General features: G+C 42.3%; 4 protein-coding genes and 2 non-coding genes across 10 annotated transcripts; all 6 read right to left on the reverse strand.

Moving 5' to 3' along the window:
- Window positions 1-53,672: 53,672 nt before the first annotated feature.
- On the reverse strand, window positions 53,673-368,897 carry ST6GALNAC3 (ST6 N-acetylgalactosaminide alpha-2,6-sialyltransferase 3). 2 transcript variants are annotated; one of them, XM_073357306.1, is made up of 5 exons: window positions 368,711-368,897; window positions 219,107-219,301; window positions 163,696-164,105; window positions 59,368-59,475; window positions 53,673-54,236 (listed from the first exon to the last, which is right to left on the reverse strand). In XM_073357306.1, the coding sequence occupies exons 1-5, from the start codon at window positions 368,726-368,728 to the stop codon at window positions 54,050-54,052; spliced, it is 918 nt and encodes a 305-aa protein (XP_073213407.1). In that variant the 5' UTR covers window positions 368,729-368,897; the 3' UTR covers window positions 53,673-54,049. The 2 variants fall into 2 exon arrangements, with proteins under 2 accessions (XP_073213407.1, XP_073213409.1); XM_073357308.1 differs by lacking the exons at window positions 53,673-54,236; window positions 59,368-59,475 and adding an exon at window positions 116,817-117,607.
- On the reverse strand, window positions 357,454-359,086 carry LOC140916149 (uncharacterized). Its single transcript, XM_073357305.2, has 2 exons — window positions 358,654-359,086; window positions 357,454-358,066 (listed from the first exon to the last, which is right to left on the reverse strand). The coding sequence occupies exons 1-2, from the start codon at window positions 359,060-359,062 to the stop codon at window positions 357,546-357,548; spliced, it is 930 nt and encodes a 309-aa protein (XP_073213406.2). The 5' UTR covers window positions 359,063-359,086; the 3' UTR covers window positions 357,454-357,545.
- A 79,530-nt stretch (window positions 368,898-448,427) lies between the features above and the next one.
- MSH4 (mutS homolog 4) lies at window positions 448,428-502,809 on the reverse strand. The gene is made up of 20 exons (XM_073357309.2): window positions 502,149-502,809; window positions 495,421-495,585; window positions 480,567-480,730; window positions 477,207-477,317; window positions 475,862-475,977; window positions 474,590-474,763; window positions 473,454-473,626; window positions 469,104-469,171; window positions 466,031-466,105; window positions 465,549-465,613; window positions 464,751-464,920; window positions 462,470-462,606; window positions 462,025-462,128; window positions 460,832-460,956; window positions 459,321-459,521; window positions 458,998-459,116; window positions 453,961-454,089; window positions 453,070-453,244; window positions 449,337-449,425; window positions 448,428-448,677 (listed from the first exon to the last, which is right to left on the reverse strand). The coding sequence occupies exons 1-20, from the start codon at window positions 502,414-502,416 to the stop codon at window positions 448,486-448,488; spliced, it is 2,820 nt and encodes a 939-aa protein (XP_073213410.2). The 5' UTR covers window positions 502,417-502,809; the 3' UTR covers window positions 448,428-448,485.
- A 10,377-nt stretch (window positions 502,810-513,186) lies between these two features.
- On the reverse strand, window positions 513,187-531,809 carry RABGGTB (Rab geranylgeranyltransferase subunit beta). 4 transcript variants are annotated; one of them, XM_073357310.2, is made up of 9 exons: window positions 531,655-531,805; window positions 530,320-530,427; window positions 525,239-525,436; window positions 523,342-523,447; window positions 520,739-520,791; window positions 520,488-520,598; window positions 518,999-519,124; window positions 518,082-518,231; window positions 513,187-515,103 (listed from the first exon to the last, which is right to left on the reverse strand). In XM_073357310.2, exons 1-9 carry the CDS (start codon window positions 531,655-531,657, stop codon window positions 514,963-514,965), a joined length of 996 nt encoding a protein of 331 aa, XP_073213411.1. In that variant the 5' UTR covers window positions 531,658-531,805; the 3' UTR covers window positions 513,187-514,962. The 4 variants fall into 4 exon arrangements, with proteins under 4 accessions (XP_073213411.1, XP_073213413.1, XP_073213414.1 ...); XM_073357312.2 differs by lacking the exon at window positions 531,655-531,805 and adding an exon at window positions 531,340-531,504; XM_073357311.2 differs by lacking the exon at window positions 513,187-515,103 and adding an exon at window positions 515,110-517,672 and having other exon boundaries at window positions 531,655-531,808.
- Window positions 524,828-524,912, reverse strand: LOC140916690 (small nucleolar RNA SNORD45). The gene has a single exon (XR_012160604.1). It is a non-coding gene; the product is annotated as a small nucleolar RNA SNORD45 (small nucleolar RNA).
- On the reverse strand, window positions 530,045-530,127 carry LOC140916691 (small nucleolar RNA SNORD45). The gene has a single exon (XR_012160605.1). It is a non-coding gene; the product is annotated as a small nucleolar RNA SNORD45 (small nucleolar RNA).
- Window positions 531,810-537,576: the final 5,767 nt, after the last annotated feature.

Below are 537,576 nucleotides of genomic sequence, written 5' to 3' on the forward strand. Positions count from 1 at the left end.
AACCAGAGAAAGCTGATGGAAGATGAAAAGGCTTGCAAGTGGGTTAGACCTTCCTCTTTCTTTACAATCCAGATATAACCACCAAAAGTTAAACCATGAGTTTAATCTATAGGGTCAAAGTGAAATGTCTCTATCATGGGGAGAGAGGGGGGAGAAGCAATAAAGCACATTGTGATTCTGTGTGATTTGAATGTCTTCAGAGCAGTTACAAGATAGGTTTGACCTCCTAGAAACACTTCTTTCTTGGCTTTCAGCTGAGACAGTATGTTAACACCTGGATCTCCTTTCTTTTCTCCCCACTCAGCAGAGTCCTCCTTATATAAAGTTCTAAGATTTTCTTAATGTCTAAGCTCTTCTATATTTTATAGCACTTAGCAGTCCTGCGATTAGAGTCTAATAAAAATATTGCAGTAAGGAAGTAGGGGGAAGCTTTAAGTAACACACCCTTTACTAAAAAGAAAAGGAGTACTTGTGGCACCTTAGAGACTAACCAATTTATTTGAGCATGAGCTTTCGTGAGCTACAGCTCACTTCATCGGATGCATACCGTGGAAACTGCAGCAGACTTTATATACACACAGAGAATATGAAACAATACCTCCTCCCACCCCACTGTCCTGCTGGTAATAGCTTATCTAAAGTGATCATCAGGTTGGGCCATTTCCAGCACAAATCCAGGTTTTCTCACCCTCCACCCCCGCACACCCAAATTCACTCTCCTGCTGGTGATAGCCCATCCAAAGTGACAACTCTTTACACAATGTGCATGATAATCAAGTTGGGCCATTTCCTGCACAAATCCAGGTTCTCTCACCCCCTCACCCCCCTCCCAAAAACCACACACACAAACTCACTATCCTGCTGGTAATAGCTCATCCAAAGTGACCATTCTCCCTACAATGTGCATGATAATCAAGGTGGGCCATTTCCAGCACAAATCCAGGTTTTCTCACATCTCCCCCACCCCCATACACACACAAACTCACTCTCCTGCTGGTAATAGCTCATCCAAACTGACCACTCTCCAAGTTTAAATCCAAGTTAAACCAGAACATCTGGGGGGGGGGGGGTAGGAAAAAACAAGAGGAAATAGGCTACCTTGCATAATGACTTAGCCACTCCCAGTCTCTATTTAAGCCTAAATTAATAGTATCCAATTTGCAAATGAATTCCAATTCAGCAGATTCTCGCTGGAGTCTGGATTTGAAGTTTTTTTGTTTTAAGATAGCGACCTTCATGTCTGTGATTGCGTGACCAGAGAGATTGAAGTGTTCTCCGACTGGTTTATGAATGTTATAATTCTTGACATCTGATTTGTGTCCATTTATTCTTTTACGTAGAGACTGTCCAGTTTGACCAATGTACATGGCAGAAGGGCATTGCTGGCACATGATGGCATATATCACATTGGTGGATGTGCAGGTGAACGAGCCTCTGATAGTGTGGCTGATGTTATTAGGCCCTGTGATGGTGTCCCCTGAATAGATATGTGGGCACAATTGGCAACGGGCTTTGTTGCAAGGATAAGTTCCTGGGTTAGTGGTTCTGTTGTGCTCTGCGATACAACCGCATTTGCTCCAACCCCTCAGACAGAGACAAACACCTACAAGATCTCTGTCAAGCTTTCTTACAACTACAATACCCACCTGCAGAAGTAAAGAAACAGATTGATAGAGCCAGAAGAGTTCCCAGAAGTTACCTACTACAGGACAGGCCTAACAAAGAAAATAACAGAACGCCACTAGCCGTCACCTTCAGCCCCCAACTAAAACCCCTCCAACGCATTATTAAGGATCTACAACCTATCCTAAAGGATGACCCAACACTCTCACAAATCTTGGGAGACAGGCCAGTCCTTGCCTACAGACAGCCCCGCAACCTGAAGCAAATACTCACCAACAACCACATACCACACAAAAGAACCACTAACATGAAGGTCGCTATCTTAAAACAAAAAAACTTCCAATCCAGACTCCAGCGAGAAACTGCTGAATTGGAATTCATTTGCAAATTGGATACTATTAATTTAGGCTTAAATAGAGACTGGGAGTGGCTAAGTCATTATGCAAGGTAGCCTATTTCCTCTTGTTTTTTCCTACCCCCCCCCCCCAGATGTTCTGGTTTAACTTGGATTTAAACTTGGAGAGTGGTCAGTTTGGATGAGCTATTACCAGCAGGAGAGTGAGTTTGTGTGTGTATGGGGGTGGGGGAGATGTGAGAAAACCTGGATTTGTGCTGGAAATGGCCCACCTTGATTATCATGCACATTGTAGGGAGAATGGTCACTTTGGATGAGCTATTACCAGCAGGATAGTGAGTTTGTGTGTGTGGTTTTTGGGAGGGGGGTGAGGGGGTGAGAGAACCTGGATTTGTGCAGGAAATGGCCCAACTTGATTATCATGCACATTGTGTAAAGAGTTGTCACTTTGGATGGGCTATCACCAGCAGGAGAGTGAATTTGGGTGTGGGGGGGTGGAGGGTGAGAAAACCTGGATTTGTGCTGGAAATGGCCCAACCTGATGATCACTTTAGATAAGCTATTACCAGCAGGACAGTGGGGTGGGAGGAGGTATTGTTTCATATTCTCTGTGTGTATATAAAGTCTGCTGCAGTTTCCACGGTATGCATCCGATGAAGTGAGCTGTAGCTCACGAAAGCTCATGCTCAAATAAATTGGTTAGTCTCTAAGGTGCCACAAGTACTCCTTTTCTTTTTGCGAATACAGACTAACACGGCTGTTACTCTGACACCCTTTACTGAGGAGCAAAGGAAGGACATGCTCTGTTCTCTAGGAAATCTTTCAGTAAGTAATGACATTCAAGAAGCTTGGTTTAAACAGCTTCCCAGAATGCTTGTTACTGTAGCCAAAAATCAGGGATTTGACAAGGGCTTGCTGTCTTTTGTACGTAATAAATACATTATGGTGATGAATCTTGGACTATATATTTTTTATGTGGGCATGCCCTCACTTTCCTTCTCATTGGAACAGGAGCTGATTAGAAATGGAACTGCAAATGTATTGTTTCCATTAACTCATTCATTAAACTCTATCTCGAAGGCATACAACAGTGTTAGGCTCATGTTTATCATTCTTTCACTAAGTCCAAATAATAATAATCAGGGCTGAGTGAATGGGGAGGATGGGTAAGGAGAAATCATAGAATATTAGGGTTGGAAGGGACCTCAGGAGGTCATCTAGTCCAACCCCCTGCTCAAAGCAGGACCAACCCCAACTAAACCATCCCAGCTAGGGCTTTGTCAAGCTGGGCCTTAAAAACCTCTAAGGATGGAGATTCCACCACCTCCCTAGGTAACCGATTCCAGTGCTTCACCACCCTCCTAGTGAAAAAGTTTTTCCTAACAACCAACCTAAACCTCCCCCAGTTCCATAAAAACTTGTTCCATATATACTTACATAAATAAAACTTAAATACATAAATAAATGTTCCATATATACTTGCTTGAATGGGGAAACAAATATTTTCTTTTAAAAAACACGTTTTCCTTATTTTAAATTACTTATTAACAGTAATTCCCCCATTCCCCTTTACATATAACTCTATGTTAATATTATATAGGCAATGGTATTAATCAGGTAAGCAAAATACAATATGGTTCTGTTGAGGAATGCACAGCACAACTCAGGAGTGGGTTAGGTACAAAAGTGGCTTTAAACCAGCTTTGTACTCCCCCAATCCTGAGCTGGCTTTGTGCCAGGCCAGTACCCTAGCATAAGTTAAAGCAGCTTTATGACTGCTCTAAATAACACTTTTCAGTAATAGCCCCAAGGTAGGAGGAACTGACCTGACTTAATGCCACCAGAATATTCCCCCCAAACTAGGTTTACTATACTTGTTCAGGACTACTATAAAGCAGCAGGGTAGTGCAAAGCAGCTGGAATGCAGCCAAGGGTTGGGGCCACTATCTCTGAAGCATGTTGCATAAAGTCTTTGAATCTTAATATATGGGGCCTGGTAGGAATTTTATCATTGATTTCACTGAACTTTGAATCAAGCATGTAACCACCTTCTCTCTTTTTTCTATACCGCTACATGAAACACATTTTCAGTCTTGTTCATCTAGCGCTGCAGGTGTCATCATTGTAATTAACTATATCCAAATATTATTTACACATTTAAATAATTTTAAAAAATTGTGCAAGTGCTTTGGTTTTGATTCAGCAAAGTGTTTTCTCTATTATATACCCAAATTGAAACTACATCTAATATTGGTTTATCTTCTGTTGTCCTAGTCCCTTTATTTGGAAAGTCTTTTTTCCCATGACTGCATTCTCCCAGGTCTTCTTGTACCAAGTTGTTTTCCTATGAAGAGAAGTTTTTTTTAGTTTAGCTTTGATTTTTAATGCCAATAGCAGACTAACAAAATTTTGGACACCACAAGAAAGAAATTAATTACTGATGGTGAATTTTGATTCAGTCATGCTTGCCACAGAGCTGTGCAAATAACTGATTTTTTGTTTCACTGATAAGTTTTCAGTTGATCCAAAAATGAATTTTTTTTTTAATTTTCTGTGAATCAAAAATTATTTTGGGTCAAATGAAACAGTTAGTTGAACCCACAACTAAATTTTTGTTTCCTTTTAGAGCACTTTAATGTTTTTAATTTTTTTATAATAAATTTAAAGGATCTTTCAAAACAAAGTAATTTTGAATTAAAACTCAGAATGTTTCATTTGGAAAATGTCAAAACAAAAAGTTCCAATTTTTTCAGAGTATTTGGGTTTTGCTTTGTTTGTTTGGGTTTTTTTAAACAAAAATTTGGCAAAACCCACATGAATTCACAAAATATTTCACCGAATCTGCATTTTTTGATTTAAATAGTTTCAGCAGAAACATTTTGCTCAGTTCTAGTGTGCAAACATTTCCTGCTCACTTTCTGCAAATGTTCAGGTGCTCAATTTTTACTGGTGCAAATACTCCCCAAAATGAGATTTTTAGCTAAAACTAACAAATACTTGCTAAGGGTTTGATCCAAAGCCCAGTAGATGGGAAGACTTCCATTGACTGCAGTAAATTTAGACTGAAATCCTAAAGCATCTTTTGTTTTTTAAAAATTGTAAAATTAACCACTCTCCGTTAATGCTATATTGATTAATCACATAACTAGACTGGATGTTTTCTGTAACCCATGCACTATGAAGTCCAAATGGCAGATATTACTATTGAGCTTCAAATCTGAGCTCTGTTTGTAGCTAAGTTAATTATTTGACTAATAGAATGACTCATGCATTGTATGCGAATAGTATATTTTATTGTGATATTTGCAATGCACAACTGGATTGATCTGCAGACTGACAATTATTTAGTGAAAAAATTTGGGACAGTTTTTGAATAAAGAATAATTCTGAGCATTTTGCAGTCTGTTCATGGCAAAACTTAAAAGGTGAAATTCACTGTATGCGTTATTGCTAATTATTTTCTTGATACTAATAATAATCACTTTGTAAATGGGCAAGTCCTCTTCCAACTATATATTTACTATGGGTTTTTTTCCCCCTCTGCATTTGTGTGTGTATGAATTTAGTAAATATGAAAGGTGCTGGATTAACAGAACTGCAAAATGTAAACCAGGCACTGGAAGTCTGCCCACACCATCCTATTTACATGTCTCTATCTTGAACTGAAGGGACCACCTCTAGCAGGCAGTGGAACATGTAGTCCTTGAAATTATTCCTGAAACTACCATCAGGACACCAATTGAAGCCAAATGTTGCAGTCATTTCTGAGAGATAGACACCTGGGCTCTGGAAATGGGACTGAGACCAGCAAATTCAGTTTATACAGTTAACCAAAGGAAAAACGTAATAACCATCTGCTCTCTACTGACCAGTAATTGAACTTGTGACCTAGTGATGAAAAGCTACCTTGACTCCTCTTGTCTTCTATAGAAAGACAATCAGCACAGCTAGACAACTAGGAAACCAGTTTTTCTATACCTGAGCCTTCCTCTTTCCAGTTCTGTATTTTCTTTGTGTTTTATATGTGAAGCAACTTGGACCTCAGAAAATAAATTCATTATAATTTCTTTAAAATATATTTTAACAAAAAAAGATTTATTTTCTGCAAATCAAATTGCGTCCATACCACTAGATCATATACATTGTTGTCCCATTTTATTGTCTTTGTCATTATGCATGATGTAGAAAATATTAAATGCTGATTCATTATTTTTAAAGTGTGATCTACAAGGCTAGTTTAACTACTCAAATATTTATAGCATAATGAGGACATGAATTTAACTGTTGCATATAAAATCTTAAGTGATATACATTTCAAATGTAATTTTAATCTAACATTTATAGTAAATTGGGGAACCTAAGTAATAGGAATTAAATCCTGTAAATCAGCATTTTAAAATGACAAGAAGCTACATCCAAACTTATAAAAAGGTTAGATGACCTCCCAAGGAATGTTATTGAGCCTGAGTTTCCATCTACATTAGCAAAGAGCTCTGTGTTGACAATGCTTGATAGCAATGATTCTCCAGCGCTTTACCACAATCTCTTATCTGGTGCTGAAACTGGTTTTAAGTGCTAGTGTAGATAGGCCAAACCCATTTTTAGTGTCATTACAGCAAAAATAATTGAGACCAGGTAGTACAAGCAAACTGTAGATCTGGAGTCTCTTATGAAACAAGAAGATATGCTGACTATAAACAGAGTGATAATCTTAAGGGCCTCTATATATTTTAATAAAAATATTTACATTATATTTATGTTCAAATATACCATTTTAAAATCTACAATCTTCAGTAGCACCAGAAGAGGTAAATCCTGGCATAGTTATTTAACTTTTCTAGAAATGTCAAATAGCAAGGTTAAGGGCATTAAATGGACAATTTTATTACCATCACTGTAACTAACACCTAGGGTAGGCTTCTTTTACAACAAGGAAAAAGCCCAACAAATTTAACACAACAAAAGATAAATCACAGTCCTCGAAAAGCCATTAAGCCATAAGTGTTAATTTCTGTAGTTAAATCTTTGCTCTATCACCTTGTTATTTATGAATCATTACATAAAAGTGAGAAAGTGGTGCTCTAGAAATATTAAAGTTATAGCTTTATGTCTTCCTGAATAAGTCAGGTTCTTAAACTTTCAGCAAAAGCTACCTAAATGCAGCAGCTATCTTTGGAGGGCTAAAAAAAGGAGACACATGCAGGGGGCTGGAGAGATTTTGTGGAAATCAAAAATACAGACATATTTCGAATGAATCTCATTGACGTTTAGAAATGCTTTGAACAACAGCCATGGCCACTGGGGTGCCGTAATGATCTACCCCATTATATAGTGTAACACAAAGTAAATGTAGGAGTGGAAATATCACAATTGGACGTTTAATGGCTGCAATTATGGCAAAAGAATAATGAACCTATTAGACAGGAGAACTAGCAATTACTCTAAGGCTTATTGCAATACAGCTGTGAGAAAGTAATACAGAAGCATACTTAAAAATGGTTATTAAAGGGGGATAATGCATTCTGTTTACCCTGACAGAAGCAATTTTTCTTCTGAAATGAAATGGGGCTTTCTGGTTATCAGACATGGGAGCTCAGATGTGATGGATCCTACTATTTAAAGGTAATGTATTTTCAGATATGCCTTTCTAAGTATAAATGATGCCTACACTAAGACTATAAGAACTAGATTTACAAGCATACACTCAGACAGCCAAAGGATAATGTCTAAGCAGAGACATAAATGCAAAACAAATAGCATGAAGAAATTTAAGGTAACCTCCAAATGGTCCAAGTGGCTGCTCGTTGCAAATGGAAATAAGTGTTAGTTGTCTCAGATCAGGAAAGATTAGCTTCCATAACCATTACACAGCCTACAAAATCTCCTCAGTAGGAATCCAGATATGATTTATTTGGCCTACTAAATTTTTAAGATGTACAAATCCAAATGACATTTTAAGAGACTGGATGAAATGAAACACAAGACATCTACAGCAAGGACAGCTAGAAAAGAAAGCCACAGTGTACTCTAAAGAAAGCATCATACATGGCTACACTATTTCCCATGGATAAACAGTCAGTCCACCAGGGTGCAAAGTCTAGGAAGAAGTTAGTACATGATGAACAATGTGTCCATTGTCCACAGGGATGTACAGAATACAATTAGCAAATAAAGAGAATATGAAGAAAATCCATAGGTTTCAACCATGCTCAGCTCTAGGACCTGAATCTTTGCCTAGGTTAAACACCATGCCACAATATAATTGCAGTGTTTCTAAAACGTATTTCATTAGCCTTGCCATGCTGTCTGGAGTGGCTCACGATCTTAGGGCAGACTGTCAAAAACAGGGGGGACACCCCAAACTGGTGGTAGGCTCTATAATTAGATTTCACCAACCCAGTCACAAATGTGAACTCCTGGATCACTGTAACAGTCTTACCATGGACAGTTCCCATAGGCTCTCCAGTCTATATTGCCACCTAGGCAAGCTGGACATAGTGATAATTGGTCACCTATATCAAAGATCACAAAATACTCAGGATACTTCCAGTCCCAAGGGACCAGTCACCTACCTCAGATCAATTTATATCTCAGCTCTCACACCAAAGACAACATTTGTAGCCAATCCTGTAATAAACTACATAAAGGTTTATTAACTAGAAAAAAGAAACAAGAGAGAGTTATTTACAGGTTAAAGCAAGCAAGCATATACACAAAAATAAGTTACCATCTCTTGTTCTTAAAGATGTTAGAGATGTAGTGTCAATTCAAAATGTCTTTCAGGATGGACCCAGGGACAACCCCTGGGGATCTCTGCCTTAGGTTGGAGTGTCTGCCCTGTGAGAGTTCAAACAGAAAAAGAGATGAAAAAGCTTTCTTGTGACCCCGTTTTATCTTTTACATTTAGCCTTCCAGTCCATGAGATGAGCTCCCTTGCACACAGCATTTCCAAGGTGTGATAGGGCCATCCACCAACCCTTGGTATCGTGATGTTCCTTAGTGGCCCTGAGTGGGTCAGGGGTGGGGGGGCAATGAATCCCATGCCTGGGTTCACAAGTCCAGAGCAAAAATTTTCAAAGTTATGAAGCAAAACTTACATATTTCCTTACAGCATGGAATACAGACAGTACAAGTGAAATTAATGCATGTAGCAACTTATGGGCATTTCAAGAAGTCTAAACACTAAATACATTCTTATAAGACTAATGCCTATTTTGAAAAAAACAACATGCACGTGAGCTGGTTTGGTTTCCAGCTATGAAGCTTGTCAGTCTTAGCTAATGCCTACGGCCTTGGCCAGTGCTGGCACTTGGTTTACCAGCATCACAAGGCTCACTAATAATCAACTTGCCTAGGCCTTACAGCTCATTTACTGTTTCATAAGGGACATATTAAACATGTTGCAACTCATTTGTGCAAGAAAAAGAGGATTCAACCATTAACCCTGATCTCAATGTGGATGGCAGAGCAGCCACTGGACAGGGCCCTCAGACTGCATATCTCACCGATGCAACTCATCCTGGGGCAGATTCCCAGAAGGAACTGGATCCTTCCCCTAAAAAGAGAAAATCTCAGGGGTCACGGGAGATACCAAACAGAGCCAAGATTTACAGAGGCTAGGAACCAGAGTAATCAAGGGGTTGTTATGCAGCAGCAAACTCCTTAACCATCAAGGCCTGACTCTGATCTTACCTACACAGTAAAACCAATATGTCCTTCAATGGAGACACTCCTGATTTACTTTGGCCTAAATAAGAGCAATATCGGGTGTATTAGGATCAGTCCTTGGCCTCAGTTCCAACTTTAGCTTCACAAAGCAGTCGGAAAACTGCAGTCAATGATTCCCCCTAACAGAGGAGACAGGTTGTAGGTTGCTCTAAGTTACCCTATTGGCCAATTTGGCACTTGGCCCAGGAACAGGGGTGCAGAAAGGCTTATGGCTGCATTCTGCTCTCCTTAGCTGTGCTGAGTACACATTTTCTCCTGCTGAGGATTTGGCTCACTAACTTAGTTATTCCTGTTTCACACCAACATTAGATAAGAATCAGGCCCTCCATAATATTTAACAGAGGGCCACTACACTTAAGTGTTTATTGCCACATATCTACTTTGTTTGTGCTGTGTAAATACAATTGTAATAATTATTCCACAGAAAATGATAGACTTTTTTTTCCCACTCACTACTTAATTTGGACACTGAGGTTATACCACCATTGCTTGAGTGTGACTGCCAGAAGGGGTGGACACAATACTTACTACAAAAGCTGCCTCTTTCTCTGACTGTACTCCACTCCTCTGCCCTGACTACAGGGATCAGCTGTGGGGATTTAGACTATAGTTACACGAAGGAAAAATTACACCAGCATGCAAATTGCACTTACAACTCACTTGCACTATTTTGCCTGCACCTAGATCATTATACCATTCTTTTCGTTGCCAATGAATCAAGCTCCTTTGGTTTTTCTGGCTGGATACAGGACCTTTTTATACATTCAGCCCAGAGAGGACTGTTTAAAAATGTAGCCCTACGTGTTCTTTAGGGACATAACCTGTTTGATTAGTAATGATGTGTGCAATAGAAACTAGTAACAAACAGAAAATCCAAGAAGGTGAATAATAAGGCAATTTGAAAAGAAACTATGCCATGAAAAATTGCAGTTAAGGCAAGATGTTATCCTCAGTTGTCATCATCTGGGAATATATTTGTTCTCAAAGCAGTAAATAAACATACCCTCAGGTTCTCTACTTTGAAATGATATCTACGAAAAAGTGCATCACTACTATAATCAGATTTAGGCTATCTTCTGGTTTATGGCTAATAGAAGGTATTAGTTAAATATCACTTGAAGGAAGGATTCATAGCATTAGGGAGAAAGACACTATTTTGAAGACTTCCCTTCAAGCTCCCCGGCTTCTCTGAGTTGAAGCACATTACGTGAGACTGGAAAAGAATAGGCTGCATCTTTGAAGCAGAATTAGCATGCAGCACAATCTTTGAAATGTTTTAATTGCTGGGATTCAGCTTTTGTATGAGTAAGACACTCTGTTTATATCTAAATCTCCCTTCCTTGTTAACTTCCTTGTTCTTTAGCACTCTCTGAGGGGTCTGTAACTTTATTTCTATAAACTGTGCAATATCATCAGGGTCTCTATGTTCTGGCTCTTTCAAATACACTGACAGAAATCACTTATGCTCTCCCTATGCTGGTAGAACATGTGTGCTTTGTACAGTTTTGGCATCTTTCATTCTTTGCTGAAAACTAATTTATAAGTACTTGTGTGGAATTAGTTACGGGGATGAGTGAAGCTGTCTTGTGTAATTCTGAACCTCCTTGATCACTATGATGTAATGGTAGATTTCCTGAACCCAAGAATTTCCCAGTCAGGCAGAAAGTAGCTTAGTGTCACACTCCCAATTCAACTATCATCCAGTAAGAAAGGTTCCTTCTTTTGTTCAAGATTTTGTTTCAGGCCTATTTTTCATCAAACCTTTTCCAATGACCTCTAGGTTGTCATTTAACTGCATTTGCCTGCTTCAAATAAGGTTTTATGGCTTGTTAGGTTGCTTACAAAGTGTCTTCCCTCTACAGTAACCTGTTAAACTAAATATTTTAGCAGCACTTGAGTGTTTGCTAAGCAAGGATTTACTCTGGTTTCCTTTACAGTTTCCATTCAGGAGGAAAATATTCTCTTTCCCTTGACAAAAAAGTTCTGCTTTCCTTCTTTATAAATCTCCTGGGGGTGAAATCTAGGCCCCAATTAAGTCAATAGCAAAATTCCTATTAACTTCAATGAGGCCAGGATTGCTCCCTTAGCCAAGAACATATGAACCTACATCCAAAATATAGTTTTTCCCTCTATGACAGCAAAGAAACTATCTGCTTTCCAAAGCTCGCTGTGAATATGCTTCTTCAACTAAAGTCCCTTCAGAATTTGCACTCAGGTCCTCACTCTTCCTCAGCCAATAACCAATAAGGGTACAGCTTATTATTAAGTTAATCAGTCAAATGATGATACCCTTGTGACATGACTTTTCTGAGAGGACATAAACTGAGTCTGGAAAACCAGGGTACTCAATGCTTCCCCCTACTTAAATCCTAAACCCAAATGTAAATCATTATGGAAATTAACTTTGATCTCTAGTACATTCAAAAGTTTGGCATATGTTCCACTTAGGAAAGACTGAAATAAGGCACATATAGGAGGATATAAGAAAAAATACCATAACAAAATTAAATGGAAAATGGAGGAGAGGGAAATAAAAAATCATAATAAAATACAAATATATATACCAGCCTTGTTCAAAGCTGCTTGCCCAGTGTGAGTCTCTTGTTTTACATGCTGGATGGGTGAGAAAAATATAATTTGTTTACTGCAAATGGCCAGTGGGTAGACTGTGTCTGGGCTGGAAGATTTTCATGACAATGCTACAGGCTGCTATATATTGCTATGTAACATCCACCTGTGCGAGCCTAGCTTTTGAGGAATGTTTTTCTATCCCCAGTAGCCAGCACGGGCTTTCCTTGAGCTAGAAAAATCACGTTTTTAACAACCCCTCCCAAATAATTATTGGGTGAAACTAATCCCCCAAAGATTAATGAACTTGAACTAAATTTGCAAATTTGCATAGAAAGAGTTCAAGTTTGTATAAGATCAAATGTCATGAGATCTCTATTAGAAGGCATGAGTCACTCAATTGCTACTGAATGGTGAAAAATGGAGGCAGGTGTTGCAGTCTTCATGTTCAGTTAAGAGTGGAGGGTCCGTCCCTGTTACAGGGTGTGACCGAGAATTGTTTTAGTGTAACAAGCTTGGAGAATACACTATGCTGATAGGTATAGTATGTATCTTCCCTTCCTTTACCTCAGCTTATTTCTCTGCTGTGGTGCAGACCAGTCTGTTCAAGATGTTGTGTACACACACACACACTTTATATTATATATACATATATATTACAGTTAAATCTCTGATAGGAGAAAGAAAAGGAGTACTTGTGGCACCTTAGAGACTAACCAATTTATTTGAGCATAAGCTTTCGTGAGCTACAGCTCACTTCACGAAAGCTTATGCTCAAATAAATTGGTTAGTCTCTAAGGTGCCACAAGTACTCCTTTTCTTTTTGCGAATACAGACTAACACGGCTGTTACTCTGAAATCTGATAGGAGAGTAATACAAAATCTCTAAAGGAAAAACATTTACTCAATATCTGTGTATATATGAATATATTAGAGAGACAATGTGGGTGAGGTAATATCTTTTATTGGAGCAACTTCTGTTGGTGAGAGAGACAAGCTTTTGAGCCACACAGAAGAAGTTGGTCCAGTAAAAGATATCACCTCATCCATCTTCTCTCTCTCTAGTATCCGGGGACTGACATATCTACATCTCTACTGTATATGCATATAGTTTGCTTATAAACTTCTGAAACAATTGTGAATATTGTCAACAACTCTTATTTAAAGATGATACTTGTTACGGTTATAAATCCAGATACATACATTCCCCTCCGGCTCTGCTCTGGGAAGAGTGACACTTCTCAGCCTCTGTGAAATGGCATCCAAACGCTCTATAGGGCACGTCAGATCCTTAAAGTGTGGGAAACAAGTGATAGTCCCACAATCTCAGACTCCCCTGAGGTCTTTGCAAAGACAGTCTGCAATGTGCATAGCCTGCAACAATTTCAGTCCTCTTCTTCTTCTACAGTGCCTTCTAATCCAACAAAACTGGCAAAGTCCCTGGAACACAATCCTTATAGCAGACCTTTCTGGTCCTTGCACTGCTGCTCTGCAGCTGAATTCTCCCCTGTCTGCCTCCCACTCCTATTTATAAACTCCTCCCCCTCCCCTGGAGTTTCCATTGGTTCCAATCTCAGAGAGTGACTTGGGGTGAGTACTGCCAAGCTGCTTGCCTACAGTTGAAATCACCCAAGGAGCTTCAAATAGCTAATAAGCCTGGCTAGTGCCACCGCACCTAGTTTCTGGATGATTCTGGCCCATCCAACAGAGTCACCTCTTCAGGCTATGGCAAATATGCAGGTACACAGAGTCTCCCAAAACAAACACAAAAACTATATATCCTTCCACTGTTTCTTCCCTTATTTAGAAGACAAAATAGGGGGTCATGGATCAGCATTCACCTTACACTCCCTGTCAGTACTTGGCCCAGGCCGGGGAAGCTACATGATCCCACCAGTTGACCACATTCAGTGATGAATCCTGGTCGTGTGTCACCTGAGGCACGTTGCGCATACGCTAAGATCACCACAAAATAGTACACTGCAAGCATGTGGGTTGCATTAGCTTCTCCTGTCTGGGCAAGTGTGGATCTGAAACTGGAGTCTCTAGTGGTCAGGAGGGGAAATGCGTTAGCTGTGTTAGGCAGTACATTATGAGAGGAGAAGAAAGATGGTTTCTGGGATATAAAAAGTGAGTGCAAATAGCTGCTGCAAGGAGGAAGAATATGGGAAGATCAGAGAGAAAGTTTGCAGTGAGGAAAAAAAAATCTTATTTTTTTTCATGCTGCCTGATGTCCTCATTTTAAGGATTCAACATGATCCTTGAAGTGATCTCCACTATCATTATGTTCTTCCATCCTAGTGCAGGCTGTCATAATGCCTGACAGTTGCATATTTCTATCTAGTTTATACAGCTTGCAAATACCCTTTTAAGCACCGCTATGTTATAAAAAATTAATGCACTAAGTATCCAGCATTGCACCATCCCCTGAGTTAAAAGTAGAATTTTTAAAAATTTCTGTCTCCTTTAAATGGTCATTCTAGGAGGACTTTTTTTATTGTATATCTTCAAGGTAATTAATGAATGTAATTAGAAATATAACTGGATATATTACTTCTTAACCATCATTTCCTATATGGTACACTTGCCATTGCTAAAAGAGAGGATTGAAAAATCCACATCAGCCAACATATTTCCCAAACCCAGATAAGAATTCAGCTCCATGCTTCTCTATCTCAATTCACTCAAGGACAACTAAGAAATAAATAGCATGACGGTAGGCAGAGGTTTATACACACAATGTAGTTACAAGACATGTACTAAAAGTGTACTATATTTATTGTGTGTGGTTCTCCATCTATCACCATATAAATGACCTGGTACCAATGGCCTTGCTGGCAGCTAGGCCAGGTTTTCACATTACAGCTTTCTGATAATGTGGCATCACTAATGAGAAAGTAATGTGGGAGAAGAGCTGTGAATTATAGAAAACAACATGACAATGCCTTGTACATTTGGAAGTGGCATGATATTAAGATACCTGTCTAGCTCAGACATTTCTGATGTACCCATTATGACAGATCGGCGGATATGTCTGTATTGGATGGTAAATTCCACTTTGTTTTGTCATGTTGTACATGTTTTGGGATTAGAACACCCCTTTTGTGCTGGGAGTGGACAACTACGTAAATGACTGTAAATGAGAGAGCCATCAAGGCACTCAACTCTGAATGGCTCTTCCCTACTGGAACAATGGGTTTGCTGCCCGTAGAGGCCATTGACTTTGAATGAACTCTCTATACAAAAACCCGTCTGGGAGGAGAGGACTGGAACCCTGCAGCCTACACACACGGTTGGGAGAGTGGCAGTTTCTCCAACTGACCACCTGACTAAAGAGGAGAGACTTTATTTAAGGCGCTGACTGTCTGTGAGGGAGGGGCCATTCGTTGTGACTGGCAAGCAGAACTTGTTGGAGAAAGTGATGGTAGCAGAGCCTCTACATCACAAGGATGCTGACCAGAGCCAGGACTCACAGGTGGGGTGAGATCTGGCAGATTCATTCAGGAGTTTGTTGTTTTCCTAAGTAATGCAACTCTCTAGTTCTTTCAAGAATAAAAGTATCTGTAGTTAAGAAATTCATTTACTAAGCCTGTGTTTCTGGCTTTACTGACACATTGCCTCGGAAGGATTTAACTAGACCAGAGCTCCCACAGCCAAGTGGTTTATGGGGGTACATATCTAAGCAACTGAGGCTCGGGGGGACTAAGGCTCTGGTTCTGAATCTAGGTGGCTGGACCGTGAGATCAAGAAGGGGGTCTATACTTGGGAATGTGTCCGAGAGACCCAGAGCAAGGAGCAGTGACTGGTCACTGAGAAGCATGGAGGATTCAGCAGTTGGATCCACTCATAACAGACTGGAGTCTGTCCACAGAGCAGGACCAGGCCTGGTTGTAACACCCATCACCATAGTATCTCAATGTATTGTCTGTTCCCCATGTGGCTTCCATACCCTTCTGCACTTGGGGAATGTAATCATACTAATACTTATTGCAATCTGCTACATATTAAAACACAATCCACTGGATTATAATCATACTAAGATTTATTATATTTGTTACCAATCCTTAATAATTCGTGCTGTGTTCAAAAACACAAGCAGTACCTCACAACAACCTGTTTTACAGATGGGGAAACGGAGGCAGATAGCCCAATTCTCTTCTCCCTTACACCATAGTTACACTGATGTAACTTCATTGACATAGATGGATTTGCTCCTTACATCAGTGGGAGACAAGAACTGCCCTTAAATGATGGTGGCCAAAACTGCAGATGGGGTTGCTGTCTGTACTATTTTTATGACTCAGAAGTCTGTGGCCCCCAGTCCTGGGCTCAGATCACTAAACAATGGACCAGATTCTCAGCTGTGCTGAAGGAATGTTGCATGTAGCTGAGAAGAGGGGTGCAAAAGAACCCATTGTGACCCACTGATCCTGGAGCCATTTGTGTTGTGAAATAGTCTCTGGTGTAGTATAGACTCACTTCAGGGCTGCTCTAAGCTACACCAGCTGCCTATGGTTTCAAGAGTCATTTTATGCAGCTGGGGATTACCTTGATGTCATGCATCATAGATGTCATACATTACCTGGATTTTGTACATCTTAGGTGTGATGTGTCATTCCAAATAATCTTTATGAAAATATGCTTATGATATGAATATGACATAACTGAGATATACTTTAAACAAGATGGCTCATGTGAGATATCATTGGAAAGGTTATGATTTACTGAATGTGATTATCCAATTTGTATGCCTGTATCTGGAGTTAGAAATATTGACTATGTATCTGTATTTCAACTGTGCTACTTTGGGTGATGCCCACTGCGAACATTTCAGGTACAACAATGGAAAAGCCAGACAGGGCAGATGGCCCATCAGCAAGGACAATAGACTGTGAAAAGCTTGGCCTTCCTGTGGATACTCCATACTGCCACTGACTCATGGACGCTTTGATACTACAGGGTCAGGTGGTCTTGTCACCTGATACTAAAACATTACCTGGGACTTCTTATAATTTTCCACTGTAAGGGAAGGAGGGTCAAGTTTGGGAAACAAAGGATCCTGCCTTATGTAAATCCTATTTAAGGGTGGGGAGGAAGGCAAACAGGACTCCTCCTCTCCAGGCCTGTCTGCCCAAGGAGAAAGACTGCAAAAGGGAAGGCAAGGGGGCAGTCCAGACTGAGAGAGGGGTCCAGTCTGAAAAGGAATATAACTGAAATTCTGAACCACAGAAACTTTGCAAACTACCTGCAACAAAATCTAGGGTGAGAAATACTATTTGTAACCAATTTGTTTAGTGAAACTAGTATAGTTTGCATATTTGATTTCATTTGCTTAGTAATCTGATTTGTTCTGTTTGTTACCCCTTTTACCACTTAAAATCTGCCTTTTATAGTTAATAAAATTTGTTTTGTTTATTATTAAACCTAGTTTCTGTCATTTGTAACTGTGTGTAAGAAGTGTGCACACATCTCTCCACATTGAGGGAGGGGGCGGATTTCATAATATATCTTTGGATCTGCACTCCAAGGGAGGTGGACATCTGAGTGCTGGAGCAATCCCTTAAACTGAGTCTTCCCAGAGCTGAGCTGCAGCTGGGTGTGGCCCTGCCTATGTGTGTGTTAAAGGAGGTTTTAAGACCCTGGCTCAGCAAGACAGGTTAAAGGGGGCCCATGATGGGAGAACAGGTAGACTCAGTGGTATTTCAGCACATCAGGTGGCTTCCCAAAGGGTCCAACCCATCACATCCAACCTCCTCCCTCTTTTATATATGCTTTCACCTCCTTTTTCAGCAGCAAACTGGAAAAAGGACAAAAGGGAGGGGAAGAAAACTGAACCCCCTGCCCCAACTAAGAAAACCAAACATTTGAAAACAAATGAAAAAAAAAACACATTCCTTTTCAAAACCCACAGAAGGAAAATTACTTGAACATTTTCCATTTTTTCCCATCTAGCTCTGTACTGTAGGATTCTCCTACTCAGGGGGATCTACCACCAGCTGGATCTGCCAGGTTTAAATCTGCTTTCCACTGGGAGACTAGCACAAAATAGACTTAACAGGCCCATATGCCTCCTTGTACAGGCTCTTCTTGCTTCTCACAGTTTTCCAGTTAACATGCTAACAAAAGAAATTCAGCACCATTTAAGAGTAGCCTAGCAAATTACAGGAGACTACATGTAAAATAGCAGATAAGCTGTTGTGGTCATGAAATCCAGAGCACGTGTCTAGACCCTGTGATGTTTTCCCAGCCCTGGAATGTGTTAAGTGGTATTGAAGCAGTTTCTCTGACCCATGCCAGTCTTTGAGACAAACATGTGAGTGGCACTCCCCAAAGTTCACCAGTGGCACATTTGCCAAAGTAAATGACAGCTGCTGCAGTAGCAGCAGCATTGTTTGCAAAACAAACATCACCGCAAATTAAGATCAGTCTACAAAATAATATGGATGGAATGAGAATTCATATGAGACAACAAAGTCCTATCCATCAGCATTCAGCTTGTCTGCTCCTTTTCTTTATTTTGAATTTTAATAATGGTCTCACCATGGCAAACACAGATAAGTGGAAGTTATTACACCCATCTCTAGAGGATCAGTGGCACTTAAGAAATAAACCACATAAGGAGACTTGACCTCAGGTCTCCAGTTGTGTGCTGTGCCACCTATCTGCTGTACAGGAAAAGTTACTCCAGCCACAGTTGAACAGATTAATTCCACAACAAGAATCAATCCTGACACTTGTTGCTGGCTGATATAATATTTTGAAGGTTTCTAGTTTCGTGCTACTGAGATGCAGACTTCTTTACCTTGAATACGTTAAGCTAATGCACTACTACATGAATGTAATCGACTGGTTATAGCACTTCCCACTGTCTGTAATTTGCTTTAACAATAATCATTGCAGAGACCATTGTTTTCCAGTTATGTTGTCCAGCATAATCACAAGCTTCTTGCCATGTAACTTCACATGCATTCACTATTGCATTGCAATCACACCTTCCACAGCAAAAGACAGTGGCTCTGAGAAAATTCTAACCTGCTGAGCCCAAAATAAATGTCAGTTTTGACAGAAAACGTTGTAAATGCCTCACATTTGTGAAGCACTTTACACCCCAAAAGATCCTATAGTGATTTAACCCTTTATGTACAGGGGTTGTTTCACTCACCATTGAACCTTAATGTATTCTAGGGTGGAAACGTGGATGTTTTCAATGCCAGACCCACTACACCAATGTTTGTATAAGGGGAAGTGAAGAATAATTTAAATTGTTAAAACTAGAGGAGGAGATTTAGGTTACTTACCCAGATCAGAATTTGACCAGGATATTAGGGTTAACATCCCTATACGTATTCTTCCAAAACTAGCCAAGGGATCACTTATGAACTTGGAGGTCAAGACCCCCATTTTGATATCTCACCTGGAAGACAGAATAACTACAACCGAGCTATTATCATGGGTCATTGGTTCAATACTGCCACATGGGCAAGAGTGCCACCAGCAGTATTTGGCCACCATCAACACTTCTTCAAGCATTTGGACTTTGTTGGGACATCGCCTGTCCAGTAGATGCTACTGCAATACAAATGGTAAATAAATAAATAGTCTGCTTAAATTCTGAAATCTGATGATCTTACTTTACAAGATGGTACTCTTGAGATCCCTCCCAGTCTTATGATTCTATGATACCTTGGTATTTAAAAATATGTATAAACTCATATATCAGCCTCTTCCTGTATTTTGTGAAATTATACTATAGGGAAGGGAGAAGCTAATGAAACATTTCAATAGCTGATTTGCGTAGCCGAGAAACAACTACAAAGCCCTGGTGAATAATTAATATCATGGAAGAAAGGCACCTCCCAGCACTGAGGATACCACAGAACAAACTACTGCCTCCATCATCAATGGTTTTTTTCTTAAATAAAATAGTGTGACTGAAAAAGCTATTTGCAAATATCATGCTGTAAACAAATTTGAATATAAAAGCTACATAGAGTTTGTTATTCTTCAAATTTGTATAAAGAATTTGTCATTGTCTGAAATGACAATCCATTCAAAGTACAAAGGAAAATGTGCTGAACACACCAGTGCAATGTAGCTAATACTGGGAAATGGGGCCATACAGCTGAGTTTCATTTTTAAAGACTCTTTCATACTCAAGGTATCCCAAAGTGCTTTATCACTAAGGAGTAAAATGGCAGTGCTACCATGGCATAGACATATGGAACAACCATTGTGCCCTCATTAGTAGACAAAACACAGCACTGGACAGCAGACTTTTTTATGGAGAGAGGATTATTACCTCTCTTTTATATAAAAAGTGCAACTAGATATCTAACTTCTACTTGAATAGGCAGAGTCAGGAAGAAGGAATCTGAATTTATCATCTCCTGTACCTCTAACAATGCAGCACTAACAGGGAACATGAGCTTAACTTCAGGTCACGGTCTTGAATCCAGGCTCTGGTGTCTATTGGTTATAACACCATACCTGTATATACATAGTGCTTTTCAGTACATAAATGCCAAACAAAATATACCATCTTTGTCTTAAAGAATTTAGGCTCCACAGTATAACCATAAAAGGGAACCAGCTACAACTTGGTAAAAAGCAGACAAGACTTATACCTGTCCTAGGGTCTGGCCTAACGCCTTGGACAATCCAGAATCAAGCCCACTTACAGGACTAAATCTCATTTACACGATAACTTTTAACTGAGTTGTAACTTAGTCTTTTGTCTCAGTTATAGTGTGGACTGCTCCAAAGGCACACCAATGGATCCAGGGAATTACAATGGCATATACAACAGATACAACACAAACACAGAGTGGCATGTAGTCCTAATAACAAGAAGTCTTCATGGAACAGGTAGGCTGACTTGAGCTTATGAGAACAGGAGAGTGAGGGAACTGGGTGTATGTTCATCTGGAGGCTGTTCCAGGCATAAGAAATGGGAGTGAGCAAAGGGGACAATGGGAGAAATCAATAGAGAGGTTCAAAGTAGCTGGAGGATGAGTAGGACGCAGAGTGCTACTAAGTGAACTATACTGACACTAATTTGAATGTAGAAATGCTGCCTACATTTCTAAGAGGAGTACAAAATGTTTTAAGAGAGCTCAGGATTAATCAGAGGCATATTTATGCAATGCAGTGTTGTACATAGGATCTGGTATTTGTATTTGTGTGTCGTGTGTCTGTTTTTCACTGGCTTTTTTAATGCCTCAGAAAACCAATTAAAGAGCCAAAATAATAAGCAATCTGGACATGACCACCAGACTGTATGATTTTGGCCCACAGGTGGCTCCCGGAGACATTCAAAAAGCTAGTGAAAACAAAAACACCAACTCCGAGAGCTTCAGTTTTATTTGAAATTACCTAAAGAAGAAAAGGATGGTTTAGTGATAATGAAACCTTCTCCTGTTAGGAGGTCGGGGAGGGAGTAGAAATCCTTGAAGGATTATTTTTAACTAGATGTAGTGAACAGTGGAAACATTTTTTCTGAGCCTGCCATTGAATTGGGTTCAGCTGTGTTCCCGCATGACTATTAGTTTTCTGCAAGCATGTACAAGTGAGGTTTCATTCACACACATGTTCAGGGAGGGAGCACTCCTGTTGGTAAGGATACGTGTAAGTGCATCCATGCACTTGTGTCAGAAGGGCTCTCATATTTATCTGAGCTACTCTCTGTGGGTTTGGGAGTGAGGGAGTAGGAGGCCGTGCGAGGCTGAGGAGAGAAAGTGAGTGGTTATCTAAAAATTATTAAATACAATGGTGCGATGCCATGCAGCAATGAGGGAGAGAGGATCTAGACCGGGTGCTCCAAATATTTTTATTTTATTTATTTTTATTTTATTTTCTAACATCTACGCATGCATGGGCAGAATATAATGATCTTGTGGGAGCAAGGAAAGAAAGAGGTTTTACATTTCCTAACGTTTTTTAGGCCTGCACATCTCTTGCTACCACTCCCATAAGATGCCCTCACTCTCTCCTTAAGACAATCAAAGCCTTAGCAACTCAGTCAGGCACTTCTCCTGTTTATAAATATTATGGACATCCAGTCTATTAACAGAACAATACCATGAGCCCTAGGCACCCACCCACTCACACAGCTGAAGTATGAAAGAGTCACAGCAACCAGTTCATGAGCAAACCACAGTCAAATTTGTTACATTAGTGATGTATTTGTAGCTGATGTGTGAACCACCACCACCACCACCACCAAAAGGGTTAAATTCAACAAATCATTGTTCCCTATAAAGTATTTTCCCAGTTTCATGTCCCACCCAAATGACTTGATAAAATGATCAGTTCAAAACCCCGGCCCAGCAGAAGGTCAGCACAGACTTTGATGTGAACTATTAGCCGCTCAAAGCTGAGTTTACTGAAATCAAGAGAGAAAAACACACTGCCTGAAAATCCTGCCACTAACAGAGTCTCACAAATTAAAGCCCACAAGAAAACTATCAAACATAATAATCATAATGAAAGAATTCTAATCTTTTGTTCTTTCTCCCTCAGTTGCCGCCTAGCCTCCAGGCAGCTAAATGGAGCCAATTGACAGAGACATATTACTCATATACCACTCTTCTCCTGAAGTCCCCATCACCATACATGAACAAAAACGCTCCCCTTCCTTTAGCAGTTTAATGATTTATGAAGGTGCCTTTTAAAATGGTTTGGAGTTTTCTGTCTAATATCATAGAGGCAGTGTCTATAGCCTCATAGACCCTTAGTCAAAGACAAAAGTTACAGAATGCTGGGAGTTCATGGAGAGCATAAGTAGCAGCTTCTATAATGAGATAACTTATTAAAGGTTCAATCCTGTTCCTACTGAAGGCGATGGTCAGTAAGCATAGAAGGAGCTGATTCTGATTTAAACTAAAGTCACATTTGAACCACTTTGTGTAAAAGGGCCTTAGTTAAATGAGACTCAGGTCCTAGTGCCTACTAGGGTGACCAGATAGCAAGTATGAATAATTGGGACACTTTTTTTCCAGCAGTGGTGGGGGAGTGGGAGAGGGGCATATAGTTGCATATATAAGACAAAGTCCCTAATATTGGGACAGTCTTGATAACATCAGGACATCTGGTCACCCTAGTGCCTAAGGTGAAAGATCTCCTTATGACAAATCCACACCAAGCACTTTTGAAGCAGTTGGCCTCCCTAAAATATACACTGGGATTCCCACTTCAGTTGGGAACATTTTAAAAATGTTTCTGGGGAGGGTTAAATAAGCCGAGAGTCTAGTAGGGCACTGCTGTTGGAGAGTAAATATAAGACTGACTCCTAGTACTAATGTCAATGACCAGAGCCTCATAAATGTTCATTTTAACCTAAGAAGGTGCCATGTCACAAGGCTCCATGATGCTCTGTCTCTAAACAACCCTTCTTCCTTGATAGGCTCCCTAGACCTGCAATTGTCTTGAAGATAGTCCCAGTGCCCACTGACCCTCTCCAGTAACTTCAGGAGAAGATGGCAGGTCTGTTTTGCCTTCCAGTGTCTTCAGGGAGATCAGGGGTAGGTGAAGTGGAGATCAGGGGTAGGGGAAGTGGGGCTGCTTCTCTTTGTAACAGTGAGGTCTCGGAGCTTCTCCTATGGGCTTGTTCTGCAAGAAGAGATACCATAGTTCTAACTATAATCTTTTTGTTTCTCTCTCTCCACTACCGCCACCCAAAAAAACCCTCTCATTCTGCAGTCCCTTCCAAAAAATACCTTTGTCTATCTAAGTCATGAAGCAAAATAGCATGGGATGCTCTTTCCCTGGGTATTTTCGGTATATTCATAACTATATGGGCTCATACTGTAGGTCTGTTGAATCCTATCTAGATATTACTTGTATTCAGACCCCAACATGACAATAGCCTATAATTATTTTCCATGAATATTTGTTGAAAAAAGGAGCCAGATTTGAGGTGATAATATTTAGACTCTAATGAGGGACAGAGGCCTAATAAGCAACCAACCAGCCTGTAGGCAGCTAGAAGGTTTAAGTCTGGGTAAGAAATTAGCCTGCCTCCCTGCAGGACTTTGAACATTTTTGGCTAGATCCTCAGCTTCTACTTGACTGCAATGGAGCAATGGTGATTTACACCCACACAGCATCTGTCCTTCTGCTGTGCTGTGGAGCTACACCCAAATCTTTCTTTAATAGGTCTGTCTCCTCTCTAATTTAAAGCTCCTTTATATTTAAGCAAATCTTTTCACTTGACAAATGTGTGTTTAAAAGCCATATAATTCAACACAATGGGCTCTGCCTCAGCCTCCAGGCTTAAGAGTTTTTGTTTTAGTCTCCACAGACCATTGGAGTGTTCAAATTTGAGAACCTTCCCTACCCACTGCTTTTCCAGTATGTCTCCCACACACAAATATTCCCTGCGTTCCCCTGTAGAGATGAAGATGCTGAAATTTCACAGGGTAAGGGAGCAATATCATACTCTATATTACTGAGTTTCAGTTTCATTGCAGAGCTTTTCCCCTAGAGATATAACTAGCACCCAAAAAATGTAATTTCCTAACTTTTTTCTTCAAGTGTCAAGTATTTAACTGCTAGATAAATGCTCTGTCATTTGGATCTCTGTGGAGCACTGGTGATATTTTGTAGATGATTAGACAAATCGCAGAACTATAGCCCTCTTGGATTTTCCTTGGGCATTATCCCAAGCTAGCCCTCTCCTCCCTAATGGCAGTAGTTCAAAATAAGAACTACTTTCTCTTTTCACAACATCGCCATGTTCCCTCTGGTTTATTGTCTGATGTGTTGAAGTCATAGATACGAGTGGCAATAGAAAAATAGAAAAAATAGAATTCAGTACTGTATTTTAGTGTGTGTCTATAGAGAGCCTTCATTTACTTTAAAGATGAATCTCTATAGGGACTTCTAGACGTGTTATGGCACTCCTTCTACCCCATTACTTATGGTATTTTATTAGCATCTACACTGAGCTGTTACATACATAATGCATAATAAGATTTTGACAGCAAAAGTATGTGTGAGAGGATTGCCTTTCATGAGAATCCACTTTCAGATCATATATTCTTCATTAACTTTTAAACATTTTAGTAATTACATTTAACTTTGTAAAATGAACACTAACTAGAATGACTTTTATCCTGGCTCCAACTCAAAAACAAATTATTGGATTGTGGGGCAGCAAATTTTAATTGAATATTCTGCAGCAGCAGAATCCTGGTGGTCCCTTTTCTTCTGTAGCCTTTTCCAAGAGCAGGGAATACCATTATTGCCTCACTCCTCATGCCTACTGCCAGCAGGATGGGCAGCAAGGGAAGATTAGGCCACAGTCTTCTCACCTTCTCCAGGCCTTTGGCCTGTGTTATGCAGGAGGTCAGACAAGCTGATCACAATGTTCCCTTTGGCCTTAGAATCTATGATGGTCCAGCCTTGGCAGTCCAGTTCCAGCCCCTCCAATTTTCTCTGGTTGGCGTTTGTAACCGGGGTTCACTCACCACTCTGGTGCCTCCTGCTGGCTGTCTTGGGAATTAGCTCTGTGTACTAGTGCGCCCTCTTTGGGTGGTACCTTGCTGCCATCACTCCTGCTCTAGGACCCACATTTCTCCAATGACCGCGGCATCCTCTTCAGTGACACAGCCCTCCGGCCATACCACACACTGTGCCTGCCCCAACATTCCAGGCAACCTGCCGTCTGCTGTTCAGCCACTTCCCTTAATGGCTACTGCAGCAAATTGTCTGGCCACTTCCTCCTGGCACCTGCATCCTCTTTGTCCTTGCCTCAGGGCCTCAGCCTGCAAAACCCAGCAGCCAGCCAGGAGCTCTCTCTCACTCCCCTGGTCCCTGCTAGCAGCAGTACTCTGTCAAGAGTGCTGGCAGTTCTCTCAGCTCTCCAGAAACACAGTCCTTCCTCCCTGGGCTTCTAGCAGAGAACTACCTTCCTCTGCCTTGCAGCTCCATTTTTATATGGGCCTGCTTGGCCTTGATTGGCTGCTCCCTTCAGCCCTTCTCTGATTGGCTGCCTCCTGTGCAGCCTCCCTAGGGCTCTATTAACCCTTTAGAGCCCACTATGGGGCATATGCCCCATCCCAGCGTTCCATCATTGATCTTCTCTTTGCTCCCATTCACACCTATTATTTATTTATGTTTCTGCTACTCTGCAGTAAAAGAGCTCCAGCCCAGACTGTGGGCACCCTAGTTAATCTGTTAAAGAAGACACTATTAAAATAAGATGACTCTGCCTGCTACTCCCAGATCAGATACCAAGACACCAACACCACAGAACAAAATTTAATGTAAGCCCCCAACAGACTCTCCCACAACTCTCCCTCACACTGCTTTCTAGCCCTTTCCCTCACACTGCTTTCTCTTACGGGCTCTGGAAAAAGAAAAGGTTAACAAACATGCGGTATTATGGAATGAGGGTAAGGTTGACAACATTCTATTTCAAAAATAAAGGAACTATTTTCTTAGAACCCCCAACCCACTTCCCCTCCCAATACTATTATCATTATCATTAATAATAAAAGAATAAAAATAAAATAATAACACTAAGCAGCACTCACCTACATTCGCCAGGGGTATTTCTTGCTCCTTTTTGCAACACTCCCAATCTTATTATACAGAGATGAAAAAATAAGAGCGTTCCTTGTAATAAGGGACTGTTGGTAACCTTAGCTCAGGGGGAAGTGAATTCCAAAGGCACTGGGCCTAATGGTGAACACTCTGATAACAACCTTGCCCTTCCCACCATTTTTTCTTCAATACCAATGGAGGTCTAGCTCAGTTGCCTTCACAGCACAAGCCTGTGGCAGACTTATAGGGGGAAAAGAGAAAAGGGCTCTCTTAGGTAGGTAGGTCCCTGTGAGGCTTTGGGGTTCAACCCAGACCATTAGGGGGTAGTGTCATCATCTGACCTGCAACTCTGGATACCTTAAATGCTATGTTGCTGTGGCTCATAGACTTGACACCATCAGCCATCAGACAATCATGCAGGTCACACCCTGGCTTCCACCACACAGTTACTTTTTGCAGAGTGACTGCAACACCTCCCAGTGCCAATGTTTCCCCAAACTGTCTGCCTCTGCAGGGTTCAGCCCTCTCCTGGAACACTCACAGAAGTTATTAAGTTCATTGCTTCTTTAAAGAGTCAATACACTTCAGCTCATTTGTTTAACCGGTGTTTAGCAACCACCCATTTCAATCACAGCACTGTACTGGTTTATAGTGAAAGCAAACCAAGTTTATTAAACAAAAACTCATACATTTAAGTGACAACACTTAAATTATTTTATTCTATATAAAACACCACTTCATCCTAGGGTTCAGATGTGAACAGATCCATCTGTAACATAAGCTATAATGGTGTGGGTGCATTGCCATTATGTAATTTACTGTATGTATGCCAGGGCTTTGGGAAAACAAACTAAATGTCAAACTTATTCCGTGCTTGTTTGAATGAGATTTGTGCACTTCAATTTCATGGAGACAGGAAGGAGTGTGATAAATGCAGGGAAAGATTTGGGATGCTCACATTTCAATCTACCTGTTGGAATGCATCTTTCTCCACATTTTCAAAGAACAAGGATCAAAGGTGTGCAGGTACACTTTGGAGCATCAAAGTGACTAATCAGTAAGACAAGCTTAATCTTTCTTGAAACTTCCCTTTGTGTTCCTACAAGATTAAGCCTTTAATGTCTTAAAAGAATGTATATTCAGCAAAATGCACAAGGGGGCTGCATGCCGTGTATTCAGTTGTCTTCTGAGCCTGTGCTGGTAATACTTTTATAAAACATGACTCTAGCCGGACATAGAGGTGTAGCACTGGATGGATTAAATGGTTTCTTTCATGTCTTCATAGCTTTAGATAAAAGATATTAGCTATGGTACCCAGAATGAGAAAGTTTTATTATTGGGTGAGTCGTCACTCTGGAGCCTTCAACTGTTTGGAATAGGAATAGGCTATTTTTAGAGAGTTGCTGCTGTTTAATTATGGATTTTTGTTTTGTGATGCATATAATCAGTCACCATATTCACAAATTCAAGATTTCCCCATGGCAAAAGTCTTAAGGTTGGACTTTTATTGCTTTCATCCCTTATCAAAATGGAAGCAAGCAGCACATGGAGTCAGCAACAAATATCCTGGGAAACATACTTAGGGCCTGATCCTACTGGTTTCTTAAATCTTAGGATTTACTGTTGCATGTAGGAAATATTTCAAGCACTCTGTTTAGCCCAAGACTATTGTGCATCTTAGACAGGATGGAGGAGAGCTGTGGGGCTGCTCTAAATGTGCAGTCCTCCCAGGGGTGAAAGTAAGGTAAAATACTTATCAGTACAGGGTCCTGGCTCCGGGTCCCTGGAAGGGGTGAGGCCTCAGGCAGAAGGGGCGGGACTAGGGGTCAGCCTTCCCCAGCCAGCCTTTCCATGCTGCCTGACCTGTGCCACCCAGGGCTCCGGTGGCGATTTAAAGGGCCTGGAGCTCCGGCCCCTGCTGCAGTAGCAGCAGCTGGGAGCTCCAGACTCTTTTAAATTGACGGCCCCCAGGGAAGCTGCCCCTTCCCCACTCCATGTAGGTGGCCCTGGGGTGGGGGCAAAAGGAGCAGCGATGTTAAATGCTTTAACGTGGGCTGTGTACGGGCCGGTACCACCAGCCACTTCTTATAGGTACACACTGGCCTACTTTCACCTCTGAGTCCTACATATGGGATACTACAATCCAAAGGCTGAGCTAGTACCAAGGGTGTAGCACACGTGCAAAAGGTTTTACCCCAAAATGTGAGAGTTTTAGTTTATTTGGTTTAACTGATATAGTCAGGACATTTTCCTTAATATTTGATAAATAATTTTTACCAAGTGCAGGAAAAGTGATCAGTAACCAGTGTGACAAAATCAGACCTCACAGCTATAAGAGAATAGTGGAACACAGGTATATCAGCCCTGGAATTGTGAAGGCCCTTTTCCCTCTAAACTGAAAAGAGGTTACCTCAACTTAATTAGAGACACCTGAGCCCAATTAAGAACTGCTGATGACCTTTAAAAGCCCCCTTTGCCGGTGAGAGTGAGTGACGCGGGATGAGAAACAAGTTGCAGCAGGGTTAGGGACAATAGGGAGAAAAGACTTCTCCTATATGGAAGGTTGCTCTCCTTGCTATAGGGGAAACATTCGAGTTCACTTCTGTTTGGGGAAGGGCTGGCAACCATATGCCAACATAAGTCAATGGCCCAGTGAGGGGGCACTAAAATTTATTTCCTTTGTGTTGTGAGTTTGTTTTTGCTTAAGAGAACCACCAGGCCTACCTTATAAATATTGAAAAAAATAAACCAAATCAAAGAATTAAAAACCTCTGGAGTGGGACTGATTTTCTCCAGGCCTCCCACTGTCAGAGGGAGAAAGGCTGAGGCTGCCGTGGAGAAGGAGGTACCTTGCCACACCACTAGAACCAAAGAAAACTTTTTTCCAGTTGGGAGGTGACTTCAGTTTTGCAGCTTGGCTTGTATCTGCATATACAAGTACATTGCACCTCCCATCAGAACTAAATGCAGGCATACAACATGACTGCATGTTTAACATGAGAGCCAACTGACTGGGGAGTTATCACACCTCTGTCTCCACAATACCTTTTCTGTTCTGCAGGAAATAGCAAATAGATGGTGTGCATCCCAGTGCCACATGCAGCCACTGCTATAACAGGTGGCCTGCTTTCTCACCACAAATGGTGCAAGAGTAGGCTGCTACAGGAGATGAATTTGGAGTCCTTCTGTGGAGCCCATTCTGGATTCAGCCTTCTGATTTATTACAGACAAATGCATGACATTCAGAAATAGGCTGTCCATGGGGAATAGGGAGCAACCCACTGTTGGGGCACCCCGTAGTATTCAGGTATGCCTAAACCCAGTTTCTGCCACTCAAGCTTGCCTGCTGTCATTTGATCTATTAGCCCTCTGGCCAGGCCACATACTGTCATTCCCTTTTCGGGATATCAGAGTCCCACATCCAAAATAGATAAATCAACATCTGCAGTCACACTATCTTGGGATCTCCTTCCTAGGCTCCTTGGAGCTTCTCCTGGGTCCCCACACCATAAGCTACCCAATCAAAACTAACTCATATTTCCCTCCCTAGCTAACTCTCCACCAAAATCCTGTTCTAGTCTCTTTATCCCTTAAGGCAGTGGTTCCCAAACTTGTTCCATCGCTTGTGCAGGGAAAGCCCCTGGTGGGCCGGGACAGTTTGTTTACCTGCCGCGTCCACAGGTTCGGCCGATTGCAGCTCCCAGTAGCCGCCGTTCGTTGCTCCAGACGAATGGGAGCTGCTGGAAGCAGCGACCAGTACATCCCTTCGGCCCACGCTGCTTCCACAATGTCTGTGTGTTTGTATTTGAAATCTGGATCCAAATCCTGTCTGGCCCCTGTGTAACAACGGCCAAAACCAAACCTGAAATCCTTAAACTCACAAATTTGAGGGTGTATAGTTTCAAAATACAGATCCAAATTTGCAGCTTGTGTACATCTCCAATTAAAAATATATGAGGCATACAAGATAAATCAGTTTTGTTTACGCACCAAATCGAAACTTAGGGTGTGGGTATGTGTGTGAAGTGACCATGTTAGATTTTGTTTAGTATTGACATTGTTATTTACCTGTATTCTAGTACTTCCCAGTCAAGATTAAACCTCATCATTCCAGGTGCTGAATGAACCCATAGCGAGGCCTGCTCCTGGCCTGAGGATTTGACAATGCTATCCAAGTTTGACAGAACTAACTTAGATTTCATGCAATTCTTTTGAATCAGAACTGTATTCAGAAACCAGTCTATTAAAACTGAATGAAAGGTCAAGTCTCCATTTCGGCATTATGTTGTTTTCAATCATGACCAGAGTAGCACTATGGTAACAGCTATTGTGGATTTCTATCTGCCACCATATGGTACTTCATATTAACAAATAGAAATTATATGTTAAAGAACCAATTTGTAGATAAGCAATTCTAAAGACTCTTTTATGAGAAATGTTTTCCTCAGTAGTTAGCATGGGAATCCTATGAGATGTTTTTATTTGCCTGCTACATCTTTAAAATTGATATTTGTGAATGTAAAGAGTGCAAGGTCACCAGCTCCTGGAGACTGAACTCTTCCTTTTGCCTCTTTTTATTGAAGCTCTTTATATCCATATTTATCTGCAAAGTGCCTAGTACATTGTTGGCACTAAGGCCAAAATTGTCAAAATTGAATTGGCATAATTTAGACTTCCAAACCTATATTTATGCACTAAATATAAGGGGTGAAATCCTGGCCTCATTGAAATCAAAAGCTAAACTCTCATTGACTTCAATCAGGATTTCACACTGGCCGTATTATCTCCCCTAAACATCTGGAAGTGATGAGTCAGGCTCCAAAAATCCATGAGATTGTCTTAAAAACATTTTGGAGCCTTTTTTTCTTTGCCTTCTGGCTTTTGAGTCTCTAGAGTACACTGAGATTACTTTATATAGTTTTTCTCTATAACCATAAGAGCTAGAAATGAATTTTTTTTAAAAAATGCAAGTTGTGATTGGCATATAATAATAGGAATCTAGGAACTGGGGCTTTGAGAAGGACACCAAGTATTACAAGACTTGCACTGATATAATGAGAATTGGGAATGCTGCACAAGTAGCCTGTTTTCAAAGGTGCTGAGCACCCACAAGACCCATTGAAGCTTTGGAGATGTCATTCTTCAGCACCTTTGAAAATATGGATTTAAAACTTAATTTAGGCCAGGGGTGGCCAATCTGAGCCTGTGAAGGAGCCAGAATTTACCAATGTACATTGCCAAAGAGCCATAGTAATACGTCAGCAGTCCCCCATCAGATCCCACACTACCAGCGCCTCCCACCCACCGGCCGCCCTGCTGCCTCCTTCCCTCTCCGCACCTCCTGATCAGCTGTTTCGTGGCATGCAGGAGGCTCAGGGGGAGGGAGGAGGAGGAGTGAGGATACTGCGGGCTCAGGGGAGGGGATGGGAAGGGGTGGAGTGGGGGCAGCGTCTGTGGCAGAGCCAAGGGTTGATTAGTGAGCACCCCTGGCCCATTGGAAAGTTGGCGCCTGTGGCTCCAGCCCCGGAGTCGGTGCCTATCCAAGGAGCCGCATATTAATGTCTGAAGAGCTGCATGTGGCTCCGGAGCCACAGGTTGGCCACCTCTGATTTAGGCACTCAGGTTTGAAAATTGTGGCCTACAAACAGCAACATTTACAGAAGAGGTGCAGTGCCGGCTTCCCCACACAGTTCTTTTCAGGTCTGCCCAAAACTCTAATATGAAGAAAAACTGTCTCCAAGAGTAAAAATATTTTTTTGTTATGCCTGTTCAGACCGTGGCACGTCTCTTGAAATAGTCAACTAAGATGCCAGTTAGTGGCAATTGTGAGCGGGCATTCTCTTTGTTGTTGTTCAGAGGGGAACTCGGTGTCCTAAAACATAACACTTGATTCTTTAAATTGCATTAGATATTCTTGCCTCTGAGATACTTGTTTTAAAATAAGAACCAAGGTGAAACGGTTGAGAGAGACGGAAACGTCATAAAAATAAAACAAATACAGATGTTTAAAAGACAAAACTCTAAGAATAATTACAGTAAATAATGCTATATCTATCTCACCTTATCATTCCAATTACATTCTACTGAGCTACAAAATTGAAAGGTAATGAGCAGTATTTCCTTAAAACATATTAAACTGTCAAAATGCAAATGTATTCATTAAGTATAAATGAATATGTTAAATATTCATGAATTGTTGCTCACATGTATAATTAATCCCATGGTCTGTGTGTCCAAAAGCATTTAGAAAATAAAGAGTAGAGAAAATGCTGCTGTAGAGTGATAACATTCTAAACCATGTTTTTAAAAGCAAAGGTCTTGAGCCCGTTGGATCCTAAACTATTACAAATGTTTATAATTTCATTATAACACTTCTTCGGTATAGAGACACATTTTCAAGATCCAAGGTTGGTATCCTCAGTCCTTGCTGTCTAATAATCTGTTCAGGGAAAGAAACACTTCAGAGTGGAAAGAGCTATTAAAGCATCATATTTGCTAGCTATAGACTCAAATTAAAGCTTTAGTATCCACATTTTTAAACTCCCAAGGATGTCTCTGATGCAGTTTGACATTCTTGCCCTCCTTCTTTTCTTAGAAGTGAAGTCTTACACTCACGTGGCCTGCTGGTGGGATAGTTTACCATTTCAAGCACCCTGAGAGGTAAAAAAAAATTCCCCTACATAGTCAATTGGGGGTCAGCACCATCGACAGTGGTTCGATTTTGTTTCTTGCTTCTTTTTGTGCTCCACTGCCATTAGCTCATATGAAGTTGCAAAACCCCATGTTCCCTATTAAGCCACAAGTAGACACCCCCACTGATTTCAGTGAGAAGTTCAACTTATACTAGATGGCATGATATGGCCCAAAGTCCTTAACTTAAATATTTACTCTCTTTGCATTTCTCCAATTCCCATATCTCCCTCAGAATAATTCAGACTTTGCTTTCAATATTTCTTATCTCAGTAGTGCTCACTGGTTTATGGTTGTTGGAATTAATCTTTGGGACAATTTATTCCTAGTAGTGAAAAAATACTGATTAAGATAAAAATAGGAATTACACATTAACCCCAAAAAAACTCCCTGTAGTGCTCACTGTAATTCCCTCCAATGTATTTTGATTGTCTAGTTTACTTACTGTATCTATATCAACCTGTCATTAACTATGCACGTGTTAACTATACAATCTTATCCTCACCTCATAGTCCTCTATCAGAACGAAATAACAGCCAAGTGCTCTGATTATGGGACACACACTCACTAACAGAGAGTGGAATGTAGGGTTTGCCATATGGCCCTCGTGAGTGTGCTGGTTTTGTGTGTATATTAATCTTCCAGGCAACAGAACACATAAAATCATGATTCGCAATCCCAGATTTCTCCAGACCTATTGTCCTCAGTAGCTGCAGACCCTTAGAAATTATAAACTTAAAAGATCTATCAATACTATATCATCTATTCTCTCCACCTGCCATTAAAGGGCTGTTCCATACCAATTATTTTCTAGAGTTTTGTCTAGTTTCAGTTTGAATACCACCAGGGATGCACTTTCCTCTTTTCCCTTGGAGACTACTAAAAAACATTTACTTAATCACAGCCCTATTTGCATCCAAAAATGCAATGTGTGTGCACAAATCTGTTTTTTAATGCACAAAAGGGAGGCAAGCAAAATTGCATCTGCAGTTTTAGAAATGGGACTAAGCTTATTTATAACTTCTAAGATTCTCTGCTAAAGAGAAAGTGCTCAGTATCACCAGGCCTGGATAGGCAGCTGAGTGAAACTTATACGACTAGTCCATTCATTCAAGAAAACTTTTCATTGATTCATAGATTCAAAGGCCAGAAAGTATCACTGTGATCATTTAGCCTGACCTCCTGAATAGCACGGGCCCATACAACTTTCCCAAAATGATACTAACTAAAGTGTAGCTGTTAGAAAAACATCCAATCTTCATTTTAAAATGGTCATTGATAGAGACTCCACCACAACCCCAGGTAAATTGCTTCAATGGTTAATTACCCTCACTGTTAAAAAACTATACCTTATTTCCAGTCTGAATTTATCTAGTTTCAACTTTTGGCCAATCCACGGGGTTATACCTTTGTCTGCCAGATTGAAGAGCCCATCATTAAATAGTTGTTCCCCATGTAGATACTGTCAGGAGTTCAAATGCCTCTGGGCTGGGTTGCCTAGCAACTCAGTGAGCTTGTGGACCCAATAAACGCTCACTAAGTGACTGTGCTCCCTGGTCAGAAGAGCCAACAGATCACAATTTAAGCCCTGTAGCAATAGCAGCATAGTGTCTGCTCAATGTGTTCCAGGCCTGTAATTGTGTCAGACTTGCTTCCTGTCCAGTCCTTGCTTCATCCCTTGCCTGCTCTGCTCCAGCCCTAGTACCTGCCTACCTCTGAACTCCTGATTCCTAATTCTTGGCTCCAACCATTGACTTGTCTCCTGACCACGACTCTGGTTTTTCCCTCTGATTCTACTCCGACCACCAGGCCCCAGTCACCTACACCTCGGTGCATGACAGATACTTGTAGACTATAATCAAGTCCCTCCTTAACCTTTCCTTTGTTAAGCTAAATAGATTCAGCTCCTGCAGGCTACCATAAGGCATGTTTTCTAATCCTTTCATCATTCTCATGGCTCTTCTCTGAAACCTCTTCAATTTATCAACATCCTTCTTGAACTGTGGACACCTGAACTGTAGACACAGTATTTCAGCAGGGATAGCACCAGTGCCAAATATAGAGGTCAAATATCCGCTCTACTCCTATTCAAAATTCCAGTTTATGCATCCAAGGATCGCATTAGCTCTGTTGACCACAGCATCACACTGGGAGTTCATGTGCAGCTGATTATCTACCATGACCACAAATCTTTTTCAAAGTCACTGCTTCCCAGAATTGTTTGATCCTAGGTGCACACATTTACATTTTGCTCTTTTAAAATGCATATTATTTGCTTGCGCCCAACTTGCTAAGAAATTCAGATCTCTCTGTTATTAGTTACTTTGGCCTCTTCATCATTTACTACTCCCTCAATTTTTGTGTCATCTGCAAACTTTATCAGCGTTGATTTTGTGTTTTCTTCCAGGTCATTTATAAAAATGTTAAATAGTGTAAGCCCAAAAATCTGTCCCTGTGAGACCCCACTAGAAACACACCCACTCAATGCTGATTCCCTGTTTACAATTACATTCTGATATTTGTCAATTAGCCAGTTTTTAAATCTATTTAATGTTAATTTTATATTGTTCTAGTTTTTAATCAAAATATTGTCTGGTACCAAGTCAAAAGCTTTACAGCAGTCTAAATATCAGTGCTTAATTTCTGTCAGGTCTTGCCAGGCCAAAGCCTCTGCTCCGCTGGGCTTGGCAATTTATAAACCCAGCACCTCTGGTCTTGCTGCATCAGTTATGAAAGAAAAAAAATTGTCTGAGCCCAGGCACCTTTTTCATTACAAATTAAGCACTTCTAAGTATGTTACATCAACACTATTACCTTTATCAACCAAATTTGTAATCTCATTAAAAAATCAAGTTAGTTTTGCAGAATCTATTTTTCATAATTCCATGTTGATATTACCCTCCTTTAATTCCTTATTCATTTTTTTTTTACATCATAAGGTAGGGCCCTAGCTATGGCTGGACACCATCAGGGTAGAGATGCCTTTTTAAGGCCTTTGGTAGTTTTTCATGCTAGGAAAGGAAAATATATCTGTCGAGGTACTTACAAGGCTCTCATCAGCAGACAATCTGAGCACCTTACTACCATTAATGGATTTTAGCTTCAACGCCCCGTGAGGTAGGGCAGTACTATCATCCCCATTTTACAGATGGGGATATAAGGCACAGCGTAGATTTAGTGAGTTTCCGAATAACACAGTGGAAGTTTATTGCTGAGCTCAAATTTTTCAGGTCTCTAGAGTCCCAGGTAACTAGACTGCACTTTCTACACTAGGAAGAAATGGAATCAGAGATTTTTTTTTCAGTCTGGAAACCTAGGTTTTGCCATTGTTAATACCACAAATGCTACCACTGGCAAACCACCTATTTTCATTTTCTACAGGAGATGGGGATACATATTAATATAGTTCTGTTCCCAACTAAGCAGAGCTATGGTCAGGCAAGGAAACCACCAGGTTTCAGGACAGATGACACCACCATACATTACGTGCCTTTCACCAGTCAAAAATCACTGAGAAGATGGAGAAGTGCAACTTGTAGAGCATTGGAATAAGGCAGTGTCAACAATGGGCATCTGTCTCTCAGGTGTGATGATATATATAGAAAACAGTTGGGGGCCAAATGGATGCCTTAGCTGAAAGAAATAAACCTGAAGGGCCTGGGCTGATGAAATACAGACATTCAAGAGCAGACTGGCTAAATTTCAGTCACGGTCACTATGTCTACACAGCAGCTGGGAGGTGTGTTTCCCAGCTTGTGTAGACATACACATGCTATCTCTGCTCCAGGTAGCACACTAAAAGTATGAGGCTTCTGCCATATAGTGTAGTACACTACAGACCAAGCAGTAGTGATGGTGCTAATGGGTTCACAATGATGGCTTAAGACCTTTTCATTGTAACTAAAAAACTGGGGAAACCTACTATGATGTGTCATAAACAGATCCTTACTTCCTGTGCACTGAGGTGGGGACAGAACTTTCCTGGCAAGAGCCCTGTAGGTTAATAAAACTGGAGTGATTTTTTTCCAGAGTTGTGTGAGGGAGAATGTTGTTTCTCACAAGCCACATTATTAATGGGTTGGTAGGACTTTACAGCGGTCCTTTGTCTTTGACGTTCACTAGGGTTACTTTAAGGCATCCTCTTCCTCACCTTTATCCTTAGAGGTCACCGTGGCTTATGGAGGATTTGTGACAACTGATGTAGGAGATCAGTGACTAGAGCCAAAGGGGTGGAAGTCTTGTACTGAAGACGATCAATCACTTTGTAGGCATTTCAACAACAGCTTGTTGGAGGATGTGGGCTTCATGACGTCCTTCTGGGAGTTCTGGCTGGCCTGGCGAGGGCAGCGGCGTGCCGTTCCCTCGGTGCGGCGGTGGTGGGACCTGGCGAAGGTGCACGCCCGGCTCTTCTGCCGTGACTACACCCGGGGCGCCAACGGAGAGATGCGGCTATAGAGCCGTTGGAACAGAAGGTCTTAGAGCTGGAGAGGCGTCTGGCCGCCAACCCCGGGGATCCGCCCCTCTGTGGAGCGTGCCAGGAGAAGCGGGAGGAGCTCCGGGCCCTCGAGGACCATCAGGCCCGGGGTGCCTTTGTTCGATCCCGCATCCGCCTCCTTTGGGAGATGGATCGCAGCTCTCGCTTCTTCTACGCCCTGGAGAAAAGGAGGGGGGCCAAGAAACACATCACCTGCCTTCTGGCAGAAGATGGCACCCCCCTCACGGATCCGGTGGAGATGTACGGGAGGGCGAGAGCCTTCTACGCAAGCCTTTTCTCCCCGGATCCGACTGATCCTAACGCAGAGTGCTCTGGGAGGAGCTCCCTACGGTCAGCGTGGATGACCGAGACCAGCTCCTTTACAGTGCAGGTAGTCCGGTGTGGAGCATACTGGTGCATGCCTTCCTACACCACTTCCGAGGGCTCCGATACAACCAGCAGCTCCTTTATCTCCATCCGAGAGGTCTTCCGCGAGACCTCTCTGGGCTGCCGGTCTTCTACCAGGACCTCCTCCGGACCTGGAAACTGCTTTCAATGACCAGGTCCGTGGCGGCCACCGAGGGGGCAGGTCTCCTTGCAGAGCCCCTGCTACACAAGCCCCAGCTTCGCGTGCAGGTGGCGGAGTCCCCCTCGGTGCGCCAGAGGTTGGTCCTGACAGAAGTCACAAAAGTCAGAGACCTCCTGGACTACGACCGGGGAGACTGGCTGGATCCCCTGATGCTCACTCAGCACATGGGGCTCTCCAGACCTCATACTCCCTGGCGCGTACTTCAGGAGGTGAAGGCCGCTTTGCCACCCGCTGCTCGGGTTTATCTCGACCGGGTCCTGCACGAGGATGCGCCCCGCCCACCCTCTACCCCAGACCCACCGGACCTTTTAATTGGGCCTGCCCTGTGGACTTAACTGACCCCCTCACCACTTCACAGTGAGATGGCTGCACGAGATGCAGCCGGTCTGCTTCCAAATCGCGCCAAGGAAACATCTATACACGCTTGTGCTCCACACCCTTCACGCCCTCACCCTCGTGTCCCGCCCTGATACCAAATGGCGGGACCTCCTGCCACCTTTGGGGGATGAGGCACCGCGGTGGGCCAGCCTATATTCCACCTTGGTCCCGAGGCCCACTGGTGACATCAGTTGGCGGCTCCTTCATGGAGCCGTGAGCACGAGCTTGTTCTTGGCACGGTTCACCTCTATCCCAGACACCTGCCCCTTTTGCGGCGTGAGGGAAACCGTGGCACAGATATATCTGGAGTGTGCCAGGCTGCAGCCCCTATTCCGGCTCCTCACAAATATTTTATTACGTTTTTGGTTGCACTTTTCCCCTCACCTTCTTATTTATGCACTCCCTATCCATGGCCCCACAAAGTCATGGGATCTCCTGGTCATCCTCCTCCTGGTCCTAACTAAAATGGCCATCTATAAAACCAGGGTGAGGAGGTTGGCCGATGGAGTCTCCCATGACTGTGGGGCCTATTTCCGATCCTCAGTCTGTTCACGTATCTGGGCAGAGTTCCTCTGGGCGGCATCCACTGACTCCCTTGACACCTTTGAGGAGCAGTGGGCACTGTCCGGGGTTCTCTGCTCGGTGTCCCCGTCCGGCTCCTTTCATTTGACCCCTTGACCACACTCCTGTCCCTGTTATTTCATTAGTTGTCCCCCGGATTTATTTGGCGTCCAGGTCCTGTGGATCCCCCTCTTAGGCTGGGGGGGAGATCCTTTAGCAGTGGACAGGCTTTGCCCGCCCACTTCCCAGATCCCAATAGGATCACTCTCCTGTAGCCCTCTGGCCTGGAGGGAGAAGGAAGAAAGCGGGCTGCTGCTCCCGCTGCTGCTGTTAGGCCCTGGGCTCTCCCTGCTGCTACTGCAGCTCCAGCTGCTCCCCTAGCTGGGCCAGGGACCACCCACCTTCTCTGTTACCTGGTTGCTGGCTGGCTGCTGGACCCCCCACTCTTGGGTGCCGCTACTGCTCCAACTGCAGCCACTTGGGGGGGGGCCTGCTGGCCCGCTCCCCAGAAGGGGGGGGGTGAGGGACCCCAGCCCCAGCCGTTGCTACCACCACCACCACCACCATCTGAGAGGGGTCCTTTCTGCCTGCCTGAACCACCACCTGGAGTTCCTGGAGCTGCTGTTGCGGAGTTTGCTGCCTGGAGCTGCTGAAGCCCCAAGGAGGAGAAGGAGAAGGAGAGGACCATCTACCAGTGGGGGAGCACCTAGAGACTTTGCAGACCACCGGGGAGGAGTGGTCAACCTGCTTCCCTTTTCCCCTCCTCCTTCTGGTGTCTCCCCTTCCCTCCCTGCTTATGATGGTGGGAGATGAGATGGGTGGGGCTCCTCCAGAAAACCCCACTGCCCCTCCCCCACCTGCTGCCCCGTTGCCCCCTCCCCCCCGAGCCTCTACCTCCGCTGCCGCAGCTGAACCACCTGCTACTGCCCCCGCTGGGGCACTGGCAGCGGTGGACACCGGAACGACCTCTGCTGCTGCCACATCCCTCGCCCCCTCCGACCCTGGGGAAGCCCCCCAGCCAGCAGGAAGGGCCAGGGTAAAAAGAAGGGTAAGGGCCCTGCAAAAAAGACCAAGCCCTCCATGGCAGGGGCTGCCCACACTGCTGCGGCCCCACCACCGGCCACGATGTCCCTCCCTGCTGTTCCCTGCACCAGCTCCACAGGTGTCCCTCCCCCGGCCCCCAGGGTGTATACTCAGGTGGCGGCAGCCTCAGCTACATCATCTCTCCCGCCCACCGCCTCTGCTACCATATATAGTGGCCAGGGCCCCTGCCTGACCTTGACCAGGAAGCACAGCATCCTTGGAGATCTACGTGTGGGCATTGGTGAGACTGGTGGGGCCCATGGCCATTGTGGCTGCCTCCAAAATGTACGGGAAGGTTGTTATCATCTTAGCATCGGAGGCCACCGCCCAGGAGGTGGTGGAGAAGGGCCTGGTAGTGGGGGGCGTGTTCGTCCCCATGGAGCTGCTAGAAGACCTGGGCGTCCGTCTGGTCCTGATCTCTGTCCCTCACTTTCTTCCCAATGATGCCCTATTACCTGCCCTCTCTACCCTGGGGAAACCCATCTCCGCGGTCAGCCCTCTCCCACTGGGCTGCAAAGACCCCGCCCTCCGTCACGTCCTCTCGTTCCGCCGGCAGGTGCAGCTTCAACTGCCGCTGGTGGCGCGTGGTGGAGAGGCGCTTGAGGGGTCCTTCCTGGTCCCCTACCAGGGGGCCCATTACCGGGTGCACTACTCCATGGGGGAGGCCCGGTGCTACCTCTGCTGGGCGATGGGGCATGTCCGGAGGGACTGCCCCTTGGCCCGGCAAGGAGAGGCATCCGGGACCCCCGAGCCCTGGCAAGGCGCCAGCCCCGTCATCACCAGCGCCCCTAGCTGCCCAGCCCCCGAAGCCACCCCTCCTCCTTCCCAGCCCACCACAGCTCCCACTCTGGCCCAAGGGGCATTGCCCCCACTATGCCCAGACGAGCGGGAGAGCCCCGCCTCTGCTGCATGCAATCTGGCGGGACCTGTGGAGGAGGGTGTGGCAGGGACACCACCGGGCATGGGAGAGGGCCCACCTCAGGGGGAATCTTCCCTCCCTCGTGTTGCCCCACCATTACCCCCCCCAAATCCCTAAGCCATCGCCTCCGCCCCCTGACCCAACCCCTGCTAGCCAGCCTCCAGATGATGCCATGGAGGGCTGGGCCCTAGTATAGGGGAAGCGGGGCAAGCAGAAGGCTCGAGCTCCGCTCCTCCCATCTGATGTGGAGGCCCCCCGGTAAACCAGAAAGGGGGGCACCAATGCCGAGCCTTCTGCCTTGCCCATGGGTGCGTTCCATCCACCAGTGCCGGCTGGGGAAGACATGGCAGCACCGGAAGGTAGTATCTCCCCTCCACAGGAGTCCCTCCCCTCTGAGGCCCCCAAGGAAGCCCCTCCTACCCTGTTACCATCTGAAGCCCCTATGAGCCCTGAGGCGACCGTCGCTTCAGGTGCCGGCAGGGAGAACCCCGGGGTGGCGGAAAGCGATCGCCCCTCCATTTATGAGGAAATTGAGGCCCTGGGTCTGACCCCGGTCACCCAGGTGGAGGATGACCCTTTGCCAGCGGGCCTCGATCTGGGCGACTTCACTCCGTCCCCCATGTCCCCATGCTCCCTCCCCCTAACCGTTGCTTCCGCTCCCACTTCTGAGGAGCCCCTGGACTCCACAATGAACCTGGCCACAGAAGGCACCCCGCTGACGGCCGCCAAGCCTGTTGAGGCGATGGCCAGTGCCACATGGCTGGGACCCGAGTTAGGTGCACCCCTCATTGGTGTGGAGCAATCAACCTCTTTCCTGGGCGGGGGCACTACAAAGGACAGTCCACCTCCCGATGCTGTGGCTGCCAAACCCACCATAGAGCTTGTGCCCAACATCACTGAGAGCCCCCTACCCACTCTCCCAACCCTTGAGCCTGATCGGGAGGTGCCACCACCCAGCTGCTTGGCTTCTGAAGCCCAGAATCTTGCCTCTGCCCCTACTCCGTCCCTGACCCCGTCCCTACCCCTGATGCCGACCCTGTCCCTATTCCCTCCACCTCCCGCGATGTTATTGCCGCCCCTGGGTCTGTCTCCTTCCCATTTCTGGCAAATGACCCCCACAAAATGGCTTTTGTGTTTCGCTGTCCCAACCCACTAGGGGCTGCTATCTTCCTTCCGCCGCACCCTATTGCCCCAGGGTTCGAGTTGGGCCACGTGACGCCAGCCCATCAGGCACCACGTCGGAGGTCCGCACCTTGCCTGCCTGTCTTGGTGGGCCACAGGGCTGTACCAAGGGCCCCATCAGGGGATGACCAGGAGACAGTAATCCCACCCGCCACCCCATGCGCTGCGAGAGCAGCTGCGGGAGTTTTTAGAAGACGTCCGTGGCTCCCGCAACAAGGTACAGCTTGCTCTCCAGCAATGGGGGGACTTTCGTCAGATCCTCTGGGCTGCAAGGGCCCTTATGGGGGAGGGTAAAAGGACCGGGAAGCAGGCTGACCCTGTCACAGTATATAAACTGAGCTTTTCAAAGGAGCTGTAGGGAGTTGGGTGCCCAAATCTGACTGAGTGGAAATTGAGTATGTCACTTGACTCAGCTCCTCTGAAACTCTCAGAACACAGTTTGAAGTTGAGGACTTCTCTTTTTAAAATTGAAGGTTAGATTGTGGAGCACTGAGAGAAGTATAGAGTCATACTCTGGATTGGCGTTTGCAAGGTTTAGATGTTTTCAGATACCAGATACTTGTTGGTACTTCTGTAACTTAACACAAGATTAAAAAATCATACAGAAATCACAGAAATGTGGGATTGGGGGGAACCTCAAGAAGTGACCTCACTAAACTGAAGCAGGATTAAATATACCTCTGACAAGTGTTTGTCCAACCTATTCTTAAAAACCTCCAATGATGGGGATTCTACAACCAGCTGGGTAACCTGGGCTGTTTAACTATCCTTTACAGTTAGAAATATTTTCATAACATCTACCATAAATCTCCCTTGCTGCAAACTAAGCCAAAAGGACTAACTTGAACTAAATTAATCAGCATAAAAATAAAACATATAGATTTTTTTTTCATCAAAGTACCTTCAAATATTAACAAGGTGGTCTGATGAGAGATTTGATTTTTTTTAAAAAATAGACCTTATTTCAGGTAAATCAATATTTAAATCTCTTTGGCTTCAATGCTTCAAAGCTGCAGGCACACTCCTGTCCATGGGGCTGTGTCAGAGTACAAGGGTCTGCTCGCATAAAGCTGCTTGTGGGATCAGGGCCTTAGGTCATAATATGATTGTGGGCTCAGATGTGCTCAAAAATGGCCCAAAGTGTCTCTTTTAATATGTGAACCACTGTGCATGTATCAAGGCTCTTGTCTTTATCATTACATTAAAATATTTCAGTAATTAGATTTTATTACATAACCACACACGGATCCACAATGTATAATTGAATGAATTTGCATTCATACGCTATGCCACTGCAGTTGAGTGTGAACGCAGGTGAGTGTGAACGCAGATCAAAAATAATCTACAAAACTAACAGAGCTGTATGGACAAAGGGGATTAAATGAATCCATATTTCATCATGTTATTAGTATGCATGTGCATCTCACGCTCTAATGGCTCTGAAGGGAACATTAATGTGTATCCAGTAAGTATGTTTGAAAAATAACACACAAATTCTTAACAAGTCCCTTGGCAGGATACACCAGTATCCAATTTGAAAGACCCTCAGAGCTCAGCCTGGGAATGCCATTTCTTTCCTTTATTTAATAGTCATTTTACCACAGAAATCCCACTCTTCCTTTTTCTTCTTGACACCACAGTCAGCATGCCACAGCAAGGGACAGGAAGCAAGTCCTTTTATCCAGCACTCCTGTTTTCCACAGGTCAGATCAGGTACCAGAATCTGGCCCTAAATTAGCTGATACAGAGGCTGTATTATTTATCACAGCCTTGACCTACACACCTGAAATCTGGAATCTTCTCACAAGCCCAGTTGGTCTATATGTGCTTAGCTAATAGACATGTCATGTCAAGTTAAATTGTGTATCCAGAAGCATGTTGGACATCGATGACTCTACTAGGTGGGCAATAAAAGAAGCAAATACTCACCCGTTATCATAAGACATGAGCTTTCAAACAACCCTCTGTGTTTGAAGTGCGCTCTCTCTTTCTAAATGCTGAACACACTCTCTTACTTCCTTCATATCCATTCACTTCCTAAGTGACTTCACTCTCTGGGAGAGTGGATGGGAGCTATGAACTCGTTACTGGGAGGGAACTAATGCGCTTATTTAGGCCGCAATACTGCAAACACTTACACAGCTGCTTAACTTTACTCCCAAAAGTAGATCCATTGAAGTGAATAGTACTGCCCACATACTTAAAGTTAAGCTCATGTGAGTGTTTGCAGGATCAGGGCCATATTTATGTAATGTCATCAGATACCAATGTCTTCTAATATCAATAAGAGTAACAATTCAAGCACAATTCATGTATCATTTCTCCGAAGCAGGTAGTAAACTTTCCGTGGGGCAGGGACTCTGGGTTTTGTGAGCTATCATGTACATTTGAAGCTGTGTATAAATACATAATATTTGTCAGGCACAAAGATGTGCACAAATGATGTAACATAAAAATATTCTCTAACAGAGACCGGAAATGGTACACATTTATTGTTCAGACTTTAAAATAGGCCAGGCACAATTTTGCAAATACAGAGAAAGCACATAAAAATAATTCGAATGGGAGTGAAACGTAAGCAGCGCACAGTAGGAAACCTGACAAAACGCAAAATATCTCAAATACATTTTAACAGTACAAAAGACTCTTAAATCTAGCACTGAAAAAAGCAAATAAAGAAATGTAATAATATTTGAAACTTCTAATTAACTTCATTTTAGTAATATGTAATAGCAACTTCATAAAAACAGGAGGACGCTTGTATATCATGTATACACACACACACACACACACACACAGATATATATAGGAACCTACTGGTATGCAAGGAGAAGAACAAAAATTGTCCCTGTAAAAAGATGAATGGGAAGATGTGTATTATATACTATATAAAAACAATGGATGCATTAGCAGAGCAATATTAGTAACAAGTATGTACACAATAAAAATGCCTATTTTGAGTAAATGGAATGAAAATTAATCTGATCAAAACAGACACTTTCCATATTGTGCACATGTTGGATTATACTCTACTGCATCACATTTCTGACTTGTGGAGCAAATTTAGGGCACGGTCCTGTTAGGTGCTGAGACCCCCCCGTCCCCAGCCCATATGAGCTGAGATGAAAGGGTTCAGATCTGAAAAGGGCAGAGCTATGAAAGGAATGAGCTGAGGCCAAGAAGTAGGGAGGAAAGACCCAACACTGGAGTTTCTGTTTAGCCAAAAGATTGTGTTGCTAAATGGGGTGAACAGAAGTTACTCTTCCTGGTATTGTAGAACATTCTAATAGGTCACTTTGAGAATGTACCAGGACTTTAGTGAACATAAAGCAACAAATAGTTCTGCATTTACTAGTTCCCTCTATAAGAAATATTGGTTTTCCTCATTCTTATTTGGTAATATCTGGAAAAATGCTTCTTGTGCTATCAGCTGCATGTGCAAATGCTGAGGACGAGCGAGATGGGAGGCCCTGACAGCAGTCAGCATAGGACATTTTTCCCCCAGCCTCAGAAATGTTAGTGTCAGGAATTTCAACATGAACAAACTATGCAGCTACCACATTCATCCTGTCACATACAGAAATCATGCAAAAAATAAGGTACTTGCACAGGAGTCAAACATTTGTAAAATGCTGCCCTAACAACATAATGTATTTGACACCGCCTGTGTCAAGAAAGTCATTCCTGAGGTTATACCCAAATGTGGGCTTTCCTTATAGAAGGGCACAGAAATGATAGCTGAGCCCCAGGGTAGGTTCACAAAAACATGTTTATCTATGTCTGATATTCAAGTGAAAAATGTCAAGTTTAGTAAACGTTTCCTGACTGGCTTCACTAGTTTATATGCCACAGTCCGCTAATGGCACTGCTATAGATTTGAAGCAAACCACTACAACTCAACGTCATACAATATTAAAGAGAAAGAGCTACTATTGTTTACAATATGCACATAACTTCCATTATCTATTACAGTATGAGAATAAAATAATACATAACATGCTATCATGCATACTACATGGTAAGAACATGTATTAGTTCAAGTTACAATTTTTTTTAGGGCCGGTAAATCAGAACGGTACTAGATCATATTAACCTACTAACACCCTCATTTCTACAGGACTTATTATAGTAGCAGCCAGTGATACATTCAAAATCAAATGTTGGAAGGGTCCATGAACTCATTGCCCTTTGCAAGTGAGTTAAGCTTAAAACATACTGACAGTACCATAACTCAATGGCATTTCAGCTGAACTGCCCCGTCCTCTAAGACCTGGACACTCACACCAGTCATACCTGGGGCTAGATTACGACACTATATCTCCGAGTGCTAAAGGGGATGAGGATTCCTCTTCCCAAGAGTCCTCAAATGATGCTCTGTGGGAACAGGTTGTGTGGGGGAGGGAAAGGGGAGAGAATTGGGCAGGCTACAAGCAGGTCATGAACAGCCCTGTGTGGGGTGGAGGATGCATATAATCTAATGGAGCTGTGGGACTAGGGCAGGTTTGGGGGCCAAAGTTGGAAGTGAAGCACTGGGACGCCAAACATACGGCTCTGGCCTTCTGGGAATCCCTATTTTGGACAGATCTTATGGAGGAGGATTTCATTCCTCCCCCATTAGTCTCCTCTTGCAGATTTCACCAAGGGAGCACCAATCCAGTCCATGGACATGAATATTCTGTGGGTTATGTAACACGGTGTAAACAAACAACATGTTGTTTCCTGAAGCTTTGAACAGAAACACATCAGTACTCAAGAAGGTACATTTGGATTTTGGCTATTTATTCACCAAGGCATCCTTCACCTCTGCATGTTTAAGTCACATTTCTCTGTATCCTCCAAAGAATAAAGGAACAGAAAGAGACACATCTGCTGAAAATGAAACCCCTTCTGCTCAAAAGAGCTAACCATGCCAAGTCAGGAAACAACAACAACAAAAAACACAACTATTTGTTGTACTCGGTATGTACCATTGCCCAAGGACAGCTCTAAGTTGATGCTTTGGAAACTGATATGGAATTTTACTCTTGTGGTTACTCTAAGGTTCATCAAAAATAAGTACTAGACTAGTTCCAGCACCACTAGAGGCATATGCTATTTCTGAAATACAGTCAGAGATGATTTGCAACCAAACACGAGCATGAATGTGTAAAGTGCCTCTATTTTTCCATTGTCTCAGGGCAATAAACATTTATAATTCAAGGATCAATGTTCTTTGCTTTAATTGACATGTTTTCTGGGTGAGCATCTGTGCTCTGACCTCAGCTGTCCTGAGAAGGGTTCCAGCATTGTACATCTGGTGATAGAGCATTGGTTGGGACAGCCCCAACAGTGCTGAACTTGCTCTCCCTTGACATTACTATTACTATTTATACAATGCAATAGTGCACCTGGTACTTGCTACACAAGACTGCTTACCTCAGTTAATCTGACTGCCAAGATTTTATTTTTATAGTGTTGGGTGTTCTGTGCCTGATTCAAAGCCCATTGAAGTCATTGGAGATACCTCCACTGACTTCAATGGGCTTTGGATTGGGCCCTCAGTGACTACCCAGGGCCTATACCATAGCAATGAGCACTCTATGAATATTGAAGCGATAGCTAGATTGACCTCTCCTGAACACAGTCTGCTCCTGCTAAAACTCCTTCAGTCTGTTATGACCTTTCAGAGTTTCATAAGTTTCAAAGAGTTGAAGGCCAGAAGGGACTATTAGATCATCTAGTCTGACCTCCTGTATAACACAGACCATTACATTTCATGCAAATACCCTATGCTGAGCCCAATGGCTTCAGTTAAATTAAAGCATTTTAGTCCTCAGGAGAGTAAACTGTTTTGTGTCTCAGACAGAGAACATGAGAGACTGAGGTGTCACCAGTGCCCAAGGCCCCTGCAATGGCCGTGAACTCATTAGGTAAGACATGCCCAGAGAATCCTAGTAGGTGATCTACATCGCACCTTGGGAATTCCTTCCCAACCCCAAATCCTTCCCAACCCCAAATCTAGAAACCAGTTAGATCCTGAACATGTGAACAAGACACACAAGCCAGGCATCTAAGACAAAGAACCTGGACCACCCCCTTTGGATCTGTCTGCATATGGAGCCCTCTGTGTGCATATCTCCTCATCCTGCATGGGAAAGGGGCTCAGCTGCCTTTACGGAACCATCTCCTCTCTCCTCTGTACCTTGCGCACTCCTCTGCAAGCAGCAGAGTAGGAGCCTTGGCAGGTGGGAGGGGAGGAGTGGGCAGGGCAGGGCCAATTTCCAGAGGTTGACTGGAAAACATAATTCAGCTTGACATACAACTTCACATGCAATTGCAACATCATCTAAATGTATCAAAGTTACATATCTGTAGCTATGTAACATGCAAAATGGAAAACATTTTGTGAAAATTTTTGCCCCAATTCTTTCCAAGACAACATCAACATTTTTGAAAATGGTTAACCAGCTCTACAGGCCACATACAAAGTATGCAAAATAAATGTGTCCTATATTTTAACCCTTTATCTAGGTCAGGACTATACCTGGTCAGACAATGAATGGAAATTTACCTATTTGACATGAATAAAAAATATTCACAAATAATACATTTGACAAATATTTAACTATCTAAGAGCTGACTGAATTAAGATACAAATATTTGTGTTTCACTTATTTGATGACAGATGGCAAAAACATTGCCAAATTATTTGGGAATATCAGTCTACCAAATATAACGAGGAGAACTATTTGAAGTCTACAGGTCAACTGCTTGCTTTCTTTACTCACACGAGCAGTTGATTAAAATAGGGGTCCTCAAATAAAGTAAGCAAATAGCATCTAATTAAGGTCAGTTAATTTGTAGTAGCCCTTATTTAAAAGAATAAATGTTTCTGAACTGCCCTCCTAACTGCTCTCAGACGGTAACTGATCAAGGTCTCTTAACACAGTCACACAACAAAATTCTTTCTTCCATACTGCAGTGCTGATTTCTAACACAGTCATCTTTAACGCAGTGGTCACAGTTCCTTACCCATATAATAAAAATAATGGAAAACTGCATTTAGTTTATGCTAAAGACAGGCTAATTTAAATAAAGGAAGTGATGTTCATTTACTCTGGTGTGCATGAAGCTTGATGCAATGTTTCTAATGTGGTTTCAATGTGGTTTTTCTCAACCTGCAAATTCAAGGATCCTACTACAAGCAGGTAGCAACACTTCCAAGTTTGCTTTGTGACAACTGCAGTCTAATGAGGTTTGCAACTCTGCTACACATTTAGCTGCTGCTAGAGATGTATTTATCTAACTGGGCATTGCACAAGATGAAGTCTGATGAGCCATTCCATACAGCATGTAAGTATTCCATAAAGAGCTACAATAGATTGCATTAACTTTAGAATAATTTCCTATTTAGAAAAGTTTTTTTAAAAATACAGATTAAAAACATTTGTGGTGTATTTTCCAGTGATAGCAGAGAAAGTAGTAATAATTTTTAGGGAGAAACTGATTTGTAGCCTTAGGCTCTCCAAACTCCCCCATTTAGGCCCCAATTCAGCAGTTGATTCCTAATGAGCAAAGCACATGCATGACTTCAGTGGGACATAAGCCTGTTCTTAACTCCATCCCTATTCAGCAAGAACACACTGAAATGCTTTGCCTTAGTTCCCATTCGTACAGGGATAGGAGAATATCAGTGAACATTTACGTAGAAACTCTATAGTCCTTAAAGAAATAATAATACCACCTAGTTCTTACATAGCACTTGTCATCAGTAGATCTCAAAGTGCTGTATAAAGGTCAGTATCTTGATCCTTCTCTTCCAGATGGGGAAACTGAGGCATAGAGTGGTGACTAGCCTAAGGTCACACATCCAGCCAATAGCACCGCAGTGATTAGACCCTCCTCTCCTGTGTCCCAATCCAGTGCCATATCCACTAAGCCATGCTGCACTTTTCTCCCATATAATATACTTTAAATGCTGAACAGAATGCAAAGTCAGAACTGAATACATACAAAAGATTGGCCTTCTTTAGCAGAATGTGTATTAACCACTATCTGTAAACACACATTGCAAATTTTAAACCAGTTTAGGTCTCCTGTTTTTTATATTAATGTAAAACACCATTTGTGGATCTGTGAGTGGGATGTCCTGATTACTCTTGGAGGATGTTGTATAATTGTATTAAATATTTGCATTGGCTCTGTTTATTTTTCAGAATAAGGCTTCACACACTTTACATCAGATCTATGTTGATCTGAACAAGTTCCAATTATCTTGAAACTATCTTTATGCTGGAATGACATTGAAATATTGTCCTTTCAACATGTGGATAAAGGACCACCCAAGGTCTTTATTCTGTCCTTATTGTGGGAAAAAACCTGCTATTTTTGAGAGAGGGGATGGAGAGCATTTTGTTAAAGTGTATATTGTAGAATTGTAGGCTATAGATTTGAGGAATCATGCAAGATTTTCTCTCACATGAAGGCTCCTCTCACCCACATACACAATTTCTGCCCATATCTCATCACTAGTCACCCCTTCTTCCCCATTAACCCTTTTAATTCTGCCACCTTGTCTCTCCTGATGTTCACCCTTTGGGTTCCTTTCCCCACAATGACTTCATACAATTCCCCATGTTGCCCTTCACAGTATGCAGAGAACATCCCCCGTAGCGCAGTGTGCCCTACATCCTTTGTTCTTCCTTTAAATCCCTCATTGCAGCTCCTTTTATTAACTTTCTATCTATTCAATCAAATTGACAAGATATGTATGCACATAGCAAATTAGCTCATGGGCTCACAGCTGCAACCTTCATCCTTCCATTACCCTTTCCCCATCCTTGCTTTATTTCAGTCCTTGCTGATTTTAAACTCTTGGGGAAGGAGGCATTTTAAGAGTTATTTTTATTATTTGTATATTATGTAAGTGCCTACAGGCCCGAATTGAGATTGGGGCCCCATTGTGCAAGGCGCTGTACAGACACATTGTGCATGACAGTATCTGGCTTGACAAGCTTGCAGTCAAAGAAAAAGACAAAGGATGGGGTAAGGAAATGTGATAATTCTCATTCTGCAAATGGGGAACTAAGGCAGAGAGAGATCAAGTGACCTGCGACAGAACCAGGCACTGAACCTAAATCACCGAAGGCTTAGTCCAGTGCCTTAACCACAAGCCCATCAGGGTTGTGCCTACTATGAACCAGGCACATCTATGGCACACAATAGGTAATAAGAGGAGAAAGCTCATGTATTTTAAAAACCATCAGGAAGATGCTTCAATGGAAAAAGCTAGTGGCATAGTCCAAGGGAAATGGAGAAGAAACACGGACATCACTCTCAATAACAAAGGGTTGAGTGAAGAGTGGCACTTAATGATGATGAAAAAGAATATATACGCTCTGGACATATCAAATATAGATTTACATATACAAATATACATTAGGCAATTCAGTCAGTATACAAATATTTACATGTAAAAATAGAGAGACAAGAAAGGTGAGGTAATTGTCTCTCTCATATCCTGGGACCAGCACGGCTATAACAACACTGCAAACATGTAAAAATAGGTTTTTCCTTTCCCCTTTTCATGATTTACAAAAGCATACAAAGTTTCCTGTTTAATAGTGTGGTGCTCCTGTGTGCAACATTCCACACACACTTCTTTCAAGTTTCACAGTATTGGCTTTTACAGTGTTGAAGCTGACATTCCAGGTGCTAAAACGTTCTTAGGAAATGTTTTGAACTGAAAGAGACTTAAACATTAATTTAAATACAGTAAAAAAGGTCACATGTTTAGCTGAATTATTTTCAAATAAAAAATGGTTCTGCTGCAGTTGAAATAAATGATGGTTCACTTTGAACAGTGTATTTGAATTAGAGATGGGCAAGTATTAAAACTCAAGAGCTGCCCCATTGATGCGATAATCCTGTGAGGCACTGAGAACCCTCAACTCCGACTGAAAGTGGAGGGAGCTCAGCATTAGGAAGAACACACAGTATAAAAGGAGGGGCACAGCATCATGCAGGATCAGACCCTGACATGGCTGCCACTTTCCTCAAACAGCCAACATACAAGAATGTATGCCAAGTGCCATAGGTATTGCCATACTAATAAATGCTTATATACCATTTTTCACCTTCAAAACACTTGATGGACATTAATTAATCCTCACAAGACCTTTGTGAGGTAGATAAATATTATCCCCATTTTTAAAGGTGGAAAAACTGAGGCGGAAAGGTGAAACAAATTGTCCAAGGTTGCAAGGGATTCAGTGTTAAAACTCGGATCAGAACTCAGGAGTTTTGTGCTCCAAGTCCTGTCTTTGTATCCCTAAGCATCCCCCACCAACATGTTTTTACACCATTTGTAGAGCTATTATTTCAAAAAGCAGGTACAAATTAGGGTGATGTCATAAAAAAGTGAACTAATGTTGGTGGATGCTGGAATGTCATCCTCCAAAAATACTGCAATTTGAGATAGTGTCCAGATGAATTACATCATTCAAGATGATGGAGGCCAACCGATATGGAAGTAAGTAGGTAACCGGAGCTTCTGTGTTACCTATGGGCCTTTGAGCTCTGAATATCTTTGCACAGGGGAGTTACCTTCAGTTCAGGAATCATTATTTACCCCATCTCTAATTTTAGCACACCCAGTGTGGATGCATGGGAAAGTATATACATACTGCCACATTGGTGGTCCTTAACATTTATCCAGTTGTATGTAAGATAAATAGATATAGTTACCTCAGAATCTACTATCTTTGTATTTGCCTGTAGGAAGTTACCTTTAGTACAGCAAATCTTGAGGTTAAATAACTGAAAATAGAAAAGGAGTACTTGTGGGACCTTAGAGACTAACAAATTTATTTGAGCATAAGCTTTCGTTTGCTACACGGATGCACTTAGCTCACGAAAGCTTATGCTCAAATAAATTTGTTAGTCTCTAAGGTGCCACAAGTACTCCTTTTCTTTTTGCGAATACCGACTAACACGGCTGCTACTCTGAAACCTGTCATAAATGCAAATAGTCATTTTAATTACCTAAGGCAACTGGAAAGTTTCTAAGGGCCACCACTCTGTGGGCATGCTTGTATATAACATGAAATCACTACTATCTGGAAACGACTGTTGTCTTGAATTAAAATGCAGTGAAAATGTAAAGTGCATTATGTGGTATATAACCCTTAGTGATAAAATAAGCAACTCATCTGCCTTCCACAAATTGGTAAGTTTTGCTTAACAGCTGAACGATCAACTTCTCTATCATCGAGTTTTAATTTAGTTTATCTAGTGTGTGAGAACGTCCATCAGATGTAAGAAAGATCATTGTAAATTGAGGCATTTTTGTAATAGTATGCTACTAAAGAACCAACATCAAGACAGTGTCCAGTTGGGGTGTGTAAATATTATTGTGTGCTTCTTGGCCCATTTAGCAAATACTTTCTTTTCTGTGATAAATCTATGACCTCCATAGGGAGCATTTTCATGCAGAAAGTACTCATCACATTCATCTCTTCCTGGCTCATAATAATGGTAAGGGACCTTTCGAAAGGCTTCTGACCTGGGAAAGAAAACAAAACACAGATACACGTTAATACATTTTCCAGGAAATCCATTATATACACTGACAGGTTTCAGAGTAGCAGCCATGTTAGTCTGTATCCGCAAAAAGAAAAGGAGTACTTGTGGCACCTTAGAGACTAACAAATTTATTTGAGCATAAGCTTTCGTATGCATCTGATAAAGTGAGCTGTAGCTCACGAAAGCTTATGCTCAAATAAATTTGTTAGTCTCTAAGGTGCCACAAGTACTCCTTTTCTTTTTATTATATTACACTGTAATTGTATTCATTGGAATCCCATCCATGTGTCTATCGTGTAAGAAATCTTTCCATTATAGTATAGGCACAGTATGGTTTGTGTGCATTTTAATAGATCAAATAAATAAATACAGGTCCTTAAGCTTCACTGGCCTTACTAATTAGCATAGGATTATGGTCAGGGCCTAGAGGGCACTCCCCCTGGGTTGTCCTACTGCAAAAGTTAGCCAGTGTGTCAGTATCTCTAAATGGAAGGCTCTCATTGGGTAGTCCTAGTCCCCACAACAAGCCCTTGGTTGGCTGACTAGGGCACAGGGCAGTGATATTAGCAAGCAAAAGAGGAGGGGGATCTTTCTTGCTCTGTTGTTCCTAGCAAGTGATTAAGCTAAAACAAACAAAATATCTTCTAATCAGGCAATGCAGCCACAACTGCACTTATCAGGGACACGGTGAAATGTTATTGTGTTGTTTACTGATTCTATGTCAGGGCTGTGTAGCGAGGAACACTGCCTGAGCTCTATGGGGACAACTTTATTTAGACGGGAAGTGAAGGCAGCTGTAAGAAATAATAAAAACATAATATACAACAAATAGAAGAAAGGGGAAGTTGATAGTAATGAATATAAATCAGAAGTTAGGATGTCTAGAAAATTGATAAGGGAAGTAAAGGGATACAAGGAGAACTCTATGGCCAGCAGAGTTAAAGACAATAAGAAGATTTTAAAATACATTTTTACATACAATTAGGAACAAAAAGAATCCTGACAATAGTATTGGTCCATTACTAGATGGAAATGGTACAATTACCAATAATAATGTAGAAAAGGCAGATGTGTTCAGTAAATATTTCTGTTCTACATTTGGGGAAAAACAGATGATACAGTCTCACCATATGGTGATAATAACACTTTTTACATTCCACTAGTACCTTTGGAGGATATTAAACAGAAGCTACTAAAGTCAGATATTTTTAAATCAGCAGGTTCAGATAACTTGCATCCAAGAGTTTTAAAAGAGCTTGCTGAGGAGTTCACTGGACCATAAATGCTGATTTTCAATAAGTCTTGGAGCACTAGGGAAATTCCGCAAGACTGGAAGAAAACTAATGTTGGGCCAATTTTTTTAAAGGGCAAACAGGATGACCCTGGCAATTATAGGCCTGACATTTATCCAGTCACCCTGACATTGATCCCAGACAAGATAATAGAGTGGCTGATATGGGAATCAATTAATAAAGAATTAAAGGATTGTAATGTAATTAATGCCAATCAACAGGGTTAAGGAAAACGAATCCTGTCGAACTAACTTGATATCTTTCTTTAATGAGATTACAAGTTTGGTTGATAAAGAACATAAGAAGAACATAAAAACGGCCATACTGGGTTAGACCAAAGGTCCATCTAGCTCACTATCCTGTCCTCCAAGAGTGGCCAATGCCAGGTGCCTCGGAGGGAATGAACAGAACAGGCAATCATCAAGTGATCCATCCCATCGTCCATTCCGAGCTTCTGGCTAACAGAGGCTAGGGACACCATCCCTGCCCACCCTGGCTAATAGCCACTGATGGACCTATCCTCCATGGATTTATCTAGCTCTTTTTTGAACACTGTTATTGTCTTGGCCTACACAACATCCTCTGGCAAAGAGTTCCACAGGTTGACTGGCATTGTATGAAGAAGTACTTCCTTTTGTTTGTTTTAAACCTGCTGCCTATTAAAGTTAATAGTATTGATATAATATACGTCAGTATGTTGGCATTTGACATGGTACCGCACAACATTCTGATTAAAAACTAGAATGATATAAAATTAATATGGCACACATTAAATGGACTAAAAACTGGCTAACATATGAGTCTCAAAATGTAACAGTAAATGGGGAATTGTTACTGAGTGGGTCTTTGTTCAATAGGGTGCTGCAGTGATCCGTTCTTGGCCCAACGCTCAAATATTTTTATCAATGACCTAGAAGAAAACAAAATAATCACTGATAAAGTTTTCAGATGATACAAAAATTGGTGGAGTGGTAAATAATGAGGAGGGCAGGTCACAGATACAGGGCGATCTGGATCTCTTGGTAAACTGGGTGCAAACAAATAATATGCATTTTGTATGGCTAAATGTAAATGTATACAACTAGGAACAAAGAATGTAGGCCATGCTTACAGAATGGGGGACTCTATCCTAGGAATCAATACTCTGAAAAAGATTTGGGGGTCCTGGTGAATATTTAGCTGAACATGAGCTCCCAATGTGATGCTGTGGCCAAAAGACCTAATGTGATCCTCAGATGCGTAAACAGGGGAGTCTTCAATAGGAGTACAGAGGTTATTTGACCTCTGTATTTGACACAGGTGTGACCACACTGGAATACTTTGTCCAGTTCTGGTGTCCATAATTGAAGAAGGATGTTGATAAATTGAAGAGGGTTCAGAGAAGAGCCACAAGAATGATTAAAGGATTAGAAAACATGGCTTATATTGCTAGACTCAAAGAGTTCAATCTATTTAGCTTAACAAAGAGAAGGTTAATAGGGTGACTTGATTACTGTCTATAAGTATCTACATGGGGAACAAATATTTAATAATGGGCTTTCTAATCTAACAAAGAAAGGTATAACATGATCCAATGGCTGGAAGTTGAAGCTAGACAAATTCAGACTGGAACTAAGGTGGAAATGTGAGAGTAATGAACCATTGGAACAATTTACGAAGAGTTATGGTGGATTCCCCATCACTGACCATTTTAAAATCAAGACTGTAAGTTTTTCTAAACGATCTGCTCTCGGGAATTATTTTGAGGAAGTCTATGGCCTGTGCTATACAGTAAGTCCAACTAGATGATCACAATGGTGCCTTCTGGCCTTGGAATCTATGAAAAACTTGAGCTATGTCTCTCCTTTTCTCATGGCCTTTGTAATGTTTTCCAAATAACAACACATCTCCTTTCAGTCTGGACGACCCTGTGTTGGGGTGTCTACTACACAGCTGAATCAAAGGTTAACAGGAATCTGACAGCCAATTAGCCCACTTTGCTGCATCTGCATGGTGTGTCAGACTTGATTTGTTATTAGCTCCAGCTGGGAAGGAGCTGGGTCTTCTTCATAAAAGGAGGAAGTGAGGTCTTGTTGAGGGACTCAGGACAGAGAAACCCAAGAGAGAGGAGATAAGGAATTTCCTCTCTCTGGGAAGGGCCTGAGGCAGGGAGACAGAAGAAGGGCTTGGAGACAGCATCAATTGCTGTGATGAGCCCTGGAAAGGGGGAAAGGTACTGAGAGGGAGTCCTGAGGGGTCAGTGTTCCAGTAGAAGAAAAAAGAAGCTGGAAGGACTTAGGGAGAAGCCAGAGGCCTGAGAGACTGCTTTAAGCACAGGCTACATGGAAGCAGCACAAGGGGCTCAGAGGTAAGAAGTGACCCAGGAAAACGGCAGTATGTCTAAAGGAGCAGACAGTATGTCTAAAGGAGCAGACCTAGTTGCTTAATACAGGGTCCTAGGGCTAGAACCCAGAGCAGAGGGTGAGCCTGCATTCCGATGCCAGCCCTGAGTAAGGGGTGTACAAGCCCAATGTAAGGATGACTAAGTCCAAGGTTGCTCTGAGGGCAAGACAGTTTCAAGGATGGACTGAGTAATAGCCCAAGAGGGGGCAGAAGTATTTGTGTTGGGCTGTTTCTGGACTTCTAGTTGTACCTTCTGTTACTCCGGAAGGGAACAGACTTTAGAGTGATCTGGCCAGAGGGCTGAGTTGCAAGAAGCGGTGAACCACCGTAGGACCAGATCAACCTTTGGCAGGGGATGCTAGACAGGAAAGAGCTGCTATGCTATGCCCAGTCCAGAGGGGGCTTGCTGGCTAAGAGTCCAACCTTCCACAAGGTTGTTTAGGTCATTTACCAGGAGCTGAGTTCTGAAAATCATCCTCTTATGTAGGTGCCTAACTTTAAAGAGCCAAGTTTAGAGCATTAACTCCTTTCTCCATGTCCTGGTGGCAATGAGCACTGAGCTGTCCAGTATGGAGGAGAGAGAATGGCAAGGGTGTGGGCAGAGGTAGAAGTTGTACACTTTACCCTGGGAGCTGAGGCGCCCAATCAAATGGTTACAGAGGCTCCAGATTTGCTTGAACTAGCCCTGCTAACATAAAATGTGGCTTGCTTTATTATTTTACATCACTTGACTAAATTTCCTGCTTTTGTGAATAAGCAACGTGTCTAGTATATATTCCATTATCTTTATGCTATAGAGTAAAAATATCTGATTTGGATTTTTAAGATGGTGGTTGCACTTATGATAATAGGATATGATGTATGACAATGCTAGATCACCAACAGTTGTTGGTAGGAATTTATGTCACACTATGCTGATAAAGCTCCTTGTTTTGTTTTCCAATGAGAAACCCCCCAGCTACTCAAAGCCGACCAAATATATATCTAGAAATAAAGTTCAGACAGGTTGCTCATTTAGTGATGAAATATAGTTTCGGGTAACCATCCTGAGATAATCAGTTCTGCATTTCCAAGAGCATTTGGTATTCTGTGAGCTAATAGATTAATATTTCTTGTATAGACATTTTTGAGCGGTGAAAACAAGCACACTTTGTCAAAAGAGCAAAAATATTCTCCGTTTCCCAGCGAACTCCAAGACTGCTGAAAGTCTTTGATTAAAAAAGTTCCTTATAACATTTGACATTCAAGTTTTATAAATGTTTTTTATTTTATCAACAAATACCATATCAGAACTAAATACACTGACAACATAGCATCACATCAATGCAAAACACTGGGAAAAGGATTCCTCAGATTTATTATATTAAAATGAATTGTGAATTTTTGGACAAGGTATCAGAATTGTAGATGCATGAAAATAATTTCCTGTGATCTTACTTGCAGTAGGTGTCATTTATCATCCCATAGACATGAATTCCATAGCAGGCGTCCATAGCCAGAATTAAGGTAAACCACCCAGTGCTGAGATATGAACCTGACTGGACTCTGTAAAAATACAGCATCAAACACAACAAATTGCAATGAGAAATTACTAACACTTCATCAAAGAAATATCACTGTTACCTGGGCCAAAAGGCATTAAGCAACTTGACAATCTGTCAAAAATATACAATTATTTTGAATTGTTATAGGTGTTCTCTCATTCTTTCCAGGTTGGGGCCTCAGGCTACAGCCCACAGAAGAAAAACCATATGCTAAATAAATATCTGAAGTCAAATAACTCATGTCCCGTAAGGTGGGGAATCATTTATTTGTACATTTGAAAGCCAAATTAATGTAGCATAATAGATGAAAGATAACAATCACTGCCAGAAGTCAAATTAAAAGGGATGTGTGTACCCATCTATATATACACACATCTTCATGTACACAAGAATTATTACTATAATGTCATGTATGTTACATGAATATTGTAAGTTTACACACAAAATGCAACTTTTAAGGTTGTGTTGACAATCACCTGGTAGAATTGAAGGCTGCTTTGAAAAATAAAACTCTGTGTCATTCACTGAGATGACATACTTGTATCAGGGAGGGAGGTGTAAGGGAATATGGTCTGGTTTGGGAACCTTTACTCATGCAACTAGTTCCATTGAAAGCAATAGGACAACTTGCATGAATGAGAACTAATCACATAAATAAGGATCTGGCCCACAGTTTCCAAATGGCTTCTATTTGAGAAAACATATATTCTTTAATAAAGGTCAAATCCTGTTCACATTATTCACACAAGCAGCACTACTGGGAGTCAACAGAACTTCCCACGTGAATAGAGCAAGCAAGAGATGTTGCTTTAATATCTCTAATAAAAAGGAATATGCTAGGCACTAAAGGTGGGATTCACAAACATACTTAGGTGCCTAACTCCCATTTAAATACCTTTGTGAATCCTATCCTGCCTACAAACTGGTTAATGTCCAGCTTTTCTTAGAGAAAGTATGTGCCTTTCCATTCTAGTGAGATTAACTAAATATTAATAATAAAAATCCATGTGGTAAATGTTTACATCAAGTCACAAAGCTAGCTAAATGTAGCCCTAAGACTGAGCTCAGTTCAGGAAGATGTGGGGTGAGGAGAAGGAGAGGGGGCAAGATGGCTGTATGCCACCTTTGTAGCCCCCAGATTCCGGGCACAGCCAGCGACCTGTCTGTTCTCCATCACAAGCTAAAGCAGCCTAAGGATTGCTCTAAATTAAGTTTGGGTGCAAAGGCCCTCCCAAAGGAACTTGCTGTGGCAAGAGGTGCTTTGGCTACACTGCCTCTTCTCCTGGAACTCCCCAAAATATCTATATGTTGGGGGCAGTGTAGAGCCATTCAGCTTTACACCACATAGAAAATTCTCTTTTACCAGGAGAAATGCCAGATATCTGATTCAGCTGCCTTTGTGCACCAAAGAGATCACCAGGGAGAATCAGTGTCATAATATTATAAGTTAGTGCTGAAGAAAGTATCCATGTGCAAATAAGGGAGGGTGACAAGTGAAAGCTATCAATCTTTCACCAGACTGGCTCTGAATAGTGTTGTACTTTGGTAACTGATGTACTTATAGTCAGAAACTGCTTAATTTTACTTGCTCTTCTCTCAGAGGAATGGTGCTATCAGTGCTGTGACGTTAAATAGGCATACAGACATATAATTTAAAATATGACCTTTCAGCCAGTTTATTAACAATGAAATGTAAGCTATGAGCCACTTATATGCCTTTTCAAAGCATATTATTCCTTTTGGTTTTCTACACTCCTATTTCCTTTTACACTTTGAAATGCTGCTACATGCTGCAACTGCCACAGGTAAATTGCTTTTACTAGTTTGTGCATTTTCTTAGTGCTCTTTATTACCCACTTTGGATGTTGGCTCACTTTTTCCACTCTCTCTAAATCTCTTTATCTGTCTTCTCCTTCTCTCCCCTCCCACCCCCCCCCCCCCAGTTTCTCCAGTTATTCTAGGCAGAAGTTTTTCCTATTGCCTACTATAGAGAAATATGCAAGCTTTCCACAATTCCCAATCAAATCATGGGGAACTGAAGTGGGTATTCAAAAGCAGTTAATTTGGAGTACTGCACCGCTTCTAACAAGCTTCCTGCTCTAGCAGCAGAAGCACACTAACCTTGGGCTAACCATTTAAGATCATAAGAACCATTTATCAGAGCACTATGAAGATCAGGACCTTTCCGATAACAGAGGCTTATTGGACAGTCCTATATTGACACTAGCATCTGAAATCTGCTATGCTCAGGAGTAAAAAGGAATCTTAAAAAGAATTAATCAATATTTCATGTCTTGTTTTAACACCACTGGACTTTAGTCCTCTCATCAATATACTACACTGACAGGATAAATAAAAATAGCAGAGTAAGTTTCCAGATACCTTCCCTGGGAGATGGAGTACGTGACAGAATACAGAGTATGTTCTTTAAAACAAAACATTTCTTTTCTTTCTTCTTTCTGAAGATATGTGGCTAATGAAGGAAAACAATTAAAAATAAAGGGAGTTCTGGATGAAATGTAACACCTATTGATACTATAAACATATTTTTGACATATTAATAAAAGCAATACAGAAAATGTGAAAACAAGGCAATGGTCAGCAAAAGTTATTTGGTCTATTTATCTTGTAAATTAAAATCTTATTTTGCCTAATCTCCTAGGATTAGGGCTTCAGAGAAATGTTAGTTATTGGGATTTAATTCACGCTCCTAACTAAGGCCCCGATTCAGCAAGGTATTTAAGTATGTCCTTAACTTTAAGCACAAGTAGTTCAAATGGAGCCAATAGGACTAACATGCTTAAAACTGGGCACATACTTAAGTATCTTGCTGAACTGGGGCCTTAGATGTGACTGTGTCTGTGTCTGTTTAAAATATCACTCACTTCAATTTTTAAAAAAATTAATGAGTTTAAAAGTTATTTGCAAATCTCAAGTTTCAAAACACTGCAGTTTTATATTTATGGGATTTTTCTATAACTGAGCTAGAAAAGATTGATGATAGTTCCGTACAAAATGTAGAGAACTAATAATTTGTTAAGAATTTGCACATCAAATGGCAAATTAGGTATCTGGGAAAAAGCTTAGATAACATATAAACAGAAATCTGGGTTGGCATTCAAGTAACACTAGAGAAAATACACATTAACCTCTTAACCTCTGATTTCCATCTGGTTCCTTTTGCTCAAAGGGCTTTTTTCATTTATTAAAAAATACTCTTTGCCTCAAAACCTTAACAAGAAACACTAATCTGAATGTTTAGCTCAAACTGAGCACAGATTCAAGTGGTATGCAATAATGGCTCAGCTTCCATAGACATTGATAGAGCAGCATCAGGTCTAGAGAGTGCTTTTCATCTATAGATCTTAACACGTTTTTCACACAGGTGGGTAAATATTAGACGTGGTCAACACACACAAAAACAATTTTGGAAAAAAATTAAAAATGTCTAAGTTCGTGTTTCTCAGGGTTAAAAAGAGAACAATTTTTCATTTAAAAAGTTTTTGCAAATTACTTTTTTGGAAAACATCACATTTTCATTTTTCTCCCCTGGCCCTCTTTTTGCCACTGAGTCCAATAAAATGAAAAACAACCAGGGTTTCCCAAGCCCCCCTCATTCCCACTTTTTCCCTTTTCCCCAATGTATCTTCTCCTACTTTGGGAAGCTTTGAAAAGTTACAGAATCCCAAAAGAAAAACCAGAAACTCTGCCTGTATGTAACTTTTCTAAAGTGAAGAAACTTTAAAGAGTTAATGGAAAGGGAAAAGAAAAAAACCCTTTACATCATCTGTTTCATTGTATTCTGTGTCACAAAGAAAAAAGGAGATGGGGAGAACTTTAAATTTAAAATTAAATTAAAACAAAATTAAAATTTCAATTTGAAATTAAACTTTTTTTTACTTTCCCGATCAATCTTTGAAAAGTTGAAAATGATATTTCCCATGGAAAATGTCACTTTTGATGAAACTCCATTTTTCAGTGGAAAAAATGTTCTGTCAAATATTTTGACCAGTTTTTGTAAATAGCACTATATCCATTTTATGGAAAAACTGAGGCACAAAAAGATGAAATGACTTGGCCCAGGTCACACAAGTGTTAAAGGTATGAAAACAACCAGCTATCTTGCTGACCAGCCCAGTGTTCTACCCACTGGATCAGGCCAAATCCCATCTTTGCAGATTTTTTTCTTTTAACATGTTCATATTTTAGCGCGCACACAGACACAAAAACACCTTACATTGTGCATGCTATTACATACCCGTGAGCAAAATGAACCAGCACTTTAAGGCCTAATCCTGATGTGCTTAATAGTCTCCACTTCCACTGAAAATGGAATGAGTGGAAGGTGCCCAGAACCTCTCAGCATACAGACTTTAAATATTTTAGATTTGAAAATTAAAACCCTTGAAGTGATTTCATTCAGAAAACCAACTGTCTGCATGCTCAGTGTCTACTCCAAACAATACTCATATTTAGTTTGTGATCCACTATCCCAGATCCTTTTCTGCAGTTCTCCTTTCTAGTCAGTCATTTCCCATTTTGTATTTGTACAATTGATGATTCCTTCCTTTGTATTTGTTCTTATTTAATTTCATCCTTTTTAATTCAAACCATTTCTCCAGTTTGTCAAGATCATTTCGAGTTTTAATGCTGTCTGCCAAAGTTCTTGCCACCCCTCCCAGCTTTGTATTGTCTACAACCTTTATAAGTGTACTTTCATGCCATTATCTAAATCATTTATGATAATATTTAATAGAACTGGACACAGGAGAGAACCCTGAGGGACTCCACTTGATATGCCCTTCCAGCTTGATTGTGAACCATTGAGAACTGTTCTGTGAGTACGGTTTTCCAGCCAGTTGTACACCCACTTTATAGTCGGTTCATCTAGGCCAGAGGTGGGCCAACTCCGGCAAACACATCGGGACCATCCTGCCCAGTCCTTGAGCTCCCAGCCAGGGAGGCTAGCCCCTGGCCCCTCCCCCATTGTCTCCCCTCACCCGCAGCCTCAGCTCGCTGCACGGGCAACACTCCGGCGCTTCCAGTCCTGCCGCTCTGATCGGCATGGTAAGGGGGCAGGGAGCAGGGGGAGGTTGGATAAGGGGCAGGGAGTCCCGGTGGGCAGTCAGGGGACAGGGAGCGGTTGGATGGGGTGGAGGTTTTTGGGGAGGCGGTCAGGGGACTGGGAACAGTGGGGGTTGGATTGGCATGGGAGTCCCAGGGAGGCTGTCAGGGGGCGGGGGTGTGGACAGGGGTTGGAGTAGTCAGGGGACAGGGAGCAGGGGGCGTTGGATACGGGGTGGAGCCCCAGGGGAGCGGTTAGGGGTGGGGGAGTCCTGGGAGGGGGCAGTCAGGGGACAAGAAGCAGGGGGGGTTGGATGGGTCAGGAGTTCTGCGGGGGGGATGAGGGCAGGCTGTTTGGGGAGGCACAGCCTTCCCTACCCAGCCCTCTATACAGTTTGGCAACCAGATGTGGCCCTCAGGCCAAAAAGTTTGCCCACCCCTGATCTAGGCTATATTTCTCCAGTTTGATTATAAGAAGGTCACATGAGACAGTATAAAAAGCCTTAGTAAAGTTGAGATATATCATATCTACTGCTTTCCCCCTATCCATGAGGCTTGTTACCTGTGATAACATGCTACTGCAGCTTTGGGGAGGTGCTCTTTCTTTACAAAGCTGCCTTTTTAAAAAATCACTCTCCAGTTCTTAAGGGTATGAAGTCACGGACTCCACTGCTGGGGTTGCTTTGCAAGCAGTACATATCCCCCACTGAGGGGACAGTGGCTTGTTCAGGATCTGCTTAAGCCTGCGCAGACAGGGACAAGAGTTAGCCCTTAGACTTTCACTTTCCGGCAGTTTTATGAGCTGTTAAATATACCTTACCATATTTGGCTTTGTCCAATAATGGCATGTCTCTGCTGCTACTGCAATATGTGATACGTAAAACCTTATATTTGATTATCTTAAAATATAAGACAATCAGACAGATGTCTTTTCCTCGAGCTTCATAGTATGCTACAAAGCTGTTTAAAAGGTGGGAAAACTTATGAAACTTGGTAAAGAAAAGAGTAGTATGTTTCATGCTGGGCTAGAAAACAAAAAACAATCTTTGACACCTATTAATATGTTCTGGTATAGGCTAAACAAAGAAAAAATTGGATTTCTCTCTAATCAGGGGAAAACAGACGGCATCAAATCATTTTTTTAAAGATTAAGGCTGAGTGCATTCAAATTAGGTAAAAGTTCGAGCGTCATCAAAGTTCTGCTTCTAATAGAAAAATCCCAGGAAGCTCTTTTCTTTGTTCACGCACAAATTCAATTGTTTCATAATTTTACAGGCACTTTTAGCAGTTTTCATAATTTTAGAGGCACTTTCTAGAGGCACTTTCATAATTTTACAGGCACTTTCTAGCTCTTCAATTTTTAAATAAGTGGATAATCCCATGGTTGGGTGGACGATCCTTTCCAATGGGCAGTTCTGCAGTGAATATTTAACTTTTTTTTTAAACAGGCTTTGATGTGCCAGTTTCTGATTCCTGGATGAGATAATGAGCATGACAAATTAGGCTATCAATCTCAGTCAGGACAGCAATTTTTTCTCCCCTTGTTTTAATTCCTGATTTGGAGAAATCAATGGGTGGGGCATAGGTGCTGGAAGTAGGGGTGCTGCTGCACCCCCTGGCTTGAAATGGATTCCATTATATGCAGGGTTTACAGTTTCGTTCAATAGCTCTCAGCACCCCCACTATACAAATTGTTCCAGCATTTAGGCTTGCACTGCATATTAGTACAGAGAGTATTTGGCCAGTATAACTAACCAGATATCCATTTTTTGCTTCATTTAAAAATATATATTTTTAAAACAATTGAACAAACTCAACATTGACAGTTTAAAATACTAGAACTTCCTGAGCAGGAGGGGCAGATGAAAAATGTAATACACTTGTTTTTGAAGGTGCTCTCTCTCATTTCATCCTGACACTGCAGCACTGAAATCAGCAGGCATTTTCCCATTGACTCCTGCTGGATCAGGATTGATCCCTTGATAAATTAAGTAAATGTACTTAAGTCTATTGGCTTAAATGAATTCCCAGCTACGATCCATGAAGCAGGAGGTTTCATATCGTCTAGGGTCCTTCCAACATGATCAGAGTTTTCTGTGAGCTGTTCAATATCTGAGACCAAACTGTGCTTTTAAAGCTTGGGTCTGTGTTACAGCTAGCATGGAACACACACGCCCTCAGTGAGCTCTGAGAGGTATTTTGTCTTAAAGAGGCACAGTGCCCCTGGAACACCTCAGAACTCAGTGTCTGTGTCTATACTGCATCTTCTCCCAGGGAGGGTGCCGCATGTTCTCATCAGGTGTTGGGCCAACTCTCCTGGACAGTGGGGAGGCCCTGCTTCTTCTCTTCTTCTCCCTCTGTGTGGTGTCTTCTGCCCCAGCAGAAGAACTCTCGAGCTCCACTATCTTGCCCCCGAGCGGGACATGGAACCAGGGAAGAATCCTTACGTCTTCCCCAAATACGTTTGCATAAGGACCAGGAAAATTTGGCCTGTAGAGCCTTGTTGAGCCTGCTGCTCAGCCCAGGCACGGAGAAGTCTTGGCTGCTGCAAAAAGACTTTCAAAGGCCAGATTTGCCCACATATGACAAGCATATTTCATAAATTACATCCAGTTGTTCTCAGAGGGTATGTGAACGTTCCCTGGTTTGAGATAATGGATTTTTTTTTGTCCCAGACAAACCAGGCTTTGGTTTATTGTTAAATATCCATATGTTTCGTTTCTGTATCCTACCAAAAATACTTGCCACTTTCTCAAAACTCAGTTGCTCAGACAGATGTCCCAGTGGTTATTTCTGCGCTCACCAGATTGTCCAGACAACCAGAGAATTATTGCATTAAAGAGCTCTCCCTTGCTGAGGTAGCATCTTCCAGTGATAGGTACATCAACTACACATCACCTTTGTCTTCCAGAGTAAACAACAAGGTTTGCCCCCAGGCAGCTATGGGCCAAATCCTTCTCTTCTTGTGGTAGGTAGAACCCCACCCTTTTGGACAGTGGAAAAATCCACTTTGTGTGCCTGTCTCGTGGGAGGGGAGCATTTGGGTCTGAACTCAGCAAGTTGTTGGCTTGGCCGGAATTAGAGAAGGCAGTCTGGCTCAGGAGAAAGACTCCAAAGAGCTAAAGAGCATTAAGACTAGTTCAGGTTTGATTTTGTTCTCTGTAAATCAAAGGCAACTGTTGTTATTCATTATACTTCTAAGGTTTGTTGCTAATAGTTTTTATATTAATGCATGCTTTCTGCAGAGAAAGAAGTGGCATAAGAAGGGCTGTGAACAAGGCACAAACACAGAGAATTGATTTTGCTTTATAAAAAAGGTTTATATTTTTCTTTTGTACTGGGATATCTGTTAGGTAGTTGTTTACCATAATTATTCAGTCATTTGTGTGTGCATGCATGTGCAGGCCCACTGTATGCTCTGTAACAATATAGGACATCTAATAATAACCAGCCCTTGCCCCTCAAGCAGCAAGCAGACTGTTTCCCACATTCAAAACCCCACATGGTGCTGCAGGTCATTCTGTAAAGTGAAACATTTGTGTATTGATAGATGTTTTATTATCCATTGTGTATGGTTTCATGAAAAGATTAAGCAAGTGGAATGTGTTACGAGCAATGTGGACCAAATTCTGGATTCAGGCTGTGAGTATGCCTGAATAGATGTATCCAAGAGGGGAATAGTAAGGCATATTTTGTGCTCAAATGATGGATCCCCCAAAACCACTGAGTTTTCATTAAACAGATTTGCCAAACACTGAACCATAAAGCCACATTCAAAACAACAGTGACATTGCACAAATCTACACATTTTTGCATATACCACCCAGTCTACCTGCAGAGCATCTGGGCATCCATTCTTATTATGAGTCACTGTTCTGTTATAATATTTTTATTATTTACCATTTGTATGACAGTAGCACCTATAGGCCAGAATCAGGATTGGGCCTCATTTGTGTTGGGTGCTGTCCTAAAGACCATCTCATTGAAGACAAGAAGCAACAACTCTAAGGGGCTCTGAATAATGTGTGTGTGACCAGCCTAGAGGAGACAGCGAGGATGCTCCTTGGCTGACCAAAAGAAAGGAGCAAAGAATGTTGATGTTGCATTAATTTGTGACTGTCTGCAGTTTCTTTACAATAAACACAAAGACCTGACCTAATATCTGTAATTTTTGGCAACAAATTTAAAAATAAAAATTTAAAATAACTATGAGCAAGTTACTGCATTTACTGGAATCGATAGCATGTCTTTGTATATATAATTCCAGGGCTTACATTTGTACAATCTTTTCTTCATGTGCTGTTACACATGGGAACCTGGAGGAGAGCGAGTGAGGGAAAAAAGGCATCTTAAAAGAACCAACTTCTGCTATCCATGGTTTTGTGGTTTCCTCATTTCTGGTTCCTTGATCTGACTTTGATGCATTCCTGCTCAGCTGTGAACTCAAGTGACAAGAGAAAGAAGTTATTTCATCCAAGCACAGTGGGCTGCTTTGAAGACTGTGCTGCTGGGCTCAGAGGAGAAAAAGAGCAATCTTGCTTACCAAGAGTGATCATGCAGGCCTGGCTCACTGCAAAGCACAAGCAGGAGAACCAAACTAAAGGGATAATTACAATCATAAACACTGCCACAGACAATATAGTTTTAAGGTTGACTTTTGTACAGGAAAATTCATGGTACTTAATCTTTTCATGTCAGAGGGTAACCCCTATAGAGATAGGGAGTTTCCAACTTGACTTCTGTAGCTTCTTACAGCCGCACGGTCTTTGCAGTTTACACTGCCTGTTCAGATATGAACAGTATCTCAGATATGCTCAGTATGGAAGATTATATTCCAAGATACAAAAGAATATTAGATTTTGGGCAAGAAAAAGAAAAGTTCCACATGGTTTATCTTGACTCCAATCCCATTTTTCCATTATTCATTGTAATTTTACCCTCCCCAGAAATACACATGTTCTTTTGAATCCCTTGCTATCAGTTCTGTGTCCCAGGTGCAAATCCTGGTCCCAGAGGACCCTGAGAACAATGTTTACGCAGTTCATACATACAATGATATTTTTTCCAAGCTCCCATCTTGCAAATTTCACCTGGGATCTAAAAGTCATGCTGCTTATGATTACCAATAACCCTGACCCAATGGAGGTGTATTATACAGTAGATGAAATTGACATCTGCAGTTCTTTAGTGTATATACATTAGTAAAGATTTGACATTTGGAACTTGCTTAACATTTCTGTGGATGCACTAATCAATAAAAAATCTCCCACAGCTGTCTTGACTCTGCAGTGCTAAGAGCGGTAAAAAAATTGTAGATTGGGAACATTTTTTTCCTATTCTTTCTAGGTTGCTATACTACACCCGTGACAATTGCTACTGTCTCAGAACAGTTGAGGCAGAAGGGCCCCTAAATGCACACAGGGAATAGATTTGAGGGATAAGGTGGCACCATTTTTCGTGTAATTTTTTTCTGATCATAAAGCCCCTGTGTGAGAGTCACTTCACGCACATAAAGGACCCTATTTTCAGCTGGTGGAACTCTGCTGATTTACACCAGTTTAGGATCCAGCCCAAAACATGAATAATTGGGCTCTAAGTAGTTGAAGTGAACAAAAGGTGGTGTCAGGTTTCAGAGTGTTAGCCGTGTTAGCCTGTACCAGCAAAAAGAACAAGGAGTACTTGTGGCACCTTATCAGAGACGAACAAATTTATTTGGGCATACGTTTTGTGGGCTAAAACCCACTTCATCGGATGCATGCAGTGGAAAATTCAGTAGGAAGATATATATATGTATATATATATATGTACAGAGAACATGAAAAAATGGGTGTTGCAATTCCAACTCTAATGAGACTAATCAGTTAAGATGGGCTGTTATCAGCAGAAGAAAAAAAACTTTTGTAGTGATAATCAGGATGGCCCATTTCAAACAGTTGACAAGAAGGTGTGAGTAACAGTAGGGGAAAAATTAGCATGGGGAAATAGTTTTTAGTTTGTGTAATGACTCATCCACTCCCAGTCTTTATTCAAGCCTAATTTAACAGTGTCCAGTTTGCAAATTAATTCCAATTCAGCAGTTTCTCACTGGAATCTGTTTTTGAAGTTTTTTTTGTTGTAATATTGCGACTTTTAGATCTGTAATGGAGTGTCCAGGGAGGTTGTGTTCTCTGCCTGGTTTTTTAATGTTATAATTCTTGATGTCTGATTTGTGTCCATTTATTCTTTTGCGTAGAGACTGCCCGGTTTGGCCAATGAGGGGCATTGCTGGCACATGACAGCATATATCACATTGGTAGATGTACAGGTGAACGAGCCCTTGATGGTGTGGCTGATGTGATTAGGTCCTATGATGGTCTCCCTTGAATAGATAGTGGACAAAGTTGGCAACGGGCTTTGTTGCAAAGATAGGTTCCTCGGTTAGTGGTTTTGTTGTGTTGTTGCTGATGAGTATTTGCTTCAGGTTGGGGGGCTGTCTGTAAGTGAGGACTGGCCTGTTTCCCAAGATCTGTGAGAGTGAGCGATCATCCTTCAGGATAGGTTGTAGATCCTGGATGATGAGCTGGAGAGGTTTTAGTTGGGGGCTGAAAGTGACGGCTAGTGGCGTTCTGTTACTTTCTTTGTTGGGCCTGTCCTGTAGTAGGTGACTTCTGGGTACTCTTCTGGCTCTGTCAGTCTGTTTCTTCACTTCAGTAGGTGGGTACTGTAGTTTTAAGAACACTTGATAGAGATCTTATAGGTGTTTGTCTCTGTCTGAGGGATTGGAGCAATTTGGTTGTATCTTAGAGCTTGGCTGTAGACAATGAATCAGGTGATGTAGTTTGGATGAAAGCTGAAGGCATGTAGGTAAGTACAATGGTCAGTAGGTTTCCGGTATAGGGTGGTGTTTATGTGACCTTCACTTATTAGCACTGTAGTGTCCAGGAAGTGGATCTCTTCTGTGGACTGGTCCAGGCTGAGATTGATGGTGGAATAGAAATTGTTGAAATCATGGTGGAATTCCTCAAGGTCTTCTTTTCCATGGGTCTAGATGATGAAGATGTCATCAATGTAGTGCAAGTAAAGTAGGGGCATTAGGGGATGAGAACTGAGGAAGTGTTGTGAAATTTGTGAAAGGTGGTGTGAAATTTGCTCCATCTCTCCCAGGATACTGCTCAAGCCTGAGAGTTGGCTGCAGCCCCATGTGTTAGGCCCACTCTGTGTTGGCTGGGTCAATGACCCACTCCAGGAGAACAAAGGACACACAACCCTGTTTCTCTGGTAGCACCTGCAGCTGTGTAGCAAAGCCTTCCACACTAGGGGCAAATTGCACCATTTAATAGATGCCACGTATTAATGTGCTCTAAGAAAGAATATATCATGAACAAATCCTATCAGTTTACGGACACCACTAATTATAAATACTAATTTATGCTGTTGCATGTATAGCAACTTTCATTCAAGGATCTCACATCTGTCTATGTGCTTGTACCACACATTATCGTACACTCTGAGTGCAGATCACTTATAAATTCTGCATGTGAGGCTCACTCATTATTTCAAAGTGCTTCACAAAGCTTCCCCCGTTAAGTTGGTAAGTATTGTTTCCCCCATTTTACAGGGCGTAATTTGAAGCATCAGGAAGCTGTGACCCAGTTTACTCTAAAATAAGTGATTTAAATGACTCAAATATATTGCAGCTGCAAGTGGCCCCCAGGGTTGGAAGCCACCAATTTGGGGGTGTGAGGTGGTCACAAAAGGCCATGCCCTCTGTTTTGGCTATGTCCACTTTTCCCTGCTTTGCCAGCAGTGGGGAGGGAGAGTAATGTAAGAGGCTCTGCGCCAGCAAAGGATCCCCTTGCACATGGATTAACCTGGCTTTGCAGCTGCAGCACTGACTGTCTGGCTCAAAGCAGCTGCACTGAACGTGGCCTAAAGTTCACAACATAATGCTGGAGGGAATGGCATGTTCTAGGGAATCACCTTCACATCTTCTAGGATTGTTTCAAACTGAAAAGCTTCTGACCTGATGCAGGGAAAAACTAATAGAAGTTATTTCAGGAACAGATTTTGCCCTCCCTCTCATCACCTCCCCCCACGCCCAAAAAGAGAAAAAATTCTGGTAACAGCGGTAAAGAAAGGATCCTGATTTAGTGAAATTAACAAAGAACTTGTTTAGAAATCTTGTGACTGGCTAAAGTGGTGTAAAATGATTGGAAAACCCCCACGGATTAATATTGATATAATAAGAATAACCTCTATTGTCTCAACTCTGTACCATTCCCTTTTCTCGAATGTCTGACATCCCCTCCTTTTACACTGTTGTAAGAAAATTACAGTTGTTGTACCCTCAACAACTGTTGTTATCACTGAAGATTTAGTTTGAAATTCTGTGCTGCATCTCTAAGATGTGCAGCCCTCGGGGGTGGTGGTGATAAGGTGACTTTAATTCACCTTTGCACCCTCCAAATCCTGGGCTACTCAGGATGTTGAAGAGGTCCCTGGCATAACTTAGACAGTGTTTGTCATGTTCTTCTGTGCCAGATGTGGACTGGCTGCAGAGCTTGCTTATGCATACCAGATGTGTTCATCATGAGACCCTTTAATGCTCTGCCAGGTATGGCTGAGGTTTGTTTAAATATGGTGTTTTGTCCACAGTGCCAGATAGCGACTGAACAGTATAATACAATTTAGCTTTCCATTCCATCTCCCCCTTTGAGTTCTACATTCCTAACCTTTACAATACTTACACTATCATGCTGTCTTGAGGTTCAATACATATCAGTCTGTTAAGCATCTCTGAATCATACTGGTTTTCTAATTATACAACCTGAATGCATGACAACTTGGTTATCAGGCTGTCCTTTAGTTGTAACAACTGGCTATGGCCAGTTTGGAATCCTTGAGTCTTCTTCTTGTTCTGCATCTGCCGAGTTTGCTCTGTTGATTGTTCTTTCTGAGGAACAAGTTGTAGATGTCGATGGTTTCTGTTGAAATGTTTACTGTTGGTCATGATCACATTCATATTCAGATCATTCTGGTTGCTGATTTCTTTTTCTTTACCACAATTTCTTTACCTGGCAGTTCTCTGAGTGACATCTGTTCACAAGCTCTTTTAGCCCTTTTACCTGATTTGACTAATTGCTTCAAGTCCGGCCTCTTTGGAAATAGGTTATTTTCCAAAGCTGGAACAGTAGTTCTGAGTTGTCTTCCCATAAGGAGTTGTGCTGAACTATACCCAGATGCTGCTATTGGTGTTGATCTATAACTCAGAAGAGCAAGGAATGAATCTTTCTGCTGTAGGATTTTCTTGGCTATCTGAACAGCCCTCTCAGCCTCTCCATTTGCTTGTGGATAATGTGGACTGTTAGTAATATGATCAAAATCACATTTCATTCAGAATGATTTAAATTCTGCAGCAGTGTTGTTCTGGAATACTGAAGTGAGCAAAAGTACATTTCAGTTTCTGAATAACACTGCAATATGTTATGTATTTTCAAGTACAATTTCTATATACATGGAAACGGACGATCAGGTAATGATGTCCTGTGAATCTGCATAAATCTGCAGCTAGTCTCTTCCAAGGTCCCTCTGATTGGGATATTTGTACACTATATGGTTAGTGTTGTCTCTTAAGTTGATTCATATTAAATCTCCTTTATAAAGTCCAGTATCATCAAATCCTCCATTGAGTACTTCCTCCCTTCTCACTACCCCCATCATGGCTGCCAAACTGCAGCTGAGAGGGTTGTTGGTCTTTAATCCTTTGGTCACATACCTCCAGGGCTAATCAGAGATGTGGCAGGTGACTTGAGCTCTGGAAGTGGTTGAATGTGATTGTAAATTCCTTTTGAGATGACTGTGACATCAGCTTCTGAGTCAATTTTAAAGTCAATAATAGTCTTGTCATGAATATTCAGTTTCACTCTCCAGGCAGGATCTATTTCACCACAAGTGATAGATCCCAGAAACAATGGCTCTTGATTTTCTGTAATATGAGTCAACTCCTTGACTTTTTTGGTATGGCATACAGCCGCAAAATGTCCATATTCCATGCATGTATTACACTATCTGCCTCTGACTGCACATGCATCATCTCTTAGGATATGACTTTTTCCACACCTTGTGGATGATGTAGGCTGGAATTTGTCCCTCTTAGCCCCCTGGAAGTTCTCTCTCCTTGCATCAGGGGTTTTATGATAATGACTTTTAACACTCAAGTGTCTGTTCATCATTTCTCCACTTGTTTCAGGTTTTTCAAGCTTGTCAAGTTGTTATAGGTTTTGCTATCTCATCAGCTCAGATTGCTTTGCTCTCTGTGTAGCTGTGGCTAGGGTCAAATCCCTCTTCAGTTTTAGCTGCTGTGAAAGGTTTTTATCTGTTAACCCAATAACCAGCTTGTCTCTAATATTTTCATATTTTGCATTCCCCAAATCAATTTCAGCCAATGTATGCAGAGCTCTTATAAAACATTCAACATTTTCTCCTGGCTCTAGAATTCGCTGGTGAAAACATGCTTTTTAATAAATCACACTTCTCTGAGGTACAAAGTATGCAACGAGCATAACCAGAACCCTTTCATGATAATCTCTGTGATGGTCTTCAGTAAAATCAAAGGAGCTCTGCCTGCTTGCCCATAGCATAAATTAAAGAAGATACCTGTATATCAACAGTTTCCTTGTGGAGCTTGGCAACAATCTTGAAAAATACTGCTTGCAAAATATTGTTTCCCCTCTGTCCATTCCAAAGGTTTCGGCAAAGCTGAAGTTCTCTGAGGCATTGAAGAGTGGCGTGTTGAGATCCAGCAATCCTTTGTGCTTTGTTTCTTCTGTTTCTTTTTGTAGTTTACTCCTGACACCACATCATGGTCCTGTACCAGATATGGACTAGCTACAGAGGTTTATATGCATGAGATGTATTCATCATAAGATCCTTTAAAACTCTGGCAGGTATGGCTGAGGTTCGTCTCAATACCATATTTTATACATAATGTTCACCTAGTGGTTGAACAGACATTCGTGGCCTGTCTAAGGGTATGTCTACACGACAATAAGGTGTCACTGCAGCACATATAGACATACCTGACTCGCTTTGATCTAGCTAGCTAGAATAAAGATAGGTGTTCAGTTGCAGTAGCACAGACTAGCCACTTGAGTACATCCCCAGGGTCCCATGCAAGGTTGTACCACCACTGCTGTGATGGCATTCACTGCTATTATTTGAGTTAGCTAGATCTAAGCTGCCTGAATGTATAGTTGCCAGGGTGGCTCGTTTTTAGCCAGCCTGACCAGTTTTTGTACTGCCTTGCCCGTTGCTGGCAAATATGTGCTGAACGCTGTTTTTTCCCCACTGGCTAGTAAAGCGCAGTTAAGCTCCCTGCTCTGGAAGGAGTGATGGAGGCTCAGTAACCAGAAGTGGAAGAGGTAGAGGACTTGGGGAGGGGTCTTCTTGAGTTCAGGTTGGCTGACAGGCACTGGGCAACCTTGCTTGGGGAGGCACCAGTGCTTGATGCACCAGACAGGGGCACCATATTTGGAGGCACAGGATTGTCAGGAAGCAGCAGCGCAGAGAAGTCTCCTGCCTGCAAACAGTCTTCCATTGGGGTCAGCAGGTAAGAGGCAGAGGTGGCTGGCTGGTATCCTCTCCTGGTGTGCTTGGGGAAGGTGTGAGAGTTGCAGATGCCCCTGCCTCCCCACCTCCTGCAGGCACCCAACACTTATTCCCTGCATTTCCCAGACACCCAGCACCCCCTGCCTTCTGCACAATCCACCTGCGTCTCATAGGCACACGCTATCCTCAAACCCCACACACCCAGCACCCATCAGCTCTCCTCAGGCATTGATCACCTACAGCCCTTTACAGAGCTCCTGACACCGCCCCCTTAGCACCCATAATTCCCTGGCTGGGCCTCTTGCATTAGATGCCTCAGCCTTTGCATTAGATGTAACCTCAAGTACTCATTGCTGGAATTCTGTGACATCGCCACTAAAAATAAGAATTTGCTGGCACCAGCAAAATCAAATACACATTCAAAAAGACTTAAGGGGTGGTATGATGTGCAAAGTTTGCAAACATTTATCTTAGGACAAGGTAAGAAAAGTGACAAAATAATATAAAAATACACAGTTTCTTTCTTATTTTTGTGTAAAACGGATCTCTAAAACATATTAGTAATAATTAGCTATAGTCAATGCTGGGATTCTTTCAGTTGGTGGGGAGTGGTGGGAGTGGCCAGTGGCTAGTTTTTCTGACTCTTGAAGGTGGTAATCCTAAACTGCTCAGGTATGTCTATTTGTGCTGCAGACACATCTCTGATTGCAGTGTAGACATACCCTAAGTTATGGCAGCCTCCTTAGTCTGACCTATGGGCTGCAGCCCTGCCTGCAATCTCTTGCACTGCTCTGTCCTGTACCCTGTACTTACAATCACCCCCTACCATGCTTCTCTTGCCCCCAGCCCTGCCCCTGACATGCCCCCTTCACCAGGGCTTGTGCAAGCGTCCTTGGAAGGCGCCTTATGGCTGTCATTTGCAGTTTCTGCCCCAGGGGATTTGTGGGTTTCTTTACTTTGCTGGGGTCCTTTTATATGGCAGAAAGGGGCTGGAACAGGGTTGAGGCTCTCCCTTTTCATAACTAAAAAAGAACCTAAGCTCAAAAATGTGCAAAGTTGAAAAAGAATAGTGTATTGACACAAATAAAATACTTCTCTTAAAATACACTGAAACCACACACCTGACGTTTTTATGCTGCACATTCTTTCTCCAAGGAGGATGTAAAACAAACAGAGCTCCAGTTAATCCAGCATCCCCAGAGTGAATTCATTTGATAGGTTTTCCCACCCTTTTCTTTCAGTATTACAATACTTAGTACTCCTAGCTGCGTGCTTTAGAGAAATCTACTGTTGGTGAACACAAGAGAAATTCCCCGATTAGCTCTTACCTTGTCAAGACAAGATACTGAACAGCATTTATCTACCCTTGGCTGAAAGTAACGTGTATTTTTAATAAATAATTCCCCACAAACCATTTTAATTAAAAACAAAACAAAAACAGAAAAAGTGAATAGGAGACAAATTCCAAAAGGGACGCAGCATGTGTCTGCGGCTTGGCAATGGAGACTATTAAAAATGTATTTTGTAATTTTCTACATTGAATATGGGAGAAAGGCCAGAGTGAAACTGTACTCCGATCTTGGTCGATCAAGTTAGGGGAAGGGAGACTGAAGCCTTTGGGTCAGATCCTCAGCTGATGGAGCTACACTGATTTACACCAGCTGAGGTCATAGCTCTCTGTTTACTTTTTAGCTTTGTGGGTTCTGTATCAATTTAATTACTCCGCTCTGTATTGTCGGATGGGGATGGAAGGGCATTGTGTTTTTCTCTCCTTGTATAGCATTTAATTAAGCATGCTGCCTTTTCCAATGAGTGAAGTTCAGGCTCTCAAATCCAGAGCGGTGGGATGGGCTCGAAAGTCTGTCCACCTGGGTTGGGAGGCTCATTTCTAGCTGCAGCATAGATATAGCCTGAGAGGCCCCAAGTTTGGGGCCCCTTTGGACTGTGCACTGTACATTCACAAAGAGCTTACAATCTAAATCGATGAGACAGACAAAGGGTTAGGAGAAAAGAAATAATGGCAGGATATTATTTCCTATACTTAGACTAGGAAGTAATGGAGTTGTGTGAGGGGCTATACAAATCCCACACTGGCCACGAAAGGGTTAACAAGCTGCTATGGGCTCTATTACCGCCAACCCTCTACCCCTGTAGTAGGTGTCAGGCTTGGAGGAAAGGGTTAAAAGGGGGAGAGCTCAGCTCGGTTGGGGCTGACTCCAGCTCCATCCTTCACTTCGTGAGAGAAGGCTGGCTAGCTAGGCCCTGACCAGAGACTCCTGCCTGCCAGAGCCTCCCTGAGGGAAGAGAAGCTTAACCCAGGCCTGTGGTTTGACTTGCCTATTGTTGCCTATTGTTGCTTAGTCAGACTACAGCAGGTGCTGCCCTGCCTGAAGGGGGAGACAGCCAAGAAAACCCTTTTTGTCCATTTAGCACCTGACTGGGAACATAGGAGTGGGTTGTTGCGAGCCCAGGAGTGCCTGTCACATGATCTCAGATACATGGTACGGTAAGTATTAGTAAATAGGATTATTCTATACATAACATATATATATATATATATATATATATATATATATGCTCATGCAGAGATCCTATCAGAGAAGACATAATGGGGTGATATGCAGGAGTGAAAGTGGGCCTGTACCAGCTGGTATGGCGAACCAGTAAGAAGCCGGTACCAGCCCGTACATAGCTGATGTTAAAGTGCTGCCGCGGCAACGCTTTAATGTCGCTGCCCCTTTTTCCCCCCCATTGGCGGGGACCCTACCGGCAGGGCCTACCAACAGGGGGGAGCAAAAGGGGCACTTCCCCAGGGCTGGCGACTTAAAAGGGTCCAGGGCTCCTAGCCACCGGAGCCACGGGCCCTTTGAAATCGCTGCCGGAGCCTGGGTGATGCGGGCAAGGCCAAGTGCGGATGGTTTGGCTGGGGGAGGCTGACTGCCAGCCCCACCCCTTTCGCCCAAGGCCCTGTCCCTTCCAGCAAGAATTTAATATTATTTTCACCCCTGGTGATATGGTATGAAGATTTTATTAGCATGCGTTGGGATGATGACACTACTCACAAATAGCAAGGCTATGAACAATGCAGGTCAACCTAAATGCGAGCCAATAAATCCTTCATACCTCCACATACCATGATCTATTGCATCTATACTTACGTATACTCTGTAGAGAGTTAAATATACATTGTAATGTGTCTGTATTGAAAAGGAGTATGTTTATATACTGACTAATGTCTGTTGAGTGTTTTTAATTTTCTGTACAAGGTAGTGCCTGTTTCTTCTTAACACTGTAACTCCTTATCACACACCTGCAGTCGTGCCATCTTGAATTATTATCTCATCAGCTCTTGCAAGCTAAGAAGTGTCAGTTCTGGTCAATACTTGGATAAGAGACCTTTAAGGAAAATCCAGGATGCTTTAGGAAATGGTTCAGTAGGAGAATTCTCCTCTGTATTTTGGCACTGAATCAATGTCCCCAAATGATGTTGGAGGTGCTCAACTAAGTACAGTATTCTTCACTTCCCGTATGCTGCTGCACCTTGTTATTGTGCTGCCAAACAGCTTCCACATTCCACCCCTGAAGTGGCCACATCTCCATAGCATGTGAAAGGATTCATGCACCCGTGTAGTTTGTAAAGCAATTTGATAAAAAGGTGCTACATAAACCAAGACATCTGGCCATGCTGATGCTGGGATTTACTGGATCTGCAACCTGCAACTCAGTGGGGTGTGGTCAAATGTGGTCTAAATTAGTGGCTCTCAACCTTTCCAGACTACTGTGCCCCTTTCAGGAGTCTGATTGTCTTGTGTAGCCCAAGTTTCATCTCACTTAACAACTACTTGCTTACAAAATCAGACATAAAAATACAAAAGTATCACAGCACACTGAAAAATTGCTTACTTTCTCATTTTTAACATGTAATTATAAAATAAATCAATTGGAATATAAATATTGTACTTACATTTCAGTGTAAAGTATATAAAGCAGTATAAACAAGTCATTGTCTGTATGAAATTTTAGTTTGTACTGACTTCGCTAGTGTTTATGTAGCCTGTTGTAAAATTCAGCAAATATCTAGATGAACTGATGAACCCCTTGAAGACCTCTCTGTACCCCGATTGAGAAACACCGGTCTAAATCACCTTTATGCATTCCTGATCCTGGCCTTTCTCAGCACTAGGTCAGTCACCAAGCACAATTTAGGGTAGCTTTTCTGGCAGCTGGGGACAGGGAGAATCCAGTCTAGCCACACTCTCTTTTCTTTGGCTACAGCCCTTCTTCCAGGGGCAGGAGAAGGGCCATCACAGAGCCACCAGGCTTGCTGTATACCACCCAAAGATCCTCTTACTCCAGGGGAATATTGATGGGGCCAGTTAAGCCAGTCTTCCAGCTGCTGAGTGCTGTGAGAACATAGGAAAGACCATGGTCATTTTGATTTTGTCTTAGGGTCTTAGCCAATCACAGTATTGCTATGACTTTAGTGAGGCATTTTATGGCTTCAATTTATTAACTTGTCTGCTCAGAGTCAACTGGTGTAACATCTACTGTTCTGAACAAATAAGGCAAAGTGGCAAAATCCTATCACACTATGTGGACAGCTGCGTCTATTGTATTCCCTATGGCAACTGTGATACATTTCTATTGGGAAAACCAGAAACCCACCACCTATCAGGACACAACAGCATTAGATAGGAATCAAAGGAGGGGCAGCAAGCTCCCAGATAAGCATAAATGTTACCACATAACATTAGTACGAAATGAACCCAGAGGCTGTCAAACCCACAGTCAAAGAAAAATAGGAAATTCAAAAGTCAAATGAAAGAGATGCTTTATACTTGCATGAAAATAGAAGGCTCACCAAATGAATAACTTTCACTCCTGTATAATGTCTCACTGCAATGACAAAAATTGAGCTGGTCTACGAGGGAAAAATTACACTGAATAAATGAAAAAGAAGTGAAACACTTTCCCCAGCTGAATTGACAGAAATGAGTCTTAAGGCGACAGACAAAACCATATCTATTAGTGGGAACATAATATCTAATCACAATTAATTTTCCTCCCCTTGCTCAGTGAGAATCCTTTGCTATACCGAAAAGACAACCCCACAATAGCCCCACACTTTGGATCAAAACACAATGTGGGAGAATTCTAGAGTAATATATACATATACTAGAAAAGGGATTGAGCCACAAAATTTGGATGCAGATTTGAACATGCCACAAATTTGGGGTTGCTTGTATGTGGGGTTTTGGATTAGGCCCATGTCTAATACATACAAGAATGTATATATTCACCCATGTTTTGTTTTTACTTTCTGTTCAAACCAATTGCGAAGTAGGTCCATTCACTATCAGTTTTGAGATTTGCTACATATGCTATGTCAAAATATGGATGTAAGTGTTTAGAAGTACTTCACATTAATACATTTCTTTGTAGCAAACAGTAACTTTACAGTTTCAGGTATCATGTTCATTCATAAATCTTTTGTCTTTATATATAAAGCTGGGTAGGCAGTATGATTACTGATCAAACATCTATACTTCTGTAATAAGGGAATGAAATTTCCCTTTATTACTGTTTTATCTTTCTGTTTAGAAAGGAAATTGTTTTCCTAAACATTCTGAACATTTTGCAATATGCAGTATCTCACTATGCCTATATAATTCCTCACCCTGGCAATAAATGAGGATGTTCGTGCCAGAACCTCTAAAGCCTTGACAAGTTAGCAGTGTTTAATTTGTAATGAAAGAGGTGCCGGGGCTCACGCAATATTTTTACATTCATAACAGCTGTGACAAGCTCAGACATGCCCAGGCTATGAACTGCCAAGCCTGGAGTTGCCAGGGCTTAGCCTTGCAAGCCCTGGCAGAGATTAAGCACCGCAAGTTAGCCTATGACTTTAAATTCAGGTTTACGTAAGGAATTCAGAATTATACAAGCTTGGAGTGGTTTTTATTAATACTAAACATATCTGAATTTCTCTGTCTTTGCACCCGAGCAGGATTTCACTTTTTCTTATATAACATTAGTCACAGTTTTAATTTTTCCTCAAAATGGATCTCTTTAATGTCTGCTATTTACTATCCTTGTCAGAGACATTGAGCACAAGATACACCATATCTACAAGATGCAGAAACTACTTTCTTTTCAGACTCACGCAATAGGTAACCAGATGGTTTTAAGGAAGGATCTATATTCTGTGCTTTACCTATTCATGTGTAGGATTTTGATTTCATTTGAAAGGAAAGGCATAAACCCCAGGTCTGAACACTAATGGAATTTCTGCATTTACCTGCTGATCCATAGCCTTTAGGTTAGATTGTATGTCAGCCAGCAGCCAGCTTGTTGAATGAAGCAATACTTTAAAACTAAAATGAAAAGATTTCTGTTATATGTAGACCAACACTAGATATTGAGGCAGATTTCTGGTGGATTATTATTAGAAATATTTTCCACTATGTCTAATAAGTGAGACTGAAGAAGCCACAGGAAGTAGACCTAATTAGATAATGCTGACTTGCAGACCAAAAAGGAATATGGAAATGTGGTTTGCCTAAATGCTGTGCCCCCTCCTGGAAAGACTGAAGACTATTTAAAAGCCAAGTGGTTAGCATAGTGGTAAATGGTATTATATAGATACACCAACTCAGTCTCGTAGATTCAGAAAGTTTATGCTGTGTCTAAACTGGCAGCTGCCATTGTTTGTCTGCATTACACGGATTTTCAGAAGGGTTAATATTCTGCACTGATGTTATGCTCAAAGGCAGTGGAGCTCCAGAGACTGGGGATATAACAAGGCCTGAGAGGGCACCACACAGTCGCTGCACCAGATAAGCTGTTTGTGCCTAAGTACATCTAAATATTTGTTGGTGTCTTCCATGGGAACTTGAGCTGTGTAAGGACTTCAGGACTAGCCCATTTTGCTAGGAGCTTGGGACCCAATCTTGTACGGTACTGTGGGTTTCTGTAAAGTACTGAGTGCTGAATTCTGTTCCCTCAAGTTCTTAAGCCATACCCATCACTGCTGACATCTATCTGAGCACCTATGGCAGTCACAGGAGTTGAGGATGTTCAGTACCCTACAGGAGGCACTCGTCGCTGTGCACAACTGGGTGATCCTCGGGGGAGGAGGGTATAAGAGAGGTGATTAGAATTAATTCAAAAGTAGCCAAACCAGGAAGATCCCTGAGTCATTTCTATCAGAGCTTAGATAATGTTATAAAATGAATCACTGCACTGAATTGCCATGTGTGTCAAATGTTTAACTTATTGCTTTTCATTATTTCATCTCTTCAGAATGGATGTAGACTGTAGATTAGATAAAATGAGGACATGGTAAAGAGAACCTTAATACTGCAAGAAAAATAGCTATATGCAGACTTCTATTATAGTCTAGGCATATTTTATGAATTACTACTGGAAAAACCTCTTGGCTGCAAGACCTTATTGGGGAGAAGATCAGATCTTAGCTTTGGACCTCAGAAATGTCTGCTTGGGGGCAAATGAACTGAGTTGTACAAAAATATCTGTAATGGAACACACTTGCTCTGTATTTATTTTCCCAGAAAACCACTGTAATGTCCGTAGTTTAATTTGGATTTCTTGTGAATATATACACACAAATCTGGACTAAGCCTATAGTCTAGGTCTTCCACTTCTTTAGCTATGTATTAGGGGCACAAAATGAAGGATTTTTTTTAAGGGGAAATCAATAGAACATTACAGTTGTCCAATGCTTTGTATAACTCATTGTAATTCATATAATGTCTTTGTTGGCAAGTGGTTATCAGACAAATAGCATTAAGAGGCAAAGAAAAAGCTTCATAAAGGATGGTGCCGTTTTATAAAGCTAATTGTGATGCTATCTCCAATATTCCATGCAATTGAATTGTTAATTTTTAATCTGGTATCCCTTACAGCAGTGTAGCTATTCATGCTTACCTGGGGTTCTCTGCAGCAAGAGGATAAATTTTTGGCACAGTTAGCACTTTTGAATTCTACAGTTTGTCTGAAAAGATATTTAAAAGATATTTCATAGTCTTGAGTGGTCTGCCTTATAACAAAGTGCCCACAAACAATTTTTTTAAATGCCTAAGTTTGTTAATATGCATAAAGGAATTTAAAACAAATCAAATAGAAATGAGTTATTGTAACTTTGATGTCCAGAAACAGCTCTGCATCCTTTGACAAGTGTTCAATTGTGTATCAGGTATATGGGTCATGCCTTCTAAAGAGCTACTTACATAAGGACTTTCATGACAACAAATCCAAACCGTGTCTAGCTTAGTTTGAGAATTACTGAAGAGATAATGTCAGTGAAAGGAATATAACATGTAGAGGGGAAATTGGGGCATTTATTTTTGAAGTGAAAGACCATTCTCCTGTTAGAACAGAGTAATCTAATCACTTTGTTTCATTTGAAATGTCAAACCATTTAAACTAAATGAATCCATCACTATATTGGCTTACACTGACAGTGTACAGTCTAGATGATTAGACTGATAATTCTTGAATTTACTATTATCAAAAACAGGGATTCTAACTGCCTCAGAAAATGCACTGATTCTGTACTTCAATCAATGGCAGTCAAGCCATAAAAATACACTTATAGAAAACTTTACTACTGTTCTAATCAGCTGTTAAGAACTGTATCAAGATTTTCTCCAAGGTCCCAGTTGTAAGAGATTCTCCCCTGGGTTCCATACACCTCATACGAACAGGAAATAGCTCAATGTTGGCTATAATGGGAGGTATAGTTCTGTGCTCCTGTAGAGAAGCCATCAGTTCCTCCCTGGGATCACTATGTGCCTGGCTATAATGGGAGGTATAGTTCTGTGCTCCTGTAGAGAAGCCATCAGTTCCTCCCTGGGATCACTATGTGCCTCTTGGTTGTTCGCTGCAGCACACCTTCCCTCAGTGTCTGCTCAATGAATTTTTGAAAGAAAAAGCTGTTTCCTTGCCATGTCCTTCTTAGTACCTCTTTCTGTCAAATAAGCAATAGAGTAGCCACCTCCAGGATAGATGCTTGCACAAATGGCTGTAAGCACCTGGCATTCATCAGGAAACAGAAACTTAAGGCCCTGCTGTGTAACTGTGGCTGAAGATGAAAGCTAATGCCACCGGCCCCAAAACTCTGAAAGACACCACTTATTCCAGAAATCCTTTAATGCAGAGCTCTACAGCTTTCTTCCACAAAGAAAGACACCAACCAAAAGGCCAGCGTATCCCTCTAGGCCAGCTCATAACAGACAGGATTTGAGCATTCAGCTCCCTTTCCTGAAAGCAGAGGGTCCTATTTGGGAGCACTGTGCACAAACAGAAAAATCTCTGGGGCTTTAAAAGGTTACAAAGATATAGCCAGTAGTCAGCTTCTGCCCACCTTGGTTGGAGGATCTCTCTGTGGAAAGGAGACCAGCGCCCTTTTACCAGTGTTGACCCTGGTCACTTCAGAGGGTTATGGAATTCTGGTTTAGAGAAATGTCATGTTGCCCTCTTCCAGATGCTGTTGGACACTTGCACATTATTGAAGAGACACTACAGAAAATCCAATCTCTCCTGGATGCCAAAGAATACCATTGAACCTGCACTATCCGGTAAAAGGAGGAAGGATTTTTATTCTGGGTACAGCCCGAATCTCCAAAAGACAGGTGAGTTAAACTACCTTTTAAATTAATCTCCCGCATCTGTTGCTTCCTGTTGGTGAGAGTGGGCAGTCAATGAAAGGGGAGCAGGAGCTAAGTCAATGACTGGTAGGGCTATCCTCCCAAAAAGATGGAGTTGGGGGAGGCAAGGAGAAGTGGAACTAGTTCAGATGCTAAGGGTGTTTGCCTCCTATGTACAGAAAATCTGAGGGGAGCTGATTTAGGGAGTAGTGGTGGTGTGGAGCTATTTGAGTGGAATGTGTCCCACTCAGTATTGCATAAGAGACCCACTGATAGTGGCACTGAGAGCTAGCTTTGTGATCCCAGCAACGATCGTAAGTGTGGCTGGCTCATTAAAAATTATAAAGGTAGGCAGCGGAAATATTTTGTTTTTTATTTGATGGAGAAAGTTAATCTGGGGAAGCTACAATAGCAGGAAAGAAGGCGACTTCTAAGTTAATTGCATCAGATGTTCCTCCTGGAAGAGTGAATGATGGATTACTTTACAGCCCTTTGTTTTCAAATAAAAATCCAGACTCACACAAACTGTAATTTAATCTCCTTTTTCATATCAGAATACTTTGTTCTGATTTAAGACTTCACTTTCCCTAAAAATATTGATGTTCCATGTGGTGGGGCGGTGCCCCACCCACTGTTCCCTCTAAGCTGTGTGCGTGGGCGCACGCACACAGATCTTAAACCCCACGCACATGGCGAAACACTGCATGCACTCCGGCTTTGGCGGTGGCTTTTATTTATTTATTTTTTTGCTTCGGCGGCGGCACAGAAGAAATTTTTGCGCACATGGCCTGTTAAAAATTAGAGGGAACATTGGCCCCACCCCCAGGCCAGATTGGGCTACAGCAGGCCAGAGCGGCTGCGCAAACAGGCAGCCAGTCAGAGAGGGCCTGCGGGGAGCCAATCAGGGCTGAGCAAGAGGCAGCCAATCAGGGCCAGGCTAGGCTATAAAGGCTGCCCAGGCGAGAGGCAGGCAGTTGCTCCCAGACTTTCAAAGGGGAAGGTCTGTCTCCTGAGTGAGGAGACCAGCACCTCTGACAGCGCAGGGGAGAAGAAGGGAACTTCAGTCCGGTACCTGCCAGGCTGCAGGCCCTGATAGAAGGGCCCACAAGGTGCAAAGGGGCTGAAGGGGAAGCGGCCCAGGGAGGAGAGGCCGACAAGGGGAGTGAAGGAGGGTAGGGAGGCTGCCACCAGAGGGTCCCTCGGCTGGGACCCAGAGTAGAGGGCCGGCCTGAGTCTCCCCTTTCCCCCTTGTATTACACCCGGCCATTAGAAGTGGCCATAGCGGACTGCACCCGGCCCCTGACAGAAGGGGTTAGACTTTGGGGGTGTGGTTTGCCATGGTGGCTGGGGCGAAGCAGAAGGACTTCTGTTAATCCCTGCCCCCCCGCAAGGGGGTGAGCGTGGACTAGGGGGGCACTGCCGGAGGGCAGTGTCCTGAAGAGGATGCTGCGAGAAGGAAGCAACTCGGGTCCAAATGCCAACAGAGGGTGAGAGATGGATGAGACACCACCAGCGGAGGGCACTCCACATGGACTGAGCTAATTCCCGGGAGGTACCAACAGGAGGCGCTGTGGTGGTGAGTCCCAACCCTGTCACATTCCATAATACCAAATGCACTCTGCAGCTTGTGTGTATAGGCAGTGTTGGGGAGGACACTAGTCAATCTCCTTAAGCCAGTGTTCGATTTCACTGAACATGTTTAAACCTGTGGGTTTATAACACAATAGAGTAGTTAGTGTGTATGTGTGTGATGGGTGCACGTGGGCAAGGGTGGGAAAAGGTTAGGAAATAGTATTAAAAGGGTTTCATATTGCTTTTCCACTGTAAATACTGCCAATGCACTGCTTTGAAGAGCTATTAAATTAAAGCTTAAATACCAGGTTTTTAAAAAAAGGAAAAAATCTGTGCCTCAATTCCCCACCTGTTAAATGCGGCTAACAACTGATACTGTGGTGTCACTTTGGGAAATGCTGAATTTTTAAATGGCAACATTGTAGTATTGTCTTGCTTCAGTTTGGTAGCTAAACGGATTTAAGAAATTTACCAAGGAGAAGATGAGATGCAAATGGAACAATTTTAAGAGAATCATTGTTTAAAACGATAACTCAACAAATTTCAGCAATTGTTGGGAGCCTCAAAAGTAACTGATACCAGCTAAATTTAGAGGTGGCTTTTTCAATCAAGATAGTAAGACTGATGGTAAGGTTCATCGACTTTTAACGTGAACAGCCAGATAGCTGTTAACTCTAGAGGATAACTCTCCTCTAGGCCTTGCAATGAGGTTGTGAAAAAATAGCATACACAAAGGATTAATTTGAAATGTCATTTATTTTCACTCACTTGGGAATGACTTGCAGTTGTCGCAATGCACAAACTACTTATTCAAAGCCAATGGAGTTTTAAGTGGCTGCTGGAAGCTGGAGTAAAAGCATTTGGTACAGATCATTGGCTGAGACGATGCCAAAGGTCAACTCACTAGGTCCCCAACCACTGTGGAGAAGGATCAGGTAAGAGTCAGAAGATGTGTGTGAAGCTCTCCCCTTCTTCCCAGGAAACATTTTTACTTACCTTCCTAGGAAAAGAGATCATAAATACAAAATGTTTCCACTTTCCTGTTAAACAGCTTATTTCACTAGTAAAAGCATCAGTTTGTGTTTGTGAAAATTCACAAAGTTAAAATGGGATCTTGCTCAGCATTCTATGGGCCAAAGTTGGGACATCCTTTGCTGAAATACCTCCTTCTCAGCAGCTTACAAACACTAACTTGAACAACCTTCCTAAGGCCACATAAATATCTAAGGATGATTATTGCCAGTTAACATATGGGTTACTATGTTAACCTTCTCTGTCTCTGTTTTCCTAAGGCCGCACACGGAAATCAGTTGCAAAGCCGGGCTTACAGCTAATAAGCACTGGTTTCGGTTCCATTCTATCCCTGGTCAGTGGGATAGGTTAATATATTGCAGCTCAGATAGGATGCCTTAAAAGGCATCATTTCTTCAAATGGCGGAAAACTCTTTTCAAGTGGCTGCTTCCTGCAATTTTCTTTCTATGAGCGAGTCTGGGAAAGGAAAGCAGAAAGTTGGCTATTTTAATTATCCTTGGGCAAATGGTTTCAAAAACAATCTGAGCCTGTCCTAGTTGGTCCTCTCTGGTCCTTTTTGCAAGTTTGGGTTCAGCACACTTGCTACCATGGTGCAATATATCACTGTAATCCACTTTACAATACCAGCATACTAGAAGTCTATCCCAGAAGCACGAGTAGCAGGTAGGGCATGATCAGCTGCATAAGGATGTTATACCGTTCACCCATCCATAGTTTATATGTGTAACTGTATTCATCTTAAAAAGAACGGTCTCTATGATATCCCACGAGGCAAATACTGTACAACACTATGGAACACAATAGCCAACACAAGAGAGCTGCTAATAAGGAACCATTCCTCCCTAAGAAAATAATGGCGATAGCTTTTCAGTACTTTTCCTGAGACTTTTAACCTGGCTAAAAGTCAATAGTGGGATGAGGGAGGAAAGATATCCGGCACCACAGTTAATAGCTGGAGGTTAATATTACCATGGATGTCTACTCTGCTGCAAGAGGCTGATAATAGATGCACTCCTGGAGATGGTCTTTTAGAAAGTGAGCCATTGTTTTCATTAAGTTCTACTTTTTCCAAAATGCCAGACAAAATTAATGTCTGAGAAAATTTATTTTATATATCCTCCCAAGCAACCCAATTTGGGCTGGTATTAAATTAGTACCATTATATATACACAACTGTATGACCGCATGAATAGATGCCCACAGCCTCCGAAGTTTCAAGCGCTGTCTACTGTGAGTCAGGCTGAATTGTTTTAAGTTACTTTCATATTGTTTTGCAATACTCTAAAATGAATAGTAATCTTTACATTTCTGTCACACTTTCCATCCAAACTTCTCAAACTGCTTTCCGAACTCAAATGAATATACAACACAGGACTGGTGGAAGGTCCCTAAAAGTTTGTGGGAGGGGGGCCTGCTGGCACCCAAACTGTGGTCCACCCTCCGTGCCGCACTTTCCCTCAGGCCCAACCCTGCATCACCCCTTCCCCTGAGGCCCCACCCTTGTGCCGCCCCTTCTTCCCAAAGCCCTGCCCCCACACACCTCTTCCCCCCTGCCCAAGACTCCCCCCATTGCTGGCCCTTATGGCTGGTAAAAAGTGGAAGGGCATAGCCCCTTGGTCCCGCCCTGTTCCAGAGCCCCTGACACAACACATCTGTCGCTAATTAGGTATTGTTACCCAATTCACAGATGAGAAAACTGAAGCAAAGAGAAGCTTGTCCATAAATCCTGTCCTGCTGCCGTTGAAATCAACAGCAATACTCTTATTGACTTTTGTGGCATAGAATCAGACCTAAAGTGGTTGGCAAAGCAGAAGTTATACCTCCTGACTCAGGAGATCCATTGTATTAACTACAAGACAATCCATTTGCCAATGTACATCATATTAAAGTAGTTTGTCTGAAGTGTAAAATATAATATCTACAGTATGAGAGTGAAATGCAGTTTGCAAATGCACTTTATCAAGTTCCACAGTACAATAGGCAACACAGAGACCCCTGAAACATCAAAGTTCATATATGTGATGGTTCTCTAATGGGAAAAATATAGTTCATGGTTTGTCACAGATTTGCAGATTAACAGTTAAAATGGATATTAATCTTGCAAATTATTTACAGAATTTAAACAATGGTTAACACATTGTCTGAAGAGGAACAACTATGTTCAAACATATGAGATATGGATTGTTAATTCTTTGGGTGCAGTGAAAAACCTTCACCTTCTCCTGAATGTACTGTGAAGCTTTCAAAGTCAAGAATTTCAAACAAGATTAAATAAAAGTACATCCTCTTTCATTGTGCTTCACTGTGATCTATCCAGCTGGTTTCCCAAAGAGACCCAGCTCTCAGCTTCAACTGAATGAGGGTTTGAAACATGGGGGAAATGATCACTCAGAATAGTATGCTTCATTGACACAATTCTATAGAGGTCTATTTTCTCAGCCAGGCACGTGTCTAGCTCTCACTGATGTTATGTGTGTGTCTATTAAAAAAACACACTTTTCAAAAGCCAGGGTTGTCAGATATCACAGAATCCTAGAACTAAGACATGGAAAAGACCTATTAGATTTTCCACTCCCTCCTCCAAGCCAATGAAACATTTACTACAATAAATCTATAGCGCATTCCCCAGCGTGTTGTCCAGTCACAACTTCACGTCCTCTAACTTTTCTGAAATTTCACTTTCAATGAAGAATGAAATTCAGAGCTAGTCAAAGCAACTGCTGTAAGAAGGTAAAGTGATCACATTTCAAGGTCCAAAGGAAAATGAACATTTTTCATTATATGATTTATACATGGGATTATATCTATGGAATGTTAACCTTATAATTTTGGCCAACATGACTTGAATTAATGAGTCACGATTACCTCAAGCTTAGCTGTCATACATGAAGTTCCATTGAAAGAACTAGGTTCATATTCCAGCTCCACTAAAACATAAGACTGAGTGAAGAACTGGTTAATCTAACAATGCTAATATTACTTTGGCATCAAGCAGAAATTCTTTTATAGCTTTACTGTTAATACTTCTGAAAATTTTTTTTTAAACTAGAGCTATTTGTATAGGGCAGCACCACCCGGAGTGCCAGAACAGGCATGTCTGCTTCAGTTTTCCTCCTTCAGAGCCCCCAGTAACACCATATCAGGTTCTCCTGCCTTGGGGCCAGTTTATTACAAAACATAGTGCAAAGCAGTCCATAACAAAAGTCCCCAAATATAGTCCATTTATCATGTTTGGTACATGTAACCCTTTAAAACCTCACAATGTCTAGTCCCCTCAATGCCCCTGTGTTTGAATGTGGGAATACTGTTAATATTTTTAGGATTCATATGTGTGCCTCAATTTCCCTCTGGGCTTTGTGTTGCTAGGCACTGAGTGTAAAGGGAAGGGATGAAGTGTTTGACTCACGTAGCAGCCTGGGTGGAGACTGGAGTCATTAACAAACTGAATAAAGTCTACTTATGAGAATGGAGGAGCCTGAAGAGACTATGGAAATCCCAATGGCTGGGATATTCATACCTAGCTACCAACAGGAAGGAGATTTCCCCCACTGCTCTGCAGGATGCACAGCATAGGCCCCAAGCTGGAGAACCAATGGGAGAGGTGTCTGGTGGCTGTCTTTAGAACTGAGCTCTCAGAGACATAAGGCTCTGAACTGGGACTAAGATAAAGGAAGAGACAGAGAAAGAAAGCCAAGATGGAATCTACAGCAGGTTGGTTGGGTGAAGCCCTGGCATAGGCTAGTCTGAATTCTGTCTTAAGCCTTGATTTTTTCTCTGCGCTAACTTAAGGATTTTTAGATTCCGTATGCCAGGAGGCTAATAAAAGGTTACCTTGTTTTGGAAAGGCTGCTTGGTGTTGCTGCAATTACTTGGAGCACTGCACCCAGAAGGAGGAACAAGTTTCCTGAAGGAATCTGGCTTGGCTGGGCTGGCTGCAGAGAGACCTGGAGAGAGACAGGAATCTCTGGTGCGTGAAGGCCCAATTTTTGGAGTCAAGGAGGCCACAGGCCTGCCCCTGTGGAACCCTGAGAATCCTTGTGGACCGGCCTACTAATGGGGTCACTCCCAAGGGACTGGTTCCAGGCTGGGGCATAGCCCAGACCCTGTGAATCTATGACATCCCCACATACCACACTCTAGCATCTTCCATCCACCTGGGCTCTTCTTGAGTCCTCTCCTATCCTTTTACCAGGACAGCCCCAGCCATTCCAGCTGGAGTTGCAAGCTTACTCTTCCCAGCAGAAATCCCCACAGCCACTCTTCGGGGAGATTATTCTCACCAGTGGAGCATCGTTCAGTCCCCTGGCTGTCTCATTGTTTCTCTGTCTCCAGCTCTCCAGTGTGGAGATGCCCCTCTGCTATTCTCTGGCCGACAGCCCTGGCTCTCTAGCTTGGGGAAGTGACTCGGCAAACCCCTCTACTGATTTCCTGCCTTCAACCTTCCCCCAGGAACCACCCACAGCTTCTCTGTGGGACTTTCTGGTTTCTGGCAGCCACCACCTGCTGATCGCTCATTCGCAGGCAGTGCTCACCTACCCTTCCGTGACTGACTCTCCCTTTTGTTGGGATCTTCCATGTCTGTAGCTCAGATGCTGTCTCTTAAAACCCAACTGGGAAGTCAGAGTCACAGCTGCACTGGCCTCCTTATCTCTTAACAGGCCAGTGGTACCCTGTGATACCATTACCCTATAGATGGGACAGAGGCAAACTGTACTAGGGCAAGCATTAAAAAAGAAAGCTAGGAAAAGTTTTTAAACATTGATACACTACAATATTACTCAATTGTTTATTGTTTGGAATAGATTATACCAGAGTTACTGAGAGAAGAGACTGAAAAAAGGAATTAGTAGAGAAGAAGGAATGTAACAGCTAGATCTATCTCTGTGGAATTTGCTGAGTCATTTTACATCTTTTGTGACATCTGCCAAAAAAAGGTCAGTTGAACTAATCCTTGCATACACCTTGGCATCTCCCTTGTAACATATGATCTGCACACTGGAGTTATTACCAGCTGCCTATGACTAAGTCTAAGAAATCAGCTGGAGGTGGTTCTGAGTGGAGGCATGACTGATGTCTCTTTTATAAGCCAAAGAAATCTGTACATTGGGAGTCTTGGGAGACTAATATTTCAGTTTCTATTGGTGAATTCTCCATTTATGTCTGGCTCTCAGAGCCTTATGCTATCAGATACTGTAACTGCAGAAAGGAAAGTAAACCATCAATTAGAGACTTGCATAAAAAATTAACTTTGTAGCACATAATTCAAAAGAAACTTAAACTTCCCTATCTCTAGTCAGTTGCCTGAGAACACAGGGCTCATGAGATGACAGCAATGACTTTATCCCCTTCTCTATGGTGTCTCACCAGGGTTTCAGTGATTGGTATGATGGACACCTCCCACAACTAATGCCAGGCTACCACTATGTGAATTGGGGATGCTAAAGTCTTACACTGAATGTCTGAAAGCAAAACCAAACCAAACGGACGCAACAAAATAAACCAACCGGCACAGATGTTTTTTTTCCAAAGCAGATATGGAGACTGGTTGCCAAAAGCTGATAACTCCATTCTCTCTGTCCATGCTCGAAATACCTCAGAAAAGAATGTTCCATTTATCATTATTTACTGGTCCCGCTACCTCAGGTCTCCATGCTTGGCCTAACTAGCCACCCACTCCATATTTACTGAATCTATCCTTTTCTCATACCTTCTGTTCCTTGTCCCAGGCTAATGATGATGTATAGGCTGATAAGATTGTTTTGAATGCTGCTTCTAATATTTTACTCTCAATTTCATCAGAATTGAAGCTGTAAGGTTATGTATATTGCTTCTTGACAAATGCAGCAAGGAGCCAGCGGGAAGTTTTAGGCAGAAGGTCCACAGTGAAGCGGAGAGAGATAAACTTTAGGGACAATATTGCTTCCTGTTCTACTAAAATACCTTGTATAATGTTAGCAAAGAGTCACCTGACAAGCAACGCTCTTGTTGGGTGGGTGAAGTTCTGTGGCCTGCAATGTTCAAGAGGTCAGACAAGGTCACATCATGATGGTCCCTTCAGGATTTGAAGTCTGAGTCTATTTGTTGAGAGCTTTTCCTGGTATTTCAGTCAGATATTAAAGGAAAATTTTTCTTCTGTATCTCACCCTCTTTTTATATGGGGGTAGGAGTAGGCTGATAACGTATACACTACAAGCTAGGAAAGATGAAAGTGAAAACTTACTTTTAAAAAACATTTTCCTGTTTTACTTCAGCTGAAACATGCAGATAATATGTTAAAGGCTGCTAACGGGAAAGTTTAGCAATAGCATATTCTATATCATATGTAAGACGGCATCAGAAAAGAGCTGGTTACATACAGTATTAAAATCTGGGACAAACTTCAGACTTTGTAAAAAAAAAAGTTAACTATGAATCCCCCAAAAAGTGACCACAGTAGAATATCAGTTTTTCAGCAATTGATGATATACCTGAGGGAACTCTGACTTACTGTCTGCCCAGCATGTAGAAAGGTAAGTAACTTTGGCAAATTATATGTAGCAAACTACATGAGACTTTCTACTTGCAAACAAAGTTTGACAGCATTTTTGCTCTCAGGAAAAAGCTGCTTGGTTTGCATTTATATGGTAAATAAACATTTCCAGCCCTCCGCTGGTTTGGAATACAGGTTAATAGAGGTGAAGCATTCAACCCAGATGTCTAACAAAACACATTTTTGTGTCAGAGTTCTCTGGTTATTATCCTTAGTTCATGATTTTATCAGCATGGATGTAAGATCTGTACATTGCGAAAAAGAGCTGCCATATTTAAAACTGACTTTCAGAGCAAAACAAAATTGCACATTTATGATTTTGGTCAGAGAAAAAAGTGAATACAAACGTTTAATTGAATAGACAAAAGTAAGTGTCATAACCTCTCTTTATTAGGGTCAAATTAGGCTTTGTAGGCCTCATCCACTGCGAGTTGGTATTTCAGACCTATCCAGTTGGTAAGATTGAATCCAACCAATGGTAACATTTAAGTGGCTTCTATTTCTGTTCTGTTTGAATTTGTGTAAAAGACTCATGACTTATATTGTTCAAAGCTCTGAACAAATCTGTATTAACTTTGGTGGTTCATTTTTATAGAGCGGATGAAGTTTGTCTACAGTTTTTAACCAGAACGTTCAGTGATTTGAGCTGTTTTGATATGCATGGGACATTGATACTTGAAGAGAAAAGTAAGTGTTTTGAACCTGATTTCTCCAATTTTCCATACATCAAATCCAAGCATATATTCTTGTGGCTTAAAAATCGCTGATGCTAATAGTATGAGTGATAAAATGTGGGTCTAATCAAACAACTCAGTATTGAACATTAAATTCTGCAGCACTCAATTACTCAATGCTGTTTCTGGTGAGAAATGTGATATTCAAAGGTATAACCTAAACTGCAATAATTTTTATATAGTAAAAATAATAGACTGATGGCAAGGCTCCTAAATGCTGTCCTTTTATTGTGATCTCAGGTCCAGATCCATCTAAAGAGTAGTTACTCGGAAGAGTTTTATTTAAAAGTAATCAGGTCTGCAGACTCAGACAGCAGTATTCATAAAGTGGTTGTGCTTGTCAGAAGCAACGTTAACAAAACTGGATTTGGTAAAGGGAAGGCATTTTTTTTTCTTTTTTTTTTTTTTTTTTACAAAAAAAGAAAGTTAACATGTTTTTGTTCTGAACTTGTCATTTTGATTTGCCTGGGAGCCTTCTCAATTTATCTTGAATAGTTTACGAGAGACAAACAGACTTTTTGGTATGTTTTGTCACATCAGACGGTTTTATCTTACTGTCCACCCTGTTTGCTAAATAAGCAACCTGTCATACTTCTGTTAATTCACTCATACCAAGGTTGAAATTCTTTTTGAAAAGCATATTTCAGCATTTTTCTCCTTGAATTTATTGAGCTTGTTGTGTACAAACACAACACAGTCCCTCATGGAAGAGGGAAATAACTTGAAAAATAAAGAGAAGAAAAACCGTCTCACACTTTGGGTTGTCATGTGCCCCCCCTCAGTTCAAACCAGTGTCTATTTTGTGCAGCAGAGATTAGTACGGTGCCTTATCCATTTCAAAAGACAGACTGCTTTATAAACTCATGGAAAACTTATTTTATACAGCAACTTGTAGATATGATCCTCTGACAAGCAGTACTCATTAAAAGAGCATCAGTGGGCTCAAGCAGTAGTCTTGGTTGCTACTGAAGTCAGCCAGCCCCTTGGGGGGTTTTAACACCATTTGTTCTACAAACACTGTCTTGCTCTGTCCAGCTGTAAAACAAAATCCAATTTAAAAATAAATCTTTTGTAATGGGCTCAAGGAAATATTTGGTACAGGAGGATTGAGCAGTTATCTATTATACAGGCATTCTATTCACATCCAAGATGATTCTGCCTTGATAAACGAACAGTGACACAATTGGCAAACCTGGGATTTGAAGTAATGGTTCATTAATGCAACTGCACACTAAGTAATGTACTTCTGTGTCAGTGTTCTGCTGGGTTTCCTAACCTCATTGTAATGCTTTTTTCCCTCCTGTATATGTTTAAAAAATCCCAGTGCTCTTATTAATATATTACGTTGAAAAATCTCAGTGTGGGCCAGGAACAGCTGCATGCATGTGTAGCTGTGCATTGATACATGCGTAGACATGATGCACTCTGGTGACGTGAGTTCGGTCTCCTGCAGAGATTCCAAATTATGATGTGATTGCAGTGAGTTTATGGACAACTCTCATGCTGGGATGGAGATAGTCTGAGGAACTAAATACACAAAATAGAGCAACAAACTTATACTACATGGTCTGAATAACTCTTCCAACTGCACACCATGCTCATCTTACTTTTCTTTAGAGGAAGGTGGAGAATTGCTTTGGTTGGGGTGAAGGAGTGGGTTATTCAGCCATCCCTTCTCCCCTCATTCTATCACGGGTCCTTGAGCTCCCATAAAAGCTCTCACCATTTCCATCCTCCTCTTATTTTTTGGGAGGGGGAAAAAACGGATTCTGTTGTCACCATTCCAGCGCCTTAGCTGCCAAGGACAAGAGGGTGTCACAGTTAACTGTGTGGGTCATACAACCCTAGGACCAGTCTTGACTGTACATGCTTATAGGGATATGAACATATTTTAATGTCATTTAAATGGGTTTTAAAATCTTTTTTAAAAGTCCATTAAAAGAGTATACTGTAGTGGCTGTTAATCTGCGTGCACTTTACAACTTTGTCTTAAGAGGATATATATATATACTATCTAAAGAAATTGGCTCCTAAAGAGAGAGCCTCAGTAATTCCTTTCCATCCACCCGTAGCCAGCAAAAGGCACCAGGAGGACTTAATTTTGTTTGCTCAACATGGCTGATTAAGCAGTCTTTGTGGTATCAAAGGGGGGAAAATATAAATTTTATCATGTGTCAGCAAGAATTGCTGCTAGGTGGACAGATTATATAAACTTATTGTGTAAAGACCTCAAAAATGCGTGTAATTGTTCCCAATGTGTGTTGTTAGATTTTAATTTGTAGGATAATGTGGCTGGTACAGTATAAGGTGATCTCTCACTTCCCGGCTCAGGACGTCTTTGGAAGTGAGATGTTTCACCTTGCTGGGACTCACACTAAAATATTTTTATTTTCTAAGGACTGGTTCTTCCCTCTGCTTTTTTCCATCTATCTTTGACCTCTCCTTATATACATGTCAACAAACAGCACGCATGGATCCTTTATCTATGTAGTTTACTGTATCACACCTGGAAAAATCACAAAGGCAATATGTTTGGGTTAAAAGCTGTAAAGAGTTGTCAGATGCATTCTGTCTAGAGCTGCATGAAATGTTTGCAGTAGAACTTGAAGTTATGTGAAAACTCACCACATTTGGGGTTTAGCTACAAACACAAACTTCAGTCAGATTCATTTAATGCTTTGCAGAGGTTCCCACTCCTCCTCTCCCACCTATAGACATTCCCAGCATTCAGCAGAGCTACTGTGTGTGCTTCAGATTGGATTTCTCCCTGACACCTAGATAGCATGGTCAAGAAATATCTACTGCAGTCAATGGACCAACTTCTCCCCTCAGTTATACCCAGACAGCTCCAAGCAATTCCCCATGGATGTAATGATTGTAACTAAGGCCAAAATTTGGTCCCATCCCTAATCTATCTTAATTGCTTAAGTATTTATAGGGCACGAATTACCATAGCATGAAAAGGAAAAGGAATGCTTTGAACCAGTGAATGCAGCATTCATGTAGCCATGATGGTTCCTAGATATTACAGAGACAAGGGAGGTGAGGTAATATATTTAATTGGATCAACTTTTGTTGAGAGACACATTTTTCAAGTGCTTCTCTCTCACCAACAGAAGTTGGGACAATAAAACACAACACCTCACCCATCTTGTCTCTTGAACCAGTGAAGAATGGCTACTACCATAAAGCTTGTAAAAATCGTTGGGTTAAAGTCTATATTTGACAATAAGCATAGCCTTCCCAGCCTACCCTGAAGAGCCTCTGCTACAGCAGGTTGGCTTTTTGATGTGCAATACTTACAGATTCAAAGTATTTACTGATTTGCAAACATGCAAGCTTGAGAACCTCTTGTTCCAAGCCCAGAGTTCTGTTATTGAACTTGCCCGTTGGCACATTCCAAGCAAGAGCAATTTAGAAACAAAACTGAACATACTATTATTGATCTGATTTTTATCTATTGTTCAAGGTGCAGTTTGTTTCCCCCCTTATATACACAGCTCACATGCCTGGCTTTAGATTGAAGGCTGCTGAACTAGAGAACAAATTGATTGATTTCCTCTTCATAGCCAACAGCACTGTTGGTCACAGTATATTATTTAGTGGCATTTGTTAAATATTTAATGAAATTCTCAAAAAAGCCTGTCTATAATGTAAACACAGTGTGTGGTTGCATGGGAGGGTCACATCTTGATTAAGCAGAATGTCAGGAGTATTGACAGCATCTCCCCAGAATACTGAGAAGAAATTATCAATAAACCCCTAACGCACACACACACACACAGGCAACCACTCTTTTTATTAATCTTGAAAATGTATTTGTTAGAACTGATGTGCATCACACAGAAGCATCAGCCCTTTCTTCTCACATCCGAGATACAGTCTCCTTTCATTTTGTAGGATTTGAAGTCTAAAATGGCAGTCAGTTCACATGAATCTTCCTGTTCGAAACAGTTATTGCTACTAGAAATCTTCAAGGAAAATCAAAACCAAGCTCCCAGGCAAATCAAATTGACAAGTTCAAAACAAAAGCACATTAATGCTTAAGGGGGGGAGCTTTATTTCCTCTGCCAAATCCAACTTTATTAAGTTGCTTCTGACAAGCACAACCATGTTATGAATACTGCTGTCTGAATCCACATTCCTGATGGTTTTTTATTAAATTGTGCCATGTAGCTACCCATCAGATGGATCTAAATGGGAAACCTCTCCAATTTATTTCTGTTTTTAAAATCAAATGCAGAAAGGCAACACATTGGCTTATCCTCACTGAAGGCAAAATTCTCCTCTGATCTGCATTAGAGGTCATTGGTACATATTGTACTTGCAGACACTGCAGAATATGGAAGAGGGATGCTCTGTGGACAAAGTCTAGTTCTGCAGGGCAGGTCAGAGGGGGACAAGTTTTCCCCTTGCAGATCAGTATTCTGCCATGCAGGTCAGATAGGAGGGTTTTGCCTGTAAAATTCTTCATCAAGACCTTTGAGATGCATAGACACAACACGAAGAAGAATACTTTCCCCCTCTATTAGGAGGAATGTTTTGACACTTCATCCTAGTCACAGGACTTGTTGACTATTCTATGAGTTGTTTTTCTGATCCCATAAGGTGCTGAGCCCATGACATGTTGAGGGGCAGCCTTAATGCCCACTGACAGCACTCAGCTCCTCTTGGAAGACGTTCAGCACTTCTCAGAATCAGGACCTTACTGTCTGGAGGCAAAAGATGACCCAGAATATGAGACGGTCCTGTGCATAAAAGCAGGAAGAGTGCTCTGCAAAGAGTGAGCAACTAGTGAAAAACAAATTCCCTATCTAATGATGAAAAGAGTCACACAAACTCCCCTCTTTCCAACTCTGTTACCTATGTAAATCCCAGGGCAAATATTTTTGCTTGCTTAATCCTCACACTTAATTGGCTTTTCTTGTTTTGCAAGCAGAAGTCATAGGAAGATGCACATCTTTAAATCTGGTTTCATACCTTGGCTCTAACCAAAGAAGCTTAACGTTCAAAGAGGCACTTTATCTGGCAAATATGGAGACAGTTGGTAAATGTAGGCCACAAAGGTGGAAATTAATTACCAGCTATATGATCTGTTGCTGTTTTTCTGTGTTGATTAGGTCCTACTTAATCAAGAAGAGAACCCCGGAGAGGTTTCTTGTATCTTTTATCTCCGTGTTTTGCATGAAGAAAGAAACTAAAGGTGACTCTAAGCATTCTTTATCCACTTGCAGAATGAGGTTCTCAATTCATTACATGCCATTGAAAGAACAAAAGTTTTAATGTTTTAATTATTTTTTTATTATATGATTTCAACCCAACAGACCAAGACATTGTTCTTAATTATTAATGCCAATATTTATGCACAGGTACTTTTGAAGTAATTTCTTGGTGCTTTACGTTTATATCCTTGCAAATCTTGCCTCAGATTTACTAAGACAGGGCTGCACAGTACCTGTCAAAAAGGGGCTGTTTCAATAATATCAAGAAGAATAAGTAATTCTCTTCCTGGCTACTATTACTGTGCAGAGTATTTGCCACTGTGTGTCTGTTTTGTACTTCATCTCCATCAAAAAGTATATAGGGGTGTGGGTGTATACATAAAGGCAGAATATCACAGAAAAGACAGAAAAATGGCTGCTATAAAACAGCACTATATCAGCCAGTGCTCTACAACCAGCAGCCTCTCACTACTACCTTTAGCACGATAGGAATGACAAGATTTCCAGTTTGCTCCACCACATTTAGAAAACATTTGTCATTACAACTGAACTCGTTAAATAAACCCAGGTATTGTTGTTAGCCAACATCTGCATAGAATTTTCCACAGGAGACCAGATGAAGAAAAAATGTGATGAATTCATGACTAAAAATTGCCATCAAGGTGCACAGGTATATGAGAGAATGAAACATGGGTGTGGCGGAAATATTGACATAGCAAAGGGACAGATGGCAAGGTTACAGCTGTTTGTTTTGCACTCTAAGGAAGGCCTGATCCAAATCCCACTTGCAGTCAAGGGGAGTTTTTCTACTGACATCAATGGGCACTGGATCAAGCCCTTAATAAGGACACAGACAAGGCAACTATCACCTGATACACATTAGAACTACACACTGAGCCAAGCAGCTGTTAGCTCTTTCTCCCTCTACAGATGTGCATGTTCACATTTCCTTTATGCTAAAAAATAAATACAAATAATTACTACAGATTTCATCAGCAGCCCTGAAAGCATCTTGCAAAGGTGAGCCAGCTTTTTCATCCCCATTTTACAGATGTGGAAACTGAGTGCAGAGAGTTTAAGTGACTTGCCCAAGATTGTATAGTGAGGCAGCTAGCAGAGCCGGGAAGAGAACCAGTTTGATGTATTATCCTAACTACTGCACCATATGTTTAAATATTTATTGATCATGTATGTTTGTTTATGGTAAGGCCTAAAGTTCAAACAAAAGTGAATCCACACTGCTAGGTGCTGTGCGAACACAGTAGTTGATGGTCCCTGCCTGAAAAATTACAATATCACTAGACAAGACTAAGTGAGGGTAAGGAAAGGGATCTAACACACAGCATGAACCATGTGATGATGGAAGATGGCATGCTACTTCTGTGATGTTTTTTTTTTGGTTTGGGTGGGTTTAGTTAAGAAGGGATAGGGGCCTACACAAGGGGGGGGTAAGCAGGGGCATAGGTCCCCCGCCCCCAATAATCAGCGGGGGCACTGAACTCCTCTGGCCTGGGGCTGCGGCAGGGAGCACGAGTTGGGACATTCATAATTGTGATGTTACAATAAACTTAATGGAAGTGAAGCATAAAGCCACAAACACTGCACCTTGGTATCAGTCAAGGCCAGGTTTTCACTTAGGCATATGCAATTATTTTCATGCAAATACCAAATGTATGTGTGTAAGTCAGGTATTTCAGCACATACGTGGACAATAACATACCTGCCTGGCATGTGTATGTGTAAATACCTTAACAGCATGTGCACATTGGGTATTTTGGTATCTAGGCCAGCACAGTTATTTGAAAACCTGTGTCAGAAATGAGAAGGCAGATTCTTATGGCAAGAGGCTTCTATTTCTTGAATATATTTTGATCAGCAAAAAAAAAAGTCCCAATTTTATTGGGACTGCAATTTGAAAAGTTTGCTGAATTGTAACAGTGGGTTCCTGAAAGCTGCTAAGTGGGTCACTTTCTAGCTTTCCTTAGTACTACATTAATTAGCCAGCTGTGACTCCTGAGTATCTATTCTGAAATAATGACTTGCATAAACCTCCAAAGACAAGAATTTGCCACTGGTGTGCCACACATTACTGCAGCTGCAAAGTTACTATTCCCAATGGAAATTAACGTTGGCAGGAAAATCATGCAAGATCTTATGAAAGACAGGACGCTAACCCTTGCCACAACACTGTATTTCTTGTAGTGCTCAGCCCCATGTCTGATATAAAGCTTCAAGAAATTACATCTCTCTGGTCTGGATACTATAGCAGAATTAGTAAGATTTAAAGTTCCAGTCAGCTGGCTATGTTGTAGCTAGAGCTACCACTCATGTATAGGCAAAAGCTTTGGAAATTCTGCTGTGAGCAGTGGTTTGTAAATTTGTCCCAAGGCCCATAAAAATACATTACACACATCCATACATGGATACTTATAACTCAGTGAAGGTAAGCAGGACTGTTTTGTCATTTTTAGATTGTTTTTTGTATTCTCATGCTTACATTACCATTGAGCTTGCAGCGCTCTCTCATTTTCAGCAAATGCACTGAAGTAGGTTTTACTACCTGCAGGTTTCAGATAAGAGTTTTTTCCTTTTTCCAGCTCAGGTTTGGATTCCCTGAATTCATGTAAAATTTCCATCTGTAGTCATGGTAAAGACAAAATGCAGGATGAAAGCAATAACTGCCCGCAATATAGTGCTAGATAACTGCATTCCAAAAAATATTCTGACTGGCTGGGACAGCATTTGGTATTCAGCTGTCATTCATAAATGTGTATTTTAACAAAGTGGCAATTGATACAACTTCTATACCTCTAAGGGGGAGACATGCTGCAGTCCAGGGCTGACTTGTACTGCAATGGTAGCTGAATTACCGACACTGTGCAGTGGGTTTGTTGCTAGGAATACAATTTATGAGCTTTAAAACATGCCAATATTTATTTGATAGGCTCAAAGATCAACAGATAATTATGGTGGGCAGTTATTTTGCAAAGGCAGTTAATGTATTATTATTTATGGTATTTTTAATTATTGCAGAGATCCTAGCATAAAAATAACTGGATTTATTACAATAGATAATTTATTCATTCAAGTAGCATGCACTTTAGGGATATTTGTAAGTTATTGTATATCTAGAGTAAAATAACTCCGTTCTATTTATTATATAAAATGTTATTGGATGGCCCCTGATCATTGTGCTATTGCAGCTGGCAAATGAACATTTATATTCCATATACCTGTACCAGATTCTGAAGAAACAGTCTAGTACTTTAGTTTAAATAGGTGACATCAAATGCTATCATTTTAGCATTATTCTAGCCTCCTGTTAATGGATTCTCACATTATTGTAAGTGGGTCCATCTTCTCAATTATGCAGACTTCATTCTTTGATATAGAGGTCATTATGTGACGCAAGAAAATGTGAATAACTTCATTATAATCCAATTTTTGTATGGTGCATAAGAATTGAAAACCAGAAGTTAAATTACCTTTTCAGTGGCCTTTATTTGTTTTCATAGATTAGGCTAAGCCCTGGTCTACACTAGGACTTTAGGTCGAATTTAGCAGCGTTAAATCGATTTAAACCTGCACCTGTCCACACAATGAAGCCCTTTATTTCGACTTAAAGGGCTCTTAAAATCGATTTCCTTATTCCACCCCTGACAAGTGGATTAGCGCTTAAATCGACGTTGCCGGCTCGAATTTGGGGTACTGTGGACACAATTAGATGGTATTGGCCTCCGGGAGCTATCCCAGAGTGCTCCATTCTGACCGCTCTGGACAGCACTCTCAACTCAGATGCACTGGCCAGGTAGACAGGAAAAGAACCACGAACTTTTGAATCTCATTTCCTGTTTGGCCAGCGTGGCAAGCTGCAGGTGACCATGCAGAGCTCATCAGCACAGGTGACCATGATGGAGTCCCAGAATCGCAAAAGAGCTCCAGCATGGACCGAACGGGAGGTACGGGATCTGATCGCTGTATGGGGAGAGGAATCTGTGCTATCAGAACTCCGTTCCAGTTTTCGAAATGCCAAAACCTTTGTGAAAATCTCCCAGGGCATGAAGGACAGAGGCCATTACAGGGACCCGAAGCAGTGCCGCGTGAAACTGAAGGAGCTGAGGCAAGCCTACCAGAAAACCGAAGAGGCGAACAGCTGCTCTGGGTCAGAGCCCCAAACATGCCGCTTCTATGATGAGCTGCATGCCATTTTAGGGGGTTCAGCCACCACTACCCCAGCCGTGTTGTTTGACTCCTTCAATGGAGATGGAGGCAATACGGAAGTAGGTTTTGGGGACGAAGAAGATGATAGCTCACAGCAAGCAAGCGGAGAAACCGGTTTTCCCGACAGCCAGGAACTGTTTCTCACCCTAGACCTGGAGCCAGTACCCCCCGAACCCACCCAAGGCTGCCTCCTGGACCCAGCAGGCGGAGAAGGGACCTCTGGTGAGTGTGCCTTTTAAAATGCTATACATGGTTTAAAAGCAAGCATGTGAAAGGATTACTTTGCCCTGGCATTTGCGGTTCTCCTAGATGTAGTCCTAAAGCCTTTGCAAAAGGTTTCTGGGGAGGGCAGCCTTATTTCGTCCTTCATGGTAGGACACTTCACCACTCCAGGCCAGTAACACGTACTCGGGAATCACTGTAGAACAAAGCATTGCACTGTATGTTTGCTGGCATTCAACCAAAATCCATTATTTATCTCTCTGTGTTATCCTCAGGAGAGTGAGATATAATTCATGGTCACCTGGTTGAAATAGAGTGCTTTTCTTCAGGGGACACTCAGAGGAGCCCATTCCTGCTGGGCTGTTTGCCTGTGGCTAAACAGAAATGTTCCCCGCTGTTAGCCACAGGGAGGGGGGAAGGTTGAGGGGGTATTCACGCGGTGGGAGGAGGCAAAATGCGACCTTGTAACGAAAGCACATGTGCTATGTATGTAATGTTAACAGCAAGGTTTACCCTGAAAGAGTGTAGCCACTGTTTTATAAAATGTGTCTTTTTAAATACCGCTGTCCCTTTTTTTTCTCCACCAGCTGCATGTGTTTCAATGATCACAGGATCTTCTCCTTCCCAGAGGCTAGTGAAGCTTAGAAAGAAAAAAAAACGCACTCGCGATGAAATGTTCTCCGAGCTCATGCTGTCCTCCCACACTGACAGAGCACAGACGAATGCGTGGAGGCAAATAATGTCAGAGTGCAGGAAAGCACAAAATGACCGGGAGGAGAGGTGGCGGGCTGAAGAGAGTAAGTGGCGGGCTGAAGACAGGGCTGAAGCTCAAATGTGGCGGCAGCGTGATGAGAGGAGGCAGGATTCAATGCTGAGGCTGCTGCAGGACCAAACCAGTATGCTCCAGTGTATGGTTGAGCTGCAGCAAAGGCAGCTGGAGCACAGACTGCCACTGCAGCCCCTCTGTAACCAACCGCCCTCCTCCCCAAGTTCCATAGCCTCCACACCCAGTCGCCCAAGAACGCGGTGGGGGGGCCTCCGGCCAACCAGCCACTCCACCACAGAGGATTGCCCCAAAAAAAGAAGGCTGTCATTCAATAAATTTTAAAGTTGTAAACTTTTAAAGTGCTGTGCTTAAAGTGCTGTGTGGCATTTTCCTTCCCTCCTCCACCACCCCTCCTGGGCTACCTTGGTAGTCATCCCCCTATTTGTGTGATGAATGAATAAAGAATGCATGAATGTGAAGCAACAATGACTTTATTGCCTCTGCAAGCGGTGATTGAAGGGAGGAGGGGCGGGTGGTTAGCTTACAGGGAAGTAGAGTGAACCAAGGGGCGGGGGGTTTCATCAAGGAGAAACAAACAGAACTTTCACACCGTAGCCTGGCCAGTCATGAAACTGGTTTTCAAAGCTTCTCTGATGCGTACCGCGCCCTCCTGTGCTCTTCTAACCGCCCTGGTGTCTGGCTGCGTGTAACCAACAGCCAGGCGATTTGCCTCAACCTCCCACCCCGCCATAAACGTCTCCCCCTTACTCTCACAGATATTGTGGAGCACACAGCAAGCAGTAATAACAGTGGGAATATTGGTTTCGCTGAGGTCTAAGCGAGTCAGTAAACTGCGCCAGCGAGCCTTTAAACGTCCAAATGCACATTCTACCACCATTCTGCACTTGCTCAGCCTGTAGTTGAACAGCTCCTGACTACTGTCCAGGCTGCCTGTGTACAGCTTCATGAGCCATGGCATTAAGGGGTAGGCTGGGTCCCCAAGGATACATATAGGCATTTCAACATCCCCAACAGTTATTTTCTGGTCTGGGAATAAAGTCCCTTCCTGCAGCTTTTGAAACAGACCAGAGTTCCTGAAGATGCGAGTGTCATGCACCTTTCCCGGCCATCCCACGTTGATGTTGGTGAAACGTCCCTTGTGATCCACCAGAGCTTGCAGCACTATCGAAAAGTACCCCTTGCGGTTTATGTACTCGGCGGCTTGGTGCTCCGGTGCCAAGATAGGGATATGGGTTCCGTCTATGGCCCCACCACAGTTAGGGAATCCCATTGCAGCAAAGCCATCCACTATGACCTGCACATTTCCCAGGGTCACTACCCTTGATATCAGCAGATCTTTGATTGCGTGGGCTACTTGCATCACAGCAGCCCCCACAGTAGATTTGCCTACTCCAAATTGATTCCCAACTGACCGGTAGCTGTCTGGCGTTGCAAGCTTCCACAGGGCTATCGCCACTCGCTTCTCAACTGTGAGGGCTGCTCTCATCTTGGTATTCATGCGCCTCAGGGCAGGGGAAAGCAAGTCACAAAGTTCCATGAAAGTGCCCTTACGCATGCGAAAGTTTCGCAGCCACTGGGAATCGTCCCAGACCCGCAACACTATGCGGTCCCACCAGTCTATGCTTGTTTCCCGAGCCCAGAATCGGCGTTCCACAGCATGAACCTGCCCCATTAGCACCATGATGCATGCATTGGCAGGGCCCATGCTTTCAGAGAAATCTGTGTCCATGTCCTGATCACTCACGTGACCGCGCTGACGTCGCCTCCTCGCCCGGTATCGCTTTGCCAGGTTCTGGTGCTGCATATACTGCTGGATAATGTGTGTGGTGTTTAATGTGCTCTTAATTGCCAAAGTGAGCTGAGCGGCCTCCATGCTTGCCTTGGTATGGCGTCCGCACAGAAAAAAGGCGCGGAACGATTGTCTGCCGTTGCTCTGACAGAGGGAGGGGCGACTGACGACACGGCTTTCAAGGTTGGCTTCAGGGAGCTAAAATCAACTAAGTGGGTGGCTTTACATCAAGGAGTATTTCAGGCAGGACTTCACGGAGGGTTCCAATAAGAAATGGTGCACCTAAGTTATCATTCTTATTGGAACAAGGAGGTTAGCCTGGCCTCTGATTGATACATGGCTAGATTTACCTCGCTGCACCTTCTCTGTGAGTGACTGCAGTGTGACCTAGAGGAATGAGTCCCCTAGACAGGGGAGGAGGCAAATGAGTACAAAACAAATCTGGTCTATTTCTTGTTTTGACCCACTCCATCTATCTTTTACATCTTTGGCTGGCAGCAGACGTGCAGGAGGACTGCATGCCATCCACATCTCATGGCTGCTCGGCAGAAGATGGTACAGTACGACTGCTAGCCATCTTCATCTCTTGCCTGCCTGGCATAAGATGGTACAATACGACGGCTAGCAATCCTCATCTCTTGCCTGCCTGGCAGAAGATGGTACAGTACAACTGCTAGCAGTCCGTATCGCCTGCCTGCTCACCATAAGACGGTTCAATAGGACTGCAGGACTAAAGAGAATGACCTGCTCAAGTCACTCCAAATTTAGTCCCTGCGCCCATGTCTGCCCAGGCGCTCCCAGCCGACGTGGCCAGGAGCACCTCGGACACGACGAGGACGACTACCAATCGTATTGCACCGTCTGCTGCCAGAAGGCAATGGGTTGCTGCTACTGTGCAGCAAAGCCGTACCGCGTCTGCCAGCACCCAGGAGACATAGGGTGACGGTTACCTGAGCTGGCTCCATGCTTGCCATGGTATGGCATCTGCACAGGTAACTCAGGAAAAAAGGCGCGAAATGATTGTCTGCCCTTGCTTTCACGGAGGGAGGGAGGGAACGGGGGCCTGACGACACGTACCCAGAACCACCCGCGACAATGTTTTAGCCCCATCAGAGTGCTCCATTGTGACTGCTCTAGACAGCACTCTCAGATGCCCGATTGTTTGCCATTGCTCTGACGCTGGGAGGGGCTCTTACAGGGTTGGCTTCAGGGAGCTAAAATCAACAAAGGGGGTGGCTTTACATCAAGGAGTATTTCAGGCAGGACTTCACGGAGGGTTCCAATAAGAAATGGTGCACCTAAGTTATTGTCCTTATTGGAACAAGAAGGTTAGCCTGGCCTCTGATTGATACATGGCTAGATTTACCTCGCTGCACCTTCTCTGTAAGTGACTGCAGTGTGATCTAGAAGAATGAGTCCCCTAGACAGGGGAGGGGGGGGAAGCAAATGAGTACAAAACAAATCTGGTCTATTTCTTGTTTTGATCCACTCCATCTATCTTTTACATCTTTGGCTGGCAGCAGACGGTGCAGAAGGACTGCATGCCATCCACATCTCATGGCTGCTCGGCAGAAGATGGTACAGTACGACTGCTAGCAGTCCGTATCGCCTGCCCGCTCACCATAAGACGGTTCAATAGGACTGACTGCAGGACTAAAGAGAATGACCTGCTCAAGTCACTCCAAATTTAGTCCCTGCGCCCATGTCTGCCCAGGCGCTCCTGATCGACCTCACAGAGGCGACCAGGAGCACCTCAGACATGACGATGACGGCTACCAGTCGTACTGTACCGTCTGCTGCCACAAGGCAAGGGGTTGCTGCTACTGTGTAGCAATACCGTACCGCGTCTGCCAGCACCCAGGAGACATAGGGTGACGGTTACCTGAGCGGGCTCCATGCTTGCCGTGGTATGGCGTCTGCACAGGTAACTCAGGAAAAAAGGCACGAAATGATTGTCTGCCCTTGCTTTCACGGGGGGAGGGAGGGAATGGGGGCCTGACGATATGTACCCAGAACCACCCGCGACAATGTTTTAGCCCAATCAGGCATTGGGATCTCAACCCAGAATTCCAATGGGCAGCGGAGACTGCGGGAACTGTGGGATAGCTACCCACAGTGCAACGCTCCGGAAGTCGACGCTTGCCTCGGTACTGTGGAAGCACTCCGCCGAGTTAATGCACTTAATGCACTTAGAGCATTTTCTGTGGGGACACACACACTCGAATATATAAAACCGATTTCTAAAAAACCGACTTCTATAAATTCGACCTAATTTCGTAGTGTAGACATACCCTAAAAAACACAGTTGTTTGGTTTGAATTAGAAATAGGATTGCTTTTGCCATACAGCATCCCTACTGATAGCAAAGTGAGCAAACATAGTAAGGAGGATTGCATTAGCACCTTGCCACTGAGCTCTGTGGATGAATTTCAGTGTGGTGTTCACCAATTCATTACAATGCCCTGGGTAGCTACTGGCTCAGAAAACAGCAACAACTAAAATGTCACACATTTGCATTCAGGAGGTCACAGTGTATCATTTCACACTTGTCATGCTGTACTGTATAAACAAAAGACTGTTTTCTGCTGTCAGTCTAACGGCTCAGCTACTCACGCTAACCCAGTCAGACTGTACAAGCTGTGTTTGGGAGGTATAATAGGACAATAGATAGTGGGAGTTTGGAGCATGAAGAAGCAGCATTTAGTCCCCAGCACAGGGATAAAAGGTGCTCAATGGGCTCAGTCTGTATCTCACAAGATCCCCTCCTAGAAGTTGTAGGATAATCATTACTGTGTAACTCTCTAAGCAAGCGGAGAAGACAAAGAGAAACAGGACTGCAAGGCTGGAATTTGTGTGGATAAAGAGTGGGTTTGAACTGATGAAAGCAGAAATGATGATAAATCAGGGATCTGCTATAGCTCAAACTCATCCAATACGTCTTCAAAGATGGAATATCATCTCTGGCTTGGACTGGAGAATAAAACATTCCCGTTAGGAACTCACCCTGAAAAGAATGTTTCGTCCTGCTGCTTTGTTAATTACATTCAGTGTGGAAAGATTCGTACTACAACAGCTGCTACATAGTGGAAAACCTGAGAGATCTATGAATTAAAATGAAAGCTGATTTTTGCTATTTTAAATAACATGTAGATGTATTCAAAATTTGTGTAAGCCTTCATAGCAAAACAAAGACACTAACTCCATCCTAGAATTACAGCCACAATTTGAACAGAACACACAAGACAGAAGTCTGATTTTCTAGGATATGGTCTATGCTATGTATCAAAAAATAAAACCTTGGCCACTAGAATGCTATAGCCAAGATTTTCAAAAGTAGGGGTCTCAAGTTCAGGCTCCTAAATACTTATCTAGGTGCCTATATAAGGGTATGTCTACACTGCATTAAAAACCCAGAGCTGGCCTATGCCAGCTGTGTCAGGCTCATGGGACTCGGGCTAAGGAGAAGTTTAAGTGCAGTGTAGACTTACGAGTGCAAGCTGGCGTTCAAGCTCTAGGACCCTGGAAGGTGGGAAAGGCCCAGAGCTCTGACTGCAGCCCAAACCCAAATGTCTACCCAATTAAATAGCCCCGCAGCCCCAGCTCCGCCAGCTCGAGCCAGCTGGCAAGGGCCAGCTGTGGGTTTTTAATTGCAGTATAGACATACCCTAAATGGCCTAATTTTCCATAAGTGATGAATACCCATTATCGTCCAATAGAAGCTCTTGGATCTCAGCACTTTTGAAAATCAGGCCATTTATTAAGGGGGAGCTTTTCAAAGGCACAATTAGGAGTTTGTCACCTCATTTGCCGAAATCCCATTGGAAGTGGCTGCATCTGTTAGTTGAACCTTTAAAAGTCTTTGTTTAAATACCTAAATATGGCTTTAGGCGCTTAATTTTAGATACCCATGTTTGTAAATCTTGGCCTACATTTCTAATGAATAAGCTACACTGTTGCTCAAAACTGTTTAGTAATATTTAATTTATGATGACATTTGGCAAAACTGTTGGGTAATATTTGAATCCAGAGCTTCTAATCCAAGATTTAGTATGTTTTCAATATAGATGAGATCTCTGTGCCTTCCTATAAACGTTTGGTAGCCCTTCCTGAGTGTGTCACAGCCCATGACAAAATCTTTTAATAAAATGGACCTTTTTAAAAATAAAAACCCAATAAATTTTTCTAAAATAATCTCTTTTGTGACTTCTCTGTAGAGCCATGTGTGGAAGAATACCATCATGTCTTACTGCACTCTGCTGAATTCCTCAGCTATTGGGAGATAATAGATGTTCTTAGAATTCTTTGTGTGAAATGCTAACATTTATGTTGAAATGCAGGGTCTGAGGTTGAAGCATTACAATAGCAACAAAGTAACAAGTTTTAAATGCAATTGTCTGTGAAACAGAAATACATTCTGTTCCATGTTTATATCCAATGATCTTTATATGCTGAATGCAATGCCATTATCACATCTATTTGAATTCTTTCTCTGCCAAGGCACAAAAGAAACAGTTCTTACTCACAAGGCCAACTTAGACTTGCCAGCCACCAGGAGACCAACGTTTCCTTCCAAGCTGAAAGGGCTGCATTGTGAGAGATGAGGAGGTGAGCACCATTGGTGGAAGTATTGTTTAGGACAGATACTGTAGTCTACACATTGCAGGTTGGCACATTGCCCAGTACTGGGCTGGTTTGCTTACCCTATCAGTTCAATACAGCTTTAACCTGGGAGAATAATTCTCAGTTTCCAAAGAAACTCCTCATTAAGACTGCAGTCATTATTTAGCACATTGCCAACTGCATTATATATGTTAGTACAGTGTAGGTTCGGTTTGTGGCTATATCGAATGAATGACTGCATGACATTAAATGGCTCACTTTACCAAATCCTTCAGACAAGTGAGGAGAAAGATTCCATCTGGTTTCAGTGGGGGCAGAACAAACCTTGTGCAGGCATGTACTGCCAGCAAGCAATGGAAGCTCACATCACCACATCTGTTTATGCAAGTGGAGGTGCACATGTGAAAAACCACTTGGGAGTGCAGAAGAGGGAGAATGCAACCTGTTCATTACTGTTCCCTTAACTTTGGGATCTGTAGAGGCTTCTCCATGGGGCTTAAAGGTGGGAAGGAGCACATAAGACAACCCTCTGCTCTCAGTGCTTTCCTCCTTGAAGATGTGTCTGGAAATCCAAGAGGGAGTTAGACTTTGTGTGGGTTTTGTCAACACATAGTGGAGCTGCACCAAAGCAAACTCCTGGTATAGATGGGGTGCACTGCTGTAAAAAGTGACTTGTGCCAGTGCAGCTTACTCCAATGTGAAACAAACACACAGCTGCAGTTAAGTTGTTTCAAAAAGCCCCAGGGTAGACAAGGTCTCAATGCCACTTGAAGCAGTATTAACCCTAGAGGACTCTTCTTTGAGGCTGTTGCTGGACTCGAGAGTAGGAGGGAGGGACAGCTGTCCATGCAGGATGGTTCTAGCCTCTGTAGATCTAGGAGCTCCTTTCTTCAAGATCCATGGGATTGGAAGGTGTCAATTTCTATTCAGGCTATCATTCACCTTCAGCTCCTTAGAATCTGTGCTAAATGCTGCTCATTCTTTGGTCCTCTACGGTGTTTTCTGTCCTCACCCCAGGAGTTACTCCATGGGAGAAGGTACTGTAGCCCAGTGTTTGCCTGCATCGTTTTTACTCTGTGAAATGGGTAATAAGTTTGGTAGTCTCTGGTGCAATGGTTCACATCTGTGATTAAAACCTCTTTGATCAATCAATTCTTTGTTTTTGCTTTACACAAAGTTGTCTTCTGCAAACGACTAGGATGGTGTTTCTAAAGCTAGCCTTACTGTTCATTATAAGTCAGGAAAGTTTTACTTCAGTTCAGCACTCCAGAGCCCAAGGTTCTTTTGATTAATGGTGTTTCTTTCCAAACCTGCACCTGTTTTTCCAGATTATGAGTGAGGGGCAAATTCACTGCAGGAATCTAGGAGAGCAACCCCACAGTCTGTGGAAATGTACCCTCTTATATTAATGGTGAGTTCTGCCCCAAGGCTGCAATTAACATGCAGAGTTTCTGCTAGAACATACATTTTTTATCACTGCTATTAATGAAATGCATCATCATAAACAATACACTTTAATTAGTAACTAAAGTGTCTATAGCAATTAAATATGAAGGAAGTGTTCTGGAACACAGCAGGAGGGATTATACTTATGAGAAATTTAAATCGCAAATGAATTTTTAAGATGTTATTGATGGAACTTTGGGGGAAAGCAGCTTATTTTGAAAAGTAGGGATGCTTTTAAAAATGAAGTGGTGACTCTATGATACTTCCAGCCAAATGAATGGCTTGTAGAAACCTGAAACCGGTAACTGCTGCTGCTTGTAGAATCACAGATGGAACTAATGGGAGCTGCTACTAATTTCTACTGTGCTGAGCCAATGTAAGAAAATTCAACTTAAAAGAATCTAGAGTAATGACACGACTCATTAGCACTAGGCCAATATACCACTTCAAATTAGAGACTTCATCTTCAATTATATGTCAAGGAAAAAGTTATTAATGTATTTCATGCCTGAGTATTTGGAACTGAACACAGCTGCTCACTATCATGTTGCAACACTACTTGACATTGTAAGCACCTAAGATTCAGAGCCCAAGTCTTATTTCAAGACAATTTGTGCATAACTTAAGTGGACAAGTCCTGGAACATTGTCCACATGTTTCAGTTCATTGTTCATTCACCTGAATTATTCATCGTAGAACAGGAAATGTGGATGGTCTACAAGAAGAGACTAGGCAAGACTGAAACAAAAAGAGAAAGAAAAATGCTCTGAGGATATGGCCTGAGGCCAAATGCTTCCCTTGGTAGGGAAAGGTGAAGAAAGCACTCAGATCCCCAAATGTTTATTACAGAATTGAGCTTTGTAAGTGAATGCATATCCTGCCAGTGAGTCACAAGAAATTGTTTTTGCAGTTGCCAACAGAAGGTGTGGCTAGAGACAGAGTGTGAGGGCTGATGGGGAAAATGCATATTATTACAATACATATGTATTAGGGGTCCTGGTGTACAGAAATGTGAAATGATCCTTTCAAAGGCCCACTCCATCCCTTCCTATGGTAAAGCCTATGGGAGACCATTCTGAGGAGGGAATCTCAGCAAGGAGTCCCTTGTGGAGTTTGTTTCCCAACTTATTCAACAGGGAAGCAGGCTTTGTCTCTGTGTGAACAGGCTGTAGGGTCTGCCCCCAAAGCTGGTGACTCCAAGAATTTGAAGGCGGCTAGGGTCAGCTTCACAGAGACCTGTATCTATGCATCAACTTTAGACCCAGGTGCCTTTCCACAGGATCTGCCTCTGGGACCTGCATGGTGGGGCTAATGAGGCTGCAGAAAGGTTTCTGAATAAGTTCCCCATGACTTAGGGGGGAGGGGAGGGAGGAGGGTGATCTGCATCTTCTCGCCTAGATTGTCCACTCTTCCCCACCCCACCCCCACTTGCCCAATCTCCTCCTCCTTCCTTTAGCCCCCTTGCCCCCCAGGCTATAAACCCATAGAGTCTCCGAAACAGGATCTGGAAGAAGAATTGGAAAAGTGCTGCAGAGAAGAAGAATCTGCTTGTGAAAGGTTTCCCCTCATGCAAAGATCTAGAAGGGACAATACAGGTTCATGCTGATTGCCTAAATACTCTGAGATAAAACCTGTATATGCCCTTCATTTGTCCTGGTCAAAGTACCACAGTCTCCAAAAGCAATGTAAAACCTTTCCTTCTGCCAGACTTCCTTCCCCAAATGTCAGAAATAGTGTATTGTTTGCTTATATAAAGGACAAGTTACTGCTCCATTTTTAATGTGTCTTTGAGATATTTCTCACATTTCCAGACCATCCATCTGTGCTATGGTGCATATACCAACAAACCAGAATAGCAGCATTGTACGTCCTCTTTGCACAGAGGTTTGTGACAACACAAGGTGCAAGGCAGCAGAGAAACAAACCCATTAGATTTCTTTTCATTCAGAGTCCTGCCTTCCATTGACTGGAAGACAGTGAAATTGCTATGGTATGCACTTTTTAAGTTGGCAAGAAAAAGCTTTCTTATTTTCCACCCCATTTGGTCTTTCAGCATCTTCAGTTGATTTGTGTATTCCGTCTCATTTTAGGTCTGTTAGCCTCCAATAGAAATTACAATTCTCCCAAGACCCATATCACTTAACAGTGGAAAACTTAGCATGACAGTGGACAGTTTCTGCCTACAGAATTTTTGTCTATAGACCTGTTTATATATCACTGAACTTACTATTTTATTCAATCTTTAAGAATTTTGCAGTTTCTCTGTTTCTCTTTCTTCTCATGAAAGATGTCTTCATAACCCTAAGAAAGGGAGCTGAGTATTGTAAATTCCTCTATCTTCTAGACCATTTGCTTAATCTTTGTGGTTCTCCTTAATTGACTATTGACCTTTTGCTCCAGAGTCATTCATTAAATCTATATGTTACTGTGACAGGATGACTTACTCGAAGACCCTATATAGCAGGGGTAGGCAACCTATGGCACGCGTGCTGATTTTCTGTGGCACTCACACTGCCCGGGTCCTGGTCACCGGTCCGGGGAGCTCTGCATTTTAATTTAATTTTAAATGAACCTTCTTAAACATTTTAAAAACCTTATTTACTTTACTTACAACAATAATTTAGTTATATATTAAAGACGTATAGAAAGAGACATTCTAAAAAAGTTAAAATGTATTACTGGCATGCAAAACCTTAAATTAGGGTGAATAAATGAAGACTCAGCACACTACTTCTGAAAGGTTGCCAACCCCTGCTATGTAGGAATACATGGCTCTTTTGTTCAGTCAACCAACCCCTGCAGAAAATTCAAGATCATTACTGCTGGGTCATGCTCACAGGTAGGTCCAATTAGCTTTGACTAAAGGGGGTGAGGAAGAGTCTCTTTGGGCCAAAAGACAGCATTGGTTCTAGAACCCTAGGAACAGCCAGGCTCAATTATTGTTTTTGAGTTACCAATAAGGGCAAACCTAGGAAGGATGAGGTAGGAAATTAGATTTTTTGTAATACTCTCCTTTAGATAATACTAAACTTTTAAAATCCCTTGTAAAATATTGGTTTTTTAGTCTTTGGTTTCTCATCTGAAAGACTTTCCATGAACTTAAGGTGTTTTACTCTCCATACATATCTAATCTTCCAGCACAACTGTTCTCAGTTAAAATTGTGCTCCATACTCAAGTTTTTTTCCCTGCTCATTCTGTCAACCTAAGTGAAATTTAACAGGCCAAATTCTGTTGGGCACTACGTTAGAATTTTGCCTGGTTTGTTAGAAACTCTACAGTTGAGTCAACTTGTCCCTTGATGTCACTGAAAAAGCTGGGCAAATACAGAAAAATACATTGCTGATCCCCTTCACTGCTATTCCCCTCCCTTTTTGTTTGCATAGTCAAACACATTCTGCTGACAAAGGATGAGATTTCCAGAAGCGTTCTGTGTTGGCGTACTCTGCTCCCATCGTAGTTAATGGTAAAACTCCCTCTGACATCAGTAGGAGCAGATCTAGGCCTTTTGAAAATCCCAGCTTGAGTTTTCTTCACAAGAATGTTTTCAGAAAGTTGAAGCATCACAAGAAGTCCTTATTTTAGCCATGGGATGATGTCTGCTGTGCAGGAATGGCATCTCCCTAAAGAAACTGCTACTGCCTGTGGAACCAGAGAACAGAGATTTCATCTCTACTGCACAACCTTCATTTCTGAGTTATTCAGAAAGGTACCAAATCATGAAGAAAACGTAACCACTACTTAACTTCTGTTCTCAGGTACAGTAGGTAGAGTGAATACCCACATAGACTTCAGAAAATGCATCTGGCTCTCTACGGCCTTGCACACTACTCATTTGCACCTGTTGCAATGTGAACAAGAGCAAACAAAAATCAAAAGCCATTATTCAAAGACTTGAGCTCTTTGTTTTATACTCTCCTATTGTCTCTGAAAAGACATGACAGTAGATCTTTTTAACTGTGTAGGTACAGTCTGAGCTTGGAACGTGCTGAGTTCCTCCTGCTGGGTGCTGAGAACCCCTGACTCCTATTGTTTTTGGATATGAGTGCATTTGGCAGCTCAGAGGAGGCACTCAGCTTGTTGCAGGATTGAACTCAATTTATACATATATTTATATATTTATTTTACTATCATTCCCTGAAGGAAAAGATAGTGGCTCACGATGAGATGAGAACAGACATTGAGACTGTATTGCTAACCTCTACAGTGGCCACAGAGTTGAGTTATGCAGCACTGCTAACCAAATTAGATTACATATGCAAATGTCTGCATGCTAAATGGCTGAGAGTTCAGTTTTATCTGAACTCAAGGGGCAGCCAAATCACATGCCATATGGAAATCGCTGCTTCTGGATTGGCTCATGGGAGGTCAATAATAGTTTCTCCTGGAGCTCTGACTTCATCTACCATTTTAAATGTGAGGGTTTTAAAAAGTTTTTAAGATGTTATATGATAAAAATTCATGGCCATAATAGACAGATTGTTCATTGTTACAGATATTCAGAATGCTTTCATTAGAAATAACTGACAATGTCATTATTTTTCTGTGAACATGAAAATGTAGTAGATATGGTGGTGGATTTTGATGATCACCATACCAGAAGTCAGTATGTGCTTATATATTTTAGAGGTATAAATAATTTGAACCAGGAAACAGACTGAAACTTTTCAAAGAGCCCTTATCTTTAAAATGGACCAAATGTAAATCCGGGCTCTGAAAATCCTCAAATTTTGAGGTGTTTTGTTAAAACCCTGGAATCAACTCAGAGTTTTGCTTCTTGAGCCATACAGCTGGTTTTAATACTCCTATTCTACTGTCCCTGTGGCAGCAATCACCAGTCCACACAAGCGGTCCACTTCCTGGACACTACTGTGCTAATAAGCGATGGTCACATAAACACCACCCTATACCGGAAGCCTGTTGACCACTACACTTACCTCCGTGGCTCCAGCTTTCATCCAGGACACACCACACAATCCATTGTCTACAGCCAAGCTCTACGATATAACCGCATTTGCTCCAATCCCTCAGACAGAGACAAACCCCTACAAGATATCTATCAAGCATTCTTACAGCTAAAATACCCACCTGCTGAAGAGGAAAAAACAGACTGACAGAGCCCGAAGAGTACCCAGAAATCACCTACTACAGGACAGGCCCAACAAAGAAAGTAACAGAACGCCACTAGCTGTCACCTTCAGCCCCCAACTAAAACCTCTCCAGTGCATCATCAAAGATTTACAACCTATCCTGTAAATCTGGGGAGACCGACCAGTTCTCGCTTAGACAACCTGAAGCAAATACTCTCCAGCAATCACGCACCACACAACAGAAACACTAACCCAGGAACCTATCCTTGCAACAAAGCCCGATGCCAATTTTATCCACATTTATTCAAGTGACACCATCATAGGACCTAATCACATTAACCACATCAGGGGCTCATTCACCTGCACATCTACCAATGTGATATATGCCATCATGTGCCAGCAATTCCCCTCTGCCATGTACATTGGCCAAACCGGACAGTCTCTACGCAAAAGAATAAATGGACACAATTCGAACATCAGGAATAGTAACATTCAAAAACCAGTCGGAGAACACTACAACCTCTCTGGCCACTCAGTAAAAGATTTAAGGGTGGCAATTTTGCAACAGAAAAGCTTCAAAAACAGACTCCAACAAGAAACTGCTGAGCTTGAATTAATACGCAAACTAGATACCATTAAGTTGGGTTTGAATAGAGACTGGGAGTGGCTGGGTCATTACGTGTATTGAATCTATTTCCCTAAATTAAGGATCCTCACACCTTCTTGTCAACTGTCTAAGTGGTCCATCTTGATTATCACTACAAAAGTTTTTTTTTCTCCTGCTGATAATAGCTCATCTTAACTAATTAGCCTACAATCACAGTTTGTATGGCAACTTCCAACTTATCTGTATGTATATATCTCTCTTCTCACTATATGTTCCATTCTATGCACCCGACGAAGTGGGCTGTAGCCCCCGAAAGCTTATGCTCTAATAAAATTGTTAGTCTCTAAGATGCCACAAGTACTCCTGTTCTTTTAGCATTATGACAGTACAGCTAATAGGGAGGAAAGGTTGCCTTATAATTAAACCACCAGATGCAGTGAGGAGACGGGTTCTGTTTCTCACTGTCATCAACTTTGTGTGAACTCGGACAAGTCAATGTCAGTGTCTCGAGACATTCCTTCATCTACAAAGTGGGATAATACACCTCACAGGGGAATTGCAAGGCTAAAGGCATGAATGTTTATAAAGCACTGCAGCTGTCATTGAAGACACTATACAGTGCAATGTAAGAGGGGTGGGGATGGTTTATCATCACAAATGGTACCACGTTGCAAAAGGCCCTATCCTGCTTCCAGTGAAGTCAATGGCAACATTCTCACAGTTAAGTTAAATAAAGGGAATGGTAAACTGCCATTCCTCAGCTGCTGCTGTTGCATCACAGAATACGAAGAGAGGTGCTGACATCTGTGCTATGCATGATACTAAAAAGTAGCTTTCCACACAGTAATACTATCCTGTATGTAGCATACATAGTTTAAAATGTGTTTTATGATTTTTAAAGCATCATAAAGGTGAAAGTTTAATAACTGTAGCACATAATTCCCTCTACCTTCCAGCATTATTAACTTTTCCACAGTCTAGACATAATATGCACTGCAGCAGTTTGAGCAGTGCTCTGCCAAGCTGACAGGATCAGCTTCTCAAGGGATGTAAGGGTAATTCTGCCTCCAAGTTGTATTGAATCCTCTCTCGAGCAAAACCTGCTAGTTGAGCCTAAGCTGCCACAATATATTGTGCTCTACAGTATATACAAGATTTGATGTCAAGGTTAACACTTATAATTTTATCTGCCTCGTTAGGGGCAAAAGGAGGCTATATTTCTGAAAATGAATGGGATAATTCCACACCATGTAAATAAATAACAGACTTAACTAATGTTACAATATTTGTAAAATTAAAGGGCCTGGTTCCTTCCCTGTGTTCACTGAAGGCACGGGGAGTTTTGCCAGCATATTCAATGGGCGCAGGAGCAGACCCTTAATTGCTTGGTTGGGTACAGCCCCCGACTGCTCAAGGAAGTAGAGCCTGCTCTCAAATCCCTTGTGCCCAGGAATGCACATCCTCAAAATAAACCATGCCATAGGGCGTGCCTGCCCTGCAGCACCCTCTGCTGGCCAAGCGTGACACTGCAGGCACTCCCTGTCTCAATTTCCCCTCCTCTCTTGCCCAGGGGTTCATGTGGCTCAGCTCTCTAGCTGGGTCACTCTCGGAGTTCAATCCCCTTCTGGGGTAACAAATGCCCCAAACGAACAAAAATGTTCTTCTGCCCTGCTTGGGCTCCTCTGCAGCCCAGGCTTGGTTCCCAGTCCCTTTTGGGACAGAGCCCCGATTCCTGGGCTCCTTCCCTGCAATCCCTCACAGTCTCAGCCTTTCTGGCTTACCTTTCAGTCTTCCCTGCTCTGGGATAGAGCACTGACACTCCTGGAACATCTACACAGCAGCTGGGAGTGTGCTTCCCAGTGCCGGTAGACAGACATCTGCTAACTCCGCTCAAGCTAGCATGCTAAAAATAGCAGCGTGGCTACAGCACCGTGGAGGTGGCTCGGGCTAGCCACCTAACTGCGTATCCAAGGGGTTGGGCAAGTGAGGCTGAGCAGCTGCCCATGCTGCTGCAGCCACTCTGCGATTTTTAGCTTGCTAGTTCAAGCACAGCTAGTGCAGGTCTGTCTACCCAGGCTGGGAAGCACGCTTCGATCTGCAGGTAGACATATCAACCTGAAGACGAGGAACTCAACACCTTGCAAGCTCAGACTGTATGTACGCAGTTAAAAAGATCTACTGCTGAGTCTTTTCAGAGACAATAGGAGAGCATAAAACAAAGAGCTCAAGTCTTCGAATATCTTCAGGCTGCTTTCCCTGGAGTCCTTCCATTCTCTGCTTCAGGGTCCACCACAGGAGCCCAGCTCACTTCCTGTAGTTCCTCTCCCAAACTGGGCTCTCTCAGTCCTTTTATGAAGTCCAGATGTTTCAGGCTGTCACCTGACCCCACCTACCCCAATTAGTCCAGCCCCCTTAGGTGGTGAAGCAGGTTTTTATGGCTTAGGCAGGGCTGACTGAACAGGGATGGCTAACCCAGGTCTCCTGACTCCTTAAATAGGCGGGCCACCATGTCACACACATTACAATTCATCTATAAATTCACAATAAATAATTTATTCAAAAAATTTAGCCTTTTGTCTGCTTGTGGATTACCTCAAATATCTTTATTAGAGGCCTAATCCAAACCCCACTACAGTTAATGGAAAGAACTCTGACTTCTATGGTCTTTAGATAAGGTCATATTGGAGTTTATTTGATGAATACCTTTCCTAGTTTTTCTGTTCTGTGGTCTGATCAGGGGTACTTGATCACCAAAATTTCAACTGTGCTGCTAGCTGTGATTAATCACATGGAATTGTGCATGTTCCACAACTGGATGAGCATTTCCACCATGACTACTTGCAGATTCAAATTTAAAACTCCGTTCCCGAGAATACTCATGCATCCAACTTTGACATTCACTTTTTGCAGATATTTGTACCCGATTTGATTGCCCAAATCTTTGCAGAGAATGGACATGGGATTCTGAAATAAATTCATTTTAAAATGAAAAATTATTATTAACAGGAGTATTTATTTTGCAAAGAATGAATGTGCATGGAGATGCCCCTCTAAAGATGGTCCCCTTACATTAGTGTTGAGGCCCATTGTCTGGTCACCATGAGGAGCCTAACCCACTGCTGCATATGATGTACCTGGTTCGTAGAAGAGTTACCTTTCCAGTGCTGACAGTTTTGCAACTTTCAATGATAGGAACATTTTTAAAAGAAACAAACAATATCAATTTCATTTTGCTCCTCCTAGGGCCACAGTGAGGAAAGCAACATGGCACAGGCCCGATAGGAAAAAAAAATGTAGGGTGGATAATCTCTCTTCTTTTGCTAGAGTCTGTCATCAGTATTAGCATTAATGCAGTGACACCATGAAACAGACATATGGAAGTGTTATTTGTTTCTCGTTTACCAACCAGATAAGAATATGGAAATAGTTTTCAGTCCATTTGTTTGATGAGCTTCCTAAGCCAGTAATAAACAAATCAATACAATTAGTTTTGGCTCATCATCATTTAGAAACCTTCACTACTGGGACACAATTTAATTATACCTCTTGTTCCACAGCAACAGAAAACCTTTGGAAATGGGCTACTTTGCCAACTATTGAACCAGAGGGGAGGAACAGAAGGAGGGATCAGAAATGGAGGGAGGTATCGTCTAACCAAGATGTGCAAGATATAAAGCATATTGTGAGACACAATTTCCCTGATTGCAATTCTAAAATATTTCTGCCATTAAGTCCTTATGAGCAACCCAACGTGAGACTCAGCTGTACAATGACTGTGTATATGACATGCTTCATGTGACTGTTGCAATTAGTATGGCATGCATCAATCACTCTTGGAATTGATTACAAAGTGCACTAATCTTAACTGATTAATTAAGCTGGGAAGTGACGTATTTTACTATAGGTAAAAAACCTCCTCACCATTTGTGTGCTAATGCCCTCTCCAAACACATTTTAATTGTAGAGATTAGTGATGTTACACTCTTCATTCTCCGTTGTGCTAGCTTCTAACAAGTGGGGCTGCACAGAAGGTGGGTACCTCCTAAATTACAGGCTCTTTATCATGCACACAATAGAACAGCTAATTGCAACAATTAAAGATAAGGCAGAACTCCAGATCCAAGCACTCCAGACATATTTTTGGGGAAGAGAAGAGTGAAATCTGACCCTGAATGTAGCACAATTCACTTTCAGTTGCAACTGTGTAAATTCCAGAGCAATCCCATTATCAGATTCACACCAGAGTAGCAGAAAATAGAATTTTGAACCTAAACTGGAGATGTAAACACACTCAAGTTTGGAAGTGTTCAAAATGCAGGTCTGATTTTAGGAGATGGGACATTGTGCTCATGCATGTCCAAAGAGAAACATGACTCTTGAAAGCTTGCAAACCTATTAAACTTTAAGGAAGTTAAGGGGCCAGATCTTTGAGGGCAGCCACTTTGTGCCACAAGCCCCAGTCCAGTTTAGTTATAAAACCTAACTGAGGGGGGATCACCCCAGGGCAAGAGTGAACTTGCCAAGGAGCAGAGTAAGTATATAGGAGGTACACCTAGCTAGCACTGGCAGGAAGAAGTCCCAGCACTGGTAGGGGAGAGGGAGTGCAGCTGTGCTTGACCCCTGCACAGAAGGTGGGAGAAGGCTATTAGTGCCTTCCACCCTTTCCACCTCACCCACCCATGTGAGAGCCAGGCACCTCAGATTTTTAGGTTTAAAATTGCAAACTTGCCATGGATTTACTCCTTGAGGCTAGCGCCTTTGAGATACCTGAAGTCATTTGATTTAGAAATAACAAACCTGTGAGTATCTGAAAAATCACATACTCTGCATATCCAGTGGAGGACACTATTACATTTAAAACAATGTACCTAGTCCTGGCATTCAAATCAGTTTGCAGGAAGGTTCTGCACAAACAAAATGAGTTCTCAAAATTAATTGCCTTGATATTTAAAGCGCATTTCTTTTAATTGTCTAGTGGGGAACTGGTGATCAGTATTTTCTATTGTATCATTAGCTTCATCATAGTTTCATTTTTGAATGGCATAAAAAGAAAAAAAAATAGTGGCCAAGTTTAACAAGAACAAGGAGCTTCTGGTTTGGAAAAATCAGGCCATGTATTTAAGACCCTATATATGGATTTAGGAACCTAACTTCAGGCATCCATTTTTATACCTTGGCCTTGATGTATAATGATACAAACACAAAGTTATTAATAGCATTACAGGTAGAGGGCATGATTGGGGGGTTGGATTGCAGACATGGCAGGACCAGGTATGTTTGCTCCCTCTAAGAAGTTTGCTTTCAAATTATCTAAAGGTGGAGGCAGGCTGAGGATTAGACACCAATGTCACCGGTAAGGATTTTGAAATGCCAGTTTACATTGGCATCAGTGAGCAAGAGTTCCCTCAAGCTACGTTACTAATGCCAAAGTGACACTGCCAACTGAGTATCTCAGCAAGACGATCACAAAGGGACCATCGGAAGATTGTCAGGAAATAATAGGATTTTTTAAAAGCCTCTTATACAGGCCTTTACATTTCACTCAGCAGAGTCTGTGAAAAATAATGAGGTGTGTTTCATGTTTGTTTATGGTTATTTTCCCTGGCAGGGTGTCACTGCCATGTAGTGCAGTTTTGAATGTGTACACCTGCATATATATGGTGCTCTAAGGTTTAACACTCTTGCTTCTCTGTTGTCAGTTGTCGGGATGATAATCCAACAGAGACAGTCTAACAGCACTTAAATCATCATCTGAGGACAAAGCCATTAAATATGGCAGAATTGATATAAGCAATAGGCTACTAGTGGTGAAATGTACTGTTGGCTGAACTCTGTTAATAAATTCATCAGTTGCTATTGTCCCTGGTAACTGGTGTGGGCAGGGGAGAGAGAATGGTTCTGCTAGGGTTATTAAAAGAACATTTATGGAGGACATTCACACTGTTCAGACTGAAGTGCTTTGCTTTTCTATATTGCCTTTGAAACCCCTTCCTCAGACACACAGGAAGTGATGCTGGCTGCGTGCCACAAGAAAATAGTCCAAGAGGCTACCATTGAAATGTGAGGAATGCCAGCTTTGGAGTGTGAGGAGTTTTGTAGGAATCACAAGTTTATTAGCAAAATCTCATCTAGAGGCTGTGGGGAGCTGAACATTTAACTGATCCCTGAATGACCAAACCCCTGACCTATTTTAGCTTCTCTGTTGGATATTCCTAGGACGGGCAAAAAGAAAAGCTAACTCATCTGCCTCCTTTGACTTCAAACCCAAAATAGCATGAAAGCCAGATCAATACTGGGAGTTTGATGTGAAAAAACTGAGGTACATTTGCCAGGCTTTTCAATGCTGTATGGTATAGGAAAGCCCTCTATAATTCTACCGCAAAATGGTATGTGACAAAGTTCCTCCTCTACCTTGGTGGGTCTTGCACTTATTGGCGGATTTGCTCGCCTCGGAGAGCCACGGCAGCCCTCAGTTTGGCCACTTTCATGAACCCACAGTCCAGGTTAACTTCTCCTGTGTCTGACCAGGAGTTGGGAGGTTTGGGGGGAACCCAGGCCCACCCTCTACTCCGAGTTCCAGCCCAGGGTCCTGTGGAATGCAGCGGTCTAGAGTGCTTCCTGGAACAGCTGTGCAACAGCTACAACTCCCTGGGCTACTTCCCCATGGCCTCCTCCCAACACCTGCTTTATCCTCACCATAGGACCTTCCTCCTGGTGTCTGATAATGCTTGTACTCCTCAGTCCTCCAACAGTATGCATTCTCACTCTCAGCTCCTAGTGCCTCTTGCTCCCAGCTCCTTACACGCGCACCACAAACTGAAGTGAGCTTTTTAAACCCAGGTGTCCTAATTAGCCTGCCTTAATTGATTCTAGCAACTTCTTGATTGGCTGCAGGTGTTCTAATCAGCCTGCCTGTCTTGTTTCCAGAAGGTTCCTGATTGTTCTGGAACCTTCCCTGTTACCTTACCCAGGGAAAAGGGACCTACTTAACCTGAGGCTAATATATCTGCCTTCTATCACTCTCCTATAGCCATCTGGCCCGACCCTGTCACAGGTATGATAGCTCTCCCTCCACAAAAACTCTATCTTTACTGCAGCATGACTTCACTTACTGCTTGATGGCCTCATCCAAAGTCCTTTGACGGCAACGGCAAGACTCCAGTGTTGTCAATGCTCATAATTTTATTGTGAGCCTTGCAATGTTTGGTGTTATTCTTAAAGCCCCAGCTCCTGGCGTCATCTGATTACCTTAGGATCTCAGCTTTCATTAAAACAAAAGGAATTTTCTGGCCCTCATGCTTTCACAGAAAAAGTGGAAAATATCAACCCTAAAGGCTCAAAAACCAGAAGGCAAATTAAAAGACCCCCAAACGTATTTTTTTAAATCTCATATTTAGTCCTATCTTATGAATTTGGGGTGGTGGTGCTGACTCAGTTTTTGAATGCTTGGGGTTGGCAATACCAACACCTTCCATTGACAGTTCAAAGGATTTTTGCATCAGGCCCGGAATGCATGTCTGGATTCTGAGTAGCCACTCCCTGGTATGTATCAATGGAGACTTGATGATGAGGGCATGTGCCAGTTCTGAGTAGAGACTCTCCTGTAACATCTGATTTTGCAGACTGTACTATATCAAAAAGCCCACATCCAATCACCACCACCACACTTTGGGACTAGGTGAATTCATCTGGAGAATGGTGGGAGAAAGTAGAAGGCCTGTGGTTTTGGAACAAATTCTCCCACTTTAATGTACCAGGGGGTGAGTGTGCTATGTTCAGAGCACACTGCAAAGCCCATCTATTTATATAGGATTTTTTCCCAAGGGAATGGGTTGAGTGGGAGTGGGAGTGGGAGAGAGTGAGTGAGTGAGTGAGTGAGTGTGTGTGTGGAGGATGTGGCAGACATGAGTTCAGAAGTTGCAAGTTTCTGGATTCAGAAGGTTTTTTTGGTGACATGGGGTAAGATTGTATTTTTGTAAGTAAGTAACCGTGTATATGCCTAGTGCACTGGATTAGTGTACTTTTATAAACTGAAATAAATAATACTTGGAAGTGAGCCATCTTTGGCATATGTACACTTGCTGTATGAGCTACAACTTTATAAGCAATTGAAGCCTCAACCATAATATTGCATCAACAGTTTCTTGCATTTAACAAAGGATTAATTCAGTTTGTCATTTGAAAATAATTTTAGATGATAAATTTAGATAAATTAAGCAATATGTAAGAATCTCACCTAATCTAAAAACCCAGTAAGAAGGGATAACACTGACATTATAGTCTTGCTTCACAGAAGAAAGTCTTTCATATAATCACTCCAAAATCTAATTTCTCTGTATAGAATAAAATTCCAAATGGTTAGCGAGAGAACTAACTCTTATGCACACCTCTTTCAGTTCAGTTGCTGAGCATTAATTCATACAATAATGAAAAGCAAATCTTCAGAGTCTCTCGCTCCCTTGGGATTTAATACAAATTGATGACACAACATGACCGTATCACATCATCTTTCTTTACAGATTATTTTCTTAGTTAGTTTCACACATTTAATCAACGATATGAAGATACTGCTGCCTTTTTCAATTTCCGAAAACCAACAGTCTCCCCCTTATCTTTCAGTCAGTATATATGTTAGTACTGATTGAATGTGTATCGATTTTGTAACAATAGTTTATGTGAATTGGCATATAATATTTAAGTTTAGTACCCTAACTCAAGCAAAGGGGGTTTTATGTGCGCATATCTCAGTGGGCACTATAATGAATGTGTCTACTGCTATCACTGATAAACCACTTGCTGAGCTTGATAGAACATTTCCTATTTTGTATACACTGTCTCCTAACTGTGACATTTGTAATAGAGCAGCTATCCCTGGGATATTTCTATTTTTTATTTTGGCAAAGTGATCTTTGCAATATTCCTCTCTCTCTCGATATATAAAAGGTTTAACTGGAGCTTTCAAATAATCTCCACACAGACAGAGCATTCATCAACGGCCAGCCAGCCTCTTTCTTACTTCTCCATTCCCAGAACTTACAAGAAATAGTGCTGATAATAATTCAGTAGGTGGCACTCTACCATCTGGGTCAGAATCCCAGCACTGGCACACTGTGCTGTTAGACAGGTTTCAGAGTGGCAGCCGTGTTAGTCTGTATCAGCAGAAAGAACAAGGAGTACCTGGGGCACCTTAGAGATGAACAAATTTATTTGAGCATAAGCTTTTTTGGGGTAAAACCCACTTCGCTGGATGCATGCAGTAGAAAATACAGTAGGAACATATATAAATACACACACACACACACACAGAGAACATGAAAATATGCGTGTTGCCATACCCACTATAACGAGAATGATCAGTTAAGGTGGGCGATTATCAGCAGGAGAAAAAAAACTTTTGTAGTGATAATCAGGATGGCCCATTTCCAACAGTTGACAAGAAGGTGTGAGTAACAGTAGGGGGAAAAATAAGCATGGGAAATAGTTTTACTTTGTGTAATGACTCATCCACTCCCAGTCTTTATTCAAGCCTAATTTAATGGTGTCCAGTTTGCAGATTAATTCCAATTCAGGAGTTTCTCATTGGAGTCTGTTTTTGAAGTTTTTTTGTTGTAGTATTGCCACTTTTAGGTCTGGAATTGAGTGACCAGGGAGATTAAAGTGTTCTCCAACTGGTTTTTGGATGTTATAATTCTTGATGTCTGATTTGTGTCCATTTATTCTTTTATGTAGAGACTGTCCAGTTTGGCCAATGTACATGGCAGAAGGACACTGCTGGCACAGGATGGCATACATCACACAAAGATGGACTACAAGCCGTCAGGAACAGTATCCCCGATAATGTCACAGCAAACCTGGTGGCTTAACTTTGTGACTTTGTCCTCACCCATAACTATTTCACATTTGGGGACAAGTCAGCGGCACTGCTGTGGGTACCTGCATGGCCCCACAGTATGTCAACATTTTTATGGCTGACTTAGAACAACGCTTCCTCAGCTCTTGTCCCCTAATGCCCCTACTCTACTTACGCTACATTGATGACATCTTCATCATCTGGACCCATGGAAAAGAAGCCCTGGAGGAATTCCACCATGATTTCAACAATTTCCATCCCATCATCAGCCTCAGCCTGGACCAGTCCACACAAGAGATCCACTTCCTGGATACTACAGTGCTAATAAGCGAAGGTCACATAAACACCAACCTATACCGGAAACCTACTGACTGTTACACTTACTTACATACCTCCAGCTTTCATCCAGGACACACCACACCATCCATTGTCTACAGCCAAGCTCTAAGATACAACCGCATTTGTTCCAACCCCTCAGACAGAGACAAACACCTACAAGATCTCTATCAAGCATTCTTAGAACTACAATACCCACCTGCTGAAGTGAAGAAACACATTGACAGAGCCAGAAGAGTACCCAGAAGTCACCTACTACAAGATAGACCCAACAAAGAAAGTAACAGAACACCACTAGCTGTCACCTTCAGACCCCAACTAAAACCTCTCCAGTGCATCATCAAGGATCTACAACCTATCCTGAAGGATGATCCCTCACTCTTACAGAACTTGGGAGACAGGCCAGTCCTCACTTACAGACATTCCCCCCAACCTGAAGCAAATTCTCACCAGCAACCACACGACAAAAACACTAATCCAGGAACTAATCCTTGCAACAAACCCGGTTGCCAACTCTGTCCACATATCTATTCAAGGGACACAATCATAGGACCTAATCACATCAGCCACACTATCAGAGGCTCATTCACCTGCAATCTACCAATGTGATCTATGCCATCATGTGCCAGCAATGCTCCTCTGCCATGTACGTTGGCCAAACCGGACAGTCTCTACGTAAAAGAATAAATGGACACAAATCAGACATCAAGAATTATAACATTCAAAAGCCAGACGGAGAACAGTTCAATCTCCCTAGTCACTCAATTACAGACCTAAAAGTGGCAGTACTACAACAAAAAAACTTCAAAAACAGACTCCAACAAGAGACTGCTGAATTGGAATTAATTTGCAAACTGGACACCATTAAATTAGGCCTGAATAAAGACTGGGAGTGGATGGGTCATTACACAAAGTAAAACTATTTCCCCGTGCTTATTTTTCCCCCTCGTTACTTGCACGTTTTTGTCAACAGTTGGAAATGGGCTATCCTGAGTATCACTACAAAAGGTTTTTTTTCTCCTATTGATAATAGCTCACCTTAACTGATCACTCTCATTATAGTGGGTATGGCAACACCCATTTTTTCATATTCTCTGTGTGTGTGTATATATATATATATATATCTTCCTACTGTATTTTCCACTGCATCCATCCGATGAAGTGGGTTTTAGCCCACGAAAGCTTATGCTCAAATAAATTTGTTAGTCTCTAAGGTGCCACAAGTACTCCTCATTCTTTGTGCTATTAGAGGTTCTGTGGCTGAGTCTACTCTCTCTTCATTAAGCTGGTATAAGTCAGCAGTTAGTCCAATGAAGTCAATCAGGTTACATCAGCATAACACTGGTGTAAGTTAAAGAAGAATTAGGCCTGCTGTCTTTTGGAGATATCTCCCATAAAATCAAGATTTTGCCATCTTGGGGCCATTAAAGAAGTCAGGGGCTTCTTGCATGAGTAGAGATGTTAGTCCCAGTTTGCTGACCCAGTTCACATTTGCGTAACTACTAAAGATGTCCCCCCCCAAAAAAATTGGAAAATTTTTAGTAAAAAACAGGGACTAACTTTCCATAAAAAAAGTTCATGAAAAAAATCCCCATTTTTCAACCAGCTGTAGTAACTACATCCTTCAGATCTACGCTTTCCCTGCAGTTTCAATAGTATGGTTTTTCTTCACTTTCATTCTTAAATGCTTGTGTGCTGTTAAACAGCTTCTGTGTTTCATTGCAGAGGTGGCTGCATTTGATTGTGGGTTCATAGTAACATTAATCTTACATCTAAATTTCATTTAAAAGAAAAAAAAAGCCCATCAAGATTAAGTCAACTCATTAAGATTTGTTATACACAAATGCAGTGAAAGATATCAAGTAATGCCATCTAATTTCCCAACCCTTCTCTTCCATAAAATCAAACTCATCTTCCTTATAGAAAGAGGGCAAATATGTATTAGTTCCACTAGGATTAGGTCTTTGGGTCAAGAGTTACTAGTCATGATGGCACATTCTGGGGTGCAGTCCAGACCAGAGAGTGGTTCTGTCACTGCCTGCGCCGCAACCTGGTGTGCCTCAAAATGCTTTGCTGTTTTAGTTCCCAGCCAGAGCCACAGCCTAACAGCATGCAGGTTCAACAGCCTAACAGCATGCAGGTTAAACCCTGAGTGTCTCTGTATAGCTATAGCTCTGGTCCAGCAACTCTACCCCAGCAGCCTGTCAACAATACTCCAGTCGCACTCTGCCTTCCAGCAGCCTTGGTTACTACCTGAAGGGTGACCCCAACACACTCCCAGTCCCGAATTTTCCCCAAATGTCTGTTCTGCACTGTCCAGCCCTCTCCTGTTCAGTTCACATATTAAATGGTCTGTTGCCCCTGTAAAGGGTTAATATTCAACAGTCTTCTATTTTAACAGACGTCACCAAACAGTTCAGTTTAAACTCAACACTGGATTCATTTAGATTAAAAATAAAACAAATTTATTTAACTACAAGACAGAGGTTTTAAGTGAGTACAAGTTTAAGGTACTAAAGTCAGAAATAGCTACAAGAAAAATAAAGAAAGATAAAATGCTTCCTAGCAGCTAAAACTTTAAAAGCTAGTCTTGGTTCAAGGTTAAATCCTTACCACATGTTCCAAGCAACAGGGATGACCAAATTATCAGCTCAGAAACCCTCCTAAAGTCAAAAGGCTGGTTCCTTTGTCACCTTAAGTGAACGAGAGAGAGAGAGACAACCTGGGGTGTTTTTGTCCTTCAGTTTCATAGCAGTCATCCTTTGAAATGCATTTTCCTGAAGATTACCCCTATATAAAGTTCATTCCAGTGGTGAGGTTGGAGACATGAAATCTCATGGTGAAAGAAGTTCCATGTTGTTATTTGCTAAAATGCAGATCCACCTGCTTCTGCCTCCATTTTGTTGCCAAAGCATGGCCACTTGACAGATGATTGCTAAGGCTGCGAGTCTGTCATGGACGTCATGGATTCCGTGACTTGTGCAGCTGACCTGAAGACCATTCGAGCAGCTTGGGCAACCCCATGGCCAGCTGTACCGGCCGCTGCTGGGGCAGTCTCGGGCCACTGTGTCCCCCACAGCAGCAGCGGGGGTCCTGGGCCACGCATGCTGCCCGGCCTCTTTCCACCCCAGAGCACCCCTTGGTGACCCTGGGCCACCCTCTGTCCCAGAGCACCAAAGATTTAGTCAGGGGTATATAGTACAAGTCATGGACAGGTGAATTTTTGTTTACTGCCCGTGACCTGTCCATGACTTTTATTAAAAATGCCCATGACATAAACGTAGCCTTAGTGATTGTGCATCATCTTTGATGACACCTGACTAGAGGTGTCAGCTTGTCCTTTGTCTTTGGGAAACCTGTGTACCCCCTCCCCAGACTTGTCTGGTAAACACATATTGGTCATAATTTCAGCTTATGGTCATAATGCTTAATACTCATTTTGTACATACATTACACAAGAATATTAATGATCAGTGTGTTCGATATCTCGCAAGGTATATTTTGCACAGGGATTATAGCAATAGTGCATAGGGTGTGAATACAGGAGTGCTTTCGATCACACACCTACAATAAATACAGACATAAAAGTGACTTGGAGATGACAACATGTTATTCTGGGCCTGTTCAAAAGACATCTGGTGTCCCAGATCAATGAGAGCAATGCGGAAACATATTCCCTTCTCTCTGCTGTGTAAAAATGCATTCCCCATAGAATCAGGTTTACTGATAAAAGAAAAAAAGGACAGATGGACACAGCTTTCTGGGTATCCTATATCAGCAGTTCTGGCCATGCATATAGTGTGCGTCTTTAAACAAAATAAAGTTGGACTTAATTTCTTTAGACAGCAGCCAGATCTATGAGACCATGACAGTCTCTGTGGAAAAGACCAATGAACACACAATTCCAAATCTCTGTATTTAGAATCTGCCTCTGACTGCAGCTATTCTACCATAAAGCAGCTTGGCAAGAAGGATATAATGTTTCAGAGAAGTAAGAGAGAGACCCCACGCCTCATCCTCAAAGCCAGCTGGAACTAATTAATTATTATAAAGGTTAATTTAAAGCAATGTTTCCTCCACTCAGAGAAAAACAGGCAAAATGTTCTGACCCAGATCCTGAGCTGCCGCTGAGGAATGCTCAGTGCTGTGCAGGCGGGAAGGTGTACCTTTGTGCTCCTCAAGTCCGGGGTGGATCTGAGCTCAAAGTCGCTCTGGCTTCCTGTGGACTCGAGGCCATTCTGGCAGCCTGAGAATGCCAAGGTGACCTAGCCACGTCTCCATTCTCTTGCACTCGCACCCTACACAGTCTTCACGTACCACGCCATAGTGGCTGTGGCACCCATGAATATCCATATGTTGGGATGATCCTCCAGGTGCCAGGTAAATCATCTTTAGAGCAGCTCTACAGAGCTGTAGCAGCACAAAGCTGCCTTATTGGATCGGAGTGTGTGATCCTATGGGTTCAGTGGTGGCACAATGCCACTGTGAGCTTCCACAAGTACAGGGGAAGTGCCCGTGAAGCTACGCTGTTGGCTGGTATGGACGGGAGAGCAGGACCATGATTCAAGCACCCACTACACCTCTGAGGTACCTAGCACTCCCAAGGGTGCTAACAGAATGCCTCTACTTGGGGTCTGTGCTCAGCTGCTGCATGAGGAGCCATTTAGTGAGCAGTTATTTCACCCTTTCCAGTGTTAGCTGCATTTAAACTACAGTCTGAATGTAAGACTAACACATCTCCAGCCAGATTCTTAACCTCAGGGGCATAATTTGCTATGGCATAAGGGGGCAGCTGACCTCCTAGACTTCAGTTTATGCTGCAACTTTCATAGGTCTATATGCTCCACTCCCCCCACACCACCAACTTTGAAGGATATAAATTTATCACATATAATGCTCTATATAATGACACAACTTTGCTCACCCACCCACATTTTTCTGTATACTGATACTCTTACTTAACCTGCTGGGGTTCTGTAGGTTCAGTAGATAACATTTCCAAGAACAGAACCAACAGCACCGAGGGAAAGGTTCAGCCCAGTCTAGCTCCCCTCAGTTGCTGAACAGCTGATCTAATAGCATAACAAGAGTGAACATTAGTTTGATTTTTCAAGTGAGCAACACACATACCTGAGGGCACAGGAACATTAGTCAACACCACTAGCTGAAAAGAAAAAAAGACATTCCCGGATGCAAACACACAGCACCACCACACCTCCAAGTAGCCCCACCACTGCCACAAGTGAGAGCTTGGTGAAAGAGCTGCGCCTTGCATCTGGTCCTAAGAAGCTGACCAAGTCAGGTGCTCTCAGACCAGTGTGGGGAAGTCAATTCTAGAGTTGAATGCTGTCAAGGTTCCTCCCCCACTCTGAACTCTAGGGTACAGATGTGGGGACCTGCATGAAAAACCTCCTAAGCTTATCTTTACCAGCTTAGGTCAAAACTTCCCCAAGGTACAAAATATTCCACCCGTTGTCCTTGGACTGGCCGCTACCACCACCAAACTAATACTGGTTACTGGGGAAGAGCTGTTTGGACGCATCCTTCCCCCCAAAATACTTCCCAAAACCTTGCACCCCACTTCCTGGACAAGGTTTGGTAAAAAGCCTCACCAATTTGCCTAGGTGACTACAGACCCAGACCCTTGGATCTTAAGAACAATGAACAATCCTCCCAACACTTGCACCCCCCTTTCCTGGGAAATGTTGGATAAAAAGCCTCACCAATTTGCATAGGTGACCACAGACCCAAACCCTTGGATCTGAGAACAATGAAAAAGCATTCAGTTTTTTACAAGAAGACTTTTAATAAAAATAGTAGTAAATAGAAATAAAGAAATTCCCCCTGTAAAATCAGGATGGTAGATATCTTACAGGGTAATTAGATTCAAAAACATAGAGAACCCCTCTAGGCAAAACCTTAAGTTACAAATAAGATACACAGACAGAAATAGTTATTCTATTCAGCACAATTCTTTTCTCAGCCATTTAAAGAAATCATAATCTAACACATACCTAGCTAGATTACTTACTAAAAGTTCTAAGACTCCATTCCTGGTCTATCCCCGGCAAAGACCCAGCATACAGACAGACACAGACCCTTTGTTTCTCTCCCTCCTCCCAGCTTTTGAAAGTATCTTGTCTCCTCATTGGTCATTATGGTCAGGTGCCAGCGAGGTTACCTTTAGCTTCTTAACTCTTTACAGGTGAGAGGAGCTTTCCCCTGGCCAGGAGGGATTTCAAAGGGGTTTACCCTTCCCTTTATATTTATGACAAATGCTCAGCCAGCAGTGGTTACATGTTTAAAAATCAGGGGTGTTAGCTAGAATGCCAGATGACCTCAACTGCCACATAATTAGTGAAATGCAGTTTCATCCATTTCTCAACAAATTTCTTATACCATATCTGCCCAACGTGCCCTCATATACAACAATAATCTCACTATTCCATATAAAAAGCTTTTTCTAGATCCTGGTAACCAATTACTGAACTTTAGTAACCTTAGATACCACATTTGTGGGAATTTTGTATTAACATTAAAAAAAACCCTCTTGATATTACTCACTGTGGTTAATTCCAGGGAGATTCACATGTAATCATCACCATAATAGGAACAAATTATCTAGATGTTTGGGCAAACTTCTACAGGATGATATTCCTATTTTGTACAGCACTTTCTTTGCAAAACTGATACGTTATTTTCTCCCCGGTGTAGTGTGCCACTCAGTTGAAAATCCAGTTTTATATAATTGCAATTCACCAAAAATTATTAATCCGCAAAAATCAATGGTTGACCAGACAAGGGCTAACATGGCATAATAGAAGAACGTACTCATGTTCTAATAGTGTGAAAAATAATGTCTCTCCGATACACTATTGGCAAAGAAACTTGGGTTATATACAAAAATATGCTAAACAATGACACACACACTTGTTAGAAACTATGTTTTGCAGTAACTAGCCAGTAGGTACTAAGTGGCCAATTTAAGTTGCTATGGCAGCCTAAATTGAGAATGGATTTGCACTGGTGGTTTTGTGTCTCAACCTTGATGTTATTTTAATGTAGTTTTCTCTTAGTGTATCTATATTTTATATTTAAAATAAGTATGCTACCCTAGTCTCTTAACCACATTTAATACAAGCCCTGGGTACTCAGTGGGTTTGGAGCTCTTGCTTTCAAGAGCTAATGCATTTTGCATTAGTGCTCTGTGTCAAGAAACGTATGACATCAAGGGGCTAATATTTTTATGACTGTAGCACTAATATCAAAGCAACTACACCAATGCTACAGATAGGGTGACCAGAGGGCAAGTGTGAAAAATTGGGACAGAGGGTGGGGGGTAATAGGTGCCTATATAACAAAAAGCCCCCAAAATTGGGACTGTCCCTATAAAATTGGGACATCTGGTCACCCTAGCTACAGATCATACAATGGATCATTCAGAGTTGCTCACCATTAAAAACTCCATGTCTTATGGTCTATGTTGCATTTATACACTTTGTCAGTGATTTAAACATTGATGGCTATGAGTATGTAGTCATGGTAATAGCAACGGCCGTTCATTGAGACATTCCAGCCCAAATGTCTCTCCTGAGTAAAAGACGGTTTATAACAGCGAATCTAACAAAGCAGTTGTTATAGAACCAGCCAGTTCTTTAGTTTTAGCAGAAGTCTTACGTAGAGCTGAAACTTAATGTTCTGGACACTAAAAATGGGAAAAAAGTTATTTCTCTGAGGCCAGTATTTTTATAATTCACAACCAGAAAAATATTTGATTGGTTACAATTTTTATATATGATCCTTTATACAAAGGATCATAAAAATGCTTTGCACTGATATATACGCTAATGGTCCCTGTAGAATTCAGATTTTTTCAATGTTTACTTAAATGGCAATGAAAAAATAGGTTGTTCTATTTCCCATCAGATAACCGCTGATTTTCCATCAAATTAGAGAGCACAAACTTAGACTGCTCCAACAAATTTGTACCATTAAGATTTGCCCTCTTCTGCTGTTTCAGAAACAAGCCAGGGAAATGGGAACATTTTATTCATTGCATGGAATACCTTAAGAAAGTATACTGGCCAGGCAATTTTGTATGTATTCAGTGAGAAAGATGTTACTGAAAAAAGCCTAAACATTCGCTCTAAGCCTGCAACCTCTCAGACCTGTTCAGTGCTAGACTGATATGACATTTTAAATTGTGAAGCTGTAAGACAATTTGAAGTTAAATTGTACTGAAAACAGCAAATGCTGCCCCAGGAATTAGAAGAATCAATGACTGCATATTAAACACTTCAGATATTACTTTCATGTAAACCTTAAATTTGAAACCAATAGTACTGGCTCATTGGCTTCCCTACCTGCTCTCTTCACTTCATTGCTTTTGCATATCACATTTTGTGGGTTATGTTTTGCAGTCTTTGCTTTTTAAAATATTTAGTGACTTGTACACATTGCTACTGTATGTTTTATCTGAAATGTTTAAATGTAGAAGCACTTAAACTAGCCCTTTACCTGGGGAGACTTTCAGTCAAATCTAGACTAAATGAAATGCTGTAATTTGACAGTTTCAGCAATCCCTAGTGATGGTTCAGTCACATAATAAAAGTACTCTTTAATTTATTCTGCTCAGCAGTCTTTGCTCAGGACAGAAGCCAAAGACCAGAACAGCAGGGTTATAGTAGATCAGGTCTAAAGGGTAGCTCACCCAACTCCTTTCCCAGAATATACCTGGGAAAGGTATATACCTTAGTCAGTGCTATTAGGCCATCACTTTCATGACCACTAAAATGAATCAAGCTACTTTAAAATAAGATGTTTAAAGAGAGAGAAAGACATAGCTCTTCAAAGTTGATCAGGAATCTAACACAAAAGTCTACACTGACAGAAAGTTACCACCACTGGATGTCAGTTCTATAGTCCATGTGAGATAAATGGGTGGTTTATAGCAGACGGTGTGTCCTTATCACAAAACTATCATCCCACAGATAATACCCTTTTTGGTAGCCTAATCAGAGAAACCAAGGAAAGAATGGGCATGGAGACTGAGGACAGGAGTCACAAAGGGACTTAGGAGCCTAGCTGCCGCTTTAGGCACCCAAGTCCAACAATTAGGTGCCACTGATATTCACAAAACCCCTGCACAGCTGCCACCACAAATCCCGCAGTTAAAATCCCTGAGATGCTTAGACATGTGCACAGCTGCCTAAGCCCTGAGACTGGCTTGAAGCCTAACTCCTGCATAAGCCTCCCCCATTCTGAACGAGCGCTCTAATTACGGGGCTAGTGATGGGCAGGGGAGAGGAGAAGGATGCACCACCTCCACTGTTTTTCTTGCAAAAGGAATGACCTGCTTTAGGTGCCTAACTCCAGGAGAGTGTTCACAGTTGTGAATTCCGAGTGGGGAAAGGCGGATCCCTTGGTCCCAGACTTAGGTTATGTCTTCACTATGGGCTCTACAACAGCATAGCTGCAGCTATGCCTCCACCGTGCTGCCACGTAGATGGTTCCCACGCTGATAGAAGTGTTTTTTCCACTGCCGTAGATAATCCACCTCTTCGAGTGATGGCAGCTAAATTGGCAGAAGAAAATTCCACACTGCGGATTAGATCAGCTTAACTGTGGTACTTGGGGGTATGAATTTTTCACACCTCTGAGCGATGTAGTCAGATTGATATAAATTTTAAGTGTAGACCAGGGCTGAAGCACCTAATTCCCCTTGAGGGGTGGGGCTTAAGCCACACCTTTCTGCTCAGCATTTCTTATTGGTTAGGTTAAGCAGCTCCTTGCTCAGCACTCTGGCTTTGGAGTCCCATTCTTAGGCACCTAACTTTCTCCATGCATTGTATAGGGAGCTGAGGTGCCTAACTCAGGCTGTGAGTTCCTCTAGGCAGCAAGGTTAGTCACAGCAAAAGTCCCCCTTGTGAATCCCACCATGAGCTTCTTGAGGCAATGCCTTCTATGTTATGTATAGGATCTAGGTAATTTAGTACACCCATCACCATGATAACACTTCCAGCTGTGGTCAAGGGAAGGCACATTAGCAGGGCTTGCATTATCACTGTGTCCATGCTATATCCGTTTTACGTTTACCCACTGGAGTTTTGTTACAAAACTGTCTTACCTGCAATATAGAGTGATACCATAATCACATTTATTAAAAACATTAGCAACAGTTTCAGGCAGACCCAATTGCTTTTGGTGGAAGTTCTCTGTACTTCCAAGCAAAGAAGCAATCGGAGATCAGCCTTATAATTACTACTAGCTAACTACACCATGGGGAAAAATTTCAGAAGTGCCTAAGCTTAAAGTCACTTAAGTCTCATTTTCAGAAATGACTTAAGCACTTCTGAAAATGTTACCCCTTATGTTTGTGCCTTTTCTACTGTCTATACTGTACTGCTGATAAATACAATGAAAAATAAAGAATTGGTAAAACGAGAGACTACATTCAGTACCACACACAAACAATTGAATACCAACAATATATGGTGGTGCGGGGGGGAAGGAACCTGGTCTAAATCCAAAAGTCCATCTAGCAACTCTATATAAATCGATGAATTTGGTGTGGTTGAGAACCAGTTCTAATAACCCCATTTTGCTACTGTTAGAATGCTGATTTAACAGAATAGATAGATGTCTGTTTTCATTGAGATCATTGTACATTGTGCCACAACAGAATAGCAACACAATTGTGAACCATCTTCATCAGACTTTTTTTCAGCTACTTTCACTCATCTCATGCTATAGGATCACTTACAACAGCTTGTATTTTCTTGCCTCATCCATCAAAAATGCCTAATGAAAAGAGAAATATGGTATCTGATTCCAGTCATGTTATTCTAAAGGAATTAATCTGAATCATCATCACCTTAAATGCTTCCATTCAGAATGATTTTTATGATGAGCTCAAGAAAAGTTAAGTGCAGTTTCACGTAGGTACTGCTGTATATTAAATCACATACCTGCATGATAAAATGCTTCCACTTTTTGGAGATAATTTTGTTATTGCTTAGAGCAATTTCTAATGCAAATGAGGAATGATGTAGCAGAGCTATTTAGCAATTTTCTTGGATAGGCAACACTGATGACTGGAAACTTGCAGAAATGCAACACCTGGGATACAGCCATGCTACTTTGACATTTCTTTGTGAGTTTTCTCTGCAAATCCTGGGGTATATTTCTTCCCTGAAAAGCATGAGCCTGAAACAAGTAAATAGGCAAAAAGGTGGAAATGATTATAAAAAGTCTATTTTGGCATTGAAATAGAGAAGCAAGGGCTGTTTAGAGTCACCAGTTATTTAGAATATGTGTGATCTCCAACGAACTGGAAGAGAATTCCGCTGTTCACTGTTTATAAAAATGTACTTTTAATTGGCCTGATCCTCCATCCTTTGCCCTCCCAAAACTCCCGCTAAGTTCAATGTGAATTTGGGTGGGCAAGGAATGCAGTATTGGGCTTACTACATATTATGGAGTCTATAGAATATATTTCAGATTTTACAATTTCATCAATTTGGTATATTTAACAGGGGTTGTTGAATGTTCAGTACTTTTAAAATCTGTATTTAGATGTCTAACTTTAAGCTCCTATATTTGCAAATCTTAGTTCTGGGATGCATTGCTGGCTCTGCCATTTGACTTGCTGTGTGACCTTGGATAACTTGGTTAATATCTCTGTGCTTAAGTTTTAATACCGGTAGGATGCAGAGGATAACTATGATCCACCTTTGCACGTGCTTTGAAGTTCATGGACGAAAAGCCTGGCAAAAATCCTAAACAGTGTTAGAACCTAATTCGAGGAAGAATACTATGAAAGGAAAGACAGGACCTGGAAAGCGATCAACCTATTTTCCTGACTTCTTGCCCAAGTTAAACAAATGAACACACAGTAAGGCAATCTATTTCTGAAGATCTGGTGTAGAGGAAAGCATTGCATAACAGCCAGCAGAGATTTGTCACCTTTTTGACATAACAATTGAGCCTGAAGACAAGGGGAATACAGTAGATGATAAATTTACTGTGTATTACAGGATAGCAAACTCCAGGAGAGACTGACGACATTGTTGGATAATACAAGAGATAAACATCTGAATTACAAATGGGAATTGATAATAAAAATAATATTGGGCCTCTTTAGGGGAGAAACCCCCCTGGATATTCCAACATTCAATTTGCCAGGCCCATTGCTTTTTCAAGACAGGATGGAGAGGCTTTTAACCTTATACTGGGAAGGAAGGGTATGGTCTGGAAAGTCCAGGGCAAGCTAGTCTCTTCAGGGCAATTAGGTTGCTTGCAACCCTACTGATTGCAAAGCTGAGCACAGCCTTCGATAGCAGATCACAGGAGCTGTTAGACGTCCTGTGGTGCAAATTATACCCAAGTGGGGCAGGGAGGAAGAGGGTCCGTGACCGCACACCCAGCATTGCCCAGAATGGAGGACATGCTGCACTGTAGGAGTATGGTGAAGCAGGTATGCAGCCCTGTGCACCATGTGGCTCCAGGAGACACTGTACTTCAGGGAGATTCAACACCAGCTTGTGCTCTCATTGGGGTAGTATAGTGCTCGGCGACACCGCCCAAATGCAGTGCAAAACTTGACTGCCTCTATGTGGCCCTTATGGTACATTATTAAATGCTTACAGGGTAAAACAGCTATTTGCACTAGATGGCAATAGTAAAAAGTGAGGCACAGTGGGTTTAAGTTAATAAGCGCATCAATAAGGTCATTATGAGTACCTGAGGAGATGCAGCCAAATTAAGGCTAGAGAATTTTAAGCAACTTATACAGTAGAGTCTTTTCTGGAGCTGGGTGAGATCATTGTCATAAAAAGAGTCCCTCAGTCAAACTGGCTTGCTTTTGAGTTTCCTGAACTCCAACATTTTGGCAAAAATATTTCAACACATTTTTGCACAAACTATTTTCCACTATAGGGATGACTTTAAATGGACACACTGGAGTGCTGAGATTCGTGGGGTGAGTGGAACAAGGTGGATGGAACGCCTAGCTTTTTCCACAAGGATGTGCAGAGCAATCTGTCTTCCAGGGAAGAATTTAGAGGAAATTACATGATTTTAAATTTGCAGGTTCCACTTTCCTGTGTGGGGTGGATGAAGCTGTATGACTGTTATCTTGAGGTTTCCTGCTGTTTTCAATACATTGCACTTTAAACTGCCTTATAACTTAAGTTGGGTCTCTTTAAAATAGTCTTATTTATTTAACTTGCAGCACTTTGAAGATGTAAAGCATGACAGATTTACTAATTTCTTAATGATCATTTGGATAAATGGATCCAGAAAATTGCATATTGATGGAAAGAGTATATGGTCTTTGCAGTCAAATATTTTCCCATTGGCTTCATGCAAAATTGCTTGGCCAAACAGATTTTCCCGAGGCGCTTTCAGTAATGAATGCAGCTTTCTTTTGTTTCTGGCTCCTCTCCGAATGCATCAGGAAAGGGTAAAGCATAAGGATAAAGGTCCGTTCTGGGACTGTGTTCTCTAATATGATTGTTAGAAAATCAGCAGTTTTCTGCCAGGAAGTAAAACAAACCATTTTCCCCCAAGTACCAGTGAAATATATGAATGCTAGAGAGCCCACTCACTCATGCTACATTAATTTTTAAAAGTATCAATTTTGTAATCTTTCAGTTATGGTGTATTATAATGATAATAATCACAAGGAAATCCTTTTCCCCCCATTGCTAGAGGCTGTGCCATCAGATCATTTTCAGCTATCCCGAAGACACCTGATTAATAAAGCAGTCATCAATTATTTAGACTTTACTTAAACATTAATTCTCTTAGTAGTCGTGCGGTGTTGCAAAAATTAAAACCAAATAAATTATATCTATAGTTACATGAAGGGTAACTATAAAAGCCACTGCCACAAACTGTTTGTCCTCAGAATGTCATAATTTAGAAGCATTAAAAAAAAGCCAAACAAACCCAATTTGACTTGCATCATGCCCTGCAGTGAAGACTCACTGCCAACATCAGGCTCTATGGAACACAAGAGAGTGCCCTCTACTGGAACTAGAAACTGACAGCAAAAGTGTTCCAGCTGAATGCCAACAACAGGTTCCCAGACTGTTCAGGTTTTAAGACTGGAACCAAAACTTGATCCGGCATCCAGTGTATCTGAGCAAAGGTGTGATGTACCCATGATAGCTCACCTCACTCAGATAGGGGTGATGTGCTTTGGATTGGCTGACGCATCTAGAATGCTTTGCAGTATTCAAAGCCTGGAGGAGGCAAACACATTGGAGGCAAAAATCATTGGATCAAACAGATGTTCATAGTCACACACACTAAACCATTTCAGCGACAGGAGATTATTTAATCTTAATTTTGGAGCTTTTCCTATTAGGCTTTAGAATCTTTGACAGTCTAGAGTACTGCTCTTCCCAATCTGAAATTTAGGAATCATACAATCATAGGACTGGAAGGGACCTCAAGAAGTCATCTAGTCCAGTCCCCTGCATGCATGGCAGGACTAAGTATTATCTAGACCATCCCTGACAGGTGTTTGGAGATTTTTAAGAGCAAGTGAGTCAATGATGAGATTCCAAAATCTCCCTAGGCAATTTATTCCAGTTCTTAACCACCCTGACAGGAAGTTTTTCCTTATGTCCAACCTAAACCTCCCTTGCTGCAATTTAAGCCCATTGCTTCTTGTCCTACCCTGAGGTTAAGAAGAACATTTTTTCTCCCTCCTCCTTGTAACATCCTTTTATGTACTTGAAAACTGTTATCATGTCCCCTTTCAGTCTTCTCTTTTCCAGACTAAACAAACCCATTTTTTTCAATCTTCCCTCATAGGTCATGTTTCTTCTAGACCTTTAATCATTTTTTGTTGCTTTTCTCTGGACTTTCTCCAATTTGTCCACATCTTTCTGAAACTTGCCCAGAACTGGACATAATACTCCAGTTGAGGCCTAATCAACGCGGAGTAGAGCAGAAGAATTATTTCTTGTGTCTTGCTTACAACGCTCCTGCTAATACATCCCAGAAAGATGGTTGCTTTTTTTGCAACAGTGTTACACTGTTGACTCATATTTAGCTTGTGGTCCACTATGACCTCCAGATCCTTTTCCACACTACTCCTTCCTAGGCAGTAATTTCCCATTTTGTATGTGTGCAACTGACTGTTTCTTCCTAAATGGAGTATTTTGCATTTGTCCTTATTGAATTTCTTCCTATTTACTTCAGACCATTTCTCCAGTTTGTCCAAAAACACATGCAACCCCTCTCAGCTTGGTATTGTCCGCAAACTTGATAAGCGTACTCTTTGTGCCATTATCTAAATCATTGATGAAGATATTGAACAGAACCAGACCCAGAACTGATCCCTTCGGGACCCCACTCATTATGCCCTTCCAGCATGACTGTGAACCACTGATACCTACTCTCTGGGAACAGTTTTCCAACCAGTTATGCATCCACCTTATAGTGGCTCCCTCTAGGTTGTATTTCCCTTCCTGCCTTCTACATCTACCTTAGAATCTGCATGTTTGAGTTTAGGCTGTAAATGGTACACACAGCTTGCTGGGCAACGGGAATGAATAATGGGTCTCAGAGCCTTTGGTCTAGCCCAAGTGGGAATGTCTACACTGCTATTTTTAGCCCCATAGGGTAAGCCCTGTAAGCCTGAGTCATTTGACCCAGGCTCAGAGACCTGCTGCTGTGGGTTTTTGCTTTTGTATATGCTTTGCAGTTTAGACATACCCAAGTCTCAAATTGTATTTCAGTGACTGCATTTACAGTGCTACACACCAAAGACACAGAGTGTGAGAGGGCAATATTAGGTATACACATTTAGTACTTGAAATGCCTTGAAATGGGAAAGCTTAGGGCTTTGTAGCATGACCAAAATGAACTTAAATTTTGCTCAATTTTCATTTTTTTTTATTATAAAAATGAGCATGGACATACAGTTGCCTTCTGATCAACATTCAAGCTCCCTGCTCCTTTAATTTATCCTATCAACAACCACGATTAAATAATTTTAAATAATGTAAGTGGGTCCACAGTGTCACAGCTTCCACATCCCACTACAAAATTCTCTCTCTTCCTCGCTTGTTCTCCACCCCAGCTCAAGTAACTATAGATGTCCAGTTCTAGATCAGGGCTCTCATGCCTGCTCTCTCTGACCAACCTGTGTAAGCCACAGAGAGGAATCCAGTTCCCTATGATTCAAGTGAAAAAGCTTGGATTGCACAGAGCAAGGCAGCTCCATCCCAATCACTCAGTCACTGTTATGTTCCTCATCAGCTGCCATGCAGCTCCCACTCAGTGAGCCACTTTAGAGAGTGTGTGCTGAGAACTGTCAGTGAACCAGAGGCAACATGTATCAAAGAGAAAGGGGAGTGAGCAGACGTCAAGAGAGACAAAGCAGGGCTAAAAACAAACAACGGCGAAGGAAATCAAAGGAAAAAATGTAGAAAATATCAATAAAACAAAGGACTCCAAAAGGAAATAAAGATTAAAGAAAACCCCAAGAAACATGGCAAACCAAACAAGCACAATGGGCCCATGAAAATAGAAATATAAACAAGGAAGAGGCCATTACCAGGCAAAGAACACGGACAACATTACACATTGTGACTAGAGTCAACCAGCCCAAAAGGAACAGACAAGGTACAAAGAGGGAGAGGTACAAGAGTGGAAAAGCTGTAGGGATTGCTGGAAGCCAGACCTCAGGGTTCCTGACAAACACGTCTAAGCTAGCTATTGAGCTCTCCAGACTCCCAAACAACAACAAAAGACTCAGAGACAAAATAACTATGTTTTGATCAGGGATGTGCAACCCTGCATGGTTTGACTCACAAACCCTACGCTGTCGTTTGGTTCACAGTGCCACAACCATGCTTGGGTGGCCAGGCCTAGTGTTCAGAGCAGTCATGGTCAGAGGCCAGGAACAGTGTTCAAGGTCAGAGCCGGGCAAAGAACCAGGAGCCAGAGCTGGGGTCAGGAGTTCAAGAGCAAACCATGCAGCACATCCATCACTATAACTAGCAGGGCAGTCCCACCTTGTTGCATCCAATGCTTCCTGGAACTCCTCCTGAGTTTAAATAGCCCGTAATTGGTCCAGGCAGACTCTGAGGGAAGCTGTAAGCCTACCTTCCACGGTGGAACTTCCTGTGATGTTTGTCTCCACTGGGCTTATGTCTTCTTACCAAATGTGGAGCTTGTCAAGCCAATTTATGGCTGCCTCATCAGCAAAGTGCAGGCTTACAGCTTCCCTTCCACGGTGGAACTTCCTGTGATGTTTGTCTCCACTGGGCTTATGTCTTCTTACCAAATGTGGAGCTTGTCAAGCCAATTTATGGCTGCCTCATCAGCAAAGTGCAGCGCCCTCAGACCATTATCAAACCTGGCCAGAGGGCAGTTGTCAGTGATGTGAGAAATTGTCTGTCTTTAGCCACAGCCACATGTGGGGTCATCTTGTTGGCCCCAGGTGTGAAGACTGGCTGTACATTGACTCCGGCCCATTCAAAATCTGTTCAGAAGGGCTCATGAACAGTGTCGCAAATCAAAGCCAGGTACACATGTGGTTGGGTCAGCTGTGTTCCCTGTAAGCTGCGAGCTTGGGTGGCTGCACAGGAGAGATTTAAGTGCCGCCCAGCTCATTAGCAGAGCACCCACAGCCGGCAGCATGTGTTCAGGTGCCCCTCCCACCACGTTGGTCCATCCTGCAGCTGCTCCTGAGAGCTGGAACCCTCCTGCTGGCTGTGCGGGGGTGTGTATTAATGTCAGGGTGTCCCCCTCTCCCCACTCCTGTACCCCATCTCCGCAGAGCAGGGCAGAGGGGACAGCCTGGCTGAGGAGGACTTGGAGCTGCTGCGGTCTAGTGTCTGAATGGTGAGTGGCTGAGTGCCTTTCTTAAAGAGATAGTGAATGCACTGTTTCTGAGATTTCCCCAACAGCCAGCTCACACAGTCTCTCTTTCTATTTCCCCTTCCCCCTGTACCCCATCTCCACAGAGCAGGGGAGGGGAGACAACAGCGCTCAGGACAGAGCAGGAGAGCTTTCAGTGAGTGTCTTAAAGAGACAGTGCACGGCTTTCCCCAGCAGCCAACACACACACAGTCTCTCTCTCTCTCTCTCACACACACACACAGAGTCTCTGTCCCTTTCACACACTTCCCAACACATACCTGTATTATTGTTGTTATTACTTCTTGGTACTTCCTGCAATGCACATATAGTCTCTGTAATTTTATTCTTTCAAAGTGTCTTATTTTAGTGTTTTGACTGGTCTATGCATTTCATAATTTTTATTTCTCTTACACTTAAATTTAATTCTTTGAGTAGTGAGTTCTAAAATGCCTAACCTGTCCTGGCTGAAGTAATTATCTCTGTGGTAACTTTTAAAAAATATATATTATATCTAGGTGTTTTGTTTCTACTGGTCGCGCACATAGGCACATACCTCGGTACACATAACAAAATTTATTCCACACACGGATGGAAAAAATTAGAGGGAACATCGCGGGTCAGTTATAAGAAACTGGTTACTGACATCAGCTGCAGACCCCTCTTCATGCCACAAACATCACAGAGAAATCTGGGCAAGGCAAATGTGCCCACAATGGGTGCTTAACCACAAGTGCACTCCTGGATGGTCGAAGAGGAATGTGTATAGTGGTAGGCTCGGGCTTGCTCTGTTCTTCTCAACCATTTTGGCTGTAGCATCCTCATGACAGATATGTGGAGGAGTGATGTTGTTTAACGTGGGGAGCCACAGTACTGGTGTGGGTCAAATCATCCCAGTTACAGTAGGCATGGTTGAATGCAGTTGTGTCTCAACCAACTTGATGTGAGACAAACGGAGCCAGACTGGTGCACAATATTCTGCTGAAGAGTAACAGATGGCTAAACCAGATGACTGGAGAGTTTGCATATTTGCTCGCCATGAAGTGCTGGCCAATTTGATTAGAAGGTTGTTATGCGATTGAGCCTTAGCTGCAGTTTTCCTTGGATGATAAAGATATGAGAGATCTATCTTGGGTTGCTCCGAAGTAGACTGGGTAGGATTTGTGTTTCAAGACAGGTCCATTGAGAAAGATATTCAGTTCTTGGTCTGCTCTGGCATTGTAAAGATGGAACACATTCAAATCTGATTTGGTCATATTTGGTTGCAAATGCCGCTGACTACAGGATTTGGCCATGTTAATCAAGTTGGCATTGAGGGCATCTTCAAGTTCTTGGAGTGACTATGTTTGCATGCCTAAGTAAATATCATTTGCAGGACTGGATAAGCAGAAGCTCATTTGTGCGTAGGTTGAAAAGTGTTGGTGCCAGCACGGACCCTCGGGGTAGATTGATTTGTTGCCTTTTCCAGGCGCTAACTTTGTCTCCCGTGTGTACTTGGAAACGTCTGTTGTGGAGGAGAAAGTCAGTGACGTTGACTAGCCACGATGGGAGTGCTCCCGAACGAGAGCCAGACCATGACCCAGACTTAGTCATGTGCGGCTGTCAGGTCCAGAAATACTGCTCTTGCCTTCGGGTTTTTCAGAAAGCCATTTTTGATTAATGTTGTCAATAGCACTTCATCACAGATGCTCCATCCTCTCCAAAAGCCCGCTTGCTTGACTCGGTCTACTGACTCCATTTCTGGGGCGATGCATAGAAGAATGAGATGCGTCAGCACTTTGAATGACACAGACAACAGAGATATCAGTTGATACCTTGCATCACTATGTGGGTCTTTCTGTGGTTTCAGGAGAGCCATGACTTTTGACATTCACCAGGTCTTCAAAAGTTGCTCTTCATTGACCAATCATGTGCAGAGCTGTGCCAGCTGCTTAAGAGCACAAGTCCTGAGATGTGTTAAGAACACAAACAATATATTGTCATAGCCAGCAGCAGTGCTGCTCCTAATATCACTCAGAATTTTGTCTAAGTCTGTGGCTGGGAACAGCTCCGTGAGTTGCAGAGTGTCATTTCTCCGATGGAGCTGACACCATTCATCATGGACTTGTCATCTGACATGTTCTCATCTGGGGCCTTTGACACATTCAGATGGCTGGCAGGTTGGTTTGGTGTAACAGCTGGTTGGCTTAGGCCGATGGTTGCTGAGCTGTGCTGAGACAACGAATTAAATTCCAGCATTTCTGACTTGAGTGAGTGACATCTAGATTCCAAGTCGTCTCTTCCAATTGTGCCTTCTAGCAGCATCCAGTGACTCAGTCAGAGGACCAGCAAATCTGCATCATCAGAGAATTCATACTGACTGAGAAGTTTAGCACATTCAGCATCAAGGCATGGTGTGTAGACTGGACAGCGGTTGTGTGGTATAGATATGCAAACGGCTTTGAAGATGGCTCTTTGGAATTGAATGAAAGCTTGACTGGGATGATGTGCGGTAGTATGCAGATAACACTTTTTTCTAGAGCATCTGTGAACTTCTTCCTGAAGTTCCATCTTGGTTTGTTAAAGGTTCTAATGATGGGGATTTATCAGCAGATGTGGGTAATAGAAGATTTGTGTTGGCTGTGTGGAATGTCTTCCAAGACTTGACGTGATACAGGAGAGACACCAAGCACAAACCAGGAGAGTATTCACGAGACCATCTTGTGGAGTGGAAGGGGAACTCCTGCTTTACATCATGGATGAGGGCAAGATCATTGTTAGATGATCCCAGTCAGGATAGTGGCTGTTGAAGTCACCTATGTATACAGCTGGATGACCTAGTCTCAGCAGAACTTGGTGGACTAGAACTTGCTTCAGGGTTTACATGATAATGCACATAGACCTATCATGGCTGCTGGGTAGGAGCATGAAGGCGTTAGCCGTCCCACACCTCACTGACTCAGATTCTATTTCTCACAGAACCTCAGCTACAGGAACTTAAAGTGGAAAACAACCCCTGCAAGTAAGCACGGCAATTTGAAACAAAGAACCCAAACCTCCATGGGGAACATCTCAGGAGCAGCCCCAAGCAGAAGCTGCTCTCCTCTGTCTCTATTTCCTTCCCAATCACCCTCAAGACCTCCTGCCAGTCTTATCTTTTGGAATGTCGTGAGATGTGATGTGGAGTGAAGCTGGTGGTTCTTGGTCCCCTTCCTCATTTTTCTTCTGGGTTGGAGAGGCTCCTCTATCTCTTTCTTTGGCCTTTGGAGGGGATGCCAGGTTGCTCTATAACTGCAGCAGAGAAGGGGCTACTTGGTTGGTAGTTTCCCACAATTCTAAAGACTCTCCTGGGTGTGTATGTGTACTGGGGAGAGAAGGAGGCAGAAAGAATGACAAAAGATCATCAGTAAGAGACTAAAATGAAAGAAAGAAAGAAAGAAAGAAAGAAAGAAAGAAAGAAAGAAAGAAAGAAAGAAAGAAAGAAAGAAAGAACATCTGCCTCTCAAAGATGACAATAAGAGCGAATGGAATTTCCAGTGTTACACTGAAGACATTTTCCATTAATATCAGTGGGGGAAAAAACTACAAAAATCAGTAAAATAAAATGTTTAAACCCCTAGCTCAAATAGCTTCAATAATATGGACAAATTCTTCTTTTTTGAGGGGGAATAGATTAGATGACCTAATATGCCATTTCCATCTCTAATTTATTCTGGAGGTGCCAGTCACTGGTCCATAGTTAAGGCTGTGTTGAGCTTTGCACTTATAACAAGGTTTCAAACTTTGTTATGTATGAAACACAATATGTCACCTGTAGTGACACACGGGGAAGGGGAAGAGAAAAGGGAAGGGGAAATCTAATGCATCTAATAATCATTTTCTTCTAATAGGGATCACAAACCCAAAAATGTCTTATTCATAACCAGTGATTATTGCATGGGCACTATGGGGCAGAGTTAAGGTTGTTTGGGTGCCCAAACTGTGCATTTCCATATTTTAACATATTCAAATTTCTTTTAAATTTAACCTTAACTCTGAATTTCCTGAGTTATAATATTGGGGATAATTTAATATCCTTTTAATGATCTGACCCTAAATTACTGATATGTACTCTCTATCCTAACACAGCAGTTTTGTCTAGGAATATGATTCTGTGAATATAGAAGAAAAAATAAATTTCAAGTGCAGAGCTTGTTTACAGATTTAGGGGTTTACAACAGAAAAACTGAATAACAACTAGTTGTACCAATACTAAAACAAAGTCACTATAGTTCTGCAAATACGTGCATGATACCCTTAAAATTTAATTCAATTAATTTTTCTCTCACCAACAGAAAGAGACCACAAATCCCACGAACTCACACATTGCTAGGCTATTTTCTCTATTCCTCTTGCATATCAGTGGTAATCTTCTAGACTAAGAAAAATTACTTGAATTTGTTTTGTTCACTGATTGATTCAGTACAATTGATTCTACAGGATTCTTGTTCTCCTTTATTCAGAACTTCACATCAATGTAATTTCAAGGACCCTTAATAAATTAAGGTTCATGAAGGTTACACATTTCCAGTTCATTTAACAGAAATAAAATCAGTTACAGTTTTGATTATAAAGTGGTCACATTTCTGAATATCTGAAAATGGACTTGAGATTCACTAGTATATATGAATCCACTGTTTCTGTGAAAGATCATCTTTTGCAACTATTGCAGTAGATACTGCTAAATTTAATTAGATATAATCTTCACATTTTCATTAGCTATTAACATTATGTAAAGATAAACTAAAGCATAATGAGTCCTTTCATTATCACATAATTGTTATTTTAATGATTACATTATGAGTAATATAATACTGAATGTATTTCCACTTTTCACATTAGTGGGCAATTATTTATAATGCCTTTTATTATAATCCACCCATAGAGATCAAATTATTAATGCCTCCATTTTACTATAATGACGGCCACAGTTTCAAAATCAATATTACAGCCACAGGGAGAATTGTAAAATAACAATGAAGAAAACATATAAGCAATTGGCCAATCTCAGTCCTAATATGTGCAAGCAAGGAGCAACTCAGGTGAGATCTTTCGATCTACTGCTGCTCATACCACTCTGAATTTAGTCTAACATGGGTCAAGCCTATTGATGAAATTTCAAAAATGGAGAATAAAGACACACTCAAGACTTAACTTTTGGAATTGGATCCAAACTTCCTCTTTAAGGATGTCTGGATCAAAGGGAAATGAACATTCCAATAGTTTGATGTATAATCCCAGTCCTGTCCACTCATTACACTCAATACATTAACAGTTAGTAAAAATAATAAGCAGCCCTACACTCTGCATTCTGTCCATCAAAAGTATAAGGGGGTGTGGGAAGTTCCTAACTCTTAAAATTATTCCTTTAACAGAAATGTTACCTAGTGATCAGAGTAAAGGGGGATTAGGAGCAAGTCCTCCTGGGGATGTATTTCTTAATCTGCCATTAAGTAACTGAGTGATTTTGAACAAATCATTTGAACTCTTTGTGCGCCTAACACACCGACTATAATGTCTCACCTCTCAAATAACAGCACATAAATAATGCTTTCTTTCATCTCTGGTTGACTAGGACACTCTGTCCCACCCTGTGAACAATTATGTGTCCTCAGTTATACATGCCTTTGTCATCTCTTGTCTGGACTACAGCAATGCAATATATCTGGGCATGAAGCCATCAGCCCTTAGAACAGAAAGCTGTAGTGCCTCTCCTCACCAGCCCAGGACACTGCACACACATCAAACCTGTCCTCCGGTCTCTCCACTGTCTTTCCATAGAATATTAAATCAAGTTGAGAGTCTCAGTCCTTAACTTCAAGGTGCTGAATGGTCTGGACCCAGCAGGCCTACAATATCGCCTAAAGTACTGAGATGAAGACAGTGATCAACAACTCTGTTCCTCCGGCACAGTGGAACGATCCACCAAAAGGGTGGAGCTCATGTGGGCAGGAGACAAAGCTCGCTCAGTACTTCGTCTGAGACTATGGAATGAACTCCCCCAGGAACTAAGAACCCTCACATATGTCATCACCTTCTGCTCCGAATTCAAGGTGCACTTTCTCATCCCTGCCTTCTCGAATATATTCATAGAGTGTGTGGACAAAAACCAAAAAACCCAACCCCCAAAACCCAAACAACCTCCCCAAAAACCCAGAACACACAATTGTCCCTCTGTGGAGAGGATGAGGGAATAAATCACACATGATAGATGTTAGTTATATTGCTTAATGCACTCCTGTTAGGTGCACAAAAGCTACAGTGATCAACACAGTACAGAAATCTACATAGAACACAATAATAGAAGTGAACAAATTTGGTGACTATCATTTATTGAACAAGAAAACCATTTTGCCAGTACTTTTCAGGTGATTTTGTTCCTCTGAAATTTTGATTGTTCATGAAATAGCAGAAGACTGAGAAGTTGTCATGGTGACACACGCAAAATTCAAAAAGGCTTTTTTGCGTTAATTTCTAAGCAGTAGTAGCCACTGCTTTCCTGGAGTCCCTTTTCTCAGGGAAAATTGATTAATCTTTCTAAGCCTCAGTTTCTTTCTCTGTAAAAAGGGGATAAATACTTCCCTGACACATAGGGATGTTTTGAGGTTTAAACAACTAATGCCTGTAAAGTGCTTGGAAATACTCAAATGGAAGATTTGTGGAATACCTTTAGGAGACAGGAGCTTCAGAATATGTTGTGAATGTAAACTGCAGCCAATACCTCATGGAAACTCATTGCCTGTGGAACCTGTTGCCAGGGGATGTTGTGAAGGCCAAAAGTAGAACTGGGTTAAAAAAAAAATTAGATAAGTTTATGGAGGATACGTCCATCAATGGCTATTACCCAAGATGGTCAGGGACACAGTCCCATGCTCTGGGTGTCCCTAAGCCTCTGACTGCCAGAAGCTGGGACTGGATAACTCAATAATTGCCCTGTTCTGTTCATTCCCCCTGATGTGTCTGGTACCGGTCACTGTTGGAAGACAGGATATTAGGCTATACGGACCATTAGGCTGACTCAGAGTGTCCATTTTTATGTTCTTATGAAAACCGTGAAACAATTTATGAAGAAACACTTCAGTACTTAGCAACTATTTTTGAAATTTATTTTTCCTTATTTTTTAAAGCTAAGAAGATTTCTGTAATTAGGGATAGACTCGTTGTTTCTAATGCATTCATCTACTCTTGCCGCTTATTTTCATCCTGATGTGATAATCCTCTAGTTGTGGCATCATGGTAATTTCTACAGCTATCTACGAATGTTTTGCATCAAGCATCACTTGATTATTTTTTATTTAAATGAATCATTTAGAGAAGGTTATTGGACAGGTAAATAATGTCTCTCTCTCTCTTTAACCTATGTATCAGTAGCATAAAGGAGATGTTTATAGGATAACTCTTCCATAACATAAAAATAAAGAAAAGGAGTCTCCAAGGATCAGGCAGGATAACCAGAGTAACCTTACAAAATAAAAAAAAATATGGGCATTTAGGAACATTTTCCTTGATTGCAGTTGTATTTTTACTTGATATTAATGCACTGTGTGGGGTTGTGTGTTCTCTCTACAGTGCGGGGTATGAATCATACTGAATGGTATTATAAACAAGAACTGCTTGGGATGAGTCCATGATGTTTCACGTTCACATGCTCTGTCACCCAGATCACCTGATATACTGATCAATATCTGAGACAGCACGCCGACAGTTTGTGGACACTTCTGAAGACTCATACTAGTGGCTTGTCTACGTTTAAAAGGCTCCAGCAGTGCAGTTCACACTGATGCAACTGCACTGATACAGCTGTGCCCCTGCAGCACTTCAGTGAAGACGCTACCTATGCTGATGGGAAAGAGAGTTAGGTCAGTATAACTGCGTGGCTCAGGGGTGTAGATTTTCCACACCCCTGAGCAACATAGTTGTACTAACAGAAATTGCTAGTGCAGACCAAGTCCCTGCAGAAGAAGTCATATTTCTCAAACTGTTGCAACTTCCAAAATCTCCTGAAGACATTAATACCTGAGTAACGCTACACCTGGTACCTCTTGTGCACACTATCCATAACTATGCCCGCCTTTACAAGCTTAGATAATTTGATTATCTAACCAGAAGAAACATTACTGTAATTCAGTTAAATTTGTCTCACTTCAAGTTGTATTATATCCCAAAAGAACATCAAGGGGAGAAGTGTAGTTGTATATCCCGGAAAGTTACTTTCTACCATCTACAGCATAAACACATGCACACATTAGTGTCACTGTTCTGAAACTGTATCATATATTCTTTGTATGGAATAGATATTTAACCCATGAAAGACTAATCTTTTTGCCTATATTAAGACAGAAATACATCACAGAGGTATACTGATAGCAGCTTCACAGTTAGGGCTGCATTCTAAAATGGAGCATAAATTCTTCTTTTTCTCCAGAAATAGGTGGACAATAAGTGTGAAGTTTCACACAGGATTAGTTTTTATGCCCATTGATTTTTCAGTGTAGTTTTGTTTAGTTTCTCTTCAGACATTTTTAAATTGAAAGTCTGAATTTAAAAGAAAGTCTGAATTGGGCTCTGGCTAACCTATTTCCTTGGCAGTTCTAGCTTTCGTTGTTGAACAATCTTTCTTCTCAACCATTGCCTGTCTACACAAAGATTGGTAGAGAGGTGGATCCTCTGTAGATTTGGTACAACAGGTACATCCCTCAAAAACGTTGGAGTTAGGTCACTTTTAGCCCTTATTCACATCATCACTGAAAGTTTCTGTGGTGTACACACAAGCCTGACTGGTTGTTGGGGAATGAACTTGATTGATTAATGAGTGGTCAGATCAAACACAACCTTTTCTATCTAGAGCTACACTTTTCTGTCAGTTTTTCCTGCTCCCATGATGGGCTGCCTTCAAGGCCTGAATGGCATTTCTGTAACAAATATTCCCTATGTGAGTCTCAGCAGTTTGTTTGATTGCAGTGAGTTTTCTTTTAACAAATACTGTAGATGAATGAAGTTGTTGCTATAGAAGCATAAATGCTACATGTGACTCAGTGCACTTCAGGTGACTGCCATTAAGAAGCCCACAATAACCAACAGTTATCACACCAAGGTAATTGTGATATTGCATTTAACTTCTAGTCTAAGTAGTGTATCTCAGCTATTGTATCATGGTGTATTATGTATTATGATAAGCGAAGACTTTCAACAACGACTACGGTTTTAGGACACTTGCATTTCACCTGGCAACAAAGTTATGTTCTTGAGAAAGATCTGAATTTATCCCTTTTTTTTAAACAACTCCTATGGCTCTAATTTAGGCACCTTAAAAAGGAAAATCATTTTAGCCATGGTGAGCTGCAAAGTCATGAAGTATTATGGGAGTCGGTCCAGCGAAGTTTCAACAAATTATATCAAAAATTCCATATAAGCTGTGCCTATACTAACCTTTTTCCTCCCAAATTTCCTACAATTACTACTATCACTTAGCTCCACCAGTAGAAGCAATGGTGGGAGAGCTAGAGTACACACGGCTACTAGGGCTGCTGGCATATTTACCACTATATTGTCTAACCTTTCTCAGAGTCAGCAAAACTGCAGGCAGGACCTTCTCCATGCTAGCACTCCCAATGTTGCTATGACCAGCAGAGCTGAATTTATGGTATCAGTGATAGAAAATTTGGGTGCTGTGGGAGGAAGGCACATGTAGATAAGAGAATGAACCATACTGCAATAAGGATTTAATATTTGGCTTGCCAAAACCAAGAGAGCAACCAGAAAAGTAGATTAAGTGGTATTTTGTTCTTCAGAAATCAACAGATACATTCAAAGGAAAGGGGAAAATGCACAGAGGAAGATCAAGTATCTACTTATGATATAATGCTTGGCTTACATCATCAGGTAACAACAAATAATTTTATGGCTCGAGTCAACAATAATTACAAAATCAGTACATTCTCTCTCACACACCCACACACAAATCCGTTCCCTACCACAGTTTTATCACAAAAATATTAGCTCTTTCTGATCAACTTTTTGTTAGAAAATTTAGCTTTACTACATAATTGGTATATGCAGTGATTGCTGTGTTTCTTAATGCAATTGCTATTGCTTTATGTAGTATTTACAGATTTACTGGCACGTTCATAAAAAAGGAGCTCCTTCAATTGTGTTCCATCTGCCTAATAGAGAAAAATGTTTATCTTAATTAGGAAAATCTTCATAAAGAAACATAAATGCAGCTATTAATGGGCTACAGGGAATAAATCTAGCATATTCAGAAGCAAATGGCATCTTATCAGTTCATGGTGGAGTAAATACAGAGAGCATAAAACTCCTGAGCAGTTGTTACCAGGCCTGTGACTGACCACAACCAGTGATACGGGTTGAGATTTAAGTGTTTTATAATGAACAATCCATTTATTTCATTAAGCTTTCATGCTTTATAACCTTGCTTTTTTCAGGTAATAAAGGAGTCTTAACTGACAATGAAACTGTTAGTCACTATATGAATTAAGATGGACAAAGCCATTAATCTTTTTTGAAGAAATTCCTTTATAAAACAAAAGGATGGAGGGGCCAAGGAATGGTTCAGGACAGGCTCAGAGACATGTATCTGGAACACTGGCACTGTAGAAAGGAACATGGTTAGAAGCTTCTATGTTCACTGAAGTCAATGGCGAAGTTCCCATTGGCTTTAATGATACAGGCTCAGGGCCTAGGTCTGGAGGATATGAATATACTTGAACAAAAGCCACAAAAACTCCTCCCCCCCAAAAAAAAAATGTTTACTCAAACATTTGTATATTTTCTATTTAGTTATGATCTGTAGGCATCTTCCACTATCTAATAAAACGTCTACCTGGTTCTGTAAAAAAATAACATTCTCTTAAAACAATCCCCTCACATTCAAAACAGAAGAAGGAGGTAACTTAATTTTTCACCTTCCTTACAGTTTTTGTTATGAGGAGATGCACACAGAACACAAAAAAACCTTCTTTTAAAATCCATCTAGAATATATTACTTCATACACATAGGTCACGAGTTATTGTTTGTACTCCCTGAGTTGCAGACCCCAGCTCTTAGAACCAGGTTTCCAGTAGCAATATTCACAACTTCACATACAGAATATTCAGAAAGCGATTCCTGTAACTCTGGCCTAACATATTCTATTTCCACAAGTATTCCTGTCATAAATATAAAGGGAAGGGTAAACCCCTTTAAAATCCCTCCTGGCCAGAGAAAAAAATCCTCTCACCTGTAAAGGGTTAAGAAGCTAAAGGTAACCTCACTGGCACCTGACCAAAATGACCAATGAGGAGACAAGATACTTTCAAAAGCTGGGAGGAGGGAGAGAAACAAAGGGTCTGGTCTGTCTGTCTATATGCTGCTTTGCCGGGGATAGACCAGGAATGGAGTCTTAGAACTTTTAGTAAGTAATCTAGCTAGGTATGCGTTAGATTATGATTTCTTTAAATGGCTGAGAAAAGAATTGTGCTGAATAGAATAACTATTTCTGTCTGTGTATCTTTTTATAACTTAAGGTTTTGCCTAGAGGGGTTCTCTATGTTTTAAATCTAATTACCCTGTAAGGTATCTACCATCCTGATGTTACAGGGGGGATTTCTTTACTTCTATTTACTTCTATCTCTATTAAAAGTCTTCTTGTAAGAAAACTGAATGCTTTTTCATTGTTCTCAGATCCAAGGGTTTGGGTCTGTGGTCACCTATGCAAATTGGTGAGGCTTTTTATCCAACATTCCCCAGGAAAGGGGGGGTGCAAGTGTTGGGAGGATTGTTCATTGTTCTTAAGATCCAAGGGTCTGGGTCTGTAGTCACCTAGGCAAATTGGTGAGGCTTTTTACCAAACCTTGTCCAGGAAGTGGGGTGCAAGGTTTTGGGAAGTATTTTGGGGGGAAAGACGTTTCCAAACAGCTCTTCCCCAGTAACCAGTATTAGTTTGGTGGTGGTAGCGGCCAATCCAAGGACAAAGGGTGGAATATTTTGTACCTTGGGGAAGTTTTGACCTAAGCTGGTAAAGATAAGCTTAGGAGGTTTTTCATGCAGGTCCCCACATCCCTAGCGTTCAAAGTGGGGAAGCAACCTTGACAATTCCTGACGGTAAACTAGTGTATCTGTGGAAAGCAAATACAAAAGAGGCACAAACACGCTCCAAGCAATCCAGTATTTGATTCAAGCCAACATCCAGGGAAATTGTTTAAAGCACTGATATTTGCCCACTACTAGCTTCATTACTTTGGCGAGACTGTTATATGAAGTAAACAATATAAGTGGCAGCAACATGATGTACTTTTGTTGCTTAATTTCAGTGATATCCTCACTAGCTCAGGCTTTGTATAGATTAATCAGACACATGGAGAACCACATATTAGTTGAGGTGAGCTGTGATGACTGCAGTTATCTAACAGTGTCAATCTGAACAGTAAATGAATACAATTTGAGAGAGCTAAATGACAGCGTTATAATAAAAGGCTCATATATAGCCAAGATAATAAATAATTAACAAGTAACTGCACAAAATAGCAGGTTGAACACCCCACCCAAATTCTGAATCCTGATTCAAAAGTAAGTGAGCAGAATGATCCGTCTCTCTGCCACAAACGATAAAACAGCTTTCTCACAACCTAATATGCAGCACCATCTGGCACAAGCACAGAGGCGGCTGAGAACTTCTGAAAGTGAAGCACAAAAGCCATTTAGTTGCTTTAGGGGTTATCCAAGATAATTTAAAAAAAACAAACGAACAACCAAACAAAAAACAACCCTTCAAACTAAGGAGCAGAGGGTTTGTTGGTTTTTTTTGGCGGGGTGGAGGCAGTTGTTTTATTTGCATTCCCTGGCTGAAAACATGGACCATTGGATCTTTTTTAGGGACACTTGCATAGCTAATCATGCCAATAGAGTGTCACTGAACTGAATTGTGTGGGTATGAATGTAATAGAGAGTCCAGGTGGTGTGTATGGGAAGTCAATCGCATACAAAACAGGCCAGGTTTTAGAGTCCTCTTATTTTGTGACTTTTAATGAGAATTTCAGGACACTGGAATACGTTTTCTATCTGGGATCATGGAGCTTTTTATGTTGTTACATGTATAAACCATGAATAAAACCACCAGGTTAAGCTGTGCTTAGTTTAGGTTTCTCTCTTAAAAAATTTCATACCAGTAGTAACCAATATCACCACTGGTGTGCATCATTGACTGTGCAGCCGCTCCATTTGATGGTCCCATGGTTGTGTGTGTAATTGAACAGGAACACTATTGCAGCATTGCTGGCCCCAGATTGCGGAACTCATCTTGCTGAAGGCACTATACAATATGCACCACACTGAGTTGTTAATCTGAGCTGTTTGCAGTATAGATAGAAATGGAGTTCACATTAGACTAATCTAGGTGATATTAGCAAACTCAGGATTCATTATATTATTGCTTTCTGAAAGTGACTTTCTGTGCAGACTGTTTTCTAAATGATCCTTAAAAGACACTCCCTTCCTCCTCATCACCTTCACCTAAGGCAATAACATCTGGTAACATTGATCTATTTGCTGCTAGTTTTCATTAATTGTACCCATCCCTGAGGGTGGTGCAGCTTTGGCAGCAGCTAATTAAAACCTATTTAGAGCTGCTCAGTGCACTTTATCAGACCAAAATTGACTCTGTTGCTTTAATGGAGACTACAGTTTTCTCTATTATTACCTTAAGTGAAGTTTATAAGGTTTTCCCTTACATTTCTAAAGTACAGGGAAAGTTATAACTGCCTTTATAACTACTCACCTGGATTCAAATGAATATAATGATGTAAAATTTAGTTATTGGCTGGCATTTCTTCAAATGTGCTTCAAATTCTCCTTTCATCTGACTCTATGTACATAATATAGGAAAGTGCAGTAAAGTATTGTGAGAAACTGTCAGATTTACAGCACTACAGAGGGCAGTGCCACTAAAATGCATTAATACAAAACTGTGAATGTCTGCCAATGTATATTATTTATATACAACAATTACTCAGAGTGGATGAACTCTCACACCACCCTGAATGACCAAGCCTCTGCCCAAATTCACAATACTGTGTGTCAAGACCAATCTCCAGATCCAGGAAGCCAATTTCAAGAAGATATTATGCTGTCCCTGTAGAACAAAAATTACTTCATTTTGAAAATAGGAAGGTTGTTTGCTATTAATCCATAATGGCTCTGGCCCCATTTCTTCCATTGGCCAATAATTGAACTGTAAACAGACAAATTATGGGCTTGATCCCATGCCTATTGAAATCAATGGCAAAGCTCCCACTGACTTCTGTGGTGCAGGAGCAGAATCTATTTGCCTATAAGTGGCTACACCATGCCTGTTTGATACTTTTCATAACTCTGAGAATAGAATGCGAGCACTATTATGGTGAGAACATTTAAAGTCCCATTAATTTCCTAAAGAGACGTTACATCAACAGAATATAGAAACAGAAAGCTCATTAAAAGATTAACAAACTAGAAATCTGTTGTAATCTTACTATGCACTGGGAATGTACACCATACGTAAAGGCAGTACTTTAGGATTAAACCCAAAATAAATCCAGTTATAACTCACACTGTATATTTTTAAAGTTGAGCAGAACTTGGTTTCCCTCCAAATTTCTTGTTTGGAACATGGTAAAAACTGAGCACTGTTTAAACTAATACTGGAAGCAAGCGCTGATGTTTCTCCTAGGAACTGAAGGAATATTTGGCTGAGGTACCTGAAAGAGTCTGTATCAACATCATAATAGTTTGACATGATACATGAAGCCATTTTTTTCTCATCCAGGGAGCTCTGTTGCTCTTTGCTGCTTCAGTAAGCAGAACAGATCCCAAATAGCCTTCATTATCATACCCAGACCCCTGAATGCAGCAGCACAACAAAACATGTATTGAGGATTTAAATGATGATGCATGTCAGTAGTTCCCAAACTGTGGGCCGCAGACCACCAGTGGTTTGTAGAGTGTTGTCTTGGGGTACAAGGAGTCCCAGCTGGTGACATGATGCTTGCTTTCCTTGTTTTCCCCCCAGCAAATCACATTAAATGAAGCTAACGATGCATTTAATTAATAGTTTTACGTGGAAAAGTAATAATAGGAAACAATTTTTGTGGTGACATAGGGATGTTACTTGATTGCTAATGTGTGTGTGGTTGGGGGATGCAGGAAGTGCAGGGTGAAGGACTAAAGAAGCCTTTCTCCCAGCACACAGTTCCATGGATAGGATGGGGATAGATCCTGGCAGATCCTCCAGCCCCAATCTTACCTCAGCCCTCTCTAGCCCCAGCCCCACATGCTGCTGTGCAGATGGCCTCTGTAGAGCTCACTCTCTACTCTACACGGGGAATTCACTGACCTTCCATCATGCATATAGCACCCTCTTGGAGCAGCATAATCACACACATGGTTCTCCACAAGCCAGTGGTATATAACTTTAGTATAATTTTACTAGAAACACTAGCCATTTGGTGATATGTCTGATCATCTATTTTAACTGAAAGAGAATTATTTGGATTTGAGGTAAAGCTTGACAGAGTATCTTGACAAGAGAGGTAAATATACGACCTCTTCTTCCCTTTGTCCTGAGGTTGTATGTGTAGGAATGATGTGTAGGCCTCCCCTCTTTGAATAACATGTCAATTTAATCAATATTAAATTGAGCTGAAAACAACACACACAGCTCTGAAAAGGCTTTAGGAAGGTATCCAATATTTTTTAGGATCCAGGCCAACAAAAACGGAAATAACAGAAGGTAGCAAAGGTGGGATAAATGGGGCCTGTCTGCTGCCTCATCAAGTGCCCGGAACAGTCAAAAACATATATGAATCCATTAAAAACATATCTGGGGGCTCACTGAAGAGCTGGCATGCAAGATGGCCTTCTCTTGTCTATCTTTTGTCATTAACATCAGAGTACCTCTTCATAGGCAGGACTTACCGATCTTTTCCAGTTTCCTCCTTAAATACCCCATCACAGTAACTCATGCGCTTTTCTGTTGTCACATAGATTTTGGCATTGGGGTAGCTGTCAACAGCTTTCTTCAGCATGTTGTACACAATGCCATTGCCATCTTTCCTCATGTTTCGAAAAGGCCCCCAGATGACATAGACCGTGCTATTGGCTTCCTTGAAAAAGTACTCAGGATTCTTGAGCAGTAGGGGAACACTGGTATGTGAGACCACTCGTATGGTCGTCTTCTTCCCAACATCCTCCTCATAACCCTTGGTGGGAGCATTGTTCATTCTCCATATACAGGAAGACTGGTCAATCTCAATTCCCACTTTCTGACCAGCCATCTGACCTGAGTTCGAAACAATGGCACAGACGTCACAGTCTAGCTGGAGAGGCTGAAAGAGAGAGAGAACAAAACAGATGACAGGTCTTACACATTGAGATGGAAAATTTAGTTAAAAGAAGTAAATAGTCCAACAAATTGGGAGCAAGATTTCTCTCAAAGCACATCAATTCCTGTGTAGAGGAGCGGGCAGTAAAGTCTATAGTTACTAAGCCCTGAATGAGATCCTTTTATACCAAACGAATTAGCACACACTAATCTTCTGCTTCTATTCTCCTCATTTCAAAATCAACTGGAAAGTAATCATGTGTCTTCCACTATATATTTTTTCCTTTCAATTAAAAAGAATTTGAAATAGGAAACATGTAAATAATAGTTAGATGGATGTTTTGTTCCCTTGTAAGAGATTGTTGTCAGTAGTAGATTTAAAAACAGAAAAAAGAATGAAGGAAATGTAGTTGTGCACGGATTGCATATTTCATCGATAGGTTTGGATGAATGGATATTTAATCTGTGATAAAAGTGAGCTCTGAAGTGGCTCTCCAGCAGGCATTCTACTGTAGCTTGAGCCTATGAATATATGGGAAAATGTGCCTGTGCCCTTATAAAACAGCTCCTTATGTCTGGAGCACATTATTATATGTATACAGATTCTCTTCCGAGGACACTTATGTCCCATGAAAGAGCCAATGAGATACAAATTGACCGTGGACCTGTGAGCTAGAGGCTTGATCTATGCCTACTGAAGTCAATGGCAAAATTTCCATTGAATTCAATAGTGCAGGTTCAGATCCCAAACCAAGAACACCCGAGTCCTTCTAATGCTGGTTCTCACAGACTCTCTTTGTGGACCTGAGCACATTCTCTGACTCTGCTTCTCTGCATGAAATGGGAATAGCAATAGGTTCCTACCTCACAGGAGTATTGGGGGAATTAGTCTGTTTCACATACTGTTTGCCTGACTCATGTGAGACAACCCCCTGATGCCCAAGAAGAGTAGAATTGAGCCCTAAATATTTATAAACAGCTAGAAGACGAAAAGCACTATATGTAATTCAAGCATGTGACATGTGAATCTAGAATCCTAAATTCACCTGAATGCAGACCAGTTCTACAAGAATTGGCCAGGTCTACAGATGCTTAGTGAACCCGGGCTGATGTTGGTCCTTCATCCATCCCATAGCCAAGGTTATGGACCCTCTCCAACTTTATCTTTGATCAGTGACCTGATCTCTTCTTTTCCTCTCTGCTGGCAGTCAATGTCTCCATTGCCTTCTTACACCAGTGAGTGTTGAGCCATCAGCCTTATGGCATGCTACCTGCCCCTCTAAAGGATGGCTAGCAGCAGAGTGGGAGCCTTTCACTACAGTGATGTGAATCCGTGTCCCAGCCACATTTGACAACTGCAGACTTGGAAAGAAACCAACTAAGACATCACAATCCGTTCTGTGACAACAAACTGTAATGCCATAGATGTGAAAATGGTGAGTTCAGAAGTTGACGAACAGGTTAGGAGAGGGCCAAATGATAACAATAACAGTGCCTCCTATGTGTAACAAATACATAACTTAACAAAGGTTCTACCCACCGGGCCCCTGAAGTAATCTTAAACACAGATGTAAAGGCTTGTGCTGGAATGATTGGTGTGCTCTGGCTGTTTTTTAAAATGTCTTTTCTTCATTTCACTAGGAGTGAAGGATGCTTGACTGCACACAAAAGTATCAACAATATTTTCTTTAGAAAATGCTGTACATTTTGTAGTCTTTGGGAGCTGTCCTGAATAGCTCTCTGGCAGCATGAATGAAATCCCAGGAGATGCAGCTGAACACAACCACCTTTCTGTTTACCACTTAGTTACAGAAATCGTCCCTAAAATACTTTGAGAGTACATGGATGGATGAACTAAAGAAATCTATAAGCATAACCCATATACGAGCATGAAATGACTGTTGCAGTCTCGGTAGATTAATTTATATTTTTTAGGATGAAAGTTCAAACTAACAACTAATGAACAAGGAATTGCTGGAGGGGAAAAGATCACTTGGCTCAAGAATCTAGTCCCGTTTAAAACTGTCTCAGCCTCATGCTATTGCTTTCTCACTGTGTCCTTCCTTCTTCATTAAAATGTATAGCTCTCTCAAACTCATTTAAATTGTTTGATTTGATGGTCTCACTTGGAAATTTATTCCATGTTTTCTATTCACTGTTCTGCCTCAATAAAAGTCATACACTTACACTTGCAATGGTGTCCCTCAGTTTTCTAACCTTTTTGATGTGATCCATTTATCGTGTTCCATTTTATCAAATCCTTTCATAATTCGGAGTGCTTATCTAGTAGGTTACCTTGCAATCTGCTTTCTTTCAACAGGAAGAGGCTTAGTCTCTTTAGCCTTTCTCAGAACGAATATTTTTAAAAGATGGAATTGCCTGAGTTGTTCTAATTTGCATCTTTTCTAAAAGCAATCAGCTCCACGGAAAGCCAATGAAAACTTAACTCAGCACTCCATGTGGACCTGATCCAAATCAATGGACATCTTTCAATCAACTTCAATAGCTTGGAATCAGACCCTCTGTGGTCTAACTACAGAATATGCATCAGTTTTCACTCATTGTATATTGTAGCCCTCTGTGGAAGTATCCCAGTAACCTGTTGTCCTGATTTATAATTGTCACCTTTTAGAATGATGGTTTCAACAATTCTTGTACAGCTGCTCTATAACTCTTTTTCTGGTTCAATATGCTATATTACCATTCCTGTGTTTTACTAACCCTCCAAGAGCTATATGAAACCAATCCTCTTTCCATTAAACTCAGTGGCAAAACTCCAGGGTGTCATATGCACAAAGAGAAGAAAGAAGCAGGGACAGCATTTCTAGTTACAGGTGAATGAAAATGGGGAGGGAGAGTAGGGGGAGATGGAGATGAGAGAATTACAAAAACCTACCCCATTGATGACCTTTCTACACTTAGCAGTGACTATGTATAAGTGTCTACATCCCAAAAAATACTATCATGATTAAACACTAGCTTGTTGGCAACCTTAGCAGAGAAGATAAGAACTGAACTGAATGGAGAACAAAATGCCCTCTTCACCTTTAGAGCTGGTCATCCCATGTCAGGGCTGAGGTACATTGGCAGGACAGTGTGTAGAAGCCTGCACTGATACTGTATATATTCTTTAGTTAAAAGACTTAAATCAAAGGTATAATCTGGCAACTTCCACAAACCCTAAATACATTTACATAATATCTAGATACTATATTACTTAAAGAAAACAAATGACCATAGACAACCACTCACCTTTTCTTCTCACTCTCTCTATTTAGATACTTCTGTAGCCCCTAAACACTGTTGTCTCTCTGTCTCTTAGAGCTATTATCTTCAATAATTTGCTTTGCCTCTGTAAAAATGATTCATTGTGCTGTTTCCCAGAACTATATAAAACTCCTCAGCAATGTTAGCTGGGCATGATTCTGACAAATTGTCCCATCTTTTTTGAATGATACATTGTAACAGTTGAGGAGCACTTGCATTTTAATCAGTAAGGAAAATGAAATGTTTGACCTTTCAATTTTCTGTGCAAGCTTACAGACAATAGAAAAGATAATTAAAACTGTGAATTAAAACTTGCAAAACAGTGTTGTTTCTCTAGCAAAGAGAAATGTCTGTGTAATAAAGGTCACTTATCAGCCAGTTCTAGTTATTAAATCTTTGTACTTAGCACTGAAGTGGCTCCACAGAAGCAAAGGTCAAATAATTAAATAATGAAACAAGGAGAATTAGAAAAAAGGTCATGAGCAATCTTAACTACAGCTGACCAGATGCAGCCAAATTTACTCACGGATGGGACCAAATGTAGCCCTGGAGCTAAGCAGATGTAGTTCCCACTGGCATGAAGCTGAATTTGGCCCAAGATATGCAAAAACATCCCTGACTCTGAGTGTACCACAGTGCACTACTCTACCTCTCCTCTGTGCTTTACTCTGTCAGCCTCCTGACTCAATTACTAATGATGTTAAGGAAATGCAGATTTATTTTTTCCATTGTTATTTTAATAATGAAAAAGTAATTTTGTAATTTGGAGACAATACACATGTAAAATATAAAGGGACAATTATTAGCAGTTCACCACATATTAATTTACTCCCCCAATGCTGAAACAAATGAGATCTTTTCTTGTAATCGTCCAATTTGAGTGAATTCTAACAAAGCCAGTTGAACAAAGCTCCAGAGATACATTTCTCATTTCAGAGCCATTTATTCCTCTACTCTTCATGGATGTCTTTAGAGTTTTAGTTTTAAAGGATACAAACATGTATAATGATGCCAATAGGGAATAGATTTTGCCTTTATTCATTTTGATGTTCTTTTGAGGTCTTTCAAATGAAAGGTACAAAAGAGGCATTAACCGTCTGGCATTGTTTTTATTGCTTTTCTGTGCTTTACAAGCAAAAAATGTATTTTAATTTTTCCTATATTTCAATAATGATTAACTAAGCTGTTTTTAATCTATGCTGAGTCACTTTCTGCAGACTTCTGGGAGTCTGGGAGCAAAGAATTTCCAGGTTTCTCCTAGAGAATACTCAGCACATTTAAAGGAAAGAAAGAGAGGCAATGCTCAATCTGCTTGCGTGTTCACAAACCAGAATTTTCAATTTGATAGCTCTCAGGAGCACCATATAAAAATAATAATCTATAACTAACATCAAATAATAATAAGCAGCCCCAGATCTGATTATACTGTGGTTGCGTGGTTGTTCCCCTTTTCCTCCTGCTTTTTTTTTTAAAACTCCAGCAGTTGGTTTGGCTCCTAGCTCAGGGCATTGCTGTGTCTGTGTCTTCATAAAATGTAATATTAAAATTCATAAACATTTTAACATTTGGACAGTATTTCGAAATAAGCCATGTGTCAACATGTGTCTCAGTTTCTAAATGATATAGAACATAATGTTCCCTTTGTTATAATGCTGTTCCTGAGACACAAGTGACTAGGGTATTTTATTTAGGTGTGTGTCTCTGTCAATTGTACTTGCATAGTTACTACACGAGCGAGAGGAAGTTTTTATTTGAACTGTATGAGTTGGAGGCGAGAGGTAAAAGTTTCCTAATGGGAATAGTCTTTCAACAAAGGGCTGAATAAAGAAGGATCACAAGGTTCTTGTTCCAGACATGGATCTAGCTGCCACAGGACTATTATTCATGGATAACAGTTCTTTAAGGGTATATCTACACTGCAATTAGACACCTGCAGCTGGCCCATGTCAGCTGCCTCAGGCTTGTGGGGCTCAGGCTAAGGGTCTGTTTAATTGCAGTGCAGATGTTCGGGCTCGGGCGACCCTCCAACCTTGCAGGGTCCTAGAGCCCAGGCTCTGGCCCGAGTCTGAATGTCCACACAACAATTAAAAAGCCCCTGAGCCTGAACCAGCTGGCAAGGGCCAACTGCAGGTTTTTAATTGCCGTGTGGACATACCCTAAAAGGGCCACATCATCCCCTTTACTTTGGCTAGAAGAGGGCACTGGTATTTTATGGATTGTTGCTGTGTTTTGTGGGCAAACCTGGCAGCATGACTTTATTACAGCTACGCTGCCATTTTACAGGGCAGGCAGCCTGAGGGCTCGGAACACACTTGATGCTTTCCCCATGAATGCCATTATCTTCTGTAGAATATAAGCCTTTTGTTTTAAAAAATTACCATTTTTACCCTTGTGATTATGAAGAAAACCTTCCAAATGAAAACCACAGTGTAAACAGTAGCATCTTTCTGAGTCTGCAGACAGACGGCTCCAGTTCCTCTGCGGCTGCTTACAGCTTTCCTAACAGCAGCTGACAGGAATGTCATCAGTGTCTGCCACTGCTGTTGGGAACAGCATGGACGGCTTTGAAACTGATAAGAATCAGGTAAATTTCACTCTGTTAGAGCTTGAGAAAGCTCTGAGCAGCAGCTGGGATAGGCACTGGAACTATTAACTGGTTTTTTTCCCTGGTCAGTAGGATCATCTTCTTAGCTTGGTCCCCTGGTTGTTAGGTAGCTGATAACCCTTTCTAGCCCTATATCTGAGGGCAAGGCGGTGTTGGTATGACTATAGGTAAGTGTGTTGGTGGATGACTGATGGAAACAGGGTATATGTGTGAGAGAGAGAGAGAGAAAGAGAGAGAGAGAGAGACTTTTAGGCAAGAACTGGGAGAAAATATATAAAGGAGAATGTAGAGTATACAGTACCATGTAGGGCTAGAAAGACAAAGAGATATAAAGGGATGGAATATAAGGGAAGGGGAACAATAGAGGGAGCAGACACTTAAAATGAAACAGGCAAAGAAATAAATGTTCTATAGGAAAGTCAGAAAAAGTGGAGTGGAGCCAGGAAAAGGTAAAAGGGCCAACAAAAACCAGAGACACTTAGTAAGTTACAGCATTAAAATGACTATTGCATAGAAAGCTGAACTTTTCATCCAGCAAAACCCAACAAATTACTTTTCTAGAACATGCCTAATTTCATTCAAATGTTCTAGCTTATGGCTGTAAATAACCAAAATGCTTGCCCAACTCCATCTATCACTCATTTGCAAATATACAGCCTTTGGAATATCATAGGGCTGTGATATCAAAAACCAGGAATTGTTCCAGACAAATGCTTGCTTGGTGCATGCTGAAGCCAATAACTCATTCATGTTAACACCCACTATGTTGCTTATTTGCCCTCATTAGCATTGCAGGACTGGTTGGGTCTTGTGCTGAATAAAGGTAACAATACTACACAATTTAAGTAAGAAGTTGTTACAACAAATTGCATTAACAATTCTAAACATAAAATAATCAATTTTCAACATGCAATGGCATCTGTCAAAAAAGTGCTTAAAGCTCTTTTGCAACATGCTACAATGTTTGCAACAATACTGTCCAAAGAATACATGGTACTGGTGAAACAGGTTGGAGCTAGAGCCTCCTTTCAATTAATGCCACAATTTTAGTTGTCTTATAAAGTTATCCTTTGCACTGTAACTCTTTGATTTTTTCATGAGATACTAGTGATAAAATTAAATATGTTTTACTTATCAGGCAGATATGAACATTTCTTTCTTCTTTATATAGGGATATTTGCTAGAAAAACAGTACAAAGCACCAGGAGGTAAAATGTCAGTTACAGCTCAAGGATACAGAGTGTGAAGGAACATACTGTTAGTGCATGGACTGAATTGTGAATGAATCACAATATCAGAGGACCAAAAATAATTTCTCACATCTGATATCTCACATTGTAGCCCAGTACAATTTAAAGTAACACATAGCACATAATCCTCCCTTACAGAGTGTACTATAGAATGAGGTTTTTGAAGACAACCAAGGCCAAGATGACTCTCCATAACGGCTCTTTGATTCCTCTGAAGACCAACCTCCTAGCAATAAATATCTGCACAAAGAATTCACTGTCACTCTGTGGAACAAAGTCAATTATCAGGGGGGAAAAACCCGGAAATTTTATTTGACTATGTCTCAGAAAGACATTGACCCATATTTAAAATACTGGTGGAGAGTAGGGGAGATTATTTTGCAACTACTGGTTTTAATTTGTATTTATAGTAAATGCCCACAGATAGCACTAAAATATATAATATATGCAGAAGATCTGTTCTGATTTCGCTTTCCTCTAATAACTTCCTATTAGCAGTACTTGTCATTAATAATGGGCCATTATCTAGGAATTTAGTTTGCCAAATTACAGATGCAGGAGGGTGACTGGCTGTTATGTCTCCCATCTGAATAGGTCTGAAAATTTTCCACCAGCAAATTATACGACTTCTAAAATGAAGTTTTCACTTTATTTCAGGTCAATTTATTTGTGCCTTGAGCTGAGAAAGTGATATTAGACTGAGCAACAAAAACTCAAGAAAGAACTAGATTGTATTCCCATTATTTTCAAAAAGTGGAAATCCAGCTAACAGGCTAGAAGCCTCATCTCTAATTTATTTCAGTACCATGCTGTCTAGATCCATTATTTAATTTAGTCACTCTTGGTGGTCCATCTATCAAATTATTTGGATGCATGGAGAGAAAGTGATAAGCTAAAATGCTAATTATCCATTTTTCTGAAATTAAAAAAATCTATGCTAAGAATAACAATAAGGTTTATTACAACAGTTGTTAAACCAATACCATTTTTCATCTGACAAAATAAACCTTAACAAGCTTTCTGAGTCCAGAGTTTTAATTGCTGGACACCTTATCTAACAAGGAAATACATGTTTGCTGCTGGCCATAAACTTTTCTCTTACTCTCAATATTATACCGGGAATATTTGCTGTCCTATGTTGTGGCTGAGTCAGTTGTAAGAATCCTCCTTTTACATATCTGTTCTAAAATGTAGGCTACATTGTGGTTTACAAGGTCCAAGCCCCAAAATCATTATTTTTTTTAAAGTTTTGACCGTGAAGCATTGAAAACTATGTTTAGTTACAGAAAGCAAGAAACTCAGCTTTAAGTTTCAATATGAGACACAAGCACTTAAACGCTATGGTTTGGATGCTATAGGAAAAATTTAAGACAGATTTGGGTTTTTTGCTCAGATCATTAGAAAGATGCCTTTTAAAGCCTTTTAAGTTATTAATGGGAACTACCACAGGTTAGCTGCATTTTTAAAAACCTTGAAACTAAAGAGATGTTTTAATTGAATGATTTACTGTGCACAGGCATTGCTGTAGTTTATTTGATTATGGTTCCTTTTACAAGGCTGATTCAGTGCATATGTTAATTAGCAACATTTTAATCAGCGCTATATACTTCATTGTCTGCTCTCCCTCCCCCTCTGAATTGAATATGGCACCCCAGAGAGCCTTATTCACCACTCCTTGACCCAGCCAAAGTTTTCCCAAAGGAAGGCCTCGATCCTGCAATGAGAGCCACAGATGGACCCCTTAATCTGTGTGGAGCCCCGCTGATGTCAATGGGGCTCTATGCAGGTCTAAGGGTTCGCTCATGAGGACATCATGGGAGAATAAATAACTAAAGGAGTGTTGAATAGGACACAGGTATGAGACACTTACCTGGGAGGTTAAAAATGTTACAGAGCAACGGGAAAATACAATTTTATTTTTAAAAAGGGGTTTTATTAAAAAAAACAAACAAACCACTTTTCTCCAGGTTCCACTATAAAGTCCCAATTGACTTGTCTGATATCAATAAGATTTCCATAGTATAAACAACCCCCATTCAAAATCAGAAAGCTAGAACTTTATAGCCAGTTAAGCTATAGTTTATAATATTTTTGAGAGAGAAAATAATTTCCAGTGTGGTGTGTATTATGAGGGCAAGACACCCACTTGCTACCAGTGCATGTCCCCACACTCAAACATTCAAGAAGAAATCTTTCCTAACAAGATCTGCTGGCCAGTCTGTGGGAGTGCAAGGGGATATCAGGTGAAATCCTGGCCCCATTGAAGTCAGTAGCAAAACTCCCACTGACTTCACTAGAGGCAGGATTTCCCCCATACTCTCAATTCCATCCTCACCCCTTTGGGGTTGCTAGGACAGCTTTGAGCAGTCCTTGCTTTCAGACACTGGATTCTAAAGCACTGTAATTATGCTCATCCCCTGAGATGGAGGAGGGCACCCATCAGCCTCCCACCATGGAGCGAGAACCCGCACAGAGCTTGTCTCATAGAATCATAGAATATCAGGGTTGGAAGGGACCTCAGGAGGTCATCTAGTCCAACCCCCTGCTCAAAGCAGGACCAATCCCCAATTAAATCATCCCAGCCAGGGCTTTGTCAAGCCTGAACTTAAAAACTTCTAAGGAAGGAGATTCTACCACCTGCCTAGGTAACGCATTCCAGTGTTTCACCACCCTCCTAGTGAAAAAGTTTTTCCTAATATCCAACCTAAACCTCCCACACTGCAACTTGAGACCATTACTCCTTGTCCTGTCCTCTTCTACCACTGAGAATAGTCTAGAACCATCCTCTCTGGAACCACCTCTCAGGTAGTAGAAAGCAGCTATCAAATCCCCCCTCATTCTTCTCTTCTGCAGACTAAACAATCCCAGTTCCCTCAGCCTCTCCTCATAAGTCATGTGTTCCAGACCCCTAATCATTTTTGTTGCCCTTCGCTGGACTCTCTCCAATTTCTCCACATCCTTCTTGTAGTGTGGGGCCCAAAACTGGACACAGTACTCCAGATGAGGCCTCATCAATGTCGAATAGAGGGGGATGATCACGTCCCTCGATCTGCTCGCTATGCCCCTCCTTATACATCCCAAAATGCCATTGGCCTTCTTGGCAACAAGGGCACACTGTTGACTCATATCCAGCTTCTCGTCCACTGTCATCCCTAGGTCCTTTTCTGCAGAACTGCTGCCTAGCCATTTGGTCCCTAATCTGTAGCTGTGCATTGGGTTCTTCCGTCCTAAGTGCAGGACCCTGCACTTATCCTTATTGAATCTCATCAGATTTCTTTAGGCCCAATCCTCCAATTTGTCTAGGTCCCTCTGTATCCTATCCCTGCCCTCCAGCGTATCTACCACTCCTCCCAGTTTAGTATCGTCCACAAATTTGCTGAGAGTGCAATCCACACCATCCTCCAGATCATTTATGAAGATATTGAACAAAACCGGCCCCACGACCGACCCCTGGGGCAGTCCACTTGACACTGGCTGCCAACTAGACATGGAGCCATTGATCAATACCCGTTGAGCCCGACAATCTAGCCAACTTTCTACCCACCTTATAGTGCATTCATCTAGCCCATACTTCTTTAACTTGCTGACAAGAATATTGTGGGAGACCGTGTCAAAAGCTTTGCTAAAGTCAAGAAACAATACATCCACTGCTTTCCCTTCATCCACAGAACCAGTAATCTCATCATAGAAGGTGATTAGATTAGTCAGGCATGACCTTCCCTTGGTGAATCCATGCTGACTGTTCCTGATCACTTTCCTCTCATGTAAGTGCTTCAGGATTGATTCTTTGAGGACCTGCTCCATGATTTTTCCGGGGACTGAGGTGAGGCTGACTGGCCTGTAGTTCCCAGGATCCTCCTTCTTCCCTTTTTTAAAGATTGGCACTACATTAGCCTTTTTCCAGTCATCCGGGACTTCCCCCGTTCGCCACAAGTTTTCAAAGATAATGGCCAATGGCTCTGCAATCACAGCCGCCAATTCCTTTAGCACTCTCAGATGCAACTTGTCTGGCCCCAGGGACTTGTGCACATCCAGCTTTTCTAAATAGTCCCTAACCACCTCTTTCTCCACAGAGGGCTGGCCATCTATTCCTCATGTTGTGATGCCCAGCGCAGCAGTCTGGGAGCTGACCTTGCTAGTGAAGACAGAGGCAAAAAAAGCATTGAGTACATTAGCTTCTTCCACATCCTCTGTCACTAGGTTGCCTCCCTCATTCATTAAGGGGCCCACACTTTCCTTGGCTTTCTTCTTGTTGCCAACATACCTGAAGAAACCCTTCTTGTTACTCTTGACATCTCTCGCTAGCTGCAGCTCCAGGTGCGATTTGGCCCTCCTGATTTCATTCCTACATGCCTGAGCAATATTTTTATACTCTTCCCTGGTCATATGTCCAACCTTCCACTTCTTGTAAGCTTCTTTTTTATGTTTAAGATCCGCTAGGATTTCACCGTTAATCCAAGCTGGTCGCCTGCCATATTTACTATTCTTTCGACACATCAGGATGGTTTGTCCCTGTAATCTCAACAGAGATTCCTTGAAATACAGCCAGCTCTCCTGGACTCCTTTCCCCTTCATGTTAGTCCCCCAGGGATCCTACCCATCCGTTCCCTGAGGGAGTCGAAGTCTGCTTTCCTGAAGTCCAGGGTCCATATCCTGCTGCTTACCTTTCTTCCCTGTGTCAGGAAACCATCAAACAATCTAGACCTCAACAAGTAACGTACTCATACATGGGTCCATATTGAAATGTGTTACGGAACAGCTGTTCAGTGCCTGGACATTACAAATATTAATACCGTTGCCCCTTTGGCTTGACACTAGCTAAAATCAGAAGTCTTGCTGAGTGGTTTCCACATGGATGAAAAATCAGTGACAGGATATTTTCTTAGTGTAACCTGTTTGTCAGTCCTCTTACCCTGCACACTAGCATCCCTCTTCTTCCAGAAGTCTTGGGTTGGAACCTCTGCCCTGAACCAAGAAATAATCCTATTCCTTTGTTTCTTTCCAATGCCCCACACAGACTCACTGCACACAACAGCCTCTCTCCACTGACTGTACATAGAAAATTTTGTCCCAGCACCCACCCCTGTATTTGAAACCTAGGAGACTGTTTGCTCCTTACTTCTCTGAGCGTGGCCACCAGCATGATTGGCTAGACGGTTCCATGTGTCAGCCTCCTCCTTCATGTGTATTTGTTTTTAAACATCCATTTGCTTGAGTAAGGTCTCGGCTCTTCTTTGCTTCCAGGGGAAGGTTATCAAGCTCTCTCTCATAACAACAGCATGACAAGAGAGAGCAAGAGCTTTTTTTACTGGACAGAATCTGGACATAGTACATATTTGTGTTATAGGTTCTGTAATTGAATGATGGAGATCTGTCCTTTTGGAGCAGGAAAAAGTGAGTTCTGTCCCTCTGCCTTGGTAAAGTTCTGAGTGACATAATGTGTAGCTGAGTGCCAACCACAAAGTCCTGCATGGCCACAGATTAGTTATCAAATAATGAACCAAAAGAATACCCATACAGATTTCAGACTGTATACAGACAAAATTCCAGCTGAAATCAACGGGAGCTTGAATGGTATGGAAATTGGAAGAACAGACCCATAATTTCCACAATGGGTGATTTATATACACAGAGAACATGAAACAATCTCCCCACTGTATTTTCCACTGAATGCATCCCGATGAAGTGAGCTGTAGCTCACGAAAGCTTATGCTCAAATAAATTTGTTAGTCTCTAAGGCGCCACAAGTCCTCCTTTTCTTTTTGTGGATACAGACTTACACGGCTGCTACTCTGAAACATGTTCCTTACTGTTTCTCCTCATGCTTCTTCAGACCCAACAAGGCTGCATTGTGTGAGAGGTCTGGGTTTTTTGTATGTTTGTCTTTTTTTGATGGTTGTCATCGTCTCCTTCATCTGAGGCATGGCCCTGGCTGGAGACAGGACAGTGGACGGAGAGTTAGGGATCTGAGGTGGCTCCAAGAATACTCTCTCAGGAGCTTAGCTGGCTGGTTCTTGCCTGCATGCTCAGGGTTTAACTGATCACCATATGTGGGGTGGGGAAGAATTATTCCCCTAGTCAGGCTGGCAGTGACCTTGGGAGGCTATCGCCTTCTGTCAAGGTTCCTTCCCCACTCTGAACTCTAGGGTACAGATGTGGGGACCTGCACGAAAGACCCCCTAAGCTTATTCTTACCAGCTTAGGTTAAAAACTTCCCCAAGGTACAAACTTTTACCTTTTGTCCTTGGACCTTATGCTGCCACCACCAAAGTGTTAAACAAAGAACAGGGAAAGAGCCCACTTGGAGACGTCTTCCCCCCAAAATATCCCCCCAAGCCCTATACCCCCTTTCCTGGGGAAGGCTTGATAAAAATCCTCACCAATTTGCATAGGTGAACACAGACCCAAACCCTTGGATCTTAAGAACAAGGAAAAAGCAATCAGGTTCTTAAAAGAAGAATTTTAATTAAAGAAAAAGTAAAAGCATCCCCTCTGTAAAATCAGGATGGAAAATACCTTACAGGGTAATCAGATTCAAAACATAGAGAATCCCTCTAGGCAAAACCTTAAGTTACAAAAAGACACAAAAACAGGTATATACATTCCATTCAGCACAGCTATTTTACCAGCCATTTAAACAAAACAGAAATCTAACGCATATCTAGCTAGATTACTTACTAAGTTCTAAGACTCCCTTCCTTTTCCGTTCCTGGCAAAAGCATCACACAGACAGACAGACCCTTTGTTCCCCTCCCTCCAGCTTTGAAAGTAACTTGTCTCCTCATTGGTCATTGTGGTCAGGTGCCAGCGAGGTTATCCTAGCTTCTTAAACCTTTACAGGTGAAAGGATTTTGCCTCTGGCCAGGAGGGATTTTATAATTCTGCATACAGAAAAGTGGTTACCCTTTCCCTTTATATTTATGACACCTTCCTCTGCAGTGCATGGTGCAGGTTACTTGGCAGGATTATCTGGGTATATCTCACATAATCATTTCCCTGCCATGGCAGGGGCCTCAGGCACTGGTGCACCTCAGTACTGCCTATTCTCTTTGGGTGGCACATAATAGTCTAGTCTCCTGTGGGCGGTAATACTTTTCTCTAATTTTGATGGTTAGGTTTAATGTGCAGGTGCCGTGTGGTGTTAGTGGCCAGATATACACAGTAGGTCAGATGAGATGATCAAGTGGTTCCTTCTGGCCTTTAACTCTGACTAAGCATGTGCTAGGGGTGAGTGAGGGGGCTGAGACAGGCAGCGGGTTCTGACACGGGGAAAAGGAAGTTCCTGATCCTGGTAGTCGTGGAGGGAGTTGATGATGGGTGGTAGGTAGAAGAAGGAAGTGTTCTGCAGCTGGGTGTTGTGAGGGGGAGCGTGGACAAGGTGTTCTGGGTTGGTGGGGTGGGGGATGTCTCAGGTGGAAGAGGCTTAGAGCTGAAGACTGTGGTTCTGAGAAATGGAGAGGTGAGGTAGAAAGAGCAGGGGTGCTCAGCTGGCGAGAAAATACTGACTACCAAATGGCTCTTTACTCTAGAGGGAAAGGCATAACAAGAGCCAATGGCAGGAAGCCGAAGCCAGACACAATTAAATTAGAAATATGGTACAATTTTTTTTAAACAGTGAGGGCAATTAACCACGGGAACAAACTACCAAGAGAATTTGTGGATTCTCCATCTCTTGATGCCTTCATATCAAGACTGGATGTCATTCTGGAAGATGTGCTTTACTCAAATAAAGGGGTAACTGGATCACATGAAATGGGCTGTGACATCCAGAAGGTCAGACTAGATGCTCTAATCATCCCTTCTGGCCTTCAAATTGATGAATCTAGGAACTGGGACTGGAATGTGTGCACGCATGCGTGATCAGGAGCAGATGGAAGGTGGAGCTGGAGGAGCAGAAGCTGTTAGGAATATTCTGAGCCAGGAAATGGATGGGTTAGGCAGAGTTCAGTGTACAGGGATTGAGTCAATTAATGGTGTGTGGGTATGTGTGTAGCTATGTGTAGAAAGCCCACACACAGGAGAGAACAGAAGATTGGAGACGGAGACGTTGCAACTAGGAAAGTACAGTGAAGAGGTTACAGAGAGAAAACTGTTTTCTTCCACCCTGCCCTTTACTGCAAAGTGTCACTGTTTTTTATTTGAAAGGGGAGGGCGGGAGGGAGAGGGCATCCCTTTTTATTTCCACTTCCCCATAAGTATCCCTTATCCCCCAGTAAAATGCTTCCCTGTAATACCCATGAACACAGTGCCCTAGTTTTTTCACTTTGAAAATATGAAATGTGTGTGTGTGTTTGTGTGTGCAGAAAGGGATCTTTCTACCTTTAGCCTCACCAGCAACACTTCTGGAATCCAGCTGCCACTGTGAGCATGAGTGTGTACATAAACACACACACACTGCTTGAGTCTGGGAGAGGCATATTTTCATAAAGATATAAATCAAAATAAATATATAAACATATTACCCCAGACCAACATAAAAAAATACTACACCAAAGTAAGTCACAAAGACAACAATTTCTTAAAGGGGTTAACAAAATAAAAAACAAAACCACAAAAAATAAAGGAACGCTGAATTTTTTAAAACAAACAAACAAACACTGAAAGTTTGGAAATGTTAAGTGATGACAAAAATTTAAAAACCAACAAAATATTGGAAAATATGAAGTCATGATAACTTAAATAACCTTAACTCTGCCCAGCAATCACTAATCTGACTAATATAATGTTTAATTTTATACATTACTGATTAGAAGTGCTAAAATATAAACCCCTTTATCATCTTCAATATATTTCCAAGTCATTTAGCTGGCTCTGATACTTTTAAAATGTTCCCTTTCTTACTCAGAGTCCATTTTGAAATTGTGAATGAGTGAGAGTTGAATTGTTAATGAAACCTAAAGTGTGTCTTTCTCCTTGTGTGCTCCTTTTTACTTTTTCTGCCTGCCACAATCACACACACACAGGAGAGCATTACAGAGGAAAGTCGGTTAAACAAAAAGCACACCAGTGGATGATAAAATTTGGTAGCAAAGAAAAATATTGAGGGCCCCCGGTGGACATGAAAAATATGCCAGGGAACTCCATGAAGCAAATGAATCTCTACTTCAAATATCTGAAACCTTGCCAGACAGGCAAATAGTTTGTGCCTGTCCTAAACATTCTGAAAGTTGCTTGTTTAGACTGAACATCAGACTTCCAATCTTCCAAAGGGCCTACATTAAATAAATCATACTGTTAACTGAAACTCTGTTCTGTCCAGTCACAATGCTGGGTTCTACAGCTGGGGTTCAGTACCTGCCACACAGTGTGCTCCATGCAGTAGTGTAGCATAGGGCCACATGGAAACTCTGGATGGGACTCATTCTTGTGATCCTTATTTCTGAGGCTGGTTCATACTGACTGCAGTGTGAAAATGAAGCGTTTATGTGATGGCCAACATCTCAGCCAACTCATCGGGGATTGATCCAGGGGCCTCCAGCACTGAAAGCAACCCGTGTAGTGCCTGGGGAAAGAGGGCATGACTGTGCTGCTATTACATGCCATTTGGTAATCGCTGTGCTTGCACTAGTGTTGGCTGATGCATTTGTGGTTGCACACGTCAAGTCAATGGACATTGAATTTACGGTAGATGAGATAAAAAGCAGTTTGAAAAGAACTAGTCCAGCGTGATGAATTCTTTTCTAACTTATAACCCAAAGGCACTGCAACAAGCCAGGGGTCATTTAGCATAAACTGTAGCTCATTAGCTGGGGAGAACATAAAGTCATATCTATAGGGATGTGTAATAAGAAATCAGAATACAACATGCATTAAATTCTGGAAAAACAGGGGGACATCCTATGCAATCAGATCAGCAAATCTGGACCTATAACACAGTAGAAAGTTATGGAAGCTGCTAAATGTGGGATGAGAAAAATTGATTCTGAAAAGATATCTAGCAACTAAGCACTGTATTTATCCCCTGCCCTAGTAACAACTACACTTTAGCAGCAGACACATTGCTAATTCTGTCACAAGATCCTTACAGAAATGCTGCAGACCCCATTTTTTCATTATTGCTGTTTTGAAAAACAAAGTCCTGTGGTGCTCTTTCCTCGATCAACCCTGCTTATGAATTCTTAGCACAGCATGAAGGTTATTAAAATCCCATATGTAAGAACCACACATAGCACACGGAGATATGAATTGGCATTCTATGGAGATAATGCTATCTAATGGGCACAACAAGAAGTATGGTTTCATTCTCATTTGGAGTACATTTGAAAAGGGCAAAGCATCTGGCTGCTGTTCATGGATAGCTGACCATTTCTCCTTCTTACATATGGATTAATAAGGAAATAGCATGGTAGTTATCTTGCCAAGACTGGATATTCCCATGACACCTTTTACTGGCAACCATTTGACATGAAGTGGATTAAATGCAGCTTGGGCTTCCTAGATATAGTGACAAACTATTAAACACATCATGGTTTACTCCCACTCGTGTATTTTAAATCAAAATGTAATTAACTGCTGAGATAGCCAATATACCTCACAAATTAATTCCAGATGCCCGCATGTCTGATAATTTCTTTATTTTTACACTTATTCATTTAGCACCAGTTTCACTGCTGAAACACAACAGTTTAATGCTTTGTTTTATTTCATTGCCAAAACAAATTCAGTTTCAAGCAGCAGCCAGTGCCATGGCAAATGCTCTCAGCAGCTGGGAGAGCTTCAAAAAAACCTGTCTGGGAGAGAAAGTTTGCTTGAGAACAAACAAACCATAAAAAGTTTTCCAAGCTCTCAGGATCCTAGGAAAGCTTCATTAAAGCTAACGATACTTCACAGCGAGGGAGAACCTCTCCACCCCAAGAGAATTAAGAAATAGTAACAGCATAGTTAAATTTGATGTCTGAAACATCCTCTATTTAAGGACTATGCCCTTCATGGGGACAAGCTCAAGGAATTATTAGGCCATTTCTCTAACTTGGCTGATCAAGCAGCAGTTTAGGTGAAACCACATGTGTCTGATGCTAGTCATCACTAATGGTAGGCACAGAATATCAAAGGCAAGGTCTGAAAACTGCAGTGAAGCAGCATGGGACCCAACCACCTTCTAGCAAAAGAATCTCTTTGGTCAAATGTTTGATATTACTGCTACACTGTTCAAAATGCTTTCCTTTGCTTGCTGAGTCTTTCTCATGGTGCCCAGCTGTGTAGCATCCCACTCTTATGCAACCATTGCAGAAATTTTGAGATGGGCATATGCCTAAGCTGTGAGGTTTGTATCTGAAAGTGAACGTTCTCCAGGTTCAGGAGTGTTCAGATTCAAAGTTCTCATTTTCTGCCAAATTGTTCTGTCATTCAGTTGCACCCGACAACCTTGACCAAGTGTGAAAGTTCTCAGCCCATGATTGTAACTCATTTTTTATTTGCTGGATACTACTTGAATGCCACAGCTGACATCAGTATCCGAATCTAGATGACTATCTCGAGGAGGAGAGAAGACATGGAAAAGAAAATAGTTTCATAATTTTGATTCTGACTCCCTGCCCTAAGTAAAGCCATTGGCACACAGCGTTTTCTGTTGATGGAGAGAGAGAGAGAGAGAATAACATGTAGCTATATGACTGATGAGAGTTCAATTTCAGACTAATACTGCTCCTCCAGAGCATGAGTCACTACTCAGACTAGAGATACCACCATCCCAGTGCCCCTCCACTAAAAGCTAATATCAGATTTTCTAATATTCTGCCTTTGGCTAGTATTCAACATGTACAAAGCTTTTGTTGGCTCTATAGCAGCACATAGTCTTTTCAAAGTTTTTCTGTGGCAGAGAGCAATAGTTCATAGGGACAGGAGATCATTGTTTTTTCTGAATGCCAGAAATGTCTATATAGATACCTCTATGACACCATCATCAAAGTGCCTGAGCACCTACAAGTATTAATGAATTCAGCCTAATACACTTCTGTGTGGCATTATCCCCATTTTACAGATGGGGGATTAAGGCACAAAGAGAAAGTGACACAGGAAGTCTGTGATAGAGATTTCTAGTCCAGCACTTTCACCACAAGAGCAACGTTACCCTCTTCCTTCACCAGTCACCTTTGTGTTTAGGGCAATATCCCAAACAGTACTGCTGATATTCAGGGCCAGGAAGCATAAACATAAGAACAGCATGATAAGAGCACTTGGTTTATGAGTGCCTCCGGGTCTTGCAAGAGCATTCTAGCTCTGCAGGGGATTTCTTGCCATACCTTGTACCTGACCTGAGCAATCTATTTTGTAGTTGTCGTCAAAGAGAGAAACATACCCCTTGACGTTAATGTGCCAGGTTGGATTTCAAGCTTAGTACTGTCCTTTTTAAACTTTTTAAATGCAAAGTCACCACATCAGCCTTTCACCCCTACTAGGTATAAATGGTCTTTCCCTGGGAGACCAACACCAGTAAGATGCTTCTCCTTATTTCCTTCCCCACTCTTCCTCTTCTGTAGAAGCACATTTGTTTTTCTTTCCCAGTAACTGTCCTGTGATTACTCTAGCTCAGACTGATTAACTGCAATACAAAGGGATTCAGAGTCCCTGTGTTGAGACTTTGCAGCTTGACAAACATATACTGTAGGGCAATGGTTTTCAGTCTGTGGTCTGCAGACTAACGTCTAAGAGGTCCACAAAAAGTTGTCATTACCATAGAACAGTGGTTTTCAACCTGGGGGTCCACGGACTAGGCCTAAGATTTCCAAAGGGGTTAGCACCTCCATTCAAAAATGTTTAGGGGTCCGCAAATGAAAAAAGGTTGAAAACCACTGCTGTAGGAACAGAAGGCTTAATCTTCAACTCAGCTGGAGTGGAGGAGGCAAAGGTGATTCTAGGCTAGCTTTACACCTCCCCTAATTCTGGGCATAGCCAGAGGCAGGACTAGTGCCTGGCATGTATTAGAGCAGTCCAAGAGCAGCTTTCATTTACATTGCTTTGTAATAGGGCAATTTCCTCAGTGAGGATTGACTAGGGTGCCCCTCTCCTCCTGCCCCTGGAGTGTAAATTCAATGCATTTTTAATGTACTGGGATTCAAAGACTGGGATGGGGGTGGGGGAAAGATTAGGTCTTCTTCTAGTATCATGTCCAAGTAGCATTACTGAGGAGGTAGACGAGGAAATGAGTTTGAGTGGTGGGTTATTGTCTGAGAACGACTGTTGTCAAGCTGGAATTCAGCACTGACTGAGGATGCTCTGTCACTGAACAGTTTCTTGTGGTAATGGCCTTAGCAGCAGCAGTGACTGTAAGATGCTCTTCAGCTCACATTCAGTTCCAGGTCCTGCAGAGAGACTATAGTCCTCTCTTCTTTCGGAATTTTATTGGATTCCTTTTATTTCATTCACAGTTCACAGAGATTTGGTCTACATTGAAAATGAAAGTCTTTTCTCCCCTTTTTATGTTCCCGATATAAATATATTATAAAACATGAGGAAATACCACTTAAAAGTTCTATTTTACTTTCCCAAAAGTAAGTTTGCTGTAGCTCTGTCAAATCAGATGAAAACCAAAGGAGGGGAAAGAAACATGACTTTTGTTCTCTTGACCTTGGGAAATCAGGACATTCTCCAGAGCATCCCTTCATGTCCCAATTTAGTTTCTGTCAAATCACATAAGAAAATAAATACCTGAGGGAGGGGTGGGGAAGTTCTCTCTTGGTCTTTCGAATACTTTTGGGACAAAAAACACTTAGAAGTGACCTGTTGGGGCACCTTACTTGTCTCCTGCTCTTCCTTTCTAAGTCTCTGACATGTTATTTGTAAAAGCAAAAGCACTTGCAAGTGCTGGTTGGGGCATAAAATCCCCTGCCAGCCATCTCTTACTACAACAGTATTATTTGGGGGGCGAGGGGAGGAGGGAAATGCATTTAGAAATCTTGTCCTGTCTCTATCTGCATTTCCACTTTTCTCTTCCCTTTCTGTCTCAGAGACATTTTGAAATAAAAATAATTGCCATTTTCACTTTCCTGGTATTCCAGCCAAGTGTGCCTTCTCTACCTTCTTCCTCTAGCATTCTCTCCATAGCAAACATCACTTTGGCTTTCAGTTCATTCCCCTACTCTCTACACTCAGCCCCCAAAAGCTGGGGAGGGGAAATCACATTCCCAAAATGAGATCATTATGCTGTAATCTAGTTCTCAGCATGACCTTTGGCTTCTACAAATGATTGCTATAGCTGCAAAAGTTTATATATCCTGATGGCCATGTGACATATATGAACATTTAGTGAAATGAATAGATGCAGTCAACTTCCTAAAGAGAATACCTGCCTGGACAATAGCAGTCTTCACATGTGCTAGACTTTGAGAGTACCCAATAGCACCTATGCTCACTACCCAGGCTAATATTTCATTTCAGATTTAATTTTGAGCCGTGCAGTGTGTCACTCAACAGCCAAGATACATGTTCAGCATGACTAGGGATGGAAAGGCAGAATCCAGTGAAATAACAACCAACCCAACCTTCCATCCAGACAAAACCAAATCAAACTTAAACAAGCTTCAAACTTTTTAGGAAGTCAAGGATGTTTTGGTAATTTTTGGTTTATTTTTAAATGTTTTCATATGCCTCTCACTTTCAGGTTTTACCCAGAATCAGAAGTGGACTGATGCACAAGAAGAGTGTTAATTTGTTAGCCTGTCACCTCTGAAGACCTCTGCTCAAATCTTGTTTAGGTGAAGATGACAGAAGACCCCGGGCCAAAATATCAGATCTAAAAGCCCCTCAAACTTTGATCTGAAGTGTATCGAGCTAAATAAATAAATGGGGGGGGCCCTTCCTCCTGGGTACGCCATACCACACAGTTACCACATAGGTTGACGCAACAGTACCTAAGAAGCCTCATAATTTAGAATAGAAGATGTATAGCAGTCTTTCAAAGACTGAGGTGCACTTATATTGCCTGTCAGTTTACAATGGGTGAGATTCTATCACCCTTACACTGAACATTATCAACTCCATCAGTAATCCCACTGAAGTTAGCAAGACTACTTGTGGAATAAGGTGCCATTCATGAATAAAAGGATCTCAGATTCTGGTCCTCTGTTAGGCTCTGGCCAATTAAAAACAATTAGACCCAGGCTTTCCGGTGTGCTTAACTCAGCCTCAAGTTACTTATTTTTAAAAGAGTACCCAGTATATCTGACTGTGCTGCAGCCTTAGAGTGGTGATTAGCTAGTGCTGAACGCAGATTTCAAGGTTCCTGTCTGTGCACACAAGTGGGTTTTGAACCCAAAAATATGGGTACATGTGTTTGCACATTTCCGTTAGACTCTTCTCCGCTTTGCTTCCAAAATCTGGGCCATATTCTCAGCGTCCTCTTCATATAAAACTATTTTTAATCCCTCTGCAGCAACAAAAAAACTCATGGAAATGGAACCACTGTGTTTCTGCTACATAAGGGGAGTAAGGATTTGGGAGAGCCACAAAGGGGACCTGTAGCACTACTGGGCTGAAGCAACCTCTGGAGGAACTCCTCAGCCTGGTGGAGAGGAATCTTCCACTTCCCTGTAATAATATTGGCAACCACCACATGGCACTATTACACACAGATTTTACAAGTTGTGTGTAAATTAATGCATAGGCAATTAGACCTTGCAGAAATGCTGTTTGCTAGTGGAGGTATAATGTTCTGCTGATGCTGAAATACCACTGGTGAAATCAGTTCTTTTTGCCTGTATCTCTCTCTGACAAAATCATATAATTCAAAATATTAAGTACCACGGCAGCCTACAGGTTATGCTCACACAGCAAGAGGGAAAAAAATATATAGGCCAATATTTCAAACTTGGGAGTCTAAACGTAGGCACCTAATTCAATTTTTAGGCATTTTAGGTAGGTGATGTGGTTTTCAGAGGGGCTGAACACTACAATCTCTTTTATTTCAATTGATGTTTTAAAAAAAATGTAAATATGACTATTCTAAGTTTGCCAACCCTCCAGGATTGGCCTGGAGTCTCCAGGAATTAAAGATCAATCTTTAATTAAAGATCATGTCATGCGAAGAAACCTCCAGGAATATGTCCAACCAAAATTGACAACCCGAGTCTATTTCAGCAGCAAATACCTAGCAAACGTGAAGTAGAGCTTGTTGTCTGTTGGTCTCGGAGGGCCAGAGTCTCATATCCTTATGCATGTTAATAGTACCTTACTCTGGGAACAGACCCACTGGAATCTATGGGACTATTCCTGGAGTAAGCTACAACTCGACTGGAGTAAGGATATTAGAATCCTACAATTCAAGACTGCACTAGTTCACCCCCCCCCACCCCCCCACACACACAGTGTAACGTTCATCCTCCTTTATGGGGAGTTTCCAGGAGTAGCTCCAGGAAGGGAGAACCTGGCAGCATTGCTTGATTGTAGCCATGCTGCCTGGGAGCCAGAGAGAGGGCAAAGACTCCAGAGCTCCTGTAGGAGCAGAAGGTCTCCATAGGGAAGACCATGTGGCTTCTGTGGGTCTTGAGGGATCCATGGGTTCTAGGGGAAGCTCCATACGTGCAACCTCACAGAGTTTTCCTCTCACAAGGTTTTCTAAAGCAAGTGGCAATTGCTCCTGCCAACTGCCAGAATGACAAAACATTGTAAAATCTGTGTACAGTAGGGAGGGGGTCATGGGTCAGTCAGGAGAGGTTCTTCCAAGGAAGATCACATGCAACAAAGTGGCTTGAAATCACTGCACTAGTAGAAAAAAAGTGAAAGAGTAGACAATGCATCTGGATTTCAGAAGGTGATCTGATTCTGTTCCATCCAACGGATTGATTTCTAAAGAAAGCAAGCATGGCACTCAGGAAGAAAGCAATCGGAATGGATTATAAATAATTTTGCAAGCATTTCTGTAAAAGAAACAGTTCAAAGTCTAAATGTGGAAAACCTGTAGTACCAAATATTCTCTATTAGAATCACATTAGCTTAATTTACATAATATGTAACCATTACCCAAACCAAAAACCACTGCACCTCACAAAAGTATGAAAATAATAAGGGGTACAACATGTCTGTGATATTTTCATAAGTGAAACAAATGATCTTCAACCTGTTATCATGACAACTGGGCATTGCCTAGAGCCTTAGAATGTGACATAGCTTCCTGCGATCTCTAACAGGCAGTTAAATGAATGATCTTCCGTATATTTCATATGAGAAAGCTTTTTGCATGTCTAAGAAATGTCTTTTTATTAAATATTATAGTTTCTGCTAAATGTATTATAATGGCTGTTTATTATTTGCCTAGAATGCTAGGCACTTTACAGAGAGTTACAGAAAAGGTCCCGGCCAAAAAAGGCTTACGATCACAACACAACATGTAAATAAATGATGGTTGTGGATGGAATGAAACAAAACTAGTGTGATTGAATACCACCACCACTTAGGACTTCTCCAGTGATTGTATAATAGTGGTAGTTTACACCTACTCTGAACTCACTTAGGACAGGTATAACTGTATACCCAGAAAATGGAGAATCAAGACATGAGTGTATATAGCAGGGGTGGCCAACCTGAGCCTGAGAAGGAGCCAGAATTTACCAATGTACATTACCAAAGAGCCACAGTAATATGTCAGCAGCCCCCCATCAGCTCCCCAAGCCTCCCACCCACCAGCAGCCCCGCTGATCAGCGCCTCCCCTCCCTCCCCACACCTCCCGATCAGCTGTTTCATGGCGTGCAGGAGGCTTGGGGGGGGGAGTGAGAGCATGGCAGGCTCAGAGGAGGGGGTGGGAAGGGGTGGAGTGGGGGCAGGGCCTGTGGCAGAGCCGGGGTTGAGCAGTGAGCAGTCCCTGGCACACTGGAAAGTGGGCACCTGTAGCTCCAGCCTCGGAGTCGGTGCCTATCCAAGGAGCCGCATATTAACTTCTGAAGAGTTGCATGTGGCTCCGGAGCCACAGGTCAGCCACCGCTGGTATATAAGTTGACCTCTATTGCTTTCTGTCTTTGAATGTATACACATGGGTACTTATCTCATGCTCTGGGCACCTCTCCCATACATATAAATATAAAAACCCAGAACATTCACAATTGCTTTGGTAGATTAAACTCATAGCTTTAATAGCCCATGTAGAACAGTAGGGAGAAGTATAAGCTACCAAGATGCAGGGCAATAATAATGTTATAGACTAAACCATGAAAGGAAAGTCTGACCATTGGACAATACAGTGTCCTAAGCAAGGGAAGGACTCCAGGATGATCATGTATTATATATTTAAATCACCTGTGCATCATCTGTTCTGGATATTTTCAATAGATCTTATTTTCTGACACTGTAAGGCAATATCAGGACCACATTAAGGAAACTGTAGTGTGTAGCTTTGTCTCCCTGATTATAGGAGATTAAGGAGAATGAAAAAATACTGCAGGAAATCAACCACACTAAGAGGGCTTTAGGGCGGAACTAAGTTGTGAAAGAAGATGTAACAAAACGGGTGGGGGGGGTGGAAGGGGAGGGCGGGAAGATCCTCAGCTGGTGTAAATGAAGCTATCTGCTCCTAAACTTTTCCCTCTAGGAATGGAGGTGTCAGTTTAGTGAGACGCTTAAGCACAACCTTAATTTTATGTACATGCTTAAAATTCCAAAGGACTTCAGCATATGTATAGTAAGCCAATGGCCACTGAGGTCAATGGTAATTTTTCCATGGATTACCAGATCAGGCCCTTGCGGAATATACTTAAGCAACTGCTTAAGTGCTTTGCTCAGTGGGTGTCTAAGACATCAAGTAAGATCCCACAGAGCTAAATTATTGTAGATAAGATCCTCAGAAAAATAAAAAGGATTGATGCCACTTAGAAATTTGAGATATTAACATTCTAAACAGAAACAACACAGGCAAACAGAAGTTTTAAAAGCAGGGCTGGTTAGACTACAAAGCCCTCAGTGTCCTTTAGTTTGACTTGCTATCCAGCATGTTACCATCTGAACCTCTGCGTGAAGTTCAAACACGTTTCTAATTCCAATTCATGTGAATGGGGTGTTACAGGAGTATGTGATTCCACAAATCCTTAATAACTATAAAAGTGAAAAATGTATCAGGAAATTGAGATATAAGCTCAAAATAGCACTTCTGTGTATCAAAATAATAATGCTTCTGTAGCGTACATATTACTCCAAGACTGTCAGATCCTTTAACAATGCAAGTCTTTTAAAAAAAGACTGTAAGGCACTAATATTTCTCACTTCATGTGAGATAAAACAGTAATTGTAGGCTATGCCATAATGTAATTCATTGTCAAATGATTTTATTCCATTGTCATAGCTTTTCTAAAGTAGAAAGCTTATCTTTTTAAAAAGTCTGATAGAACAGATATAAACAGTGATAAAAGAGTCAATATATAACTTCAGAGTTAGTCATTTATTTTCATTACCTCTCTGGATATTTTGTAAAGAGTTGTTAATGCAACTTGGAGATTTTTAAATGCATGATTTCAGTATGTTAAAGCAATTAACACTGAGCACAATTAGAGCAGATCCAAACCGAAATTAAAATGATTTGTAAATTAATTACATTAAAAGGACATTTGCAGATTATTGCTTGTAATTTTAAAGTTATTTAACCCTTCACTGGGTCCAATACTCTATTGAAATGGAATTCACTTTTCTTTTAGAATAAAAATAATGTTTTCCTTCATTCTGCGCAACAGCGCTTTGCTAGGTCTTATCTACATGACCACTTAGTTTGCAGCAAGTGTGGTGTAAATCTACTCTGCACCAACCTGCCACACACTAAAAGTTCCATAGTGCACTTTGATCTAATTTCTTTTGAGTGGGAGTAAATTAAAGCACACTTTTAGTGCACAGCGGCAGGAGCACACAGACACTTATGCATGGCAGGGCTAATGTACGGTAGATTTACACTCCGGCTTGCCATGTACTAAGTGTTTAAGTAGACAGAGGTTGATTGTAACAGCAGGAAATATTGATACATTGCATAATGTTTGAAGCAAGATATAGGGATCCCTTACCCCACTATTCCTTGTGCTCATTCTTGTAGTCTTTGACTTTAGTTGGAAGTTGAGTTGTGCAAGAAAACAGGATTGGCTTACGGGGGGGTTGGGAGGGGATACAGAAGGTTAAATTAAGGACACTGACCATGTCATTTAGGCCCAGACTCTGATTTTCTCGCTAATGCTGAGTATCACCTTACTTCATGAGTAGCCTCATGAATTTCAAGGTACAACTTAATGAGGGTAAGAGTGTCAAAATCAAGCTTTTGAACACTATGGCCTTGATCTTGTAAACATTTAGGGGTAGACTGTGACATTAGGTATTGTGACGGAGTCAGACCAGAAGGGTATAAGAGAGTGGTGGAAGTCAGGTATATCAGCCGCAGGATGAGCAGGTTCCTGTTCCCTGGATAACCAAACAAAGGTCACGCCAGGTCAATCAAGACACCTGATGCCAATTAACCAATTGAGGTCATTAGGCTAATGGAGACAGGTGGAACCAATCAAGATCTCACTCAGGCTGCTTAAAAGTTCTCCTTTCCAGCTCTCCTCAGGAGAGCCCAGGTGAAAGGAGCTGGAGGAGGAAGCAGCATTGCTGTATCTTGAGGTAAGGGTGAAGCTAGGAAGAGGGGACCATGGGGGAAGTGGCCCAGGGAATCAAAGCAGCATTTAGCGGTGGAGGTAAAGCCACCAACAGCTGCTATCCTTAGGGTCCCTGGGCTGGAACCTGGAGTAGAGGGTGGGCCTGGGTTCCCCTCCCCCCATACTCTACAGAGATCCCCTTGAGAGGGGAATCAAGACTCAGTCCATTCAGGAGGGTGAACTGTGCCTACTGAGCTCTATGGAGCAACAGACTGTGGGTTTTTTCCCCTTTCTATCTCCCATACTGGTCTGTGATGAAAGTAACTCAAGAGGCTGTGACTCTGGCCACTACACTATGAAAGGAAGGGCCTTAGTGAGTTTCTGAGGCCCCTGGATCTGCCAAGAAGCATGGGACCAGCAATTACAGGCTTGGAACTTTGTCACAGTATATTCCTGAGCAAGGGGTGGTGTTTAAGCTGCAGAACAGAGAAGTCATCCAAGGAATTACCTGACTCAGAGAGAGACCTCTGAGTTACAATATCTGCTTCCTCTGTGCTCTTGGAAGCTGGGGAATGGAACCTAGCCTATACCAGTAACAGTGAAGACACCCACCCATTTTGGTTCAACTATACTGAGCAGTGAGTGGTGGGGAGCCAAATGTCTGCATATTGCCACCTACACCCATTGAGGATGGTGAGGCATACTCACTTATTTCTACGTGCTCAGCTCCAAGGTCTACATACTCCTCACAGAGGCAAAAGGGAGGCTCGTACTCCTTCACATGGACATGTAGTCCAAGTCACAACTAGTTCTACAGTCAGTGTGTAGCTTTGTTCATGTGAGTAGTTCCACTGAAGTCAGATTGGAGCCTACGTTTGAAAGCTCTGGAGTGATTTTGTTCATGGGTTCAGTACAGTCAGCCTAAATTAATCTTGTGCTTCACTCCCCCGGCTTTCCTCTTTCACAATTTCCCCTTATTCTTCTTATTTCACCTTTATTGTTCTTTGCTAACACTCTGAATCATTTTTAAAGATCGCACAAGAAGGCAATGCCTTTCTTCCAAGGCTGATTTCTGGAAACAAATCATGATTCCAAACAGTGTTTTGATGTAAACTAAATTAAATAATCATCTAAAACAAGGGTCAGTGCCAGATCCTACTTGGGCTGAAGTCATACAAGTCTCATGAATGTAGCTCTCAACTGTAGAGAGAGATTTTATTCACCCCCATTAACAATAAGTTATGAAGAATGAATGAATGCAGAAACAAAATTAGGAATGCTGGAATAGGATGATCAAGAACAATGACCGAAAAGATTACACTACAAAAATTACTAACCTCTTAGAAATAATAAGCAAATAAAATGTATTACTCCCCAAAGATGCACGGCCTTCAATACTGTCAGAGCCTCAGGTTCGCTAATCTCCATTTAGCTATCTGAGGGCCATTGTGATACCGCTGTTTGTCCAGCTAACTACACTGCTCATCTAATTGGCAGCATGGCATGGAAGGAAGGTGGAGAATTGTTTTACAATATATATTACACACAGAAAAGAACTATGTTAAAAACATTGTAAAGTCAAGCACTGAAAAATTAGGAAACGTCAGAATTAAGGTTGCTTGTGCAGTCTTTGTTTGGCCCCTTGAGTAAATGCATTATGGTACTGTCTTTAATTACATGACCACATGCTAGCGTTCACTCAGTGCACAGGATAGATAGTGCACAATTAATGAGCAGCTATTCAATATTTTGTTTTATCCTCATTGTTCCATGCATGGTCCCAAGCCTCATTTACTGCACACTAGTCAAATCCAGCTCTGAAGACAGAATTATTTAATTATTTATTTCCTCCTGGGCTTTTCTATGATGCTCATCACTGTCATTTCAGAGTGCTTCACAAACATGAATTCATTTATATTCACAATGCCCCATGAGGTGTGCATGTGTGTGTGGGGGGGTAATTATCGCCAGTTTACAGAGGAGGAGCCGAGGAACAGTGAGCTACAAGGCAGCAGGTTTAAAACAAACAAAAGCATAGGTGCTGGAACTAAAGGTGCGAGGAGTGCGGACTTGAAGTGGTTTCCATTATATACAGCATTTACAGTTTTGGAAATTTTAGCTGCTAAACTCTAAAAATGACTTTACTGAGCAGGTGCAAACAGATCTTTTTTTCCCAAACTTGGCAAAATTTAGACCAGATTTTCATAACAAAAGGAACGTCCCAGACAAAGGTCACTCTGCTGTCAAATTTCAAGTCCCTGCTCCAAAAAACGGGGGCGCTAGAGCCTCTCCAAGGTAGGGTTACCAGAATTATTTAAACATTGTGAAATGTATTTTTACGTAACTCCATTCTCAGAAATGGCTGGACCATTTTGGCTGAAACTTTCCCAAAACATTCAGCCTGAAACAGGGTCTTTTAATGGGAAGTGTCAGGCATCCTTAATAAAAGCTGGGTCTTCCAAGCTCACCTATGATTTGGGTGACTATAAGTCTCATGAAATTAAGGTGATGCAGTGGACAAATTCAGACATGCTCTAGGCAAAGACAATATAAGTTTTCCAAATGTTTTGCAAAGACATCTCAGTCCTAATTTGCTATGCCAGTTGTGATCATTTCCTGTTTTACTGAACCCTTGAAACTAACATTAGACCAAACTAATTTTCACTGATGAAATGATCAGATTTGAAGGCAAGTATTGTCTTCAAAAAGTATCAAAAAGTATCAAAAGTATCAAAGTATCAAAAAGTATTGTCCATTGAAGGCAAGTCCATTGAAACCATTTTCTGACAGAAAATTGGGTTTTCTATATAATTTTTCATGGAAAAATGTCTGCTTTTTGATTTTTTTTTTTTTTTGGTATGGAAAAACTGAATGTCTGAAAATGGAAACACTTCTATTAAAAAGTGCCACCATGGTGTCTCATAGGAATTGTAATGTGGGTGCCTCGTGCTCCCATTCTCCCTTTGTGGGGCAGGCTCCCCAGCCAGACATCTCCTAGAATACACCACAGCCATGTGACCAACACGATGCACCACCTTCCCTCTCCAAGAGGAGAAAATGTGCTCTGACCAGCAAGCCAGGCCTTTAAAGGAGAATGGAAACAGGAGGCACCCAAACAACAACTCCCATAGAGTGGCAATATTTCAGAAGCACAATATTTGGGTTTTGACTTTTCACTAGAATAGCTCACTAGCTCACTCAAACATGGAGCCTACTCCCCAGCAGCCGACCCCCCCTTGTAGAAGTGTGGAATGCTGCTGAGGGAGTAGGCTCCATGTCTGAGCACAGGGCAGGTAGCGCCTGTCCATTACAGTGAAAAATCAAAACCAAAAATATTTCAGACCCCCATAAATGAGCAGCCCCCACCCCAGATCCTGGCACACACACGGAGGGGTGGGGAGCAAGGCTCAAACACCCCCAGAAAAGCAAGCCCTCCTATAACCCAGCTCATGTGACTGGGGTTGGGGTTGGGGGGAAGCACACACACCCCGCCCCTGGAAGGGGAGAGTCCCCATATCCCAGCACAAACAGAGAAGGGGAGAAAGTGGAGCTGACAGGCACCCAGCCACTCACCCCCGTGACCCCTTCCCAGTGTCATTCCCCATCACCTGAGCCCCCAAACCTCCCCCCTCCTCTACCATCCATCCCCCCCATTTATCTCACTCCCCATAATCCCTCTTCCCCATGATGATGCAACCCCAAATCCCTCTATTCCCCCACTCCACCACCTCCTAAAATGCTCCTCCCTTGTCAGGAAGCATTTGCATGTCTATTTTTTTAAAACAAAAATATTTCAGATACATTCCCCCAAAATAATTCCCTTCCCCAAATCAGATTTTAGCAATATATTTCTGACCTTTTCCAGATTTCTGCCTGAGGTGGAACTTAAACTGTCACTGGCTGGATGGGTTGAGGATCAATGGCTTACTGCTTACCCCTTGAGCCCTCCCGATGCAGTGACAGCTTTACACCTACAAAACTCAAACTCTCTCTCTGCACATGCTCAGTGTAATCTGGTGCTTGAGCCTTATTTAAGAATCTAACTGGTGAGCCAAACTCTTTTGCTGCTAATGTTCTGAATTTTGATCCCCCAAAGGGCTAGCAGAAGCCATGCATTCTCGGGGGTGGGGGCTGCAGGGAGGTAACCCTCTAGAGAGTGAAACCCTTGTGCCAGAATCAGAGCCCTGGTTTGATCTCTAGGTCTGGGCAAAAAAACCCTGCCAGAATATGCCAACCATTAGAAAAGCTGTTTATTGGGGGAGAGGGGAGGCTGTATCTCAGGAACCCCAGGGTCAAATGACCCCACATATGGATCATCAACCATACCCCATGAAGCACACCACATTTCAATGCAACCTGAATAACCCCGAGGATTTTGGAGCACTTTAAACAGAAAGGGTTTATCAACTTTAAGGAAGATTTCAGAGTAGCAGCCGTGTTAGTCTGTATCCGCAAAAAGAACAGGAGTACTTGTGGCACCTTAGAGACTAACAATTTATTTGAGCATAAGCTTTCGTGGGCTACAGCCCACCTCATCGGATGCATCTCTAAGGTCTCTAAGGTGCCACAAGTACTCCTGTTCCTTTTAAAGAAGATGGAGCTCCCCTCTAATACAAGCGACCCTACTTAAGCGTAACGAGGTAGCAGGTCTGCTGTTCAGGGCACAGGACTAGGAGTCAGGAAGTTCTGCACTCTAATCCAGATTGCTACTGATTTGTTGTATGGTTCTGGATAAGTCACCACCTCTGTCTCATTTTCCTCCATCTGGAAAATGGAGAGGATGCTACTTATCCTCCAGGGAGCACTGGGAGAACTCAGTTATTGTTTGTAAAGAATTTGAAGATGTAAAGCTACATATAATGGCCAAGTATTATTATTATGGAGTCCCCTTTTGATGTCACTGTAAAAACCCCAGTTGCTCCCTATAAATGGAAATAAGTGGAGTTATGACTCTGACCATTTATGAGCAAAAGAAAAGAAAATAACCTAGACAGACTGAAAGATACATCTCTAATGCACGGTAAGCACCAAGATTAGGAGCCCCCTGAAAATGTGTTAAAGTAAAACACAAAATATTTCCATCACTCTCTCTATATATAGATGTTCTAGACTAATAGATTAATTTGGTTATGAAAAAGTATAAAGTGGTCACCTGTACTGCTAGCAAAATATAATTAGCAAAATGACAATAGTTTCCTATACTAATTTTATTTGTTATAGATCAACATCATAGGAACAGCAGCAAAAAAACCAACAAACCTATAATGAGCAAAAAACCTCCTCTGTTGAAAGGTTATTTTTCCCATTAGCTCTGCAAAACATATTAATCCTAGAAGAGTGATATTTCCTTTCAGCTTTGTATAGCAGTGTGTACAAATAAAAATGTTAACTGCCAGAACGTAATTTTCTGTATGGTTGTCTTACTTCAGATGTGTGTTCTCTGTTTGCAGCACAGCTGTACATATTTCCGAACATGAGCTTCAGAGCAGTAAATATCTTCACTATGTTCCCGAAGTACTGCATGGAGAGTTACACGTACCTATCGTTTTAGTGCTAATCTGACTTGTGCACATGCAAATCTACATATGCTGCTTTGAAAATGCAGCTCACAAGCACTGACCCGTGCAACATTGCAGAATTCCTTACCAGCATCGCTATAGTTAATGTTGTGGCAGCGTTTCTAGGATGTAAACTGTATTTTAAAGGTTTTATTAACCAGCCAAAAGAACTGGCTCTGGGATAAAATTTGGTTTAGAGCGTACTGTAAAATTGCATTAATGAAGTAAATTATTCCTACCAAACTGTAAAACAAGATTTGATTACTAAAGGACTAGGATTTGGTTTTATGTTTTTAAGAGCAGAAGCTGCTGTGTTTAGATCCATTTCTGTGCTCCTATATTCCAAACCCAACTCCCACGATTATCAAAATAGCAGAGCTGGCAGCAACGTTGCCTCTGTGCTGGAAGCCCAGAGGTGTACATCTCATGCCAAGATATGGGCTCATATCCAATGCTGACCTTGCAATGGAGTGCCTAGGGGATGCTGTTGCACTGTTAGAGTTGCCTGCCTTCACAGAAGACATTAAATGAAGGTCATTTGCGTCCATCAGTGGGGACCACCCACACAAAAGGTAATGATCTTATAGCAATTTTCAAAAGAGTAGGGCATAACTGTGATGTCCTTACCACATTTGATCCTAACAAATAACTCTGGCTCAGTGGGAGCTATTGCTGAGCACATAATAGATACCCATGGGAACGAAAGGCTGACAAAGGATGTACTGTCATTATCATGAATAGGTTGGAATAGGAACGAGGCTGCTAGGCAGCTCTCCAACACCACTTTCTACAAGCCATTACCCTCTGATCCCACTGAGTGTTACCAAAAGAAACTACACCATCTGCTCAAGAAACTCCCTGAAAAAGCACAAGAACAAATCTGCACAGACACACCCCTAGAAACCCAACCAGGGGTATTCTATTTGCTACCCAAGATCCATAAACATAGAAATCCTGGATGCCCCATTATCTCAGGCTTTGGCATCCTGACAGCAGGATTGTCTGGCTATGTAGACTCCCTCCTCAGGCCCTACGCTACCAGCACTCCTAGCTGTCTTCAAGACACCACTGACTTCTGAGGAAACTACAATCCATTGGTGATCTTCCAGAAAACACCATCCTGGCCACTATGGACGTAGAAGCCCTCTACACCAACATTCCACATAAAGATGGACTACAAGCCGTCAAGAACACTATCCCCGATAATGTCACGGCAAACCTGGTGGCTGAACTTTGTGACTTTGTCCTCACCCATAACTATTTCACATTTGGGGACAATATATACCTTCAAGGCAGCGGCACTGCTATCGGCACCCGCATGGCCCCATAGTATGCCAACATTTTTATGGCTGACTTAGAACAGTGCTTTCTCAGCTCTCGTTCCCTAATGCCCCTACTCTACTTGCCCTACATTGATGACATCTTCATCATCTGGACCCATGGAAAAGAATTCCACCATGATTTCAACAATTTCCATCCCACCAACAACCTCAGCCTGGACCAGTCCACACAAGAGATCCACTTCCTGGACACTACAGTGCTAATAAGCGATGGTCACATAAACACCACCCTATACCAGAAACCTACTGACCGCTATTCCTACCTACATACCTCCAGCTTTCATCCAGACCACACCACATGATCCATTGTGTACAGCCAAGCTCTACGATACAACCGCATTTGCTCCAACCCCTCAGACAGAGACAAACACCTACAAGATCTCTATCAAGCATTTTTACAACTACAATACCCACCGGCTGAAGTGAAGAAACAGATTGACAGAGCCAGAAGAGTACCCAGAAGTCACCTACTACAAGACAGACCCAACAAAGAAAGTAACAGAACACCACTAGCTGTCACCTTCAGCCCCCAACTAAAACCTCTCCAGCGCATCATCAAGGATCTACAACCTATCCTGAAGGACAATCCCTCATGCTCACAGATCTTGGGAGACAGGCCAGTCCTTGCTTACAGACAGCCCCCCAACCTGAAGCAAATACTCACCAGCAACCACACACCACACAACAAAAACCCTAACCCAGGAACCTATCCTTGCAACAAAACCCGTTGCCAACTGTGTCCACATATCTATTCAAGGGACACCATCATAGGACCTAATCACATCAGTCAGACTATCAGAGGCTCGTTCACTTGCACATCTACCAATGCGATCTATGCCATCATGTGCCAGCGATGCCCCTCTGCCATGTACAATGGACAAACCTCAGTCTTTATGTAAAAGTATAAATGGACACAAATCAGATGTCAAGAATTATAACATTCAACAACCAGTCGGAGAACACTTCAATCTCCATGGTCACTCAATTACAGACCTAAAAGTCACAATATTACAACAAAAAAACTTCAAAAACACACTCCAATGAGATACTGCTCAATTGGAATTAATTTGCAAGCTGGACACCATTAAATGAGGCTTGAATAAAGACTGGGAGTGGATGGGTCATTACACAAAGTAAAACTATTTCCCATGCTGCTTTTCCCCCCACACTTTACTCTCACCTTCTTGTCAACTGTTGGAAATGGACCATCCTGATTATCACTACAAAAGTTTTTTTTTTGCTGCTGCTGCTAATAGCTCACCTTAATTGTTCACTCTCATTATAGTGTGTATGGCAACACCCATTTTTACATGGGTATGTGTGTGTGTATATCTTCCTACTGTATTTCCCACTGCATGCATCCGATGAAGTGGGTTCTAGCCCACGAAAGCTTATGCTCAAATAAATTTGTTAGTCTCTAAGATGCCACAAGTCCTCCTCATTCTTTTTGTTGATGCAGACTAACATGGCTGCAACTCTGAAACCTTTCCAAATTATGTCACTGATATTGATCTCCTTACTTTGCAAACCACTCTCACTTAGCAAAAAGTATACAGTAATTCTAGGCATAATTAGAGTTACAGGCATAAGCACAAGAGGAAACCATTAATATGTAATGCCTGTGTAGAGAATATTGAACATGTTCAGAAACACATTGCCTTTGCAAAGTACTATTACTCTGAAGTGGAATTTACAAAAAAAAACCAAAACCCCAAAACTATCCAAGAAAATTTAACTTAGCCTCTTTCTCTTCTGCAAATACACTTCACCATGTTGCCTGGGGGAGAGGCACAGTGCAAAAACTAAAAAGTTGGGGTAGAGAGAAGAAAAATGTTACAATCTTATCATTATTTACTTGTATTACTGTATCACGTAGGAGTAGGTCTTGGACCCCATTGTTATTGGGACTGCACAAACACAGACTTAAAAAAAAGAGTCCCTGAACCCAAAGAGCTCATAATCTAAGTATATGACAGGAGACAACAGATGGATACAGACAGGAGAGTACAAGGAAACAACAAGACACTACTGGTCAACATAATAGGTGGTGATCTCAGCTCACCAGAAGCCTAACCATTATCAATTTTTTTTATTGGCATCACGGTGAAAGAGCCTGACCGCAGTGGTGGAGTTTACAGCTTTGTAATGATACAAAGAATAAGAGGAGGACCATCTACTCTGTTTATATCTTAGCATTCTAATTAGAAAAAGGAGATCCAATTAACAGCCATGTTCAGTCTCTACAGCATGAACCTATAAATGGCAAGATTTCAAATGGAGAGAGAGAAGGGAGTAATTATACACAGTTGCCATGCCGGGTTTTTTTTAAATGTCTCAAAATGTAATGATTTTTTAAAGAACAATGGAGGGATTATATCATGGGTTGACATAAAAGAATGATACAGTGCATGGAACAGGTAAGTGCAGTTTGGGGGGTTTCCAGGAAGTGCTCCATTTTGAGCAGGGACAACATTGACTTTCTCCCACCCTCACCTCAATTAAACCAGTATTTTTTTTTCCATTTTTGAACCAAAGAATGGGTGGGAGGGGGCAGAAATCACCAGCCTCTAAAGAAACCTTCATGCAGGAAATCTGATTTAAAAGAAAATCAGAAGAGCTTTCCAGGTAAGGAAAGAATTCCAGCTTTGTGTTTTTTCATTGGATTCCTCAAGAGAAACTCCCTTATGACTTCCATGAGAATATGCATTATTTCAGGTATTGATAAAATAGGGTTTCCACTGTAGCCTTGGGCAAGTCTCAAAGGAGGAGCTACTTTATTTACAGCTGTGATAGATAAAACAGGAATGGAAGAATCCAAAATAAAATATGAAGTATACTGTTATCTTTGACTAATCTATACATAGGACTGAAAATGGGACAGTGCATATGCATAGGAGACAGTGGTATACAATGAGGTATACAAATAAAGGGCCACCTTCTATAAAGATTTATGGATATGTTTAACGTTAAGCATGGGACTAGTTCCAGTGAAATCACTTATTTTTTATAGTGATTTCTATGGTACCCTATTTCATTTCTGTAGAATCATATTGGTTTTATCACTGTTAACCTCTACAGAATATTTCCATAAAGGAAGATTTAAGAGTGAAACTTTTAAATAGCATCCAGATTTGTTTGGATCACCTGCATCTTAGCAAAATAGGATGCATTTGTGGATAGCTGTAAATGCACTGATTTCCTAGGTAAACATTTTGCTGAAAGTAACATTAAGACGTCAGGAAGATATTACATAGGGACCAAAGCTCATGTCAGATTCATTTTCTGATACAAAGTGAAACTAGCCATCATATTACTGGAAGAGCTTAACTATAGACATGAACATTACTGATAAACTTGAACAGTTTAGCTATTGGCAAACAAATATGAGATTTAAAATACCACCAAGCACAGGACTCAGTGTAACAGCAGTTTAAATGAATTTTCCTTCACCTTGTTTGAGTCAGCTTTGTTCCTAGGCTAGAAAGACAGTAACCAGAAATTCAAAGGACTGTGACCAAGCATTCTATCAATATCAATGGGATTTCAGGTTTACAATTGATAAAGCATCACATCTATTTAAAAGAAACAGAGCCTTTCCAAGACACATCCAGGATACTTTTCCCCATAGACTAGGAAGAAGCTGCGTGTCATTTGCAGAAATTATTGGATGCAGATGAAACTAAGGAGTCTAGAAACTCATGTACGCTAGTGCTGCTGACTATATATCATCTATGTACATAGATGACAACTATTATTTCAGACAAAGATATCCAAGGATTATCAGACCCTGCATAAGCACAAAATTCCGGAAGCTAAGGAGCTCACCCAGGGATGCAAATACTTCATAGTATTTAGAGGTAAATAATGGCAATGGAATGAGATATTCATACTAGAAGGAAACACAAATGCTGCGTTCTTAAATCCTTTAGCAATTTCCTAATTTGAATGAATACCAAAATGCATCACAGAAAATTAGCTAATTATAGCACCCACATGTACAAACACTTGTCAGTGATATGCATAGTTGACATTACAAATATATATATGATTATAAAGACCTTGCGAGACAAATTTGATTTTTAGTAGAATGACAAAATTAGTGGATGAAGGGAAAACAATCGATGAAATATTTGGAATTTAGTAATTTGGAATTTTCATACAAGGGATTGGTTTTCAAGAAGTCAGGATACAACTGCATGCATACAAGTCTATAAACATTGGTGTAGACAATGGGGAAGGAGTAGGAATATTTAATATATTTAAAAGGGTGTAGCTAGAAGCAATAGGACAAAACTGAGAGGGAAATTTTACAATATCAGGAAAAGCTGAAAAAGTGATTTACTAGCATGTGAAACAATCTTCCAAGAGATGCGGCAGAATCTCCATTGCTTGTTACATTTAAAATTAGACTGCATAAAATACTCAGTGTGCAAAATGGCTCAATCATGCATTAGCAGGGAGATGACCTAGAAGATCTATTCAGTCTTTATCTCTAGATTCTTTACATATGTATGTATTAAAACTATTTAGCACAAACTGTCAAAGGTATATACATTCCTCATGTTATTTATATGGGGGACACAGTGTAATTTCAGAGAAGGGGTTGGGACTAAAAATCAGGAAAAACAGAGGCCTTAAGATATATACTAATCCAGGAAATGTGCAAATCATTTTTTAGGATTCTATTATCATGGTTATTTTTTCAGAAAATGGCATTTGTACCATTCAGATAATGACCTCCTACAAGGCCTTTCCTTCCTCAGGAAATGAAAAGCAGACTGGCTAACACCTGCTAGAATGAGTGTAAGCTATTTAATAAGTGGAAGGAGAACCGTGATGTTAGTTCCTAGGTGATAATCAACAAACAAAACACTGCAAATGTTTTAGCTTTAGCTGGCACAAAATTTACCTTGCATTCTGTCAAAGTGGAGACTCCTCATTCTGAGCACAGTACAATATCACTTTTACCCATAGCTGGAAATGACTTCTAATATACTTTTGTTTTGTCAGTTTTGCCTACTCATTTTCAGTTATCACCAATCTCCATAGCTATGGAAGTCTGTTTTCTCCTCTTATGTGGTTTTGTTCTTATCTCTGACGGAGAGTCCATGGGATTATGCAAGGCTTCTACCTCAAAGGTGCTCTCATCTGGGATTATGCAAGGCTCCATCTTGTCTCCACTCTAAGGCAATGTATATATGATGCCATTAGGACGATTAGTAAGGAAGCATGGTCTGTGAAGTCTTCTAGAAGCTTTTTGTTTCTCTCTTTGGATCCAGATTGTTGAGTGCCTTTCCCAGTGTCTGAGGGTACACTGGCTGAGTCTCAAACCAGTTAAAATAGAGGTAATGTTTATAGAAAACAACCAAAAGACACTGCAAAGAAATGTGTCCTACCAACTGAGGGTATGTTTCTGCCATTGGTCACTGAGACTAGCAATCTCAGAGTCAAGTTAAATTCCTAATTACTGCTGGACAATCATCTTTCAGCAAAAGCCAAGATAGCTTATTATCACTTACATCTGGTTGCAAACTTTTCTTTCCTATTCCGCTCTTACTGCAATTGTTCATGCCTTTGTCACTGGCAGACCAGATTACTGTAATTAATTCTACTTGGGACTATACTTGGAATCACTCAGAAACTGAAGTTGGTGCAGAAGCTCATTTGTTAAGCGCAACTTCTTACCACCAGAATATCAGTGCAGTGTTTCAGAATCTGTCCTAATGATTGTGTAATTCTACATGGTATTTTTAGGGGAAGTCATAATAAGCCTTGGTGAGAACAGTTTCAGTGAAGTTAGAGGGGGGAAGCCAGACAGCAGGGGAGCCAAGATGGAAACTGATGAAAGAAACAAGGCAATCGTTGTAGACAGTGCATGAAATTGGTTTGGAAGTGAAGGGAAATGGGACAGAAATTGGAGACCTTACACAAAGCTTTATCAGAAGCCAGGTGAAATTTGTTATGTGAAGATGATGCTATGTCCCAAACTGAAAAATATAAATTTGGTTGTAAATTAAGTGTGCTTTTGATCAACTACATAATTTCTTCTTTGTCACCAAATTTTGGGTTATTGTTATACTATGGGTCAAGTTCTCTCTTCCAATCCATGTGTATAGTTTCCACTAAAGTTGATTTGCATGTGCAGTTCTAAAATTTAAGTGCATTTCATTGGAAGAGTTTATAAAACTGTGGCGTCGAAGGGAGTATTCAGAGGAATCTGAGGATATTCTGGGCTCAGAACGTTTAAAATAAATAATCATTGGTTCAACACAGTAAGCTCCAAAGACCAAAAAAACCTCCTTGCTCTCTAGCAGTATTTCTCTGAATCTTAGGAATAAGTCACATCTGAAAGGAATGGTTTAACGTTACCAGAGAAGGGGGTCAGCTCCAGAACCAGGAAAATCAAACCAAGCCACTTTAAATGGTGGAATTTTAATAAAGGACCTGTGACAGTCCATTCCAGCACATCACAGCAGCAGGCTAATGTTCAACTTTTTTCCCCTGGAGAAGTACTGATCCAAGACCTGCCCCCTGAGGCATTTAATCACTTTGAAATCCAAAACCCAACGTCCTTACAGGCAGGTCTGCAAAGCTACACATTCAAAAACAACATTCTTGATTGGCGTACAGAAGGCTGGTGTGAACAAGGTTAAGTCTGGGGCACCGCTGTGGTGAGAGAATGAAGGATGAATTGTTGATATTAAGTGACTAGCCAATGCCAAAATGATTGGAGTAATTTCAGTATTCTGGATTTGGGAATTTTATTTAATAGTGTTACCTCCCCCCAACACTGATCTCAGGAGGTAATCCAGGAACTGGCTATTTTTTGGGACCCAGGGACACTTTTTAGAGTTCACCCTCTACCCTGCTGTTTGTCTCTTACTCAGTAGGGTGTAAGTGGCGCGAGCCAGGACTCATCCTATATATATATATAATATAATGCATCTCTGTCATACATACTGTGATCTGTTATACAAGCCTTAGCCTACAACAGAAACTTTTTGCTGGTATAGTAATGTCAGTTAGGGGTGGAGGTTTTGTGACATTTTTATACCCTCAAAAGCCCTAGTGTAGTCACAGTTATACTGACATGTAAGTGCTTTTGCTGGAATAGCTTATTTTGCTAGAGGAACTGGTATAAACCCTCCTGGGAAAAGCACTTTTTTGCTAGTATGACCTGTCTGCACGAGGAGGCTTTGCTGGGATAGCTAGACCAGCACACTCTTCCTCGTGCAGACCTGGCCTAAGAGTATCGAGGTGCAGTTCAGCAGTTATAAGCACACAGAACTCTAAAGGGACATCTTTCAAACAATCAAAACACCAAATAAAACCATAAAAACCTTGCCTGGGTAAAAACATCCAATCGCTAAAAATGGAGAGAACAGTAAGTAAACCAAAGCAAAATGTTAAACCAAAGCATGACTAAAGAAGAGAGCCTGGCAGCAGAATCTCAAGCTACCAAGCTTCAGCTGTGACAGATGGCCACCGACAGCAAATTCCAAAGAGAAGGGCCTTCAAGTAAGAAAACAGCAGCTTTGAAACTGGACAATAATTGGCAAGATTTTCAGTATCAAGAGATTGCCTCTTGAGCAGTTTTCTAACCACGGCATGTGTGAGAAAGTGGCTGGCACTCTGCCTACCTGAAAGGAAGCATTAATAGCTTTGGTCAATAAAAAATCCAATATCACACCCTACTGTTTTTTTGTTTTTTTTTAAACTAGCCAAGATGGGCAGGAGTCCAGCTCGCAAATGATGGGACATTGTTGTTTCAGCTGACCTGTGAGTCCCACTGAGCAACACTCGATGAAACTCCAAGAAGGATGTTTATTTGCCACCAGTGCCAGCCAGATCATCCTTAAATTACCAAGTTGTGTCTATGAACAGGTGTATGATCTTCATAATAAGAAAAAGAGGACTTGTGGCACCTTAGAGACTAACACATTTATTTGAGCATAAGCTTTCGTGAGCTACAGCTCACTTCATTAGATGCAATAAGAAAAATTCTGTTCTGATGCAGAGTGAAAGCATTTTAAGTTTAGAGGCAGCTTCTCCTGCCTCCCACTGACCTGATCAGTTTACCTAGGCCTCATCTTCTGCTAATTGGTCTAGAAGACCCATCTTTATTTTCCACTGTTTTGTTCTCATTCGTGAAGTTATTATACCAAAACCATTTGCTCCTCTTTTGACTATAGTTAACTCACCTTGCTTCTTCTGGACCTTACATAACCTTATAACTTCCCCTAAAAAAGGGAAGATCCTGGGAACTACAGGCCAGTCAGCCTCACCTCAGTCCCTGGAAAAATCATAGAACCCAGGTCCTCAAAGAATCAATTCTGAAGCACTTAGAGGAGAGGAAAGTGATCAGGAACAGTCAGCATGGATTCACCAAGGGCAAGTCATGCCTGACTAATCTAATTGCCTTCTATGACGAAATAACTGGCTCTGTGGATGAGGGAAAAGCGGTGGACGTGGTGTTCCTTGACTTCAGCAAAGCTTTTTACATGGTCTCCCACAGTATTCTTGTCAGCAAGTTAAAGAAGTATGGGCTGGATGAATGGACCATAAGGTGGATAGAAAGTTGGCTAGATGGTCGGGCTCAACGGGTAGTGATCAATGGCTCCATGTCTAGTTGGCAGCTGGTATCAAGTGGAGTGCCCCAAGGGTCAGTCCTTGGGCCGGTTTTGTTCAATATCTTCATAAAGGACCTGGAGGATGGTGTGGATTGCACCCTCAACAAGTTTTCAGATGACTCTAAACTGAGAAGAGAGGTAGATACGCTGGAGGGGAGGGATAGGATACAGAGGGCCCTAGACAAATTAGAGGATTGGGCCAAAAGAAATCTGATGAGGTTCAACAAGGACAAGTGCAGAGTCCTGCATTTAGGATGGACGAATCCCATGCACCGCTACAGACTAGGGTCCGAATGGCTCACTAGCAGTTCTGCAGAAAAGGACCTAGGGGTTACAGTGGACGAGAAGCTGGATATGAGTCAACAGTGTGCCCTTGTTGCCAAGAAGGCCAATGGCATTTTGGGAGGTATATGTAGGGGCATTGCCAGCAGATTGAGGGACGTGATCATTCCCCTCTATTCTACATTGGTGAGGCCTCATCTGGAGTACTGTGTCCAGTTTAGGGCCCCACACTACAAGAAGAATGTGGAAAAATTGGAGAGAGTCCAGCAAAGGGCAACAAAAATGATTAGGGGACTGGAACATATGACTTATGAGGAGAGGCTGAGGGAACTGGGATTGTTTAGTCTGCGGAAGACAAGAATGAGGGGGGATTTGATAGCTGCTTTCAACTTTCTGAAAGGGGGTTCCAAAGAGGATGGATCTAGACTGTTCTCAGTGGTAGCTGATGACAGAAAGAGGAGTAATGGTCTCAAGTTGCAGTGGGGGAGGTTTAGGTTGGATATTAGGAAAAACTTTTTCACTAGGAGGGTGGTGAAACACTGGAATGCGTTACCTAGGGAGGTGGTAGAATCTCCTTCCTTAGATGTTTTAAGGTCAGGCTTGACAAAGCCCTGGCTGGGATGATTTCATTGGGGATTGGTCCTGCTTTGAGCAGAGGGTTGGACTAGATGACCTCCTGAGGTCCCTTCCAACCCTGATATTCTATGATAACATCTGCCATTTTGCTAGAAACATACTCTCTGCTGATGGTTGTAACATAAGTCTTTTGTCTCCCCGCTTCAGTTCTCTCTTCTGAGCTGACCAGTTGCCCCAGGCCTTTGTTTTTCTAGAAATTTCCAAATGCTCTCAAGCCAATTCTCACATTCTCTCTCATTTGGAGATCTGTCCAACATACTTATCAGGTGGAGAACACAACTGGTCACAGTACTTTTAGGGGTCAAGCTCTGACATACATGAATCTTCCATTGGCTAACTGTATAACATCTCAAAAAGGTGACCAAACCCTGTGGAAACTCTCAATATATGCAACCTAGTCAGAACAGCAAAAACATATTCTAACGTAATTGGGCATCAACTGCAAAGGCTTAATCAAAACACTTATCTAGTCCATCAGTCTGTGGTTATTAAGGAGGCAAGTCTTATTTCCGTCCTCCCAGATTCTTTATGGGAAAGATGAATTAACACCTGACAATACAGATCTGACTGGGGGTAGCCTCTACTCTTTAAAAAAAACAAAAACCTGTCCGCCACCTGACACACACACAATTCAGACTTGATGTAAAGCGAATTTAACTCTTTTGAATTTGTTGATTTGACATTTGGCCTGTACCCTATCTTTCTCCTCATGAAACTCTGTCATAGCTGTGGCCAGCACAGATTCCGTCACTATAAATGAAAAAGGATCTGCCCGCAGGCTGCCTTCTGTTGAGGACACATCTTTGGAACTCACTTCCTTCCATTGGTTCATAACAGCCTGTGTTTTTGGTGGTCCTTGCAGCATGCTCTCAAGATTATCCTTTTGCCCTTACGAGGAGGGAATGTTGGGGAAAAATTTATACTGATTCCTTCAGGTAGGCAGAGTGCCAGCCATTTTCTCACAAATACCATGGTTAGAAAACTACTCAGGAGACCATCTTCAGTGACTCTGAAAAAGATTTGGGGCTTGAGTGGATAATCAGCTGAACATGAGCTCTCAGTGTGATGCTGTTGCCCAAAAAGCTGAAGTGATCCTGGGATGCATGAACAGGGGAATCTTGAGTAGGAGTAGAGAGATTATTTTACCTCTGTTTTGGCACTGGTGCGACTGCTGTTGGAATACCGTGTCTAGTTCTGGTGCCCATAAGTCAAGAAGGAGGTTGATAAACTGGAGAGCGATCAGAATGATTGAAGGATTAGAAAATATGTGATAGGCTCAAAGAGCTCAATCTATTTAGCTTAAAAGAGAGATGGTTAAGGGGGTGATTTTATTACAGTCTATAAGTATCTACATAGGGAACAAATATTTTATATTGGTCTCTTTAATGTAACAGACAAAGGTATAACATTATCAAATGGCTCGAAGCGGACGTTAGACAAATTCAAATGTGGAAATGGAAATGTGTACATTTTTGGTGGTGAAAGTAATTAGTGGTCGATTCACTGTCCATCACTGACCATTTTTAAATCAAGATTGGAAGCTTTTCTAAAAGTGATGCTGTAGGGATTATTTTGGGGAGATTCTATGACCTGTTTCAGAGTAACAGCCGTGTTATACAGGAAGTCAGACGAGATGATAACATTGGGCCCTTCTGGCCTTGGAATCTATGATTCTCTGAATGTGTGTTACAAATGAATATAAATACAAATACTGCAGTTGCGCTCTCAGAGGTGACTGTTTGAGTCCTACATATAAATTTTATTTTGAAGAGTGTACCAAGGACTCCCAGGGCTTGGGTTGGTATGCTCGTGTAGTTAGTACAAATGAACTTTATCCACCCCTGAAAGAAAATGTCTCTGGGCACGATCTTCATTAAAACAGTCTATACAGTGGATTGTACGTTGAAACCATCTATAGATCCTTAACAAATTATTTTTGAAACTTTGTAAGACATTCAGAAGAACATTGTACAGTATGTAGTTTTGTCTCCATTATTGCAATAAGGAAATTACTGAGTCTGAAGAGATGTGAGATGAGAATAAACAAAACAGAAGAGCATTTGCAGGGAAGGAAGAGACAATAAATTGAAATGTTTTTAAAAATCACTTCAATTCTTAAGGCGTTACAAAAGACAAGATCCTGAAAGAAATGACTGAATGGGTGCCATTCATGTGTGAAATATTAACAGTCAAGCAATTTTCTATGATAGTCAGTTGTGTTTATGTGGGGTTTTATGATGCAAGGTCACGAAGACCTGATTCTTCTCACTTACGCCAGCACACATGAGAAACAACTCCACTGAAGTCATGTGAGCTACACTGCTGTAAAACTGGTGTTTTCATTTAACCCAAGTCTGATACTACTCTCCAGGGTTCTTTCCACAGCTACTGCCTTCTGCATCGTGTAGCAGCTGCCTGATGTGTGCTTTATCTTCCTCAAAGACTCCTTAGTGTTTCCACTGTTCCTTTGGTATTTCATGTCTTTAGCCCCTTTTGTAATTTGCGGTGATATTTGTATCTAGTGAGCTGTAGCTCATGAAAGCTTATGCTCAAATAAATTGGTTAGTCTCTAAGGTGCCACAAGTACTCCTTTTCTTTTTGCAAATACAGACTAACACGGCTTCTACTCTGAAACCTGTCATTAAAAAGAAACTAACTTTTAAGCTTCCAGAGCTTACTTTCTTTGTGAATTTCTTCGTTTAGTTATGGAATTTTTATAGGAATGCAGCCTATTGTGACTGGACCAATTACCTCCTCGTTATTTAGAAATATGTTCGATAACTATGCACTTTCTGGTACTGAAATGATAGAATCTCCACAGGTGGTAGGCAAATACACAATATAGCCTGTGTTCCAACCTCTTATGTCAATTTTCGTATTGCCTTAGATAGTTTTGCATTTAAAATGCAATGCAACACACTCCCCGCCCCCACTGCCCACCACCCCCCACGCTGCCCCACTACAACTTTCTAGCACCCTGGCCCCCAGACTCACTGGGCACTCCCACTGCCCAGCACCCCCAACAACTCTTCCTCCGACAGACCCACTCTTCCAAGCCCTGCCCCCCAGCCACATTCACTGGACCCGCTGGTAGATGATTCTGTGTGCTGGGCTGAGCGAAGAGTGCTCCAACAGGGCTGCATGAGGCCGTCTCTGCCTTCGGCCCTGCCCCCTGCTGGACGGACAGCAGCAATATTTGAATTATTAGGCGCCCCTAGAATGCCGGCACTCTTAGGCATGTGCCTAGGGGGAAATCCGGACTGGCCTCCTAGTGTTATTTATTATTGGGATATCCATCTGGACAGTAAATATTGGGCCAAATGCACCCTTGTTGTGCCTCCACTGATGTCAATAAAATTACACCATGGATGAACATGGTCAACAGACTTCTATCATTTTTAAAAAAAAAGTCTACATTTGGTTTGCGTTCACATAATTCTTTCCCCATTTACTTGGAAAATTTCGTATGAGAATGTTCTTCTTAAGGCAGATCTGCAGCAATTTACAGCAGCTGAGAATCAGCCCCTTTATTTTCAGAGTCAAATAAGTACACTATCAGATGTTTTGCAATTCTTTTGCAGCACGCTCAGTCTCTAGAGAATCCCACCACCTACTGACTGCTAATGTTCTTATTTTAATATAATCTCGTTCCCTTGAGTGACCTTTTTTATAAAAAGATAGGTTTCAGAGTAACAGCCGTGTTAGTCTGTATTCGCAAAAAGAAAAGGAATACTTGTGGCACCTTAGAGACTAACCAATTTATTTGAGCAGAAGCTTTCGTGAGCTACAGCTCACTTCATCCGATGCATACTGTGGAAAGTATAGAAGATCTTTTTATACACACAAAGCATGAAAAAATGGGTGTTTACCCCTACAAAAGGTTTTCTCTCCCCCCACTCCACTCTCCTGCTGGTAATAGCTTATCTAAAGTGATCACTCTCCTTACAATGTGTATGATAATCGAGGTGGGCCATTTCCAGCACAAATCCAGGGTTTAACAAGAATGTCTGGGTGGAGGGGGAGTAGGAAAAAACAAGGGGAAATAGGTTACCTTGCATAATGACTTAGCCACTCCCAGTCTCTATTCAAGCCTAAGTTAATTGTATCCAATTTGCAAATGAATTCCAATTCAACAGTCTCTCGCTGGAGTCTGGTTTTGAAGTTTTTTTGTTGTAATATTGCAACTTTCATGTCTGTAATCGCGTGACCAGAGAGATTGAAGTGTTCTCCAACTGGTTATTACCAACAGGAGAGTGGAGCTGTGGGGGGGGGGGGGCGGGGAACATGAATTTGTGCTGAAATGGCCCAACTTGATTATCATACACATTGTAAGGAGAGTGATCATTTTAGATAAGCTATTACCAGCAGGAGAGTGGGGTGGGGGGAGAGAAAACCTTTTGTAGTGGTAAACACCCATTTTTTCATGCTTTGTGTGTATAAAAAGATCTTCTATACTTTCCACAGTACGCATCCGATGAAGTGAGCTGTAGCTCACGAAAGCTTATACTCAAATAAATTGGTTAGTCTCTAAGGTGCCACAAGTACTCCTTTTCTTTTTATAAAAAGATAGTGTAACCTCTTTACAGAAAGGAAAAAAAGCTAATTGATATACAGAATAATATTGCCTCTTCTGAGCCAGTGAGTGCTTTTTCAGCTGCTTTAGGGATGAACTCCCCTAAATACTTTCTCAAGAGAGCCAGAATGACATTGTAACATGAAAGTTGAATTTACTCTGCTGACTTCTACATAATACTTACAACAAATATAAGCTCATCTAACCACTCCATGCACTGCCCTCCTGCTTTCATCTTTACCCAGAAAGTGAAACTCCAGATTATTATTTATCAATCATTCCAGCATTACATTACTCATTCGGCTGGGACAGTTACATGTCAGAAAATGGTTCTGTATGTATCTAGCACTAGAAAATGGAGACAAAGTGGTGGAATAAGATAAACAAGAAACACTGAAAGAAGTAAAACATTTGATCAGAACTGGTGCTCTAGGGTACACGCCTGCAAAGCAAGCATTTCTTTTGGAATCTAAGAATCTTTCTACTCACTGGGAGTCGGGATTCCTGAACTACATGCCTGGTTCCAACACTTCCCCATTGTGTAGCTTTGGGCAAACTCAGGGATTAATTTATTCCAGGGCTGAGCCCCAGCACCTCAAGGCTTGGCAGTTCAGAGCACCAGCACCCCCTTGGGGTTTGCTGCACCAGTTAGGAATGTAAAATATAGGCTTGAGCACCTCTTTCATTACAAATTAAGCACTGGGCAAACTATGACGTCACTGGGCTTCAGTTAGGGTGACCCACACAGCAAGTGTGAAAAATTGGGAAAGGGGGTGGGGGATAATAGGTGCCTATATAAAAGACAAAGCCCCAAATATTGGGACTGTCCCTATAAAAAACAGGACATCTGGTCACCCTAGCTTCAGTTTGCCTGAGCGTAAAATGGGTTGCTTAATGTTCCAAAATTTCTCTGAGATCCTTGGACAAAAGGCACTAGGGAACTGCACATCATTCCAGATTTGTTCACTAGACATCACTGCATTATTAAAAAGGATTATTTTAGTTGTTTGGGGATTTTTTAAAGAAAAGCATGACTATTACAGTCTATCCTGTTCTACACAGGTTTTCTATACTTTCAATGTCCAGTTCATGAAAGCACTTTGAAAGCAAAGGAGTCACTCTCTTCCTTTCTGAGTTATGACTGTAGTTGTATGGACAACAACATTAATCTTTCACAGTCTTTGTTTACAGTAGGAGTTTGTAGACCATCTGAGAATGTACCTTTCCAACCCCACTGTGTAGCCTGTGTATAGTATTTGGATGTATTTATTATAATGAGTTTAAAGTGTTATTGTGGCTATATTCTAGATTTGCTATCCATAAGAAAATGGTAAACTCAATGAATACTGATCGTGGAATAAAATAAACTATTCAAAATTCTCTTTTCAGGGTTTACAATCGTATGACTTTACATACTTTTAGACTTGCTTAGCATCAGGCTTCACACTGTTAATGTGTTTAAATCTGAGGTCATAAAGCTGCTAATTAAATACATGGTGTTCACTAATTTGGCAGGATCTCTTTGTGGGGTTGCAATTTTTGAGAGCAGTTTCTCTTGTACCTGGTTATGATACACTGCAAGTAAGATCACATGAGCTTTTGGGGGTAGGGGAGGAAGCTATCAGAATGACAACAGCCCTCAATTAAGTAAGTGTTGCAGCACTATATCTTAAAGTTATACTTGCTGTATTTAAAATAAAAATGCAAGGAGAAAAGGTTATTTTCACAAACAGGCAGAAGATGGTTCTCAAAAAGTAGATTTCAACACAATTGTCACAAAAAAGCTTGAGATATAGAATCAAAGAAATTAGAGATGGAAAGTCCTATAAGGTCATCCAACCCATCCATCTCCTTGTCACTGGAAGACCATTCCCGATAGAATACTCATATGCTTTGTCCAGTCTAGTTTTAAAATACCCAGTCAATTGTAATGGAACTAGATGGTTCAAGGGATTGGAATGAATACAGTTACCATCATCACTGGTTACCAACTGAGAGCTGCTTGTTGGCCGCTGTAAACAGTAGGTGGTCTTCACGCAGGTCACAGTCGACGGATGATCACATCACTGAAACCATTATTATAATGAATACCAATTCTCTTGGAAGGAAGATGGGGCTCAAAATGAGCATGAGACTGAATTTATCCTTTGATCTGTATAAGTAAACGCTCCAGGTCAGGTTTTAGGCAGAGTGGCAGATCAGTTTGGAGGAACTGGCAGTGCTGTTGCCCATGCAGCACTGGTTCTGTGGAGAGTGCATTTTCCTCTCTGGGCTAATCATAGAGCTTTTTTCCAGTAGTAAATACAATTTTAAATTAAATGTGTGTTTTCTGTAAATGCTCTGTGGGGAAAGGATAAACACGAAGTGTTTGGGCCTCCAAAGGAAGCAGGCCTAGCGGCTCCAAAGCACAGTCTTCATCCACTCCTTGCATCCCCCAGAGGCCTCTCTTCATGGACTCGGGTGTAGGTGGGGTGAACAGGAAGATACTGGCTGGAATGGATGGATGCAAATTGTTCCTTTGGCTTAGCAGAAGTTAGTCAAAAAAAAGATAACATGATCATATTAACATTTCTGCCGAGTCCCATGCAGGGAACCGGAGACAGCTGCATTTGGAGTCATTATCAGGAACTGGGGGCCGGGTCCAGAGCCAGTGTGGAAGCAGCTAGCTCTAGCCTCCCACAGGTGGTCCTGCCAGTGTGGGGACATATCTCTGGGTGGATCGTCTCAGATTGTTTCTTAGGGCAGCATTCCATTCCATTCCATTTTGAATTAAAGTGGGAAAGGATTGGATGCTGCTGCAGCAAATTCTCTGAAATCCATGAGCCCCTGAATGCAAACTTGGGACCTTATATTTTACAAATATTGCATTAGTCAGAAAAACTAAAGTGTGTCTTAGCATAACATGTCAGGACAATAACACTTAATATCCGATTTACATTAAATATAGTATGTTTACTGAACACAAAACCAAATTTTTATAGCTGTTGCTATAGCTACAATTCAAGGAAACCATAGCAACAATATTGTATTATGTACAGCCTTAATTAAGGATAGTTAAATCACATCTCTCACCACAATCGAAGTACTCCCATGTAATCTAGTTATATTTCATCTTAAAATGTTTGTTATTTTTTGCAAAAAATATTTCATGTCATTATGTTACTAATTCCCACACACAATGAACTAGAAATATCCCTTTTGCTGCCACATTCTGCTAGATGTTCACATTTCAAAGTGATATACATGCATCACCCTTTAAAATGTACCTATTTTGTGATAGACATGTTTATGTCACCACTTACTGATTGTATAAACTTTCCTATTATGCATCAGAGATAGCTTTAACTTTAATTACTGAGTGACTACTTTCTCATAACATGCCCAATTTTCCAAGTCCTATCAATTCAGTTATCCCCCAAAAGAAACCAACTGCCTGAAATTTCACAGCTATAGCTCATCCTACGGTTGAGCTTTTTTGGGGGGGGCGAGGGAATATGGTAAACATCAGGAAAAATATCTTCAAGTGTATGTGTAGTTCATCTTTAAACATTTTTCTCGCCTTTTTGTCTTGACAGATGGCTGAAATGGCATGGCAGAATGTGTTCTGTTTTGTTGCTTTACTTAGGAAGAGTGCCTTTCAGTAACTCTGGGGCGGCAGGGTACTAGAGGATGTATGCAAAGAAGTATGTAGCATGCTCCCTTGCCTCAGAATGGGAGGCTGTGGGGGAGAGAAGGGGAAGGGAAATGGAGTGGGGGGTATGAAAGAAGTGCAAGGAGCTATCAGAAAGGCGGAGCATAGAAGAGAATATAGAATGGCAGCAGACAAGACTGGGGATCTGATGGGGTACAAGGAGACAGGGAAGTATACAGGGTGCATGCACTAGGGATGTGGGAGGGCAGAGACAGATAGAATGCTTGAAGTTGTACATTAGCAGCACAGAACACCACAAGAACATCTGAACTCTGAAATTAGAGGGAATTGAACTCAGCATCTTGTTGGATGAGACAACTGCTGTTTTAGGATTCCACCAATAAGGCAGAAGGGTATCTAATCATTGTAAGATATAGGGTACAGCATATACATACATATTCATTTTTACTTCTAATGCATCACTCTAAAATAAAAACTATTAGTCTAAAAAGGCTGTGAGAGAACTACAAAGACGAGCAGCATGAAAGCTTTTCACACAGCCGACACAAAAATCTCCCTCACACAGGGAATAATTAATTCGAGAGCAGAGTATTCACAATTAGCAAGGCATGTTCAGTATCCTCCTCATCACTGTTAATTAGCAAATATTAATGTAATCTGCATGTTTGAGGGGGAAAACAATTGAAGTTACTAATTAAAAAAATCCTCCGTGGCCTCAGCTACACTGCGAATAATGTCTTGCTAATCGATTAATCAGTCACCGATTATCAGACCACTCAGTTCCATCTCCGATGTATGGGCTCATCTACCTGGGATTCCCGGCACAGACACGCAGGCTAGCAAGCTAAAACTAGCAGCGTAGCCATAGTGGCAGCTCAGGCTAGCTTCCCAAGCACAATCCTGCCCGCCCCCCAGGGTAAATACTTGGGTGTCTAGCCTGAGCAGCTGCCTGTGCCACGCGGTTATATTCAGCACACTAGCTCAAGCAGGGGTAGCACATGTCTCTCCACCCTCACTGGGAAGGACACCTCACAGCGGCAGGGTAAATGTACTTTTGAAATACATTAAGGAAACAATCAGTAAGCGTGGAGCTACCAGTGTTTCTACATCCAACACCTAACCTCTTGGAGAACGAGCTGGTTCAGGGCAATGGCAATAGGATATTAAGCCCTTCTCCTCCAAGGCTGCCGGTTTGAATCCAGCTCAGATTGGCAGCGACCAAATGATTTTGGTGGCTTAATTTACACAAGTTGGTGGCCTCCATCCAGTTCACATAGTGTCCTCATCTCAAACCCACCACCACAGTTGGCAGTCGGCAGCGTCAGGAGACAGGCCCACCTTATTAGCTGGCATGGAGAATTAACTGCCCTTTCGCCCTCAATGAGTTCCTCAATCACTTTTAGGTTTAAGGCACACTGGATGAAATCCTGGCCCCAGTTAAGTCAATGGCATAGCTCCCACTGACTTCAATGAGGCCAGGATTTCACTCACTGACTCAAGAAGACTTCTTTCCTCCTGCTTGTCCTGTGCGTTTCTGTAGGCAAATGCACTCTAGAGCTCTCAATTCTGCATCTTTCATGAACACTACATTCATTACAAACGTTAAAAGCTTTTAAATGTAACTCCCTACAAAACTACAATTTCTTGCTCTGGTTTTCACCTTTGACACTGTAATGGTGAAACAATTAACCTATCCCGTGCAGTTAGAAAACTAAACGAAAAACAGCTGCACTCACGAAGTGGGGGAAAAAATACCTTCATTCTCAAAAAAGACATATTCAATGTACTCCGCACATGAATCTAATAATTATTACTTCCTTAAGCAAAATAAACCAAACAAAGACAATAAGACTGTAAAAGCATTTTATTGCTTGCCAGTGTAAAAAAGGAATAACTATCAGAAAGAGCTTGTAAAACAGATTCATGTTTTAATGTTATTGAATTTATTTCAATGATTTGCACTTATGCACAAATAGCAAACAAATTCTGAAGACAGAGTGGAGAAGATTTCAGTAAAATAAAAACAAATAATAAATATAACAACAACAATAATAATAATACAGGAATACCTCCAAGAGTGCCAATAGCATCAGAGTCCTTAAAGTACTGGAGTTGACGTAAACTGGAATCTTTGCAAGATGGCTTATCAACAAGACCCAAACCAAACATTTTGCAAATGATGAAATAACACAAATTAAAACACTATATGATACACAAGTGGAAATGAAAATCCAACAATCTTCAAAATAAGCTGACATGCTGTATACTAAGTATTAATGCAATATTTAAATTAAACCACACAAAACACTAATCTGATGCTGGCTTTCTTATTCATACACTTTTGCTGAATGGTGCCCTTCTTTCCAGCCATCTCCCGAAAAGAACTACCCAGAATTTTGAGTTCAGGTCACTGTTCTTTTAAAGCTCTGGTTATGGAGATTACAGAGTTTAAACTATCTGAATTTTTAGAAGGTTCCTTTGGTTTTGAAAAACATTACCTACTTAGATTTTTCAGTGGGACATTTTCTGTCAGGACAGTTAAAACTCTTATCTGCGGCCAGTGAGATGGGGGTTTGTTGAGCACATGGTTTGCTCTGTTGTTTTTTAAATACTTCATTTAGTTACCAAATTTATTGATTACATACTTTCTAGCCATTGCTCTAGTAGAAGTTCTTACCTCTTGTGTTTTTATATTTATATATCCATAGTGAGTTCTGAGAGGCCGCTTTTGTTTGTCGGAAAACAGCATCCATTTCACATCAGTTTGTCCAAAGCAGTTTAAAATCAAAGGGAAGTTTACTTCATTGGTAAGGCGAAAAATGATGACGAAGAGGAATGCTGCTACGGAACTTACTGCAATAATGGACTTTCTCTAAAATTGGAAAAAAAGAGCGTTTTACTAAAAATATAAGGATCAGTTTCAAACAACAACAAATCTATATATGCAATATCCATGGTAAGTAGTCTTTCCCTTTTTCAAAGCTTTATCTGCTTGTGCCTAGTGCAGGGAGCTGTAACTGCTAAGGCTGCTAGATCCCAGTAAGATAGGCAACTGAATAATTTTGCATCTTAAAACTTGAATTTCCGTCACTTTAAGAGTTTTGCTTAAGGCTGGTTGAAAAAATAAAAACATTTCTTGTGAAAAAATTCATCCCATTTTTAATCAAAATGGCAAAAATATTAACCAGCTATATAGCTGGCTGAACAAAGGAAAAATCCATCTTGGAATGTCACTTTAAAATCAAAATTTGAACAGTTTCAATCTGTAGTTCCCCTGCATGGCATACATGACTGGTCCTCCCACTTTTGCACAAAGCTGATGCACTGAAATAAAATACACATGATATCTGTATAGGCTAAAGTGATACATGATTGTCCCTTTCTCGTAACAGATTCTGATCTTATTTATTACATGTTAATTCTAAATCATTCCAATAAAGTCAGTGGAGTTACCCTGGATTTACATACTCTAACTGAAATCAGAATCCATTCCTTAGAATAAGTGGACCAGACTTTCTGCTTCTTTCCAGGCTCACAAATTGACAAAGTGAGCCCTTATTACCAAGGACAAGTTGACCTCAATTGTTAATAATTTAAAAGGTCTCTTGAATGGCCACTTAAACCCTGATTTTCACCTCTAATCCACCTAGACCTGAACCCGCCTAGTCTTCTAACCAGGAAAAAGTATTAATTACAGCTGCAGGATGGTGACACATTTCAACATAATGACTTAACATATAATTTGATGAGTCCTGCACTTTTAACAAGAGCAGAGAAATTGCTTCCAAACTACTTAGGGAAAAAGCATGCCCAGCTAGTGCAAGTGGCTAAGGACTTTAGACACAACAGAACTATACAGTTTACAGAAAACATTGTTTAAAGGTTTTGTTGGAGGAATATGCCATTTATAGGCTTGAGGTATTTATATATTACTCCCACTGGATTATTGCTTTACCTCGTTTGCATCTATTTAATCACTCTATTGAAAGTAATTCCATCATTGTAAACAGCCACATAAATGGAGCTTCAGTAAGAAGAAATAAATCAAGCACCTTGAGAAGGTACAGTCTTTAAAGTACATTTTTCTCCTAATGATGGATATCAAAATCTGACTGCTAATGTCTGTATTTAATTGCAATCCAGAATAGTTGCAACTAGCCCAAGTCGCAGATCTGCAGTGGCTATTATGTGTGGATGCTAGCTGTTGTACAGGGGTAGCTGGAGAGATGGAAGAATGAGAGGACACAAGATATAATCTTTTCCTCACCTGGAGTTTCATTTGACTACATACTGATTCAACAGACTGGAGAAATTAAAATTCAGTTCTGGGTTATGTTGGTCATGTTGGTGTTGTGTGTTTTTCTCCTTACACAGAAAACATCATATAAAAGAACAACATGAGCTTGGCGGGGTCCAAATAACCATGTTTACTGAATATATACAACATGCAAGGACTAGCTTAATATATACACTACTGCTCTGGTAGGGTTCTGGTGGCTTCTGAACACAGAATACAGTGAGCACCACTAGAGGGCTCACAGATTATATAAAGAGCTACTATCCTATTCCCATATACACCACAGTTGGCAGTATAGTTATGGTGGGTTAGTTAGATGATTTGTCTGTTTTGAAATCTTGGAACACAGTAGTTTGATGAATAATGGGAGGCAAGACAGGTCGAGATGGGAAATCAGAGATGTCATAAATATAAAGGGAAGGGTAAACCCCTTTGAAATCCCTCCTGGCCAGGGGAAAGCTCCTCTCACCTGTAAAGGGTTAAGAAGCTAAAGGTAACCTCGCTGGCACCTGACCAAAATGACCAATGAGGAGACAAGATACTTTCAAAAGCTGGAGGAGGGAGAGAAACAAAGGGTCTGTGTGTCTGTCTATATGCTGGGTTTCTGCCGGGGATAGACCAGGAATGGAATCTTAGAACTTTCCATGTCAAGGTTCCTCCCCCACTCTGAACTCTAGGGTACAGATGTGGGGACCTGCATGAAAAACCTCCTAAGCTTATCTTTACCAGCTTAGGTCAAAACTTCCCCAAGGTACAAAATATTCCACCCGTTGTCCTTGGATTGGCTGCTACCACCACCAAACTAATACTGGTTACTGGGGAAGAGCTGTTTGGACGCGTCCTTCCCCCCAAAATACTTCCCAAAACCTTGCACCCCACTTCCTGGACAAGGTTTGGTAAAAAGCCTCACCAATTTGCCTAGGTGACTACAGACCCAGACCCTTGGATCTTAAGAACAATGAACAATCCTCCCAACACTTGCACCCCCCACCTTTCCTGGGAAATGTTGGATAAAAAGCCTCACCAATTTGCATAGGTGACCACAGACCCAAACCCTTGGATCTGAGAACAATGAAAAAGCATTCAGTTTTCTTACAAGAAGACTTTTAATAGAGATAGAAGTAAATAGAAGTAAAGAAATCCCCCCTGTAACATCAGGATGGTAGATACCTTACAGGGTAATTAGATTTAAAACATAGAGAACCCCTCTAGGCAAAACCTTAAGTTATAAAAAGATACACAGACAGAAATAGTTATTCTATTCAGCACAATTCTTTTCTCAGCCATTTAAAGAAATCATAATCTAACGCATACCTAGCTAGATTACTAACTAAAAGTTCTAAGACTCCATTCCTGGTCTATCCCCGGCAAAGCAGCATATAGACAGACAGACCAGACCCTTTGTTTCTCTCCCTCCTCCCAGCTTTTGAAAGTATCTTGTCTCCTCGTTGGTCATTTTGGTCAGGTGCCAGTGAGGTTACCTTTAGCTTCTTAACGCTTTACAGGTGAGAGGAGCTTTCCCCTGGCCAGGAGGGATTTCAAAGGGGTTTACCCTTCCCTTTATATTTATGACAAGAGAGAATGGGGTTATTGAGGGGAGAATGGAAACCAGGAGAGGTGCTCCCTCCAGTGATGAGTTTTAGTGAATAAAATAAGAGGCAAGTTATTCATAAACTGTTAAAAAAGTTAAAGCAAGCAAGTCTGAAGTGCAGAATAGGCGTATGATAGAATAGCTTATCTAACTTCCAGAACCCTAAGAGCCTGTGAACTTCTCACCAAGTGCATTACAAAAGATTTACGTTATATTGCAACAAGCTGGCTAGTGTGGGCACATGTGCCATTCCACTGTTCCAGATGGAATAGGATCTGTTAGGTTACATATGAAAGCTTTTAACAGTTCTGAGTGGCCAGGCTGTGCAGCACAGTGATACCCAGGGAGCAATGAGGGGGTATAAATTTGTTACATTATTTACTCCATTTAAGACTTTCCCCCCACTAAATAATACAACAATTTAAAGGGGATTGCCAGAATTTATTTGAATACATGTTTTCACTACATCTGTAAGCCTTGTTTGAAAAAAAATACACAGCTACAAGACATGGCATTGTATTCTATTCCACCACCAACAGATGTCACCAATAGATAGCTGTCTACCTTCCAGCTTTACTGAAGACCTTTAATCATAGACGCTGACTCTGTGGGTGCTCTGGGACTCAAGCACCAACCGAAAAAAACAGTGGTGCTCAGCACCCGCAGGGCTGGATTAATCTTTTGTTGACCCTGGTGCCAGACTGTGGCCCAACCCCCCCATTCCACTTGCACTCCACCCAAGGCCCTGCCCCCACTCAGCCTCTTCCACCAAAGCCCCACCCAGTGCTCCATCCCGAAGCCCCGCCTGCACTCTGCCCTTTCCGCCCAAGGCCCCACCCATGCTCCAACCCAAGGCCCCACCCCGCTCCATCCAAGGTCCCACCCACACTCTGCTCCGAGGCCCTGCCCGTGCTTGGCCTCTTTACCCTGAGACCCTGCCCATGCTCCACCCCGAGGCCCTGCCCCAGCTTGGCCTCTTCCCCCCTGAGGCCCTGCCCACCACTCACACAGGGGTTGAGGGGGCAGAGGAGAACCCACCAGCAAAAACAAAAGTCAGAGACTACCTTTAATAACTCCTTGGAGGGGGTGTGGAAGGTTCAACCAAGTCGTGAGAATCAAGTTATCACCCCCAGCTGGCTTTCCTACAAAGACTAAAAGGTTTCTTTAAAAAAAGTCAGAGGGAGGAATTTTTCTGCATTAGAAATGCAGAGCATGTCTTTACATAGAAGATTCTACAATGTCTGGAGAAAGAGTGCCATGACGACCTCACAAGAAAGCTGAAGGGATTTTTAATCAAACTATTAAATTTGGATATTTATTTTATTTTTGATAACACACATTTATATTTATTTAGCTTTTTGAAGAAAGGAACTTTTTTGCTAAATGACAGGTTTCAGAGTAACAGCCGTGTTAGTCTGTATTTGCAAAAAGAAAAAGATTGCAGGAGAGTGGGGTTGGGGGAGAGAAAACCTTTTGTAGTGGTAAACACCCATTTTTTCATGCTTTGTGTGTATAAAAAGATCTTCTACACTTTCCACAGTATGCATCCGATGAAGTGAGCTGTAGCTCACGAAAGCTTATGCTCAAATAAATTGGTTAGTCTCTAAGGTGCCACAAGTCCTCCTTTTCCTTTTTTTTTTTCTTTTCTTTTTTTTTTGCTAAAGATTCAGCATATTCATTTGTTTCATTAGGGTGTGAGAACCACAAGCACCCATTCTCCAAGACACACCCTCCTACAAGTCTACTAGCGAAACCAAGGAAGACCAGAACTGACAGCCCTCAGAATGGCTCTGGTTAAAACCCAAGCAGAAAAAGACCCTACTGACCTAACTTTCTAGCTTTTTTAAGAAGCAAAAAAAAAAAAAACAGGCACATGATCAATACCTAAAAAATGCTCTGCCTGTCATTTTAAACAGAAGTATACCCCTCTAAAGAGGCTTTTTTCCAGCCACTCAGGAAAATTTTTCCATAGGTATTCCTCCTGTAGTGTTCCTTGTGAACTCCCCCTGCTAAAAAAGAGACATTGTCACTTCTCCTTTCCTGAAATTTACAATTTAGAATTGGATTAAAAGGCTTTTTAAGTCACACTGGGTCATTAAAAATATGGATGGAGCCATATTTATAGCTTACTGCACAATTGCTAATCTCAAAGCTTCTGCATATCAAAATTTTAAGCACCTGCAAAACCAATCATTTGAAATTTTGCCGCACCAATACAGAATTAAATTAGCAAATTACAATAGGGAGAAATCTTGTTCCTGCTTTATTTTTCGTTTCAGGTAGTTGCAAACAGCCCTTTAACAATGGAAACTTTTAGAATCTATTTCCTCTGACAGGAACGTTACCTATATGAAAATCCCAGTCAATCTATAAACTTTTCTCACTAATTTAATATAGGCATTTTGATGCACTTGGCATTTTAATTAAAAAATATCTAGTTTTAAACATGTTCCGTAGCGAGGTATAGCAGATAATAGATTTTTAACAGATTCATAGCTGAATGACTTTCAAGCTATATTAATTTTCAGATGCTTTTATTCCTTTTACAACAGTGCTAGACTTTAATCTAGCAGGGAGTTGCTAGAAGAAAATCACCATATTCGTTTACAGTGGCCAACAGGCTTTTGTTTGTTAACTTCACTCAGTAACCAAAGCGGATACTCACTGAGGGAAAAATTTATGTGTATGGCTACTCTGATAACATTGGATGAACTGAAGGGATTTGAATACATGCAATGCAATGCTTGTGGTTACCTCAGACAGGGAAGCTGCTGAGGCACTAGCCATTTTTCTTTCTCGTTTTCTTTTTTTTTTCATTCAATATCCATAATATAATCCCAATTTTGTTTGTTATTTCTTGGCAATCAGAATCATTCTGTCTAGGATGTATATCAAAATCAATAAGCATCATGCAGTAGACATGATGAATCATTCCTTCTAGGCTTGAATTTTTATATGTTGCTATATAATCACAGGTCTATCATACTATTTTGCTGGTTAGGATTCTGAGGAAAGCTCTGTGGAAATAAAACATTAATGATGAAACATGTGTGTTGCGTGTGTCCATATTTGATCGTATGGTTTCTAATGTGGTTTAACATATATAACCATTGCATTACCCACATTTTGGGGATTTACCAGTTACCGGTGTGACTCATTAGTTTTATTTTAGCAAGAATTTGACAGTTTTCTGAGTGAGGTGGAATTGTTTTTCTTTTATGATCTGATAAGGAATATCGATGTGACAACAACATTTTACAGTTTCATCATTTCTGCTGGATTGGTAACACATTTAAATGGATCTGTAGTATTTTGTGCTGTATACAGTTGTCTAACAGGGCTAGTAGTGATTTACAGATTTAACAAAAAAGAAAGCATTTTCACTATGACAAAGCAGTGTCACAACTTGTAATAAATTCTACAAAGGTCTGTAGTATCTGCTTTTCTGTGTTCCCCACACTAACTCCTAGATCCAGAGCCAATACTAAACCAGCAAAATTTGTCACTTGCAGAACAATTTATGGCAAAGTCTCTCAAAACACTTTACAAGTAATAATAAGTCCCATAGTATTCCTGTGAGGTACAAAGCTAAATGCTATTCTATCCATTTTACAGATATATAAACCAAGGCTTAAGTGACTTGCCCAAGGCCACACAGCAAATCAGCAACAAAATTCACTCCCAGTTCCCTAATCTAAGCACTAGACCAGTGCTTTCTGACAAGATGGCTATTAGTATTATTTTATCATCTGTAAAATGCCAACAGTGAGCTTGGTGCAGTATAAGACACTAAAAAAGACAATTCCAAGCTCCAAAAAGCAGTTTAAAATAATACATTTTGTAGAGAAATTGATTTTTATAGACCTTTTTCTATCCGCTATATTCATGAATACATGGTAAAAGTGAGCCTGGAAGGACAAGTGAGAGGTAAAGATTAACATGTATGTTTACAGCCTCTTAAATGACATGATACGGTATAATATTGTACTGGTTTCACAATACTTACTTTTATGACTATAACGAAGAGCTTGATTTTTTTTTAAATACTCCTGCACATTTTACTACTTTTATTGTAGTGCTGCAGGTTTTCAAGCTTCATTTGATTTTTACTCAAGTATATCTCCAATTGAAAACAATAACAGCTACATTTACCGAATTTGTTTCATTTTGTGAACTACTGTATGTAAAACCAGATTTATTTTATTTTGTCTTTTATAGTCTTGAGCACCTTGTTCAAGTGTCACTTTCCGTCACAAAAGACCACCGAGTGAAATTCCTTCAGAAGAATATTTCATCACTCCTTGCTGATTTCTGTTCTTGAAAACAGACCTGCTTTCCAGTCCTTTCTTCCAGCATCCATCTCTCCTTGGCATTGTGAGAACAGCTGCCTAGAGCTGCTAATGGTCATTCAGGGACTACTCTTCTCGAACTCTCCAAAGATATAATCTCAACTGTAACTACTAAAAAGTATAACAGGAGTAACACTGGAAATTGGCAAATGCCATAACCACAAAAAATGCTTACCTAGTAAAGAGATTTTTTAAAAAATATACTTGCATGTCAAAAGCCACTTGCAACAAATCTATAGCTGGAGATTTACTTGCATTGCATCTAGATGTGAAAGTTCATCTGAAAACACTCAAAGAGCAACATGAGACGGCTAGTGGATTTTTGATTCCACTCCTTGGGAAGAAAAAAGAATGGGGTGAGATTGGCAGACAGCTCTGTTTTTAAGAATAGAAATTAGCAAGACAAGGTGAAAGGGTATTTTTGGACCAGGATATATCTGCCATGCTTTATTCCTGGAACATGACCAGCAGGGAAGCACTGGAGCAAGGAGGTAGGAAGGTGATATGGAAGTGGGGGTGTTCAGCTGTTGTGACCTGCACTGGATGTGCCATGTTTGTCTTTCTTCCACAGGACAGAAGCGGCTTTGTCTGTACAAAGTGCAAGCTGGTCTCCATATTGGAAGAGAAGATTGAAGGTCTGGAGCAACAGATAACGACCCTGCGTTGCATACGAGAATCTGAGGATTTTCTGGACAAAAGTCAGGATATGCTTCTACGGGCACAAAGCTCTAAAGATTTAGAGCAGGTTGCACAGCGGAGCCAAGAGGCCAGTGAAGAAGCTTGGCAACATGTGACCTCCAGAAGAAGAAGGGGGAATGTCCGGGTTCCAGCAATGCGGACACAGGTAACTAACCGCTTTCATGTTCTCTCCACAGGTACCATTGCGGAGAGTGGACCAGATGATACGTCTGGGGGGAGAAAGCAGAAGGAGACTCCACTGGTTGGAAGGCATGAGATGCGCTGTCCTGAGGTTGGGGGTTCCCCAACTACCACTCCCAAGAGAAGGAGGCGGGTGGTGGTGGTCGGGGACTCTCTCCTCCGGGGGACTGAATCATCTATCTGCCGCCCTGACCGGAAAAACCGAGAAATCTGCTGCTTGCCAGGGGCTAAGATTCGCGATGTGACGGAGAGACTGCCGAGACTCATCAAGCCCTCGGATCGCTACCCCTTCCTGCTTCTCCACGTAGGCACTAATGATACTGCCAATAATGACCTTGAGCGGATCACTGCGGACTACGTGGCTCTGGGAAGAAGGATAAAGGAGTTTGTGGCGCAAGTGGTGTTCTCGTCCATCCTCCCCGTGGAAAGAAAAGGCCTGGGTAGGGACCGTCAAATCATGGAAGTCAACGAATGGCTACGCAGGTGGTGTTGGAGAGAAGGCTTTGGATTCTTTGACCATGGGATGGTGTACCATAAAGGAGGAGTGCTGGGCAGAGATGGGCTCCACCTTACGAAGAGAGGGAAGAGCACCTTTGCGAGCAGGCTGGCTAACCTAGTGAGGAGGGCTTTAAACTAGGTTCACCGGGGGAAGGAGACCAAAGCCCTGAGGTAAGTGGGAAAGCGGGATACCGGGAGGAAGCACAGGCAGGAACGTCTGTGAGGGGAGGGCTCCTGCCTCATACTGAGAATGAGGGGCGATCAGCAGGTTATCTCAAGTGCTTATATACAAATGCACAAAGCCTTGGAAACAAGCAGAGAGAACTGGAGGTCCTGGTGATGTCAAGGAATTATGACGTGATTGGAATAACAGAGACTTGGTGGGATAACTCACATGACTGGAGTACTGTCATGGATGGTTATAAACTGCTCAGGAAGGACAGGCAGGGCAGAAATGGTGGGGGAGTAGCACTGTATGTAAGGGAGCAGTATGACTGCTCAGAGCTCCGGTACGAAACTGCAGAAAAACCTGAGTGTCTCTGGATTAAGTTTAGAAGTGTGAGCAACAAGAGTGATGTAGTGGTGGGAGTCTGCTATAGACCACCGGACCAGGGGGATGAGGTGGATGAGGCTTTCTTCCGGCAACTCGCGGAAGCTACTAGATCGCACGCCCTGGTTCTCATGGGTGACTTTAATTTTTCTGATATCTGCTGGGAGAGCAATACAGCGGTGCATAGACAATCCAGGAAGTTTTTGGAAAACGTAGGGGACAATTTCCTGGTGCAAGTGCTAGAGGAGCCAACTAGGGAGGGAGCTTTTCTTGACCTGCTGCTCACAAACCGGGAAGAATTAGTGTGGGAAGCAAAAGTGGATGGGAATTTGGGAGGCAGTGACCATGAGTTGGTTGAGTTCAGGATCCTGACACAGGGAAGAAAGGTAAGCAGCAGGATACGGACCCTGGACTTCAGGAAAGCAGACTTCGACTCCCTCAGGGAACGGATGGGTAGGATCCCCTGGGGGAATAACATGAGGGGGAAAGGAGTCCAGGAGAGCTGGCTGTATTTCAAAGAATCCCTATTGAGGTTACAGGGACAAACCATCCCGATGTGTCGAAAGAATAGTAAATATGGCAGGCGACCACCTTGGCTTAACGGTGAAATCCTAGCGGATCTTAAACATAAAAAAGAAGCTTACAAGAAGTGGAAGGTTGGACATATGACCAGGGAAGAGTATAAAAATATTGCTCGGGCATGTAGGAATGAAATCAGGAGGGCCAAATCACACCTGGAGCTGCAGCTAGCAAGAGATGTCAAGAGTAACAAGAAGGGTTTCTTCAGATATGTTGGCAACAAGAAGAAAGCCAAGGAAAGTGTGGGCCCCTTAATGAATGAGGGAGGCAACCTAGTGACAGAGGATGTGGAAAAAGCTAATGTACTCAATGCTTTTTTTGCCTCTGTTTTCACTAACAAGATCAGCTCCCAGACTGCTGCGCTGGACATCACAGCATGGGGAGTAGATGGCCAGCCCTCTGTGGAGAAAGAGGTGGTTAGGGACTATTTAGAAAAGCTGGATGTGCACAAGTCCCTGGGGCCGGACGTGTTGCATCTGAGAGTGCTAAAGGAATTGGCGGCTGTGATTGCAGAGCCATTGGCCATTATCTTTGAAAACTCATGGCGAACGGGGGAAGTCCCGGATGACTGGAAAAAGGCTAATGTAGTGCCAATCTTTAAAAAAGAGAAGAAGGAGGATCCTGGGAACTACAGGCCGTCAGCCTCACCTCAGTCCCTGGAAAAATCATGGAGCAGGTCCTCAAAGAATCAATCCTGAAGCGCTTACATGAGAGGAAAGTGATCAGGAACAGTCAGCATGGATTCACCAAGGGAAGGTCATGCCTGACTAATCTAATCGCCTTCTATGATGAGATTACTGGTTCTGTGGATGAAGGGAAAGCAGTGGATGTATTGTTTCTTGACTTTAGCAAAGCTTTTGACACGGTCTCCCACAGTATTCTTGTCAGCAAGTTAAAGAAGTATGGGCTGGATGAATGCACTATAAGGGGGATAGAAAGTTGGCTAGATTGTCGGGCTCAACGGGTATTGATCAATGGCTCCATGTCTAGTTGGCAGCTGGTGTCAAGTGGACTGCCCCAGGGGTCGGTCCTTGGGCCGGTTTTGTTCAATATCTTCATAAATGATCTGGAGGATGGTGTGGATTGCACTCTCAGCAAATTTGCAGATGATACTAAACTAGGAGGAGTGGTAGATACGCTGGAGGGCAGGGATAGGATACAGAGGTACCTAGACAAATTGGGGGATTGGGCCAAAAGAAATCTGATGAGGTTCAATAAGGATAAGTGCAGGGTCCTGCACTTAGGACGAAAGAACCCAATGCACCACTACAGACTAGGGACCAAATGGCTAGGCAGCAGTTCTGCGGAAAAGGACCTAGGGGTGACAGTGGACGAGAAGCTGGATATGAGTCAGCAGTGTGCCCTTGTTGCCAAGAAGGCCAATGGCATTTTGGGATGTATAAGTAGGGGCATAGCGAGCAGATCGAGGGACGTGATCGTCCCCCTCTATTCGACATTGGTGAAGCCTCATCTGGAGTACTGTGTCCAGTTTTGGGCCCCACACTACAAGAAGGATGTGGAGAAATTGGAGAGAGTCCAGCAAAGGGCAACAAAAATGATTAGGGGTCTGGAACACATGACTTATGAGGAGAGGCTGAGGGAACTGGGATTGTTTAGTCTGCAGAAGAGAAGAATGAGGGGGGATTTGATAGCTGCTTTCAACTACCTGAAAGGGGGTTCCAAAGAGGATGGGTCTAGACTATTCTCAGTGGTAGAAAAGGACAGGACAAGGAGTAATCGTCTCAAGTTGCAGTGGGGGAGGTTTAGGTTGGATATTAAGAAAAACTTTTTCACTAGGAGGGTGGTGACACACTGGAATGCGTTACCTAGGGAGGTGGTAGAATCTCCTTCCTTAGAAGTTTTTAAGTTCAGGCTTGACAAAGCCCTGGCTGGGATGATTTAATTGGGGATTGGTCCTGCTTTGAGCAGGGGGCTGGACTAGATGACCTCCTGAGGTCCCTTCCAACCCTGATATTCTATGATTCTAAGGAGCAGAAATACCCAATAATACCTATGCAGAAATAGAAACTGTGTGATAAAAACAAACATTGGCCAGACCTTCGTGATGGCCTGGAGAACCTTTCTACCAAAAGTGCCATCATCGACTATAGACCCTGGGTAAAGCTTATAATACTTTGAGAAAGTGTCAGATCCACCAGGTGGCCACCTGAGGCAGGAGAAGATGCAGGCTGAAGCAGGGGCTGGCTAGCATGAAAACAGGCCTGGAAAAGAGCAGGAGCAGGAACAAGGGCTGATATTATCCATCTTGCTAATATCGGACCTCGAATAACTGAAGACAAAAGCAGCATGAGGGTTTATTTGCTTATAGTTTTGATCTATGACTCTCCTTATACCAGTTGTAACAAACAACATTTCCTTCAAATGAGGAGGATTTGAGCAACAAGATGGCAAAACAATCTCTTGGGAACAGTGGAATGATGAGTTGCTCCATTGACAAGTTCCCCATTTCCAAACGTTCTTTATACATAAGAGATCACTATAATGAATGCTATATGGATTGACAAAATAACAGAATACTGAACTCTCTGGCTGAAAAAAGATTGCCAGGGCACTAAGTACTTCTTTACTCTTTCATTTCCTTGGGGATGCGATCTTGCAACAAAGATGTCTTGGAGTCAGACCCTGCCTCGTGACTGTGGATGACTATCTGGAAAGGAAGGAGGAAGCTCTCTAGCCCTTACTGGTTTAGGATATTTGCTTGGGGTTTTTAAGCTGTTACGTCAGGTCAGATGCTTGCCTGAAGACAGACTACTTGTACATTAGTGAGGGTGCACTGGGACCAGTTTTATACACTCCATGGCAGCAAGGACCCCTTTGGAGCTACTAGAGTCAGTAGCCTCTTGACATTCAAAGAAGAAAGCTTTGCCCAGCAGGCTCTGCCTTCTGTCTTGCCAAATGTTTTATCTTTTGTCAGTTCAGTTGCGTTCATGAAACAGGGTTCTGCCTCTCTCACTTTGAGAGTGACCAGCAACCTCAGAATACTCTTCTAACTCTGAACTAAATAAAGTCCCTTGAAGTATCAAGTAACTGGAATAGAAATGGTATTGGTCTCCTTTACAAAGTAAGACATTTTCTTGCTGAAGCTAGAGCACCTCACATCTTTGCATTATCTATGAGACCAACATAACCGAGCCATCTCGCAGCAGGTGACCTGGCCAGCAGAGGCTGAGGGAAAAAAAGATCAGTGTGTTTAAATCCAATAAATGGACCCACGCAAAGCAAAGAAGTAGGAATCATAGAAACATGACAGCTGGCACAGCTGAAAAACAAAATAAAGAGCATTGACCTCTGCAGAGGGCATTGAAAAATCAGTAAAACTGTCACTGCTGAGCTTCTACACAATTCTAAAGACATGATTTTTTATCTCATCTGCCTCAACTGTGCACAACTGAGGGACCCAGAAGTGAGAACTGGCATACTTGTCATTGTCCAAGGAACTGAAGATGTACAGTGATCAATCTTAAAAGCCTTGACTGTTATGTGTATGATAATTGCTGTTATTTAAATTTAGCCCCAAATAACTAAACAACATTTAGATAACTAGATAATTGTGTTACATGCAGTATTCCTATAGGAAATACCATACATGCTTAAGTAATATTATAAAGTTATTTAATGGAAAACTGGGAAATTTTAAAGCAGAACTGTAGATAGAAGAAAGATATCTGGAAAATACAACTTAAGTATAAAATGGAATGTAGTAAGCGGAGGCCCTGAAACATGAATTCTTGTATCAGAGGCCCAGTCTGAGGCCTGAAGCCTGAACTAAAGTAAAGCCTGAACCAAAGTACCTCCTGGCAGTGATAAGCAAAGCTGGGCTGTGAGCCAGAGGCAGGTCCCACGCACAGAAGTTGGCAAGAAAAGGTTGTTAGAGGCACGTGCACACACACGCATAAGGGCTAATGAGAGAAACTTGTGCCAAGACGGTGGCAAGACACTCCGTAGACATAACAAGGAACAGACAGGTGCATCTTAAAAACAGGGTCAAAAGTACAACATGATGGATAGATTCGTTTGAACTATGATGAGTAATCGGTCCTGCAACAGTATAAAAGTAGGTCCTGGAAAGCATATCTTTGACCAGCCTAGGGGGCAGTGGAGTGTCCATTGCCAGGGAGTGTCCGTTGCCACCACTGACTGAGCTGTGTCCATTGCCAGGGAGCACAAATTCATAGTATGCCCTGTAGAGTGTATAAGGAACGATTACTGTGCTTTGTTTGACAATAAACCTGGCTCGGGTTCCTTCGTACCTTACTAGAGTCTGTGGTTTTTGAGGGTTCTCTCAGGGTCTGCTGTGTTAGCTATCTGAGCAGAACTGGGGTAGCACACAGAGGGAACACACATGCAGCCGACTATTAACATCATCGAACAAGAATGGAGCACCACACTGGTAGCTACTGACAACATGGAAGATCTACTGTATTTGAAAGGTCATATGAAGGTTCTGAGCAGACTCAATTCTGCAATGTCTTCTTAAGAATTAATCTGCATTACTATTTTTTCCTTATTAACCCACTGTTTAAATATGATTCAAAACCTTTTTATCAACACACTCCTGTCTTATTATGAATAGCTCCTTCGAAGACTTAAAAACCATTCCAGCTCTCCAACAACCATCTTTGTTTTTGCTCACTGCCATATTCTAGGGTCACTGGTTATTTCCATACATAGAACCTTAGCTTCAGCTGGTAGGCATTTGCAATCTTTTGAGTAGTCAATCAATACTGCTGACCCATGAAAATACAACACAAAGAGTCTCCTCCCAAATATAATATGAATATGTAGTCTTCACAACTGAATCTGCATGATAAAAAAAAACAACCCTGCATTGCCAGAAGGGCAAACTGAACTTTTAAGCAAGACAGTCTTTCTATCGGTCTAGTATTTCATTTTAGATGATCTGTAACTGGAATCTGTCCAGTAACTTAAAAAATATTAGTTTACCACTTAGCATCTAACTTATTAAAATGGCAAAGGGAGACACATTTTCAAAGTTGGGCTCTGGAAATACATGCACAAGATCTGGTTTTCCATAAAATAAGGTTGATATCAGATCATTCCCTTCATTAAGGGTGATTTCTCTGAATTTGCTATTGTTGATTAATTGATGTGCTCCTGCAGAACTGTGCTGAAGCTTGATCAGTAGCTATAAATGCACTTTGCGCAGATATTAACATGAATTCTACGTGATGCTGCAGTAAGCAAGATGTTGTGGTACTATTTAAAAAAAAATAGCTTCTGCAGCACAGCTGCCTTTTGCTCTGGATTAGTGCCCACTTATCAACAGTCTGACAAGCTTTCAGGCACACATACAAGTTGAAGAACATTCCCTGTAAATAGAAGTGCTGGTACAAGAATTTGTGGCTCTTCCAACCTGGCAAATAGTTGCTACTACTTACTGAAGACCCACCTGATTGTAGCTATTTTTCACCTGCTGAGAAACAGTTTATAGGAAAAAAGCCTCCCTCTTAGCTTTAACACTTAGCTTTCCAGAAATCCCTTATTTTTGTGAGCCACATGATTCCTGGATAGAAACATGTAAGCGTTTGTGGCAGTTTGTGTTAAGAGCAAACTAACCACAGTAATTGACATCCATTCTATATGCTCTGTCAGACGCTTGACTTGCAATTTTGTTTCTGCTGAAACTTCCATTAAGGTTCCCTTTCAAAAAAGTTGAACTCTGCTACCAGAAATGGGCCTGACAGTATGTAAACCAGGGAAACAAAATGCTTTTCACTTCCACGCATAGCCACTAACATTAGCAGGTACATTGTCTAGGAAGATTTCCTTTGCATGACTGTATTGGTAAGGTCTGAATTTTAGGCATCTGACAAGAAAAATACACAGACAAAATAGATCAGACAGAAAGGTAAGAGCTGGATGTAGCAAAAAAAGAGAGAGATCATGCAGTGATTAAAAGCTTAATGTGCTTCTGCACAACTATGTTGTGCTGGATAGAATATCAGACATGCTCAGTTGGGTACTTATATGAACCCCAGTGCTGCTACAGCTAAAGGACCACCTTTTGCTCACCTGGTAGGAGGTCAGTGCTCTAGGAACAAGAGAATGAGAGGTCTATCTCCATTTGTGACTGAAGTCCTAGCTGGCTTCCGTGTGTACAGCAACAGCAATGAAGTCTTACAAGGTCATGAATGCTGACTACTTATCTGAAGCTCTGCCAAACACTGCACCGAGACACAACCCCCAGATATACTAGCTTCTGCACAGACATGCTCCACCTCAGAAGAATAAAGTAAATATGGGACAAATAGACCTATAGACAGACAAAAAGGGCAGGGGGGAATGCTCCCATAGCCCCATGTTTATAGGCTGTAGATCCGTGAGAAAATGCCTTTTGCTGGGAAGCCTCATTTGACAGCAGCTTACTTCTACTTGCTGGGGAAAGTTTATAGCAAAAATAAAAGGAAACAGTAAAGCCAGAAATCTGGACAAGTGAAATCTACCGCATACTGCCAGCTGGAAAACTTGCACTTTCTGCATTGAAATATTCTATGTTGGTTTATTCTCTGACTGCCATGTAGGACTTGAAGCTAACAATGAAAATTGGCCTCCGTTTCTTTTTAAAAGCCACTCAGCAGTGGAAGAAATGGGAGGATTTGCCCTGCCTATTATTTGGCAAGAATCCTGTTCTGGCTCTTCAAACTAGTTATGCACCACACTGCACTTTGGGAAGTCAGCACTTTTGAAAGCTAATTCTGGACACACTCTCTGCAGCAATACAACATGGAGGGTGCACCTGCTATCTGAAAAAGGAAACAAGTGGTCAGTTTTCATGTTTGACCTCAAGGAGGCCATGTCCAGTCAGTCAGCATCCCCAGGAATTTCAAGTGCAGACCAGATTACCAGCTTGTTCTCGAGCAGGGGTTCTCAGACTTCATTGCACTGCAACCCCCTTCTGACAACAAAAATTACTACATGACCCAAGGAGGGGGGCCCGAAGCCTGAGTCCACCCAAGTCCCACTGCTCCAGGTGGGGGAGCCAAAGCCTGAGCCTTACCGCCCCGGGTGGGGAAGGGATCAAAACCCAAGCCCAAGGACTTCAGACCCAGCCAGGGGGCCTGTAATGTGAACCCTGCCACCCAGGGCTGTGATGTGAAGCCCCAGCCCCAGCAAGTCTAAGCCAGCCCTGGTGACTCCATTAAAATGGGGTCACGACCCACAGTTTGAGAACCGCTGTTCTAGAAGAAGAGACATACAATCCGATTTTAGTCACAGATCTCACTTGGAAAAAAAAAGAAAGATAACAAAAAAAATTATTCAAAAAGAATTGACAGCCATTTTTTCCTCATCAGACAATCAAATTTAATTATCCTGGAACAAGTCATCTTTGGATAAAAACTGTTCTAGCTTAACTCATGCTTAAACAGTCCCTGCTGGCATATTTCATTAGAAATGGGAAGGTACTATTTAAAAAACAAATCTACACCAACATTACACCAGGCAAAAAAATCTGGTGGATGTTTTGTCACTCATTGCCTAAAAGCACGTCTCACTTCTGGCATATCTGCCTGAAATATCAATGGACAAAAGTAATAATTTACAGCCTCTAAAAACGTGAGACCTAATTATAGTGAAATTGAAGCTGAGATTGGTACTTGTGTAGTTTGAAGTTGCAATTTTTGTGCCAATGATGTATATCCTGCTGTCTATATTATTGAAGAGAATGCTGTCTCATATAGATCATTCTAAAATTTTAGCGTCTTTCATCTTGAAGGAGCCTAAAATTTCTTCTTGCTGTTTTAAACAAAACTTAAGCTGATAAAAAAAGAGAGACATCAAGATCACTTCATCCATCACTTTTGAGAAGTGTGTGACAGCTCTAACTATTGCACAAAAGCAATGCACAGTAGTTTATACAAAAGAAGTGTAGAATTTCAAATTGCAGGGGAAATCAAGGTAGCAAGAACATAATCACCAGAGCTTAAATTTGACAAAGGCAGCAGAGCTAAGAACCATGGTCGAGATTTCCAAAGCTAGGATTTAGATGCACAAATCACATTACTTCAGTGTCATGGGATTTTAAACTTGACATGTGTATTGATTCGGAGATGAATACAACAATCAGTATCATTAGCGGTTGCCTTAGACACATTAACATCTAATTTATATGTGTTGGCTCATGTACTGCCCCCAAAAGTTTGATGAGATGTCATCATCCTTAAAACTGCACGGAGGGCTATGACGGATGAAAATAACCTATGGCACACAAGACTGACAGTAGTTCCAGTAGGTGCTAATAAGCAATGCCTACTTCTGACAAGATGATCTGCTGCCTCCACAACAAAACCACATACACTGCAATTCTTGCTGACTTGCCACAGCTAACTTCACAACATCTTTTTGCGCTGTCATTCATGCATTTATATACAGTGCTGCCAGTTCCAGTGCCAATCTCAGATGAAAAATGGCATATGAGGGCCAGCAGCTATGTCCTTACAGGGTGGCAGCAACTCTGGGATAGAGAGACGAACTTCAGAAGCCTTAAGTTACACCAACCTCTTTGCAACCTGCGATGCAAATCCTGGACTAGGCTTAACAGACTGCCCACTGGAACAGCCAGCGTGGCTGCCACAATGCAGAAATTTGGCTTAGCCCTATGTTCACAGTGTGACTGCGGGGCAGTGATGCAGATCGTCAAGCACGTGGTGGAGGAGCCCACAATGACAAGATTGGAAGGTTGACTGCAACCCTCAATGATGCAGCAGTTAGAAGGCTGAACAATTTAGATATCTACATCTGACGCACACAAAAGACGAAGATAGGATTTTTAACTATGCCAAGCTTGTGGGAAAATAGAGCAAAAGAAGGGCTGATGTTTGTAGGGATGGAGATATTGTTTGGGCTTGATTTTATTTTGGTAGGTTATTTTCCCATTCAGAGGTTATGTAGTAGCTGTTAGCCTGACATTTGATTTGATTATATTTTCACTTTTGGACACAGGCATCTAGAACTGAGGACTGACACTTTGTTTCTCTTGTACACATCAACAATCAACAAATAAATATTATTTATGCTTCCGTAGAGCCTGGAGGCCCCAATCAAGGACTGGAGATCCATTGTGCTAGGTACTATATACACGTGCACATGCAGCATCTCTGCCCCTATAGAGCTTACAATCTAAGTAAATAATAAATAAAATGAAGTAGTCAGGACTTAAGTTTAAATGTCACCTGAAAGAGAGCCCATCCACAAGCACACTGTACCCCTAGCACTTTGTTCAGTACTGACAAATAAGGGAGATCTACCTCCTGAATCACTTGTACCATTTCCTATAGCACCTCCATGTTCTTTAGAGGTTTCACTTTTTGCATACAGACATGGCCTCACCCTGCTTAACTGGTCCTTGCTGATATGATTGCAAAAGAAATTGGCATAGAGGCAGGAATGTAAAATGCAAAATGTCTGGTCTGTTGAGCACAATTTTGTTCCCTTTACTTGTTCATTTTTCTCCGACGGTATGAGCTAAAGGTTATCACAAGTCACCACAAGGGAGACTCTAGATAGCTAAGAATATACAGTATTGTAGTTACAGAAAATAGTAACTGCTCAGATATTATTTGGGAAGTTGATGGCTTATATTCCAGTTTACTAGGGAGCTCCTTAAATCAAGGTTCTGAGACTCAATGAAAGCATTAATCCAGGCAATGAGGCTCAATTAAATTATGAGTAAGGCCATACTTAATTCGTGATATTGCAGAGATTGTGGATCCCACAATATTAGGCTTCTACAGCAATTTTGACAGCTGGTTTCCCCGCTCTCAGCCCAGTGGGGCCAACAGTGGAAAATCACAGAAAAGTAATAATGGGACTTATTACCGCCAATAATAAGGTCCATTATTACTTTTCTGAAACTTTCCATGACTTGTCTGAAACTCAGTTGTAATTTTTGGACAACCATCCCATGATTCAAGTAGGGCCTTAATTATGAGCTTTATTGATCAAATCTGCTCTTTGTAAGCATTCACATAGCACTGACAATGCTCCCAAGTCCTACCCTAGCATGCATTAGGCTCAGGGTGAACCTAATACGGATGTTCTGAAGCAGTCGCTTCCAAATCCTTGTCCCCAATCTAGAGGTGGATGTTCTTAGGCCATTACCCTGATCCACATATACTTAAAGCTGATTCATTGGGAAACTATATCCTTCCACTCCACAGAATGTGTATGGATTACCTTATTTATCTATTCAAAAGGTCAATTTAAAGTTAGAATGATTGAGAAAAAAAGGAAAATGAAAAATATCTCCACAAGAGAACATGGAGGCAGGATACAGTTACGTAAAACACTGCAAAACACTGAGCCACCAATCCCATGACACTCAAGCTTTGGGCCTCTTTCAGAGAAAATGCTTCAGTGAAACCTTCCTGAAATAGTCTAAATTACTGGTTTGTTTATAAGTGGTCTTATTTATACACTGCCAGTTACTGCCCAGAATGACAGGCTGGAGCATTTCCCAGTAAGTAATATAAAAATTCAGCAGTGATGAACTGGTTATCATCATCCTGAAGCAAAACAAAGTTTCAATTGTACAGCAGAATGTACATTCAGATATTTTTAAATATAGATAATTTGGGCATATTTTCCTTATTATTATTATTTGTAACATAGCAGCACAGAAAAGCCATGATCAGGGTCAGAGCTTCACTGTGCTAAGTACTGTACAAACATGATTTTGTTATTTCTGATACATCATTTCAGCAGATCATCTCAATAGGAGAAAAGGAAATCATAAATATTAACAGAATTTTCCAAGGAAAATTCCTCCATGTAGTAAAGTATACTCCATCACTGAGGTGTTATTTCAATAGAATGGTACAGGGATAGTAACATGTATATCCTACCTAAATACTCTATCATCATATTACACTATTCTGACTCTGGGTAAGCTAACGGAATTCAACTCGACCTTCAAAGCCCTTGGAATGCAACAAAATATCTCTGGGTTCTGACATTTATGGGTGGCTTCTCTGCGTGGCTGCTTTTATTGCCTTGAAAATAATGGTGAAAGCTGTGTGTACAAACCTGCTATAAACACTGACAAATCACATGAAAGGAAGACAGATTTATTTGGTGTAGGTTACTCCAGGGCTAATCTAATCAAACCTAAGATTTTCATTTTTTAAGCAGACCATAGCATGCAGAGAGGTTTTTTGGACGTGACAGACTTCTGCTGGAATTTTATTTTAATGTGAAAACAATTTAACTGATTTGGATTTTCGTTGTATGTATTTTCAGTTTAGAAAAGGTATGTATATTTCTTTTGTAAGTGCATCTTTGCATATATTAATGCAGAAGTGAAATCCTGTGGAAAATCTATATACTGGACAACTAATCTGTCTAATAAGGTTTTGATTCAAAATCAGTTTGGACTGTTATCCATTCTAGAACCTAACAAGTGCTAGATATAAAGAAAATGCATCTCATTTATGGAACTGCTCAAACTTTGAAGGAAATCACACTTGGCGAGTGTGTCATTCTGTACCTCAAAGTAGCACCCTAGAACCCCCATATTCACCACTGTCATATTAGGATGATATGTTTTGTACAAAGTATATCTTGTGAGATATCATTTTAAAAGTCTTGATCTGTTGAACATTAATATCCTGTTGGATTGTATGTGCTATCATTATATGTGAAGTTATGAAATATTGCTATATGTGTTACTGAAATATGTTGTGAGGGTGTGAACCCACAACCAGCCTTTCAGTTACAATAAAGGAGTAACCATCAACAGGCAGACAGTCATAAATGGGGACTGCCTGATCCCCATGTCACAGCAAAGGTCTTTCCAGCAAGCTCAAAGAAAATATAGATGAGAGACAAGCGACTTCATAACTTGGCCTCTTCTCTTCTCCCCTTCCTCCCCCCCGCCCCCCAATTTCAACACCTGGACGAACCTCTGGAGGACAAAGACTTTGAAGTGGGGAAGTTTGGTCCCAGGCTGGACAGTTGTCCCAGCCTGTGTATTGAGGAACTGTAACCAGCTTGTAACATCTGTCAGGGTGAGAAAAAGCTGTTTGCTTCAACACTTGCTTAGACTAAAAGTTTAGGATTTAGAATGCTTGTTTCTATTTTTATTTCTTAAAACTATCTCTGTCCTTTATGCCAACCACTTATAATCACTTCAAATTTATCTTTCTGTAGTTAATAAACTTATTTTAATGTTTTATCTTTACCAATGAGTTTGTCTAAAGTGCTCAGGAAATCTGCTCAGGTTACAAAGGCTGGTGCGTGCCCACTTTCCTATGAAGAAGTGGCAAACTGAGTAATGAACTTACACTGGCCAGGCTTCTGACCAGTGCAAGCTGTTACAGTTCTGGTCTCTCGTTGGAGTCTGTTTTTGAAGTTTTTTTGTTGAAGAATTGCAACTTTTAGGTCTGTAATCGAGTGACCAAAGAGATTGAAGTGTTCTCCAACTGGTTTTTGAATGTTATAATTCTTGACATCTGATTTGTGTCCATTTATTCTTTTATGTAGAGACTGTCTGGTTTGACCAATGTACATGGCAGAGGGGCATTGCTGGCACATGATGGCATATATCACATAGGTAGATGTGCAGGTGAACGAGCCTCTGATAGTGTGGCTGATGTGATTAGACCCTATGATGGTGTCCCTTGAATAGATATGTGGACACAGTTGGCAACGGGCTTTGTTGCAAGGATAGGTTCCTGGGTTAGTGGTTCTGTTGTGTGGTGTGTGTGGTTGCTGGTGAGTACTTGCTTCAAGTTGGGGGGCTGTCTGTAAGCAAGAACTGGCCTGTCTCTCAAGATCTGTGAGAGTGATGGGTCGTCCTTCAGGATAGGTTGTAGATCCTTGATGATGTGTTGGAGAGGTTTTAGTTGGAGGCTGAAGGCAATGGCTAGTGGCATTCTGTTATTTTCTTTGTTGGACCTGTCCTGTAGTAGGTGACTTCTGGGTACTCTTCTGGCTCTGTCAATCTGTTTTTTCACTTCAGCAGGTGGGTATTGTAATTGTAAGTATGCTTGATAGAGATCTTGTAAGTGTTTGTCTTTGTCTGAGGGGTTGGACCAAATGCAGTTGTATCGTAGAGCTTGGCTGTAGACAATGGATCATGTGGTGTGGTTTGGATGAAAGCTGGAGGCATGTAGGTAAGAATAGTGGTCAGTAAGTTTCCAGGAAAAGGGTGGTGTTTATGTGACCATTGCTTATTACCACCGTAGTGTCCAGGAAGTGGATCTCTTGTGTGAACTGGTCCAGGCTGAGGCTGATGGTGGGATGGAAATTGTTGAAATCATGGTGGAATTCCTCAAGGTCTTCTTTTCCATGGGTCCAGATGATAAAGATGTCATCAATGTAGCACAAATAGAGTAGGGGCGTTAGGGGACGAGAGCTGAGGAAGCGTTGTTCTAAGTCAGCCATAAAAATGTTGGCAGACTGTGGGGCCATGCAGGTACCCATAGCAGTGCTGCTGATTTGAAGGTATACTTTGTCCGCAAATGTGAAATAGTTATGGGTGAGGACAAAATCACAAAGTTCAGGCACCAGGTTTGCTGTGACATTATCGGGGATACTGTTCCTGACGGTTTGTAGTCCATCTTTGTGTGAAATGTTGATGTAGAGGGCTTCTACATCCATAGTGGCCAGGACGGTGTTGTCAGGAAGATCACCGATGGATTGTAGTTTCCTCAGGAAGTCAGTGGTGTCTCAAAGATAGCTGGGAGTGCTGGTAGAGTAGGGCCTGAGGAGGGAGTCTACGAGCCAGACAATCCTGCTGTCAGGGTGCCAATGCCTAGATGATGAGGCATACAGGATTTCCAGGTTTATGGATCTTGGGTAGCTTCATCATTAATTGTATACTTTTGTTAAAGATTCAGGAGGCAGATTCTATCTACTTACATGGTCTCTGTAGTATTAGAATGCCTCACAAATAGTAATGGACCCCAGGTCTCCTTTACATTCAGGCTCCTTTTCACCACTCTTGACTAAAGCAGTAGTATAAGTGACAATGAATTTACCCTCAGAATGCCTCCTTCTGGTAAGGGAGTTTTATTCTTGTTTCACAGATGGGGGAGTGAGGCAGAGGCAGATGCAAAATTTGGCCAAGGTTCCACAGAAAGTCTGAAACAGAGCCAGAATTTGAACCCACATCCCGAGGCCCAATCCAGTGCTCTAACCACAAGAACATCTTCCCTTCAAAGCCAGCTCACACTTTGCAGTTGTAGAAGCACTACAGTACTATGAACAGAACACGTTTTGTCAGTTACATTAGTACATCTGACTGGACGGTACTCATGGAGCAAGTACATCAGATGGGGAAATGCCATTTCTGGCCACTTTAAGAAGCAGAACTTTTTTTTAATTATTTTTTCCAAGCATCTTCATTTGTATTTGTGTATCTGTGGCTTAGTCACAGTGCTGCTGCAACAGCAACTCTTGATAATTAATCTAAAAATGGCAGAGTGCTCTTTAAGATACTGTGAGGCTGCCATCAACCATTTACCATTTTCAATTTTGCTGTCAGAATATTAAATTTTTTTGAACTAGTTTGTACACTCATTACAAGTTACAAGAGTATTTTATGGTCAGCTGCTAGTAACACAAATCATAAAAATTATCCCCCAGCACTCTGAAAATAGTAGTGCAAGATTTCCTTCATGTGCCTGCAAGTCCTTTAGCCATAAATCTCAACAAATAATGCTGTTTGTTTAATCTAAGTCTGCTATACTGAGAGAGATTAATGAGACAAGGTGTCTGCTAGTCAAAGGAGGAACACAAGATCTATCCTATCTCATTTCATCTCCAGGTTTAATCATTGTAAACATTATGTAATGTGACATTCACACATTATTGGAAGAGTTAAAGGAACAAATTGCATATCACTGATCAGCTGATCATTTTTCATTTGCTTTCAAACTCCAAAATTAATGATGCCCTTCCTTTTTCATTAGATCTCTTTTTTTTACCTTGTTTCACTAAATAAGAAATGGAATATGCTGGCAATCAGAATATCTGTTTGCAATTTCTTTGGTTTTACATGTGTAACAACCCCTTCTCCCCCCCGAGTCACAAAATAGGCCTATGTAGCTTCAGCTCTAGCTTTGTTAGGCTGCTGCCAAGCTTTTTTGGCTAAAAGTTGCAATTTCAGACTTGTATGTTGAAAGAGACAACTCCATTACTTTCTATTTTGCATTATCTTGTTTCTTCAAGTAGCTCTTTTTTTGCCACCAATATTACCACTTGTGTTTCAGTTGATTTTGCTCCCTCTCTGTTGGCTCAAAGCATAAAGACAGATTTTTTTTCTCCCCCGCCATTCCACAGCTCCCCCAATCATTCCAAAACCATGTGGCACTTCTCAATTTTGCTTCGCCACAATATTCACATGTCTCCCCAATGGCTACTTACTTATCTGTACTATTGCTTTAAAACATTCACTATTTCATTTAACCCACACTGCTTCTGTCCCTCTTTCTTTTCCAGTTACTCCCCACCTTCCTGTTTGGTCTCTTCATCTACTCACTACAATTCATTCTTCCATTATTACTATTTCTAAACTTCATTTCCTCTTCGCTCTCTCTCTCTGTTTATCTGACCCACTCTGTTTTAAGTCCCCTTTCGAAAGGATTCCCTTTCCTTCAATTTAACCCAATTTCTTTGAATTATTTAACCTCTTCTTGTAAACCCAATCATTCTTTCCTACTCGAGACAACCAGTTCACTTATTTGTTCTAGTTGTTGACTTTTGGCTATGTGTTATTTCTGTGTTCTGTTATTATCTGTACACTTGGTGCCTGTACAGTGCAGCCCTATTAATACATTTAACCTTGTGTTACCCAAACCCAGTTGTTTGGATTAAAGATGCTATATAAAGAAAATGTAACACATTGTTGTAATCAGGTCTGATGAAGTGTCCTCTACAGACAGCAGGAAGTATGTTGATCATTAATTTATTTTGCATCTCTGAAGCGCCTCACTCTAATTAAGAACAGTAATTTGCTTCAGAAGGTTATTTTGTTGTTGTTTTTAATGTCCCAAAACACCTGTGAAGCCTTGAGCAACTGAGTAGATTTGATACTAATAATAAGGGTAAGATAGTGACTGTGAAGCCTACACAAAACTTTCTGGGGAAGATTTTCAGAAGAGCTCAGCACCCAACAGTTTCCATGTAGGAACTTGTCACAAGGTTCACTTAATTCTGGGGTTCCCCCTTGTGGATGTGTCTGGAGATCTGCTCTCCTCCAGTCCAGTGCCCCCTTCCATTACCCACTCACCCCGTGGCCCCTCTTGCTCTCCAGGACTCAGGATGCTCTCCGTGACTCAACCCTCTGCTAGGTCAGTATATGGTCTCCCCTTCTGGGACATCAAAGTCTCGTTGGATAAGCTGTCCGGTGGCACCTCCAACACTCCTGTGCCATTTTCAAGTGACTGGTAGAGGAACCCAGACCCTCCGTCTACACTGGGTTCCAACCCACGGACATAAAAAACAACAAACAACAACAAAAGAACTCTATAACCACCAGCCAAAGTAGACTTAAGACCATTTCCGACAGGCATTTGTCCAACCTGTTCTTAAAATCCTCCATTGACAAGAATTCCACCACCTCTCTTGGAATCCCATGCTAGTGCTTAACTACCCTTATAATTCAAGTTTTTCTTGATGTCTAACCTAAATCTCCCTTGCTGCAGATTAAGCCTGTTACTTCTTGTCTTACCTTCAAGGACATGAAGAACAATTGATCACAGTCCTCCTTATAACAGCCCTTAACATATTTTCTAACAATTTAAAATATTGTAAGACACTATTTTTCAAGATTTTTTTTGTAACTAACTTAAGGGAAGAATATTTTGGAAAACCTGCCCTCACACCCAGCAGCTCCCATTGTTCTAGCTGGTGGGCCTAAGCACTTTTGAAAATCTGCCATTTTATTTAGGTGCAGTGGTATGTTCACCCCCTACCAGCCCTGAAAGGGTTAAGGTGGCTCAGATAAGGCCAACTAACCACATAGGCCACACATGGAGGAGAGTCAGGCTAGATTTATAAATTACTAACTGCTGATGTCCAAGTGACGGAGAAGCTAGATAAGGTACCAAGCCAGGAAGTTTGCAGCAGAAAAAATCTGTTACCTACCTTTTCGTAACTGTTGTTCTTCGAGATATGTTGCTCATGTCCTTTCCATTCTAGGTGTGTGAATTCCCACATACGCAGCTGTCAGTGATTTTCTGCCTTCACGGTATCCACAGGGTCAGTTGTGGCAGACCTTAAGTGCCACACTCATGAGCTAATATATTAGGCGCCGCCAGCCCTATGCCCTCTCAGTTCCTTCTTGCCGGCAACTGTAGCCGGAAGAGATTATGCTGAGCACCCAACAATCTGAGGTCAGCTGCAACCAGGCTGACTGGAAGGGGCACAGGGGATTGAGGAAAGAGCAGGAGGATGGATCCTGGGAAGTGACTCAGGCACACCCTTAAAATATCTTCTGATGGCTTCCTAGGGCTCTGGAAGGGCCAGGCTGGGCAGAGGAATGGGAAGATGAAGGGTGTCACTGCTTAAACCCCTTGTCTCTGTCCTTTTTCCTGTAGGTTCTTGGCCGGGAAGTCCCCCAGGACCTAGGCGGAATGGCTTCCTCGTCTCCTGAGGAGTATGAAGGCCCAAGCAGCAGCAGGTGGCACAAGAGTCTTTAAGGCTGTGGAGACTTGAATCAGTGAGCTCGGAGAAGAGCTCTGCCCCCTCAAATGGGAGGTCCTGAATAGTGGTCTGCATCTCCTGGGACAACCCAGATCACTGTAACCAGAAGCTGCGCATCATCACCACTGCAGAAGCGACCACCCTGGCCGCTGAGTGCATAACGTCCCAGGCCATTTGGAGGGCACCTTTCGCTATTGCTCTGCCTTCCTCCACTAAAGTGGTGAACTCCTGGGCTCGGTCCTGTGGGAGGGCCTCATTGAACTTGCTAATGGAGTCCCACAGGTTAAAATTGTACCTGCCTAACAGGGCCTGGTGGTTAGACATCCAAAATTGCAGGCTGGCGCTGAATAAATTTTTCTGCCAAACAAGTCCAGTCTCTTGGCGTCTTTGTTTTTCCATGTGCCACTCATCTGACCCTGCCTGTCCTTCTCATTGACAGCGGACATGACCAAAGACACCGCTGGAGGGTGCATGTACAGATATTCAAATCCCTTTGCAGGGACGTAGTACTTCTTTTCCACCTTCTTAGAAGTAGGCGGAATGGAAGAAGGGGTCTACCATAGCAATTTTAAGGATCCCTGGGTGGATGGGCAGCGCGACCCAGGCCAGGGGGGTAGAGGAAATAACATTAAAGAGGTCATTGGACTCCTCACTAACTCCTCAGTCTCCAAGTTCCAGTTGGTAGCCACCCTTCTAAGGAGGGCCTGGTGCTCCTTGATGTCATTGGGGGAACTACCTGTTTGGGAGGGGCCCATCACCACTTTGTCCGGAGATGACAACTGCACCGCAGGGCGAGGGACAGCTTCCCCTTCCTTCTCTGGGGATGGCTACTTAGGTGTCGGAGTCAGAGCCTGCTGTGCAGCCCCCACACCAGATTCGGCACCGTGCTCTGATTCTGGTGCCAGTGGTGCCGGGGGCCGCTTGTCTGAGGCGGGCAGGGAGAAATGGTGGGAATACGGGACCAGCATGACGGGTATGCCCCACAGATTCCAGTATGGCCATTGAGAGGAGCACTGTCCCTGATGCCACTCTGCCGCCGTGGACGCTGTGCCGGTCTCGTGGGTCAGCGGTGATTCACCCTTCCTTGGTGAGGGGCTGAACTCCTGCTCCGACTTGTAACATTGCCTCTCTGGTGATCAGGATGGAGCCGTGGAGGCCTGAGTCTGCTGACTGACCCTTGTCGGCAACTGGCAGGAACAGGGTGAGGATTGGTGCCTGCCCAGTGAGTGGTACTGAGGAGGTGGAGACCTGTGCCACGACCAGGAGCAATCCCGCACAAGTGGGATCGACCCCAAGGAGACCATCGAGGCAATGTGACCTGCACTGTGGCGATCTCTGGCTGGAGGCTCACCGGTACTGAGGGTACAAGGACTGATGCCTTGACTCCGGTGTCCCATGCCTCATGGGGGAGAGCACGGTATCAGGGATGAGGATCTTCTGAGCAGAGATGGAGGTTGCAGTGCCAGGGTCCTGGGCCATGGTGATGGGGATCGATGCCTGTGATCTGGGGACCGAGGATATTCCACCGCCTTGTGGAGCAGTCCCATGACCGGCCTGCCCTTGGATGTTGGCGCCATAGCTGAGTCTGGCACCTGGCGTGGTGTCTGCAGTGCCGGCCAGCCTACTTGTCCTTTAATTGGTGGGGCCTCTTCAGGCAGCAAAGGCCCTAGAAGAAGCAGGGGTCCCCTACTGCTCCTAAAAGTCAGAGGTAGATCCCTGTCTGGGATAAGGGGTCCGACCGCAGTGGTACTCCCTTGAAGCTCCAGGGCGGGCACGTGTCCTGACATAGGTCCTTTGCCCGAAGCCCCCTTCCCCTCTGGTGCCAAGAAGCCCTTCTTCCTTGCCTCTTATTAGGCACCAGTGAGGGGGGAACAGTGCCAGGCAGGGTCCGGTGCCAGCGGCACACTACGCACCGATGCCATGATGCTAGGGATGGAGTCCAATTGGCAAAAAGAAAAGGAGTACTCGTGGCACCTTAGAGACTAACCAATTTATTTGAGCATAAGCTTTTGTGAGCTACAGCTCACTTCATCGGATGCATACTGTGGAAAATACAGAAGATGTTCTTATACATACAAACCATGAAAAAATGGGTGTTTACCACTGCAAAAGGTTTTCTCTCCCCCAACCCCACTCTCCTGCTGGTAATAGCTTATCTGAAGTGATCACTCTCCTTACAATGTGTATGATAATCAAGGTGGGCCATTTCCAGCACAAATCCAGGTTTTCTCCCTGCCCAGTCCAATTGGGAGGGCTCTGACGCAGGATGAAGCGCAGCCTCCATGGGGAGGGCCCTCAAGCAGATATCCTGCTCCTTCTGGGTTCTAGGGTGAAAGTTTTTGCAGATCCTGCACATGTCCTTTATATGGGACTCCCCCAAGCACTTCAAACAGCTTCATGGGGGTCACTGGTAGGCATCAGTCTGCTGCATGATGAGCATGGTTTGAAGCTGGGAGAGCAAAGTCCCAGCCAGGACTCTAACTACTAAACTAACTTAACACTTAAGTTAATGGTCTAACTAAGTACCTACAAACTATATACAAAGGAGACAGAACAATGGGTTGTAAAGGATTGCTAATGCTCTTGCAAAGCAAGAGGAGGTGCTCTGTCCAACTGTCATGGGCAGTAAGAAGAAACTGAGAGGACATAGGGCTGGCAGTGCTGAATATACCAGTGCATGAGTGCAGCACTCAAGGGGGCGCCACAACCAACCCTATGGATACCACTAAGGCAAAAAAATCTCCGATGACTGTGCATGTGGATGCGCACACATCTAAAATGGAATCGACATGAGCAAGCACTCGAAGAAGAGGGCTGCAGGGACAGAGTATGCAGTCACCCTCTGAGAGCAGAGAGGAAGGGAGGAGGAAACCTAGGGGAGAGAATAAGCCCTGGGATCCTTGCCTTGGAACAAGAGTCAACCCCAAAGGAGCTGTGGAGAAAGAAAGCCTCTGAAGGCAGGGTAGGAAGAAGCCCAAGTCTATAGTTATGTCACATTACATAACCCACTTCAAAAATATATTGTTAAAAGAGGAATATTCATGCTAAATAATTTATCCTGTACACTATCTGTCAGATTGTGCCAGAGATTATCTCAGGTGAAACTGTACAAAGCATTACTGGGGAAGATACACTATTGGTATTATACACCTTTTTTCCCCATTTCTCACCAAACTTTTAGTGAACACAACCGCAGTCATCTCCCAAAAGCAAGACAAAGACAAAAAAAAGATAGTGTCTGATGCATTGCTTTAAAGTAAAAGAAAGAAAGAATTTGTGACATAAAAAGAAACAAAAATCAATTTAAATATTGATAATCACTAATGGGAAAATGTGCCGTCTTTCTTCCCCTGGTGTCTCTGTTTCTGGTTCTTAGACGCCAGCAGAAACACAAGGGAACTAACTTTTCTCATGAACCAAAATTTCCATACTGTGAGCCAGATCCAATGCCATAGAAATCAACGGAGAAGTCCCCCACTGACTAGTGGAATTTGGATTGGCACCAATACCAGCAACAGTACCACAATCCCCCTGCATCTGTTGTAGTGGAGAGAGAGAAACAGCGGATTCACTAATATTTTGCATCTGAGTGAAAGACAAAATGGAAGCTCACTTTACACAGGCAAGAAATCATCTCCTGGGTATTCAAAATGTACACTCGCACACAAAGTATGTAGCCAGCACCTTTCAGTACATAGCTACCCACCCTACAAAGAGCAAATCATTTTACTCAAAATACAAATTAATCCAGCCTTTCCACAGTTCTTCACATTGAACAAAACTCAAGCAATGAGAGCTTCCTCCTGCTAGAGCTACAGCATGCCATTCACCAAAGAATGTAACTCTACACAAATGTTGCACTTTGATTTATGGGCCACACTTAGACTCATAGACTTTAAGGTCAGAAGGGACCATTATGACAATCTAGTCTGACCTCCTGCACGTTGCAGGCCACAGAACCTCACCCACCCACTCCAGTAACTCAATCAGAGGTTAGGGGTCTATTACAGAAGTCCTCAAATCATAATTTAAAGACTAAGTTTCAGAGAATCCACCATTTACCCTAGTTTAAACATGCAAGTGACCCGATCCCCAGGTTACAGAGGAAGGTGAAAAACCCCCCACGGTCTCTGGCAATCTGATGCAGGGAAAATTCTTTCCTGGCCCCAAATATGGTGATCAGTTAGACCCTGAGCATGTGGGCAAGAGTACAAGCCAGACACCTGGGAAATAATTCTCTATAGCAACTTAGAGCCAATCCCCCAACCCCGTCCCGCATCTAATGTCCCATCACCACTCCCAGCCATTTCTTGAAAATAAGGGTGCATTGGTCAAACTTATGCTATTGCCTTGTAATGAATAGCAGGAGAGAAATTAATTTCAAAACTTTTTTTCCTAAATATGAGCCTTCCAACTTCACTGGAATGAGATTAAAAATAAATTACTGTTCCACCAAAGAAGTTTTTAATATTCATCCAATATTTAATTTGATCACACAGTTCTATGCAGAATGATACTATGGACAGACATGGTCACTGAGCTTTCCATCATCTTTTTTTAAATGTACAACAGTAAAATTGCCTCGTGATTAGATTATTTTTAGGCAGCGTAAATCATCTCCCCATATAGATGCCAACAGATCTTGTGTGAAAGGGTCATTAACAGATAATCTTTTAAACATGACAAGGATCACTATTTTGACCAGATGCGAACCTTGATCTTCCAGCTGCTAGGTGTGACCGAATTAGGAATCCATCAGTTTTCTAGTACACCTATGAGCATTTCAAAGGAGCAGCAGCAAACTAAATAAGTGTGATGTGGTGGGTAGATCTAAATCAAATGATTGTTTTAATTAAACAAATAAAAAATGGATGTATAAACAAACTACATGCATTCATTGAACTCTGGAACAAAAAGGTGAAGATAATTAAAATATGGAGGAATGTATTGTGTAACTCAAAGAATGCACTGGTTTTCAAAGGAAGTGTTCCTAATCATTAGAGCAGGGAATTAAATGTCAGCTCTCCTGGATGCTATTGCCATTTCTAAGAAACTACTAGCAAATCATGTGGCCTTGGGCAAGTCATTTAACTTCTAACAATCTCTGGATTTAAGTATATGCAATAGAGAAAGATTAATAAGAACACTGTGGTGTAACTTTGCTATTTCTTCATTACTTCACGTGCCCTTGTTTTTATATCCTTTTCCCAAGCAGTAGTTTGGGTTGGTTTTCTGAAAAGTTTGCAGTTTTTTCTTGGAAAAGCTGTAATTGCCAAGTCTAGCAAATAATACTTTTGCTATCTCTGTGGGAAATCTACCCAAGTGAAATTGGTTTTCTTCTTTATTAGCAAAGCTTTAAGTGTGAGTGACAAATAGGAAGCATGCCACACAGAGGGACAAAACCATTTTAAAATACCCTTTCTTTGTTGCTCAAGTGCTTTTTGAGCATTAACATCTGTGTGTGGGAGATGAAATGTGTATATGCTACCTGTGCAAGTTCTAGTGTCCAAGTAGCACGTGCACAGTGTTGCGGGTGCATTGACAGAGGCACCTTTGGAAGTCAGCTCCTAATATTGGTCAATGAACAAAAATGCATTTCCTGTAAAGCGTGAAAAATAGCCTAAACCTGCCTGTCTCAAGCAAATCATGTCTTTCTGTTGGTCCCACTGTAATAGGAAACACACTATGCTCAAGCTCAGCGGTTGATATAAAACAATATAAACAAGTCTCAAAAGTTAGGGGTTTGCAATCCAGGGAAAGACTTTCCACCCCCCACTCCATTCCCCATTTCTTTGGACTTGTGCCCAGACTACTCCTTTTGAATGCACTTTGGTGCTTTGACCAGCCGGGGCCGCCCAGACACATGTATAAATATAAATGATTGCCACAAAAGGCACGACCCCCCCCCCCCCCGCATTTCTGAAGTTGCAGGATGAACAACCACCCCCCAAAACTAAAAGGTCTCTACTGTGAAAGCTGCACATTACTTCTACAAAGCAATCAACCCTTATTCTGATCTGCTGGCCTTTTGGAAAAATTGTGCTGCTTTTCTGGTTGGTCTTTTAGGCAGTTTGGTAGATACATACGGAGTCCAATGGGCTAGTACACACTTACAAAAGGAATAAGGGGGGGGGATCAAGAATTTCATATACAGTAATGGTCCCACGAAATGAGATGTGAATTCCTAGAAGCATAAGTAACAGGGTACCTTATTTTTTAACCCCTGAAGAAGATATGACTTAGAGTGAACAGAAATTCATACCCAGACCAAAGTGTCTTCCCTTCAGACAGTTACAAAGCACAGTATTTAAATAGGGAAGTCTCAGAGGAAAAATAACCACGCTCGGTATCACCTACACATAGCATTGTGATAATGGAAGTTAAATGCCATCTTGATTTCCAGGTGGATCACAAATTAGAGAAACAAGTGCCAGAGCTAAAATGCATGCATGCACATGGGCTCAGACTCTCCACCTACCCCTTTGCAATTATTTATATAAGATCAGAAGCATCCCTAAGGAGTCAAGGTCAGAGTTTACATGGGTGATAACCGTTCATTCTGACCTGGCCCCACACTTCATGGATTTGGATCACTGGACCTAGACCATGGCATGAAGCAGTGTTGTAGCCATCATCCTGGAGTTTTTTTCCAGTTCTGTGGTCAGAGATGATTTTCTTTTGCCCATTGCTTGTATCTCATTTCCTATTAAAACTGGACATTGATCAGGTCACCACAGGTAATTCCATCTTGGGCCCTTGAACACTATGATTTGTATCTGAATCGTTACTGAGGACAGACTGAAGAGTTTTTTAAGGAACAGATTTTCCTCATTTATTCTTCAGTAAACTTTGAGTCAGGAAAGTAAAATTAAGCTGCAATGTTCTTAGCAACTGTTTATAAGTATTCCTAGGCTGCCTTCATTTCTCTATAAAACCATAGGAACAATAAGATAATACGAACCAACTTGTTAACCACTGAACCAAATGTATTTTCTTGGGGTAGTTACTTAGTGCCATGTAACATATACATGGTATTTGAGACACATGTGATACAATGTATTTGACACATATTGAGTAAAATATGCTGTAATGCTCTAATTCTGGCCTTGTGTTGGCTTTGTTAAATACTGTAAGAAATCCAGGGCCACAAAGGAATGGAGAGTTTTAACTGTACCGCACAGCACAGGCACAAATCACTTCACAACAACAAGGATAGAACTTCTGAGGCAAAGGAGATTTTCCTTGGATTACTGCCCACAGAGAGTCCATGATATACAGTTCTAATTCCATCTACTAACAGGCAACGGTACACAGTCATTACTAGTTCATTACAATACTGTACATGGAGACAATAACTACAGGAAACAATGTTTTAAACAGAAAAGCTTAATGCTGAAATCATATTTTGATTTTCATGTGACAAATAATTATCATATACATACAGATTATCTTAAAGTATGTATCTTTAGCTCAAGCAACTCAAAATGTGCGATTCATTTAATAAGTGTACTGCAAATTTAGAGTAAAAAGTTGTAATGTAACGTACATGAACAATGCACATGTTTATTAACTGTGTGGCATTGGCTAGCAAATAGCACAAAAATTGCACGAGAGTTTATTCTATGTGAAATTCTAAGATAGAGCCTATCCTCCCTTCATAAATATTAGCTTTACATAATGTAATACCATTGATTTCCATGAAGCCTCTCCTATTTACATCAGTGTGAAAGAGAAAAAGGCAGCTCAAAAGGAACTTACAGGGAGGGGATGGAAAATTTTCAAAAATATCTAACTTTTAAAATCTCCCAGACCAAACAGTGAAAAGTTAAATATATCAAGTCCCAGCAATTTGTAAGACACTCAAGATTGTGAACCCCACTGGACTGTATCCTCTTCTGGATCCATGGTCAGAGTTGCAAACTGATCTATAATGGATATTAGCTAAGCACAAATATGGATTATTCAATTATGTAAGCACCAAGAGGGAGCTGCCGTGCTCTATCACACTACGAACACAGGGGATACTTGCAGAGCAGTTGCCAATTTTCACATGGTAAATAAGCACCCCGACTTTCGCAATAAGCCAAAAATCAAGCTAATCCCATTTCCAAACAAGGCCAAAACAAGCCAACCCCTAAGAACCCCCACACTCTATGTGACTAGATCCCCCCAGCATGCAGTCTGGGACTGTGGTGGGCTCGCTGTGCACCCCTGACTCTCTCCCCCTCGGGACTGTCACTTGATGTGCTGACACTACCTCTGAGCCTGTTTTCCCTGTCAGCTTGGGACTCCAGAACCCTGTCTTGTTGAGCCAGACATGCAAGCCTGCTGCAACACAGACCCAGGGTCTGAACCACGTCCCCAGAGCTGCAGGCTTTAACTGAAAACCACTTAGCAGGAACTCCTGTCTCCAGCACCCAGACACCCAGCTTCCAATAGGATTCAAACCCTAAATAAATTTGTTTTACTCTGTATAAGGCTTATAAAGGGTAAACTCATAAATTGTTCGCCCTCTATAACACTTAGAGAGAGATATGCACAGTTCACCCTCTATAACACTTATAGAGAGATATGCACAGGGGAGTGATTTGCTCCCCCAGGTATTAATCACTTAGTCTGGGATTAATAATAAACAAAAGTGATTTTATTAAGAATAAAAAGTAGGATTTAAGTGGTTTCAAGTAATAACAGACAGAACAAAGTAAATTACTAAGTAAAATAAATCAAAATACGCAACGCTAGCCAGTCGGAGAACACTTCAATCTCTTTGGTCACTCGATTACAGACCTAAAAGAGGCAATTCTTCAACAAAAAAGCTTCAAAAACAGACTCCAATGAGAGACTGCTGAATTGGAATTAATTTGCAGACTGGATACAATTAACTTAGGCTTGAATAAAGACTGGGAGTGGATGTGTCATTACACAAAGTAAAACTATTTCCCATGTTTACTTCCCCCCCTACTGTTCCTCACACATTCTTGTCAACTGCTGGAAATGGCCCAACTTGATTATCACTACAAAAGGTTCCCCTCCTCCCACCCCACTGCTCTCCTGCTGGTAATAGCTCACCTTACCTGATCACTCATTACAGTGTGTATGGTAACACCAATTGTTTCATGTTCTCTGTGTATATAAAATCTCCCCACTGTATTTTCCACTACATGCATCTGATGAAGTGAGCTGTAGCTCACAAAAGCTTATGCTCAAATAAATTTGTTAGTCTCTAAGGTGCCACAAGTACTCCTTTTCTTTTTGTTAATACACTAAGTATCTAGTTACAAATACTAACTTCTCACCCTAGATATTCTCAGGTACAATCCTTTTTAGACCAACGTTGTAGTTTATGGCCTGGGTCCAGTAACCACCCACATGCCCATGGTTACAGTCCTTTGTTCAAGTTTCTTCCAGGCCTCTCTTTGGGGTGGAGAGGTCATCTCTTGAGCCAGCTGAAGGCAAAATGGAGAGGTTTCCAGGGCCTTTTATAGTCTCTCTCTTGTGCGCAGAAACCCCTTTGTTCTTCTGTGCAAAATCACAGCAACAAGATGGAGTTTGTAGTCATCTTGAACAAGCAGGCTTTAATGTGCAGGGATATGCAAGCTCCCGATTGGTTTGGTGAATTCTGGAAATGCTTTCTGATTATACCTTAGCCCACAATATTGAGAAGGCTGTCTTAAAGGATTACAACCTACAGACTTACATTTCTGATTTCTACAGCTGCTGGAGGGCATTGTTGAGTGAAAGTGTTTTGTGAGGATGCAGTATATGCATTTCCAGTGCTCTGCACATATGAATACAGCATGCCTGCCTACCTGTACGGCAAAGCAAGAACCCAAGCATTTCAGAATTTTTTTTTCTTTTCTGTACCTCCCATGAAAGCATTCCTCTGATACCATGGAGGCCTGTTTGATAAAGCAATTTGATCGATAACAACTGTGCTGTGCTTCTGAAGAGTCCACACACGAGTATCACAGATGCCAAGATAACCCGCTGTAATTTTCTCACCCAAGAACACTGGATCAGGCATTTGGCCCATATAGGAGCCAACAATTTTCAAATTCGCTAATGGGGATTTTTGAGAAAATTTCATTCTCTCTCTTTCTCACACACACACACACTTTCTTCTCTGCTGCATGCTGGGGTGGATTTCTACAGTGAGCACACTGGACTTTTCTGCCCTGGTGATTCTGAAGTACATATGTAGGCTTGTGTCAGATTTTGATAGTGATGATAAAATCACAACACGGGGGAAAAAAAGTCACAGGTGATACTGAATTACAAGTGACTTAGTTGTAATGCCTGGAAGACCATGGAATTGAGCATCCATTCTAGTGATCAGACTGTAATATCTTTACAATATACTGTACTAGCCTGGTAATGCAGTATCATTATGTTCTGCCATTCACTGTCTAATTAGAATAGCTGAATTCGATTACATTTTATGGTGGATTTGTGGAGTGAGGCACCCAACTCTACAAATAAAGTAACATGTATTCGACTGTACTGAATGATCAGATAAATTGGAAAAATAAAGTACAGCATCATTTCTATCATTCAAGCTACTCAGTGCAGCTGTCCCTTAAAGTTGTAAAGGGACTGCCAAATATACTGATCACAGAGCAGACGTGTACTGAAGAGATGGCCAGTTCACTGGCTACAGTGAAACCAAAGGACTAAGCTGGGAATGTTCCTGAACGTCTGACATGCTTATAAGTCACCAGGGGTTTTAGGAGTAGCATTCTGCAAACTAGCAAAAAAAATTCTATAACCTGTTTGTATATTTAAAAGAGCTATTTATGCGCTCTTCTTTGGCCATATAGCTGAAACTCTCATCCATGTTCTTATCTTCCTCTTCTCTGGCCTCCCTAACACCCACCTATCCTTTCCAGTCCAAAACCACATCTTCTACAATCACCTTCCTTGCCTACCAACCTGAGCACATCAACCCTCTCTTTGAATGCCTCCATTGCCTCCTACTTGTCTAGCTCATTTACATTCTTGCCCTTGCACAGCTCTGTCCCTGCCTAAATGCAAGACATAGGGTAACATTTCAAGAGTGTCTACATCCCACAGAAAGTCGAATGCATCCGATGAAGTGAGCTGTAGCTCATGAAAGCTTATGCTCAAATAAATTTGTTAGTCTCTAAGGTGCCACAAGTCCTCCTTTTCTTTTTGTGTACACAGACTAACACGGCTGCTACTCTGAAAGAAAGTCAGTAGTACTTCTTGAAAATTTTACTCTTATATTACCACAACGCCCTTTGCTCCACCAATAATACCGGAAACAACGCTCAGTTTGTCTGCCTCCCCCACAGTTGCTTCAGTGACTTATTTAAAAATGTGATCTATACGTATTGAAGGCCCCTTCTAAACTGGCTAGTCAAGCCATTAACCTGCTCTCGTTTCAAACCTCTTTCAGACCCACTTCTCCACAATGCCCATAAGATGTGGGCCAACAATTCTCTCTCAACGAAAAACATTGCTCCATCATGAGGTGCAGGCGCCCTTCTTAGTAACCATGTGATTTTATTGCTGTCACCCCTCTTCTTCCTCCCCTTCATCTACTCGTCATATTTAAACTGGAGCAAATGCTATGGGCCTGATTCTCATTCATTCTAAATCCACTTCACACCATTCTGGCAGTGTAAAGGGGCTTAAAGTGGAGAGTAAACATAAATGTGAATTACATCCCACTGTAAGGCTGATTTACACTGCCAGAGCAGTCAGTGTAAAGCAGCACTAATGTAAATGAGAATCAGACCCTCTGTATTCTCATCTGTGTTTTGAGATGCCACACACACATTTGAATATTGTAAAAACTCCTCCTCCATACAGGTAGCAGTTCAAATACACAACTTTAACTCTCTCATCCCCAAGTGTGTGTACGCATTAGAATGTAGTCTCTATTGCACAATTACATTTTTTATTCTTAGGACCCCTGCCTCAGTCAGGTTTGTACATTGGATAAAGAATGAGGCAGGCTGATGTAGCCAGTTGATCTGGGATCCTGAACAACCTGCAGAAATTGAATGGTGTAAAGCAAATGAGGCAGGGGCCTACTGGGAAAGGTTCTCATGATTAAGGCACTGGACTTGGAGAGATCTGTGTTCCAGTCCTACCTCGGAAACATACTTAAGAACTAACAGCCATAGTGGATCAGACGAAAGGTCCATCTAACCAGTATCTTGTATTCCAACAGTGGCCACTGCCATATGCTTCAGACGGAATGAACAGAACAGGGCAAGTATCGAGGGATCTATCCTCTGTTGTCCAGTCCCAGCTTCTGGCAGTTAGAGGCTTAGGGACACCCAGAGCATGGGGTTATGTCCCTGACCATCTTGGCTAACAGCCATTGATGAATCTATTCTCCATCAACTTATTTAATTCTTTTCTGAACCCAGTTACACTTTTGAGCTCTACAACATCCCCTGGCAACGAGTTCCATGGGCTGACAGTGTTGTATGAAGTACTTCCATTTGATTGTTTTAAACCTGTTGCCTATTAATTTCATTGAGTGACCCCGTGGTTCCTGTGTTCTGTGAAAGGGTAAATAACACTTCCTTATTCACTGTCTCCACCACATTCATGATCTTATAGACCTCTATCATATCCCCTCTTAGTCGCCTCTTTTCCAAGCTGAACAGTCCCAGTCTTTTAAATCTGCCTGCATGACCAGGGTAAATCACTTAATCTCTTCATGCCTCGGTTTTGCCTCTGTAAAACGGGGCTGATAATAATAATGTCTGACCTCACAGGGGTATTTCAAGGATGAACTTGTTCTTTGTGAAGTGGTCAGATACTGTGGTGATGAGAGTTCTATAAGGAAAGAAAAATGTAATTCTTAAGTGCAGGGGTTGGCTAGTGTACTGTAATAAGGCATGGGGCCACACACTGAACAATCAGGATGAAAGTAGATATTGAACAGTCGCCTTCTTTAATAAGCATCATCTATCCTGAGCACTGAACGAGACAACTGTTCAGCAGAAAAATCAGTTTGTCATCATAGAATAATAGGCTGCATTTGAAAGCCAACACACAAGGAGGCAGAGTTAAAGTTGCACAGGCCACCTTAATTTTGTCACTCTTTGACTTCTGAGTGCTTCTATTTGCAGTATTGTCTTAATACAGTATTTTTGTATAGACTATATATCTATAGTCTATACATAGATATATACAGTGGAATTATTTGTAGATCAAAAGTGTAACTGGGTTCAAAAAAGAATTAAATAAGTTGATGGAGTATAGATTCATCAATGGCTGTTAGCCAAGATGGTCAGGGACATAACCCCATGCTCTGGGTGTCCCTAAGCCTCTAACTGCCAGAAGCTGGGACTGGACAACAGAGGATAGATCCCTCAATACTTGCCCTGTTCTGTTCATTCCGTCTGAAGCATATGGCAGTGGCCACTGTTGGAATTACAAGATACTGGTTAGATGGACCTTTCGTCTGATCCACTATGGCTGTTAGTTCTTAAGTATTTTTTCCGAGGTAGGACTGGAACACAGATCTCTCCAAGTCCAGTGCCTTAATCATGAGAACCTTTCCCAGTAGGCCCCTGCCTCATTTGCTTTACACCATTCAATTTCAATTTGTAGATTAAGATGCAGCATAACAGTTACCTTCTACAAAAAAAACAAACCCAACAACCACAAACATGTAGTACCACTCTTGCCTTATTGATTTCAACTCCACGGGGATTTTAGAAATGGTATTGTCATTTACATGATAACTCAGGGTGAAAATTCTTCAGTGAAATGCTCTAGTGCTCACCCTGGGACTTGACCCTGCCAGTTCCGTATCTCTTGCGTTTTTCACTTAGCCATGAAGTGGAGTGTTTGCTTTTAAACTGCACCAAAGTGTACATATGGCTCCTCGATAAAATTCTCTAGAGAAGGCTCCACTAGTTTTATGAATAACAGCTGAAAGAATGTGAATGGAAAGAACAATGTGAAAAGGAGTCTCAGCAAGGCTCTGCTGACTGAAGTCTCTTCTGCACTCAGCATTTGAATTATGTACATTATTTATTGCCACCATCAAAAGTTTAATCCTTAAGGCATCTTTCTGCCGGCAGTTTCCTTCAACTCTTTGTAAGCACACAGCACCCTGGGTGGCTTAATTCCAATACAGTCACATACATTTTTAACTTTGTCATCTCCAGATACGATGTGCATTTCATCAGGGTGCTGCCTTGCGTCCAGATCTTTGAGCTCCTCAATAATTTTATTTCAGCTTCTTTTTATGTATGTTGCTAAGGGATCTTTCATTTGAAGAGCACACAATAGGCAGAGAGAGACTTTGTAAATTGGAAGCAAAACTACAAAAAGCAGATATTTATCTGAAGGAAACATATTTCTGACCTTGCTGTAAGGTTACATTTCGGAATTCTCTTCTCTCCTGCTGATCACTCATTCATTCAAAGACTCAAAGGTTTTTATAGATTACCTTACAAGTATCTAATTGTAAGGTGCCTTGAGAAAATTTACATACTTTAATGACAGGTTTCAGAGTAGTAGCCGTGTTAATCTGTATTCGCAAAAAGAAAAGGAGTACTTGTGGCACCTTAGAGACTAACAAATGTATTTGAGCATAAGCTTTCGTGAGCTACAGCTCACTTCATCAGATGCATCCAATGAAGTGAGCTGTAGCTCATGAAAGCTTGTGCTCAAATACATTTGTTAGTCTCTAAGGTGCCACAAGTACTCCTTTTCTTTTTACGTACTTTAAGTGCATCATACCTGATGACTAGGGTTATGATAAATCCCTCAGAGGAAAGTCTCACTTCTATTATTCATTCTTCACTGTGACTCTGAGTGTCCTCTGAAGAGCTCTCCAAATGTCACATTACCAGTAATTTTCACATAGCTAGGGACATGTGGTTACTGGTCATATTCCCATTTAAGTTTCAAGAAAGAGAAAAGGCATTAGTTTCTCTTGTAAAAATAGATGATTGATCCTTCCATAGATATAGTTCACCCTTCCTCATTATCCTCACAGAGCTGGGTGTAGTGAGGGAAAGGTTATTTGCCAACACATTTACCAAATCCAAAATGTGATTCGATCCAAAACACATGGACACTTATGCAATGGGTTTTTCACAAGAGTCAGTCATGTGACTATAAATAAGCCTGCATGAAAGGAAGCATTTGCATCAGACACGCTTACCTGGCCATCCTCTGGCTGTGTGTATGGGAGTGAGGGTGTTAGGAGAAAGGGAGAGGTTGCTGGGGCTGGGGGAGTATGGATGCAAGGGATTAAAACAAAACAAATTCAACTGAGCAATCAATATGAGCAGCACTGAGAAAGAGATAGGACACAAGGGATGCTCAAGAAGAAGAAAGACACTGACCATGTTTCAGACCTGGAGCAAGAAGTCTGTGCTGTGGCCACATATTGGAGGTAGAGGGCACCAGCATCCGAACAACTATCCTTTGGAACCACCTCTGCGCTTGGCACAAGGCTCCACATAAGGTCTGGCAGCCACATCTGGCACAACTTCAAAAGGTTGCTGACAGCCACACTGCTGTTGCCAAAGAGCAATGGGGGCGCAGCAAATGGGATCAATGAGGAAGAATGGGAGCCACAGGAACGGTTGCGAGATCATAGCAACAGCTTCAAGGTGGTGTTGCAGAGAGATTGTTGCTTTTGCAGTCAGCTGACATGTGGCTTCAATCAGGGATGGCTTGCAGCTGGGAAGGTGTTTTGGCTGAGCAGAAGTATGCTCAGAGTAAAAGGGGAAGAGTTTGCAGAAGTCAAGAGTTCCTGCAGAAGGACTTGGTGCTGCTGGCAGGGGGCTTTAGGCAACTTCTTGTGTAGCAGAAGACTAAACACAGTCTGCATCCTTTGGCATCAGACTCATTTCCAGCCTATCCAAAAAATACCAGGGAAGCTGGGAAGAGGTAGATATTACTGCTCCTGTTCAGCTAGGTGCCTCTGGTGCTAATGGCACTGGGAAGTGTATACTGGTGCTCATCAGGATCCACACATACAGGTGCTCATCAGCAGTGGACACCACTGCTTCTCCTGATGGCCGTCAGCTGGAGGACATGCCTCCTTCCGCATGGGTTGGGGGAGCTGACAAGACGCAGAAGCAGAACAAATCAGCAGCGATTCTTCCTTTACTGCCGGGGCTACTAGGGAGTACAGTTATATCCCCCACAGGGCTGGACTATACAATTAAAATTAAACAACATTGTATCAGGTATAAAACCAGTCTTTTTTAAAAAACAAATTTGGGGTGGGGGAATTTTAGAACTGTATTTTAATTTACATACACCTGGAACATATGGGTTAGAAGTAGAGATATATGGAGCCTGATTCAAAGCCCACTGAAGACAACAGAAGGACTCACATAGAATTCAGACCCCAGAAAAAATGCTCATGAACATGGATTCAGAGTCTGAATGGCTGCTTAGTTAGCCTGAGTCTGAGCCTCTTGTAGTTTGTGGGAATGTTCAGAAATAAACAAAATTTCGTTCACATGCATGTCCTTTGTACAAAGACCACAGAAGCCACGATTTTCGTATGCAAACAGGTGTGTTCAACTCATTGTCAGTGTTTGTTCTCCCTGACTGGATAGCTGAAACTTCTCCAACGAGAGGAAAACATTCAATCAACCATGCACCACAACTAATCAAATATGCCAGGCAACTATTTTGTACCTCACCAAAGCCTGACATCTTTGTCCAAACTATTTGGAAAATACCTACAAACACATTATCAAAAATCAGAATAACTTAATGAATGAGTCGCCCAACAAAACAAAAAGGCAAAATTTAACTGGGTAATTTTGCAACACATAAAACATTGATTGACAATACATGACTTGAAGCCATTAAAATTATTAAACCAGATTAAAGAAAATATACGGTTTTAAAATATTGCTAATTCCTGAGTTTGATCAAGGGAACTGCTGTTTTATGTCTGATCCAAAGCTCAGTGAAGTAATAGAAAGACACCAGTAGACATCAATGGGTTTTAATCAGGCCTTAAATTAGAATAGTTTTTGTTTTGATGTATAAATAGCACCAATAATAGTCTCTTCAGTTTAGAAGGGATCATCATGATGATTGCTTTTTACATTAAACTAGAGCATGTTTGGTAGTGAAGCGAGCAGTATGTATCCAGTAGTATTGGAAGTATCTGCATGTAATTTTTTGTTGCATGGGCCTTTAAAGAACACTGATTTTTTAGAATCCCAACATTACGCAGAATTATTGGGTTTTCTGGTTTTGTTTCATTTTAAGTTGTAGAAATCTGAGCAGTAAGGCCTTTTCTGGATTTCTTCAGCTAATCCACTGAAATACCTTGTGGTCTCTTTCTTTCAAATCCCAAATAATTTGGAGCTAAGGGAACTCCTTGTGAGCAAAGTGAGCAGCACATAGCCCAGTTTCACACCGATATTCTTTTATCTTGATCTTTGAAGAGAGGCTCAGAGATTTCCTCTATAATTTTCAGTGCCAGTTACACTATTCAGTACACTTAATACTTAGGATATACTTTCCACAGTCAAAGGCTTTACAACAGTTTTCTAATTCTTCCTCAAACCAGCTCAGTGGGGTAGGTATTATAATCCCTTTTTTTGCAAATGGAGCATCTAAGGCAGAGAAAGGTTAAGTAATCTGCCCAAGACTTTGGAGGACTCAGTGTCAGAGCTTTGATATTTCCAGTCTGGTGCTCAAACCTTTAGACCATGTTCCTCCTGTGTTCATTAGACTCAGTTTCATTGCTTGCATTCACCCTATTGTTTTTAGCTGCCTTTTCCTGCAGGTAACATGAGTTCCATCAATTTCTTTTGCACGCTTTTTAAATTTTTCAAAAATATCTTCTTGTTTTACAAAGGTCTTTCTTAGAATGTGATAGGTCATTAGAAATCAGGGGAAGTATCAACTTTTCTTCAAACTGCCTTTGGAGGCAGCATCTCGTTAGTTTAATCCTTCAAAGATCCCCTTGCTCTTACTCTTCCTGGCTCTCTCTGTCATATGTTGGCTCATTTGATGTTTGACAGTTTTTTTATTACCAGATTTCATTTGGAGCCTTATTTTCCTCATCTCATTACTGTCTCTCTTGCACTCTCATGTTTGTTCTCTTTTTCTGTCTGACAATTCTCATAAGTTATTAGTAGATTTGGTTCTGCTTTTGTTTCATGTTTTCTGGTCTTATTCTCTCATGTCTTATTTTTGTTCTTTTGCTTATTTCTTCTACCAGTCAGTATCTCTTTTTCATCCTGCCTCTCCTCTGAAAATATGTGGTTTTGCGTTTTGTTGCAGATTACCAGATTTTAGTATGTCACTCAGTGAGTTTGTGGATAGATAACGTCCGTGCAGGAGACCCTGGGTTTGATTCCCACTCACTACAGCTTACTGGTCTCAGGGTCCAGCAAACGCTGGTGCAACGGTCTTCTTGTCAGCATTGCAGCATCTTTAGATCAATGGTAGTGAGCAATTGCTGACTTGATTACATAGCTATTAATTTCACCCCAGCTGTCTCATGCAGGACACCAGGGTTCAATTCCCAGTCCCAGTCTATGTTCACTGGGCTGAGAGTGATGCCGTTGTGTGGATTTTTGTTATTTATTCTGGTGGTAATGTCCATAATCTCCTAGGTGCTTTCAACATTTAAAAAAAAAGAGAGAGAGAAAGAGAGAGAGAGAGAGAGAAGGCCCAGGCTCTGCCCTGGCTTAGTTCTATTCTATACAGGTTCTTATACCAGCCTCATCACCACATTTTTTAACAGTAACAGTAAAATAACCATTAAATAATTTACCCAGGGTCGTGGTGGATTCTCCATCACTGACCATTTTTAAAACTCTAAAAGATATACTGTAGGGCAGGACTTATTTAGGGGAAGTTCTATGCCCTGTGCTATACAAGAGGTCAGAGCAAATAATCACAATGGTCCCTTCTGGCCTTAGAAACTATTTATGAACCTTAGTATCCTACCACCTTCCAGTAGTGCATTCACGGACATGGCAAAAGTTCATTATGTGTGGGTTGTTTTCTCTCTCATTTGTCTTCTCCCCAGGGGTATAACTGTGTGTCCAGTGCAGTGTAAGCCCTATGGCGAGAAGATCTAGTGGGAAAGAGCTCTCTACTACCCCCATTGGTGTAAAGGAAAAATGCTGCCATGGAGAACTTCATTTGCATATTCTACCTACCCACAATTCCTCTACCAGGGAAAGAGTTCTTACTTTGGGGGCAAAGAGCTCATTTTCAAGAGGCCAGGGCTCTGTTCAGAGGTCCTACATGCCTTTGGCCTCTCTCCCATAGGGACTGCTGCGAAAGACAAGACGGGCTTGCTGCAAAGGATGGCGCAGAGGACAGCAGCGCACCTGAGAGAATTCTGGTGAGGTCTCACCTACCAACACTTTTATAAAGGTGAGTCGCTAAACTGAGTTAGGTGGTGGCATCTCCAGGGAAGCAGCTCCCTTGAGACTGACCCAATAACAGAGCTTTGGATACGGCACATGCTGATCCCAAACGTGAGTAGGATTTGGTGGGGAGATGAGGTGGTGCTGCCAAAGGACTATGTTATTATCATCCATGGGCCATTATTACCAGCGGGCAAGAAGGGAGCTAGAGGACTGCTGCTGAAATTACTGTGGGGCAGGAGAGGTATTTTAATCTTTATGTGCATATATAGTCTGTTGCTGGGTTTTCTAATTTATGATAATGTCCCTTTCCCTTAATAAATATGTCCTCGTTTGTACACTGTCTCAGAATGCCTGTGAGTGGGGAAGTTCAGCTTGTCCAGGCATTTCGTTTCCCCCGGTTTCTAGGTGGCAGCTTGAGACAGTATAATTATTCATCAAGAGGGATCAAGATGTATTAAACCAGGCCTTTTTACTTCCATTAAGCTCCTGGCAGAAGAGTCACATTAGTGTTAAGTTCTGGTAGGGTTTTTTGTTTTACTATGCCTGCTCTGTGTTTGTAATACAGAAGGCACAGTCAAAGTGCTCTTTGCACATGGAGTGGAAGGTGGGAAGATTGTGATGGATCTTAGTTCCTGTGGGAGTTCATCCCACAGTCTGGAACCAATTCCAGAGAAAGGTCTGTCTCCTGCATAAACAGCTTTACCTTGTGGCAGACAGCACAGTGTAGATTACAAGAAACAGGAGAGTATCTGAGCTAAAATAAAAATGTGGAAATTCAAATAAAGATGAAGTGCAATGTCATTTCCACAGCCTGAAGAGAGTTATTTCAGCAGAATGACCCAGCACTGCACAGAAGGCCATTACTGCCCAGGACTGAGGAATATATTTCCATTCAATGACTTAGCCTCCATTCAGTTTTTCTCATTGCTAAAATACTGGAAATCTTCTCTCAGCTTCTGATCCCACTGGATTAAAAAAACAGTAGTAGTGCTCAGTGCAGAGTGTGCGTCTGTGTGTGTGCGCACGCATAAAATAAGCAAATCTGTGCATATACACACTTTTACATTGCACCATAGGTGAATACCAGTACAATTTTTGCATTGATTACATCTAGCCCTCAAAAGCTTCCTTTCATAGAGTTTAGATTTTGATTAAAAATATTGTGCATTATGGATTCTGCATGTGAACACTGCCAGTACATATGAAATAGTATGTCAGGGCTCTGTATGCCTGTTATACACTGGGACACCATTCCATCCTCTTATTTTACAAACTCTGGCAATCAAAGAGGTATGCGGCATGTAATGATATATATGGCATAATACAACATCAAATGGTGCATGGCTGCATGCCTTGACACACTATCTGCCAGATTTAAATCAAGGACATATGTTGAGATTGTGAACTGCAGCCCAGTGTGCCAGGTGCCAGATTTTCCTTCCTATTTGCAAATTTTTTACACTGTACAGTACAGGTCCAACGCTAAACACTGCCACAGGGAAGATGGAGGGAGAGAGAGAAAGTCACAAGGAAACATACCTTTGAATTGCTTTTATGGTGTGGCAAAGGAGTTTATATAAAATGAAGTGATTGACTGAACCAAATCCTCAAAGTGCTGCTCGGCGGTAACCCTGTGACCATTTCATGTTCTACCAGAGTGACTGATGCCTCTGATGAAGTGAGCTGTAGCTCACGAAAGCTTATGCTCAAATAAATTTGTTAGTCTCTAAGGTGCCACAAGCACTGCCTTTCTTTTTTCTGTAGATAAAGGGGCTCTCTTGCTCTGTGACTTTAAGATGCCCTCTTTCCACACCACTCAGTTTTGTTTTGTTATCTAATTTAAGTACTTTTAGGGCCAGACTGTGAACCCTATACTTATAAAATAGCCCCACTCACCATTGTGAGTAAGTGCTCACCAGTATCAATGAAGGGTTCCACAATCTGGCCCTGAAAATGAGACATAGCTCTAAGCAGTCAGGCAAAGTATCTTCAATGGGAGTTAGCCCCTAACCTGCTCAGGTGCTTTTCAAAAATCTCACTAAGTGCCAGACAGCATCTTTAGGCACCTATATGTTTTTGGCCCCAAGTCCTTAACCACAATGATGAGGTGTACATTAGAAAACCATAGACAGAGGGAAAGATTCTGGGCAAACTACTACACCCAGCCTCTGCAAATGGACCTCACTTCCAACCTGTAACTAGAGCCATGCAAATCTCTCACACCAGGTAAAATCTGCCTCGTTACAAACCGAAATCTCAGAGTTTCACATCAGGCCAGAAACCAGAAGAGATTCAGGTTTTGTTTTTGTGAGAGGTCCAGCACACACAGACTGACTTCCTGGAATCTTCTCCAGGGCCGGCTCTAGGTTTTCTGCCACCCCAAGCTCCAAGAGTGCAACTGCCAAAGCAAAAAAAAAAAGAAGAAGAAGAATGTCCGGAATGCCACCCCTGGAATTGTGCCGCCCCAAGCACGTGCTTGCCTTGCTCGTGCCTACAGCCGATCCTGCTCTTCTCTAAACTTTTCCCTCCTGAAACCTGGGCTCTTCCCGCTAAGATCCATGCAGGTTGCTACAGATTCTGGGTCTGTTCTACAATAATGGGTAGAACCCTCGCTATCAGGGCTGAATTTGGCCCTGAGTCTGTAGTTACTTTATTCAGATAATTGCATCTTGCTAGGAACTATCCCCCAGGTGTTTTTTGGCAGGAAAACAAATTTGTAAGAGTTTACATTTTTCCAGGCCAAGAACTGCTGGCTTTATAGTAATACCATTGACTTGTGAATAAACAGTATAAAAAGGAACGGTAATATTCCTCTCAAATATTGAGGTTATATCCATCTAGTGAATAGGGAGCAACCAAGGGTTTTGAAGCACTTAGGACATGAGCAATTCAGAAAAAACATTGGATACTATTGCCAGATAAGAGACTACAAGTTCTGAAATGCATGTCTCTTCAGTGGGTGTATGCTACCTCAAATACATAGACACAGCGCCACTGAGAGACCAGCAGCGAAATGCTCCCAACCCTAAACTTTGTACTGTCCTACCGATGTACTTCAGACTTTTGCATTTTCACTTTAAGTTCACCCCTACCCGCCAAATTTTCTCATGTAGTTGCACATCTGCTCAAGTGCCAATATTCAGTTTAATGCAACCCACTTTCAAAGAAAGCTATAATATGGCATAGAAGGTAAGTGCTAACGTGGGAACGTGGAAAAGAGATAGCGCCAAACTCCAAAATTTGGCTCTAGATTTTTATTTTTTTTAAACTAGCTCTGAACTTTTCCAAAGTTTGGAAGTGTTTAGATGTAGGTTTCAGCTTCAGGCTCATCTACAGAAAAACCCAGACAAGAAGGAGAACATCTTGAACTGAAACTACATCTTGTGTAGCAACCCATATATCCCACGTATTTCAGTACTGCAAATACAAGACTAAGACATAAAAACATCAGGGTTGCATACAGTAGTAAATTATCCACTTTCCCAAGGTATTTCACATCAGAGAATGTTATAGATCGTATAACTCATAAGAGCCTGATCGTATCAGCAGAAAGGATATGTTGCTGCAGAAGTCAGCTGATGAAGTGAGCTGTAGCTCACGAAAGCTCATGCTCAAATAAATTGGTTAGTCTCTAAGGTGCCACAAGTACTCCTTTTCTTTTTGCGAATACAGACTAACACGGCTGTTCCTCTGAAACCTGGAATAAACACTATTCACTCAGAAGCCAAAGACTGCACAGTCAGACATGTCAACTTAGTGCCAATACGAGAGAGTTGTCCTAATGTTGTGGTGCCCAACACAAAAGTCTCATAACTAAATTCCTCTCCTGACTTCCAACAAAGACTTACTTCTGTACGAAGCGGGAGTAACTCACCTGTATAAACAGGAGTCAGGAAATTGAGGCAATGTGCAAATTGTCTGTGATTCCCTAGATAGAAATTACCTAGCTGGGGTGCTAAGGGGGATGTCCCACAATAATGACCAGTTTTGTTTTGCCGGTCTTAGTTTCTTTGTTTTAAGTCTCTCTGGACCCTGCATGGACACTACAGCCCTTCCATGGCAAACAAACTCTCCCTCCAAGGTCAGTCACAGCAATTTGCCTCTTCCTCCTTATAAGCCCCAGGGCAGTCCAAACAACAGTCATACCTTCGAGTCACATTCCCCATCCCTTTGCTGAGGGTGGGTTTTCTGAGCAACAGAATATACAAAAGGCTCAAGATAACAGACTTGGAGACCAGGAGCTTTCCAGCTGGGAAGGGGAAGCACACATCTTCCTGGCTACTGTTTAGCACAGTGGTTCTCTACCAGGGGTCCACGGCCCCCTGGGCAGGCCATGAGCAGGTCTCAGGGGGTCTGCCAAGCAGGGCCAGCGTTAGACTTGCTGAGGCCCAGGGCAGAAAGCTGGAGTCCTGCCGCGGCAGCGCTGAAGCCTGAGCTCAAGCCCCATCAGGCAGGACTGAAACCTGAGCAACTTAGCTTTGTGGAGTCCCACTGTAGCATAGGACCCCGGATAATTGCCCTGCTTACCATTCCCCTAATGCCAGCCCCGGCTTTTATATGCAGAAAACCAGTTCTTGTGGCACAGGTGGGCTGTGGAATTTTTATAGCATGTTGAGGGGAGGGGAGGACTCAGCAAGAAAAAGTCTGAGAACCCATGGTTTGGAGCCTTCCCCATCCCTCCTTGACCCTGGTCTCCCTCTACCAAGGGTAGGCAGTCTCTATTCGTAGCGGGTGCCGTTTGCAGTGTGCAGTCAGACAGCCCTTGTCACGTGCTCCCTGAACTCCATCACCTTGGTCTTGGATCAGTATGCAGGGACCTGGGCATGCACAACCTGCTACGATACAAGTACTTGGAGAAGACTGACAACTGCGGATAGCACCCAGTTTCAGGTCCGTTTGGGTTTGGGGTAAAGGTTCAGAAGGATTTTTATTTTTGTCCGAAATAGTTTGTTCATCCTAAATAAACTCCCAGGCAAACATATTAGTGCTATTCCACCACTACAATTTCCTTGGCTTTAAATGTCTATTATATACAGAAACTCTAAAGAAAGCAGAAGAGCCTCTATTCATTGTTGTAAAGTAAAACAGACTGAATGGGGAAAAATTCTATTTAATCTAATTTTTATATACTTACTCTCTTCATCTGGAAACTCATGGTCTGTTATGGAAAATAATGTCTGATCATCATTTCAAAACAATGATTGAATTTTTCATGAACTACCATAAGGTAGACTTTATTGGCAATCTTCCCCCCCCCCAAGATTGCTTCATGAGCCACTGCATTCTGAAAATCTCATCTAAAACTGAACTCTGCCTCTGAACTATTTACCAAAATTAGATCAAGAGTTTTTAGTGTAGTATCACTATAATTCAAGTGAGAAAAGACATTTCTAACCGGAATAAGACTTCAGAATTCTGCTGTATTTACACACCAAATATATCTTGTTTAAAATACCCTTAAGACTAGTTCCAGCAAAACTTTCAATTGCTGCAAAAACTTAATGGGCCTCAACATTTCAAGCTGCCACAAAGCCTAATCATGATACAGGAACTATGTCTCTTCTACTTCACTCCTTAGAATATCATTGGACACAAACAGCCCCTAAGGGCGAAAACCCCTATATTTCTGATGATCTTTGCCAGAGCTGACAGTAATGACACCTATCCACAGGGAGGATTCCCAGGGGCTAAGTGAGTATACAAATGAAATAGACTGACTTCTGCAGGGGAGACACAAGTCTGCTGATAACATTGATTCAGGCATTTTAAACATGCATGCAAACAAAAAGGTAAAGAGCAAAGCAGGCTGAAAAATATTGTGAAGAATAAAGAAGCTAAGGTAGTAATCCTGGCCTCCCCGGTAAACAAACACAAAGACTGGCACACATGGGCAGTGGGTATCCTAGGCAGGGATAGGCTGTGCCTCACCAAACAACCTAGCGTGGCCCCGCCCATGCTCCGCCCCCAGCCCAGGCCCCCTCCTGCAGTTCCCAACACTCTGCCCTAGCTGGCTGGCCTGCCTCCCACAGGGAGCCAGGGCGGCTGGTACTGGTGCTGCGGCTGCGCTGCCCGGCGCACCAGGGCTGGAGGCCGCAGTGGGGGTGCTCTGGGCTCCTGGGGAGTGGGGCAGAAGGGAAGCGTTGGGGCCTTGGGCACAAGGGGAGGGCTGGGGGATAGCCTCCCCCAATGGCTGGGTCACCGGCCGCCCATGCTGGCACACCAAGAGGAGAGTTAGGAACAGCACTGTGAAGACACTACAGATAGCAACAGTCATTACATGGTCATTTAGCTAATGGGTCATTATCTTCACCCATCCAGATCACCTGTTTGTCTGACTTTAAGGGAATTCCACTAAGTCCTATCCATCCCTACTGTGCCAACAAAGAGCTAAGCCATAGGGTCTGCCATTAGTTTGATTTAGTATAGAAGTTGTTTCTTACCTGCCACAAAGCAAAGAAGAGCAGATGTCAGAACCAAGAGTTCATTCCGCACCATGACATGAGGTCTGTGGGGTCAGTAGATGGCAGCCTCTCAAGAGATGCCTTGTTTCCCACCATTTCCCTTGTCTCTTTCCTCTTTAGTGTGTTATAGTTTTATTCATTTTAAATGCTGTGTGTGGGTCTCCTGTTTGTTTGTTTCCAGACAGATTTCTTTACAGAGTTAGTAGTTTAACAAGCAGAATGACAAGTTGATGTGTGTTAGTAATGTTTGATTAAGGTCAACAAGGTTGACATCACAAACATCTGTCAGCCATACAATCACTAATCAACACACACCTCCAAAAGAGATTTTGTTGTTTGATTGTGTGTGCAATACTATATCTCTGTCCTTCAGGTCACACTACAAACCATAAGAGGGTATAAGGCATCGACTATTTTTCGGCTTCTCCATGCTATGAGGAAATAGTGCAAACACATTACACAACATACCAGGAAATCAAATGTTTCCATGGAGAATGTTAAGATACTGCTAGAGGTGGTCATGAGAAATTAAAGCAAACCACCTTTCAAGCTAAGTGGTTCGCCAAAATTCAGATTTCTGTGGTTAGAAGGAAAATTTATGTTAAGTAGGGAGGTTTATGTTAGGTTAGGTTGTATTGATTAGAAGAAGAAATTTATGATGGAACCAGGTATTTCTTTGATGCAATCCTGTTTATTCACAAAGAATGTCCAGAGTCCTGTTTCCCTGAACGTAGCAGGAGACAGTTTCTTTACTCTCAGCTCCAAGCACTTTTCTAGCCAGCACTCGGCCCAAAAGTTCTCTTTCTTAGCTTTCCCTCAGGGCTACACTACGAAGGCTTCTGTGTCTGTGTCTGGTGATTTCTCAGTTTCTTGGGGCTTTCTGCCTCTCCCTCACAGGTTATATCTATACAGCAAAGAAAAATCTATGGCTGGCCCATACCAGCCAAGTTGGGCTCAGGGGCTCAGGCTGTGAGGCGGTTTCATTGCTCTGTGGGCTTATAGCTCTGGCTGAAGCCCAGGCTCTGGGACACACTGCAGGATGGGAGGGTTCCACTCTAGCTCACAAGTCTGTGCAACATTGAAACAGCCCCACAGCTGAGCCCTGTGAGCCTGAATCTGCTGGCATGGGCCAGCCATGGGCTTTTCTTTGCTGTGTAGATATACCCACAGAAGCACAAACCTCCACAAAACATTTGCCTTTGTTTTGAGTGAGGCTGTTATTGTTTCAGTTATCTGCTTCTGCAAAGGTGCTGTTTCTAACATTTATCCTAAATGAAGGGCAGTTCTTACACCCATGAGCTTCAACAAGGTTTAATCCAACCCATAACAATGTTTAATAGAATGGTTTCAAAAAGCAAAAGTACTGTAATTTTCATAAAACAGTGGTTTAAATAAAATAGCCCGGAAAACAACTAAACAGACCCTGAAGAAATTAAGAAGATACAGTGGGAGTTATATAGGAATGGGGGCTAGACCCAAGTTCTTCCTACAAAGAAAAGGAAAGTCTTTTTGGTCTAAGAAGAGGAGTTTGACTATTTGTAGAAAGCCAACTCAAAGGAAAGTCCTTTCATAAAGGCCATCCAGCTTCTTGGACTGGTTATTTATTCCAGCAAGACTCACAACACAGAGTTAAGCAAACAAAGTACCTACAAGGAGTGGAAATTAGAATTATTCTAGCAGCTGCATCCTTCCTAGGAAACATCTTGAAATGTGCTTTTGAAAATTAGGGACAGTTGTCTCGCATCTTTCTCTTGAGCTACTAAAGGAATGTTCCTGCGTCCCAGCTTCCAACCATCCAAATAGATATCAACTATCTTCACTATCAAAGTTGTTACATAGAAATGTAGGGCTGGAAGGGATCTATAGAGGTCATCTAGTCCAGCTCCCAGCACTGAGGAAGAACTAAGTATGCCTAGACCAGCCCTGAAAGATGTTTATCTAACCTGTTCTTTAAAACCTTCAATGACAGGGACTCTACAACTTCCTTTGGAAGCCTATTCCAGTGCTTAACTTTCCTCATAGTTAGAAAGTTTTTCCTAATATCTAAGCTAAATCTCCCTTGCTGCAGATTAAGACCATTACTTACTTTCCCGGCATTCAGTGGGCATGGAGAACAATTGTTCATTGTCCTCTTTATAACAGCCCTTAACATATTTGTGGACTATTATCCGGTCCATCTTTTTTCAAGACTAAACATGCCCAGTTTAAAAAAAGAGAACATTTTCTTATAGGTCTTAAAGGTTTACTAACCCTTTATCATTTTTGTTGCTCTCCTCTGGACTCTCTCCAGTTTGTCCACATCTTTCCTAAAGTGTGGCACCCAGAAATGGACACTGAACTCCAACTGAGGCCTGACCAGGGCCACACGATCACAGCCCATGTCTTACATTTGACATTCCTATTAAGACACCCCAGAATATTAGTCTTTTTTGCAGCTGCATCACATTGTTGACTCACATTCAATTTGTGACTAATCATAACCCACAGATCCTTTTCAGCAGTACTACCACTTAGCCAGTTACTCCCCATTTTGTAGTTGAGCATTTGATTCCCCCCACCACCCCAAGTATAATACTTTGCACTTGTCTTTATTGAATTTCATCTTGTTGATTTCACACCAATTCTCCAATTTATCAAGGTCATTTTGAATTCTAATCCTGTCCTCCAAAGTGCTTGCAACCTCTCCCATCTCGGGGTCATCTGCAAATTTTACGAATATTTTTTCCTCCCCATTATCCAAGTCATTAATGAAAATATTTAATAGTACTGGACCCAGGGCAGACCCCAGTAGGAGCCCACTAATATCAAACAGCAAGCCATTGATAACTACTCTGAGTATGGTCTTTCAGCCAATTTTGTACCCACCTGTGATGGGGGGACGGACGGAAGCTCACCTCTTGTGAGTGCCTCCTTTGGCTGGGTGTAATGCTGCAATCTCTTTTTCCCCACTCCTGACACCCCTTGTAGGTTGCTGACCTCACTAGGTGGGTCTTCAGTGATTCAGACCTCCGGCTAAGTCATACAGTTAATAGATGAGTGGATGAACCTTTTCTGGAGTAATAAAGTTCAACAAATGGCTGGCCCTCACCAGGGTCTTAGGCCCATCTCTGGGCCTGTTTAAATTCCAGTCCCTTTCTCAGGCTTTTAGTAAAGAGTCTTGTCCCCTTTTTGGGACTTCAGTCACATCCCCACTGGCTGGTGGGGGGCCCTAGGCCCACCAACCACTCTGAGTCCCAGGGACCCCCGTATACAGTAGCCATGCACTGCTTCTCTTAATAGTTGCTGCTGCATTCCCTGGTTTGCTTCCCAGTTGGTCCCATAACCTTCACCCATTGCCTTGGAGTTACAGTCCTTGGGCTCCCTCTGTCTTATCGCTGCTTATCTTCCAGGCCTCTTTACCAGGAGAGTTTTAGTCTTCAAGCCTTTCCTCACCTTTCAGGTCCCAGCCAGCAACTGACCTGCTCAGGCACTGCAGCTCCTTTTAACTGAGGCTGCTGGGCTCTTATTGGCGGTTTCCCTGCAGCCTTTCCTGGAGGACCCACCTTCACTGCTCCTGTCCTGGGGCAGGGTGTTGTGGAACCCCAAGGCCTCTGGCAGGAGGCCTCAAAGGGCCTGGTACACTCCATCACACCACCTTATAGTAATTTCCCCTCAGTCAAATTTCCCTAGTTTGCTTATAAGAATGTCACATGGGACTTGGTCAAAAGCCTTACTAAAATAAAGATAAATCACATCTACTGCTTCCCGCCATCCACTAGGCCATAACCCTCTCAAAGAAGGAAATGGTTTGGCATGATTTGTTCTTGACAAATCCATGTTGGCTATTCCTTATAATCCTATTATGCTGTAGGTGCTTACAAATTGATTAATAATATGCATCTTTCCAGGTACTGAAGTTAGGCTGACTGGTCTGTAACAGCATAGTGCCATGACCATGATGGCCCCATATTCGCTCCCAAACCACCACCATCTCCAAAGAGTCCTTGTCCTAAGCATCTTCTGTTTTCTATTCCTCTTTGCCTTAGTTACTTATACTTTAAAAACAAATATATGCAGCATGGCTGAGTTAATCAGAGAGCAAGTTTAACTTTGGAAAGTTCTTCAATTCCGAGCCTCTGATCCCACAATCTCAGCATTACATCTAACAATATGTTAAATTATCTTTGTTTGCTTCCACTATTGACAGTTAATGACAGTATTCTGGCACTCCACCACCAGGCTGTGGTACATCCTGCTTTTATGACCATTTTGTGCTACCTTGTTCAGGGTGAAGTCACCCATTTAGCCTCAGAGTATCTTCTCTCTCTCTCTCTCTCTCCAAAGCTATGAAGGCATATCATAAACTGCACGGATTGTGCATTTGTACTTCTTGCTTCTTAGCTACAGAATGCAATTTCTGTATTTTTAACTTTGTGATTCGCTGACCATTTTTAAGGTTAAGCTTGAAAAAAAATGTGTTTGATTTAGCTTGTTAAATATTCCATTCTATTTGTGTTTTTATAGCTGGATACAGCCCTCTGGGGTGCTCTTATGAAAGATGCTTTAGACCTGTAAATGTGATTGATTACATATTATGGATTATATTATTCTACTTGCATGGGGCCTTTGAGACCAAGAGAATGGAAATCTTTGTTGATGAATAGGACCTGTGGTAGGTAACTCTCTCTCTCTCTCTCACTCACACACACACACGCACGCATACTTTAATCTTCCAAAAGAAATAAGAAATGATTCTTTTGCACGAGTGTGTGTTCCTTGAAAGAGAGACCTGAAGCGGAAATTTGCTCAAATTTTAGTACACAGCCCTCATGAAACCACAGATGTTTCGGCTGACTCAGTAAACAGTGCAACAATTTTGAGACTCCAGTTAACTGGACAAGTGGATATTCATGCATCATGGAGATAGATCCATTTGGGTTCTTCAGTAGAAAGAGAAGTGCAAGCCATGCCATGCTTAGAGTATTCTCTACTGGAGTTTACGGAGCAGCACAACAGCAGCCTCATAGTAGTCTAGGGATGTGATACTGTACTTGCTACTACAAAAGGAGATGGGCAAAAGGGTATAAAAACATACACAACTATACAATTGCTTATTCATGTTGCATACGTCATTCAATTGCCTTCAACGTATTTGTTTCCAAATGTATAAACGACCATGGAAATACCATTATTTAACAATGCATCTTTTAAGAAGAATATACTCCTGAACTGAGGAGAAGGATCCAGAATTGAAGATACAAGACACTCCCAACTGAAACAAGCTTGTTAATAAAATACAGAGAATTTATATTGTAGCTGTGCCTTGAAGTCTCCAATTGATTTCAGATTAGACAGATTTCTGAGGTAGGTTCAGTAATATGAATCCTGACAATTCCATGAGAATATTTTTGACGATAATGAATAGGGGAAACTATTTCAAAAGTGAGTTGTGTATTATACAGGGAGATATTAAAAGTAAAGCAAGTAATTGAGAAGCTATCTGTATTTCACACGCACAGAATTAAAACTCAACAATGCACCCACAAGAACAATAGAAATGTGTGTAAAACGTAAGCAATAGTAAGAATGCAATTCTCCCAGTGAACTGGTACAGCCCAGAAGTTGTAACTAATTAGAACAGAAGGCTTCAAAAGATAACTATTCTCTCCAAAATAGTCGAAGGTACATTGCCATATGGTTCTGAAAGCTCATTTAATACATTCCAAATAGTTAGAAGAATATGTGCATGCTCTCTTGTGAGTTGTCCAAACACTAATACTGCCTCTTAACTCAGCCATTTATCACAAGCACTATTGCTGCTGTATTGCATGAGTTAAGATAGCGCTGGTAGAAGGGAAATGGACTAGGGACAAATTGACAAAAAGCACTGTTCAAACTCCACATTTAATTCTCACTGTGCGATCTACATAATTAAAATATATGGTATTCTCCACACAACTGTAATAGCTACAGATGTAAAGCCAAATGTTTTAGTGCTTTAGGCCAGGGACTGCATCTTTTTTTTTTTCATTGGGACAGTCCCTAGCACAATGTGGCCCCATTCTGGGTTAGGGCTTCTGGGTGCATATGAAAAAAATACCTGTGTTAAAAGAACATTAAGTTGCAAAGTCAAGCACTCAAAAATTAGGAAATGTTAACCTTCAGGTTGCCTCTGAAACCTTAATTCAGACCCCTTATGAGTATGTTTCATGATATATTCTGTAATTACATTATCACATGTACAATAAACAATAAAGAACTTATCCTCACAATGTTTAAACTTGGCAGCCTATAATTAGGGCTGCAAATCAGGGGGTCGATTTTCAAAAGATACTGAGCACCCATTGCTCCTTTTGAGGTAGCACTTTGAAAATTAAGCAACTTACTTAAGACCCTAAACAGGGGTTATGTACCTAACAGTTAACACATTTAAAAAATATGGCCCTAACTTTTGTTTTTGGCAAGATGTTTATTTAAACTATCTCCTGCTAATGACAGTATCAGTAGTTAGCCTTATCTTGAACAAAGATCAAAACCAAAAACTGTTAAAAGATAAGTAGAACCACGACGTATATTAAGACTACATATTGACGGACTGATCGCCACTAGAGAACATCCCAAAACCAGAACTTTGGATCTCTACTCCGTCAAAGCTTTGGGAAAGTTTGGATCTAGATTTAAACTTTCAGACTCAGCTACACTAACCCAAAATACACTTACTGGCCTATATGACATCCAGAAACAACTGCGAGATAGGTATCAGAGGGATAGCCATGTTAGTCTGTATCCACAAAAACAATGAGGAGTCCGGTGGCACATTAAGGACTAACAGATTTATTTGGGCATAAGCTTTCGTGGGTAAAAAACCCACTTCTTCAGATGCATGTAGTGAAAATTACAGATGTAGGCATAGATATACTGGCACATGAAGAGAAGGGAGTTACCTTACAAGTGGAGAACCAGTGTTGACAAGGCCAATTCAGTCAGGGTGGATGTGGTCCACTCCCAATAACTGATGAGGAGGTGTCAATACCAAGAGAGGGAAATTTGCTTTTGTAGTGAGCCAGTTCCTATTCAAGCCCAAATTAATGGTGTTAAGTATGCAAATGAATTGTAACTCTACTGTTTCTCTTTGAAGTCCGTTTTTGAAAGTTTTTTGTTGAAGAATGGCTACTTTTAAACTGTGAGATAGAAGGCTATTTTCTGTCATTACTCCATACACAGAACTTCCTTTGGTGTCAGTGGATGCTCTCCTCGGTGACTAGGAAATAGTGTATAACTCAGTTGAAGGCTTCAGTAAGAATGGACTAAAGACCTAATTCTGCAACGGACAGCTATAGGCAGAGGGCTGCACCCACACATAGCTGCCACTGAAGACATCAGGGCTCTGCCTGGGCATGACTGTCTGCCCACACATTATCAATTGCAGGATAGGGTTCTATATTTTCACTTGCACTCATTCCTGTATCTTTATGACAGGAAGGGAGTGGGAACCAAAACCCATCAGTTGTGTGTGTTTTTTCAAACACTCAGTGCAAAACTAATTATTAACTCTCCCTCTCCTCCAACAGAAGATTTAAAAGGTTTTTAGACTCACACATTTAAAAAAAAAATTTCCCCATTGATCTTTGTCTCAGCAACAGATTCATGTGCCGCGTTCTGTTCTTTTCCAATCTTTGTCATGAAACCGAGAGACATTTTCTGAATGCTAATGCTGAAATGTAGTCATTGACATTTAGTAATGTGCTTTACTACCATGGCCTTTGCGCATGGTGTATTGCAATTGCCTGGTCATCTCTCTCCCCACCATTCCCGCCCCTTCCCCACAGGTCAACGAGGGTACTGTTGAGAGGAGCAAAACATTACCCAAACCGATGGCATAACTTTTTTATTTTCTTACTGCAAAGCCTTTGAAATAAAGGTTATGATGGTGGCAACAACAAAAGGCAGCTCATGGCTTTTGAGCCAGTTTCCTTCAGAAGCTACTTCAGTGTTACTAAACAGTCCAGACTCATGGCAACAGCACGCAGAAGAAATCTACACTGCCAACCCTTTTGAATACAGAGGCTGATTTGGTAGAAAGTGAGGTCCAAGTCTTTTTCAGGACCTAACATAAGATTCTATTTTAAAGCCAGCTCCAGGTATTTTGATCAAGTCAATCTGAGAGAGACACTTGAAATTTGCAAAGAGCATTAACTGAATAGTAGGTCTTTCATGTCACTTCTCTGATAACATTTAGCTACTGTGAAAAATAGCTATTGAAAAACCTGTACTTAAATATGAAAGAGAGATATTCAGATATGTTCATAATCCTAAACACGGCTACAGATAGAATTTTAAACTGTGGAACAGTCTTCCAAGAGAGAAATAAAATAAATATTATACATACACCTATTATTTTTCAAGCTAAAGTGCTTCACATGCATGTATTATTTTTCAATGCAAAGTGCTCACAGATCATATCTGTGGAGCAAAACTGAACTACAGACATCTCTATAATGGAGGCTGCAGCCATACCGAGCAAGGACACAGAACAATATATTTGAAGACGGTGGATGGAATTATGACCCAGGATACCAGAACAAAGTTTTATGCTTATGGAAAGGTGACATAGGAGCCTTAGGTCTATGCAGAAAAGACAGACAATATTTTAATGGCCTCATCTGAAAGCCTCTTCTCTTGAAGAAATCTTTAAAAGTAAATTGGAATATGTGGTAGAAAATATACTGTTAGTAGCACCCATGTGATAACATAGAGTTGGAACAGATGACCTAATACCAGTAAGGCTTTTTCTTAGCTAGGGTAAAATACTGACTCCATTGACATAAATGGGAGTTTTGCCATTGACTTCAATGGAGCCAAGATTTCACCCCACATATTTACATCTCGGCAGAGGAAACCCTTAGGGAAGTGAGTTTCAAACCTTTCTAGACTTCTCATGAGAAAGTAATTTCTTAGAAATAACCAAGAAGATTTTTCCCCTCCTGGAAAAACAGGCTATTTTTTCCCCTCTCTGATGTCACTAGCCTGTCCACCTATTGCTAGGTAGCATTGTTGGCTACTTTGGCATCCACATCTCATAGGGAGACCATTCCTGTCATTTTATTCAGGCAAATCTCCCAGTCACTTCACCAGAGTTTTCCCTGAAGTAGAGAATGCAGCATGAGATCCATGCTAGTACCTATTATAAATTAACCAAATTGTTCTGGGGTAGAGGACAAAGAGTCCAATATGTGAAATTTAGTGTATGTAATTTAATTCCAGGGTAGTTCTCCAGAATTACCCAGAGACCCCCCTATAGGTTACAAATTTATTTTGAAGAGCTGTGTATCTTATACATTTACTGCAACTTAGATTTACAGATTTGCTGCTACTATTTTATAATAGTAGGTGACTAGACTAGTATTTTTATGTTGTTTCACAGTTGGGAAAGATAAGAGAATCATCTGGGAATCTACAGGGAGTTAGTGAAACCAAATAAATGTTTTGCTATTCAAAATTAGATAGTGTGCAAGCAAAATTCATTATCAGGCATGCTTGTATAGATTTTGCAGAAAAAAATTCTTTAAATGCCTTTCCTATTAACATTGTCATATACATGCCAATATGTTTTTCATACCTTCTAAAACATGGCATTAATAATCAAGTAAGGATTTCTGAGAATTAATTTTGTAACACTTAGCACATAACATTTATATGCCTGATTTGTCTTTCTATTTTATACTCTAGGGAAGATTAAAAATAACATATTGCTTAGAAAAATTATTATATATTAATGATTGATGAATATTTTTCTTCCAGTCAGAGTACCATATATCTGTAGTCATTTGCATTAAATCTGAAATATAATAAAGTTTGTACTGGTAGTACGGTGCTCAATATCCTGAGTTAGATACAGTAAATTGGTTGAAGAAAACTGGGGCAGTTAGAAAACAAGGGAAAGAAAATGACTGGGCGAGAACGTGCTAGCAGGGTATCTGAATTCCCCTACTGAGGGATAGGCATTACAGCTCTTGAAAGTTTGTTCTTATGTTTACACTAAATACCAAGCTTGCCATTTGTCATGACCATACTTCTTTTTCTGTCCTAAACTATATTTTTTTAGAAGAAAAAATCTGTTAATCAAATTTCAAACTCTGTTTTGCTAGACTGGGTGGAAAACCCTACAGTGGTGCTTTAAACCAATAGTCTCGGTGCATTTGATTTACTTTCAAGGAAACCATTCTTCTATCTTCTATACTGAGTCTTGCCATGAGTGCAGGGGACTGGACTAGACTAGATGACCTCTCACAGTCCCTTTCAGTCCTATGAGTCTCTCTGGGCAGAAAACATACATATCAATGCAACTGTAACATATTGGCACCAATAAAGTTATCTGCTATGTTTTTATACCAACAAATAGAAAAGGAATGTTATTACCCTTCACAAAGATTAAACATGGATTTTCAAAACTGAAGATTAATTGGGTGGCTTCTCTTCTAGAGTTATCACGGAGAGAAGAATGATCTGAGCACTAGAGTAGGTGTCAAACTAACGTTTGAGTTCCAATCCTGACATTTTTCACTTTCTCCCTTTCTGGCCTTGGCAAATATCAGTTAACCTTTTCTGCCTGTTTCCTGATCAGTAGTAGCAATAGTAATAATAATTGCAACGAGTAATGTCATGAAGAGGCATATTTGTACAGGTCTTTGGTGACAAAGCATTTTCAATCTATTTATAACAATTTTCACACTTATAGTTATGGAAGGAGGGATATTTTGGAGGAGTATTACCACAAAAAAAACCCAAGAAGCTAGAAAATAAACACTTCTTTTCAATTTGCCTGTTTTTCCCAACCTCTTTTGATTGACTTCAGTTTGTATGCTGCCTTTGGGTTTTGATTCATTTTTGTACTTTTGCTATTTATTTCATTACATTTTTGAATATTACTAAAAGAAAAAAAAGTCTCCCATCAAATTTTTTTAAATAATACAATGAAAAGAAAACTTCCCCAAAAGCAAGTGAAACAGGATAACAAAAGAGTGGTATCCATCAAGGGGTTCTCTTTTTTAGACATAATAGGCAAAAATATGCAATTTTATCCTTTTTCAGTATAAAAATGTTAGAGATAATATTGCATTAGGAGCACTGGAACATGACAAAGTTTGTACACATTTACTTACATTCGAAGGACCCAACGCTGTTCTGATGTATCCACAGCTCCTGGCTGACATCAGTGGGAACTACACACTGGCAGCCAAGGGCTCCATTTGAATATGACCTATACTGTGCAAGTCTAGTTCTGATAATAATATGGTACTTCCAAGCTCTTTGCTAAATGTGATGCCTTATGTTCAGTTTATAAGCCTCTCTTGGGGAGAGTCACATCACTAATATGTGACTAGTGTTTGTACGTATGAGAAGCCAATTACATCAAGTTACAATGCAGCAGAGAATAGCAGTTTATCAGTTACACCAGAAGAGCATGACTTTAGCAAGGGACTTTCAAGTACATTCTGTATCACTAGAAGTTTTAGCAGAAGCCACATGTACTAGAATAGGAAATTTGGAAGGGATGAAAATTATGGGATTTGGCCATTTCTGAAAACAAAATGACAAATTGCTCTGATGACAAGGGAACTGGTACCTATGAGGGCCCCAATCCTGCTGGCACTTGTGCTTGTGAGTAAATTTGCATACATGAAATAATCCCACGGAAGCCTGACCTGAAAATTTAGAGTGCTACACAGGCCTTTCCTAGTGCTTAATATAGTCACATTGAGTTCAGTGGGGCTATTCACATGTGTATATTTTTCAGGATCAAGACCTAGTAGTTCTGTCCACTCAACCATCAGCCTCAGCCCAAACAAGGGTGAAACACAGGGCAGCAATTAAAACACAGGAAAAAGCAATAAAATATTGTGAAAGATGCAATACAAAATTTGTATCTTCTGCACATATTGCCTATACTTTGTGTTTTAGGAGTCTTTTTTGTCCATTTGTTATGTTAGTTTAAAATAAAAAAAACTTAAGATATCAGGACTGTGCAGGACAAAGCAAAAGATGTCTAACATGAGGACACATGGGAGGTTTTATTCTAAAGCTACTGCAGCTGGTAGAATACACTTCTGAAACTGTTTTACCAAATACCTCGAAGTTTATACAGGGCCAATCCTGTTCCCTTTAAAGTCAATGAAGTTTTGCTATCAACTTCAGCAGGAGCAGGTTGAAGCACAGTGTCTGTTTTCGGAATGCTATCCGTCATTCTTGACATGCAGCATCAGGAAAGTTCTCTTGTTTCACGGAAGACCACACAAAGTTGATTTAGACGTTATAATTGATGTGTTCAGAAGAGAGGTAGATGGGGGGGGGACAGAGAGAGAGGGGGAGAGAGAGAGAATATTTCCAATATAGAAATTATTTCTAAAAAATTCTGATCCAAAAGTAAAAGGAGGACTTGTGGCACCTTAGAGACTAACAAATTTATTTGAGCTTTTGTGAGCTGATCCAAAAATAGTGGCTAGGGTACAGCCATTTAAACAAAATGGAATGACCTTCATGGATTAAAATGTTGGCAAAAGGTTTCTTTCTTAGCTGGCTCAAGCTAAATCCGGAACAGACAGCGGGGATGTTAGTAGGAATAACCATGGCTGTGAACTTCTTTACCACCAAAGAGAAGAATGAGCCCATGTCTTATTATATCTAGGGCTCACTGCAAGATTAATCTCTATAAACAGGTTTCTCTTCTCCCCACCTCTCTAATGAAGCAAACTAAGGAACCAGCAAAGTCCTCCTGGATAACAAAACAAATGGAGGCGGAAGGGTGAAAAAATATAGATTCCATTTCAGACAGAAATCAAAGTGAATCTGAGATTTGTATCTGGCGCCTAGACATCATGGTTTTCAGATGCATTAAAAATGCATAGATACATTTTAAAAGAGCTTTAAGAACCACAGTACAAACATCTGCTAACCAAATGGAAAGTATCTAAAAAATTAAAGAGGTTGCTGAAAAGTATTTGTTTTATTCGGTTGCATTGTGCTCAGTCATTATGTTCTTTTGTTCTAACTCAGTCCTTTAAACTATAAGTTTAAATAAACAGATGTGTCCAGCCATAATGTCTGTTTATATCAGTCTTTGATCAAGCCTAAATGCAGCAAATTAGGAAGAGCCTTCAAGTAGTAACTACCTATATTATTACAAAACAACAAAATGTTTGCATAGCCCACATCCTTATCTCAGACCAAACCTACCAGAGACATTAGCTGAGCCATTATGACATCACATAAATCTAAAAAACCGTCAGTAAATCAGAGAGGAGAAAAGAAGAACTGGGCACGAGCCAATCAGGGAAGGGAAAGGAATGGGGTGGGAAGGCAGGCTGCAGGGTATAGTACATTCTACTCTAAGGAAGATGAAAAGGGGAGATCCTAAGGGATTAACCCAGTCTCACCTTATGATGCTGAAGTTATGCCGATAACTTCCATTAAACACTGGTGGAAGTTGCACACAACTCCCTAAAAAACCAGGAACAGAATATATTACCATTCTCATTTCAGTATATGTGTAGACTCCATTTTAAGATTATCATCCACATCGACCTCAGGATTTATTAAAAGAAGAAAGAAATTGATTAATATGTTATTATAAACTAACTGGGGAGGTCCACTTTCCCTCTAAATCTCTTTCATATTTAACAAGGATTGATTAACCACAAATGTTATCCGGGTTACAGCCGGGTTACAGCCTCCGATGAAGTGAGCTGTAGCTCACAAAACTTATGCTCAAATAAATTTGTTAGTCTCTAAGGTGCCACAAGTACTCCTTTTCTTTTTGCAGATACAGACTAACACGGCTGCTTCTCTGAAGCCTCTGAGAGTGCACCCAGGATAGTCTCCATTTGTCCATAATCCCTGTCATAAATATAAAGGGAAGGGTAAACCCCTTCGAAATCCCTCCTGGCCAGGGGAAAGCTCCTCTCACCTGTAAAGGGTTAAGAAGCTAAAGGTAACCTCGCTGGCACCTGACCAAAATGACCAATGAGGAGACAAGATACTTTCAAAAGCTGGGAGGAGGGAGAGAAACAAAGGGTCTGTGTGTCTGTCTATATGCTGGTCTTTGTCGGGGATAGACCAGGAATGGAGTCTTAGAACTTTTAGTAAGTAATCTAGCTAGGTATGTGTTAGATTATGATTTCTTTAAATGGCTGAGAAAAGAATTGTGCTGAGTAGAATAACTATTTCTGTCTGTGTATCTTTTTTGTAACTTAAGGTTTTGCCTAGAGGGGTTTTCTATGTTTTTGAATCTAATTACCCTGTAAGATATCTACCATCCTGATTTTACAGGGGGGATTTCTTCATTTCTATTTACTTCTATTTTTATTAAAAGTCTTCTTGTAAGAAACTGAATGCTTTTTTCATTGTTCTCAGATCCAAGGGTTTGGGTCTGTGATCACCTATGCAAATTGGTGAGGCTTTTTATCCAACATTTCCCAGGAAAGGGGGGGGTGCAAGTGGTTGGGAGGATTGTTCATTGTTCTTAAGATCCAAGGGTCTGGGTCTGTAGTCACCTAGGCAAATTGGTGAGGCTTTTTACCAAACCTTGTCCAGGAAGTGGGGTGCAAGGTTTTGGGAAGTATTTTGGGGGGAAGGACGCGTCCAAGCAGCTCTTCCCCAGTAACCAGTATTAGATTGGTGGTGGTAGCGGCCAGTCCAAGGACAACGGGTGGAATATTTTGTACCTTGGGGAAGTTTTGACCTAAGCTGGTAAAGATAAGCTTAGGAGGTTTTTCATGCAGGTCCCCACATCTGTACCCTAGAGTTCAGAGTGGGGGAGGAACCTTGACAATCCCAAAATGCTAATCTTTGGTAAGCAGAAAACATCCTCCTGCCACCAAGAGAAACGGAGGAACCAAAGTCATGCAATTTAATTACAAATAATAAGAAAACCAACTGGTTACGCCCCACCCTTTCATATCAGGAAGCCTGAGACTGGCTGCTTTGTAAAAGGGCAGGGGGAAAAAAGCATGGAACTAAATGTGAGGGAGTCATATTGAAAACCCTCTGATCACTTCTTTTCCTTTTTACCAGCCTATGGTGGGTCAGGTCCCTTCCCCAATCAGGAAGGAGTTAAAGAGCTCCTTTGGGCACAGTCAGCTTCAACCCAGGACACCTCTCAGGCCTTTCAAACCTGGATCGGGGTAACTCCTTAGAAGGGCAGATCCCAGCTCAGTACAGGGCAGCTTACCGAGAGAACCGCTGAAGAGCCTCTCCTATTTGGACACTCTGGAGTAGAGCAGTGGTTCTCAACCAGGGGTCCAGGGCCCACCGCGGGGGCTCTAAGCAGGTTTCAGGGAGTCCGCCAAGCAGGGCCAGCATTATACTTGCTGTGGCTCTGGGCAGAAAGCTGAAGGCCCACTGCATGAGGCTGAAGCCTGGGGTTACACGACCCGCCACTCAGGGCTAAAGCCGAAGCTTGAGCAACTTAGCTTCACAGGGTCCCCTGTGGCGTGGGGCCCCGGGCAATTGCCCTGCTTGCTACCCCTAATGCTGACCCTGGGTTTTATATACAGAAACACAGCTGTTGTGGCACACGAGGACCATAGAGTTTTTATAGCATTTTGGGAGGAGGGCGGGGGGGACTCAGAAGGAAAAAGGTTGAGAACCTCCGAAGCAGAGGGACCTTCTTTACTTTATTTCCTCTCTTTGTTTATAACCCAGGGTACTCAGCCTGGGTCCTTCGGACACAAATTAGGGGCCCAGACCCTCTTTACAGAGGCATCTGACCTCTTACCTTGTGAGGAACTGCTGAGTGAGCCCATATGGTTCTGTAGACTGCAGTGTTATTTGGTTTGCCCTTGCCATTTTGGCACGGCTTTATGGGTTACCACCTCCCTAAGGGTTACAACCAAAGAACCACAATCCACTCTGAACTGGCTCTACAGCACTGACTACAGCCAGAGAAGGTCATCTGTGATGACAAAGGTGTCCACCCTCACCCCATGGGAGTGCCCTACAGGTACAACCTATGATACAGCCACAGTCAAAAGGTGACTTTCATTTTGATTACAGAGGAGCTTTTCCAGTCAAATATATATCAGCAGAAGCTGATCCACGAATCAATGAAAAATTAACAAGCACTTCTATGGCATATGAGCCTTTGTTTCCTCAGTTCTGGCTATCAATCACACCACCACTTCATGCTGCTGCATATAATTAATTCTGCTAGTTCCAGAAATGCTTTGTTTCCTTAAAAGAAAATGACTGTTACTTCAGCAAGACTATTAACATATGTCTACAGCCAATCCTTATCCAGAGGTGAAGGCAGTTTTTTTTTAAATTACCAGTGATGGTGTTATTTTTTTCTCTAACAAGATTTGTGGTTTATGTAGCAGGAACAGTTTAATATATTTATGATTTGTCCTCCTGCTGCTAATTGATGTTAAAGCATTGATTTTTGGTACTTTAAAGAAAAAATAAACATTGTTTTCCAGTGCATTAATGACCTTTACCGTACACAAAATGGCTCAGAAGAAATAAATCTTATGTTAATCCGCAATACATTTTGCAATACCTTTAACTTTCACACTCTGGATTTTTCTGTTACATGTCTGTGATCATTTAATAAACTCTCCTTTTTGTATGTACATATTTATATGAGCAAATAGTAAAATAATGTTTTATGTGGCTGGAATAACTTGTTTCTAAACAAATATTCAAACTATGAGTATTTAATGCTTTGCTGAAAGGTGTTTTTCTAATATAGATAATTTAAGAAAACACTTCTGCAGAAATATGAAACCACAAATACAAAACAATCAACTTAAAAAAATTATGAAGGTCTTCCCTTACATTGAAACTTAAATATTGCTGGTCTTATCACCCCTCCCCCCCCCCAAGAATGTGTACCAGCATTATGGCTACAAATGATAAGAACTGGTATGAAGGTAACCAGTATTTGTCTCCTGACATTTCAGCTGAATTGGAGAAGAAAAACAAGGATTTGCCTGTCTCTCTGTGAATCTGTTGTACATGTGAGAGATAATTGATAAAGCTGGTCTAATACTGTAAAATATTTCTGAGAATAGTCTCTTGAATTTTTATACTGAGACGTAACCTGCGTGTCATCTTTGACTTCTCTATAGACCCACACATTTAGGCCATGTTTAAATGCATCCGTTCCTCTTTGTCCACACACATGAAACTCATTCAAGTCCGCATCATTTTGATCTTGACTATTGCAACCTCCTCCTATCTGGCCTGGGCTATCACAATCTTACTCAACTCAAGTCCATTCAAAATACTGCTGCTAAGTTAATCGTCCTTGCTTATCGCTCTAACTACATCAGCCCCTCTGTGATTCCCTCCAATGGATTCCCTTTCATGTCCAAATCAAATCACAAGTTTACCTTTAAGGCCCTTCATGACTCAGCTTCACCTTTCCTAGCTGATCTAGTAGTTTATCACAATGTTGATTTCTGCTTTCCTTCCAGAAACCTTTCCAGCCTTTACTACCCACCTGTCAGCTTTTCCCATTACCACTTCCATGTTTCTCTTGCACAGATCCTCATGTGTGAGGGAAAAGTCACTGATATAATCCACACAGCCATTACCTTGTCCTCCTTAAGACTCACCTCTTTGATGCCTGAAAGCCCTGCCTGCAGACAATGAAATAGGTTGGTGATGAACTGTGACTGTTCTTCCCTCTTTCCCCTAGTAATACCGCCCTCTTCACCATTCCTCTCCCTACCTCTACCCCCCCACTTAAAAAAAAAACCCAAATGCATCACCATTACCAGCACTACCTGGAACAAAGTTGGCCATATCTTCACCATTTGAGTTGTTTTTATTTTAGATCCCCAAACCATTCCCTTTCTCTGTCTGTTTTATGTCTTGAATTGTAAGACTCCAGGACAGCAATTGTCACTTATCTATGTTTGTACAACTCCCTGTACAATGAAAAGGAGTACTTGTAGCACCTTAGAGACTAACAAATTTATCTGAACATAAGCTTTCGTGAGCTACAGCTCACTTCATCGAATGCATCGGATGCACACAGCTATGCACAGCCTGGCCTCGTCTTCCTTAGACAGGCCTGGCTAGAGCAGCTGTTCTGCTCTCTCGGGGAATGCTACAAGTCACTGTAGAGCCCCGCATTCTTCATAACCCCCCTGCCTCTCCCAGGTGTGACCCACTGCTTAGCCTCATCCGAATGCAAGGGGACAGTCTGCCCAGCACAGACTGAGTTGCAGTGAACGATGATGGGGGGCAGGGTGCGAGACAGGCAGGACAACGCTACAGTAATCAGGACTGCACTTTGCTCTGCACTCCCTGTACAATGGAGCCCACGTCCCAATTGGAGCCTTTGGGCTCTACCATAATAAAAACATTTAGTAATAATCACTACCATAATGAATTCACTTTGACCATGCACATGCTTCTTTTGTGCATTTGCTTTCTGCCTGTATTTGAGAGATGTAGTTTTACTGACACCAATTTTAATGAAAAACAGGTTTCAAAGTTGTGCACAAGCCTATTTGTGGAAACACAATTTTACCTTTGAATGCATGAACACCCATGCTGGAAGTGATTCAATGCTCACCCAACCAGAGAACCGAAACTATGACTTATAATTTATCTGGCCAATCGCAACTAAGTCACGCAGTTCACATACTGAATATCAAATACTTGCAGAGAACAGATCGTGATCAATCTATAGAGAAAAAAAGTTCATCTCAGCTGGAATAATGAATACATTTGAAGAAATCAAGATCTGTTTACACTATTCTGAAAGAAAAAAGAGTAGGCTAGTTAGAGAAATTAGTCATGAATAATTTGCTCACTTCAGCTGATCATGAAAAATATTGTGTACAAATAAAAAAATCCATGGTATTTATATTAGTGTGTAAAACAAACTACGATTTCATAATTTACTTTGAGACATCACATTTTATTTCCTAGGGTTCCTAGGCTCTATCACAGAGAGCGGCATCACCATAATTTATAAAAATAAATATCAGGCAAAAAAATAAGGCCTAGAAAACATATAGAAAAAACAACACTATAACTATATTATATAATAGAAAAGCCAAATTTGCAAAGGAGCCTCAGATTATACTTGTGCCAATGTGAATGGCAGCAAGGCCAGCAAATTGTTAACCAAAGTTTGTATATGAGCGCAATCACCTGCTTTCCTGGTGCTAATTTTGTGGGCACAATTTAGGAACCTTCTCCAACAATATGCCTCCTAGAAATACTACCCAGAGTGTAATAAAATAAGTGAGCAATTACATCAAAATTTTTCACCCAGTAAAGAGGGTGTCACCTAATTTACCACCTAATACTGCAAGCACCATAAACAATTTAGAGGCTGCAAATTGAGGCGGGCAATACACTTTTACAACCAAGCACAAGATGACACTAAGAAAAGTGCTTGTCTACACATGCAGTGCTGTAGCTGCACCAGTGCACTAGTAAAGATGTTACCCACACCGATAGGAGAACTTCTCCTGTTGCCGTAGTTAATCCACCTCCGCAAGAGGCGGTAGCTATGTTGACAGGAGAAGCCCTCCCATCAATATAGTGCTGTCTACACCAGGAGTTCAGTTGGCATAACTGTGTTGTGGAAAATCCAAACCCTGAGTGACACAGTTATATCAACAAAGTCTATAGCATAGACCAAGCCCAAGAGAAGCTACCGAAGAGATGTTTATATATTAACTCAGGTAAAGAAGGCCCCTAGAATTAGTGAGAAGCCTTACACAAACAAGGACTTAGACATATGCATCAGGAAATCAGAGAACTCAGACCAGCTTGCACTAACGGAAAATACTCTGTCACGAGGTCAGAGATAGGAACAGTGAACCTGAACTTGCTCGATTAAAGCGAACATGATCTAGTTCCAAAAGGAAAGACCCTGGCTCTGAATGGATGAGATTCTTTGAGGACACTGCAAACATAATACTACCACATTCATTTTCAAAGAGAGATTGAGAGAGCAAGAGAGTCAGGAAACACCTCACTAAGTTTTAAGTGGGAGGTTAATTAGAAAGATGAGGAATTATGTTTAGGCAAATGACTGACATAAGAATTTGAAAACAGACCAAAAGGCAAGAACCAAAGGTTAATTGTTAAGTAAAAAGGTGTCCTCTATGCTTTCAGCACATATCTATAGAAGAGAGCCTGTGCAAACAGCGTCCTATTGGAAGGTCCGAAGGAGGGAGTGCTGCTATTGTGACATGCTCTTTCTGTCCCTTCAAAAACCCCTTCCTCCCCTGGGGCTCTGGAAAAGAAAGCCAAGTAGGAGCAGGATGGGAAACTGGCAGCTTTTCACTGATTCATCTACCCCAAACCAGCAGGGCGCAACTGTAGAAGTACAGAGCATTGAGAGAATCTGCAATAACTAGTAATGCTTCTCTCTACCCTGGCTTGGAGCCTTCCTTCCAAGGGCATTCCAGCTATGATCGGAGAAGACGTTGAACAAGTGCAAGAGAAGACACATACTGTTCAGGAACCAATGACTGCAGAGAAAGAACCTCCATGCAGAAACCCCTCACCTGCAGGGATCCCTAGGGACCTGCAGATCCAGTGGGATGGAACCCTCGCTTTTCCATGCAACAAATCCATGGCCTCTTTCAGAAGAATTACAAGGAAACTCTGAACTGAAATTTGGAGTCCCTGCTTAGCTGCAGGAGATTAATCCAAGTACAACATGGCCCAACATTTCTGAGGAGCTCAGATCAAACTTGTCAGAGAATGGATGTCAGTGTTAGGAATCAGGACAGAATGTAGTTAACAAATATAAGCATAGAAATATTTGACTTTTAAAACAGTGAATGATCATAAATAAGTAAGTGAGGATAGCCAATGGGGTTGAATACAGAAGGAATCACACCATTTAAGTACAGGTGCCTGGACTAATAGTAAATACAGTTCAATACTGGTAAGGTTCAAGCAATATCCTATAGCAAAGAATTGGTGAAATGGATAGGTGTTGATGCTGTTGCACACTGACCAAAAGAAAGATCCCATATTTTTCTGGGGGGGGCGGGAGGGAGAGAAATCAGCTCAAAGTTCAGCTGCAATAATACAATAAGTTTTTAATAATAATACTAGTGATTCAAGGTTCTCCAAGCATTTTACAGACATTAGTGAGTGAAGCCCAAATACAATCCTTTTACAGATGGGCTAATTAAGAGGGAAAATATTTCAGCACTTTTTGAAAGGCCACTGTGTATGATAGCTTCCCAATAGGGCGTGTTATAGTATGGTAACATGCCTATGTGAAAGGCAATGTCTAAGAACTTAAGACAACTTTCTATGTTTAAAAAATGCCTGCTGAAGAGAGGATAATATTATATGGAGGAAAGAATAAAGCCTGAATGTTACACTGTCTTGGCTCTCTCTCTTTTTAAGCCTGAACACTCTCAGAAGTGAGTTGGATCCTGTGAAATCAGAAACTATAAATATTGCAACACACACACACACACACAAAACAATCATGGCAGCATAACAGATTCCTCTCCCCAAGCAGATGGACCTGAAAGGGGAAGTATTAAACAACCAGATATTCTTTAGATCACAGCAGGAAAGGTACAAATTGCAACGGGGCTAAATAAAATGGAAAATGAAAAAAGAGCAGCCACACTAATAGCTGCAATGGGCAAATGCCACATGTTCCAACAGCATCTGGCTATGTCGGCAGCAGACTGGGAGGACAATGTGGAGTCCTAGAAGCACTGCAAAAAAGCCTTTTCAGCCCACAAAAACTGTCAGATAAGAAAGGCATCTGTCAAGGTTCCTTCCCCACTCTGAACTCTAAGGTACTGCATGAAAGACCCCCTAAGCTTATTCTTACCAGCTTAGGTTAAAAACTTCCCCAAGGTACAAACTCTGCCTTGTCCTTGAACCGTATGCTGCCACCACCAAGCGTTTTAAACAAAGAACAGGGAAAAAGCCCACTTGGAGACATCTTCCCCCAAAATATCCCCCCAAGCCCTACACCCCCTTTCCTGGGGAAGGCTTGATAAGAATCCTCACCAATTTGTACAGGTGAACACAGACCCAAACCCTTGGATCTTAAGAACAAGGAAAAATCAATCAGGTTCTTAAAAGAAGAATTTTAATTTAAGAAAAGGTAAAAGAATCACCTCTGTAAAATCAGGATGGTACATACCTTACAGGGTAATCAGATTCAAAACATAAGAGAATCCCCCTAGGCAAAACCTTAAGTTACAAAAAAGATACAAAAACAGGAAGATACATTCCATCCAGCACAGCATATTTTACCAGCCATTAAATAAAAGGAAATCTAACGCATTTCTAGCTAGATTACTTACTAACTTTGCAGGAGTTGTAAGGCTGCATTCCTGATCTGTTCCCAGCAAAAGCATCACACAGACAGACAGACCCTTTGTCCCCGTCCCCCGCTCCAGATTTGAAAGTATCTTGTCTTCTCATTGGTCATTTGGGTCAGGTGCCAGCAAGGTTACCTTAGCTTCTTAACCCTTTACAGGTGAAAGAGTTTTGCCTCTGGCCAGGAGGGATTTTATAGCACTGTATACAGAAAGGTGGTTACCCTTCCCTTTATATTTATGACAGCATCTTTTCAACAATTTGGATCAAGTATTTGGAGAAGCAATAGATCAGTATATTGTCAAACCGTGCAAAATGGCTGGCACGTGCAATTATCAAATCTTAAAAGATGAACTAATTCATAATAGAGTAGTGACAGGGACAAAAGATGCAGGAGCTTGATCGAGAATACTCAGAGAGCCCACATAAACTCTACCAAGAGCTACAGCCACGTGTAAAGCTCGTAAACAAGCTCACAACCAGAGCTTAAGCGGCATAGACACCGAGATAATTCAAGTAACACAGGGAAAAGCATGAAAATACAAGGAAAAAATGCTAGGCACAAGCAAATGCTCAGATACAAAGCAGAGGAGATAAATGAAATGCAAAGTAAGAACTGTGAGTACTGTGGAGAAAAATTTAATAGTGGTAATGCCTTGCACCTGGGAGTTGTATGCAATAATTGTAGCAAGAGAAATTATTATGCCAAAGCTGGCAGACCAGAAAACCAAAGGAAAAATATCCAGCATATTAAGGAAGCAAGCCGAGATGCGGAGGATGAGATTTTGCACTTACGATATCCATGCATTCAAAACAGAAGGGAAAAAAATGGGTTGCAAAGCTCAGACTAGCTCCAGATGCAAAGACAAGGCGGAAGCTCACAAATACACACACAAAATGGCCAACCAGACAGAGGGAAATCCGTGCATGTGTGAGACCACCAAGAGTTCCTCAGCATTATGCAGGAGAAGAAAGTGAAATTGCAACCAAGTCAAGTCTAATTAAAGTGATGATAGCACCATCACAGCAGTCACAGAGAAGGTCTTAAAGCAGCTTGGTACAATGTTTGATGTCAAGACTCACGTGTACCTTAATGTCTATAGTCCCAGCCTTACAACAACAGACAAAAACAGCAAGAGAAATGCAAAAATCAAAACCTGCTATGCCCAAAAAGCCTGTGAGGACCAACAATTTCCTCAAGACAGATCATACACTTGGAAGCAAGCTATGTGTATTGAACAGATAAATCCTTGTTCATATAACGTAGTAGTGGATGGAGATTTACTTCACTGAAACAACACATTCATGCACTACGAACATAAGACAAATAACACAGATGTTATTTGTGAGGACAGTGAGATACACACTTCACTGAGATTTGATCAGCAAGACCCGGAAGGTACACTGGCTGACAAGCAACCAGCAGATAACAGAACAGATTCTCAACACACTACACCCACCACCAGAAGAACCAAGCGCCAGGCAGCCTCCTTTCATCACAAGAAAGACTTACACTCGCTCCCACATCAAACCATTTACAAGGTATACATAAGACTTTGTACAATATTAAGGCATGAAAAAAAACCAACCCTTCACAAATCCAGAGGAAAATACCTTAGTTCCCAAGCATGTTAAGAGTTAGTTAAAAAAAAACAAAAACCCACACACACACAAAAAGTTGGGATTAAGTTATATATCCGAAGACAGATTTTAAGGAAGTGTTAGAGCATGTTAAATATGTTTTGCTATTCATGTTTAATTTTGCTCTCTGAAATGTGACAAAAGGGATATTATGTTATGTTTACATACGCTGCGGAGTAGGTTTTCAATCCCTTATGCTAGCACACCTCTTTCTGGTGCATGTCTCTGTCATGTGATTCTGTCTCCTGCTGGTGGTTTGGACCCAGAGTTAACAGCTTGCTACTTATCCCTTTTAGTTAAGGGAGCTCTTCTTTAGTCAAATTACATTGTGCATTTTGTGCTGATGGTCTCAAGTTCATTCCCTGCTGACACACATGGTGACTGTATTTCTGCAGCCATGGTTCATTATACTCTCACCTGTGGGGTTCTCCTGCCCCAGTCTCCTACATTAGCTATTATAGCATATTAGGAAGGACAAGAAACTGGATAGCCTTGGACAAAAACAGTACTATCCTATGAGTATTGGCACATGGCGTGGGAAAACTGAGAAGTTCGGCTAAGTGTGTGCTTATAACATTAACATTTATCCAGTTTAAACTCATTTTCTGAGCACTAAATTAATCCATACTTCATCTCACAAGAGTAATAATTTGTTGTATGTTTCCAATCTTATTTTAAAATACAAGTTTAAGGTCCAGTGCCAGGGATTTCAATGGGCAAAGTCAATGAAAGGTTGTGCTTCCCAAATGCAGACCAGAAGAGGCGAATGTGTATCCCTGATGTACATGTATCTGGTGTAAGTCTGCATGTGTCTGCTACCCAGAATGTTTTGCCTCTGGCTTATGTGGGCTTCACACCTGCAAAGGAGCACTGAAGCACTGAGTATCACATCCGAGTGTGGTGAAAACTAAGTGTCATGGTTACCTCTCATTTAGAATTACTCAAGGTGTTACAGGGACTTCAGCCTTCTTTGGGAGATTTGGCTCTTTGCCAACCAAAGTTCCTACTGGAATGCTAGGGAAAGTTTGTCTTTTCAAGCAAAGCTGAAGCCTCGTTAGGAGAGGGACAAGGTCCCCTGCTCTGAAAAAGTTTATAAATGCCTCTCTGTACTTGGGTTATTATTAACCAGTTTCTACCTTAATATTTTTGACTAAGACCTTGGAGGAATGAAGCAACTGCAAGAACACTTAGGCAACACTGATTTATATGGCACATTTCAGTCTGGTTTCAGGGACAGACCAAGTACCAAGTCTGCATTTATCAGAGTTGTAATCTGGGTGCGACACACAGGAATACTGGGGAGAAACGGATATTTATTTCCTTGTCTCAAAATGCCAACGGCCAGGGTTACAAAAGGTCAGAGTTAAATCTTTGCCGCACAGCCCTGACTGCAGTGGATACTGTTACAAGTCACTAATGGTCTGCTTGGCACAAAGGATAGGCCTGGCCTTGATGACACTAGATTTATTAGCAACATTTGATACTGTTCAACAGATCCTGCTGCATTGCTTAGTGATCAGTTATGTATGCATGGCTATATTTTGAATAGGCTGCGTCCATGCCTTGGAGTGATCTCAGCTGGTGTAAATTAGTTCATTCTGATCAGACCTTGCTGGGTATGTGCAGAGCTCCCCGGGCATTGGTGATGGCTCAGACATTCGTGAGCTTTTGTGCTGCTTACCATCCTCTTCTAGGACAACTTTGAGCTATGCTATTTTAGCGTGAATGGTACCCTGGGGTGTCCCAGAATCTGAGAGGATTCTTGGCTGTCTTGACAGGTACATCCCTGAAATACAGAACTGGGGGCTTGAAACTGAGCTTGAACCCCACCAAAACTGAAGTGTGCTGATTGGATCAGAAAGAAATGCAGAGTGCCAGCCTCCGTTGCTCAATCACAGAAAAGGATTGTGGGGCTAGGCACAGCTCTTGATCTGAGCTGATGTTAGGAGATCTCACAGTGCCCATTGTCAGAGGGGTTTCTTTTAATACCATTTTAAGAATGTTGCAAGACTGTAGCTGGTTCCCTCCTATGTGGATCGGATGACTATGATGCATGCCTTTGTGATACCGAGGTTAGACTACTCCAATACCTCTACTGTGGGTTACCTAATCTATTGCTTCCAGCCAGTGCAGCAGCTGGAGTAGTGAGCAGAGGGGGTGCTGCCTACCAGCTGGAGCATTCCCCATTCAACTGAGTGCATGGGAATAAGCAAAGTTTGAAAATTTGGTTTTAACTTTTACAGTTCTTAATGGACTGAATCCCATATGCTTTATTCAGCTCCTGGTCCCCTATATTCCACCTTGTGAAACCCCAGGACACATGGAGTGAAATCTTGGCCCCACTGAAATTAATGACAGGTTTCAGAGTAACAACCATGTTAGTCTGTATTCGCAAAAAGAAAAGGAGTACTTGTGGCACCTTAGAGACTAACCAATTTATTTGAGCATAAGCTTTCGTGAGCTACAGCTCACTTCATCGGATGCATACTGTGGAAACTGCAGAAGACATTATATACACAGAGACCATGAAACAATACCTCCTCCCACCCCACTCTCCTGCTGGTAATAGCTTATCTAAAGTGATCACTCTCCTTACAATGTGTATGATAATCAAGTTGGGCCATTTCCAGCACAAATCCAGGTTTTCTCACCCTCCCCCCCCACACACACACACACAAACTCACTCTCCTGCTGGTAATAGCCCATCCAAAGTGACCACTCTCTTTACAATGTGTATGATAATCAAGGTGGGCCATTTCCAGCACAAATACAGGTTTTCTCACCCCACTCCTTTTTTCCAAAAACCACACACACAAACTCACTCTCCTGCTGGTAATAGCTTATCCAAAGTGACCACTCTCCTTACAATGTGTATGAAAATCAAGGTGGGCCATTTCCAGCACAAATCCAGGTTTTCTCACCCCCCACCCCCATACACACACAAACTCACTCTCCTGCTGGTAATAGTTCATCCAAAGTGACCACTCTCCCTACAATGTGTATGATAATCAAGGTGGGCCATACACATTGTAAGGAGAGTGGTCACTTTGGATGAGCTATTGCCAGCAGGAGAGTGAGTTTGTGTGCGGTGTGGGGGGGTGAGAAAACCTGGATTTGTGCTGGAATTGGCCCACCTTGATTATCATACACATTGTAAGGAGAGTGATCACTTTAGATAAGCTATTACCAGCAGGACAGTGGGGTGGGAGGAGGTATTGTTTCATATTCTCTGTGTGTATATAAAGTCTGCTGCAGTTTCCACGGTATGCATCCGATGAAGTGAGCTGTAGCTCACGAAAGCTCATGCTCAAATAAATTGGTGAGTCTCTAAGGTGCCACAAGGCCTCCTTTTCTTCTTACTGAAATTAATGCAAGTTTTGCTGGTGGAACTTATGGTTCATAAAAGCAGGAATAATACTGTGTGCAGGTGAGATAGTCACCCCCATTCCATTCCCTTTACACTGAATAAAAGGTCCAGCTGGCATAATGGAGTCCTAAAAGGCCCAGATCTAGCCACTGGAGGATTCCCCTGGTGCAAGCACTATGGAAGATCTGAGGGCCCCCTCACAAGACCTGGCATAGAGGATACGCTGGTTACAAGAGGGGCATAGGGTGGGCTGTGCAGCAGAGATTCTGGAAAGTGATATAGCCTGCCCTGTAACCTGGGACTGCTCTAATCAAGACTTGTCTCCAGGGATAAGTTATGCCAGAGCCTCTTCAATCCCTAGAGCAGCCAAGGATCAGGAGTGCTCAAAAGATAGCAGAAAGCCATGTTAGCAGCACGCTCCCCCCATCGCTTCGGCTGCAAGTTCAGTGCTGCCCAGCACAGAATCTCTCCCCACATGGCCTGGGGCTGTGGTGGCAGATATCCTCTCAAACTAGGCCTTGTCTACACTGGCAAATTTCCGTGCAGTAAAGCAGCTTTCTATGTTGTAACTCCCATGGTGTACACACTGCGAAGCCACTTAGTGCCAAGCCAAGCCACTTAGTGCGCTGTAAAAAACCCACCCCAAGGAGAAGCGTAGAGCTTTCTGCGCCGGGGCTACAGCACTGCAATGCCAGTGTAGACACGCTGGTTGATTACAGGGCTGTGATTGGCCTTCGGAAGGTGTCCCACAATGCCTGCTCTCTCCTCTCCGGTCATCAGTTTGAACTCTACTGCCCTGCCCGCAGGCGACCAACCGTCATCCCCACCCTGTACATTCCTTGGGAATTTTGAAAGTCCCCCTGTTTGCTCAGTGACGCGTGCAGCGGTCTCAGCGCATCTTTCCAGGGGACCAGGCCTGCTCCACACACCAGGTGATCCCACGCTTGGAGCAATGCTGAGTTGCTGGACTTCATCAGCATTTGGGGAGAGGAGGCTGTCCAGTCCCAGCTGCGCTCCAGCCAGGGCTGGCTCTAGGCGCCAGCAAAACAAGCAGGTGCTTGGGGTGACACATTTCTAGGGGCAGCGTTCCGGCACCGGCCATGCCGCCCCTAGAAATATGCCCCCGCCGCCCCAGCTCGCCTCCGCTCCGCCCCCGCCTGCTCCCGCTTCTCCCCCCTCCCTCCCAGGCTTGCCGCGTGCGGAACAGCTGTTTCGCATGGCAAGCCTGGGAGGGAGGGAGGAAGAAGCCAAGCAGCGGCGTGCTTGGGGGAGGCAGCGGTGGTGGAGCGGAGGTGAGCTGGGGCGGGGAGTGTTTCCTCTACCCCCATTACTTCCTGCGCTCCCCCCAACCCTCGCTCACCTCCACTCCGCCTGCTCCCCTGAACGCGCTGCCTCTCCCTCGCCTGAGAGGGAGGGGGGAGAAGCGGAGCAGCGGCGTGTTCAGGGAAGCACGCGGAGTAGAGGGGAGCTAGGGTGGGGATTGCAGGGGGTGGGGAGCCGCCGGAAACAATGGGGGGGGGAATGCGGCACACCTGGGGGAAGAGGCGGGTCCAGGGATTTGGGGAAGGGATTGGGAAGGGGCGGAGTTGCAACAGAGCTTGGGGGGACATAGAAAAAAAAGCAGGGGCAGCCAAAAAGTTTTTTGCTTGGGGCGGCAAAAATCCTAGAGCAGGCCCTGGCTCCAGCGGTAGGAATTATGATACCTACAGACAGATTTCACGATGCATGACAGAAAGGGGCCATCACCAGGATACACTGCGGTGCAGGGTCAAAGTGAAAGAGCTGAGGAATGCCTACCACAAGGCACGGGAGGCAAACCGCCGCTCCGGTGCTGCGCCCATGAGCTGCCAGTTCTACAAAGAGCTGGACGTGGTACTTGGCGGCAACCCCACCTCCACTGTGAAGGCCACTGTGGATACTTTGGTGGCTCATGTGCCAGATGTGAGTGGACCGAGCCAGGGGGAGGAAATCTTGGATGAGGAGGGGGAGGGGACCCAGAGGCAGAGGACAACTCAGAGTCAGAGATAAAACATAAGGCGACTTCATTCAACACCAGGATATAAACTAATAATGTACTGACATCTGAACTTTTAGAAAGTGGTCTAATCTCCTCTGGAATCCCTAGTGTTTCATCTGTCAGTTACCACACACAGATTTTGTATTTCCTGCCAAGTATTAATTCTCTACTCTTTCAAGCATAAAAATCATCAGGATCGGACAATATAGTTGTAGAAATATACTTTTTATGAGCTCTTGTTTTCACAAAGAACTCCTGCCCTGTTTTAGTCTATAAAGAAGCAGCCCAGCCCCATTGACTGAAACCTTACACATAGCATATTATCTGTATGTCACAGAAAAAGTACCTTGGACATGAAAAATATATCTGCTCTGGATTTAAACTCTATCGTTTGGGGCTGTTTGGATCCAAACCTCTCATAGAAGCAGAGTAAGTGCTACCGTTCAGAACCAGCTGAAAGTTCCTTGCTATAAATGGCAGAGCGCTACTGACAGAGTATTTTCTGTGAATGCATTTTAACTCAAACTTGCTCCCCACCAGAGCTTAGATTTCTTAGTCTCCCAGGCACACTGCCTATCTCTTCAGGCCCTGGGGGACGGGAGTGGAATTTATATTTATCATTGGGAGCACTGGGGGAAAAGTTACTTGATTGCCTTTGCTGGAATTAATACTCTTCTTGTTCATTATGGTGGATAAGGTTCATTTAATTATTGCCAGGGCACTCAGAGAACACAGGATGGGCACCTGTTAATTGAAATGACATCTATCAATGTATAAGAGAGATAAGGTCCTACTTCATTCGCAATATTGTGGAAATTGCAGATCCCACAATAATAGGCTTCCACCGCAATTTTGATTTTAATTAGCTTATTTTGCACAGTCCACAATTTTGCATACATTTTGAGTATGCAATTAGAACTGCACTAACATTCAATAACTGTAAAATGTAAAAGGCTAAAGTGATTGGACTCGATTTGTACAGCAGTTGTGTTAAGACTTTTAGTCTTCTGAATTTTATATTGTACCAGTCCCCCCCTTTTTTTTAAATGAATGTAATATAATTGCAACAAAATCTCTGGTAATTGAAATTAGCAGGCAATACTTGAGTGTTTATATCATTCCAGCAAATTTTCCTTAAACAAATAGGTCTGCACTGTTTTTTCCAAATTACTGCTATTAATAAAGGTCCATTATTACTTTTCCACAATTTTCCATGTCCTGTGTGCAACTCAGGTGCAATTATTTGACAATCATGCCACGATTCAAGTAAGGCTTTCTTGATAGAATAATGAAAACAGATACCTCCCTGTCACATTCTGGAGTGCAATCCAAATCAGTGAGGGGTTCTCTCACCTCCTGCCCTGTAACCCTGAGTGCCCCAAAGTAACCTCTGCTGCTGTGGTTCTCTGTCTGGACACTTCCAGCCCACATACAAGCATGCAGTATCCTGAGTCTGTTCTATGCAGCCTTGGTTCGCCGCTCTGACCCCAGCATTCTGCCTACAACCTAACAGCCCTCTCCAGTCTATCATCCAGTTACCTTATGCAGGGGTGACCCCAACACACTCCCCGTCCCAAATTTTCCCAAAACAGTGTGCTCTGCAATGTCCAGCGCTCTCTTGGACCATTCAGAGAGATAGTAAGGTTCCTTTGTTTCTTTAAGGGAACAATACGCGGCAGCTTGTCACGTTAACCAGAATTAACATACACTTTAAATAAACACAGCATTGTGTTGGCTTCAGTGCGCCAGGACTGAGCCCCAGCACCATTGGGCTTGCCACATCACTTATGAATGTAAAAAAATTACTCGAGCCCTGGCACCTAATTGCTTGAGCCCTGGCACCTCTTTCATTACAAATTAAGCACTGGCTGGTTTACATTAAAAGTAAAACAAATTTATTAACAAAAGGACATAGGATTTTAAATAAATTCAGGGATAAAAGAGTTACAAATGGTTACAAGCAAACCATTCCTCTGGTCAGGAACTTCCACAAAGTCCAGACTGCTTGGTTCCTTTGTCTCCTTGGTGAAAGATAGCTTGGGATTCTTTGCCCTTCTCCTTATAGTTCAGTAAACCTTCTAAATGGATTCTTCTGATGCTTATCTCCCCAAAGTAAAGTTCATTCAAGCTGTGAGGAAGGCCACACGGAGCCTCCTGGTGAAGGAAGTTTCATTCTGTCTTCTTCCCCTACTGGTGTTTGCTAAAATGCATGTTGATCTGTTTCCTGCAATCTCCTCCTTCTGCTGTCTTCATGGTTTTGAGTACCTTCTATGTATTTGCACTCCAATCGTCTCTTAATCTACCTTGGAAATACCTTCCAAGTGGCCACATTCCTTTGTCTAGGGAGGCCTAACTTTAGCCCTGCCTGGCAGACACACTTTGAAAACAATTTCCAACATGTTTGGAATTTTGAAATTTGCCCTCCATACATACACCATACCATCATATTAAGGCTCACTATGTTACTAGCTTTCTACTGATATTTTACTTAACACCACTAGGTTCAGGTTACGACATTAGTGAGTTTGGGGTACATTCAACTGGTTGGGCCAGCTGAAACTCACTACCAGATACCAATGAGCCCCTGGCCCTCTTGCACTGGGATACTGTTGGGTCCCACTCCCTGCTTCACTTTCTGTTATAGAGCTATTAAAATCGATTACATCCTCCAGGAGGGGTGGGACAGTAACACAGCTGCTCTGACAGTCATCAGTAAATAAGCTCCTACAAGCTCCAATTCCAACAAACAATAGTTATAGAGTGATCAGGATTTTATTTTTGCATCTTTGCCATGTGCGGGGATGTGCCAGAGGTAATCAGCAGGAGCCCCTTGGTAGGATCCTGTCCCCAAACTGAAAGCAGGATCAGGGAAGTCACACTGATTCTAGTGGGTTAAATCCCTCTCTGGTACTGCTGAAGCATCTCTGCCAGAGAGGATTTTTAATCCTAGTTCTTCAGCAGAGAAAAACCATTTGAAATCCATCAAGTGCCAGCTATTTTGAAGATATTTTTGCAGGGAAGGATCCTCCCAGAACCCCATTCTCTCATATTATAGGAAACAAATTATATACATCAATGAACTCAAAATAGATTTCAGAAACAAAAGCAGAAACACTGCCAGCAAAGTGCATTTAAATACACTTGTTTGCCAAGTGCTGTTGCCTCCCTCCTGATTATGAAAAAGCATCCTGTTTAAATGGGAAAACAAATGAATAGATTCTCCAGTTTCTCACTCCTCCTCTCTGTAGCACATGGGGTTTAAATCACAGGGCAAAGTAGAACACTTTTGTAGGAGCCCCTTGTTGAACTATTGGCAGTACATCACTGACCACGTGACGAAGTAGCTACAAAACTGGAATAATCCCCATTTCCATCCATATACATCTTACAGGGCAATTTCCTCAGGTGTTCCACGGGGTTGTCCACCATTTAATTCTACTATATTTGGTGGATTTATGCATATTTTAGTTTTTATAGCTTTATCTTTTATAGTCCATATAAACTTGTATGATTTCATCATACCTTTATGCCCCATGTTCTGAGAAACCCCAAATTTTTCTCCAGCTTCTATTTTCAGGGAAAGGGCAAATGTCAAACTTGGATTCCTCCTTCATCTAAACAGATTTGTCCAGACCGTTTTTGACCCAGCTGCTCTCAAGTGATGGCTGATTGCTAGGCCTACCAAGACACTAAGCCAGCTACCAAATATTTTCTTCTGAATAAGAATGTCCTAGCAGTGTAGTCAATTCTTAAATTTAATAGATAATTATAATTATTATTAATGTCAGCGGTTGTGTAGTGCTCTTCATCAGTAGATCTCTTTTACAAAGATAGGATCATTAATCCCATTTTACAGATAGGGAAACTGAGGCACAGAGTGGTGACGTGATTTGTCCAAGGTCACCTGGCAGCCTAGCAGCAGAGCCACAAACAGAACCCAGATCTTCTGAGTCCCATCTAATACTCTATCCATTATACCACACTGCCTATAAGGCCAACTGACTATCATCTCTGGCAGAGTGTTCGTGTTAATCAAACCAAGGGTGATACATTTATAAAACAGTTCTGTTCCAGTAAGAAGAGAGCCTCAAGGCTAGGTGTTTGTTTAAGGGGCCTGTCTGACGGAAGGCCAAAATAAACTCCTTGACATGAAGGTCACATAATCATATACTTAACTCAGTACTTGGGGTTTAACTCACTACATGAAGGTTACTTGCTAAAGGAAACCATTCGATACGGCTTTGCACAATGTTACTAACACTGGAAGATTCATGTCATGTTGGACCAGTGAATGATTTTTATACTGTAGCTGAAATATTTAGAATGTTAGCATGGCAATAATTTTACTGTTCAGTGTTCATCCAATTATAAATAGCAATCTTGAACAGGACAGCTTGCTAACTGGGGGTTAGTACAGAACTTCAGTATCACGTCCAGACATCCCTTTTAGTATAACAATTGTCACGTACGAAGTGCTGTATTAATATGAAAAAGCACTAAACCTGCTGGTCAGTGGGTGTTGAGACTTAAAAATGAATGCAATTTAAATGAAGTATGATTGTAAAATAATTTCATTAGGGCTGCAATCCTTATTAAAGTTATGAGCATGGCAAAAACTTTATTGAAATGGTGTAAAACAGGCTAATTTGAATGCCCTGCATTTTTCTAATCAAGTTAAAGAAAAAAAAAGTTATTCTTTAACTCTGCTCTGAAAATATTCTAAGATTATCTGTACATATGTCTACTAGACTTGCACAAACTCAAATAAGTGTTGTATATAACCAGTGCATCTTAGTCTGGACAAGCAAAGATAAATAACAATGCAGCATTTTAAAGCTGTCCCAGGACTTAGTTACAAAACTTCAAGGAGAAGTCAAGTAGCTAGTATTCCTTGAAGCGCACAATCTAGCTACAGCATGACTGAGGACAGACACGTGCAGTGTTATTGTTATTGGCAAAACTTCCACAACACAGACACAAACTAATAAACCAAACGAATCATTTATCTTTCTCTGTGGCATATTTTACCTTCCTTGTCCTCTGCTTCCCCAAGCACAGGCCCTTTAAGTAATTTCTTCAGAGGAAGTGCCAGGCACTGGCAGACCATCCACAGAAGGGAGAATTCCTGTGTAATCAGCCTCTTGAAGTCTTCTAGAGCCCAAGACTGACTCAATCTTACAGCCTTACTTTATGGTCTGTACACAAAGTTTACAGTGAGCTCTGAATTGGACCTACCTATGTACCCAAGTTTCTGCTGTCAACCATTCTTCTGCTATAATGCCTCTAACTTGGATAGGGTGTGTTTATTGCTGCATTCTACACTGTCTGTGTGTAATAATGTCTCCATGGCTCCAGCAAGAAAGACTTTTACCTACTCCTTTTCTTCAAGTGGTAGGGCTTGTGCTTTGGGAATACAGGTCCTATGTTCAGTTGCAGATCAATACCATCGTGCCTGCATCCATATGCGGCTACAGTGCATTATATCAAGTTACTGGAGCACCTTAAAAATCGAAGCACTGAGACAACAGCCAAAATATAGTTATGATATTCAGTTGTCATAGCTGCTCTGCATACACAGTCGCACAGCAATGACCATGTTCCCAAACTCTTGTCCCAGCATGCACTGGCCTCAGTGTAAAGCCTCAGGTTTCCTGGGATATTCTCTTCAGTTATTCCGAAGTCGTGGTAAAATTCCAAGAGAGATCCTCAGAAAATGCCACTTACAAATCTCATCCTATCCCATCTCTCCATATCAGCAAGTTTTATCTCAGTGCTGGGCCACAAGGTTCTTCTCACTATTTCTATCAATATGTTCGAACTATATAAATGAACTGTTTGTTCCAGTGAAATATGGAGATATTTCAGATCTCAATCCCATCTCTCAGAGAATAAAACAAACTAGGTAAACAAACAAACTCACCTTCTTCATTGGCAATTGATCAGACAAATTAATGTGAAACTGGACAATATAAAACAGAAAGCAAAGTCCCTCAGATGGACTTCAGATTTGATCACAACCATTCAGCCAGCCATATGCAGTAAAATAATGGTTAACTAATATTTAAAGCGGAAATCAAGTTGAGAAAAACACACCATGATTTCTAGCATAGACAGGCCTGGGTGAGGTGCTGAATATGACAGTATTTCCATTTTTTTTTGCTCAGACTCAGTAATGCTCGACAACCAAGCAGCAGTGTTTGATCTGAGCCTTTATGGTGCACTACCAGGTTTACTCTTACTTAAAAATTACCTTTTGGGAAAATTACAAAGTGAACTTTACAGGAAAAACCTGAAAAGAAAGGATCAGTAAACAGAGGTCCCAAGTTCTTGAGTCACCTGGCTAATGTAATGATTAGGAGGTAGGTTAGTGATGTAAGCACCCGGTTTGAAATACCTAGACTTCCTGGAATCTTGGGTTCAAATCTCATTAGGATTGGTTTCCTAGGTAGATAAATTGAACTTCATGCAATTTACTAATAAGAACCTTAAAACCAAATGAAAGAAACCTTTAAAAAATACAAAAATAAATAAAAACACAAACAAAAATAAAGGTGCCAAACCATAACTGCCAAGTTTCACACAGCTCTATGCCAGTCCTATTCAAAGACTTAACTGAACAATTGATCATCTGCCTGACGATAGCTAAGTATTGTTATTGTGCTTTTTAAAGAACAAGAGCAAAAAAGTCACTGTTAGCTTGATTCCAAAGCCATATAGTGGAATACAGAGAGAACAATTACAGAACTACTGGACGGAAGGCAATCATGGTGCTTTAGTTAAAGAAGCTGAGATGAAGTAGTATAATGTACTAAACCGTTGTCAGTCATAATGAAGGTAGTAATTTGTTCCAATACCATTTAAATAACTCAAATCATTTAGCGTGCACAGTAAACTTCACAAGGACACACAAAACATTTAAAAAGCTATAATTTGTTAGAAATCAGAGGACAGGGATAAAATGGCAATAATAGGGCAAGGTTAAAGCGATACAATTTTACTTTTAGGATTTCTATGAGCAGTTTACGGGGGTAAGGAGAGAATGCCACTCTCTTGGAAATGAGTCTACTTGGATTACTGCAAAATGTAATAACCATTAAGATATGGAGCAAATACAGTTTTTCTACTTGAAACTGGATGAAGGTTATTTAGAACCTAAAAGCCAGTGATCTCTAGAAAATTCTTTTGAGAATGGTAAAGGCTGCTCTAGAGTGGAGATGGAGGCTGAGAACCCATTAAAGCAGACTGAGCACCACAGAGGTGTCATTATGGGATTACATGAGCTAAGATTACAATAATAATGAGCTACGTACGCTATTTCTTCTGACAAACGCGAGTCAAGCACAGATCAACCTTCGGCAGGGTTTGGTTCTCCATATGGTCTTTATCATGAGAACAAGTTTCACTTACCACGTGTTCTCAAAGTAGGCCACATTTTCTTCAGCTTTCAAATATTTTATGCCTTTTTGGTACTGTAAAACACATTTAAATGAATTCCCCTTTAACAAATATTCCTTTCATAAAGAACATATGGTGCATTCACGAGAGGGAGAGGGAGAGATTTCCGTTTAATGAGAGACTTGGATTCTGAAGCAAATTTAGGGGCAGCACTTCCTGATCCACTGCAGATCCAATGGACCAAAACCCTTGCAAAGGGGATGCAGGAGGGCAGCTGCTGATTTTCTGCCTGGAAGTTAGACTAAGTGGTTGGGATGGGCTGTATCATCGCTCCACAGCCATCACCAGACTAGGGCCCTGATACTGCAAACACTTATGTACATGCTCAACTTTACGACTGTGAGGAGTCTAATTGAATTCAATGGGACTACCTCTGGTAGTAAAGTTTCCATCTTCTCAAACGCTGCAGGGTTCCCCACACATGACCCAAATGGAGATCAGTCTAATCTGTGACATAAAGACCTGTCCTGCTTTCACTGGAGTCAACAGTAAGATTCCCATATGATTTTCAGGATTCTATTCCAATGCAGAATTGCATGATCCAACAGGAAGGGAAGATGAGATAAGGAGCAAGACATTATATAAAACAGTAAATATTTTAATGTATATATTATATGCAGCTAAATTTTATATTACATGAAAAAACAAAGAGAAAGGTAAACCTTTTTTGGGTTTTAAGTCACAGATGTTTGAAAGTTTCCCAGTATGAAAAGTCCCTCTTTAAATCAACCCTAATAAAGAAACATATTTCCAGATACAATAGATAAAAATCCAATAGAAAACTGATCTACCAAAATGGATGTGTTAAATAAATATCTTTTCTATTTAGTAAACACCTAAATCTCTCACAATGCTTCTAAACAAATATATGTTCAAGGTGTACAACTTATTCGGAAAATGAAACACTGGTGACAAGTTTATCCATTTCATAAGTTACTGAGCAAACTACCATTCCACTGACTTTTCTTATGACACTCTCTTACTCAATAAAATGAGTAGAGTGGAGTAAATATTGCAAAAAAATTGCTAGTAAATAATTATGCACATTCAAAAGTGAATTTCCATTTCACTGTATTCACAACCCTTTTGGTGTTTGCCTTCCATGAACATTAGCAAGCTAGAGCCATAGTAATGCTAGTAGCAGCAAAAAACTGAATTGTGTATTAAACTGCAAAATACACAACTCATAGTATTGTTATGTAAGTCTTCCAATCTGGGGAAAGAAATAATACCACATCACTTGAGAATATTCATAATGGTCAGTTAATGAACAAACTACAATGTTTTTTTACTGGAGAAATTTGTAAAATTTCATATCAAATACATTTATGAATTTTGCAATCTGTATGCAATACAAAACAGGTGAAGTTAGTCAAATAAAACGATTCCTTTCAAATTATCTTGTCATCGCTTATAGTAAGATACTTCACTTAAAAGTCATAATTTTAAAATATTGCTAGGATTCAAACAAATTAAAAACTAATAAAAGCTAGATGTGACCAATACCAATGAACCTCACAAAAGAAATTGCAAACTTAACTCATTCTTAAGAAAATCTTTGTTATCACATACAATAGTTCTCTTCAAATACCAACAAATGGAGTATGGTAAATCAATACAAGAGCTATATTTTATCAAAATGTGTTAAGGAGAACATGAGTCAATGTCTAGCTTATTTATTGTGTGAGATATATGGTGACCCAGCAATCACCTTAAGCCAGCGGTTCCCAAACTTGTTCTACCGCTTGTCCAGGGAAAGCCCCGGCGGGCCGAGCCAGTCTGTTTACCTGTCATGTCCACAGGTTCAGCCGATCGCAGCTCCCACTGGCCATGGTTTGCTGCTCTAGGCCAATGGGAGCTGCTGGAGGCAGTGGCCAGTACATCCGTTGGCCCACACCACTTCCCGCAGCCCTCATTGGCCTGGAGCAGCGAACTGTGGCCACTGGGAGCTGCGATCGGCTGAACCTGCGAACGTGGCAGGTAAACAAACTGGCCCAGCCCACCAGGGGCTTTCCCCACACAAGCGGCGGAACAAGTTTGGGAACCACTGCCTTAAGCATACTGGAGTTGCATCACCACCATAGTAAGAGACTACAGTTTACAGCACCACATATTTCTCCTTGTTAAGAATGTTCTGGGACACGGTATCTAGCAGAATAAAACCCTTAAAACATACAGTATTGTATGTCCAATATAAAGTCCAATTTTTTAAATGTCCAATATAAAGTCCTTAATAGAGCTGAGTAAAGAGAATCCTAAAAATCAGTGGAACACTCAGATTGTCTATCCATTTCCGTGTCAAGATTTACCATCGTCATATGGCATCTTTTTACAATTAAATAGCCTAACTCTAATGTTCATGCTATGAAGATACCATTGAGTTGTAGAGGTCATGAACTAATCCAAAGTATCTTCCTATTTGTTGCCATTTAAGTGTTTTCCCTCCTCCATTTATGCTAATCCTCCCCATGCAGAGTCACAACTTCTAACACCTCCCAAGACTGGATAGGGTGGAGCAAAGCTTTTAAATGATGATGCACCTCTAAAAATCCTACTCGTTGCTATGTCAGTAACCAAGAGTGATTAAATTCCACCTCCAGTGTAACAATGACTTGCATTTGAACTGTGATAATAGCACTTACGTGGCACTTTAGATGTTCAAAGTGCTGTATGAAATTCAATTAATTCTCAACTGCAATGTGAAATATATTACACATTTTTAAATACACACACACAGAGAAATTAAGGATAAAGAAGTCACTTGCACAAGTCTATGCGGTAAATTAGTGCGGAGTCAGTATTGCTGTTCAGTAACCAGGATGATTTCTTTAAAGTGCTTTATAGTTTAACATGGTGACTGTAGCCTTATATCTGTCCCCCACCCCTTCTAAAATATTTGCATTTTATGCAAAGTAAGCGGGAAGGGGGAACAGAAGTTATCTAGGAACCAAAACTTGTATACAAAGACTCCTACATGCTATTACAAACAGAAGTGCATTATCTTAGCTGCATAAGATATCTAGCTGTAACTAGCTGCATTTTAGCACCTGGGGCGAGCAACCATATTTGTGCCCTCTGCTGTTTTTTCCCATTCATTTTTCCACACCATTTTTCCACCCCTGCGGTTTTGCACCATGGGCAGTGGCCCCACTTGCCCTGCCCTGGTTGCAGCCCTGCTTATATGGCCCCTATCGGTGTAATATCTGTATTTATCCTCTACACTCTGGTGAGGTAGGGCCGTGCTATTGCCCCAATTTTACAGATAGGAAACCGAGGCATAGAGAGGCTAAACGACACTGGGAGTCTGTGGCAGAGCAGGCAATTAAATCTGGGTCTCTTAAGTTCCAGGCTAATGTCACAAACACTAGGCCATCCTTCCTCTCTAGATATTCATCATATCTAAATTTCTAACATTCATAATAAATATATAGGTCTGAAAACAAAAAGTAAATCCTATCAAAAATCTTGTGTCTTCTCTTTCAAAACTTCATTACATACCATTCCACTGTATTCAGTCCTTTTGCAAATTTCTAGTCATATTTGTAGTCCAACACAATTGCTACTTCTACACCCTTTATTAAGTTAAAATATTTTTTTCCAATAAAGCTCACAATGCCAGTATTTGTAAGAGTCTATTGAATACAAAGTAATTTTTAATATCGGTAAAGAGAAATCAACTAAAAGCCAATAGTCATCAGTTTGCCCGGTGAACTTTGCTTTTGGTACTGCCAGAAGTGCTTATGAGTTCATGAAACCAAACCAAAACACCGACTTATACAACCCATACCTCAAAATAAAATCAAATACTGACCAGGAACTCTTCACCGTCAGAGTTCACAACACACTAATAATTAGTGAATTTGAGAAAATCATAAGCTGCTATGGTTATTCCATTAACAGGAGAGGAAAAAGGGCTAAAATTCATCCAGTAAAGATATTTTATTACAAAATTTTTTGCTCAGCTCCAGTCAAAAACTTCTCACTGGGAGTAAGGGGAGCAGGGTGTCTGTGACAGAACGGATCCTAAGGGAGCCGCAACAGCATGGGTTTGAGAGAGGGCAGACTAGAGTGTCCCCAACTCTCTTTCCATCCTCCCCCCACAGTCTCCACAAGTTTGCTGATGGTTCCAGGGCACACAAAATGCTTCCCCCTATGATTCCTGAAGTAGTTTTCTGAGGCTGTGCCTCTGTCCTTGTTCCCCACTGTTCTTCCGCCAGCAGACCTCCCATTGGAGTCAACTAGAATTTTGCATGAGTGAGCACTGCAGGGTCTGGCCTATTGGCATTAAACAACTCATCATTTTTAATTGGCACTTTAAGTTCCATCAGACTACAGAACACATCTCACGCTGCCTTAGTAAATGTTTGCACAGGGTAACAATTTAGTTTATTCATGTTAATAGTCAGAAGTGATCCAAATATATACTGGTTAAATACAAGGGCTGGGCGAACTGTCTGAGGACAAAGACATCTAGATTTTTTTAAATCAGTACCTATTTTTAAAGTTAACCTTGTTGTTGTGATACCATCCAGACCACTATATCTAATTATTCTGGCCCAGACTCACTTTCTCTAGATGGTTTGGTCCATCCCAGGTAAATACAGTGTGTTTTGGGAAGTTTATAAAACCATTTTCCATCACCAAATTCATCTTTAAGGAACCGTTTCTAATGTCATTATTTATCTCTTAAAGACTGTAATAGCAGGCTAATTTGTCAATACTCTATTCTAAATAGCCTATGCATGGCTATACTTATGGGTTATCTAAAAAAGGAAATCTGCTATTAGTATTAGGTATTTTTTGTTTGTTTTTCAAAATACCCCTGCACCTAGCACATCTCCTCCAGAAACGGAACATGAAGAACAAGCATTTGATTTTATGTTTCAGAGGTTTCATGCACTCAGGAAGTTTATTCTTTGGACTCAAATATGCTGAAATATAAGAATTTACATAGATGTCAACGGACGGTGAGCTATGTAGGGTCAGATTTTCCTAAGACTCTAAACCAGTTAACACAAAAGACTTTGCTTTGTTGGCTTACCCCTGGGGTGGGGAATATGTTATTTTTATAAATGTCATATGCACCTGATATTATCTGTTTGATATTAACTCGGCTGAATGCCAGGAGTTAACTCAGAGGAGGCTTTAAAAGGGGAAGCCACAGGAAACAAAGACAATGGCAAAGATAAGGCTCCTTGAGGAAACAATGGCTCGACCAACAATGGTAAAGAAACTACCTGTCTGTCTCCATCCAGGCTAGAATGGTTTACTCTTCCTAAGGGCTTGGCTACACTTGCACGTTATAGCACAATAAAGCCGCCAAGAGCGCTCTACCTTACTACCAGCCTACACTGGCAAGGCATGTAGAGCGCTCTGACTCCGTGGCTGGAGCGCTTCTGGTACTCCACCTCCCCGAGAGGAATAACGTTTGTTGCGCTCTCTCTGGAGCGCAACGGCACCAGTGTGGACACCTAATGCGCTCTGATTGGCCTCTGGAAGTGTCCCACAATGCCTGTTCTAGCCACTCTGGTCATCACTTTTGAACTCTGCTGCCCTGTCCTCAGGTGACCAACTGTCAGACTCAGCCTTTAAATTCCCTGGGAATTTTGAAAATCCCCCTCCTATTTGCTCAGTCAGACGTGGAGTGCTCTCAGTGCATCTTTCCATGTGACCGTGCCTCCACGCGCCCGGCAGTCCCCGGTATGGAGCAATGGTGAGGTGCTGGACCTCATCAGCGTTTGGGGGGTGGAAGCTGTGCAGTCCCAGCTGCGCTCCAGCTGTAGGAATTATGATACCTTCAGGCACATATCAAGGGCCATGATGGAAAGGGGCCAGTGCAGGATTAAAGTGAAGAAGCTGCGGAATGCCTACCGCAAAGCCCGCGAGGCAAACGGCCGCTCCGGTGCTGCCCCGCGACCTGCCGTTTCTACAAAGAGCAGGATGCGATACTTGGGGGCGACCCCACCTCCACTCCAATGACCACCATGGACACTTCCGAGCCCAGCACAACAAGGGGGGAGGAGGAGGAAGAAAACACGAGCCAAGGTGCTGAGGCAGGGGGGAGACACCTCGGAATCCCTAGATGCATGCAGCCAGGAGGAAGGCAGCCAGTCATGGCGTCCGGTGCTTGGGGAAGGACAAACACCAGAGGAGGTTCCCAGTAAGCGGCTTTTTTTTTGGGGGGGGAAGGAAGTTCTTTGGTGTGGGCTCTTTGGGCGAGGAGGGTAATCGGCATCAGTGATCTCTTCAAAAGTCTCAGACAGAACGTGGGCAATGCGCCTGCACAGGTTTATTGGGAGAGCCAGCGTGGTTCTTGTCCCAGTCAGGCTAACGTGTCCATGCCACTGTGCTGCAAGGGCAGGGGGGACCATTGCTGCACAAAGGCAAGCTGCGTATGGGCCAGGGCGGAAGCCGCACTGCAGTAGAAGACCCTCCCTTGCTTCCCTGGTCACCCTCAGCAGCAAGATATCTTCCAGGATGAACTCCTATGGAAAATGTTTTGACAGTGTTCAGTGTAGCTTTCCCCTGCAGCTGTTGGCTCTCCCCAAGGCACGGAAACCCAGAGGACAGTACATCCATGAAACAATCAGTCCCCCTGGACCCTGTGCTTACTCACCATTTCTGGGGCTCCCGTGGGTTATGTGCGCTCGCTTTGAGACAGGCAAAGTATGGTTTTGGATGGACTGTGATTGCCCTCCTTAAGTGCGGGGGAATCATTGCTCTGTCTGGTGTGTACAATGCTTCCTCTGTTAAGTGTTGCATTTTGCCTGTATAGGTGCAACCTTGAGATCTCAGCCACCAGTGTTATCACCGGCCGACAGACTGAGAGCACTCAGGAAGAGGCCCCATAAAAGCAAACAAGACATGCTGCAGGAAGTGATGCGGCAGTCTGTGGAAGAGAATCGAAAGGCACAGAAGTGGAGGGAGAGTGAAAGGAGGATCCGCCAGAAGAATGAGGATTGCTGGCAGCAAAATATGGTTCTCCGGCAGCAAAGCATGGATCGGCTGATTAGCATAATGGAGCGCCAAGTGGACTCTATCCAGGCACTCGTCGCCATGCACGAAGAGCACTACCGCGCTCGGCTCCTCTGCAGCCCTTGTCCCAAAACTCTTTCCCTTGTGCCCCCATGTCCCTTCCAACCCACTTTCCCCAACATCCGGGTTCTTACCACCCCCAGCTGCCTCCTACACCATTAGCTTCACCATCCACCCACGAAAACTACGACCCTTACCCACTGCACTCAACCCCCATGGCCATGCAGTATAGCCATCCTGAAGTACAGCACTCAGTGCACAGCACTCCAGACAGGATTCCAGAGTATGAAATCAGGACATACTCAAGTCCAGCAGGAGAGTGAGTTTGTGTGTGTATGGGGGTGGGGGAGATGTGAGAACCTGGATTTATGCAGGAAATAGCCCAGCTTGATTGTCATGCACATTGTGTAAAGAGTTGTCACTTTGGATGGGCTATCACCAGCAGGAGAGTGAATTTGTGTGGGGGGGTGGAGGGTGAGAAAACCTGGATTTGTGCTGGAAATCACTTTAGATAAGCTATTACCAGCAGGACAGTGGGGTGGGAATAGGTATTGTTTCATATTCTCTGTGTATATATAAAGCCTGCTGCAGTTTCCACGATATGCATCTGAGGAAGTGAGCTGTAGCTCACGAAAGCTTATGCTCAAATAAATTGGTTAGTCTCTAAGGTGCCACAAGTCCTCCTTTTCTTTTTGCGAATACAGACTAACACGGCTGTTACTCTGAATACTCAAGTCTGTGAGTCAACCAGTCCCCTCCCCACCCCCTTGCCATTGTGGTATTGCTGTGTTACTTTGTTTTTATTTCAATAAATGAATTTTCTTTTCAATAAATGGAGTTTTTCACTTTGAAAACATACTTTATTAGTACATAAAGCAAAATATACCTTAGCCCAGGAAAGCAACAAGCACTACAATTCAGTGTACCAAACACAGCCACTGCATTTATCTCCCGTGCAGAGCAACAGACATTCCTGGTGGCTTTCAGCCTCACATTGCTCCCTCAAGGCATCCCTAATCCTTGCAGCCCCAGGCTGGGCCCCTCTAATAGCCCTGCTCTCTGGTTATGTAAATTCAGCCTCCAGGTGTTGAATCTCTGAGGCCCATGCCTGAGTGAAGCTTTCACCCTTCCCTTCACAAATATTATGGAGGGTACAGCATGGGGATATAACGGCGGGGATGCTGGCTTCGGCCAAGTCCATCTTCCCATAAAGAGAGTGCCAACAGCCCTTCAAATGGCCAAAAGCACACGCCACAGTCATTCGGCACCGGCTCAGCCTGTAGTTGAACCGTTCCTGGCTGCTGTCCAGGCTCCCTGTGTAGGGTTTCATGAGCCACAGCATTAAAGGGTAAGCAGGGTCTCCAAGGATCACAATGGGCATTTTGACTTCCTCTACAGTGATCCTCTGGTCTTGGAAAAAAGTCCTGGCTTGCAGCTTCCTGAACAGGCCAGTGTTCCGAAAGATGCGTGCATCATGCACCTTTCCAGCCCAGCCTGCGTTAATGTCAATGAAACGCCCACGGTGATCCACAAGCGCCTGAAGAACCATGGAGAAATACCCATTTCAGTTAACATACACGGCAGCTAGGTGGTCTGGTGCCAGAATAGGAATATGCATCCCATCTATCGCCTCTCCGCAGTTAGGGAAACCCATTCGTGCAAAGCCAGCCACAATGTCATGCATGTTACCCGGAGTCACAGCTCTTCTGAGCAGGATGCAATTAATGGCCCTGCAAACTTGCATCAACACAATTCCAACGGTCGACTTTCCCACTCCAAACTCATTAGCAACCGATTGGTAGCTGTCTGGAGTTGCCAGCTTCCAGACTGCGATAGCCACCCGCTTCTCCACCAGCAGGGCAGCTCTCAATCTCGTGTCTTTGTGCCGCAGGATGGGGGCGAGTTCAGCACACAGTGCCATGAAAGTGGCTTTTCTCATCCGAAAGTTCTGCAGCCACTGCTCATCATCCCAGACTTGCAGAACAATGTGATCCCACCATTCAGTGCTCGTTTCCCGAGCCCAAAAGCGGTGTTCCACGATGAAGAGCATGTCCGTGAATGAGACAAGCAATTTCGTGTCATATGCATTACGCGACTCAAAATCCTCATCAGACTCCTCACAGTCACTTTGGATCTTAAGGAGTAGCTCGAATGCTAAACGTGATGTGCTGGCGAGACTCATCAGCATCCTCCTCAGCAGTTCGGGCTCCATTCCTGCAGACCGAAAGGGAAGACAGAGTGCGCCGCACAGAAACCATTGAAAGATCGCGCCAAATGCGGACGGAAGCATAGGGATTGCTGGGATGCGAAGCGATGCATCGCGGGGCGTTGGGACAGGATCCAGAATGCCCCACACCTCCGCCCCCTTCCCACAAGCCACAGCGCCAGAATGGGAAGGGGTGCTCTGTGGGATAGCTGTCCAAACACCGCTCCCAATGCCACTGCAAGTGCCGCGAATGTGGCCACGCCAGTGCGCTTGCAGCTGTCAGTGTGGACAGACTGCAGCGCTTTCCCTGGTGTGCTCTCCGAAGGCTGATTTAATCCAAAGTGCTCTTCAGCTGCAAGTGTAGCCAAGCCCTAAGACTAAAACCTAAAGACTAAAAAGGGGTTCTAAAATCCTCAAAAACCCTAGAAAATGCAGGGCCTTGGGGAGCTGGGAGAGGTCACCTAAGGTATGTCATGTGAGTTAGCCCATTAAGTCCCTTGAATTGCAAAGTCCTTGAGACAGGTACTAAGTCTCATTTTTATGTATTATTATTGTTACTTGTGGTGCCTAATGCAACAGGCCTCTGGGCACTACCACAATACAAGTAATAAAACGAATTTATTGTACTAAAATTAAATCCTGCTTAGAGTCAGGATGGGCAGTGACCCAAAGGAGTACAAAAGAACATGCAGCATTATACTAAATGTATTTGAGTAAAGACAGAACAACAAGTGAAAATGCTTCAGTAGCAAGTCAGATGAATATTTTCTTTGGTGTCCTAGAGTTAAAAGGAAAATTACAATCAGTCCCTCAGTAAAATTGAATTTGACACCTCTTTTCTATTGAGATTAGGAATTATCTTGCAAACCTGCACTTTGGAGCATCAGTGTCAACCTGTCTGGAATATAATTTAGATTTTTCAGCAATACACGATGCCTTCTCTTCTGTAGTCATTAGAGGCTGGCATAGATACACTGACAGAATTATAAATGAAGGCCCAGACAGTTTGCACCACTCATCCAATGTTTTGCCAGTCGCTCTAAACCTCTCTGTGAAAGGGAAAAATGCACCTCTCTAACCTAGGTCTATACATTTTGGAGGGTTCTTGAAATCAATGTCTACATTTCTTTTCACAGAACCAAATTATTTCAATGGAATAGCTGGAAAAGACATAGAATTGTTATAAAATTAGGAGCACTCCTACACGCATTTAATTCTCTCATCGTATAAAAGATGAACCAATATATATTAGCAGGTATTTCTTGGAAAGGAATCTGAAACCAATGAGGAAAAAATGTGTCTTTTGAAATGGAAACAGACTGGGAACTCTCATTCCTTCTAGAACCACTGGAGCTTAGACAACGGACTCAAGTGTGTGAACTGCATCCTTTTGCTTGATTTATGGAACAACACTGGGTCTTGCTGTGCTGTCACATTTTAAGCAGACCTTCTGTAAATGAAATAAATGGGGAGTTCCGCTTCAAACTGGTGGCACAGTAAGGCCCATAGTTATCTAGGGAAGTTTCCTCCCAAGTGAGGACAGAAATGAAGGTCATTCTCTAGGAAGAGGGAGCATGGGGGTAGGACTAACTTTAACGTGACGTAACATTTTGATTGTTTCTCATGTATTGTGGCAGTCAGGGCCACAGATCAGAAAATATAAAAGGGGCTTAGTCTCCAGAAACCTCAGGAATTGGAGCCATTGATGGTGAAAACTGGTCCAACATAGGGCATGGATGAAAAAGGCAAAATACTTTTAAAATAAGATCACATCGGACGCGGCAGGTATTCAAGAAAGATGGGATATTCTATATGAGCTTCAAGAAAGGGATTCACTGCACTGGGTTAATTACAATTTTTGCTGAGCAACACACGTTTAACAGTAATGAGGGAAGGAGGAACATGTAGGGACAACACAAAATTATTTAGGAGTACTTGTGGCACCTTAGAGACTAACAAATCTATGTGAGCATAAGCTTTTGTGAGCTACAGCTCACTTCATCGGATACATTCAGTGGAAAATACAGTGGGGAGATTTATATACATAGAGAACATGAAACAATGGGTGTTACCATACACACTGTAACGAGAGTGATCACTTAAGGTGAGCTATTACCAGCAGGAGAGCGGGGGAGTGGGGGAGAAGGGGGAGGAAACCTTTTGTAGTGATAATCAAGGTGGGCCATTTCCAGCAGTTGATAAGAACGTCTGAGGAACAGTGGGGGTGTGGGGGGGGGGGATAAACATGGGGAAATAGTTTTACTTTGTGTAATGACCCATCCACTCCCAGTCTCTATTCAAGCCTAAGTTAATTGTATCCAGTTTGCAAATTAATTCCAATTCAGCGGTCTCTCGTTGGAGTCTGTTTTTGAAGTTATTTTGTTGAAGAATTGCAATTTTTAGGTCTGTAATCGAGTGACCAAAGAGATTGAAGTGTTCTCCAACTGGTTTTTGAATGTTATAATTCTTGACATCTGATTTGTGTCCATTTATTCTTTTACGTAGAGACTGTCCGGTTTGACCAATGTACATGGCAGAGGGGCATTGCTGGCACATGATGGCATAGATCACATTGGTAGATGTGCAGGTGAATGAGCCTCTGATAGTGTGGCCGATGTGATTAGGCCCTATGATGGTGTCCCCTGAATAGATATGTGGACACAGTTGACAAGGGGCTTTGTTGCAAGGATAGGTTCCTGGGTTAGTGGTTCTGTTGTGTGGTGTGTGGTTGCTGGTGAGTATTTGCTTCAGGTTGGGGCGCTGTCTGTAAGCAAGGACTGGCCTGTCTCCCAGGATCTGAGAGAGTGATGGGTCGTCCTTCAGGATAGGTTGTAGATCCTTGATGATGTGTTGGAGAGGTTTTAGTTGGGGGCTGAAGGTGATGGCTAGTGGCATTCTGTTATTTTCTTTGTTGGGCCTGTCCTGTAGTAGGTGACTTCTGGGTACTCTTCTGGCTCTGTCAATCTGTTTCTTCACTTCAGCAGGTGGGTATTGTAGTTGTAAGAATGCTTGATAGAGATCTTATAGGTGTTTGTCTCTGTCTGAGGGGTTGGAGCAAATGCAGTTGTATCATAGAGCTTGGCTGTACACAATGGATCGTGTGGTGTGATCTGGATGAAAGCTGGAGGCATGTAGGTAGGAATAGCGGTCAGTAGGTTTTTGGTATAGGGTTGTGTTTATGTTACCATTGCTTATTAGCACTGTAGTGTCCAGGAAGTGGATCTCTTGTGTGGACTGGTCCAGGCTGAGGTTGATGGTGGGATGGAAATTGTTGAAATCATGGTGGAATTCCTCAAGGGCTTCTTTTCCATGGGTCCAGATGATGAAGATGTCATCAATGTAGGGCAAGTAGAGATGGGGCATTAGGGGACGAGAGCTGAGGAAGCGTTGTTCTAAATCAGCCATAAAAATGTTGGCATACTGTGGGGTTATGCGGGCCATAGCAGTGCCGCTGATTTGAAGGTATACATTGTCCCCAAATGTGAAATAGTTATGGGTGAGGACAAAGTCACAAAGTACAGCCGTCAGGTTTGCCGTGACATTATCAGGGATACTATTCCTGACGGCTTGTAGTCCATCTTTGTGTGGAATGCTGGTGTAGAGGGCTTCTACATCCATAGTGGCCAGGATGGTGTTTTCAGGAAGATCACTGATGGATTGTAGTTTCCTCAGGAAGTCAGTGGTGTCTCGAAGATAGCTGGAAGTGCTGGTAGCGTAGGGCCTGAGGAGGGAGTCTACATAGCCAGACAATCCACAGATCTTGGGTATGTGAATGCAAACTAAGTGAATGCACAACATGATGGCAAAGGAAGCTGAGGGTATGCCTACATTTTGTAGCTGAGGGTGCAAGCTGCGCTGAGTATGTACCCATCCAAGATACTATGTATGTAGTCAGGGTGGCTAGCCCTTCTCACCACAACAACTACACCCTATTTTTAGCACACTAGCTGGATCAGACCTAGCATGAACATGTCTCCTTGAGCTGGGAATTACATTCCCAACTCAAAGTGTTGACATACCCTGAATGTTGAGGTGTGGAAGGTGTCTAAGGAAGGAATAATTTGCACCCTCAGACACATTGCTGGGCTCCAAATTAACTGTTAACTAGCCAAAAGAACTGAGTATCAGAGTGGCCAGCTCAAAATGGAGCAGTGATTAAAACAAACAAACAAAATATTAGGGAGCATAAAGAATGGGCTGAGAGAAATAATACTGAGAGTATTGTACAGCCATTATAGATATCAATGGCACACTCTTGCTTTGAATATTGCATTCGGTTCTGGTCAGCCCCTTTCAAAATAGCTAGAGAAGTAATAGAAGGGGTCCAGAGATGGGTAACAAAAGTGACTGGAGTCATGAAAAGACTTCCATGTGAAGAGAGATTGAAAAGGTTAGACAAGTTGGTTTATAGAGGAGACACAAGAGGAGTCACGATAGAGGTATACAACACAATGAATGGTATCAAGAAGCTAAACTGGACACTTCTACTTACCTTCTCATTTTCTAAAGCAAGGGTAATTAAAGAAGAATAGAATTGAAAGGCAAGAAATTTAAAACTAATAAGCAAACACCCTTTTACACAGCACAGTCAGCCAGTGGAACTCATTGCCACAGGATATCAGAGACCAGAAGCTAAATTTAAAAAATTGATTATTCAGTTATATTAATACTGAGAACGTCCTATATTTTGTGTGTTGCCAATTATCTTGCAAATTATCACAAGTAAGGCGAGTTTGGCCCCTGCTGCAGGCAGTTTCACAAAATGAAAAGCCCAGGCAGAGACAGGGTGGGGTGAAATGGGGGGAGGAGGTAGAGACAGAAAGATCAATAGGGATTCCCTCCACCATATTCTGTAGCCTATGGAAAGGGGCAGTAAACTACACACCCACAGACTATGAGTTCTAGTCCTAGCTTTTCTTTAATACAAAGCCCACCCCCGAAGTGACTGTTAGATACTATATTGCAAAACATTGTCTTTAGAAATTACTTTGGATATTGTATTAATATTTGTTTTACTGTTGCATTTTTAGGGTTTGTATTTTGGCTAATGGGAGCTGTCCCTTTAAGCACAGAATATGGCAGACTAAGCACATTTGAGACGGATAGCAACCTGTGGGAGATTTTGCCTGTTTCCAGGGAGTAGAAGAAACTGCTTGTTTGAGCTCCAAAAGGTCAGAACTTGATTTAATAAGTGCACCTTTCCAGAAAGCAAGCTTCATTCTCAAAAGGGTACCATTAGCACTTATGGGGGACTAGATACCTCAGGGTGACATTAATGAGCTGTAGAGCCTATCCCCTGTAGGTTATCAATTTGAATCCCACCCAGATCAGCACAGATTAAAATCTGATCTAATGGAAATTCGGACGCCTCTACAGGAGATGGGTTTGGAGAGTCCTAGTTCCACCATGTCACAAACTCACCACCATGCAGACTAAGCTATTCCTAGGGCCCAGACTGTCTCTTACTATGTGTTTGTACAGAGAGAACTCTACAGTGAAGCCAAAATGGCCTTGCTATAAAATTTGAGAGCGTTAGCAACACTAAGTCACACACAGATCAGGGATTGGGCAGGGGAGGGTCTCAAAAAAAAATCACAACAGACCAAAGAACAGGAAATATTCTTACAATCTTATTATCTTTGAGGTCTGATTTAAGAATTTGAACTTTGGGCTTGTCAACGCTATATGTGACATGATTCTAAGGACATCAGGAACCACTAACTGACAGGGCTAGAAGGACATTTCCCTTATGGTGGGCAAGTTATTCCATTATTTATAAAAGAGATTCGTTATACTCTCCTCCTAAGTATTTGGTACTGGCCACTATTTCAGACAAGATGTTGGCTGGACTAGATGTCCCACTTGTCAAATCCTACTTATGTGTTTCTATTTACTTCCTATAAAGATCAGGCTTCATACATGATGGAATTAAAAGAGAACATGTCTAAACACAGTGTAGTTTGGGTAGCTCAGCCATATTCCACTAACATAAAATTAGGCCATACTTATGATCAATATTCAAAATTTACACTTGTATATGCAGATGATTACCGTCATTTACACAGTTCTTATCCAAGTATGTTCAGCCTTCTAGATCAAAACTGTTGGCAATCAACCATTCTTATTAAAAAGGTAGAGTGGTTAAAAGTTGCAATTTTAAAATGTACTCATATTACACAATCTGAAACAAATACAGTATGAATGGAAGCACTAGATTCTCCATCACCGCTTTGAAGATGTGCTAGAGACTCTGCACACTTATTTTATTAAATAAAAAAGAGGCCCAGCTAATTTCTTCTTAATATTTCTTTTAAAATTCCAAGAGCGCCCTCTTGTGTGAAAAAACGCTCCATAGAATATTGTATGCAATAATGAAGCATGCAGAGGTGCTGTGTGTCAGTGTATAAAGTTTATAACAACATAGCTGCATTCTTCCATATGACCTCTGATGCCACAACTTTGTCTGCTTCTGACATTTTATTCTTTCCCTCCTGTTCCATTTCACTGGATTTTTATCAGCACAGAGATGTGTGAATGAACACTGGGAAAGTCCTAGTCAAGTTAACATAGAGAATCTACTCTGGTGAAGAATTGTATTGTCATAAGAAAAATAAGAAACAATGTTCCCTATCCTTGTAGAGCTCTGTGGGTATCATCCTCCTTGCAGACTGAAGTACTGACATATACCCAACTCTAATAAAAAAAACAACCAACACTTTTAAGCTACTAGAAAATATTTTCAAGTCCAGAACTAAACTGAAAAGTGTCCTGACTCTTTGCTGTCCACCTTCAAATCAGTTTGTAGTGGGAAATTTCCAGATGATAATGGCCTACTTACTCTGGAATGTCAGGAGAGCATCATTTGGCAGAGAGGAAAATGAAAAGTGAAAGACATCAGAGATGCTCACCCCAAGGTAACGAACTGAGTTAGTGCCACAAATTTCAAATCTGCAAGTGCTCATTAAAAGCCACAAATGTTACCAGTCAGAGTGAAGCCAGATTTATGGGGGGAAATGCACATGTTACGTGTTAAAACGGCCATAATTATCAGAATAAGTAAAGCAGAGTCAGCTACCAGGGGAGGGGAAATAATAATAAAAAAAGACTAACAGAGCAAGAACTTATCTGAGGTTGGAAGATGAAAAAAAAAAGAGGGGGGGAATTTGCTGGTTGAATCCAGACAGGACATTAAACCCCCACCAATAAACAGAGTGTTATTTATTGTTTTAATTGTGTGCCTGCCTGGAGCTTTTCTTCCCCTAGCAATTAAACTGAATGCCCTTGACAGTTTGTCTTCTGCAGTGGCACACACTGAAACTATCATTGGCTTCAGTCCTTTCTGGTCCCCATAGTATTTTAATTTTCTAAATCCCAGATTTATGGAAATGGTGACATTCATCGCTATCTGCTAAAATGATAGCACGTTGCTGGTTATGAATACAGTCTCACAATTTTTTACATTTTTAGCTAACAGGTTCACAGAGAGGGCTTAGCCTTCTTCTCATCATTATGCTGCACAGGATGGGTTGTGAATTTTATGAGTATTATCTCACTGTATACATCTTTAAAAGCTGCCTGGCCACAGACATGCTTTCCCTCCCATTTCTTAAACAACAGGGGTAGTAATTAGCAACTGTGAACGGCCTGACTCTCAAATGTGAAGGGAGAAAGTACTTTACATTGAAAAGACAATAGAACTAGAAACCCAGTTAAACTTTTAAATCCTCAAAATCACAGAGCCCTGAGTAAAAAATGTGAGAGGAGATTTTCCTATAATGGTTCAATTATTCTACAGCTTTCACTCCGCTTTCTTGAGCTTAAATATGTATAAATTTTGTCACAGCCCACCCAAAAATATATGTAAGTGAGTATTTAATTTCTGAAAGAATCTTTTTAAATAAAAAGAAACGAAAAGTGGCCTGGTGGAAACACGTCAAGCTGAAATGTAGGATCCCTGAACAGAGTGGATCATAAGAAAAAGTCTCCAACACTATCCAGTCTCGTCACCCAAAGCAAAGGTCCTGTCATAATGATCTAGAACCTAAGGTTTTAAATATGGTTATTGCCCCAGAAAAGCGAGGAAGAGGAAAATATCCAACATATCTTGTCTTCTAGCTAAAGCAAGTTAAATTTAATCTAGTATACCAAGCAGTTTCAAAGCATGCCATTTGGCTGTATTTCTACCTAGTGTTTCAAGCACCCTCAGGATTGAAGTAAAAAAGGGCAGAATTATATATTAACCCAAACCAAACATCTTTACAGAGGAAGATGGCATGTCAGGCACTGGAAAGTTAACTAAGATTAGAATAAATTGTAAATCTGTGCTCATTCTAATATAACAATATTTGTAAAAAGAGAATTAAGTTAAACCAAGGAACAAAATTACTGAGCCAACACAGACACGGACTCAGACAAGAGGGCAGCCACAAAAACGAGAGGGAAAACAAGTGAAACTGAACATAAAGGACCTTCCTCACAAGAACAAATGTGCAGAATAATTACAAGGTTGGATGCTGAAGCAAAAAACAAAAATATAAAACCTAGTGGGGGGAGTTTTTTTGAAGTATATGTGATTTCCCAAGAACATGATGTGAGACTAACATGTAGGTTATATATCACCAAAGTGGTTTCCATGTATGGTATGTACACACAATATTTCTAATCTTCTGGTTACATTGCTATTTGTAATAGAAGATGTGTGCATAACAGTAACAGTCTAATCTACTTTGTAAGTATTTTTGCATGCCAGAGACGTTGTGCCTTTCAAGTTATATGATGGGATTCTCTCTTACTGACGGAAATTTCCAAGCAGAACATAAGAACTAGTGTTCAATATTGTCTATAAAGTCCTTTCATAAATTCTGGCAAGAGCTAGGATATCAAGATTATATCATTTTTCTTTTAATGCTGAAAGGAACAAATCCTAATGGAGTTATCATAGAGAGACCACCACCACCCACATCTCTAAATCTTGCTTCATCCTCACTGCTCTTGGCCAACTAGAGACAACTTGAGGTCTAAGACCATGTCTACATTACAGAATTAAGTTGACTTAAGTTAAGTCAATGTACAGCCACCATAGTAATTTTAAATGGTGTTTCATATCCACGCTATGCTCCTTCTCTCGGCGGTGCATGTCCCCACCAGGAGCGCTTCCACCAGTTTAACTGTGTGGGGCATTGTGGCTCAGAGCCCAAGCTGTCAGTCCTGCCACTCTGGAGCTCACGTCTCGAGCCCCCTTCCCCTCTTCCTTCCCCCACACCTCACCTAGCTCGAGCTGTCAGCCTGAGGGCAGGAGAGTTCTAGCTGACAGCCAACAGGCAATGTAAATAACACAGCGTATACACAGACACAGCATCACCCTACTTACATCCACCTAAGCACTACACCTCTCACGGAGGTGGTGTTAAGTTGCTGTAGTGGGCAACTTACATGAGTGGGAGCAACATTTTAATCTAGACACAGCATTAGGTCAACGTAAGCTGCCTTACATCAACCTAACTCTGTAATGTAGACCAGCCCTTAGTATTTCTCTACGCTGTTCCCCCATCCATACTTCATACTGAGTGTCATCACCCCATCATCATATCCCCTAAAATCCTTATTACTCTCTTTCTCTTGTAAATGGCCATGGTTACATAAATCGTAAAGATTCCATGGATGAATATTCTGATGTAAAGGGTAGTATATTTAAGATATTAAAGTATCTGATCCCAACTGAAATTTCATTTTTTTCACTCCACCCCTAGTCCATAAGAAATTCCACTCTTCTGCAAATTGTTAATTTGCATCCAGCAGAAATTGCCCACAATATTTACAGAGAAATTTAGCCACCGAAGTTAGTGATGTTTTATTTTGCCTTTGAGAATGGCTTCTTGTTTGTGTTTAAACTTTGAGGAAAGGAAAAAAAGAAATGTAACTTTTTCTATAAATGGTAGCGAGTGACTTTTTCCTAGTTCTCTCAGTGGTGGAGACTTTTTCCCCACAGCTCCAAAAATGGAGGTACAGTGGGAATCATTCTCCAACCAAGCCCACCCATGGAGCATCTCCAAGAGTCATATGAGTACCGCTCCAGGGATCAGGGATTGACACAGTGTCCACCAAACCACACCCATCACGTTCTAAGCATCCAGTATCACCACTGCCACACATTACCACCAGCAGCCTTAAAATCTTTTCCCAAAGCCTCAGGTCTCTTGGAGCACAATACACAATGTTGTCACAGCTCATTGGCTATCAAAGAAAATTCAATTTACACCTTTATTTATTTATTTTTTAGCTGAGATCAAAGTTGGGTCACCTCCCAGGGAAGTAAGATTAATAATGAAGTCACCGGAATCTGTCTTTTCTGACAATACTGTAAACAAGGAGTTAAGAAAGAAATAATTTTCTCTTCATGAAAGGAGAGAATTTAAGGCTTTAATAGACTTAGATCATCCCAGCAATCAGTCCCAGCTGGCAAAATCTAGGTCAGTGAAACCAAATGGAATCCAGAGAATGAAACACTCAGTTGTTAAGGATTAAGGAAGAGCTTAAGATCAGGGTCAGAAACAAAGGTCACCAAGCTACCAAATGGAACCACGCAGCATAAACAGCTGAAAAAACCCCCAAACCCTACATTCTGTGTTTGCCTTTAAAACAACAAAAGCAAGACATTTCAGACAGAACACCTATGTTTATAGGTGTCGTTCCAAACTGTATAATGTACTACAGAGATCCAAATGTTGCCAACTCTCATGATTTTGTCCTGAGTCTCATGATAATGATTTTTTCCTTAAAGCCCCTGCTCCAATAGTCAAGTGGCTATGTGATGATTTGAGGTTCATTGTTAAAGAAAAGGTCAGTTTCTAGCCCTCATGGGTATGGAAAAAGCATCCAAATGTGACTCCCGTGCACCCTAAAGGCTCAAAGAGCAGAAAGCAAATAAAAAGAACATCAAATCTATTATTTTTACATAAACTCATGATTTTAAAGCCAATCTCATGATTTCTGAAAATTTGGAGTTGGCCATACTGGATCACAGAGCCTTCATTAACCTTTAATGTTAAGGGCGTTAGGTACAGTATATTTAAAATACTATGAAATACTTATTACTAAGACAGGAAATCAGCTCTTATCATGGACAGTTCTTCCCATCTAGCTTTAATAATGGCCAAAATGTTATACATGACATGTATAGCCTAATCCACATTACACAGGTGGTTATGGTCTGCAACACTATTTTCCTTTTGGAGTTACAGGGATGCAAAATAGCATGGATCTCCTGTACGTAAAAGGCAGATGCTGTATAACTCTATGAAGCATTCTCTTTCAGGCTTCAACCTAAGCCTACATTCCACCCCAGATACTGCATAGTTTAACAACCAACTGGTAAAACTTTGGAAAATGGAGCTTCTGACAGGAATGCTGACAGGACCCCAACTATAGAAGATTTGGTGAATGTTACTGGAGTCTATGCAGGGATTTCCTGCCCAGGATGGAATGAGGTAATTAAACTAAATGTCAAAGTTAAGGCATTTCCAATAAAAACATCCTAATTGGAACCTATAATGTTTCATCAGTTTCATCGTGCTGCATATAAACAGAGTGATAGAAGAAAAGCCAACCTTAGTGTGAGTTGCCTATTAATGTACTTTTGAGACACCCAATTATTTTACTAGCTCCCTTCCAGTTTCTCATTTTTTTCTACCAGAACTTCAAAAAAAATATCAAAGAACATTCCTGCTGCTTTCAGATTTAATATACAGTAACTTACAAACTGATCCAAACTTTCACTGGCAACCCTTTGGCCATAAAGAGGGTGCAACAATTTATTTAAAAGGGTCTGGACAAGAGTGAAGATATACAAAGACTCTTGGATTGTGAGCACGGTCTATATTATCAAGATCTTTATCCTTCATGACACCTATAAACAAACAGAGAAGACATTGTACTCCCTGTGCTACTATAAGAGTATAAAGCAATACCCTGCTCACCACTTCTAATGAAATGGACCACAGCACCTACAGAGATCTTTAAAAAGAGATGGGGGTGGGGACTTTACTTCATAACCTCATTTTCAGCCACAATCAGAAAAGCTTTGAGTAGGTGCGGAAGGAGAGCTGTAGGTCATTCCTTGCAAGAAAGATTAGAGATTCTTACATGATAGAAAACGTTTAGGATCTATTTGTTGTTGTGTCCCCACCCCCTCTAATCTACAACCAGATGTACAGTAATTTTTGTTTCTCTGTGCATTCAAATGGAAAGAATCTGCACATTATACATCAGCATAAATGGAAGTATATATTACTTCACGCTTATGAAGCGCCTCCTAAAACAGACTCAAAATTTCTAAGACTAATGAATTAAGCTGACACAGATAAGGCAATTTCCTGCAATATTCTCGGAAGACCTCACTGTAATAAATGTATGTATTACTGTGGGCTGGGATTGTATATAACCTTTCTGGGGGGAGATGTGACAGATATCAGACCTGGAAGTTCAAAAGACTACATTTAAAAAGTGCCAGACTTTGGGGATAAGCAGCATTTAGTGGAATTCCTAGGGAGAGGTTAATGCATATTCCCCAACTCCAATAATGCAAAAACCCAGCCTTTCAAAGCTGAGGCTCTCCCTGAGGAGAGGTTCATTGCGGATTACCTGTTGCAGAAGGGCAAAGTCAAAGACCCTGTATTCCCCCCAACACGCTGTTACAATAATCTTTGTACAAAATATGTCTTGTTAGATATCATTTGAAAAATAATAACTCATTGGTCAATAATGATGATGAAATGTGTGTAGCAACATTATATCTAAAGTTATAAATATAAGCTGAAATTAGGTCTCAAATATGTTACCAAACAAGTCTGGATAAACCAGTTTCTCAAAGCTAAGGAACAAACTGATGCCTGTAGCGAGGTGTCATCAAAGTTTATTGGCAATCACCTATCAAGTGGCCATTCTTTGGCAGGGTAGGGCAGCAGGAACAAAAGCAGATCTGCATCTTAGTAAACAGTATGAAACCTCTTTCACCATGAGACTCCATGACGTCAGCCTCACAGCGAGAATGACCTTTATCTAGGGGTAATCCTTAGATAAATTGATTTCAAAAGGGGGACTGAACTATAAAGTGAGGGTCGAAAACACCACAAGGTGCATCTTTCTCTTTCACCTAAAAAGACAAAAGAAACAGCCTATGGACTTAGCGAGCAGATCCTGACCTAAAACTTGGTCAGCCCTGTTGCTGGAAGCATATGGTAAGAACTTTATCTTGAACCAAGTCTAGTTTTTTAAGTTTTAGCACTACAAAGCATTTTATCTTTATTTTTCTTGTAACCATTTCTAACTTTAATGCCTTATACTTGTACTCACTTAAAACTTATCTCCTTGTCGTTAAATAAACTTGTTTTTAGTCTTTAATCAAAACTAATCCATTGTTGTGAACTGTGTGGTAGCAAACTGTTGTAACACTGATCCCCTTAGAGGGAACAGACCTAATATATCTGGACTGTCCAAGAGAGGACTGGACAGTTCAGAACACACATTTTGTGGGAAAATCTGGGTCTGGGAGTGTGTTGGGATCACCCTGCAAGTGATAAGTAAGGCTGGCGGAAGCCAGAATGTGCTGATGTGTGGCTGGAAGACTGCAGCTATACATGGACACCCAGGGTGCGACCAGCAGGCTAGAAGGCTGTTTGTGAGCGGCCCAGGTAGGAGCAACATCAGCAAAGCATTGTGAGGCACCCCAAGGTGGCAGGGCAGGTGTGACACAGCCCCTCACTGGTCAGGGTTGCACCCCGGAATGTCAGAGGTTAATGCAAATTCCCCAACTCCAGTTATGCAAAAACCCAGCCTTTTGGAGGCACATCCTGAGGAGAGGGTCATTGTCGGCTGATTACCTGGTACAGAGCAGGAAGATCAAAGGCCCAAACTGTATAAAGAAACAACTGATCAGCCCAATGGCCGAGTTCTGGATGTAAGATGAACTGGTAACCACAGATAAAACCCAATCCTGGGTTTTAAAGGACTGAAACCTACAAGAGCCCTATGCCAGAGTTGGGGGCGACCTCTGATAAGCTTATTTGCATGTATGCAAGTTCTTTTATTGTTTTAATGTTTTCTCTCTAATGCTTTTACCTTAAGAATAAGTGTGCTTGTTTGGAAGAAGCTGTGTGATAACTTATACCTGTGGGCAATACGCTGGTCATAGCCCTTGGAGAGAAAGCAAAAATGGGCTGTCTGGCTTGCTGGGGATAACACAGTGTAAGGCAGGGAACTGAGCAGCCTTAAAATCCCCAGTCAGGGGCAGTGAGAGGCAGGACTCTGTCCAAAAGACGTGACAGCTGGGAGCCAGAAGCCTAAAGTAGGTGCTCTGGGTGAACCACAGAGGGGGGAATATAGGTACGGTTGCCCTGAAACTGACATAAGCCTTACAACAGGTCTGCGAACAAGGGAAGGAAGGTGGGAATATTGAGGCCCAGCGAGGAATCATAGAATCATAGAATCATAGAATATCAGGGTTGGAAGGGACCTCAGGAGGTCATCTAGTCCAACCCCCTGCTCAAAAGCAGGACCAATCACCAATTAAATCATCCCAGCCAGGACATATCACTTGTCCAAGATCACAAAAGGTACTATCACCTGTGGTAGGAACATGAATAGAAGTCACATCTCCCACTTCTCATTGTATCGTCTAACAAGATGGCCATGGTCTTCCTGTGGTCTTGCAATTAAATATGTGCCCATATCCAACCAGGATGTTCGATAGGGGCACATATTTAATTATCTGGGCATAAACTGTGTACTTCAATGCACAATTCAAAAAATGAGCCAAGGAAAACATACTGGTTAACTGAAGTCCTCACACTCGTTATTTCTATTACACATTTCTAAGATCCATCCTCATAGTGTCTGTCCCTCAACAACAAACCACCCCTGCCAAGCCATAATGGATAGAGTACAACAAGTTGATTTCACAGCAGAACAGTTTCCTTTTTCTGACACACTCAGTACTGTCTCGCCTATTGTCTGGAAAACCTCAGTTACTGGAACACTTAGAAAAGAGGTCAAAAGGACACACTGAAAGTTGAATAAAATCCATTTATATTTCCCAAAGTACAGATGGCTATGAGTTGCTACTCAGGGACACTAGATATTGATGCTTAGGTCTGCAGTTATTATGCCCAGTATGGAGATATCTAGCTAGATTAGATACTCTCATAACTTTCATCCTTCCAGACAAGGAGAACTTGGTGGGATTGTCTGAAGTTTGTGAACACTGCTTCAACTAAAGAGCGCACAGCTGTTGAGCAATGCAAAGTATTCTCTGATATTTAAGCTGAATACAGTGCTGCTGCAGTGCTCATAGCATCTACTGAAGGTCTCCTAACAAACAAACAAACACACACACACACGTGTGTTAAAAATCCAAAAGTAAACAAAAATAGTTCCAGTGAAAGCAAAATGATTAGCTCTTACATAATCTTTTTCATTTTATAAACATTGTCTAGTAAATCCCCTTTTGTGTAGTATAGAGATACTGTCCACACATTACAAATGAGGAAACTGAGGCAGTGCAGAGAAGACTTGCTGAATGTTAAAAAGCCACTGTCAGAGCCAGGATTAGAAAGCAGGAATTGCATATTCCCAGTCTGGTACCTGACCCATTAGCTCAGATACCACAGCGACAAGTCTCTCTAATGGCCAGATTTCTAGCTTGAGAGAGATGTGGCCCCTCATCAATATCAAACTGTTATGTTAGCCACATAGGATACTGAGTAATTGGGTATTGTTTTTTCATGATCAGGGAAAGTTTAGCTAATTGTATTTACACACTATTATACATTATATATAATAAAACTGTATCTAGCTCTGGCAAGAGCTGTTGGACTGATATCCATCAAGAATGAACCATTTATTTAGCCAGATAAGATGTACACCATGGGCAAGCTTCTCCACACTTCCCAACCAGTGTGGCTTAGTCCAGATCTGAAGGGACCACCAGAATAACTGAGGGCAGCTTCAGAACTGTTTGTTTATTTGTATTACAGTAGCACCACAGACACACCCCACCGCATTATGATTGGGATCCCACTGTACTGGGTACTGTTTACACATAAAACAGTCCCTGCCCTAAGAAGCTTAACAATATGATCAAGGACAAGCCATGGCAGACAGACACAGAACACACACATGTGAAGATTTTGTGAGGGTGCATAAGGTTTGGGTGCATAACAGGATGATCTTCAGACCAGCTGCTGAAAATTGCCTCATAACATGTTCAAGAGTCCGTTTCAAATATAACCAATCTCTACTGCAGGTAAAATTTTCAAAAGCATCTGAGTCATTTTCAAAAGTGACTTCAGTGCTTTTAAAAATCCCACTAGACGCCTAAGTGCCCGGCCCTAATTGAAATTAGTGGGAGTCAGGCATTCGGCACCTATGCATTTTGGAAAATCTCACCAGGCACCTTTTTGCATTCTTAGGCACCTAAATACATTTAAAAAGCTGGAGCTATGTGCCTAACTCACTTCTGCAAATGAGACGTAGGCATTGCAATGTTGAGTGGAGCAATGCCTAAAAACTTTTAAAAATCGGGGCCACAGATGCTTATGAAAGTGGTACCTTTAGGCCATCAGGATGCCATCTTCTCTATATAGTCATTGACCCTGTAAATCCTGGCTGTGGCCCTGCTTCACAGCTTATAACTCTGTATGGAGAGAAACATCTGGTGGCAAGCAGGCTTGTGGCTCCTCTTCAGCTGCCTGAACAACAGCAGGAGGACATCTGCCTCTAACACTCTGCCTGGAGGGATAGAAACAAACTGCAAAGCCTGTCTGTCCAGCGGTCTCTGGAATAGATTAGGCTTCTGAAGCAATGCTCTTCATTTATGAGATAAAGGCCCTAGATCCAGATTCTACTGATAGCAATGGAAGTGTTGCCATTGACTTCAATAGGAGCAGGAAGATGGAAAGAGAAAAAAAAAAAAGAGAGTTCTCCCCTTCCCATTAAATAATTCAGTCTCTCACTGAAAAAAGGGTCGCTGAAAGACAGACAGCTGTTAGAGGTCACGTCCTACACAGCCCAGTGAGAGCAGCACTAAGGCCAGCCCACTTCCAGCCCCATCAGTCCTATTAGGACGGTGGTTTTAATGATATTGATACTTGTCTAGAAGAGCCTGGACTGAAGCCATTGACCCATTTTCTACAGTTGTACATTCTGATTACAACAGTGAAAAGGCCTTTGGAGCTACCCAGGTTTTTCTACCACAACCATCATCATGGTCTCTGAGTGCATTTTCTCAGCATAAGGGAAATTCTGAATTTATCAGGTTAAACGCCACACTCGATAAACACACTTCCAAGGGCAAGCCTACACTACAAAATTAAGTTGACCTAAGTTACGTAGACATACAGCCACCGCAGTAATTGAATCGTTTTACATCCACACTATGCTTCTTGTGTTGACCCTCAACAGGAGCGCTTGCACCGATTTAACTGCCAGCATGGGGCATTGTGGGACAGTTTCTGAAAGGCAAAAACAGCCCATGTAAGCAACGTAGTGTCTATGCTGACACCACGTCGACCTAACTACATCGACTTAAGCACAATGCCTCTTGTGGAGGTGGAGTTATTACGTCAGTATAATGGGCGAATTACATTGGTGGAAGCTACATTTTAGTATAGACATTTACAGAGTTAGGTCAGCGTAAGCTGCCTTATGTCGGCCTAACTCTGTCATGTAGACCAGGCCTCAGTTTTTCAAGGTTTTGTTTCTTGGCATGGGTCAAGATATACAAGGTCCAGAGCAGGGGAGGAGAGAAACCTAACGGAAAATCAAGTAGAAAGTAAGAATAAGAGAGGTAGAACTGTTGTAAAGGGAGCTGAGTCCTTATGGCAGCCACACAAGGCCTCAAGGGAGGGAGAGGGTTGGTACTGAGCAGAACTCATGGTTCAGAGGCTTCTGAAATGGGATGCAATGGAACAAAACAAGGGACTAAGACAAATGCAAATAAGCAAGCATTCCAAATCGGGGTAATGCATGGAAAGAATGGGTGCACATGTGAGCAGTATTGACAGAGCTGATAACACAAGCTGACAAATCTGCTCATGTATTAGGCACAGACGTACTTTCATTTAGCAGCAGATATGCCTGACTTCTTATGCTATTGATATTTTTCTTTCTACAAGTTAGGGGTTTGATCCAAGACCTATTGCAGCCAATGGGGATCTTTCCATTGAATGTAGTGAGCTTTGGATCAGGCCATATTTATTATGGCTGATGTACCGTTGGCACCATATTATTTTTTCCACACAGAGGAAAATATTTTAGTGTTTGGGGGTTCCTTTTGTTGTTTCAGGAGAAAAAAAGTCCACACAGGTTTTGCAAACAAATAGCTATAGAAGGGGAAAGGGAATTTTGAGCAACTGAATCTTAGGGCTTGTCTACTCAGTGCCTTAGTCTGCACTAGAAAGGTATACATTATAGTGCACAGACACTAGTGTGTCATGCACTAACTGATCCACATGGACCCTGCTCTCTCACACACACAACAAATTGCTGTTTGCACAACTACATTAACATGCACTACAAAACTTTTAGTGCACGCCAGCACGGTCCACACAGGCCAGTTAGTGCATGATACTCTAGTGTGCACTAGAATTTACACCCTTCTAATGTGGTCTAACACCAGGTAGACAAGCCCTTAGATTCAAATTCTGAAGCCAAAGTGACGGCCCTAGAAGGCTCTGTAATGCAAAAGAACAGGCTCTGGTCTGCTGTTTGGAGCAGGGCAGTAGGCAAAGAGTCCAAACAACTGCAGAGTGCAGCTTTGTGGCAGTCTCCACTGCAAACCCAAGGAGGGTTCTTTCTGAAGTGGGCCAGGAGAGGGGAGGAAATGTTGCAAGAGGATTACAATATTACATCTGACAACTGGCCCAACCCCTCCCCACATACCTGTAGAGGCATGAACAGAACACGCCATGGAGCAGCTTAACTACTGCTCAGTGGTCTATGGGAGACAGAATGTCTCTCCTCTGCCCCAGACACAACCCGTTTACTCCAGGAGAGGATTCGGGTCAAAGTTATTGAGACTATTCTTGTAACAAATCATTTTTGTTGGTCCACTTCAGTATTTTATGGTCGGGGGGACGCTCTCCCACTAATACAGCTACCACTGCTCATTGGGGGTGGTTTAATTATGCCGACGAGAGCGCTCTCTCCCATCAGCATAGAGCGGCTACACGAAGACCGTACAGCGTCACAGCTGCATCGGTACAGCTGTGCTGCTGTCAGGCTCTAGTGTAGCCATAGCTTAATATTACATTATTATTCAGCTTAAATATTCACACTGTAAAACTGTTTTGATCATCAAATTGTGACTAGGAATTTGTTTTACTTCCCACTTGCATTTTGTATTCCACGCTAACGTCACTGTGCCTGTGTAGACATCTTATCTGTGCCTGTGTGGAACAGTGATTAACCTCCCGCTCTTTGATACCCTCTCTCTCAGTGATAAGTATTGTATAAGTGACACACGATGCTTTGGCAACTACCATCTCCTGCTGACTTATCTCTTGAGGAGACATTGTAAGAAGATGAAAGATTTTGAACATTTACTGCGTATTTCTTCTCCTACATACTCTGTGCAGTATCTTACATTTACAAACCTGAGAGAGGCTACCTGTTCTTTAAGATGCATATGCCTTTCCTGTACACAATCTGAAAGAAAATAAATTTCAAAATATTTCCCTATGTCCATTTACCATAAATTAATCTTTTAGCTATGACTTTCATCGTATCTTTTTAGCTATAAAAATTGAGGGACAAGAAGTCACACCAAGCTGTACAATGTAAGGTTTCTAGTCCAATATCACATATCATTACCATCTGTATGAGCATCACACTCTGAGCTGAAAAAGCTTATATTTTATAAGGCCTATTAAGATCATAGTACATGTACCTACAACCCTCTACTCTCCCCTCAAACAAAGCTCTTCTTGAGCTCACGTTCTTCAACAAAAATTCAACACCCACTAGAATTTTAAATAGCTCTCTCAGACCCCAATCCTATAAATGGATCCATACGCAGGTCCTTACTACCAAGGTGTAGAATTCCATTGGCTTCAATAGGTGTTGGTGGTTAGGTGCGGGCATACAAATGGGGATTTATCAGAGACCAGCCAGCTGTAGCCGTTTCTAAAGAAAAGGGGTTTCCAGGTACAGCCAGGGAAAGTGAAAACAGAATGTTAGTTCACCCCACTGGGAGGAAAGGTATGAAAAAAATAAAAACCCAACCACAAGGAAAGTTACTACAAATAAAGATATAAGGCTCTTGGCCCAGAATGATCACTGAACAAGAGCTTACCTAGCTAAGCAGTTCTTGAGGGTCCTGAATTTTTTGGTTTTGTTTTCTTTAAAAATGCTGTTTCTGTGCCTCAGGTTCTCATTTGCTTTTCTGCTGCACTTGTGCCTCCAGCTGGGCTTGACTAATTTGGCTCTGGGTAGTCAATTATTTTTTGTCAATGTCCAAATTTCTTGGTCAAGGTATAGTCAAGGTCCAGATTCCAGAGAAAATAATAATGAAAAAGATGATGAAAGATGAAGAAAATAAAAAGATTCCAGGGTTCATTCAAAAGCATCTGGCGGTGCAGATTTGGCCCACGGTCCGCCTAGTGACTACGTATCCAGTCATAGCCCTCTTTCTCTGCACCTCGACCCACCCCCAACGTCACTTCTAGCAATGTTTATAACATTTTAAATACAAGTCTTAGAACAGTCTTTTTAAACCCACCTACAGTCAGTCAGTCAATTATCCACCTACAACACAACCCCTTGAGCCATTCTCACTAATGTGTGTGAATCACAAAAAACAGGTTTTATTACACCATTTGAGAAAGACTGTATTACTGTATTATTTTAAAGATCACCTACAATGAGTTCTAAAGGGCTGTGCATTAATAAGTACTTTTAGATGATGCACAGTAATTTACAAACTGTTCAAATAATTTACCAAGTGTTTATGATATCAATCACCACTTGAAATTAATCATTTCTAAGCTAGCACCTCTCACTGAAATGGTTCATATACATGTTCAATAAGTCATTTATAATAAAGTGTGCAACCGTTAGGATAAAATAAATGCAGTGAATTCATTTTTAAAGCAGTTATTGACCAGCTGTTTAATAAAGCATTCATAACAGATTGCATGAAGATGCTATCTACAGTACCATACTTACTAAACTATTTGCCATGGCAATATTCAATCTTTAAGGTAAAACACTGTGTTTATAGTTCTAAAGATTGTTGACCTGCCCTACTAGTTAAATAAAATCATAATACAATATCTAATGAAACATTTATTCTGAGTATGCAGCCCTTAAAATAAATGCATTTTTAGGGTTGTCAAAGTGGCAAATGTCATTCTATGTTGTAAATATTTTATAGGCTATTTGTAAATCTATTGGCTCTGTGTAACCCACGAATCACTAACACAAGAAACATTGCAGTGTGTGTGCTAGGAGATAAAGTAGAACTGAACATTTAAGACAGAGAACAAGAATAGGAGCAACCAGCAACTGCGGAGGCTCCCCTCTACAAGCTACAAGCTTTTGGCCTTGAAGGACACTTCTAGAATGGCTGTCTGGGTATTGGTTCTCCTTACAAGTCGATAGGCACACATCTGAAACTGCCTAAAACTTGTTGGCTTTATTTTGCAGGGGTTCAAATGTTGCTTTCTACATTGATGTGGGTTCAGGCCCTACACGTTTGTTCTGAGTTCTGGGTTCAAAGTGGGAGAGGGATGCAGTGTGGTTCAGTGGATAGGACCCAGGATTGAGACCTACATTCTATCCCTGCTCTTCCACTGACTTGCTGCATGACCATGGGCAAGTCACTCCATCTCTTTGTTCATGCTTCCCCATCTGTAATATGGAAGTAACAAGAAAAGGAGTACTTGTGGCACCTTAGAGACTAACCAATTTATTTGAGCATAAGCTTTCGTGAGCTACAGCTCACTTCATCGGATGCATACTGTGGAAAGTGTAGAAGATCTTTTTATACACACAAAGCATGAAAAAATATGCATCCGATGAAGTGAGCTGTAGCTCACGAAAGCTCATGCTCAAATAAATTGGTTAGTCTCTAAGGTGCCACAAGTACTCCTTTTCTTTTTGCAAATACAGACTAACACGGCTGCTACTCTGAAACATGGAAGTAACAGCACTTACACTCCTGTTTTGTAAATAGTTTCAAGCTCTACAGATGAAAACTATCATAAATCAAAATTATGTAATGGTTAAAATCTACAAATCAAAAAACAGATAAAACTACCAGTGTCACCTTGTTTGGCACTGACAATGTGAAAGCAAAATTTGTACATAATATCAGGGTAAAATCATAAGTCTTCCCATGTTCATGAAATTGACTGAATCCTTCAACACAGATGGTCTGGATTTGAGGTTGTAATTAAATCTGATGCCAGGACAGATTTTGCATTTCTTTGCAAATATTTTGTGCAGTCCTATAGACATCACTTTCCTACTTTAGTAGCCTACAGAAGCTCTGCGGAGCCCAATTCTGCTCTCTCTTACCCTGGTGGAACCACCCAGGTGTTAATAAAGTTGCACCAGTCCAGTCAGGAGTTTGACCCTCACTCCAGATACAAAAGAATGAATTTAAAGCAAAGAGTTAGTTATCTGTTGGATTCTAAAGGCTCTGTTTGTTGCATTATTTATACCGTTGAAATGTGTTCCAGTTTATATAAATCTCCCAGTCTATTTGTGAAGCCTCAGCAGAGTTGGGTTGACTGCATTGAATACCAAAACACTCAACTACATTTTGTGCATATCCCCAGCACCACTCTCTTTTGTTCCTGTTCCAACAAGCTTTTTCACGCTCTTCTCTTGAGAAGAAGTTTTACTTTTAAAAAGCAGCATCAGGACATAAAATAGCTTCAAACTCTTTTTACAGCTAATAAAATGCTCAAAGCAAAGTGACTCCTCTAACTGGGTCCTCAGTGATCTGGTTACTGAAGGGAAAGTAGCCCTCTGTATGCTTGCTCTGGAAAGCAATTGTGAACTCATGAGGTAAGACAATCCCCATCACTTGACAATTTTGTATTGGACTTCCCAGTCAGAGTGGAGACATTCTTCTCTATGCAGGATACCTCATATTTTTTGGTAAAAGAAAAAAAAATCCCCTCCATTAGGTACTCTCACGAAAAGGAGTGCTTATTCTACAAGAAATGCAATTCTCCCTTTCGGGAAACACAGACGGAGCCTCATGGAAGGCAGGCTAATTAATTCCATCTGAGCAGAGCCATAGTTAACCTTGGAAGAGACACACACACACACAAAGAAAGGAATAATAATTGAGAGATGGGGGGGGGTTAAACCATTTAGGAGAAAAAAAATCATTTTATTCAGTCAGAAAAAATGCAAGAAAATACTTAGAGAATTTCCCAGACAACAAAATAAGACATTACACTATTTGCACACACTACATTTATCTAGGTGGTTTGGATCCAATGAACTATTCAAAATAGAGCCATCATCAAATTTGCCACTGATAACCTCACTGAGGAGGCTTACCCTTAGTATGTCTGCTCAGTAAATTATACCACTTTGGCTCCATCTAAAAACCAATGAACTAAGGACACTAACAAATAAACTGGGATTAAGATCAGTTCGGCTAGTGTCTATTTCTTTGCTTATGGTGTTGGCAGTTTCTATAGCAGTTAACATTTAGCAGAGCACAAGTTGATAAAGGAAGGGAAGAACGCTAGACTGTTTGGGGCCAGTTCTCAGTTAGTGCAAACTGGCATAGCTGTATTAAAGTTAGTGTAAATCAGTGTAGCACCATTATCTGAAGATCTGGCCCTTTGTGATAAAGGGATTAAAAAAATGTTCTTCAGGGAGAAAAAAGAAGACATCAAAATCTCTGAATATTGCGACACAGGATAGGGTGACAGACACTTGTGCCTTGAGTGCTGTGAACCAGAAGAGGGGAAAACAAATTCTGGTTCGCCCTGCATGTTACAGCAACTAAACGAATAAAGTGAAAGCAGTGCTGTTTATTTACAGCTTTTGCCAGATGGGCCACAGATCCTTTCATTTGGAAAGCCAGAACATTTTGTTGCTTTTGAATATGGAGCTCCAAGCTGCAGTAAATGAAATCGTATTCTAGTCACATGCAGCACTCTGTTTATTGCCTGCAGTCTGTCTCAGACCAACCTCAAAGATATTAAAAAGTATTGCATAAGTAGCAGATGATGTTTGAGAGAGAAAATTAGGAACGGACAAAGAGGTGGGCAAGAAAGTGTACATGAAAAAAGAGGATTCAAGGTAGAGTATAAAATCAATAGATAAATACACACATTAGATAGGCCATTTATAATACTGACAAAACCCTGGGTAAAATAGTGTATACGTGTAAAGTATAGTGCATCTGGAATAAATAATACCACAGCCACCAGGAGGCATCTACACTGGAGCTGAAAGCTGTACAAATGAATACAACAAACCCCAGAAACCACACAAGACTTGCCTGGGTTCAATCTTTGTAACAAAGAAGTAATTCTACCCATTCTCATTTGAGGATTCACAGAGCTGTGTGCGCTTATCAAGTGAACAGCGTCGATAATCTCACTTTGGATCAAAAGCACACGAAATCCATTGTTTCCGCACAGTTTGACTGAGAATCTGGATTAACTGAGGTTTTGACTGATTTTTGCCTTAAATCTCCAGATACTGAAAGCAAAAGGTCACGGGGTGGATAGGAGAAAGGAGGAACCTTCAGATGAACCTTCTTGGAGGACAACCGGAGAAAAGTACCTGTATTTCCACAAAGTAGAGCTGGGGGAGTACTGAAAATTCGACGACAAAATTCTGTGATTTCAATGTTAGAATGAATTCTCTTTGCCAGTGTCAGTGCGCCTCATCTTCATTTTCTGTGACTCTTTTAGACTGATTTATAAGCAGGCATTTTAGGAGAAACAGTTTATTGTAAACTACTGTTAATGAATATAAATTAGAAATACATTTTTAGAAATCAAAGACAAATGTTTACCTCACCATCCTGATGTAATTTTTTCAAAGGCATTCAATTTAATATTTGTTGCCACTGGTGTCTAATCAAAACATTCAAACATTTGCCTTTAGCCCTACCCAAGCTAGGCTTGTTGCATGTTGAACAAGGTATTACTTGTAGGTCTCTGGATTATGTTGTATGCAGTCTCGTTCTAACGAAATTAGTGTTGTCAAACAGAAGCAGCATTATATGCAGACCTCAAGGGGTTAAGGTGTATACCAGAAAGGACTGTACTGGAGTGTAGCCCTTTAAGGAACAAGAATAGGTATGGATTCCAACAGAGGCAGACAGCTGGAACTAATCATCCCTGTTCATCACAATCCGCTCTAATAAAGGCCCTATGCATCAAGCATTCCCTCATCCATCTCTTAACATTTACCACCACCATGGAATTTGTGCAACAGTAATGAGCCACATACCCCACTCATGCAAAGTCCCTATTGTATAATTTCATAGAACCTTATTCTCTTGGTGAGAAAGTTAATCATCCTGAATATGGACTTTAAATAGGGCCCCTGGGAAAGTCAGGGCGGTGCTATGACTCAGTGAGCTGACTCCAAGAGGTATTCTCTGTGCTCACTGGTCATGCTTCAAAAAGGAAAAACTAAGAAAAGATAGCTGGACCTTATATTTAGTTTGCAACAGAACATCACATTATTTCAGATACATAAACAAGCTATAAGAGTTTTCTGGCTGAAAATAAATACGCACACTTGGAAATGTACAGAAGGTGAAGAGCTGCGCTTCACAGTGAAAGACAACTGTTAAACTGCTTCATGCACTGTAAAAATAAGATGGTGCTAGATTATAAAAACCAGCTGCTACTGACAGTTTTCAGCGGAACACATTTCTGAGACTTTTTCCAGCAATCACAAGCTGTAACTCTTTTCAACAGTTAGCCAATATTGCCTCACATTTTATTGTGGAAACCTTGGTAAAATATCAATTGTTCCAGAGTCAAGAACTGAACTACACAGAAGGCTATTCATCTCCTTAACTTCAGGGGTCCCCATCAAGTTACTCTTCAGGAGTAGGGCAACCCAGTTTCAATGGTTAAGGGTACCCCCCCCATCCATATTTAAACAGCACATAATCCTCCAATGCCATCATCTGCTGGGCATAACACTCAGTGTTCCATTTTAGCAAGTTTAGAAAAAGACACGAGAAGTTTGACCTGCTGTGACACTTCCCAGGGTATTCTGGGTTGTAAGGCACCTTATCCCTGGAGTGCCCAGTCTCTGTTCCATTGGACACTCTCAGCATTTACAGATTCACCATTCCCAAAGAAACAGTACACCTCAGCTTACCTGTTTCACTTCAGGATCATTGTGCCACTTATCTCACAGCACTTACATTTGTTTATAGTGCAACCAAATATAGATTTATTTAACAAAGATCAAAGATTCAAGTAGACCGGACTTAACTAACAAGGCACTCTCCTAACATTAGATTACTCAAAGCCTTTCTCCCAGTGTTTAACAATCAGGCTGGCTGTGACCCTCCATTCCTAAAACAAGCATGTGGGCAGCTTGTTCCCTAAGGTGAAGGATATTATGGTTTGTCTCCTTGCACTCTCCTGATAAACCAGACTAGTTAATTGATCTTAGTCAAACAGGACACTCTCCTGCTGTATGCCCCTTCCAGTAGATTTTGTCATCTCCTGTCACTTTTGCAATCTTGATTAGCTGGCAGCTCCATGTGCAAATAGACTTACTTTGTAGGGTGTCTTACAACAGTCAGCCAGGGAAATAGGTATCTATTCCCCCCTGCCTAACCAGCACCTGTTCATCACCCTCTAGTGACCTGCCTTAACTTATGTATCTTAAGAACATAGCTTTCAGTACAGATACTTAACTTCTTAAATAATAGCCTTACACACATTTCACAGCAACTATGATGACCAGCATGTTACTGGCTGTTGGTAGAGACCCTCACACGCCACTCTTTGGTGCACTGTTATGTTGACACCAGACTCAGGGGATCCCCATAAATCCCTAGGCACCCCTTAAGCCCTCTGCCAGTTGGCATCAAGGGATCCTGGGGTGTCAGACAACAGGGAAGTTGGAGCAGGTGCTGGGAACAGAGGACAAGGTCAGAGCCAGAGTCAGCAGTCAGAAGCTGAAGCCCAGGATCAAACCAGATGGCAGGAATTGGATGCCAGAACCAAGGATCAAGCCAGAGTCAGTAGTCAGAAGCAAAAGCCACGGGTCAAGCTGGAGGTCAGGAACCGGAGTGAGCAGGGCAGCAGGCAAGGAAGGGTTCAGGGCAGGACAGAGGCAAGGCTGGGTTCAAGGCAGGAGCAGCAGGAACAAGGTAACAAAGGAACAGTCACAGTCGTGGACATGAGCACTGAGCAGGCCAGCTGTACTGACGAGGCTACCTGGCGATTAGCTCTGTTTGGGCTCTGATTCCTGACACTGGGTCACACCTGCATATTGGTAAGAGTGATTCTACCTTAACACAGATGTTTGCTACCTCAGGAAGTACACAGTGTGTATCAGACTGCAGTGACCATTTTAGTTATCATCCTCACACCACCACCACTTCACTAACCACCTTTTGTTTCTTGGAACTAGAACATGTGTTGTAGTGGGATTAGCACTCAATAATTCTCTACTGTACAAGAGAGGCATCACCAGGACTCCCCCCTTCCCCTCCCCAGCTCACTTGTGATTTGGTTTTAAACTTTAATTTCTTTTTTTTTAAAGCACAAAAAACCCCACATGAGACACAAAGTCACACTCTACTCTTGGAAGAGTACGAGCCTTGGTTGTTTCCAAAGGACCATCTGATCTTGCACAGTTCATGAGAGATTACAATTTTTTTCAACCCCTCTGTAGTAGGAGGTAGTAGAATGGTGGATCCCAAACCCACTGGGGAGGTCAAGACCTTGGTGCCTACACAAATTTCCCTTTCCCAGAGTGTTATTCAGGAAGAGAGCAAGCTTAAAAAAAATCATAACTAAAGAACTCCTGTTTTCAAGATGGTCCTTAATTAAGCCAAATGACAAGCTGTCATTGTGAGAAGCGCCATAGGGCCAGTCACTTGTATGCTCAACCCAGGTGCAATCCACTATTGGTATTTAGAGAGACAGTAATACCCACGCAGAGCTGGCTACCATAGCAAATCAGCTCCTGCTGTGCACAGTCTTGGGCTCGTCCTGTTAGTGTTCAGGCAAAGTTTGGAGCAATCACATGTCACACAACTGAGCCTCCCGTGGCCTCATTGCATGGAACGTTTTCTTCAACTGAACAAAGAGTGAAATTGCATGAGTCAGTCTTGTCAACCAACATTTATAAACAGAAAAGCAAAGGTTACACTCTAGACAGCGTGGGGATGATTTTGTTTTTCTACAATCACAACAAAACTATTTAAGATTCATTAACCAGTGTTGATTCAAACTGCATAAACAAGTCTGGGCTATACACATATTGTCTCAAAAAATGCTTGCCTGGAGGGTGAGATACAGAGAGTTTAATATTTAAGTGAGCCCCAAGCACATATTCAGAGAGGGGTCTCACTAACACAAATTTGCAGCAACGCACATCCAAAATAGCCACCCTAACTCTGGTGCTCTCCCCCGCCCCCCAGCAGAAGTAGGTGCTGTAAACGCCCTGAACAAAACAGAAGAGAACCCATGCCATCCTCTGGTGCCCCGTCCATCCCTTGTAGTGGCAGACAAGACAGGCTGCTACTACCATATGTTGTTCCCATCCACACACCCTACTAGTAATAGCTTCTTACTCCCAGGGCTGCAGGAGTGGGGTGGAGGAGAAGCAGACAGGCATGACAGTGGCTTCAGAATCTGCTACCTGCTTTTCCCATTTCCATGCAGTGGAGTCAGGAAACTGGCAGCTTTCATACCAGACCACCCACCTCTTTCTCATCCACTGGCTCCTCACAGGCCAAATCAGAGAGGGGCACTCATTTGATCTGTGCTCTTTCCTCTGTGTAAAGATTCTTAAGCCCCCATCTTTCATTCAGCAAGGCTTTGCAAGAAAAGAATATGCCAAATGCTAGACTGCTAGCTCTTTCCGGGCAGTGTTCTTTGGTGGCATAACCAGAAACAATTAGTTGAGACACTTGACAACTCTTATATTTAACACTGCTGTGCAGGCAGAAATGAATTAGTCATTGGCATTCTGCAGCATTGGGAGGCACTTAGAGCAGGTAAACAGCTTTCAGATTTATGCTGAAAGTATTCGTGTTTGAATCAGTTTTGCAGAGAAATATGGTATGAGTGAGCTGTGAAAACTCATAAGATGATGCTAAAGTTAATGTGAATTTCATATTCAGTCTTTCACAAAAGAAATCCATACATTATCCTGCTTATTGCAGAAGCAGAACTAATTTAATAGTTCTTGATATAAAACTGATATGAACCTCTCAAATCTCTGATATTCTTGTACACACAAAAAAGCCTCTTTACACCTGTCAAGTAGCATTTGCTAAATATAAAGCAATTTGATTTCCTGACTTCATACTAATTAGTGCAGATTTTGCTACCATTTACATGTGAAGATTTATCAGTGCAGATAATGAACTTGCTACCATATGATACGTGATTCTTCTAGAAGAGCTGGAAGAATGTCTGCCTGAGCAGTCTGATCTAATTCCTGCCTCTGAAACAGATGTTTGGGATAAACTAAAGAAGGGAAGTGCACTTCTTTTTCATTTCTGGCTACAACGTGTAATAAATCAGGAAATGCAAGTGACATCCATTATAAACATAGAGACCCAGGGAACCAGAGATGCATTTGTGTAGGTTAAAAATGCATAAAACAAACAGATGTATTGAGGTATTTATTGTCACAGGAACTCGGGAATCAGAGGAAAGTTTCAACAAGCCATTTTTAAAAACATGGTGTTAATTATGTATTTGTAAACTCGCATCGCAAAACCTGTTTTGCTGCAGCACTATGAATCTGCTATTATACTTCAAAGACAAACCTTCCATTAAGCTTAATTACTTCCTCCTGTGGCTTTGGACAAAGAGCAGCTCCTATTATATTTCACTGCCTTCCCTTGTGGGTTGCATGGCAAAGACACATAGTAAAGGTATAGAAGACAGAGCTACTACTACTAAACAAATAAGATATGCATACATGCTAATACTGAATCTGTTTTCTAATGATATGGGGGGGCATATCTTACTCCCTACAAACACATGAGCCATCCTTTGAATGTTAATGGGACTGTTTCCATGAGTAAGATGAGCAGAATTTGGCCCTTTGGGTCCTAGTTTATAAATAATGTTTTAAATTCCTGTGTGAAAACAAAACCACTGAACACCAGGATAATTTCTATTTTATATTCAAGAATAGTGTGCTAAGTGACAGCATCTGGACAATGAGCCTGTTGCCAGTTGTTCTATTACTCTATCCATTACTTATAGAAACATACTGAGCTGCTTTATGTTTAGTTTGTTTCTAGTTAATGGTCAGATTGCCGCACCCGTGACTTAGTACAAAGAATCAATGAAGCCTGCAATCCTTGAGCTACTCCTCCTGCCTAGAATCTGGGAAAGGAAAGATGAGGAACGAGCAAGGACAGAGCTACCTAAGCAGAAAAGTTCTCCCCATTCCTTTTGGATCAGGAGGACTGCAGTCTCCCCTTGAAGCACAAAGTGTAACTCCCACTCATGTTAAAATGCTAATAACCATTGTGGAGACAAGGTGGGTGAAGAAATCTCTTTTATTGGACCAACTTCTGTTGGTGAGCGAGACAAGTTTTCGAGCTACGCAGAGCTCTTTTTCAAGTCTGGGAAAGGTTCTTAGTGTCCCAGCTAAATAAAAGATCCACAGATAGTTTAGCATAAGTACTTAGCACACATTCTAAGGGATCACTCAATGTGTGAATATTGCTAACTACGTAATTTGGAACATGTACTAAGTTAATTACGTTAATTAGCAATGTTCACAAATTGAATGGTCCCTTAGAACGTGTGCTAACTACTTATGCTAAACTATCTGGGAATCTTTTATTTAGCTGAGACACTAAGTCCCTTTCCCAGACCTGAGGCGTGGTCTACACCACAGAGTTAGGTCGACATAAGGTAGCTTACATCGACCTAACTATGGCAGAGTCTACACTACAGTGCTGCTTCTGCCGTAGTAAACGGCCCACGACACAGACATAACAACTCCACCTCCATGAGGCGCATAGGGCTTATATCAGTGTAGTTCAGGCAACACACTGTCCATGTAGACACTGCATTACTTACATTGGCTGGTGGCTGTCAGCCCTGAGTGGTACTGAAAGTTATAGCCCCCACACTTCCCTGGCACTGACCGGCCGAGCTGTCAGCTAGGTGCTGGGCTCACAGCTGGGTCCCCCCTTACGCAGCTCTGACAGCCCCATTGTGGCAGGTCTCCAGCTGTCAGTGTCCCACAATGCCCCACATCCATCAGTGGAAGCACTCCTGGTGAGAACGGTCACTGCCACTGACAGAAGCAGCATAGCATTTACATGAACCACCGCTTTAATTAATGAGGTGGCTGTACATTGCCTTTACTTATGTCAGCTTAATTTTGTTAAGTAGCCAAGCCCTGAAGAAGAGTCCTGTGTAGCTCAAAAATCTGGTGTCTCTCACCAACAAAAGTTGGTCCAATAAAAGATATTACCTCACCCACCTTGTCTTTCTAGTACCCTGGGACCCACACAGCTACAACACTGCATACATATTTATAAGGCTCTTGGAACCACAAAGACCCTTAGAAACTGCTGTTCAGTTTTACAAACTGGAAAATTCATTTTCTTCTGGCATCAGAAAACAAACTGTTTCCTCACAATATATAATTTTTACAGCAATTGGATAACTCCATATTCAGATTTATTTTATTTTTAAGACCTCCCCTGGTTACACCTAAATTGCTGATGAGTTTTCTATTTTCCTCACTGCAGAGATATTTATGGGAAAGTTTAAACCATTTATGAAAATAAACTGTTTTAGAGCATCTTTCATGCAATGCTTCACAAGGCAATTTATAGCGGAAGCTACAGTGGCCGTAAGTGTTAATGGTGCCATTAGCAGGAGATGGCTAGTCATGGTAACTTGTATTTGGATGCATCAGTAGTTGTATCTATAGAATTTATTCATGCAGGGCATGACTTTGCTTTTGAGAGTAAACCTTGACAAAGAGAGACAGGGAAACCAGAAGGGAAGCCTCTCTGTCAAGCTCCTTTTCTTTTCACTTTTACTGAAAACATTTTCCTGCAGATTTTGAAGACAGCATAGCAGCTGCACTCCATTTCCTCACATCCATAACCTGCTGGGCATACAGGCTTGAGGGAAGAAAAGGAGTACTTGTGGCACCTTACAGACTAACGAATTTATTTGAGCATAAGCTTTCGTGAGCTACAGCTCACTTCATCGGATGCAAATAAATTCGTTAGTCTCTAAAGATGCCACAAGTACTCCTTTTCTTTTTGCGGATACAGACTAACATGGCTGCATTTCAGAGGCTTGAGGGAGTCACTCTTCACCACAGGATTTTTCCTCGGTGTCAGTTAATATCTAGGTACTAAACATACTTTCAAAATTGAAGATCAGCAGTACAAAGTGAAACACTAAGAGTATGTGACTCTTCAAGCACTTGCAATTTGCATTCAAAATAGTTACTCTGAAGCCAGTCACTCCCACTAGAAGTAGTGAATGGCTCATGGTAATAAGGCCCACCACCAGATTTCAAGGGGAAAAAACACACTAAATCTGCTGTTAATTCACAATCATTACCGTATATAACACTGGTTCTAGAAGACACTCAAAGCTAAATTTTCAGAGGTCTTTTTTTCATGAGCATCACATACACGGCAGACACAAGATACACCAAGCAGCAAAATAATTAGCTGCACAAGCAAAGCCTTAAAAAAAAAAAAAAAGCAGCTCACTCCTTCACTTTCCTGTAGTGTCTCAGGTAAGAGCCTTCTGCAGGGAATGGCATATCAGTTCACCAGCTCCCACTCTCATGCTCATGGTCAAACTTTGAAATGTTCTAGAGATTTACTTCAATATTTTTCAATAAAGTAGCCAGGCACTAAATATCTTCAGATGTCAGTAAAATATGACAGGTAAGAGCAGTTTTAAAATTCTTACTGAATTTGACAGGCATCAATATCACTCTCTCTGTACTATATAATCCCATTTTTCCTTTTTTGTTAGGAACCTAGCAGCAAAAATTCCTTCAAGCCTCATTTGGCTGGATCATCTAATAAATTAATGTAGCATGCATTTACGATGACCATTTCAAGATCGGAGTGAATTATAAATGCCAGTAATCAATATTTCTTATGTATTGAAAAGAGATCCAACCACAAAGCTTCAATTTCACAAGAGAGAGTATGGGATCTATTACCAAGGCAAGAAACAGTTAGCTGCCTGTTTCTTGAGGGCAAATATCCAGAAAAAGAGTTTAGATATACAGAAATATATTGATGTTCCCAGAACAAAGAAAGTTTGAACTACATGGACCAACATCCAAGACCAAAAATCCAGCAGACATCATCAGTAGCACTGTACACTAAATTTAAAATGTTCAATTAGAATCTGGTTCTTTATAGTTGTAACATAGTGTATGGGGACATTTTGACAAACCAGTAAAGTACCTGAAACCACTAGTGCTTATTGCTAAAAGCAGCCATGTCAGCAGGCCGCAAAGTGACCATGCAGCAGCCTTAGCTTAACCAAGGCAGGAGGGGAGGGGGTTTTGGGCGCCACAGAAAGGGCAGCTTGACTCTGCATCCTTCCTGATAAGAATTGTGTTGAAATTGCTGATACATGCATTTTAGGAGCCTCAAGGTGTGCAAACTCTGAAAAAACCACACCTGGTTAATCAATGACCAGAAGGAAACCTCTTGCTCGACCTTTGAAACTGCTTGCTTAACAAGTTTTCTTTCAGTGACATGTCATTGTATTACTAATGTATAAATAAGGGGGAAAAGTTTGAGGTAGGGGGGACTCTCCATCTGGATGCATCTTGTGTTCCCCATCAGGAGACGGGCTGCCGCTGTGCCACTCGAAAGCCACACTCAGCTTCGGTAATTATCGAAGGTTGGGGGTGTTTACTAACCTGTTGCGCACATGTGTAAGTGCTTGAGACTAAGTAAAGCTTAGCTTTAAGTGAAAGCACTCTTGTGTTGTCCTGTTTGTGCCAGCCATCTATCAGTCGGATGGCTGTGTCTCCCCTGATTTATGTCCTGACACCACCTCACACAGAATAAAAGTTACCAAGAGCTTTGGGTTGGAAGAACCCTGGGTAACAGTAGCATTGTTGCTTCATACATTCTTCAGATGTTCCCTTGCCTACAATAAAGCATGCAAATGAGCTGTACAAATATTTTATATACATGTTGTCAGGGCAGGACAGGAGAGTAAGGAATGGACCTTTTTGGAGCATGAGCATGCGGAGATGTGCCCTGGACAGGCTAGCTGGATAGCATGCAACTAACACAAGTGGAGGGTGGGATGGCTAGGAAGTGGGGGCCTTCCCACAGGGCAAAGGTCCAACGTGAAGCTTCAGAGGACCAGGGGAATACTCTCTCCAAAGGAATGCAAGAGAGGTAGAGGACTTCCTGAAACACAGCGAGAGACATGGGCAGCCCCATGCACTTAGCAAGCATGCCTAGATCCATCCAGTCTCACTTCTCATAGTCCAGGTGACAAAAGCCAGGACCAGATTCCGAAGCACAACACATTCAGTCATGAGGAACCGTATTGACTGTCCACATGGATGATCAGCAAGGCTGGAAAAGAGGAGCTTTCGATCTACAGCCCTGACCTGTATCACTTCAGCTAAGGAGCAAATGGCAGCAGAATGAGCTATTATCCCTTATATGGACCAGCTCCGAGAGGGGGACATGACATACTTTGCCAGTGGGTAACTATTTGTGAGATGGATTCTATTTCTGGCTCTGGGCACAGAGTATGGTTAGAGCAGTACTTACAGGCAGGATAGCAGAGTCCACAGATTTAGCACAGTCTGAAAAATAGTGTGGCTAAGGGTATGTCTACACTACGGAATAAGGTCGAATTTATAGAAGTCAGTTTTTTAGAAATCGATTTTATATATTCGAGTGTGTGTGTCCCCACAGAAAATGCTCTAAGTGCATTAAGTGCATTAACTCGGCGGAGCGCTTCCACAGTACTGAGGCTAGAGACGACTTACGGAGCGTTGCACTGTGGGTAGCTATCCCACAGTTCCCGCAGTCTCCGCTGCCCATTGGAATTCTGGGTTGAGATCCCAATGCCTGATGGGGCTAAAACATTGTCGCGGGTGGTTCTGGGTACATATAGTCAGGCCCCCGTTCCCTCCCTCCCTCCATCAAAGCAAGGGCAGACAATCGTTTCGCGCCTTTTTTCCTGAGTTACCTGTGCAGACGCCATACCACGGCAAGCATGGAGCCCGCTCAAGTAACCGTCACCCTATGTCTCCTGGGTGCTGGCAGATGCGGTACGGCATTGCTGCACAGTAGCAGCAACCCCTTGCCTTGTGGTAGCAGATGGTACACTACGACTGGTAGCCGTCATCGTCATGTCCGAGGTGCTCCTGGCCACGTCGGCTGGGAGCGCCTGGGCAGACATGGGCGCAGGGACTAAATTTGGAGTAACTTGACCAGGTCATTCTATTTAGTCCTGCAGTCAGTCCTATTGAACCGTCTTATGGTGAGCGGGCAGGCGATACGGACTGCTAGCAGTCGTACTGTACCATCTTCTGCCGAGCAGCCATGAGATGTGGATGGCATGCAGTCCTTCTGCACCGTCTGCTGCCAGCCAAAGATGTAAAAGATAGATGGAGTGGATCAAAACAAGAAATAGACCAGATTTGTTTTGTACTCATTTGCTTCCCCCCCTCCTGTCTAGGGGACTCATTCTTCTAGGTCACACTGCAGTCACTCACAGAGAAGGTGCAGCGAGGTAAATCTAGCCATGTATCAATCAGAGGCCAGGCTAACCTTCTTGTTCCAATAAGAACGATAACTTAGGTGCACCATTTCTTACTGGAACCCTCCGTGAAGTCTTGCCTGAAATACTCCTTGATTTAAAGCCACCCCCTTTGTTGATTTTAGCTCCCTGAAGCCAACCCTGTAAGCCGTGTCCTCAGTCGCCCCTCCCGGCGTCAGAGCAACGGCAAACAATCGGGCTCTGAGAGTGCTGTCCAGAGCAGTCACAATGGAGCACTCTGATGGGGCTAAAACATTGTTGCGGGTGGTTCTGGGTACGTATCGTCAGGCCCCCGTTCCCTCTCTCCCTCCGTGAAAGCAAGGGCAGACAATCATTTCACTCCTTTTTTCCTGAGTTACCTGTGCAGACGCCATACCACGGCAAGCATGGAGCCCGCTCAGGTAACCGTCACCCTATGTCTTCTGGGTGCTGGCAGACGCGGTACGGCTTTGCTACACAGTAGCAGCAACCCATTGCCTTCTGACAGCAGACGGTGCAATACGACTGGTAGTCGTCCTCGTCGTGTCCGAGGTGCTCCTGGCCACGTCGGCTGGGAGCGCCTGGGCAGACATGGGCACAGGGACTAAATTTGGAGTGACTTGACCAGGTCATTCTCTTTAGTCCTGTAGTCAGTCCTATTGAACCGTCTTATGGTAAGCGGTCAGGCGATACGGACTGCTAGCAGTCATACTGTACCATCTTCTGCCAGGCAGGCAAGAGATGAGGATTGCTAGTAGTTGTATTGTACCATCTTCTGCCAGGCAGGCAAGAGATGAGGATGGCTAGCAGTCGTATTGTACCATCTTCTGCCGAGCAGCCATGAGATGTGGATGGCATGCAGTCCTTCTGCACCGTCTGCTGCCAGCCAAAGATGTAAAAGATAGATGGAGTGGGTCAAAACAAGAAATAGACCAGATTTGTTTTGTACTCATTTGCCTCCTCCCCTGTCTAGGGGACTCATTCCTCTAGGTCACACTGCAGTCACTCACAGAGAAGGTGCAGCGAGGTAAATCTAGCCATGTATCAATCAGAGGCCAGGCTAACCTCCTTGTTCCAATAAGAACGATAACTTAGATGCACCATTTCTTATTGGAACCCTCCGTGAAGTCCTGCCTGAAATACTCCTTGATGTAAAGACACCCCCTTTGTTGATTTTAGCTGCCTGAAGCCAACCCTGTAAGCCGTGTCGTCAGTCGCCCCTCCCTCCATCAGAGCAACAGCAGACAATCGTTCCGCGCCTTTTTTCTGTGCGGACGCCATACCAAGGCAAGCATGGAGGCCGCTCAGCTCACTTTGGCAATTAGGAGCACATTAAACACCACACGCATTATCCAGCAGTATATGCAGCACCAGAACCTGGCAAAGCGATACCGGGCGAGGAGGCGACGTCAGCGCGGTCACGTGAGTGATCAGGACATGGACACAGATTTCTCTGAAAGCATGGGCCCTGCCAATGCATGCATCATGGTGCTAATGGGGCAGGCTCATGCTGTGGAACACCGATTCTGGGCTCGGGAAACAAGCACAGACTGGTGGGACTGCATAGTGTTGCAGGTCTGGGACGATTCCCAGTGGCTGCGAAACTTTCGCAAGCGTAAGGGCACTTTCATGGAACTTTGTGACTTGCTTTCCCCTGCCCTGAGGCACATGAATACCAAGATGAGAGCAGCCCTCACAGTTGAGAAGTGAGTGGCGATAGCCCTGTGGAAGCTTGCAACGCCAGACAGCTACCGGTCAGTTGGGAATCAATTTGGAGTGGGCAAATCTACTGTGGGGGCTGCTGTGATGCAAGTAGCCCACGCAATCAAAGATCTGCTGATATCAAGGGTAGTGACCCTGGGAAATGTGCAGGTCATAGTGGATGGCTTTGCTGCAATGGGATTCCCTAACTGTGGTGGGGCTATAGACGGAACCCATATCCCTATCTTGGCACCGGAGCACCAAGCCGCCGAGTACATAAACCGCAAGGGGTACTTTTCGATAGTGCTGCAAGCTCTGGTGGATCACAACGGACGTTTCACCAACATCAACGTGGGATGGCCGGGAAAGGTGCATGACGCTCGCATCTTCAGGAACTCTGGTCTGTTTCAAAAGCTGCAGGAAGGGACTTTATTCCCAGACCAGAAAATAACTGTTGGGGATGTTGAAATGCCTATATGTATCCTTGGGGCCCAGCCAACCCCTTAATGCCATGGCTCATGAAGCCGTACACAGGCAGCCTGGACAGTAGTCAGGAGCTGTTCAACTACAGGCTGAGCAAGTGCAGAATGGTGGTAGAATGTGCATTTGGACATTTAAAGGCGCGCTGGCGCAGTTTACTGACTCGCTTAGACCTCAGCGAAACCAATATTCCCACTGTTATTACTGCTTGCTGTGTGCTCCACAATATCTGTGAGAGTAAGGGGGAGACGTTTATGGCGGGGTGGGAGGTTGAGGCAAATCGCCTGGCTGCTGGTTATGCGCAGCCAGACACCAGGGCGGTTAGAAGAGCTCAGGAGGGCGCGGTACGCATCAGAGAAGCTTTGAAAACCAGTTTCATGACTGGCCAGGCTACGGTGTGAAAGTTCTGTTTGTTTCTCCTTGATGAAACCCCCCGCCCCTTGGTTCACTCTACTTCCCTGTAAGCTAACCACCCGCCCCTCCTCCCTTCAATCACCGCTTGCAGAGGCAATAAAGTCATTGTTGCTTCACATTCATGCATTCTTTATTCATTCATCACACAAATAGGGGGATGACTACCAAGGTAGCCCAGGAGGGGTGGTGGAGGAGGGAAGGAAAATGCCACACAGCACTTTAAGCACAGCACTTTAAAAGTTTACAACTTTAAAATTTATTGAATGACAGCCTTCTTTTTTTTGGGCAATCCTCTGTAGTGGAGTGGCTCGTTGGCCGGAGGCCCCCCCACCGCGTTCTTGGGCGTCTGGGTGTGGAGGCTATGGAACTTGGGGAGGAGGGCGGTTGGTTACAGAGGGGCTGCAGTGGCAGTCTGTGCTCCAGCTGCCTTTGCTGCAGCTCAACCATACACTGGAGCATACTGGTTTGGTCCTGCAGCAGCCTCAGCATTGAATCCTGCCTCCTCTCATCACGCTGCCGCCACATTTGAGCTTCAGCCCTGTCTTCAGCCCGCCACTTACTCTCTTCAGCCCGCCACCTCTCCTCCCGGTCATTTTGTGCTTTCCTGCACTCTGACATTATTTGCCTGCACGCATTCCTCTGTGCTCTGTCAGTGTGGGAGGACAGCATGAGCTCGGAGAACATTTCATCGCGAGTGCGTTTTTTTTTCTTTCTAATCTTCACTAGCCTCTGGGAAGGAGAAGATCCTGTGATCATTGAAACACATGCAGCTGGTGGAGAGAAAAAAAGGACAGTGGTATTTAAAAAGACACATTTTATAAAACAGTGGCTACACTCTTTCAGGGTAAACCTTGCTGTTAACATTACATACATAGCACATGTGCTTTCGTTACAAGGTCGCATTTTGTCTCCTCCCACCGCATGACTACCCCCTCAACCTTCCCCCCTCCCTGTGGCTAACAGCGGGGAACATTTCTGTTTAGCCACAGGCAAACAGCCCAGCAGGAATGGGCTCCTCTGAATGTCCCCTGAAGAAAAGCACTCTATTTCAACCAGGTGACCATGAATTATATCTCACTCTCCTGAGGATAACACAGAGAGATAAAGAACGGATGTTGTTTGAATGCCAGCAAACATACACTGCAATGCTTTGTTCTACAATGATTCCCGAGTACGTGTTACTGGCCTGGAGTGGTAAAGTGTCCTACCATGAAGGACGCAATAAGGCTGCCCTCCCCAGAAACCTTTTGCAAAGGTTTTAGGACTACATCTAGAAGAACCGCAAATGCCAGGGCAAAGTAATCCTTTCACATGCTTGCTTTTAAACCATGTATAGTATTTTAAAAGGTACACTCACCAGAGGTCCCTTCTCCGCCTGCTGTGTCCAGGAGGCAGCCTTGGGTGGGTTCGGGGGGTACTGGCTCCAGGTCTAGGGTGAGAAACAGTTCCTGACTGTCGGGAAAACCGGTTTCTCCGCTTGCTTGCTGTGAGCTATCTACAACCTCCTCCTCATCATCATCATCATCTTCGTCCCCAAAACCTGCTTCCGTATTGCCTCCATCTCCATTGAAGGAGTCAAACAACACGGCTGGGGTAGTGGTGGCTGAACCCCCTAAAATGGCATGCAGCTCATCATAGAAGCGGCATGTTTGGGGCTCTGACCCAGAGCGGCTGTTCGCCTCTCTAATTTTCTGGTAGGCTTGCCTCAGCTCCTTCAGTTTCACGCGGCACTGCTTCGGGTCCCTGTTATGGCCTCTGTCCTTCATGCCCTGGGAGATTTTGACAAAGGTTTTGGAATTTCGAAAACTGGAACGGAGTTCTGATAGCACAGATTCCTCTCCCCAAACAGCGATCAGATCCCGTTCCTCCCGTTCGGTCCATGCTGGAGCTCTTTTGCAATTCTGGGACTCCATCATGGTCACCTGTGCTGATGAGCTCTGCATGGTCACCTGCAGCTTGCCACGCTGGCCAAACAGGAAATGAGATTCAAAAGTTCGCGGTTCTTTTCCTGTCTACCTGGCCAGTGCATCTGAGTTGAGAGTGCTGTCCAGAGCGGTCAGAATGGAGCACTCTGGGATAGCTCCCGGAGGCCAATACCATCGAATTGTGTCCACAGTACCCCAAATTTGAGCCGGCAACGTCGATTTAAGCGCTAATCCACTTGTCAGGGGTGGAGTAAGGAAATCGATTTTAAGAGCCCTTTAAGTCGAAATAAAGGGCTTCATTGTGTGGACCGGTGCAGGTTTACATCGATTTAACGCTGCTAAATTCGACATAAAGTCCTAGTGTAGACCAGGGCTAAGTGGGTGAGACCTTGGCTCGGTCGTGTTAAAAATCCGGGTTCTCCACTGCCGGACGTGACCCTGTACAACCTCTAAGGGCAGCATCCGCACAGCTGCACCAATGCAGCTGCGCTGCTGTAACGCTTTAATGATGCTCTATACTGACGGGAGAGACCTCTCCCTGTTGGCATGGTTAATCCAGCTCCCTTGTAGTGACATCACTCAGGGGTGTGGATGTTGAGAACCACTGCTCTAGACTAGAGAAGTTACACTAGTACAGCTATATTGGCTAGGCAGATGATTTTTAAATAATATAATTACAGTGGTAAGCTCCAGCTTGGATGCAGTTACACTGGCATAAAGGTGCCTTTTTCTAGTATAGCTTATTTCATTTCCTGAACCAGAATGAACTAGATCACTGAGCACTTTTATAATAGTATAACTATGACTACAGTAAAAGGGTTTTGACACTAACTAAACCAGAGTAGTTGAAACAGCAAAACTTCCTCGCGTAGACAAGCCCTCAGAACAAGCCCTGCAGAGAGACAAAGTTCTTAGGAGTTTAAAGGTGCAGTACATAGGAAGCAAAAACACCCATTTGCACAGTAACACACATCACAAAAATGTAATAGTTATTATTAAAATACTCCCAGGTATGAGTTTTAATGGTCCATTAATACATGCCTTGAGTGGCTTCACAGTGCTACTAACATGTGTATTAATGAGCCAATAAAACACGCCCTGTCATTTCTTGATGCTATATTATCCCATCATTTTGGTAATGAAATGCTCTTAAATCTGAATACTCTATAGAGATGGAAGGAGATAAAACCACGGGTAAGGAAAAGGTTGAGAAATGGCAAGAAACTAACATGAAGTTTGGTTTCTGATTTTTCATATTAAGACTTCAACACCAATCACTGGGGAATAAATTCTCATCTTAGACCAGCTCAGCAGGACATTCCTTTGCTATAAACCTGCCAGGCTTTCCATAGCATAGGTGTAAGGTATCAAAGAGAATTTTAAAGGGGAAGAGATCCAAGACCGCTGTTCCTATACTATATCAACATGCAAGGAATGTGTCATTAAAAGAAGAAAGCGGGAGTATAAATATTTCACTCTGCATCCCTTCTTCACTAATTGCTGTACCCATGAAGTAAACAACTTTTTCTAGTTACTTCCAACTGCTTTTTGAGGAAAGTCTCCTCGTCTACACCTTGATTCTTGTTGACTGCGCTAGGGTTCAGCCACCCATTGTTAATGCAAAGAAAATGTGTCTGTCATAAGGAGCTACCTGCTTTATTTTACTTAGTGAGGGCAGGGCTACATTTAAAAACGTTGCATCAGCACAGCTGCAATGCAGCTGTAGCACATAAGTGAAGAAGCTCCTATGCAGACAGGAGAGCTTCTGCCATCGAAGTAGTTATCCACTTCTGCAAGAGACAGGGTAGCAATGTCAACAGGAGAAGCTCTCAGGCTGAGATAGCACTGTCTAGACTGGGATTTAGGTTTATGTCGCTCAGGGATGTGGATTTTTCACCCCCCTGAGTGATGTAGTTATACTGATATAAATTTGTAGCGTAGACTTGGCCTAAGATTCTCTTCATGGTTGTCCCCATGGCACACTGAGCAGCACATCACATGCATTGAGTAAGTATGCAAAACTTACCCCCCTTTTAATGGGGATTGCTTTTAATGGTGGTTAAAAAAAAAAAAGCCCTGCAACTCAGCCAAAACTTTCTCCTGAGCTTTGCTTGTTCTTGGATTCTCTATCTGTCTCTGCCCCTGCTTCCCTCTTTCTCCTCAAAGAGGGGCTCTGGGGATGGATGAAATGACTCAATAGATCATTTTCATTTTCAGGGTTATACAACTACCTTGAATAAGCATGTTTGCCAAATTATTTTGCTAAAGTGATCTCTAGCAGAATAGTTATCAATATTTTAAATATAATTATGCCTGGTCTCCATGTAAAGTTTGTGAGGGTGTCACTATTTTGGTTAGGGCTGTAATTATTTAATCGAAACAGTTCTATCATTACAACTCCTAGGGTGGATACAGGTTTACTGGTGCAAAAGTAGCTTATTCAAGAAAGGATGCAGAGGTTCATCCATCCTTCTGACCGCTACCCCATGCTTCTCATCCACATGGGCACTAATGACCCTAAGCAGATCAGCAGTGACTACAGTGTTCTGGGAGAGAGGGTGAACGGATTGGGAGTGCAAGTTGAGTTCCCGTCCATCCTCTCGGTTGAGGGTAAGGGATCCTGGAGACGAATGCATGGCTGCACAGATGGTGTCAACAGGAGGGCTTTGGCTTCTTTGACCATGGAAAAGGAGGTCTGCAGGGAAGAGATGGGATTTACCTGACAAAGAAGGGGGAAGAACATCTTCACACACCAACTTGCCATCCTAGTGAGAAGGGCTTTAAACTAGGTTCAAAGTGGACAGGTCAGAAAAGCCCACAGATAAACTCACCTTTTTTATGTTTAATAGAAGGGTAGATGTTTGTAGGAGGATGAGGGCATGGAAAACTACAACAGGGTCATAGAAGCAACAAGAGTGAAATCAGTAGCAGAATCTGCTCAAAAACCTATATGTCCATAAACAAATGCAAGGAGTATGGGGAATAAACAGGAAGAACTGAAAGGGATTCATACATAGTTAAATTATTATTTAATTGGCAGAAGACTTGGTGGGATAAATCTCATGACTGAAATATTGGTATAGAGGGATGTAGTTTATTCAGGAAGGACAAATGGGAGCGGGGAGGAAGGGGGTGTTGTATTATACATCAAGAATACACTTCTAATGTCCAGAAGGAGATAAGAGGCAGACCAGCTGAAAGCCTCTGGGAGAACTCTCCAGATCCCTTCCAGCACTACATTTCTTTGATAACTCTCCTGAAAGGTACAAATTCTTCCTATATTTTCCTCACATGACAATTTCTTCCACCCGTTATGCATTCCATAACAAAAAAGTATAAATTAAAAGGAGTCTTACTGATCCCATCAAGTGTGGAAAAATGGCAGCTATAACAACTCAAAACTCAGAAGACTGATCCTGTACATTTGTGTAGCACATTTCATCCCTGAAGATGTAACCATATACTCAAGGGAATGGCTTCATCCACCACTCAAGTACAGCAGCCTGCCAAACTACACATGATTTTAGGACAGACAGCTGGGAAGAATCACACACTAAATTAAACTGCAGGGACCACAGAGCTTGCTGAGAATCCTCTGTACAGAGGGATCCTCTCATATGGAAGGGAGCCACCAGCCCTGCTATGTTCCCTTCCCTCTGGACACTGCACAGTGCTCTCCATGGGTTGAAGCACCACATGGAGGAGGAAGCAGGCAGTGGGTGGGCCAGGATGGGCTGTAAGGCCTTTCCCACAGAACCCTCTCCATTATGGGAAGTCCCCATTCACTCCCTTTACAAACACAGATCCCAGCGGGATGCCAAGGACCCAGGATCAACATGGATTCACAGGTCCTCTACATAAATGGCCCAACGTCCTGCAGATCCTCAGGAGCTGACAAGTGCATGGGCCAAACCTATGGCCTATTCTGCAAGGGGTGGGGGGGAAGGGGGGGGCAAACACCACACCTCAGACAATGCAGAAGTTTGGGAGGAAATATCTTTGAGCCTTCCCTTGCAGAGTTTCTCTCATGGAAGGGACAAGTTAGAGGGGCAATATGCTATCATCCAAATGGCAAAGACACCAGGACTTACTCCCTTTGACGACCTTCAGCTTTCTTGCCCCCTTTAAACAAGCTTCTACCAAGTTGGGCGGTTCAGTAGATTGAGCTCGGCTTTGTTATTTTAGTCCCAGGTATAGATTTAGAATTTGCCTGCAGATATTAGCACTATTTATATTACAACAGGGGCTAGAGGCCCTAAACAGGTCCAGGCCCCATTGTGCTGGGCACTGAACACACATGGTAAGAAGACAGTTCTGGCTCAAAGAGCTGACAGTCCAGATTAAGAGGAGATTCTGCCTGGGGGGTTAACCAAATAGACTGATGGAGCAGTGGCAATAGAAGAACTTGGTTGCAGAGCCTAGCTATGGCCCTGTCAAGGTTCCTCCCCCACTCTGAACTCTAGGGTACAGATGTGGGGACCTGCATGAAAACCTCCTAAGCTTACTTTCACCAGCTTAGGTTAAAACTTCCCCCAGGTACAAATTAATTTTATCTTTTGTCCTTGGAATAACCACTGCCACCACCAAACTCTAACTGGGTTTACTGGGAAACGTAGTTTGGACACGTCTTTCCCCCCAAAATCCTCCCAATCCTTGCACCCCACTTCCTGGGAAAGGTTTGGTAAAAATCCTCACCAATTTGCATAGGTGACCACAGACCCAAACCCTTGGATCTGAGAACAATGAAAAAGCATTCAGTTTTCTTACAAGAAGACTTTTAATAGAAATAGAAGTAAATAGGAGTAAAGAAATCACCTCTGTAAAATCAGGATGGTAGATACCTTACAGGGTAATTAGATTCAAAACATAGAGAATCCCTCTAGGCAACCTTAAATTACAAAAAAGACACACAGACAGAAATAGTCAATCTATTCAGCACAATTCTTTTCTCAGCCATTTAAAGAAATCATAATCTAACGCATACCTAGCTAGATTATTTACTAAAAGTTCTAAGACTCCATTCCTGTTCTATCCCCGGCAAAGCAGCATACCGACAGAGAGACACCCTTTGTTTCTCTCCCTCCTCCCAGCTTTTGAAAGTATCTTGTCTCCTCATTGGTCATTTTGGTCAGGTGCCAGCGAGGTTACCTTTAGCTTTTTAACCCTTTACAAGTGAGAGGAGTTTTCCTCTGGCCAGGAGGGATTTTAAAGGGGTTTACCCTTCCCTTTATATTTATGACAGGCCCTGACCAAGCAAAGCACTTGAACATGCTAGGCACATACTTAAGAGCTTGTCTACACTTACTGCACTGCAGCAGCACCTCTGGAGCGGACTTCGTGAAGACTCTACTTACACCAATGGGAGAGCTTCTCCCACTGGCATAGGTACTCCACTCATAGCTATGTCAGCCCTCCCATCAACAGCACTGTTTATACCAGAAATTCGGTCAGTTTAACTGTGTCGGCTCAGGGGTGCCGGTTTTCCACACCTCTGAGAAACAGGGTTATACTGACATAAATCTGTAGTGTAGACTAGGGCTAAATGTGCAAAATTTGACTTTTTAAAGGAAGTTTTAAACAAAAGCTAAGGATATCAGGAATCCCAGCTGGCCACCTGCTTAGCCTGCCTGCATGCCTTGTGAGGGGAAATGTACTCTCACATTTTGCCTTTGCACCATGTAGAAGTGATGTCCTCAGAAAATACAAATAAATACAGGATTTTACTCGGGACAGGTTTCATTCTCAATTTCACATACGATCACTGGGGCAGAACCGCCTTACAGCAATCAAAAGGCATGCATGAAATAACCTCTATTCACTGTATTGTAAATGTGCATCATATACCAGTAGGGAGGAAACCTCTTTCTAGATTCTGTATTTGCTCTTTGCTGCATAGTTGTCCAGGACCAGAGCAGGTCCTAGGCCCACACCATGTCTGGGACAGAGCTTTGTGACAAATTCTACTCTATCAGCCCTGCCCACTAAAAATAATAATTGTGCCATGAAGACAAAACACATACTCCCATGGAAAGAGACAGCTTGGGGAGAGGAATGGAATAATCAAAAAAATAAAATACCCCCTGATTTCCCCCCTTCAACCAATCTGCCTACTGTTAGGCATGTAAAAGGCTAATGTTCATGTTAGGTTATTTCTTAACTTGCTTTAAAATATTACAACTCGACATCCTCCGCAGGTGATGTCAATAAGAATATAAATAGACGTCAGTAAACATTTGTATAGTCATTCTTTTAGCACTTTCCAGTGCAAGGCAAGCACAGATGATGACCATTCTCAAAGTGAGCAAAAATTGGGGCTTGTCTGAAGTCATTTCCTTTATTTGTTTACAGGGCTGACCATTAAAAAGTCAACATTTACCAACAGTTGACACAGCAGACGCTGTGGTCTCTAAGACCTCACAAGGATAAAGAGAACTTTTTAAATGGCAACCATTAAACCTATCCAGTGTTCATTGCCACGGCATGTGGGAGCCACAGTAACAATTAACCACAAGATAAACTGGTTGTATCCAAGACAGACTAGGTGAGTGAACGGTAGGTCTGCCATGGATTTTATTTAGAGCCCTGCAAAAAAAACAAACATCCCTTGTGCTGTGCCCTACAACTCAGTAATTATGGACTCTGGCAGATCACTAGGAGGAGCGAGCGTTGCTGTGTCCACTGAGATAGAATGCCCCACCGCTGATCTGAAGATAAAGTTTCAGAAACCCTCAGCAGAGACAACCCACCAGATCTTAACTGATGTTACAGGACAGACAAAGACGTAACAAAACGCCTCAGATTATTCATTCAGTAAGTATTTACACTTTAATTACCTCAATATTTGTAGCATTCAAGGTATTTCCTATAGTATGGATAGTAAAAAGGGAGGACTTGGTATCTTTTTAATGTATATGAAACTAGCCAGTTTCTAATAGTCACCATTGTCCTTTGTGCTTATACAGTAATTTGGATCAGAGGATCCCAGTGTGCTCTATAGACATTAACCAAACCTCTGCACCCCTCTGAGGCAGGTGTTACTCCAGCCTTCCTACAAACTGAGGCAGACAGTTACATGAGTTAGTTGCAGAAAGTCACAATCTGTAGCATAGCTAACATTAGAACACAGGCATCCTGACTCTCAGTCCACTGCTCTGCCTGTATACAGCTCTCTTTGAAAATCCACCTCCACAGGACAAGCAATCCTCCACCTACCCCACCCCCCCAGACATCAGGGTACTGACTACAATGGACCAAAAAAGCTATAGAACATAAAAACCAAAAAAGCAGGGTACAAATGGGGGCAGGACTGGGGTAGTTTCAGGAAAAGGGTGTAGCTAAGTGCAACTCACAAGTTTGGTACATATTCTGAGTTTCATCATCATGTTAAAACAATTTGTGAAGTCCCTTTATGGTGTCTACTACTTTCCTTTTGTGCTAGGTCTGAAAAATCCTATTCATGTGATAAAGCAAGTGTTTATGGTTTGGAGGCTGAATGAAAAACTTGTATGTTGAAGTGAATAATGAATTATTTCTCTCTCTAGGCAATTAGATTATTCATTTAGCTTGTCTGGCTGGAAGAGTCACCTCTGCTTTACTGCAATCCTAATCGCCACATATCTCTTTCACTTTTTATCCTCACACCTGCCTCTTTTAACAAGATTAAGAATTAGACCAGTTGTCTTTAGAGAGCACTAGCCGTTCTGTGGTACCCATTGATTTAAATTTAAATGATCAGACCCCGGTGGAACTCAAGGGGTTTGGAAAAGCAGGATTATATGATAAACAGTCTATAAAGGAAGGCTCTGCAGAGATCAGATGTGTGCAGATTGGTCCTGCAGAAGGGGAAGAATGCTGCCACCCAGGGTAAAAGACCTTTGATTCTTCCTGCAAAGGGGCCTGCTTATTCACGTTTCAGGCCAGAGGGCAGAAGAACTTTCCTAGTAGTAAGAAAAAGTAGTGAAGCTAGTGATCTAAAATATCATATTCTGGATGGGTGGCAGATATGACTACCGATGACATTTAAGAGCAAAATACGTATTTTTATCTTAGTGAACCCAGGCCCAATTGCGAGAGCTTATATGTCAAGTCCCATGTCTTAATTTATCAAATCGCTTCTTTCAACATTGCCTGTTCCTGGGAGTTAGTTACTGGGACACTTCAAGAAGAGATTTCTGCACCTGAGGCAGCTTTCAACATATTTATTAATAAAAACTGCAACAAGCTACACGTGCATGAAAGCAAACTAAGACACAGGCACATACTGTTTTACAGAGGCGCTGGGGCAGGGAAAAGAAGGACAATAAGGGGGTTGGTTGTTCTTTTAAGAAAAAAGTTCAGATGAAAAACAAAAATCATCATATGAATGTCATTCTTGGAGAAACAAGGATTGTTAGTATTTGAAGAATATTGTAAGTTCAATATTTTCAGTTTAGCAACTTTGCAGATATTTTGGAGAAAGCTGCTATCTCAGGCTGTCCCAAAGCTTGATCAGTCCTTTGTTAGAGGACTAATCAAATTGAAAATAAGGGATCATTTGCAGATGGGTCAGCATGCCATGCTTTATTTACTTGGTTGAACGTGCCATGCATGTGTTTAAAATGTAGGTGTGGAAAAAGGTGGCAGACTGCAGGTCAATGAGACCCATCAGCTTCTTTATCTTTAAACCATGGAATAAAAAACACAAGTGTTCTAATAGTGACTCCCCGCTGGGGAAAATAACGTAATGAAACAAAGATTCATGGTTTTTATCAGCTTGCACTTCCACCTCCTCCCATCTGATTCAGTTCTTCTGTAGTGCTATAGAGATGCTCCCATCTACAAAACATATTGTTTGTGAATACTATTCTCTTAGTAAAGAAAGCAGCTGGGAAGAAAGTATCTGACAGGAAGATGTTAGTGCAAGAGAAGTTTCTGTTCATATTTGTTGGCATTTGTTGGGGAAAATCCTTAAAATAGTGACCCTAATGAGTGCAATTTGGCTCTAAAATGTAGTAGCATATGGCTCCTACGTAAATTCAGAAGGGGAGTGTGCTTAACGAGCAACTTGGTGCAGCTCTTGTAAGCCTGCAAGCTTTTCTTTAAAGCAGTTAAGTGCTGCACGTTGTGGAAAGAAAACAGCTTCCCCGATTTTGTCTTTTGTATTGTAAGTCTGTTTCCCTCATGCTATAGCTCCTGAAGGATTTCAGCTCAAAGTCAACTAAGACAAGACAGAGCCCTGCACCCCCTTCCTATTACTCTGCACACAGTCCCTTTCCCACTAGCTGATAGCCTGCAGTTCTAACAATGCAGGGAACAAGGAAAAGAATGGCAGAACAGGGAAGCAGAACACAGCTGTGCGTTTCAGAATCTCTCCATATTCATTTGCCAAACAAAACCAGTACTCAAAGAGACAGCTAAGATTAAGATGCAATAGGACCACATTGAATCCGTGCCTCAGAGCAGCAAGGGGCTCCTTTTAACAATGCATTCAAGCAACAGATAGAGATTTACCTTCAAAATGCAGGCCATGTTCTTTTTCTATCCTTCCTACCACAAAGCAGCAGGATTCTACTGTGTCAGAAACAGTTCCAGTGTGAGGCAAAAGGCTCGTAGAGCTGCAAAACTGCTATAGCCTACATTCCTGAAGATCCAAATAAGGGTACCACAATTCTAAGATCCGTTAGTCCTATTAGTCTTTTCATGCCCTGTTTGTTCCACCCATCAGCTTCTGCCACTGGCTAGAAGCCAGCTCAGTACCTCCCCTTAGTCACATGACTGAATTTGACTCATGATTCTAGCATGTATTTTTTTAAGCTCTTGGATGCTTTCTATCATATGATATATACCAAATGGCAATTTTATAGTGTGCAGATCTCTGTGGCATTTGAAAAGCAAGCTGCTCATTTACAGGGAATCCGGATTAGTCTCTCTAAATGGATCAACAGCAAATATTTCTCTCAGTCATGTCAGAAGAGTCCAGAGTGTCTCTCTGTTATTAGGACTGTAAAAATCTTTAGGTCGGTATGTAATGTTTGTTTGCATTCTCAACCCTCTTTATATTACTGGACTTTGCCTTTTTCTGAAACACTGAAACTACCTGTAAAAATGAGCCACTCACCGGGAGTAACCACCAAAATATCCCATGAGAAATCCTTCTATTGTGCTGTAAAAAGAAAAGAAGTACTTGTGGCACTTTAGAGACTAACAAATTTATTTGAGCATAAGCTTTCATGAGCTACAGCTCACTTCATCGGATATGAAGTGAGCTGTAGCTCACGAAAGCTTATGCTCAAATAAATTTGTTAGTCTCTAAATTGCCACAAGTCCTCCTTTTCTTTTTGCGAATACAGACTAACATGGCTGCTACTCTGAAACCTATTGTGCTGTGTGTATCACTTTGTATTATAGACTCATGTATTACTGAAAAGAATAGGAAATGATTTTCATTTGGGTAAGTCTGATGACAGCTCTTTGAACTGTCTCTGGCATTTGTTTGAGCTTACCTGGACTGCAGAGAAAAAAAAATGAAAGATGTTGTTGAAGTCATCTTCCTCCATCTGGACACAGGCTATTTTGCTACCCCTACTCCATCAGGTTCAGGCTCCTCTCTCAAATGCAAGGCTCTACATAATATTGTCCCCACCTTCACCTTTGCTGTTTCTGCCCCCAATACTCCTCCCACTATTTATATTCTTCCCAGGACTTTTGCCTTACTTCTCCCTCTCTTCATTTTGCACCTTTCCATCTGGATTCCTCTACAGGTGGAACAGTCTCCATGTTCTCGTCACCCAAGCAGCCCCATTCCCATTCTAATCCCTTGTTAAACCCACCCCTTTGAGAAATCCCTCTGACTGGCTTCCTCGTCAATCAGTAAATCCTAGGTCTTCCATCACCTGAGCTTTTGTCCAATCTTATCTCGCGTTTGTCTAACACTGTAACAAGCTGCCATGTTTACCTGAAATAAGCCCTTCTAGGCGTTGATTCTGCTGGGGAACAGTAAGTGCAGACACAGGCAGGTAGCTCTTTATTGCACCTGGATGAAAGGGAGATGGGAATGGCTATCTGGAGAGAAGATCTAGTGTGTGGACTGAGCAATCTGGAAGGATGAATCTTAGGAGCAGCCAAGCCTGGGAGAAGATTCGAGCTCAACTTTGTTGACATGTTGGTTATAAAAACCCAAATCCCAACAAGGGAGCAAGTTTGGACTCTACACAGTGTGTGGACTGTGTCTGAGATCAGGTTGGAAAAGCACCTGCTCATATGTAACACCGACAGACCCCGGTTGTCGGCAGGCAGAATCAAACCTGGGACCTCTTGAGGTAAATACATGAGCCCAGGGCTGGATTACCCAATAGGCAGACTAAGCATGTGTTTAGGGCACTAGCAAAGCAGGGGGCACCAAAAAAAGGAGATTTTTTTTGGAAAAAATTTGATAGTTGATATTTCAAAAAAAAGCATCAAAGTAGTCATCATGGGAAAAAATCAGAACTTTGTTAGAGTTCCTTACACTCCACTACGCACTCTTCCCCTGTTTTTCTGTTCTCTTTTTATTACTTATCCCCACCTAAACCACGGGGGCATCCTACTAATGAAGATGGAAATAATGCGAGGAAATCCGATCCTGTCATGTATTGCAATAAATTTATGTTTTATTATTGATATATTCTTCTGAGTTATACATACTTGATTTGGTTTTTTTCTTTCTTATATTATATATTGTGATAGACCCAGGCCAGTTAAGTACAGCAGAGTAGCCCCTTATTGGGATCCAGAAAGTAGGTGAGTGAAGCCCACCAGCTGCTAAAGGATCCCCACCCAGCCTAAGAGGGGGGTCCACAGGACCTGGAAACCAAATAATTACAGGGGACAACTAATGAAATAACAGGAACAGGAGTGCGGTCAAAGGGTCAAACGAAGGGAACCAGATGGGGACACAGAGCAGAGAACCCCGGACAGCGCCCACTGCTCTTCAAAGGCATCAAGGGAGTCAGTGGACGCCGCCCAGAGGAACTCTGCCCAGATATGTGAACGGATGGAGGATCAGAAATAGGCCCCACAGTCACAGGAGACTCCAACCTCCTCACCCTAGTTTTATAGATGGCCACTTTAGCCAGGGCCAGGAGGAGGCTGACCAGGAGGTCCCGTGACTTAGTGGGGCCACGGATAGGGAGTACATAAATAAGGAGGTGAGGGAAAAAGTGCAGCCAAAATCTTAACAAAATATTCATGAGGAGCTGGAATAGGGGCTGCAGCCAGGCGCACTCCAAGTATGCGTGTGCCAGGGTTTCCCTCACACCGCAAAAGGGGCAGGTGACTGGGATAGGGGTGAACAGTGCCAAGTACACATCCGTACTCATGGCCCAGTGAAGGAGCCACCAACTGATATTTCCAGCGGGCCTCGGGACTAGGGTGGAGTATAAGCTGGCCCACCAGGGCTTCTCACCCTCTAGAGGTGGCAGGAGGTCCCGCCACTTTGTGTCGGGGCAGGATGCGAGAGTGAGGACATGAAGGGTGTGGAGCACGAGCGTGTATAGATGTTTCCTTGGTCTGGAAGCGGACTGACTGCAGATCGTGCAGCCAGTTCACAGTGAAGGGACGGGGGCGGGGGGATGTCGGTCGGGTTCACGGGGCAGGGCCCCGATGAAAAGTGCCAGAGGACCTGGGGTGGAGGGTGGGTGGGGCGCACCCTCTCTTAGGACCTGGTCGAGGTAAACCCGAGCAGCGGGTGGCAAAGCAGCCCTCACCTCCTAAAGTACACGCCGGGGAGTACGAGGCCTGGAGAGACCCATGCACTGAGCGAGCGTCAGGGGATCCAGCCAGTCTCCTTGGTCATAGTCCAGGGGGTCTCCGACTCTGGTGACTTCTGCCAGGACCAACCTCTGGCGCACCGACAGGGACTCCGCCAGCTGCACACAGAGCTGGGGGTTGTGTAGCAGGGGCTCCGCGAGGAGATCTGCCCCCATGGTGGCCGCCACAGACTTGGTCGCTGAGAACAGATTCCAGGTCCGGAGGAGGTCCTGGTAGAAGACCGGCAGCCTGGAGGGGTCTCGCAGAAGACCTCTCGGATGGAGATATCGGAGCCCTTGGAAGCGGTGCACGAAGGCACACGCCAGCACACTCCACGCCGGACTACCTGCACCATAAAGGAGCCGCTGCAGGGCCTGGAGGCAGAAGACATGGACCTGAGTGTGTAGATACTTCAGGCCCTGCCCTCTCTCCTCCAGGGGTAGATGGAGAGCCCCTGCAGAGACCCAGTGCAGTCCTAACCAGAAGAACTCCAGAATCAATGTCCAGAGGTTGGCCAGGAAACCTGGGGCCGGGACCAGGGCGTTGAGCCGGTACCAGAGCATGGACAGGACAAGTTGATTAAGCACCAGTGCTCTCCCTCAAAGGGAGAGGCACCGGAGTAGTTCTGTCCATTTCCGGAGCTGCTCTATCACCCTGCCCTCTAAACTGCTCCAGTTCTCTGGTGGAGACGGATACATGGCAGAAAGATAAACGCTGAGATAGAGCAGCTGACTTGTGCTACACTGGATGGCCTGAAGCGCGGGTGGGAGGAAGCTCGCCTGCCACCTGTCCCCTACCACCAAGCCAGAGCTCTTGACCCAGTTGACTTGGGTGGAGGAGGCTGCCAAATAGATGGCTTGGCAAGCCTCCACCTGCGCCAAGTCACCCGGGTCTTGGACCACAAGGAGCACATGATGTGATGGAGGGGCAGGCAGGGGAGAGGCCGCCATGTCCCCTGTATAAGGAGCAGGGAGGGAGGGGAAAACACCAGAGAGAGGAGGGGAAAGGAGGGGCAGGTCGACCACTCCTCCCTGCTAGGCTGCAGGCAGGGGAGGAGGGCGCCAAAAGGGGTGGGCTTATGATGAAAAGGGCTCAGTAGACTGTATCCCTGGGCCTAGAGAGAAGGGCTACGTGGAGGGTTGCAGTGAGTCTCTGAAGCTAGCGTAAGCTACTTGGAAGCGCGGGACCCACAGGGACAAGGTCGGAGCTCTGCCACAATATATACATAAAAATAGTGTATGTTGTGTAATTTGTTTTCTTTTTTAAGTTCAGATAACTGAGATAAGGGCCAGGATGAAACGTAACCAACTGAGTGGAGCACAGAAATGTAAACTGGCAGAAGAAAAGAAACACAAAACTAGTGACATTTTCCAAAATCTTCCAAAGCTGACATTTTTCAAAGTGAATCCATCAGAAGCAATATCTTCTCTCAGTAGCACAGACATCGTTCCAAAACCTGTAAGTGTTTCAGAGACTGACTCTTCTTCTGTTGGTGAAACAAACACCATTCCAGAACATGTGGATGTGCCAGAGACTGTAACTGATCATCCTACTCCTGGTGATAAAACGGACATTGTTCTAGAAGGTGTGGATGTGTCAGACTGCACCTGCTCATGCTGTGAATAATAGAAGAAAAGATCCCGGTATGTGGGTTGATTTCAGTACCGATGATGTAGTTTACTGGATAGATCGTGGACCAAATGACTGTCAACACCACACTGGGCCATTTGAGAAGTCATGTCGGACTTTTACCAATGGCAAACAAACAAGATATTGTCCACAAAAAATATTTTTCGGCATGAAAGCGAATGGTGAGAATGGTGAGAAATACACTACTGTATTCACCATCAACAGGGTCTGTGTACTGTTTAGTTTGCAAACTTTTTGCATATAAACCTTCAACATCCTGGTTTGCTGCAGATGGTTTTAATGACTGGCGGAATACTGTTTTAATTAAACAACATGAAAATAGCGCTACTCACAGAGATTCAGCGTTGACATATTTAAATCAAAGATAGGGCTTTAGATTGACACAAAAATTGGAAGAACAAAATAAAGGGGAGCGTGAATACTGGCAACATGTTTTGCAGTGTGTTATAGCTGTTATTCAAACATTAGCTGAATGTGGTCTGCCTTTCCGAGGATCAAATGACACATTTGGATCAGTGCGGAATGGAAATTTCTTGGGATTGATGGCCGCAGTGCTCAGTCTTATTGGCCGCAGTGCTGTTGGTTGATGTCCGGTGGCAGTAAGTTTTTTCTCAATCGTCCAGTTACTCTATACATTTTTCTCTGCCTCAACACACCGATGGGCAGTTCTTTAAAACATATTTGGGCAATGATCATGTGTTGAAATCTCTTTCTAATACTTGCTGGGAGGCATATGCAGTGGCAATAAGTACTATTCTGGGAGTCCTACTCAAAGATTTGTGGATGCTTTAGAAAGTATAGCTGAAGACCAATCACAAAAAGGGAGAAACTATACAAGAGGCAGAAAACATTGCAAACAAGATGCAAGAACTAGAGTTTGTATTCATGTTGACCATGTGGAATGAAATTTTACAACACTTTTACCACACAAGTCAAGCTCTCCAAGAAAAAGAATTGGATTTGAAAACATGTGCAGACCTCTGTCAATCATTAGCAGACCACTTACACACTTTGAGAAATGATTTCGAAAGATCTGAAGACATATCAAAAGATATCTTGCCTGATACTAACTACAAAAAGAAAAGGAGTACTTGTGGCACCTTAGAGACTAACAAATTTATTTGAGCATAAGCTTTCGTGAGCTACAGCTCACTTCATCGGAGTCGCAGCCGTGTTAGTCTGTATTCGCAAAAAGAAAAGGAGTACTTGTGGCACCTTAGAGACTGTCATAAGTATAAAGGAAAGAGTAAACACCTTTAAAATCCCTCCGGGCCAGAGGAAAAATCCTTTCACCTGTAAAGGGTTAAGAAGCTAGGATAACCTTGCTGGCACCTGACCAAAATGACCAATGAGGAGACAAGATACTTTCAAAAGCTGTGGGGGAGGGAAAAACAAAAGCTCTCTCTCTGTCTGTGTGATGCTTTTGCCAGGGACAGAACAGGAATGGAGTCTTAGAACTTAGTAAGTAATCTAGCTAGATATGCATTAGATTCTGTTTATTTAAATGGCTGAGAAAATAAGCTGTGCTGAATAGAATGGATATTCCTGTCTTTGTATCTTTGTGTAACTTAAGGTTTTACCTAGAGGGATTCTCTATATTTTGAATCTAATTACCACGTAAGGTATTTACCATCCTGATTTTACAGAGGTGATTCTTTTTACTTCTATTAAAATTCTTCTTTTAAGAAACTGAATGTTTTTTCATTGTTCTTAAGATCCAAGGGTTTGAGTCTGTGGTCACCTATGCAAGCTGGTGAGGATTTTTATCAAACCTTCCCCAGGAAGTGGGGTGCAAGATTTTGGGGAGGATTTGGGGGGGAAAAGACATTTCCAAACAGCTCTTTCCCAATAATAAACCCGGTTAGACGTTTGGTGGTGGCAGTGAAAGTCCAATGGCAACAGGTAAAATAGTTTGTACCTTGGGGAAGTTTTAACCTAATCCTGGTAAAAGTAAGCTTAGGAGGTTTTCATGCAGGTCCCCACATCTGTACCCTAGAGTTCAGAGTGGGGAAGGAACCTTGACAGAGACTAACAAATTTATTTTCGAAAGCTTATGCTCAAATAAATTTGTTAGTCTCTAAGGTGCCACAAGTACTCTTTTTCTTTTTGCAAAAACAGACTAACATGGCTGCTACTCTGAAACTAACTACAAAGAAGCCCAGTCCTGCAAGCAAATCAGGAAAAAACAAGCAAACGATGGCAGTGTAACAGAAACAGCATTGAAACCTAGAGACAAATTTCGCATATCTACTTCTACACTATAATTGAATAATCATATGAAGAGGAGAGGTGAAGTGTACAAAAGTATCAAATAGATTTTCTTTTCTAATGATATGGACTTATCTGACTAACAATATTCACAAGGTTCCCAAAAGCTAGTTGATTCATACCCTGTTGACTTGAACATGAATCTCTGTGGAGAAGTACAGCAGTTCCACTGTTATATGCACGCAAAGTTTAATGAAACAGGAAAAATGAAATTCAGTCACATTGATCTTCATGACACAATATTGAAAGATGAAATACAATGTGTATTTCCAAATGTAGAGATCGCACTATGTATTTTTCTAACATGGATGATTACTAACTGCTCCGCAGAACGCTCTTTTTCTCAGCTGAAAAGAATAAAAAACCCTCAGAGAACAACAATGTGTCAGGACAGACTTGATTCACTTTCCCTATTGTGTATGGAAGTGGACATGCTTCAGCAAGTCAGCTTTGATTAACTTATCCAGAATTTTGCAATCAGAAAATCTAGAAAGAAGCTATTTTAATTTCAGCATACATGTAAGCTTTTTTGTGTCATTTTGAAAAATAAAATTTTATTTTATGGTATAGTATTGTTTTTATTTTGAATTACACATGGAGGGGGGCACCATAATCTTTTCAATGCTTTTCAGTACTTAGGACCTCTAAAGGTCTTAATCTGGCCCTGTATGAGCCTCTACTGCATGAGCTAAAAGCCATATGGCCCTTAATTAAGGCTGTAGAGCAGACTCATTAATCTCTAAGTGGTCCTGGTGCCACTAAATGGAATAGAGCACCATACCCAGGAGGTCTGTGGGTTACATATGCACAGAGAATAAGCTGTCTAGAGCAGAGAATATATCAATCAAATTTAGAAAGTGCCACGTAAATGTATTACTGGGAGGGTCTGACAATAACAGTTAATCATTGAAATTCAAGGACTGAGTTTCCAAGGGAAGGGTGGTCAGGGCATTAATCCCACAACGCTGCATTTCAGCCCACTAAAACTACAGTAAAAAGTCAGTCAGTCAGAGGACAATGACAGTCTTCTGGCACATCCCGTTTCCTTTTAAAATCAACAAAGTGCTTGTTTGGTGTGGAAGGGAGAACTTCCAGCAGCTGCAAGTACAGGGAGTAGAAGAACGTTTAAGGGGATTCTGAGCCCAATAAAACAGGTTAGTTTTTCCAGTTCGCCCTTTTGGGAATCACTGTTTATATAAAAAAAGACAGTGAAAAAGCCAGTCAACCCTGAACTATTTACATATAACACAGCGTTAACAGGCTGCTGCATTATTCAGCTTTCACCTAAGTTCACAGGGCTCTGGTTTATAGCTTAGAGTATTAGTATGGTGGGAGGGTCCTGGGCCAGTTCCTGGTCACATTCTGCTTCTTTGCTGTTATAACACCTTCTCTTCTCCAGCTCACAGTCCCTCATTCACCATGGGGCTGCCTTTCTGTGCTCCCCCAAGAGCACACCAATCTGCATTGACCTTCAAACCCCTTATACAGACTGCTAAGGTTCGATATGAGCCCTGCAGCTTCTCCCTCTTGCAAACTCCCCAGCCCTTTTGTACCTTCACTAGCAACCCGACCCCCTTCTCGCACACTTCTCTTTTTCTGACCACAATATAAGCATCTTTTGGCTGTAACCCTGTAAAGAAGCTTTGATTCTTTGACACCACAAGTGTTTCATTCATTCTTTTAACATTTGATTGCCCATTTCCCTCTCCATCCTTCAAGCATCCACTGGCTTCTGGAATAGATTAAATCTTTTGTTAGGCTCGGCTGAGGAAAGTCATATCTCCCAGAACCCCCTTGTGTGGGTTGGACCCTCTTGTGTGTGTCTGGGCAAGAGGAGGAGTGGCGAGACCCATGTGGACACCTCCTCCATCATTTCATTCATTATTCCTGACACTCTGGAGAGAACAAGACATTGCAGAACATGAGACCTTTACAATTTACCTTTGATATAAAAATGGCACTAAGGATCTATGCATTAGATATGGGGATCTCCTCGCCCACACCATGGCTGGAGCTGGTTTGGTTCAATGCTCCAAACAAGACAGCTCCACAAATAAAGACTATTGACTTGCCAAAAAAGCATGATTTTTCAGAGGACAGATACTATGTGGTACAAAGCACCAAAAACAATAATAATAATATGGGTTTTAGAGTAAATTCTGTCAGAGGATCTTCTAATGTACCTATGAAGTGGAAACAGTGCATGCCCTTAAAAAGTTGCATTTTTTTACAATTAAGGATGGCAATTACAGTACTGGAGGAGTCTTGTGTACTCCATGAGGACCATCACTAAGGCTAAGTTTTAGTCATGGATATTTTTAGTAAAAGTCATGGACAGGTCAGGGGCACTAAACAAAGATTCACGGCCCGTGACCTGTCCATGACTTTTACTATAGACCCTGACTAAATCTTGGGTGCTCTGGAGGGGGGACTCCAGGGACACCATGGGTGGTGTGAAGCAAGGACTGGCCCAGGGGCACCGCTGGTGCTGGGAGGGGGCAGCGGTGCGTGGCCCGGGACTGCCGCTGGTGCTGGGAGAGGAGGCAGGTCGGGACTGCCACTGGTGCTCTGGGGTGGGGTGGGGTACAGCCCAAGATCACCGCTGGTGCTCAGGGTGGGGGTGGGGCTGAGATAACCCCAGTAGTGGCCAGTGTGGTTGCTGCAGAAGTCCTGGCGGTCCCAGAAAGTCACCGAATCAGTGACTTCCGGGACAAACTCGCAGCCTTAACCATGACGCAATAAGACTAAATTCTACAGCAATATTAATTTATTCTATTGCCATGATACACCCTTAATCCTTCCCCTACCTCCCTCATCCCATCCACACGGCTATGGCTCATAGCTGAAGATACTTAATGATAAACTTCATTGATTAATTTTTAAAGCTGGGTTGTCTCGTTAAACTCTTGAGGAAGCCAGGCTCCATTCTCCAGGTCTCAGCTCCAATGGCATTCTTAAAGAACTTCATTCCTCCCCCTTCCCCCAGGTATGTCAGAGAAGTTGGGAGTTTTAGCCAGTTTCAGGAGTTTATAGCCAGTTTCAGCAATTCATCTCCCCAGACCTCCCAGCCTTGGCTCCAGGGCAGTTCTCCAGGCTGTACTTTTGATGACTCCTGCTCTCCACCTACAAGATGGTCTTCTGCTCTCTCTGAAGTATGTACTATAATCCAGTTATTTCCCCTACTGTGAAAATCTGGAGAGCAAGATGCAGCTGCAGATAGGTCTCAGCTAGAACTGGCAAAAAAGGGGGAACCCCCTTTCTACAATTTTTTTTTCAAGTTTATGAACAATTTTTTGCCCTGAAGTTGGACAAAACTTCAAACACATCCAAAGGCAAGATTTTTTTTTTCAACTAATGAAAATTCAGATTCTGGAGCACAATTTTGCACCAAGGTGCACGTTCTTTGGCCATAGAACTGGGCCCACTATTATTAATGGAATGCTATATATCAAACCTTACCCAACAGCAAGCAGGAAAATGGTAACTCAAAGGGTGCCTGTGGTGGAGATGGAGCAGCTATTTATAATAATTTTATGTATGTGACCTGATCACATGAGGTAGAGTGGCTATCAGACTTTCCTGTATGGATGTGTTGGTCTAGTTTAATAGGGAGGCTGTTAGAGGAACAAGCAAGTAGGCAACATACTGGTTATAGATAAGCAATTTCCCTGTACAAAAAGGTCGGGGCCAGGGGAGGCAATTGCAAGACAATGGCCAAGCTATTAGCAATGAAGATGACTTCCAGGCTCTGGCCCAAAGCTGCACAGCTGCTTTGCCAAGGCTGTGACAGAGATAGAAATCACAGGGATGCTCAGTGGTTAGGAAGACTCTCAGGAGAGAGAGGGAGGGGAGCTGTGAGGGAGCTGTTCCTGGGGAGAACAGACTGACACGGATCACAGACACTGGTCCTGTGGGAGTCTCCACATTGGTTGAGGCCTTTCCCACCTTCCAGGGAATGATGAACCTCAGGGAAAGACAGGAATGTACACAGTCTGTTTATTGTTTTAAGATTGATTTTCTCTGCAGTGCTTTGATTCTATAAATAATACTTTGCTTTAACAGGCTGTCTGGTCACTATATTAATGAGTCATTGGTTCCAGAGGGAACAGAACGGCAGGCAATGAACAGTCCTTGGCCTGCTGAGGTAATCATGATTAGGACCTGGAGACTGCAGCCCAGAGCCCTGTTTGAGAGTGGGAGAATCACATGACTCCTCCCTGAGAGATGTGACAGCTTCAAGGCCTGAGAGCTGAGTGGGGCTGCACACAAAAAAGACCAGGAGGGGTCAGAGGCAGAGTTAGCCTGGTAACAGCAACAGCACCATTGTGGTTACTATTATCCCCATTCTAAAAGACACACAGTAGTTAAAGTGATTTGCCCAAAGGTCACACAGCAGATCTACAGCAGAACTGAGAATGGATCCGGAAGCTCCTGACTCTGCATCCATTAACCAGAGGAAACCTACCCACCAAGTCCCATTAAAAGAGGCAGAACATTTTAAACTCACTTTTTTCAGAAGACGTTGCCTAGAAAATCATGAAGCACTTAATATAAGTTTCAAATGCCCTTGAAATCTGCCTTGGTTTGAATTCAGCCTGCATTTGCAAGCCAACAGTGTTTACTCAAATTTCACTCAGGTCTTCAAGCTTTCCCTCAAAAGGGATACAGACATTTTTGCCCTGTCTGGATGTCAGCGATATTTTGGGGCTGACCTCGGAGTCTGAGCCACTGGGAAAGACTGCACAGCTAAAGTCACTATTTCCAGTTTTGATGACAGAGCTCCTGCACATGTATCGGTCTAGATCAAACCCTGCCGTTTGGTTCACAAGGAGATAAACGTAGGGAAACTGGGATTGTTTGAACTGAAACCATTTCAGAATTTAGGCCTTGCAAAATGGTTCTGTCCAAAACATACACACCAATCAGCCATAAGCCTGGGAAGAACTGAATGTGGAAGGATTTGCTCTGATGTTACCTCTTCAAGCTGCACAATGTCAATATTCAAATTAGAGTCCCTCTGTAGTTCTCATCTCCTGTACACTGATCTCTATATGCAGTGCTGAACCCTGCCAGCCCGGCTGATTCATTTGTGATTGTTGATGAGTGTCATGGCTGGGTTTGCTATTTTAACTATTCTATGAATTGTGTGACAGAATATACCCGTTTCCACTATTGTAATAATCTTTGTACACCATCTGCCTTACGCGTTATCATTTGAAAACTCAAGCTGCTGATCACTATTGTCCTGGTAAAATATGTGTGGCAACACTGAGTTATAAGTTTCCACTATATGGTGTTACTAAAACATGTTCCAAGCCTGGGGGGTGGCCAAACTAGTTCCTCAGAGACAAAGTGCAAGATGATGCCTCAGCCAGGTGTAAACAAGGCGAATGGGCCATTATCTGCTAAGTGGTTATTCTTTGGCAGGAAGGGGACAGGGGCAAAAAATCTACATCTTAGCAAAAAACCCAGCATAAGTTCCCATCCACACAGTCAGTCTGTTGCCCTGCTCCCAGCTGGAAATGCTTCTCAAAGGGAAGAAAGGACTATAAAAAGAAGAGATAGACACCCCAATATGCCCCCTCCTCTTCACTCTCTCTGTCCATAGAACAAAGGAAGCAGCCATTAAACAGAAGAAGGGATCCTGGCCTAAGAGATTTGGCTGGTAAGACTGTTCAGATCATGTGGTAAGAAAAACTTAGCTGCAAATTTAATGGTTTGTTAAGTTAGGCATTAATTGCATTTTATCTTTATTTTTCTTGTAACCATTTCTGACTTTTATGCCTCATCACTTGTGTTCACTCAAAAGTCTCTCTCTTTGTACTTAATAAATTTATTTTATTGTTTTATCTAATCCAGTGTGTTGAACTGAAGTGTTTGGGAAACTCCATTTGGGGTAATAAGGTTTGTGCATACCATTTCTATTCATGAAATGACAGACTTTATATAAACTTGTATTGTCCAGGAGAAGGCTGTGCAGTACAAGATGTACATTTCTGGGCGGTAATGTCTGGGACTGGGAGTGTGTTGGGGTCACCCTGCAGAATAATTCAGGCTGATAAGACCCTAGGTGTAACTAGCAGGCTGCAGGTGCACACAGACACAGCTGAGAATGACTTGCATGCTGGAGGCTCTGAGCAGTCCTGAATGGAAGCTACAGTAGCAAAACAGTGTAAAGGGTACCCCAGGTTAGAAGTCAGGGGTAACACAGCTACTCACTGGTCTGGATTGTACCCTGGGTATGTCACAAATTGTTAATTTTAAGAGAAAATGTTAAATCACAGAGCTTCACCTCTAATATAAATCTAAATAAATACTTTTGATCTCTCACTTTAATTCATCTTATTTTTTAAATAAGAGCATAGCCTACAAAGTTGGTTTGATTAAATAATCTGCTCACTGTTGAAAATGACAAAGGGAAATGGATCCCTAAAACAGCCCAACTCACCTAGTAAAACTATTTGTGCCAAGCCAACAAGTATGGGATAGTTTATTTTTCAAGTTTAGGGTTTTTTTTGTTTGTTTGTTTTTTTAAAGCTCACCATACAGCAAAAGATACAGAAAGATGGAATTTCTCACAGTGCAGGTACAAGGTGAATGGTTGGTGAAGCAGCAGAAATCCCTTTAATACATACCTAGATCTCATTTTTTCCCCAGTTTACATAATTACTATTAAGTGCAAATGATACAAACTACTCAATAGTCCACCAATGTGGCAGAGGCACAGGACAAGATGGCATGAAGGAAGAGGCAGGAGACACTATCATCTGGGTAGAAGGGCACCTCAGTTATGGAAACATACTCACTGACATTAGAACAAAAATAGCCCAGAAGAGAGATGGTTCCTTAAGCCAAGCCAACAGGGTGCATTCCAACGAGGAACTCCTGCTGACACTGGTGTTTTAATGAGGGAGCCGAGTGACCTAAGGAGGAGTCCACATAAACGCTAGGGCTCTGATCCTTGTTTGGGATCTGCTAATGCAGCCCTCTGTTTAAATTATAACCAGAATAGAATTTAAAGAAAATTCTTACAATTTTAAAGGAATGGGAAGTATGGATGTTGGTGAATAAGCCAAAGATGGGTATAGCCTTATCTCACTTATTTCTCTTTAGTGAAACACTGTGTCCAATATTTAAACCTCAGTTGGCAAACTACAGCAATACTCTGCTTCCTTCCCCACACCCGAAGAAAAGCTCTGTGTAGTTCGAAAACTTGTACCTTCCATCAACAGAAGTTGAGTCAATAAAAGATATTACCTTACCTACTTTGTCTCAGAACAACAACATAGCAGACAGCGATTGGGCTGCAAAGAACCTCCTGGTAATAAAATTACAGAAAAGACGAGATGGCTTGAGACTGCTATTGACATTAGAAATGTAGCTCTCTGTCCCATTGTTATTCAGTTTCAGGGTAGCAATGTAGGTTGATCATACAGCATTTCAGGCCTGACATGCTCCGGTTTAATTATGCTAGAATGCTTTGTGAACAGAGCAAATTTAGAGATTTCTTTTATTTTTAAAATGATAAATGGAAGGAAGTGACGCAACATGTCTGCCTTGCAAGTATTCATCCAGGAAGCAAAGGAGCAGAGAAAACACCCTTGGAAGAAAAATAATGTATACTTTTAACTTTCACAGTACTTATCCTCCAAGGTTTCCAAATGCTTTATGAACACCACGTGAAGCAGATTTATTGATATGTTTTATATTTATATATGGGTCACCCCACCCACAGCCAAAGCATACCCACTCCTAGGGGGGAGTGTTGGCTGGATTCAAGATCTATTGACGTCAATAGACACACTCTTATTGATTGAATCAGGCCTGTGCAGAACACAGGAATACTATACTATACAATAGCAACCCTCAGACGGATGTTATCGCACTGACTCTGCAGGAAGAATTAGGTAGACAATATAATCAGAGAAACTCAGATATTCTGAACCCTGATTACTGGATATTTGGATGGTCTAGAAGTTGGAGATGGGTCATGCAATCAGAATTTCGTTTTCTGAAGTTAATTTTTCAAATTTCAGATTCACCTCTGGAGCCATTTGGCTAATGAGGTTTTACCTCTATCTGAACTGGAATTTTGTCATGATACAAGGAGGATTAAAATCCCATCTCTTACAAAGACCAGCATGGCATGTTTGCAGGGCAGGCTCTATACCACCTGTCTCTGATTAGGCCAGAATGGAGCTCCATTGGTGCTGGTCCAAGGAAAATGCTTATGAGGATTTACTGACTTGGGAACAATATGCTATATTTCTGTGCACATTCTTTCTAGGTAGAAAACATATACCCAAAAGATTTGGCAATTCACAGATTCATAAATATTAAGGCCAGAAGGGACCATTATAATCAGAATTAGGAAGAGAAACCAGGAGTCCAGACACACAGATACCCTGCTCTAACCTACAGACCAAACTCCATGCCAGAGCTAGGAAGAGAAATCAGGAATCCAGACACACAGCCCCTGCTCTATTCACTACACAATTCTGCTGTTCTGCTTCCACATGTTAACCAATTTTAAAATCAGGGTAGAAGCCAAGTTAGAGTATTGCAATAGGCATGTCATAAATATAAAGGGAAGGGTAAACCCCTTTGAAATCCCTCCTGGCCAGGGGAAAGCTCCTCTCACCTGTAAAGGGTTAAGAAGCTAAAGGTAACCTTGCTGGCACCTGACCAAAATGACCAATGAGGAGACAAGATACTTTCAAAAGCTGGGAGGAGGGAGAGAAACAAAGGGTCTGTGGGTCTGTCTATATGCTGGTTTCTGCCGGGGATAAACCAGGAATGGAGTCTTAGAACTTTTAGTAAGTAATCTAGCTAGGTATGTGTTAGATTATGATTTCTTTAAATGGCTGAGAAAAGAATTGTGCTGAATAGAATAACTATTTCTGTCTGTGTATCTTTTTTGTAACTTAAGGTTTTGCCTAGAGGGGTTCTCTATGTTTTGAATCTAATTACCCTGTAAGGTATCTACCATCCTGATTTTACAGGGGGGATTTCTTTATTTCTATTTACTTCTATTTTTATTAAACGTCTTCTTGTAAGAAAACTGAATGCTTTTTCATTGTTCTCAGATCCAAGGGTTTGGGTCTGTGGTCACCTATGCAAATTGGTGAGGCTTTTTATCCAACATTTCCCAGGAAAAGGGGGGTGCAAGTGTTGGGAAGATTGTTCATTGTTCTTAAGATCCAAGGGTCTGGGTCTCTAGTCACCTAGGCAAATTGGTGAGGCTTTTTACCAAACCTTGTCCAGGAAGTGGGGTGCAAGGTTTTGGGAAGTATTTTGGGGGGAAAGACGCGTCCAAACAGCTCTTCCCCAGTAACCAGTATTAGTTTGGTGGTGGTAGCGGCCAATCCAAGGACAAAGGGTGGAATATTTTGTACCTTGGGGAAGTTTTAACCTAAGCTGGTAAAGATAAGCTTAGGAGGTTTTTCATGCAGGTCCCCACATCTGTACCCTAGAGTTCAGAGTGGGGGAGGAACCTTGACAAGGCACCACATACAATTGCCCTTACAAATGGACACTTTTTGGCCAGAGAGCTGCCTCTGATTATTTATTAATTAATTGTTGCAATTTAGTCATGGCAACATGTTGTTTATTACCTTGTGAACTTCCAATAGGTTTTTAAGATTGGAGTATCCTGACTGTGGAGAGTAATTTTATCACAAGGTGCAAGTATTAATAAGCTTAGGCCTATGATACTAATACTACAAGAAGTGGTAGGTGAGGTCCCATGGGAAGAAAAAACAAGGGATAAAGGGTTTCAGGAGAGCTGGCACTTTCTAAAGACACAATTGAAAACATCACCTCCATATTGGTGGACATAACAAAATTCATTCCACACGTGTAGGAAAAATTAGAGGGAACATTGACAATGACACCAGCTCCAACCTAGCACTGGACATAAAAGCCTATCTAGATGTCTTGAGAGGTCTGCAACCTTCACACCTGGCAGGCGATTCACCATACAGTTCTCCCCATCATCACAAATCCAACTATCTATATTTCTAATAATAAAATCCCCCATAACTATTACCTGTCTTTTCCTAATAATTGGGGTTCCCTCATCCAGAGGGGTATCCAAAGTGCAAGAGGGTACCATGACATCATGTTCCCTAATTGAGAGGGGTCCCAAATATAGGATTGTTTCCTTCCACGATTGAAGATTGATGATCTTCTTTCCTGACACTTTCATCCTCCTCAACAGTACAGAGGCTGTCAAAATGTGGGTGGGACTGCTCTGCTGTTTCCCTGAAAATCTTGTCTATGTTCCTCTTCATCTCCCTTAGCTACTTGTATTCAGCCACTCTGGTCTCAAGAGGACAGTCTCGGAAGACCATGAGTTGTTTGCACTGAATGCACACACACACAACCTTCCCTCAAGGCAGATAATCGTACATGCTGCATTCAGTGCAATAACCTGGATAGCCCCCACTCTGCTGCTGGACTTCTGCCTGCACTGTTTCATCGTTGCAGGGGTTTTGTTTGTTCATTCTTGGTTTGTTTTTTGCGGAGGGTGGGGGTGGCAGGATGATTATTAGCCTACAGTTGATCCATTACTTAGTGGGGAAGGAGAACTAAACTGATAACAGCAAAAAGGTGGAGTGTTTAATGCCTGTTTTGCTTCAGTCTTCACTAAAAAGGATAATCGTGATGAGATACTTAACACAATTAATATTAACAGCAAGGGGGAAGGAACGTAAGACAAAACAGATAAAGAACAGGTTAAAGAATATTTAGATAAGTTAGATGTAAATTTACCAAAGGGTACTTAAGGAACTAGCTGGTGCAATCTTGGAACCGTTATATGTAAGACATGGAAGGTAATTGTCACCTCTACTTGGCACTGGTGAAGCCTCAGCTGGAGTGCTACATCCAGGTCTGGGCAACCTACTTTAAGAAACACCTGGATAAATAGGAGAAAAATCTGAAGGAGAGCAATAAAAATTATAAAAGATTTAGAAAACCTGACTTATGAGGAAAGGTTGAAAAAACTGGGCATGTTTAAAATCCTGAGAAAAGACGACTGAGGGAGGACCTAATAACAGTCTTCAAATATGTTAAGGGCTGTTATAGAGGATGGTGAGCACTACATATTTCTCCTGCTAAACTGGGGTATTGTGCGGTAATCACTTTACATTTTGCTACAGATTTGGCTGTTGTAGAGTAATAAGAAATCCTGTTTCACATCTCAGCTATTTGTAAATATACTGTATTAAGACCATTGTAATTTGAAAATGTAAGAAAGAAGCCATGTTGCTCAATCAAAGAAAACATTGTCCATCTTCCTCAACGGCTTTTGTCCAATTAAAAACAGACCGTGCAGCTCTTCAGAGTGCTGTGCTGTGTATGCCACCAGCTGTTTTGCTCTACAGAAACACTAAGGAAAACCAAATTTGTAGCTTACTGTGGCCTCTTTCCTAGAAGGAAATGTAATAAGATTCCTAAAGGGATTAAAAAGCCAAATTCTCTCATTACCATTTAAAAAATCACAGCTGTCTATATGATTTGGTTAGTAAATAGGTACCCTTTAGAAGCTCCTTGAGCTAGAAATATGCAAGTGTTACTTTGGTTTTTCCTTTAATAACTTTTCACTTACTTCATCCTTAGAAACGGCTATGCCTATTCATCCCCTGTTTAGATTTTATCTCAGAGAATAAAACACTCCACACAAACTGGAGCTAAAAAAAGGAACTGATGACTATTGCAAACAAGCTATTTTCAGTCCTAACTAAGAGGACAAAATGTAATCTTGCATTTCACACCAATTAATGAGAACTCCATCTATCTCTTGATTGGCCACAAGGCACATGGGCATGACCCTATAGCTCTGTAGTTAGGGCACTCACCTGAAATCATGGGAGACCCCAAGTTCAAGGCCCTGTTCCAATGACAATTTAATTATGTAGACAGAGTAGAATGGCTTCAATGGGAGAGACAGAGGGAGACCTATCACAGAACATTCCATATCCCTATAGTTAGGGCATTCATCCAGCAGGTGGAAGACCTAGGTCCAAATCAAGCAGAGTGGGGACTTGAACCTGAGTCTGCCACATGCTGTAACCCAGAGGTTCTCAAACTTCATTGCACCATGACCCCCTTCTAACAACAAAAATTACTACACTACCCCAGAACAGGAGACCAAAGCCTGAGCCTGCCCAAGCCCCACCACCCTGGAGTGGGGGGGACCAAACCCAAAGCCCTGCTGCTCTGGGTCGGGGGGGGGGGGCAAAGCTGAAGCCCCAGGGCTTCAGCCCCAAGCAGGGGGCCTGTAACCTGAGCCCCACCACCCAGGTGTGAAGCCCTCAGGCTTTGGCTTTACCCTGCGTCCCAGCAAGTCTAACACCATTGAAACCCAAAGCCATTAAAACGGGGTTGCGTCCCCCTTTGGGATCCTGACCCATAGTTTGAGAACCGCTGTGTCTAACCACTGAGCTAAAGGTTACAAGTGCAGCACAGGCCCCACCTCCTCCTCCCATTTTTGGGAGAAAGAATGTAGGTGCCTAACTCCAGGAGAGGGTTAATGGCTGTGAATCCTGAGGGGAGATAGGTGCCTCCCTCCCACCTCGACTTTGGCATCCAACTCCCTTTGAGGGGTGGGCCTTTGGACCCAGGTCTCTCCTCAGCATTTACTAAGGGCTAGCTTTGGCCACTCAGCTTGCTGGTTTCTATGAATCCCATTCTCGGGCGCCAGCTTCCCCTTGCATTGTGTAAGGGGCCTGGACACCTAACTAAGGGCTGCTGATTCCATTAGGCAGCAGGGTGCCTGAAGTTAGACATTGCAATGTTGAGCCCAGTCCTCTTTGTGGATCAAGCCTTGTGTTTCTGTGCCATGCTCTGTCAATATCCAATAGCTGGTGTTAATTATTTGATCCTACTGAACCGAAGCAATGCCTTTATTTTGCATTTGGGTGACTCGACTGCACAAAAGAAAACCCCTTGCAGACTTCATGCAATGTTCTCCTTCCAGGGAGACCTTAAAGCAAGCAGTAAAGATAGATTAAATTAATCAAAAACTGCAACTGGCAAAACAAAAGCAATTCTAGAATTCCTCCCTTCCTAGTCTGTAAATTTAACTCAGATTTTTCAGTTCTCTATAGTTGGAGTGAGCCTCTTTCAACCTAGACCAGTCATTCTCAAACTTTTGTACTGGTAACCCCTTTTATATAGCAAGCCTCCGAGTGTGACCCCCCCCTTCTAAATTAAAAATACTTTTTTATATATTTAACACCATTATAAATGCTGGATGCAAAGCGGGGTTTCACTTTTAGAAGTGCTGTGTGGTCTTGTCCTTCCCACCTCCACCACCCCTCCTGGGCTACCTTGGTAGTTATCCTCCTATTTGTGTGATGAATTAATAAAGAATGCATGAATGTGAAGTAACAATGACTTTATTGCCTCTGCAAGCGGTGATCGAAGGGAGGAGGGGAGGGTGGTTAGATTACAAGGAAGTAGAGTTAACCAAGGGGCGGGGGGTTTCATCAAGGAGAAACAAACAGAACTTTCACATCGTAGCCTGGCCAGTCATGAAACTGGTTTTCAAAGCTTCTCTGATAGGCACCGTGCCCTCCTGTGCTCTAACCGCCCTGGTGTCTGGCTGTGCGTAACCAGCAGCCAGGCAATTTGCCTCAACCTCCCACCCCACCATAAACGTCTCCCCCTTACTCTCACAGATGTGGAGTGCACAGCAAGCACTAATAACAGTGGGAATATTGGTTTTGTTGAGGTCTAACCGAGTCAGTAAACTGCACCAGCACACTTTTAAACATCCAAATGCACATTCTACCACCATTCTGCACTTGCTCAGCCTGTAGTTGAACAGCTCCTGACTACTGTCCAGGCTGCCTGTGTATGGCTTCATGAGCCATGGCATTAAGGGGTAGGCTGGGTCCCCAAGGATAACTATAGGCATTTCAACATCCCCAACGGTTATTTTCTGGTTTGGGAATAAAGTCCCTTCCTGCAGTTTTTGAAACAGACCAGAGTTCCTGAAGATGCGAGCATCATGTACCTTTCCCAGCCATCCCACATTGATGATGGTGAAACGTCCCTTGTGATCCACCAGTGCTTGCAACACTAGTGAAAAGTACCCCTTGCAATTTATGTACTCGCCAGCTTGGCGCTCTGGTGCCAAGATAGGGATATGGGTTCCATCTATGACCCCACCACAATTAGGGAATCCCATTGCAGCAAAGCCATCCACTATGACCTGCACATTTCCCACGGTCACTACCCTTGATATCAGCAGATCTTTGATTGCGTTGGCTACTTGCATCACAGCAGCCCCCACAGTAGATTTGCCCACTCCAAATTGATTCCCGACTGACCAGTAGCTGTCTGGTGTTGCAAGCTTCCACAGGGCTATTGCCACTCGCTTTTCAACCTTGAGGGCTGCTCTCATCTTGGTATTCTTGCGCCTCAGGGCAGGGGAAAGCAAGTCACAAAGTTCCATGAAAGTGCCCTTACGCTTGCGAAAGTTTCGCAGCCACTGGGAATCGTCCCAGACCTGCAACACTATGCGGTCCCACCAGTCTGTGCTCGTTTCCTGAGCCCAGAATCGGCGTTCCACCACATGAACCTGCCCCATTAGCACCATTATGCCCACATTGCCAGAGCCCGTGCTTTGAGAGAAGTCTGTGTCCATATCCTGATCACTCACATGACTGCGCTGATGTCGCCTCCTCGCCCGGTATCGCTTTGCCAGGTTCTGGTGCTGCATATACTGCTGGATAATGCATGTGGTGGTTAATGTGCTCCTAATTGCCAAAGTGATCTGAGCGGGCTCCATGATTGCCATGGTATGACATCTGCACAGAAAAAAGGCACAGAACGATTGTCTGCCGTTGCTCTGACGGAGGGAGGGGAGACTGATGACATGGCTTACAGGGGTGGCTTACAGGGAATTAAAATCAACAAAGGGGATGGCTTTGTGAGAAACAGAATGGCCCCCTCAAGGATAGAGCTCAAAACCTCAAGGATAGAACTCAAAACTGGGTTTAGCAGGCCGTTGATTTCACAGAGGGAGGGAGGAGAAAATGAATACAAAACAAATCTGGTCTATTTCTTGTTTTGAGCCACTTCATCTATTTTTATACATCTTGCTGGCAGCAGACTGTGCAGTACGACCGCTAGCCATCGTCATCTCCTGGGTGCTCGGCAGAAGATGGTGCAGTATGACTGCTGGCCATCATCTTCTGCTGGCTGCTGATTAAAAGACAGTGCACTGCCGGTAGGACTCAATCACCATGAGACGAAACTTAAAAGGGAAATGACCTGGCTGAGTCACTCTCATGTTTGCCCAGGTGCCCCTTACCTAATCGAGGTCAGTTAAAAGAGCACCCAGGACTACGTTGACGATGGCTACCAGTCATACTGCACTGTCTGCTGCCAAAAGGCAATAAACTGCTGCTGTGTAGCAATGCTGTACTGCGTCTGCCAGCAGCCAGGAGACGTACGGTGACGGTGAGCTGAGCAGGCTCCATGCTTGCCGTGGTATGGCGTCTGCACAGGTAACTCAAGAAAAAAGGCACAAAACGATTGTCTGCCCTTGCTTTCACGGAAGAAGGGAGGGAAGGGGGGGCCTGACGATATGTACCCAGAACCACCCACGACAATGTTTTAGCCCCATCGGGCACTGGGATTTCTAACCAGAATTCAAATGGGCGGCGGAGACTGAGGGAACTGTGGGATAGCTACCCACAGTGCAACGCTCCGGAAGTCGACGGTTGCCTCGGTACTGTGGACACACTCCGCCGACTACATGCACTTAGAGTATTTGTGTGGGGACACACAAAATCGACTGTATAAAAATGCTTTCTACAAAACCGACTTCTATAAATTCGACCTAATTTCGTAGTGTAATACATACCCTCAGTTTTCCCCCATCTCTTGATCTGATCTCAAAGTCCCCTCCTCCTGGCCCCTTCCCCCTGGCTCCCAGCTCCCACCCTACAGTTCCCTCACCGACTACCGGCTCCCAGTCTCCTTGCCCAACCTGTCACAGTCTATCCCTGCCCCAGCTTCCTGTCACAGTTTCTCTCCACCCCACTCCAGTCCCCAACTACTCTTTCCCCCCTTCCCTCCACCCCATCTGACCTTTTCCCCTCTCCATTCAAGTCAGGCAGCTTTCTCCTCCACGCTGCTAGGTGACATCAGGGAGGACACGGAGAGCACAGGAAAGACAGGCTCCCTCCTCTCAGTTCCAATGCATGGCCCCTCCCCAGGCAAGAGCTGCAATTACAAGTAAAGTCTAACTTTGCATCTATAGCCCTGGGAGGGAGCATGGTCAGCTGCTCTGTGGGGATGGCACATCCATAGTCCTGTCACATGTGGTCACTGTGAGAGCATGCTCAGCAAAGATGGGCTTTTCAGAGATTTTAGCTGCTAAAATCTATGAATCGCTACTGAGCATGTGCAAACTGAGGGTTATTTCCTCTTCGAAGACTGACAATTTGGCCAAATTTTCACAGGAGCAGCAAAAATTGCATTGCTGACACTATGGCCACTTCACAGCTAAAATGTCAAGACCCTGCACTAGAGCTTCTCAAAGAAAAAAAAAAGTCACCAGAGTTATTTTAACATTGCAAAACAATGTTTTTGCTCCAGCCTCATTTTTAGAAATGGCTCAGATAATTTTGGCTGAAACTTTCAAAAATAATTCAGCCTATCGGAGACATCCAGCTTGGAAAATTTCAGCCCAAAAGTTAAAACAATTGAAAATAGGGTGTTACAATACAAAGTATTGCACAACCGTCATAACAAACAGTGCTATCAGGTCTGTATATAATCAGACTGCAACTCATGTTGTTTGCATGAATTGATCCTTTTCCACCAAGAAATTATTGAAATAATTTATGACATTTATAAATGGCAGCATGGGCAGAACATTTTTGTTTCAGACATGGTTTTAACCATCTCTAAAAGTTTATTTAAAAATAAGAGCACATAAGAATTTCAGAGTTTGTAATACATCTTCAGCATCACCATCATCAGAAATGGAGATTTTTCAAATTAAAGTAGAGCCTTTCTGAAGTGTGATGATTTGTGAAGGTCGGTAAGGAATTTTTCACTGGCTGTGAAATACTTGTTTGGTATTGAGAGTTGACATGAGGACAACTAGACAGAACATACATGCCTAGATAATTAGCTACACTTGACAGGAGTATGGCTGATTGAGTTTTTGATTATTTTTAAAGGCCCAATTTTGCAAGCAATTTGGGCTTGTTCCAAATCCCTCTGACGTCTATAGGAGTCTTTCTGTTGACTTCAATGATTATGGATCAGACCCTTTTATGTGGGCTAGAGCAGTGATTTTCAAACTTTTTTTCTGGGGACCCAGTTGAAGAAAATTGTTGATCCAATGGAGCTGGGGATGAGGGGTTTGGGATGTGGGCTGCGAGGTGGGCCAGGAATGAGAGGTTTAGGGTGTGGGAGGGGGCTCTGGGCTGGGGATGAGGGGTTTACGGTACATGAAGGGGTTCCAGGTTTCGGGGGGCTCAGGGCTAGGGCAGGGGATTGGGGTGTGGACTTACCTCTGACGGCTCCCGGTCAGTGGAGCAGCTGGGGTGCATCGCAGACCGTGCTGTGCCCCAGAAGCGGCCAGCAGCAGATCTGGCTCTAGGAGGAGGCACGCAAGCGGCTTTGCGCAACTCTCGCCCGCTGGCACCCCCCCCGCCAGTTTCCATTGGCTGGTTGCCGGCCAATGGGGGTGCGGAGCCAGTGCTTGGGGTGGGGCTAGTGCACTGAGCCCTGTGGCCCCCCCTGCCTGGAAGCTGAACCCCCTGGTGGCCACTTCCAGGGTAGAGCGTGGTTCGAAAAAGGTAGGCACTAGCCTGCCTTAGCTGGGCAGCACTGATGAAGGGACTTCTAACGTCCTGGTCGGTGGTGCTGACCAGAGCGATCCAGTGCCTTCCATACCACAACCCAGTACTGGGTCGTGACCCATTGTTTGAAAAACACTGGGCTAGAGACTTTAGCATTTTGGAGACCAGGAAGAATTTAGCTTGCAACATTTTATTTGAAGACAACTGTATTTGCATAGGAGATTTCTTCTGTGTTCACATCACTTTACCACTTACATCACAAACTTCAATATACATCCAGGGAGATAGACACCTTTATTTCCCCAAAGTTCTGGTACGTAATATCGTACAAGAGAACAGCCTCAATACGACTTCAAGATCCCTGTGAAGGTGCTATTATAGAAGTGATTTCTTACATGCCTATTAAAATTCCTCTGTAAATTCCCAACCTAAACTACACTATTATTCAACAACAAATGAAATAAAACAGCTTTTCAGTCTGATATAAAAATTCTCAATGTTGAGAGTTTAAATGACACATATTATGGCATCCAAAATGCCCAAATGTATGGGTCTGTTGGTTAGAAAAGAAATATATTAATTGTCATGTAGTGAGTTAAGTTCCCTGTTTAATTCTTCCTCCCTCCCACCCAGAGTTATTAGGATAATTAAATGTCATAATCACTGTTAAGCTACAGTAAATCTTTCAGCTCATCAGAAAGTATCAAAGTTAAAAACAGCCTGTAATTTGCTGTAGGTACTGAAGCACACTTTTGTAAACTATTTTTAATTATTTTCAAGCCTTCCAAATACTTTTCTTATCAAGACCTGAGAGCAGCGTATTGGTGCATATAACAAAATTCATGTGGCAGGGTGGGGCCAAGGGGTTTGGAGTGTGGGAGAGGCTCAGGGCTGGGGCAGAGGGTTGGGGGGGGTGTGGGCTCTGAATTGGGGCCAAGGATGAGAGGTTTGGGGTGTGGGAGGGGGCTCAGGGCTAGGGCAGAGGGTTGGGGAGCATAGGCTCTGGCTACAGGCTGTGGGGTGGGACCGGGGATGAGGGGTTTGGGATGCAGGCTGCCCAGGGGCTACGGCAGGGAGAGAGAGGACTCCACCCAGCAGCACCTCGGCCTGCGGGGGAGGAGAATTCCCCCTGCTGCGGCAGCTCCGGCTGGGCTAGGCTGGGCTGCAGGAAGGGCTTCTCTCCCCAACCATGGCAGCTCTGCTGGGCCTGGGCCGGCCCAGACTGCGGGAGGGGCTCCTCTCTCTGGCCGCTCCGGCGGGGCTAGCCTGGACCAGGGGAGGGACTCCTTTCTCCTGCCCCTGGTAGCCTCAGCGGGGCGCCTCTCCCTAGCTGTGGCAGTTCCGGAAGGCCTGGGCCTGGCCAGGGAGGGGCTTCTCTCCCCAGCAGCTCAGGAGGGGCTGGGCCAGGGGACCTGCGCGGCCCTAAAAAGCCTGCTGCATGGCTGTGCAGCTTACAGGGAACCTAGTTAAGGTGACCAGGTGTCTGGTTTTGGACCGGAACACCTGGTCAAAAAGGGATCCCAGCGGCTCTGGTCAGCACCACTGACCAGGCCATTGACTATCCGGTTGGCCGCACTGCACAGCGAGGCTGGCAGACACCCTGCTAGCCGCCACGCTGTGCGACTCCCAAGTCAGGCAGCACCCGGCACGTCCAGCTCCTAGCTTTAGGGGCAGCCTGGGGGACCCGTGTGCTGCCCTGCCCGCAGGTGCGGCTCCCATTGACTGAGTTAAGGCAGGGGAGGAACTAGCACAACTCGCACTCCCATCCCCCCCGTCACTGCATCTCTCCCGCATCCCATCCCCCACACCTACCCATCCCCGCCTTGTCCCCTTACAACACTCTCCCACCCATCCCCTCCACCTTCCAGAGCCACCAGGTCCTTCACCCCCCCACAGCTCTGCACCCCATTCACCTCCATACACTGCTGCACTCCCATTATGTCCCTGTATACCCGTGCCCCCCACATCCTCATGCACATGTAGCCTTCTGCCTCCCCCTGCATCCCCATATACCCCCCAAACTCCCTCCTCTCTCTATCACTGCCCCCTCTCATCCCCCACTCTGCTCTTGTCCTTGGCCTCTTTCCCTCCCCAACCTCTCTCCTCCACCCTCCCCATCTTTTCCCCTCCAACCCACCCTCCTCCCTTCCCAGCTGGGTAAATTAGGCAGCCCCTGGAAAAGTGTATCAAAAAGTGTTTGTGTAGGCAAGTGTGCGCATTCATGCACTGCATGTGTGTAGAGACTGTGTCTTTGTGTAGGGAGGTGTGTGTATTGCCCCATGTGTGTATACCTGTGTGAATAAAATTTACAGCCTAACTCTTTGACTTTTATTCCTTTTGCTGGCTTGCACACACAAAAATACACACACATTTTATGTTATCAATTCATTTCATAACACACTTTTAAAAAAGAGAAGGAACTCAAAGAAATGTCTTATTTCTTAAAAAGTGAATGTTGACTAGTAATTGCAAAAGAGCCAATGTATCATACATTTCTCCCCACCTTTGTCTAGCTACATTATAAATTTTGTTGCAGACTCTTTCTTTTTGTGTGTATGTCCAGCATCTACCACCTGGAGCCCTGACTTTAGTTGGGGGCTCTCGGCACTAAACAACAAATTGCAATAATAAACAGTGTGGAAGTATATATGTTAGTGCATGCTAGATGTGTACATATGAATACATGTGTGTATCTGCATGTAGGTGTGGGAGTCAGGTTCTCCAGATTTCTTTATATAGGTATCTGGACAGGTGTGCATTTCTATGGTTGTGCTCTATGGATTTGTATTTGGGCTTCAGGAGTGGGCCTTTAATGGACCCATCGCAGGTGTGATAATGTGTGGTCCTAATTCCACACATAAAATTACAATAACTTTAGTGAACAAAAACCATGGAGCTGGTTATGAAAAATGGGAAGAGGAGAGGGAAAGAATCATGAAAACCTTTGTGAAATTTCATTTTTTTAAGTTACGCTTTTTGACTATTTTGCTGCCAGCTTTTGGCTCCTATAACAAATAAAACCTGAACTTAGCATAATACATCTGTCAAAACAATAAATATGCCTGTTTGGGCCTTGCAGTGAAAATAAGCATTGTGGGGGCCGAGGGCAAGGTAGGGGGATGGAGTGAGTGCGGGTGGGAGGCCTCAGGGAAGGGGCGGGACAGCGGGCAGGGCAAGGATGTTTGGTTTTCTGGAATTAGAAAGTTGGCAACCCTAAACCTAGTCCAGGTGTTCCATTCATAGGCTAAAAATCCCTTTAGCCTGGGTCCAGCACTTCCCCCAGTTCAGTCTTTGTTCCTCAGGTGTTTTCAGGAGTCTCTTTCGGTGGGGAGTCAGTGAAGAACCACGATGACACCACTCCCCTGCCTTATATAGATTTTGCATATGACGGGAACACTTTGTTTCAAAGCTTGGTTCCCACACCAGTCAGTGGAAAAACACTGATATTCCAAGATGGAAATACAGAAAATGTCTTTTCATGTGTTTTACAATTTTGGTGTGTGCCTAGCATGATTTTGTCATTTGCTTTGCATAAACTAAAAGATGTTACAACTCATTCCATCAGTGGTTTTACATTGGTCCTTCCCATGTACAGGAACTCCTCGCTTAATGTTGTAGTGATGTTCCTGAAAAATGCGACTAAGCGAAGCAATGTTAAGCGAATCCAATTTCCCCATCAGAATTAATGTAAATGGGGCAGGTTAGGTTCCAGGGACCCTTTTTTCCACCAGACAATCCTTGAGGGGGCCATTTAGGGATCTGGGGCAAAAAGTGGGGATTGGCCCTGCTTTGAGCAGGGGGTTCGACTAGATGACCTCCTGAGGTCTCCTCCAATCCTGATATTCTATGATTCAAAATACTGCTTTGAAGGGTCCATTGTTACTATTCTCATAATATTGGCACAGTAATTTCTTACAGCATTTGTGAACTTCTGCCAGTGATAAACCCCAAGGACGCCCCATAAAACCATGCTGTGGTTTAGGGTTCCCCCACTTATTTTTTATTTTGAATGCGCTTTATATTGTATATACGATTGGTTTCCTTTTTTCTATTTGTTCATAATATGAATTGTTTATAAACATTTTTATCTCTTTTCCTTCCTTAGTTTATAAGTTTAAAATTGTTAAAATTCTGCCATATCCTGTTAACCCAAAAATAAAAGCTGATGGACTTGTATGTCTATACCCAGGCTGTATTTGAGTCATAATCCCCTGCAGATGCTCTCTTTTGTAACTATGGTCTACCTCTGAACAAAGTTATAAAAAAAATAAAGATGGAAGACAGGTGAGATTCCTAATAAATTACAGGCATGTTTTGGTTACAAAGGGGAAGAGAAAGCAAGCATCGTGTGTGTGCGTTAAGACAAACTTTATATTGAGAACTCTGCTTTTATGGTTCTAAACCCAAGAAACCCCTTTCACATGAAACTCATTCATTAAGAATGAGTGTAGGAACTTACAGAAGAGCAATAGCAGCAACCAAAAGAGAACAAGCTAAATCTACTGTTTGAAATCCCCATCTTAATAAAAACAAACAATGCTTAAAGAATTCACTTTAAAAAGGAAACTAGAGGCTTGACTTTTAAAGATGGGCATAAACAATTGCGAGGCCATAGTTTAAAAAGACTAAGCACAGAATAAGGGGTCAGGACTTTCAAGTTTTAACCACAGTTCTGCTACAGACTCTGTCTTGGGGGCCTTCGACAATTCACTTCATCTTTGGGGACAGTAACACTTTCCTATCTACTGCTAAGGGGAGTAATGAGGATTAGGGAACATTTGCACAGTTCTTTGAACATGTGACATACCAAGCCTTATTGTTGTGTAAGCATAAGCAATTAGTTCTCAAATGGGCATTGAAGGTGCAAACAACCAGTTAGTCATGTACTGTCATGGTATTTGCACAAATGAATTAAATGCACACAATTACAAGGGCCCACCATCGAAAAAGCAAGCCTTGAAACTTGAAAAGTCTAAAATTTAGCTTGAATAAGAGCAGGCATTTAGTCATACTTAGAATCATAGAATCATAGAATATCAGGGTTGGAAGGGACCCCAGAAGGTCATCTAGTCCAACCCCCTGCTCGAAGCAGGACCAATTCCCAGTTAAATCATCCCAGCCAGAGCTTTGTCAAGCCTGACCTTAAAAACCTCTAAGGAAGAAGATTCTACCACCTCCCTAGGTAACGCGTTCCAGTGTTTCACCACCCTCTTAGTGAAAAAGTTTTTCCTAATATCCAATCTAAACCTCCCCCACTGCAACTTGAGACCATTACTCCTCGTTCTGTCATCTGCTACCATTGAGAACAGTTTAGAGCCATCCTCTTTGGAACCCCCTTTCAGGTAGTTGAAAGCAGCTATCAAATCCCCCCTCATTCTTCTCTTCTGCAGGCTAAACAATCCCAGCTCCCTCAGCCTCTCCTCATAACTCATGTGTTCCAGTCCCCTAATCATTTTTGTTGCCCTTTGCTGGACTCTCTCCAATTTATCCACATCCTTCTTGAAGTGTGGGGCCCAAAACTGGACACAGTACTCCAGATGAGGCCTCACCAATGTCGAATAGAGGGGAACGATCACATCCCTCGATCTGCTCGCTATGCCCCTACTTATACATCCCAAAATGCCATTGGCCTTCTTGGCAACAAGGGCACACTGCTGACTCATATCCAGCTTCTCGTCCACTGTCACCCCTAGGTCCTTTGCCGCAGAACTGCTGCCTCGCCATTCGGTCCCTAGTCTGTATCTGTGCATTGGGTTCTTCCGTCCTAAGTGCAGGACCCTGCACTTATCCTTATTGAACCTCATCAGATTTCTTTTGGCCCAATCCTCCAATTTGTCTAGGTCCTTCTGTATCCTATCCCTCCCCTCCAGCGTATCTACCACTCCTCCCAGTTTAGTATCATCCGCAAATTTGCTGAGAGTGCAATCCACACCATCCTCCAGATCATTTATGAAGATATTGAACAAAACCGGCCCCAGGACCGACCCTTGGGCTACTCCACTTGATACCGGCTGCCAACTAGACATGGAGCCATTGATCACTACCCGTTGAGCCCGACAATCTAGCCAGCTTTCTACCCACCTTATAGTGCATTCATCCAGCCCATACTTCCTTAACTTGCTGACAAGAATACTGTGGGAGACCGTGTCAAAAGCTTTGCTAAAGTCAAGAAACAATACATCCACTGCTTTCCCTTCATCCACAGAACCAGTAATCTCATCATAAAAGGCAATTAGATTAGTCAGGCATGACCTTCCCTTGGTGAATCCATGCTGGCTGTTCCTGATCACTTTCCTCTCATGCAAGTGCTTCAGGATTGATTCTTTGAGGACCTGCTCCATGATTTTTCCAGGGACTGAGGTGAGGCTGACTGGCCTGTAGTTCCCAGGATCCTCCTTCTTCCCTTTTTTAAAGATTGGCACTACATTAGCCTTTTTCCAGTCATCCGGGACTTCCCCAGTTCGCCACGAGTTTTCAAAGATAATGGCCAATGGCTCTGCAATCACAGCCGCCAATTCCTTCAGCACTCTCGGATGCAACTCGTCCGGCCCCATGGACTTGTGCTCGTCCAGCTTTTCTAAATAGTCCCTAACCACCTCTATCTCCACAGAGGGCTGGCCATCTCTTCCCCATTTTGTGATGCCCAGCGCAGCAGTCTGGGAGCTGACCTTGTTAGTGAAAACAGAGGCAAAAAAAGCATTGAGTACATTAGCTTTTTCCACATCCTGTGTCACTAGGCCTCCCTCATTCAGTAAGGGGCCCACACATTCCTTGGCTTTCTTCTTGTTGCCAACATACCTGAAGAAACCCTTCTTGTTACTCTTGACATCTCTGGCTAGCTGCAGCTCCAGGTGCGATTTGGCCCTCCTGATATCATTCCTACATGCCCGAGCAATATTTTTATACTCTTCCCTGGTCATATGTCCAACCTTCCACTTCTTGTAAGCTTCTTTTTTATGTTTAAGATCCGCTAGGATTTCACCATTAAGCCAAGCTGGTCGCCTGCCATATTTACTATTCTTTCGACTCATTGGGATGGTTTGTCCCTGTAACCTCAACAGGGATTCCTTGAAATACAGCCAGCTCTCCTGGACTCCTTTCCCCTTCAAGTTAGTCCCCCAGGGGATCCTGGCCATCCGTTCTCTGAGGGAGTCGAAGTCTGCTTTCCTGAAGTCCAGGGTCCGTATCCTGCTGCTTACCTTTCTTCCCTGCGTCAGGATCCTGAACTCAACCAACTCATGGTCACTGCCTCCCAGATTCCCATCCACTTTTGCTTCCCCCACTAATTCTACCCGGTTTGTGAGCAGCAGGTCAAGAAAAGCGCCCCCCCCCCCAGTTGGCTCCTCTAGCACTTGCGCCAGGAAATTGTCCCCTACGCTTTCCAAAAACTTCCTGGATTGTCTATGCACCGCTGTATTGCTCTCCCAGCAGATATCAGGAAAATTAAAGTCACCCATGAGAATCAGGGCATGCGATCTAGTAGCTTCCGTGAGCTGCCGGAAGAAAGCCTCATCTACCTCATCCCCCTGGTCCGGTGGTCTATAGCAGACTCCCACCACTATATCACTCTTGTTGCACACACTTCTAAACTTAATCCAGAGACACTCAGGTTTTTCTGCAGTTTCGTACCGGAGCTCTGAGCAGTCATACTGCTCCCTTACATACAGTGCTACTCCCCCACCTTTTCTGCCCTGCCTGTCCTTCCTGAACAGTTTATAACCATCCATGACAGTACTCCAGTCATGTGAGTTATCCCACCAAGTCTCTGTTATTCCGATCACGTCATAGTTCCTTGACATCACCAGGACCTCCAGTTCTCCCTGCTTGTTTCCAAGGCTTTGTGCTTGTTTCCAAGGCTTTGTGACTTCCTCCTTTTTGTCCTAGAAAAAGCCATAGTACTCCAAATCTAAGAAGGCTGCAATACAGGTAAGGTTCCAGCTACTTAGATCTAGAACAAGAAGCCTAAGGCATCATATCTCTGTGGCTGTAGACCCATCCAGACCTCATTCCATCATGCCGATCTGCTGTGTTCTTACAAATTTTAGTAGTCTGGTCACCAATGACAAAGCAAAGCAAAGCAAAGCAAAGATATAGTGAGATCACTGACCAAACCTGCAAAGGAAGAGAGGAAGGAGGAACCCATGGTTACAGCATTCACCTGGAACATTGAAGATCAGGGTTCAATTCCCTGCTCCACCACAGACTTCTGGTGTGACCTTTGGCAAGTCGCTTAGCCTCTATGCCTCAGTTCCTCATCTATAAGATGGAGATAATGGCACTTCCCTAATTCACAGAAGTGTTGTGAGGATAAATATATTAAAGATTAAAAAGCACTGAGACATAATAATCATAATACCCAGCCCTCATCAGTAATGAGCCAGAATGCAGCTATGTTGGTTTTAGCCCTACCAGACTTGTCAGAGTCACTTTTACTATCTCAAAGAAAATGCAGAATGATTAGTGCATCACTGAATGAGAGGAAGTGATGACAGTCCAGGAAAGTTTGTTTTAAACTACAACTTTTAACACATTGTGGTTGTTTATTGTATTACTACTTCTGCTTATTTTTAAATCTCACAGTACATTGTGTGAGCAATATCAACAGTTTCTCCAAGGAGATGCTGACTTCCTGGTGGAAATGTAAACAGCACAAGATTGACATATCACTTAAACAGAATGGCATCGGGATTGGGTCTGTGGCTGAGAAGCTGACAGATGTGTGTCCAATCCCATTGGCAAACAGAGTTGGAAATGGCAAGCATTTTCTTAAGGTGAAATTTTGTATTTTTAACGGGGCCCCCTGAGAATATGCCCTCGGTAGGCAAGTACAACTGCAAATCTTCAAAGCGGACTCTCAAACCCAGTAGAGATTTCAGTGACATTTACATTTCTATAGCATGCATGCTTTGTTTCTGTTTGATTTTCAGAGCCAGCCCTTCATTTGCATTGCTTGAAGCATTCTATCTGCACAGTACAAACACTGTTTAAAAAGCCAAGCTTAATGCAGGGATAGGAGAATTTAGCTTTGAACATTTCATACACTAACTGTATTGAGAAGTTTCATTTCGAACCAAGCTTTTGTGAGTAGGATACTGTAGCACGTGTCTCTTCTAGAATTGCTCTGAAGACAAGAAGTGGGATTGCTGCCCAGTTCCTTTCTCTCTGAACCAGCCCAAAGCAGAGGGAAGTGGTAAATTACAGGGTCAGGGTGAATGTCTCAGGTCTAGAAGTACTGTGGAAGTTCCATAGGTAAGCTATGGTAGTGCAGGGTATATATTCATGTTAATGTACTTACGTAAGGTGGCATGCTGATAAATAAAAATAAGTGACTGAAATGCTTGGAGATACCAAAAACCTTGGCAGAAAGAGGCCCAGAAAGAGAGGAGACCTGAGGAGAAAATGACTTCAAGGCACCCAGAGCAAGTGGTCTGAAAAGCAGACATGCTAGCTGTAGCAGTCCACAGGCACACAGAAAAAAAGGCTGTAAGAGAATGAGACTATGGGATCAGAACATTAAGATCCTGAAAGAAAGATCTTTGAGAGAAGAGAGACCAAAAGAAGGGAGAGCAAACTGCTGGGTTCATACCCACGAGACATGCCCAGATAACAGGAGTGAGAATCTAAAGCATCTCTTTTCATTGACTTTTTCTTCTCTCTGTAAAGTTTTATTTATTTCACAGAGCAGCAGTGACTCTTTGTAAGCATTCCTCAGCCACTGGTAGAGAGCAAGCAGCTCACCGCAAGAGCTTTCTGGAAATACTTGATTAAAATTTTAGATGCATTTACTGCATTATTTTATGTATTTATTTTTTGGAATGCAAACAGTGGAGTTTCACCAGTACAAACATTTGCGAAAACGAGTTTCAAAAGTGCACATGCAGTTATTCATGGGAAATATTCTGACTTCATACATGCAAACATGTATGTTCAAAGTGCCAGTTGTTTCCGACCAGGAAACAAACATTACCTTATGGTTTATCACACCAAACCTAACTACAAGTTTGAATATAGAATACTCAAGAACTGTTCTTTTGGGGGAGGGAGGGAAATAGGAGGGAAAGAACATCATCTTACAATATTTTAGCAATTTTGAATTGTGACATTTGAATAAATTGGGATCTGCTCACAGATATCTAGGAGCAGAAATAAAGAGGCTAATTCGGTGGTTAATTTTGTTGGAAACAATTCAGTCAGCTAGGGTCTTTTGGAACTCACTTCTAGGTTGGCTCTTCCATTTCTAGCTCTGTGCTCCAATTTCTACATTGTAGTAGGACTGTCGATTAATCTCAGTTAAATTATGCAATTAACTCAAAAAATTAATCACAATTAAAAAATTAAACAATAGAACAACAACTGAAATTTATTAAATATTTTTTGATTTTTTTCTACATTTGCAAATATTGATTTCTATTACAACACAGAATATAAAGTGTACAGTGCTCACTTTATTATTTTTATTACAAATATTTGCACTGTAGAAACAATTAATAAAAAATAGTATTTTTCAATTCACCTCATACAAGTGCAATTTCTTTATCATGAAAGTGTAACTTACAAATAGAGAATGGCGGTTGAAGCATGAAGGGACATATGAATCTTTAGTGCATTTGGCATGTAAATTATCTTGCGACGCTGGCTGTAACAGTGCTATGTGAACGCCTGTTCTCACTTTCAGGTGATAATGTAAGCAAGAAGCAGACAGCAGCATCTCCTGCAAATTGTAACCAAACTTGTTTGAGCAATTGGCTGAAGTAGGACTGAGTGGACTTGGAGGCTCTAAAGATGAGAATTGTTTTATTTTTGAATGCAGGGTTTTTTTGTACCTAATTTGACATCTGTAATTTCAACTTTCATGATACAGAGATTGCACTTCAGTACTAGTATGAGGTGAATTGAAAAATACTATTTTTTTTGTTTTTTACAGTGCAAATATTTGTAATAAAAATAAATATAAAGTGAGCACTGTACACTTTGTATTCGGTGTTGTAATGAAATTAATATACTCAAAAATGTAGAAAACATCCAAAAATATTTAAATAAATGGTATTCTATTATTTTTAATAGTGTGATTCATTGCGACTAATATTTTGTAATCACTTGACAGCCCTACATTGTAGCGGTAACTTTTTAGATCAGACACTCCAAAACAATACATCTAGGTTAAAGAAACAATCATCATCACTAGTCATGCCACTGAATTTTTTCTTAAAAGTTTGTGTTGATCAAGTTGCATGCAGGACACTCGGACATATTGTTGATATTCATGAAAAGGTTCAACAGGAGTAAATGCATAATAAAAATAGTGACATAGCAGCTTCACTCCCTAAGCTGTTATTTTCTACAAAAGCTAGTAAGTGCATCAGCCATCCCTGAATTGCAGTTCCTCTTGGTGTAAAATGAAGCAACTGTTAAATAATGCAATGCTATAGAATGCTTTGACAGAAAGTGAAGATTACGTTTCACAGTAAAAGTAGAGTGGACTTTGTGCCTGGAACACAAAAATTACAAAGTAAATATGCTGGCTGGAATAGCATTTATTCATGGATTCCAAGACCAGAAATGACCACTGTGATCATCTCAACTGATCTCCTGTTTAACACAGGCCATAGAACTTGCTCAAAATAATTCCTAGAGCAGATCTTTTAGAAAACATCCAGTCTTGACTTAAAAATGGTCAGTAATGAAGAATCCACCATGACCTTTGGTAAATTGTTCCAATGGCTCATTACTCACTGTTAAAAACGTATGCCTTATTTCCAGTCTGAATTTGTCTAGCTTCCACTTCCAGCCATTGCATTGTGTTACAGCTTTCTTGAAGAGCTCATTTTCATATATTGCTCCACACATAGAGTGCATATAGACCTTAATCAGGTCATCTCTTAATTTTTTGTTAAAATACATTGAGCTCCTTGAGTCTATCACTATAAGGCATATTGTCTAATCCTTTAATTATTCTCTTGGCTCTTCTCTGAACCCTCTCCAATTTATCAACATCCTTCCTGAACTGTTGACACCAGAATTGGACACAGCATTCTATCAGCAGTCACACACCAGTGCCAAATACAGAGGTAAAATAAGCTTTCTACTCCTACTGAAGATTCCCCTGTTTACGCACCCAAGAACTGCATTAGCCCTTTTGGCCACAGCATTGCACTGGAAGGTCACAATCAGTGGATTATCCACCATGGTCCCCAAATCTTTTTCAGAGTTGCTGCTTCCCAGGATAGAGTCCCCCCATCTTGTAAGTATGGCCTACATTCTTTGATTCTAGATTTTCATTCCACCATATTAAAACACATATTGTTTGTTCGAGTCCATCTTACTAAGCTATTCAGATGACTCTGTGTCAGTGACCTGTCCTTTGTTATTTACCACTCTCCCAGTTTGTCTCATCTGGAAATTTTATCAGTGATAATTTTGTTCGTCTTCCTTAATAAAAACATTAAATAGCATAGGGCCAAAATCTGATCCCTGCAGGACCCCTCTAGAAACACAGTGTAAATGGGGATTCATCAATTACATTTTGAGATCTATCACTTAGCCAGCTTTTCTTTCATCTAATGGGTGTAGTGTTAATTTTATATCAGTCGGGTTTATGTTGTTGAATCCTCTTAATTAGACTCTCTTTGTGGACAACCTGTTGTCCTAAGAAGCGAATACCCCAGTTAAGAAAAGATACTATTTTGTATCCAAAATGATTCTGAGATTCACATTGTCCCTTCCCTCATCCTCCAGGGGACACTGCTGGTTCCTAAGGGTGGCAGAGCTCCTTATTCCTCTCTCCTCAGGAGCTCACTGACCCACTTAGGACAGTGGGCCCTGTGTTCTTTGTACTTGGTACTGCCACCTACTAGCCAGGTAAAGAAATGTTTTATTCAAGGAAAAGATAAGGGTAAATTAGAAGAAAGGAAGTGGAACAGGCAAGGGAATCAAGGATATCAAATAAATGAGACCCATCCTGCAGCAACACCATATATTGCCTCCTTCAACAGTACAAAAGCCCACAACCTAGTAAAGCCAAATTATACAATGGCATGACTGTAATACCACTGGGACAATGTAATTTGCAAGCAAAATACCAAGGAAAAGTACAGACACAAGAGCCACTAAAACGAGTTATTTTGTGAACCACACCTGGGGTTAAAAAAAAAAATCCTACAATAGACGAGCAAAACAAAAGACATATCCAGAATAGACAACACACTGTGGGACCCTGCAGCAAAGCTGTTAAAGATTACCAAGATGTTTCTTATGGACTGATGTCTTCCAGGCCTATGGCCCCTGAAAACAGATAAGATGACTCGGCCAATACAGCACCTACCTAAAAGACTATCCATTGCATTAAGAGAAAAAGTAATGGGCACAAGAAAATAAATGGAAAAAGGCATCATAAATGGTAAAGTCACGATGCCCACAAGATAGATAAGCAGCATGGTAGCCATTGAAAAACCCATCAAGCTGTGTATTTGCATAGACCCAGGGAACTTAGACAAAGCACTAAATGCTCCCTACCAAATGCCTACAGTTGAAGAAATATTACCTGACTTAGCAAAATCAAAAAAAGAAAAGGAGTACTTGTGGCACCTTAGAGACTAACCAATTTATTTGAGCATAAGCTTTCATGAGCTACAGCTCACTTCATCGGATGCATACTGTGGAAAGTGTAGGGGGTGGGGGGGCGTGAGAAAACCTGGATTTGTGCTGGAAATGGCCCATCTTGATTATCATACACATTGTAAGGAGAGTGATCACTTTAGATAAGCTATTACCAGCAGGAGAGTGAGGTGGGGGGAGGTATTTTTTCATGCTTTGTGTGTATAAAAAGATCTTCTACACTTTCCACAGTATGCATCCGATGAAGTGAGCTGTAGCTCACGAAAGCTCATGCTCAAATAAATTGGTTAGTCTCTAAGGTGCCACAAGTACTCCTTTTCTTTTTGCGAATACAGACTAACATGGCTGTTACTCTGAAACAAAATCAAAAAAGGGTTCTCAGTACTCAATACCGGAGATAGATTTTGGCAAGTGCTGCTGCTACCTTACCACATTTTGGACATCGGTGGTTAGAGAGAGAAGATTGAGAATGTCATTTGGGACAATATCAGTCCCAAATGTGGAAGACTATGAATACTGCCAAAAAGACATAGTAACTGGACTCACAGGGATCTGTATCATAGCTGATGGCATTCTGGTGTCTGGATGTGGAGACAGCATGGTGGAAGCTGTGACAGATTGGGACCACTGCCTCATCTGTCTGCTAGAAAGAGCCTCTGTGTTAATAAATACCTGCCCACTAGGGGTCTCTACAGCATGATTGCATCTAGTAACTTGGAGAACTCTGCTTCCAGGAGATGCTTGATGAGCGAGAACAGCATGCACAGAGGAAAGAATAAAACCTGAATGTTGCACTGTCTTGGCTTACTCCCCTTTAATGCTTGAACACTAGGCTCTGCAGCAGAGAGCACTGAGGAGTTGTGCCTTCTCCTGCTGCTGGAAGCTGGCTGCAGGGAGTTGGGTTCTCTCCCATGCACTGTCTCCTTCTGTTCACCTATCAGGGCAGTCCCAGCCACATGCAGGCTACCTAGGGCCTGTTGTTGGTTGCCCTGCTTACAAGTTAGGCTCCTGGTCTGGCCCCACAGTCTTTTTGCATTCTCAAGCACAGGCTAGACAGGAAGCCTCAGTTTTAGTAGCGGTGTCTGTAAGCTGCTTCTTTCAAGCCCCTGCCTGGCAAGAAGGCTACAATTATACATGATGGCTCAAAAAACCCCCAACAAAAACAAAAGATGCCAATCAGCTTTCTGAGAAGTCTTACAATCCTCCCATCCTGAAGAGAACTGACATCAAATAGTGTTTGAAAGGGTCTGTTGGCAGCATCAATGCCCAGTTCCTCTACTGACCTGGCAGATGACCTGGGGCCAGTCACTTCACCTCTGTGACGAAGAGACTGCAGAGACTCATCAAGCCCTCGGATCACTACCCCTTCCTGCTTCTCCACGTGGACACCAATGATACTGCCAAGAATAACCTTGAGTGGATCACTGCGGACTACGTGGCTCTGGGAAGAAGGATAAAGGAGTTTGAGGCACAAGTGGGGTTTTTGTCCATCCTCCCTGTAGAAGGAAAAGGCCTGGGTAGAGACCGTTGAATCGTGGAAGTCAACAAATGACTATGCAGGTGGTGTCGGAGAGAAGGCTTTGGATTCTTTGACCATGGGTTGGTGTTCCAAGAAGGAGGAGTGCTAGGCAGAGATGGACTCCACCTAACAAAGAGAGGGAAGAGCACCTTCGCAAGCAGGCTGGCTAACCTAGTGAGGAGGGCTTTAAACTAGGTTCACCGGGGGAAGGAGACCAAAGCCCTGAGGTAAGTGGGGACGTGGGATACCAGGAGGAAGCACGAGCAGGAGAACGTGAAAGGGAAGGGCTCCTGCCTCATACTAAGAAAGCAGGACAAACAGCAAGTTATCTCAAGTGCCTATACACAAATGCAAGAAGCCTGGGAAACAAGCAGGGAGAACTGGAAGTCCTGGCACAGTCAAGGAATTATGATGTGACTGGAATAACAGAGACTTGGTGGGATAACTCACATGACTGGAGTACTGTCATGGATGGATATAAACTGTTCAGGAAGGACAGGCAGGGCAGAAAAGGGTGGGGGAGTTGCATTGTATATAAGAGAGCAATATGTCTGCTCAGAGCTCCGGTATGAAACTGCAGAAAAACCTGAGTGTCTCTGGATTAAGTTTAGAAGCCTGAGCAACAAGAGTGATGTCGTGGTGAGAGTCTGCTATAGACCACTGGATCGGGGGGATGAGGTGGACGAGGCTCTCTTCCGGCAACTAACGGAAGTTACTAGATCACAGGCTCTGGTTCTTATGGGAGACTTCAATCACCCTGATATCTGCTGGGAGAGCAATACAGCGGGGCACAGACAATCCAGGAAGTTTTTGGAAAGTGTAGCAGACAATTTCCTGGTGCAAGTGCTGGAGGAACCAACTAGGGGCAGAGCTCTTCTTGACCTGCTGCTCACAAACTGGGAAGAATTAGTAAGGGAAGCAAAAGTGGATGGGAACCTGGGAGGCAGTGACCATGCGATGGTCGAGTTCAGGATCCTGACACAGGGAAGAAAGGAGAGCAGCAGAATATGGACCCTGGACTTTAGAAAAGCAGACTTTGACAACCTCAGGGAACTGATGAGCAGGATCCCCTGGGAGAATAACATGAGGGGGAAAGGAGTTCAGGAGAGCTGGCTGTATTTTAAAGAATCTTTATTGAGGTTACAGGGACAAACCATCCCGATGTGTAGGTAGAATAGTAAATATGGCAGGCGACCAGCTTGGCTTAACAGTGAGATCCTTGCTGATCTTAAAACACAAAAAAAAAGCTTACAAGAAGTGGAAGATTGGACAAATGACCAGGGAAGAGTATAAAAATATTGCTCGAGCATGCAGGAGTGAAATCAGGAAGGCCAAATCACACCTGGAGTTGCAACTAGCAAGAGATGTTAAGAGTAACAAGAAGGGTTTCTTCAGGTATGTTGACAACAAGAAGAAAGCCAAGGAAAGTGTGGGCCCCTTACTGAATGAGGGAGGCAACCTAGTGTCAGAGGATGTGGAAAAAGCTAATGTACTCAATGCTTTTTTTGCCTCTGTCTTCACGAACAAGGTCAGCTCCCAGACTACTGCACTGGGCAGCACAGCATGGGGAGGAGGTGGCCAGCCCTCTGTGGAGAAAGAAGTGGTTCGGGACTATTTAGAAAAGCTGGACGAGCACAAGTCCATGGGGCCGGATGCGCTGCATCCGAGAGTGCTAAAGGAGTTGGTGGATGTGATTGCAAAGCCATTGGCCATTATCTTTGAAAACTCATGGCGATTGGGGGAGGTCCCGGACGACTGGAAAAAGGCTAATGTAGTGCCCATCTTTACAAAAGGGAAGAAGGAGGATCCTGGGAACTACAGGCCAGTCAGCCTCACCTCAGTCCCTGGAAAAATCATGGAGCAGGTCCTCAAAGAATCAATCCTGAAGCACTTGCATGAGAGGAAAGTGATCAGGAACAGCCAGCATGGATTCACCAAGGGAAGGTCATGCCTGACTAATCTAATTGCCTTCTATGATGAGATAACTGGCTCTATGGATGAGGGGAAAGCGGTGGACGTGGTGTTCCTTGACTTTAGCAAAGCTTTTGACACGGTCTCCCACAGTATTCTTGCCAGTAAGTTAAAGAAGTATGGGCTGGATGAATGGACGATAAGGTGGATAGAAAGCTGGCTAGATCATTGGGCTCAACGGGTAGTGATCAATGGCTCCATGTCTAGTTGGCAGCTGGTATCAAGTGGAGTGCCCCAAGGGTCGGTCCTGGGGCCGGTTTTGTTCAATAACTTCATTAATGATCTGGAAGATGGTGTGGATTGCACCCTCAGCAAGTTTGCAGATGACACTAAACAGGGAGGAGAGGTAGATACGTTGGAGGGTAGGGATAGGATACAGAGGGCCCTAGACAAATTAGAGGATGGGCCAAAAGAAATCTGATGAGGTTCAACAAGGACAAGTGCAGAGTCCTGCACTTAGGACGGAAGAATCCCATGCATCGCTACAGACTAGGGACTGAATGGCTAGGCAGCAGTTCTGCAGAAAAGTACCTAGGGGTTACAGTGGACGAGAAGCTGGATATGAGTCAACAGTGTGCCCTTGTTGCCAAGAAGGCCAATGGCATTTTGGGATGTATAAGTAGGGGCATTACCAGCAGATCGAGGGACGTGATCGTTCCCCTCTATTTGACATTGGTGAGGCCTCATCTGGAGTACTGTGTCCAGTTTAGGGCCCCACACTACAAGAAGGATGTGGAAAAATTGGAAAATGTCCAGCAGAGGGCAACAAAAATGATTAGGGGACTGGAACACATGACTTATGAGGAGAAGCTGAGGGAACTGGGATTGTTTAGTCTGCAGAAGAGAAGAATGAGGGGGGATTTGATAGCTGCTTTCAATTACCTGAAAGGGGGTTCCAAAGAGGATGGCTCTAGACTGTTCTCAGTGGTAGCAGATGACAGAATGAGGAGTAATGGTCTCAAGTTGCAGTGGGGGAGGTTTAGGTTGGATATTAGGAAAAACTTTTTCACTAGGAGGGTGGTGAAACACTGGAATGCGTTACCTTGGGAGGTGGTGGAATCTGCTTCCTTAGAAGTTTTTAAGGTCAGGCTTGACAAAGCCCTGGCTGGGATGATTTAGTTGGGGATTGGTCCTGCTTTGAGCAGGGGGTTGGACTAGATGACCGCCTGAGATCCCTTCCAACACTGATATTCTATGATTCTATGCCTCCGGTTCCCCATTTGCTCTTTCAGTCCCAACTGACAAGATAAAGTTCTTAAGAGCAGGGGCTGTCTCTCACTATGTGTCTGCACCGTATGGTGCACAATGGGATTCTAATCTCAGCTGTGGCCTGTTACGTGGGTATTACCATGTTACAAATACTAGTCCTAAAGCATTTTGCTTTGCTGAGGCGCTGTTGACAGAAGGGTTTTGATGGAAGGTAAAGAATCAGCAGTGTCCAAGCACCACCAAGAGTGGCTATCCCAAGCTGAAATCATTTACCATCTGCAAGCATCCCAGTTACTATTCCACTAAAACATCCATCTGGGCTCTTCAGTATTATTAGGGTTCATTGGCTTCCTGAGGTGACATCCCAATTTCAGACTTCCCAATTAAGTAAGTACTGATTAAATGGATTGTTTTGCCTTCTTTCTGTAAATAGTTTAAAATGCAGCAGTCATTTGAAGGTTTCTCAGAGTACCTTATTTTTATTGAGAATGCGCCATTCAGTAAAGTGTTGCCTTAGTAAGGCTTCACAGCATGACTAGCCAGCAACGGGAGCCCCTGAGACAGTAGCAAGAGGCCTCATTTGCATCAACAACAAATAAGAACAACGCTGGAACCCAAAAATTAACGTATTCCATGTGAGCTGTAACAATGTGGGGTGGCTCACAGAGAGTGCAGTCCAACTGGAAATGGTTAGGGCCCAATCCTGCTCCTAAAGAAGTCAAAGGCAATGCCACCCGCTGGTTTGGTAGAGGTCGTAGGCGCAGCATTCAGAGAGGCTGGATGTGCATCCAAGAGGGTGAGTAAGCACACTCAGGTACTCCTGGAGAATCAGGTTACTATTATCAGACCTTCCAAGTGTGTACAAAGTCAGCTCAGACACAGCAAAGAGTGCATGACCATGGTCAAACAGAGCTGCACCCAGGCACACCTCCCTTCACAGCCAACATACATTGAATAGCTAACTTGGTAGAACAGTAAACAGACCACTGTACTTCTTAAACATCCGTCCCACCTCCACCAATGCATTCACTGCTTGTATTTAACAGTGACTCTCCCTGTGAGAGGATAGGGTGACCACTGAGTCAGCAGAATTGTTTTTACCTACTCCTTCCCCATAGATCAGTGGTGGCCAAACTGTGGCTCGCAAGCCACATGAGGCTCTTTTACCATTAAAGTGTGGCTCACAAGCTCCTTCTGACCCCTCATTCTCTGCCTATCAGATGGGGCGGCGGGGAGGGGACATGAGCTAGGGACCTCTGCCTTGCAGTAGGGTGGTGGGGTAGCAACTTCTGTCCAGTGGGGAGAAGGGTTTCAGGGCTTCAGCCGTGTAGGGCGCATATGCCAGGGCTCGGGGCTTCAGCAGGAATGAGACTGAAGCCCCAAGCCCCGGCTCCTGGCAGGTGTACCCCAGCTCTCGAACTTCTGAAGATTGTTGTATGCAGCTTGGAGGGCCAGTAAGTTTGGTCACCCCTGCCATATAGTCCTGCTACCCTCCTTTCCAGCTTGCCCTCAGGCCCCTTTTCATTCTGACAGAAATGAAATAGCACATGCACTAGAAGGGGAGGGAAGGGCAGAGAAATGCTGTGCTGTTTCCGACTCAGCTGTACAGCAGTTTTCAGTTCCTATTGTGAATACTTCATCCACTGCTAGCAAAAGTTCACCCCTCAGCTTACTGCTCTGTGCCGACTCACCGCAATGTGCTGAGTGAAAGATGAGTCAGCGTTCTAACTTGGGAGTACTTTGTATTACCTTTTAATAAGGGAATAACAGTGTCCTGGGCTAAGAACCTCAGGCTTGGGTTTGGTCAGCACAGGACAGTTATTACTCCATAAACTGAAATCATCATCAAGTTGAGGATAGCACAATTTGACAGTAAGGAGTTGGACAAATGCTGTTGACTCTACCCCTATCCCCCATGCAAACGTTGGCATCACTGGAAAGAATTGGTCTGTTTTCGTAACAAAACAAGCTCACTGTTTGCTGGACGTGGGCCATGTGTTGCACTTCCCAGGATCAGGTCTGACCAATAAAAGAGCAGACTTTACAGGCCCACCAGAGAGGCCTAGAAGAAAACATCATGCTCTCCAGGTTCGCAGCAAGAGGAAGGGCCTGGATAGGTCCAGGTGAGAAGTCTCTGGTTTCTACAAACAAGGGGTAGGGGGCAGCGAGATGAAGGGGAGGATGCATGCAGATAATGCCGAGTTGTAGATAATTATAGCCTATCAGCTCACAGGAACTAAAAGAGCCTGTCTCCCACCTTTTAATTACGGCTATGATTTTATCACGGAGGTCTCTGGAACTCATGGAACCCATGACTTCCAAAGACCTCCGTGACTTCAGCCCCTGTAGCTGGGAGCTGCAGGGTCCCGCTGCCTCCTGCAGTGGCGGGGAGCTGTGAGGTTCCCCTGCTGGCACTCCACAGCTCCCAGCCACCATGGGCAGCGGGGGCACACCGCAGCTCCCCTCTGCCAGCATGGGCAAGGGGACCCTGGAGCTCTGAGCCTCCACAGGTGGTGGGGGCCCTGGAGCTCCCCGCCACCCCGCAGTTGCCCAGTCCCTTCCCATTTTTCATGGATATTTTTAGTAAGTCAGGGACAGGTCACGGGGTTCCGTGAATTTCTCTTTATTGCCTGTGACCTGTCTGTGACTTTTTAGTAAAAAATATCCATGACAAATCTTAGCCTTAGCTATGATTAAAGAAGAAAACACACACACCACAAATCAGAGTGGGTTGGAAGCCCTGCTCAGAGCTGCATCCTTTAAAACATCCCAGTTCTTTTCCCTTTGTAGATTTCTGCACCCAAACTACATTTCTCACTCAAGGAAACAAATTCATATAATCCTTTGTCACCTTTATATCCTTTTCAACACACTTAAAATTGCTCTCTTGGTTTTTCGAGGCTCTATGGAGTTGCTCTACTCTGCCCCTTAGACATCATATTTACTCACTCACTCAGACTTTATGCCCCGGCTGCCTCAGCACCCTAAAATAAATCTCTGTGGTGCAGTCATTCTTCCTTGTATCTTATACGAGCTGATGCCAGTTCCTCTTCTTGACTCTTGCCTTAACACCTTCTTTCTTAGCTTAGGACTGTCTATCATTAAAACAGTTTGCAACACTGTGTATAAAGCACTCTTAAGAAAATTAGATTGCACTGTATTTCACATGGGTATACATCAGTGGCTTGTCGGCTGTGTTCTTCATTGCACTGAAGTCTCTCTTAATTTCAGAACTGACCAAGACTGGGCTCCTGGCTGTCACTATGAATAAGTTCCCTTTTCCCTGGACAGCTAGAAAGAGAGGAAGATTTATTATGAATCCCCTGCCTCAATCTCCCCATTAAACTACCTCTCTTCATATACATTTAATTCATACAGGTCTTCACAATACAAATTTCAAATGATTGTTTTTCTGACATGTACCATAATACAAATATATGTGCAAGTCAATCTAAATATCTGATATGGCTGTATTCTGAGCCAGGTAATTCAATATTAACGGAATACTTATTAATGTAAACACAGATAGCTAAAACTCATGTTTAGTAATTTAATGGTACAGTGGCTGCGAATTGGACATCCGCTGACAGTGCTGGGAAGCAATTGAATAATAGCCTGGCATTGTAATAAGTAAATGAATGGAAGTAGTATAAATTCATATCCTAGTCAAATCTACTGAGCCTTCCTGCATAAATTACAGTGGTTGGATATAGCGATCTTCATATTTCTTCTGTGAATGATGTATGGTACCTACTTACCAAAGGGTTTGTTTGTGAGCCCTGCCTGCTTCTCTCAGGAAAGCCAGGGGAGGACTCACGTCAAGACAACCCCACATGTAGGGCCATACCAAATTCACGGTTCATTCTAGTCAGTTTCATGGCCATTAAATTGTAAATTTAAATCTGAAATTTCACGGTGTTGTAATTGTTGGGATCCTGACCCAAAAAGGAGTTGTGTGTGGGTGGGGGGGGTTGCAAGGTTATTGTAGGGGGGTTGCGATACTGCTACCCTTATTTCTGCGCTGCTGCTGGTGGCGGCACTGCCTTCAGAGCTGGGCAGCCGGAGAGCGGTGACTGGTGGCCGGGAGCCCAGCTCTGAAGGCAGCGCTGGGCAGCTGGAGAGCGGTGACTGGTGGCCAGGAGCCCAGCTCTGAAGGCAGCGCTGGGCAGCCGGAGAGCGGTGACTGGTGGCCGGGAGCCCAGCTCTGAAGGCAGCGCTGGGCAGCCGGAGAGCGGTGACTGGTGGCCGGGAGCCCAGCTCTGAAGGCAGCGCTGGGCAGCCGGAGAGCGGTGACTGCTGGCCGGGAGCCCAGTTCTGAAGGCAGCGCTGGGCAGCCGGAGAGCGGTGACTGCTGGCCGGGAACCCAGCTCTGAAGGCAGCGCTGGGCAGCCAGAGAGCGGTGACTGCTGGCCGGGAACCCAGCTCTGAAGGCAGCGCTGGGCAGCCAGAGAGCGGTGACTGCTGGCCGGGAACCCAGCTCTGAAGGCACAGCTGCCACCAGCAGCAGCACAGAAGTCAGGATGGCATAACATGGTCTTGCCACCCTTACTTCTGCACTGCTGCCTGCAGCACTGGGCCCTCAGTCAGCAGCCGCCACTCTTTGGCCGCCCAGCTGCGAAGGCAGCAGCACAGAAGTAAGGGTTACGTGGTATGATGTTACCACCCTGACTTCTGCACTGCTGTGGCAGGGTGTTGCCAACAGCCGCCGCTGTCCAGCCACCCAGCTCTGAAGGCAGCGCAGAAGTAAGGGCGGCAATACCGTGAACCCCTAAAATAACTTTGCAACCTCCTCTGCAACTCCCTTTTGGGTCAGGACCCCCAATTTGAGAAACGGTGGTCTCGCCTGTGAAATCAGTATAGTATAGGGTAAAAGCACACAAAAGACCAGATTTCACAGGGGGAGACCAGATTTCATGGTCCGTGATGCATTTTTCATGGCCACGAATTTGGTCGCGCCCTACCCATGTGCAACAGCGACTCTAGGTCAGAAACTTCCACCCCCAAAGCTTTGCAATTGGAGCTTTGGTTTCGTGCTGCTGTTGGCAAAACAAGGAGAGCCCGCCGGTGAGAAAGTACCCTGTGGAGGCTGTAGACACGTTACATGTTTTGTAAGGCACTCCGGCTATGTCTACACAGCAGCTGGGAGCAAGCGTCCCAGGCTGAGCAGGCTGACTTGCAATAGCTCTGCTTGAGTGCGCGTGCTAAAAATAGCAGTCTGGACACTGTGGTATGTGCAGCAGCTTCAGCTCGCTCCCCACGTCCAAGCCTGCCCAGCCCCCTGGGTTTGCGTGCAAGTGGCTAGCCCAACTGCCGCCCATCCCACAATGTCTATACTGCTATTTTCAGCACACTAGCTAGAGCGGAACTAGCATGCATCTCTCTGCCTGGACTGAGAGGCACATACCAAGCTGCAGTGTTGCCATACCTACAACTATCACAACAGTGGGCACCATACAGAAACCTGGAGAGACAGAATTGTAATTTTATCCATTTGGTACATTCAAAGCATGCCAAATTACTTGGCTTAAGAAAATCTATCCTCAGAAAACATCCTCAAAGACTGAACAGTTACAGTGTGAGTAAAACTATGCTTGAAAGGTAATACAAGGATACCTTCAAAACAGCGGCACTGCTATGGGTACCCGCATGACCACACAGTATGCCAACATTTTTATGGCTGACTTAGAACAACGCTTCCTCAGCTCTCGTCCCATAACGCCCCTACTCTACTTGCGCTATATTGATGACATCTTCATCATCTGGACCCATGGAAAAGAAGCCCTTGAGGAATTCCACCATGATTTCAACAATTTCCATCTCACCATCAACCTCAGCGTGGACCAGTCTACACAAGAGATCCACTTCCTGGACACTGTGGTGCTAATAAGTGATAGTCACATAAACACCAACCTATACCGGAAACCTACTGATCGCTCTTCCTACCTACATGACTCCAGTTTTCATCCAGACCACACCACATGATCCATTGTCTACAGCCAAGCTCTACGATACAACCAGATTTGCTCCAACCCCTCAGATAGAGACAAACACCTCTATCAAGCATTCTTACAACTACAGTACCCACCTACTGAAGTGAAGAAACAGACTGACAGAGCCAGAAGAGTACCCAGAAGTCACCTACTACGGGACAGGCCCAACAAAGAAAATAACAGAACGCCACTAGCCATCACCTTCAGCCCCCAACAAAAACCTCTCCAGCACATCATCAAGGATCTACAACCTATCCTGAAGGACGACCCATCACTCTCAGAGATCTTGAGAGACAGGCTAGTCCTTGCTTACAGACAGCCCCCCAGCCTGAAGCAAATACTCACCAGCAACCACACACCACACAACAGAACCACTAACCCAGGAACCTATCCTTGCAACAAAGCCCCTTGTCAACTGTGTCCACATATCTATTCAGGGGACACCATCATAGGGCCTAATCACATCAGCCACACAATCAGAGACTCGTTCACCTGCACATCTACCAATGTGATCTATGCCATCATGTGCCAGCAATGCCCCTCTGCCATGTACATTGGGCAAACCGGACAGTCTCTACATAAAAGAATGAATGGACACAAATCAGATATCAAGAATTATAACATTCAAAAACCAGTTGGAGAACACTTCAATCTCTCTGGTCACTCGATTACAGACCTAAAAGTTGCAATTCTTCCACAAAAAAACTTCAAAAACAGACTCCAACGAGAGACTGCTGAATTGGAATTAATTTGCAAACTGGATACAATTAACTTAGGCTTGAATAGAGACTGGTGGATGGGTCATTACACAAAGTAAAACTATTTCCCCATGTTTATTCCCCCCCCCCACACACACACACACCCCCACTGTTCCTCAGAGGTTCTTATCAACTGCTGGAAATGGCCCATCTTGCTTATCACTACAAAAGGTTCCCCCCCCCTTCCCTCCCCCCGCTCTCCTGCTCACCTTAAGTGATCGCTCTTGTTACAGTGTGTATGGTAACACCCATTGTTTCATGTTCTGTGTGTATATAAAATCTCCCCTCTGTATTTTCCACTGAATGCATCCGATGATGAAGTAAGCTGTAGCTCACGAAAGCTTATGCTCAAATAAATTTGTTAGTCTCTAAGGTGCCACAAGTACTCCTTTTCTTTTTGCAAATACAGACTAACACGGCTGCTACTCTGAAACCTGAACTCAATCGCTTCCCTTTATACTCAGTTTCATTTTGAAAATCCAAAAATATTAATATTTCCTTAAATAAAAGTGAGCTCATTGTGGATTGCGAGCCATTGAAATTCCCACCCTGGTCTCAACAGAATATGCAGTCTAAACTTACCCCTTTTGAAGTTTGGCTTTTTTGGTAAACCTAGCAGAACATAAAGCTCTCCTATGCTTTATCCTCAAGTTTGGCCATTCCAAGATTTTCCATGCAGGATCTTCCCCATTCCAGCCACTAGTTACCTCTCCCGTCCAGCCCATGTCCTAGTTGGAACTAACATGATGCACATGCTACTATGACTCAGAGTGAAAATAATATTTAAGTGGTATATAAGCCTGTGCTAAGCCTCCACAAAGCCTCTTTCCAACAGTGAAGATTTCGTCCCTAGTTTGGAGTTTTCACTTTATTTCAGAGTTTAAACAATCCTCTTACATAGAAAATACATGACCATTATTGACTGCTTCTCCACAAATCAATTAGAAGTCTGGTAAGTAGCAAGCATTTTAGGTTTCATGCTGGTGAAATTTACAGCATTTTCACTATATTTTAACCAGAATTTGTATAAAACCCTTATCTTCAATCTCTCTCCAAAAATGTTGGCTTTGTAAGCAAGTTTTTGGTTTCTTTTACAATCCTTTTAGGACATTCTAGTCTCAGAATTTATTACAGGGATTATGCTAAATCAGTTCAATTGTGGTAAAATATTGTTATGGGAAACAAGAAAAGTTTCACTGTAACAGAGCCAAAATATTTTTTCCAACCTCATAGTTAACCACAGAATCAAAGAGGTATAAGATATCACATTTATGCTGTCTAATAATGTGTAACATGTTAGAGAAGCAGAAACAGTGTCTGATGGTATCCATTTAGACTCATATTAAGATCCTTTAGCCTTTGTTAAAATATTACTGGTGGTAAACCAATCGTTGCCAAACAAGATCTACAGTAAAAAATATTCAGAAACATACCAAAAAAAAAATCAAATCACATTTACCATTTTGCAGTCATGAAGCTTTCCATCATATTTTCATTAGGTATTATACTTGAATAGAAAACACAGCAAAATCAATGGCAAAGAAAAAAAACCTCAAAGATATTTTTAAGTGATGACCACTGTATATAAAATGATAAATGCTCGGCTCCAAAAAGACATTTCAAAATTAACATGTCATGTTTTGTGATAACTCAGTGACATGTGATCACTACAGTAGGATATTCTTTCTGTAGAAATTTTAAGTCATACTGTATAATCCTGCTATAGAATTCTACCAAATTATACGGAAAGGTTATAATTCTCTGTTCAACTCTGTAGGACTTTTCCATAAGGATATGTTGCTCTGTGCTGCCTGGTCTTCTGTGTTCCAATGTAAAGAAATCTTATTCTGCTACACATAGTTCAATAACATAAAAGGATATGTAAAATATGCTTGAGGTTGCATCAATGGTATCAGAAGCAGCCATCTCAGCCAGGAGTCAAATTAGGCTGGTTTACGGTGATCAAACAAGTCCCGGGCTGCGACTGCTGCTTCTATCACAAACCCCAAGGTTTAAAAAACTTCTAAAGGAAGTATTTCATTCTGTGTTGAGTTCTACAGGTTTTTAGAGTAGAGTAATGTCTATGAAACAACAGTTTCTGCATATTAAGTTCTACAGGGTGTGTTAAGAAGTCTTTCACACAGTTTACTGTTAACATTTTGGGAAAGTTAAGTGTGACTTTCATTTTACCTTTGAACAACAGACTTAACATTATCTAACGTGTTGTTTCTAAAAATTCAATAAGTTGAATTTCCTTTGCAGTCTATCTTTGAATCTTGACATTTGCACAGCATTTTATATCTCCAAAGCACTGTCTAAACACTTAGCTAATCCCCAAACACTCTCAAGACCCACAGTTGTTCAGTAATTTGCAGCAAAGGGAAAGATATTTCTACCAGCAGGGCCAGCCTTACGGGTAGGCAACGTGGGTGACTGCCTAGGGTGCCTGGTCAGAGGGGTGCTGTCTGAGTGCTGCAAGCTGGCAGGCCAGGGCTGATGGCAACAGGAGTGGGCAATGCCTCCTGGAGCGGCCAGCCTGGTGGGGAGGTGCAGACAGTACCTGCAGAGGTAGTTAGCTGGAGCCGTTTTCCCAAAGGCCGCCCCTTTCTATTGGATACAGAAAGCAAAACAGTTCTTGACAAAGGGGAGAAAAACCCCCAGTATGTAGCACATTCACTAGGTTGAGGATCTCAGTCAATTTTATTACAACAGTGGCAAGAGTACTGTCTGAGGGTGTGACTTCACAGCAGTTAGCTTGGGTTAGAACAAGTGGTGCCCCTACCTCGTCCCAGGTCCACACACACAAGTCTCTAGTTTGAGGTGAGTGGTGCCTTCAGCTCAAGCTCCGTCGCCTGTGGGGGTTGAAGCTCCAGTGAGCTAAATAGTGTAGCGGGGATGTGACAGCTCAAGTTACAGCTCAGCAGCAGCTAATCCAACCACTCTGTGCCACTGATCAAATCACTCTGTGTAATTCCAGTGTTGTTCTGAAGTGTGGTTGCTCTCCCTTGAGCTGGGCTGGCTCAAGTGCAGTAATTTGAACATACTAACTCGAGCTAAGTGTTGCAGGGAAGACAAGCCCTGACTTCAGTGACCACAAGTTAGTGGGGTTTGCGCTCTGGGCTTTCACTGGCTCTCGCTCGTATGATTGGGAAGATTAACTTTAAAATAGGAACTGAGTGTAAACAGGGTTTTCTGTCCGAATCTGCTGGCAGCCTGAAACAGTAGCATTGAGAGATGGGACCTTCCTTTGTGAACTTCAGTGGGGATGTTGGCATGGAAGCCGAACAATACTAATTTAAAATATCCAGAGTTAACTATTTCACAGCTGATCGAAATATATAGAAAGGAGAGGGACAATGATGCCATGAAGATCTGCATCATATAATAGGAGTCTTCTCAAGAGAAGCACAAAATCTATTGGAGCCCTGAAACACATCTGAGGCCCACTGAGCAGGATCTAAGCCTTAGAAGCCCAGCACAGCAAATTCAACACTGCAGTTCTCAAAATATTGTAAGTGGTGACGTGTTCTGGTATCTCCAGGGGGCAGAGTTTGGTTTGTGGCCAGAAGTGGAACAGCACATACTGCTACTCCACTCTAGGGTTTGTCTACACTTAACAGAGCTGCACCGCTGTAATGCTTAGCAAAAAGGCTACCTATGCCGACAGGAGAGCTTCTCCCATTGGCACAGATACTTCACCTTCCTGAAAGGCGGTAGCTATGCTGATAGAAGAAGCCTCTCATGGACATTGCACTGTCTACACCAGGGGTGGGCAAACTACGGCGCACAGATCACATCCGGCCCGTGGGACCACCCTGCCCGGCCCTTGAGCTCCTGGCCGGGGAGGCTAGCCCCTGGCCCCTCCCTGCTGCCCCTCCTCCCCCGCAGCCTCAGCTCACTGGGTCACCAGCACTCTGGGCGGCGGGACTGCAAGCTCCTGCCAGTCAGCACAGTGGGCTCCGGCCGGGTGGCGAGGCTGCCAGTCCTGCCACTCTGAGCGGCATGGTAAGGGGGTGGGAGGGGGAGTTGGATTAAGGGGCACGGAGCCCTGGGGGGCAGTCAGGGAACAGGTGGTGGTTGGATGGCACAGAGATTCTGGGAGGCGGGGCGGTCAGGGGACAGGGAACCAGGGGGGGAGGGAAGTGGATAGGGGGTGGGGTCCCAGGAGGCCTGTCAGGGGACAGGGAATGGTTGGATAGGCGTGGGAGTCCCAGGGGACCTGTCAGGGGGCAGGGGTGTAGATAGGGGTCAGGGCACTCAGGGGATGGGGGGGGTTGGATAGGGGGTTGCATCCCAGGAGGGGGTAGTCAAGGGACAAGGAGCAGGGGGGGTTGGATGGGTCAGGGGTTCTGAGGTGGGCAGTCATGGGGCGGGAAGTGGGAGGAGGCAGATAGGGGGCAGGGGCCAGGCTGTTTGGGGAGGCACAGCCTTCCCTACCCAGCCCTCCATACAGTTTCGCAACCCCGATGTGGCCCTCGGGCCAAATAGTTTGCCCACCACTGGTCTACACTGGGGTTAGGTCAGTATAACTACATCGCTCAGGGGTATGGATTTGCCAACCAAGCCTCATATCCCCCCAGGATACAGAATCAAGAGCTTGTCTGTCCCTCCTCTAGTAAAGTGCTTCAGGGGAATGAAATGCTAGTCTGAAAAGTACAACGCTCATGTCTAAGTGTGGAGTAACATTAGAGATAATGCTTATAAAGTAATTAGTAATAAAGAAACTGCAAAACCCTTTTTGGGATGAGAGGAGACAGCTCTTTTGCCAAATTTTGCTGTTCTGTGGCTGATTTGCCAAACCTGGAGCTTTGGGCAGGACTAACTTATCTCATTCTGCAGTAATAACTATACGAGATTCCCAAATCCTGCAGTTGGTGCAAACATTTGAGTACTTAAACGTGTTTGTGCTGGGAATCATTTCCCAGTTCCTGCCAGATTTCACTTTCTCGTGTCAAGTCCTCAAATCAAACCCCTCTTTCCCCTCCCTGATTCTATCTGCGCATTTTTACTTCCTCCTGCACTCACATAAAATTTGAAAATTCATCTCCAGTTCATCCTGGTAACCACAGGAAGCACCTTTAATATTTCCATTGTTGAACATCACTTTAAACCAGAAGCTAGAAAACTAATCTGGACAGTAGGGATCTGGTCCAGCCCTACAAACACTCTATAGATCGTAAAGTAACCTTGTGGGTAATGTTGTTAGCTCTCTATTACTTCCAGAAATATTGTGAGAGCCTCACACTTCTAATTCACAAATATATGTTTAACCTTAGAACCTGCTAGACTACAGCAATGACAACTTTACTATATATAGCAGGGCTGATTCTGGCCCCCGACTCTAGCAGGGTATAGGAACCACATAGGTGCCACAATGGGCCAGGAAGATCATTCTTCCAATACAGGAGCAGGGTAGGACAGATGTAAGCTAGTCTACACGGCCCTCTTCACAGACCCTAGCATAAAGGGAGAAGACAGGGCTGGAGCAAAAGGGGGTTGTAATGAGCATTACAGGAATGGACCACGGTACAGCCCAGAGGCTGCCATAAATTAGAAAAGCAGGGGGGCTGCTCTAACTTACCCCAAAGGCAGTTTTGATACCTTCATCGGCCCAGAATGTGGGTGGTACAAACTAACTTAAGCCACTTTTGCCCAATGGCCAGGCTGTACCTTCTGTGCTGCATCAAGAGGTGAAAGGAAGCCAGTCCAGTCAGAAAGTGATGAGTGGGGTACTGGTAAGAAAGTGGTTGCCGGTACACAGCCAACCAAACCAGCAGGGATGCTGATGGGGGAGGGCAAAAGAGACAGCTGTCCTGGGGCCCAGCAATTTAAAAGGGCCCAGGCCTCCCGGCAGTGGCCACAGCCCCATGCCCTTTAAATCACCGCCACTGCTGCTACTATGGCTAGAGCCCTGGCCCTTTAAATTGCTGCCGGAGCGCTGGGTGGTGTGGGCCAGGCAGCACTGAAGGGCTGGCTGGGGGAGTCTGGCCTCAGCCCCACCCCTTCCAGGGGCCCAGAGCCACCCCCCTCAGCCAGGACCCTGGCCGCCCTGCGTACCGGTAAGTCCTTTAAGTTACTTTCACCCCTGGCTGAATCTCTCAGGAATTGCAGCTCAGCCTGTGTCTTCTATACAAGTTATCCCCAAATTTGCAGAACTGAAAAAATAAAGGCACAGGGTGAAAATGTAAGGGTCAGAAGCCAAAGATATGTTTCTTAAAGTGGTGATGGAAGGGTTAAATAATTGCTTTTACAGCACTCTGAAGATGTGAAATGTTAAGCTAGTGCCAAGTTGTATTATTATCACCACAAATAAGAGTCATGCTAGCCAGGCAACCAGGAAATAGCCAGACCACTCTGCCTGCTGTATTGACTTCAGCTTATTGTGGCTTGAATGTTCTATAGATTTTTCTATCAGTCGATAGTCACAGACCACACTCACTACTGCTAATACTACATTAGAAGGCCCTTCTGATGTACATAAAAAAAAAAAAAAGAAGCAGGAGAGAACAAAACATTTCTTCTCAAGACATTGCTACACCCTGGAAACCTCAGTCCACCTTTTATGTATTCAGCTGAATCAGGGCTGCTTTTATTCCCATCTGAAATTGTCTCGGTTCAGTTAGAAGACACATTGCTCACAACCAAAACAAATAAGCACAGAGGATGAGACAGTAAAGTTTTTGAAGCCTGTATGCACATTGAACGTCAGCAAGGATGTACTATCAGAGCACTCTAGTGCCCTCTCTCTAGCTCAGTCATGCTTGCAGACAGGTTAAGTGAAGTTATCACCGTGAAAAGTTGGTGCAAGGAGGAATTATATTTGTATATACAAAGCAGGCATTCATTACTGCTAGTATGCACCTCACCATCTCTTTTATACAACTCTTAACAGTTAGACAAGTCTCATTCTGCTGTGGTCTTCTGATTTCAGTAATATCTTAGCTACAGAATGTCATACACCCTTAGGGTAGCTTCTCCATACTATGTGAATCACTCCTAATGATTTCAATGGGAGCGTGGACACTATTTAACTGGTTTCTTACTATTGTATCAGCCTCCTCCGTACACAATGGTCCCAGATCCAAGAATCCTGCCTTAATCTACCCCTGCCCAGTTTCAGAGGCAGAATAAAGTAGCATAGCTAAAAAACAGCAACTTACCGGGTTGGGATGGCATGTCCTTCACAACATCCTCATTGACCTCTGTCTCCTGGAGAGGATAGGCCAGCAGGTCTCCAAACAGATCCTGAGACTGAGGAAGAAGTTCTATAGTCCAAGGCAGTAACTTGAGTCTAGCTGATCTCAGAGGTCATCTCCTCCATGAACACAGCAATAGTAGAGGCCAAGGCCATATCCATTATGTATTCCCCACCTTGCATTGGGGATGTCTTTCATAATATGGTTCCTTTCCTTATAAAATGGACAATAAATGATGCCTTCCCAGGCATGCAGTCAACATCCTTGGACTTCCTGTAAACCTCTTTTAGCCCCTTGTGGGGTTTTTTCTTGGCACCGGTTGTCACTCTGCTGAATTTGCAGATTGGTGAGAGGTGCTGAAATTCTGCCATAAGCCTTGATGGCTGCTGCTGGTCAGCTGGAAATCTCTGCTAACTCTTGCCAACACTCTAGATATTGACAGCTAAACAGTAGGTAGATGCTCAGTTTTCAGACGGATCAGAGAGTGGTTTGTCAAACAAAGTTAGTCACCAGAGAAGCAGCTTACAACTGGAACTCCCAGAGTTGCACCACGAAACTTCAACTGGTAGGTGGCTTCCAACAGGGTTAAGCCTATTACAGACTATTCTCTCTCTCTCTCTCTCTCAACTACATTGCCAGAGAGGCCATTCTTGCAATGTAGGGAGCTTGCATGATGGAGCATGATACTAATCTTTGTCCCAATGAGTAGTTACAGAGCTGAGCCAACATGATTCTGACTCAGTTATGGCCAACCCTAGGGCATAGGACCCAACCTGTAGCATGATTTCTTTTGTGTTTGGACAGAGGGCACATTAGAGTTATGCTAAAAGGTACACAGAATGTTAAACATAAGCAAGAAAATATCTCTGAAGAGAGACTAGTAGCCTGCAGCCCACCAGATTTAGGTGAATAGCACTCTTTTTATTATTATTAGTTTATTTGTTACCTTTCTTTTTCTACAGGTTAGCTTCTGTCATAAATATAAAGGGAAGGGTAAACCCCTTTGAAATCCCTCCTGGCCAGGGGAAAGCTCCTCTCACCTGTAAAGGGTTAAGAAGCTAAAGGTAACCTCGCTGGCACCTGACCAAAATGACCAATGAGGAGACGAGATACTTTCAAAAGCTGGGAGGAGGGAGAGAAACAAAGGGTCTGTGTGTCTGTCTATATTCTGTCTTTCCTGGGGATAGACCAGGAATGGAGTCTTAGAACTTTTAGTAAGTAATCTAGCTAGGTACGTGTTAGATTATGATTTCTTTAAATGGCTGAGAAAAGAACTGCTGAATAGAATAACTATTTCTGTCTGTGTATCTTTTTTGTAACTTGAGGTTTTGCCTAGAGGGGTTCTCTATGTTTTGAATCTAATTACCCTGTAAGGTATCTACCATCCTGATTTTACAGGGAGGATTTCTTTATTTCTATTTACTTCTATTTTTATTAAAAGTCTTCTTGTAAGAAAACTGAATGCTTTTTCATTGTTCTTAAGATCCAAGGGTCTGGGTCTGTAGTCACCTAGGCAAATTGGTGAGGCTTTTTACCAAACCTTGTCCAGGAAGTGGGGTGCAAGGTTTTGGGAAGTATTTTGGGGGGAAAGACGTGTCCAAACAGCTCTTCCCCAGTAACTAGTATTAGTTTGGTGGTGGTAGCGGCCAATCCAAGGACAAAGGGTGGAATATTTTGTACCTTGGGGAAGTTTTGACCTAAGCTGGTAAAGATAAGCTTAGGAGGTTTTTCATGCAGGTCCCCACATCTGTACCCTAGAGTTCAGAGTGGGGGAGGAACCTTGACAGCTTCCCTTTGTCCTCAGCACCCTGGTTTGTGGGGGAGAAGGAAGGGCTGTTAAAAGCAATTTAAATATTGCCCTTTCACTTCCCTAAGTCAGGCCCCTTCCTATACAACACAAATCTCAATAGACAATCATTCCTGCTGTACTAGTCTAGGACAGCCTGAGTGAATGGCTATTAAAGCAGCAAATCAGCACAGGTGGGCTGGAGCCAGTGTTAACAAAGAGCATGTGTTACCAGTTAAATTCTTGGCAGCTGAGTTTCAGAAGTGCTGAGTATTCACAACTCCAGCTGAAGCCAATTGGAGTTGTGGGTACTCAGCACTTCTGAAAATCTTTGATTTAAAGGCTTTCCTGAGTATTGAAAGCATAGGAATGGGGGGAAACATTGGAAAAGGATGATTTTTCACTGAGAGCCAGGAGTTCTGGAGAAGCCAGCTGAAGGCAATAAAAATAATCCCTGTGTGCCCCTGCTCAGAAACGCAAAACTCAGCACTCTACAACTAGTGAGAAAAGATAAACTTGTGGAGAGAGAAAGGTGATAAAAGTGGTGTGATCCAATAACATTTTAGAGTGGGCATTTAAGGGTGAGTTCTAAGCAGATGTCTGATTGCAGTATCTCAGGGGAAGGTTGTTATATGAGCCAACTGGTCAGACCTATCTCTGAGAATAAGAAGTGTAGTAATAACACTAAAAGGAAATAAAAAGTATAGCCAGATACACATGCACACAACGCTTTAGCTTGCCTGCCCTACTCTTTAGCAATATTCAAATGTGCACAAATATATTTTACTATGAAAGATTTTCTGTTTACGGGTCATAAATATGAGAGTTTATTATAGTCTTGATTAGATAGGACTACAAGTCCCAGTATATGACTTGAATCAATAATTTTCTCACCCACTGATGACTACAATCAGGCTGTTGAGGACCCTGGAGGTATCTATTATAGAAAGTGTACAAAACTGCAGTAGACTCTTTTAAACTAACTCCTAAAACCAAATAAACTCTCCTACCTTACTTGACTGGTCGCTGAAAAGTAAATCTGAACGCAAACATGCAGCTCTTGCTGCCCAATGGAGGAACTGGGAGTTGCATAAGATGTCATTACATTTGCACAGCGCAAATATTCTCATCTTTAAAATTCAAAGGGCTCTTTTTTTCTTGCTACATTCCCAATTGTTTGTTGATGGGGGCACAACCAAAGTCCGTCTTAGGCTCATGCAGTCACTCACAACGTCCGTACATTAATGTCAAAAAAAATTCCTTAACTTGCTGCTGTGCTGAGTAAGTAGAGAGACACGACACTCAACCTATTTCTCTCCCATTCAGAAACCCTCCCACAACCTTAGAAGTGTTACCAAAACTAGCTCTGGCCCAGATAGCCATAGCCAATGCCCTTGCTGTAACCTTCTGCAATTACTCCGAGTATCATTACACTTCCTATGTCCCATTTTTCTGGTTCATGCTAAAAAAGATATTGAACACACACAAGAATAGTGTAGAATAGTTCTGAGTCTGAGAGCTTAACTAGACTGTAACAGGGGAGCAGCAGTATCCAAGGGCCTAATTCTTCCCCCATGCAGTATAATTTGTAGAGGGAAAAGGAAATTTCAATTTGTAACTCGCAGAATTTCCTATGAGTTCTTCCTTTTTTGGTTTGAAAGACTAAGGCCCGGATCCTTAGTGTGCAGGGGGAGGGATAGCTTGGTGGTTTGAGCATTGGCCTGCTAACCAAGGTTGTGAGTTCAATCCTTGAGAAGGCCATTTAGGGATCTGGGGCAAAAATTGGGGATTGGTCCTGCTTTGAGCAGGGGGTTGGTCTAGCTGACCTGCTGAGGTCCCTTCCAACTCTGAGATTCTGGGATCTTCAATGGGAGTTAGGTGCCTAAATACCTTTGAGGATCAGGACCTAAGACCCACACTCTGCTCCCATCACTTGGTAGAAATAAGTAGAAGTTCTCCTGCCAGAAACCTGTGGATGTCAGAGAGCCCAGGGGCATCCACCTGGAGACCCCTTGCTTCTGCTCTGCAGCCCCACGCCCACTAGCTCTCCCAAGCCTCTAGAAAGCATGGCTCTTGCAAGATCCATGTTTCTAGATGCTTCCCTGACTGCAGCTGTTGTTTCCAAAACCAGCCTAAAGGCAGGCTATACATTATAGAGGGAGAAGCAGTACAAACTAATACAGGACCAGTCCCCCTTGAGGTCAGTAAAGCCAAAATCCTGCATACTGACTTCCTGAGGGCCAAGGGAAGAGGGGGACGTATGCCACTGGGGTAGAACATCCATTTTTCCTCAGGCTAAGCTCCCCCTCTGTGCATGTATACTGAGGGAAACCCTGGGGCCCTAAAAGAGTAAACAGAGTACTCAGAGCAAGAGACTTAAGGAAAACAAGTGGCGGAATTTGTCATTTTCAATCAGTTCTCTGCAGAAGTTAATCTGTGGAGGGAGAGATGGTTCCCTGACCACTGAATCCCTTGTACCAAGTTAAATGAGTTGCTGCCAGATTAAATTCCCAATCTAGCAGTTTGTCCACATTCAAGCAAATCACTTTAGCACATGCTCAAGTCCCATTGACCTGAGTGGAATATGCTAAAAGTTAAGCATATGCTGATGTTCTTTGCTGAATAGGGATGGAGTTAAGCACAGGCTTAAATGCTTTGCTAAAGCAGGGTCTTAATGCTGGCTGTTAACACTTGTTACATGAACTCAACACGTATTTATCTTAAGACGTAGTAGTAATGCATCTCACATGTACCATGGTACAAACCTTTCTAAGGCGGGGATGTGCACCCCATACAGTCGCCTTAAATTCTGCTCACCTTTGTGCAACAAAACCGCACGGCTTCTACTGCTAGGGAGCTTTCCATGCAAACAGCAGGAAGGGGGTTGGCTAAGAGAAACAAGTAGAGAATTTCTTATTTATCTGAACAAATGACACAGCATTCTTCACTGCCCTGTCTCAGATAAATCCCATTAAACTGCCTCACAAAATGCTTTTGGAAAGAAAAATGCGGGAAGCGTCTGGCTTGTCACATTCTGGCTGACTGGCGCACTGAACAAGGGATGGGATAGCTGGTCAAACTACATTACAAGCTGATTCAAATCAAACCCAAGCCTGCCACCATTTGGATGTCTGTAAATGCCTGGCTAACAGTTTGTTGGCACTATCGGATCTGGAATTGGGAGCCATGAAATAGGTTCAAAGGAATGGCCACACTCTAGCAGTCCTACTGCCTACTCCAGAAGTTTGCTGCAAGAGTGGCCAGTATCAACTGCATCAGAAGAAAGTATAAGAAAGCCTAAAGTGAGGAATTATGGTCGAACCTGCCCAGAGGAGGATCTTATTTTGGAGGCTGGCTTATGCTCTTCAACATGAGCATTCGGATGCTGTATCTGCAGCCTGACCAACTCTGGGAAATACCAGTAATCTCACAGGAAGCCAGTTATGATGAGATTTCTAGGAATAGAGAAGTTTCACATCAGCAGCTTCATTTCAGCCTGGTTATCCAGACTGAACCTCCAAATCTATTGAGTCCATCCCTAAACTGAACACCTTAGACAGTATTCATAAATACCGACTATCTGGCCATAATTTAGTTGAATTTTCAGCAGGCTTCCAGTAATGCCCTCACATATTGTGCTCACTCAAAATCTCATTGCATGGTCCACTAGATCATAAGCTCGTCAGCTGTCCTTTGGGGTATGTCTACATGTCAGGCTGGGGGTCTCAGGAACATCTACAGTGCTATTTTTAGCCCCGTAGTGCAAGCCCCACAAGCCTGAATCAGTTGACCTTGGCACTGAGACACACTGCTGCAGGGTTTTGGGGTTTTTTTGTTTTGGGGGAGGGGTGTTGTTTTTTGCAGTGTAGATGTGCCCTGAGAAACAGCCGTTCTTTCCACATGCTCTTGACGTCAGCTGAAGTGCTTTTTCTTACATATGTGAAAGTCTGAGGCTGGAGGCAGGGTGTTCTTAGCAGAGCATCTTCAGTGTCGAAACTTCTTCCCTTGGAGCTCATTGAATTGATTCACTTTAAGGCTTAGTATAAAGTGCATCTCATCTAAATGATACAGAGAGGTGTTTGTGCTTTTGTGACAGCTGCCCAGGTAGAAAGCAAGTCAACAAAGCAATGAGATTGTTTGCTGGTGTGGCTGGAAACCAAACACTAAGGCATGTGATCACAGCTCCCCCAAATTCTTTTGTCCAGTTTGTGTGCACTTATCAGCTGATGGAGCAGGTAAATTCAACCAGGATATTGTGACCGGAGTCAAGAAATTGTGTGGCATACAGATGTCGCACATCTGTGCTGGTAGTCTTGGCAGTAGTGGTGTCAGAACCCCTTTTCATCAGGGTAGTTATTGTGGAGAGGGGAGTTCTCAAATCTGTAAGGGTGGTTTTCAGTGAAGCTCTTTTCCCTGTAAATCCTAGGAAAAAAAGGATTGGATTCCTAGTAAAGTACGAGCCATTTACAAGCCGTGGTGCTTTCCCAGACTGTAGGCCAGTGGTTCTCAATCTGTGGGCCACTTGCTGCCCAATCAGCACACAGCTGTGCCCCTTGTGATACCCTCAGGGGCATACAAGTAGTGTGTGTGTGTATATATATATATATATATATATAGTGTGGATGTGGCCCGTATAACACACAGAGCTGCATATACGGCCCACAAAGGTAAATAGGTTGAGAACCACTGCTGTAGGCTATTCTAGATTGCTGGCCAGGATAAGCTTTGGGTAATGTAGGCTCTCATAAGGCTTTAGTGGGCAGTTTGAGCCCTGGGAATAGAATGTTCTGGATTTGAGCACTGAAAAGTGTGATGGGGGTTGTCCATGTCCTTCCCTCTTTTCCTTTGCTGCCATACAAGGTTGCCCTGAGAAGTAATCCTGTTGTGGATTTAATACAAGTTGTGATCACTTGGCTAAAAATTCCAGACATCTGTGTTCACCCTCATTGGCTCTTGCAAATCCAAATAACTATTGGATTCCACCCAAGAGAGAATTATATTTGGGTGAGGGTGACACAGTTCTTGTACATATAGCTTCTAAAGTGCTTTGGGATCAAGTGGGATGGAAGGCATGGCACATAATTTGTTTTAATGTCTCTTGTAAGAGATTAAAGAGTATTTAATAATCATGAGGTAGCAGGTACTGTCCTGGGTCAATCAGGAGTCATAAAGAACAGCTTTTCCTCAGAGTTCTGAGCATGGAGAGAAGTAAACAGTGGTGCCACCAAAATGGGTGCAGGAGCACCGTTGTTCATTATGATCCATAAAGATATGCTCAAATACATGTGTACAGCTTCACTGAAATCTGTGAGATTCTTGTAGATTGTTTAACCAGAATGTGGCCCTATATTTGTTCAGTCTTCAGAGGAGCTGAGTAGCAGGTTGTTGAACTTTCTGGTAAAACTATGTTGCGTTAGTTAGTTAGTTTAGTTAAAAAAATAAAAGTGAATTTTGAGAGACTCCAGCTGGGTCTAGGCAAAATGAAAAATAGCACAGAATATATTGTACATACACTGCTGCCAGCAGTAGCTAGTACAACTGTGATCACCTTATCCCAGGTCTGGCAGCTAGAACTGCAACTAGAAATCCAAGAGAAGGCCAGCCAACCTCAAAAGAGTGCTTATGACGAAGACTAATTTTATTTAAACAAGCGAGAGGAAGGAATTTGACTGAGAAGTATAAATTATGGAATGAGAAAACTAGACACTTTCTCTCTCTCTCTCTCTCTCAAAATGACATTGTCACCAAATACAAGAAGCTGATGAAATTGAAGGACAGTATATTTAGACCAGACCAATGGAAATTTTCCTTCACCCAGCAGATAGAGAATTTGGGGGATTCATTGCAGCCAAAGGTAGAAGACAAATCATTTGGATGGATTTTTAAGAGTGAGGGTTTTATGACTATTAAAAGTTGTAGCTGTACAAGCTGGGACAATGTTACAAGGACAGTCTAACATCATACTTCAGGGCACCAGGTGGCTGCCTGAAGGGATCAGGAAGGAATACATTCCTCTTTTCATAACAACCTCCCCTCTTCCCTCAATGTGTATTACCGGGGGTAGTTCTTGATTGTTAGGAGTTAGGCACTGCCAGGGGCAAGATATCAAACTTGCTGGTCTGATGCAGTACAAAGCCCTTCAAAAGCTAGACAACAATTCCAGATGCCCTAAAATTGCTCGGTCAGAAGAATTTGCATTGCATACAACATTTATTATGTCCTCCAGGCATATCCACTTTACTTGTTTCATCTTACACTAGCATCTGTAAAGCTCCAGATGCATGTCACACTCCCTGGAAGGGTACAAAGGAGCCCTGTGACAGAGGATTTGTAAGAAGCAACTGAGGACCTAATTAATGAAAAATGTCTGGTGTAGTGGGTCTCTACTGAGGGTATAGGATGTTATGAGTTACCTGTGTGCAAATTCCAGGTTCAGTGCAAAAACAAAACAAAGCCGTAATATTGTATTCAGAAGCATTCTGGTGCATTGCTAGCTAATTGATTGTTAATGTTTAGTAGATTTATAGCGTGAAGCCAAATATTGTATCCATATGGAAACACCATTTCAGTCCCTCATATGGGCTGTGGGATTGATCGCCCAATAGTGGAAATCTGCCATATCTCATTTGGTAGACAGCAGAAGGGGCTTCCACCATGACATCACAGCTCATGCAGCTGAAATGAACTAGGTGGTACAATTCCCTGAGCACAGTGTTTGCCAGTTGCTTGGTATTTAAGATAAAAATACTCCGAGTATATTGTCTTTAAGGAGACCACTTCCAGAGTCCTTATTCCAATTTAGAGCACTTTGGAAAGCTTTGGAGATAACAGATATTTCAGTTCTTTCAAAAAGTGAACAAGCAGTGGCCTTTTCTTTAAACAGTTCAGTAATGTGGCCAGATCAATTCCTATGCCCCTCTGATGCAGCAGCTTGAGGACTCTAGATTTTACCTTCTGAACAGGTTTTTCTACTAAAAGCCTTATCTTCTAGCTTGTTTCCCTTAGAGCTGGTTGGAAAATGGGATTGGGGGTGGGGGGCAGATTATGAAAAAAATTGTCCCTTTTTTTTCCCCACAGGGAAATTTCTAAATTAGAATTTTTTTGACAAGCTCTGTTTTTCCCTGTAACTTCAGAGGCACCTCTGATTCACCTAGAAAAATAGAGTGACACTCTGGCTACACACAAGAGAAGGGACACAAACTAAAATGACTGGTAGAGGTCTGCTCGGTTAAGGAAAGAATTCACAGTTGATTTTTAGACCTGATTTCAATGGGCCAAAGATCAGGCCCATATGAAATTGGGCTGGGAAGAAGGACTCTGGCCTATAACTATGTGGATGTGGCAGGGGTTGCCTCATCCCTAGCTTGCTTCCATAGAGCAGGTCTACACTTAAAATGTTGCACTGGTCTTCACTGAAGAGCTTGTCCCATTGGTGTAGTTAATCCACCTCCCTTAGGTTAGGTCGGTATAACTATGTCACTCAGGGGTGTGGATTTTTCACACCTGCGAGTGACATAGTTATACCAATATTGGTGGTAGTGTAGACCCAGCCACATGCTCCTCACACCAGGTCTTAGCAAATACAGGAACTCCTCACTTAACATTGTAGTGATGTTCCTGAAAAATGTGACTTTAAGCAAAACAATGTTAAGCAAATCCAATTTCCCTATGAGAATTAATGTAAATAGGGGGGGTTAGGTTCCAGGGAAATTTTTTTCACCAGACAAAAGACTATATACATACACAGCATAAGTTTTAAACAAACAGTTTAATACCGATACAAAGCAATGATGATTGTGAAGCTTGGTTGAGGTGGTGAAGTTAGAGGGTGGGATATTTCCCAGGGAATGCCTTACTGCTAAATGATGAACTAGCAATTGGCTGAGCCCTCAAGGGTTAACTCATTGTTGTTAATGTAGCCTCACACTCTACAAGGCAGCATAAGTGGAGGGAGGGGAGACAGCATGGCAGACAGAGACACACATCCTGTGTGTGTGAGAGAGAGAGATGCACATTGCCCCTTTAAGTTTGCTGAGCCCACTCTAAGTACATTGCCTTTTTAAGTCGATCAGCAAGCTGAGATGGCAGCTGCTGCCAGGAAGCTCTCTCTGTCCTGAGCCCCGTCGTGTGTCCCCCTGCTTTATGGAAGATGGGGTAAGCGGGGTGCAGGAGCAGGGGGGAGGGGGACACCCTGACATTAGTCTCCCTCTCTCTCCTCCACCCCACAGCAAGCAGGAGGCTCTGGGGAGCAGCTACAAGGCAGAGGGCAGGAGCAGCACATGGCAGTGGAGGGAGGGACAGCTGAACTACTAGGCAACTGATAGCCTGTTGGGTAGCTGCCGCACAGGGAATGAAACAACGTTAACCGGGACGAATTTAAGTGCGGAGTTTCTGTAGTTGTTCCTCAAACCCTGCGCAGACTGTTTCCTGCCAGCAGAGGGAGCAGGACTGCTGCCTTCTTTCTACAGCCACCAGCAAATTATACTCTGTGGTCTCTGCTCCTGCTGGCCGCCCTGCTTCTGTCTGACCACCTCTCTGCAGAAAGCTGGGTGTGAGGAGAGCATGCATAAAGGAGTAACAATTACAGGAAACAAGTAGTGTGGGAGGGGTTAGAAAAATCACAGGATCAGCAGCAGAGAGAGGGAAGAGAATGGGGTAGGGTTGCCAGATGTCTGGTTTTCAACCAGAATGCCCAGTCGAAAAGGGACCCTAGTGGCTCCAGTCAGCACTGCTGATCAGGCTGCTAAAAATCTGGTTGGCAGTGCAGCGGGGCTAAGGCAGGCTCCCTGTCTGCCCTGGCTCTATGCTGCTCCTGGAAGCCGCCAGCATGTCTGGCTCCTAGTGCAGGGGAGGCCATGGGATCTCTGTGCACTGTCCCCGCCCTGAGCGCCAGCATGGCTCCCATTGGCTGGGAACCCCAGCAAATTGGAGCTGCAGGGGTGGCACTTGCGGGCACAGGCAGCATGCAGAGCCCCCTGGTCCCTCCACCTAGGGGCAGTAGGGACATGCCAGCTGCTTCCAGGAGCCGCCTGAGGTAAGTGCCACCCAGCCGGAGCCTGCACCCTGAACCCCCTTCTGGACTCCAACCCCCTGCCGCAGCCCTGAGCCCCCTCCTGCACCCAAACTCCCTCCTAGAGCCGGCACCGCTCACCTCCTCCGCTCACCCCTTCCCACACCCAGAGCCCCATCTTGCAACCCAAAACCATCATTCCTGGCCTCACCTGAGCCCACACTCTAGCTGGAACCCTCACCCACTCCCGGACCCCAACCCCCTGCCCCAGCTCTGAGCCCGCTCTTGCACCCCAAATCCCTCATCTCTGGCCCCACCCCCGACTCCACACCCCCAGCCAAAGACCGCAACAACCCCCTGTCCCAGCCCAGAGCCCCCTCCCACACCCTGAATCCCTCATTTCTGGCCCAATCCCGGAGTCTGCACCCCAGCCGGAGCCCTCACCCCTCCCATACCCAACCCCCTGCCCCAGCCTGGTGAAAAGTGAGTGAGGGTGTGTTAGGGGGCTTATTCCTTCACCCACTTACTTCCCTGGTCCTTCTCGCATGAACAGAGAGCAACAATACCTGAAGTCCAAAGGTGCAAACAATTCAATGTTTATTGGGGTGAACTTCCAGCAAGCATGATTCCAGTTTCCTTCCTTTGTGTCCCCCTTCCCAGCTCTGACACCACAGAGCCTTACACCTGTGTCCCTGTTCCCATTCCTGCCCTTAGCCAAACATGATTCCAATTTCCCCACCCCCATTCCCTGTTCCCATTCCCCCCCTTCCTGACTGACTGCAGACTATATAGTAAAACTTGAGTTCTGCTTAGCTATACCTTAACCAATCATTTTCCTGAAATTTAACTAACCAATCCTAACATATTGTAACATGATCATGTAACCAATTATATCCCACCACCTTAATTAGTTTCCACCCAGCAAAATTAATTATACATCAGACAGAAACAAGCACAGAACCAGACAGAGATTATACAGACAAACAACGGGGAAATGGGGACTAGAGTGATAGAACAAACAGGGAAATGAGGATTTCGCATCCCAGCTATTGATAAGTGAGTTCTTGCCAGACAGGATGCTAACAAACTAAGTTTCCTTTTACATTTTCTAGGTGCTTCCCTTTCTCTGGAGGTGATAGGCATTATCAGGAGAGGATTGTATTCCTAACAGCCCAATAGCACCTTATTTCAATGTGACTAGGTTGGAATGTGAGGATGTGACTGGTGGCTTCCCAGCTTATGGCTGCCTCTGTTGCTTAGCCAAAGGCCTTAGCCTAAGAACAGAGCCTCAGACTGTCACAGTAAGAGAAGGACCTTACACTGGCAGACACTGATTTTGATTCTTTCTTTCTTTTATACCTCTATAACTAGCCAAGTGATAAGAATACACCTACATTCTTAGAGTATAGGCCTTTACAGACAAGCCTGCATATCTATATCCTAACAGGGTGTGGGAGAGAGAGCGATAGAGGAGAGAGGTTAGGACCTTGGAGAAGGGGTGGGGAAGGAGCAGGGCCTTGTGGAAGGGGCGGGGCAGGGCAAAGGTGTTTGGTTTTGTGCAATTCAAAAGTTGGCAACCCTAGAATGGGGTTGTGATGTCAGAGAGATGGGAAACAACAAAAAGAGGGAAGAAAAAGGCAGAGCTAGAAGGAAGGAAAGATGAGTGTCAGAGGAGATGGTAAACTACCAGCAAGGCAGACAAATGTTGTCCTATGCAAATGTAGGGGTTAATGCCTTTGTGAACAATAAGAAAAGGAGTACTTGTGGCACCTTAGAGACTAACCAATTTATCTGAGCATAAGCTTTCGTGAGCTACAGCTCACTTCATCGGACAATGATCCATAGTTCCTCTGAATTATACAGCACTAGCCCCCACGAGGTTCCTGGCCTTGGGAAGCTTGTATTTTGCTTTGCTTTTGCTGTTTTTACAAGGCTGATTTTGGCATTTAATTTTATATGCACAAAATTTTCCAGTGCATCTGAGGGGAGATGCAGCCCACACTTGGGAAGCATTGAGGGTCGCCGTTTCCTGTGCATTTCATTTCCTGGGATTCTAACAGGGCCTCACATGCCACAGGCAGGTTAGTATTATGTGCTTGGATGTTTGGCAGGAATGTCTGGTTTTAAAGTTTTCTAAAATGCAGGGCGTTCCTGGCACCTCCCCACATGGATGTGGTTTGCTCCAAGTCTACTTTTTAGTCTGTCTGGGGATCGGAGATGACAATTTCTAATGTTCCGTATTAGTAATTTCAAGGAAATTATGTTAATAGAGCAAGTACTTTGTTATAGGACTACATGAATGATTTAGTACACAACTATCAGGAAACTCAGTAGGAAGAGAGTAACATCACTTTTTTTTTTTAAAACACTGGTTTGACTCCCTTTGTTGATTAAATGGTTTTTCAGCTATAAAGAGGTTGAGCATGCTAATCTAGATCTTCAGATAGGGCCAGGTTCTGCTACAGAAACAGACCTGTAATGCCTGAGACAGATCATGCCACAACACACAAAATAACCTATGAGAAACAGGACAAGAAAAGCTTTCTGAACTAACTTTTAAAAACAGTCATAAGAAACTACATTTCTTTCAGGCTGGCTGCTGCTTCCTTTTTGATGATGTTTTGATAGGTACCATAAAACCAATTGATCAGCATCTTATAAAAATATTAGACAAAGGCTGTGTTTGTGATTCCCCTTTCCTGAACGCTTCTGATCTTGTATTACATTTGAAGGTAGCCTCCAAAGATACTTCAAGGACAACAATGTTAAAATTTGATTATCATTTCTTTTGACAATACTGTTATTAAAACACACAACAAGAGGCAGTCAATTTTTCATTGTTTGTTGACCTTGCAATTTTTTTGGTGACCTCTGCAGGCCCAAAGTATATTAAATGATTCCCTGTCACAAGTAATACCCTGTTTGTAACAGGATACGATGTTGGAATTGTTTGTTCACTGGATAATTTTTATCTTTGTAATCATAAAATAACAAAGGAAGGGCATGTACAGTATTTGTCAAATCAGTTTTCTTTTAATTGACAGCCATCATTCTGGCTAATAAAAACAAGGGGATAAAAGTTTATGAAGTCTGCTATTCTGACTTGTTTGGGTCATACAAAATGTTCCATTTTCTTTAGGGTTGTATATTAAAATATTCAGGGCTTGTCATCCACACAAGTAAAATGGATAAAACTATTTTTCTTGGCCACTCTATCTTTTTGGGAGGAGACATCATGAGGAACAGCTTATTTCAAAATCTACTTTATAATTAAATCAGGGCTGTCAGTCCTGCTTACTGCAGGCATACACTGAAATTCTAGCAATTGCTATGTGCTAACTGGTGGTGGTCATCAAGACTCAAGTTACATTTCCACCAATATTTTTCTGGGTTTTTGGGTGGCAAAGTAACAGTGAAAATTATTTTTGTATTATTAAATTATTAAAAATTTTAATACAATATTCCCCAGAGGCCCTAATTAGGATCAGGGCCCCCCTTCTTAGCATATGTACAACGTACCTCAGGTGGCATGTGATCAGGATTCACCACCAAATTTGATCTGCTGGTTGGATCATTAGCTTCCCCTGCTTGGGCCAGGTACTGACACGTAGTGTGACGTGAACTCTGACCCAAGGCACTAATCCTGCACAAACTCATATGAAGACATTGTCCTTGCCTCAAGGGATCTTACATGGCATTTTGATGGATTCGTGGAGCTTAAGGCCGGAAGGGACTATTAAATCATCTTGATTAACGTCCTCTATAATCACAGGCCATTAAATTTCACCCCATTACCTCTGTATTAAACCCCATGACTTGTGTTTGGCTAAAGCATATCTTCCAGAATGGCATGAAGTTTTGAGGACATCAAGAGAATAAGAATCCACCACTTGGTAGTTTGTTCCAAAGGTTGATCACCTTTGCTGTTTAAAAAAAAAAAAATTGCACCTAATTTCTAATTTGAATTTTTCTGGCTTCAGCTTCCAACCACTGATTCTTGTTATACCATTCTCCACTAGATGAAAGAGCCCATTATTATCCAATAATTTCTCCCCATGAGGGTATTCATACACTGTAATCAAGTCACCTCTCAATTTCTTTTTGATAAAATAAACAGAGTGAGCTGTAAGTTTCTCACTATAAGGTATTTTCTCCAGCTCTTGAATAATTTTTGTGGCTCTTTCCTGCACCCCTCTAATTTTGCAACATACTTTTTAAAATGTGGACACCAAAACTACACAAAAAGAAAAGGAGTACTTGTGGCACCTTAGAGACTACCCAATTTATTTGAGCATAAGCTTTCGTGAGTTACAGCTCACTTCATCGGATGCATACTGTGGAAAGTTTAGAAGATCTTATTATATACACACAAAGCATGAAAAAATACCTCCTCCCACCCCACTCTCCTGCTGGTAACAGCTTATCTAAAGTGATCACTCTCCTTACAATGTGTATGATAATCAAGTTGGGCCATTTCCAATCATACACATTGTAAGGAGAGTGATCACTTTAGATAAGCTATTACCAGCAGGAGAGTGGGGTGGGAGGAGGTATTTTTTCATGCCTTGTGTGTATATAATAAGATCTTCTAAACTTTTCACAGTATGCATCCGATGAAGTGAGCTGTAACTCACGAAAGCTTCTGCTCAAATAAATTGGTTAGTCTCTAAGGTGCCATAAGTACTCCTTTTCTTTTTGCGAAGACAGACTAACACGGCTGCTACTCTGAAACCTGTCAAAACTACACAGTATTCCTGTATCCATCTCACCAAGATTTACTTCCTATTTTCAAATGTCCCTTCCAAAATAGAGAAGAAACCCTTCTTTCATAAAAATCTTTCTTCTTCACGTTGGCCCTGCTCCTGCTAAACGTTTAAGTGCGTGCTGAACTTTAAGCATGTAGGGAGTCTCAGTGAACTCAGTGGGACTGCTCGTATGCTCAAAATTAAAAGTTCAGTATGTTTTCTGGATTTTATTTTAATTTGTATAAAATAGAAAGTGATATGGAGTCATTTTTTCCAATAGCAACGTGAGTTCCAGAACCATTTAGGATCTGGGGTAGATGCCAGGTGCTCAAATTAACAGCTGGCAAAATCCTCTGTGATAAGTCTTTGGTTCTCCCAGTGGTGACCATATATATACTTAAAACTAATAGCCACATCAAACTTATGAATGGTCAGGTAAGCAGATGGAAGATGTGCTTATTTCACTGAGCTGTATATGTAGTAAACCTATATATTTCGAATTTATAAACAAAAAACCCATTCATATGGGTAAAAATCTAATCAAGTTTCAACCAGAAGCAATTTTCATTATAGGTCTGCAGCCTTAAAAACAAGCCTATATAATAAAGTGTACCACATATTAAGTATAGTAAAGGTTAAATTTGGAGCATTAAAGTCAACACTATATACTAACTGTAATTTGAATTTGTTGAGCTATCTACAATAAACAATTAAAAGCCAACTTTAAGATGCCCATTTACCATTAGTCTTGCTAACAGGCAAATTAATTTATGGATTTTTTGTTATGCAGGCAAAATAAATATTGGTCAATAATTTAGCTAAAAAATTATATCCAGGATCCTTGCAATTTGTAATAGGAGCAAGCATAAAATAATCACAGATAGAGATCTTATGGTCCCTAAACAGAATCTAGTAATTTACATCTTTTCTAATGCTAATAATACAATCACTTTATTTTAGCAGTACAAGACAACTGCATTTCACACAGTAGCTTAATACAAAATGAGAAACTTTTAATGTCTGTATGAGAGATGGTATTATTAACATTTATAGCTGTAAGCCTGTAATGTACCATATTGCCATTGCTTAAGATTGGTATTTGTTTAATCTATTCAGTGTAATTGTGTTAGGGAGGGTCTAATCCATAAACATAACTACATGAACAAATTCAAGACCAACAGAGAAATTGTTCCCTTTCTCCATTCACCGCAGTACATCTGGGATGGTACAAATGCTATGAACACATTGCTATTTAATTATTATAAGAATGTCATATAAAAACTAGAAATGAGTTAAATGGTACACAGAGGAGTTAAGCTGGGAAGGTTTTAAAAGCATTCGAAAATGTGAATTTATATTTCCATTAACATAAAATTGTATTATGCAACTTTACCTGTTAGGAAACACTTTCTGGTAGTTTATCATATTTGAAAAGAGCACTATTGCATTTTGTGTTAACAGAAATACCAAGTATGAATCAAACTTGTGGGCTTAATTGATTTAAATTACTCCTGAAGTTGCTAAATTAATAGCAAAAATCATGTTAAAATACCTTCCTCTCCTGTTTGTGAAAGCAGAGGGACAATAGTGATTACCTAATTTTTTCCTGAGCAAAATAATGAAATTACAACCATTCATTGTTGGAGGTGGATCCCCTTGCACCACAAAATCCTCAGGCTTCCCTTTCTCTCTCTTCTATTCCCTCTCCCCACCCCACCCCTACATTTCAAGGCCCATATCTCTCCTCCTCTCCGAACTTACCTCTTCATCATGAGGCCCCATAACCTCCCTCCCAACTTCATTCCCTGCACCAGGACTCCAAGAGACCCTCCCTCTCTCCACCACACACACAATGAGAACCCTCAGAGCCCACCCCCTCTTAATACATCACCAGGCAGGCAGAAATGCTGGGTGGAGCGGGTCAGGGTGCAGGGTCGCCAATTTTTCTGGGGCCCCCAACTGGCTGGGGGCCCTGGGCATGGGCCCCACTGGCCCAGTGGCTAATCCACCACTGCTAATACCAAAGACATTTACCCTATGTTTCAAAATCTTGCATTTCATACTTTATCCCCGCATTAAGGTTTCCAGATCCATCTTCAATTCTAAATTATAAGAAGTTGAAAAGAGAAATAACAGGTCAAATCATGGCTGGAATTTACACAGCACATACAGAAGAGCTATGGTTAGTAGGAAATTGGAAAATGAATATAATCTTGATAAATTTCACCCACTGCTCAAAACCCAGAGGAGTCATTAAATAAAGGACAACTTACTTGTCATTTCACATCAGGCCAAACTTTTTTTTTCTCCTGTGTTTTTGTACTCAAATGCATAAGAACATAAGAATGGCCATACTGGGTCAGCCTAAAGGTCCATCCAGCCCAGTACCCTGTCTACCGACAGTGGCCAATGCCAGGTGCCCTAAAGGGAGTGAACCTAACAGGTAATGATCAAGTGATCTCTCTCCTGCCATCCATCTCCACCCTCTGACAAACAAGAGGCTAGGGACACCATTTCTTACCCATCCTGGCTAATAGCCATTAATGGACTTAACCTCCATGAATTTATCTAGTTCTCTTTTAAACCATGTTATAGTCCGAGACTTCACAACCTCCTCAGGCAAGGAGTTCCACAGGTTGACTGTGCGCTGTGTGAACAACTTCCTTTTTCCTGCTGTTAATTATGTGAATTAATCTGTATGTGCACGACACCATGTGCCAGACTTTCACCAGCATCAGTGCAGCTCCATCAGCGCAAAGCTGTCCTAACGCTGCCTTACTTGGCTGCAGGAGGATCCTGCCAGCATCAGGGAAATCAATGAGTGTGGTAGATACACTACATCGGCTTTTAGAGTGCAAGGGGATTGGCTAAGGCATTCTGAACCCTGGCAATTCTGGGCTGCCATAGTGGCCCTTTGGAGCAACAGGCAGCCAAAGCAATTAGAATAGGCTCTTCTTACATGTACCATGGGACTAGCCTGGCATAAAGCAGCCCTAGGACTGGGAGAGCACAGACTCAGAGCTACCTTTGTCCCTCTCCTGCAGCAGTGCTCAACACTCCTCAGAGTTTCCTATTTGTATATTTGATTTGAAAGTGGTAAGTCTCTCCCTACCCCTGACCTTACATAGCACTTACCTACTGTACTGCCCGGGCTACAGCCAGAGAGGGAACAAAAACACCATTTCTCTCCACCCTACCCACCTTGAACCGAGTTGCATGGAAATGGAGCAAAATGGCCAGAGATGGACCCCAGGAAATTATGGGATTGTAATTTTATGCGTCTACACATAAAACATGCACAAAGAAAGTGTTTTGATACTTGGAGTGAGGGAGGAAGAAGGAAAAGGCTGAAATCATTCTTCTAAAAGTATGTCTGCACTTTGAGCTGGGGTGTAATTCCCAGCTCGAGGAGACATACTTGTGCTAGCTCTGATTAAGCTAGCATGCTAAGAACAGAGTGCAGTCATAGCAGTCGGAGGGGCTAGCTTCTTCGACTGGGTATGTTTCTGTCTAAGACACTAGGCACATTCTCAGCGCAGCTAGCTCCTCCGGCTGCCCATGTCACCATGGCTACACTCTATTGTTGGTATGGTAGCTCAGTGCACTAAGGCTCATCATCTACGCATTTTTACCAACCAGATTTAAATGTGAGGTCTGGAAAGTCTTCTCCTGAGAATACTGTGTGTCTAATGGGAAAAAAATGTTTTAGAAACAAATTCAAAACAGTTCATACATGGAAAAATCATGAGCATAAAAGGGATGCTCTATTGGGAAAGCTATGAGAACAAACCTCCCCTTTTGAAAGAAACCTGTTTTAGGAGACTTTCTTTCCAGAAACAAAACACATGCATTTTGGTGATTCAAATCATAGTGTGCAGCACAACATAGTTTTAAAGTATAAAATCTGTTTTAAAGCAGTGGTCTCTCCATATGTATGAAGCATATGTAACTATTCAATCCTCCCACACAGGGTTTGAACTTCCTGATCTTCAGATTCCTATCTTAAACCCTTACTATTGAGCTACAGAAGTAACAGCCCGTTTGTAGAACACCCAGTGGCGGAGGACTTAACCTGTATTTTCCCAGTGGTTATGCAACTATTTCCTAGTTAGCAGTAGAATACTGGTGATCAGGAATCCTGGAGTCTACCTCTGGTTCTGGAAAAGGAGCGTGGCTTATAGGGTTAGAGACAGGATTGACTAAAACCAGTTTTAATCATTCTGAAAGGCCATGGAGATAAGACTGGGTTTGTCATGTTAGAGACCTTGACTCTGTGTCTGCAGTGACCTTTGCATAAACTGTCTGCAACCTTATAAGAAGAAAAAAAAAAAAACAGACGCGGAGGTCACTAGCTCTTCCCTAACTGCCTTTTCCCTTCACTCTCTCCTCCCTCAGGAACTGCGTAATTTTCCCTCAAATTCTGTGTGTTCACCTTGGAATAAAAACGTTCAGTTATGGCTAAAAAGTTATACTTTATAGACTAACACTACCTGTGAAACTGATTCTACGACAGGAGCACATGAGGAAGCAATAATGCAGGAAGATTTTGAGTACAGGTGAGAGTTTCCCTGGTTTCCATTCCTGTGTCTGATGCCACAGTGGACCCTGGCAGCCATGAGGCGCAATTACAGAAAGGTTCTTCTCAGCCCCTGCAACCCGAGGGTGCTCTCTGAATAATAATAATCCAAAAAAGGAAGGAAAAACATTGGAGAAAAAATGTATTGGTGGTGTTTTCAACTGATTTAAAAATCAATGTAAAATCATTGGAAGCCCCTGGGGAATTGAGGATTGTGAAGTCTTTGCTGCAAACTGCCTTCAGCCAAAATGCTGTGTCTTTCATTTCTCTTTGTAATCGACACAGCTATGGCAGGAGACACTCTTGAAAAGGAAACCTTGGAGACTGAGTTTAAAAAGTTTTTGTTTTCCCTTGATATTTTTGAAATATGTGAAAATAAAATATGCCCAAGAAAAAAGTAAACTACTGTAATTTAGAAAAGGCTATTTATTAAATATTACACAAACACTTAATAAACCCTTAAACTATGAAGGGTTTAACTAACTTTTTATAGGCTAGACCAGAGGTGGGCAAACTACGGCCCATGGGACCCTCCTGCCCGGCCCCTGAGTTCCTGGCCTGGGAGGCTAGTCCCCAGCCTCGCCCCTGCTGTTCCCCCTCCCCCACAGCCTTGTGTGGCACAACGCTCTGGGCGGCCGGGCAGCGCAGTTGCAGAGCCGCGGCCTGACCCGGTGCTCTGGGTGGCACAGCTGTCGCACCGCCAGCCACTGGTGCTCCAGGCAGCGCAGTAAGGGGGCAGGGAGGCTGGATAGAGGGCAAGGGAGTTGCGGGGGTTGGTCAGTGGGCGGGGGTGCGGATGGGGTCGGGGTGGGCAGAGGGTGGGGAACAGGGGGGTTGGATGGGGCAGAGGTCCCTGGGGGAGGCAGTCAGGAAGGAGAGGGGGGTTGGATGGGGTGGCAGGAGGCAGTCAGGGGTGGGGAGTCCAGGGGTGGTCAGGGGACAGGGAGCAGGGGGTGGTGGATGTGGTAGGAGTCCCAGGGGGGCCGTCAGGGGACGGTGGGGGTTGGATGGGGCAGGAGTCCTGGGGGAGCTGTCAGGGGGCGGGGGGTTCGGGGGTTCGGATAAGATGTGGGGGCAGGGCCATACCTGGCTGTTTGGGGAGACACAGCCTCCCCTAACTGGCCCTCCATACAATTTTGAAAACCCAATGTGGCCCTCAGGCCAAAAGGTTTGTCCGCTCCTGGGCTAGACTGTGCCCCCACATGGTTACTTAAAGAGAAGATAGGCACAAGATTAAAGGGAATTCCTCCTGGAGCTCCCACTGAGGTGGAGGGAGATCCTCACTGGCCCCAACTCAGAGATGTGACTGGACCTTCAATTTGGCCACCTTAAGCCAAAATTATTTCCAGAGGTGTGGTAAATGCCCTGCCTCTGGCTAGCAGGTGATGTGTATATATATCACTGCATGAGACTAGACAGAGAAACTAGCCATCTACATATGAGTGAAACGACTGAAGTGTTCTCAAGTGCGCAAAAAAAAAAACCCAAAAAGACAGAGCTGAAATAATACTTTCTCCAGTCTTTGTCATAAATATAAAGAAGTAATCTTAGACGTCACCTGTAGCTGTGGTACATGAAAAGCATGTTCAGTCAAATGTAGTTTTAATGTTCATGACATTCCTTTAATGTTCAGGCATCAGTTATGCTAAAGGCTTAACCATGTCAATGTATGTGTAATTTTCTGTAAAAAAGGCCAAGGATGCTGGCTTTGCAGTCTGTTGACTGACCTATTCCACAGACAGGTGTCATTTGGTGGAAGGCCAAAACAACACCTCCTTATTTGCCAGGGAGTTATATCGAGGAAGAGCAAATAAGTTATCTGCCTACCACAACCTCCCTTTCTTTGGTTTGGTCCATTCCTTCTCTCCATGCATGGGGCCATGCATTTTAAAAGTATTTAATCCAGCTCCAGGGGTGTGGAAAGATGTACTGACAGACTCTGTAAAAGGGTTAATTTTCTATTTTGAAATAAACCTACTCACCACTCTCTGTTGCTAGAGAAGGTTTGGAGTAGTGTCTCCACCAGTCTCTAGCAAAATGGAGTGGGGCCTCCTGCCCTCAATCTCTTCAGAAAAAAGCACATAGGGACTTTTGGTCATCACTGACATATCAAGAGTCTTATGGAAAAATAATTCTTTCATAGTTATACTATTTATACAAAATAAATGCTTCTGTTTAAAATTTGCTCCAAAAAAATTCTTCAGAGGAATAACTATTTATACCCACATATAGTAAATGTGGTGCTTCAGTAGTGAATATAATTTATGATGAGAATCAACTATTTTAAAAAATAAAAAAAATTACGTCAGTGATACAGAAAATTAATATTTAGGCCCTCACCAAATAAATTAGTCCATCAATGTAAGCTATAAATTACTGTCCATCTTCAGTTTGTGCTTGTCCAGACACAGGACAATCAGCTTCATACTTTTTTCTCAGGCCTTTCAAGAATATTCGCAAACTAACTGCATCCAATCGAGAGTTCCTTGCAGTCTGAACCAGCCTTGTTGCTAGATGGTATACAGCCCTCTGTCTTAATGTCTCAGGAGTGGTTCTTTGCTTTTGCTGTTCTTAAAAACAAACACATACATTAAAATGTGAACACAGATATTCATTTATTGAAGTAGTAGAAGGCTGTTTTCTGCCTGTCCCAGTTCTGTGTCTGCTGATGTACCATTTGCAGATTCTATCTAGGACTATATCTAGTACTTCTTGATGGTAATGACAGAGCTCTGTGTTGTCATTTGACAGTGATCTTCAATAAACCCCATTAAAACCACTCCCAAAAACATAATGTCTAGTTTCTTGACCTAACACCAGAATGAACTGAGCAATCCGTTTGAAATCTATCCTACGAACAGCTTCTTAGTCTGTAAAATTCTGGTGAAATGTTACAAAGGTTATATAAATAAATTACAAATTTTTTTTTGCAACTGTTCATGGAATAAAGAAGCTTTTTGAAAAGAATAAAATAAAATCCTTCTCTCCCTTTCTCATAGTAATTTTATTAGCAAATTTGTTAAAAGTAAAACTGATTTTCTTTAAAAATTCCCAATAATCCGTGTATAATTAGATCTAATTTTTATGTGCCATACTTCTACATCTCTGTAATATATCATTGAGCTACTTACATTTTATAAAACAATAGACAATACATGAGAATATATTGGAGGTTTGTGTTTTATAAGACTATAAATTAACTACTGCAAATTACTACTACATACCAAAATTTGTCTAGCAATATGAGTTGTGATCTCCTTTGCATCCAAAATTACTGATGGTGGTAGAGAAGAAACTTCTGCAGCTTTTAATCCTAAACATAAAAAATATAAAGTAGTCCTTTACTCTCTGTGCCAGAATGAATGCTTACCTTAATCAAAATGTCACTCTAAAATTATTTTTTTCAAAAAGAATTTTTATTTCATTCCCCTATAAGTTTCCTCTCCTCTGTATCTGAACTCAGTAATTTTCCTAGCAGTCTGACTTATAAGGAGCAAGGATTAAATCAAGTTACTCAGGATCTCTGGTGATGCCTGCTATAAAACATATTCTATGTATTCAAAATAGCTATTCTGACACAAGCTGACTGCTTATGCTAAGATGCATCAGCTATAATACTAGGGCTGAGAATAGGCAGCTCTTTTTCCATTACTGAAGGAGGGGCAAAGTCTACAGAATAGGAAGAAGAATCCCTCATTAAGAGGATTAGAGAACAAAAGTTGGGAAGTGGGTTTAGCAGCCTTCACTTAAGTCTGATCCAATAGGGAAGAGAGAAGAGCTCGGTGTGGAACAAAAGTAGGGTTGCCACCTGTCCAGATTTTCTCAGGTTTATCCTTCCTGCGATAATGTCCCAGGAAATCTGTAACGGTGATCAGTACTCTCAGCCATACATTTGTATGGGCTCAGGACATCATCTTGGACATCCTGGTTTTAACCCTAAACAGAAGGAGCCTTACTCCAGTGAGGAAAACAAGGTGGAGATCAGAGTCTGGGAGGTCGGTTTCCAGGGTCAGTGAAAATGATTAAGACTGTTTTTTCCAGTGTCTCACCTGATGAGCCATTTATCTTTGGGAAGAGGGACAGAGTATCACTGGTGCCTGTCCTGCTCCCAAGACTGTGATGTTTGATTCTTCCTCCATCCCTTAACTGGTCCAGAAGAACTTGGGGCCTAACCCAATCTAACAGCTGCTGAAAAGCTTCTATTTTCAATAGCTGGGCTGCATGCTTCTTCCTCCTCTGAAAGCTGAGAGGAAAAAGCAAAGCTCCTAGGAGTCCTTAAATTCCCCCGTGAAGCTGGCAGACCAGGTGCCTCAATTGAACACTACTCCTGAGGGCATTCTGCACTAAAATATTAAAAATTCTGCACACATTTTAAAATTCTCCAAAAATTCTGTAAGTTTTATTTGTCAATAAATAAATCCAGATGCTATAGCATGACAGTGGGAAGCACAGGCCACTGGCTGTACAAAGGTGGGAGATCACCCTGCAGCCTCCCCACCCCCTGGGACATGGACTCAGTGGCGAGGCTGCACCTGACCCTCACACAGCACAAGACCTAGGCCTGCCCCTCTGTGCCAGGCATACCAGGTGTGGGGCAGGCAGGATCCAAGTGTGGAGGGGCTCACTGTGGGGGGATCCAGCTGTGGAGTGAGAGGATTCTGTGTGGGACAATCTGGGTACAGGCAGCTCAGTTGGGGGTCTAGGTGTGAGGGGATCTGGATAAACAGAGGCTCACTGGGGGGCTTCCAGGTGCAGGGGCAATGGGAATGGTTGGGGATCAGCAGAGGGGTCTGGGTGTGGGGGTCTTACCAGGGGGGTCTGGGTTTTGGGGAGTGGGGCTTGGTGAGTTGGAGGTCTGGGTGCAGCTAGTTGGGGGTCAGTGGCATGGGGGTCTGGATGTGGGGACTCAGGTTCATCAGGATGGAGGCTTGAGTGCAGGGAGCTCACTGGGGGTGGTCTGGGTGCAGGGGTGGGGGTCCAGAGGCAGGGGTTCTGGGTGCAGGGGGCCTCCAGATGCAGGGGTTGAGCTTCAATGGGATGGGGTTCAGGTTATGAAAGGCCAGGGGTGGTTCTGAGTGAGAGTCAAGCTGGGCAGGGGTATCTGGGTATGGGAGGTCCAGATGCACAGGGTTTGGGTGGATGGGGGAGCAGCTCCCCATACAGTGACCCTCCCCCCCACCCCCGCAGCTGAGGAGCAATGGGAGCAGGAAGCAGGGGAGGATGCTGAGTTTCCTGCAGCTGGGGGAGGTTTCTGGGGGTGGGTCTGATACAGCCCCACCCACTCCTTTTAGGGGAAGAGGAAGTCCCATCCTCTCCTGCTTCCAGCCCAGCCAGGACTAGCAGCTGATCCTGGCTCAGGGTAGAAGCCACTGGCTGGGGTGTCCCCAGGCCTGTGGTGATTTACCTCTCTGCGGGCTGCTCTGGGTTCCTGAAACAATGTACATGCACAGCTCGGGAGTGGTGCGTGACTGCTCTTCCCTGTCAGAAAGTCATTTTTCTGCAGGGAAGTAAAGAAATCTGCAGGGGACATGCATGAATTCTTCCAGTCCTATAAATCTATGTATAATTCATCTTGCGAAAAATCCCCAAAACTGGCCTTGTGTTACCAATGTGAGGCAAATTAGCAGTGAAATTTTGATAAAGGCCTAGAAGGAACATTTTATATTTAATTAATTCTAATTTTAACTCGAATAATTTATAGTCTTCAGCTATCTCAGACTTGTACAAATTGTGTGTTGTGAGACAACTCCCTATTGATTAAGTCAGCTAAATACAACTAAATACAACAGCCAACTACAGAATCTAGCATTTATAGCTAGTCTCCACTAGATGCAGCTGCTCCACTGCAGCATGTCTGGTGAAGACACACTATGTCAACAGGAGAGAGCTCTCCTGTCAGCATAATTACTCCACCTCCACGAGAGGTGGTAACTATGTTGGCAGAAGAGCATCTCCTGCTGATGTACGGCTGCCCACACACCAGCACTTAGGTCCGTGTAACTTGCATCGCTCAGGACGGTGTCTTTTTTACATCCCTGAGTGACATAAGTTATATCAACATAAGGGGTAGTGTAGACCGGCCCTCAGAAACATTATGTGGATTCTTTTCACTCCCCAAAGGATTATGGGTCTATAAAGAAATGAATGGATGACAATGAGACATAAATAAAATGTTTTAATCTGTTACACAGGCTGCTTCACTACAGTTTATATTAAATTTAAAGGACAAATGAACCCACTTTCCCAAGAACACTGTTTTGATATTTCAAAGGATAAAAAGTGCCTCTGAATAAATAAATGGAGGCACACATCTATGAACATTAATTTGTCATTTTTAATACAGCCTTCATTCATTTAGGATGAGCTAAATGGGTACAGCTTTTAGTTAACTTTTTTATTTCATCCTATATGAGCAAAGACAAAAGAGGCAGCTCTCAGATAAGTCTTGAATGTGCAGGCATCCATTTAAGACTATCACACAGCACTTTGAATTGCTCCCATAATCAAACAGGAAATCAATGCAGAGCACTCAGTACAGCTATTATGTGCTCAGAGTGACTCATCTCAGGTCACTGTGTCCTCAACTAGTTGAAGATTCCAGGTGAAGTCCGAGAGCAGAAAGATCATTTTATTAGACAATCAAGTTTTTCATACTGTGGACACAAAATACTACCTTATTACACAACTATTTAAAATACAAAATTAACTGGAGCAGTATTTTAACCTGTTTATTTATTTAGCGGTGCATAGTCATCTAGCCATGCGATGGTATCTTCAATGGTGTGATGAAGTTCTTCTAGGCCACTGCTGAACCTGTATGTAACAGTTACTATATAAAAAATGATTTACAATATGGAGTGATCTGTCAGTGGACAGTAGGAATGTTAGACCCTAATAGTTTGATATATCTTATGTACTTTTTAATAAGTTATTAATATTAATACTGAAGTCCATTACCATAGTTTTTTTCCTCTGTGTGTCCTTTCGAAAGTATGTAAGTATAAGTAATTTTTTCCTTATTTCCAGCACTACTTCTCACATGTTGTACTTCAAAATGGTTGTTTTCCACATTGGGATATAAAGCATCTATATGACATAGTTCCAGGAAATGTGTAGCAAATAGAGTAAATGCCTAAATTAGGCAACAGAAATGGAAATATTATAACATATTAAGTAATCCTTCATAATTCATTATACTTAAGCAAAATAAGGTTAAAATATATATTTTCAAAGTGGGTACAGGAATTTAGCAATATGACTTTCACTGATGGCTAAACCTACATGCATTGCTTTGAAAAAATGTCCTGAAATTACTAAAAAATATTAAATTTAATGAAGAGATCTATTTCTTTGGTACTGTAAACATGGGCAAGATTATAGCAAAATAGTAAAGAAAGCTCCAGTTACAGGCAGTTTTAAAGCCGTTTCAAAAATATATTAAATTACCATACAACTGCTTTAGGGATATTGTTGTTAGTCTCATTCTTGGTATAGTCACTGCAAAGCTGTAAAAGCCAAGGCAAAGTCTTCGCCAACGGAAAGAACAGGAATGAACATGAATGGAGCCAAGGGTTAGAAGGAGTGTGTTCAAGGGATAATCCTGTGGTTGGAATGGGATGGGGTAAGGATAGGACAAGGACTAGAAGGGCAGGAAGTATTCTTATCTATTGATCAATTTCTTATCTATCCATATATCCCAGTAAGTGTATCCGTATTATTTAGATCAGAATTGTCCATAAAATGAAGACTGGAGCATGAGAAAATGTTTTTATTTAGTACCATTTTAAGGCTGCATGAGAAAACAATTACAAATTGCAGAGACTAATGATTAAAAAATATAAAAAATACCTTCAGACTCAGTAGATATTCACACACTGAATAACAAATGCCAATACCTTCTTCAGTACTGGTACCTCTGCCAAGTTCATCAATTATGATGAGTGATTTGTCATTAGCATTTTGTATGATATACGTTATCTAAGAAAAACAATACTTTGTTATCTCTAGCAGTAAATTTTTAAATACCCCCTCCCTCCCTCTCCCAAAAAACCAAACAAGCCAACAAAAAGTCCACTGAAGACAAAGAAAAACACAACAAAGAACAAAATCCTGTCAGAAGATCCATGGCTTTCACCTCTGAGCAGCTTCCAAACAGCTGACATTTTAAAACAAACTAAACATCCTGCCACAAAACTGTTTACCTCTTTATCTCTAAATATGTAATTTTTCCTCAAAATCAGATCTCAGGGGTGGAGTACTGGCAACAGTCAGATATGGCCCAACAATAATTTAAGGTACAATACCTAATGAAACATCAAGAGTAATGTCCAATGGAACAGTGATTTCTACTCCTGTTGGAATGGTTTCAGAGATTTTGGACTTAAAACTGTGACATGATTTATAGAAAAGCTATTATGAATAATTCTTAGAACTTCCTGCTCATCTCCAGCTTGCTGGTTCGGGAGCAGGTCTTAAAGGCCATAACTCACATTGAAAATCTTGAAGAAAAAAACAGAAGATGGCAGGCAAGATAGAAAATTTTAAGGGAGTTGTAGAAAGGAGCAACAGGTAGAGAAAAGGATGGTTGTGGGTTTTTCTACCTTATTTTATTAAAAGCCTATTTTAGAAAAGTTTTAAAAAACAACTTACTGGTATTATTTTTCTGCCCTGCTTCCTGAGAAGTCCAGTTGTGCTAGTTACTAATACCTGTTTGCAATATGGAGGTCTGATTAAACTCTTCTTTCATATGGCTTAAAAACAGCATCGTTAGATGTCCAGATCTAAGTTGGCAATCCAATTGATTGCTTCAGGTGACACAGAGTAGATGGAAGAAATACCACTGATATATGATCATTTGGGACACTGGTTGATAAGGCGTTTCATAGTTTGAAATCTGTTTCTGCACTCACAAGTAGGATTGTGTATCAGTCCCCATTCATGGAGGACAGAGGCAAATCTGCCATGTGATGTGCACATTCAGTTCAAAGTGGAGCATATTTTCCATGTGAGTGAAAAGCCAGTGGGTTGTTCAGTTGAGTCCTTGATAACGTGTTTGTATGGAGCCCTTTCACCTTGCTCACCATTGATCTTTGTGGGAGAACCCCAAGTCTTCGAACTCCTGCGCTGCAAGCCAAAAAAGATTTCTGGATTTGAGTTGGAATCTTGATATATTATTTAGGTATTCATATATTGGAAAATCCTTGTTCCCTCATACAGCAACAAATTTGGAGTGGGTTGATATGTGCCAGTATGGGAAGCCATGGTTGTGGCATTGATTTTACTATGCCTGTGATGACCTGCATGATGGTGTTTAATTGAGAATTGACAAATGATGTGTCTAGATGGGTCAGCAGTATTCTGTGGCAGAGTAGACAAAGGCTAGTGAAGAATCATAGAATCATAGAATATCAGGGTTGGAAGGGACCTCAAAAGGTCATCTAGTCCAACCCCCTGCTCAAAGCAGGACCAATCCCCAATTTTTGCCCCAGATCCTTAAATGGCCCCCTCAAGGATTGAACTCACAACCCTGGGTTTAGCAGGCCAATGCTCAAACCCCTGAGCTATCCCTCCCCTCTTCAAAGAGGTTTGTAGAGTTTTTGCATCGACTCCCCAGCTTGCTGCTGACAGCTTATGGATGGGGTTTACACACATCTTTATTTTGTCATAGATATTTTTCAGGTGCTAGTGGAATGTGAGGCTTTGGTCTAACATCACATCAAGACATTTTGTAGTCTTATCTACTAGTCACAGAAGTCCATGTGCAGCTCTGCCCTAGCTTTTCGATTGTTTAGATGATAGCCTAAAACTGTGGTGTCAGCACATGTCTACACTGCACACCACATGTGTGGTAGGTGTAGCTCCCTGGTGCTGGAGTCTTACATGGGGACAAAGGCTCCAGCAGCTCCTGTGGCAGGGCAACGCTCCAGCAGTGGAGCCTTTTCCCGCTACTGGAATCTTTCCCTGCAACTGGGAAAAACTCCAGCCGGGGGGAGGCAGTTGCAGGACACGACACTGCTAAAAATAGCAGTGTAGATGGGGGAGTCACTGCTTGGGTAAGGAGAGAGCCATGTAGGGTACATACTCACAAGCTTCAGGCATGTCTTTACTACATTCACCTAAACAGTACCTCACCCTTTACGCTGCTATTTAAACCTGTGCTGGCAGGAGAGGGGCAGGTAGTATATGTATGCTACAGACTGTTCAAAGGAATATGCAATGTAGACAGACCTTTAGTGGACTTTCGTTTGGCTGCCAATACAAGAAATATTCTTCCAAGGTTATTCACCTCTTCCTTGGTGAAGGGAAATGATAGGGAGATTGGGGATAGGTAGTGAGCTGACTATGTATCAGAGCTCTCTGCACACTTTATGCTTAGTTGATTTTTCCCCCAGTACATTTGAGTTCATAATAAGTGTTTCTGCAATTGTATTTATTTGGTTCATCCGTAATAGCCTTTTTGTTTCTGGTTTCCAGTATGGGGTATATCGATTCTGATTGCTGTGAGAGATGTTTTTTCTTGCAGCTATTTGGATAAGCTTGCTGAAACAACTGAAATTTCCAGGCTTCAGTGGAACTGCGTCAATGGTGGCCTCAATTGCTGCAGTGAATCCTGGCCAATTTCCCTTTGAAACTTCTATTGCCATTTGGGTAATGACATGACTACTGGAGTTCAAACCCAATGTGGATTATCACCAGTCGACGCTAGCTGTGTGGGAAGTAGCAAGAGTAGTGCTAGACATATTCAACTGGTCTTCGGTGATGAAACAGCGATCTGGATTGCAGTCTCTGTTCCAGGGAGCAGAATGAAAAGTGCCTCTCTCTTTCGCATAGAAAAGAAGGTATGTGTCTTCATTTGATGATAATTCCACAAGTGCCTCACCTGCAGTATCGTTACTAGCATAGCCCCACATTGTGTGGTGGCTACTGAAATCAATGACATACATATAAGCCAGGCGATGGAGTGTGGGTAATGAGGGAGAAGACAGTCTGTATTCAGTGGTTTATACACGTTAAACCAGAGGTGGGCAAACTACGGCCCCCGGGACCGTCCTCCCTGGCCCCTGAGCTCCTGACCGGGGAGGCTAGCCCCCAGCCCCTCCCCTGCTGTCCCCCCTCCCCCACAGCCTCAGCTCATTGCGCCGCCGGCGCAATGCTCTGGGCAGCGGGGCAGTGAGCTCGTGCCAGACAGCACAGCTGCAGAGCTGCGGCCTGACCCGGTGCTCTGTGCTGCGCGGTGCCGTGGCTGGCTCCAGCTGGGCGGCATGGCTGCCTGTCCTGGTGCTCTGGGCACCGCGGCTGTAGCGCTGCCAGCCACCGGTGCTCCAGGCAGCGCAGTAAGGGGGCAGGGAGCGGGGGGAGGTTAGATAGAGGGCAGGGGTCCGGGGGGGGCAGTCAGGGGGGGGGGCTGGATACGGCGGTGGGGAGCAGTCAGGGGCAGGGGTTCCAGAGGCGGTCAGAGGACAGGGGTCCCGGGGTGAGGGGGGAAATCAGGAATGAGAGGAGGTGTTGGATGGGGCAGTCAGGGCAGGGTGTTCTGGGAGAGGTAGATGGGGCAGGGGTCCTGGGGGGCTGTCAGGGGACAGGGAACTGGGGGAGTTGGATGGGGCAGGAGTCCGGGGGCAGGGGGTGTCAGATAGGGGGTGGGGGCCAGGCCACCCCTCGCTGTTTGGGGAGGCACAGCCTCCCCTAACCAGCCCTCCAAACAATTTTGGAAACCCAATGTGGCCCTCAGGCCAAAAAGTTTGCCCTCCCCTGCATTAAAACACTCTTATCTTGCTGATTCTTACTGAGATGATGAAGGTTCCAGAGTTGCTCCTAGCAACTATTATGTCATAATCCTCAATGCTGTGCTTGATGCACGTAGCAAGGCTGTGTTTTGGGTGATGGAGGTGGGTGATGAGATTGTAGCCAGCAATATGGCAGCATGGTTCTTGAGTTTCTTGCAGGGCACTGACGTTAATCATGTCTCAAGTAACATGAGCTAGCTGGTCACTTGTAGGCTGGGAAATACCTCCAAACATTCAATTGGCAAATTTATAGAGCTGGGTCTATGGTTCTCTTAAGTGGCTCTGGATGGAGTCAGTTTTTGCAGAGTAACTATTTCCATTGCTGTTCAATCTGGGACTTCACTGGGTGATGTTTGGATGCCCATTTGACAATATTGGTTGTGCTTTAGCAGTGGACACTACATGGTAAAGGTTGTCATCACCTGCCTCTGGTTACTCTCTGAGCAGCAACTAGTGGATCATACAGCAGCAACATCCAGACAGTTTTCTTTCACTCTACAAACAGCCATCTGGTAGTTAACATTTCTTTCAGATGCATCACCTCAAGACTGGACTACTGTAGTGAACTCTATATGGGGATGCATCTTAAATTCATGTGGAAACTGAAGCTGATGCAAAATTCACTTGTTAAGTAAAGGTTTGTTTTCCCCATAATCACATTAAGATTGTGATTCACATAACACGTAAGACTGTATTACGTTCTATGCTTGATAGTGACAGCCTATTAGTTCCTGAGTTGATTTTCTGATGCTGGATTTGACCTGTAAATCCCTACATGGCCTGGGACCTACGTTTCTAAAAGATGCTGCTCTCCTCATGATATACAATATGGAAGAGAGATAAAGAAGCCAAGTTGTCTTTGACTGCTTTGTTTGTACACAGAATCATAGAAATGTAGGGCTGGAAGGGACCTTGAGTGGTCACCTAGTCCAGCCGCTGTGCTGAGGCAGGACCAAGTACTCCTACACTATCCCTGACATGTGCTCATCTAAAATAGAAGTGCTTCAATGCCAATGAAATATAGATCCATAAACCAATGTAAACTGTACCAGCTTAATGTTAATTAGGGCCCTTGATACTAAAATATTTAAACCTGTACCTCTTTCATTTCCTTCATGAATGTTGATGAATTTGTTTCTATATCATCATCCATACCAATTCTAGTGAAAATTTGCTCAGCAATTCTAAAAGAAGAATATTCTGCTGGGACATAAGAACCTGCAAAATAAAATAAAAGTACAAGTTATCTTATGTTATCACTGGTAGTAACACTATAGCTAAAAACTGGCCTTGTTTAATACACAGATAAAATCTCATCTTATTTTTAGAAACACATTTTTCCACTTAGTAAATAATGACATTTTCCGTAGAAAACAATACGAGCAGTTCAAAAGAATACTTATAAGGTAAACTGTTGCTCACCAATCTGTGCCATAATTTGACAGAGAGCAATCTGTTTCAGGTAAGTTGATTTTCCACTCATATTTGGTCCTGTAATAATGATAAAATTGCTGCCTTCTGTGATGTAAGTATTATTAGAAACAGGTTTTTCCATAGATATTTTTTCAAGAATGGGATGCCACCCCTGCTTGATTGCTAAGGTATCAGTAAATTCTGGACGAACTAAACCAAGAAAAAATTATAAGAAATGTTAAGCACTAAATACAAAAAACCTATGGCAATTATTAAAAAGTTAGATATTTAAATAAAATAAGAATCACTCATGCAGAGCTCTGAGTCTGTTACTCTTTCTCTTGTTGAATAATGTCTTGCTGCTTGAGTTGGGGGCTTCACTCCTCTGCCAGGCATAGCACTACAAGGCGCTGCCTCAGTTTCCTCCAACCTGTATCTACAAAATAAGTCAAAACAAGCTTGCCTTAAAGCATTTCCCTTTAATTAACAGAAATAAATATCCCAAACAGAGAAAGACCTTCCACTTGAGCCCTTAATCCTACTCCTAGCTCCAGATTTGGGGGACCCCTCTAGTTCTGTATCTTGCCTGCATCATGAGGCTCCTAGTCCTGGAGCTAGAGTACTGTTCAGAACAGTCTTTCTGCTGTTTACATAAAATAACCCTCGGTCTTCCTCCCCAGAGCTGGAGGTACCACCTTCAGCTTCTCAGTTCTCACTGGAGCTTGGGTAGAACTCTTGCCAGTGCTTTAGCTAACATAGCATAAAAATATGATCCAGTTCTTCTCCCTGGAACTAAGGTTCAGGTACCATTTGTCTATCCCATCACAGAGTGGTCACACGCCCCATTTTCTATTGCCTGCTGTCTCCTGTCATCAGGAGTCTTTTTTCCCCAGCAATGCTCCTTGCTGACCTCCTCTCCATACTGAGTTCTGGTAATTTTATTAAAGTCAGGTGCTCCCCTAATTGAGCAGTAATCAGCCACCTGGGTAATTGATTAGCTCCCAGTCCACCAATTAACCACCAAGGCTGGCTTACCAACCTTAGTCATGGGTAGACTGTCCTTAATTCTCTCTAAAAGGCCAGTCACCCCATGACAAGGACTATTCACAAAGAAGGGATTATTCAACATGAGCAAGAGTGGAAGAATCAGAAATGATATTCCCATGTAGCTATGAAATCAGCAAAGACAGTATACTTGGAGGAATTAATGGGCTGTTTTCAGGTAGAGATTACATCTTTTATACGAGTCCTCATGATCTGTTACAAAAAAAATAACATCTTAGCCCTGCATCCTCAAATTAACATGCCAAGACTGTATTCAGCAGCAAATGGGGGAATACATGAATAAAAACGGAAAGAAAAGTAGGAAAATTGAAGCTATAAAAGTAATTCATACATTGAGATAAATACAAGAGCCACAAACTAGACCTGGTGGTATTATTATATAAACATTGGGGGACAGGGGAATAACTTTACCCGCATTTTTATTAATATTTACCATCTTTTAGAAAGAAACTTACCGTAGTCAGAAAGAGTGCAGGCATGGGCAAATGACAGCAACATATCCAACATTGACACAGTGTCAGAGAGTTTGTATAGGCAATGGATATGTTCATAAATTTCACCCAGTAGTTTACATACTATCCTGCAAGCAGACAGCTCTGAATTAGTTACTGTACACTACTACATTTTATTGCTTTACACAATTTACAGCAATAAGGCAATTATTAAGCTCATAATCATAGAATCATAGAATATCAGGGTTGGAAGGGACCTCAGGAGGTCATCTAGTCCAACCCCCTGCTCAAAGCAGGACTAATCCCCAACTAAATCATCCCAGCCAGGGCTTTGTCAAGCCTGACCTTAAAAACTTCAAAGGAAGGAGATTCCACCACCTCCCTAGGTAACGCATTCCAGTGCTTCACCACCCTCCTAGTGAAAAAGTTTTTCCTAATATCCATAAAAAATAATGTCAATATGATACTTAGACACTAGGAAGACAGACATTTCATAAATGCCATAGAGATTTGTAAACATGGGCATTTCTAAAGTGTAGTAAGTTATCGGGGAACAAATTCTAGGCCAAATTCTGCCATCAGATGTGCAGATACAACTCCCACTGGCTTGAAAGGGAGCTGCATGTGCAAAATTGACTCTAAAAATACAGCTTTGGAACCAATGGCGTTCTATTGTCCTCCAAAAAGTGTGACTCTTCAGTTTCTTGAGTTGTTCATGTTTAAAATGGGTTCACATGATCACCAAAAATAGCCTATGTTAGCTTTTGTAATCTAGAAGAAAAGAGAACAATATATGCCCTTTGGTCCCTTTATAAGCATAATTTATGGAAAAACTGAAGGTAATTCTACTTAAAATGAAAGGCATACTTAATATAAATAATGGCTACACATTGCCAAAGTGCTATATTCATGTCATTTTGTGTTGATAATACTCTACAAAAAGTTTACTAAATGTGATGTATACTCTTCTTTTTTATGAATAAATCCCTATACATTTTAATAATAATTCAGGATAATGTAGATTTAGCCTTTTAATGTACTCTCTCATGACGAACACTCTCTCTCTACAATCTGGAGTGCTTTTATAAAGACACAATTTAACAATGAAAATATATGAGAAAAATCTCACAACTAGTTGTTAATATGGCAAATAAATCAAGTTAACACAAATATTAAAGAGTTTGAAATGTTCTTACAAGTAGGTCATGTGATAAATTTCTCTCAAAGACTCCTGGCACCTTTCATTCATTTTAATTAAGTCTGCTGAAGTAAAGCTATATGCATTTTTCATTTTAGTGATCTGTAAGGAAATTCAACCTTAAAGTAATACATCTCAAATAAATGCACATAAAGAAAGATTTCCAGAAACAAAGTAGGAACAATCTGGAAAGCAAGTGACAAAACTGTTACCTTATTTCACTTTTCCTAAATAAAATAGCATGAAAAGACAAGAAACAAAATGCAAATATTAGAATGATAGCAACCTTGTAACATTTCATATTATCTGACACATAAGATAGCACATATAGATGTCTAATACATTGTATAAAAGAATATGGGTTAAATAAATTCTATCCTCATTTATTATGTAATATCACTGAAGTAATTAATTTCATGACAAAACATGTCCAGAACACATACCTTTGTAAATTCTGAAGGTAGCTGACCATTAGGTAATGCTGCACACTCTGCATTCATTTGGATAAAAAATCCACGAGCAGAGCTGAAACTCATCTTCAAAGGTAGGCTGTATTTTTCTGCAAGCTGTGTTATCATTCCTAAGTAGTATGGGGAAAAAATCAGCCATAATTGAAATATTGTCTAACATACTATAAAACTCACTGTGTTATCTGAGTAGTAAAGGCATCATGCAGATATCTAGATACCAATTCCAGTAAATTAGATAGCCTTGTTAGGACCTTGAAAGGGGGCTTGTGTGGAGGTGAAAGAGCTCAGTAAACCATTCAAATAAGAGCACTAGCTTTATAAAACTAGTGGACAAAAAGTGCCAGGTGAGAATATGAGAATTCATAGCCTCTTTTTAAAGATATTCATATGTTGTCATGGGGATCTCAGGGGTGGGTTGTCCTTCTGCTGGAAAGGAAGATTTCTCAGAGGAGTAAGCTTCAGATGAATCCACTTTCATGCCAGTGGTGTTTTACCCTGCTTTCTCAACAGGTAACTGTAACTCTTAGATCTGGGGCTCTCAATCTTTTCCCACTCACTCCACAGTTCACAATCTTTTGCAATTCTAAACCATAACCCCAACCCGCCCACCTGGAGCAAAGTGGGAGGGTGATAGATGCAGGGGACTATTAGGGGGCAGGAGGAAAGGTGCTGCTAAGTGGTGGGAATTCTGAATTTTGCTGGGTGGGGTACAGGCATGTGTGGGTGTCTGGGTAGATGAGGAAAAATACTGATGTTGTACTACTGTGTGGGGAGAAAAGAAGGATGCTGTTGAATGGGGTTTCCCTGGCATTCACACACCTCACTGAGCTGGCACCACCTCCCACTGTTGCTACCACCAGAGACTCAGGCCAGCAAAAGGTTGGGTAGAGAAGATGGGCTGTGTTGGACACCTGGGTCCTGGAGGCACTCAGTGCTCCAGTGTCAGCATTTGCTTCCTCAGCACTTAGCATGGTAACAGGGAAAGGAGAAAAGGAGCTCTTTTGCTGTAAACATGTGGGCTGCAGTGAAACTGGACTGCAGTAACCATCAGGAGGGAGAGAGAGCTCCTCCCTGCCTACATTTCTCTGGGTCTTAGCAGCCATGTAAGGAAAATTTTGGAAAGCAAGAGAACAATTAAACTCTTGATGTTCACTCTGTGTGATGTCGACTGTAAGCTACAAAACTAACAGGAACTTCAAAACAATCTATAGTATACTATTGGTGTTAAAAATTCTACTATTCACATGGGCTATTTGTCATTCTTGCTTGTTAAAGGGTGAACTAAAAGAACAATCTTGTCTGCTCAGAAATGTGATAGGAGCCATTCAGAAAAAGACAATCTTTTTCATCAACTTTAGACACTTTATCTAAAACGGTTATACTCAAAGAATAGAGGCATTTTTCCAAAATTGATTTTATTCATTTTGGCTTTAAAATAATATCAAGAAAGTGGTTTTACACAATTCTTAATAGCACAGTTAAATCATAGCCCACAGATTCAAACTAGTTAAAATATTAAAAACAAAGTATTTGTGTTTGTAAAGTATCAGCAGATGATAAAACTAAATTTCTGTACCAGAAAATTTTATTTGAAATAATATTGTTTCAACACTTCGAACTGAATTTAGATGCACTGCATTGTAGGTGCAAACCATAGGTTTTAAATGGAAAGATTACAATATCTTTGATTCATATACAGCTTGTTTTTTTGGTGGCACAATAAATGAAGCAATCTTTTTACTTTTTAAAATCCCAAAATAATTATTCATCATTTTATTTAATTACAGTTTTTATCTACAAATGGAAAATCTCAAAGTACATTTCAAATAGGGTTACCATATTTCAAGTTCCCAAATAGAGGACACTGCCAGGGGGAAGGGAGAGCTGGATGGGGAGGGGAGTAGTTTCTTTCTACTTTGAATATCTAACATTTATAAATAACAAGTGTAATGTCCTCAAAATGTCTTGAAAAAGGACAAGCAAGGAAAAATCATGGGCATTTGTTCATATTTCAAAAATCTGCCAGGACAGAGACTAGAAGACCAAGAAGAGGTTGTGTCTGGGAAAACTGAAATGTATGGCAACCCTAATTTCAAATGTACCTCAACTCTTTTTTATCAATGACAAAATCAAATTACAATAAAAATACTTGCCTTCTCTTCATTAGAAAGTTAGCTCTATATATTTTTGTACAATTTTATGGTTCTATATAACAGGTGCAATATATTCCTATTAATCATCAATCATGAAATACCTGCTATGTCATCTACAATCTCTGTGTATGTTCTACGAGCTATATCAAGGAATTCATTGATGTTTGGCCTGACTGCATAGCACTTCTGGGTCCTCATATTCAGGCATCCTTTTGTGTATCTTGTATCATCATTAATGACAGTTTTTATCTTTTCAAGTATGATTCCAAACCTACAAACAGTAGTTATATCAGTAATGGAATTGGCTAGGTAATATTTTTCAACTTCATCATCAACATTATCTTCAATTATAAATAAAAATTACCAAAGACAATACAATTCAATAGTTCAAAGTAAACACTAAAAACTTACCACGGGATTTTTTTTAAATCTCAAACAATATATGAACACAACTAACTTTAACCTAAATATTTTAATATCTTAAAGAATGGCAGACATTGCATGCTGCTCAAATATAAGAAACAGCTACTTGTCCTCAGTCATTTTGGGTGATTCTAAGAAATCAAAGTATTCTCACATTCTTTTTGTCTTTTCAATAATATCTACTGGAGTATTTAATTTTTGTAAGAATTTAAATTATGTTTGTCATTCATAACCAATCAACTATTGTTAAAACCAATTTTCTGTTTATCTTTTTTAAAATTTCTCTTGCAATAGTTGAAAAACTGAATTTCTAGAAACTTCGTAAAGAATAAGTAAAATTAAGAGTTTCTAATGATAACACAAAAAACAGGAGCTATAACTATAAATAATTCAAGAAGCAACATCTTAAAATCCTACAGACATCCTCAGAAAAAAGGAGACAATCAGATATTCTAGCTATGAAAATATCACAGTACCTTTTGTCTTCCAGAGAACTATAATATGCCTTTAACAGATGAGTCTTGCAGCTTTTCAAAGCAGCCTATTGAAAATTAAAATATAATTACTTAATCATAAAAACATTATTAAATTTTAATAATTTTAACAGTCTGTATGGCTTTTAGATTCACCTAGGCTTATTTGAAGTTGGGGTGATATAAAGAGCTTACCGGTTGGGTGGCATCTATTTAAGTTAAATAATCGTTATAAAATTAAGCTTTTAACTAGCATTCAGAATCCAGTTCCAAAAGTAATAGAGACTCAAATATGTTTTTTTAAATCAACATCAAACTTAGCATAGATTTAGAGGCCCTTGTCTTATTTTTAGAGGAAATTATTACAGTGACAATGTACGGTTCCATGAGATATAAAGTAAATATAATGAACTGCACTGTGTGACAACAAAGATTAACTAACTAGTTTGGATTTTATATAGAAAAAGTAACAGAATACATTTCACCTTTAGAGGATCCACAAGTTCCAGAGTATGTTTCAGATAGATTAAATTAGTTATCTTTGATTCAGCAGCTTTAACCTGTTGAAAAAAAATATTACAAATGCAGTATGTATAGATTTTTAAAATACATTTCAAAACAAGCATGCATTTTACACACATATTCTGAATGTATTTTTCATGTACTATTAAGTGATTTATGAAAATTCATGACTAATGACCAGCTTGACAATTTGTAAATTTGCTGTTTTGTAAAAAAAAAATATTTGACTATGTATGGCTTGAGAAAACTCAAATTACAATACAATATTTTCAAAAGAGTTCTTCAACTGACAAGAATTCTAAAATATTTGTGTTTTCTTGCAGAGAACAGAACATTTGCTATGTGCTGCTGCCTTATAAAGAAAGAATAGGTAGCAGTTCCATAAGAAAAAAAACATCTAATTTTTGTGTGGAGAGTTGAAATCAATGTTGGAAAATCAAAGGCTTCTGAAAATGAAACTGAAGAAAACTTTAGAGTTGAAAAATGGAAAAATCTTATGTAGAAGCTAAGGCAGATTTTCAAAAGCACAAATGAAAATCTTTCCTGTTATCTGTTTTAAAGTCAAATTAATAGAAAATATAAATAAAAGTGAAGGCTCCTGTGTGGGAAATATTAAACGGTATTTTTCTTTCAATTTTATGAAAAATTCAATTACACATAAAAATCTACTAAAAAGTCTTAGTTTATTTTAAAAATAATTATGCTACAAATTGTTGGAACAGAAACACCCTCACTCACCCAATTTCTAATGTTCTCACAATCCAAGAATTTTTCTTCAACCATTTTTTTCTAAAAATTCTGAAGTTTCTTAAAGAAAAATGTGCTCACAGAACTCAGCTAAGTCCCTTTATATGTTGCTGAATTTTCTTCTCAGAATGAAGCTTGGCAATCAGCCCAGATGGTGTCTTAGTGCAAAGGAAGTATCAGGGTGGACATTTACAGACATATTCCTTAAGATGGAGCAATTTGATTGGTTTGGGTCACCTTAGCAAGGAGAAAGCAAGCGAGGGTAGCTGTTCCAATAACCATAGCAAGTTTCTGCCAAAATCCCCCCCATATACACACATTACCAATTACAACTCCAGGAACTTCAGTGTGTCTTGCTTTTAAGGAGAAAAAAAGTATCATTCAAAAGTTTGTTATTCTATACCTGTTAGTAACATTATAACATGGTGTTTTAATTTATTTTTTAACATTTTAAAATAGGCACATGGATGAGAGTACAAAGAAAGATTTCTTTACTTTCTAATTTCTTTTTTGTCTAAACTAGCATCCAGAAACACGAAGAAAAATTGTGATGAACTGGCTGTATTTTAAGTATACTGAATCAGAATAGTTTTTATTAACAATGAAGTCTAGGCAGCTGTATTGTTACTAAAGCACTTTCCTGACATACTTTTTTGCACCAGCTGGATGCACTTAGTCATTGGTTAGTAATGTTTTGCAGTTTGCAAATAACTGAAGTGATAACAGCCTGTTCTGAGATGAGCTAGTTGAAGCTGTCGAGGTCGCTGCTGAAGTCCAGGGTTCAAATCTTGCTGTTGATGCATTGGGGCTGGGGGCAAGGAACAGATTTTTTTTTTATTACATTTAAAACAAATTGGGGTGGCAGAATCTGGCCTAAAAATTACCTTGATTTGAGATGTTGACTTGTATTTAAATATTCTCTGTATCCCTCTATTTCTAAAACAGCTTGCTACATACGGCAGGTTCAAATTTTCAAAATATTTTAATCCCCTTGAAAATTTGTGCATGTACTATATTTGAAGAAAATGAGCTGTAATAAAACAAACGTTAATAATTGCTGCATCTAATTGTACTCTGTCTGTTATGTTTCAGAGTAACAGCTGTGTTAGTCTGTATTCGCAAAAAGAAAAGGAGTACTTGTGGCACCTTAGAGACTAACCAATTTATTTAAGCATGAGCTTTCGTGAGCTACAGCTCAGTAATAATTTGTACCCTGATGGCTGCTGAGAAAGAACTTATTTCATAGTTGTAAGAGACTTTCTCTTGGCTTAACCATGAAGGCTTGTGTTTTGAAGCTAAAAGGAATAAGATTCTAAGTTCTAGCTTGACAGGTTTTGAAGGTTTATTTAGTAACTGAAACTAAACGAAAGAGGTTTGTTTTTTAGTAAAAATTTGGGGGTCCATTTATAAGGGATAATCTCCACTGCTTTATATTGCATAAGAAGCTCTTGAGGCTAAATAATAGACAAAGCAAAGTTAAGTGGGCAAACTGTGAGTATATTACAAAAAGGAGATTATTTCTATTATACAGCTTTTAACATTAAAAGGTATATTTTCCCTTTCATGCTCATATGAAAATGCTTCTCTCTCCTACTCTCCAGTGATGTTAAGAAGAAGGTGTGATTAGGATGAATAAGTAAGAAGATGCAGATTTAAAAGTACAGTGGATTTGTGAAGGAACAACAGTCATGTTTTTTGGTCATTCTCCACAAGGGTCACAGGGCTAGCGTCCTCCCTAAGTCCATAACAGGTTGAGTTTGTTAACCTTGCTGCTTTGCCCACCTTTTCTCCCTCACTTGTGAAGAAATGAATGTTGGATTAGACTGGGTGTGGGCTGTGTGAGATCAATTCACATCAGTCATCAGTCATGCATTTTGTTGCTGTGTATTTGAGCTGATCTGGGGGAACCAACAGGCCTATTTCAGTGTATTTTTAAAATATTGTCAAGGATGCCTAGAGCATTAGATGGGTGCTCTTTTATTACTCTCTGCATAAATCTAAATAAATAAATGAAAACACTTTATGATTGGCTGAAATTCTTCTCCTGTTACGAAGTAAAAATATGCCTTAGTTTAAGGGGTCCATACATTCATCTTTCTGGGTGAGATGCAACATATATAAATCATTGTATATCTTTAAAACTATGTTTCCATCCCTTTCTAATATACAATCTTTTTTTACAAATAATACAATTGTACAGCTGCTATAGGAAGTTTACATGTTGCTTACTCTACTGAGATAACTGACAATTATTCATTATTTATGAGATAGGTGCATTTATAAACCTACTGTTTCTTGCTTTGGAATTTGTACTAAAATTGAAAGAAGTTGTTCAGTATCCAGGAATCTTGAAATCACTGTAAAACAACATTAAACACAAATTAGAAACGGAGCTGAAACTTGCGATAATTTTAATAATAAATATTTAACAAATAAGTGATTTAATTTTCCAAAAGAAAACAGGCACAGAAAACTATTTAGTACCTCTGTTTGTGAAGTCATTTTCTTCCCTCACCCTATCACAGCAAAATCTTGACAAAGTACTGTAGCTTCAATTACCAGAAAGAAAACAGACAAAAGAACTACCAATCTAACAAGATTCTTATGTCACATCCATAACCATGGTATCTGAGCAATTTTGGTCATTGTATCATGATGGATATAATGACATCAGCTCTCTCATATTCTCTTCAATAAAGAAACTCTCAGAGCTTAAACAACCTAAAAGATATTGAACAATAAGAACATTAGGATCCCCACAACAGGGTAGGAGGGCTGAAATATGAATGAAGGAAGAGTGGGAGACTATAACAAATGGTCTTGTCAGTAGACTACTGTCCCTTGTCAAATGTCTCTACTTCCTATCTTATAACAGAAAATATGTCAGACTGCAGATGTAGCAAGCAGTCCTCAAGAGCAAACGGGCTTTCTTAAAAATCACAGCAATATTCTCTGTTTGAAAATTCCCATCCAATTATGACAGTGAAAAGATGACTATGTATCTGCCCTGCAATTTCACAAGTAGTAACCTGAGCCTGTGGTGGAATGACCTTATCAGAAGGAAGCCCGACAGAATATAGCACTAACTCTGCAACTACAAGAGCTCAAGAAAGATGCTGACTGGTGGGCACTACTGAACTATTGAAGAGGCAGCAGACTCCCATACATCTTGCAGAGGAAAGATCCCCAAATCTAATAAAAGCCCTGGTGTGTGGCAGTGCCTTAGTATAGCACTGATTGTTGAAGAGCTACACGTATGGTCAACCCTCCTGTATGGATGCGAGAGCTGGTCATTTAGAAAGCAGACTGAGACACGACTCACAGCGTTCAAGTTTTGGTGTTACAGAAGGTAAAAATTAGCTGGATAACCTAAATTATGAATGATCAGGGGATGAAAAGGAACAATTTAAAAACAGCAAAATCACTTGATATCATAGGTAAGAAAATAAAATCTTTCTGTGGACAAATTGCTCACCAATCACCAGAGCAACTTGATTCCAACTCTTATACTATCAGGCAAGAGGAGGAAAGAGAGCCAGCTATGTTGGAAACATCACCGGATGGACTGGTATCCAAAGGAAACTAGAAGTTTTACAACTCTGTTGTGACTGTGAAAGATGGAAGGTGAAGATTGAGAACTTCCATATTAGCAATGTCATGGAAGAATACAACTGAGGAATTAGCCTCTGCTTTCAAGGAGATAATGTACTTGACCTTTTCTCAGGTAGTACCCTAGCTCCTGCTCTAGTTCACACCTGATCTTGAGGGCAAAGAATGAGAGATCACAATGGGAGATCTACATTTCTGGCAAGGACCAGAGTGAAAATTTTTATAAATCATAAGGACCATCACCCACATCAGAACTATTCCAACAGTCACAAAGAAAATAATGTCAAATATCAGAGGGGTGTCAGCCGTGTTAGTCTGGATCTGTAAAAGCAGCAAAGAGTCCTGTGGCACCTTATAGACTAACAGACGTATTGGAGCATAAGTTTTTGTGGTGAATACCCACTTCGTTGGATGCATCTGGTGAAGTGGGTATTCACCCACCAAAGCTTATGCTCCAATATGTCTATTAGTCTATAAGGTGTCACAGGACTCTTTGCCGCTTTTAAAGAAAATAATGAGAGTTGTATGGTTCATACATTTTAAGACCAGAAGGAACCACTATAATCTAACTTCCTACACAACACAGGTTATAGAGCCTCATCCAGTAATTTCTGCATCAAACCTATAACTTCTGTTTGTGCAACAGCATACCTTTTAGAAAGATATCAAATCTTAAGACTCCAATTGATGGAGAATCCACTATATCCCTAGATAAGTTGTTCCAATAGTTAATTACCCTTACTGTTAAAACTTTTCTATGCCTTTTTTCTGCTAGATTAAAGAGCTATCTACCATCATGTACATATTGGAAACTGTAATGTGCCTTTCCCATGTACATATTGGAAACTGTAATGAAATCACCTCTTAAACTTCCCTTAGATAAACTAAATAGATTGAGCTTCTTCAGTCTCTCACTAGAAGGCTTGTTTTCCAGTCTGAAATCTTTCTTGTAGTTCTCTTCTCTGAACCCTTTCCAATTTTTCCAAAATCCTTTTTGAAGTGGAGACACAAGAACTCGATGCAGTATTCCAGTAATGGTCTCACTAATGCTGTACACAGACATAATACCAACTCCCTACTCCTACTTGATATTCCCCTGGTTATGTATCCAAGGATCATGTTCACCCTCTTAGCTACAGCATTACAGAGGAAGCTCATGGTCAAATGGTTATCTGCATTCAAGTCCTTTTCAGGATTGCTGCATTCCAGAATAGTGTGACCTACATTCTTTGTTCGTAGATGTATGATCTTACTTTTGGCTGTATTAAAATGCATATTGTTCACCTTATTAATGATCCACGATTGTCTGTATAATTTACCTGTCCCCATCATTATTTATCACTCCACCAATTTGAGTGTCATCTGTAAATATTAATCCATTTAACATGGGCTACATATAGTGCAAATTCTTAAAAAATCAGAATGCATGCTAGAGTCTAAGTATATTATGCCAACACAGAAAAATTTATCAAACTTGTGATCTCTTCAAAAAAATAAGAAATTTGTTTGTCAAGACCATTTTCCATAAAACCATGCTGACTGGCATTAATTACGCTAACATCCTTTAATTCTTCACTGATTGCATTCCATATCAGCCTTTCCATTATTTTGCCAGGATAGAGGCCCATAGTTATCTGGGTCATCCCATTTACCCTCTTTAAATACTGAAATATTTGTAAATGGTGGCTTTTTTCCAATCCTCTGGAACTTCCCCATGTTCTCAGATTTGTTAAAAATCAACACTAATGATTCTGAGAGTTCCTTGTCCTATTCTTTTAATAGAAAGAAAGCAGCTGCTCCTCACAAGTTAGAGAGCTGATCACTAACAAGACCAAGAGACAATGTTTGACAAGTAGTCTTGTGGGGAAGCATATATTATAGTCCACCTCTCCTACCTATCTCACTACCTTTGAGCTACAAGTGCCAAAACACAGTCTCCTCTGCTGCATCTTCCCGGGCATATTTCTGATCTATTGAAATGGGGTGGGTGAGTGGGGATGAAGTTAAAACTGGTGAAATACACTCCATGTTTCCAGGGGAAAGGAAGCAAAAATACTAAGGACAAAGTGGGTGGGCCGGTGTTTTTATATCAACTGTGATTGACATACACCTTTTGCCTCCTTACTTCTTGACAGGTGGGATATAAATGTCAAAATATTTTCTATGATGGGATGGAGATAGAGAAAGAATGAGAAATGCCAAGTCACTGTTTTAGGTAGTTGTGATGCAGTAACTATTTCCAAACATTTTATTTTAAAAATGTGTATTTGAAATATTTAAGGTGTAAAAATAAAGGATAAACATAGTATCTGAGCCACTCTGATGATCTGCAAAATATGGTGGTATTTATGTATTCACATCTGCTCCGCTAGTATAATATCAAGCTAAAAGAGGGTAGCTCAACAGACTACATGTCATCCATTTTTGTGTTGTGAAAGCCTTGGAAAGAGTTCCTGATCTGACCAAAAGTGATTACTCATTTTCCCCAAAAAACACAATAAGCCGTCCAAAACCAGGAAATAAAGATTTAGCGAATTTAATGTCAAGCTTAGGTGGACTAACTAACTTGTGCTCTTTAGCAGCGTATGTATATTCATCTGTCTTGTTACCTGTATCTTAGCAATCAAAAATGAGAAGCTGCATATTCATAACAGTATGCAAATTACATTTCAGATGTTAGTAGTGTATATCTGGAAAGCCTGGCTCGAACACAAAATGCAGTTGGTTAAAGAGCTAGTGAGACCAATTCAAAATTCCTCTAAAGCACCATTTGCTGGTCCACCTCATTTACTAAAAATTTTAGCAAAATGATCAAAAAAGAGGTAAAAAGTCAAATTAAATAATGACAGATTAAGAACTATTGCTAGAAATCATAACATTTTTTAAATCCACTATGAAATGTAACTTCACAAGTCAAAACATGTTTCATATCTATTTTATTAATACATGCTATGAGTTTTCAGCTATTATAAAAACAAAAATATTTAAATGGGTATTTTTAAGTGTTTTAAAAATAAAACAAGCTATTACCTGCCTGAAGACTAAAAAAGAGCTCCTCATCCTGTAGTAGTTCCTGAATACAATCCAATCTTGTGTTAATTGTTTCAGCATCAACCAGAGGCTCCAGGATATTAGACCTCAGTCTTCGGCTTCCACCTGGAGTTTTAGTATAATTTAGAACGCCAAAAAGAGTGTGACCATTCCTTTGAAAATAACACAAATTTAAAAAAACAAAAACTCAAAAAAATCAAGCTGATACAAATCAAATGAAATTTTCAGATTAAATTAGCGTACAATTGACAGCTTGATTATCAGAAGCACACATAAATTCCCCTGAACTCCATGTGAGCTTTAGGACCTCAGACCGAAAATGAGGCTATGAGTAAGGCTACGTTTTAGTCACGGGTATTTTTAATAAAAGTCACGGACAGGTCATGGGCAGTAAACAAAATTTCACGACCCATGACCTGTCCATAACTTTTACTAAAATTATCAGTCAATAAAACTTGGGTGGGGGGATTGCCTGGGACCACTAGTGGTGCAGGGGGGGCGCAGGAGTTGGCGCGCTGTCCAGGACCTCCATTGGTGCTGGGGTGGGCAGGGCTGGAAGGCTCCCTACCTGGCTCAACACCTTCCCCGCCCCCGAGCAGCAGCAGAGTTTGGGTGTGGGAGGGGGCAGGAAGTTGGGGCACAGGATGGGTTGAGGCGGGCTCTGGGCGGCACTTACCCACTTCTGGACTCCCCAGAACATCATCCCCCTTGCTCAGCTGCTAGGTAGAGGCATGGCCACACATAACTTGTGTGTCAGTTATATAGGTCAAACCTGCTGACAGCAGGTTCATTTGTGACAGACACACTATACACCTTTACACAATTCTTATCTTTTCGCTCTTTCTTTCTAATCCCTTTCATTACTAGGGGTATCCTGATGCACATAAAAAAATTCCAGGCTAGGACTACAAATTTTGTGCTAAGTTAAAGTTCATTTCTCTTTTCAAATTATTTAAAAATCAGCTTTACATATGCTATAATTGCTGTCAGGATAGAGCCAAATTAACTCTTTGTTTCTGACTAGACAGATTAGATACATGTGCCATAGAATTTGGTGCATTATAAATTTATAAGAATGCAAAAAAACTGAATTTGTAAAAACAAAATAATCTTACCGAGAATCTCTATTGTTAGTTAACAATTCAAGATTTTGGGCTGATGATGAATCTATCATAGCAGTTTGCTCACTTCCCTGGAAACGAACCTTGAGTGACTTAGGAGCATAAACTGAATTTTGAATAAATTCAACATATTTTAGCAAAGCTGCAACAGCTGCTAGACAGTAATACCTGTAAAGTAGAATCATTTATTGAACATTAAATATTTCTCCTCATCAAGCGCAAAAACATTTACTGTACTTAGGGAGAAGGTTTTTCTTGGCAATCTTATGCCAAGCTGTAGAGTCATGTTCACACATATTAGGGATTGGGAGCAACCCTTCCCATTATGCAGAAGCCAGAGGCAATGCTTGGTGGAGCACATGGAGTCACATGCGCCCCCAGATTTTTCCCAGGGTTTGCTGGCCCTGCTCTGTCAAATCGTGCCACTGGGCTCCTGCCCTGCACAGCAGCTGTTGGAGCAGACAAGCTGGGAACTTCAGCCATGGGGAGAGGCAGCAGCAAACAGCTGGGAGCTGCAGGGGGGGTCACTGATGGTAAGAAGAGGGGCGTGAACCTTTAAATTGTGCCCTCCCACTCTCAACAGGTACCAGTTGTCTTGGGCAGAAACCTCTAGCCCCACCACCCTACCGCAAGGCAGAAGCCCCACGCTCTGGTAGGCAGAGAACAGGGTGGGGTGGGGGGCTCCACAAGCCACACTTTAACTGTAAAAGAGTCACATGTGTTTCGCGAGCCAGGGTTTGGCCACCCCTAGTATAAACAGTGTGATCATGGCCCAGATTTTCAGTAGTGCAGGTCCACTTTTGTATGGGCCAATCAAGTGTTCAAACATGCATGTGTCTGTGCATGCATATGATCTTGCCTTGCACATATTGGATATTGTGCATGTGTAAGTCTGGCAGTGCAATTTCAGAAATACATTACTGAAGTATGGGTCCAGGTGACCAAGTTTTTAGTGTTGCTCTCTAGTGACTTCCTCTAGCAAATACAAGCTGACAAGCTCTTAAAGAAAGATTGATGCCAGGGTCTCTAAATGGTGGGTCATCAGGGCTCCAAGAGGCACTTGACAATTGATGTATCATTGGTAATGGATGTATCAGAAATGTTTGAGTGAAAAATAAAAAGGCAACTACATTTACAGATTTTAAATTTCAGGGATGTGTGTACCAATTAATGAGAAGCCACTGACCAGTGTATTAAATCTGTACAAACTGTTAAAATCTTTTATCTGGAGACACTACTTCTTTTTCTTACTTAGGTTAAACGTACTTGGACTGAACCTCCATTAGGACAGTACTGAATTCAGATGTACACAACTGTTCTATATATTCCAAGCCCTTTGTTTCATTGAAGTATTTTCTTTGGACAGTAGTAAAAGTCACGTTCTAATAAAAACAAAACCAAAAACAGCAAAGGTTTCAAAATCTCATGGAAAGAAACTGGAGTGTTGTGATGATTTGGGGAATCTCTCTATGTAAAAATGTGACACAGAGGCCCTTTGGCAGCTCACAACTCTGAGTCAGCAACTCTTGTCGGGCCTGACATACTCAGTGTACCCCCACTCATCACTATCATGATCTGTATCTGGAAGGTGTCATGTAGGATATCATGAGCAAATTGGTGACACACTGGTCCTGAAGCTCATTGCGTGGTGTATGTACAGAGTGTGTACAAACAGTTATAGACGTGTGCTGGAATTCTGTTCTTAAAATGTGTTTGGCAACCAGTGCATGGACCCAGTTTGCCTTGGACAGGGGAGCGTATGTTTGCTTTTCTGACCGGTCTGGTCATCAGGCAGGGATGATGAAACTGCACTTACACAGAAGGTAAACAAAACCATCAAATGGGTGAGTGCGAGAGATAGCCTCTTAACTATCATGACGGGAGAACACGAAACTGCAAAAATTAACATGGCATCAGCTCCCCGCTGGATACAGCAGGCTGAGCCCCCAAGAGGGCTTCCTGCTTACTGAGCGAGGTCATTGAACTTTAGAAGATATAAGCAAAGATAAGAAGCTATTTTTGCATCCATCACTTAAGGGACGAAAGGGGCCAGAGCTCTTAAAATCACAGAAGGTTGGATCCTTGAACTCAGGGGACTGATATTTCTGGGAACTCTCCAGAATGGTGAGGAACCTGAGGCAAGGAAATGTGTATACACATGTTTATTATTTTATCTAGATCGATGTATTTCTCATTCTATTAAGTAAAGAGCAATACTACTTTAGAATCCTGTGAAAGTCTGTCTATGTGTCTGTTGGCTTTCACTATTGCATGTCCCTGAAGAGGCAAACGGTAAGCCAGAAGGCTCACATCTTTAGAAACGTGCAAGAGCTTCTGGGGAGGCTTGCAGGAGATGACGTTACTTTCAGGGCATAGGCAGTTGGGCTGTGGGGTCACCACTGCCAAAAGAGGTGTCAGACACAAGGTTACACCTGGAGTGTGCGCACAGAGGCCAAAAGCCAGGAACACTGCCTAAACTCTGCCCAGCCCCAGCAAGCTAAGGGATTAAGCGATTGGATCCCCTCGTAAAGACGGTCACAAATCTGTAACCATATAAAACCAATCAAATAGGAGCCCTATAAAAACTAAATGAAGTCTAAAAGAAGATTACCTTGAAATTTTCTGTTATCAAACTGAACAATTTTGTTGTATTCCCTGTATCACAAGCAGTATTTGACATTATTATTTCTAATGGTGTTAAAATCTTGAGTTTTGTGATAACCTAAAAACAAATTTAAAACATAATTTCATTAAAAATCATTTAGCCATCTCGAAGTACATTTTCACAAATAAATAAAATAGTCCAGAAATAACTGACAAATTCTATAATCTTTGTAAACACTTTTAAATCAATTAAAAATTCCACTTAAAGGAATGTGCACGCACAAGAACCAGGCAGACATCATTTATTCCCAGTCAGGGCCAGAAACAGTAAGGTTTTTAATGGCTTTTTTACTTCCTGAGCTTTGAGCACTGGTAACAGGTGAGAATAAATGATCAAGAACTTTCTGGTGGCCAGATAATGAGGTAAGTGTAGTACAGAAAGCAATAAGGTAAATATAATACAAAAAGAGAGGATTTAGTTACACCCATTGCATCAGGCTCCAAAGATGGCAGATGAACATATTATATTATTTATAGCATGTAGAAATCTGTTAAGTTTCTTTCCTCCCTCTCCTTCCCTTTTATGCACTCTTGTCTCTCCAACTGCTGCATACAAAAGGTAATAAAGAAATAGCCTGCAGTAATAATTTTCAAAACAGAAGAATGAACTGTCTACAGATATCACTCACTAGTATAAAACAGAAAAAATAGTTACAAAAATACCTAAAATTAAAGTAAAAGATTGGGAGAATAATTTATCTCATGTCATGAATATATGAAAAACAGATATGATGAAAAACCCCTGCAAAAAAGAATGTTATGCCTAACATGGCATTCCATGACTGTGAGTGAGAAAGTACCTTTTCAATCAGAAATAACTTTCTGGGTTTGCAGGTGCAGAAGTTCATGGTGCTCCTGAAGGTCATGAGCTGCAGACTCACTTGGACTGGATAAGGCTCTTTGGAGTAGGTCATATTTTAGACCTTGTTGTAACTTCTTATGGATACATGTGCATGCTACAGTCTAACCTGCATTGTTTCTCTGTTTTGGTGGCTCAAAAGATACACATTTAAACCAGCTTTTCCTTTTCACATGAGATACTCATTGTGACAGGGTGTACCCCGTGTTTGATGCCCTCCCACCTTGGCTAATCCTGCCCCAACCAGGTTTCCTTCTAGTGGAAAAGAGCAGTGAGTTTAGATACTCCACTATCTAGCTGCCAAGAGAGTCCACCAGGTTCAGCAGCTGGCAGAACCAACAAGAATTGGTCCTCCAGCAGCTAAACGGATCAGGAGCAGAAAGTCAAACAGCACAACAGACAAGGTAAAAAGGACTGTCTGCTTCCTCTGGGGAAAGGAGCCAGTTCTGAAGCTGAAAGAGGAGAGGAAGGATGTCCCGACTTGACCCAGGAGCCTAACTTTGATTTAAAGTACAACTGAATTTTGCTACTAGTTTCTTATCTAGGAAAGGATTAACATCTACATATACCGAACAAGATCAATTATTATGTATTGTTTCTATTTGTATTATTTGCAGTAGTGCTCAAAGGCCCCAAATTAGATTTGGGCCCCAGTATATAGGTGATAAGGTGCTGTACAAACAAATAGAAAGACATAATCCCTGTCTAAAATCTCTTACAATCTAAGACAAAATGCAACTAGTATCACAAACAACTGAAGTGGTAGGGCTGTGAGACACACAATGGGAGTAACTATAATAAATTCATGAGCTACATGGACTTAATAGTTCTGAACCACCTAAAATATTTTTGTTTGGGCTGTGGCTACCTAACCTATCCATCATTAGCGTCTTAGTTTTTTGGTGGCATTACAGCAGATATAAGCCCTAAGGAGGGATTTGTAGGAGGAGAAGATAGTGGCCTTAACATATTAATTCAGGGATGGTGTTCCATGCATAAGGGGTGGCATGTAAGAAAGTGCAACAATGATTGAAGCCAATATCATTGGCAAAGCAGAGGTCACAACGCAATAAGAGACAAGTATGGATAACAGAGGGGCATTGTAGTGAAGGGCATTGAAGACAATGGGGCCAGAAAAAGGGAAGTAGATGGAGGGGTAAAGTCAGAGTGAGAGGTAAAGGGAGATGATCTTAGTAGATGTATTCTGTAGGGACTGAAGGGTGAATGTACTTTCAGAGAAGCCAGCAAAAAGATTTTGCAGTGTGTACAGTATGAAAAAGGGCAGATTTTAGAAACATTAGAGCAAAATGCAGCAAGAGTTGCACACAGCTTGATGTGGGAGCATGAGAGAGGAAAGAATCAAAGACAATTCAGATTATGTTTGAGTGACAGGGAAGATAGTGATGTCAACAGTCAAGGAAAATTCAGGAAGGACTTGAAAGGAAAGGAGTTCCATTTTTATCATGTTAATTCTAAAATGAAGGGAGACAATTAAGAGGGGATGTCAGATTGATAGAGAGACTGAAATACAGGATTGCATGGATGGAGACAAATCAAAATTAGAAAGAAAATGATTTGAGGATCAAGGCCAAGGACAGGGTCACAGTGGAACCCCAAAGGACAGTGGGAAAAGGGAGGAGAAAAAATCTAGACACAAATAAATACACTATTAACTGAAGAGAAAACTCACTTGCTATCATGAGTCGACAGAATCTTTTAAGAGGAACAGCTTCAAAAATGAGTATCCAATGTCCACAAAAGCCAGCCTAAATGATGTTACTGTTTGCATCGGGGGTCTCAAACTCAAATGACCACGAGGGCCACATGAGGACTAGTACATTGGCCCGAGGGCCGCACCACCGACCACCCCCGCCACTGCCCCGGCCCCTCTCCCACTCCATCCCTTCCATGAGGCCCTGCCCCTGCCTCACAGGGGGCTCAGGGCAGGGGGTTGGGGTGCAGGATGCGGCAGGGGTTCGGCTGCAGGAGGGGTTTGGGAGGTCGGGTCCGGCACAGTGCAAACCGGGGACAGGGCAAGCTCCCTCCCTGCCTTGCCCCCGCACTGCTCCAGAAAGCGGCTGGGACCTGGGGGAGAGGGGGCACAGGAGACTGTGTGTTGCCCTGGCCGCACCTCCAAGTACCTCCCCCTAAGCTCCCATTGGCCGGGAACGGAGCCACTCTAGGTAAATGCTGGGGGGGTGGGAGGGGCCACGGGGAGCTGGCGAGCCGCAGAAAATAACCCCACGGGCCACGTGTTTGAGACCCCTGGTTTACATTAACAATGCTACTTTAGTTTTTTTATTACTCTTGGTATGAACAAACTGCAGTTGTCAATCAGGAATTTCCTGCTATTATTTATAAAAACTTCAAACAAAAAAGGACATCTATAATAATCTTCTTCATTATGTAAATACAACCATATACAGCAACCAAAAGTATTAAAATTACCTTAGCATAGGTTGTATTGTCCGCAAATTGGGATAATACCACTTCGGGGTTTTTTAAGTCAATACTAGCCATTCCTACTTCACCTCTGGCAAGTCCTCTCCCTTCTACTACAGCTACAATAACGGATGCAACTAAATGAGCAGAGACAGCAGATGAGGATGTAACTGTAAAACAGTAGTATACATTTATAGTTATGACCCAGTTCATGATAGAGAGTGAACAATGTATGTACTTATATCCCCCACTCACAAAGAAGCAAAAGTCTAGCAATTATCCAAATTTACTTAAAAATTCAAAGTACAAGTTGCTGAATTCTACATTTGATGTACTATGCAGAGAATGACCCATATTTTCAATTATTTGAACACCATGTAATATGTGAAAAAATAAGAACAGAGCACATGTACACAAATAGGGGGTGAACACGAGGAATGACATTGTTAAAGGTGCAAATATGTGTAGAAAATACAGTGCATGAGCACTATTTCTGTATTATGAAAAACAGGTGAAGAATAGAAGGGCTATTACGATCATTAAGCATATGTAATTTTAAATACAAAACTGAGGGCAGCTATTATTGATGGACAAATTTAGACAAATTAAAATATAGAGAGACATTGAAATTGAAGGTAGTTTTCTATTAAAAGCGTACTTCTGATGAGGTGTCCCTAATTTTGTCAAATACCAAACCAACCTTTCTGAAATTTCATAGCTGATCTTATGCTAAGAGAGAAATTTTCTGATGTTTGTGGAAAATCAAACAATGCATTTGAGACAAATGATGTAGGTTTCACTTTTGCCTAAGCAATCTGGCTTAGAAAGTCCATGTTTTAATCTCTTGGAGTTGGTGAGGAATCAATTAGTGAATGTGGTTAATACATTAGGAACTGTACAGAGCTCCATATATATGCGCAGCACATATAAGTGTTTACAAACTCCAACAGGAGGAAACATCCAAAAGCACATAGAAGTTTTGAGGAAGTAGGAGTGGTGTTCTAGATGACACATTGTTTAGAGAGACAAGCACAGGGCTAAAAAGTCAGAAAAGCCTATCCTGTTCCTATATCTGCTGAGGACTTACTCTTCTTTCCACTTATATAGAACTTCACAAACATGATTTGACTACGTGACAGATTTATGTTACCAATCTGCCAGCGGTGTCAGGTGATGAGGCTGAGGCCGCAGGATCTTTAGGGGAGGAGATGAAGAGCACACCAAATGTCTGAATTTTAAAGCTTTATTAATAAAATAACAGCAGAGAGTGTTGGGGGTGAGGTGGCTCCCCACGTCACTCAAAAGAAGAAAGAAAGCATTAGTGCCCCAAGCCCAAGCCCTAACCCACTTTCATACTCACACCCGCACTACCCTAGGCTGTCCAGGCCTGGGAGTAACGTAAGAAGAAGAGGGGGAAGGGTGGACAGGAGTTCTTGTCCTGTGCACAGGTCGTCCAGGGTCCGCTGTTGATCTCCAATTTGCCTCAGCTCTCAGGAGGGTTTTTAAGTCCCTGAGGTCTCTTGGGGGAGTCTCCTTCCAGCTCTGTTCCCCAAGCTCTGTGTACCAGTCCAAGCCGGCCTTCTGTGGCTTCTTCAGCTTTCCCAAAACACACCGGTTTCAGGGCTGTGAGACTGTTATGTTTTTCCCTTGTTGGCCTTCGCCAGCTTGCTCCTTTTCGCGGCCCCTGTGATTTCGTTCAACAACTCTCCTTTCTCATGGCTGGTCGGGGGGGTGGCGGGTGGACTCTCCCCCTTCTGTCTTGGCAGGTAGCAGAGTGGCCTTCAGCTGGAGTCAGCTCCTTATCTTCGGGTTTAGCTGGGACATCAAGTTAACCCGTACTTTTCTTCTTTCCTCCCACTTTGGCCTCTCGCAGTCTGCAAAGAAATCTTCCACTCCACACTCACACCTTTGAGCCTCCCCAAAATGCTTTGCAATGTTTGCCACAGCGTTAGCAACATGCAGTGCTGATCTGCCTTCCCAGCGGACCCCCTGAGAGGGGGGGCCGTGTGGTTGTGACAACTATACCTCAAAACATCAAAGGAGATGATGAACATCATTATCTCCATCTTCCCACTAAGGAAACTGGGGCTTAAAGATGTGATTTGCCCAGTATCAGACTGCAAATCAGTGTCAGGGCTTGGTTTAGAATACAGGTCTCCTGACTTCTCCTGAAGCCTAATCCTATAGACCAGAGGTTCTCAACCTATTTCCACTCAGAACCCCTATAGCCACCTGACCAAAAGCATCCCATGTATTCACACTCTACACGCTATTGTAATAATCTTTGTGCAAAATATGCCTTGTAACATATCATTTGAAAACAAATAACCCACTGATAAATAATATCATGGTGATATGGATATAGCAACGTTATATGAAAGTTATTATTCCCCCATATGATGTCATTAGCACATGTTCAAAACCATATAGCCCTGCCTAGGCAAAAATTGTTACCCAGGAATTTGCCTCAATTTCCATATAAGTAGTAGACAGAATCTTTAAGTCAGCAGGGGGAAGAGATGGCAGGAAACAGAACTATTTGAATTTCAGCAAACACAAGTAGGGGCATGGAGCCCCTTCACCACCAGACTCCATTTTTCTTTTTTTACTGCTTGAATAAACTTTACTCTGATGGGTAACCCTCAGAAGAATCCACTTCAAAGGTTCACTGGTCTATAAAAAAGGGGGTAGAGAATAGGGTGACCAGATGCCCCGGTTTTATAGGAACAGTCCCGATATTTGGGGCTTTGTCTTATATAGGCACCAATTACCCCTCACTCCCTGTCCCAATTTTTCACACTTGCTGTCTGGTCACCCTAGTAGAGAACTTCACATTCTCTTTCACCTAAGACAAAGGCACCAGAAGCTTTGGGCCTTTGGGAGAGATCATGATGAAGTAAAGGGTAATTCATAATCTTGCTGGAAAAAAGTGGGTGAGAAAGTCCATCTTAAACAAAACCTTGAACCAACCAATTAAGTTTTAAACTTTTAGATGCATGTTTTCACTTTTATTTGCTTGTAACCATTTCTAACTCTCTCTCTTATACCTGAATTCATTTAAAATCCTATCTTCTTTTGTTCATAAACTTGTTTTATTTCTAATCTAAACCAATCCAGTGGCAAAAACTGAACTGTTTGGTAACTCCAGCTAAAGTAAACTATTGAATATTGACTTCTTACAGGGGTAATGTACCTTAATATCTGAACTACCCAGGAGAGGGCTGGTCATTGCAGAACACAAATTTTTGGGAAAATCCAGGCCTGAGAGTGTGTTGGAGTCACCTTGCAAGTAGTAAACAAGGCTTGCAGAAGCCAATGTGTGACTGGTGCATTGCTGGCAAGCTGCTGTGGTCAGAGCTTCAGCTATACACAGACACTCAGCATATGACCTTTATGCTGGTAGCCTGGTTGTGCATGGCCCAGGTTGGGAGCTACACCCGTAAAGCATTGTGAGGCACCCAGGATGACAGAGCAGGCAATGACACGACCCCTCACTAGTCTGGACTGCACCAGAGAATGTGACACCACCCCATCAGGTTTTTTTAAGTGGTCCACCCAAAAGGACTGTGGGATTGGGGTCATGGCAAAAATTCTCAAGGATTTTTGGGGATTCCAGTGAGCTGTTGTTGGATAGGCAGAGCTAGAAATAGTAAGGGGGATTTGGTCTCTAGCTGTTGGTGCTTGGAGGGCCTGGGTTTGGGAGTGGGGCTGATGCTGGCTGATGAGAGTGCTTCCCTTTTCTTTCAACCTTTCCATGCCCCCTCACACAGCTCTCAGACAGCACTACTTCAAGAGGCTATCAAGCCAGTTCCACAGCTTCTAGATGTCCTGTATTATCCTGCCCCAGAACTGAATACTGGGAAGGGGGAGAATCTCCATTGTGATTGGGTTTAGGGATGGAGCAGCAGTAGCAAAAAGGGGGAGGATTATTTGGGGGAACAAGCGGCTACTTTCTTGCTCTCTTGTTGCTCCTGCTGGATCTTCACAGCCATAGGATTCTGCTATGTGGCAAGGGGTGGGTTGTTCTCAGCTATGGAGTGCTAACCAGCAGGCAACCCCTAGCAACACACCTGAAGGCATGGCTCCATCATCTGAGAAATATTGCTATAGGCTACAAGGGCTCCATAGACAAGACACTTAACTAAACTGAGACACAGAGAAGTTTAGTTTGTATACTATTCTTTGGCAAATTTGATTCTAGGAATATTACATTTAGACAGTATTCTTTATTAAAAGGTACAAATGGCAAACCCTAAGCACATTTAAATAGCTTTGTTTAGCATCTGTGATGGTTTGTTTCAAATTTAATGTTATGTATTTCCAAAGAACAAGCTAATGGAGAATTTACTAATGACTTTCTTTTCAAGAAAACTGTGGGTGAGGTAATATATTTTACCCACCTTGTCTCTCTAATATCCTGGGATCAACACAGCTACAACACTGCAAACAAGAAAACTGTGACCAGTAACCAGAGTTCTTGACAGACCCTAATCCTGTTTGAAGCCACTATAAAACAACTGTCCAGAAAATATTTCATTAATTTCGTTAATTAAAAGGTGATTATTTCATTATTTGAAATAATGAAATAATTATTTCATTAATTAGAAGGTGATTCTGAAATTTAAAAGACCTCCAAATTAGGCTAAGAAAAATCTTTGCATATGGTAGATACATCTCATTCAAGCTTCATTTACAACAATTCAGCAGTATGTAGCTTTTATGGCACAAAGAGATTTACTGAGATATCAAACAATTTGAAACTGAAAGTGAATTACTGCTAAATCCCAGAACTGTCAAAAAATCAATACGTTAGATTCTTTGCTAGAAAGAAAGTTATTTTCTCTGCCTTTTTGGTACCAGACGGTGTTCTCATCAATCTTTTTCATTTTTTTAATCAAATACTCTTATAGAAGGCAACATCTTCATCAATCTTTTTTCTTTTATCAGTCAAACTCACTATCACAGTAGTCAACCTCTTTATCAACCTGTCAGTTCTCCCTTTTGTCCACTTCGCTATTAACCTTTTATCAATTTATCACCAGATTTGGGTACACTATAATAGTTTAAATCAAAGCTAATTCAAAATAAAAGCTAAATAAAAGCTACAGTAATATTACTACTTATTTTACAGATATAGTATATTTTATTCTGAAGGATTCCAAAGCACTTCACATACTAAATCCTTACACCAGCTCTGAACTGAAGTCATCACTGAGATGAAGGGTGTTAGCCAACTAATACACATCAATATGATACAAAAGAGTATGTGCAAGGGCACATTTTGGTCCAGATACTAGAGCAAACTTTTTTAAAAAAAATACTCCCCCCATTTAGGTATTTATAACATGACCAAGTAGTATCTGAATGCAATCCAAAAATCAAAAACCTAGCAGTCTGAAAGTCTAATATCCCTCACTTGCTTTGTGATGTGAATGTATGCAGATGTTCATGTCAATGTTTACTTTTTCTTCTCCTCCATCATCTTCATTTATTCTTCAATTTCAAGGAAGTTGTTGTGGGAAAGCTCATGTAAATAAATGGGTTTTATTTTGTTCTGAAGCTGGTAATATTTATGCTCATTCTCAGAAGGGAGTTCCACAGCAGTGGGTCTACTGGAAAGAAGCCACAATCCCCTACACTTGTGAGTTTCATTCGGGATGCGATCACAACTCCAATGTCCCTGAGAAGCACAGCTCAGCCCACAAACAGTCTCAAAGATCAAGATCAGAAATTTACATCAGTTATTGAACCAGATGCCATTGTAGTGTCTGAAGCATCATGGTGTTTTTGATGAGCAATGTTGATTAGAAGGTGGATTGCTTCATGTTGTGCTATCTGGAAAGTCTTAATAAGCAAAGGTATGAGGCACTGCTGTAATAGAGAGGAAGCAAATTCAGGCCATGAATACATGGGAAAGCTGTGTTTTACACGAGAGAAATGCAGAGCTGGGACTCACTGGGAGACTACTGAAGCTGGAGTCTGTGGCAGTTCACAACCTATCCTAGAGATTTAACATGTGTCAAATGGGATGTGAGAAAGGAACTGAGCCTCCTGGAACTATACAAGTCCTTGTGAATGAGAAGCTGATGCCCATCACAATCCCCTCTTCTGCCTGAGAGGAAGATCTGGAGCCAACATAGTGCAAAGTCTGTCCATCCTGCTAGATGTCTCAGGCAACGCAGCACATCTCATAGTCAAGCGTGTCAAATGCTGTGGACTTATCTAGATATATGAGCACTGATGTTTGTTGTCCACTGCTAAAAAAAAAAGATCCAAATCTATGACCAGCCTTGTCCCAGAGCTGTGTCCTGGGCCAAAATCCAATTGTGCACGTCAAAGTTGCTGGTTGATTTCAGGTGCTGCTAGAAATAGCTGTTCTCAAACTTCTTAACAACCTTGCTCAGAACTAGCAGATTTGATACTATACAGGACAGGAACAGGCAAAATCATGACAAGAGATTTTTTTGAGCACTAGTTGGACAACAGCCTTTTTCAGGGTGGCTATTACATTGCAATCTCCAAAGATGATGTTGAGAATCTCTGTCAACAGGGGGTTCAGGGTCTCATGACTGCTTTCACCAGCCATGAGAGACAGACAGAGTCACAGGCTGATATCCTGCAGTAACTTTGAAAACTTCTGTCTGCATGAACAATCTGAATTCTACAGAGGATACATGTATTCGCAGTCCTTTTTGCATAAACCCCAATTCTTGGGGCCCAGAGACTTTGTCCCAGATCCCAGCAATCTTATCTGCAAGGCAACATTGTCATTTTTAGAGCACCATACAATATTATCCTGGTATCCAAGGACCATCACTGTGGTACTTAGGTAGAAAGCTAATCTAAGGAAGAAGTGCTGGTTCTGTGGATGACTGAAGACAGTACAGCTTGACAAACTGGTTAACAAGAATAGTTCTGCTGACTATAGAAAAGAGATTATCTTTTTGTGCTGGAGCTAATTGGTTTCCCATCTCATTTTGTGCCACTTATGTTCTGTAGTGAGTAGTATCCATAGACTTGAAGAAGTCTGTCTTACTGACAGAATCTCCACTTCATCTAAGGTGTGAATAACCTTGTTGTGCCACCTCTCACCTAGCATTGTCAAGGTCTACAGAGCACTTGTTGGTTACAAGTGGGTTGCTAATTGATCACATAAAGCTACTATTTGTCATTTCCAGTCACTAAATCACATTAAAAGTAACTAAAAATATTTCCAAACATTGTTTTTCCAGGTAATCATGTGCTGTAATTACCACAGGGATATTATTTGATTACCAGTAAGAGATGAAGTGGTCCACACATTCACAATCTAAATAGGAGAAAGCGGTCTATGAAATACTCTGTTCAGATGTGATCCACAAGACGAAAAAGTTTGAGAGCTGGTACACAGACTAGCCTGAGTGCGGGTGGTGTGAGTGTGGTGTAAACTGGACCATATAGCAGTGTAACTTTGACCCATATAGTGCTGTGTGTGTGTCGTTAAACCAGGTCTCAACTATGCAAGCCAGGTCAGAATTCTCATCAGAACAGATCATGTTGAAAAGTTTATTGACCACTGATCTTGAACTGATTAGAATGAATCTGAAATCTAGTTTCTTTCTTTAGTTTTTGTGATCTCCTGTAGTCTCCACTGTCCACATTGAGCCTAGTTGTAGATATATAGACTTGGGTCCTTGTATTTGAATTGATTTTTCTTTGTCTACCTGTACCTGTAATGAGTGGGAATAAGGATGTTTAGGTGAACACTTGCAACCAGACATTTTTAGTTCAATAAATTCCAAGGTGCTGGCAAGTCTCCTCAACCCTAGCATGGGTTCTGAAGCCAAGAATGGCTAAATTCTCTATGTCAGCCTTCAGACTTGAGGTTCATGGAAGTCTAGTAATTCCTAATCATGTGCTGAGACCACTGAGACACCTAATTTAAGTAAAATTGTCAAAATAGGTCTTTAAAAAGAAATGCACACATGCATGTTTAAAAGACACACTTCAGTGATGGTTCATAAATTATACAATGTCAAGCATTATCTTCTGGCTTTGTTCACCCTCATATTTCGCCATTGTCGTCTTACATAAAGGTAAAATGTCTTACTTTTCTCCTCCCTTTGAATTATTCCATACCAGTCTAGATGCTGTACAGTGCCTCTCTTACCAGAAGACAGAGAATGAACATTCAATTTCTTTTAGTACTGCCATCTCACTGTATATACCTGTCCTGCCAACTCAGCACCTCAGATGAAACTCAGAAAATGTAGCAATTTCTTCAAATATGCTAATTTATCAGAAAATAAGGCACAAAACTCTTTAATTTACCAGAGCCGACTTGAAAAGGAGGTGGTTTAGATTAATATGAAGCACTTGAAGAAACTTTAAAGGTGTGAAACCCACCCTTTAACTTGCACATATGTCCAGATATTTACAACTTCCTAGTACAATTTATATTAAAAAAAAAGGAATTAGTGTCATACAGATACCAGAAGAATCCAATGAGAGAGGAAGTGGCCCACACAAATTGAAGGCTACTGCACTTATTGAAAACTTAAGATATCCAACCTATACTGTTCTGTACATTCTGGGGTCAAGGACTGCAACACCACCTTGCATATTTTAAGAAAGGACACCGCCACTCCCTTGGCCCAAGAAATAGACAATGATCTTGTGCAATGAGCTTTGAAAGAGACTGCTATTTCCTTGCTTCTCCTGATGCATATCTCTATCATAAATTCCTTAATCCAGACTGCTAAAGTAGACTTCAAAGTTATTGTCCCTCTTGTGATATCCATGTGTCACAAAAAGCATTTCCAATTTCCTTAAGGTAGCTGCTCTATTTTAAGGAATCCTGAGAAGTAATCCTTTTAAAGATTAAAAAATAAGTTGAAAAAGTAAGGGAATTTGAAGTTTAGAGCTTCTAGTCATAATTATGCATATACAATTTGGATGGAGAAAATGCAAACTATAAATCTGAAAAAGAACAGAATATTTTAGGTTACTGTCAGAAGAGGATGGAGCCAGCAGGACAGAAGCTGCAAAGCTATAAGAAAACAATGCAACACGCAAAAAGGGCAAGGGATGAAGCTGCCCCATGCAGAGACCTCTACTCTTAATGAGCTGATACCCAAAATTCTTACCCAGAGACACTCCTGAATTTCTTCTGTTGTGAAATAATCACTGCACACACAACAAAAGGTTTCCAACATATGATGGAGAGGCGGTTCCTTTCTTGGAGGACATTATAGTACTAGTAGTATAGTAGTAGTTTCAGCCAGTCCAAGTAACCATTTTCTTCTTGAGTATGGGGAGCTCAATAGCTAAACAGCAAGTCTGAAGCAAAATGCATTTTTACTGAGTATCAGACTTACTAGATTTTCTGACACTAGTAGTTTGAATTAATGGAAGAATAAATAAGTGTAATTAGAAGAAATTAACAATGGAGCTAGGAGGACAGGAAGAAAAAGCAAAGTAAGAGATGGAGAGAAAAAAAGAAAATGCTTTAGAGTAGAAAATTTTATGTATTCGTGACTTTGTCCTTACCCATAACTACTTCACATCTGGGGACAATGTATACCTTCAGATCAGCGGCACTGCTATGGGTACCCGCATGGCCCCACAGTATGCCAACATTTTTATGGCTGATTTAGAACAATGCTTCCTCAGCTCTCGTCCCCTAAAGCCCCTACTCTACTTGCGCTATATTGATGACATCTTCATCATCTGGACCCATGGAAAAGAAGCCCTTGAGGAATTCCACCATGATTTCAACAATTTCCATCCCACCACCAACCTCAGCCTGGTCCAGTCCACACAAGAGATCCACTTCCAGGACACACTACAGTGCTAATAAACAATGGTCACATAAACACCACCCTATACCGGAAACCTACTGACCGCTATTCCTACCTGCATGCCTCCAGCTTTCACCCTGACCACACCACACGATCCATCGTCTACAGCCAAGCTCTGCGATACAACCGCATTTGCTCCAACCCCTCAGACAGAGACAAACACCTACAAGATCTCTGTCAAGCTTTCTTACAACTACAATACCCACCTGCAGAAGTAAAGAAACAGATTGATAGAGCCAGAAGAGTTCCCAGAAGTTACCTACTACAGGACAGGCCTAACAAAGAAAATAACAGAACGCCACTAGCCGTCACCTTCAGCCCCCAACTAAAACCCCTCCAACGCATTATTAAGGATCTACAACCTATCCTAAAGGATGACCCAACACTCTCACAAATCTTGGGAGACAGGCCAGTCCTTGCCTACAGACAGCCCCGCAACCTGAAGCAAATACTCACCAACAACCACATACCACACAACAGAACCACTAACCCAGGAACTTATCCTTGCAACAAAGCCCGTTGCCAATTGTGCCCACATATCTATTCAGGGGACACCATCACAGGGCCTAATAACATCAGCCACACTATCAGAAGCTCGTTCACCTGCACATCCACCAATGTGATATATGCCATCATGTGCCAGCAATGCCCCTCTGCCATGTACATTGGTCAAACTGGACAGTCTCTACGTAAAAGAATAAATGGACACAAATCAGATGTCAAGAATTATAACATTCATAAACCAGTCGGAGAACACTTCAATCTCTCTGGTCACGCAATCACAGACATGAAGGTCGCTATCTTAAAACAAAAAAACTTCAAATCCAGACTCCAGCGAGAAACTGCTGAATTGGAACTCATTTGCAAATTGGATACTATTAATTTAGGCTTAAATAGAGACTTGGAGTGGCTAAGTCATTATGCAAGGTAGCCTGTTTCCTCTTGTTTCCCCCCCCCCCCCCAGATGTTCTGGTTTAACTTGGATTTAAACTTGAAGAGTGGTCAGTTTGGATGAGCTATTACCAGCAGGAGAGTGAGTTTGTGTGTATATGGGGGTGGGGGGGATGTGAGAAAACCTGGATTTGTGCAGGAAATAGCCCAACTTGATTGTCATGCACATTGTGTAAAGAGTTGTCACTTTGGATGGGCTATCACCAGCAGGAGAGTGAATTTGTGTGGGGGGTGGAGGGTGAGAAAACCTGGATTTGTGCTGGAAATGGCCCACCTGATGATCACTTTAGATAAGCTATTACCAGCAGAACAGTGGGGTGGGAGGAGGTATTAGTTCATATTCTCTGTGTATATATAAAGTCTGCTGCAGTTTCCACGATATGCATCTGATGAAGTGAGCTGTAGCTCACGAAAGCTTATGCTCTAATAAATTGGTTAGTCTCTAAGGTGCCACAAGTACTCCTTTTCTTTTTTAGATTTTAAAGTATTTCTTTCACAGGAATCCCACAGATCCATAAAACTGCAGAACAGTGTTACTGTGCAAGGCAGAGGAGAGAATAGAATTGTTTTTTATTTGTTTTAAATAACATGACACAGATCAAGTTCTAATTTGGAAAAAGGGAAAGAGTTCAAATAATTAAAATGAAATTAAGTGGATGCAGGGCCCAAATGTGCAGGGTGTCCAGTGCCCTCACTTCCTTTGGACTACAGTGGGTATTTAGAGCACTCCCTGTTACACAGGATCAATCATTCAGAGAGGGAAACCAAGCAGTAATTGTTGAATGCATATATACACATACCATGTATGGGATCATTAGTTCCTTAGGTGATCAACAGACCCAGTACATTTTTTTCTTATCTTGGGAAATAAATTATAAATAATGTATTTTGTGTCAGGATAGTCAAAATCAGCTGACACGCTACTGCTATCAGTTTCTGACCAAACTTTAGGAATAGTTTTAGGCATAGAGAGCGGCGGGCCTTTGTCCATGAAATTAATTTCCTCTGTTTGCTTGTATTTGACAAATTTCAGGGTACAGCATAAGATATACCTCTGAAGACAGGAGGGTTTTTTTAATCAAATGCCAGTGAAGCAAATATAGCCATTCTATGCAGGCAATTTTTTGTATTTTAACTGTATGTTTTTAATTCTGAGTTGCCCACGTGCTATAGCTATTATGTCATTTTTCCACATTTCAGAAGTAATCTCTCTTTGTCAAGTGCTTTGTTTTCCCAATTAATTTGTGCAAAATTTAGTTCTAAAATTTACCATTTAACAATGTTTCTGGGGAGACTTAACCCTGTTTTGACAGATGTTATACATTTTTTGAGTATGAGGGCATTCAAACCCAGCACCTCCCTGTGGCCAATTGCTGGCTACTTTTCAAATTATTTCCTTAAACTAATATCAAGTAGAGGTAATTTTTATTTTGATAGAATACATTCTCTTTATATTTTATTCCATTTTGGGTTCACTTGATGACAAAAAGTTAAACTATTCTATTTCTGTCATTAAATGTGAAGACAATAAAAAAGGACTTAAAGCAATTTTCCTGGAAAACTAAAGCTGTTCATATGTTCTATATTTCTCGGAACCATAACATAACTTTGCAGTGCCCTCTACTGTACATCTCAGCAACTCCCAAGCAGCATTTGGTGTGGCAGCCTTCGGGTCACTCCAGCAGCAGCTGGTGTGGCTGTTCTAGGGCCAGCTGCTTGGGCGCCCCTAGGTCAGCCACACTGGCTGCCTGCAGAAGTCATGGAGGTCACAGAATCAGTGACTTCCGCGACCTCCATGACAGACAGAGAGCCCTAATCAGACAGCACAAAAATGGTGTCTTGCTCGTAAAAGCAAAGCCATCCACCAGTATTTTCACTTACAATGCAACACCTATAAACTCCACATACACCCCAAAACAACCTAAGCATATTATTTCTAAAAATAAAAGATATTTAACTCCAAAAAATTTAATTCCACTATTTCTCTTGAGTTTAACTCTATATATAAAAAAGAAAAATACTGTCTCTAACTTTTCTGCTTGTTAAAGACATCTATCTTTCCTGAGCAGTTTGCTGACTCCTCCTTTCTGACAGTGCTTTATCTTTATTTCTCACAAACTAATTTCCCCCCAAACAGCTTATCCTGTTTCCTCACATTATGAAACAGGCCACATTTTTGTAGAACTTACAATGTCTACCACAATGCATCAGCAAGACTGAATTGCTAAAGAATTACTTTTAAAATGTTACTCCGGAGGGAATTCTCGGCCAAAAAAGTAAAAATTCTGCGCACAATATTTTAAAATTCTGCAAAATTCCACATATTTTATTTATCAATAAATAAATGTGGGGGTTCCAGCATGGCAGTGGGGAGCACGGCCACTGGCTGCAAGGAGGTGGGAGATCACCGTGCAGCCCCTTCTTGGGACATGGACTTGACGGTAAGGCTGCACCCAAACCTGACACAGCACAAGCGCTGAGCTTGCCCTAAAACACCCCAGGGCCCTGCCCCTCCATGCCAGGTGCACCAAGATAGCAAGCAAGAGGGACAAAGCTGTCCCCCAATCTAGGTATGGGTCAAGCAAGCTCAGCCCGGCAGGATCCAAGTGGGGATGGGCTTAGTGTGGAGGGATCCAGGAGGGTCTGAGAGGGTTCTGTGTGGTGCAATTTAGGTGTGGGCAGCTCTGCAGAGGGGCTTGTTGCAGGGTTTCAGATGTAGAGGGAATGGGACTCTGCAGGGGGATCCAGGTCAAATGGTTGGGGCTCACCAAGGAGGAGGTCTGGGTGTGGAGGAATGGGGCTCAGCAGGGGTGTGTGGGTGTGGGGGATTAGTGGGGTGAGAGTCCGGGTGCAGCTGGTTGGGGCTCAGTGGGGTGGGGGTCCGAGTGCGGGGAGCTTGACAGGATGGTCCAGGTGCTGGGGGGGGGGCTCATCAGAGTGGAAGTTCAGGTGTGGGGGTCTCAGCCAGGGTGTGGTCTGGGTGGAGGGGTGGGGGTCCGGATCCAGGGGGGAGATTCTCAGGAGGGAGTCTGGGTGCAGGGGGCTCAGTAGGGGGATTCTGGGGGAGGGGGGAATCTGGATGCATGGGGTTTGGGCAGATGGATGCATGAGGGAGCAGCTCTCCGTACAGTGACCCCTTCCCCGCAGCTGAGGAGTGATGGGGGGTTTTTTTTACAGTTGTTTTAGGTTTCCTGCATGATCTCCAGATAGGTTTCTTGATTTTTTTTCTTCCAATATTCCTGCTTGAGGTGGTCCCATCTGGAGTATGTAAGGTACAGGAAATGGTTCCCTCAGTATTCTAAGGTACTTCTGAAGAGCTGTTTAGCATATTTGGGGTTGTATGCAGTGGTCAGAGCATTATAGATAGTGAGTTCTCTGGAGATGATGTTTTGTTTCTTGCATCTGCTCAGAGAGTAGATGTTGCTGTTCAGTCTGGCTTTCTTCTTCATGTTATGAAGTTTCCATTTCTAAAAAAAAGTGTTTCTCTAAACAACTCTTCTTTTCCAAGACTGAAGGAGCTCACAACATAAGCTGCACAAAACTGACACCAAAAACTTTTAAAGTGGTCACTTTCACAACATGATATCAAAATACCTCATAATACATATGCTGGGACTGATTAGAGCCTGGATGAGAGCTTTGCATTAGCACAAGTAAAAATTACTCTTCCTAAAAGTAATGGGGACAAAGCTGATTTTGTTGTTGTCTGACAAGATAAAAAAATATGGAGTACAAATTTAGGTAAAGTTACCTTAGTAAAGTTACCACAGAATCACCAACATGTCCATATACTTACACCGAAACTGAATAATTTAGAGAATATTTGAGTTCCAATTATATCAATTATTTTGAAGAAGAATGCAAGGAAGAAAATTTAGCTAAGCGGTAACTAAAATAACAGTTTTCTTACGTACATATCCTCAGTTCTAGATATCCTATATAACGTAATACCCCCCAAAATACATGAACAAAAAAGTATGTTACTATATAACATTCAATTGTTAAAATATGCTTAAAAAATAAGGCTACGGATTTAAAGAGAGCTAGTCCTATAAAAATATCAACTCTACCTGAATATCCCATGAGAGGTGTCCTGCTTCTACAACCTGATCTACTAGAAGAGAGGGGTGTTTTTCCTATCCAGGCACTATTAAGACCTCTTGCAGAAGAAGAGCTTGTAAAATTCATTGTGCTAACATTTTCTGCATACGAACTCCTGTCCGCAAAGTATGAATCTATGAAAAAAATAAAAAGCATCTCTTGGAAAGATAATGCATAGATCAGTTTGCTGCTTAAGTCACACAAACGCCATAAAATAAAATTAACACAATCAGACATGAAGTGTTTTGTTTGAAAAGCAATACAAATAAGGAAAAATAGTTAAAAGATTGTTAAGAGCTCTTAATGGAGAAAGATTAATATATCCAGTCACAGAACCCAATGGAACTTTGCTGTATTGATATTAATATTTATATAATCCAAGTATAAAAAGAGGAAAAAGTGAACTTCAGTAAAATGCTATTTTGAAAACCAACTCATATTGATATGATAATTTCTCCTTAATGTCATTACTTTATACTGACAGCAAATTCCCTGCTTAGGTTGTTACACTAATATTATGTGATAAAAAGCCAGATACAATGCATAATTTCACATAAGAGGGATTTCTAGGCCTATAAAAGGGGCTGCTCTATTTATCAGATTTTCTACCTTCAGTTTCCTGTCAATTTCCCAAGTCTAAAAAGTGTCATAAAAAGAATATATTTGCCTAATACTGAACACACATTTTAAAGGGTAATAAAAACAAAGAGAAAGAACCATATTCAAAAACTCATTCAGTGAAATTATCTTCTTCTGCCTATATGGTTCAACTCAAAGTCATACAATTTAAAATTTAAGAACTGGCGTTTTTCCTGGAATTTCTTTTACTGATGCATTTTAAGATTGATCTGCACTGTAAATTCTATGATGGTGCATTTACCTCAAAATCTGCTCTCATTTTAGTACACTAGAAACACTACAGCAGCACAGATGCAGTGTAGACGCTTACTATCACAAGAAAGGGGTTCTTTGGTTGCTATAGTAAATCCACCACTCCAAGATAATTCTTTCATCAACCTAGCAAAGTCAACACAAGGGCTTAGGTCAGTTTAACCACATCACACAGGGCATAAAATTTTTCACAGCCCAAAGTGATGTGGTCAGATCAACCTAACTTTGTAACAAAGAGCAGGTAATCTGTGTTTATTTAAGATCTTTAACTGATTTTAAATCTATTCTCTTGAGATAAATTGTCATAAATATAAAGGGAAGGGTAAACCCCTTTGAAATCCCTCCTGGCCAGGGGAAAGCTCCTCTCACCTGTAAAGGGTTAAGAAGCTAAAGGTAACCTCGCTGGCACCTGACCAAAATGACCAATGAGGAGACAAGATACTTTCAAAAGCTGGGAAGAGGGAGAGAAACAAAGGGTCTGTGTGTCTGTCTATATGTCTCTCACAAATCTTGGGAGACAGGCCAGTCCTTGCCTACAGACAGCCCCGCAACCTGAAGCAAATACTCACCAACAACCACATACCACACAACAGAACCACTAACCCAGGAACTTATCCTTGCAACAAAGCCCGTTGCCAATTGTGCCCACATATCTATTCAGGGGACACCATCACAGGGCCTAATAACATCAGCCACACTATCAGAGGCTCGTTCACCTGCACATCCACCAATGTGATATATGCCATCATGTGCCAGCAATGCCCCTCTGCCATGTACATTGGTCAAACTGGACAGTCTCTACGTAAAAGAATAAATGGACACAAATCAGATGTCAAGAATTATAACATTCATAAACCAGTCAGAGAACACTTCAATCTCTCTGGTCACGCAATCACAGACATGAAGGTCGCTATCTTAAAACAAAAAAACTTCAAATCCAGACTCCAGCGAGAAACTGCTGAATTGGAATTCATTTGCAAATTGGATACTATTAATTTAGGCTTAAATAGAGACTTGGAGTGGCTAAGTCATTATGCAAGGTAGCCTGTTTCCTCTTGTTTTTTCCTACCCCCCGCCCCCCCAAGATGTTCTGGTTTAACTTGGGTTTTAACTTGAAGAGTGGTCAGTTTGGATGAGCTATTACCAGCAGGAGAGTGAGTTTGTGTGTGTATGGGGGTGGGGGGGATGTGAGAAAACCTGGATTTGTGCAGGAAATAGCCCAACTTGATTGTCATGCACATTGTGTAAAGAGTTGTCACTCTGGATGGGCTATCACCAGCAGGAGAGTGAATTTGTGTGGGGGGGTGGAGGGTGAGAAAACCTGGATTTGTGCTGGAAATGGCCCACCTGATGATCACTTTAGATAAGCTATTACCAACAGGACAGTGGGGTGGGAGGAGGTATTGGTTCATATTCTCTGTATATATATAAAGTCTGCTGCAGTTTCCACGATATGCATCTGATGAAGTGAGCTGTAGCTCACGAAAGCTTATGCTCTAATAAATTGGTTAGTCTCTAAGGTGCCACAAGTACTCCTTTTCTTTTTGTCTATATGCTGGGTTTCTGCCGGGGATAGACCAGGAATGGAGTCTTAGAACTTTTAGTAAGTAATCTAGCTAGGTATGTGTTAGATTATGATTTCTTTAAATGGCTGAGAAAAGAACTGTGCTGAATAGAATAACTATTTCTGTCTGTGTATCTTTTTTGTAACTTAAGGTTTTTGCCTAGAGGGGTTCTCTATGTTTTTTTAATCTAATTACCCTGTAAGATATCTACCATCCTGATTTTACAGGGGGGATTTCTTTATTTCTATTTACTTCTATTTTTATTAAAAGTCTTCTTATAAGAAAACTGAATGCTTTTTCATTGTTCTCAGATCGAAGGGTTTGGGTCTGTGGTCACCTATGCAAATTGGTGAGGCTTTTTATCCAACATTTCCCAGGAAAGGGGGGGTGCAAGTGTTGGGAGGATTGTTCATTGTTCTTAAGATCCAAGGGTCTGGGTCTGTAGTCACCTAGGCAAATTGGTGAGGCTTTTTACCAAACCTTGTCCAGGAAGTGGGGTGCAAGGTTTTGGGAAGTATTTTGGGGGGAAAGACGCGTCCAAACAGCTCTTCCCCAGTAACCAGTATTAGTTTGGTGGTGGTAGCGGCCAGTCCAAGGACAACGGGTGGAATATTTTGTACCTTGGGGAAGTTTTGACCTAAGCTGGTAAAGATAAGCTTAGGAGGTTTTTCACGCAGGTCCCCACATCTGTACCCTAGAGTTCAGAGTGGGGGAGGAACCTTGACATAAATACACCAACATACAGGAAAGCAAAGAACCATCTGAAATTAGATTTACAATTTTTGATCCATCTTGTGTTAAATAAAGCAAGAATATGTTTTCTCATATCTGAAGTCTGCATTAAATGTAAAAAAAAAAAAAAAGCATTAACATAACAAGGTCTTTAAAAGAAAACATCGTTGTATCCTATAATATTTTTTGAAAATATGGTACATTGGTTTCTAATACATTGCACTTAGAAACAGCTAAATGCCTAATGGATTTCTTGAAATTATTTCCAGATGGTTGACACAAAAATACAGTTTACACCACCACATTTATGTAATAGAAATCTTGATCACAAAATACTATGACTGAAATACCATTAGAGTACTTGACATTCACTAGTCCTTAATCCTTGGAGTAACCATAATATTTCGTATAAACAGTTGTTCCTGCAGTATACCAACTGCTGTACAGTATCAGTTGATTTTTTAAATGGCACCCACAGTATTACTCATATAGGCTTGAAGTACCTCTGTATGATCTTCAATAGTTTCCATTAAATAATCTTTGACCCTAGTGTCCTAATCTATGAACATAATCCTGCACATTGAGGCAAGGGGAAGTTAGACAACACTACAGTAAATTGTGTCATGGGCTCCTACACCTCCACACAAGCCAGCACAACATTCCCATTCCACATACAAGAAAATAGGTGAGGTATCTCAAAAAGATATTAGGTAAACCGTAAATGTTGACTTTTTAACGATACTCAATGTATATATATCAGCACGAGTGCTTTGAACTTTGATCACTGGTACTTGGCTGGCCATGCACCTCCCATTTAATGGTATACACCATAACCCTCCTCCCCACCTGTGCTGAAACCAGGGCCCTACCTCTGCTGAACACCTGCAAGCTGCCACATATTCAGCTGTCAGTACTCTAATCCACAATACAGCTTGGGTGGCTCTGAGTCCAAACACATTTTGTGTGTTCTCATATGCTCCAGAATATGGAGTACTCCAAGCTTTACTATGGGCTAGAGGGCATACTAAATGAAAGCAATCAGCTGTGGTGGGTGGGGGCTCAGCACACATGCTGGGCTCCAAGTTGTTCAGCCTCAAGGACCAAAACCTGTACCACTGAAGCCAATAGGAGTTTTATCATGGCTTTTATGGCCCTGTCTTGAGGGCCAAAAAGAGTATGGTTTTTAATTGCATTAGCGGGGAGTAGCTTAACACAACTGCAAAATTATTAGGGCAGTCGATTAATCGCAGTTAACTCATGCGATTAACTCAAAAAAATTAATTACCATTAAAAAAATTAATTGCTATTAAATCACAGTTTGAATTGCACTGTCAAACAATACCCATTGAAATTTATACAATATTTTGGACATTTTCATATATATTGTATTCTGTGTTCTAACTGAAATCAAAGTGTATACTTTTTATAAATATTTGCACTGTAAAAATGATAAACAAAAGAAATAGTATTTTTCAATTCACCCCCTACAAGTATTGTAGTGCAATCTCTGTTGTGAAAATGCAATTTACAAATGTAGATTTTTTTTTTGTTCCATAACTGCATTCAAAAAGAAAACAATGTAAAACATCAGAACCTACAGGTTCACTCGCTCCTACTTCTTTTTCAGCCAATCACTAAGAGACAAACAAGTTTGTTTACATTTACAGGAGATAATGGTGTCCTCTTCTTAGTTACAATGTCACCAGAAAGTGAGAACAGGCACTTTTGTAGTCGGCATTGCAAGGTATTTACATGCACGATATGCTAAACAGAAGTCTTAAAAGAGCAACACACTGATGCAGAAACTACAGAACCCAAACCACCAAAAAAGAAAAACAACCTTCTGCTGGTGACATTTGACTCAGATAACAGAAATGAACATGCATTGGTCCATACTGCTTTGGATTGTTATCGAGCAGAACCTGTCATCAGCATGGACCCATGTCCCTTGGAATGGTGGTTGAAGCATGAAGGGACATTGAGTCTTTAGTGCCCCTGGCATGTAAATATCTTGCGATGCCAGCTACAACAGTTCCATGGAACACCTGTTCTCACTTTTAGGTGACACTGTAACAAGAAGCAGGCAGCATCATCTCCTACAAAGGTAAATAAATGTGTCTGTCTGAGCAATTGGCTGAACAAGAAGTAGGACCTGCAGCCTCTACAGTTTTAAATTGTTTTATTTTTGAATGCAGGGTTTTTTGTACATAATTCTACATCTGTACATTCAACTTTCATGATAAAGCGATTGCACTACAGTACTTGTATTAGGTGAATTGAAAAATACTTTTTCCTTTGTTTTTTTACAGTGCAAATACTTGTAATCAAAAATATATATAAAGTGAGCATTGTACACTTTGTATTCTGTGTTGTAATTGAAATCAATGTATTTGAAAATGTAGAAAACATTCAAAAATATTTAAACAGTATTCTATTAATGTTTAACAGTGCGATTAATTGCATGATTAATCACAATTAATTTTTTTGATCGCTTGACAGCCCTAAAAATTGTTAGACTACATTTTAAAAAACATTAAAAGGGCTTTTCAGTCATGTTAGATTTACTGAGCTAATACAACTGAAAATGACACCTTTCCTACCCATCAAGATAGGGCTTGTGGGAACAGGCTATAAGGGCTTATCTACATGAAACTGCATCATTTTAACTATACTAGCATCGTTAAAATAGTACTACCATCTCACAGATACACTGGTATAAAATGTGCTTCCGTAAGGGAACGGGACTAAGCTCTACTGAGCTAACAGTATACTTTATACTGGCATAACAGTGTCCACAACCTAGAGGTTGTACCAGTGTAACTATTTTGATTAAAAAGTTACACCTCTAACTAAAATAGTTATACCAGTACAAAAAGCATGCACAGACCAGACCCTTTAAATGATGAGGCTACTTCCTGCAAGGAAAGAGGTTTTATTGAATCAGCTGAGGACTTTATCTGATACTGTTAATTCTTCCTTACCCCAACCATTTTAGGTAATTAAAAGTAAACTGTGAAGCAAATTTTGAAAATGTGAAGGAATTTTTGATGGGTTTAGAAAGCAAACTGTTTTTCTTATTTATATGTTTATTTTAACATTAGCAATATCACATCTCCCCACTTTCTTCTCATTATGGGAGATCTGAGTATTGCTGTCAAAGGAGACTTTAATTGGAGCTGCAGTTCCAACTCCCTCAAAAGGAGAAGAGCATCTTCCTTACACAGGCAGCCCGTCTAACTGTTCAGGGCGGATGGGACAGAGATGGTTCAGGGACGGGATACACGTGGATGCAGGAAGCTGTGTAACACTGATGCCCTGGGGTTACAGATTCCCGTTAACCCTTCCCAGGAGCAGCGGTTGGCCTGGGTGGGTTGGCGGCCAGGGAGGGCACCGCGGGAGGGGGGCCGATCTCCATCTAGGGCTCTAGGCTGCTCAGACGACCCCGTACAGAGGGCCCGGCAGCTCGCGCAGGGCGTGTCGGGGTTCGTCCAACCCCCACTGCTCCCCACCTCCTGCTGCCGCAGAGAACGGCTGCGGCCCCGGGGTGAGGCGCCTGCCGAGGGAGTCTGCCTGTCGCGGGGGGCCGGCCGGCTCCGCTCCACCGCCCGAGCGGCCGCCGGCGCTGCCCGCCGTGCTCAGCGGGGTTTGCAGCAGCCCGAAATGGTAGCGGGGCAGGTGCTCCGTCCCGGACGAGGAAGAACAGCGGCCCGAATAGGAGGCGGAGGCAGAGGCCTCCTCCCGCGCTGGCGGCCTCCTTTCATCGCTTCCCCGCAGCATCCCCCTCAACGCCGGTCGGCCCCAGAGGCCACACACAAAATGGCGGCACCGGCGACGACATGAAACCCGCGCATGCGCAAACAGGAAAGGGCGCCCGCCGTCGCAATCCAGTGTGCTGTGGCCGCCTGGAAGCCATTTTGTTTTGGGAATCGTAAGAGCGCTGGGGAGTGTTATGGGGCTGGACCTTTAAGTCCCCGACATGGGAGGGGGTATACAAAGCAACTGCTGCTGCACTGTGGGAGCAGCAAAGATGCAAAAGCCCCTTCGGGAAGAGTACTGGAGCTTCCCTTTGTCCCACACGCTGCTCCTAGCCCGGCCCCCCCCGTGATCCAGTCAATGTTCACAAGCCCCTTGGTCTGCTACAATACCCATATACCGTGCGCCGCCATCCCGTCCTCCACTTCTCCTGCAGCGAGATTTTCTCCAGGAGCTCCCTCCCCCCGTCCCATCTTCCTGAACATTTCTTCTACTCCAGGTGTTCCTGCCCTTCCCCTTCCTTTAGCAAAGATAAGGTTGAGGGTGAGATGATCACAGTCTATACCTATGTACATGGAGAACAGCTATTTAATAAGGGGCTTTTCAGGCTCAGGTTCAATGGGGTTATAGTGAAGATACCCAAGAAAGGAACTCTCAGAGATTGTAATAACTGGTGTGGGATCACACTTTCATCTGTACCAAGGAAGGTATCGTGTAAGATCATAGCCCAGCGAGTATCAGAGGTAGCTGGTAGCATTCTCAAAAAGAGCAAGCTGGTTTTCAGAAAGGGCGTGGATCTTCACTCTGTGAAACATAATAGAACAAAGCTTAGAATAGCAAGGCAGCTCTACATTCATAGACTTTGAGAAGGCCTATGGCGCATTCTGTGGGCATATGGAATCCCTCTCTATAATCAACTTTGTCAAAAAGCTTCTAGTCCAACTTTACATGCAGTGTTGATTACAGTGAGCTCAGTTTTGAAGTTAAAACAGGAATACGTGAGGGGGTGTCATGTCTGCAATCCTCTTCAACGTTGCCATCAACTGGGTAATGCGGCTGTCATAAATATAAAGTGAAGGGTAACCACCTTTCTGTTTACAGTGCTATAAAATCCCTCTTGGCCAGAGGCAACATCCTGTTACCTGTAAAGGGTTAAGAAGCTCAGCTAACCTGGCTGGCACCTGACCCAAAGGACCAATAAGGGGACAAAATACTTTCAAATCTTGGGGGAAGGCTTTTGTTTGTGCTCTTTGTTTACGTGGTTGTTCTCTCTTGGGACTGAGAGAGGCCAGACAGAAATCCATCTTCTCCAACCCATCCTAATCCAAGTCTCCAATATTGCAACCAGTATAGGTAAGCCAGGCAAGGCAGATTAGTTTATCTTTTGTTTTATGTGAATTTTCCCTGTGTTAAGAGGGAGGTTTATTCCTGTTTTCTGTAACTTTAAGGTTTTTCCCAGAGGGGGATCCTCTGTGTTTTGAATCTGAATACCCTGTAAAGTATTTTCCATCCTGATTTTACAGAGATGATTTTTACCTTTCTTTTTTTTTTTTTTTTAGTAAAATCCTTCTTTTAAGAACCTGACTGATTTTTCTATTGTTCCAAGATCCAGGGGTCTTCGTCATTGATGATTTTGTAACCAATTGGTTAGGATATTATTCTCAAGCCTCCCCAGGAAAGGGGGTGTGTAGGGCTCGGGGGGATATTTGTGGGGGGGGAAGACGACTCCAAGTGGTCTCTTTCCCTGTTCTTTGTTTAAAACGCTTGGTGGTGGCAGCATACGGTTCAAGGACAAGGCAAAGTTTGTACCTTGGGGAAGTTTTTAACCTAACCTGGTAAGAATAAGCTTAGGGAGTCTTTCATGCGGGTCCCCACATCTGTACCCTAGAGTTCAGAGTGGGAAAGGAACCCTGATAGCGGCATACAACAGAAGACATGCCAAGAGGCATTAAATGGACACCCTTCTCATCCCTCGAAGACCTGGACTTCTCAAATGATGTCGTTCTCCTATCGCATACACAACACCATATACAAGAAAAAAAACATGACTCAACACATTCAGCCAGCAAATTGGACTGAAAATCAACCACCATAAGACAGATATGATGACCTTTAATATTGCCTCGGCATCACCAGTATGGATAGAGAGTCATGGTCTCACCAGTGTAGAAACATTCACATACTTGGGCAGCTCCATCAGCCAGGACGGTGGAACAAGCCAGGACATACGGAACAGAATCAATAAAGCCAGGAACACCTTAAGGAGCTTAAATACAGTCTGGAAATTATCAAAACACAACACTAAAATCAAAGTCAAGATTTATCAGAGCTGCATAGTTTCAACACTATAGTGCAGAATACTGGGGAATGAGAAAGTATGACATGTTCAAACTGTCTTCATTCCATACAGCCTGCCTCAGAAAAATCCTCTGTATCTTTTGACCCAGAACAATCTCAAACCAAGATGTATTCACGCAGCCAAAAAGGTATGAGCACCATCATTGCCAGGAGATGGATTGGCCATGTGCTTTGGATGGAAACTGATTCCATCACCAGATGGACACCTCAGGGCAAGTGAAAACGAGGCAGCCCAAAAACAACATGGTGAAGAGCGGTGGAAGCTGAGGTGAAAAACCTGGAACACAGCTGGGAACCCATTGAAAGACTTGCCAGAAACAGACAGGAGTGGAGGAGCTTCATCGCTGCCTTAAATGCCAGAGGTGTAATGGGAACATGATGATGATGATCTTCAATCTAGCTGACAAAAATATAACACCATCCAATGGCTGGAAGTTAGACAAAATTGGACTGGACATAAGGTGTAAATTATTGACCGTGAGAGTAATTAACCGTTGTAACAATTTACCAAGGGTCAGGTGGAGTATCCATCAATGACAATTTTTAAATCAAGACTAGATGTTTTTGTGAAAGATACTCTAGGAGTTATTTTGGGGAAGTTCTATGGCCTGTGCTGGTCGTTACACTAGACGATCACAATGACCCCTTCTGGCTTTGGATTCTGTGAATCCTTGGCCATCACAGATCAGGTCTTCTTTATTCCTCTCCTGCTGCACAGCCCCCTTCTTCCATGCCCTCAATGCCCCCAGGCTTCACTGTTGGTCTTCAAGGAGGCAAATGGCCTTTTCCCTCAGCCTTCCCTTTGAAGGCTTCTGGAGTCAACCAGCTGGCCAGCTCCCCATCCGCTTTCTACAGGGGGCCCTAAGGAGAGGCTACTGCTGCCCCAGTGAGACTGGCCCATCTGGTCTCACAGTGAGTTAGGGACTCACTTCAGACAGGCAGCACCTCCTCCAGGAGAGCCCTCAGCTCCTCCTCCTTATTCCTGAAGGAATTATGTGCCAAAAAATTAAAAATTTCTGCCCACAATATTTTAAAATTCTGCAACATTTATTTGTCAGTAAATGTGGAGACTCAAGCATGGCAGTGGGGAGCACAGGCCACTGGCTGCAAGCAGGTGAGAGATCACCCTGCAGCCTCCTCACGCCCAGGACAGGGACTTGTCAGTAAGGCTGCACCCAACCCTGACACAGCACAAGGGGCTGGGCCTACCCCAGAAACACCCTGGCGCCCTGCACCTCTATGCCAGGCACACCAGGTGTGGACAAGCGGGCCCAGCCCAGCAGGATCCAAGTGTGGAGGGACTTAGTGTGGGGGGATTCAGGTCTGAGGTGAGAGGGTTCTGTGTGGGACAGTCTGGGTGTGGGCGGCTCAGTGGGGGATCTGGATGGACAGGGGCTCCTTGGGGCGGGGGATTCTGGGGCAATGGGACTCTGCAAGGGGATCCAGGTGAAGGTGTTTGGGGTTCAGCAGGGGAAGTTTGGTGTGGGGGGCTCAGTGGTGAGTCTAGGTGCATCTGGTTGGGGCTCAGTGGGGTAGGCGTCTGGGCAGGGGGGGCTCATCATAGTGGTCCAGGTGCAGGGTGGGTGGAGTTTGTCGGGGTGAGGGTTTGATGGGCCTACTTAATGGAGGAGCCCCTACTGCTGTTGAGGGGACATATGCTGGTTCCTGCTTCTCCCGCTATTTCCTACCCCTTCTTTGCCACCATCCCACTGCCCCATCCCCTTCCTCTCCTCTCCATCCCCTGCCCCTATCCCTCTCCCCCTCCCCTCACTCCAACATCCCCCTCCCCTTGCCCAATCCCCTCCTGCTTCCTCTTCCCCCCACCCACCACCCCGCTCTACCTTGCCCTGCCTCACCACGGGCACTCACCCTTGTACAGAAAACAGGATGGCTCCCAGCACACATAGAAGGGGAGCATGACCAGCATTAGGACCCAAGAGGCGGCATCCAGCTGCAGAGTCAGCTAGCCCAAGCAGTGCCCTCTCTCATCTGGGCAGCTTGATACTTGCAGAAAAGGCGTGGGGCATTGGTATGTGACCCTGCATGACTCCCCCCCCCCCACATGCCTCACCTCTGTTTGGGGGGAAGTAGCACCCATAAAACTGTGCCCATGGGTGTCCCCAGCCCTGCCCCTCCCCAGTAGTTTACCTCTCCACCAGCTGCTCAGAGTGCCAGAAACCATGCACCTGTGCTGCTAGGGAGGAGCATATGACTGCTCTTGTAGCTTCCTTTTGTTTCCCTGTCATTTTCTGCAGGGAAGCAGGACATGAATTCTGCGTGCATGCAGTGGTGCAGAAGTCCCCCAGGAGTATCCTCACTGCTGGGGAGGGGGAAGAAAGAGAATCCCGCCCAGCTGTCATGGGCTGAGCTCTTCCACATAGCTTCTTCCCATTGCCCCTGGGAGGAAGGAACAAAGTCCCTTCTCCTCCACTGTGATGGAAGGGATGGAGGAAGAGGTATAGAGCTTACACACACACACACACACTCTAACCTTTGAGAGAGAGAGGGACTGAGTCCACTTCCCATCTTCCTCCAGCCCCTCAGAACTGAGACCCTCCTCTCCACTCCTACCCATACCTCTACTTTGGGGGGAAAGAGAGCTGAACCCCCCTGCTCTTTTCCCTCTCCCAATATGAGGCAGACTCATAGCTAACAAGTGGTGTGTAGAGGCACCCTCTCTCCAATAATGGTTATCATCCTATCAGCTAGTGATGTATCAGCTGCTTAAAGCTGAGCTGCCCCATAAACTCAGCCAACCTCCTATACCATGTCACCCTACCCTCTGTCTGCAACTTTGCCATTACTCAGGGTTCTTCCTTTTCTCTTGGTCACTGCTGCAGCAGGGAGAAGGGGAATGTTTGGCATCACCTCTCCCTAGCACTGGGGGATGAGTAAAGAGCCCATCATCTCATCCCATGCCCCCAACATTGGCCAAGGGTTTCCTAATATACCAAGTTAGGGGGACCATTAACTAACTTCAGGTGGAAGGGAAATGTTGTGCAGCCCCATTTGTGACCTTTCTTGCTTGTGAGGAAAAAAATCACTAATATCCCAATTTCCCCCATGGGGTCTCCCCCAGCAGCAGAAATAGGTGTGGCCCACTGTGAGCAGAGCTGGTGCTAGGCATAAGCAGGCTAAGCAATTGCCCTGCCAGCTCAAGGGGGCCCCTTATTAATTATTAGTATGTGTTGGGGGACACAAAATATCCCTGCTTAGTGCACCCAATGGGGTAGCACTGGCAAGATTTGGGGAGAAAGCTCAGCTGTGGCCTTTGCGCATTGCTCAGGGGCCATGTGGGAGACAGTGACTACCACTGGTAAGAAATGTTACACTTAGAGTCACACAAATCTTGGCAGCTATGACAGGAACACAGGAACTGTGCTATATTAGATCAGACCTATACTGCATCTAGTGCAGCAGTTTTCAAACTTTTTGAGCTGAGTCCTCCCTTTGAGTTACAATTTTTGGTTGTGCCCCTCTCCAGCCCAGACAAAAAGAAGTGAGGTGGGGTGGAGGAGGCGCTCCCTCTATGAGCCCTGCCACATCTATGATTCTATGGGGCTGAAGCCCAAGTCACCTGGGATTGCCACTTGAATCTCCTGGATGTTCCTCTGCACCACTGTTCCCTCTAAGCTGTGCGCATGTCTGTGCGCACACAGATCCTAAACCCTGCACACACAGCGAAACACTGCATGCACAAAAATTTGCACAGAAGCACAAAAATTTGCACAGAAGAAATTTTTTTGCACCCACGGCCTGTCAAAAATTAGAGCGAACATTGATCTGCACCCCACAGTTTGAAAACCTCTGATCTAGTTCAATATCCTGTCTCTGACAGTAGCAGCAACACGTTTCTGAGGGAGGTGCAACAAACCTCCTAATCCCTAACAGAGCCAGGCTTAAGCCCTGAAGCATGAGATTTAATATCTCTTCCTATATTTTTGCTAGCATTAACTCTTCTAACTAGGTATTTTTGCTATCCAGATAGATGTCCGATTCCTCTTTGAATCTTGCTAAGTGTTTGGCTTCTGATGCCTGTGGCAATGCATTCTACAGTCTAGGTACAAGTCATGAAAAAAAATGTCCCTTTTTCAGTTTTGAATTTTCCACCTCTTAATTTCCTTGACTATCCCCTTCTTGATTGGGACCCTGTTTGCTGCTGGGCAGTACAGAGTTTACTTTTTGTATTAGCCTCAAGCCCTAGGTCAGGGAAACCTAGCCCCTGTCTATGACACCCTGCGTCCATCTCAGTTACTATGGCCCAGACTGGTACCGATGTTGGGGTGGCCTTTTGTTTGCATTGGTGCATGGCCTTTTTTAATACTTTCTCTGTTTCTATCTTGAGATCAAATAGCTGGCCTGGCACTGCTACACTGTAGGCACTTTGTTCATTTAAACTGCAAATCTGCTGCTCGCTGCTGGGGTCAGGGACAAGTAGTGCAAAAGTATTCTACACATTTGTCATTACCTATTGCCACAAGCTAGGGTGGGTACTTACTGGAATCAAACTAGCTCAAGTGAGTCATAGGTCTTACAGTGCTACCAGCTATGGAAAAGTTGCCTCTAGCTCACATAGTAGGCTCTGTGCTTTCAGAATAGAAGGATCTGATTCTATTCATGCCATTACTGTGTGGGTCTGAGTAGCCACAGCATAGTGCCAACTGGACAGTTTCTTTCATGTGATCATGGTTATAGTTAATCATTAACTGTGTACTGTTTTCTTGCGCCATATGCCATGATGCAACAGTTCCTTTTATGTTAAAAGTTATGATTTATCCTGCTGCTGAATGCTTCTTCTTTTTTGTTCATTAAAGCTGATGTGAGCTGATCTGAAAAGGTATTGTATTTCCAAGATTCCTCCCTGTGTTCTTGAGACTACATACAGTAGTAGCAGCAGCTGGTCCCAACCACAGCTATGCTGTGCCGATTTTGAAGGCCCAGCACTCAAAATCTCAGCACCCTGTAAAATTGACATTTGAATCCATCATTTCAGATGTTTATTTTTTGCACTTCAGTCATATTATTCAATAAAACCAAACTGGTCAGTGTCACATTCTGGAAACAATGCTCCAGCACAAGGCTTCTGTGTTTGGGTTTCTTCAGCATTCAAAACATGCTGAAATTCTTTTAAAATAACTTTTTGTTTACATTTTTAAAAACCAAAATTTATGAAAAAATTCTATTCTTTGCAAACCTGTTAAAATATAATCTAAATTACTTAACAAGTAAAGTAATTGGTAGTGTTAAAAGTACAGTATTGCATCATTCCTGTTAAAATGTTTTATCTTGTCTTTTTAAGGTTCACCTCCAATATAAAGTGCAGTAACTGTGAACAATATCAAGATAAAACTAGCCTTAAAAAGATTGTAATCTGAGGGGCAAGGTTCTCTGAATTCTGATTATGTATTACCTAGTGTTCATTACTTCTCTGAGGAATTAAAACCACTATTTTTACATGACTTTAAAAATGTTGTGAGCTCCCCCTACTATCTTTACAGCAACAAATAACTTAAAACACTTCTCAGAGCTGTGCTGACATCATGAATGCTCCTAATACACAAACAAGTAAATCTATGCTAATATCAAATCAGTTAGAAATACAAAGGGGGGGAATCAATGCCTGCCAACTGGGGAAAGAAAGTCAGTTCGAAAGGATGCTATTTGTAAGCTTGTAAACGAATATTATACAGTGGAAAAACAGGTTTCAGAGTAGCATCCGATGAAGTGAGCTGTAGCTCACGAAAGCTTATGCTCTAATAAATTTGTTAGTCGCTAAGGTGCCACAAGTACTCCTTTTCTTTTTAGTGGAGAAACAGTTCACTGCTAGACACCATCAACTGTTGCAGGATGAGAAATGGAAACAAATGAATGCCTGATTTTGCCTCTTCTCAGCCATCAATACAGCAGTGTCTCTGCACTCGGGTAAGACACTGTTGATGTCTTTGAAATAAGATGCACTGCCTCCAGACCTGATCGCGACCATGCACGATTATGGTGCTTCTACACCGCCTCCAAAAGTAGGTATGTTTTGCTAGTACCTGAATTTCAAACACAAGGAATTACAGCCTGCCTATATTTCTACTGCAATTCTATATGAGTGGAATATCTGTATTAACATAAGAATGGACATACTGGGTCAGAGCAATGGTCTATCTGACCCAGTATTCTTCTTCTGACAGTGGCCAGTGCCAGGTGCTTCAGAGGGAATGAACAGAACAGGGAGTCATCCATCCCATCATCCACTCCCAGCTTTTGGCAGTCAGAGACTATGGACACCCAGAACATAGGGTTGCATCCCCATCCATCAATAGACCTATCCAACATGAACTTATCTATCCATTTTTTGATCCCCATTATGGTTTCAGCCTTCAGAACATCCCCTGGTAGGGATGTCCAGATAGCACGTATGAAAAATTGGTCCAGAGGGTAATAGGTTACCTATATAAGGCAAAGCCCCTAATATCGGGGCATCTGATCATACTTTCCCTGGATGATGAGTTCCACAGGTTGATTGTGTGAAGTTCTTTCTTCCTTTTGTTTTTAAACCTGCTGCCTATTAATTTCATTTGTGACTCTTAGTTCTTGCGTCATAAGCACTTCCTTATTTACTTTCTCCACACCAGTCATGATTTTATAGACCTCTATCTTATCCCCCCTCAGTAATATTTTCCAAGATGAATAGCCCATCTTTTTAATGCTGTTCCATACCCTTAATCATTTTTGTTGCCCTTCTCTGTACCTTTTCCAATTCTAATGCATCTTTTTTGAGATGAGGCAACCAATACTGCACCATATTCAAGGTGTGGGCATACCATGGATTTATATAGAGCAGAGGTGGGCAAACTACAGCCCGCAGGCCACATCCGGCCCGCAAGACCATCCTGCCTGGCCCGAGCTCCCAACCAGGGAGACTAGCCCTCAACACCCACACCCTCATCATGCCATGCCACCAGTGCTCTGACCTGCCACTCCTGCCAGGCAGCATGGTGGCATGACTGGCTCTGGTGGCTGGTAAGGGGGCAGGGAGGGGTTGGATAAGGGGCAGAGGGTCTGGAGGGGCAGTCAGGGGACAAGTAGCATGGGGTGGTTGGATGGGGTGGAGGTGGTCAGGGGGTTGGACAGGAGTGGGAGTCCCAGGGGAACTGTCAGATGGCAAGGGTGTGGTTAGAGGGTCAGGGCAGTCAGGGGTCAAGGAGCAGGGAGGGTTGGATGGGTCAGCTGTTCTGAAGCGGGCAGTCAGGGGGTAGGAAGTGGGAGGGGGTGGATAGGGGGCAGGGGCCATGCACCATGCACCATGCTGGTTGGGGAGGCACAAACCTTCCCTACCCAGCCCTCTATACAGTTGCACAACCCAGATGTGGCCCTTGGGCCAAAAAGTTTGCCCACCCCCATACAGTGTCATATTTCCCTCTTATTTATCCATTTCCTAAGGGTGCCTAACATTTTTGACTGCTGCTGCAGATGTTTTCAGAGAACTATTCACAATGACTCCAAGATCTCGAGTAGGAACAAGAACAGGAGTACTTGTGGCACCTTAGAGACTCACGAAAGCTTATGCTTAAATAAATTTGTTAGTCTCTAAGGTGCCACAAGTACTCCTTTTCTTTTTGCAAATACAGACTAACATGGCTGCTACTCTGAAATTTATTAGAGCATAAGCTTTCGTGAACTACAGCTCACTACATCAGATGCATAGAAGGGAACACACACACACACACACACACCCAGAGATAACTGGGAAGTTACTAAAAAACTGTAAGAGGCTAATTAGTTAAGATGAACTATTTTCAGTAGGAGAAATAAAACTTTTGCAGTGATAATCAAGATGGCCTATTTAGACAGTTGACAAGAAGGTGTGAGACTACTTAATTTAGGGAAATAGATTCACTATTCTCACACCTTGTCTTACAGTTTGTATAGTTCCCACTTATCTCTGTGTCTGCATGTGTGTTCCCTTCTATGCATCCGATGAAGTGAGCTGTAGCTCACGAAAGCTTATGCTCTAATAAATGTGTTAGTCTCTAAGGTGCCACAAGTACTCCTGTTCTTTTTGCGGATACAGACTAACACAGCTGCTACCCTGAAACCTGAGTAGGAACAAATAATTTAGACACCGTCATTTTGTATGTATAGCACCTATCAACACTGAATTCCATCTGCTTTTTTTTGCTCCATCACCTAGGTTTGTGAGATCTCCTTTTAACTCTTCATTGTCAGCTTTGGACTTCACTATCTTGAGCAATTTTGTATTGTCTGCAAATTTTGCCACCTCACAGTTTACCCTTTCCTATATCATTAATCGAGATGTTGATCACCACTGGTCCCAGTATAGATCCCTGGAGGATACCACTATTTGCCTTTCTAGATTTTGAAAATGACCATTTAGTCCTACCCTTGGTTTCCCATGTTGACTAGTTATTGATCCATGAGAGGATCTTCCTTCTTACCACAATATTGTTACTGCAGTTCCAGGACATTAGTAGCTATGCTGCAATGAATGATTGTTTTTTCAATATATACATTGAAGGATACTTCAGTATGAAGTTGTGTAAAAATATCAATAATTATAGAAACAAGTGTGTGAAAACATTTAATAAAGGATCTCTACATGCAAAGTCAAGCTGTCAAAGACAGTACTAATATCTTACTGTAATTCCACACAGGGAGCTGAAAATCTTAACATTTAAACATGATAAAATGAGGTAGTTAGTAATACCAATGCTGAGACTAAATGCTTTAACTTCCACATGTTATAAAGGACAACTAATTTTCTTCATTGGATGCTTTATTGATGGAAGATTGAACAAGATATAATTTATAGATAAATTCGTATGTGTAGTGACAGCTATTGCTAGATTGACTACAATATACAGTACCAGAATCTTTCAAAAAAAAAATCTATATAATATAGTAATTAAAGCGGAAGACTAGAATATATTTAAGCAGTGACTAATTAGAACACTAGTTTGCTTTGTACACCTTTTCTTATCAGTGGTCTTCTTTAACAGAACCACCAGTTAATTTAGAAAAACAGTTTGACTGGCAAAAAGGCTTTTAAAGAAAAATAACCTTAAAACAGGCCAATTGAAATAAGGACTAGTGCTCTGCATTGACCATTCTATTAAAAAAATGGAGAACTATTTTGAAAAATCTTTTAGGACATCTGTAACTATAAATAAGCTGGGGACTGTTAAAGGCTATTTTTTCCTTCACAATTACCTTTAATATGGTCCAACTGGAATTTCACTTAGTCTTTCTCAGTCAGAACATGGTGACCAGATGCAAACACACAATGCTATGGGATGTAAAATGGAGGCACTTTAAGCGCTCCAATGAAGACAAAAACGATTTCATCCTTCAGAAAATATTTTTCATAGCTACTTTTATTCTTGATATTTCTTTCGCAACTATTTTCTCAAGTGCTAATGAAGTAGTAGTTCAAACCAATGACAAATTTTCAATTAGCAGCACATTTGGCAAATCATAAGACTGTAGAGTGGCAATCTGTAGAATGCTTATTACCAGCAAGTCTCAATCTACACTCAAACACAAATTATATTGGATTTCCAGTAGTAAAAATATTTTCTTTAATAAAGGACTTTACTGGTAGGTGGTAACTGTATTTGCTGAGAACAAAAACCTTTACTCTTAATTGCTAGGAGAAGAAAACTTGTGTTTCAGTGGATAAAAATGGTAGTATATCCTAAACAGGATGTTTTAAATGCACAAGTGTCCACTAACATCAAAGTGTTCTAACTGTAAGTATCTTTTCTCTGCTTCTCTTAAATACAGTGCTCAGGGCAATTCACTGTCAATACATGCTTATATTATCAAGAAAAATGTTTTATGATTGATGTTGTAGGAAATACAAAAAAATTAAGTCATTCAAGTACTCTACTAGTGGTACTAATACACTGTTGTTCTAAGTTAGTGTACAGAGCTCACAGGTCCACATATATAGATGCAGATAAAAATGTTTCTTTTCATCTGTTACAGACCTGCAATACATGTAACATCCACATAATTTATTTAAACAAGCCATTTTGACACAATCCACAGACAAAGTGACAAGGTTTACTGTATAGTGATAATTTCTTACTGTACTGATGTAAACACATTAAAATGAAAAAATATATGCAAGTATGTTTGAGATGAGTTTCAACCAACAAAATCAAAGCAGCTGAGCATTGCAACCTTTTGCTTCTGTAAGGTCTAGCTCACAAGTTCAGGCTGTACATTTATTCTTTGAAGGATGTCTTCAGGCATACAAAAAACAGGACTGACAGGCTTAATTTGTTCGTCTCCTAACAATGATAGTCCAGCAATTCCAAATAAGGTGTGAAAAGGATCCACCTGGAAAAAAATTAACTAATTTATAACACACTGACAACTAAAACCCTTTGGATGAGTTTACAGTGAGAGAATAAGACAACTGAGTTGCTAGAAAAGACTGAGAAAGCTCAATGGTGGTTGAAGATTTAATTTCAGAGAACAATGCAAATGCACAACTTCCTGGTTTTTAGTATGCAATTACTTTAAAAATAACAGAAATATTCACACACATTAAAAGAAATCAATAGCCAGCTTCAAACTGTATACATTTAGGATACAACTTTGAGATGTTTGAATTGATGATGTTTGTTGCCACCAGAAAATTTTTTAAACCTGAACTCAACAGTATGCATAAAGATAATGGAAAAAGTCTGACAGCTCTTTCCACCAATTCCTCTATTGTATTGTTACAACATGGTAAATCCAGCACCTCATGATTCTACTATATATAATGTAAAAGTTATAGGCTAACCTGGTGATCTAAAACCCAATCTGCCATAAACTCCACATTTTTCACTGAACATTTTATTGGTGTTTGGCAGTCTCTCTGAACATAGAGTTGTGCTGACAGGTCTTATAGTAGGGGTTCTCAAACTGGGGGTTGGGACCCTTCAGGGGGTCATGAGATTATTACATTGGGGGGGGTGTCACGAGTGGTCAACCTCCACCCCAAACCCTGCTTTGCCTTCAGCATTTATAATGGTGTTAAATACATCAAAAGTGATTTTAATTTATATGGCAGGGGGGAGGCGCACTCAGAGGCTTGCTATGTGAAAGGGGTCACCAGTAAAAAAGAGTTTGAGTGTCTCTGTCTTAGAGGGAGCCAGAGGGACCTGCATACACAACTGGAGGGAAAACAGGAAAAGAAAAATGGGGCATAGAAGAAAACAAACAAAAAAAAAAAAGGTAGGAGGTAATTCTCCGAGATTTAGCGATTCCTTCATGAGATTAGAAACAGATTTTCCAGAAGGCTGCTATGCAGTTTGCATATCCCTACACAGACAACATAGAAGGCTACTTACTTAAACCCTTAGGCTGAGGGTATGCCTTCAGTGATTTAGCCTGCATCTTCATTGCAAAGTGGGCATTGCCAGCACTAGTGAAAATAGAAACCAGGGCTATAACCCATACCCCACAACTGTGCTGGCTAGCACCAAACTGAGAGCACCACTTAGCTCAGATGACAGGACTGTGTGTGTGGACAATACCCAAGTAAGAGCCTGAGCTAACTGCACTAAAGAAACCCTTAGGACTTAGTTCACAGCTTACTAAAGTTCCTTACATTGCTCTGCTGTGTAAATAAGCAATAAACTAGGTGGAAACAGCCCCCTGAATATACCATCTGTACAGAAGGCCTCACTGGCCAGTTTACAGCTGGCTTAAGGGCTCTACACTGACCCAGCTACCAGCCTCCCACATCTTAGTATTCTGATATCACCTAAGAGCCTCAGCCTCGTACCAGGGCCCTAACATACTAAGCACTGAACAAAACACAATTAAAAGACTGTCCCTTCCTCAAAGAGTTGGCATAGCAGGCAGATCATGGGCATGTCCAGAATGCATAGCACTGGCTATTCTCTGCTTCCTAAGGCCCATAGATAGGCCATTAAAAGCCAAATGTAAGCTAAAGGAGCTCTGAGGCTGCTCTAAATTTACACAGGAGACTGGGCCCCTGTATGGCCCCAAAGTTAATGTTACTTTCTAATTCTCCTTAGAGACATTAAAAAAAGCTTCCTGCTACAAGTGTTGGGCTAACTTAGACATGGGCAGGCCCAAGTTACGACAAGCCAAGCCTGAACAAGTAACTATTGTGAATATATTTATAGTAAATAAGGGAGGGAGAAACTAACTAAACTCACGATTGTGGGTATTAGAGAGACAAAGTGCATGAGGTAATATCTTTTATTGGACAAACTTCTGGTGAGAGAGAGACACGCTTTCTAACTACAGAGCTCTTCCTCGAGTCTGGGAAAGGTATTCAGTCTCTCAGGTAAATACAAGTTGAACAGAAAATTTAGCTTTAGTAGCAGCAAATATTTCAATTCTCACAATAACTGCCACAACACTGTGTTTTACTGATGACCAGATTGTAATTTGACCTTAAATATACTGCCACAATTTTTAATGGGAAATCTTAAATATTATTTTCACCTTCCATTTTCATGTAGCTCACTTTCATCTTTAGTTTACCCAATGTTTTTTGTTTAAATTAACACATTTGTCTTTGCTAAATTCTAAGCCAGCAGTGGGTCGGGACCCCAAAGTGGGTCAAGACCCCATTTTAATGGGTTTGCCAGGACTGGTGTTAGACTTGCTGGGGCCTGAAGCCCAAGCCCCACCGCCTGGGGCCAAAGCCCAAAGGCTTCAGCCATGGTGACTCAGGCTTCAACTTCATCCCTCATTGGTCGGGCTCAGGTTACAGGCCCCCTACTGGGGTGGCAGGTCTTGGCGGGCTCAGGCTTCAGTTCCCCCTCCTGGGGTCATGTAGTAATCTGTTGTCAGTAGGGGGCTGTGGTGAAGTTTGAGAACCCCTGTTCTAAGCTATAAATATCCAGAGCATATATTCTTAATGTTTTCCAACACCACTTAACTGAAAAGAAAAAAAAAAAATAATAATCAAATGTAACTGGACAAGTCTATTTAAACAACTTTAGTTTTTACTTCTCTTTTTACTGTAGCATTTTAAAATGTACACAGTCACAACTGCAACAGAGTCTACAATCTTATTAGCCTGTTGCTTTTTAAAAAAAATGTTTTTTCAGCCGTCTGCTGGGGCTTTAAACAGGAAAAGGCTCCTGAATTCTCAGCATGGGATAATCTGCAGATATCAAAGACTGTCACATGCTCCCTCAAGGAAACAGATATGCTAAGTAGCATTACCCTGTTCATACTCATGTACTACCTGCATTGGTTTAATTTTTATTATATAGAACATAAAGCCTTTTGCAAACCTGTAAACCTTGAATTTCAACCTAAAATGTACATTTAAATGAACTTGCCATATCTCCTGGTCTGTCTGCAAATCCTCCAGTCTCCTCATCCTGGCAAGCCAAGATAAAGCAGCGCAATTTCTCTCTGTCAATCCAATGTAGTCTACCAATTATCTTCAGGGATGCTAACACCCACCATGAATAACATACATCTGGTAACTGGCAAATAAATATACGAGTATTACTTTTTTTAAATACATGCGTTGCAGTAGTAACACTAGGTTTTGTGAAACCACTGGCCACATCATCAAAACGTCACTGAGTGGAGTACAACTCTGGAGCATTGTTTCTTGGGCAGAGAACAGAGTTCCAACACCCAGCTTATTCACAGATGGCCCTTCCTCCTCCCCCTGTCCCCGAGCAGCAGAATCACAAGTGTTCTGCTGCTTTTGAAACCTTGAGAGTCTCTTTGGCAGGATTTTGGCTCTGAAGAAGACAGCCATGAAAATACCATGTAAACGAGGAAGAGGGACAAGAGACTTTGAGGACAGTATCAACTAATAATTTAAACAACAACAAAAAAAAATCTTAAGTTTGAAAGCATTTGTCTGCTGCATCCATTAAGAAAACTAGTGCTAAGAAGTCTCCACTTGCAAGTCAGTCATTCCGGATTACATTATTCAATTGTTGGACACATACAATAGAGTCCCACAAAAATTATAAATCCAACAAAGTATTTTTCTCGTTACTTTACGAATGAACATTTATAAATCCCGTAGTACACAGCATTCCTAAAACATCACAATATATCCAGGCCCTGATTCAGCAAGATATTTTGAGGCTTAATCAAGATTAAGAGTAAAAACATTTGAAAAGTTTTGCAACAGCATTTGAGAGGAAGTCCATGATATTTTCCAGGAATTAGAAAAATATTTCTGCTTCTACACTAAGAGTTTTTTTTTTTTTAAAAAAAGCAAACCAAATACCTTCTCTGGCCTTCCATTGAGACCTCCAGAGGGTAACTGACGTTCACAAAGCCACCAGCCCAGCAAGTCAGCATTTATTTGGTGCAACTGGCCTGTTATAGCCAGAAATCCTGTGCAACAATAGATCTAAAATTACAGACATAAAGTTCATGTGTATTTAAGAACTAAAAGTAGCATGTAATAAGACTAAATGTAGGAAGATCACAAAGCAGGATTCCATTATTTCACATCATGCTAATAGTTAAAATAAGCAAGTTAGAAAATTAAGTGTTCAGTTTACAAAGTGAACATACTACTCCACTGTTATGATTTTTTACATCTTATCAGAAGATAACATTTTTACTAATGTACTCTAGTTGTCATTAAAAGCAAAATGTAATTTGTAGAGTCCTGAAAGATCAGACTGAACGTTAAGGTATTTTCTTAATGTATGCAGGACCTTACAGGAGACTCAGAATAAAAAAACCTATTTTGAGGCGGACTGTATAACGTTCAGTTGCATGTTTCATAAATAAGTTTCTCTATATTGAGTAGTTTTTATATTTTCATTTAAACAAATAAATCCTTCCAGATTCTGATGCTCAGAACAATTATGGAAAATGAACAGCTGATTATTGTGATTAAATCTATACTGAAATAGTACTAAAATGTGTTAAAGTTAACTTCTATCAACTGGAGGTTCGGAGTAAGTGTTGGTATCAACTTAATCCAAAGTTAAGTTACATGTAAAGTTTCTAGAGGAAGTCATACAGGTCATCTTCCTTGGCATTTATCCATTCTTAATGATATCATAATTCTTAATGAGCTCTAGTTGTACCCCTTCACCTTACCTCCAGCTAGCCTGTCACCTTAAAAGAAATTCCACCAGCACCATCAAGAAGTTAACCAAGTTACCTCTGCAACATATCAGACTTTACCGTAGATTCCACTCTTACCTTTTATTCTAAATTCCACCTGAACTATAATTAGGCCAAACAAGTATTTTTGCTACCAGAAGGTAAGACATTTGAACAATATGCAAGCCAGTAAATTACAAAAGTTCTGATATGCTTATTCTAACAGAGAAAAAGTAGATGATTTTAAAATTGTGCTCTAATCATATTAGAACATTTGAGATATTTCCTCCCTAACAAATCTGAATGTTAACTCCTTTTTGAACCGCTGCATACTGGTCTTTCTTTTGGAACTTTTTTAATTACATTTTTAACTCATCCCTGTGAAGTTTGAAACAAAAATTCACACCACTATACAAAATTGTGGTTCTGATATGGATTTTTACAGACAAAATTCAGCTTCTAGGCCTCTTAACAGATGAATTCTGTACTTGTGTCATTTAATGGAATAGTTCTTTACATACATTTAGGAACTGAAAAATGCTTCAGTCTGCATTGCTGACAGGTTTTAAAAACAATGATAAAAAGTAAATATTTGATACTTAAGAATTTCTTGCTAATTTAAAATATTTCAGTGTGAAAGCACCACCACTTACCTGCCCTGCATGTGATTCAGAACCTGGTCTGCAACCAAATCCTCCATCAAAGTTCATACAGGACAAAACAAATTCGACTGCTTTTTCCACATCAACAACATCTAGCTTCCCCTGCAAGTCAGAAAAGTCCTTTTAACATTTTATACTACCACCAAGTAAATTAAGTACACCTACTGTAGCATCATTTGTCTGCCATCCACAGAAAACTGTTACATATTTGTATCTAATAGCCACCCTATTGCAGAACTTACCAAAAGAGCTAGTGTTGCTGCAGCACAGAAAGAGAACCTTGTATCTATTTCTCCTACAAAGGGGGAGAAAAAAATAGTATAACTACAGAGAACTATATATATATATATTTTTTTACAGGCACACAGAGAATGCATGCTATTAAAAAGGGTACAGTAAGTCACGAAACATGGGTGTTTCCCTGATTAAATAGAAAACACTCCAATACTTTACACCAATATTTTCCTCCACCAGTCAATACATTCACATTATTTCCCAATAGGATAACACTAAACAAATATAAAGTGATCGGTATGTAACCATGAATTAATAATCCTTTGATCACTTTGTGGTTGCCAGATAAATATCCAGGTTTACCCCAGTTAAAAGTAATTTGTAAATATGCTATTTATTTTTCAGTTTCTAAAAAATACCCACTGCACAGTCTGTGCACTGAATGGAAAGAGAACTGGTTAAACCATGTCAACACAGAGACTCATTCACCAGTAAATTACCCACATTACCCACTCTCAGCTCTTCAACATCATAATCTGAACGCCACAAAGACTCAGAACTTTGGACAAAGCAAGTTAAAGAGCAGTGTACCCTCAAGAATACACCAACACCAGGCTCCACAATGCTTAAGGTCCTCAGCTGGTGTGAAGACACAGATCAAGAAAGGTCTCTTAGGCAAGGTCTACACTAGAAGCTTGCAAGTACAGTTTCATCAGTTAGAGGAATGATTTTTATGACATTTCTATAGTGGCAAAAAAGCCCTAGTATAAATAGTTATATCAGCAATGGGCAAACTTTTCGGCCCAAGAGCCACATCTGGGTATGGAAATTGTATGGCAGGCCATGAATACTCATGAAATTGGGGGTTGGGGTCCAGGAGTGGGTGAGGGCTCTGGGGTGGGGCCAGAAATGAGTAGTTCAGAGTGTGGGGGGGGTCTTCCGACTGGAGCAGAAGGTTGGGGTGGGGGGGTGAGGGCTTCAGCTGGGGATGCGGGCAATGGGCTGGGGATGAGGGGTTTGGAGTGCAGAAGGGTGCTCTGGGCTGGGACCGAGGGGCTCAGAGGGCAGAAGGGGAATCAGGACTAGGGCAGAGGGTTAGGGTGCAGGCGAGGGTCAAGGTGCAGACTCCGGTTGGCACTTACCTCAAGCAGCTCCCGGAAGCAGCGGCACGTCCCCCCTTCCAGCTCCTACGCAGTGGTGCGGCCAGACAGCGCTGCACTCTGCCCCATCTGCAGGCACCGCCCCTGCAGCACCCACTGGCCACTGTTCCTGGCCAATGGAAGCTGCAGGGGTGGCGCTTGGGGCAGGGGGCAGCATGTAGGGGCAGGCAGAGAGCTCCACAAGAGCTGGAGGGGGGACATGCTGCTGTTTCCAGGAGCCGTGCAGAGTGGGGTAAGCCCCAGACCCCGCTCCCCAGCAGGAGTTCAAGGGCTGGATTAAAACGTCTGAAGGGCCGGATGTGGCCCCCCGGGCCATAGTTTGCTCGCTCCCGAGTTATATTGTTTAAAAAAAAAAAAGGTGTGTGTTATTTTGCTAAGGGAACCAACCATTATACCAGCAAAAGCTGTGCATACATTAGGAGGGGTTGCTGTATCAGTAATCCTTTTCCCAGCGTAGATTAGACCTCAGTAATTAGAACTCAAATCAACACTTTAAACTGTACCCCAGATACAAATAGAGAATGAGTGCAGTTTTTCAGAAAGGGTATAATATCCTCGTTGTAGCTCCTATCACCAATCAAGCAGGTAACCACATTCTGTATTAGCATTAGCTCCTGAATTTTCCTCAACGGTAACCTCATTTAGAATGCATTTCAGTAATCCAATCTGATAAATACTAACAAGAATGTAAATTGTCATATCCTTGCCTGTGTATTTTATTACTATATTATGACAAACTGGTTCAATGTAAAAGTTGGTCATCCATATTCAGCACCATTTTAATACCAACACATAGCTTGTCAACCACAAACTGATGCTTATGGATTTACATATGTTGAAATACCTTGATCGTTTCATTTTATTAACTGAAAAATGAAACAATGGTTTTGTTGTAACTGATATTCAACAGGATACAACATTGAAATATTAAAATATATTTTATATAAAATAAAGAATATTTTAAAATGTCAACAGAAGAAAAAGTGAAGAAACATACCGTCTAAAAAATCAAAATTAGAGCAGATCAATATTTTTAGAAGCTGTGACTGCAGACGCAGATGTGTGTCATTGCTATGCAGAGATAGTTCCTTTTACAAGCAACAGACATACCACAACTTAGAATCACTAGATAGTAAACTCAAAGATTAATATCTGATACAAATTACACTGAAATGAGAAGGCACCCTCCATCACAAGCTCTAACAAGTTTTGAGCTTTCAGAAACTTCTATGAAGGCTATTCAGTTTTTGTTATTTAATTCCATTTTTCTATAAGTTTAGAGTCATCTAGAAAAGCAATGACATGTGACTGGCTCCTTTTTACACACGGAGGGAAATAAATGCAGTTCATGCACAATACACAGTGAAAAAACATGCAGGGCAACTTAATCTTAACTGCTTCATTATATGAAATATGTAACTCATCAATGAGATTTTGAAGACGTAAGTTACCCCATTTGTCTCCAGCAAACGATCCATCTTCTTTTTGCAGGCTCTTTACGTAGTCAACAATTTTATTTACATCAACAACATGGAGACTATCATATAAGGTAAGAATCTGCAAAACAAAAATAACTCTAATCAATTACTAGAAGGATAAAGTTTCCTAGAATTTACCAGAGAACCAGAGCCCTAGTTTTCTTAAAACAAAACACAGAATTTAATTTTATCGATGAACATAAAATCACTAAAACTTTTCACTACCATGAAAGCTTCAGCTAACTACAACCTACCCAACATTACAAGCTTGATTCCATAAAATTTTAAAATTCCCAAATAAAGATGAAGATTTCCATGCATGGTCTCAACACAATCTCTTTCTCCACTTTAAAGTTTTAAAACAGTCATTTAAGTTAGGCTAGCATCATGGAACATGGTATTGATTTATTACAGTCTGATTATGGTTGAATTTTGTTAGGAGATAAGGATGTTTTGGGCTTGTAGTAGTATGTATACCTAAGTAATGGAAAGGTGCAGAAAGCTTTTGGATAGGTGCATATTTACAAATATAGATTAAAAAAATCACAACTTGAGTTTAAAAGTATAGACTAGTCCTCAATAAGCAGCACATGCCTGGTAATAGTGAGAAGAATTTTAAGTTATGAACAATTTAGTTAAATCATATTATAGGAAGTAATTCAGCTGATTCTGCTCAAAAAAGCTCTTGGAAAAACCTCTATGGAGTGAATTATAAGGGGATGGTGGAGAGGAGAATTTCAACAAAATTTTGAAAAATTTCACCCAGGTCTAAGTTCTCTTTATCTGCTGATTGCAATTTAAGTCCTATGGAGTTGCAGAAAACAAATTGAGCAATTCCCTAATTTCAGCCACAGTGTTTGGAGTAATCTATATTTTGCAGTTTACAGAATACTCCAGTGTTGCAATATGCTTTTTTAAATCGAAAAACATTAACATTGCCATATTGTGTTCTAATAAAGTTGCAGGACAGGAAAAGCAGAAATTAAGATTCTTGTGGCAACTTGCACTTATTATTTTGGATTAGCAGTTTAGAATTCTTAATGTATAATATAAATGAATACAGTATGTGCAAGGTGGGTTAGTTTAGCATTGCTAAAAGAACCTTAGATTCGCATTTCCTGACTTTATTTTAAATTTGTAACTTAAATTTTCAGTTTAGATTTTTATATTTAGGCTGCAATCTATTGTGGTTTTATTACCTTATAGTAACATCAATATTAAGCATAAGGAGTTTAAGAAAATCAGAAGGACCTCAAGACTTATTCCCTCTCTATACTGGGCTGGGAACCCTATGTACATATCTTTTGGCTGGCGAGCATGGATAGACCCAAACTTGGTCCAGAATGTGTGGTAACCAATTAAGACACTGAGAATAATTTATGACGAGCAGAAGTGTGGCTCTATACCCACAATAGCTGGGACTCACTCAACCTAAAAAGAGTGGGCACAGCAATTTCCTCAGGTCTCAGAGTAATTCTAGAGCTAAAGTGTGATAATCATCAACTTTAGATTCAGGTAATACATGCCAAGACTCATCACTGACCTGCGATACTCCTGGGCCCCATCTCTCAGTACCAGACACATCAATTCTATTTCATCCTATTCAAGGATTACAACCCACAACACTTCTTCCCTAGAAAATGATTTATGATACAAGATTTTTTAAAATGCCATTTAGATACATGTGGTCCCAGCTTGTCTATAAATCTATAAGTTGAACAATTTTTCTAATGAACAAATCCGGCTCAGATAAAGCATTTCAATGTGACAGCAGAAAAATGAAATACCTTGGTGGTATCTGAACAGTCAAATTAATTTATTAAATCAAGCAGCTGTTTTCACTTACTTCCAATATTTTCTATATATTTACCTGGACAGCACTTAGGGTATATAAAAGGTGAGGATCGTGACCTATACTGGCACTTATTCCACCGCACTCATGTTGACATGATTTGATGAAGGCTAGAATTTCTTCTTTGGTCATTCGTTGCAGCTGTCCCATGAGATCCATTACTGTCAGTCCCCAGTAGACACCGCTCATCCTCAAATATTCCGACATACAGTACTCCTAAGTAGTACAGAATTTTAGTTCTTAAGCAGACAAAGACATATAAACAATCAGAGCCCTCCTCGGATACAAAAATTTGGATCTGCATCCGATCTGCAAAGATGGTAAACAATACAACTGCATCTGCAGATACATATACCCGCAGATAGAAAGCGGGTATCTGTGGTTTTGCAGGGCACTGTAAACAAGTGGCGATTGTATTTTTTTGTATAATGCTGCAATTTTGTAAGTTAGACTAAGTTCTCTGAACTACAGATCTAGCATTACCAAATCCTCCCCATCCAACCAACAAGCCAAGTTGTACTTTATTCTAAGTTGTTTACTTATGAAAGACAAGCTTTCTAAGCTGGCTAAGATGCTGCAACTGATTCAGTGAATTTCTGCCTTTTACTTAATTTTTCCATCTTAGATGGCTGAGGCATAAGGTCAAGTTACTTGCTCATATTTATGCAGCAGGACAGTAGCTCAGACCAGATCGTAAGTTACAATCTTCTTGGCTCTGGTCCTTTGCTCAAGTCCTTTGCTTAAATGGTCCCCTCAAAATAACAGCCTAACATTCAGTTAATTACCTAATTGCTATTTTCCAAAATTGAAGCAAAGCAATTTAGAGCAGTAACAGGAAGAAAAAAAAACTAATTTATTGTAGCTTAATATACTGTTATAAATCTTTCTTGATCAGCATTACCTATGATTTTTCATACTGTATTGTAATATTCCATAGTAATTTATGTATTTTCTTGCTACAGGTGAGCAGGAGAGCGAGACCATACACATGGCATAAGAGAAGGAAGGTTTCAGTCAGAGGCACCACACTTTAAAACGTAATTGAGGCCATCTTGTTGGCAGACCTGTCGTATTTAAACATCTAATTTTATTTTTCTGTATGTTTTCTCTGTGTAGCCTTATGAATATCAAATATATACAGATATTCATAATTGGTTTAAAAACCCCCAAGCACGACTGCTACAGACTACTCTGGAAAAAGGTACTAAATGACTAGAATGTCCAATTCGCTTAGTTTGTAATTCTATTAAAACGTAGCTGAACAGTACTACTATGAGCAGAATATAAGAGATTAATTTAATAAAGAATTATACATTCTATGTCCAGCTGAAGTCATAAACCAGCCCAATATTGTAATACACATCACATGGCTAAACTAACTATGTGTCATTTTTTATTAAAACGCTGCTCCCAGAACTGACCCTATAACATGTCAAGTTATGCCTCCAGCATATTGAGGATTGTTAAAGGCTATCGGTATTTGAAAGGATTTGTAAGTACTCATTCCCAAGACAGGTTTCAAAGTAGCAGCCGGGTTAGTCTGTATTCCCAAAAAGAAAAGGAGTACTTGTGGCACTTTAGAGACTAACAAAAGCTTATGCTCAAATAAATTTGTTAGTCTCTAAGGTGCCACAAGTACTCCTTTTCTCATTCCCAAGAGAAATTCCTCATGTTTTGGTATTTCTGGCACAAAGGCTAAGGCCAGACCATTGGTGGACTTGAAAGGGGAACACTAAAAATCAAGCCAGACTGAAATGGGGAAACATGAGGTTCAATAATTAGAGCTGATCAGGAATTTTCTACCAAAACAGTTCTGTCAAAGAAGCTGATTAATTGAACCAGATGTGTTTCAAAGCAACAGTCTCCTTTGACAAACTTATATCAGACTTCCAGGTGGACTGCTGTGGAGCCTAGGCTTCCAGGGTCTAAGGATCTGGGATAGGTAAGACATGTGGACTACTTGAGCGTTGGGAAGTAGCGCTGGTTCACAGCTCAAGGGCAGTCTTATTATGCAAGGCTTCCAAGCTCCTTGCCATGGAGTCAGGACCCAGAAAGCTCCGTCTGTCACAAGGGCTCAACTCCTGTATCTGCAGCAGGGAACCAGGGTTCTCAGGCTCCCTGCTGTGGAAACATGGAAAACCCACTGTAGCCTGGCCTCTCAGAGTATATCTACCCTGCAAACAAACAAACAGAAACCAATCTATAGCTATAAGTAAGGCCCTACCAAATTCACAGTCCATTCTCGTCAATTTCCTGGCCAGAGGGTTTTAGAATTGGTCAATTTAATGATTTTAGATGATTATATCTGAAATTTCAGGGTGTTGTAACTGTGGGGTCCTGACCCAAAATGGGATGGGGGGGGTTGCAAAGTTGTTGTAGTGGGGTCCCAAGATTGCCACCCTCACTTCTGAGCTCTGAAGGCAGCACCCTTCCAACTTCCTGCAGTTAGAGGAAGTTCCCAGAGGTGGAGGTGGGTAGGATCTCCCCCCCAATGTTGCTGGGAGCGCCCCAGCCGGGGGTTCCTAGCTGCTAGTCCACACCATGGACAGATTAAGACAGGGGCCTGGCCAATTTGGGGACCCACCCAGGAAAAACACATGTCCCAGCCCCAGGTCAGAAGCCCCTACAAGGTCACCCTGAGCCCTGGCAGGAGCTGCAGGGGAAGAAGCCCTGATCCTGGGATGCCCCCAGGCCCACTGGAGCAGCAGTAGTGGGGAAGCCCCAAGCCTGAGCTGCCCACAGGCCAAGGTGGCAGGAATGTAAGCCCGTAGCCCCGGGAGAGGAAGTCCCGAGCTCATTGCAGAAGCCACGAGGGGTGTGTGCACGTATGTGTCACGGGATCCCCGACCCCCGGCTGGAGTGGCATGGGGCAGAAGCCCCGAGTCCAGGCAGTCTGTCCCACCCTCCTGCATCCGCCCTGGCTGCAGCCGTCAGGAGCAGAAGCCCCCAGAGGAGGAAGCCCTGGGCTCAGCGCTGGAGCAGGAGCCATGCGCTGGGGCAAGCCCAGAAGCCGAGGCTGCCCTAGCTGCAGCCACCAGGAGCAAAAGCCCCCAGCCCGGCAGGAGACACTGCGGGAGGAAGCCCCGAGCTCAGTGCCTGGACCCAGAGCTGTGGCTGGGGGGGAAGAGAGTCCAGAGCCCAGTTCCTGGACTTCTGCAGCAAAGAAGTGAGGGTATACCACCCTCATTTCTGCACTGCCCCTGGAGGTGGATCTGATCTCCCCACCAAGAGTGGCCCCGCAGCAAAAGGAAAACTCCTGTCCCTCCCCAGCCCGGACGGACTAGCAGCCCCAGGCTCTCAGCAGCAGGGGAGATCAGATTTTACCATGACCCATTTTTCACAGCCGTGAAATTGGTAGAGCACTAGCTATATGTCTCACAGCCCAGACTCAAGCTTGCGTTATGGTGCTAAAAACTTCTGTGTAGACATGCCCACTCAGGCTGTGAAACCCGGAGATGGGGGTGGGTCTCAAAGCCCAAGAGGGAACATGCACTATTTTAGCACTGTAGGCAAGCCTGAGCTTGTAGACCCAAGCTCTGAGATTCGCTGCCACAGATTTGTTCTTCTACAGTGTAGACATATCCTCCGGGTCTAGGCTCCCCAGGTCTACAAAAGGAGGCTTAGAAGCCCCAAGAGCCCTAGCTTGAGCCCAGACTCCTAGGGTTTCCAGACCACCCTGCCATGGAGTCAACTGTCTCAGGAGTCTAGGAAACTGGGGTCCCCAATCCCTGTGAAACTGACAAGAATCACATTAATTTAAGTCAGCAGCTGCTGGGGTCCAGGGAGCATATTTCATTTTGGAAATGAAAGATTTTCCGGCTCACCTGAAATTTCAAAACATTAAAACTTCCAGTCACTGGAAATCCTCAGGTTTGGCCAACTCTATTGGTACTCATGTGGAAGATACTCAAATGGCAGAGTTAGAGATATTATCTGTCCCCATGTGGAAGAATTCTATTTCATTATTGTGTTAATTCAGCACCAGGCTAGTGATGCTTTCCACAATATTTGATAGCTATATTTTTTAACCTGTCTCTTTCTTTGTTTTTTTAAGATAGTTACATGGAATTATATTTGGAAATGTAGAGTGAAAGCTTGGCCCTAATGCTAAAGCTCCCAGTGATTTCACTGGGACCAGAACGTAACTTCTTAACTGGGGATCATGCTGGATGATCCACTCAAATAGAAACAAGTAGTTTGCTGTTTTCTCACTGTCTCATGAGAGGCCAATCTAGGTTCCATGTCAGCGACAGATGTGGTCATCTTCTCCGACAAAATACTATAGGAGGGATGAATGACCAACCAACAATATAAATGTCTCTCTTTCATAAAACCAGATAGGGTTGGTTGGCTAAGGTTCACTGTTAACAAGACAGAGGTATACGTCTGGTTGGCTAGGAAAAATATATGGAAGAGAGAGGTGCACCTGCCTTGTGCTACCTGAATTCCAACATAAGGGTCCTGTGGGAATTTCAGATGCTTTTGAATATACAAACAGCAGCAGCAGACAAGAGTGCTTCCTTTTGTCCATGTTTGGCAAGGCTAGCTGCAGCTTTGCCTCTCAGATGAACACCTCTGCAATTATCTGTATCCCTTTCACCCTCAGACTAGATTACTGTAATACAATGAATTTAGGGCTACACCTAAAATAATATAGAAGTCTCAAAACAACACATTTTCTAGTAGAATCCAGATTAAATCCAGTGATGCTGAGGCTCATATCAGGTAGAAATGCAACTATGGGACATACATGATATTTGTGAAGATGTTGTATCACAATAGCACAAATTCATCCTAATAAGCAAAAAAAAAAATCACATTTCCTAGGTCTCAGAGTAATTCTAGAGCTAAAGCAGTGATCTTCAACTTTAGAGTCAGATAATACATGCCAAGTCTCATCATTGACCAAGGAAAACCACCATCTCCACCTGTCAGAAGAACAGTCTTTTCTTTTAACCCTTCCCTTTGCATTCAGAGACAAAAAAGATATGCAACTTTCTAACTTATCACCTGCCAACCTACTCCTACCAGTGCAGGAAATGGCAAAATATATAACTGTTGTCAGAGTATTATCAATAGTGAAATAAGCAAATACCTACATAATCGTCTTTCTTTGCACCATAAGAAGCTATGTAATCTGCATGTTTCTCCAAAAACAATGTGCTTGGTGCATCAGGTTTTATAACAACATCCTTTTGTGGCGTTCCCTTTAAAAAAAAAAGTTAAGTTGTATTATCAATCTAAAGAGGCCTCAGTATCTGATTTTTAAGAAATGTATTATTGTTATAAATAACACATAAATTGATAGTAACATATCAGACTGAGAAATTAATTCATTTTATGTGTACCAGTCAAAGCTGAATATTTGTCAGCACTTCATTTCTTTTAAACAGACGTCTAAGTCTGCTTTATTCTTTCCCGGTTAAAATTTCCAACTTATTTTACAGAGCAAAGTCTATAAATAAAAACTTCGATAAGTTTACATTTTCACTAACCCAGATACATATTAACCCAACTAGGTTTCAGAGTAGAAGCCGTGTTAGTCTGTATTCGCAAAAGGAAAAGGAGTACTAGTGGCACCTTAGAGACTAACTAATTTATTTGAGCATAAGCTTTCGTCAGCTATAGCTTACACTCAAATAAATTGGATGAAGTGAGCTGTAGCTCATGAAAGCTTATGCTCAAATAAATTAGTTAGTCTCTAAGATGCTACTAGTACTCCTTTTCTTTTTATTAACCAAACTAGACATTTTAACACCCTCCGCCCCCCACCCATTACACTCAAGGTGACGCTCTGCAGCGAATCCGTGCAGGCGGGTAAATAGCGACCCGCCAACGCTTCACGTGGCGGGGACGGGGCCTCGTGCTCATCGCGGCCCCGATTTCAGGTCAAGATTGCTCAGCTCACAGAGTTCAGTTTCCACCTCCCAGCCCTGCCCCCAAATCCCTGCCAGCTCCGCAGCGTCAGCCTGGGATCGCCCGGCCCCTCCTCGTTACACATCCCGAGGCCCTCACAGGCCGGGGCCCCGCCCGCCCCGCTGCCTGAGGACAATTCCCCGCACCCCCGGCTCCATCTCCGGCCCAGGCCCCATCGCACCCCTCCCCCTTAGCCACGTTACCCCAACGGCCGCGGCCCCGCTATCCGGGCGCTTGGGCCCCGCTAGGCTGGCAGCGGGCGCCGGGCTCTACAGCCGTCAGCGCGGGGCGACGCCTCCCGCGCTCTGCAGCGAGCCGACGGGCCCAGCAGCGCCTGGATCGATCCGAGCTCGCCAGGCGCAGGGCGGTGCCCCCCGCCGGACGATGAGACGCGACCTAGCGGGAGCCGGCAGTAAAAGGGCGGGGCAGGGCGGGCCAGCAGCGCGGGGAAGGAGAAGGAGACGGAGACCGCCCGGAGAAGTCCGCGCCACGCGGCAGGAGCGAGCGACGCTACCCACCATGTTAGCAGCCTCCGCCGCACGCGCCACCAACCGTCAGTCCTACGGGCGACTGGTTGAAGGGGAGGAGGCGGTGCCCCCGCCGGCCTTTCAAGACCCCGCCATAGCTGTCCTTGGCGCTGCCTGCTGACTCTGCAACAGAGCCCTACCTAGCTCTCGCTGCTCTAGGGCGGAGCCCGCGCACCAGGCGCGCGCCCTGACTGGCGGTGACCCGCTTCCGCTTAGGTGCACTGCGCGCGGCCTGCCCCAGGAGGATCCCGGCTGACAGGCGCCGCCTGCACAATAGAGAGCGACCGCGTGGGGCTCATAGGGGCTAACGGGGTGGGGGGCAGCGCACGGAGAGGCCCCGAGTAGTCGCGCGTGTGCCGAGGGCGGGACCAGCGAGACCGGGAGGGGGAGGCTGCGCCCAAGTCAGGCGAGGGCCTGAGCCGCGCGCCCGACTTGGGCCGTGGTCACGCGACGCGACGCGGGCTCCATGCGCGGCCGCTTCCGCGCGGGGCCCAACGCAGAGAGGTCAGCGGGCCCGTGGCGGCATCAGCGCACCGCCCCTAGCCGGGCCGCTGCCCCAACGTGCCGCCAGCCCCTTCTGCCCAGGGAGGGACACTGCTTTTCACTCCCGCAGCGTTGTTGTGGTCTCCTAAGGAATACGAACACTTGCTTTAAACTCCCCCCCCCTTTTTTAAACGTTGGGTCCCTCCTGTGGGGTAACCTACCTGGGCCTCCCCCCAGCCCAAACAGCAGATTGAGATGTAGCTTCACAGGCTGGAGCAGCATAATGCCATGCAGGGGAAAAAAACCCCAAGAGATTAACTGCAAGGGTGAGTTTAAAGCAGATTCAGGCTTGAAAGTTAATTCAGGTTAAGAGGGGGAACGGATGTAAAGCGTAATAGCTCTGCTTGATAATTCTGCAGGTGGACGTGTTCTGGAAGAGTGCTTTGGTCATGGGCAGCTTAATCCACTTTAAGACGGAGCAAAACACTCTTAGGCCTGGTCTACACAAGAAAACTTCTTAACTATTAGCTGCTGGAGGAGTGTAAAAAATCCATACCCTTGCACAGAACAGTTAAACCAACATACATAACCCCTGGTGTAGCACTAAGTTAATGGAAGAATTCTTCATGAGGTAGCTAGCTTTGACCCCTACGGGAGGCAGATTACTTACAGTAATGGGAGAATCCCTTGTGTTAGCATAGGTAGTGTCTACACTGAAGCATTACAGTGGAGCAGCTGTGCTGCTGTAGCATTTTAAGTGTAGACATCCTTAGGCCTTGTCATAAATATAAAGGGAAGGGTAAACCCCTTTAAAATCCCTCCTGGCCAGAGGAAAAATCCTATCACCTGTAAAGGGTTAAGAAGCTAAAGGTAACCTCACTGGCACCTGACCAAAATGACCAATGAGGAGACAAGATACTTTCAAAAGCTGGGAGGAGGGAGAGAAACAAAGGGTCTGTGTCTATTGGTATGCTGCTTTTGCCAGGGATAGACCAGGAATGGAGTCTTAGAACTTTTAGTAAGTAATCTAGCTAGGTATGTGATAGATTATGATTTCTTTAAATGGCTGAGAAAAGAATTGTGCTGAATAGAATAACTATTCCTGTCTGTGTGTCTTTTTTGTAACTTAAGGTTTTGCCTAGAGGGATTCTCTATATTTTGAATCTAATTACCCTGTAAGGTATCTACCATCCTGATTTTACAGGGGTGATTCCTTTACTTCTATTTGCTTCTATTTCTATTAAAAGTCTTCTTGTAAGAAAACTGAATGCTTTTTCATTGTTCTCAGATCCAAGGGTTTGGGTCGGTGGTCACCTATGCAAATTGGTGAGGATTTTTACCAAACCTTTCCGAGGAAGTGGGGTGCAAGGATTGGGAGGATTTTGGGGGGAAAGACATGTCCAAACTACGTTTCCCAGTAAACCCAGTTAGAGTTTGGTGATGGCAGTGGATATTCCAAGGACAAAGGATAAAAGTAATTTGTACCTTGGGGAAGTTTTAACCTAAGCTGCTAAAAGTAAGCTTAGGAGGTTTTCATGCAGAGCACCACATCTGTACCCTAGAGTTCAGAGTGGGGGAGGAACCTTGACAGGCCTGGTCTACACTTAAAAATTAGATAAACCTCAGTACATCACTCAGACCTATGAAAAATTTTGCATCCTGAGGACTGTAGTTAGTTCAACCTCACCAGCGGTGTAGAGGCAGCTTGGTCAACAGGCAGTTGCTTCCATCAACCTTAGCGACTTTACTATATGACTTGTAAATTGGATAATATGCATATACTTCATCCTTCCTCAGGATGGGGCTCCTTTTCCAGCCCTATATGTCTATCAATAGGTTATGCAAACTATCTGCATTTTCCAAGACAGCCTTTGTTTGTTAAAGTCAGAATTCTAGGAGTGCAGTTATTGTTCTTTCCAAGGTTGTTGGAGTTGCAGTTTTCTAAAACGTGGCTTGCTTCAAAGACATACTTTAAATGAAAAAATAAAGGGTAGCAACAGAAAATCTAAAATGCATAAAGTACATAAAAGAAAAAAAATCAATTAAACTGTTTCCCAATCTATACTCCTTTCCAATATTACTACTTATAAAAAGATCTGGAGATAACTAAGTGTTCTGCTTTTGCAAGCTTTGATTAAAAATGTGTTCTGGAGCCACACTATTACAGATAATTAAAACAGAACCCAAAGTACTATTCGAAATACTACATCATATCATACCCAACTAGTGGTCTACAACTATGCCAAACTATACTCTAGTCACTGAAGGACTTTGGTATTCAGAGAATAGATTAAAGGATTTCCAAAGGCCCACTGGGTCTTCTGCAACCAAGCCCTAAGAGTAAAGTATCCTTCAAAATGCAAGTTTCAGAGAAGCAGCCATGTTAGTCTGTATCCGCAAAAAGAAAAGGAGTACTTGTGGCACCTTAGAGACAAGTACTCCTTCAAAATACAAACATTCCAGGAATTGGATTCATTGTTTTCTGAGGGAACACCTTTACTAGACTTTTAGAAACTTAGGTACCAACTAAAAGCCAAATACAACCCTGTAATTAGATCAAATAGATCACTTCCAGTCTTTGAAATATCTCTTTTCCATTATTTGTAACATCTATTACCACATGCAATAGATTTCCATTAGGGCCTCCGCAAAGGCAACAGTTTCTTGACAATACAGTTCATTTGGGCTGCTGCACAACAATCAACCACCTGTGCAGAAATATAAGATTACAAATTTAATTTTGGATGCTTGGGGGAAGGGGAGCATAAAACAGCATGCCAGCTCAGATGACCCATGGGAATCACTTTTTATGTGTGTAGGAGGGAGCACCGCAAGTCATTCCATTCCTCAGACAGAAATTCCATATAAGGTGATATGTAGTGTTGGAGCCGTGTTGGTCCCAGGATATTAGGGAGACAAAATGAGTGAACTCATATCTTTTACTGGACCAACTTCTGTTAGTGAGAGAGTCAAGCTTTTGAGCTTACACAGAGCTCCTCTGCAGGTCTGGGAAATGTACTCAGAGCATCACAGCTAAATTACTCCTTGGGGAATTCTGCGCCCCTCTGCGTGCCAGAATTCAGGGCCCCTGCAGAATTTGTTTTCTCCACAGAAAATACATTCTGCTGGACAAGTGCTGCAGTTGTGCATTTTGTCCACCAGGGGCTGCTGTCGCACCAGAACAGAGCAGCCACTCCCAGGTGGGAGCAACCCCAGCGGAGATAGGAAAGAGAAGAAGCTGTGTTCCTCACAGTGCCCTGGCCATGGATCCAGGTCAGGAGGCACAGGAATTGGAGCATAGGGCACAAGCTGGGGAGTCATACATTTGGGTTCAGAAGGGATACTGGGGCAGGGGGAAGAGAGTGGGGCAGGGGCTGAGTGGGAGTGGGGGTGCAGAGACACATGGGGACGGGGGGAGAGTTGGTGGCTGATAAGGGCAGATGTGCCTCACTGAATGTGAAAGGCTTGGGGTCAGTGAGGCTTGACATGGGAGAGACCCCCTAACAATCCTTCCTCACCCCCCCAAAAAACCTGTTCCATACTTCTCCCACCCACACTCAACAACTCACCAAATTCACACCCAGGCTCCTTCCCAGCAATTAATTCCCTCTCCCTCAGCTCCTCAATTCCTCTGACTCCCCCAAGCCTTTGCACTGCTTCTGAGGGGTGTGGGAAATATGTTTCTGTATTGTAGTTTAAATTAATTATTACTCAAAGTTCTATGTTTCAGAGTAACAGCCGTGTTAGTCTGTATTCGCAAAAAGAAAAGGAGTACTTGTGGCACCTTAGAGACTAACCAATTTATTAGAGCATGAGCTTTCGTGAGCTACAGCTCACTTCCTCAGATGCATATCGTGGAAACTGCAGCAGGCTTTATATATACACAGAGAATATGAAACAATACCTCCTCCCACCCCACTGTCCTGCTGGTAATACCATATCGTGGAAACTGCAGCAGGCTTTATATATACACAGAGAATATGAAACAATACCTACTCCCACCCCACTGTCCTGCTGGTAATACCAAGCTATTACCAGCAGGACAGTGGGGTGGGAGTAGGTATTGTTTCATATTCTCTGTGTATATATAAAGCCTGCTGCAGTTTCCACGATATGCATCTGAGGAAGTGAGCTGTAGCTCACGAAAGCTTATGCTCTAATAAATTGGTTAGTCTCTAAGGTGCCACAAGTACTCCTTTTCTTTTTTCAAAGTTCTATATTAACATGCCTACTAAGGAATGTATTTGTCCTGAATCTTTTTTTGTTGTCTGTATTGTTACAGACATACATTCTGACAGGTATTTTGAAATAAATTACCAAAATAATTGAAACTAGTGTGATTATATTGTGTTATTTGTAAAAATAACACATGCAGAATTTTAACATATTGTGCCCATAATTTTTTGACACAGAATTCCTCAAGAAGTACTAAATACAAAGTGGAACAGATTGTTTAGCATAAGTAGTTAACGCATATCTCAAGGGACCAATCAAGGGGAAGTGGCCTGTTAACACCCCTGCAGTCATGGGGAGGGGGAGCAGGAGGGAGGAAGGGAACGCAGCTGGGGGGTGTCTCTATTCAGTCCAGGATTTTTACTGTCTAGCTCAAAATCACCTTCCCCGAACACAGACCCCCCACCAGAGAAGTAGATCACACCATGGAACAGGCCACCCAAATACTCCAAGAGAACCCGCTTCAATAAATAAATAAAACCATCTCTGATTGCATACCCCTAGTTGTCACCTACGACTCCACCCTGGAACCCATATGTGGGACCATCAAACAACTACAACCCATACTTAATGGGAACCCCATTCTGAAAGAAATCTTTCCTGAACCTACTCTTCTGGCCTTTAAATAACCCTCTACCTCTCTCGGCTCATCATCAGAAACAGCTTCCCACTGGCTCATCAACTCAAAATGGCGTAAGACCTTGCCAGAATAGATGCAAAACCTGCAGACGTATCTCCATCCCTACAATAATTTACTCCCCCGCCCACACACACACACTTTTCAATACCCACAGGTCTACACATGCCTATCACAATATCTGGTGTACCTCATCCACTGCACTAAATGTCCCAATAATACCTATGTGAGTGAAACCAGACAAGCACCATACTCTCGAATGAACTCACCCAGGAAAATGATAAAAGACAAAAACACCACATCACCTGCAGGTGAACACTTTTCACAAAGTGATCACTCTACTTTGGACCTATCAGTCCTCATCCGCAAAGGGAACCTGAACAACAGTTTCAAAAGACAATCCTGGAAGCTTAAATTTATAACTTTACTAAGACACTAAAAAACATGGACTGAATGGAGACACTAGATTTATGGCTTATTACAACAATGTATAACCCACTAACAACCTCCCACATCTTTCCTCCCCTATGACTGGGGGGATGTTAATGGGCCACTTCACC

Source organism: Lepidochelys kempii, chromosome 8, assembly GCF_965140285.1.
Source record: "Lepidochelys kempii isolate rLepKem1 chromosome 8, rLepKem1.hap1, whole genome shotgun sequence".
NCBI lineage: Eukaryota > Metazoa > Chordata > Testudines > Cheloniidae > Lepidochelys > Lepidochelys kempii.

Bases quoted from the DNA above. Each gene is read 5' to 3' on its own strand.
- LOC140916149 (XM_073357305.2), bottom strand. From the start codon at position 359,062: ATGAAGGACAGAGGCCATAACAGGGACCCGAAGCAGTGCCGCGTGAAA. The intron at 358,067-358,653 runs GTGAGTGTACCT...TCTCTCCACCAG, and splicing joins AGGCGGAGAAGGGACCTCTG to CTGCATGTGTTTCAATGATC.
- MSH4 (XM_073357309.2), bottom strand. From the start codon at position 502,416: ATGCTGCGGGGAAGCGATGAAAGGAGGCCGCCAGCGCGGGAGGAGGCC. The intron at 462,607-464,750 runs GTATTTCATGAT...CATACTACTTAG, and splicing joins GATTGTAGATGACATAGCAG to GAATGATAACACAGCTTGCA. The intron at 459,117-459,320 runs GTGAGCAACAGT...TTTATTTTGCAG, and splicing joins TCAAATTATGGCACAGATTG to GTTCTTATGTCCCAGCAGAA.
- ST6GALNAC3 (XM_073357306.1), bottom strand. The intron at 59,476-163,695 runs GTAAGTCCTGCC...GTATTTTTACAG, and splicing joins GAGGAAACTGGAAAAGATCG to AGTCCAGTCAGGTTCATATC. The intron at 54,237-59,367 runs GTAAGATCACAG...TTTCTTTCCCAG, and splicing joins ATAAATGACACCTACTGCAA to GTCAGAAGCCTTTCGAAAGG.
- RABGGTB (XM_073357310.2), bottom strand. The intron at 520,792-523,341 runs GTAACTTACGTC...CCCCCTTTGTAG, and splicing joins GTTTGCTGGAGACAAATGGG to GAGAAATAGATACAAGGTTC. The intron at 518,232-518,998 runs GTATTTGGTTTG...TTTATTTGCCAG, and splicing joins TCAATGGAAGGCCAGAGAAG to TTACCAGATGTATGTTATTC.